The 471,517-nt window shown below is 42.8% G+C and overlaps 4 protein-coding genes and 1 long non-coding RNA gene across 10 annotated transcripts; 3 read left to right on the forward strand and 2 right to left on the reverse strand.

The window, feature by feature from the left end:
* Positions 1-13,503: 13,503 nt before the first annotated feature.
* On the forward strand, positions 13,504-60,790 carry VWDE (von Willebrand factor D and EGF domains). The gene is made up of 31 exons (XM_088653996.1): positions 13,504-13,712; positions 16,001-16,185; positions 17,291-17,522; positions 20,936-20,995; positions 23,962-24,221; positions 25,943-26,032; positions 27,273-27,417; positions 29,253-29,467; positions 30,215-30,288; positions 31,260-31,533; positions 33,231-33,439; positions 34,308-35,302; positions 37,108-37,244; positions 39,639-39,794; positions 40,149-40,253; positions 42,565-42,679; positions 44,580-44,830; positions 44,961-45,180; positions 46,031-46,168; positions 46,868-47,014; positions 47,734-48,414; positions 49,252-49,347; positions 49,431-49,526; positions 52,087-52,182; positions 52,965-53,060; positions 54,075-54,170; positions 55,646-55,741; positions 55,854-55,949; positions 56,572-56,667; positions 59,131-59,234; positions 59,344-60,790. Exons 1-31 carry the CDS (start codon positions 13,628-13,630, stop codon positions 59,362-59,364), a joined length of 5,667 nt encoding a protein of 1,888 aa, XP_088510122.1. The 5' UTR covers positions 13,504-13,627; the 3' UTR covers positions 59,365-60,790.
* LOC118092123 (uncharacterized) lies at positions 60,577-83,325 on the reverse strand. 2 transcript variants are annotated; one of them, XM_088653995.1, is made up of 6 exons: positions 82,900-83,260; positions 76,516-76,611; positions 75,289-75,393; positions 74,250-74,345; positions 63,715-63,835; positions 60,577-60,643 (listed from the first exon to the last, which is right to left on the reverse strand). In XM_088653995.1, the coding sequence occupies exons 1-6, from the start codon at positions 83,159-83,161 to the stop codon at positions 60,577-60,579; spliced, it is 747 nt and encodes a 248-aa protein (XP_088510121.1). In that variant the 5' UTR covers positions 83,162-83,260. The 2 variants fall into 2 exon arrangements, with proteins under 2 accessions (XP_088510121.1, XP_034985780.2); XM_035129889.3 differs by lacking the exons at positions 60,577-60,643; positions 63,715-63,835 and adding an exon at positions 70,739-71,145 and having other exon boundaries at positions 82,900-83,325.
* A 20,824-nt stretch (positions 83,326-104,149) lies between these two features.
* Positions 104,150-125,794, reverse strand: TMEM106B (transmembrane protein 106B). Of its 2 annotated transcripts, XM_035129480.3 has the most exons (9): positions 125,648-125,794; positions 121,480-121,550; positions 117,631-117,843; positions 114,362-114,425; positions 112,319-112,478; positions 112,056-112,196; positions 111,907-111,956; positions 110,254-110,307; positions 104,150-108,127 (listed from the first exon to the last, which is right to left on the reverse strand). In XM_035129480.3, exons 3-9 carry the CDS (start codon positions 117,836-117,838, stop codon positions 107,989-107,991), a joined length of 816 nt encoding a protein of 271 aa, XP_034985371.1. In that variant the 5' UTR covers positions 117,839-117,843; positions 121,480-121,550; positions 125,648-125,794; the 3' UTR covers positions 104,150-107,988. The 2 variants fall into 2 exon arrangements, with proteins under 2 accessions (XP_034985371.1, XP_034985372.1); XM_035129481.3 differs by lacking the exon at positions 121,480-121,550.
* A 33-nt stretch (positions 125,795-125,827) lies between these two features.
* Positions 125,828-133,100, forward strand: LOC148684241 (uncharacterized). The gene is made up of 3 exons (XR_015946370.1): positions 125,828-125,994; positions 127,251-127,420; positions 132,749-133,100. It is a non-coding gene; the product is annotated as an uncharacterized LOC148684241 (long non-coding RNA).
* A 21,708-nt stretch (positions 133,101-154,808) lies between these two features.
* Positions 154,809-436,869, forward strand: THSD7A (thrombospondin type 1 domain containing 7A). Of its 4 annotated transcripts, XM_035129456.3 has the most exons (29): positions 154,809-155,634; positions 210,124-210,696; positions 297,210-298,041; positions 310,476-310,724; positions 314,306-314,487; positions 317,553-317,621; positions 319,425-319,580; positions 324,011-324,214; positions 342,182-342,373; positions 349,761-349,995; positions 351,752-351,867; positions 357,197-357,329; positions 363,527-363,630; positions 370,163-370,357; positions 373,130-373,393; positions 399,983-400,161; positions 407,282-407,415; positions 411,151-411,304; positions 412,232-412,373; positions 413,172-413,287; positions 419,019-419,136; positions 423,003-423,148; positions 424,371-424,545; positions 426,666-426,839; positions 427,564-427,659; positions 431,017-431,099; positions 431,546-431,756; positions 432,487-432,574; positions 433,457-436,869. In XM_035129456.3, the coding sequence occupies exons 2-29, from the start codon at positions 210,480-210,482 to the stop codon at positions 433,539-433,541; spliced, it is 5,049 nt and encodes a 1,682-aa protein (XP_034985347.3). In that variant the 5' UTR covers positions 154,809-155,634; positions 210,124-210,479; the 3' UTR covers positions 433,542-436,869. The 4 variants fall into 4 exon arrangements, with proteins under 4 accessions (XP_034985347.3, XP_060136732.2, XP_088510124.1 ...); XM_060280749.2 differs by lacking the exon at positions 317,553-317,621; XM_088653998.1 differs by lacking the exons at positions 431,017-431,099; positions 431,546-431,756; positions 432,487-432,574.
* The last annotated feature ends 34,648 nt before the right edge of the window (positions 436,870-471,517 follow it).

Below are 471,517 nucleotides of genomic sequence, written 5' to 3' on the forward strand. Positions count from 1 at the left end.
GTTGGTAGGACAAGTGTTTCCCTAACTTGCACTTCGCTAAACCTATGGGTGAACCTATGGGTGAGGAACCTCAGGCCATGCAGCCAAATAAGGTTCTCCATGCCTTTCCTCTGACCATTCTCCTCCTTGTCCAGGAGGCAAGACTGTGGCCGCACTACAACTACCTGTGTTGGTGCACTAAGACCCCAAAACAGCCACTGTCTGAAAGTGCGTTGGTGTTTCTTCCTGTTTTTTTCTTTCTGTCCTGCCATGGGTCCTCTTCCTAGTTTTGTGGTCATTTAGCTAAAAGTAAATATATAACACAAAACAAGCAAACATACAAGATATAATTGAAAGTGATTTAAATCCCACTCTTGTTCACAAGGAGCTTCTAGCTCTGCTGCTGGCTGCAGCCAGACTAGAAATTGCCAGAAGTCGGAAGTCTACATTGGGGTCTCTCTAGGGATGGATGGTTTGAGAGGGTGTGGGACGTTGCTTTGTCTGAGCATTTAACCCATCACAGGAGGGTGATAAGAGGGGTTAGGAAATGAGACCATTTTGATGTTGCATGGTCTCTGTTTATATGCCTCACAAATAAAAACAATGTGCTGCATAGGCCTCCCAACAACACATGCCTAAAATAGATTCCCTTTGCAGAATCTATTTTATTATGATGTCTGCAAAACTGTACTGAACCTTCTGTTTATTTCATTCTAACTGCAACAATGTGCTCCACACATTTGTCGTTCTTTATTCATTGTTCGTCTTGTTTGCATGTTGTTTTTGAAAACTCAATAAACACATTTTTAGACTTCCGGTTCGTCGCGGCGGTGAGAAGGACGCAGGGACTTCGCGTGCCGAGGTCCCTGGCTTCTCGGAGGGGGGGGAAGTCCGCAGAGCGAGCGGACTCCCCGTAAAAGCACCGGATAGAGAGTTCCGGTGACTCAGGCGTCCAGCGGCTGCTCCGTGTGGCGGATCCCCCGCCGCCCAAGAGCTCAATAGAGCGATCGTGAGCCGGCGGGGTTGAACCGCGGGAGCCATTTTGGGCCACATCTTACCTCCGGGAAGCGAAGCGCCGAGTCCTGACCCGGCAAGCGGCAGATTCTTCCGATTTAAATCAAAGATTTCCAAAGAAGTAAGTGGAATTTTGATCTGGACTCTAAATTTGCCGATTGGAAAAATAGGAGAGACTTTAAAGAAACGGAAGTCGGTCTCTTCCTAATGGGAAACTGGGAGGCGTTTTTTTTTTTTAAAAAACCTAAGCCGAACAACGAAAGAATTTGGAGTTGTGGACCCGAAAGGGAAAAAAAAGACTTTTTTGGAACCATCTCAGCCCCCGAGTCCGGCACCCCTTGAGGTACAGCGGCATTAAGGGGAAGAGCGCTTTGACAGCTGTCAAAAGCTGTCAAACTGTTAAAAGACCGGGTGGATTGATTGCATTGCTGTGAACAGTAAAAAATTGTTTGAAAATGTGATAGAACTATTTAAATTGGAAGTAAGAACGGATTTGGGATTGAGTCAAGAATTAAGGAAAAGAACAGCCAAAATGGAGTCGATCGTCTGAGAAAGGAATTTTCCAGTACCCATTGTTCCCCACCCCCTGTTTATCTGCGGTTACGAGAAGTATGAAAACAAAGCTTTCTCGAGCCTTCCAGGAGACTGTGCTGAACTATTTGCTGTCATGGGAAGACTTTTACAAGGAACGGCAACATCCCAACTTATCACCAGTCGAGACTGAAGTCCAAGTCCAGGACTTAGAGGATAATTTAGATTTGGAGACTGCTGAGTCGGAGACTGTGTGTGAGGAGAAACAACTGGATAAAAGTACTGAAGAGGACTTGGACTATGACAAATTTGTTTGGGATGAAGCAAAATATGGTTTTCAAAAGGGAGAAAAACAAGCAGAACAAGAAGATGAGAGGCAAAGGAACTTAAAGACTAATGGAATTGAAAATCCTGGAGGGGTTAAAACGTGGAGTGGTGTTTTTGAGGGATGGGAAGGACAGGGGCAGGGGGGGGGGCAAAGGTCTGGAGATGGATTTGGGAAAGAATGGGTGTGGGGTAAAAATTTTAGTTAAAAGGTATTGTTTCGGTTTTTGAAAGACGGTTTTCGAAATCTTGGCTTGATAATGGAATTGCTGAACCAATTGGGGGAAAAAGACTTAGGGAGAGGAGATGGAAGGTAAAAAAGAAAGGGGGGAAAAAAGTTATGTTTTCTTAAGGGAGCATAAGAATGGTTTGGGAAAGATTTTTTAAGTTATTGTAAATTTTTGTAAGTTAAGTGAGGTGTTTAGGCAGAAAGCTGCCTACCCCCCTCTCCTTATTCTGAGACACTCAGTGGCAGGGGGTGCCCAGATGGGTGAGGAGGAAATGGAACCTTGGAAGTGCTGTGCCCTGCGGGTTCCTCTTGTGGCAGGAGGGGACCTGTGGGAGGGCAGCATGGAAAAGGAGGAGGACTGAGTTAATATTATAAGATTAAGATTTGAAACTGAGTTGGAAAATTCGCCACAAGTAATCAGAATTTGTTAGGAAAACCATGAGGAAGACTATCGAGGGAGTCGCAATTAAAATGTTAAAATAATAAGAACTGGGAAGTTCTAACTTTTCCCAATTTTCTTTTTCTCTTTTTCTTTTTTTCCCCTGTGTTGTATGTTTGTAAATATGATTATGAAAGAGTTGGGGGATGCAAATCCCCATAACTCCTTCCTCCCTGTTCTCTCAGTGGCAGGGGGGGATATGGGGGGAGGAGGGAGGGGGGAAGCTGAACTCAATTCACAATTGGACCCCTTTGATTCTTAAAGCAAACGGGTTCCACTGGTGGCAGAAGTGGACCGGTGGGTGGAGGGAAAACGAAGGGACAGTGTTATATTGTATGTTTTGTTTGTGTCTGTCTTGTTTGAAAATCAATAAAAATCTTTTTTTTAAAAAAAACCACATTTTTAATAATAATAATAATGAGATATATAGAGCTGATGGTCAGATTACCCACTGAATTACGGGGGGGGGGGTGTCAAATGATCCATTTGTAATTACAACTCTGAATGAAAACCATTTTAACTCTCTGCAGATCATCCATCCATCAACTATCTATATGATGATACATTTTCTTCTCTATCACAGCTGTCCAGCCCAGATCCTAAGCAATTAATGAATCACTCAAGCTCATATTTGTGGCTTTGAACAGTAAAGCCTCCCCTTATTAAGTGTTTATTATCATTCTAAATACTTAACCTGTCCTCAAGACATTTTACTTTCTTAACCAAATGGCATTAAAAAGTGCTTTGTCCGGCCTTCTGTGAATCAGAGATCTTATCTCAGTAAGGATATTTCGAAAAGCTCCTAGTTATGAACAAAGACAGTGTTGTGCTCACATAGTGTTAAAAGAATCCTGCAAATTATGATTGAAAAGTGAAGCCTCTGAAATCCCATCACTATAGGAGGCAGAGTGGAAGGAAGTGTAATTTTACCAAAATGTAAATGGGGAAGGGGAAGCCATGCAAAAAGAGAGAGAGAGGTATTGTATCTCGGAAACCCATTTAGGACTGGAAAATATGTCAAACTCTGCTTCAACACCGCAATGCTAAAGATTCAGATTTGCATAGAAATTTCCATCCGCGGTATTTTGATTATAGTCAGCTGGTCTTCCTTGCAAGTTTCAATCAAGTCACATCCCCTAGCCTAATGCATGGCAAACCTGTTTTGCCTGTGGATATCAAGTCTTATGGTCCTGGTAGAGAAATTTGACACCTCCATCAATAAACGTACGTAGATCTAACAGTACAATCCTATAAGTGTTTAGTAAGCCCTGCTGAGTTCAATGGGATTTTAGCAGCACTTAAGAAAACAGGACACAGGTGGTGCTGTGGTCTAAACCACAGAACCTAGGACTTGCCGATCGGAAGGTCAGCAGTTTGAATCCCTGCGACGGCGTGAGCTCCCGTTGTTCGGTCCCAGTTCCTGCCCACCTAGCAGTCTGAAAGCACGTCAAAGTGCAAGTAGATAAATAGGTACCGCTCCGGTGGGAAGGTAAACGGCGTTTCTGTGCACTGCTCTGGTTCGCCAGAAGTGGCTTAGTCATGCTGGCCACATGACCTGGAAGCTGTCTGCATACAAACACTGGCTCCCTTGGCCTATAGAGCGAGACGAGCTCCGCAACCACAGAGTCGGCCGTGATTGGACCTAACGGTCAGGGGTCCCTTTACCTTTAAGAACATAACAAGAACCGGCTGAATCAGACCAGTGTCCCATTCAGCCCTGCATCCTGTCCCCACTGTGGCCAACTAAGTGCCGCAGTGGAAAATCTGCAAGCAGGACATGAGCACAAGAGCCCTCTCCCCTCCTGTGGTTTCCAGCAACTGGTATTCAGAAAAATTACTGTCTCCAACCATGGAGGCAGAGCATAGCGATTGTGTCTAGTGGCCATTGATAGTCTACCCAGATGTCAGCTTGACAATCCAATTTATAATAGAATCGTGGAAGGGGCAAGCAGAATATCAAATGGAAGAATGGTATAAAGAGGCGTGGGATATATTTATTACTGATAAATTAACATGTGCCACCAAGGTAAGACGAGGACTGCGCAGGAGAAATGATTCTGAGGAGCTAAGGAAGGTGTTTGTAGAATTTGTACTGCTAAAACGGAAAGGGGGTCAAACCATCGCAAGAGGTGTTGAAATTTTGCAAGGTTGGATAGTTACAATGGAATGGTCTCAGTGGTGGGGTGCACATTTTTATTCTTATTTATTTATGGTTATTACTTTGTCAAAAGAAGAAGGAGGAGGAGGAGGAGAGGGGGGTAATAGAATTGCCCACAGCCATCCCTGGGTGTGCACAAACCACCAAATGTCCAGTCAACAGCCAGCCAAACTGACCCACTGCACTTATGGCCTTTTTCACCCATCCGTTGTATTTACAGAGGGTGTTTGAACATCTAAAATAGTTTGCCATTGCAAGAGCTCCTAAACTTTTGGTCTCTGTATTGTTTCATTTTTAAAAGGTCATTTTTATAGGTAAGCCTGGGTTTCAAACATGTCAAAATCAACTGTAGAGTTGTTTTGATGGCAAAAAGCTTATATATATATATATATATATATATATATATATATATATATATATATATATATATATATATATAAACTAGGCTCCATATGTGTGTGTGGGTGTGTGCGCTTGTGTGGGTGTGGAGCCTAATTTGCATTCTATGTAGAAGCTTTTAATGAAGTTTTACAAAGAGACGGTAGCAATGACTGGAACCGAGACTGCCCTGCTGAACATGTAGTTTGTGGGACTTTCAGGATCTGCATGGGAGCGACCTTCATGCCAAAACAGCAATCATAGCTGTACCCTGCCCACAGTTTAGTTTCATGCCATGCCAACTTCTGTTGCTCACTATACACGACTTGATTTGTGCCAAGGCTCAGTCATGGCATCCGTTTTCAGTGCCAAGTTTCCAACTCCGGAACACAAGCAGTAAGAACTGAATTTTAAAGGGCCTCTGAGCAAGTCCAGAGTGCATTTCTGTCTCCACCCAATTAAGGGTCTCGATTCTGGAAGATGACCTTTCCAGACTGATTTATTGAGCCCCAACATCCTTTCCCCACTCTAAATTAAGTACTGTCAACACTACTGCGCATGGAAACTTCCCATTTTGCAGTTCTATTTGTTGTCACAAAAATGTGGGGAACTGTTCCAATATTCCATGCATGATATATCAATTTGAATTACAGACTGAATAACCTCCAGGGTGAGCCACTTGGGCTGCGTACACATTAATATTTACTCTGGCTCCAGGGTGCTCTCACGCCTGGCGTTTGAAGCTGCGTCCCCACGACATGAGTCACAATCCATATCTAACCTGGAGCTTCTTTATGCCCTTCCCCTCAAACCAGCTCCCATCCTATTTAGCGCATGCGCATTCACTTTGCAGTTAAGCTGTGGTATGTGCATTTGAGATAGCCGTTGTGCATGTGCAGATGAGTTTCACTGAATATGAGTTTGGGGTGTTGCAGGTGTGTGAGAGGACACCAGGTAATGCACACCAGGAGAAGACACCCCTACCCCTTCTTTTGTGTGTATAGAACAGGCATAGGCAAACTCAGCCCTCCAGATGTTTTGGGGCTACAACTTCCATGATCCCTAGCTAACAGGGCCAGTGGTCAGGGATGATGGGAATTGTAGTCCCAAAACATCAGGAGGGCCAAGTTTGCCTATGCCTGGTATAGGTAAAGGTAAAGGGACCCCTGACCATTAGGTCCAGGCGTGACCGACTCTGGGGTTGCAGCGCTCATCTCGTGTTATTGGCCGAGGGAGCTGGCATACAACTTCCAGGTCATGTGGCCAGCATGACTAAGCCGCTTCTGGCGAACTAGAGCAGCACACGGAAACACCATTTACCTTCCCGCTGTAGTGGTACCTATTTATCTACTTGCACTTTGACGTGCTTTCGAACTGCTAGGTTGGCAGGAGCTGGGACCGAGCAACAGGAGCTCACCCTGTCACAAGGATTCGAACCGCCAAACTTCTGATCGGCAAGCTCGAGCCTAGGCTCTGTGGTTTAACCCACAGTGCCACCTGCGTCCCTTATGCCTGGTATAGAAACATGCAGATGCAACTTGGAACCCTGCAGGAGAAGGGGGGGGGCACTGTTTTAAACTGCTAATGGGCATATAACCTTAGATAAGCTGGCTGTGGTGCAAATAAGGAGGCATTAAAATATCCAGGCTTGGAATCTATATATTTGCATAAGCTATTTTACTACAGAACCCCTCTGGTACAAGTAAAAACAAAATGCAGGATTCAACTTTTTAAACTTTTTTTTTTTAACCATGCACTTATAAAAATGCTTTTAGAAGCTGCTTCATGGAGGTTTCAGGTTTTCCAAGATGCTGCCTGCTGTTCCCATCCTTAAACACGAAGGTTTTTAAAGACATGATTTGTTTTCAAGCTGCTAAGAATTAGACATGCATGACATAAATTTAGCTGTGTCAAGTTTGCTCAGGCACTGCCAGAGTGACTTGCTATGATGACTGGGAGAGGCATTAAGCAAGGCTACAGTTAAAAACAGGGTGTTTTTTTAAATATATAGCAGAGAGAGATGACAAGCTCCACTATGCCTATGGTTAACTTTCATTGACTTGTCCTATGGACAGTAGCAAATAGCTGGGGGGAAAACTGTGCCTTTAACTGCATCTGTTAGAAGTTGCCACTATACGGGTTCTGAGACTCTGAGTCATAGAGTCAACGTTGGGGTGCTTGTGGAAGAACCACAATGGATTGGTGGGAAATCTGATAAAGCTTTTTGTTAAAAATGGGTGCGTCATTTTTAAATAGCTAGCTCTGTTATGGCTGTTTCTTAAGACAAAATGCATGGAGCTTTTACGTTTCAAAAAAACCCACACCTTTCTTAGGATTCCGAGTAACACTTTTATTAATGGATGCCTTGGATACAAAACAGAGGGTTATAGCTTTGCTAATGTTTCCTTTTAAAAAAGAAAAGAAAAACAAGTAAATTAAAAGATTTGAGGCTTATTGTTCAAAGTTATGGCTGCGCATGAAATAGAGCTGGGAAAAGAATGCTTCGGAATACCAGGTAATGGGCATCGCTAGTGGGGGAGAGCGATGGCGCTTCGGTCTGGCTGGGGGGTTCGCATTGGGGCATTTGGTTAGACACTGTGAGAACAGGATGTTGGCCCAGGTGGGCCTTTGACCTGATCCAGCTCTTCTTATGTTCTTTTGTGACTTTACTGGAGTAGTGTCACATCTGGGGGGGGTTGTTTGTTTGTTTGTTTTTAGTTAGAATCAGAATCAGAAGAATCTTTATTTGCATCAGCCACTAAACATAGCAATACAGTACAATACAATAAAAAGTACTGAAGATAGAGGTAAAAGCTTAACTGTAGAAAATACAATTTGGGGGTTTACGTCAATAATCATAGATCTTATTCTATTTTCCCCCACTAAAAACCTTGCAGTTTTTTTGCTGTCACCTGATCATCTTGGTGTGCTGAAACAAAGGACACAGTAGCAATGGTTGAGTGACCTGGTATGGACAATAAGAGAGGGGTAATAACTTCACTCCTCAAATCTTTATCAAGAATGCAAGCCAGAAGCACATGAGCCACTGACTCAATACTGCCACCTCCACAGGGACATATCGTATTTCCCCATGTATTGGATGAGGTTTTTTTGACTCAAAAATCACATCAAAAAACTGGGGTTGTCCAATACACGGAGAGTGGCATGGGGGGGGGAGAAGCGGGGTGACGCCAGCCACCCCGTTGGCAGGAGCGTGGCATCCTTGGCTCTGGAGCTCTGGCAGTGCCCACATATAACACTTCCATACCCTTCAACATTTTTCTGATGAAAATAGGGATGTCCTATTCCATCATCATCATCATCATCATCATTTTACTATTTATACTCCACCCATCTTGACTGGGTTGCCACAGCCACTGCGGGAGGCTTCAAACATGGTGTTATGTATTGGTTTAAATTGTGTACATGAATCTCACTGTTACCATAAGTTCTGTAACTACCTTTCCTGCTCCAGGAGGATTCAAACGGGTGTGGTGACTGTTGCTATTGGTTAACTTGTTAGTACAATTTGGATCCTTACTATGATTGGGTCCTGCCAAAATCTAAATGCATCCTTTCCCCAGCTCCTGTTCCTGAGAGTATGAAAGAAGCTCGTCCTTTCCCTCCACCCCAGTTAAATTTCTACTGCAATAAAGAAGATTGTACTTGTTAGACTTGACTCCTAGCATATCCTTGCTAGCATGCTGAATCACTACACAGAGCTGATCACACAAGAGCTGATACCTGCACCCACAACTTAACACACATATAAAAACATAATAATAATAATAATAATAATAATAATACACTAAACATTTAAAAATCTTCCCTATATAGGGGTGCCTTCAGATGTCTTCTAAAGATTGCATCCAATGAAAATAGGAACCTCCTAAGGAAAAGTGGGACATTCTGGGATCAAATCAGAAACCAGAGCAGCTTCTGTAAATCTGTTCCTGGAAAATAGGTACACTTGGAGGGTCTGTAGCAATTGCCCTGGGCCCTCCTTAAGTTTGCATGCAGCCTCTGAGAATGATGGGCGGCAGATGTAATTTGGGAAAGGTTTAAGGAAGGTAAAGATGGGAGGAAGGGTGACCCACAGGGCAGGGACCGACTTGCACATGAGAAGTTCCTTTGAGTAGGTGAGAGCTGCATTTAATTAAGATTCAATTTATTTAAAAATTGTGATAATTATAGAGAGGTGGGATGAACTGGATGAATCTTCTCTTGCCAAGGCCAAACTGAATCATAATGGCAAAGCAGGATGAACACTATTCATTCAGTACAGGAAAGATTTCACTGATGCAATTAGATTCTCCTTAGCTTATTATTGTTGACTTCATATCACCAGATCACCACCTGCAAAGCCCTTTACTTGTTTTTCATTACCTCTGGGATCAGAAGCTGCCACTCAGCGAACCTCTCTCTGTGGCAGAACAAGATGGCCAAAGAAAGAAAAGCCCTCAAGCAAAATTCTGCCTTTGTCTTGGTCTGAAGAACACAGTAGTTTCATTATACTCTGAAGGCCATCATTATCGTTGTTCTAAATAGCATCCTCTACAAGAAGCCACATGCTCTAAAAAAAAAATGCTGCACACTTTACACCTTCTGCATAACTCCTGCATAACACTCTTCAAGGGTAGTGAAAAAGCTGCCACACCACAGAAGTAAATTGTGTGTTCTGATGTAAAGTGAGGTTACAAAAGGTACAATAATGATTAAAACTAACCATAAAAATCAGAAAACCATCGATGAATCCATATTTTCTTTAACAGGAAAAGGGAACAGCGATGGCAAAATTCAGTTTCAAGGAATTAGTGGCTGAAAGGTCCCTTCTCAGAGAGGATGCCTACTCAGAAGTAAGCCCTATTGAATTTCAGTGGGGCCTATTCCACTTATAAAGTCTTTTTTAAAAAAGATCCTAAAACACATCCACCTTCTTCTAACATTTACTAACTGGCTTCAACTCCTTTCGGCCATCTCAGAAATGGCAAGATTATGGTGGATTGCAGTAAAACAAACTTGCATTAGATTTTCACCACTTGGAAGCGTTTCTTAAGGGACTGATGCACAGCAGGAATTGTTCCTATTCTACAAAACAGCGCATCTCACCATTTTGGTCTTCGTCTTTTGTGAGTTGTCAGGCACTAAAAGTATACTGCTGTCTTTGCTCTGTAAGAAGTTTACATTTTGTAGCCTAACCATTTGTTGCTATGATCACCCTGAAGGATTTCCCTGCTGTTAATCTAACTCTGCAAGGCCACCATTGGTGTACGGTAAATTTGAGCCAAGGTTTATCTCAATGGTAGTTCTGAGAGAACTTCCATAAATGTCTCACTATAAACTACAAAGCCCATTAAAAAACAACTTTCTCACAACATCTTTCCCCCTTAATAAGCTCTCCTGTCCACTAATTAAGTATGTCCACAGATGTCAACATGCAGAGAATTATAAATTTTGTTGTTACTAAAAAGTTGGCTCCCTTGCCTGAAAGTGAGATGAGCGCTGCACCCCAAAGTTGCCTTGACTGGACTTAACCACCCAGGGGTCCTTTACCTTTTAACATTAGTGGAGATTATACACTGCTGCAACCTGAAAGGATCACAATTGATGACCGTAACACAGCACTGATTTACCAGTTCGCTATTTCTTTTATCAATGTGAGCGTTAAGTGGCGTTTGGATTTTTTCAAAATCATTAAGAAAGAAAAGAAAAGAAAACAGGAATATGTTTAAATGTTAAGATGACGATCACCAAGTATCTACAAAATGGCCAAGAAACTGGACAGCTTATTGCCTGTCGCTTGCACAGCTCCTTACTTAGACAAAGTGTGAGGGACAGTTGACTGTGAAGGGAAAATTACCCTGGCCGACAAAAGGTAACAAGGACAGGATTGACAGAATAATTACCGTAAATTGTCCAGGAGACTAATATGCATGAATCAGCTCCCCTGGAGCCTGCTGTTCAGATTATACCTTTGGAAGTTGGCCCGATGTTGTTTTCTAGTGATTAATGTTGCACACTAATGCCTGGTCCTGTAATCAACAGGTCAGATTTCTTAGAAAGAGTGGTTCCAAGTTTTAAACAAAGTCTCTGGCCCTCTGTTTTAAAGGAGTACCTTTTGCTAACTTTGATTTAAAATAAAAATACACACCTACTATTCAGCAAAGTGGGATTCAGAACAGTTTTGTTGAGCACCTAATGCCAAGGATCAAAGTGATCAAGAAAGGCACACATATAACAATGTGTGATCTTAAGCAATCTCTTGCAAAACCAGCATACATCTGTAGAGTTCAATATCAAAGCAATGTGTAAACCAAGGAGATTTTCAGAAGAACCCTGTGTGTTTAAGAATTAAGTCCCTCTGAGTTCAGTAAGACTTACTCCCTGTTAAGGGTGTTTAGGATTTCAAGCTTAGAAGGATAAACAAAAGGATACACAAGAACCCTCAAAATGTGTTCTGGCTACTGTGTAAACTAACACATAAGCAGGAGGATACAGAGACAAGTGCATTAACTCTGCCCCCTCCATTCATCTCCCACAAGCTCGTAGATTACATAGCTGCCAAGTTATCCCTTTTTAAAAGGGATTTTCCCTTATGCTGAATAGGCTTCCTCGTGAGAAAAGGGAAAACTTGGCAGCTATGTCGTAGAATTGTAAAGCTGGAGGAGTCCACGAGGGTCATCTACTCCACCCCCTGCAATGCAGGAATCTTTTGCCCAACATGGGGCTCAAACCCATGACCCTGAGATTACGAGTCTCGTACTCTACCATGCTCTACCAAGTGAGTTATCCTAGGGAGGGCAACAATTCCTTGCTTAAGGCAATGAGCCTCCTTTTATTATTGTGGGCTCTCTGATTTCCAGGATTTTACATCACATGGGGAACCTACATCAGAACATAAGAAGAGCTGTGCTGTTAGCCCAACAGCCAACTGACTCCAGCATCCCATTCTCACAGTGGCCAAGCAGATGCCTATGAGAAGCCCGCTAGCAGGACTTGAGTGCAACAGACTCTACCCCATTTGTGATTCCCAGGTTATTTGAAGGTAGTCTTTCAAATAACCTGGTCCATCCGGAACCATTTAGGGCTTTCCATATCAATACCAGCATTTGATTTTGCCCCCCCCCCCAAAAAAACAAGCAGGCAATGCAACTGGTGCAGTTATAGGTGTATCATGTTCCAAACATCTGGCTCAAACAAGGGTGTAACCAGGGCGTGAGAAGTTGAGGCAAGGTCCATATTCTAAACAGGGTTGCAGCTGGTGTGTTACCTGCACATCCAGAAATTGCACTGAGATCAAGGTACAAGCTTGGGAGAACGACACCATCTAGAACCATTTGGAAATGGCCATTGATTTCCCAACCCACACCCAAGGACCTTCATCTTATCTGGATTAAGTTTAGCTCATTCGCCTGTATCCATCCAAAAGCCACGTCTGGACACCTGGTTAAGATTTCCGGAAACTCCCTGGGATGAGTTAACAGAAACAAGAAGCAAAACTGAGTATCATCCAAATAGAATCTGGCTAATTACCTGCTGCTTATATTTTCCTACAAAACAAACCATGGCACAGCTGTGGAGCATTTTATGACCCTTGGGGACCCTTCCAGCTCTTTGATACTATGATTCTATGAAAGACTCAATGTGCTAAAATATGTATGCATAATTAGTCTAACATTCTGTTACTACCGCCAGCAGTGATTTCTGTACAATGGGCATAATCCTGAAAATTTTGTTTGTATGTCTGCCCCAAAGTGTTTGGAATCAAGGCTAACCCCTAAGCCAAATCCTAAAAGCTGGACTCTTCTGATTTGTTGGGTTTCTCATAATTCTGCCTGTGTGGCTGACGTTGTCCACGTCCCCTATTTCTGCTGGAAAGGTTGGTAAATTATTTCCTACCCTGGGATTATTTTATTTTGCCGCCTTCTCTTCATCTCTTTGTAGAAGCCTCTATCACCCAACGGCTACCTTGAATAACGAGGGCCCTGCCGGTGGAGAGGCCTGTGAAAGAACAAGTGCCGGGCCTCCGCTTCTTATGCTTCACTGCCGCACACTGATAGCATTCCGTGCATTCCAAACGTGAGAATGCCGGAGGAATGGCCAATCCCGTGTACGCCGGAGAGACCCACAACGTACGGTCGACGGGGTTTACAGGCTGCGATCCCAACCTCACTTACCTAGCAGTAAGCGGCAGGGCTAGGACTGCGCTGCTACTCTGGCAGTCAAAACTGAAAGCCCCGCCGACCTGAGTGGGGTCAGCGACCAGGCTCGGTTGCAGCTACTCGGGTTGCTGCTCCCCTCCCAGCTTTGGTGCTCCAGCTGTTGCATTTGTTTGTCTCCTTCTTCTTCCAGGCGGAGCGGCCTGCAGGGAGAGGGCGCGCGAGACTGTCCCGGGACCTGGAAAATTGCAGCAGCAGCAGCGAGAAGATTGCAGCAGAGCCAGAGCGCGCAAACTTCGCTCCCAACGCGCTCGGCGGAGGGTGCCCAGCGGATCGGGGCCAAGCTCGCTCTCCAAGCTGGCTTGCTGAAGGGAGAAAGCGCCTTGTCCAGAGTGGGGGAAAGAAAGGAGAGAGCTATGCGCTCTCCAAGCCTGCCAGGGAACGTCCTCTCCCTGTACGCGGCGCTGGTGGTGTGCTTCAAGGTAGCGCGCGGCCAGCAAGGTAAGGAGAAGGGAGAGCAAGGGCGCGCGGTGGCTCTGGGCACGAAGAAAGAAAGAAAATGGGAGCCTCTAGAGCATCTTTAGGCTCACGGAAAGAAGCGCGTTCACGGGTGTAATGCTGGCAAATGGAATGCCCTCTTCTGAATTGGATCGTTCGTTTTTTTTAAAAAAGAAACTCAGCAAAAGTTGTTCTGTGGTTTTGTTTTCCTTCTGTGCCTGCCCTGTTGAGCATCTCTTTGCGCGCTCTGGTCCTGTAAGTACATTCAGAGCACGCTTTTTAACTCCCAAAGAAGCATGTGAATTGTAGTTTACCCCTCACGGAGCTACAGTTCCCTACAGGGTTAACAGGCTACAGTTCCCAAGATTCTTTAGGAGTTAAAAATGTGGTTTGAATGTGCTTTAAAGATATGGTGTGAGCGCAGCCTCAGGAATTTCCATACTGTAACAGAATAGTGCTGTCCTTATTACTGCTACCGATAATTGCTAATAATTGATGCTATTTTTCAAGACGTGGAGGGAAAGCCCTTTGCATTATGATGCATTATGAAATTCTTTGCATTTTGATGCCTCTTTAACTCATCATTGCATTCAAGAGAGATCAAACATTATTATTATTATTATTATTATTATTATTATTATTATTGTGTATGAATGTAGGAAGTCGAGGTACTGATTCTAGATGCATTAACAGAATATATACAGGAATGGGCTCCTTTGGGAGGAGGAGAGGGCTATAAATCAATTGAATAATGATGGTAATCAGAAGTTAAGAGACAGGACTATAATACTTCTGCTGTGGTTCTTATGGGGAACCCTTTGTGGTCAGGATAGCCCATGAAATGTGAGGATCCAAGTGAGAAAGGCTTTACTGTTATATTACTGTATTTTTAATCGATTGTCTTGGCACTGATTATACACTGATTTTAAGGCTGATAATGATTTTTTACACAAAGTGACAATCGAGTTGTTTTTTTATGATGTTATGGGCTTTAGTAGAAAACATTTATATAAATGTTGTTTGACAACTTGGCAGAAGTTAGTCATATTATACAAACCGAAGACGGATTGCATTGCTGATATGTTTTGACCTAAGCTTATCATGGTAACCGAGACTGTCTTATTACGTTATCTTGTGCTTCCTTGTCTATTGATTACTTAAAGCAGTTGTCTTCTTGTTTAATACTGCATGTCAAGTTCTTCAATTCAGGATGGTTGTTTTTTGTCTCTGTGGTGAAATGAGCTGTGATATACCAGGCGCTTGCTCCAAAGAAAAAAACCAAAACAGAACAAAACAATGCTATATATGTGATTCCTGTCTTGATTAGAGTCTCTGGCAAATATCACACAATATTATCAGAATTCAACTGATTCACGAGCTTTGCATTTTTAAAAGGAGATTCAAACTCCTTTAGTTGCAAACATACCGGTAGCTTCTGTATGATAGACAGATGGGACAGATTTGCTAAATGATTTATGTTCCAGAACTTCTTAGCTCCCTGCTAAATAGAGCCCAATAGACCTTTATTTAATATAAATATTAGTAGCAAAAGCAAGGCATTGTTTTGTTCCGGCAAATAGTGGCCTGGTTTGCATAACACAGTTTGCCTTACCGTAGTTTGTATTCCAGACTGAGGCTCATGGTTAAGCCTTCTCCTCACCATAGCTGCCAAGTTATCCCTTTTTTAAAGGGATTTTCCCTTATGCTGAATAGGCTTCCTCGCGAGAAAAGGGAAAACTTGGCAGCTATGCTCCTCACTAACCACAAGCTGTGCCCAAGAGTTGTCCTGGTAAGCCATAGTTTGGGTTGCCATATTTTGCAAACCAGACCAAGATTAGATATAATGCTTTAGATCAGAGGTCACCAACCTGGTGCCCATGGCACCCCAGAAGGTTTCCAATGGTGCTTCTGGAAGGTACCCTAGACTTTCAACTTTTGTTTTAGAAAAAAAGTAAGTCTCTAACCCTCCAAGAAAGGAAGTTATGAGGCAAAATGTGCAGGTACTTTCTAAGCGATTTCTGTGAAATTACAGTGGTGTGGCAACCTTGGCCAGGAATGCTCCCTGTTGTTATTGGGCAACATCAGTGTGTGTAACCTCCATAATCAGAACATAGCTAACTTTCTGGGGAGAATAAGAGGAGTTGTCCCTCTAATTTAGTGTTATGCCATGCTCCACGGCAGCCATTTTGTGTTAAACCACTCACACACCCTCCAGGGCAGCCATTTTATGACTGGTGACACCCGCTGAAGATGAATGCATAAGAATGCTAATGTCTCTAATTTTTCTACAGCTCTGGAATGTCATCCAGGCGGTCACCAGATCCTTCAGAGTCCATACAGAAGTGTTGATTTTGATTCATCACGGCTTCAGCAATCAGCCATCCAGGACTTAATATGTGATCATTCACTGCCATCAGGGTGGTACCGCTTCCTGATTTTCGATAAGCAGGCTGAAATGCCAACCAAGTGTGTGGAGGTATGGATGCTCTCCTTTTAACCTATAATTGTATAATATGGCAGACTCCTTTTTAAAAAATAAAATATATTGCTCATCTTCCATACATGCAAATCTGAGCTGTTATGCTTGGCTTTATAATGCAGGTGTCTTTCTGGTCTACCACAAGGCTGCAAAGTCCACTGCTGCATCCTAAAACCTCCTTGAATATTCTTCGTCTAGAGTAGTGATAGAAAATTCTGTTTGGTCTGAGGTGGGCAGCATCAAAAAGTATCTGTTCTTGTTCTAAAACAAGTTTACTTTCCCCACATTATTGACACTGAGTGAATGCAGATGATTAGCTTACGAAAGACATCCTCTAGCTCTCTATCATCTGTGCCAAAATCAACTTGTATTGCGCAAGGTGGAGGCACAATAATCTGACCAGGATGGTAAAAGGGAGCTCCCTGTGTTCCTTTATCACTAAAGTAAGGCTGAAATATTTGTGGCTCTCTAGATACAGTAGTGTTGGGCTCCCACCAGCCCCAACCAGTTTGGCCAACAGTCAGGCATGAGGAAGTTGTGGTTCAGCAGCCTCTGCAGTACCACAGGTTCTTCTATAGACCTACTCAGTTCGTATAGTCCACCAGCATGTATTTGTTGCCTGCCAAGTGCTTGTCAACCTCATTATTTTTATGGCGCTCAACAGGTTGGGAATGGGTTGCCCATGGTGTCCCTTATTTCTCAAAAGGCTGTTTTGCATGCTATGCTAACCATGATTTTGCACCAGCTTCAAACTCCAAGAGAGGAGAGTGCAACCCCTTTGCTCTTTGGTTTTGCTTCTGTTCTGAGCTAAACCATGGTTTGACTTAGTTCTTCATCTGAATCTGCTCCTTGGTCTCCCTGATGAACCATGAGCTGTAACCCATAGAGCAAATCTTGGTTACAGCTCATGGTTACTCTGGAGAGAGCCCAACCATGAGCCCAGGATCAGACAGTCTGCTAAGCCCAACAAAACAACCAAGGAAGGGTGAAGTGGCCATAACCTCCTCTTTGGCTTGGCTTATTTATTTGTGTGTGTGTGTGTTCTGGTGGAAACATTCTGCTGATCAACTGTTTTCTTCTGTTTTGGTTTTGATGCTAAAAGATGAATCACTGTGGGACACAGGCCCCTGTTTGGTTGTCTCTGAGAGAGTCCGAGTCCTTGCCTCAGCCTGGTGAGATCAAACACTTAACAGCCTGTGCAACCTGGCAGTTTTTCTTCAGCACCACAGAGGACTGCTGCCTTTTCCGAATTCCTGTGAGTGTGAGGAACTGTGGAGATTTCTTTGTATACTTACTCCAGCCCACCCAGGGGTGCATGGGATATTGTGCAGAAGGTGAGGAAGCACATGCTGCCTGCTACAACCCAAAACATGTACTGTATATGTTTTCTTTTCCCAAATGTGCCTCAAACCATTTGGTCTCTTGTTACGTTTTTATAAGCCCTTCTACATCTATAGAGATTATTAGGCCATGAAAGAATTCTGAGGTGTTATAGAGCGGACTGCATCACCTCATACTGCAGCTGGGGAATATTGTTTTCAAATGTTTCCTTTCTAGAAAGCTGCTCTCAATGTGTCCTCTCTCAAAAGTGATCCAAACAATCAGCAATCACCTACCACGAGCCAAACTCGTGACAGCTGTTGTGCTTTATTCTTATGAGTTATTACATAAAATGCCTCTAATAATAAATCATATGTACCTCATAAGCTCAGACAAGGCTGCAGCCCCATCTACAAGAATTAGTTGAGTTAGATTGCAAGCCCTAAATGGCCTCGTCCCAGTATACCTGAAGGAGCGTCTCCACCCCCATTGTTCAGCCCGGACACTGAGGTCCAGCTCTGAGGGCCTTCTGGCAGTTCCCTCCCTGCGAGAAGTGAAGCCACAGGGAACCAGGCAGAGGGCCTTCTCAGTAGTGGCGCCCACCCTGTGGAATGCCCTCCCATCAGATGTCAAGGACATAAACAACTATCTGACTTTTAGAAGACATCTGAAGGCAGCCCTGTTAAGGGAAGTTTTTAATGTTTGATGTTTTATCGCAATAATAATAATAATAATAATAATAATAATAATAATAATAATATCCTGTGGGGAGACGCCCAGAGTGGCTGGGGAAACCCAGCCAGATGGGTGGGGTATAAATATTAAATTATGGTGATAATGATGATGATGATATAATAATAATAATAATTTATTATTTATACCCCTCCCATCTGGCTGGGTTTTCCCAGCCACTCTGGGTGGCTTCCAACAGAATATTAAAATAATCTATTAAGTATTAAAAGCTTCCCTAAACAGGGCTGCCTTCAGATGTCTTCTAAAAGTCTGGTAGTTGTTTTTCTCTTTGACATCTGATGGGAGGGCATTCTACAGGGCGGGTGCCACTACCGAGAAGGCCCTCTGCCTGGTTCCCTGAACTTGGCTTCTCGCAACGAGGGAACCGCCAGAAGGCCCTCGGCGCTGGACCTCAGTGATGATCCTAAAAGCTGCGGGAAAGGGAGAATCAAAGGCAGATAGATATACTGCTGTTTCCAAAACCTACCAACCTCTCACCAGCAGGACAGAAGTACCGGCAAAGCAAGGCACGAGCACCCCTGTCTCCATTTCCAGGCGTTATTCTTATTGTTGTTATTTTGTAGTTAATGATTTCCCTCCCATTTGAAACTGTGAAAGGGAGCTTCCCTATGGCAGCTCCAGATCTCACGTAATTTCTTCTATGGTTTGGAGTTGTGTAGAGGGACTGGGTAGTCTATAGATCCTTTGGATCCAAAGTTCCACTAAACCACCTCCAATCCACTAATCTGCACACCCTTCCGGTAGGGCAAGGGCTATGGAGGTTTTCACAGTGGCAGGAAGGAGGCATCTCATGTTGAATCTTCTGCCCGTGATTCTCCCTTTCTCTTCTTAATAGAAGGAGATTTGATGCTTCTCCTGGCCCCTGGAACACCCTCCCATTAATGAATAAATGAGCAATTGACATGCTAAGTTGCGTTATTTTTTAAAAAACGCGATGAGTAGTTGAAGCAAAATTCCATTTGCATCTGAAAATTGGCCTTAGAACAAAAAAGATCTCTTAGTAAAAATCACTTTACTTGCAGTTAAAGAAGGTTTTAAATTTGTACTGCCTAGTGTTTTAATTAAAAGACATGAAATAAACTTTTTATTATCAGGAAGAGGAACTGTTACTTACCCTGGGTAGGCCAGCATAATAATGTTTTCTTTATTACTTTTACGTGCCAAAAGAAATTATCATAATTTAATGCATTTCTTTATTACGCCAGCGAAAAGTTGATACAGAAAGGCATAAACACTCTTCATCATCCTATGCAACTTATTTACTGAAAATGTGAAATGTGTATAGTATAATATACCATTTGTTTTTATGGCGGAGAACAATTTAAATATTGAAAACATTTTCATTGCTACATTAAACTAAAAGCCAACTTGTTTTCTTAAGCTGAAAGTAATGAGCTGTCTTAAAAAGAGCGAAATACATTTGTTTTTTAAAAAGCTTAGTGCTGTTTAGTGAAATTGCAGCGTGCTGAAAAGTTTTTAAACAGTTCACTCAGCTTGAATAGTTTATAATAAAAACTGAACTTTTAATTATAGGCATTCTCAGGGTGAATTTAGATGTCAACATTTAACTATACCAGGGACTTACTAACTGCGGGTGAACAATCTTCCCACTCTATAACTGAGTCCTGAACGGTGTTTAATATTTGAAGAAGAAATAAACCAGGCCAGAGCTTCCCAGAGGTGTAACTTTCAAACAGGAGTAGGTTGGTAAAGGGTTTGCCACACTTCTGGGGCCTATGGGCACATTTGAAAACCAGAGGAACTGTTGTTCGACACACAGCAAGACTCCCCACACCCCAGTTTCAGCCTCCCCTGCAATGACCCCACACTGCAAAAATAGAAAAAGGAAATATTTTCCATTGGCTAAAGAGGGCTTCTTTCAGCTGAGGGAGGGTCAGAGGGGACAGAATCCTGTGGGCACAAAGGAAGGCCTCTGATGCCACATGTACACCCTCCGGGTCCCATTACTCACAGCTAGCATGTCAAACCGCAAGGGGTGATAGGAATTGTAGTGCAACAAACAACTGGAGGGCCACAGTCCCCCAATCCCTTATCCAAATGCTTATTTGCTGGAGCAAAAGCCAAAAAAGTATTGTGGCACCTGAAGGAGAGCTTTTGCTACAATGTGCTAGCTTTCATCACCTGCTTTGAAAGGATGTCACAGGACTCTTATTTTTGCTGTGAGAAACTGGCATGGCCACCGCTCTGGAATTTGCCACAGCTGTCAATCCATATCCTCCAACATTTCTCCTATGAAAATTGGGAGGTCCCATTTCCTAATGATAATTTTACTGTTTATACCCCACACATCTTATTGGGTATATATATATAACATAATAAAACATTAAACATTAAAAAGACTTACCTATACAGGATTGCCTTCAGACGGCTCGGGGGTTGGATAACTCCATACCCTCCAACATTTCTCCAATGAAAATAGGGGCATCCTAAGGAAAAGCGGGACATTCCAGGATCAAATCAGAAACCAGGACGGCTTCTCTCAATCAGGCACGTCCCTGAAAAATAGGGACACTTGGAGAGTCTGTTAATCTAGGCCCAAAAATCTAGGCCATTAATTTTCTAATTTATCTTTAATAAAATACAAGGCAAAAATGCTCAGAGTTCCTGTTGAACAGTCACCTGATGCAATTATATGTAAGGAATATATCTCTAGTTACTTCAGGTGCTGAACTGCAGGGCCACCAGACTGGGGAAAGAGAAAACACAAGTAGTGGTAAGTTGTTTTGTACAGATTTTGTCAATTTATTATTTTGACCCAGGGATTCTGTGTATTTTCTGTCTTAACTCTGATTTTATTTAACATTTATTTGTTTTGTGTATACATACCACCCTTTGTCAGAAGAAAGACCACAGGACGGTTTACAACACAAATATCATAACAGGATATCTGTGAAACATTAAAATCATGACAATTATACAAATGTAATTACATTAAGGAATACAGAATGCAATACAAATTCTCACAACTGCATAAAAAGAGGAGAAAATCAGCAACGTGGTATCTAAAATAAAAATACAGCACACAAGTTGAGACTCTTCTCTCAAAGGTAGCTCTCAGTCCTGGCCACCCACACAAAATGACAGACCTGCTAAGCAGTCACCTGGGAGCTTTCACTTTGGGTCCTTCCACCAACTATCTGCCGCTTCCTTGTGGGTGCAGCCATTAGCTCCCAATGGTGGCCCACTGGCCCAGAGTGGAAGACACCAGAAGGGTAGTTGCCTGTGATGTCTCTCACATGAGGTGACTCCCATTGGCATACTTGCCTTTTCTTTCCCTGTCCTGTAACCACCCTCGAGTTTGGGCAATGATAAAGTCTTTCTGTCTTAAAGACACTGGAAAATTGCAGTTGTTGACCAGTTTGGGGTGGTGGTGGTGGAAGGAAATACAACAGCTAAAAAGTAACGAGGAATCTATGGAGTGTTCTCTGTCGATTTCTTCCTTTCCCCGTGTTTGAAGTCATTTGTGCCCATTGTGTAGAAATCGCCCTACGGCGGCCATTTTGTGGCTTCACACCAGCCTTAATTTCTAACTCTTTATAGCTCAAAGTAATAAACATAATCAAACAGTTTAGTTTTCATTATGTTGTATGTGTCATGATGATCTGCTCATAGGTTCAATGGATATTGTGTGTTAATTGTGTGTTGATTTTTCTGTTCCCAACAGCCACCCTTTCCCCACACACTCTCATATCACATGCTATGCTACACCACCATACCTGTTTGACTCTGATTACACCAAGACTCTAAATTTAAATGTTGGCCATTGTGAGAAGAGGATGCTGGACTAGATAGGCCTTTGGTTGGATCCAGGAGGGCTCCTGTTATCTTCTTGTTTAAAATACCGTGTTTCTCATATTTTAAGACATGTCTTAAATTAATTTTAACTCAAGAAAATAAGCCTATGGCTTATTTTCGGGGATGTCTTATTTTTTGCAGAGCCCCGACTGAGCGGGAACCAGCAAAGGCAGCAGCCCGCTGGGCTGGGGTTTGCCTTCCTTGTGAGTCTGTTCTTTCACCTCTTGGCGTCGCTATCACTCACTCACGTCAGTCTCTCTTTCTCCTCCTCTCTCTCCTCCCGCTTTGCAATACTATGCACTCTGTCGTCTTCCTTCCTGGTTGTTAATCAGCCCAGCCCAGCTCAGAAGCATGCTACTCCATTTTTCTGTTCTTACTCATTAATTGCACATAAAGGTATTGTCCATTTTATTCAAGATTTGGAGGTTGGAGTTTAAAATTCAATGTCTCTCCGACGTTATCCTCTTTTGTATAACTAGAAGGGCTTCCTTTGTTTTCTCCCTTCTGGTCCCCGATATAAACTCCACCGGCGCCTCTTCCTTGAAGTGGGGTGGGTGGGCTTATTATGCTGAGCTGAATTCAGCGTCTGTATTTTCCCCCCGCTCCCCCTCTCCTTTTTTTTTCTTTCTATTGGCTTGTCTTTGTCCTTTGGGGTTATTGTATTGGATATCTCCCCGCTTTGCTCCCTCGGACTTTGAGGCTTGCTTGCCTTGGGTCGCTCTTAGCCTAGCGCCACGAGTCCCGCCCCCCCGTCATCTCACCTCGTCGGAGATGTAGGCTTCAGGGGCTTCTCCTCCAGCCGCGCTGCAGGCTATTGTTTCGCCCTGGTTCACCCCAGGGCTTTTAGGGGGTCGCTTACGGTAGCCTCGCGTTGCCCCTAGACCCCTTAGGCAGCGGCTTTGTGCACGGAGCTTTTCTCGGAGCTCCCGCAGAGCGCGTCCGATGCGAGCGCGAGGAAACTGGAAGTCGGCTCCCGCGCGCTTTGCCGAGCCCCAACGGAGCGGGAACCAGCAAAAGCAGCAGCCCGCCGCCGGCTTGGAGCTTGGCAAAGCGCGCGCTGCTGCCTTTGCCGGCTTCTGCTCCGTTGGAGCTCGGCAAAGCGCGCGCTGCTGCCTTTGCCGGCTCCCGCTGGGTCGGTACTTGGCGCGGCGTGCCCTGCCATACCGTACCAGCATGTCTTATTTTCGGGGTATGCCTTATATTTCGCCAGGTCTTCAAAATCCTGCCATGCCTTATTTTTTAGGGATGCCTTAAAATATGAGAAACACGGTAGTTAGCAGGAAATCACATTTTTTTGCTTGTTGCTTGTTTCAGGAAAGTCTGCTCTCCTCCCCCACCCCCACCCCGTATGTAGATATACTTTGTTTTGCTTTACATTTCTTAAATGGCATTAATAATAATATAATAATGAATTTTTATTTATACCCCGCCCTCCCCAGTCGAAACCGGGCTCAGAGCTGCTGACACCAGTAAAATTACAATAAGACATAAAGAAAGAAAACCAATGAGTTAAAATACAGGTTAAAATACAATTTACATTTAAAATTTTAAATGCAGCCTCATTTTTTAAAAAGGCCCAAGTCAAAAACCACGAGGGAGGAAAAACATAGGGGTCAGACTGAGTCCAGGCCAAAGGCCAGGTGGAAGAAGCTCCGTCTTGCAGGCCCTGCGGAAAGATGTCAAATCCCGCAGGGCCTGGTCTCCTGTGAGAGAGCGTTCCACCAAGTTGGGGCCAATACTGAAAAGGCCCTGCCCCTAGTTGAGGCCAATCTAGCCACCTTAAGGCTTGGGATCTCCAAAATGTTGTTATTTGTGGGCCTTAAGGTCCTCCGCGGGGCATACCAGGAGAAATTAACCCACCTCTCCACTTGTTTTTGTTGTTAGAGAAATTGCCTACTTCACAGTTGCCACTTCCTTCACCACCCCCTCCAAGCACACCTGAAATAGTGGCGGTCTTACTTGAAGGAAGCATTTTCTTAAGGTGCTCCTTTGATGTTCCTACCACAAACACCTCTGTGGGCTTTCTTGTGGCTTGGTCCAGACTGTCTCCTGAAAGCATCAAAGAAGAACTGAAGCAAGAGACAACAGTCCAGGCATTCTCACTCTTAGAACTGGATGGGGTAAACCTCAGACTAGGAGACAGGGTATGTTTAAGTTCTGTATTATTGTTTTATGTTTCTGCAAAGAGGTAAAGCTACCCAGTCCTCTTCTAATTACAAGTCCAAAAAGTTAATCCATGTTAAGCAAGGAGTGGCACCAAATGATAAATGCTGGGTTCCAAAACTCCTTATTTGTAATTCCCTTAGAAGCAGCATCCTTAACTCCCAGGTTGTGGTTTGTGTATCTGTTATTCTAAGAATCCAGCAAGCTCACCGGTTGAGATTTTAGGGTTGGGATGGAGACGGTTATATCTGCATCTGTCTAAACACTTGGTTTTGTTAAAGTTACCCCCTCATAATTGGGACAAGCAAGCAAAATTTTACCAGGCATGAAGCAAACAAATAACGTGTATCTAAGTGCCATAAAAACTGTATAGTAAGATGGAAAGGCAGTATACAAATTTTAAAAAGTGAACTGAAAACTGACCTAGAGCATCTTGCTGTTCCCTCTGTTAGGGGACACTGGGAGTGCCTACAACCTAAGAGACAGTGTTGCATAGTGGCTAGACTTTGACCGGGGGAGACCCAGGTTTAAATCTCCATTCAGCCACAAAGCTTACAGCTGGGGTGGTAAAGACTTCAGTCTGAGGGCCATGTTCCCTTTTGGCCAGGCTCCTGGGGGCCGCATGCCAGTGGTGAGTGTGGCTAGAGGTAAAATAGGCAGTGCCAGAATCAAACTTGGCAAAGGAACAGATCGTAAATAAATAAATAAAGTAGTTATATCCCATTTTTAAGGACCTAACACTCTCAAGGTGGCTCATTCCATATCAAGTGATCCAACTTTTTTTACCTCACATCATCCAGTTTTCTTAATATTTCATACACTTGTTGAATGATCAAAGTTCCGATGAGATTGGTGTTTTTAGTTTTGATGTACAGTGGTACCTCGGTTTATGGACGCAATTCGTTCTGGGGAGCCGGTCGCTCCCCGAGCAGTCTGTAAACAGAGCGCCACTTCTGTGCATGCGCGAAGTGCTGATAGAGTGCTTCTGCGCGCGTGCACGCACACCGTGCAGATCACTTCTGCGCATCCGTGTGCCGCGGAACCAGGATATAAGCACTTCCGGGTCCGCGGCATTTGCAAACTGACCGATCGCAAACCGAAGCGATCGTAAACCGAGGTACCACTGTTTCTCAATCCTGGGCTGAGCTTTAAAGGTTTTTGTGTAGTCTGGCAAGGCCGAAATTGTCATCTTTTAAAAAAAATTTCAAACCCTCATAACTCAAAAACAGGATGAGATTAAAAATTAAAATTGTAGATTTAAACTTAGTTTTGATCATTCAATGAGTGTACAAAATATTAAGATAATTGGATGACATGAGGTAAAAAAGTTGGATCACTTGATATATGGAATGACCCCAGGGGCATGCAACTGAAGGAGATCCAATTGAGATACATAAGAGTGTTAAAAGCAACAACACAGAAATAGCGAAGCACCAAGTCTCAGGAATTGCTTTTTAACCCTTCTGTGATCTTCTGCATTGCCTGTACCCCTTGCATTTCATTGCCTTCTGATCTCACTGCTTCTGCCTCTCCTACCCCTCTTGATTTTGTATATATTTCTGCAACAGAGGACGACACATCATGCCTCTGACGCAGTGGACTGTAACTCTTGAAAGCTAAGTTAGTTTGTCTTTAAGGTGCCACAAGGCTCTTTGCCTTTCTTGCTTTAATAGTGTTGTCCCTTCTCTTGTCCTTTACATAGATTTACTGCAGCAGTTCCACCTTTTTCTTAGAGAAACCAGAAATGCAGAGTTCACTCATCGAGAGCATGGAATTTTTTGCAGGAATTAAGGTACGTTGAAAAGAGAACAGTGCGCTGTGTAGTTACTACCCTGTACCCCAGGGGTCGAGAAGCCATACACCCAGATGAAGTTGGACTACAAATCCCATCATCCATGTTGACTGGGAGTTGGAATCCTGCAACATCTGGAGGGCCACAGGACCCACACTTGCACATTGTACTTGGTTGTAAGCCCCATTGAACTCAGTAGGGTTTACTTCTGAGTAGATATATGTGTAGATGGGCCTCCACAAGTTACTTGACTACTACTCCCATTATTCCTGGCATTGGCCATACTGGCTTGGGTTGACGGGAGAATCCAGCAACATCTGGAAGGCCACAGGCTCCTCACCCCTAATGTATAGGACTGTGCTGTAAGTAATATTTGTCTTCACTGCAGTGGTGCAAATATTCAAAAGAACAATATTGTAATATTTGCTAGTGCAAGAATTCTTCTCTGTTGGCAATAAAATTAGTGGTGTGATAGCATGTAAAGGTAATAAATGGCACTGCAAATGCATGCAATTCCCCCCCCCCCCGAGTTGTACCCAGGCATGCTGTGCAAGCTTATCCTGTGAAGAACTAAACCCCATTGTGTATAGGATTCCAGCCTGAGTTAATTGCACTTAGGTCCCATTTAAATCACTGTGAAAAAAGTACACTGAGGCTGCGTACACACCATACATTTAAAGTACATGATGTCCCTCAAAGAGTCATGGGAACTGTAGCTTGCCATGGTTGCTGGGATTTGTAGTTGTGCAAGGAATAAACTACAGACCTCTGGGGGAAGTCATGTGCTTTAAATATGCAGTGCGTAAGCATTCTGAGACTTGACATAATGGGAACTAAGTGCAAGCTAAATTGGTCTTTGTCAAAGCATTTAAATTATTTCTTCTAACGAGTTGGCATGCAATCATTTTGTTTGTTTGTTTAAATCAGCCTGTGTTTAGGCACACTCTGTGGAGTTTCCTTATAAAAGCAAAATGCTTTTGTTTTCCTTTTGCATGGGGGGGGGGGAATCTATTTTGCAAGATTACTGAAATTAAGTCCAAGGGACTTTTTTTTAAATTGTCATCATCACAGCAAGGTTTACAGTTGGATGTTATCTTATTGATTGCCTTCTGTTGTTTTCTATAGCTGTAAAAACTGGTTTTCGCTTTAATTTCTTTTCAGCATTGTTCTGAACATTTACTGTGAGATAATTCCACACAGATACCTTGTGTTCATAGCATGTTCCTTTTCTTATATTCAGCTACATCCTGAGGCATTTATAATATCAGAAGATGGAAAGGAATACAGACTGACGATAGAAAGCAAAATTCCCATTCCTTGTCCTCAAGCTAGTCAGCTGGAAAATGACTGCAAAATCTCATTAAAATTAAGAACAATAGAGGAAGGTAATTTCTTCTTCAATTTTTTAAATTGGCTTGTGCCTTGAATATATACTTTTTATCCTCATTTTGACATGTTCATGCATTGCTCTGCTCAGTGATGCATGCTGGTTGCATGGCAGCATTTGTGTGAGCAGCCAGCACTGTGTTGGAGTTCAGACCTCTAGCCTAGCTTGCTGCCCTTAGGCACAGTGGAAAACACCATGTTGATGCCTGCGTTGAACTAAGATTAAACCAGTGTGGTTGCAGGAGGGTTCGTCATGTTCTTTTTCTTAGTCACAGGTATGGAAACTGGGCTACGTAGAATACAGAAAGCTGCCTTATACTGAGTCAGCCATTGGTCTATCTAGCTTATAATTGTCTACACTGACAATAACAATGGCCGTCCAGGGTTCTAGACAGGAGATGTTCCATGCCCTACCAGGAGATGCTGCAGTTTGAACCTGGAACCAGCTTCATGCAAGGCAAATGCTCTCACTGAGCTATGGCCTGTCTTTGTTAGTAATTCCTTTTTGTCTGTTCTGAATCTTTGATTCCTACCTTTTCTCACTGTTGACCCATAGTGACTGGGACTGATGGGAAGGCCAATGGCATCTTGAGAACCAAAGGTTCTCCATTCTTGGCCTAAGGCAATAAGATGTATTGGTTTCTGGTGCTGGCTGTGATGTGATAATGTTGTGCCCCACCCCAATCTCCAAGGAGTGTGAGATTCAGGGCTTCCAGATGCTTACCGGGGATTGATGTCTCCTTTGGGAATGAGGCCCAGTGGAGACTGTGGTGTCTTTATGATATATGGTTTGTTCACATATATGTACAACCTGATGGAGAGGCTCACAGTATTAACACCCCAAGAGAGCCTTGCTTCCCCATAACTGCAGCTTTGGATTCAAACAGAGTTGAAGGAGGGGACCCTGCCCATTTGTTGTCTCACACAGAGCCCCTTTCCTTTGTCCCCCTTAATGGCCCATTACCAAGGTGATCACCGCATCAGGAAGCTAGCCTGGCTTATATTTTAATACTCGCTTGCTTGTCAGGCAGGAAGAGTCCTCTGCTTCCCCGGTAACTTCATAGGCAAGAATCACAAGCAGTTTGTATTTTATAGTCCTTTTTATTCAGTCATCTGGTTGCAAAGCAATAATCCACATCTCTCCACAAAGAGAGGTGTTGGCTAGTCTGAGCCCTTCCCTTCCATCTCCAGCAACATCCTGGGCACCAACAGGAAGTTTCACCCCTCTGTATCCTTTGTTCTCTAATATGGCAAGACCTACGAGCCCGAGGAGAGAGGGGGTCGCCCAGGCTCTCTAGGGAGGTCTCTGCTGGCTGTTCCCTCCCTTCCCCCTCTTCTTCCACAATCTCATAGCTAGGTAACTCCTGTGGAGGCTGTGCAGCATTCTCCTCTCTCTCTCTCTCTCACCGAAACTGCAAGGTATAAGGGGGGTGAATCGTTCCCCTCCCCGTCTTCAGAGAGAAGCTGATCTGGCTGAGGACACACTTCCCAATCCTGTTCGGACCATTCCCTGACATCCCTGTATCCAGGGGGTAAGAAGGGTCTCGGCATACAGCCTAACACCCCAATAACACATTTTTTCCACTCCTGCTTCATGATAACTTAAGTAAATTTTGGAGCTAAGAGAGAGCAATGAGATATAAGTGAGTAATGTGTACAAGATCCTGCAAGAGAGGTTAAACTAGTTGCCTCTCTGGTTATTTGCAACTTGACAGTTATATCCTGCCGCTTCCCCAAAAAACTGCTTTGATTTTAACCAATCACTAATACTAAAAACGGAACTCTGTTGCATCTTAAAGAGAAATCTTACTAATGGCTGTCTGCTTTGGAACAGGTAAAGCTCCACAGAGCTCAAACATGGCTCTTTCTTCTTGCTCTGTGGCGCTTCTTCAGCATCCCTGCCACAATGGGACCTGTGGCCATGCTAGCATCCATTACACTGCAGTGACGGATTTCACCCGAAATGGAGACAGAGTAACCAGGATTGCAGCAGAACCTATTGTTAGTGACAATTTCCTGTGGAACGGCTACATGGTGGAAAGTATTAAGGTGGAAACCCATCCCATTCAATCTTGATAAAAGAAAAAGAAATCACTCAGAAATTGGCTGATGTAAACTGGCTAGGTTTTTTTATTGGGGGGGGGTTGGCATGTTTTTAACAATGACTTACGAGCATCATTTATAACGTTTCTAATTTGCACAGCATGTCTTTTTTGTTTTGTGAAATTCTTTCAGGGCAGGGCCCTCCCAAGGTGGCTTACATGTATATATAAAACATGAAATAAAAACAGCACTTGGACATCTTAATTAATTAAAAAGCTATTTTAAAACCATTTTGCCACCTAATCAGAAGCCTCTAACTGATGGATAAATTTAGTCAAAAACAGTATTGATGGCTAAAACGTATTGAAAAGCAAATGATGACTAGTGTATTCCTTTGTATGTGTGAGGCAGACCCCCTTAAGCGGCTGCTCTATACATCATGTATGGGAACCAGTGGCCAAATGTTGCTGGCCTACAACTCTCAACATCCCAGGCCTTTGGCCAGTCAGGGTGGGGCTGATTGAAGTTGTAGTCCAACAACATCTGGGGCGGCCACAGATTCCCCATCCCTTGCTCTGCACACTTACCTGATACAATTACCGTAAGTCTCATTGAAGTTAGTGAGGCTTAGAATGTGTAGCATTGCTGTGTTATTTACTTGTACAGTAAGTCAAGCTCCGTAATCAGCATGTCACTATATCTGAAGGATTCCTGATCAGCTGATTTACCTTAATGTCTTCACTTCTTTTAAAGGTTACTGTGAAAGATCTGCCCTCTGCCTATTGCTACTCTTTTACTGACCCACATATCATTACATTTGACGGCAGGTAATTTACAGACTTCCTCTTTCCCCTTTTTCTTTTCAATAGAGGGTTTTTTTAAAAACCATGGGCACTATGATGACTACATTAATATTTTTTATCTGTCGCTTGTTAATCGAAACCTTCCCCCACTCCACAAAAAAGCAGGGGGAGAAAGAACCTATGGCTTTAGTGACTTGCTTCAACTCAGTGATGCCGGTTGCTATATTCATGAAGGAAATCTGTTCTGTCACAATGAAACACAGCCAGGGATGATCATATCTTCTGAGCAGTTCTACAAAATGTGTCCCTAGAGATGAGTAATGGTGGTTACACCGAATGCTCTGCACCGACAATGCGTAGCCAGGGACGAGCATGTGCTTATAAAAACCCATATTATGTGAGCGTTGACTAGGCAAAGAGGCAGTGAGATTTTTTTTATTCAGCCCAGTCTCCTAGCAACTACCTGAAATTCACACAGGTAAGTGTGGCCTTCCTGAATGGTATTGGAGAAAACTGTCCATCATGCCATTCTCACGTCATCACAAAACCTTCCCCTTAAAAACAAAAAGGTATTATTTAGGGAATCAGGGGAACATCAACACACCAAGGAATGTTACAGGTAGGTAGCCATGTTGGTCTGACGTAGTCGAAACAAAATAAAAAATTCCTTCCAGCTATATTTTGTAAATAAAAAGAAATCTGGGATAAACTACACGCAACAGAATGCTAGGTATAATTTGACTTTAGTATTTCAGTGAGGAATTGTCAATCCTGTTCATGGAGCAAGGCCCTTTCAAACTAGGCGGAACAGACCTGTGAGTAAACATGCATAGGGTTGAGTGATAAAAACTGTTAGAACAGCCAAGCAAAAAGAAAAGACGTTAAATAAAAAAATGACAACACTGGATGAATTGGCACTGCATTAAAATAGCAATTCATAAAAGTGATGATAATTTTGAAACACAAATAATTTCGCGTGCTCTTCTTTTTTCTAGGATGTACGACAACTTTAAAACGGGAACGTTTGTGCTATACAGAAGTACTTCCCGTGATTTTGAAGTCCACGTGCGGCAGTGGGACTGTGGAAGCCTCTATTACCCAGCATCATGTAACTGTGGTTTTGTTGCCCAAGAAGGGGCTGATATAATAGCATTTGACATGTGCAGTGGTCAGCTACGTGATTCTCAGCCGCACTTATCTGTGAAGAGCAGAGCTTCAGCAGACAGCGGCGTCAGGATCACTGAATCATATTCAGGAAGAAAAGTCACGGTGTGTTGATCCATTTTATATCTGTTGTAAAGCAACTTGATTCAGGAGGAGTTTCCTGTTTCCTTTTTAATCAATGCACATATATAAGCTACTTTCAGACATTAATGATAAACCATGGTTTATCATTGCATAAAGAAGCTTGGCTGAGCCTTGGGCTTCTGCATTGCCCAGCCCTTCTCCTCCAACTTAGCCATGAGGAAATTAGGAGCTTTTGTTACCCACTCTTAACTAACCACAGTTTAGCATTAGGGATTTTTAAATTTAAATATCCAATAAACATACATGGGCTGTTTTCGGACATTAATGATAAGCCATGACTTATGATTATCTAAACAAACATGGCTTAGTCTTGGACTTGTGCATTCCTTCTTTCTGCTACTCCAGTGTGGCCACAAGGAAATTAGAAGCCTTAGCTACAACTGTTATGTCTGAACCTTGATGAACTGCAATTAGTCTTAACTATGATTACTGAAAGGGATGCAGGTGGCGCTGTGGTGTAAACCACTGAGCCCAGGGCTTGCTGATTGGAAGGTTGGCAGTTCGAATCCCTGTGATGGGGTGAGCTCCTGTTGCTCGTTCCCTGCTCCTGCCAACCTAGCAGTTCAAAAGCACACCAAAAAGTGCAAGTAGATAAATAGGTACCGCTTCGGCAGGAAGGTAAACGGTGTTTCCGTGTGCTGCTCTCATTTCGCCAGAAGCGGCTTAGTCATGCTGGCCACATGATCTGGAAAAACTGTCTGTGGACAAACATTGGCTCCCTCGGCCAGTAAAGTGAGATGAGCGCCGCAACCCCAGAGGTGTTTGCAACTGGACTTAACTGTCAGGGGTCCTTTTCTTTTACCTTTTATGATTACTGAAAGAAGCCAACTTCAAACTGTGATTGATAAAATAGGTTTGTTTCAATAAGCCATAGTTAAGATTAATCATATGTCCACATCCTAAACTATTGTAAATTGAAAGCAGGAGCAAAAGATTCTTATCTCCTTGTGACCATGCCAGAGGAGGAGAGCGGTACAAGCTCCTGACCCCATTGTCCTGTTGGTCATATTATCTGTAGAATCTGGGTCACAGTCCTCTGCCTCTCTCACATGATCTGGTAACCTGAGGTTGACATGGATTTGGGAGTGGTCTGGGGATGAAAGAGAACCATCACAGAGGCTTTTGTGTTGATAAGCCAACCTTTTCTACGTATCCATGTCAAAGTGACAATTCTCCCTACCATTTACAGATTTGTGATTGGTTGTCCTGAGGGCCTCTGTCCCTTGAATATAGCAGTCAGTTGCAAGTGGAGTTGTTGCAGAGGGTTCGTTTCCTTTGAAAATGCATCTTTTAAACGCAGTGCTGTGCAGTAAGCCTCTAACTTACGGGCATTTAACTTGTGTGCAATCAGCTTTACACACTTGGCAAAATAGGAAAATAGAAAATTTAGAACGGGGGCAATGAAAAAAGACATTGGCAATTCCACCCACTGTTGAGCCCAATGTGTTTGACTATACACAATTTTGGCTTTAGGCGTCATCCCTGGAATGTATTCCTTGTGTAAGTTGTGGGCTTACTGTACTCAAAAGACAGAAAAAAGGAGTCAGATGAGATAGGGCGAAGCAGTAATTTGTTTCATCTCCAAAATGGTCAATAAATGGAAACCACAGTCTGAAAAGATCTTCCTGTTCTCTCGGTGTGATGGAATTTGTTTTTAGATCTCGTTTTCTTCCGGAGCTTTTATTCGAGCCGACGTGAGTGAATGGGGAATGAGTCTAACTCTCAGGGCCCCCAGTTTGGATTATAAACACACGCTGGGCCTCTGTGGAACATTTGATGGCATTGTGGAGAACGATTACCATGATGTGGACGGAACTGAAATCACTGGAGGAGCTGATACTTACATGTCTTTTATTAATGAATGGAGGTAATGACGAAAAGTCTTATCAGTATCTTTTATATTATTGCAAAGGGGAAGATCTATTTGTTCAATTATTTGTTTACATTCCACCTCTCCTCCAAGGATCTCAAGGTGCCATACATGTGTGGGGTTGTGTGGGGTTTTTTGCTTTCCCCATTTTATCTTCACAACAAACCCTCTGAGATAGGTTAGGCTAAGAGACAGTGACTGGGCCAGGGTCACCCAGTGAACTTCATGGCTGAGTGGGGATTTGAACCCTGGTCTCCCAGGTCCTAGTCCAACATTTTAACCCAGGCATAGGCAAACTCAGCTCTCCAGATGTTTTGGGACTACAACTCCCATCATCCCTGACTACTGGTCCTGTTAGCTAGGGATGGTGGGAGTTGTAGTCCCAAAACATCTGGAGGGCCGAGTTTGTCTATGCAACAGAGATGCTCAACAGCATGGAAAACAAGTCCTAGACCTAGGGGGTTTGAAGGAACTGCTTAGCCTGCTTAGCCTGAGTGGGGAACATTCTTCAATGACCTGAAGGGCTGTCACATAGAAGAGAGCAAGTTCTTATTCTCTGCTGCCCCAAAGGACACGACTATATCTAATGGACATTAAGTTATTGGAGGATACTTTTTGGCTGGGTGGCAGGAGAAATTTATTGATGGTTAAACTGGTTCAACATTTAAATGAATTGTCTAGTAGGATTTCCTTTGCTGGAACAGAGGCTGGACAGCCAAATGTCTAAACGGAAAATTGCTATAGTAACAAGTATCACAAAGCTCCAGTGGCATGAAGAGTTCTCCCCTTCTCCCCCTCCATCCATCCATGCATGTTGCTTGTTTGGATAGCAGCCATGTTGAGATTTTCCAGTTGTTTTTGACAGGATTTCGCCAGGAGAAAGTCTGTTTGACCAAATACCGGATCTTTCAACTCCAGCCGAGGAAATTGTTTTCTGTAATTGCAATGCTGGTGACGTGGGAGAAGACCAACCAGCCAATAAACTGAATTCTGTTTTTGAGGCGGAATTGTCTTTGCCCTGCAGAAGAAACAAACAAAACGCTTGGCTCCCTTCCTTGATCCCGGGGCTGGATGTAACCGCTGAGTACATCAGCTCGCTTGATCCTATCAGGGGCTTGAGGAAACGCGCTTCCGTGCTGGAGGAGGTTTCGTCTGCTGTTCCCTCCAGAGAGGGATGCTCTCTGAATCAAAGAGCTCTTCAGACAGCAACCCCAGAACGCACGGCTCTCTTTCTGAACTCAAATACAGGATTTACAACACACAAACAGGCTGTTTGGGGCCGGGGGGCTGACAGCTACACAGACAAGTTTGGCAGCCAGCGGCATCTCAAAAGACATTCACGCCCAAAGCGCCAACATGACTACGAGTACCTTTCTGTGTTTCCATCCCAGAGCCTAAGCCAAACAGATCTGGATGGATTTAGCTATTTCTTCCCAGAAGATCACACGGCTGACCCATACCAAGAGCCCATGTCTTCATGGCCTATGCCTTCCGGCCTTACTGAGTCGGATGCGTCCGACCTTTGCCAGGAGACAGTTGCCAATTCCAGCATAGTGAGGGCTTGCAAGGCTCTCCTCGGCCAGCGGGTCAATGATGTGGTAAACTTGTGCATCAAGGATCTGCAACTGAAAGACGACCTCAGCTGGGCAAAGGCAGGCTTGGCCCTCCTAGAAAACGAATGTGAAAAGAGAGCTTTGGAAGAAGTTAATTACCGCACTGGAGAAGAAGACAATAGATTAGCTGAGGACTTGCTCTTAGCGCTGAAGTGCCCCAACCTCTGCAGCGGGAGAGGTCACTGCGTTGAATGGGGCTGTGCTTGTTTTCAAGGCTTCAGCTCATATGACTGCAGCACCTCATCCGGTGAGTCGAGCTACAGTTACTAGCATTCTTTCTCTGCCCCTTCCTTTTCCAACATCTATATTCTAATCTGTAAAACAGTCGGCTTTGCAGTCTGTTCTGCATCTGTCCTGTTTCCTAGAGGTAAGACATATAATATTTGGCTCCTGTCATGCCAGATTTAACCACTGCTCACTGGAACGCTAGTCTCAGTTACTAGCTCAGGAAAATAATACAATTTCACATGCCAGCCTCCTTATGAAATGCAACCGGATGCCTCTATTTCAGGCATCCCCAAACTTCGGCCCTCCAGATGTTTTGGACTACAATTCCCATCATCCCTGACCACTGATCCTCTTAGCTAGGGATAATGGGAGTTGTAGGCCAAAACATCTGGAGGGCTGCAGTTTGGAGATGCCTGCTCTATTTCATATTTCTGGTATTTGGGCTCTTTTATATAATATGACACAGCCCTTGGTGAGTGGAGAGGAGCACCAGGCGGGGGGGGGGCATCTACATGGGAGTGCCTGGTTCACAGCCCTTCATAAATTGTGTGCCCGGGGCCATGGCCACCCCCCACACTATACCTCTGCCAGGGGACTGTGTGGCCTCCTAATAAGAATAATAATATAATATTATTTATAACCCGCCCATCTGGCTAGGTTTCCCCAGCCACTCTGGGCAGCTTCCAACAGAAATATTAAAATACAATAATTTATTAAACATTAAAAGCTTCCCTAAACAGGGCTGCCTTCAGATGTCCTCTAAAAGTCTGGTAGTTGTTTTTCTCTTTGACATCTGGTGGGAGGGTGTTCCACAGGGCGGGTGCCACTACCGAGAAGGCCCTCTGCCTGGTTCCCTGTAATTTGGCTTCTCGCAGCGAGGGAACCGCCAGAAGGCCCTTGGCACTGGACCTCAGTGTCCGGGCAGAACGATGGAGGTGGAGACGCTCCTTCAGGTATATTCAGATGTTATGGAGAAATAGAGCTGAGTGTCATCAGCATACTGATGACAACTCACCCTGAAACTCCTAATGACTGCTCCCAACAGCTTCATGAAGATATGAAATAGCACTGAAGATAAGACAGTCCCCTGTGACACCCCACAGCGTAGCTGTCAGGGTGCCGAAAGACATTCTCCGAATACTATTCTCTGGACTGAAGTGAGGATTGAAACCACTGTAATAAAGTGAGCTCCCAATCCCCATTTCCCAGAGCTGGTCCAGGAGGATGCCATGGTTGGTGGTATCAAATGCCAATGAGAGATCAAGATGCAGGAACAAGGTCACAAGGTCACACTCGCTGTGTCCTGCTCTCTATAAAGGTCATTCATCAGGGCAACCCAGACTGATTCCATTCTGTGGCCAGGTCTGAACCCAGTATGGAATGGATCTAAATATGATCCCTGTATTCTTTGCACAAATGAAACAATTAGCATATCTAAGTAAGAACACTTCTCTCTGACATTCAGTTTTCTGAGCGCAGGGGATATTTTTGGATGGAACAATATTCAATCATATGAGCGCTCCCCGCCCTAGCTGCAGAATGAAAATTTGAGGTTCAGAGACAAGTGTGCCCCCATGCTCACTGTTTGTGAAACCTATGCCTTCCTTTAACAGAACTCGGTATGTCAAATTCTCTTGAAGAAATTCAACGTGAAATACATTGAAATTAGTTAGTTTCTTTGCCCAGATTTTGTGTCTGTAGTGCCCTATTTCCTTCATATTTGTTTCATAGGTATTTGTTGGCACAAAAGCTTTGTCATACTGTTTACACAAAGGGCCCGTTGATTGACTCGGTGTGTTTCACTTTCTGATTTTCGTTTTCAAGATCAGGTTCCGGAAATTACAGAGCTGAACAATGGAGGGTTGTGTGATGTCCGGCAGTATGACTGCACAACTGTAAGAGTTTTTGGCCGTGGATTCATGGAGTCACCAGGCCCCAGATGTGAAATTAATAAGTTGCAGGTGGATTGTTTTATGCAGTATTGATAAAAGTTCAGCGTTCAGGTTTTTAGAACCTGAAGATCCTGTAAGCCATTCTGCATCCGTATTCTCCATATTCAAGCAGTTGTTGACTGAGGAAATCATAGAAATCATACAAGTGGTAGAGCCTGCAAATGGAAGGCTATGAGAAACCGAGTTCAACATGGTTTTCTTTTCTTTTCTTTCCTCAACTTTGACCCTGTGCAAAGGTGACAAACTGGAAAATCCCATGCAGACTTGTGGGTGCAGCTACTTGGTTCTGCATTACTACTGGTTAGGTATGAAGACTGCATTCTGCAAGCAAAATTTACAGGACGATTTTTGTAGGGGAGAAAGCAATTACTCAAACTGGAGTTATCCAAGACCCTTGATCAATTGGCCAGTATCAGAAGCCTGAGCTAAAGGAGCTGAAACTAGCGCCTGGCCTCTGAGATATAATACAATTTTTTTAAAAAAATAACAATCCCTTATGTATAAGAAATTCCATTTTCACATCAACTCAGTAGAAAACATTTTCTTTTTCCAGTGCACCTTTATACTTGGCTCCGTCCAGCTGATGCTGAGGTTATTTTGGCAGGTTATATTACAATGCAGGCTGTGGATTTCCCTTTGTACACGACATGGATCCTATCATCAGCAAGTCAGTTTGAAACGAGAAAGCCAACAGCACATTTACATTCCATTAAGTTAAGAGCTGCTCTCCTAACTCCTAGTGAGACAATTATTGGGAGTTCACTTATCACAGCTTGAACTGTCTCACTCCTCACTCATTGCAAGCTGGAGGGTTTTAATAACACTTTCAGCAGCGACACTCTTGGTCTTATGGCCCCCCCCCCTCCCCGGCCTATCCTTTTATCAAGCAGATAAAGTTTTGGGTTGTTATGCGAGTCCATTAGATCTGAATAATGTCTGATTTTTATGTTTTGCAAAGGGAGAAGAACAGCCATTGCTATAACTTCTGGCACAACCTGAGATCTTTTTGCTCACTTACAACACAGCCTGACTGAATTAGGCCCGCAGTCCTATGCTCATTTTTCTGGGAGTAAGCTCCGTTGGACACAGTGGGGCGTGTTTCAGCACATGTATGCATGGAATTGTGTTGCACAGCTCCTGCAATCCACCTTATAGACGGCATACTTCTTTCACTATGCCTACCCACTGTCATCTTTATTTCTCTCTCCCCCTGACTCCCCTTTTTGTTTTTGTGTTTTTGCTTAACATTCAACTTGAATATTCTGAGGGAACGTGAAAGCTTGTGCAGTACTTTGCATTTCTGTTGTTTCTCAGAAAGGTATTATGTTTGAGTTGCTCCATATGAGGGACACTGGTGGCGCTGTGGTCTAAAACCCCTGAGCCTCTTGGGCTTGTCGATCGGAAGGTCGGCGGTTCGAATCCCCGCAACAGAGTGAGCTCTCGTTGCTCTGTCTCAGCTTCTGCCAAGCTAGCAGTTCAAAAGCACGCCAGTGCAAGTAGATAAATAGGTACTGCTGTGGTGGGAAGGTAAACGGCATTTCCGTGCACTCTGGTTTCCGTCACAGTGCCCCGGTGCGCCAGAAGCGGTTTAGTCATGCTGGCCACATGACCCAGAAAGCTGTCTGTGGACAAACACCGGCTCCCTTGGCCTGAAAGCGAGATGAGTGCAGCACCCCATAGTTGCCTTTGACTGGACTTTAAGTGTCCGGTGGTCCTTTACCTTTTTTTTTTTTTTACCTTATATGTGGGATCAGTTGAAACCGTCCTGAAGAAGCAAGCAGAAGGGTTTCTACTCTTTAAGTGGCCCATAGACATTCCACCCACAATGTTGTAATTAAAAGTTCACTGACAGAATATAAAAGTGACCCATTGTCAGTGGATGAATCTAGGTGCTTGCACAGGGTGAATGAGAATCATTTCAGGGTATGCCACAAAAAAGTCCCTCCTCTAGAAGTAGATGTGAGATGGCGTAGTTCAATGGTTTAAGCTATTTTCTTCCTTGCACTGGTTTTTGCAAATGATACACACATACACACAAAAGCTGGGACCTACTTGTATTCTTCAGTTGGGGGGGGGGGATTGGTTCTTGCCAAGTCTCATAGCCTAGATCTAAATTAGGGCCTCCATTGCTTAAAATAAAATAGAAAAGCTCTGAGGAGATCCAATAACGGATATTTTGCCATTTCGCTATATGGCTCTAATTTGATGATGCATTAGTGCTGCAGAATACTTGCCCATTTTGTACCCCCAGAACTGCCAAATCGGGTCAAAAGAGGTGGCAAATTGAGGTACTCTGTAGAGCTTTGCTTCATATAGCAGTTGAGATTACTTGTATATCTATTTGTATATCACTGTCTTGTTTATAGGGTCACTAAATCAGGAATTTTTGGTCCTTTAATTCAGTACAGTGATAACAAGTGGGTGCTTGGGGAATCTTTATTCATCCACGCCACTTTCCACAACACCAGGACCGTGGATTGCCAACTTCCCTCTGAAGGACACCAGACTGAAGGTCTGGATCTTGTGGATGGCCAACCCGTTGCAAGGTGGCAAATTAAGGTAATCTCTAGAGATTTACTTCATATAGCGACTGAGATAATTTTTTAAAAAAACAAATCCCGATTTGCCCTATGCAGAAGTAAGCCGAGGAGGTGCACGAGCATAGCTTGTAAAACCATTTTTAAAAAATCATCAAAAGGCACACAAGTTTTGCTCTCTGTTTATAATAGGTCACCCAGAGAAATACCATTACTTCCCGTTCTATCTTCTGCTTACCCCTGCAGTATGTAGGAATCAAGCTTAAAATATGTAGGGGTCTAGGTAGGATGTGCATGTTGTCAATTGTGAAATGCGCCATAATCCCCTTTCGGATGCTTATATAACTCATAGAACTGTTGCTCTATGTCTAAACAGATTTCTAATGACGGGTTCACTTATAGCAACCCTAAAACAGTGACATTATTTGATGGAGCTTGTCAGATATGCGACCCACAATCAAATGGATTTTGCACGTTAAAGGCAAGTGTCTTCTTCTTCTTTTTGTTTTGTTTTGTTTTGAATATTTACAACCTCATTAGTGCTAGGAGATAAATCTAGCAGAGATGTCATCTCATTAAATGAAACGGAATAGATTAATCATGTACAATTTTAGTGGAGTGATCAATTAATTAGTCAGTTAAATATGCAATACACAATTTCTGGAGGGGCAACAGTGTTAATCCGTTACAGCTGTGAGTCTTGTGGCACCTTAATGAGTTGTTGTTGGCATCTGTCTGTCTTGAGAGGCGATAGGGTCCTCCTCCGGGGGTGAAGCCAAACCGCTGGAGAATCATAGTGGCTGCAGAGATCGGTAACTCATCAGTGCTGCCTCCTGCGTTGTTTTTGCTGCTTTAGCAGTGCCAAAGTGACCTCTCTGGAGTGTAAGCCCTGGCAGTGTGCATGGAGGTTCTGAGCTGCCTAGATGACAAGCCCCCTACTCTTAGCCTTGCTGATGCGATGCAAAGGAAAGCAGAGCAATATGTTTGGCAGGAGCTTGGCTGCAAGAGTTGCTGGAAGGAGGCGTACAAGATGCAATCCAACCATCTTGGGGACTCCAGATTTGTGTAGGGTTTGCTCCTTAGCAAGAGAGCGAGTACAGATTTTTCCTTGGGGTTTACTCCCTTAAAGAGCAACAGGTTTATTTATGGCACATGTATTCATGATTAGAGTCCACACCATCAGATGCACAGGATCAACAATACTGTCCTAGACATGTCTACTCAGAAGCAAGCCTGATTGAGTTAAGTGAGACTCCTAGCTAAATGTGTAGGGATAGGAGCATCTAGGGGGGTTCCCATTGGCTAACAGCTCCAACCAGGATGGCCAATAGTCCGTGATGATGGGAACATGAAACTTTTAAGGCTCACAGGTCGGAAGTAGGCAGTCTGTTACTCTTAATGCCTTATCTCTATTTTTGCTGCTTCCCAACTTCCAACTGGGTTGACTGGATTCATTCCAGAAATAACTTCTGATGTGTTTGTTGGTTGTTTCCAGAAGGGAAAGTGCTCTCTTTCAGCCCGTCCTCCTCCTCCTGTCCTCCAGGTGTCTCATACATCTCTCAGTCTACGAGGTTATCACAGCCGTGACAATATCACTTCCTTGTGTGTACTACTGAGTCTCACATCTCCTAAATTAGGGATGGGGAAACTATGGCCCTACAGATGTTCTTGAACTCCAACTTATGGGAGTTGTAGTCCAGCAACATCTGGAGGACTGCTGTTGCTCCAACTCTGGCCTAGACCAATAGCAGAGCTGCTTCAGAGCAGCACTTGAATCAGCATAACACAGATTTTGTGGAAGCTTCACACTGCACAGCATTGATGGATTGTCTCAGGCACAGAATGGTTTGTTTAAAAGATACTTTCTAAGTAAAAATAAGCAGCTTCTACTGTACATGGATGCAAAATGGTATTGTATTACCAGGTATCCACTACAAAAAAAAGAGATATGAATAAATGTAATCATGCCTGCCCTGGTTCCCCCAGACATTGCTAGACTACAAGTCTCACCATCCTTGACCATTGGCCATGCTGACTGGGTTTGATGGGAGTTGGAGTCCAACAACATATGGATGGCACCAGTTCAGGGAAGGATGTGGTCATTCTGTGCAAGTTTACTCAGAAGTAAGTCGCACTATGTTCAGCAAGAATTCTTCCTAGGCAAATCTCTACGGCAGGCAGGCATCCCCAAACTTTGCCCCTCCAGATGTTTTGGACTACAGTTCCCATCTTCCCCAACCACTGGTCCTGTTAGCTAGGGATCATGGGAGTTCTGGGCCAAAACATCTGGGGGCAGCAGTTTGGGGATGCCTGCTCTACGGTATTTGCAACCCAAATTCACAATCTGCTATAGAACAAAACAATACAGCATTGAATTTAGTGATCCCTCCTAATAATTCAGATTCCCATAGTGGACCTTTTGCGTGATCAAGAATTGAAACACCAAACTCAGTAGTTTCAACAAGGCACCTTGAAATCCTATCAGGTGTGGACCACAAAGGATTTCCTGAATGCCCCACTGGAAGGCATGTCGTTTGTGGAAGAGCTTGGCCATAATTGGTCCAGCCCAAGTTCTGCTCATTTTAGTGACAGTGGTATAGAATACATTTCTGAACACCTGGCTTGTTACAAGTTGCGAACTCTCTGAAGCACCAGCATGCAAAAATTAGATTGAGGCTGGGGGCACATGAGAGTAACTAGCCGGCCACTGCTTTGGCAGTTTGTGGCACATGAATAAATATGCAGGAAAAATATTCCAAATTCTTAATGAATGATGTTTTATTTCTGCAAAGGAGAAAACATGCAACATAGATGGACTTTGTTATAGCGAAGGTGACACAAATCCTACAAGCCCTTGCTTACTCTGCAGACCGGAAATATCAAAGTTAACTTGGTCAGTTGCTGAAAGTAAGTTCTAATTGGTTATGAAGCTCACTGGTTCAGATGCCTAAACCTAACAAATGGTTTGTATTCTCAGATTCATGCACATTTTCCATGTGCATACCAATGTTTACAGTAAACTGTGAAGGGGAGACACATCTCCAGAAAGTTGAGGAGGAGATACATATGACATGGAGCTGGCAGTGAGTCAAGTGTTACTCCTACAAGAATGGGAAAGCTTTGGCCCTCCAGATGTTCTTGGACTACAACCTGCGTCATTCTTTACCCTTGGCCATGCTGGGTAGAGCTGATTGAAGTTGAGAGTCCACCATCTTGGAGGGTCACAGGCTGTCTATTCTTGCCTGAAAGTTTGGAGCAGCACATCACCTCTCTAGACTTTATGACTTGTGAACCTTCTCATGAGAAACAGAAACTTCAGACGAAATTTGCTATCTAGCAATTGCTTGCTTTGAGCCAGCTCATTTTGTTCCTAGCTGCCTGCGTCTCCAACCCCATCGTTCTGCCCGGACACTGAGGTCCAGTACCGAGGGACTTCTGGCGGTTCCCTCATTGCGAGAAGCCAAGTTGCAGGGAACCAGGCAGAGGGCCTTCTCGGTGGTGGTGCCTGCCCTGTGGAACGTCTTCCCATCAGATGTCAAAGAAAAAAACAGCTACCAGATTTTTAGCAGACATCTGAAGGCAGCCCTGTTTAGGGAGGCTTTTAATGTTTAATATTATTTTATTTCATTTTTCTGTTGTAAGCCGCCCAGAGTGGCTGGGGAAACCCAGCCAGATGGGCGGGGTATAAATAATAAATTATTATTATTATTATTATTATTATTATTATTATTATTATTATTATTATTATTATTATGGCTAAAGTTCATCATGGCTTCATTTCCCTGATGAATTTGTGCCATTTTGTTCTGTGGTGTAATGCTCTTGTGGGGAGAGGGTGATGTTTATTGCATGTCAGTGAATCATGAAATGTGTTTCTTCAAGACCTGTTTGTATCCATTGGCACCTCAAACAGGTCTTGAAGAACCACATTTCATGACCCACTGAATGTTAAAGAGCCTTGAGTTGTATCCTGATCAGGCTTCCTCAACCTCAGCCCTCCAGATGTTTTTGGCCTACAATTCCCATGATCCCTAGCTAGCAGGACCAGTGGTCAGGGGTGATGGGAATTGTAGTCTCAAAACATCTGGAGGGCCGAGGTTGAGGAAGCCTGATCCAGACTAATTTAACTGAAGTCCCATTGGTTTCAGTGCGACCTGTGATTAACTCCCTCCCATTGAAAATCCAGGAAATGGAATTGTAGTTGCATCTGATTCCTTGTATAGAGCAGTCCCTGCCATCATGATGGGCACAGGCAAGTGCGAAGCAGGAAACCACTTTGTGCAGGAACTCACACACCCCAGTGAAAATCCCTTTCAGCAGATGCTTAGAGCCGGTGTCACGGACTGGTTGCACAACTTTCCTCAACCTGGCAACCCCCAGGTGCAGTTGGACCCCCAAATCCCATCAGGCCCAGTCAGCATGGCCAATGGTCAGGGGTGATGGGAGTTGGTATCTGACAATATCTATAAGGCACAAGGTTGGGGAACGCTGACTTACTGCAATGCTTAATGGAAAAGCACAAGAGGATATCTCTGTCGGTAGAGAATGAGGCTCTTAATCTCAGGGTTGTGGGTTTGAGCCCCACATTGGGTAAAAGATTCCTGCATTGTAGAGGGTTGCACTAAATGATCCTCATGCTCTCTTCCAACAACAGCTCTATGATAGGGGATCAAGTAAAGCACTGCAGTCAGGTGCACATTTGGTATAGTGGCTATATAAGTAGGTGGGGAACAGATCAAAAAAATTCCTGATGTCATCCGTTTTTCATATTTCTCACTTTGTGGCTGTTCCATTGATTTCCTTTCAGACAACCAGCCTCCTGTACTTCAAAATTTGCAAGAAAGCCTGCAGACCTTTTATGGGGAGGATTTTGTGTATCAATTCTCAGCGACGGACGCAGAAGGCTCTGCCGTCGCTTTCTTATTGAATTCCGGCCCGCCAGGTGCCAGTCTTTCTCCCGCTGGACTCCTGATCTGGAAGGCGCTGTCGAAGAAGCCTGAGCTGTTTACCTTTTTTGTAACGGACGACTGCAATGCGGAAACCAAAGTTGCAATAGAGGTAATAACTATTGTGGTCAAACAGCCAACGCTAATTGCTATCATGTAGCCATGACAAGAGCTCCATTGCAAATGGATTTATCCCATTCAAGAGTAATTATAGCCTGCTGTTTATTGGGCATGTTTTGTAGGTCAGCGTGAAACCATGTGACTGCTTAAATGGAGGGTCCTGTGTGACCGATACCAATTTCCCTCCTGGAATGGGGAAATATCTGTGCGTCTGCATGCCTGGATTTGAAGGTGACCTTTGTCAAGTGAATACCAATGACTGCGCATCCAACCCCTGTGGCCTTGGCAGATGTTTTGATGGAATAAATAGCTTCCGCTGTGAATGTACACCTGGTCTGCAGGGTGAATTGTCACTTATTCTGCATTTGCATAACAATAATTCAATTACATGCATGATTTCAGGCTCCGGTTTACTGTGAGGTTTATTTAAGCAGAACAAATATTGTTCAAGCATCACTGAGTTAGATCTTTGCGTACGCCTCCTCAAGCCAGTTAAAGCCAATGAGGAAGAGGGGCAAACCTTTTCTTTTGAAAAGCTTGTGTGATTTGCGGATTACAGTGGAAGCCAGAATAAGAAGTTAAAAAGCCCAGTGCAACCCTATACATCCCTACTTAGAAGTCAGTGCAATTGAGTTTAATGAGGCTTGGATGTAGGGTTGTATAGGAATAGGATAGGGTATTATTGAATTAGTCTGCACAGTGCATAGAAGGAGAACAAAATAAAATAAAAAAACACTACATAAAATTCATTTTTTAAATTCCGCATAAATATATACATGAAATCATTTTGTCTTAGATCTTATCTGAAACAACCAAACATTAAGAATAAATAGGGGAGATATGTGTCCAGATGAATCTATACGATCAAAACTCAGAATCTCCATCACAGCTGTTTGAAATCAATCCCAAATAACGTTTCCTGAGGCTGGAGGGTTTTTTGCTGCAAAAGTGGCCACGTTCCCTTAAATGTATGGTATATAGAACAAATACATCATAAAAATCCCAGATTTTTTTTTGTTTCTGGAAAATCACGGTTTGGTATCTCCCAAGAGTTAGGCAATGAACCAACATTTGTTTTCTGTGTTGAAAATATTTGTGGCATTTTCTTTTCGTGAGCTCCTAGTTCCTGAGAAGGAACAGACACTTGAAAAGGCCCTTTGATGTGTGCCTGAATGTCTTTCTTTCTGTTTAGGTAGACATTGCCAAAAAGACCCTGACGAATGCAAATCCAGACCATGCTTCCCTGGAGTAGCTTGCTTCAATACCATGGATTCCTATTATTGTGGTCCATGCCCCAGTGGCCTGTACGGAGATGGGAAAAGATGTTATGGTAAAAAGCTATCCTTTTTTGGTCACCAAAAAAAATCATATTTCGTTTTATTTATGAGTGTTTTGTTTGTTGCACTAAACAATGCTTAAAACATCGGATGTGCGTAAGGCAGAAACCTAATAATATTGTCCATATAATAGAAATTCATAGGACTTCCATGCTTGATAGCTGATTCTGTCTATACGGGATGGGAAACATGGTTTTGAATGAGAAAAGTTTTGGTAGACAGGTTGAACAGATTGATTTAAGTCAGCCTTCCCAAACCAGTTTCCTTCCAGATTTTTTGGGCAATAACTTCCATCATCCCAGACAATTGTCTGAGCTAACTGGGGCTGATGGGAGTTGGAATCAAACAACGAAAACAATAGCAGTGTTTTACTGGGTAAGAAACTAAGACTTTCCAAGAGAGATCAGCACAGCGCTGTAAAATAATTGTCTGTATGTGTTTTCCCATATAAGCAACTTCCAATTAAATGTTTGTTTGTACAGTCTGTTCCTCTGTGTGCTTGCAGAAGATGTACGTAGAATCTTTCTGGCCGCAGTTGGAATCGTGAGGCTGGCAGTGGCTGTAACCTGGAACGCTGAACATTTTCCAATAAGCCTTAACAACTTTTTATGTAACCCTTTGGCTGTCCTTTAAATAAGCTACCTTTGGTTCGCTATCCCTTTGATTTGGACATTCTTTTGTTTATGTCGCAGCTGGAATAAAACCAACAAACAAGGCTCCCTCTGGTCGTTTGACTCCAGAAGATGGATATAACAAAATAGACCCCAGTGAAAGAATCGGTGCGGGCAAAAATCACGGATACAGAATTGCTGGTGCCCATACTGATAAAAATGTCTCTGGCAAGTAAAGAGCTCAGGTTTATGTTATTCTTTTTTTTTAGATAAAAGAATGGGGTGGGAGGCAAACCTTATTATTAGAATTCTTTCTGATTTCTGAACATCAGAATGAACAGCAGTGTATTCCTGGGGATATACCATTTCTGAAAACAGAATGGCATTTGCTTTAAATAGGCATGGCTGGCTGTAATCCTGAACAGGTGCATTCCTCGCTGAAACACTTCGTTGCAGGCCCTGGTCTTCCTTTATGCCTCATTCTCATTACTCTTACTTTGCATAAGCTCTTGGCCTCACTCTTTTCTGTTTTTCTATCTATCTTGCTTAGGCTGTAGGTTCTGGAGAATGTCTTATCAAAAGAAAGATGGACAGACAAACAGGAAAGGATAGGGAAAGGGTTTGTGCTGCGGCTCACTTTTTGCACAGGCTACTGATAGGTAGATGCTAAGGAGTATTTATTTCAGGTTTATGTTTTACACTCCCAGCCAACTCTCCATTATGTCTTATGCTCCCCGTCCACAACTCTGGGAGCTCTTGTTTGGGTTTAACCGTCTGTGTGTTTTTCTAGTAGACTTCTAATGCTAAATACACCACAGCAAGTACGACTGGAAAAATCCAGATAAATGTAGAAGTCTACTTTCTTTTTTTTCTGATTTAAAACTATTCTCTTTGAAATGTAAATCTTGTAATAATGCTCTTGTGTCTGTCTCCTGTTCGTTTGGCAGGTTTCCTGCAACTGTCAACTGCTGAGGTTCCAAATACCACAGACTTCCCTCTTAATCCCACAGATGTTCCCAGAAGTTTCATTCCCACAGAAGTAGCCAACAGCAGTCCATGGGTTTCTGCAGCCAAAACAACTGTGTCTTCACATGTATTCATTTCCCAGAGCCCAGCTTTGAGAAAGCCTGTTAGTAGCGCATCCCCTGATTATGCATTAGGTGCCAGCACTGTAAACATCCATTCTGGCACCGCAAAGGAAGAGTCGGCAGCAGTAGACTCTGCATCCGACACGCCACTTAGGAATAAGAGAGTATTTCCTGAGAAGACAACGGTGGTACGAGAGCAGATCTATTCCCCCCTAGAAGCCAGCATAACATTGAGCAGCAAAGCTAACGTGACACGAATAACCAGCAAAGAATCGGGAGGAGGAAGTGGCCACAAATCCCAAAGGCCATTCGGCAAACCTAAAGACAGCACTTTGCAACCCACCTTTGAAAGGTTTGCTGTGCCACTCCAAAGGCCTGGCACGGATCGAAAATCAGGCTCTGCGTCAACTGTTTCCCTGTTCCTCACTTGTGCAGAGTCACCCTGTTTCCCCGGGGTTCCTTGTGAGCCAAGTGAAAATGGAAGCTTCAGATGCGGTCGTTGTCCTTTTGGTTATTACGGAGATGGTGTCATTTGTAGAGGTACTGCGGCAACATATGTTTTGCTATTTTGTTGGAACATAATCCTGTTTCCAGCAGACGTTCATGCCGAACTTTTACAATGGCAGTATAGGCCTGATTTGCACAAAACACTAAACTGTGGTTTATTAAAGTATGGTTTAGTATGGTTTATTAACCATTGCTTAGGTTTGTGTGTAAACCCAGCCCAGCATTGGTTTACTGTAAAGCCATGTTTATGTTGTTGGCTTAGGAACCTTTGATTATATGTGAACTCAGCACCCTTTACCATGGCTTGAGCACTCCACTCCAGAGATTCACCAAACTACAAACACATGAGGCATGAGCAGCTGGAAACAAACTTTGGAGGAACAAACCGTGTTTTGTTTGATCATCTGTGGAACAAAGTATGGTTACCTCATGATTTTGCTTAAACAAGCTATGGCTCAGTGTTATTTGTGAACCAGGCCATAGAGCTGAACAGCTTGCCATTTCCAAGCCGCATGGGGTATACAAAAATTTTGGGTAGTTGCTGTTCTATGTGAAATGTTGCATGCTAAGTTGTGTCATGGTGGGGAAGGAGAGGGGAGCAGGAACACTATCAACAAGGTCACAGAAATTGTACAAATGGCTCCCCAAATGTGCATTCTGTTCACTGATCATTGCATTTCGCCATATCTGGTGGTGCCCACATGTGATGGGGTTGCAGAACTTGAACTTCATAATTGCACAAACTGATGGAAAGTATAGAGTTCTCAAGGTCAATGCTGTTAGCTAATTTTGCATGCTAGATATTGAAAGTGAATACCACAAACCAGATGAGTTACTGATCTTATTTTCCCTGTTTTTTCTCTCTCATAGCAATATGCAGGCATAACTGTGGTGAAAACATGGAATGTGTGGCACCCAATACTTGCAGGTGTAAGCCTGGTTATTCCGGCCGCAGCTGTCAGGCTGGTGAGTGATGCCTGTTTTATGCACCCTCTGCATTTAATAATATTAAATGGTACATCTAAAAATTTAATGTTGGTTTTATACAGCTCTGTGTCGACCAGAGTGCAAAAACAATGGGAAATGCACCAAGCCTAATGTATGTGAATGCCCCCCAGGATTCAGTGGCCCCATCTGTGATGAAGGTAACACTGGGCTGTCCTTTTTAATATTAAAGGATGACCCAAAATGCATGCTGAATGTCGGTGTCAAAATTGATTCTCAGAAGTTGCAGTGTCAGCTATTTCACACCTTCCAGAAAACACCTGAAACAAACGAAAAAGTTGCATTTCGTGTTTATCACATTCCCACAACAGCAGAAGCTCTAGTGCGCCACTCTTGGTCCTAAAGGTATTCCAAAGAACTGCAACTGTACTGAGAATAGCAATAATGGCACCCTGCATGAGGCAGGAAACTCTTGTTCTGTTCTAACAGTTGGCCACCATGTATCTGGTGCAAAGATTTGCTCCAATGTAACTGGCCTCAGAGTGGGTGAAATGCATGCATGAGTCTCCCCCTCAGGTCTGTTTGCATCCTATTCCATCTTCCTTAGTTCCACCCTGCATCACAGCTTTGTGTTATATTTTTGATAAATGTCTAGGGAAGGTATAGTAGGGATATCGATGAATCTCTCAATTTTTGTTTCTCTCAGTTTCTCATTTTTTCCAATTTTAAATGCAATTCACTTTTCTGCAGCAATCTGCATTTTAAAAAGAATCCTCATGAAAGTTCATCAGCATTTTAGGGGAAATTTCACCTAATACATAATTTCCCCCCTTATGCAGTTTTTAATGTATGCATTTCGGAAGAAAATTTCCTAAACATAATTGTCAGGGTGGTTGCTGGCTACCCTCGAGCAACCACACTCCAAGCAATCTTGTCTTTAATACTTTTATTTTGAAAGTTATTTACAGTGCAAGAGCTTCATGGAAACATGTCTACTCAGTACTATCAGATTCTCCCAATGGCGCTTTTCAGCTCCTCCCCCAGCAGAGTAGTTTGGGGACCCCAAATCTCCGCCCCCTGTGTTTGCAAGCCACTGATCGCCTTAGTTCCTTGTTTCTGCACCCTAATACACTTGTTTCTACACATTGTTTGACTGGCGAGCTGCATCACAAAATTTGGAGACATGCAAATTGTGGTTCACGCATTGAATTGAAAAATGCAAATTAGGAAGTTTCTCATTAAAAAGCAAACAAAATCAAATTTCTCCCCACGCTACTCAAAATATACCTCCCAACTCTCCACCTTAACAATATCCATACACACAGTTTTGTACATATACCTGTCCTTAAAGGTAAAGGGACCTCTGACCATTAAGTCCAGTCGTGACCGACTCTGGGGTTGCGGTGCTCATCTCGCGTTATTGGCTGAGGGAGCCGGCATACAGCTTCCAGGTCATGACAAAGCCGCTTCTGGCAAACCAGAGCAGCATAAGGAAACTGTGTTTACCTTCCCGCTGTAGCGGTATCTATTTATCTACTTGCACTTTGACGTGCTTCCGAACTGCTAGGTTGGCAGGAGCTGGGACCGAGCAACGGAAGCTCACCCTGTCGCAGGGATTCGAACCGCCAACCTTCTGATCGGCAAGCCCTAGGCTCTGTGGTTTAACCTACAGCACCACCTGCATCCCTGTCCTTAGAGACCCTATATTTTTCTCAGTTTTAGAATCATAGTTTCCATGCCTGTTCATATGTATAAAGATGGATGTCAGTGGTGGTCATTTTATTGATGGCCGACATTTCGACATATTGTCTAAATGCACAGTATTCAGTGAAGCATATCCCTTACGGCCAAATTAATGTTTCCTTTAGAATAGATAATCTAAAAGCCAGTGCTGTTTTACTAGAAAAAGAGGTGTCGGAACTCACCATGAACGCTTCTCTTGTTCTCTTACAATGGCAATGGCGCCCACCTGAGAGGGGCCGGAACCGAGTTCAGGTGTGTTCCGGCTGAAAAAAGCCCTGCTAAAGGCCCAGCTCTACCTCCAGGTTCTTGGTGAGGGGGAGGATTAATATAGCAAGCCAGTTGTTTTAATGGTGAGAAGGAGGAGATGGAGTAAGTTATAGAAGATTGTAAAAACACATTTAAATATTGTGTTGCTTTACTGTATAAAGTCTGCTTGGATTATATAACTCACCCTGGGATTGCTTGCCTGTGAAGCGCAGGATGATAATGAAATAAATGAAATAGCCCTTGGGGTCTTAAATCTGCCATGGAACACATTTCCTGTCATTAAGCTACTTAGACCACTGTCAAAAACAAACATAGATTGAGTTCAGCACTGACATTTACCAGTGTTGCCTCTGTTGATATCATCAGAGTGATGCCTATTTATACGCATACTTACGATCGATCCCTGCTAAAACCAGGAGATTCTCGATATTCCAAGAAGCAGCTTCAGTTGTTTCTTTAACAAGATGATGGCAATTTCAAATTGTTCGCAAGCGAAACTGAACTGGTTTTGTTCAAAGGCAGGATGAACTGAGGTGCATTCTGGGAGTCTCCTACTTCACAAGTTGTTGTCCTGCCTTTTGACCACTAGGTGGGGACATAGACCCAACCTGATAGTTTTGCCAGTAACCAATGCAAAAATAGCATTGTAGAAATCTTTTCTTTCTATTTTTACACCTTTTGTTTAAAAGTTTCAAATGTTAGTTGATTTCTGGAACTGATATCTTGACCAGCCTCCCTTTCCACCTCCAGCACATTGTGAGCCACCTTGCCAACATGGAGGGACTTGCCTGACCAGAAACCTTTGCACTTGCCCATATGGGTTTGTGGGCCCACATTGTGAAACAAGTAAGTAATGCAAAATGTGACAAACATATAAACAAAGCATCCTGGTGTAGCAAGATGCACATAGATAAGAGTGCTATACCTTTCTGATGTTCTGTGCCCCAAAAGAACCTCTTGGTGAATTTGTCAGAAGTAAATAATTAGTTTGCTTTTTTAAAATCGACCCTCCTGATTTTTTCCAAAGAAACTCAAGGCAACTAATCAATAATATAATACAAACAACCCCCCAAATTAAACCAAATCACACAAAATACAGCATAGAAAAAAATGAAAACAATGCCAAAATCACCACCCAAAACCCTCAAAACTAATCCAGTGAATAAATTAATTGGAGGTCATTTGTTTATTTGATTCCATAACCACTCTTCACTATTTAGTCCCAGAGTATGTTACAACAATATACTTTGCAATGATAAAAAAAACCAGGAAAATGCACCTAAGACTCCCATTTAGCTGTTTGGATGGAATAATACATACTAGCAGCAACCTCTTTGATGTCAACCGGCCTATTCTAAGCATGGTTAAGCCCTGATTCAGCTAAATATCTTGAGGTGCAGTTCTCGTTATTTTCTCTTTGTAAACCACTTTGAGGTTGGTTTGTCTTTACAATCAATTGGTGTGTAAAATTTTATTAAATAAATATCATAGAAGAAAGACGATTACAAACAAAACCTGGGAAATTATTTGGGTATATATAGACATGCAATAAAGATATGACAGCAACCCCTTTTCTCTCTACTAACTTCTGTTTATCTTGTTTCTTAAACATTGGTTGCTTCATTTAGTGGTTTGCAACAGGCACTGTGAAAATGGCGGTGAATGTCTCGCCCCAGATGTCTGCCAGTGCAGGGTTGGCTGGAATGGACCCACATGCAGCACAGGTAAAAAAAGTATAGCCCCAAAGGCCATTTATTTGCAGTAAAACCATACACACACGTTGCCACCAAGAGAGACAAGATCAGCTCAAAAATGCTGAAATCACGATTGGTGATGAGAAAAGTGCCAGGCTTTGAAGGACCAGCGTTGCGCTGGTTACGGTAAGAGATTTATTCGCACCAGGGTTAAGGTAGGGATGGAGAGGGAACGGCTCACACAAGAACTTCTGTCTGGAAAGCTTCTGTAGGAACCACATGGTGGAGCTCTGCTCAGCATTCCTCTGCAGAATAACAGTCAAGGCTTCAATCCTAGTTAAGGAAGTTACGGAAGGAGAATTTGCTGCTCAGATCTCTCCACTGAAGCCACATGAGCTCTTGCCTGCTCCTCCCCTCAGCAGCCCCATGGCTTCCTATTCTAAACTGGGTTTTTTTTTGGGGGGGGGGTCCCAACCTTCTAGAGAGGCTTTGTGGGGGAAGTCAGGGGTTGCTATAGCTTTGAAAATCACATACCATCTTATGTGTGCAAGATCAGCTTTATAATCTTTCATGCAGTTTCTTGTAGTTCTCACTGGTTTTTTAAACACTGGGTAGGACTGTCACCTGGCCTCTTTTAAGCCACCCAACCAGGGTTTTTCTTGATTGATTGATTGATTGATTGATTGTTCTCCCCCCCCTTTTGTTTTGTTCTCCCAGAAAAGGAGGGTGCTTTGTTGTTAATTACAGTTTCCGTGCTAGTTGTGAAAAGGCATTTCTAACTGAGCATATATTCATATAAGCCACCTATGCAAATAAGCATAGGCTATTCTTTTTTCTTTTGGCCTGGTAGAAATAGTAGCCCTACTTCCAAAGAACAGTTCAAAGCAAATTACACTTCAGTTATTTCTCCCATTACAACTTAGTTAAGTGACTTAACGAAGTATTTGCGTGCAGTGTAATGAAATCGCTACATGGCACACATGCTTAAATGTGTTTCCACTTAACCTTTAAAATGAAATACCCTTCTCTCCTTGTCTTCTCTAGCTGTGTGTGACCCAGTGTGTCTCAACGGTGGATCCTGTATTAAACCAAACATTTGCCTTTGCCCCTATGGATTCTTCGGTGCCTATTGCCAGAATGGTAATTTTGTTGTGCTATTTTTAAAGAAATGTGTGATAATTAATGGTTCCCCCCCCCCACACACACACACTTCTACCTTTCAAGGAAGAAACATTGATAGAATGGCTCCAAATGGATCATATAGCAGACACAAAGGGCATTGTGATGGGATGGTGACCCCTTTGTCTTTGCAGTAGACCCCACAACTTCTGTGCCTCTACCCATTTCGGTTATGGGCACTCTGCACAATCCAGTGCTGGCGAAACATATAATTAGCACATGCAAATTTGTGTCATGAACCAGTGCTCTAAAAACACTCCTGGTGGGGATAATGTAGATTATCGTGGTCCGAGCATTGGGCAAACCCAAGCACTTGGTCAGAATTTGTAGGAGCTGAAGGAGAGCGATTTGTTACAGAAGCACTGCTGGTTCCAGATGGAGGGCTTCATTGCTGTCAGGTTTCAGCCTTTCTCATTTTGACCATATTGTGGCAGGGCAGCGGGGGGCGGGTCTCAACTCCAGCACCACTCATCATTTACGGCCTGCTTTATACATGACCCACAAAGGGGACACTGTCCCACCTTTGATCTTCATCGGATTGTGCTGATGAGGAATGAATAGCCCTAGGTGTGGACAGTTGATAGTCACAGGCTCAGAGCAGCAGTAGCTGTTCTAAGTAAGAAGCTGGAGAGAACTGATCAGCTCCCATTCTCAACCCTCAATGACGTGACTTTCAGATCTAACTAGATCAGGGGGTGGGGAACCTTTAAAACATTGTGGGCGGCATTCCCTTCTGAGGGTCATACGAGTAGCTTACACTAGTGGCCAAAATTGTGGAAACCTTTTGGAAAAAGTGTATTTCTGAGGTTTGATGGCTTACAGCACCACTTTTTTTGAGTAACACCATAAAATTATATATCAATGGAAAGATAAGTTAATGAAGAATGTAATCAATGAAGTTTGTTCAGTTACCTGTATTCTATCCAAAGTTATAGCCAAATGACCAGAAAAATGGAAGCACAACTTGCTTAGGTTGATATGCAGTCGCTTTCCTTCATTTGAATGTAGCCAATGCACATGAGTGTTTAGAGAGCCAGTCAGGTGTTATGAGCCATCAAACCTCAAAAATACACTTCTCCCCCCCCCCAAAGGTTTCCACAATTTTGGCCACTAGTGTGCTTGCACTCACACACCCCTCTGTGCCCTCCATCCCGTGAAGCCAGAGGCATGATTAGAGCTCAAGGACACATTCCAGCCAGGCAAAAACAGGATGTGAAGGGGAGCCAATGAGGGGGTGTGGCCTGTGAAGAATCTGGAGGGCCAGATACAGAAGAGTTGAGGGCCGCATCCTTCCTGCACCCCTTCCTAAGGTGCCTTTTCCCTGTAGAAAAGAAAGTGGAAATAATAGGCCTCTCTGCTATGCAGCACTCGAACCACTGCCTCACTTGTCTCTCTCTCTCTCTCTCTCTCTCTCTCCCCCCCCCCCCCGTTTTTAGCCATCTGCAACCCTCCCTGTAAGAATGGCGGCCACTGCATGAGAAACAATGTTTGCACCTGTCCTGGCGGCTACGGTGGCCGACGGTGTGAAAAAAGTAAGACCGCTTCATTAAAAAAATGCTCTCGCATCTCAGCACGCCGACTCGGGGTGATGCCAGCAGCTCCGTCATGTGTGCTGAGCATTTTCTCGTTGCTCTTTGGTTTCAGGTGTCTGTGACCCGGTATGCATGAACAGAGGGAGATGCGTGGGCCCAAACGTTTGTTCCTGCCCATCGGGCTGGAGAGGCAAAAGATGTAACACTCGTAGGTATTACTCTCAGCCGCTTGGAAAAGGAGAAGCCTGTTAAATTGGGCGTATAAAAAAGAGCTCTCCGTCCAAGCTACAGCAATAAGTAGCATTTAATTTAGATTCACTTGTAACTGGAGGACATCTTTCCACTGCTGCTTAATGTGACCCTGAGGGTTTTCCTGTCTAAATGATGGAAGCAGGTCTTAGCTTCTGCTCCAGAATGGCACGCTCAGATTTCCTTGTTTATCTCCGTTCTTAAGCAAACAGGCTTTGAATGCTCAACTTAGTATCTCACTGGCACAGTCTTTTTGAGTTCCGGGAGACAAATTCCCATTTCTCCTCCAGAAGACACGAGGCTGTAGCTTGATTAAACTAATGTAAATGAGGTCAACATTAGGCTGCATTAATTTCATATATAAAAAGCCGGCGGATGCCATCGCCAAGAGTAGCAGACAGTTGTTAGAATTTGCCTAAGCTCTCAGAAAACTATCAAGGGTGGGAACACATCAACATGGCATGCAGATTAAGCAAAGGTATATCTTACAGTTCCCAGTACCATTTGTTCATTGTTTGCACAGATTTTGAGCCATTGAGGGTATTCACACTTCTCTTTCTATACATGCCTTTCTTGTACAGCTATATGCCTTCAGAAGTGCAGGAACGGGGGTGAATGTATTGGACCAAGTACTTGCCATTGCCCTCCAGGATGGGAAGGAGTTCACTGTCAAACACGTGAGTCAGATGTAATGTTTGGATTACAGTAGGGGGGGGGGAACCACAGGTGGTTTTATAGGGCTTTTAATAGCTTGTTCATCCAGAGCTGCACCATATGAACTGGTCTTTATTAAAGTAACTTGAAAGAGAGTATTCCCTGCAAGATCGGGTACTCTTGCCTCACCTTCCACTCATCCCAGGGTAATCAGTCATGTTTAAAAGCAATAGGGCTTTTATGTCTGATGGTCAGAAATGTCAGCTCCATGGAATGTAGGAAACTGCCCTATACCCAGCCAGATTTTTGCCAATCTACCTCAGTATCGTATTTTTGAATTCCAACTGTGGCTTCTTCTTTGCAGCTGAGGCATGGCTTTTCAGTCACCTGCCAATGTCGCACACAACATCAGGTGACAGACAGATGGAAAGCCCTTCCACCTGTCAAAAGTGGCTCATTGGAGGGCTAGCTACTTCTGGATCTAGCCCTCTGGTCAGATCCAGTTCCCCACCCCTGTACTAGATCGTAACATTAAAAAAATAAAAATAAATCTAAAACCTGAATCTAACCCCCCCCCCCAAAAAAAACCCTCTTTAAATCCTTGGTGAATACGTTAACATTATATTTGAAGCTCAAACTGAAACAATATAACGAAACTTCTTTTTTTTTCAGTGCAGAGGTTGGATGGCCATCTGCCATGTATGAGATTCCTGCATTGCAGGGTGTCTCTTCCAACTCCACAATTCTATGATTTAACACCTCCCTCTTAACATTTTCACAATTAGCATTTCTATTCCAGTATTGTGCAAAGAGATCTGTTGGCACAGTAGACTCTGCATCCATTGCCCTGCTGTTTCACTGCTGGAGGTGAACGAGGGGGCATTCTTTATTCCTCCTCCTCCTCCTCTTGTCATCAACTGGAGGGAATTACCGGGAACTTCTCCAGCCCAGGGCTGTTGCACGGAACCTCAGCACTTCTGCAGGTGTGTTGGGGGAAGTGAAGAGGCTTTGAGCATAGTATCTCCATGCTTTCACCCAACACACTTCATTCACCCCCCTCCAGTCCTTGTGCTTTCTGCACAAATGCCAGGGAACATCCAGTGGCATGTCGTTCCATATTTGCACAGTACCTCCATCTTCCCTAGCTGAACAGTGGTTCCTCCCCTTCCTGAGGCACCTCAGCCAGCTGGAGTTAAAATTCCACCCTTACACATTAAGTTCCTATGCCATGTATTTCTTTACTACTCTTCATTATTGGCAAAAATAAAATCCACGCTACAGTGGTACCTCGTTTTAAGTACACAATTGGTTCCAGAAGTCTGTACTTAGCCTGAAGCGTACTTAACCTGAAGCGAACTTTCCCATTGAAAGTAATGGAAAGTGGATTAATCCATTCCAGACGGGTGCGCGGAGTACTTAAACTGAAAGTACTCAAACCGAAGTGTACTTAAACCGAGGTATGACTGTACACCCTTTTGCTGTTGCTTCCACTAGCAAACAGGCTGGAATCCACATACCGTGTTTCTCATATTATAAGACATGTCTTATATTTATTTTTTCCTCAAAAAAACACACTATGGCTTATTTTCAAGGGATGTCTTATTTTTTTCCTCCTCCTCCTGCCACAGCCGGCATTGCTGCTGCGCCTATCACTATGTCTTATTTTCGGGGTATGGCTTATATTCCTTGAATGCTTAAAAATCCTGCTATGTCTTATTTTATGGGTATGTCTTAAAATATGAGAAACAGGGTATTACCTGCCATTTTACAGGATTGCACCATCAAGCTTTCCTAAAAACAACACAGTTGTATTTGTTAGCAGTCTATTTACCCCGATATCCCTTTTATATATTCATCAGCCCAGTACTTCTGTATTTCCCCACAGTCTCGTCAAATATGTCTAAAATTAGCATCTCCAACACTGTGTCATAAGAAGTCAATACATACATTTTTTTCACAGCCTTTGAGGAGTGTGATATCATTTTTAAAATCATCTTATAGGAGTGCAATATTCATCAAATGACTGGGTCGTTAGCAGAGCCACACACTCTTGAAAACGTTGCTTTGTTGCTGTATAGTTATGGGCCATTTGGAAACTGAACGAGGGGTGCCTTTCTGACCTCAAACCACCAATGCTTTTTGTTGTTGTTCTGGTTTTGGTTTTTTTTGTTTGATTTTTTGCACTACCGTATGTCTTCCCACACATCTTGCAGAGGTGTAGCATCTAAACCAGGCATAGGCAAACTTGGCCCTCCAGATGTTTTGGGACTACAACTCCCATCATCCCTAGCTAACAGGACCAGTGGTCAGGGATGGTGGGAGTTGTAGTCCCAAAACACCTGGAGGGCTAAGTTTGCCTATGCCTGATCTAAACACATGCTTGTGCACCTTAAGAGTTACTGCAGAATCACCAGGGGCTCTCTCCTCGACAGACAGATTTTGTTTTGATTGCCAGATTAAAACACATGCACACCTGTATGTTTCAGCCACGTGCAACCGGAAATGCCTATACGGAGGTACATGCATACTGCCGAACATATGTGCTTGTCGTCCTGGCTACACGGGAGTCACATGTGCAAAAAAAGTTCAGGTAATCATAGTACAAATACTCAGTGCTTTTGAAAGATGGAAGAGATTTGTTCAGGGAGACATTGAGCTGCATCCTAATTTGCCGATCTTTTTGCTGCTTATGTTTCAAGGTACAAGGACGTCACGCGTGAAGAACAAATGTCTCTGGATCACACAATGTGCTGCATGGATGCCAGCCATCTCAGGTGTGGAGAGGATCACTCAAGACAATGTTACATGAGTGGCAGAATCTGGCCCCTTCCACATGCAGAGTGCAGAGTTGTTCTTCGTACAAATGCGTTGAAGTTCTTCCCATCCCCACCAGGCTGCCTCTGTGTAGGGCACAACGCTGCTTTGCCAAGCATGCTGCAACCTTCCCAGCCAATCACATTAAGCAGAAGCCTGTTTAGGGCTCACCTCGAAGCACCCAGTGGCCTGCTTCTCCCCATGGCTGTGGTGCGCAGACTCTCTGCAGCAGAAAGATAGTGGCATCAAATGTGGGATCCAAGGGGGACTGGGCTGCTAGATACTTCCAGGTGAGGTCGGACCAGGCTTTACCTTAACCACAAATGGCTGAGTAAGTTGCAGCATGCTCAGAATAGCAGCAAATGCCCCGATTGACTGGCAATCACACTGCTACTCTGGCTGGAGTACCCCCCGAGTTTGTTACAGCAAAGAATCCGTCTCAGTATGGTTTTGAAAACCAATGAGATTAATTTTTGCAAAACAGCTAAAATATCCAAATCAGGCATAATACACCATCAATTACATGTTTGTCATGGTGCCTCAGAACTAGGTTATGGCAGGTTTAAATTTGTGTAATAAATACTTGGATAAGGCAAATAATCCATGGTAGCTGGAGGGAGCAAGTTTTAGAAAAGAAACTTGTGCCTAATATTGCTTGGGATCCTGACTTGCAATTTGTGAGGTGCCTCTGCCAGTTCAGTCGTGGAATACGACGCTACCAATATGTATGGCGTAGGTTTCAATTGTGCCACTTTAAGCCATCTGTTTACTGCAACTGACTGGAAAATGAGCATTTGGAGACAATATGAATTTGAAACTCTGGAATGGTTTATACATCCCCTCATATGTACGGTAACATGCCAGCACTATAAATTTGCTCCATACTCTGTGAGCCAGGAGAATTCCATATTTGTATGCGATGGACTTTTGCTGAGGCTGAAAATTAAAGATCAACTCGCCCACATACAAAAGGACCAGCTCGACCCAGAGATGCTCAGCATGCTGTGGACTTTTGGCTACATGTCGCATGTACACAGATCCAGTGAATAGCATGTTGTTTCTAATTATTATTAGTCCATTGCCCAAAGAGCAGCAGCTGGCATTCTTGGGAAGCTGTTTCAGGGCCCTGGCAGGACCTGCTGCTTGTTGTTGGTGTCACCAGGTTGGCAAATGCCCAAGAAGAACCTGTAGTCACAGAAATGCCAGTTTAGGAGAATTAGCACCCCTACGGAGATCCTTTCTGCAGCTGGTTGCACATCATAGCTGCTACTGCAGTAGACCCCATTATGCCACTTGCACTAGGGAGTCTTAACAATGACCCCTGAATGCCAGTGGGAGTGCTTGCTTCAGAGAATTGGAAGTAATCACACTGCTGTCATAATTAGAATACTTATACAGAAGTAATTGGCCAATTTACAAGAAATAAAAAAAGGCTTTGAGGCTTGAAGTGCTGATGTAGGAGAGTAAAATGGTTAAAAGTTGCATGTTTATCCATCCCACGTTGTGGAAATAGAAGGGGCTAGAGGTGGAGAATCGCTTTGTGGAGAAGTCCTAGAGACCCACCTTGTTTATGGAAGGACAGATAAAAAGCAGGCAAAGTTCATGTGCCACACACTACATGCTCCAACCAAAGGAGAGGAAAATGGGAGCAAGATTGGGGGAGTGTGAAAGAGAAAGACGTGAGGGAGTTGAAATAGGAGAATGATCTTCCTGTCAGACTGAACAAAGAGAAATGAACAACTGGATTTTCACTGAAGTACATTATCACGAATGGGCTAGGGTATTAATCTGTATTACTTTTAGGTTGTTGAGCGAAACCAGGGGCTAGATTCTTAAACTCAAATGGAGACTACCACCAACTGTGTCTTTCAAGTCATGGGATTCCTTCATCCACCACAGTCCTTGAGAGGAGGCGCTGGCTTCCCACCCTCTTAAAGTTTTCTCCCTTTTAAGTATTTGAGTTCCCCTATTATAGTTTAAAATGGAAATTGAGCATTTAGAAAGACACTGACTGGTTGGTGCCTTTTGGCCAAGGAAGCCCGACTATACCTGGAGAAAATATCAAACAGTGCAGAGGTTATTATGGGACAGAGAACAAGAGGCAAGGAAGAGAACTTAAATAAAGCGGGGGTAGCTGATATAGTGCCATGCAGATGTTTCAGCATCATAGCTGCCCATGAGCTAAAGCAGGCATCCCCAAACTGCAGCCCTCCAGATGTTTTGGCCTACAACTCCCATGATCCCTAGCTAACAGGACCAGTGGTTGGGGAAGATGGGAATTGTAGTCCAAAACATCTGGAGGGCCAAACTTTGGGGATGTCTGAGCTAAAGTCTTCCAGAAGAATCAGGGCTCCTGCAGCTTTATTTGTGAGGTTGAGGCATAAGAAGAAAAACAGCTTGGAGCAGCCTTCAGCTCGTGTTCCCGAAAGCTGAACACCTTGGGACTACAAAGGGCACCCAGCTGTAGCAGCAGACATAAACCTGAATTTGGAAGTGGGATTTCACTGAAATCTAGGATGGGCATGAGAGTCATTAGATAACAAACAGGGAACAACTGAGGAATTTCCATGGGTTGGCAGCATGAGTCACACCAGTTAAGTTTGCCATCAAAGAGTTTCAGACAGAAGTCCATCTCAACCTTCCCTGGAGATGCTTAGATTGAACAGGGCCTTGGTCCTCTCCAGCTTCCATGTTTGTCTCTGCTTCCGATTCCTCATTCCCAGATCTTGTTGGTGACACCAAAAGACTTGTGACAGGCCACACTCTCAGTTTGCCATCTGGGAAGGGAGTTTGAAAGCCTACACAAACACTTTGGTAAATCTTCCCCCAACATAATTATTTTCTGGAGAGATGAGTCGGCACTGCAGTCTCCCCCACTCCACTTTTCAAGTCTGTTTTGATGCTGTGGAGTCGTCTGTTCAGTCGCCACCAAAGATGTCCTCCACAAACTCCAAACAGCTATTTATTTTCCCTCATTTATCATTACAGTGGTACCTCGGCTTATGAACACAATTAGTTCCGGAAGTCTGTTCATAAACTGAAGCGTTCATAAACTGAAGCGAACTTTCCCTTTGAAAGTAATGGAAAGTGAATTAATCCGTTCCAGATGGGTCCGCGGCGTTCGTAAACCGAAAATTCGTAAACCGAGGTGTTCATAAACCAAGGTTCCACTGTACTTCGTTTCTCCCCCTCCCAACAGCTGCACTCTTACTAAAAATGCCCTCCAACTATCACTCTCCTAGCATTCTGATCTCCTTGGCAACAGTTGCCAAGCCTGCACAGAGCTCTCACCCCAACACACACACACACACACTCATTACAATTTTATGCTTACACCAGGCTTCATGAAGCATACTGTATTAAAATGGCAAGCAAGAAAAGCGAACAACACAACAAAACTGATTCCCAGTTGCTGGAAACGGCAGGAGGAAAGAGTACTTGGGTCCAGCTTGCAAGCTACCCTTAGGAGTTTGGTTGGCCACTGTGATGATGCTGAACTAGTTGGGCCATTGGCCTGATCCAGCAGGTTCTCCTTATGTCCTTAAAACCACAGACACATCACCTGCCACATATGGAGGATAAGACTATCGATGGCTACTCGTAACATTGGCTAGATATTACCTCCAATATTTATTAGCTGCTGGAAAACATGAGTGGGAAGGTAGACTACTGTATGTTCATAGAATCACAGAGTTAGAAGGAACCCTTGGGATCATCTAATCCATCTCCCTGCAATGCAGGAATATGCAGCTGTCCTTTGTGGGGATCAAACCTGCAACCTTGGCATTATCAGTACCACGCTCTAACCAATGGGGCTATCCAAATTGAGCTCATGTCCTGCTTTCCTTGTGAGCTTCTCATAGGTGTCTGGTTGGCCACACATAGGACGAGACAAAATGATAGACTATAGTTCTGATTCAGCCATCTAAGTCAAGCTCATGATGAGTCTTTGGGGGACATGTCATGCTCAGCATCTCCTTTCTGCCTTGTGGAAGATTTGTTATGCTATTGAGAGATTACGAAACTCAAACGTGGGCTCTCTGGAGTCCCATGGGCAAACAAGTGATGGAAATTGCCTTGGGTTGCATAAGAGAAGCACCTGTTGTGCTAGGGAATGTGGAAACACAGAATTCCACTTTAAAGACGGTGAGAAGGATAGATGTAATTTATTTCCAGCTCTGGTTTGTTCCATAATATTTGTGATGGCTTTAACATTCGGTGAAATGTTCCTCTCTGATGGGAGCGATGGCAGTTACCCTGAAGAATGCAGTTTGTCTGTTGATGAAATGGTGGGGAAGGACATGACTGATGATGTAAGGACTATTTGGTATCTTCTTTCTTCAAAAGGGATGCTGCTGCTGCTGCTTTCCCCTGAAGCTTTAAATCAAAGAGCATACCTTCATCATATCCAATTAGCCAGACTCTCTGTTCCCTCCCAGCAATTCCCTTAGGCCAATTCCTGGGCAGCTCCTTAACTGAAGCAGTGACTCTAGCCTTCAGGGCATTGAGACTCTCAATTAGAGACTGCAGGCTGAACCTTTCCTCCTCTTCCTGAACTTTGTGCCTGAGATGGACTTTGCCATTTCTGCAGTACTACCAGAGATTTTATTCACTTTTTTGTAGCTTTTGTGATTCCAGGCTTTGGAGATAATGCTAGTCCAACCTTGGCTTTTATCTTTTGAAAAGGCTTCTGGAGCTATTCTGGAGCCCAGGACAGAGTGGGGAGAAGGTGTGAAATTGACATTGAAGTGGTGTTGTGCTCTATATGTCTGCGCAGAAGATGGGTCACGTCAAACCTCCAGACTTGACATGATGGGATGTAGCTCAGTGGTGGAACATAAGGTTCTAATATCTCCAGGTATAAATCTGAGACTGTCCTTTCTGAAATCACAGAGAGCCACTGCCAGGCATTGTCATGACAGTACTGAGCTAGGTAGACCAATGGCAGCTTCACAAGTTTCTAATTTGCTGTCATGAGGGACGGAGGAGTAAGGGAGCTTTTTTCGTTACAGAAGCTGGAATTTAACAGAGCTACATAAAGACTCTGCATCCTGGGTTCTCCTTCCCTGGTGAAGACACCATTCAACCTTTCTTCCAACCAGGAGGAGGTACCATCCTGGAGAAAAAAGACTGACTGCTGGTCATCTTGGAGATTTATTATTATTAAAATCATCTAACTTTGTTGAAGTCTTGTGTGCATCTTGAAGGCAGCATTTAGAATGCACAATAAGACTTTGAGGCAGAAATTAGGCCTAAGCAAGGGTGGCTAGGGAAGCTGCTTTGCCCAAGCCAGAACCACCTGACCTACACCTGTCACATGGAACAGGTAAATGTGTGGCTGCAAAGGAATAATTGGGACTGCACTCCTGATTGTTCCAAGGAAAGGCTCAGTCGGTAAGGCTCAAGGATGTGGACAAGGTGCACGGATCGGTCAGGGCTTGTGCTCTAGACCCTTGCCCCTCTTGGCTGATAAAAACAGCAGGGAGGGAACAGCTGGCTGGACCAGGGAGATGGTCAATGCCTCTTTACGAGAGGAAGTGGACCCTGCCTGTTTGAAGGAGGCAGCGGTAAAGCCACTCCTTAAGAAACCTTCCCTGGATTTGGAAAATCTAACTAACTACTGGCCAGTTGCTAATCTCCCTTTCCTGAGCAAGGTTCTGGAGTGAGTGGTCGCAGACCAGATCCAGGCACTTTTGGAAGAAACTGATTTTCTGGATCCATTTCAATCGGGGTTTAGGTCCAGTTTTGGCACAGGAACTGCTTTGGATGCCCTGTATGGCGTCTTCTCAAGAGAGAGAGACAAGGGAAACACGTCCCTGTTACTTCTCCTCGACCTCTCAGAGGCTTTCAATACCATCAACCATGGTATCCTTCTGGAGCGACTGTCTGAACTACGGGTGGTGGCACCGCTTTGTGGTGGTTCCAGTCCTACTTGGATGGTCATTCCCAGAGGGTGTTGCTTGGGGAGTGCTTCAATGTGGGGTTCCGCAGGGCTCAGTCCTATCCCCACATTGTTTAATATCTACATGAAACCGCTGGGTGGGGTTATCCGGAGGTTCGGAGTACATTGTCAGCAGTATGCTGATGACACTCAGCTCTGTTTCTCCTTTACATCGGCAGGTGATGCAGTGGAAGTGCTGGACCAGTGTCTTGCCTTGGTAATAGACTGGATGAGAGCCAACAAACTGAAACTCAATCCAGATAAGACTGAGACACTGTTAGTGGGTGGTTCCCTAGACCAGATGGGTGGGAGATCGCCTGCTTGATGGGGTTACACTTCCTCTGAAGGAGGTTCGTAGCTTGGGGGTACTCCTGGATCCTTTGCTGTCGCTCGGGGCTCAGGTGGCCTCAGTGGCCCAGAGTGCCTTCAATCAGCTTTGGCTGGTGGCTCAGCTATGCCCCTATCTGGACAGGGATAGCTTAACTACTGTTGTCTATGCTCTGGTAACCTCAAGGTTAGTTTACTGCAATGTGTTCTATTCAGGGCTGCCTCTGAAGATTGTTTGGAAACTTCAGCTAGTGCAGAATTCAGCGGCCAGGTTGCTCACTGGTTTGAACATATTACACCAATCCTGGTCTGACTACACTGGCAACCAATTAGTTTCCAGGCCCAATTAAAAGTGCTGGTTTTGACCTATAAAGCCTTAAACGGCTCAGGACCGCAATCCCTCAAGGACCGCTTCTTTCCTTATGAAGTTACCAGGACCCTGAGATCATCTTCTGAGGTCCTTATTCGTGTGCTTCCTCCTCAAGAAGTCTGGAGGGTGGCATCATGAGAACAGACCTTCTCTGCAGTGGCTCCCCGTCTGTGGAATGCTCTCCCCAGAGAAGTTCACCTGGTGCCTTCATTATACATCTTTAGGCACCTTCATTATACACCTTTTAAACTGGGCCTTTGGTTGATTTGATTGACATTCTAGGCCCTTTTAAAATGTGGGGTTGTTTTGGGGGGAGGGTTATTGGGTTGTTGTTTTTATTTTGATTATGTATTTTGTGGTTTTATATTTTGATTTATTATTATTATTATTGGAAAGGAAGGCTTATATTCAGCAGCTTTTAAATTGGGTGGCAACTGCTGGTCTTGCTGGGGTTGACTACTTCTGAGTTGAGTCAGTCCGTAACACAAGTGGGATTTGCAGTTGGCACCAATTATCTGCTTCACACTGAGCACAAGATTCAGATGAAGTCAGAGCCTGACCCCATCCTCACTTAGAGGAAGCAATATGCCAGAGGTGAAGACCTCCATCTGGCCACCTGCAAGAAAAGGGATCTACAGCACATCCAAAAAACAACACCACCACCCCTTTAATCCATTTACAACATTGTAAACCATGTACATTACAATTCTAAAAGTTTAAGATCAATAGAGAGTGTTTGTTATCAGACATGTTACAATGCTGAAAACGTCCCCCTCCCCTGATAAATGGTTTAAAGCGTTACTTCATAAAAATATGCCTGATTTTCCAGACACATTTCTAGGCACAATTGGTTTGCATGACTTGCATCTGTAACTTTCTTTTATCATTTCATTGTAGTAACTTGACATAGTCTTCCTACAGAGGTGACTTTAGCCTGGAAATCTCACTAGAGCAAGTTTGACACTCTATGAGCGCCACTGCGGAAGGCTGGAGGCTATGTTGCTATCATCGGAATATAAAGACACGACAAATGTGCAAGCCTAAGGGATGTCTGAAACAAAAGACATGATCCCAGCCCCACTTCAATTCCAAGTTAAGCTACAAAAGTGTGGAGTAATTTTGAATTTCTCCTTGTCTATTAAAATTGAGTCACATGAGCCTCTGCCTTCAGATTGCAACTCAAAAGGTGTAAGGATTCAAATCATGAGTGCTAACACTTGGACCTGGCACTACATTACCTTAGCAGTATCGATCCACACCGCTGTACATACGAGCCCTGCTCAATCAGATCAAAGTTCCTAACAAAAACATTAGCATAAAAAACAAGAACATAAGGCCATATAGTCTTATCTCACAACGGCCAACCAGATAGATGCCTGCTAGTGCACTCTCCACACATGTGATTCCCAGCAACTGGTAGTTCAAGACATAGAGGCATTCCTTGTTTTGCACAAGGGTTACATTCTGGACCCTCATGTGCATCAATGGAGCACGTGTAAGCCCACACCACTCTTTTCCGTGACATCTTTATGACATTCTGGGGTTACTTCTGGGTTCGGTGCTCTGTGCACATGCGCAATAACACATCATTTGGATGTGCCAGTCGCTGCCTGTACTACCAACAGCAGAGGGAAACCATAGTCAGCGTGCCTAGTAGCTATGGATAGCTTTATTATCCACTAATTTGTCTGGTCCTCTTTTAAACCATTCAGACTGATGGCTCCCATCACCTCATGCAGGAGGAAATTCTACAATTTTAACTATGAATTGTGCAAATTCTTCAGTTTCTTTTATGCATCCTGAAATTTCCAACACTCATAGTTTCATTGGATGGACTCGCGCTCCAGAAGAAACACTTCTTTCTTTCTCTGCATCGTGCAATCGTTTCCCCCCTCTGCTGCAAAAGGGGTTGATGAGAGATTATTTGGGGGAGGTTGGGCAAGATGCCCTCAGTAGCCCCCAAGTTGGTCCTACCCTTAGGCAGAATGCTTCCGGATGCTGGAGGACAGAGCAGCAGGTATATCTACACAGCCCAGCTTGTGCATCCTAATCTAGCCAACTGCATAGCTGCCAAGTTTTCCCTTTTCTCGCGAGGAAGCCTATTCAGCATAAGGGAATTTCCCTTAAAAAAAGGGAGAACTTGGCAGCTATGGCCAACTGCCAAGAGGAGGATGCTGTCCTCTTGCCACTGCTGAAGTAAGATCCATCTGCCCAGTCTAGTTGGCTTCTGTGTGTGAAATGGGGGAGAGGACATCTTCTTGTGCTTCACCATTGCCCCTCCCCTCAAATCTGAGCAAGAATGCTGTGAGTGACCAGGAGTGATTGGTAGCACTAATATAAAACCCGTAGGCTTCATCATGCTGTTGCTTGCACATTTTGTTTCTCTGGGTGCCACTTGGCAAGAGTCTTATCTTTATATCTTTCATACCCTTTACTCTAAACCAGCTCACCAGGTTACAGTGCTCATCTGGAGCCATAATTAAAAGTTGAAAAAGTAGGGATTTCTCTCTCAAAATAAATAAACTCCTTATGTTACGCTTAAATACTGTTTCAACAGCTCAGTAGTGAGCAACGATAGAGGCCTGTTGCTTGCTAAGAAGAAGCCACTCTCCTCCTAAGATGTCAATATGAGTTTTGGCAGGTGCCCAACAATATTGACTCTTGTTGCCACAAGAGATGCTGATTTCAGGTCTTTTGGCCCAGCAGCAATAGGTGTAACCCAGTGTCATTATTATTATTTTACCAACAGCTTTGTAGCTTTTATGGCAAATGAGGCAGAAGAGGCTATCTTTTGCAGCAAGGAGCACAAACAACTATTTGCAGCTAAAGCCAATTCGTGTAATTAGGCTTTGTTCTTATCTACCACTTTAAATCAATATAATTATACCTCAATCTACAACACACACAAACACATTTAGACTGCAGCCAGCAGTTTTTGCAGTGATTCATTTACCCAGACAGAATCTTAAATGCAGCCTAATGAGAGAGAGAAAATTCCCCATACAGTGGTACCTCTACTTATGAATAACTCTACTTACGAATGTTTCTACTTACGAATGGAGCTCCGTCCGCCATCTTGGATGTGGTTTAGATAGGATTTTTTCTACTTACGATTTTTTAGATAGGGTTGCTTCGACTTACGAATTTTTTCTCCCAATGCATTCCTATGGGATTCGACTTACAATTTTTTTCGACTTACAAATGTGCGTTCGGAACGCATTAAATTCGTAAGTAGAAGTACCACTGTACTGACCATAGTAAAACCTTTATATATAAAAGGGACTACTACAGCAATTAACTGGACGCGGGTGGTGCTGTGGTCTAAACCACAGGGCTTGCTGATCAGAAGGTCGGCGGTTCGAATCCCCGTGATGGGGTGAGCTCCCGTTGCTCGGTCCCAGCTCCTGCCCACCTAGCCGTTTGAAAGCACGTCAAAGTGCAAGTAGATAAATAGGTACCACTCCGGCAGGAAGGTAAATGGCTTTTCCGTGCACTGCTCTGGTTCGCCAGAAGCGGCTTAGTCATGCTGGTCACATGACCCGGAAAAACTGTCTGCGGACAAATGCCGGCTCCCTCGACCAGTAAAGCGAGATGAGCACCGCAACCCCAGAGTCGTTCACGACTGGACTTAACTGTCAGGGGTACCTTTATCTTTACAGCAATTAACTAAATTTAGTTTTGGCACAGACTCTGTCCATTTCAAATGTAAATGCTATGACATAGGCTCTGTGTTAACACAGCCTTTGTGATTTTATCCTTTAAGACATGGATTCTATGTGCTGCTGTGTCAGACTAGACTTAAGAGAACTGATGCTGAATAGTAAAATTACATGGAAGGTTCAGAGGGGAATGGACAAAGTTGGAGGGAAGGGGGGAAAAACCCCTAACGGCCAGCAGATGGAGCTGTTTTCAAGCAATTTTTTAAAATCCAAAACTACAGAAATTCACTGACCTTGCAAGAGGCCAACATTTGCCTGCCGTTGGCAAAGCAACCATGCTTTTAATTAAAGAACCATGAAATTAATGTTTGTCTAGCACCGTGGCAACTTCAGAATAAGATTTCTGAACGCATGCACATTCCGATTACTGCCTCAACTTTACAACTAAAAGGGATTTTTTTTGGGGGGGGGGGGAGAAATGCTTTCTCTCTTGTGACTGCTAGGGTTTTTTTATATATATACAGAGGAAAGCACTAAATAGGAAATATATTTACAGCAGCTACTTTTCCTTGGAGGTCTTGTCCCCAACCCAGCAATAGTCGCATAGAAGAAAACGTGTGCGACTAGCTATGCAGAGAAATAACCGTCCAGGCGAAGGGTGCCCATGTGTTATTCCTATCTGCACCACAAGCTAATAGATCAGGTGAACTGACCACACTTTAGTGCTGGGGGCTGCATAAGTGCCAGAGTGTGTGCACAGGCTTCCTCAAGAACCACATGTGCAGCCCCAACTGCTGGCTATAGGCATCCAAGCCCTGAGTACATGCTTGCTTCTGTCCAGCAAGATCCACATTTGATTCTTTGCTTCTGCCCAGCGATTTCTCATACTAGATCAAAGAGCTTTCAAAACCAAGATTATATTCATTACATGGGAAAACAAATTCTATTTGTGGAAGTCAATGAAACAGCAAGAGGAGGAGGTTTTTTGGCAGGGGGCAATGCTTTATTCAGTAAAAAATATTCAATATTACATGTGCTAAAATGAAACATCAGGTATCCACATGCTTCCAAATTATCCCCACTCACATATATTTTGATACACATTCAACTGCTTTGATATTGTCATACATACACCCTTCAGTATAGGAGAGCTTTCATTTAATATATAATCAAGACTTTAAAATCCTATGTATGGACCGGCTAGCATAATGCAAATTTTCTCCTTTCTCCCAATGTTTATTCATTAAAATAAAAGGAGCTCGTCTTCAGAGTAGGCTGTTTCACTGCTTCATTTTCTTTGTACACTGCAAACCAGAGTATGGTGAACGACATCTGCACACATCTGGAGCGATGCATTTGCCTCCATGGTGACATGGCAACCTACACAATGCTGGGGGGGGAGGGGAGTCCAAAACTCACATCAGTTACACAGCACAGATTTCATCTCATTAGCCACATTTGATACATAGCATTTTATTGAATTATCACAATTATCCCTAAGAATAGAACAGAACAGAACAGAACAGAATAATGTATTGGCCAAGTATCAACCATACTTGGTATTTTGCTTCGACTACTTTGCAATGTAAAGAAAAAACGTACCTCATACAAACACTATTCCCCTCACAATACAACAGCACAACGAAGAAAATTTCAGTAAAATACAGCAGAACTACAGTATCCGTGCCTGCCATTCATCCTTATAGTGTTGGAATTTTGTTAAATCTTATACTTGGAGAAACGAATATCTTGATTTAAAGATAATTCAAATGGGGAAATGTCTTGTGATTTCAAAACCTACGCCTTGTTTAAATCCCACCCACCCTGCCCATGAGTTTACAAACTAGTTTGAAAGGGAAACATGGTTTGGCAGGACTATGACAATTCCATGCAAGTACAAAGTTTAGGCCTGAGCAGGACGATCTGTTGTCAGCTGTTGTTGCTACAGGGTGCCCACAGCTGCAGTTTTCATGAAGTCAAATTTAAAGAGCTTGTGCCTTTTTGTCTTTGCTAGTTTTATAGATTTTAAATTACCATAAAATAAAATAAAAGGTCCAAGAATTTTGTCCATGTTCCTTATGGTTCTACTCTGATCTTGCTTATAGGCCTCTGATGGTAATGTTGGGGACGATTGCTCAGCACCATGGCACTTGTGCTAGTGTTCCTCAGTTTTCTGTTTTGTCCCCCAAAGTATTTATCTACAAATCTACATGAATCTTCTGGGTGAGGGCATGTGCTTGTATGGTTTGTCTTTAAAGACGGTTCCGAAACGTCAACTAGTTCAGAGCACAGATAAATCGCTAACTACGAAATGCCAATTGGAACATACTTTTTGCCCTACAATGAGATCTCCTTTGGGCATCTGTTGGTCTGTTTTCAAGCACAATTCATGACCTTTAAAGCCCTCAACTGCTTTGGATCAGAATACATAAGGGACCACCTTCTCTCTATGAACCTGCCTGACCCTTGAGATCTTCTGAGACCCTTCTTCAGTTGCTCCTAATCTTTAGAGATTGGATGGCAATAAAAAAGAGGGCCTTTTCAGTGGTGACGCCTTATCTTTTGAACAAACTCCATAGACAGGTCTGTAAAGCTAAACATTATCATCATTTACACACTGTGTCGACTTTTTTCTTTTTACCAAAGCTAAATTGTTTTCTGCCTTCTATTAGATTTGCATTTTTATTGACAGTCCATTATTAATTTTCACTTCTGCGTGTTGTTTACATTACTGTTGATTATTGTTTTATCACTCATTATTGTTTCCAACTTCTTCAATAGTGCAAGATGCTTTGGAGACAACTTGTTGAGAAGTGACTCATAAAACGAATAGAAAAATAAATAACCCACATGGGTGTTCTGGAACTTTAAAGCAGTTTCCCGGTCTGCACCATTGCAGGTGAGAGAAGCAAATTACAAGTTATTTAGCCAGCGATGGTGGTTTGTGTGGGTTCCTAATAAAAGCAACCAGAATAAAATGCTCCTTTGCAGAGCCATTCTAGCAGCACCTACTGTTTTGCATGTATTTCTATGCCTGTTACTTCAACATACTGCTATTGCAATGATTATTCATTTCAAGAGGATTAACCTATAAGATTAATCCAGAGACTCAAAAGGGAAGGAGCTAATCACTACTTCACAGGGAACTCAGTTCAAGGGCCATCTCTCGAAAGCAGCCCTCCCCCATATTAGAAGCAAGAAAAGCAAGAAGTTGCCACTGGTAGTTCTGAAAGCGCGCATGGCCATGCAAGCACTAAAAGAGAATGATGCCCCAACAGAACTTGATGGTGTATTTGAGAATTAGAGGTACAGTAAACACATGAGGTTTATGGTCCTCACAGTCACTCCTATATAGTTAGTCTCAGTCATTTGTTGTAAGAGTAGCCTCAAGGAAAGACAGATGGCAGCACAATTCAATTCAGCTGACTTTCTGCCTAAAGAAAAGTCCTGCCTGGAAGCTTCTGTACCCAATCCATCCAGCATTGCCTTAATTCAGAACGCACTACTAGATTGCAGCCACTGACCTAGACAAACACAGCTCCAGGAACAGACATACTTGACAGTCACTTATATCCTTTAGCTGAAGGATCCCAGAAGCTGCTTTTAAGATACTCTCTTATCCACTTACATTGCTTCATGCTTGGCACTCGCTACTCAGTTTAGTGACCCGCCCACTTGACATCTATCACTGCCTTGACCCACCACCATTTGCAAACCATTGCATTAAGAGGATAGCATGCTTTCCACTTCGAGCCTGCAGCAGCTATGGATAGACTATTTTTGTCTGTCTTTAGGGAAGAGGAAGACTCTTCCCCTTCTTTTTAAAGCCCTGCTGAACTGAAAAAAGAAATCCTAGAGGTTGCTGTACTGTGAAACTCACTTCTGGAGCATCAGTATTGTCTATTTTATCCCAACTTTCAGCAATATCAGCATCTGAGTGGTATTTACCCAATGAAATTTGAAGTTAGATTAGATTGCAGGTTTCATATAGAACAGACCGCATTAGATGAAGCACAAAAATTATTATTATCATTACTACTAAGGTACAATGATCATCATCATTCCTACTACTATTCACTTTCCATAAATTTCAGTCGGACTTGCCTAACAATGAAAAACCAGCAATCTATCTTTACATCGCTGCTGTCTCATTCATTTCAGTCAATCTTGCATGGGGCAGCCATGAAAGAGCCAGTGACCGAAGGCAGGTACAGTTAATGAACTGCCAACTACACACCAGTAACTGCTCAGGTCAGCTATATCCCAATACAAAATTAATAACTCATGCAATATTTCCTATCTGCATTGATCTGTTCTTATTTAGATGAGGGGATAGTACACGCACGAGATAGGAAAGGAGGGTGGGAAGCTGGGTGCAGTTAGTACGCCTCCGCAAAGGCTTTGTAGCTCTTGCGGGTGTTACGATGATCATTTCAGCTTTTAGGCGTTTCATTCAAGAGGCTTGCAAGTTCCTCTAAAAGATACGTAACTCACCTAAATGACAGGCCCCGCCGACCCAGCCAGTTGCACAGCTGCAGATTCCAGGAGCGACGCAAGTTGCTCCATTCCGACATCCCTGAGGACAAACCGCTGCAAGGAAAGAACAATAAGCCTCGGCCTCTCAATATTATACTGTAGAGCTGGGGATGGCGGGAGGTGGGGTACACATATGGTCCTCCAGATGTTGCTGGAGTCCAACTTCCATCAGCCCCAGCCAACATGGCCAATGGTCAAGGATGATGGGAACTCTAGTCCATCGACATCTGAAGGGATGATGATGGGATTCCCCATCCCCACTGTAGAGGATTAGAGAATGTTTAAAGCAGGGGTCTTACAGATGTTGCCAAACCACAACTCTCATCACCTGTGCCCATTCACTATGCTGGGTGAGGCTGATGGGAGTTGTAGTTCTGCAACATCCAGAAGCCCATAGGTTAAGCATCCCTGGTTTATTGGGGGGGGGGAATATTTCCTCCCTCAAACCAGAACAAAACACTAGCATCATTAAAAGTGACCCTTGCATGAAACTGACAGATTGCGAGCAGCAGCTTTAGCTGTCATTCTCAGAAACAGTTACCTCTTGAACAAAAGGTAAACTGTTAGCTCTGACAGTGGTGTTTTTTGGGGGGAGAAAGAGTAGGAGGAACCCCTCCGTGCAGAATCATGTAAATGGAATTGCCCCTGAAACATTGGGTATATTTTAATGAACTGCATCCAAGCACCAGTTGAGATCTTCTCTCCTGTCCTCTGTCAGGCATAAGATAACTAGCGTACCGTAGTGGGAAAAGTTCAGCTTGGAACAGGAGACCTGAATTCAGATCCCCACTCAGCCATAAAAGTTACTGAGCAACCCTGAACAAATCTGGTCTCTCTCTCTCTCTCTCTCTCTCTCTCTCTCTCTCTCTCTCTCTCTCTCTCTCTCTCTCTGCCTAATCTATTTATACTGATCGTTTCAACAATAAAATGGGGAAAACTCCAAGTTGAAAGAAGAGTGGGACTGAAATGCAATAACTAAAGAAGTGGAGATTTTTACCTTCTTGGCATCTTGATCCTGTCCAGCCAGAAGCACAAAGGCACTTTACCAGCCCGTTGACCGAGATGCACTCGCCACCGTTTTGACACCCTCCCTCGCAGCTTACTGGAAGGAAACAGCAGAGAGACAAAGCAAGCCAAGAAGAGCATTATAGCAAGGGTGTTTTACTGCATAAATGTTGCCTCTTCCAAGCATCAATTCTAGAATAGAGTTGAGGCATAGGTGGAAATTTCATGCTCATTTGTTTACGGTAACATTATATATGCTTATTGTTATTTATGGAAAACGTTGCTATCCTGACTTTCTGCCTCAAAATGAAGCACTCAAAGTGACTGCAAGACAGATCCAGAACCCACCCACCCCCAAAATGCAAATAGTAACCAAATATTAATCTCAATGGGACATGGGTGGCACTGTGGTCTAAACCAATGAGCCTAGGGCTTGCCGATCAGAAGGTCGGCGGTTCGAATCCCCGTGATGGGGTGAGCTCCCGTTGCTCGGTCCCAGCTCCTGCCCACCTAGCAGTTTGAAAGCACGTCAAAGTGCAAGTAGATAAATAGGTACCACTACAGCGGGAAGGTAAATGACATTTCCGAGCGCTGCTCTGGTTCACCATAAGCCTCTTAGTGACCTGAAAGCTGTATGTTGGCTCCCTCGGCCAGTAAAGCGAGATGAGCGCCATAACCCTAGAGCATAGCTGCCAAGTTTTCCCTTTTCTCGCGAGGAAGCCTATTCAGCATAAGGGAAAATCCCTGTAAAAAAGGGATAACTTGGCAGCTATGCCCTAGAGTCCACGACTGTCAGGGATCCCTTTACCTTTATTAATCTCAATATACAGTGGTACCTCTACTTACCAATAACTCTACTTACGAATGTTTCTACTTACGAATGGAGCTCCATCCGCCATCTTGGATGCGGTTTAGATAGGATTTTTTCTACTTACGAATTTTTAGATAGGGTTGCTTCTACTTACGATTTTTTCCTTCCAATGCATTCCTATGGGATTTGACTTACAATTTTTTCTGACTTATGAATGTGCGTTCGGAACGCATTAAATTCGTAAGTAGAGGTACCACTGTATAAGAGTTCCAGACTCATTAAACCATGTCTGGATTGGAGTCCTGACCAACCTAGTACCCTCAAAAACTTTTGGACTACCTGTGCAATGGTTTTAGACTATTCCCCCATTCTTAGCCACAACTTGAAAACTGCCTAAATTCAACTTACCTTTATGACAGTATCGCCCTCCATAGCCAGGCTGACACCTGCATTTTCCAGGTCTGAGACATTTCCCACCATTTTTACATTTCGGATAACAAGTTGCTATGAACCAAAAGAAAGGGACAAAGAAAGTTAGATGAGACATTTCTGGGCTTCGGGATTGGGAACAGTCCACTCAAAAGCACCCTACTCCTTCAAGGAGCCTACCAGTTAATTCATACATTTGCCTGGGCCCAGTAGACCAGTCAGCAATTCATAGGATACATGTTTTACACTCAGTAATGGTAAATATAATCTACTAATTTGGTTTGTGAAACGGCTATAATGAAGACAAGCAAAGCTTGTCATCTGATAACAATCACCGCAACTGATTGTATTAATTAGCTCTCAAATGCTATATGAAAAGAACTGGTGACAGGACGACCCTGAACCAAATCCAATCTCCAAAGTGAAGGGTCATGCTATTCTTCAATAGCTATTCTTCAATAGCTAAACCAGAGGCAAAAGAGAAGAGCTACAGTAATGGGAAATGCTTTGCTTTTAAACTCTGATTAAAAGCTAATCCCGATGAACATTGGTGCAAATGGAACAGTACAACATGGCTACAGAAATATTGTAAATGAATCACTCCTAACTCACTGGTCAAAGGATGATGGGACAGGTTTAGCTCTTGAATTTCCTTTGAAGTTAGTGCTGGGTGTACTGGTAGATTTGACAGAAGCGAGCGCTCAGTCTGCATAAACTTAACTAACCCCCCCTTATTCTTGAACACCTGGTTGATTCTGCCTGATTCAGCGAGTTTATCATTTTGGTAACACTAATAATTTCATCATTTATTTTCTGGCATGCTTCTCTCTTAGTGCCCGTTTTGCTTAATGAATGGCTTCTTATGTAAGATGTAAAGATCTGGCCAATACACAATTAACAGGTCCATCTAAAAGGAACTACAGTCGTACTTTGGATCTCAAACAACTTGCGAGTCAAACGTTTTGGGTCCCAAATGCTGCAAACCCAGAAGTTATTGTTCCGGTTTGCAAACGTTCTTTGGAACCCGAACATCCACCAGTACTTCTGCAGCTTCCGATTGGCTGCAGGAGCTTCAACTTCCAAGGTACGATTGTAGTTGGTTCTAAAGCAGGGGTCCCCAAACTTACTGGGCTTTGGGCCAGTGCCCGCAGCGCCATTCACGCGGCGGGCTGGAGGGCGGGGGAGCACGCACCCATATGTGTGTGCACACGCTATTTCTGCCGCACTTCCGGGTCGCAGGAGCACCAGAAATAGCTTGTGCGCATCCTCCGACCCGGAAATGTGTCGGAAATGACGCTTGTGCATGCGCGCAAGCTATTTCCGGTGCTCCTCTGACCCAGAAGTGGGCAACCGCGCCGCGCCAGTAAGAGCGGGCAGCGAGGGTCGTCGCTGGCTGGATAAATGAGGCCTTCGGGCTGTATCCGGCCCACAGGCCGTAGTCTAAGGGTGTCTGTTCTAAAGCTTTATTGATGCTAATAATCCATTGGGAATATCATGGGTCCTTAGACTGCTTGGCTATTCAGGACAGTTCTGGTAGCAGCTGTGAACCCACATCTAACTTCATCTGAGCTCTTAAGTTTTTGATTTATGGTTGGAAGCCATGTGGAACTGCACAACCCAACTGCAAATCTTTCTACGGTTAAAACTGATTATGTCCTCAAACAACCATTTTTCTCATCACCTCATCCCACCCCTTTCACCAGCCTTTCTCAGTGATTAATCAGCTTCTTCATGAATAGTTTTCCTACAGCAAACAGCATTTTCTTAAGTTTTCATCCATGCTAAATATGGGCTTAAAATGAAAACCTGCTGAGAAGACAGTATTCCTTGTGGATTCTAGGGGAATTCTTTGTGGCAGCTACAAGATATGCCTGCACGACGGACAAATAAATAACTGGGAAATTGCACATTTTGGCATACGGCTGCTTCGATGATTTTGTGCAAACAAATTATCTGACAAGTTTAGCTAGTTCTTGGCTAATAAATCATTCATGAGCCGATCCCGATTTCGATGTATTTGCTATCTGCAAACAATTTTCAATAGAACATTTTCAGGTTTTCCTCTGGACTTGCATTATGGATTAAATTGGGATTCAGGTGATCACCAGGAATTTACTGGCAGCAGTCTATAATGTGTAATGACGGTTCTGGTCTCTGAACACACAAATCAAATGTAGGAAATGGCAATTTTTTAAAATAATATAAAAAGATGTGCACTTTAACAAAAAATAATGAATGGCAAATATTAACAGCTTATCGCAAGAAGAAACACTTCTCAAAAAAAGTACGTGAGCAAGAATTATTTAAATCATTGTTCATGAATGAAGAAGAGCAGAAAAAATATTTCAGCGCATTGCAATAAGAATTGCCCAGAAGTAGTCCACTGCTACCATTCTTTTTTCTCCATTTGGTAGTGTTTTCAAAATTATTATTAAATCCTTGAAATATTTTTTAAAGGTCGCAGTAAGCATTTATTAGTATTTTAAAACTTTCCCCCCAAATGTTCAACAAAATACTGCAGTCCCTCAAGGACTGCCTCTCCCCATATGAACTGACCTGGCCCCTGGGATCATCATCTGAGGCCACTCTTTGTGTACCTCCTCCATGAAGGTGACTCCAGAGGGTGGCAACACGAGAACGGGGCCTTCTCTGCAGTGGCTCCCCACTTGTGGAATGCTTTCCCCAGGGAGCCTCTCCTAGCATCTTCGTTACAAATCTTCAGGCACCAGACAAAAGCATTCCTCTTCTCGCAGGCCTTGTGCTAATTAAACAGTTTATGGCCTTTTAAATGTATTATTCTTTATTAAATGCATGTACATATTAGGCATATACATATTTATTTATTTATAAATACATATTCATTATGATTTCCCCCCCTATATTATTTATTTTCTGTTTTTCTATATTGTGATTCTACATTGTGAACCACACTGAGATCCATGGATGGTAGTAGTTCTGTAACCCGGGTTTTAAAGTAAAAGTTGGGCTTTCTTTTTTAAAAAAAGCAAGATATGATTGCATACTTGGAGGGGTTTTGTTTCTTCCCATCTTCAGGGACCCACTCATTTTTAATACCCAGTGTACCTGCATGCTAACTATTCACTTTACTAATACAGTAGAGAGTGGTATGCATTTGATTCTCCAAAGAACTTTTCCTAATTCAATTATGCAAATAAAAGATTCTTCATATTCGACCCCCTCTTGTGATAATCCTTATAAGTAGCTTTCTACCGTAGACACAACTATACCTGATTAATTGGTATGATCTCCTTTCATTATACCGTCTGCATCAATAAAGGTGTCTACTTTTATACAGCTGCCCAATACTGTATTCTGGCAGGCATATTCTAGTTAAAGCCATTGGTGTTGTTTTCTGTCAGTTGTTGATGGCTGATTTTATGCTGCCATTCTTCCTGATGTTTCATTTAAGTATTAGCATTGCTCGAACTTTGCTGTGATTTATAATTTTAAGTTGAAATTGAATTCATAATCAAATTGAATTTCAATGAGTTTGAGTTAAATCATAAAAGATGGAGTGTAAATGTCAAAACAAATTAACAAACAAGCATTGGTCTTGGGCAGGCATGTCCAACAGGTAGATCGTGATCTACCAGTAGATCACTAGATGTCTGTGGTGGATCACTGGTAGATCACTGGCTCCCCCAAAGAAGCTGAACAACTGTGGCTCCCCTAAAAAAAGCACAACATTTTACCCCATCCCTGAAAAAACTCAACAACTTTGACCCGAACCCCCCAAAAGGGGTAGATCATTGCCAGTTTTTAACTCTGTGAGTAGATCGCAGTATCTTGGGAGTTGGCCACCCCTGGTCTTGGGATACGTTTGGCAAAATATCAAAATGGCCTCCACAGATTGTTGAGTTTTGAGGGACAGACTGGGCCTATTCATAGGGTTGCCGTATATCTGGGAGTCAGCAGCAGTGTCTGGGCGGAAATTGGTAAAAATGTCAGGGAGAATCCAGACGTATGGCAGCCCATGTCGGCAGTGCTGTTTTTCATTAAAAAAACAGTATTTTTTTGCGATGTAGTGAAAAAAGCTCAACAGCTTTTCTGTCTGGATTTTCACTGTTTGAAATATGGCAACCCTACCCTTCATCTTCTTTGCAACCTTTAATCTTCTTTGCATCTAGCCTTGAGGCTTAGAGCACCATGTCCTCACTATCTTCCAGCTATTACTCAACTTACCTATATCTCAGACTGAATCCTGAGGTCTTGAAGGTTTTTGGTGAGGAAGCCTAAAGCAGGAGGGAATCACGACAGTACAGCCAGAGCATACAAATATGCCATCATAAACCACCCTGAGAACTTTTGTTACTGGGCAGCCCATAAAAGTAAATAAAATGAATTAATTAAACGTTAATTCAGTTTTTAAAAACATTTTGCAACGTTAGAAATAAGAACTTGGTGCAGGGGTGGGTCCTCTAGGTCTCTCTATTGGCCCTCAAAGCTCTCTCTGGGGCACACCGTCCTTGAGAGCTTTTGCCTGTCTGGAACATGTCCTTCCTTGAACGATGGCAATGCCTCTTGCCTGCCACAGCGAAGATGGAGAGAGATGTAGCCGGTGTCTGTAGAAACATCTGAATTTGCACAGCTAGAATGCAACCAAAGATAAGAGCAGAGCTTTCCAAACTTTTCAAGTTGGTGACACACTTTTTGGACGTGCATCATTTCGCGACACAGTAATTCAGTTTTGCATCATTTCATGGCACAGTAATTCGGTTTTACTAGCAAACCAGAGGTTAAACTAACCCTTTCCAGCCCCGGGAGGAACATGGGGATTGTTTGTGTGACACACCTACACACTGCAGCTGACACACTAACGTGTTGCGGCACACAGTTTGGAAAGCTCTGGGTAAAAATCAAGTCTACTTTTGCACCAGGCTCCACTCACCACTGATAAGTGGCTCCTGGATGTTTGTCCACAAAGTTTGTCAAAAGGTTTCTCCATTCACAATCCATGCAATATACCCTAGCTGCCCCAGCACTTGTCAACTGTCCCCATGCCTTTGCACTCATTGGTCAGAACACCAGAAGGCAGGAACAACTTTGGTGCACAGGGATCAACTGGGAGAGCATACTGTCACTGAGTTCTTCCTTGTTTCTCTACAAGTTTCTACAAGGGCTAGAGACCTATAGTACTTTTAAACAAGAAGAAAAGCTGAATATTTAGGAAAGGACTACAGAAAGTCCCTGAAGTGTGCTCCACCCCCATCTCTCTCTCTCTCCCCACCCCAATTCTTTGGGATCTGGAACTTTCAGGAGGACAAAAACATTGCACAAAGTAGGGTCAGCATTTCTTCTTCTTTTTTAGATTCCCTGCTCAAACATTTCCCCTACTGCTGGAAAATAAGTGATTTGCAAGTGGAACAGCCAAGCACATTATTCCCACCAGATGAATACTTGGGTTACATCTTCCTCCACTCCACAGTCACAAAAGGATTCCTGTAAAAGGACCTCAGTCAGTGTAAGAATTGAGGCGGGGCTTGTCAGCCAAGCAAGATCTTGCTTTCAGTAAGAAGAATCTATTGTTGAAGCCAAAATGCTCTTTGTTCTCATAACTGCAATCCCACAAACACTTTCTTGGGAGCAAGCAGCACCAATGAAATCAATGCTGACTAACTCCAGGCAGTTAACTTTCACAGCAGACACAAAACATGAGCTTTGTGGCAGGAATCTTTAGGAGATTAACAGAAGTGTAGTGCTCAATCCTACTCATGTTTACTCAAAATAAGGTCCCGTTGTGCCCAATGATGCTTTACTCCTGTGTTCAGGATTGCAGCCTTACACTAGTGTTAGCTTTCCTGGACTTGACTCGACTTCTTGTCTGTGAGAGTATGACAGTGAGAAATCGACGGGGCGTCCAAGTAAACGTTAGGATCGGGCAGCAAACCTTCGATCCTGAACGTGCACTAACCCCTTTCCCGCGTATTTATAATCTGGAATAACCAACACCCATGCACTTCTCCCAGGTAAACGTGCAGGCAGAGGACTGCAGTTTGAAGTAAAACTCCCAAAAGTTACTCCACCCTGAGGATCGCTCCTCCATCCCTTCGGAGGAGCAGCCCCCGAAGAAAGGCTGGTGCAGAGAGGCAGGAGAGTTTAGCTGCAAATCTGCGCCAGAGTGACGAGGCTTACATTTAATTACTAGCACTTTCCCAGCAAGATCCCAGGGCGGATTACAGCAATTTAAAATTTAGCACGGGTAGTCAAAGGAACGTGGTTGGGTCCTGAAAACATACATCTCAGGTCCAGCAAAGACCAGGGTAAAGAGGGGCAGCTCAACCGACACCTTGCACGGGAAGGGGGCTTCCCCCCCCCACCCGCTCTTCTACCCGTTATACCAACCATACTGGCAGCGCTCGCCCTCGTAGCCCCTGGAGCAGAAGCAGGTGCCGTTCCGGATGCACAGGCCCCCGTGCTGGCAAGGCGGGTTGGCGCACACGGCGCGCGGGTCGAAGACGAAGGGCACGGCGACGCCGCGAGACACCTTGGACGGCTGCGCCAGCGCCAACAGCGGCGCCCCCGCGCAGGTCACCAAGAGCAGCCACAGCGCCGCCGCCTGCGGGATTCCCGCCACGCGCTCAGCGCTCGCCACGCGCCACCCCATCGCTTGGCCTGGCCTGGCGCGGCGACCCAGCGGCGCTCTCTGGTCCCGGCTGCGCTCCCTTTGCGCGCGCTGCCTGCCGCTCCCTCCTCCACTCCCGCACTTTCCTCCTCTTCTGCTTCCCCCCTTTCTTTCTTTCTCTCCCTCCTTCCCCTTCCCCGCCTTCTGTTCCCGGACCCTCTCTCGTTTCACTCGCTTCTCTTTTTCACTTTTTTAAATATATATATGTTACACGACATATTTCCTCGGGTGGCTGGAGCCACTGAAAGGAAGCTCTGTCTTGTGCACGTGAGTTTATATTCTGATGCAAAATCCAAGCGTTTGTCCAATGCAAGAGTACTGTATTATTATTATTATTATTATTATTATTATTATTGATTTCTATACCTTCCTTCATCCAAGAATCACAGGGCGGTTGGAAACAAAGCATAACATCGTAACAAACAGAAACACACACACACACAAAAACACCAGTTTTAAAGGCTATAAATTGTTTAATTAATTATTAAGGGGAAAAGGCCTGGGGCAGAGGCAAATTTACAGCAGCAGGTTAACCTGGCACTGGGCGGGTGCTGGATTTCCGTAGCTAAACAAGCTATAGCTTAGGGCCCTACTCTCTTGGGGGGCCCAAAAAAATTTAAAGGAAAAAAACCTGGATGTACATTTCCAAAATATAAGATAAAAAAACAGATAAAATAAAATCCAAATAAAATGTGTTGTGTAGGCTTCTATGATGTACATATTTTGTTATGTGGTCCATAAATTACCGTATAGCATATATTCAACACAAAAACCCGACAATTTGTTGTTGGCAAAGGACAGCTGGACATATAAAGGGCCCCATTACCTTCAGTAGCTTAGGGCCTCGTCAAACCTATATCCGGCCCTGCACTGGGCACCAAGCTGACGGGGAGGTGGGGTGGGCACCACAGGGCATTGCAGTTATTATTAATTTCATTTCTATACTGCTTAATATTTTAAAAATATAAAAAAAGAAAAAAGACAACACATTGAAACATCAAGTAAAACAGTCGGGCATAAAGCAAATTCAACTATTGACGTACTGCACACACAGAAGGCAGGGGGCACCAATCTTTGGCCTCACATAGGGCACTGAGGGCACTTGAAAGTCCGCCCCCTGCCTGAGAGACGTACCTAAGCATAGAAGCCATCTCCTAGGCCTGGGGCTGCAGGGGTTTCGACCCCCACAATAAAATATTGGGCAGTAAGTTGATGGGCATTGCCATTCCAATGGTGTATGTGCACTGTGTCTTGTGATCAATTAAATGGGGCGGGGCTTATTTGGGCCCCCACAATATTTTGTTCAAGTTGGCACCCCTGTACCTAAAGATATGGAACAAGGGCGCCAGGGGAGCCACCACAGAAAAGTCCGTTCTCATGTTGCCGCCTTCCAGACTTCTCGCAGAAGGGCTGCAGGGTCCAGGGGAGAGGCTTTATAGGTCAAAACCTGCATGTTGAATTGGGCCCAGAAACTAATTGGCATTTGGGGCAGGATTGGCATTATATGCTGCTATTTATTATTATTACACAATTTTATCCTTTGGATTAGGGCCTTAGGCCGTTTTCACTTATCTGGGAAATCTTCTAAAATACGAGGGAAACACCACAGGTTTTTATTAATATAATGTTTGGTTTTATATGATTAGGCATAACTATTGAACAACTTAATATTAACACAGTCCTCTTTCTGGCAACAGAATACATTTATTTGCATACTTATTATTATTCATGCACAGAACTCAGAATTTAATAGGAGGTCAGAGTATTAGCAGGACTCTATAACACCCCAGAAAAGGTTTTCCAGAGGTCCAGGTTAATTAACAAGATCCCCCCCTCCCTGTTTTCATCTGTGCTTCCTTTGAGGGTATTAAAAGGATTAATATGAAATGGGTGGGGGGAGAATCCTTAAGACAAAATATAGTAACTGTCCCTTCAATACAGCTAATTAGATGCAAGGGTGAATTAAATAAGTTTGTCCAGGTGTCTCATTAAATTAAATACATTTGTTTAAACATTATCTCCAATATTAGGGATTAGGTCTAGTCACTATCTTTGTGCACCAAAATTCATCTAAGGGTTTATGAGTCTGGTAATCTGCATTTTTAAATTGTCTGAGTCATGCAGTTTGTACCTCATTTAAAACAGGAGTGCTTGTATCCTCAGTAGGCATGTTTTTCCTTTCTGAATAATATTACCGCTTAATACAAAAATAACAATAAAAAGGGACGCATGCTGAGTTCACAGGCATGGAACTAGACACCCCCAAAAACACATACCCATTCAAAAACTATTTATTTATAATCTTGAAATAAAATCAAAGTTGCCAGTTGTCAAATGGATCCTAAAAACACTCACTATATTACAAGTTGGGCACTAGCTAGGGGGCACCTTGTCTCCTGGCAGTGGTCTAGCAGCTTCACCTCTGGCCCAATGATGCCAATTGCCCTGCAAAGCAAAATGGTGTCACTTATTTGGGGATTATTGGGTATATGTAGGCTAACAGAGTGTTATGTTTTATATTCTAGCCCTTTTGTTGTCCCTGGAGGCAGAAAGGAACAGAATCACAACTTACTGCTCCCCTCAGGTAAGAGGGATGCACGGAAACTACACAAGTGAGTATGACATCATTTCAGTGTATACTCTCAGTTTCCTATCTGATTTTATTTATTATTTATATTTTTATTTATTAAATTTATATACCACCCTATACCCACAGGTCTCAGGGAGGTTCACAGAATAAAATCAAAATGTAACACCACAAAATACATAATCAAAATAAAAACAACAACCCAATAACCCTCCCCCCCTCAAAAAAAAAATCCCCACATTTTAAAAGTGCATAGGATGTCAATCAAATCAACCAAAGGCCTGGTTAAAATGGAATGTTTTTGCCTGGCGCCTAAAGGTGTATAATGGAGGCATCAGGCGAACTTCTCTGGGGAGAGCATTCCACAGACAGGGAGCCACTGCAGAGAAGACCCTGTGTTGTCACCCTCTGGACCTTTCAAGGAAGAAGCACATGAAGAATAACCTCAGAAGACGATCTCAGGGTCCAGGTAGGTTCATAGGAAAGAGGTGGTCCTTGAGGTATTGCCTTCCTGAGCTGTATAAGACTTTATAGGTCAAAACCAGCACTTTGAATTGGGCTCGGAAACTAATTTTATGGCATGTGCTCGATCTGCATCACAGAGATGAAGAGTGGACTGTACAGATGAAGCCACCCCGAACCGGCAAATAAAACCCTGGTTCTAGAAACATCAGGCATATGGGGCTAGCTGCATCCTTCTTGCCTCATATGAAACATTTGTAGGGAATTTGCATACACAATTGAAACACACACAAACGTGGTTCAACAATGCCCCTTCAAAGAAGAACATGGAAACACCAATAGTAATGATGACCCTATTCCTTCAAACGCCTGGAAGAAGAGGTATGTTTTAACCTGGCATTGAATGGATGTTAATGTCAGCGCCAAGCAGGCCTCACTGGAGAGATTATTCCATAAATGGGGAACTATAATGGACGGGGAACCTCTCTCTTGCCCCCCTGCCCCCCAAATGTTTCTCAGTGGGGCCACCTGGAGAAGCAACTCAGAGGAGGAATGCTGCACCTGGGTATACAGTATTCAAAGCTGTGCCAAAACCAGTGTTATATGCTAGGCTGCTTTGTTCCCATCAGTACATCAGCTCCTGGTTTCTGCACCAGCTGCAGTTTCTGAGCCATCTTTAAAGGCAGCCCCGTGTGTACAGACCAAGATAATCATTCTATCTATGATTTATCACACCAGACAATGAAAAATTACATCATAGATTAGCAGCATTGATCACGCCAGTTTCCCCAGCCAAAAAATACATCATAGCGTTCAGTTAATGGCAGCTTAGGGCAGCAATAGTTTTTAATTCAGTCAGAGCAACTGATCTTTGTTTTAATCCATCTGAACAGTTTTGTTTGGGTATGTTGGGGAAATGCGATTGTAATTCTGCCACAAAAGAAAATGAGATGATAACCCATTGTGAACACATTACATTGTTCAAGGTGTAGCTGTTTTTTTTATTTAATAAAAGTAAATATATTGGCACCTATCTGCTGCACCATGCATAGTGCCTGCATTGCAAGAGGTTGGACTAGAAGTCACTTGGGGCCTCTTCCAATCCTACAATTATTTAGCACTGGAATATGGAAATTTCTGGCAGAGTATCATGGTACTACAGCAGCATATAATGTTTTTTCTTTCTCCCAGAGAAACAGACATATCTTTTCCAGCATCTCTAGACTGGTAACTGAAATATCTACAAATTATGAATTAATTTTTTTAAAAAAACCCAGAGTTTGGTGCTTTGTCATTTTGTTTTACATTTAAAAATGTGGTTGCTGGAGGGTTTTTGCATGCTGCAGATACACAACCAAACCAAACAAAAGCACTGCAGTTGCCATCCATTAAATCCATCCATTTAATTTGCTTGTAAAAAGATTAGTGCAAATATTAACTGCAGTCAATCGAAAACAATTAGCCATTCAACCATCATGCTGTAACTTTATTAAGCTCTTATCTTTCCAAAACATTTGGTGACAACCAAACCAAAAACCTTGCAGCCAATAGCTGTTCAATTGGTTTTGTGTGTGAAGAGGAGGGACTGTCCTTCCAATTCACAAAAGAAAGGCTGAACAAAATCCTACCATTATTGAATGCACAAACAATGGTCATTGATTGATAAAAGTTTAAGGGGGGGGGCATGTGACCTTCAAATGAAGGTCATTGAAATTAACGGTACATTTATTAATATGAATAAATCTAGATTTTCAGTTTTGGGGTTACCATCCTTGGTTGGTGCTTATTATATAAATCTTTTAAATACATAAATAAATTCTGTGTCTTTACAAAGGGCAGGAATATTCCCATATTACACTGCCAACAGATGCTGTTATCTGCCCTATCTTCCAGGCCATGTCTCCAATTAACACAGGGGTTAGCAAACTTTTTCAGCAGTCCACTCCCTCAGACATTGGGGGGGGGGCAGCGGACTATATTGGGGGGTGGGGTGGGATGAACGAATTCCTATGCCCCACAAATAACCCGGAGATGCATTTTAAATAAAAGGACACATTCTACTCATGTAAAAACACTGTATGCGGGCCGGATTTAGAAGGCGTTTGAGCCGGATTCAGCCCCCGGGCCTTGGTTTGCCTACCCATGAATTAACACTTCACTTCCGGTTTTCTCCCCGACCCCACAAGGTGGCACCTCATTAAAGGAATATTTATTTCCCCACTATGTTGGAAGAGAACATTGACTAGTCTACCTTCCTTTAGGAAGTGTGTTGACACTCCTCCTTGAGACTAAATCAGCTTAAACAACAATATGAGTTAGATCCGGAATAACAGACCAAATCCTTTACAATTATACCAGTGGGAGGAGAGACTGCTTTGCCGTAGCCCGACAATGTATCTCATGCTCTTTCTTCTAGTTGGCCCTAAAGATAAACCTAGATCTGATGGAGGAGATCCAGAATTGAATTTCCCAACATCTTTCTTTGCCTAATTTCATTTGCCCAATTTTTCATTTCCCTAATTTAAATCAGAAAAACAACCCTCAAAGCTTGTCTGTATTGCTAACAACAACAACAACGACAAATTTTTAATAGCATTTTCAAATGTTCGCATGCATCATCTGGGTGTAATCTGTACAACAGCTCTGTGATCCTCCCTATTCTAGGCTGAAGACAGGAGTGCCTGGTGTGCTCTGGTCCATGGGGTCACGAAGAGTCGCACACGACTAAACAACAACATTCTAGGCTGAGAGTAAGAGAGAGTGGCTTGCTTAGGCCAACCTAGTGCATAGCTGTCAAGTTCTCCCTTTTTTTAAGGGAAATTCCCTTATGCTGAATAGGCTTCCTCGTGAGAAAAGGGAAAAGTTGACAGTTATGACCTACCGGTAGTGAGTTCATAGCAGAAACAAGATTCACACTGGGGACTTCTTGATTTACAACTCCATCTCTTAGACACCATACTACTAGGGCATTTAAATTGGGGAATAGGTGCAGATAAAAGGTTTAGCCCCTTTAGTATCATGCCTCCCCCTCCTCTCCCCAGTGCCCTGGCCCTGATGCTAATAGGGGGTGGGTCTTTACAAATGGCTTTTGTAAAGCCCCTTTGCGAGTGGATGAGCCAGTTGGTACCATCTGTGTATGTGCTGTATTATTATAGATGCTGATGCATATTATAGATGCATAGATTGATAGATACATACATTGATACATAGATTGGTCTATGTAAATGGGGACCGGAGTAAAGGGGGTATTGAAAACAGGGGAGGCAGGGATATTGAACTTTTTGTAACCATTTTCTGTATGCAAAATACAGAGCCGTCATCCCCAGCAGAAATGTTGCTGTTCTTAGAATAGAACTGCAAATAGCTGTTTAGATCAATTCAGGGGAACAATGAGGAAAAATACCGTATTCATTTATATTTAGATACTGGAGACCATCGTTAGCCCTGCTGGACTTCAAACAAAGATCAGAATGATAACAGCATTCTAAGTTGTTGTTTCATGAAACCAATCTCTTAGTGTTCTTTAGAAATTATTTTAGTTTTGTGACATTCTTTTTTAATAAATGGATTTTGTGACTTTTTTGGAACGGGGGCCAAAAGCCAAATGAATTCTTTTCACTTCTGAACTTTGCATGGGTGCTTGAATGTAAACACTGGCTGGCAGCGACTCTACAAGGATCCAGATGAGGGACATTTGTAGCTCTGCCGCCAAGCTTTGTACTAAATAAATGTCACTCCTGAAGATCACCTTGTTGTAGATAAAGGTCCCAACAACCTCTGCATAATGGATGCTAAAATATAATGCTGTGCATGATCAAAAGGAAGAAGCCAGTGCCATAGCAGCCAGAACCATTTCAAGCTGTCCTCCTATAGCAGTGCATTAAGATCAATGCTTTACAGGTTCTTGAAACTTGGTATATGTGAATCCGGTACAATCATGAGGTGATATGTAGGCACACCATTTTTTTAAAGGCCTGTGAGTCTTTGGGGTATGTGAATAACAGGTGGAAAGAAGACTGCAAGAAATAAATGGGCAAGGTGACTTTTACCAAGGGGAAAAAATACTTTTAGCCATGTCTTTGAGCCTCAGTAGTGTGCCTATTTTAAAGTTATCCATTGAATTTCACTTACAATTTAAAACTTTGGAACCTTCTTTTTAATGCCCTCTTTCACTCTTTCCAAAGTCGGCGTCTCCTTAGGTCTCTGATATCTCATTCTGCTACCCCTATTCATTCTTTCCACTCCACCCCCCCCCCCCGGTGCTTCAACTCTTCCTCCTGTTAATATGATCTCTGGCATGCTTGCTCCCTTTTTTTTTATAGGAACAATGCCAAGATCTGTTCTTCATCTTTCTACTTGTCATTAAAAAAAACCCAAAAACCTAGCTGTGTGCTCCAGTAAAGAAAAAGGGGCATCACTTTTTACTTTTTGCACCTGATTCACTCCTATGGATACTTTCTCGGGAGTAAGTGCCAATGAACTCTGTGGTACTTACATGCATGGTTGCATTTGGACTGAGCTGCGCAGCTGGCCTTGTTGCTATTTACACCTGTGCTTTACTTTAGTGTGCATTTAACAAGGCTCCCGTTTTTTGAAACCGCACAGGATCAACCTCAATTGTTGTAAGAGTTCATTAATGCTAGTAAAGCTTTGGGTAGCAAGGGTTAAATGTGCTATATTCATACAAGGTAAACTTGCAATGGAGCTGATGGCATGTATTGGAATACATACAAGCAAAGAAGCAACTTCCCTCTTTACATCTGTATACCAAATGTTGTGGGATGTGGATGGCGCTGTGGTCTAAACCACAGAACCTAGGGCTTGCCGATCAGAAGGTTAGCAGTTCGAATCCCCGCGATGGGGTGAGCTCCCGTTGTTTGGATGCACACATGGAATTAGGAGTGTGCTATTAGGTCTTGCTTGTGGGCTTCCGATAGGCAACTGGAGGGCCACTGTGAGAACAGAAAGCTGGATTTGATAGGCCTTTGTTTTGCTCCTGTTAGGACCTTCTTAATGTTCTTATGGAACTGCTCCTGACATCTCATTGAAAAAGGAAGCCTGTGAAAATCAAGCACCAATTGTGCTTTCAAAAGGGCTTAATGTGTGATAGCTTATTTATTTTCGATATTGATTTATTTTCCAATAGTGCAAGCTGTATGTACATATGCAAAATGTCCCATACTGCTAGCTTTTGTTGATTCTAACAACCAATGGATTGTGATGCTTCAATACCATTGTCCTGAGTGCTTTGTAAAAGCCTAGCTACAGCTTAAGCTTTATGAAATAGCCAAATTTTGGTTCAGCAAGCCAGTATCAATGGCAGACAGTTGGGGAGCAGAGCTGAAGTCCAAAAATGTATTCTTGGGTTTCTACAAATAAGGTCATTTATCACACCATTTTTCTTTGTCCATTAATACCCAGAAAGTTTATCATTTATTTATACTCATACATTTTCCTTTGAAACAGTTGAAGCGGGTTATATTTTCTCTTCAAAATTTTTATTTCTCAGCTTGAAGTGTTCCACTTCAATACAATACACGGGAGAACAGCTGCAATGAAGTATGTTCAAAGCACATTTTTCTTTATTACAATGACAAGTTTGAAAAGCACCTTGTGATTTGACATCATTTGGGAAGAGGAGGGAAAGTGCACTTCGCCAGCTGCAAGATCTTAGTTTTATTGTCTGAGCAATGAATCTAATAATAAAAGCCAACTCAATTGCCTAGCTGAACTATAGACACATCCTTCTTTTCAATTCCAAGCACACATGTCTGTCTGTGTATGCATGTATGCACACTCTCACACAGGGTTTCTATCATCAAATGGATGTCCTGCAGAAGACTTGCAACTGACCCCAGCAGGGCAACACCTTAATCAACTGTTTCACATTTAACTGGGGGTCAGCTATAACAGTAACAACATGCATTTTATATTTCCAATCAATGCATCATATGAAAAGAGAAAAGGCTTCTTATTACTAATAATAATAATAATATACCAATGAGTGAGACAGAAGTTTACTGAAGATAAAAAGCTTAGATGTCTAACAATGTGCATTGTTTTGTTATTGTTGCTCATTTAACCCAACTATCTTGGGTTCTAGAAGAACACATCCTATATTGCTGAACTATCTGATTATATATATTTGTAGAGTTTCCTCTCAAAGCTGCACGGCAATAACATTTCTTTCCTTTGTCCTCCATGAAGAGAGAAACGAACTAGACCAGAAGTTGCATGCAATCAAGTCTTCGTGACCCCATTCGCAAGTGTGGGGCTGGAGAAGTGGCAGCCATTAAGTGTAAGGTAAAAATAACTCTTCCTACCACAACCTCTCCCGTTAAGTGTAATGTAAAAAGGCTACTAGGCGCTGATAGCCGTGTTCTCTATGATTTTGTCCGATTTTCTTTTAAAGCCATCCAGAGTTGATGGCCATCACTGCCTTCTGCAAAAGTGAGTTCCATAGTTTTAACTACGTGCTGCATGAAGGAGTACTTTCTTTTATCTGTTCTGAATCATCTAACATCTGGCTTCATTGGGTTAGTCCATAATTTCTTCCTGGAAGCTGAACCTGGAGCTGATGCGCGTAGAGTGCATTGTACCACATTTGGCCCCTTTGTGTGTTCTGGATAAAAGATGGCGAGGACCAAAGATCAGGGTGCCTACTAAAAGCAGATGCTGGAGCATTTTACATGACACGTTACTATGTTTTGAAGGATTCACCCCGCTTCTCTCCCACACATGCATTCTTGCTGAAGCTGTTGCATTGTTCACAGGAAGACAACACAGAATGTTGAACCTCAGCCCAGCACAGAAACACATTTGCTTTGTTTGGGAGACATACCAAAATATGCAGACTTATCTGTAGCCTGCTAAAGCATTTTGCGCACTCAGTCTGGATGTAAAGCAGGGCTCCTGCCCACTAAATCTGAAGGGGAAGGAAGGCACGCAGCCATTTCTCTCTGCACGTTCTTTCAGAAGCCGATACCTGTGAATTTAAAGCTAAGATATGATGCTGTGAAAAATGTACACGTCCCATATTATTTCATAGCTTTTCCATCACTTTGTGAACACCCAGGCATCAGACTGTGTTCTCAACCCATTTACACCTTTGCGGTTTGTTAATGACAGCCTATAGGTGAGGGGTGGGTGGGTGGGAAATGGAGTAGTTAAGCCTAGAAGCCAGTCATTAGTCTTGTTGTCAGCCACAGTATATCTCTGAACTTTATAAGTAATTCATGTCATCCCTTCGCTCTTACCCCTCAGCAGACTATACATTAAAACCATGATTCTGTGTGGAGCTTCACAGAGAGCCAATGGATGGCCAATATGGGACAAAAGAGGCTTGCAAGTCTATGATAAATTGAAAAGCTGTGTGTGTGTGTGTGTGTGTATACCAATTAAACTTCAGCAGAGGGACAGTGTCATCCTGAAATAAAAGCAGACTAATAAATCATGGTTGCTGTGCTCAGGTATTATTTAAATGAACATTAACGTTCCTGAAGTAAACCTTTGCAGAAATTAGAAATATGCTCCGTGTACACAGATGCTTCCCACATTAGTCTTATTTAGGCATTATACAAATCTGGAAATGCAATGCATGAGCAAGAAAAGTGGGCAATGGGTGGCGTACAGAAGTACAGGAGGGGAGTGGCATTTTCTGTTTTGCCTCTGGCAGCAAAACATCCTGAGACACCCCTGCTAAAAGGCCAACAGAGAAAGGACAGAGCAAACACACGTAGGTGAAGATGCTACGGTATTTCTGAAAAGGTCCCTCTCTCAATTACTCCTCCAGTCACTGCCTGCCCCCAGATAATGAGGGACCCGAGAGCAAGGCCTCTGAGGAAGGCCTTCATAGTTGTATGGAAGAAAACGGTCTATAAGGCATCTTGGACCCATGCTTCCAAAAAAAACCCCACTTAAAACCAGTGCTTTTGAATAGGTCCTGGAGACTACCCGGAAGCCAGTAATACAGTTGCGGTAAATGTAAAAAATAAATTTAGGGCAACAAAGGCTCCTGTGTGTGCTTTCTAAGTTATAAAAGGCAGAGGAAGAAATAATGGAAGAAAAAGTATTTTAAGACACACAGGGGGATATAGAGAGCCAAAGCAGCTCACTGTTTCTTCCATTGAAAACCCCCATGTCCACTGTGCAATGTATCAACATGAGGCAGTAATGTCCAGCGAAGTGCATTAGCGTGGAAAGTTACCAGGCCAATCCACTCTGTCACCTGCTGAAATATCACAGTGGTGTTTCTGTCAAAGACACCAGGCAAGTATTGGTGGAGAAATGACTAAATGTGTTTATACATGGCACTCTTTCCCAGGGAAAGTTGCACAGTGGACTTTGTAGCTCTCCCAGGGAAATCCAGATAGCATCTCAGCTTGAGCCTTGTGGTGATACAGCTGGGAGGCAGATGGCAATCTCTTGGGGGTATCAAGCTGGACAGAACAGCTAATTTATGCACGGAGCAGAGAATGGTGCTGGCACAGGGATTCGACTGTGCCAGCCTGGAAGAACAAAAGCCCTCCTACTTCCTGCCCAGTTGAAGTGCTTTCCTAGTTTTCAGCTATTTAATTATAGGGTTGAAGAGATTGCCAACTATGTCCAAATTCATTAGCTCCCCCTGGAAATGCAATCTCTCTCTATGTGTCTGAAAGAGATAGCCACCAACAGAGCTTAGAGAATGGGATCCTTCCCAGGTCAGTGATTTGATGTAGTGTGTGTGTGTGTGTGTGTGTGTGTGTGTGTATAGAATCAGGAGTTCTGCAGTCTGGGGGGGGGAGAGGAAGAGATAGGAGTTGACTGAAAGCTAGAAGTGTTTTGGCGATCCATGGTCTCTCCCCTGGGAATATGATGGCCTGCTGCCTTATAGAAGAACATGTTAAATAAAACAGATATTGGAAAAACCTATCTAAAGTAAACCAACGGCCCAGGTCAGACTGTCTCTAGAACTTCTGACTGAGGCGTGTGCAGTGCAAATATTTATTAAGCAGAATCAGCCGGTTGCATAACATGTCCTGTAGAAATTACATTGCCAGGGAGGCCACCAAAGTTAGAATGGTGACTGGTGCCCATCGAGAGGGATGGAACAGAAGCCAGTGAGGCCAACAGTAGGGAGAGCTGGAGCCATTGACACACAGAATCAACTAATTCTGGTTTTGACCCCATCCTCCTCCTCCTCCTCCTCCTCCTCCTCCTCCTCCTCCTCCTCCTCCTCCTCCTCCTCGTGTTCTACAAACTGACAGTCGGAGCCACCCAAAGCTGCCCCAGGCAGCAGAAGTGCAAGAGGCGGAGCTCCCACCCTACTGCTTCCACCACTAGCAGAATGTCCCCCTCTCACCAAGTTCTGATGTTGGTAGAAGTGAGGAGCGGCAGAGGGTGGGGACAGCAGGGAGGTGGAAGACGGCACAGTCCCATTTTGCTCAGGGGATCGCTCCTGGGGCTACCTTTTTTCTCAATTAAAAAGCCCCAAAGTCCACAAAGGTATAAACTACAACCTGTGTATTACACTCTCCCATTACCATTTAAATTATAATACAGAATTACATGTTGAGGCTATGGAACATAAATGTTATTATGTTATGTTTGTTTGGCAGCAAAAGTAACAGTGAAAGAACTGGCAAACATTTCAGGTGTAACATAACCGCAGGACTGCTTTTTTTGGAGACCTATGTAGCAGTGAAATATTCCAAGAGGGAACAAGGCTTAGTATCGCTTTGCAGATTTCATTTCCTTCTTGCTGGCTCTAAATGGGTTTATCAGACAGTCTGAAAAACCTTTTAGCAGCTCAGTCCTAAGATTGGCTACCCCAGCAAACTACCAACTCCGTCAGTATGATGCCGGAAGGCACAGAGGGCAGCTGAAATAGTTTAGGATCAAAATGCTGCTAGCAAGTTGCAGTTAAAACTTTTAGGTGGTCTGTATAATGTCTAATGATATAAAGGAGAATCTATCCCTTTGCAGTCCATATCTCAGTGCCTGAAGATGGACACCCCTTGATTCCACAGTCTCCCTGTGCTGCCCAACTGGTGATGTGTGGCAGGAGACAGCTGGTTCCTTAGTGTACCTTATTTTAGTCCCTAGGTGGGAAAAGAAGCAGCATCTAATTTTCTGCTATCATTTACAGAAAAACAACTGTACTGTACATTCACGTAAGCTTTTGTATATCAAAAACCTTTATTTTTCATGAAATTTTATACTGAAGGGGTAGGGGAAACAAATGGCCTCACTCAGATGCACTTTTGAGAGCTAATTTAAAGATGTCGGCTCTCATCAGTATGAATCATCCTTTTCAGAGGCCTAAGAGTTGTTTATCTTACTGTCCAATTACTTGAAATTCTGATAAAATTATCTTAATGATATCCTATCTGTTAAATTTTAGTGATTTGCATATATTATGCAGAGCACATTGTAGATTTCATTATCCAGGTCTTCAGTTTTGCAAAATGACTTAACATTGATTTGTTTTGTGGTTTTAATTAAACGACTACACTGACAAAGAAAGGAAACATCCAAGGGTTTTTGTAAGTAAGGAGGAAATTAAACTAACACACGGCAATTTTTAGCCTGTGGTGGAGAAAACCATTTTAGAAAAGATGGAGAGATAAAGAAACAACTCATCCATGGTTGTTTTTTAAGAACATGAAGGCATTAAAATAATTTTAGAGATTTGGCACATGTGCATATATTCCAGCATATGCACTAAATAATAATAATTTATTATTTATACCCCACCCATCTGGCTGGGTTTCCCCAGCCACTCTGGGTGGCTCCCAACAGAATATTAAAAACACGTTTTATTGTCAAACATTTAAAACTTCTCTAAACAGGGGTTGTCTTCGGTTGTCTTCTAAAAGTCAGATAGTTGTTCATTTCCTTGATATCTGATAGGAAGGTTTTCCACAGGGCAGGAGCTACTACCAAGAAGGCCCTCTGCCTGATTCCCTGTAACTTTGCTTCTCGCCATGAGGGAACCGCCAGAAGGCCCTCCCTCAGCGCTGGACCTCAGTGTCCGGGCTGAACAATGGGGGTGGAGATGCTCCTTCAGGTATACTGGGCCAAGGCTGTTTAGGGCTTTCAAGGTCAGCACCAACACTTTGAATTGTGCTTCGAAACATACTGGGAGCCACTGTAGGTCTTTCAGGAGGACTAGTGTTATATGGTCTCGGCGGCCGCTCCAAGTCACCAGTCTAGCTGCCTCATTCTGGAATAATTGTAGTTTCCGGTTCACCTTCAAAATCTTCACGTATGGAGTCACTTGCATTTAGAGTGGTCATATGTCCTGCTTTATTTGCATCCTCTATTTTAAGAGCTGTCCAAGTCTTGGTGTAAAGATAAAGAACCCTCAGAAGGCAGATGGATGGAGGGCTTGAAAATACCTGTCAGCCATTAGCTCATGGAACAGCACAGGTTTCTCCTTCATCAACCTTCTTCATTATGGTGAGATGCATTTCTATTTTGTTACTATGACACCTATATCTGCATATATACATATGAATTAGCATGTGCAAACTTATTGGAAACCAGTGTCCTCTTTCATCTTCTTTTTTGGTGATGCAATTTCTCCCCTATAATGCATAATCGGCCACCCTACTTCCAGCGGTGGCTGGTGGCAAATGGGATAAAGTAGGGAGATTAACAGTAGCTGCAGCCAGAGCTAGTAAGAGTCAGGGGCAACTGATTCTATTTTTGCTCCATCCTCCTCCCTGCCAAGTTCTACAAGGGCATCACTGAGGCTAAGGAGGAGGAAGCTGACAGCCAATACCACCCCTTGGACAGGATGTTAAGTAAGGACGGCAGATGAGGGCTGATTGAAGTTGGTGGGGCACAGCCCCGTTTGCCTCCACTGTTGTCAGTGCAACAATATCATTACCAGTATCATTATCTGAAGCAAGGATGGGGGAAAATAGGCAAACAACCTGGGTGTACATTTCTAGACGGTTAACAACAATTAATTCTAGCCTCTTTTTCTAAAAGTCTGGTTAGAAATATTTAAATATTTTCTGAACACAAGCAAAAGATACAGGGTTTAGTATACAACTTCTGTCCCACTCCTGCCTCCCCACCCAAATGTCCTGTTTGGGGACCTAATGCTGGTTTTTGCTGGCAAATGAACCACCAGCAGTAAAAGCTAAAGGACCCCTGGATGGTTAAGTCCAGTCAAAGGCGACTATGGGGTTGCGGCACTCATCTCTCTTTCAGGCCAAGGGAGTCAGCATTTGTCCATAGACAGCTTTCAAGGTCATGCGGCCAGCATGACTAAACCGCTTCTGCCGCAGAACACTGTGACATAAGCCAGAGTACACAGAAATGCTGTTTACCTTCCCACCGCAGCAGTACCTCTTTATCTACTTGCACTGGCGTGCTTTCGAACTGATAGGTTGGCAGGAGCTGGGACAGAACAACGGGAGCTCACTCCGTCACAGGGATTCGAACCGCCGACCTTCCAACCAGCAAGCCCAAGAGGCTCAGTGGTTTAGACCACAGCGCCACCAGAATGAAGCCATCAGCACATGTTGTGGGGCCTCCTCAGTGGAGATGCAACTCCAGGGGTGAAGCTCTAACACTCTCCCCATATGACCTCCAGTCAGTCGAGCAGGTGGCAAGGATTGCTATGTTAACCGCAGTGTTGGATTGGTCATATTATTATCTTGGTTCGATGTATGCTCTGGCATGCTTACGGTACTCTTGTTTATTTTGTATAGTTTTTCTTGTTTTTAAATGCTGTCTGCAAGATGCTCTGGAAGTTGTCAGACTGGAAGGAAGGCTTTTTAAAAAAATGTTCTTTAATAAATAAATATCTCAGATGCAGAATGCATATAGAAATGAACCTCTGTATCTTAAAAGCTCCATATGCAGTTGGCCTTAGTTATAAGTCTTGTTATTACTTGTATACTGTGCCTTCCTCAACATTTGGATACAGATAGAAAAACATCCCTTAAGCAAAGTACAGACTTTGCAAAGTTTCAGACACTAGTGTCTTGTGGATAGCTAGTTTAGGCATAGCTGCCAAGTTTTCCCTTTTCTCACGAGGAAGCCTATTCAGCATAATGGAATTTCCCTTTAAAAAAGGGATAACTTGGCAGCTATGGTTTAGGTGAGTGGAAAGTTATTCACTCAGTTCTTGGCTTTAAGAGTTTTAATGCAGGACACACACTTACTTTTGGGAATTCTCTCCAATCCCCCCAAATTTTGGCACGTGCAACTAGAGTTGATTCATTTGACTGTGCTGTTGGCTACGTTTCTGCACATGCTGCAGTTTAAGTGCAGAGTGTTCTGGCAGCTCTAAAATACTTAGGAAGGGACAAAACTACATCTTTCTCCCATTCCTAGTTCCTCTTGCCCTTCCCCAATCTACTTCAGAAGGTTGGATGAATTACCCAAACAGACTTGGTAGAGGAATAAATTATTATTATGCCCTCAGATGTCTTTTAAAAATAGGGTAGCTGCTTATTTCCTTGACATCTGATGGGAGGGTGTTCCACAGGGCAAGCGCCACTACTGAGAAGGCCCTCTGCCTGGTTCCCTGTAACCTCACTTCTCCCAGTGAGGGAACCGCCAGAAGGCCCTCGCCGCTGGACCTCGGTGTCTGGGCTGAACGATGGGGGTGGAGACACTCCTTAAGGTATACAGGACCGAGGCTGTTTAGGGCTTTAAAGGTCAGCACCAACACTTTGAATTGTGCTCAGAAACGTACTGGGAGCCAATGCAGATCTCTCAGGACCGGTGTTATATGGTCCCGACGGGCACTCCCAGTCACTAGTCTAGCTGCCACATTCTGGATTAATTGCTGTATCTGGGTCACCTTCAAAGGTAGCCCCACGTAGAGTGCATTGCAGCAGTCCATGCGGGAGATAACTAGGGCACGGCAGGAGAGCAGCAGGAGAGGACATCCCATTGCACGGATAAAAGTCCAAGTGCTAACATGACAGCTTCATTGGATACAAGGCTAGGGCTATACTCCATAAACATGATCTCAAAGTGAATGTCCTGAGCAAAAAGGAGGAAGCTGGACTGCAGCAATGGAACAAAGGGAGTCCTGTAAGGCTGAGCCTATCCCTGAAATACATTTGCATACAATGTCAAGTTTAATATACCCACTTCTCTTACAGTTAGCAGTTTAGATAGCTAACATTAGTTTATGCAGAACACACAGTGAAGTTCACACTGAATAACTTAGATATATTAATTACAGCATATCTTTTTTGGAAGGTGAAATGCATTCTGAATACCATGATTAGGCCTCAATCCATATTTGAGGAATGAAAGCAGATTAAAATGGCAATGTAGTTACTATGCTCATAGCACTACAACAGATGATTCTAAGAGACCATTAAAGTAAACTGGGTAAGCCTCTATTTTTTTTAAAAAAAAAGCTTGCATACAAACACTTTTTGTTTGGAATAATATTATCTTTTTGTACATGTACATTCTCTCTTTTTGGGCAATGCTTAATTTTTAAGTTCCTTTTATTAGGCAAGCAAAAGTTTATGCCAGAGGCTGTACTATAAATTATTCTTATTTTTCATATTGTACCTCTTTTACTTTCCCATATTGCAGCAAAACCCAAGAACATTTAATATTTCTATAGCATTGAACAATTAATAAAAATATAACATGGGCCTTGCCTGTGCTTACATTATAAATATGTACTTCACTAATAGGAATGTAAAGTATATGGCACCATCTATTGAGAGAAATCAACAATGCATGATATTTTGAGCATCTCCTCACCGTATTATGTAAAAATTTATAGGACCAGAGTTAGAAAAGTAGCACAGAGTGAGATGAACAGTTTGGAAAAGCAGATTTTGTGAAAGTGTAGCTTTGATTACCTAAACTGAAATAAAACTGAGTTGCTACTAAAGTCTACCTTGTTAAAGAACAACTAATATTTTCACCATTATTTTCTCTGAGAAGCACAAACACTAAATGATTGGCCTCAATACACGTTAAAAGAATGCTATAAAACTACAGTGGTACCTCGACTTCCGAATGCCTCGACTTACGAGGTTTCGACTTACGAAGTCGGCAAACCCGGAAGTATTTTTGCCGTGCGCATGTTCTGCGCCTGCGCAGAAGCAGTGTGTGCGGTATGCGCAAAGTGCAAAATCGCGCTTCGCGCATGTGCAAAATAGACACTTTGACATCCGAAGGTTTCGACTTACGAAGAGTGCCGCGGAACGGATCACCTTCGTAAGTCGAGGTACCACTGTACTGTTGTGATTTGAAAACCAATTCTGCGTGGAAAGTTTGTTAATAAAGGTAAAGGTACCCCTGACTGTTAGGTCCAGTCACGGATGACTCTGGGGTTGCGGTGCTCATCTCGCTCTATAGGCCGAGGGAACCAGTGTTTGTCTGCCGACAGCTTCCGGGTCATGTGGCCAGCATGACTAAGCTGCTTCTGGCGAACCAGAGCAGCGCACAGAAATGCCATTTACCTTCCCGCTGTAGCGGTACCTATTTATCTACTTGCACTTGACGTGCTTTCAAACTGCTATGTTGGCAGGAGCTGGGACCGAGCAACGGGAGCTCACCCTATCGCAGGGATTTGAACCGCCGACCTTCTGATCGGCAAACCCTAGGCTCTGTGGTTTAGACCACAGCACCACCCGCATCCCAAAGTTTGTTAATAGTTTGCCCATAATCACTTCAAGACCAATAAAGTCTATCCCAGAAAAACAAAGCTATCTAGAAATGTGCCATAAGTGGCTTTTCTCTTCGAGAATTTCCCCATTTGCATGGTGGGACCCCAAGACTACATGGTGGAACTCAAAACAGTTGAGAAAATACAGGAATGGGTGACACGTCTATGCAGACCATGAACAATTTTGTACACTAATTTCTGTTCTATGTAACTTAACTTTCTTCCTGCTATCTGCTCTTTCTTTCACTTTTTGGCGTCACCCTGCAACTGTTCATAAAAACAGGCACTAATTAAGGAGAGAACTTTATGCACAGTGGTGGGTTCTGGTCCACAACAGCTTGCTAACTAAACCTGCTTTCATTTGCCAGCGCACAACAGGGTAGCAGACTTTTAATGCTCCCGTTTGTGCACTGGAGAAGAATCGGACAGAAAAGGGGAACCAAAATGATCAAAGGGGCGGCGAGAGGTTGTAGCGCTTGGTACTTTTTAGCTTAAAGGGTGAGAAAGAGGTGACACGACTTACAAAGTTATGCATGGCTTACAAAGTGACAGAGGAGGTGGATGGAGAAAAGTTCTTCTCTCCTAACGCTAGAACTCATGGACATCCAAGGAAGCTCAATGTTGGGACCATTCAGGACAGATATAACTACCGGTATTTCTCATGCAGCACCATAACTCCCACGGAGGTGGCAAGGATAACCACCCACTTGGATGGCCTTAAAAGAGAACTGGACAAATTCATGGAGGACACAAGGCTATCAATGGCTCCTAGAACACCAGTTGCTGTGAACTGCAGGCAGGCAGAGTGTCGTTGCGCTCAAGTTCAGCTTGCCGGCTTCCCACAGGGATCTGGTCGACCACCATGAGAACAGGATGCTGGACTACACCATTGGTCTAATTGCAACCTTTTTGAGTCCACAGCTCCCTCGACCAACCACATTTTTTCTGCGGCTCCCCTGCCACTACTTGCACTAGGATTCCATTACAGGGTGTCTGTAAGTGGGCAAGACTAGGAATCTGGGACGTGACTGGGAGGCAGTGAAAAGGAGGACTCAAAGAAGGTTGGCCATTGGTGGGTGGGGGGTGGAAAAGAGAGAGAATGCAGGAAAATATGCGCTACAAGTTAATTAAAGGACAGCCCCCTGCTTTAACATTCCTCAAGTCTCCCCAGGGTGCCACAACGCACTGGTTGACAACCAATGGCCTAATGCAGAAATGTCCAACCTGTTGACCGCGATCGACAGGTAGATCCCCAGGCGACCGCAGTTGACCATGGGATCCTTATCGATCGCTGGGTGTATTAAAATGTGGAATGTCTCCGCCCCCCCACCCCTCACTCCACTCCTCCATCGCGTCCTGTGTGCAATCGTTTGTTGTTTGCTCTTCAAGTTTGCATGTTGTTGTTAAAAGGTAAAGGGACCCCTGACCATTAGGTCCAGTCGTGACCGACTCGGGTTGCGCGCTCATCTCACATTATTGGCCGAGGGAGCCGGCGTATAGCTTCCAGGTCATGTGGCCAGCATGACAAAGCCGCTTCTGGCAAACCAGAGCAGCACATGGAAACGCCGTTTACCTTCCCGCTGTAGCGGTTCCTATTTATCTACTTGCATTTTGACGTGCTTTCGAACTGCTAGGTTGGCAGGAGCTGGGACCAAGCAACAGGAGCTCACCCCGTCACAGGGATTCAAACCGCCGACCTTCTGATCAGCAAGCCCTAGGCTCAGTGGTTTAACCACAGCGCCACCTGGGTTAGCGGCGTGTTTATTGGTTAGTCAACAACTCTTTGCAATCATTCCCTAACAACTGTGGGCAACCATCCCCCCCCCAAAAAAAGCTCTACAACTCTGGGCAATCCTCCACTTCCACCCCACCCCACCCCACCCTCCTCCTTCCTCCAATGACAATGGGTAGATCACTGCCATTTTTTAAATACTTGGGAGTATTGGAGCAGATCACAGTCTCTTGGGAGTTGGGACGTACCTGGCCTAATTCCGAAGAGCCTCTACTTGCCCCACACCTGACAACACCAATAGGACTCCTAGCTAACGTAAATCCTGTACACACATACCTGGGATGAAGTCCTAATGAATTCAATGGGACCTTCTTCTTAGTAGATATTATAGGATTACATTGTGACATTCTTCTCATAAAATTCAACAATTCCCTTGGCAAGAATGCAAATTCATGATATAATGTCATTCCCTTCCAATAAAAAATTGCAAGAAGATACGAATTATTGAAGTTACATCAGAGGATCCCCAAAGGGATGTTCAAATAAGAGAACTGCATAGGGAAGTTTTATTTATCATGCTTCAAAACACTGCATACAGGTAAGTTTGCCACGCAGAATTACAGGAACAATTACAATTCTGAAATTACAAAAATAGTTATAACCTTTTAGAATTTCTATACACAAATTATCTGCCTTTTTATATAATGAGCACTAGTAGTGGTTAATTAATGAGTAGTAAGTAGGTCCATCAGGTTACTGCTTCACGGTTTTATGTAGAAATTGTTAGGAACAGAAAAATTGTAGGGCCTGCCCTACCTTTACCAGCTAAAAACATGGCAGCACAATGACAGATGTGCCACAAGTTACCTTACATTCGGCTAAAATGACAAGCACAAATTCAAGAATATTGACATGTAGGCATTTAATCGCTAATTATAGCTGATAGTCTAAATGTGGCACTGGTGTTCTGCAAATACGACTGCACTCCATACTCAAGAAAAATAAAAAGGGATTCCCCCCCCCATTTGTAGCAGCCATTTTGTATACCTACATAGCGATCACAATTTCCAGAAACAAGGCATTCAAAGACATGTGAAAGATAGCAATGAATAATACCATTTTGAATCTGTTTGCACAATAGAATTAGTTTTAAACCTGTTTTCATAAACCCTGTTGCTGTTTTATTCTGAAAAAAAAACTGCTTCAGATACGTGTCAACTCCTCCTTCTCCCCAAAGCCCCATGGCAGAAAAGTACAATGCTAGCCCAAAGGAGAGCAAACTGCAGTTTAGCATTATAAGGGAGTGCTGTGATGAATCTATGGCTCCCTGTTCTCCAACATGCAAGGAGAGAATATTGAAAGCACCCAGTTTTGGTTTTTGAATAAACCAGAGTTTTCTGTTACATCCAAACAGAAATGTGGTTTATTCTGTGATAAGGTTATAAACAAAAAAAACCCAGGATCTCACAGCAGCCCCCTCATATACCTCTAAATCAGGCATCCCCAAACTGCGGCCCTCCAAATGTTTTGGCCTACAACTCCCATGATCCCTAGCTAACAGGACCAGTGGCCAGGGATGATGGGAATTGTAGTCCAAAACATCTGGAGAGCCGAAGTTTGGGGATGCCTGCTCTAAATCATGTTTCAACTAGATCACTGTGAGAGGCCTACGCTTTATAGACTATGCCAAAAGTTTAATTACATTGGTGACGTATGAATTTCATCAAAGCATGGGTGCCTGAATAAAGTCACAAAATAGTCCAGCAGGTGTGTAGGCCTATACTGCCTACCAAAAAACCCCCAACCAAACATTAATGCTCTCAAAATTATGTTTTGTTATATAACAAGTGAGGTGGAATGCAAGAGCAGTGCCGAAAGTTACATTTCACCAAACCGCAAGTGCCTGGTTGCTGGATGTAAAACTTTTAAGGGGTGTAAAACAATCACTGTGCTTTATTTTTACTATAGAGAGCTCAAGAGAATTTCCTCAATCCATTCGTTTGTTGCGCCTTGGCACAAAGGCAGTATATAAATGCATCAAATAAATAAATGAATTACGGAAGAGGCGTTGACCACTCCAGAGTTTATTTCTTAAATCTCTTAGACCTACAACTATTATTAACGCATTAGGAAAAGTGATTTTACAGTGTTATATTCCCTATCCTTTGCTTATATTTGTTGTATTGTTTTTTTTTGTATTTTGATCAAAAAGGTTAAGACATTTTTTATTAAGAAAAGATTAATCTTCAGAATTGTAATATACTACTGTGTTTGTATATTAAGTAAGACGTGGTTTTTAAGGCCTCACTCAGGGTGCCAAATATAGCCCAATATTTATTTATTTTCATGATTTTAATAAGGCTATTCATAGAGGCTCCACTGACAGCAGAAAGCATGTTAAAAAAAACCCTGCTATGAGACGTTTTCCCACTTATGTTAACAAAGTGATTCCAAAAATGTTAAACAGCAAAATTCTATCTATACAAAGGCAGTATGCCAATTTGTGACAATGTACTTATTCCTCTATACCAGAGAAATCCCAGGATTCATAATCCCATGTAGGTTTTCTTTCTTTCTTTCCAACATCCAAACTCATACCAGTTATTGTTCCCAAGCAAAGTGCATTATCCCCATTAACATTAAAAAGAAATATATAAGAATTTACAAGTGTGGCTGTACAAATCCTGTCATATCAAGGTCTATATATACATCTGTAAATGGAAAACATATGTAAGCAAAAAAATGGGCATATAAACCAATGGTTCTTTGCTTTACTTGGGTTAGATCAAGTCCAGTGTTTTCAAATTGTTAGTAATTAGCTCATATTTTATGAGCAGGGCCTAATTTAGCTGAGTTTTAGTATTCCTTAACCAACAAAACAGAGCTTATACAACTGAGAATACAGCAAGTTGAAAATGTATCTATCTCAACAAAGCAATGACAAAATGAAGCACCTTTCACCAGTTGTCCAAGTTGGGATGCAACAAGCCCTATCCACACATAAGCAGAATAACATGGGAGCTACTGTAAAACAGTTGCACCTCATGTTGTTATTAGAAAGGAAGTAATTCCTGAAAGGTGACCGATAACCTACCACTGTAACAATTCTGTCTCCTATAGCAATTGCTTCCATTCCGAAATTACAAGAACATGGGAGTATGTCAACAGCTGTTTGCTAGACTACAACTCCCATCATCCCTGACCACTACTAGCTAGGGATGATGGGAGCTGTAGTCCAACAACAGCTGGGGAACCAAGTTTGAGAAATGCTGTGTTAGCAAGTCAAACCATACTAGGACTACACCATTCATTCAGTGTCTGCTCTATTCAGTTCAGTAAGAAGATAGTCAAACATGAGCCCTTTAAGACAATGCAATTGCTTTGACCTATGGCAATTCTCAAATTTGATTTAAGTCAAAACATGGTTGATTTTTACAAGACATTATCAGTTTTGATTGGTATATTTTACATTCACTTCAAGCTGTCAGAGGTCTAGTTATGGTATTACTCAAATGACAATGAAGTGAACTTAAGCTTAAAATGTACAACACATTCCGAGACAAGCATGTTGACCTCTTTATATTGATTGATATGGAAAACACAAAACCCATAAAAACTCATTTCAGATTTCTATAGTGAAGCTTTGAAGCACATGTATTATTTTGGGGGTTTTAAAAACAAAACCACGTTTTAATACATTTTAGTCTTCATTTTGTACCTATTGCTCTGCAAATATGCAGCAATCTAGTGGTATTCGTATATTCAATATACCCAAACATTTCAAGCAAATTATGTTTTGTGGAAAAAACAGCAGTAATAAGCACTTCGCCTATAATAAAAATGTCTAAGATCAAAATTCCAACACAGTGAAATCTGCCATATTGTTATTAATGCAAATGTGTAACCCTCTATAATGCTGCAATATGGTCAAACTTCATATAAAAAAATCACCTTAGTCATACTATTGGTGTGTTATTAGTTTACTTTCTAATACATACTTGTTAGCAGCACAGCAAAATTTATACAATTATATGGTTTCACTCTGACTTTTATCATCATGTACCCATGTTTCCATTTAGGGAAAATACAGATTTGCTGATTTAACAGCCACCCCTCCCCGCTCCCCCATAGTAACAATTTGACAGAATACTTACACATTTAGAGTGGAAAGGGAAAAGTTATCAAACATGAATATATACAGTTTGACCTTTTGCTGCTCACGCCTCCAAAGTACAGAAGCCTTCAGGGCTGCTAAATTATATACAAGTCAAACCATCTAGTACTTTAAGCAGTACTAGATATGAAAGTTCAACTTCGATGAGTAGTAAAAGAACCAAGAATTAATCTTTTTTTTTCTCCTGCAGCCAGAAACTCTGCTTCTTCTACTGAGGCGGCTGCAGCACATTTAGATACTCTGACTGTCCCAGCTGGTAAGTTGTGTTTCCACCGCAGTCAACATACTGGTACCGCTCCTGAGATATTTGTTCAGAGTGACCAAAGTAAGAGGTTGTCACGGTCACTCTTAAAAGGAAAAAAGAAAAGGGACAGAGAAGAGAGAACGAGTAAGAGTTTATACATTATATGCTATCTCAGCTTTTGGAGGTGAGTGGAGAGAGGGGGTGATCGCAATCATGACCGTGCTGGTGGGGCACCCGTATTGAGATGAAAAATCCACTGGTGGTGGCACCAAGTTGGGTTGGGGGACTGTGGGGCCTCTGGGGAAGGCTTGTTGGGCCACATCGGGCCTGCACACCCTTGGTTTAGCAAGGGAAGAAAGATCAACATCTTTCACAGCTCCAGACTGATGTATTTGGCTAGCTCCTCCATGCCATAATAGTGTATTCAACCCATTTTTGGTACCACCTAACATATTAGAAATATCTTTCTTCCGCAGTTACAGGATTTTCTGAGCTTATGGTTGTTTGACAGGGCTTTTCCTATTAGTGCAACCAACAACACACTATGCAAACATTTACTTAATATGCAAGTCCTTTAGTTTCATCCCCCAAACTCCAGTCCTGCGCCCAGTAAATCAACATCAATAAAACATATGTAGGCAGGGCAGGGAAGGGAAGGATACGAGATTGATAAAGTGCTACACTCTGGTTTTATAAAGAAACAGTTGTCACACAGCAACTGAGTTGCAACTAACTAATTTACCAGTAGGGAACCATTTTGGCTCTGTGAGGTAGATACTTATCAGGATTGGCCTTGTGGACCAAATTTGACAGGTGGGCCCACCCTGTCAATCACCTGACGTGATATGGTGATTTAAGTGCTGTAGCTCAAGGCACCTCACACAGCAAGGTGCTGCTAAAATGGAGGAAAATTCCTTTTCTTTAGTAGCAAGGGCTTCAATGCAAACACCTTCCTGATCAGGGGTTTGGGTTAAATCCTGCTGAACGGAGCAGGATTTAAGCCCCAGGATTGCAACAGCCAAGGCTTTCTTAACAGGAATTGTGGCTCTCAGTAGGCTGACTTCAGATTTCTTTTATGTACTGACAACCTTCTCTTCCAACAAACCAAGGTGGATTTGATTTAAATCAAATTGATTTAAATCACTAGTCAGTAAGACTTGATTTAAATCTTTTTTTTTTACAGACTCATTCTTGCTGGTATCATCTTAATATTTACAACCAGAGGAAGGTTTCATTTTGGGAATAATAAATTTTCAGAGTAGTTTTTAACAGTTATATCAAAAATTACTGATTTGGTTATACTATTAGAAATACATAGACCAAAAATTATGACATTCTTGTGAGGTTTAATAAGTTAACTGCTTATATTTGGACAACTTTTCCGCTGTACTTTATTGGAAGGAGAAAAATAATCATTTCCTTAGTAACAATTTAAACAATTTATTTAACTAAAACAGAAACATTATAGCATACGTATCCATGCTTGTTAACTGATGTGGTTAAACAAGTTTTTCCTTTAAAAAAACTTAGACTGAGATTTAGCACACATGAAAAACTTAAAACAAATCCTTATTTCCTGATGAATAGCCTTTGGACTATAATGTAACTTAAATAGAAAACTATCTTTAGAAAGATTTTTCCTCCAAAAGCATTTTATTTTAAAAATCTAATTTAAATTTAAAAATCCTATTTTATTATTATTATTTTAAAAACCCTAGCTGCTGTCATTTTTTATGATATTCAATGAGAGATAAAGAAAAAAAAAATGTCCTCTTATCATACGCCTCCTCTTATCGAGGTCACTCCCATACCATTGCCCTTAATGGAACACACCATTTGCTGATAAGCAAAGGGTTAAATCCTGCTACGTTGACTGTGGGAAACCAACATGCACATCCAAACTGAGCATGATTTAACACCATCTAATGAAGTGGTGCCACCCACACATCAGAGTGACACCAGTTGATTGACAGGCAGATGTGGTTTTAGAAAAAATGGCTCACTGGCCAAACTGGAACCCCCAGAGGGTCAAAATTTGCCCACGGAGCAGAGGTTCCCCACTCCGGAACTAAAATTATAATCAGTTGACACACTGAAGTTAATGGATCTAAGTCGGCCGTGCCCCTTAATGGCAAATAGAAAATACTCTTGAGTACTACGAATGTTGGATACAACCCATAGTTTAGAAAGTTAGGGCTCTGTGTAAATGAAAATGCAAAATATACTTACTGCATCATGACTACTATGTTGTGCACTTTGATAGAGGGTAGGGTGCAAAAATCACTGTAAGAAAAAAAAAGTAATGTAAGCATAATTAAAAGCTAGCAAGCTAAAACAAACACGTTAAGTTCTTAATTCTAGCTAGTGATTCCCCTTAGCTCAATTGGGAATGGGCTTAGCTAAAACGAGGTACTTAACAAAAATTGGTTGCTGGCAGGAATGGGGCTTGAACTGAACACAAATGTATCTCCCAAACTTTTCTGCTGTTCCACAAACAAAATGAAAAAAAGTATTTTGAAGTCAGAGTGATAGAAGAAAATGGGAGAAATTCAGGTTGCTTTCCTATGAGCACTGCCACGCCAGGGGAGAAAAGAAAAATGGATGGTTCCAAAGAACCCATAGTTAAGACTAACTGTTTTGGGGCGGGATGCTATACTACAGTTCGTTAAAAATGAAAGCTTCCGATCTCCTCCTTGTGACCATTACCTGGGGTGGGGGGGCAAAGAGCATGAGCCCAAGGCTCAACCAGGTTCGTTAAATAAATTAAGTATTTTCTTGAGTTACAAAAGTACAGTGGTACCTCGGGTTAAGAACTTAATTCGATCCAGAGGTCCGTTCTTAACCTGAAACGGTTCTTAACCTGAGGCGTGCTTTCGCTAATGGGGCCTCCCGCTGCCGCTGGCGTGCAATTTCCATTCTTATCCTGGGGCAAAGTTCTTAACCTGGAGCAACCACTTCCTGGTTAGCGGAGTTTGTAACCCGAAGTGTCTGTAACCCGAGGTACCACTGTACGTGTGTTGTCTCTGTATTCAGGTCATAGTCTTTTCTATCAACCAGGTTCAATTATGTAATACAGTACTAAGCCATAGTTTAGCTCAGGCATCCCCAGACTTCGGCCCTCCAGATGTTTTGGACTACAATTCCCATCTTCCCATACCACTGATCCTGTTAGCTAGGGATCATGGGAGTTGTAGGCCAAAACATCTGGAGGGCCGCAGTTTGGGGATGCCTGGTTTAGCTTCATGTGAGAATGAGGACTACCTGAATCTAGCAATTATGCCTATACTTGAAGGAGGTTTGCCCAAGGAATGTTCAACAGTTAAAATGAAAAAAATGGAGGGTGAAGGGGGTGGAGCTGTAAGTGAGCCTAATGGTCAGATGTAGAACAGGAAGGTGCTTCTCTCTGATTTCTGCTGGGCTGTCCAGCAGTAATTTCTAGACAAATGCACACCAAGAGGTTAAGCTCTCTTTCCTATGCTCTACCCACCCTCGCCCCAGCTAAAGAGGGGTAAAGTCAGAGTGATGCCACCTGAACGCTTTATTCCTTGGACAAATTTCCTTCAAGTGTAGACATACAGTTGTACCTTGGAAGTCAAATGGAATCCGTTCCAAAAACCAAAGTGCAGCTTCAGATTGGCTGCAGGAAGCTCCTGCAGCCAATCGGAAACTCCCGTTGGACGTTCAGGTTCCAAAGAACGTCCACAAACCGAAACACTCACTTCCGGGTTTGCAGCGTTCGGGAACCAAAACGTCCGAGTACCAAGGCGTTCAACAACCAAGGTACGACTGTAATTACTAGCTAGGGGCTGAGGATACCCAGCAATATTTCACTGTGGCTCCCCTTCTTGTGTGTCAGTGTACTCTAGAGAGCCAACCACTTACAACATGTAGCTCATTTCATCTTGTATAACTGTGGGCACCATATAATCGATCTGAAAAAGAAAAAGGGAAATCAGGATAAAGAATGTGAAACAAGAGATGACTGCTGCACATTCAGCCATATTGTATGGAATTAAGTCAACTACACTTACTTGTTTCATGTCCAGCGGGCCAATGTGAGTGTTATTGCTCAGCCGTGCTTTCCCAATAACAGTCTTTGAAAACTGCACCTGCGCTGTAATGTTTTCAACTTCCACCGAATAATAATTGTTGTTTGTGATGTTCAATGTGTTCTACAGAAGAGAAAATTTTTAAAATTCTAGATTAAAGAGAAGTCACCCGCATCTCAACGATCCATATACAGTAAAACGCCAACCACAGAAGGAAGCAAAAGAGAACTTAAGAATGAACATACCGTAATGTTTAAGTATATTATGCGCCTCTGTGCTTCGTAACTGACATATACTGACTTGACTCCAATGTATTCGACATCAATTGATCGAGGAAATAAGAAAAATACTGCCAGCCCAGAAAGTAGTAAGCATACAATTACAGAAGCAGTAACATAAAGTTTTCTGCAGGAAAGAGAGAAGAGACAGGTTACCAAAGTAGATACATAGATATATACACACACTATATATATAATACCTTCTTGGAGAAGCTGCATCCAACCTGCTTTGCCCTTCACCATTCACCCATTCTAAAGCAAGTTGCCGTATTGAACAGAGCATGTAGTATACACATGCTTTTTCGCAAATGCTTGGCTCCATTCTACCTAAATCCTGCAAGTATGGGAGCAAAGAGACCCAGCATAATAACAAAGCCTTCTGAGGGCCAGATCGCCCTCCCCACAAGATCATTATGCACAGCCATTAGACATTATGTCTTATGCACAGCACATTAAAACATTATGCACAGCCACTGCAACATGGTTCTGCATTTTCCCAGTCAAGGCAGAGCTAGGTTTATCTGAGCCATCCTATGATTTCTAACAGTTGGACAAAGCATCTTAGATATAGATATAGGAAGATATTGGAAAGTTAAGGGAGCTGGACCTTTCTTCTAACATCTGCAATTGGATTAAAGACTTTCTGAGAGATCGGACACAAAGAGTGAGGATTGGACCTGTTACATCTACCTCCCTGAAGCTCAGCAGTGGCACTCCACAGGGATGCGTGCTAACTCCATACCTGTATTTGTTGTATACATATGATTGCATTTCATCTGGCCCATCTACTGCAATTATTAAGTTTGCTGATGATACCACCATACAGTAATGGGTTTAATTACAGGCAGAGACGAATCTGCGTAAAGGGGGGAGGTTAAACAGGTATCCACATGGTGCTCAGAGAACAATCTGCACCTAAACATTGGCAAGACAAAGGAGATGGTGTTGGACTTTCGGAGGAAGAGAGGGGAGCTAGTCCCGTTGTATATGGGGGGGGGGGGGCTGTGTGGAGACAGTCTCTTCCTTTAAATACCTGGGAGTCCATCTTAGTGAAGACCTAACTTGGAAGGTCAGTACACCCCAGGTGGTTAGGAAGGCCCAACAGAGACTTCATTTCCTTAGGGTCTTACGAAAGAACAAGGTTGGACAGCAACATTGATTTCCTTATATTGATCCACGATAGAAAGTGTTCTCTCATACTGCATTACGGTGTGGTATGCTGGTTTGACAGCCATGGACAGAGTCTCTACAGAGGGTGGTGAAAACAGCACACAATATCGTGGGCTGTCCCCTGAGTCCGCTAGATGTTATCGTGGGAGACCATTGATTGCCTCAGAAGAGCAAGGAACATTCTCAGGGATGACTCACACCCTGGCCAGCACCTTTTTAATCATAAAGCAGCACAATAAGCCACACCAACAGGTTAAAGAACAGTTTCTACCCATAGGCCGTAAGGCTGCTGAATGGAAGACAGCAACATTGCAGCTGACTTCCGGGGTTGCTGGTCATACGACAGCACACAGAGTGTAACAAGCACTGAGAGATTGGGGGGGGGGCTCATTTAATCTCACTGTAAACAAGTGGTACAGTGACAATAAAGTATTTCTATTATATATAATGGCAGAGAAAACCCAATAGTATGAACGAGAAAGAGTGGGGCAGATGGAGGAGCCCACCTTGGATGCCAGCGTTCTTCACTGAAGCCCTTGAGAACACTACAGTGACCTGAACCATAGTAAGCACCTCCCCTCAAAATCACTCAAAGGAACACGACAGTGCTTCAGTGTTGATAGAACTTTGTGACAATAGTACACAAGAACACTTCTAGCAAAGCAGCCACCTATCATCACACAAAAAATGGCTTATGAGGTTGGTGGAAATTATCCCCGAGTACTCAAAATCCACATAGTGAACAGCATCAGCATTACATCTTTTTATTCTAGATTTGGATAGACCAAACCCAGCTTGAATAATCCATGGACAACACATGTAAGCTTCTGTAAAACTTACGTTCTTCTTGGCCTCAGTCTCTGATCACTGTATGGAATCAGGGCGACAAGCTGATTTTCCTGACCTACAAATAAGAACATAACTTCAGTATCTTGAGTTTCCACCCATGTTCGATGCAGCTAAAAAGAATCAATAAAACGTGTAGCATCCTAGGATGATAAAAATGACTTGTCTGCAGTACTACAGCTCTGCACTGAATCCTTTCGCAGTCTACTAAATTGAAGAAAAATGTGCAATAAAACTATCAAGAGGCAATTTCTTTGAAGGAAATTTGTTTCAGAAGAAAACTGGTTTGGAGTTTTTTGACATGCCACTTCGCTCTGTGCTGCCTTTTCATCTGTGGCATCGTGCCTCTGAAGGCTTCCCCCAAGAGGAGTCCTGTTTGCACCTGCTTTCTTTTTGGTGCCAAGTGAAAACCTTTTTATTTGTCCATGGCTTTCAGAGGTTTGCAGTTTTAGATTATATGCATTTTATGCTCCCATTTTATTTAGCTCTGCCTTGCTTTTATTGTGTACTATATTGTGGTTTTAGTTTGAGAACTGCCATGAGAGTTTGGGCGGAAGGGCAGCTAATAAATATGTTAAAAGAAATAAAGATAAAATGGCAAGTAAGGCTGAAAAATGGCAGGGGCTACACTGTACCTGAAACTGCACCAGTACAAGACATGCATGGCAGATCACAGACCATAGCTCAGTCATAGGCAACCTTGGCTCTCCAGATGTTTTGGAACTACAACTCCCATGAACCCTAGCTAAAAAGGCCAGTGGTCAGGCATCATGGGAGTTGTAGTTCCAAAACATCTGGAGAGCCAAGGTTGCCAATGCCTGCCATAGCTGCTCCCATCACCTAAGCACGTGTTGTCTCAATTAGGTCAGAAAATTATTTGCTCTTGTGCTTTGAACTGCTACAATATGATGAGAAATTCAACTGGTGCCACTTTCCATGACTGTAGTTGCATGACAAATACGTGCACGGCTAGTGATGTTAAATTCTCGATAATAATCTTTTGGAGAATATTCTCAAGAATATCCTCGATTAATGAGAATATTAGAGAGTTTTCATTTAAAATAGGAGAATATTCATTTTAATTCACTGAAAATGATATAAAAACCAGTTACTGGCACTTAATAAGAATATAAAAAGGTAAAGGTAAAGGGACCCCTGACCATTAGGTCCAGTCGTGACCGACTCTGGGATTGCGCGCTCATCTCGCATTATTGGCCGAGGGAGCCAGCGTATAGCTTCCAGGTCATGTGGCCAGCATGACAAAGCCGCTTCTGGCAGACCAGAGCAGCACATGGAAACGCCGTTTACCTTCCCGCTGTAGCGGTTCCTATTTATCTACTTGCATTTTGACGTGCTTTCGAACTGCTAGGTTGGCAGGAGCTGGGACCAAGCAACGGGAGCTCACCCCGTCACAGGGATTCGAACCGCCGACCTTCTGATCAGCAAGCACTAGGCTCAGTGGTTTAACCACAGCGCCACCTGGGTCCCTTTAATAAGAATATAGAAACGTTTAAATCAAGGCCAGCTCACATGCTGTTACACATAATTGTACAGGCCTAGGTACTTTAAATGTATAAAGCATAAAAGCCACTTTCTGTAAAAAAATAAAAAATCACACTGTATGGCCAAGGGTATAGAATTGCTAAGAATAAGGTCACACCAAAATTTGTACACATAATTGTACAGGCCTAGGTACTTTAAATGTATAAAGCATAAAAGCCACTTTCTGTAAAAAAATAAAAAATCACACTGTATGGCCAAGGGTATAGAATTGCTAAGAATAAGGTCACACCAAAATTTGGGGGGGGGGGAGGCTATTACATATAGTTTTCCCCTCAAACTTCATTCAAAACATACTCTGCTGCAGGCTTTAAGTTTAGCCTTCTGTATCAATAGGATTGTTTAGAATTTACCCCTATTAACATATAAGCAATTCGAATTTACCCCTATTAACATATAATCAATTCGAAGAATTGATGCTTTTGAATTATGGTGCTGGAGGAGACTCTTGAGAGTCCCATGGACTGCTAGAAGATCAAACCTATCCATTCTTAAGGAAATCAGCCCTGAGTGCTCCCTGGAAGGACAGATCGTGAAGCTGAGGCTCCAATACTTTGGCCACCTCATGAGAAGAGAAGAATCCTTGTAAAAGACCCTGATGTTGGGAAAGATTGAGGGCACTAGGAGAAGGGGACGTCAGAGGACAAGATGGTTGGACAGTGTTCTCGAAGCTACGAACATGAGTTTGACCAAACTGCGGGAGGCAGTGCAAGACAGGAGTGCCTGGCGTGCTCTGGTCCATGGGGTCACGAAGAGTCGGACACGACTAAACGACTAAACAACAACAACAACAACATATAAGCAATTTATATTTATGTAAATGTTACTGTATACTGAGTAACATTAGCTTTAGCTACCAGTTACATTATACAATATACTAGCACCATCTTAAGGGATTCCCAGTTGCATATTAGCATAACTTTAACAAGTAAGCACAACTCTACAGAGGCCATCAGATAAAAGTTCTAACATTTCCAAATTTAAAAATGAGGAAAAAATAGCTTTAAAATGGTAAAAGGACCATGACTGGATGAAAAACTAAGCTGTAGTTTGCTTTAACAATGTTTTGTTGAGGAAACCAGAATCCTGCTCACAGATAATAAACTAAACCATGGCTTGTTTTGCCTTGTGTTGACTGATGGTTGCCTTCTTGCATTGTGGATGCCCACCTGCCATATCTGCAACTGAAAACTGGCAAGGTATCACATTAGTATTGTTTAAAAAGTTCAATGTGATTTTCTATGAATTTGGTGAATAAAGCGAGAGAGAAAATCAAAGGACCCAAATCCAAGGTTATCCCACCATAAGTCTTTCAATAATACAGTGGTACCTCGACTTACGAAGACGATCCGTTCCGTGGCGCTCTTCATAAGTCGAGGTTTTCAGGTGTCGAGGCGCCCATTCTGCGCATGCGCAAAACGCGATTTTGCGCTTCTGAGCATGCGCGGACTGCGCGCGTGGCGAAAAGACTTCCGGGGTTGTCGACTTCGTAAGTCGAAACCTTTGGAAGTCAAAGCATTCGTATGTCGAGGTACCACTGTATTCTCAGGTACAAAAAAGGCCAGCAAAACATATCAGTACTCGGTCATCATACACTTTCTACAACAGATAAGCATAAGGACTAACAGGGACTTGAAGAGGAGGAAGACAAAAACATATTTAGCACTTTATCATTTAGACTGTTTCATGCATTTTAGACATACCACGTGGAATTCTCCCTGTTCCCTGGCACGTTGGACATGTGACGCTATCTCTACCCGTGAATTCAACATATGGGAACTGTGACACATCTCCATTTCTTCCATCTTCACTGTGAGATTCTGAGTGAACTAATCCCTTCCTCATGTTGTCCGTTGATGAAACCCCATCTTCTTTAGATCCATGTAAAGGCATTGAAAGAGACTTCCCCATGCTTGCTGGTAGGAAAAGTTAAGAGGCAGACTTTAGACCCTGGAGGCATTTGTTTATATATAGGAGGCTTCATTTGGAGAGCTATGAACTCATTCGTAGTCTCTTTGTATTGGATTCCCTGTCCACCGCTTAGAGACAACTGGGACTGCTATGGTACATATTGTTGAATTGAATAAATGAAAACACTAAAACTATGGTTCAGCTTGCTGAGATAAACCACTGCCCACCAGGAAAACATTCAGGGAGACTTGCTTGTAACTTGTTAGCAGGGAGCCTAGAAAAGGAGGCAAACTGCCATAATCGTGACTGGCTCAGTTCAGATGTAATATTTAACCATGACTGATGCAAGCCATAATGTGCAAACCTCAGACACTGTGGTCTCCCATCCTGGTTTGGTTGCAAGCCAATTCTTCATCACAGTTGAAGTATTCAGTTGCAACACATAATCCCAATTAAGGAAAACAAACAGTTGTTCAGCATTATGTCTGTGAAAGACTGAGGAGGTGTTTAGTACTGTTTTGTTGTGTTATTTTATATTCTGTTGGAAGCCACTCAGAGTGGCTTGGGCAACCCAGTCAGATAAGCAGGATATAAGTGATATATCATCACCACCTGCTTTTTCTGATTGGGGGAAAAAGTTACATTGTTTCAAGAATAATCACCACCCATACATTCATTTATGGGAATTATGTCACAAGTTTCTAGTTGTGTGCAGAATCTTTAGTTATAGAGAATACATTCTTCATAATACCTACCTCTTGGTTTTATTTTAGTACTATATATGTTGCTGCAAAGCTACTCATGTGTACCACTCAATACACTAATCCTACACTTGTTCCTCACAAATCATCCTGACAGCCAGAAACCAGAACATGTAAATATTGATCTGAAATCCTGGAATCAGCTGTTCCAGTCTCCGAGAGAGTCATCTGTAAGAACACTAAACATGTAGGGTTGCCAACTTTTAAAGATAGGGCTCCTGTGCTTTTAGCAGCACGATGAATTGAAATCCACAGCAATGTTACGTGTGTTCTCAGCTGAATGGGCTATCCCTGCTTTGCCTTTACTCTGCTTCAGGGATGGGGAACCGGCAGCAGATCAAACCTGACCACTGGCCACGCTGGCTAGAGCTGATGGAAACTGCAGTCCAACAATGTCTTTTCCATTTCCCTGCTATACTTGCAGAACTTTGAATAACGGAGCCCAGAACGGGACTGGGGGCAGTTTGAAATGAGGTCCCTCTACCCAGCTCCCCTAGCTAAGCTGGCCTCCTGCTGACTGTGAGTGGGGAGTCGGCCAGGAGGCTGGGAACAGGTGGGGCTGAGCTGGCCCAGGATGCCTTGGATCCCAACCAGTTATACTACTATGTGATGGCATGAGCCAGATCCAGGATGGTGCGGCTATATGCACCCACATATCTTCTTCTGTGCATGGCAGGCCTGCAGGTACAGTGGTGGCCTTGCCGCTTCATACAGCTCTGCCAGCCAGCGGCTGGGGTACAGATTGCAGCCTAAAATTTCCTGGACTATGGGAAGGCTTGCTGGGTCAGGGTTTAAAGTCAGCTGAGTTAAAGATAAAACAGGCAGTTATCACACTGGACATTTGGACAGTGTGCTAGCTGTGATAAGACAACTACTTAAATGAAAAATAAACATCAATTCAGGTACTGCTGTGTGACTAGAGGAATTGTGAAACTATGCAGTAATGGAACTCAGAGCAAGCCAGTATCTGATAGGGTTAGCTTGGCTTGGACCACTGTATTTTAGATAGATAGATCAAACTGTATCAAAATAACTATGAATTTTATTATAAGACTGTATTCCTGTGCATGTTAACCTGGGAATAAATCCTTTAGAACATGCATATTAAGACTATGTAATACTAGGGCTGCCATACGACTGGAATTTCCCAGACATAGCCAGGATTTGTCTGTTGAAAATGGTGTCTAGTTAGATTTTTTGAAAAGTGCCTAAATTTTCCAGGAAAACGTGGGCTTATGGCAGCCCATATCTGAAATGTTGATTTTCCTAAGTGATTTTCACTTTTTTATGACAACCCTATGTAATACTGAAGAGGTGCTGCTGAATCAAATATTTAAAAAACAGTTGTAGCAGTTTGCTCTGGTCCACAAAAACAAAACAAACTGTCCCAAAATGCAAGTAGGACACACAGTTACACAGCAACCTAATGCCTAATAATTTAATGCAAACTAATTATAGTAATTAGTTTAAGCTCTGCTCATAATATATTTCTTTCAGAATCAAGTATTCAGAGTCCTAATCAGTGACAGAAAGTTTATTTTGGGGTGCCTGGGATTTTTCCTAGCTATACATATGTAAATATTTCCTTACTGGGAGGGTTCCCATCCCCTATCAAAACAAATGGAATTCACAAAAGGTCATAGTCACCAGGATTTTAACCCTTTCTGCATTTTCCCAAGAAACAAAATTATTCATTAAAACTACTTGAGAAAATGAGTATAATTTCCACAACACCCAAATTAAAACAGCAGTTCTGTTGCACCTTTTGATATTAATAACAATGAATGACTAGGGCTACAGCATCTTTCCCATTAGAAAAGAAACAAGAGATCAAGAGTTATATGTAAGCCATTTTCAGAGGAAACCCATTTAAAATGGAGGTAAGTTATTCATGACCTGCTTAAATCCATTAATTTTAATAGGTCTACTCTGAACATGACTTACATACAAACGAAGTCATAATCTCAGTGCATATGTAATACATAATGACTGCTGATGCAAACCACCACTTGCAAATTACTAATCATTATTTAGCACTCATCCTCTGAGAAGAGGGAGGAATATTTAATACTCTGTAATATAAACACAAGTAAGAAGCTCTATGATGAATCTTAGATTTCTAAACTTCCCAGATCCAAAGCATACATAAGATGACAAAGGCCTTGTAAACAGTAGACACCAAATGTCTCCAAGACCTAACTCAAGAAACAATTATGGAGTGAAGGAAGGAAATGGGATATAGCAAGGATGGACAATGTGCAACAACTTCTAGATGTGGATCCCTTTTAGGCTGCAACTAAGAGGAATAAGCCTTACTAAACTCATCCGCAGTTACTTCTGTGTAGACCTGACTAGGACTGCAATGTTAAGCCTGCTGCAGCAAAAACAAAACCGTAGCACCTTAAAGATGGAAAGAAATCTGAAAAGCAAAGGTAGCTATCACATAAGAACAATCCTTCCAAATCCACAAAAATGGGCAAACCTTTTATTGGGAGGACCAACCGGAATGTTGCAGAATAGCATGCAAGCGTTGGACTTGCACCATACTAAAAAAAAGTGGGGGGGATTGAGTCTACCAAAAAACGCATGCCATAGCATGTCTTTAAAAAGCACCCTATCTTTTAATAAAAGATGTAGCCAAGAAGGGGAAATTTCAAGCAAATTAAACCCCTCTCCTGACCCCTGCAAACGAGGACAATCTCCTCCTGCTCCTCAGTCAACCCCCACCTCCCTTCTGCTTCCCATCCCTCAGGTAACAGCAGGGTGTGTGTCTGTGGTCAGAGCCCCTTCCCTCCCTCTGTTATCACCTGCCCCTTCCCCAACAGCCTCGCTCCAGAAGGCAGCAGGTGTGCAGTTTCTTTTTGGTTCAGCCTGCCTCACCTGCGTCCCCTGGCCGCGCTCCCTCCTCTTCCACCGCCTTTCTCCTCCTCCTGCAGGTATGGGCGCTTCACCTGAAGGGGCAAAAACGACACATGGAAGACCCTCCAGAAGCAGCCGCTGTTAAGTTATTCAGTGATAACAGCGAGGGTGAAGCAATCAATTTGCAGGTCAGTCGCCGCGCGAACACACCACGCAACGCGATGCCTTGGGAGTGCTACGCGGGCGCGGGGCCCCCGGGTATTTTCTCCCTCCCTGTGACGTAGCCCGGCAGAAAGAAGCTCCAGAGGGGAGCCCCTGCTCTCCCCGTTTCTGCAAGTCACACGAACACACACACACGGCTCTGGTGCCCAGCCTAGCTGCACGGCTTGCAAGCTGCAACATCAGGGAAGGCGCACGCCATTAAAAAACTAAACATTAAAGTGGCTCCGGTAGGTTGCTTCTCCCTCCCTCTTCGGGACCCAGGAGACGAGTTTCCTAAGAGAGGCGGAGGAGGGGGTTGTTTTGCAAAAATGGCTGGCTTTATGGGAGATGTAGTAGGATGCTGAGCAGGAGAGTGAGCATCCAGGACTACAGCTCCCAGCATGCTCTCTGTTTCTCTTTCCATCCTCTCACAGCTTTTCACATACTGTACTGCCCTTTTCAGGAATTAAAGAGGGGTCCTGTTTCTTTTCTGCTCCTCACCCCCCCCCCCCCATTCCCGGGCTGCCTAAGAAAGAAAATAGTCGCTTGAGTTTGTATGGAGGAGTCTAAAAATTGTAAAATGCAGTGCTTACAGGCTGCAACATCCTGCAACTACAGGCCAGAAGGGCAGAAAAGAGCAGGGGGCTCTATGTGCATGTGTGTTGTCCCTGCCCATGTAGGGCTTTTGTCACTCAAGTTGCCCTGTGCTTAAAAATAAGTAGTGAGAAGAGAGCAATGCATATAATGAGCAATTTATTCTCAAAAATACCAACTCTGGAATTACTGCTGTTTTCATTGCAAAGCGTTTTAAAGAGGGAATTAAATTATGTAATATAGCATATAAATAATATGGAGCATAAAGCAAATATAAAAAATCCATTAAAAAACAGAGTTTGCTCAGTACACACCCGCTCACTCAATACCTAAACTAATTCCACACCCGCTAGCACACCAGGTTAAACACATAGCATTTGGCCAAAATGATACCATTTGTTTGGCAGCTGTAGTATTATGTTGATAGTATATTGTCTAATTTTCCATTAAGTTGTACTTAAATGAAGATTGTTTTGTTGCATTTTAACGTCCTTCAGTCTGGAATTATGTGAACGATTAAGAGTAGGTTATAAATAATTTTATATTGTAAACCACCCTGTTTTTCCTCAGATGAAGGGGAGTAAAGAAATTTAATAAATAAAATAATTTAAATAAATAAGTAAAACATATTATGTGGTGCTAGAGCTTAAATTTTCTTCAAAACAGCTCTTGTTCCCAAACTTTGGGAAGGACCATAGTTCAGTGGTAAAGCACGCACTTTGCATTCAAAATTTCCCAGGCTCAATTCCACATGGGGCTGAGAAAGATACCTGCCTGAAATCTTGGGACAATACTGGTTAAATGGACCAATGAATTTGGTATAAGAAGAAACTCTTGCCTGAAACTCTGAGTGCAAATCAGTGAAAACAATACTGAGCTAGGTCAATCAATGGTCTGATTCAGTATAAGGCAGCTTCCTTAGGTTTATTATTACAGGAAAAGCTCTTTCTCAAATCCAAATAAATAATATACTCACAGGAGGGCTGTTTCTGCCGTGGAAGGGGTAGATCTTTAAACAGTTTAAAGTATCTTGGAATTGAAATACAGTGGTACCTCTGGTTGCGGACAAGATCCGTTCCAGGGTGCCGTTTACACCTCGAAAATTCTGCAACCAGAGTGGCATTTCTGCGCACGCATGAAGCGTGATAAGAGCGCTTATGCACATGCGCAATAGAGCACCTCTGTGCATGCGTTAAGTGTGCAGGATGCTTCTGCGCGTGCAGCGAAACCCAGAAGTAAACACTTCCGGGTTTGCCGCGTTCGCAAGCTGAAAAGACGCAACATGAAGCGGATGCAACATGAGGTATGACTGTAGTGGTGTGAAAATAGAGAACAGGGATGCACATCATTGAGGCATGCATCCCTCAACCCCATGAGGGGAAGCAAAAATAAGCCTTCTCCCCAAACACTGTAGCATTCCAGTTCAGATCTTAGATTAGCAGAATAGTCCTGAATTTCATGGGGTAATTTAATATGCCTAGGCTGCTGAGGAACAAGATGAGGTGAGCAAGAAGCTACCGGTACTCATTTAGACCTGGAGCTCACCTGTCTCCTGTTGCCAAACTATGAGAGGAGGGTGACTTTCCAATCATTCTCCTCTCCCATATTCCTCAATGGCTACCAACTTCTCCAGGCATCCCCAAACTTCGGCCCTCCAGATGTTTTGGACTACAATTCCCATCATCCCTGACCACTGGTCCTGTTAGCTAGGGATCATGGGAGTTGTAGGCCAAAACATCTGGAGGGCCGCAGTTTGGGGATGCCTGAACTTCTCATTACTTAAAAGAAGCCTGTAACAGAGTTTGGTTTGGATCACAGAAGCAATCCAAACTGCCATACAATGAAACTGAAACTGTGCAGCAACTTAGCACTTAATCATTATTTTAACAGATTTTTTTTATTTAATTCATTCATTAAGCACACTTAACCCCTTTTATTTTTTAAAAAAACTTTCAGAGGTCACTGAAAGACAAAAGAAAGTTAAAAAGGGATTCACAACAATACAATTCAAAGCAAGAACAGTAAAAAGCAACAGTGCCTCAAAGGCACAGAGTAATTATATTATGGAGAAGAAGAGCCATTTCCAATTCTCAGGTTTCAGAACCATATCTGAATTCACGAGAAGCAACAAAATGCTGTAATCACGTGTGGGTTTTTCCGCTGTGGTGTATCCCATCACACCCAAATTACGAACACACCTGTACTGATGCACTTCTCTGCAACTCTAGTAGGGAGTGAGTAATTATTAGTTGCTTGTTCCTGATTCCAAAAAATAAAGATTTTATTTATTGTGCAATGAGAAACTGCAATGCAGACTCTTCCTCAATACTGTACAGAAGAAGTAGAGAGGAAGTAATGATTTAGCATTTCTTTATCTACTGGACCACAGGCAGGAGCCCTTAACATCTACCTACAATATAAATGCTTGTCTCAAGAAGCGCTTTAGTTGGCATTAGATTTCAGACACCCTCTATATACAAACCCTGTCTCAATATATTATTATTATTAATTGAATTTATATACAGTACTGCCATATACCGGCAGCTCTCAGGGCGATTCACAGGATAAAATCAGAATATAAAACCACAAAGTACATAATCAAAATAAAAACAACAACCCAATGACCCAAGAGAAAAGCTGGGACCCCACACTTGCTCGTCCAGGGCAAACAGACGATGGGAAGTAAACGTACGGTAATTAGGCACCGAAATGCTGAGGCTTAACTCCAGAAAGACGCAAGAAAGGCAATAAGGCAACGGAATAAATGGCACACGCACACCTCGAATCCTGGGAACTGTAGTTTACCTTCGCACAGCTACTATTACCAGCACTACACTTCCCAGGATTTCTTTAAATGTGTTTTACATGTATGTTGCAAGACGTAGCAGCAATGCCACCAGGAAAGGGCCGCCGGTTCCAAGGCCTCCCCAAACCTAACCCTCTCAGAGGCCCCGACAGAAATGACAGGGCAGCAGCACAACTCCTTCCTCTCTTTCGCCCCCCCCCCCCAAAAAAAATCTGCACTCAAAGCAGGGACCTGATACCTAGGAAAAGGCTGTACAGTATATGTATTAGGACGGCGGCCCAAATTCCCAATGGATTACCCCATCGCCCCCACTGGCGATGCATTTATTTATTCCTGCGCGCACACGCACACACAGAGAGAGAATCCCAGGATGCGTGCAGGCCTTGATCCCTCCCACCCACCACTCTGGGCCAGAGTTGCTCGTCGGAACGCGCAGCTGATGCCATAAGCAGAAAAACAAAACCACCCGTGCGCGCACGCGCGCTCACGCACCCAAAGGTGCCCCGACCTCCCCCTCCTCCGAGCACCAGGCTAGCAACACCCGCTTGCCCAGCCCTCCCTCCTCGCCCAGCTCCCCACGAAACTCACCGCACGCCCCCGAGCCTTTTCTCCAAGCGAAAGGAGCGCGGCTTGTTTTTGTGGGGCTTCTTTTTCCCTTTGGCTCAGGCGCCTCCCTCCGCTCCCGGTGTAGCAACCTAAACAGCTGCCCGTCGAGTTCTACGGCGAAAGGCGACTGAGCATGCTCCGTAGCAGACGCTGAAGCCCTCTGCCCTTCCTGTTTGCCCATCCTTTGAATCGGAGCTCCGTCTGCCGAGCTGAGAGACGTACGCCCAAATCTTCGATACGGAAAGGCCGAGTGGCTCAGGGCTGTGCAACGCCTGATCTTGGAAACAAGGGGGGGGATGCATGCGGAAGGGAAAAGCAGCGGTATTTGCGTGAGCAAAATAATAATCATAAGGGGGGGGTGAAGGCCAAGGATGCTCTACGGCAGTGTTTCCCAACCTTGAGTCTCCAGCTGTTTTTGGACTACAATTCCCATCATCCCTGACCACTGCTCTTGCTAGCTAGGGATGATGGGAGTTGTAGTCTAAAACAGCTGGAGACCCAAGGTTGGGAAACACTGCTCTACGGAGCATGCTCCCTCCCTTTGCAGTCATCGTCCTATTTGACTGTCATTAAGGAGAACTGGCTGCAAAAAATATACAGGGAGGGAGGTGCTTGGCCATCGCAGGAAGGGGGGGTGTAGGTGCTTGCAATGACATGGCAGCATAGAAGAAGGGTGAATAAACTGGATTTCAGTCATCACCTTTGAGATCACAATTGTTTTATGCATGTGTCTGCCTTGCTTTCTGAGCTGGGTGTAGCAACCTGACTGCTTGCTAACTACTGTGGCCTATAGGAGGGGAGGGGGGGGTTCCTAGGCATCCGGAATCAATTGGAATAGGGGTGGGGGAGAGAGAGAGAGAGACCCTTTGTCCAAATTTCCTTTCTTTGGCTTAGAAAAGCAGCTCTAACTACAGGTAGCTAATTTCTGAAAAGTCCTCTTTTCAGATGTACCACAACGTAGGATATTTTACCAAGAAGGATTTTTTAAAACACCCAAGGCCAAAAAAAAAAGAGTAATGAGGTTTGCTTGTGTGTTTGGGTGCGGCGGGGTTCAGCAAGAAGACCCAGCTGTTCTGGAGGAAAGAGCAGTGTCCAAATTTGGGGATCTGCCTCAGATTTGCATTGAGCAGAATTTGTATGCACAGAGAGGGAGCGTGTGTTTGGGGTATTTCTGGTGCTGGCTGGTGACCATTAGGACTGCTTGGGCAGAAGGCAGAGAGACTAACAGTAGGTGGAGGTAGGCAGACGCCAACCAATCCTAGTTTTGTCCCCATCCTCCTCCCTGCTGGGTTTCTGCAAGGGCAGCACGAAGCTAAAGAGGAAGGGCAAGCTGACAAACAGAGGCGTCTTATTGACCGGTTTTAGTAAGGAAACAAGTGAGGGCTGTCAGAGAATATACAAAGGAAGCTGGGCCAATGCCACAGTCTTCCTTGGGTATCTCCCCCAGAGGCTGAGGTGGCCACACTCTGATGCACACCAGGCTCAAGGGAAGGATGATGAGTGCTGCAGAGGGAGATGGAGAAATCCCACTTGGACTGTTTGGATGGCTTCTTTCTAATCTAAGGGTTTTCTTTGCCATTTCCAGACATCTGATCTGCCATTCTGAATGAGTCAGAAATCAGGAGCTTGGCTTACAAAATATACCTCAAGCTTGGTTCCACGCAGAATTGGGAAGTGGAGCATCTGAGCCTTTTGCTTCCTCCTAGACAAGAGAGAGCCAGCTCTTTCGCCATCACAAAAAAATGCATTACTAAGGTATTTCTGGAATACACACACATTATCACACACACACACACACACAACTCCTCAAATATATTGCAACATTTTCATGGAATGAGTTGTGACTTAGGTTTACATAGTCCCACTGTATGTAAACATCACACAAGACAAATTTAGTTCATCCACTTCTGTGGCCAGCATGGCCAATGGTCAGGATGATGGGTACTGTAATCCAAATTTGGCCAGTAGAGTTCCTGAGATACTTGGAGCCTAAACATGGTTAGGTTTCAACTGCTATGGATCAAAACTGGTTTGGAGAAAAGTGTGATATTTCATAAGCCACAACGCCATAGGTATGAATTGTGCCTAACGTTGTGTGAACATTGCTTCCCAAACCAGCAGTGGGAGCGCCCTGGATTGCAGAGTCAACACGAGTGTGCACCTTACCTCAGTTGCTAAGTGAAGCGTATATTGTCAGGTAGGGTGTATAAAGAAGTAAGAGCTTTCCTGATGGTCCCCTTAAGAATAAGTCCTTGATGAATGCACCGATCTATCATTCACAGATAGATTTCTTGGTGGATCATCTCAACCCTGTGTACACTGTGATGGTGATATCTTTGCATTACACTATTCTGTATGAATAAAGCATAAGCATATCCGGTGTATGCATTTGATATATTGTGCTGCTATCGACAACTGTCATTCTTGATGCTATCTGTGGTCTGAAATGATAGGAGCTGTGGGCTGGCTGACAAATGAGTGAGATGATTAACATGAGAAGGAAAGGAAAGGATAAAAGGTATAATTTATCCCAGTTGCTATGCACTTCTGCTAGTATTACATCTGAACTGTGGCTTTCATACAGCATTATAAATGATCACAAACAGAACATTTGATTTTTCTCCATCCTACCCTTCTTCCATTTCTCATATGCAAAGCCACTTTTTATTTCATTTTATTTATATCTTGCACCTCCAGCTCGAAAGTGTTCCCAGGGTGGCACTTACATGCATATTATAAAGCATTCAACAATAAAATAAAACAATCCAATAAAAAGGAGCTCAACAATGAAAACAGCCTGCGGGTGAAAACAATAGTATCAGAAGAGCAGTTTGAAACAACTCTGGAAACCGCTCAGTTGATGTTTTAAAAGGCCTAAGTGGAACAGAAAACAAAACTCTCTGTTACCCCAAACACAGAAGAGTAGGTGCCCAACAGTCACCCCTGGAGAGAACATTCCACAGTTGGGTTACCCCATTCGAAAAGGTCTTCTCTGAAGTTGCTCACACCAACCTAACTTTGGAACAGTGGTGGGGAACCACAGTTACCTGGTGGGTCAGATCAAAAAGTGGACACCTCTCCATAGACCACTTTCGACAGGTGGACAAGTCTATCATCTGATGTCATTATGAGCCCCAAGTGGATCCCTCCTGGAAGGCAGTGGGGCTTGCATGTGGTGTTGAATTTAAGAACCTTCCAATGCAATCCCAGTTACAAATGAGCAATTGGGAATGCACTCTTAAGCCATGTGCTCCCAGTGGTTCCTTGGCACCAGGGTTTACATTTGGTGTTGTTTAAATTCAGTGCCAAATGCAAGCCGTACTACTTTAGGAAGGGGTCACATTCATTCAGATGCTTCTGAGGAAATAGGGGCTTGCATTTGGCACCAAATTTAAGCAGCATCTAATTGCAAAAAAGGGGACCCTGGTGGTGCTGTGGGTTAAACCACAGAGCCTAGGGCTTGCTGATCAGAAGGTCAGTGGTTCGAATCTCTGCCATAGCTGCCAAGTACCCTGTTTTCCCCAAGAAACCCCCGTATTTTCTTACCGTTTCCCACAGGTGTCCCGAATGGCAAAACACCCCGTATTCCCCCGGATTATGGAGCTCCTGCCGGCGGCCATGTTCTTCTGGTGCTGCGCCGGCACCGGAAGTCGCTTCTACGCACTTCTGGACATGAATAGAAGCGACTTCCGATGCCGCTGTGCCCATTTCCAAAATGTTCGCAGCGCCAGATGTCGCTTCTATGTACAGTGGTACCTCGGTTTACAAACACAATTGGTTCTGGAAGTCTGTACAGTGGAACCTCGGTTTATGAACACCTCGGTTTACGAATTTTCAGTTTATGAACGCCGTGGACCCATCTGGAACAGATTAATTCACTTTCCATTACTTTCAATGGGAAAATTCGCTTCAGTTTATGAACGCTTCAGTTTATGAACAGACTTCCGGAACCAATTACACCCATGCTTCGGGTTAAATACGCTTCAGGTTGAGTACTCCGCGGACCCGTCTGGAATGGATTAATCCACTTTCCATTACTTTCAATGGGAAAGTTCGCTTCAGTTTATGAACGCTTCAGTTCATGAACAGACTTCCGGAACCAAATGTGTTCATAAACCGAGGTACCACTGTACTTAACCTGAAGTGAAATTTCCCATTGAAAGTAATGGAAAGTGGATTAATCCATTCCAGATGGTCCATGGAGTACTTAAACGGAAGCGTACTTAACCTGAAGCGAACTTTCCCATTGAAAGTTATGGAAAGTGGATTAATCCGTTCCAGACGGGTCCGTGGAGTACTTAAACTGAAAATACTCAAACAGAGGCGTACTTAAACCGAGGTATGACTGTACTTCCAGACATGCGTAGAAGCGACTTCTGGCGCTGCAGACATTTTGGAAATGGGCACAGCGGCGCCAGAAGTCACTTCTACGCACTTCCAGACATGCATAGAAGCAACTTCCGATGCCGCTGTGCCAGAAGTGCGTAGAAGCGACTTCTGGCGCTGCAGACATTTTGGAAATGGGCACGGCGGCATTGGAAGTCGCTTCTACGCATGTCCGGAAGTGCGTAGAAGCGACTTCCGGTGCCACGGCACTGCTGATCCCGGATTTTTCAATCCGGAACTTGGCACCCATGATCCCTGCGATGGGGTGAGCTCCCGTTGCTCGGTCCCAGCTCCTGCCAACCTAGCAGTTCGAAAGCACGTCTAAGTGCAAGTAGATAAATAGGTACCGCTCCAAGCGGGTAGGTAAACGGCGTTTCCGTGCGCTGCTCTGGTTCGCCAGAAGCAGCTTAGTCATGCTGGCCACATGACCTTGAAGCTGTATGCCTGCTCCCTCGGCCAATAACACGAGATGAGCGCCACATCCCCAGAGTTGGTCACGACTGGACTCAATGGTTAGGGGTCCCTTTACACTTCATTGCAAAAAGCCTTGCTACCAAGCGCTTTGTGGGTTCATGTCACCAGCTCACTACGTATAATGGAACTTACTGGTTGCAGCTAATGAAACTTACCATACTGGTTGCAGGTTTAAGGCAGTGTGAGATTGAGATAATAGAAAATAAACTGTTAGGAGTTTTTTGGGGGGATTAGGTGGAAGCTGGGGTCTGCTTCCAAACCTGTAATCCTGTGTGCATGTGGTACCGTAGATTCCATAAGAGGGAAACCAGCCAAACCAGCTCATTTGTTAAGATAATGACTTTGACAGGCTAGTTAAGTACAATGATTTAGAATAGAATAGAATAATAATTTATTGGCCAAGTACTAATATACAGTACTTGGAATTTTGTTTTGGCTACATTGCAATGTAGTGCAATGTGTGCACAAAGTGTGCAGAACACTATTTCAAGATCACCAGTGGAGTGATCTTGTATTTAGCAAATACAAATAAGTTACTCTGTGCCATAGAACAAAGGGTGGGCCTTCCCCACCCTCAACTAGCTGCTACATAGGAGAACAATGGGCAGAGTTGTGTGTCAGGTGAGCCAGAAGCAGGTTGGAAGCTAGAAACACAAGGAAGTGTCTTGCTCTGTGCTGGGCTTTCTGGAAACTTACCGGAGAAGCAAGATCTGTTGGGGTGTTAATGCTGTGTGCCCCTCCATCCTATGCTCAGGTTGTATGTACTGAATGTGTAATTAAAAGCATATATCCTAAAGACATTGATTTGCTGTTAATCTTCATTCTAAAGAAACTCAGCCCCGGAAAAGTGCTTATATAATAATAATAATAATTTATTATTTGTACCCCGCCCATCTGGCTGAGTCTCCCCAGCCACTCTGGGTGGCTTCCAATCGAATATTAAAACAATACAGCATTAAATATTAAAAACTTCCCTAAACAGGGCTGTCTTTTAAAAATAGGATAGCTGCTTATTTCCTTGACATCTGTTGGAAGGGCATTCCACAGGTCGGGTGCCACTACCAAGAAGGCCCTCTGTCTGGTTCCCTGTAACCTCACTTCTTGCAATGAGGGAACCGCCAGAAGGCCCTCGGCGCTGGATCTCAGGGTCCAGGCTGAATGATGGGGGTGGAGATGCTCCTTCAGGTATAGAGGACCGAGGCCGTTTAGGGCTTTAAAGGTCCACACCAACACTTTGAATTGTGCTCGGAAATGTACTGGGAGCCAATGTAGATCTCTCAGGATCGGTGTTATGTGGTCCTGGCAGCCACTCCCAGTCACCAGTCTAGCTGCCGCATTCTGGATTAATTGCAGTTTCCAGATCACCTTCAAAGGTAGCCCCACATAGAGTGCATCGCAGTAATCCAAGCGGGAGATAACCAGAGCATGCACCACTCTGGCGAGACAGTCTGCAGACAGGTAGGGTCTCAGCCTGCGTACCAGATGGAGCTGGTAGACAGCCGCCCTGGACACAGAATTAACCTGTGCCTCCATGGACAGCTGTGAGTCCAAAATGACTCCCAGGCTGCGCACCTGGTCCTTCAGGGCACAGTTACCCCATTCAGGACCAGGGAGTCCCTAACACCCACCCGCCCCATCCCCCAAAAACAGTACTTCTGTCTTGTCAGGATTCAACCTCAATCCGTTAGCCGCCATCCATCCTCCAACTGCCTCCAGGCACTCACAAAGGACATTCACCACATTCACTGGTTCTGATTTAAAAGAGAGGTAGAGCTGGGTATCATCCGCATACTGATGAACACCCAGCCCAAACCCCCTGATGATCTTTCCCAGCGGCTGCATGTAAATGTTAAAAAGCATGGGGAAGAGAACAGAACCCTGAGACACCCCACAAGTGAGTGCGCAGGGCTCTGAACACTCACCCCCCAACACCACTTTCTGGACACGGCTTGGAATGCTTGGAGTTTCTTGCTGCTCAGAGATTGGGGTGGGGTATATATAATGGAATTGGCTGCAGAATTAAGGCAGCTTGGAATAATGGAAAATATATTTTTGCTGATTCTTCCATTTATTGCTTTTGCCTTAAAACTGAATAAAAACGTGCATAAATGAAGTAGTTTTTCTTTCTAGAAGTTTTTAAAGAACACCTCCTTTCTTAGCATATAATTTATATTGACAGCCACGTTGCAACTAATGTGTAACGATTTACCTTCTCCTTTCTAGAGATCTTGGTTCCCACTCCACTCATGATGGGATGCAGCTCTTTCGTCATTAACTTGGAGCAGGCTCAAATGTTGCTGACTTCATCTTCATTTTTATTCTTGGAAGTGCATTCTGCTGGCAGTTGATTTGTGAGAACTGACACCGAACGGCTGATGGGTGGCACCATGTTGTTAAGGAACACGGGGCAGGATGGAAGGAGTTTGCTGTAAAACTCTGAAACGTTGAGGTACGGTGTTTCTGACATGAAAATATAAAAGCTATCAAGCAAAGAAAAGTGCTGACGTAAATAAAGACTGATGCCCCTTGTGCTTTGATCTAAAGCAGGGGGGGTGTTCAGGTTATGTCTACTGTACACTTGGACTCTATTTATAATATAGACAGCCTATTCAAAACATAACATTAAGGTAGATAACACGCAAGTCTGCACACACACACACACACACACGAGTGTCTTCTTGACTGTGTACAGTGACACTTTAGGGATGTCCTGTTGGCAGAATGTCAAAAGAAGCAATGTTGCCTTTGCAGATAGATGTGACTTTATTGCACTTAAAACGACCACCTGTGGCAAGGATGGGGAACTTTTATCCGTCCAAGGACTGCATTCCTTTGTGGGCAGTCTTCTATGGGCTACATAGTGGTTATGGGAGGAGGAGACATTGACTGTACCCAGGCACAGTCTCCGATTGCCTCTTTTGGTTCTGGCAGACAAGTTGGGTGGGTGAGCTTGTTGCAGCAGGAGGGGGAGACACCTGTGGCTCTTCACCAGCCTGCTTCATATCTGCCTCTTGGCTTCCCTCCTCTCCTGCTTCAGCTTCTGCCTCTGATTCTGGTTTTCTGTTTGCCACCAACTCTCCCAGCTCACTAAGCCTTGTTAAGTCTCCAGCTTCTGACACCTCCTCTTCCCAGCCTTCTCCCTCTGACCACTCATAGTTGTACCACCACCACTCCCTGGGCTCTGAGCCTTCTTCCCTTGGGGATTCCCCAGCCGGTTTCTCCCACCATTCCTCTATGTCCAGCCAGTCCACGACACAGCGGCGGATGGGGACAGAAGCAGAAAGTGGACGTGACATTTATCTTCTTGCAGAAGGCTACATTCCAGGCACACAAAATTCAGAGGTTGTACACACACCTCTAACATTTCTTCATCCAGGCTAGCAAGAGGCATCACTGCAGTTTAAGAGCATATTCCAGTCAAGCAAAAAGCACTTGAGGATGGCACAGAGCAGCGCTAGCGGAAGATGCGGCTTGAGAGGGGCGTGATCTGGGAAGCATGTTATGTCCTGGAGCAGGAGTCAGCAAGGTTTACCTTGCCTGAGCCGGTTTACTCCCACAGAGATCACTCCGTGGGCCAGATCACATCTGCACATGCGCAGACGCGATTTCCGGCAGCTGCACTTGCACAGACGTGATTTCCCACCACGGAAGCGAGTCCCCGCTCCGCACTGTGCCAAGTCCTGCTCCGCACTGTGCCAAGCGGGCGGCCCAGTTCGAGGGTGGCTCGTGGGCCGTTTAAACAACCCCCCCATGGGCTGCTTGTGGCCCATGGGCCGCAGGTTGCCAACCCCTGTCCTGGAGTCCCAAGGATGGGATTGAGAGTCTTGGAGGACCACAGACTCCCCTGGTTCCTGGTCTAAATGATACATGATCACATTCTGGGTTTCTCCACTCCTACAGCATATCATTTGCTAAACTGGCAAAGACACAAATGTCCTGGTAACATTCAGTTCCATTCTCAGCATTCAGTATTCAAGGGTGCTGCTCCTTCATGTGAAAAAATGTATAGGAATTCGTGCGCCTCTCAAGGGCAACCCATTTCTCTAATTTGCTTTGAGCCGCAAATCACAGTTGCATCATGGAAATTTTCTGGGCAATAACAGGGAATTAATGATCGCCATTAATTAAATGCATATCTGCTACATGGCGTAAGTAGTCATTAATTTTACCCAATTGCCATCCATAACAATTTGTGGAAGAAAGGGGCCAGGGAGCTTGAAAGCAATTCAAGCAAAAATGTGCTTAAAATTATCATTTTAACGATGAAGCACTAGCAACTTCAAAGCAACGATCCCAGTGTTCCTGGCTCAGTGTTTTTAAAGAGAACTCCCAACAAACTGCCATTGTCAAGTCTCTTTCATTACAGTCTGCTCTGCACAGGACTTGCACTTTCAAATATTTTGCTTTGTGGAAACATGATCACATAGCTGAGCTGGGCTGAACATACAGAGAGCCAGCAGCAGTTTCTCGTTGCTGCATGTTTTACAACAGCTGCAATCTGGCACATGGTGGACCCCTTGAAATACAGCACAGTTCTTGCTAGCCGGTGATTGCCATTCTGGCTTTATTTAGAGCAGGCATCCCCAAACTTCGGCCCTCCAGATGTTTCGGACTACAATTCCCATCATCCCTGACCACTGGTCCTGTTAGCCAGGGATCATGGGAGTTGTAGGTCAAAACATCTGGAGGGCCGCAGTTTGGGGATGCCTGATTTAGAGCCTGGGTAGACTTATATATAATGTGAGTCTGCAGCAGTGAACTGAAGTGGCTGCTCTGCTGCTGCTGCTGCTACAGCCAGCCCAAGACATTTTGCTGCCTGAGGCAGAGCAATACATGACCCTCACCACTACCACTACCACCACCACCACACACAATTTTGCATCTATTTTTGGCAACTTAACACTGGAAATCCCGCAAGCACCATTCCCTGGCTGGAAAAACACAGTAGTTATAAACTGAATAACTAAGAATTTCTTACATGTTCTTGGCTGTAGGGATGGGGGATAAATTCACTTGCACCCAAGTCACAATTCCCAAATCGGTGCACAAACTAAAATCCCAGCCAAGTTTAAGTCTTATTTATTTCCTGTGCCATTTTCCCGTAGTGAATTGCACCCAAAGCAGCTTGCGACACATTTCAACTTGCTACTAAGATAATAAAAAGAGCCTGATGGATCGGGCCAATGGCCCAACTAATCCTGCCCAGTTCTCACAGTGGCCTGTAGGAAGCCTTCTACCAGCACAAGAGCACTCTCCTTTTCTGTGGTTTCTGGCAACTGCCTCTGATTGTGGAGGCAGAGCAAAGCCATCATGCATAATAAAATAGAAAATTGGCGGGTAGGGGATTTGTTTACAAAATGTATCAATAATTGAAATGCCATCAATTGTAACTATTCGGTCTAGATCATGATTCATCAAATGTAGAATACATCCAATATTCCAAAGAAATTATCTAGACCAAATAGTTAACTTGGTGGGTGTGGGGGATTAGCTAACCCATGCAGCTGGAACAGCTGGGCTTGCTGCATTCTACAGGGGCCATAGCAGGCTGGTTTAAATCAGGGGCAGGACTTTGGTCTTTCAAATTTCAGCGGTGCCCTGTGCAAAGCCAAAATTCGGCACATCCTCCCCTCCCCTCTCAGCTTCACTATGTCTCAGTTCACTATGTCATAGTTGCAGTGCCCTACAGCGCCCAGGGTTTAAGACCTCTTTCCTAGCTTCCCAGATCTTCCAGCTGCTAGCGCTGGTCTTACTGCAGTTGTCGCCTGTAGCTTTCAATACACAAGTGTGCTAAAACATGAACTCCCAAGTAGATTCACTTGGAGACTCTCTTTAAAAAAAGTCTGTCTCTCTACATCAGTCTTAACTCTTAGAATACCCTGCATTTATGGTTGATTCATTATTTATTCCTGCAAACATTTCAGGGCTGAAATGACTGACAGCTATGATGGCCCTGGTGTGTTCTCTCTTCATAGAAACCTCGAGCCGCTGAGCTGCTTTTTTATGACAAACTTAAAGAGAGCAGTTTGTTATTGTTCGCTTACCTGCACGGCTGCGGCTCAGGATGTGATTTTGGAGGCCAGTGGCAATTGAAAATCAATATATGTCAATTATGTTTGTGGGCGACTGCCAGGTTTAAATGCATTTGGCATTTATTTATTTATTTGAGGTTAGCTGCTGCTGTTCATTTCACCTTTTATCAGCTTCTGGCAGCCTGTGGTTAACAATGAAAGGTTATGCAAATGCAACGGTCCTATTGACTGGTTGCAGCATTTTATTCTTTGAGAGGGCATGAGAGTGCCTGAGCTGAAAAAGAGAAAACAATAGCATAATTGACTAACAGTGGACTAACATGGATTGAAGCTTCAGGAGATCTCATTAGATAGGGCTCATGAGTATATAAACTCTCAGCCAAGTACTGTAGGGGGGAAAACACATGTCTGGTACTAAGCATCATCTGCATGGCATAATAAAATGTGCAAGAGTGCACTGAGTTCATTGTAAATATTAAAGACAGCTCCTAAGAATAGAAAATGCCAGGAAACCAAATGTATATTAAAAACCGCAGAGGCAAACGAACCATCGTGTTGTAGCATTTGGGGGGTTCATTTGAAGGTGAGGTGGGGAACTTGTGTCCTTCCTGATGTTACTGGTCCTACAATTACTGGGGGAAACAGTAGCTCAGTCAGCAGAGCATGAGACCCTTAACCGCAGGGTTGTTGGTTCGAGCCCCACGTTGGGCAAAAGATTCCTGCATTGCGGGGAGTTTGGAATGGATGGTCCTTGTGGTCCCTTCCAACTATGAACTCCCATCATCCCTGACCATTGGCCATGCTGGCTGGGGCTGATTAAAGTTGGACTCCAACAACATCTGGAGGGCATCAGTTCTCCATCTTTTTCCCAAGGCAAAGATGAGCCACTCCTGAGCCACATAAGTTTGTGAACTATCCTTGCCACACACAGGCCCAGATGGAACCACCAGGGTCTCTCTTGCATAATAACTGGACAGACCTCTTCATGCAGAATGGAAGCATGAAGTGGCTCTAAATTGGGTGGCTCGAAATTGGCAATCAATGGGTGGTCTGCTATTGGCAACAGAGCATTTCCCCCGGTCATTCAGAGGAGAGAAAACTATGCAGTCTGATTGCTATATGTAGGCATCACCATCACAGGAAGACAACTTATTAATGATGTGATTTATATATTCGTAATCCTAGTTTCCCCCCCTACTTTCTGCTTGCTAAATCAGATAACAACTCATGTTTATTATGAATAGTCATATATTATATGTATGGTGATGCTTATAGAACCATGCTATATGTTAAAAACAAATAAAAATGTTGGATTGGGGGGGGGGGAGGATCCACAATAGCTTCACCAAAAAAGGCAAATGGGTTTGGATCCTTTTTCTTTTTCAGCAGCTTTTTAATGAGTTCAGTGGGGCTCTCTCAATAGTACAGTAAATGTGCATTTACTCCTTAGTAACTGTGCATAGGATTGTGCCTTACTGTGTATGTGTCTTTATAACATAATATTAAGTGCTTCTTAACAACCAAGATGGAATAATAATTGCCTGAAGACAGTCGAAGGTAATGGTTTCAGCTAATAGTGGACTCAATTATTTACCAGAATTAAATGATACTGCAGGTAGGTTATGACTCCTCCTAATTAGCTAAGGCAATTTCTTCCCAGCATGCCACCTGGTGTACAAAAGTTAAATAGCTGCAGACCTTGGAAATATGGCTAGATTATTTAAGGACTTCATTACAAATAATAATAATTGTTGTGTTTTCTCTTCAATTTCAGTCAGTCCTCAGCTTTCAACAATGACTATTGTTCTATATGCATGTGTCTATTGTGCTATCTATAGACAGATAGAGATTCAGAATCCCTTTAATTTCCCAGAGACCAATCACCCAGGAACAAATGTTCATGTGTAAATTCAGTTGGTGTTTTTGTGTTTTTGTTTAACCATATGGTTGGCTAACATGTAGCGCACAACTCTCTTCCTAATTAATTGGAACACAGGAGAAAGTGACAGGGAAGAGGAGAGAATAGAAGGAAGAAGAAAGCAGTAAAGAAGAGGAGGGAATATGAAATAGGAATATATTAAACGATATTCATGATCTAGGTCAGTGCAATACTTTTTACTGTCATAGATGCTGTTTTTCACGGTTGGCTTTATAATTTTAAAGTGTTGCTGACATGTCTATTCCCTTGTCACACACACACACACACACCCCTACTATATCAAGATGTTATTGTTAAGATCTGGGAGACTTCTGGTCCTCCAAATATTGCTGGACTCCAGTTCCAATCACCCCTGACCACTGGCCATGCTGACTGGGGCTGATGAAAGTTGGAGTTCAACAGCACCTGGAGGGCCACAGATTTCCCATCCCTGGTAAATGCTGCTTTTCAGGTAGGAATTCATTGCTGCGCATGATAATAATATTTCCATGAATCCAGATGAGCGATTGAGCACTGGAGGCCCTGCATAATGGGAGGCAGAATGGAACCACAGATCTAGGGTCACAGTGAGAATAGCAGCATAGGTTTTCCCCAGATCACTCCAAGTCTCTGCATAACGGTTGTGGTTTATGGGGTAGGACTTGGCCATCCACTGCCAGGAAAGGATAACTCATAAGCCAAGGAGCCCCATTAGGCAGAGACTTTGCCAGTGGACAAGAGGCCAATCGTGGAGAGAGATGCTCTTTGTGTGGTAGTCTATTTGTGTGCTGCTCTTTCTGAACCTTGGCATCATAATTTGACGTCTCTACAGGTGATTTGTTGTAGACATGCCGAACAAATGGTTCGTTCTCAATACTTTGTTGCCGGCCACCCCCATCTCTGCTGAGCAGGTGAGATTCCGGGGGTCTTGGCACGTAGCCGGGGTTTGTGTTTTCTTGGGGGGAAATAAGTCACAGTGAAATGAACCATATTTCTTTATGAAATATGGTTTATTTACACATATTTACACCTGGGTTGGGATGGAGAGAGGGTTCCGAGCATCACACCTCGGTGGCACGAGGGGTCAGTGCCAGGGGCGAACGAAGGTGTCGTGACACCCGGGGCAGGGCGTCACTACGTAGGGCACATGTGCGGCATTGTACATGTGACGCCGTACATGCGCTGTACATAGCGGTTTGCCGCCGGCGCCGGGATCCTCTGCTCACGGCTGCAGCTGCCAATGGAGGATCCTCCACATGTGGCTGCGGCGGTGCTCGCGCCATTGTGAGCCCCCCCCAGGGTGCCTTCTTGTCATCCCCCCAGACATGGCTCCCAGGGTGAACCACCCCCTGCCGCCCCCCCCCCCCCGTTGTGATGCCACTGGTCAGTGCATCTGGCTGTTAACCAGAAGGTTGGTGGGTCAAGCCCCCCCCCCCAGTGATGGCTGTGGGCAGGATTCCTACATTGAAGGGGTTGGACTAGATGAGCCTTTGGAGCCCTTCCAACTCTACAGCTCTGTGATTCTATTATTCTGTCTCACGAGGGGCTTGTCTGTCCCTCAGCCCGCATGGCAACTGGCTCCACCCTTCTTCTTCTTCAAAACCTCTTGCTAAAAATGCAACCCAAACCTTGTGCAAAAGGGACATTTTTTCCTGTAGTGACATCACGCCCCCTGTAACCCTCCCAACACCCCCCTCCCAACTCTGCTATTGTCTGCGGGAAGGGCTCCACCTCCCTTCTTGTCTGAGACTGAATTTCCCACCATTTGTCAGATTCTGCCAACATCTGTTTTCATTCTTTGATGACACCTCTGCCAGCCAATCTCCCAAGGAAACTGACTCGACTCATTTTTTAGGGCTTGCTAAATACACCAGTGTGGTGTAGTGGTTAAGAGCGGTAGACTCATAATCTGGGGAACCAGGTTTGCATCTCCGCTCCTCCACATGCAGCTGCTGGGTGACCCTGAGCTAGTCACACTTCTCTGAAGTCTCTCAGCCCCACTCACCTCACAGAGTGTTTGTTGTGAGGGAGGAAGGGAAAGGACAATGTTAGCGGCTTTGAGACTCCTTAGGGTAGTGATAAAGCGGGATATCAAATCCAAACTCTTCTTCTTCTACATTGATTAAACCACACATTGACTAATTTCTGAAATTATAGGGAAAACTTGGCGCCCAGGAATTTTAGGGGATCCTCGCCCCCTAGAAACCCACCACTTTCAGGAGATTTGTCCAGCAGTGAATATTCCATACCGGGCATGCCAGTTATTACACCAGTCCACTCAAGGGTGGATTTACTATAAAACTAATGACTTTAGTCCATGTTGCTTAAGAAATTGGGGTCGCATGACTCAAATGTATTAATTTCCTATTGTATATATTTCAACAGTTCCAAAGTTTGAGTGTCAGTAGCACAAATGTTGTAAAGGAAGAGTACAGTAATTTTAAACATAATCTGAGATGCAGAAGTTTTATGGGGTTTTTAAAATTGTAGTGATCTGTCATGGAACAATCCCATTGAGCAATGGTTACACAGACCCCATTGCTGGTTGCAAAGGAGACCACATAGCACAGTTCAAGCTTCAAGGCCCCCAAAGTGCAGGTCCACCACTGGGTCCAGTGACTTATCACAGAGGAAAATGCCACAGTATTCCAGCCTGCAAGAGATGTCCTGTTCTCTCCAATGATGCTCACGCACAATGCAATACATTTTGATTCCACATAGAAATGAAAAGAGCAGGGGTAGGCAAACTGGTGCCCTCCAAATGTTATGAACTACAGTTTCCATCCTCCCAGACCATGCTGGCTATGGCTAATGGGCTTTGAAGCCCAAAACCTCTGGAGGGCACCAGTTTGACTACCCCTAGGCTAGAGGGGTAGGGCACAAGAAGAAGGGGATGACAGAGGACGAGATGGTTGGACAGTGTTCTCAAAGCTACCAACATGAGTCTGACCAAACTGCGGGAGGCAGTGGAAGGCAGGAGTGCTTGGCGTGCTCTGGTCCATGGGGTCACGAAGAGTCGGACACGACTAAACGACTAAACAACAAGAAGACTAGATAAGACCGTGTGTGAATCTGTTACACAGGGCTCTCCAGATTAGGGTGAAAAAGCTACTCACAACACATGTTGTGTGCCTTTGAGACGACAGTAATTGTGCTCTTGGCATGTATAGGCGTGGAAGTTAATTTCTAAAATGCAGCCAACTGAAGGACACAAATTTCCTCCAATTTCCACTGAAGCTGAACTGGCAGGTTTTCTTCCATCTCGTGCCCTGACTAATGAGTATGGAGAGTAATCATATTCTGGCTTCCTTGGACACATACCGGTAGTATTGCTTGCAAGAATAGGGCTTGGATTTCAGGTGTAGGGATATAATTAATTTCTCCAGTCACTCTTCCACTCCCAGCATGGCTGTTTAATCTCTAACTGCTGATGGATTGCCAGCACCAAAGCCCGGCCTGTGATGGATTCTGGCTGGACAGTCATATGACAGAGCAGCAGATGCATCAGGACAAAGGCAGCCTTGTCGTTATTGCCTGGTTCCTTTTTCAGCACGGACCCTTTTTTTCAACGGCAGTCGCTTTGGTATGTAGCAGTTGGCAGCCTCTTAGATAAATTTGTTTGCTCAACAAATTTGGGAAGGAGTTGCAGAAATAATGAGCGGTAAATGGTATAACAAGCAATTTACCGGAGCAAAATACCGGAGCAAATGCACTCATTCATCTGCGGCATAGTCCTCATTTCCTTGACTGTTGGGCCGGCAGACTTCATGGAACAAACGCCAAGTGTCCAAATCAGATAGGAAGAGGCCGTGATGAAGGCCAAACTGGCAATCTGGTCCTGTCTTTTGAAGGTCAAAGGATGAAGGAAATGGTCAGGAGTCTGAAATAAGGCATCGTGGAACTGGAAGGCAAGGGGATAATTTACAAGGGTGCTGTAGAAAGCTGGGCACTCCTGGGGGTACCCAAATTTTATTATTTTATTCTAGCCATCTAAAATGGGCTGTCAATCTTCAAAGTGCACCAATATAAAGAATCATGCAAAATTCAGCTGGGTGTTTTGCTTCTCTTCCTATGGCTCAAACAGCCACTAGGGGCATATGTAGGCACAGCCTGCCCCCTGGCCCATGGGCGCGGGTGGTGCTGTGGGTTAAGCCACAGAGCCTAGGGCTTGCCGATCAGAAGGTCAGAGGTTCGAATCCCTGTGACAGGTGAGCTCCTGTTGCTCGGTCCCAGCTCCTGCCAACCTAGCGGTTCGAAAGCGTGTCAAAGTGCAAGTAGATAAATAGGTACCGCTCCGGTGGGAAGGTAAACGGCATTTCTGTGCACTGCTCTGGTTCGCCAGAAGCAGCTTAGTCATGCTGGCCACATAACCCGGAAGCTGTACACTGGCTCTCTCGGCCAGTAAAGCGAAATGAGTGCCGCAACCCCAGAGTCGTCCACGACTGGACCTAATGGTCAGGGGTCCCTTTACCTTTATGCCCTTAAATGGGCCAGCTTGAAGGTGTAAATTGATGTGATGATGCCACATCCTAATCTGAATTGTGTTGCATGCATATAAATGGGGGTGAGGATAGTGTGGATTTAAAAGACGGCATGAGAGCACAGGTAACGTGCTGAAACAAACCATGAGTCCAGGTTCAGACAACACAATAAGCTAGACCAGTGTTTCCCAAACTTGGGTCTTCAGCTGTTTTTGGACAACAACTCCCATCATCCATAGCCAGCAGGACCAGTGGTCAGAGATGATGGGAATTGTAGTCCAAAACCAGCTGATGGCTAGCAACTGGTATTCAGAAGCATACAGACCTTGAACTCCAGAGAGGAAATGTAATTTATTAGAGCCTTTTCTTCTTCTCAGGAGAAAGTGGTTTCTGGGAAATCAGTTTTAGCCTTTCTTCAGGATATATATTGCTTTTTTACGTCTACATTAAAGGTGTGTGGTTTGGAAGAGATCTCACTAGTTAAAAGAATTTACCACAACAAATTATGAACTGAATTGAGCACTGCAGCGTTCAGCTGGACAGCAAAGTATAAATTTATAAATGTAAGTCAGCTCTGTTCTGCAGGCATGCTTCGTTTCTCTTTCATTTTTTTTTTTAATAGGACTTTCCTCCCTGCTTGGATTGAAAAATGGTCTCCAGTTCAATAGCTGAGAACAAAGGAGAGTATGCCTGGGATTAACAAGCCATTAAGGCTACAGTTTCTCAGAAGAAACGTTGTGTCATTCTGTTCTGCCTTATTTTTTAAGAAAAATACTGCATTTTCAAAGCTTTGGAGAATTTAGGTTGGTTTCTAACCAACTATTCAGTGCATAGCCTTCCTGAGGTAGTTGGCATTTTTATGTTATTTTTTACATAAAATCATATAAAAAATTTACTAACTATCACCCTAAATAAATAAGAAGCAGCAAGATAAACCCAGGAAACAGCACTCAACTAAAAGTGGGCTGGGGGAAAAAAAGATAATAAACCCGCAGAATCCTATTAAAAGCCCGTCAGTACCAAGCAGGTCTAAGTGGGAATTCCAAAGGTATGAGGCCTCCACTGAAAAGTCCCTAACTGTGATATCCACCAAAATTATATTGGCGGGCCACAGAACAAAGTCTCTGAAGCTGATCTTAAAACTCAGGCAGTTTTGGTCAAGCACACAGAAATATTGCACACAACTCTATTCACTTGTATAATGTGCTAAAACGGTGATGGGGAATCTTTGGTCCTCCAGTTGTTGGATTCCAGCTCCCATCAGCCACAGCCATCGTGGTCAACTGTCAGGGAAGAGGAGAGTTCTAGCCAGGGCCGACACAAAAGACTCTGCTGCCTGAGGTGGAACGAAATGTCACCCCTTTTCCTTTGAAATCAATTGGACTAGCAACTGAATATCACTTCAACCCAGGTGATGTGACAACTTTCTTCAACGCTCCAATTTTTGTGGGCCTCAATTATCCCATAAACTTCCACACAGTTTTGTAACTAATGGGTCTGATTCATCCTATCAATCATCAGTGCCGGATTTACGTATAAGCTATACAAGCTATAGCTTAGGGCCCTACTCTCTTAGGGGCCCCCCCAAAAAATTAAAGGAAAAAAACCCTGGATAATTATTAATTATTATTTCACTATTAATATACTTCTTAATTGTATTTCACTATTAATATACTTCTTAATTGTATTTCAGTTCAACAATCACTTTGATAAAATACATATTTTGTTATGTGCAAATGACTTTAGATACCTATTAGGTCCATAAATTACCATATTCAACACAAAAAACAGTGACAATTTCTTGTTGACAAAGGACAGCTGGACATATAAAGAACACCATTACCTTCAGTAGCTTAGGGCCTCATCACACCTAAATCCAGCCCTGTCAATCATGTTCAGCAAAAGCTATCCCCAAGTTATCTATTTTCCTGAATCACACCTTTCCTTCATTTTCTTTCCTCAGAAGTTGATGCTACAGATCTATGTGCTGGAATTGGGTCTGTAGTGGAGATGAGGTATTTTAAAGAGCCATAGGGCATTTAGGAGGGAGATGATGAACTCCCCCCCTCCCCCCATGCAGACTTTTAATTTTGGTTACCTACATTTTCGTACTTACCTAATGAAGTGCACCTGTCTCCAACATTATTAACTTTCAGGAGGAATTTGAAAACGTGTTTGGTGGCTGAGGAATACCATTCCTTGCAACCCTGAGATCATTGGACGGAAAGTTGTTTTTAACCGTAACTGTTTTTATATGTCTTTAACTGAAATTGTTTTTGGAATGTTTTAGCTGTTTTAAGGGACCCAGGTGGCGCTGTGGGTTAAACCACTGAGCCTAGGGCTTGCTGATCAGAAGGTCGGCGGTTCGAATCTCTGTGACGGGGTGAGCTCCCATTGCTTGGTCCCAGCTCCTGCCAACCTAGCAGTTCAAAAGCATGTCAAAATGCAAGTAGATAAATAGGAACCGCTATAGCGGGAAGGTAAACAGCGTTTCCATGTGCTGCTCTGGTTTGCCAGAAGCGGCTTTGTCATGCTGGCCACATGACCTGGAAGCTATACGCCGGCTCCCTCGGCCAATAATGTGAGATGAGCATGCAACCCCAGAGTCGGTCACGACTGGACCTAATGGTCAGGGGTCCCTTTACTGAAATGATGTTTTCGCTTTTAAATTGCGTATCTGTTGCCACGCTGGGCTCCTTGGGGAGGAGGGCAGAATATAAATTCAACACACAATAGATTAAACAAATAATAATACACTTACGGGCTATATTCCTGCCACAGCACTCAAGGCAGCTCACCATTTTAAACAATGGCTCACAACTTAAGAAGGCATGATACAAAAGGGACATGAAAGAGGAGCAAAATAAGCAAAAATACAGAGACTTGGGGACAGATTTCAGGGGCAGGAAGAGGCACTTGATCTTAACCAGGCTGATGGAACGGGTCTCCTCTCTCACCCTTTTAAGGTGTTATGTCTGCTGGCATTCAAAGAATCCATAGAGTGGATCAGGGCCGCATGAACCACCCTACCCTCAATGTCCCAAGTCCCCACCAGGTCTGCTTCCAACCTTTGTGCATTGGAAGCAAATATCTGATGGGGGATTCAAAGCACATTCAGCTGAGTGGAGGAGGGGAAATAGGAAAGCATGGGCCATCACACAAGAACACCCCCTCCAACATTTCTCTGATGAAAACAGGGATATCCTAAGGAAAAGCTGGACATTCTAAGATCAAATCAGAAACCAGGATGGCTTCTGTAAATCCAGGACTGTTCCTGGAAAATAGGGGCACGGAGGGTCTGCATTAAGTTGAGGCAAATGTGTTTCATGATGTGTGTCACTCATTAAAGGGCCTGGGCTGGCTGAAGTTTCTAGTCAGGTGCGCAGATGTTCACAAACCTAGGTCCTCACCCTCAATTTTAAAAAATGGAATGGCTCTTAGTTGTACAAGGCACCAGTGTTTCTTGGCCTTTGTGCAGGATGCTGATTAGGCAGGGAAGGGTCGTAAATGAAGTTGCTTGTCTTATTGGTAATAGTTTTATAAATAGACTGTGACACAGGACTTCCCACATATAGGCCTCAAGCCCATTGGGTCTGCTGAAAGGGAAGAATGCAGAGAAGAGCTCCGTGCTGTTTTGGGACCAGTTTCATCCACCTGGAGGTTGATGCCACTGAGAGACAGCTGAGGTGGGAAGTGGGTGGGAATGGCACTGGGGTGCACATTTAGAAGTGGGGCACATGTAGAAGAAGTTCAGTGGAGATTTAAGAGGCAGGCTGTGAACATCTAGCGAAATATCTAGGTTATAGGAGTCCATCCAGGCAGGGGCTGACTGCAGAATGTTCAAGAAAGATGCTTTAATCTTTCCAGAAGAGACGGCACGTCCTCTTCAGTTCTGCACAGCACTTTGAAGTTTGCTGCTTACCCACTGGGATGGGATGAGTAACGACACAGAACAGGAGCACACTATGATAGAAAATGTGAATTCGGAACAAAAGAATGATTTAGCAGAACAGTTTTGAGTGAACAAAAAAACCCAAATTATTTGTTTTTAAACAAAGTTATTTTGAAAGAGAAGTTTACATTCACCAAAATAAATAATCTGGAATAGTATTTGAGTCTGAGATGTGCAGTAGCATATCACATTATGAATTTATGTAATATAGCTTTTAAAACAGAAGGTGCTGCCCATTAAAACTTTAACCCATTATTTTTCTCTTGAGGAATAAGTGCAGAGTTTTGAATAGACATTTTGATAAGTTTTTTTATTATGGCAGTGAGTGATAAAATTCAAAAGAAAGTAAATTGCTTGCCAGGAGGAAAGACAAGTGTTGGGAGGGATTATTATTATTATTATTAGGGGCGGCGGGGGGGAGATGTCTAAAGGGGAAGGTCCCAGAATAATAGTTGAAGGTACATCAGACTACTATGGTACATTGCTGAGAACCACATGTGCCCTACTTGGGCTTCCAGGATGGAAGAAAAGCAGGCCATAAAAGAAAATAAATATAATAAAATATGAAGAAAGTGGGTATGGGTTTTTTTCCTTCTTGATAACATTAGAATTTAAGCTGATCCAATTAAACTGATTGGCAGGGGATTCTTCCTCACTCAGTGCAGAAATTATGAAACTGAGATGTGTCGATTGCATAACTTAGATGGCTTTGAAAGGAGATTAGACAAATTAATGGAGGATAACTTTATCAATGGCTATGAGTCACAAGGACTGCATAGGAGAACCCCCATATACAGAATATGTTTGCTTCTGGAATACGAGTTGCTGGGGAGCAACTGTGGGAGAGATCTGTTGTCTTTAAGACCAGGTTGTGGGATTCCCAGAGGTATCCGGTTGACCACTATGAAAAGGAAGGCATACTCTCCAACATTGCTCCAATGAAAATAGGGATGGCCTATTCTATAATAGTAATAGTAATGGTTTTATTATTTATACCACAGCCATTTGACTGGGTCACCACAGCCACTCTGGATGGCTTCCAACATACTGTATATAAAAACATAATAAAACATTAAACATTAGAAAAACCTTCCTTATACAGGGCTGCCTTCAGATGTCTTCTAAAGGTTGTATAGTTACTTACCTCCTTGGCTTGGAGGTTGCATAACTCCATACCCTCAGAACATTTCTCCAATGAAAATAGGGATGTCCTAAGGAAAAATGGGACATTCCAAGATCAGGTCAGAAACTGGAATGGCTTCCGTAAATCCAGGACCGTCCCTGGAAAATAGGGACACTTGGAGGGACTGGGAAGGTGCTGGACCAGATGAAGTTTTCGTCTGACCCAACTGTTCTTCTTTTGCTTGTTTTTATTGGAAGATAGATGGGTGAAATGGTTTGTGGCTTGTAAAAGCTGTGCACCTTTTAGCAAGGCTGGCCTAACTAACTGTTAGAGCCTGAAAAGTCTCTTAAGTAGAGTAATCTTAGCAGTGAAGTCTTTAGTAATAAATCACCAAAGGCCCAGCCTGTCTTTATTCATTTCCCTCTTCATTGTACATCACATTAAATGACAGGAGCTGTGGTGGGAGAGCACATAAAGTATTTCTCACTTGGAATAAATGGTGTTCGATGTAGTGAAGTGGACAGATAAGCAAGGAGTGGAGACCATCTGTTCTAATCTTTACAACTGCTGCACAGTAGTAAATCAATAGGATACGCCCATCAGTAAAAGATGCTATGCATATTGTGGCCTCGTCCAAAGGAGAAAAGAGTATGGGACAAAAGAGAATGGACTTCCCACGTGAAAAGGAAGAGAAAATAAAGCTGCTCTTAGGAGGGGTGAAATTGAGTTGACTTGCCCTGCCTTGTGCTCAAAATTGAGTGGTTTTCCAATGCAGGACAGATGCTGCACAAACTCATCCTTGCCATAAGGAAGTGGTCATGGACCACAACCTGTTCATACACAAATATAAGTTAATTTTAATTTTAAAGGCCCAAAGTACACATATAGTGCAATACTAGCAAACAACATTCATACATGCCTAAGAAACAGTAACACAACTATGCTACTTGTAATTCTAGCTCCTTGTATTAGGAATGTTACATGTGCAAAGAAATGGAGTAAAATCTGTCAAACTTCAAAGTTAAGGATAGCCTTCAAAATATTTAGACGTGGCTGGGTAGAAAGAGAATAAAGTCCTCCTAACAGTTCAAAGCAAAGTTGTAGACTTTTTGCTTTACAAAAAGTGACAAATGGTCAGGCCCAAGATGCCATTTTCAGGTGGTCCCCCAGACAGACCTTCCTCTCTGCTCAGCCTCTAATGGCACCTCATCTCTCACATAGGAGAGGTCAGCGTGCTCTGGAAACAAGAAAGAGTGCCCCTTCTTCACTGCATTGAGGAGACCTGCCCCACTCTTCTGCTGATCATTGGCATGGGTAGGCAGAAGAGGAAGTGGCCTGTATATCTTCCTGTGTGCATTCATGTGTGTGCCTGTGTGTGTGCAAAAAAGGGAGGGAGGGAGAAATTCTGTCTGGCTTGTGTGGGCTGTCTGCGTTATGTATGTCTGGTGAGCAAGTTAAATAAGTTGCCTTCTCCCCTAGCTGCTCAAACTGCAGTTTTTCATTTCTCCCTGCATGCTCTAATCTGGGTATAGAAATGGTATTTTCTATGTTTTGCTAGTATAGCACCCATTTTTGCGCCCCTCACTTCCTTATCATTTGGCGCATTGCAGCGAGAATGAGCTGACCTTCACAAGGGAACTTCAAAGGAACTCGAAGACAGTGGTAAATTAAGAATGGATGGTCACAGCTAGCCGATATGGACAGCAGGCCAAGTTAAAATTGCAACTCTTCCCCCGTTGGAATGGTGTTGTATATGCAGAGAGGAGCACACTTCTGTGACCAATGGAAATGTGCATATGTGCTGATCATGCCTCAGGTAGCTGACGCATATTGGCAACATGTAGTGTTCACATGAAACTTTGTAGATAAAAATGACCTCCATGCCTTTGCATGGTGTGCAGAATCTTGGAGTGTTAACTCTGTGCCCCTTTCTTAAGCTTGAAATAAACCTTTTTCCCCTATCTTTCCTTCCCACCGCCTTTGCCCCTCACTACATGAGCATGTGTGGTACATGTGTGGTCTGTACATGCATGCACACAAGTGAGTGCATGTTCAATTGCCATAACTACTGGCACATGGACCTTGAAGGATGAAATAATGGTTAGCCACTCCGCCCTAGAGGGAAGAGAAATTCTCTGTGCTTTCCCTTGCACGAAAGATTACAGAACGTACAATGACAATTAGTTATCTTACCAGTCTCAGTTTCAAAAAACAACATTCCCTCCTATTCCTGCAAGCAAAGCATTTCATGAGAGGAAAGTGAACAGAGGCATGCTAGCTCATATGCTAGCAAATGTGTGGATTCTTCTAGAAGATTATATGCCTCCATTCATCCTCTAAAAGGAAAGATAGGCCCTGTTTCATTGTTGGGATTGAGAACTATATTCCCCGTTGCAATGCAGATCTAGTAATATGAGAAAGGCACATTCACTAAAGCAGTCTCAGTAGTGCCATAGAAAATAGACTTATTTCGCCATCTGCTTGAGGAAAAACAAGATTAGAATCGATCTAGAATGAGAATGCATGATATTCATAAAGCAAGAAAGCCATAATTATTGCCTGAAGATGTGGGAAACAGTCTTGTCTGTCTCTTACTAATTAACAGAGCATCTGTGTTCTTACCTGTTTCAATGCAATGGTACTCCATACATTTCTGTCTGTAGGTTTGTACACACAAATACACTTACACATCGACAGAGCAGATGTTTCATGCTTATATTTTTAGGTAGAATGTAAATCCATAATAATGAGATAAGGGATCTAGTTACCAAAAAATGTTAATTCAAGTTAATTCAACAACACTGTATTTTGAGAAAGGATAACTGAACAGAGTTTTGATGTTTTGATGCTGCTTTACAGAAAGACTTCCAAGGTATTCAAGTTCTACAGTTACAAAACTGATGCGTATTTGATGAGCAAAATGTATGAAACTGTATTTCTAGTCGTTCTTTATCAGGTATAAAGAAACACTGAAACTTTTTCAAAGACACATGTCCACAATTCTTTATTGTAGGGACAGGGCCCTAATTAGGTCTGTCTCTGGTTCCTAATTTGACCCGCAAGTCCATTTCCGCCAAACTACACCCACCTACCTGCCCTATGCCTGACATTTTGTGTGACATCTGTAAATACATGGTTACAAAAGAAGAATCAGGAGCTTCCCAATTGTTTCTTTGCGAGCAGATAACCAAGTAAACTATGCCTGCAATCAATACAGTCATACCTCAGGATACGTCCGCTTCATGTTGCATCTTTTCAGGTTACGGATGCACCGAACTCGGAAGTCCTGGAATGGGTTACTTCCGGGTTCGGCGCGTCCGTGACCTGCGTGCATGCGCAGAAGTGCTAAATCGCTCTTTGCGCATGCGCAGAAGCACCACATTGCATCACGCACGTGCGCAGATGCGATGCTACATGTTGCGGCCTTTTCATGTTGCGAACAGGCCACCAGAACGGATCCCGTTCGCAACATGAGCTACCACTGTACACCGTTACTAGGAAGTGTGCCACAGCTGGAACACTGAGTAAACATGCACAAAATTGATCTGTTAGTATACCCTAATTCTACTAAACATGGCTCTTACCTCTTTATCAGGGAGGTCCAAGATCTTTAGCATTTCACCAAATTACAATTTTCAGAATTCTTTGGCAGAAACAGTGACTGTAAAAGTGATATAGCATCAACAGATGAACTCTTAGGGTGGACTAAGTTTTAGGTAGTTTTTGTTGGGGTTGTTGATGAGATTAATATTTTTGTATTTTTATTTTAGATCTTATTATGATTTCCATGGAAATTGTTTAATTTGGTTGTGTACTTTTTGACACAAGGGATGCAGGTGGCGCTGTGGTCTAAACCACTGAGCCTAGGGCTTGCCGATCAGAAGGTTGGCGGTTCAAATCCCCGCGAGGGGGTGAGCTCCTGTTGCTCGGTCCCAGCTCCTGCCCACCTAGTAGTTTGAAAGCACATCAAAGTGCAAGCAGATAAACAGGTAGATAAACAGCGGGAAGGTAAACTGTGTTTCTGTGCACTGCTCTGGCTTCACCAGAAGCGGCTTAGTCATGCTGGCCACATGACCCGGAAGCTGTCTGTGGACAAATGCCGGCTCCCTCAGCCTATAGAGCGAGATGAGCGCCACAACTCCAGAGTTGTCCATGACTGGACCTAATGGTCAGGGGGACCTTTACCTTTTACTTTTTGACAACCCATACAGTGGACTTGATAATCAACAGCATCACGGTCTTACATAGATGGACCTCCAGTTTGTGAACCTTCTTCCAATTTGTAGTGTAAACAAGGCCTCAAATGAGATTTGATCTAAAATTAAAATTCTGCCATCAGAAAATTCTAGTAAAAAAAAGGCTTTATTAAAAGACATTTGGGTGTCTTAAGCCTGCTGAATTGAAATAGGTTATGCTATCTTCTTTGAAAAGAAAATTATCGATGGAGTTATTATCTGTAATTAAGAAATGGGAGCTTATTATAAATGTATGGGAGTAAAGTATTCCATTTTACTGAGCCATGCCTGTGACAATTTCTAAGTGGTAGCTTTTTAAAGCCTACAATTGTATATCCTATGCATTGTTCTGGGAAATGGGAATTGTGATGTATTTGTGTTCTTTGTTTGATTTTAAATGAGGCAGACTCTTTATAGAGAACAAAGTTTCAAGGTGAAAAGGTTTTTAAAAACTTTTTAAGACCATGGGTGGTACTCAATGAAATCTTACTCAGAGTAGACCCATGGACAAGTTAGGTCTATTAATTTCAGCTAATCTACTCTTGAGTAAATTTAGTTGAATATCACCCGATATATTTAAGATTGTGACTAAGGACTTCCAAGTGACCTTCTTCCTCAGCCATCCTACTACTGCTGTGGTTTCTCAAGGTTTATATAACTGCAATGCCCTCTTCACCTTCAAGGATGTCAGTTACCAGAATACTGTATCTAGTTCCACTAAGCTTATTGCTCCTGTTGAAATTTGGTAAATATAATGACAGCAGGGTTCAGAAATAGTCTGCTAGAACTTCTGGTTGTATTTTTTTGTTCGTTGCTCTTCTGGTTCAAAGCAAATTAAATAAAAAGAAGCTACAAAAAGTTCCCCACTATGGATCTAGGGTCTAGAGGAAGCCCCACTAGAGTTCAATTTGTGCATAGCACAAGCATAACCATGTCTACTCAGAAGTAAGTTGCATTAAGTTCAACAGGGCCTACTCCCAGGTAACTGCAGTTAGAATCACCCAGACTTCCATTTGTACTGTGATTTGTAGGCATAGATCCAAGCAGGGATTGTTGTCTTGCCACTTTCCGTTGGAAAACCTGCTGTTTACTGCTGAACCGGGGCAAACATCAATCTGAGGAAAACTCAATTGATGTTTGTTACGAACAAAAAACAACAAAAAACCCTTGCTAATGTTGGTAGCCCTCCCAGCAACCCACTGTTGTATCTTTTCTACTTCAATAAAACAAAATGTGTGTCAATGGCATAGTCTAAATTACTCTGATACATTTAATAAAAACAAACTTCTTTACATTAACTTTGTCCTCCTATTTATAAGGCTTTTTGTAAACAACCAACCTAATTTCTTTTTTTAAGGATAATCAAACTTTCAATAAACAAACCAGCTCATACCTTGTGCTGACTTACATATAAAGAAACACGAATGTACGGTGATGATTTATTTATACTGTGTTCTTCTACCCATGGGGTACTCAGAGCAGCTTCGCAATGCAAGAAAGGTATAAACAGAAACGCACATCTAAAAATCACTACCATAAACAAATGGGAAGGAAAGCAGCAATTTGAAACATAGTGCAAAAATTGGCAGCAGTGAAACGTTAAATATTTAAAAGGCTTCTGGAAAGCCTTGGGTTACAAAACTGGTGAACAAAGCAGGATTAGGCATCAGGATGATGGCATTTACATATACAGAAATGGGAACTGGAACAAATTCTTGCAGTGTGGAGTGCCCATGCCCTATTTCAGGATACTGTTTTGTCTCCCAATAGACTTTCGGCATTCTGTGGTCATTGAGCAGGCTCAGTCCTTGTTAGGCTGTTTTGGTTGGGTTCACCCCACCATTATCCCCTATTTTTCTATAGCAAATCTTGGGCTTCCTCTGAGAATGCTCCCACTTCCCTCTTATTTCTCAGTAACCCAAGTCAACCTGTTTTCTAGGAAAGCTGAACAGTGAGATATATTACCTGTAATTCCTTACAAATGGGAGGGGGGACGACAAATGCTGAGTTTTCAGCTCTACCCAAGGAGAGAAGACTTTAGGGGCCAAAGTGTAATTTTAATAGCTTTGGCGGGGAGGGGGGGGGATTCTATCAGCAAGGGTTCCTGGGACAATATGGATGTGGGGAGGCCCAGACAATCGGCTTAGCAGGAGAGAACTTGGTACTGTATTTCATTTATTGGCATCAGTGAGGGCGAAAGAGGGCACTGTCAGTTCTCTCTGGCTTGAGAAGACTACATCGTTGGGTGGGATGGCTGAGGAAGTTTCACTGACAAAGCGTTTGAAGACAGACCTTTTGCCTGTGCTCTGAACCTGGCTTTAATGACAATGCCTTTGAGCTTCTGAAGAATCATCAAATTGGAATGGGCCATGAGGGGCATCTAGTCTGACCCCCTGCGAGGCAGAAATCTGGAGCTCAAACCAGCAACCCTGAGTTTAAGAGCCTCACACTCTCCTGACTAAGACGTCCAGAGCTCACTTAACATGTGCATAACAGTCTCATGCTTAAAAACTGCATCAAACACCCCAATGCCATCACATATAGGATTAGGGGCTGTGGGTGGTTTGTAGCACCACCAGAAAGCTTGCCTATCCCAAGGCCAAGCAACCTTTGCTGTTGCTGAGAAATTAAGCCCTGCGAAGCGACCAGATGAGTTCCTGACGGGAAGTGGAGCCTCACTTCCTGGAATTCAGGCTTGCCCTGGCGTCCCCCCAAATCCACTTCGGTTCCTAGCCTGGGGATTCCAGCCATTCCTACGCAACGCAGCGCGCTCATTCCTGGTCCTGAGGTCGTTTGCGCAGGCGCCCGGCGCCCGGGAAGCGCCCCGAGAAACTACCCCCGGAGCCGAGAATGTTCTGCCGTCAGGGGGCGCTATGCTACGCGCCCACCTGCAGCTCCTCAGAGGCATTTAAGCCCCCAGCCCCAGCCCCGCTCTCGCGAGGCGCATAAAAGGAAAGCGGTGTTTCTCCTTCTCCAGCGCCTTCAACGGCGCCCACGTCGGTCAAGGGCGCGGCTGTGCCCACCCTCGACGGTGCCCACCTGCGCTAGCTGTCGGCGGAGGCGCCGGGGAAGGCGGGCTGCCAGGCAGGCAGGCAGGCAGGCAGCGTCGCCCCGCGAGCCGCCCGGTGTCCAGGACCTGGCGGGGAATGGACGGAGGGAGCTGCTGCATTGCGGCTGCTGCGAAAGAAGGCGAGAGCAGCGCGCGGCTCCGGAGCGGAGGAAGGCGGCCGAGCGGGAGCTGCGGGCGAAGCGGAGTCAGGCTGGCGGCTGAGGGGGCCGGAGGGCGAGGGCCGAGGGAGCCACGAGCCCCCGCAGCTGAGGAGGTGGCGGCGACAGCGGCGAAGCGCCAGGCAGGCGGCAGAAAGGCGGTGAGTGGTAGCTCTGCGCGGCCGCGAGGCGACCTTGATTGCAGCTGCTCGCCAGGGCGGCACGAGAGAGGAGGGGGCGGGGCTTGCCTTGCGTCCCTGGGCCGGCCCCATATGTATATAATTCTCATTAGCTTGTCTGTTTCACAATTTAAAATACTCATTTTACAGCCTTAAGATACCAATGACTTCCCTTCTTCTCTTTCCATGGTTCATTTTACAAAATCCTGCATATTTTACAAAAACTGTACCATTCAGTACAGTATTCCATTATTGCGTCTATCAAAACTTGTTTACACTGCCAGATGCTGCCAGAGTTTTCAGCTGTGTACAATTATTTCCCATATATTCAATATTGACCATGAACCATCATGGGAGAGTAGAGTTGGCATTTTGACCAATGCAGGAATCTTCATAGTGGGGCTCGAACCCACCACCTTGAAATTTAAGGGTCTCATGCTCTACCCACCGAGCTAGAGTCCTTTTGCATGTGTGTGATTTGTCACACACACACGTGGGCACAAACATACACATGAATTTGTAGATGTGCCTCTGCATGGCTACCCACATGACCTTTTGCACACGCTTTCAAACACATTCCTTTGGAGAGGATCCATATAACCTTTGTGGACAAATAATAATACAATGCAATAATATAATAGTAATATAAACCGGTGACAGCTGTTTTGGGATTTGAATGATGTGAGCTTTTCCTTCTTAGTTATGATCCAAATGAGAGACCCAGGTAAAACCTGGGAGGAAAGGCAGCTTTTTTTGATCAAGGTGCTCTTGCTTTCTCCTCTCCTTGCAGTCCACACTATTTAGCAGCCAGTAACTCTTCCTTTCCACACCACTAATCTACACCTCTTAAGACAGTGGCTTCTGTCCCCTCCCTGCTTCATGTTCCTTCAGCAGCTCTTTCCCTCTTCTCTCTCCTACATGATGTGCCCTTGGCGTTATATAAGCTATACCTTTAAAGCACATTCCCTCAGAGAATTCTGGGCACTGTAGTTCATTAAAGGATTGCTGGGAGCTGAAGCTCTGAGGAGTAAACTACAGTACCCAGAATTCTTTGAGGGGAAAAAAATGTAATTTGAATGTGCTTTAAAGCTATAGTATGTGCACAGCCTTTGTCTCTTCAGTTACTTGTGCTTTCCTGCATACCAGATGCTTCCCTTTGCCTGAGGCAGTGCCTGCAGCTGGAGTGAACACCTTCATTGGCTCAGGAGCCAGACTTGAACACATGTGGCTCTTGAGACACAATTTGACCAATCCTGGAATAGGTCCTAAATAAATTTTAGAGGAAGGCAGATATGCTGCGGATCTTGCTTTGAGATGGGATTTCCACTACTGTTAATTCCACTTGTAAAAGTTCTTCTTTTGATATTTTTTAAAGCTTATGTCTTTGGTGTATACTTGGCGTATCCTTTTCATTCACAATTGTATTCTACTTTCTAGCCTTTTTGTTTGAAGCTTAATGATAGGTGCTAATGATAAACTGTAGCACAGAAGCTAAAATGTAGCGGTTAAGGACAAAAAAAATAGTCCCCTTTTCCTGGCAGTTGCCTCGTAACTTGGATTGTTGCTTGGCAGACAGATACATGCTAGGTGCAAACTTTTTTTCATAGATGCAGTGATGAGGAACCATTGTCTGTTGAACTTCTGCCTTCGGGATCTGTGAGGAAGAATAAATATGACAGCTCTGTTGAAGTGCTGGAATGTGCATTACCATCACCATGAATGCTTTTTAGTGTCCTCATAATTGTCAACTTAAAAATATTAGTTGACGTATGGTGGCCTTTCCAAAATATAGATGGGCAGGTTTGCATGTGTCAAAACAAAACAAAACAGAAGTATGTCATAAGAGATTCTAAACCTCATTTAAAACTTTTTCAAATGCTTCTTCTTATTCTCTCTGAGAATGTCTGTCAGCCTGAAATTAATGCTTGATTTGCTTGCATGAGTCATCTTGCAGCGAATGCTGTATGTATAAGCATCTCTTTTCAGTCCACCTGCTCTCTGCTTATGGTTCATTTGTCAGCAGAAGACAAGTAGGGTCCTGAAAATCTGTGCTTAGTCATACAAGGTGTTACATTACTTCTGCTGTCAGTAGCATTTAATGCAATTGACCATAAGCTGTTTTTTGTTTTTCTTTAATGTCGTCATGAGTTCTTACCTTACTAAGTTGCCCAGGACAAATCTTAAAGGTTAGCGATACAATGTCTTAGCAACCATGTTTAATCTTTTAGACTCACTGTCTTGAAAAGAGGTTTTGTTCCCTCCTTGGTTCCTTTATTTGCTCTATTGAATAATAGGTTTCTGAGCGTCTCCTAATCAAATGTATTCCTCCACATAACTGGAATGGTTGTGTAATGCACTTAGCTTTTGGTGGATATTGTTTGCTTATATGTTTGGATGACTGAATGAGTTTTATTGGTGTCTAATTCAGAGGAGCATAATTGCCATGAAAGAAATAATTGGTTCTTATGGATTATGCTGCAGGTGATAATTTAATAGAGGCCATAATCACATTTTTTTCCTGCCTCTCTACCGCTTCGAAATATACGGAATGAGATTTCATCACTTCAAGAAGATGTGATAGTTTCTCTTTCTTCTTTTATTCAATAAAGCATTCATCTCTTAATGATGTTCAGATTATTTTTCACAATTGGTTGTAATTGCTTTATGAAAGTAGGCATTGGTGTGATAATATTCAAGCCTGGAAACAGTAGTAAATTCGAGTCTTCTAAGAAAACAAGGGATTCTCTTGAGCTCCTGGAGGTGAAAAAAGGTCTCTGGCAACCTGATTTCTAGCATAAATCACAGGTAAAAGATAAACAGTGGAACCTCAAGTTGCAGACGTAATCCACCCTGGGGGCATGTCCGCAACTTGAAGCGTTCACATTCAGAAGACTGTGTCTGCGCATACGCGGGATGCTTCTGCGCATGCGCAAACAGCGAACCCAGAAGTAACCTGTTCCTGTACTTCCGGGTTGCCGTGGGACGCAACTTGAAAAGACGTAACCTGAAGTGGACGCAACATGAGGTATGACTGTATAGGACTCCAACTGTTTTGCCCAGTCTATGCATGCTTACTTCAAACAAAGTCCCCCACTGTGAGGGGGGGGGGAGAAGAAGGAGGTGGAGGAGGCGGTGGCTATTGACTGAAGATACAGAATCAGGTCCTTGGATGTTGGCAGGTGATTCTCCCTATATCAGGCTGGAAATGATTTGACCCTGGCTCATAATTACCCATAGTAATGCAACACTCAATAGAAAAAAATAACAAGAGAGAGTCATGGGTTCACCTTAGTCCCAGAAATGCTCCTCTCATGATCTTACTTGCAGCCTCTCTCCTGCAGCAGCTCCTTTTCATATCCCCACCCCACCCCGATGTTTGCTAGCTGAAGCAGAAATCCAAGATATTGTCTTCACTGTTTTCCCCACCTGGCTCCAGAATTTCAATGCAGCCTAGTTCCACTACGTCTGTTTATCAACTTATTCCATCAGTTTCAGTTACAATAAAAACCATAGTGCATTTCTGTCCATCGTGCAAATGCTGGGTTTGGGCACGATGGTTTCTCTGCACTTTCTGTTATCACCACCTGGTGGAGTGTATTCTTTTCTCTGCATCTTAACACCTGTGTGAGTGTACGTTAACTGGGTAAATCTGCCAAGAGCCACTGCTGCCTAAGTCTGAAGATGAAACCTCTAGAACATGTGTTGTGTAACACATTATCAACTGAGGAGGCTCGCTGATGGAATTCTGTTCAATCCGTGTGAAGATGGCAGAGAGATCAAGGGGTCATAGATGGAGAATGTTCTAGGAGCACACCTACACTGGGAAGAAAAACAGCATGGTTGGGTGTTGGATTTTTTTGATGCCTGAGTACACATGTACAGTTTGTGTAGTGGCTGAAACAGATAAACAACCCTATTCCAGTAGCCATTTTGAAAGCTGAGCACACGTTCTTGATATCTATTCTCAGGGGCCTGGGCAGGATGCAGATGGCATTTTCAGTAAAAATAGCTGATGGAAAACAGCAGAAAGCAGAGGACAATGGCACCTTCAAACATATTTTGCAATAGTTTCAAGACCTAAAGTGACTTTCAGGCTTCTGTACTTGATGTCATGTGTGCATCCTTAAAACGGATACTGTATGGCAGGCATGTCCATGAGATAGCTCCTTTAGGAAATATATTGGCATTTGCAGATTAGAATCATCCCGATTTCTAATCTTTAAATTGTTCCTCTGCTAAGAAAAATGACATTTTTTAAATAAAAAAATTACCTCAAGGGGGACAATTTTGGACCTTAATAGCGTGATAGAAATATGATGTGCTATTTCTCCAACCAACTAGATATGTGGCAGAAAACATATATTTCTTTAAAAAATAGAGATGCGGGTCATATTAATGGTTGTGTGTGTGTGTGTGTGTGTGTGTGTGTGTCATTATAGAGATTGTGCTATTATTGAGATTAGATTTACGTGTTAGCTTTAGTGATAATGAATGGCCATTTTACATGTAATTGTTGGGAGGAAAACCCCAAACATTTAGTTGACTCTAATTAAATATACTTTTGTGGTGTTTTACTCATATGTATGCAGTGACTTTTGCTGAGGTCAATGTAAAGACTAATTTATCACACAGATTAGTATTGATCAAAGTAAACCTAAGATCAATACTGGATTTTGAGGGTCAGTAAATTTGTAAATGGGATGAAATATGGAGCACAATGTATCCATCCGGTCTAGTTCTTAAAACACGGAGAGTGGGGGGGGGGGAGGTTTAAATATGTGTTAGTGATGCTATTAATTAAAGCGTAATTAAGTAAATAGCTGAACATTTAAATAGCCCAGTGAAGCTAGACACAACTGCTATACTGCTTTGTCAGAATTAATGGGTGAAAAAGTCTCCCACACATTCCCAGTTGGGCTGTGTGAGAGATTTTCTCCTGGGTGACTTCACAAACTTCTTCTTGCATCCAATTTTGCTGGTTGCTGGCAGTGAAATATTTTTCCACTAAGCCCCTGAGCTAGCTTAGCAAAGAAGATGCAATGGAAGAGAGTGGCAATGTGACCTGCAAACACTAGGCCTTCATCTTCTGCTTTACAGCCATGTGATTAAAGAGAACTTGGACCAAGCAGTGACATGAAAAGCTTATTGTATAGTTCCTTCTTGTTTGGCTTCAACTGCAAATTAGAACACTTTCCTTTTTTTTAGATAAGACCTGATTTCTTTTGAAATAGGTCAGTTTTTTCTTTGTCAGGAGCTTTTTGTGAGAACAAAGGAACCGAAATGGATCTGAGTTGGTGGTTGTCCTACAGTGACCTTCAATTGGAAATAAGAAACTAAGATTGGAATCCTGTACATGCTTACCTAAAATTAAGCCCTATTAAACTTAGTGGGACAAACCTTTGAAACTACAACAATATTATTTGGCTGCATAACTCCAGCTTGTTTGCAAAACAACGCCTGTTTTGTCAGGCTTACTGCTTAAGGCTGCCACCATTTCCTTCGGGGAGAGAAAGAGTCACATCACATTTGCATTTAAATTAAGCACATGCATACAAATGAAACTTTGCCCATGGGCCGTTGATATTGAGGGGTGCCCTAGAAAATATCCCAGCCAGACTGTAGAGCAGGGGTTCCCAACAAAATTTTCTCGAGGACCCCTCATCGAGCCGCTATTGTGACAAGGACCCCCATTAATTCCTAATCCTAAAATTAAAAAGTGAGAGCCAAATTAAGAGTCTTTTTATATTTTATATTTATACGTTTTTTACAGTTGTTTGAACATCAAATGCATTATCTTCCTCTTCATCTGTAGGCCTTTGTCGTTTTAACGAACCACTTTTTAACCAACGGTCCATTTTTAACTACGCGAACTGTAGCTTCCGCGAAAAACAACGCTTTGTTTACAAACACTACTGTTTTGCAAAGAGGCAGCGTGCGCCAGGGAGGAGGGAGGGGAATGGAGAAGATAGGGTACCTGCGCAGTAGCGCACAAATGAAGCCGACGCGCGCAAAGCATCTTGGGGAGGTGAGCATTAGTAGAAGGCGCGCACTGCCTCTTTGCAAAACAGTAGTGTTTGTAAAGCGCCACCTAACGGCATACAGCAGAACTACTGCCTCTGTCTAATTCTAGTTTTGCGCTAGACTCTGCAGCCAAAACAAAAAATCTGTTATCATACAAAATATATTTAATATATTTTTTATTCTAATAGCATCTTGCAGACCCCTCTGGCATAGCTCGCGGACCCTTGGGGGTCCCCGGACCACCTGTTGGGAACCACTGCTGTAGAGAAGCCAAATCAAGACTATTTTAAATCAGCCTTGTAGCAACCCTACTATCTGCCACCGCATAAAAGGTAAAGGTAAAGGAACCCCTGACCATTAGGTCCAGTCGTGACCGACTCTGGGGTTGCGCGCTCATCTCACATTATTGGCCGAGGGAGCCGGCGTATAGCTTCCAGGTCATGTGGCCAGCATGACAAAGCCGCTTCTGGCAAACCAGAGCAGCACATGGAAACGCCGTTTACCTTCCCGCTGTAGCGGTTCCTATTTATCTACTTGCATTTTGACGTGCTTTCGAACTGCTAGGTTGGCAGGAGCTGGGACCAAGCAACGGGAGCTCACCCCGTCACAGGGATTCGAACCGCCGACCTTCTGATCAGCAAGCCCTAGGCTCAGTGGTTTAACCACAGTGCCACCTGGGTCCCAATATACGTTGTTATTATACAACTCTTGCAGCACCTTTCTGTTCTTTAATTCATTTTATGAACAAAGCAGAAGATCACAGTCAGACTTGATAAGCCATGGGCTAAGATGAATTGAGGAGGAATCATGGAGCCTGCTGGAGTGAATGGAAAGGATTTATTAAGGGCCAAGCATCTTGTTTATTATATGAATCATTTATAGAAGGCTGGGCCATGTGCTGACCCTTTGGAATTTGTGGCTTTTCCCTTGAACAGCTCACTCAACACCATTAGCACAAAGTACTTTTGAAACTCCTCTCTGCTTTGTTTCTAAAGCAGTTTGCAATGTGGTATGCTGCTGTTTGTGGAAAAACAGAGCTTGCAGAACTAGGGTTGAATTAAGTGAATACTGTACAGTAAATGCGCTTTTTATTGTTGCTTCTGCTGGTGTATAAATGGCAGCTCCAGGGGTGCCTGTGGAGTGGTGGTGAGGGGATATGTAGCTTTTTCTCACACTGCCTTCATCTTGACAAAAACTGTGTCTTGGAAGATGCAGTTTCACTTAAGTGGGAATATTGATGGCAAGGGAGCTTCCTTTAAAATGCAAATAGCAAATTCCAAAGCCATGGCAGGAAGAGAGTTAAATTTCCACCCTCCCACCACTATCCCAAAGCTGCACATACACCCCCCCCATGGCTGCCAGTAAAAGAACAAACATATACAGATCAGTTGTATTCACATAGTTCACATTTAGTCTGTCCTCTAGTTTCACAGTCCTTTGGATCCTGGCTATGGTTTCTAAATCCACTTATTAGTATTATTTTTAAATGGTTTTCCATATATGACTTGGATAATTGCAGAATATGAAAATGACATAATATTTGTATCATAATGCACTAATTTATGGCTTTTCAATGTCCATATTCATGCAAACTTTATTCAAATTGACAATTCAACAAGCAAATCAAACTTAGTCCTCCAGCATAAGTTTCCAGGGTTGCCCTCAAAGCTGGACAATCTGCACATCTTTGGTACACCTGCATCAGCGTAATCGGATGCCTTCATTTGCCCCAGCTGCAACAAAACATGTCTCTCCCGTATCTGTCTCTACAGCCACAGCAGGGGCTGCAACACCCCAGCAGGTTTGACTTCACTCCTGAAGACACACTCTTCCATTGTCTCCCGAGACAGACAGATGCCAACTGTTATTTTGACAAATTTAACTGTTGTGATGTTAGATTGTTTCCTAATGTCTGCCATAAAAAATGCTCCTGTATTTTTGTGTTGCGAATGCTTTTGATTTTTGGAATGTTTTTTTTTAATAGAAAGCCCCACATCTTAAATAATCCTTTAAAATAACGTTAAGTGTTATATCTGACTAAGTAGGTAGCAAATTCTGTACATTTTAGCCTTGCCTCTAACAGATTTTTGTATCGTGAACAGATCTATAATTTAATTTTCATTTATACAGGAAGGCGTTCCTGCTGGTAAATTATGTTTGGAATAGAAGTGGGAGTCTGAGACATCATTGTACATTCTGAATTGATATAGAAAGAGCTCTGAGAACTCACTTTAAGTTGATGGATGAAGCAGGCATGAACATTATTCCAAGGATGCGTTGCCAAGGAACATCACTACAATGCAAATGTTCCCTTTAGGAAAGGGATTAGCACCCCTTTAAGGTTACCACTGGCAATTAGAAGAGGAGAACACAAAAACTATGAAAATTTTAAATCAGTCTTGTGTTCCTTGGTTTCAGAAGTGATACCGAAACATACTCAAATCTATTTTCATAAGAAAGGAGAGGTCTGTGGAAATTAAAATTAGAATATTGTTCTGTTTTTATGTGCACATTCAAACAGAGCATGCAAAAATACAAGAAGTACAATTTATTGGATAATTACGTTCCTTTGCTGTGCAACATGCTATCTTCAGTTCTGCTCTTTTATGGCTGTTCCCATTATCTGGACTAGTAAGTTATATATACTATAAATTATTAAAATGTGAATGTTGTTCTGCTGGAACATATTATATATGCTTCGGTACTCAATCAATTCTTGCAATAAGTCTTCCTTTTATTGCTATCTCTGTTATAAGTCTATTAGATTCTGCCCTTAGGCTTAAATCCTGCTTACTTTCCTTTCACAAATATTCCACTGAAATATTACATCATTAGTTAAGTAATTAACAAGATACCATCAGATTTTTTTATGATGGAAAGACCCATACTTGAGCTGTGATAATTCATCTTTTTAAAAACACTAACTCCTTCCTTCCCCTTCAGTAGGTGATAAATTATTCTGTTAGCTTTTTCTAAAAAAAGTTCTCTGCATGGTAATTCATCTTTTAAAATCCCCCTAGGAATTAAAGACTCTGGTCCTATGCACCCTTACAGTGTAACTGTTTTCTGTGGACCTACTTCTGAGTAGACATGTGCAGGATTCTGCTGTAATTCCTTTTGAGTTCAGTTGGAGATGCTTCTAATTAGACATGTATGAGAGTGAGATGGAAGTGGTTGAACTGTCTTTGCATTTAAATGCCAGTTTGTAAAATTTGTTGCATAAACAAATAAGTGGTTATGGTGCTGTATAAGAAAATGTGCCAGGACAGCAGCATCACAGCTGTGCAAAGCATGAATTGCAGGAATATAACACATTCTCATCATATTTAAAATGGTAAGAAAGACTCTCCTGTTCTTTTATTTAGAAACCAGATATAGATACATTTAACACCCAACTCCGACTTGATCAAGTTCTCATACTAGCCAGTCCCACTGACTGGTAAAAATATATATAAATAGTTTCTTCAGAATGGAGTTGCTTAGATTAGCAGAGCAATCCTGGGCATGTTTACTTTGAAGTAAATCCCAGTGTGTTCAGTGAGGTTTACTTGCTAGAAAGTGTGATGGGGATTACAATCTAAAACAGTTACTCTTAAAGTAGAAGTTTCATTCTGAGATCTTGGTTCTAAATATACAATAATGTTAAGCGTGAAAAGGGTATTTTGTGCATGCCCATATTTGACCTTCAAACATTTTGAATTGTTTCTTGTTTTCAACAGTGGTTTGCTGTGCAGGTTGGTTGAGCTGTTCCATATGAGACATGCAGAGTTACCAGTAGTTGTGTGAATTCAAGACATTAAAGCCAGTGGCCTGGTTCACACACAACACAAAACTAAACCAAACCATGGCTTAGTGTGAGTAAGCAAAGATGCTTCTGGAGAAGAGACTGTGGCTGCTTTGTTTCCCCTCGTATTGTTCTGCAACGACATTGAGCTAAAGCTAAGCCATGGTTTGGTTTCTTGCATAATCTGAACATAGGTTTGTAGTTTACCTCTCTCCAGACAAATTGTGAGCTGTAATCAAAAGTTGGTTACAGCTTCTTCACTTTCTGAATTGGAGTCCAAATTGGACAAGTCTTCTGTTGCCCAAGGAGTGGCAAAGGCAGGATTCCCATGGAACAAATAACTGAACAAAAATCTGCATGCAGAAAGGAACTCAAAAACCGTCAACAGTCCTTAAAATGCTGCAGAATTGAGGCTTGCCCAAGAGTGTTTCTGTTGACGTTCACTTAATTAAAGGCCAGTTTATGGCACCAACCATTGTAGAATGATTCTATATACGGAAGCTTTTAAAAGGGAAGTGTTTAGTCAGCATTGTAAGTGGAGGGGTGTGTGGCAGGGGAGGCGGAATGGATGGTCCTGAAATGTTTTGGCATAAAATAGTGTTTCCAACATGGCATCACCAGCATGGAGATTTATCAAATCTTTTCATTCCCCTCTCCAAGGAGAACTTAAACATGCCAACTTTACTTTTTTCCCATTAAGAAAATAGACCAACATAATTTATTATCATTATAGTACAGAGTAAGTATAGTTTAGAAAAGGAAGATAATGCAAATGTGTGATTCTTTTTTTTTTCTTGATTAGAAAGCTTTTGAAATATAACTAGGTCTAAAATTTACACTTGTGCTTGGCTCACTTCACTCTTGGATAAGGAAGGATTTTTGATTGGGAAGACACATAATGCACTTAAAATATGGCTGGACACCAAGAGGAAAATATTGTGTTTATTAGGGGCTGCCATCCATGGGCATAGCCAGGATTTATGTTCGCGTGTGTGTCAGGAGTCAGCTTCACCTGCTGAATAGCAGCCTGAAAGGGGAGAAGGGGGCGTGACTCAGGGGCATACCCAGGATAAAAATTAGGGGGGGGGCAAGGGGCGGGGGCAAGGGGCGGGAGGGGAGGGGGCACAGTGGGAATGTGGGAGGGGTACGTTGCCTGCGCCGCCCAGCACTTCCGAGGAGGCGGCCCCAGGCTCCCGTTCCTGGCGCGAAGCTCCAGAGGCGCGCGGGGAACGCGAGCCTTTGGCTGCCACCTCCGCTTATGCTCCCCACTCCTGCTTATGCTCCCCACTCCTGCTTAGCGCTCCTCCACTTACGCTCCCCGCGCACCTCTGGAGCTTCGCGCCGGGAACGGGAGCCTGGGGCTGCCGGGCCTGCGCCCCTCAGCCTTTTGCTTCTAGGGGGAGGGGAATTGCCCCTCCTGACCCCCCTGCCTACGCCCATGGCGTGACTCCACCTGCAGCTGATTATATGCTCATTACTCTTTGAACACATTGGTGTTTGGCACAAAACTCTTCTTTTCTGTATTTCATTTCCCCAGTGCATTGCAGATATAGCGAGAGGGATAAATGATATGAAAATGATGTGATCTTTGAGCTTTATTAGCAACCCAAAATAACCTGGTACACCTGAATAGGGAGGTATGTTTTGGTAGTTAGAAAAAGAAATGATTCATAGGAGTGGGCTGTGAATCTGTGCATGTTCATCACCATATCTCTCAAGCGTCCTGTTCTAAGCAAGACATCCTTAATCACAAAAGTCAATCCCAGCTTCCTTTTGGAGCCCAGAACGTCATGTTTTTTTTGTCCAGAGCTCGGGCACGAGTTTGGCATGAGTCAGCAGGGTCGCGCCAGCTCTGGCATAGGGATGTTTGGTAATACAGTGGTAGCTCGGTTTATGAACACAATTGGTTCCGGACGTCTGTTCATAAACTGAAGCGTTCATGAACTGAAGCGAACTTTCCCATTGAAAGTAATGGAAAGTGGATTAATCTGTTCCAGACGGTCCACGGAGTACTTAAACTGAAGCGTTCATAAACTGAAGTGAACTTTCCCATTGAAAGTAATGGAAAGTGGATTAATCCGTTCCAGACAGGTCTGCGGAGTACTCAACCTGAAGTGTACTTAACCCGAAGCATGGGTGTAATTGGTTCCAGAAGTCTGTTCATAAACTGAAGCATTCATAAACTGAAGCGAACTTTCCCATGGAAAGTAATGGAAAGTGAATTAATCCATTCCAGATGGGTCCGCGGCGTTCATAAACCGAAAGTTCATAAACCGAGGTGTTCATAAACCGAGGTTCCACTGTAACTTAATCGGAAGGTACCACAGTTTAGTGGTAAAGCACATGCTCGGCATTCAAAGGGTCCCAGGTTAAATCCCTGGTGTTTCTTTATTATTTATGTACGGTATTTCATAAGATTTATACACTGATTGTCAAAACACACACACCCTCAAAGTGGTTTACAAAAAGATAAAACAAGAAAATCAAGGTGGGGGAATCAAAACCATAGTTTAAAACATACAAAAGTTAAAATACTGATACAGATTAACATTACTTCAACTTGCTGAGTATCTGGGTTGGCTTGTCTAAATACAAATGTTTTTAGCAGGCGCCGAAAAGAGGGGCCCTGAGATCCCAAAGAGCAGCTGCTGGTCAAAATGCACAATACAAGACTAGATGGGCTTGGTGGAACAATAGTCTGACTTTATCAAAGCCAGCTTTCTATACTCTTGTGGCCCATCTGCTCTTTCTAGGAGCTGAATTGCATGAGTATATGTGGCCCTGAACCCTCATATAAACACAGCCTTGCCTATACAGCGTGAATATTGCACTATGTGTAGCCTCACCCAGATTTCAGCAAAATGCCCACCCTACAAATAGGACAGGAGAATGTCATAGCAGACAGCATTGTGTGTAGGGCTACACAAGCCTCAGCTGTGTCTTTTGCTAGGACCTTCTCCAATTTATGAGGCTCCTTCATCTCCAGATGCCCATCAATAAATAGCTGGTGCCATCTGCGGCCCTTGCAGTTGTACAGGCAGTGACCGATTTGCATAGGGGTTACATTCCAGACCCCAGTGTGTGCCGGTGGGCCCCATGTAAGGCCGCCCCTCCGTGTTCTGCCCCCTTTTCTGACATTTTTGGGTCACTTCCAGGTTTGGTGTGATGCACGTGTATGCAGTTGTGCACATATCGGATGTGCCTAAAATGGTCACTTCCTGTATTTCAGAATTTTATGAAGAAAAATAATGTTTCTTTCTTCCTTTGGATGGAAAGCTGCATAGGCTGTCTATCCATGAATAGTACAGAAACAAAGCAATTGCGCGCTCATCTTGCATTATTGGCCGAGGGAGCCGGCGTATAGCTTCCAGGTCATGTGGCCAGCATGACAAAGCCGCTTCTGGCAAACCAGAGCAGCACATGGAAACGCCGTTTACCTTCCCGCTATAGTGGTTCCTATTTATCTACTTGCATTTTGATGTGCTTTCGAACTGCTACCGTAGGTTGCCAGGAGCTGGGACCAAGCAACGGGAGCTCACCCCGTCACAGGGATTCAAACCGCCGACCTTCTGATCAGCAAGCCCTAGGCTCTGTGGTTTAACTCACAGCGCCACCTGGGTCCCTCAGCTTTGCTAGTGTATTGTAGCAAAATCTACACTCTTGTGGCATCAACTTAACTAATTCATTATGCTTCTGTGAACCACTGTGGTCCATGAAAGCTTTTGCCACAATAAACTGCTTAGCCTTTAAGGTGTTACCTGTGTCCTTGTTGGGTTTTGAAATGACTCAGAAGTGACTTACTAAGTATTGTCACTGTGACTGTGCCATACTTTGGATTTTATCACGTGGAAATTTTCGACAACAATGGTCACCTTTTTTTTCTGTTGTGCTGTGAATGCATTGTTAATCATGGCATCATACTGTGATCTTTGAAATAAATCCTGTATTTAACGGCAGTGAAGAATAAGAACAACAAAGAGATTGCAAAGCATATAGAAACAGGAAATAGGAATTCCAGGGGCCATGTAATGTAGAATCACATAAAAGTACTTTATAGCAAAAATCACATAAAAGTTCTTTATGGAATAATAGTGTGATAATCTAGTAGGATTCTGATAAACCTGTAAAAAGAAAAGGGATTAGATTAGATTAAAGTGCTTGTCGATGGTAGGATGTGTTCACCCCCACCCCCAAACTCCCAATAAAGACATGATTGATGTCATGTTTGTTTTTTCCCTTATGGATCTTAAGTCAGCAGGGGATGGGATTGGGGGTGGGGGAACAACAGTGTAAAATGTTTTCATCATAATGACCTTCACTACTGACTTTTTCCAGTTTGCTCTGCACACGATTAAGCTTTAAAGAAAAGAGGCTAACAAATGCTCAGTGCAGTAGCACATGAAAACAACATATTTAGGTATGTATTAAGTTGCTTCAGCTGCTCTTGAAAGCTAGCAGTGGTGGAAACAGTTTTCCACCCACACACCTCTTTATTTATTTTTAACTGAGTTTAAAAACAACAGACCTCCCCCCCCCCAAAAAAAACCCTGTTAGAATAATGCAAGTCTGCTCGCCCCAGAATACTTTTCCTCTTGACTGCTGCCAATTTATGGCTAAAATGGGGAACCTGGTCCCTTCCAAGTATTGCTAGATTACAGCTCCCATCATTGGTGACTATTGACCATGCTGGTTGGGCTGATGGGAGTTGATGTCCAACAACATCTGGAAGGTAGTAGGTTCCTGAAGCCTGCATTGTGGGAAGGAAGGGGTCTAATGGTATGAAAACATTGTGTCACAATGTCTGGTGAATGAGAGAGGTGATAATGAGGTTTCTAGGTTGTATTTGTTTACAGGTGAAACTCTGAAAATTAGAATATCGTTGAAAAGTGCATTTATTTCAGTAATGCAACTTAAAAGGTGAAACCAATATATGAGACAGATGCATGACATGCAAAGCAAGATATGTCAAGCCTTTATTTGTTGTAATTGTAATTATTTGCCGTTAGGCGGGTCAATTATAAATGGAATGTGATTAATGAAATGTAATAGCGATGTTTATTTTTGTAGTATTGTAACTATTTGTTTTATTACTGTGGAATTTTCCAAAAGAAAGCATTTGTAAAAAAATTTTTTTAAAAAAATTAAAAATAATAAGTTGCATTACTGAAATAAATGCACTTTTTGACGATATTCTAATTTTCCGAGTTTCACCTGTATGATCTGATGAGCTAAAATTCAAAGGTGTGGAGGCAGAAGAAGTTGAGCAAGGCTTTCTGTAGGATGGGTGGGGTGTTATAGAAGCCTGTGGGCCCATAACCTGTTAGACTTGGGCCTAGCATCTGTTGTTTATACTACACCACACTTTGACCAGTGTGATCAGCAGAGTAGGCACAGCTGCAGCAGAACACCAGAGTTTTCCTGCTTCCCAGTACTTGGTCTTTTCCAGAGTTCCTGGTTAAGAAAACTCCTTTCCCACTCAGTTCAACTCTAAGTATAAAGGGTTTATGAAGCATAAGCACACTATCTGCATTAACTTTAAGAGATGCTGGTAAAGATACAAGCATACAGAGACATCCACTAGCAGTTTACCATGCTTGCTCATGCTGCCGAACGAATCGAAGGAGGCAATGAGACACTCAGGTATAACTGGGCGACCTCCCTTCCTTCCTGTGGGGCAGACGTTCCATGGCTGGAGTTCTCCAGCCAGCGCCTGGCAATGAAACCAAAAAGCAAACCCCGAGGAGGGGCTTGTGATAACAGTAGTGAGCTAAGGGGGAAGCTTTGGGAAGTAGGCATGAGGGATCTGGTGGGGTCCTAAAGTCCACACACTTTCTTCCCAAAGCTTAGGAATCGCTAACGAGGCTTTGGGAAGGAGGAAGGTGGACTCTAGGACCCCACCGATCCCTCATGCCTCCTTCCCAATGCCACTGCCACTGCCCCAGAAACTGCCTTCTGCCCTGCCTGGGGCCACCCAAAAGGGCCTTGACGCACGTGTTAGTCCACCCTGCACTAGATGGTTTAGGACATTTGTTCAGCATCCATCTCATTTATTCCCCAATGTACATATATTAATAAATAAAGTTTAAGGGGGAGAAAAATCTGTTGTTTTCAGGGTGACTCTGAACACATTCCAGTTTTTTACCTACCCACCCTATTGGGAAAATGTGTGAAAAGATTGGAGCTCCCCAGTGTTAGTCTTTGCACTACCAATATGTTTGCTTAATAATATTGTAGGCAGCAAGTAACAGTATTCTATGACAAATGTGTTTTTTAGATTAACTTGGTTGTGAAGTATGTTACCACTGTTGTCTTTAGTGCTATTGAAAGCGCTAATCTTGACCTTTTGCTTTAGAACCTTAATAAAGAGTTATAAATCCCTCATTTTCTTTTGAAAATGTTATGAAATGAGTCGTGACATTCCTAGTGAGCTTTATTAGCTTATTTGCGCTGAATTGTGGTTCTAAAAGCAGAGGGGGGAGGGTTTTTAAATGTCATTAGAATTAATTATCATATATTTGGTAAAAAAAAAAATACACTGTAGTCAGGGTCCTCGGTGAATTTAAAATAGCAGTGTAATGACTGGCATTTTGTCAAAGACAAATCCAGGGGTATCTTTCCCCCTGATTTGTTCAGCTTCCCCCCCAGGACATGGTGGAATAGAGCTAGTAGATGAATTCCCTCTGGAGTTTTTATTGCTCTTTCCTGGAGCTATTCATTAAATGGCACCAAAATGAGACACAAAACAGTCTGGATGACAATCTGTGAGCTGCACTGGTGTGAGGAAACGAAAAGGTGTCAGAATTAAATATTTGACTTTTTGATGATAATCAAATATACCCAGAGCTAAGGAGAATAAAATATATGGTTCCATGGAGAGGTCGAGCCAATAATTGGGCTGTCTTCACCGTCTCTGATTGTAAATGTTAACACTTGCCGTAACTCATGGCACTGTTGTTTGCCTGCTGTAAACAGATCAAGCTTCAATCGAATTTATTTTGTTTTTCAAAGAAGCAGTAATTTGATTCAACAACCCAAAATATATTGCCACCCTGGCCCAGTTTGCATGTAGCCCTAAGCCAACCACGGCTATAAATGTGAAAGAGCAAGTGAGAGTACCCTCAGCAAAAATATTTGCTGATTTGCACTACCTGCTGTCCTAAGCCATGGTTTAGCTTTCTGCTAAGTGTGAACCCAGGTTCATGATTTGGCTTGCCTAAAACAAACTACAAACAGTAAGCCTGTTGGCTATAGTTCTTGGTTTGTTTGGAGTGATAACAAACCCACAAGCCCAGGTTCAGGTGTAATATTAAGCCCAACCTTGGGTAAACTGCAAGACTGGGGGAGAAGCAAAGCGGCCACATTTTGTGCTTTGAGTACGTACATGCTTGATCATGCTAAGCAATAATTTGGCTTAGTTTCATGTAAACCAGGCTGTTGTGTGTTTCCTTGTCCCTTTCCCCCATCTTCACTGGTTGATCATGTGGGTGTAAAAACGCACAATCCTGGTTTTGTTTTTTATAGCATGGGGTAAATGCTCTTACACAGTTGTGGGGCAAGGCAGAGATCCAAACAAAGGGAACACAGGATGTTTCAGATACATCCCAGAGTCTACCAAAATATGTAGTTTTACCTCTGCTGTATAATAAATACGTTATAAATGAGAAAGCCACTATACAAATGCTGTCTAGTTGTAATCCTTACAATAGTCGTGTAGGTAAGTTAGCATTCGCATCTCCCAAATTGCAGATGGAGGGGATTGAAGTGGCCTTGGTTGCCTTGTTTACACATAACACCAAGCTGTGATTTGTTTAACCCATGATTTGTTTAACACAGGCTTCCTCAACCTGGATAGTGTATGCTTACCTTCCAAGTCCCGGACTGCAGAATCCGGGACCGGCAGCCGTGTGACACCGGATGTTGCGTCGACGTAACTTCCTGTGTTGCTTTGCCCTTCTATGGGCACCAAAAATGGCCGCCGCTGGCTTAAAAAGTAGCTTCTACGCATGACCGGAAGTGCGTCAACACAACTTCTGGTGTCACCCCGCCCATCTATGGGTACCAAAAATGGCCGCCACCGACACTGGAAGTCGCGCCTACGCACTTCCGGTCATGCGTAGATACGACTTTTGAAGCCGGCGGCGGCCATTTTTTTGTGCTCATAGAAGGGCAAATAAGAAAAAAAATAACGGAGAAAAACGGGAGACAAAGTGATACGGGGGACCACCGGGAAAAGGTAAGTAAAAACGGGGGGTTTCCCGGGGAAAACGGGGTACTTGGCAGCTATGAGTGTATGTATATTACACCAAGACATGGGTTAATAAACCATAGCTTAATTAATTATGGCTTAGCAGTATGCGTGAATCAGGTCATTGTTAGTTCATGGCAGAGGCAAGTTTTAAACCACTGACTTCCTGATTTTTAGCTCAGTCCTTCAGCTATTCTGCTATGTGATACAACAACATTTAGCATAATTGGTAGTTTTTCACTAATGGTTGAAGCCATTATATAGCTTTTATAATGTAACAGTTGTGACCTGGATGCTATTGGGCTATAATATGACATAATCAGTTTGCTACATGACTATATCAACTAGGTAGGTTACCCTTCTCACACTAAATATAGCATTGGGATTAGACTGAATTCTTAAACCAGTTGTATTTTAATTAATCTGAGCATTTGGAGCTTTTCAATTCTATGGTTTTTCACATCTGAATCTTAGTAAGGTGGTGCCTTGATTAAAATGCAGACATACCATCTGGGATCATTCAAAGTGCAAAGCTACAGATACGAAGTGAGTATAAAACCAATCCATGCATATCATCAAGCAATATATTCAAGTAGGTCCAGCACAAAATAGGATTAAGTGCCAGGAATTAAGGGATGACTTCATGATTTGACTTTCTGCTCGGAATTCAGTTTAATCCCATTAAGAGTTACATTTTTGAAGCTCATTAGAAATATCTTCACATATTACGGTAAATTGTTCTTTTGTATTAGTTCAGATGGATTAAGATTGTTTTCTTACTTATCCAACACATTCTACAGATAAATTTTCCAAATTGCTGCATACTGGCCATAAAGCAGTGCCATTGACTTCAATTGACTTTCCTTTCAAATATTTTAAGAGTACAGTGTAAATTTCAGTAAATTACACAAAGGCTAAGGAAGTTCTAGTCTAGACCTTTAATGGTGTTCAAGGAATCCTGGACATGTATACCAAGGAGTAAATTCCATTGGAGTCCATGGCAATTCTAAGAAAATATGTTTGGAATCACGATTGATTCACTAGTGTTATAGACAGTAGAATATGTTTACCACATGAGTTATTAACAGTGAATGGCCTTTTAGGCTTCCTCCACTTGAATAGGAGTCCACTTTTTGAATAATAAGAATTAGATGTCATTGGGGGGGATCAGGATTTTAGAGATGGTTAGCTGGGGCATGGCCACAAAAAGGTTGGGAACCCCTGCTCTATAGCCGCCGCCAGCAAGCAGCTAGTCACCAGTGCTTGCAAAGAGTGCGGTGCACTTCATGCAGGTTTTGTAAGTGCCAGTGATCACTAGTGCCTCCAACCCCCTATTTGGCTCAGCTGGGACTTTAACTGCCCCACATCGGATGCAGCATGACATCAATTTAAGGCAGGTTTGTGTGGCTTAGCCACATAGGGAGGCTTGTGGACCTAACAAGGCGGGCTTGGAAGTTCTTCACTCTGTAGTCATATGTTTGTGAATCTGCATTGTTCATACAATGACAGACTGACTCTATGAGGAGTCTTGTTCCTAATGTTCTGAAATGACTGAATTTTGCAACAGACAAACTCTTCATGGTATACATGACGTGTGGATCAGGTCACAGTTTTACATGCAAGGTGTCTGCCATGAACAATATTTTTGTAAGCTTAAGGCAAGCAATAGGGTGTATCATTTTAGGGCCTGTCTCTCTATGCTAATGAAAATAGTATTTTTATTTTAACAGCTTTTTAATACCAATTTCACATAGTAAATGGAGCAAAGAAAACAACCTGCAATTGTAAAAAAAAGAAAATATCAACCAAGACCTAAAATAATTTAGGATTTATGGCTTATTTAAAAGCCTATAGTGTGGGAGCTGTGAGAGTCTTCTGGGAGAAGAAGAAAAAAGCATTTTAACTCATTATATATCATACATTTTCATGTGAAGCTTTTTATTCAATACACTAAAAAGTTATCTGGCATAATTTCAGGATAGCTATTGCATGCCTTCACTAAGCTCAATAATATTTAGGGATTGTTTTGACATTGTAATGTTCTATCAGCTGTCGCGAGAAAAGGAAAAGACGCTTAAAGGAGCAGGGCCCTAATGAAGAAAACTGCACTCAGAAGTGCCTTGGGGAAACAGCGAAGGAGTAGTGAAAGGAGAGGATGGACTGAACACTTTTGTTCTGAAGTGGCATCATTGCTCTCCCCCCTCTGAGTGGAAAACCTGGGCCACATTAACACCATACATTTAAAGCACTTTGATACCACTTTAAAGAGTCATGGCTTTCCCCAAAGTTTTTTAAGGGTGCTGAGAATTGTCAGGGGACCCCTATTCCTGTCAAAGATATCCAATTCCTAGAATTGATTGTTGAACCACTTGGGAGCTGGGTTGTGGGTTGGGCTACCCCTGGATTTCTCCATCTGCCTGCAGATAGGACTCATTCCTCACTTTGTACTGTATATTGAAGGAGATGCAACTTATCTTCTAAAATGGCATGGGGTAAAAGACTTAGCAGTCTTAAAGTGAGAGGTGGCCATGAGGCAGGCCTGCATTATAGTGGTAGAGGACGTACAATGCAGTGTCAGATTCCTATTCTGGAACATGTTAATACAGTAGTGGGTTATGGTAAGCCCTTTTGCACAGTCCTCTTGCATTAGATTCATATCATCACTGGCTTATGTAACTTCTGATTCACTCTTGCTAATTTAAATTTACACTGAAGTAGAAATATGCAAAGGACTCTCTTAAAACATTCATCAAAAGGCAAGCATTATCTAAAGTAAATATTCCTAATGAGCAAGTTTAAATTACAGAAAGACAGAAGGTTTTAGGGCTGGGCATAATTTAACATGAATCTTGAGCAGCTGATACAACCTAGAAAAAATATAAGCATTTATCTGAAGAAAACATGAGGGCAAGCAGGTTGGCAGACAATACACAAACACTTCATGGGAGGTCTGGTCAGAGAATAAGGTGTGACAAGCCCCTGGCTATATGTGACAGACAGAGTACACAAAGGAAATGAAATCTTTGCACGTTTGCAAACATTGCCGACTCTCCCGGAAAGGATTCTGTCATTTTTAAAATGGCAACTTGTCATGTCAAGCTTATCAATATTAGCCCACAACATGACAATAAATTCTAGTAGTTGTGAATTAGGTAGCAGCTGTGTGTATTTGCGGAAGATACTTCTTGCGCCAGTGAAGTATTATTAATTGAGGAGGTATGGTGCATGCTAATTTATGGGCCTCTCCGTTCAAGAAGTGAGAAAAATGTTAATTTCAGATGTCAGATTGGCTCCAGAAAAGTAGCAAGTGAGCTTGTCCACTTTCCCGTAGTCCATGAGTCCTTGTCACTTTTTTCTATTAACTGTCTATTTAAAATGTTTGAGAGTGTTTTATAAACCAGAATAAAACAAAACATGTTCCTCCTGCACTGTGGTAGTCTTACTTTTTGAAAAGTTAATGTTTGGAAAAAATGATAAGTTGTTCTCTGCTATCCTCCAGTACTAAGTGGCACTATTTAACATTCCTATACAGTGGTACATTGGTTGTCGAACTTAATCCATTCCGGGAGTCCGTTCGACTCCGGGAACAGTTCAAAAACCAAGGCGCGGCTTCCGATTGGCTGCAGGAGCTTCCTGCACTCACTTGGAAGCTGTGTTGGATGTTCGGCTTCCCAAAAACGTTAGCAAACCAGAACACTTACTTCCGGGTTTGTGGCTTTCAGGGGCTGATTTGTTTGGGAGCCGAGGTGTTCGAGAACCAAAATACCACTGTACTGCAGTGTACTGTACTGAAGCAATTACCATAAAGGTAAGGTTATTTCCTTGTTTTCATTCATAGAACCTGTGACCCTGCCAAGTTACGTGTAGTAATGTATGCCATTTCCCTCTACATTTCAACAAGGGGTGGTGTATCATGACATACATTTACTGTCGGATATTTGATGTCGTTGGAGGAAATTTTGCCAGCTGCACAGTGAACCCACTCACAAGGGACCACTTTTCACTCATTTTGGCTTGCATGTGGCAGCTGCAGTGTGTAGTCTGGAATTAATACAAGATGTTATGCCTTTTATTATCATTGGATGTCAAAATAATATATCTGGGTATCATTTCATTTCAAAAGGAAAAGAAGCAGGTTAAATGGACATTTTGCATTATTATTATTTTGCTCTCCCATCAACTTTCCTAAACAGTTTTGAAGCAGCTGCTTTAAGCATAAATGTAAAATCCCAACCCATTTAATAATCTCAACTCACTTAATAGGCCAATTCAAGAAAGTGGGGAACAAACTGAGAAATGTGTACTTTCTGTTTATTACCAACTGTAGTATATCTTGAGGATCTGCCAGAAAGCTTCCTTAAACTGTGGAATTATCGCCTAGAAATGGGTATTATTCTGCAGATAATCTTCTTTATTTCTGCATGTGTTTAAGGCAGTGGCTTGAAAATGGCTACAGTTGAACATCTTCGTAATGTGAGTCAAGAGGAACCTGAGATCTTGAACTGTCAGTATATTGCCAAGTTTTGGACCCACAGGCCCCCGCCCCACTAGTGCACACAATTGCTTTCCTCCATTTGCCGTTTCTTTCACCCTGGTCAGAGTCTGATTTCCAATTCCCATTTGCAATACAAGTGCAAGCGGTCTGCCAGTTCAGATGAAATGGCAAACTATGGTTTGTCTTACACCAGGGAAGGAGGAAGGGACTTGCTGTGCATGAGAATGAAGCAGAGAAGGAAGTGCATGATCCAGGCATGTTCACAAATTGTAAAACTATAACTTATCATTACAGGTGGTGACCATTTCACACGTGGTTTCTGTTGCTCGCCCCCATGCTTTAAGAGAATTGTTGTGTCAACATTTCTCAGTCCTTCCATTTGCTACATGGGGGTTAATACCATAATACAATACTGACTATCTTTACAGAGTTGTTGTAAGGATTACATATCAATAATGCATTGTGAAGCACTTTGAACATTTGAAAGCACAGATATTAAATATTATGGTTATTATACTGGCTTTCTGTGCACTCCAGAATATTGCATTACAAATAGCAACCTGAAAAGCCAAAATATTTAATGTTGATGAAAAAATGTAACACAGTGTGGATTTTATAAAAGCACAAGCACAACTCTCAAAAAAGGTTTCAGCATGCAAATTTCAGGAGGCAAAATTATAGTGCTATCTCGTACATTAATGTTCAAGGAATCTCGCTGTTGAATGCATGTGAGGAGTTTTATGTCAGATGGCCTGCTGTGTGTTTTTGTTTTAACTGCCAGTGGTATTTAAGCATTGAGGGCTGCCTAAGGACACAGGAAAATGTGAGCTATAGATAATGCTTGAATATGAGACCTGACATTACATTTGCGGAGGAGTGCCGCCAACGGGTAACTGAGGTGTAGATGGTAACTTGGAACAAGGCTTCAGAGATTTCAATGGGTCAGGTTTTCAAGCAAGTATGTGTTAGATTGCAACCTCAAGAGAAGTATTATTTTTAATACCAAGATTTATTATAGAATGAAGAAATAAAAATGGTTTTATAGTATCAATATTCTAAATGATTCTCTTTATATGTGTAACATTGTGGCTCTGATTTAAAGGCTGTAGAAGGATGCTGAATAGCAAACTTGGCACTGGCTTGAATTGGAACAATGGGTTCTTTATTTCCTTCCTCTTGGGTTCTTTCTTTTTGATAAAAATTGTTTGATCAGTATTATGAATCATCATTGCTTTATGAGCTGTCAGTCTCAAATTTCCAGCAACGTGTTTCCAACCTTAGGGAATCAATTTTTTTTTTTTGAACATACTTTTTATTAATTTTACAAAATACAAAAAAACAAAAAAAACGGTACATACTTAAACCCCTTTTCCACCTCCTTCCTACCCACCCACATGGGTCCTCCCCTGCCACAGAAGTATCCCATGTATGTGGACAGTCAGAGATGGTCCATTTTATGCTTGGATTTCTGTCCCCCTCCCCCTCCCCTGACCCCAAAGCCCCCCCCTGCCACCAGGGAGCTCCAGCAAACCAGGGCAGTACGCAGGAGGACATCCATCCAACCATCTATTGTCATACCAAAAAAAGAAAAGAAATAGAAATAGAAAAAAGGGAAAAAAGAAAGGGCAAAAAAAAGAAAAAAACAATACAAAACAGAAAATTTTTTCTTACATTCATAGTTGTAAAACCATATTTTTTAGGGAATCAGTATTGATTGATGGGGTTAGGATGGGCCGAGATGAATCTGTGAGAGAGGTAGATCTTAAAAAATAAATAATTTTTTTAAAATGAGCCAAAGTAAAGCACCTCGTTGGGTTGTATGTGACACTGAACGAGACATGGGCACATATTCCTTCCAATTCAATAAACTGACCAGTGGCTGTTGTAAAACCATTTCCTATTTTATGCAGCTTCACAGATACTGTATTGTCCGTTTTAGTAGTTAAGAACAGTACAATGGGGAGAGGTGCATTGTTCTGCAATTGTTTCTCTCTCTTACATACACACACTTCTTAGGGCCATGCCTAGAGAAGTGAGAGGCCCTGGGCGACTCATAGCATGTGCCCTCATGCCACCCTGAGAGCCTTCCTGTTGTACATCATGATGGCAGTGTGGTGATCAATCCTCACAGCAGCTTGTTTTCCTGCGTTGACTTCCCTTGCCTCCAGCTTACGGTTTTATTTTTCTGCCACTTCAAGAAGTGGCAATGTCAGCCAGGCTCTCTGCCATCTCCCCCACCACCACTGTCTTGCTCTAGGAAGGGAGGAGTTGGAGAACCACTCTGGGTGGGTGGGCAGGAGGTGGTGTTGTCAACCAGCCAGTAGAGCTGTGGAGTGTGGTCACTGGTGCCTGGGTGTGGCCCTCCCAGGTGTGGGGCGCAGCTTCTATCCATGCTTCCTGCCCTGCATGCATCTTGCTTGCATTATCCTTACCTGGACAAAGTAGGGAGAGAAAAACATACCTCTGCCAAAACACCTCCCAGAGGTGTTTCCAGCTATTGCCTAGCCTTCGGGTGGGTGGCCATTTACTGGAAATTTTCTTAACCAGTGATGTGCCTGGCAACTTGCAAGGCTGGAAACCTTAAGGAAACCTCATCGCCTCTTTAACCATCTCCTGCCCATTTCTCCTAGTTGCAACACTTGTATGCTTCACACTTCAGAGGTCTCTTTCCCCCATTTCTTTCTAAGGTAACATTAATGTCTCAACAAATGAAACTGATCTGTAGAAAACGTAACTTGAAAAAAGGGACATTGCACATACTTTTGTAAACCAAGAAATCTTTAATAAAAATGTTTTTTTAAAAAAATGGTAGAGCGATAGCAAACTGCTCAAGACCACTCTGTAAGCTACATGTCTAAGCAGGGTTTTGTTTTTTTAAAAAAATTACTGGTACAACTTACCCTTCAAATAAATTTAACCTACAGCAACTGTTCAAGCATAATCCTGGGCACAATGATGAGACGAACCTTTACTATTCACTGAGGGAGTTAGAGGGAGAAGTTTTTAGGATGTTGCCTACCCATGCGAACAATCAAGGATGGCTTTAATGAGATAGTGAGTACTTAAGGAAACACACACTTGCTTCTTGATAACAAGTTGTCCTTGCATATAGTCAATTAGGCTCAACAAATAATGGCCAGAAAATATATGTCTTGTACCTTATTGTTGTCTTTTTCTTTCTTTTTTGTTCGCTGTCAGCACTGATGTGATTTGCTCTGAGAGTTTCAAGAACCTGTCAGAGATAATCGGTTTGGCAATTTAAATTCTGAATCTTCTGAATTCTGATGATGTAAATGGCAGATCAAAGAGACAACTGACATTTATGAGCGGTGAGATTTGTAATAATTAAAGTCTCCAGGACTATTTAGGCCAGCCTGCATAATCGCCAAGAGCAGTTTCTGCAGTTCTTTGTACTGAGGCCCACATGGGTGTCTGCCTCTCTCTCTGTGTGTATGTATGTGTGTGTGTTTGTCCAGCCACACTGATGTCATGAAGCACAGAAGCTGGGAGAGAGTGTAGCAACCATTGTAGCCTGATGATATAATTTGATTATCACTGCATGGGCTGCTGTGTACTAGTTTCTTCTCCCCAGAATCACCCTACATTAGTGGTTCTCAAACTTTTTTCTCTGGCTATGCTTTCAGAATAAAGAATTTGCTTGTGCCACACCGAATTTTTTACTGATAAGAATAAGAAACTACACCCAGCCATGCTTGCTTCATAACATAGAACACAACTACTTTATAATATGATCACGGGACATCCACAATGAAGCTACATAAGAACATGAACCATTCCCAGAATATAACATTGATTGTCCTTGAATTTCCCCACCACACTTGCCATCCTCCCCTGCCACAGCAATGTGGTGCGCCACAACCTATGAGAACCACTGTCCTACATTCTCAGAAATGTGACCGTATCCTCCCTGGCACTCCTAGGCAACAAGTGAATGATGGGAGTCTGTGTGCATCTATATACACTCTAACCTTCATTAACAGTAGGATTGTGTCCCTAGTTTATTTCTTGTAATGTGGAATAACCCAGGAAGGCTTCTGCTTTGCCTTCTCTTAACGGTTAGAATTCTCTAGTTATTGTAAAGGGTAGCAGTTAATTTTTGCACAACTTCACAGTCACAATGAACTCTATCCAAAAAACATAGCTGTCAACCCTCCCTTTTTTGCGGGAAACTCCCTTATTCCAAGCCACAGCTGTCAACCTTCCCTTTTCTGCTGGAAATTCCCTTATTCCAGCGCCGTTTCCCGCTGCTATCCTGGATTGTTACCGTAGATATACCATAGACCAGGCATAGGCAACCTTGGCTCTCCAGATGCTTTGGAACTACAACTCCCATGATCCCTAGCTAACAGGGCCAGTGGTCAGGGATCATGGGAGTTACAGTTCCAAAGCATCTGGAGAGCCAAGGTTGCCTATGCCTGCCATAGACTGGCCCCGGGACAGGTGAGGCTGCTGATCCCTTATTTTCAAATCTGAAAGTTGACAGCTATGTCCGAAAAAGTGTGTTTGCCAGTAACTGGAGAAATCCCAATCTGAACAGTTATGATAGCTGGGGAAATGATCTCTGTCAAGTCACTGGAGAACAAATGAAAACGTGACTATATGCTTGTTTTTAGGAACCACTTCCCAGTACTGTGTTGTGCTGGGAACCAGCATGTTAACAATCAGCTATTGCATTGTGGCTAGTATTGTCCTCTCTCTGTCCCTCCAGATTTTCTACCAAGGGCATGTACTTTGGCACTAAGTTAAGAGAAGGAAATTCCTTTTCTTGCAGAGTCCTGCATTCCTTCTTTCCCCATGCTGTTGGGACTTTTCTGCTAATTCCAGGTTTCCTGCCACAAGACATATCTCCCAGGTGACATAATGATGCTGCAGCTCTCACTGTGGGTAGCAAAATAGCTACTGTAATTAGCCAGCAGCCTGCCTGGGGTCCACACAACGTATTTCCCAACCCTGCTCCAGCCTAGTGAAGGATTCTTTTGTTTGGAAGGGTATTTTTTTTGACATGCTATGCACTGCTGAGCAATTATGAGGAGGAAGGTTATGAATCTGCCTTCCAACATTCAAGGTTTTTGTGAAACCTGCAGAGATTTCTCTCATCCAGAGTGACAGTTTTTATCGTATCCTGTGGTCAAAAGAACTGCATTATGCATTCCTCTGTAGGCATGCCTTCCACAACCCATATATCTGTAGTTTCTCCAGACTCCAGTAATTGTTGAGTCCATTGGACTTTGCGCTTTTCAGTTTGTTGGGCTTTGGATCCCTTGGGCTTTGGATCCCTTTTACAACATAATTTCACCGGATTTCCACCATGACTCAAAAATCTTGCAGCACAATGGAGGGGGGAAACTGAGACAAATTGGGAGAAGGAAATTTTTAACTAGGCTCTCTTTGTGGGTTTGTTTTGTAGGGAGACGATAGAGTGCATAATGGTTATGATCATGTGATTGAAAGTACCTTAAGTTTTAAATAAAGTAGGAGACATTTGTGGTATTTAGGGAATGGGCAGATGAAGCAATGGTTTAGGGAGAACATAGAGCTACCTGATTTCAGGTTGTATGGCAAGCAATAGTGAAATGTAGAACTTCATATTAGAAAAATGTATATTAAATCCAATATTCTTTCATGGTGTCCTTTGTACTATCTTAGAAAATGACCCCCTAAATGGCATTACTTATGGGGGGGGACACAACACACCTCAGGTTAACTTTTATAAAATCTATTCTTTATCCCAAGCTTGTCGTGAGTTCCTAGCACATGTACGCAGAGTAATTTGCATAGGATTTTCACACATGCTCTACATATTCGTAGAGTAGTGTATTAATCCTGGTCTTTAGTAATCAGTAAAGCAACCCTGACAGTTAGATCCTTTTAGGGGAGTATAAATGCTTTTCAGCCTGTCCAATTTATGCTCACTAAAACAGGCAGTTTTTCCATCATCATTACTTTTATCATGTTGGTAATTCTGTCAGTGTTTGAGGAATGGGTAGCAAAGGTTGATGCTCAAGGCTTTTTTCCATGGTCAGCCATACCTCAGAATTGGTTTAGAAGTGTACTTAAAGTCATTACTTAAAGTTGCTGTTGTAAATTGCAGGGTGGGGAAGCTCTTCCTCCCACATCTCAGTGGGGGTGGGAAATGGGCAGAGCAACATATGTAAATTTTACTGGTCTACAGAAGGTTAGTTTCTACGGACTCCCATGTTCCTCTCTACCCTCCATTCATCCAAGCTAACACTTAAACTCCACCCCACAAAAGTTGAAAACAATAACACTGAGGTTCTTGCGAAGACATTTGCCTTACAAGGAAATAAATGTCAATACATATATACGGTATACAGTGGCCTGTATTTTGGCCTTTAATAATGCAACTAAGCAAAAATGTAATTAGAAATAGAATAAGAGACATATTGAATTGGAAGGCACTTCATGGGTCATCAAGTCCAGCTCTCCCTGCCAGAAGCAGGAGACCTGGGGTGGGGGTGGGGGTGGGGTGGGGTGCGGGGAACGGACCTGAAAGAACGTGATGGTTTATTCATGAAGTACCTTTATTCAAAGATACAGCACCGGTGCACGCTGCTCTGGAATGCTGTGTTTGCTTACGCAAACTGGGATTTCACCTACGGGAACCCTTTCTGAACTCATCCCAGGCAGGCACCAATGCTGGTGAATTTCCTTTCCATTTGTTTTCTGAAGACTCCCCCCTTTCATTCATTTATTGATGCTACTTTCTGCTGTGATATTCTCTCTCCATCCTCATCCTGGCCCACATCCTTTCTTTTTCACCCGTGTCCCATTTCTATTTCATGCTCTGCTTCCTTTATTTGGCTGCTGCTTCTTCTCTCTCTCCCCCCTCCCCCCCAGTCATGCACTTTGGTTGCAAAAAATGTGGTTCTTCACAACCTCACTGGTCTTCATTCTCTCTGTGTCTAGTTCTTACCAAAATATGGATGAATCCTCTTGATGGTGTTTCTGCTGCATCTCTCTCTCTCTCTCTCTCTCTGGATCTTTTATATAAGAAGTGTTATTGATTTTCAGTGTATAAACACAATCACAAAGAGTTCTCCCCCTCCCAACTTGCACATGGGTAGAAATTCAAGGACTAGTTTTTCTTTTAAAAAATAATAATAATAACCAGGCTTTTGTTTCTGTCACTTTTTGTAATGTGCGTTCCTTGGAGTATATCTGTCCCCATGACAATTAATATATGCCCATCTCTTTCTTCCTCGTATTTCCCTATTCATTCACTTGCCATAGTGGACCATTCTCTTTCCCCCTGACTTCTGTTTGAAAAACAAACGAACATACATACAAAGACACTGGCAACTTGTAGATATAAAACTATTTTTTATTAATCCTGCATAAAAATGAATGAATGAATAAATAAATAAATAACAAGATACTAGTCATGATGTTCTTCTCTCGTTTTCAGACCACAGTAAAACAATTTTAATCCCAAGTGATTTGGTACTAATTTAATTAGTTTACTTCTGAACTACTCTTTGAGTATAAAACAGTTTTGTTGTGTGCAAGTAATTGTAATAATTGGCTTGAGGTTGGAAATGCAGTGTTATATTGGTTGGAAGTAAGTATTTTTACAGCGCCCCGTTGTGCTATGAATTTTGCACAAGCAGTCCCTGTGGATTTCAGTGGGGGGCTTTGCTTTAAAACTCAGGGCAATCTCTCTCTGATGCTCATTAGTTTAATTTATGCTTGATACAAATTGGATTCATATTATATTTGAACACAAGAATGGTTTTTGCTTATCTCAAGGCTGTGTTTTGTTAACAAAATGTAACCCATTTATTACAACAACTGATTGAAGTGCATAGGTATAAAAAAGTGTTTCTAATTTTGAAATGCCTTATAAGGACGTTTCTTCATCGACACACATGTAAGCCCCCAAGAGAAATGAAATATTTACTTGTTTTGGACTCTTGGGCATAGCACTCTACCAAATAGGTGCTCAGTTCGGTTTGTTGTGCTCATGGTGGAGGGCAAATGCAGAGTCTTCAGACCCTCACCCAGCCAAACCAGTGATATCTGGATTATATTGCCTTGGATCCAAAGGGCTTTTTAATGTTCCCCCGAAAGGACTTGCAATGGAGCAGTGAAATGGTTTGACTCTGCACCGCCACCGTTGAACACCTAACCTCCATGCCATATTTGCAACCTACTTTTGGAACTCCTCTAAATATGCACCACGGTAGATTTATCTTTTTGACACCCCCCCCCAAAAAAAAACAAACCTTAAACCACAGAAGAAAGAGTTTCATAGTCCTTTGGATCTAGGCCACAAGCTATGCAAAATACAGAATACTACAGCGAAGGTATTTTACATGCTAAAATCCGTATGAGGGTCCACAAACACCACACTTCATATGCTGTAGCCATAGGCCATAACAAAAGGCTCAGACAAATACAAAACACCACAGGTAAAATCAAATATCATTGATCCGGTTTGTCAGTGGAGCAATCAATCACATTAGTTTTTACAAACTCTGCTTTTATTTTGGCAGCTAGAGAGGCAAAATGAGCTACTTTATATGTATCATGAGCTGCTTGCTTTCCACTAAGGGGATGTGACCGATTTTTGGTCAACTAGACATTAAGGAGCTTTAAATTGCAGAACCAGAGCATCAGGGACACAGGAGATTGTATTAAATTATGACAATTAAACGACAGTGTTATAAAGCCATTCTGAACGAATTGCTCTTTTCTAAGCTTCCAAAGGACCTTTTGTCATGCTGGTATGGTCAAGAGTAAATATAAATATACCAGAACTTTGACTTGAAAGGTGTATTACAAGGTTTACTATTGATTTTGTGAGTTCAGCTGACAGTTACTAACCATGACAGAATACTACAAATTAATTAAGAGGTCTTTTGACCGATGGATTTCAGACAGGCCCCTGCATACAAAACACAATTTTTCATGAAAAGCTATTATTTAATAAATGAAAAGCAAATAAATGGCTTCAGTGGTTCTTCGGAAGAGCAGAAGAGCTTAGTATTCTATCGCTTTGCTTTTCCTTCTCTGTATTGTTCCAATTTTAGTATATGTGCTGCCGAAGTGAGCACCTATCTCTTTGCTTTTCCACACTTTATGCAGTAAAGTAATACAACTGGGACTGGCAACAAAATGTTGCAGTTTTATCTGTTGTCCAAGATACCAGTCAAGCATTATGTCCAATCAAGGGCATTCAACTCTACCTGTCAGGTGTTCCAATTCTTTCTGCCACTACATTCCATGGCTACTGAATACACTCAGCCCTCATTGAACTCGTGTTTGGGTAGAGGTGCATGCTGCACCCTGAATCCTTTGCTGAAAATCTTCAAATCCTGCTGCCTCCTGAGCATACCAATACCTCTCTTCTTTCTCAGTAGCCCCATGGTGGCTGTAGTCCTGTTGGCACTCAGCAGTCTACATTTTCTCTGTCTTGTGAAGCCATATGGTGTTCTGTCCCAAAACTCTCCATACCATTGTTCCCCTATCATTGTAAGCTGGTCCGAATGCTCCACATGTAATCCAGCCTCTGCCTACCTTAGAAAATAACATTTCTCTATGGCTGTGGCTTCTTGTAAAGAAAGTATTAGGATTAAGACAGATGTTGGGCTCTTCACTCACAGTATGAACCCGGCTTCCTCCCAGTTTTGAAATTTGGATGAGAGACACACCAGTGAATTGAATGATGGTCTTGCTCTTCCTCCCATAAAACAGGCAATCTTCCAATCTTTTCTCTCTCTCTTTTTTTGGAAGTGATATATGTTTTCCATTTATATATTCATCTTTCACTTTATTGAAAACGAACCTTTAAAATGCTGAAAAATTGCTCTGGAGATTGAGGGGAATTAGGTTTGTAAAATCATAAGCACAAGCTAGGAAATGCTATCTATTGGGGCATCTTTCCCATTCAGGCTATCCCAGCAAACACCTGTCTTATTATACTATACTAGCTGGCCCTGTCACGCATTGCTGTGGGTTATTTGTGTGATTTCCCCTATCCTGTGCCGATCCATGACGTATCCCTGTGATTCCCCCACTCCTCCCCTCACCCCCAGCTTATCCCTATGATTCCCCCCTCATCCCCTCCCTCATCCCTGTGAATCCCTCAACTCTGTCCCGATCCATGACCTATTATGCCCCCTCTTCCCCCACCCCGGCTTATCCCTGTGATTCCCCCTCCCCCTAACCCCCCCACTTACCCCTGTGATTTCCCTCCTTTCCTCCGTCCAACCCCCCCCCCCCGGGTTATCCCTGTGACCTGTTCATTTTGCACACAATCATTCCTCCAATGTGCGTGTTCTGTAAAATTTTGCCCTGTCCCAACCTTGACTCCCCTACCCACGTGTGTTATGTGAAATAACATCTATTCTACCCAAAGGCACGGCCCTGTAAAAGGCCCATATTCAGTTGATTCCATGCTGCAGCCTATTCGGACCCCCCACCCCCACCCAGGCAGGTCCCTAAATCCACTCAGCCTAGTCTGCAAAGCCGAGGCGAGATACTGTGGAGAGGGCAGGTTTCATCCCTGTGTCTCCTCCCACCCTGTTCTGACCCATTACCTATCCCTGCCCCCTATTCGCCCCCCCCCCCAGGCAGGCCCCTACCCCCACTTGGCAATGACTCTCATAAGTGAACTGGCATCAAAATATTGATGGAGCTTTTTGCATGTAGACCCTGCAGGGTCTTCAAATTCAGTACAGATACACAAGAAAATGTATTGAAATGGATCTGACTCCACAAAATGTGGTAACTACGGTAGTACGGTATTATCTGAGTGGGTAACACAGCTGAGTACAGCAGTAAGAGGGATGCCATATAATATGAGTGCATTAGTGATATCTGGCGTCCTTTCATCCTCCATGTGAACCATGGATGTTAGATCTCCCTGAGTGCTGAAAGATGTTTTGGAGATCTTTGCTTCCTTAACTATCCTGTGGACAGCATCATGTGTGCATGCACTCAAGTCATGCTTGTACAGTCTAATGGACATTGCCATGCTTTGCATGCTGTATATATAACCATCAGTTGGAAACTTGTTAGTGTTTTATGTTACTGGTTTTTTTTGGGGGGGGGGGCGCATAGCTGTCAACCCCCGGATTTGAAGATAAGGAATCCTATGGGGCTGTCAACTCCCAGATATGAAAGTAAGGGCGCTGAATAAGGGAATTTCCCGCAAAAAAAGGGAAAGTTGACAGCACTTGGGGGGAGCAGTAATAAACATTTTTTTCTTCTAAAGAAGACATCTTTGTGAATTTGCCGTGGTGCACCTTGAATCACCCTAGTTGATTACTGTATTGGCCTGAATATAAGCCTCACTTTCCCCTCAAATTCCGACTGTGAAAAGTTAAAGTGCGGCTTAAATTCGCGACCTTACAAAAATGGGCTTTTACGATATCGCTGCTGAAACAGACATACGGTAAAATGGAATGGGTGTTAGTGCCTGTGGAATTCTAAGGGAGTGGCTTATATTCGGGTATTGTCTTTTTTATTATTATTCCTCCCCCCTTGAATTTGAAAGGTGAGGCTTATATTCGGGTGCGGCTTATATTCGGGCCAATACGGTAGGTTTTAAAAGTATACGGAGGCTTTAGACAGGAATAAAGAAAATGCACACCATAAAGAGTCTGTGAAAACAAACACACTTCACCATAAACACATGTCTTTTCAAAAAGGCAGTGGCAAATGTTGATGGCATTTGGAAACAACACATAGACATCCGTTTAAATTAACATAGCTCTTTTCTCTGTAGCTATTGAGAAACAGGTTTTCATGATGATTTATTCTGAAAGCAATGTGGATCCCCAAAATGTGTACTTGCCATTGTGCTCTGCGGGTGAATTATTGGAGCTTGGAGACAACATGCTATTCCATAGATGATTCCACACAAAACCCCAGCTTCTCTCCCCCCTCCCCCCATGATGCATCACAGATGGAGCAAATGGGGCCTTAACTCTCAGGGGTTTTAAAAATTCAATGTCTTGGTTCAGAAAATGTGGCCGCATCATTGCCTCACTACTAGAACCATCTGATTCTGTCTGACATTCTGGATGTAAAGCTTTGCTAGATTAAACTGATAGCTTTGCTTAAAATCTCTTTATGGATTGTTAATCACCAAAGCCAGAGATTATAATGTATTGCAAATATTTACTGGAGAAGAGTTTCCTTTTGTGCAGCTGTGACTGGATAATCTGATCAAGATTTGAAAGGCAATTTCTTGAGCAGAGCTTTGCTGCATCAAAATAAGATTTTTTACAAAAAATAACAGCAAGAATTTGAATAATATTTTCTTCAGCATTTATTTAATAAATCCCCTTATCTTGAATCTTGCCAGAATATGGATCTCATGTTTTTGGCAGCAGCTTCTGCATTTCAGAAACCTAAAAGCATTTATTTTGAAGGGATGAGGTACAATATTATCTGTCTCTGTATGAATGTTCATTGAGGGATTCCCATGGGGCAACATTAGTGTGACAATTTTTAAATGAAGTGAATGAAACCCTCACCTCGAGGTTTCATATTGTAGTTGACAATATTGTCTTTTATTAATGTACAGAACATGCCTTTAAAATACACATACAATTTGATTTGGGATGCATTAACATAAGTGCAGCTATTTACATATGCAGCTATTTCCACAACCCGTCTTGTTCTGCTTGTAGTCTTCTGAAAGAAAATAGATTTTATTAGTCCTTTTTTTATTAAAAAAAATTGTAATAAAAAAACTTGGTAAGTCAGTAAAATTCAAGGAATCTATAATCTGTTTTTAAATTACAGAGGGAATTTCTTTTTTGGGGGGAGGAAATTGTTATGCTTGGCAACTTGGAAATATAAGCATCTATTCTCAAGGGAAGGCTCATAAAAATGAGACGAAAGCTAGAGACTCAGCAGAAGTATTTACTGTGGCAAGGTGATAATTAAAATCTGTCTATGTAGAAAAGGAATCTTCACATAATCTCATGGGATCAGTGCATTATAAGTAAAGGAGCAGATCCAGTTGTTATAAGATGTGTACACTATGATAGGTCTTAGATTTGCGGACATGCAGATATTTAGAATGGATCACTATGGGCCATCAGCACCTTTTGTCATGCTAACAACTCTGTCCCACGTGACACACTGGCTTGGAAAGAAAGCTTAGCCTCCATTTTCCTACTGGCCTGCAATCTTCCCTTCAATACTCCAAAGAATCAAAATCCTACCATTTACTAATTTTTAGGGTTTCATTTTGGGTGTGTGTGTGTGTGTGCCCCCCCCCCGCCCCAGTATGTAAAACCAGGTATGTATGAAAGGGTTGTACTAGGGCAGGCACAGGCAAACTCGGCCCTCCAGATGTTTTGGGACTACAACTCCCATTATCTCTACCTAACAGGACCAGTGGTCAGGTATGATGGGAGTTGTAGTCCCAAAACATCTTGAGGGCTCAGTGTGCTTATGCCTGTACAAGGGAGTGTAGGGAGTGTGGCTTCAAGCACTTCTTGGTGCACCCACCAGTAGCATGTAGCTGCTATAGGGTTGGCGATGGGTTAATGTTGCCCCTGGTCCAAAAAAAGATTAGACTTCTTTGGTACTGTCTGCATTGGCTGGTCCTCCAGGATTTCAGGCTGAAGGTCTTTCCCATGCGTCTCTGGAACTGCTGGCAGTTGAACCCAGAGCCTTCTCTGTGCAACGTACATGCTTGGCCACTAAGCTATGGCCTTCCCCTCTCTGGATGAAGGGCATGCTAAATATTCAATGAATAAAAACAAAAATAAAAATATGGTGAGAAATGGTCTGATTTACAAGTCTCATGCCCTTGGCCCTGAGCCTGTAAAAGGGACCTGGGCAGTTGGCTTCCTGAACTGCAGAGTTCTTTTCAAAATGTTTTAAAATTTTCTTTTTACCATTTTAAATACATTATGGTGGGGGGGGGGGTTGGATTTTTTGGGGTTTGGGAACTTGTTTAATTTTGTTACTTTTGTAATTTTTATTTCTTGGTTAGTATTTTATTGTGGTTTATTGTGTGTTTTATATAGGTTTTAATTTGTTCTTAGGGGGAGGGGTCAGGGCTGCCTGGGAGTGGGTCCCAGGCAACAAAATGGCTGGGGCAGCTTCCACAGGGGGGGGGGTGGCACTGGGACAACCGATCTCAGTGATCACGGGTAGGAGGAGGAGTTAAGCTAAGATCAGACCATGTCATTACGGAGGAGACAGGCTTAGTCATTGTCTGAGGACTATCCCTGACTCCGGGTCTGGCCTTGACCGGATGGATACTGGAATCAGCAAGGGATACCCACACGACCTGAAGGTACTGCTATGCAATGCTGGGTCAATGATTCATAAGACCACTGCCATCCATGACTTGATCATGGATGGAGGACTTGACCTGGCATGTGTAACAGAGACTTGGTTGGATGAAGCAGATGGGCCTCTTTTAGCTGCTGTGTGTCCACCAGGTTTCTCTTACGCACAGCAACCCAGGCCTTGTGGGCGGGGAGTGGAGGTTGCAGTGATTTTTAGGAAGTCACTAATTTGCACCAGGCATTCTATTGGGAAGACCCAGTTCTCTGAGTGCATGTTCTGGAAGTTGGGCAATAGGGGCAGCACAGGATTCCTTCTGGTGTACCGACCTCCTCACTGCACCAAGGATTCCCTGCCTGAGCTGCTTCAGGTCGTGGCGGACGTTCAATGGAGACACCTAGTTTGGTTGTCCTAGGGGATTTTAATATCCATGCCGACACAACCTTACAAGGGGCTGCTCGGGACTTCGTGGAAAGCATGGCCTCCATGGGGCTGTCCCTGAATAAGTCTGGCCCAACTCATAGCCACGGACATGCCTTGGACCCGGTGTTTACCTCTATGGATGTTGGTGATCTGACACTAAGTAAAAGCAAAACTAAAAAAGTGCCATGGTCAGATCACTACTACCTGGTGCAACTGGACTTCTCCGTGACCCTTCCCCTCTGCAGGGAGGTGGGACCGATTCAGATGGTCCGTCCCCGCCACTTAATGGGTCCAAATGGTTTCCAGAGAGTGGTAGGGGATGCTTTATCCCATGTTGATGGCCTTTCAGCCGATTCCCTGGTGGCCCGCTGGAATGTGGAGTTAACCAGGGCTATTGACTGTTTGGCTCCGAAGCGCCCTCTCCGATTGCATGGAGCCCGGACAGCCCTGTGGTTTTCCACGGATCTGAGGGCAATGAAACAATCGCTGAGACGGCTAGAGCGCCGGTGGCGGATAACTCATTCTGAAGCTGACCGGACACGGGTTAGAGCTCAATGTCGAGCCTACCAAGTGGCGGTAGCAATGGCGAAGAAGACTTTCTTCACCGCCTCTATTGCATCTGCAGAAAACAGCAGCAGGAGACTTTTTCAGGTGGTTCACAGTTTAGTCGAACCACCTGCTCCATCGAGGCCCAGTATGTGCTGCATGATCTCCTGCAATGATTTTGCAAAGTTTTTTTTTGCAGATAGTCCCTCAGAATCGGGAAGAGGTAGACTCCACCATGGGAGCAGGGCTGGGGCGGGGGAGTGCTAGAGTCCTGTCTAGTCCAGTTGCGTGGGATCAATTCCAATCTGTTACCTCTGAGGATGTGGACAGGCTGCTTGGACGAGTGAAACCAACCACCTGTCTCCTTGATCCTTGCCCATCCTGGCTTATAAAAGCTAGCCGGGAATGGCTGGGCGATGGGCTTCGCGGGTTGCTGAATGCTTCTCTCTGTGAGGGAGCCTTCCCAGACCCCCTGAAAGAGGCGGTTATTAAACTGCTTCTTAAAAAACCATCTTTAGATGCAGCTAATATGGCCAACTATCACCCAGTCTCAAATCTTCCATTCTTGGGCAAGGTGATCGAGCGAGTGGTTGCTGAACAACTCCAGGTATGCTTGGAAGAAGCGGACCATTTGGATCCCTTCCAGTCGGGATTCAGGCCTCATCATGGGACTGAAACTGCCTTGGTCGCACTGGTTGATGATCTCTGGCAGGCTAGGGACAAAGGTGAGAGTTGTTTCCTAGTTCTGCTGGATCTCTCAGCGGCTTTTGACACCATCGACCATAACATCCTTCTGGACCGTCTAGAGAGGTTGGGAGCTGGGGGCACTGTCACACAGTGGTTCCGCTCCTTCCTCCTGGGCCGTGTTCAGAAAGTGGTGGTGGGGGATGAGTGTGCCTCAGGGCTCTGTCCTCTCCCCCATGCTTTTTAACATCTACATGCTGGGAGAGGTCATCAGGGGATTTGGGCTGGGTGTTCATCAGTATGTGGATGATACCCAGCTCTACCTCTCTTTCAAATCAGAACCAGTGAAGGCGGTGAAAGTCCTGTGTGAGTGCCTGGAGGTGGTTGGAGGATGGAGGGCGGCTAACAGATTGAGGTTGAATCCTGACAAGACAGAAGTACTGTTTGTGGGGGACAGGAGGCGGGCAGGTGTGGAGGACTCCCTGGTCCTGAATGGGGTAACTGTGCCCCTGAAAGACCAGGTGTGCAGCCTGGGAGTCATTCTGGACTCTCAGCTGTCCATGGAGCCGCAGGTCAATTCTGTGTCCAGGGCAGCTGTTTATCAGCTCCATCTGGTACACAGGCTGAGACCCTACCTGTCTGCAGACTGTCTCGCCAGAGTGGTGCATGCTCTAGTTATCTCCCGCTTGGACTACAGTGGAACCTCGGTTTATGAACACCTCGGTTTACGAATTTTCAGTTTACGAATGCCGCGGACCCATATGGAACGGATTAATTCACTTTCCATTACTTTCAATGGGAAAGTTCGCTTCAGTTTATGAACGCTTCAGTTTATGAACAGACTTCCGGAACCAATTGTGTTCATAAACCCGAGGTACCACTGTACTGCATTGCGCTCTACGTTGGGCTACCTTTGAAGGTGACCCGGAAACTACAACTAATCCAGAATGCGACAGCTAGACTGGTGACTGGTAGCGACTGCCGAGACATAACACCGGTCTTGAAAGATCTACATTGGCTCCCAGTACGTTTCCGAGCACAGTTCAAAGTGTTGGTGCTGACCTTTAAAGCCCTAAATGGCCTTGGTCCAGTAACCTGAAGGAGCGTCTCCACCCCCATCGTTCTGCCCGGACACTGAGGTCCAGTACCTAGGGCCTTCTGGCAGTTCCCTCATTGCGAGAAGTGAGGTTACAGGGAACCAGACAGAGGGCCTTCTCGGTAGTGGCGCCCGCCCTGTGGAATGCCCTCCCATCAGATGTCAAAGAGAAAAACAGCTACCAGATTTTTAGAATACATCTGAAGGCAGCCCTGTTTAGGGAGGCTTTTAATGTTTAATAGATTATTTTATTTCATTTTTCTGTTGGAAGCCACCCAGAGTGACTGGGGAAATCCAACCAGATGAGCGGGGTATAAATAATAAATTATTATTGTTGCTGTTGTTGTTGTTCAGGTGCAGTTGTCACTGTATTTTTCCTTTCACCATTGTTGTTATTTGCAACTGCAGAAAAGAAGAAGACAGGAGTTATATAACATGAAGTCCTTTATTAAATGTGTCTATTCGAACTCCACACTGTGTCCTTCCTGTGCTGTTTGTGGAATCACTTCCTGGTACCTGATCCCTCAGCCTGTGCTTTCCTTTTTGTCACTCTGGGGTTCTGACTCTGGGGTCTGCTGCCCTAATTCTGCTGCTTAGTTTAATATACATAGATACACTTATGACATTTCACGGGCAGTTTCTTTCAAAGAAAGCATGGATGTTTTCAATACTGATCCTCTGAAGATGGTCATGTATTAGTTTACCAGTTAAAAGTGCCATAAAGTTACAGTTTGCCTGTAGTAGTAGTAGTCAGCCACAGTTCTTTTAAAAGTTCATTTAGTTGTGTTTTTTTTTTGAAATATTCAATTAATGGTTTTACATGAAACAGAGCAAGAGAGAGGTATGAAGTTTGCAAGTGAAGAATAGTTTTGGATCAAACCCGGTGAGTGTGAAAATGAACAATGGAGGCATGTTTTCATTAGATTAGAAATATTTTTCCTTAGAACTCAAGGTGCAAATTATGCTGCGCCATAATGTTTCTTTCAAGCACACAAGATAAAATTTGCATATCTAAATTGGATCAGCCTGAATGGGTTTCCCTGCTGTCTCATCCTCTCAGCTGCAGTCAGGCTGAAAAGGCCTGCAGGTGGATCCAAATAGTGATTTCAAGTCCGTTTTCAAGAGTCTTACTCCAATAAATAATTATACTAGCTTTATATTGATTTCTTGGTGTGAACGTCAGCAAAAAAAAAAAAATTAAAAAATCCCCACATGTCACATCCAAAACTAATTTGAATGATAATTGGAAATTTAAATAGTTTTCACTGATTTTGTTCTTGGGGAAAACTATTTCAACTAATACATGCTTTGTTTTTAGTACATTTAAAAGTGTTTTGCGGTGCTTAACGTGGTTACAAAGTATTTGATCCCAAGTAAAAATGTATTTATGCATTCTCAGGCCATTCCCCTCCAGCAGTAAAATAAAAGTATGTCAAAGGTGGTTTAGTGCTTAGACTAGGATAACAGAGATCTCAGTTTAAGAATAGACCACAGGATTTTCGATGTGAACTTATCCAAAGCGTTTGGAGGTTTAAATGGTCCCCACTCTTAGCAAAGTGTTCTAGACATTATTCTGAAAGATATAAGGCTTTAAATAGTGATGGGATATCAGACCCATATTATCTTGGTTTAGCCACTTTCATTGGTGTACACTAGTGTAGCTTAACCACCTGTACTACTAAAATATTCCAAATGCACCTGCATTTGTAACTACTGTACATGTTACAAAACCCACATGGGGGAGGACAGAAAATATAACTGTCCATGGTGCTGATACTGGAATGCTGACAAATACTAGACCTTTCTATTTCTCCAGGGCAGTAATTTTCAAATATTGTCACCTACTGTATAAGACTGCCTAGCCCAAATAAAAAAGTTTGTGTTATCATAGTTCAAGCAAACTAAAGATACACAGGGCAAGGCACTGTTGAAGGGTTCTGTGAAGTGTGTGTATATGTGTGATTAAAAGCATGTGATTTTGCAGAACCACATTGTACAGAAGATACTCAGTGATAAGAATGAGACTTCCTGAATGCTTGCATTCCAGCCTGAGAAACTGTTGTCTGGGAGTAGGAACAAATCATTACAGTGATATTTTGGGAGATGATAATATTTAGGATTACCTTGAAAATCAGTTTGAGTGTACGTACTTGTACCAACAGACAATTGTTGGTTCAAAGTCTGGTTCAAAAGCTCCAGGGCATGCAGATGACTCCAGCCTTCACAGAAAGCTTCAAATAGTAGGGATTGACTGGTTGGGTCTAGGGCAGGCATCCCCGGGCTTCGGCCCTCCAGATGTTTTGGACTACAATTCCCATCATCCCTGACCACTGGTCCTGTTAGCTAGGGATCATGGGAGTTGTAGACCAAAACATCTGGAGGGCCGCAGTTTGGGGATGCCTGGTCTAGGGAGTAGTTAATGCCTTCCTACAGAAGGTGACACCCACCAACACTTAAAGAAGTGCGAGTTCTTCCAATCCTAAAAAGGGCCTTGCTGGACATTGAGGTATTAGGGAATCCAATTTAGCCCAGAAAGTCACCCCCCCAACTGCACATGCCTGCCAGTCAGCTGACATTATTCTGATGAGTGGATGACATCAGCTGATGAGCAAGGGGTGGGGTTCACTTGTGTGTTGACTGCACCCACCAGTTCCCAAAAGGGAACTTGGCACATGGAGCAAAAGGAGCAGGATTTAACTCTTTCCGATGAGTAGAGGGGTTAACCCTGTTCAGTGCTGCTTCGCTGGTTGTTTTCGCACCACCAGCACCACACGTCAACTTTTATAAGTAAACAGGATTTCCTATCTCTGTCGTCTGGTTGTGATATCAGGTGATTGACAGGCAGGTGGTCCTTCCAACCTGTAGAAATTGGGTGGGAGGCTGTGGGGGGGGGGGAGATAAACATTTGACCTGCTTGGCCAAAAAGATTCTCCACCCTTGTTATATTGTGATATAAGAGCAAAAAGATAAGAGGGCATGGCTAGGGATGAAGGAAGATTCCATTTTAAATGGATTTATATGCAGGATTTGGCAGTTTTCATCTGATTGAGCTTTGCTCACATCAGACTGACTATTGCATCGAGCACCTGCTTCTGTCTAAGCTGCTCATGCATTCTTTGTTTGTTTTTTAAAAGACCGACTTAATTATATGCAAAGTTACATGCAAAGATGCTTGTAATATATGTGTAATACATATAAAAGATTGCCGGAAGAAATATCAACAACCTCAGATATGCAGATGACACAACCTTGATGGCAGAAAGCGAGGAGGAATTAAAGAACCTTTTAATGAGGGTGAAAGAGGAGAGCGCAAAATATGGTCTGAAGCTCAACATCAAAAAAACCAAGATCATGGCCACTGGTCCCATCACCTCCTGGCAAATAGAAGGGGAAGAAATGGAGGCAGTGAGAGATTTCACCTTCTTGGGCTCCTTGATCACTGCAGATGGTGACAGCAGTCACGAAATTAAAAGACGCCTGCTTCTTGGGAGAAAAGCAATGACAAACCTAGACAGCATCTTAAAAAGCAGAGACATCACCTTGCCGACAAAGGTCCGTATAGTTAAAGCTATGGTTTTCCCAGTAGTGATGTATGGAAGTGAGAGCTGGACCATAAAGAAGGCTGATCGCCGAAGAATTGATGCTTTTGAATTATGGTGCTGGAGGAGACTCTTGAGAGTCCCATGGACTGCAAGAAGATCAAACCTATCCATTCTTAAGGAAATCAGCCCTGAGTGCTCCCTGGAAGGACAGATCGTGAAGCTGAGGCTCCAATACTTTGGCCACCTCATGAGAAGAGAAGAATCCTTGGAAAAGACCCTGATGTTGGGAAAGATTGAGGGCACTAGGAGAAGGGGACGACAGAGGACGAGATGGTTGGACAGTGTTCTCGAAGCTACGAACATGAGTTTGACCAAACTGCGGGAGGCAGTGCAAGACAGGAGTGCCTGGCGTGCTATGGTCCATGGGGTCACGAAGAGTCGGACACGACTAAACGACTAAACAACAACAACATATAAAAGAGTCAAGCCCCATGAGGTACTATATTTCTGTAGCATACTTTTGTATGAATTTAAATGCATTGTTGTATGTATCTGTTAATATGTGCTGCCTGGTTTAGGAAACCTGGAATGTGCATGGATATAATGTGCACATAATATTATATGTACAATAAGGCATGTAATATGTGAGAATTGCTCATTTTTTTGCAGAGCCATTAAAAAAAGCACTTCTCATTGAGATCAAAGTGTAGAACAGGAATGGGGGGGGGGGGAGGCGGAACCACATATGCAGAAGCTTGACATAGAAGTTCCCATATCTAGGCATGTCCATAGAAAGCCTTGGTTCTTAGATGGTTTACTGCTAATATTTCTTCAGTCAATTGTCTGGTGTCCTAATCCTAGCAACGGCCAAGTAAAAAATAATAATATCTGTAAAAATATCTGTAATATCTGTAAAAAAATAATAATATCTGTAAAAAATAATATCTATTTTTTAAAAAGCCTATCTGAATTTCTTTAATATTATAATAGGTAAGATATGCCTTTCCTGACACAAAATGTTTTCTTCTTTATCTGCCGGAGAGCATTTCACACTTAGATAGAACATTGGTCATCAGGGAAATCAGAACATAAAAACTTAATTGAAGTGAAAATGGCTGTTTTCCTGGAAATCATTGCTTATTTTCAAAAGTTGTATACTTTTATTTGTGGAAAAGCAATGTGCATAATATGTATGATTAGAGAAATCATTTGTTGCACTGTTGCAGAGGCTTGACAGCCATATGTCAAGAATGCTTTGATGGTGTTTCCTGCTTCGCAGGGGGTTGGGCTGGATGGCCCTTGTGGTCTCTTCCAACTCTATGATTCTTAGCATGCACTGGCTCTGTAAAATTGGAAAAAGCACAACATGAATAGCTGCATGTTTCAAGAATTAAAATACAATCAACTGGGGGGGGGGGAATGAACTGTGTTCGGTGACCACAGCCCTATATTTGACCATTGTAAGGCAAAACAAAAAACAAAAACCTAAAAGGAGTGTTACAAATATACTGGTTTGTGAGGCAGGAATCACGGAACCCTTTGTATTTATGTTAATTCATGAATTATACAGTTAAGATGATTAAGCATTTGCATTCAGCTTCTCTTTTTAAAAATAATAATCTAGGAATAAGTGGCTAACAATTGTTCTCAAGTAATTAATGGGGTTGTATTCAACAAAGTCGTTTTGTCAGCACAGTAACTTCTGCCTGTACAACAGGACTACCTCTCCCTCTCCTCTGCCCCCCACAACCCTCAAATCTGCTCTGGAGGGTTGGAAGAAAACCCAGAACAGATTGGGGACAAAGGTATGCAGAGAGAGAGAGGGTCAATTTCTGGAGATTTGGTCCCCATTTTTCACATAATGGTGAGAAGGGGAGGCCACCTGAATCTCAGAGGTCATTTTGAAGGGTTGTGTTGAGCTAATGAGATGGAGGGAAGCTTCATTTCTGTCTTATTATAGTTGTACTTGATGACACAAACCGTTACGAATGTTTATTGTTATACTGTTGAAAATGTACAACAAACCCAATATTACAATAAGTAAATGCATCCACATATATGTTTAGAGACATTCTCCATTTGCTTTATTAATAGGCTCTTTTGAACATGATTCTCAACCCATACTAGGACCATCTCTTAGGGAGTCCAACTGGTCTACCTGTCACTTTCTCTCACTCTAGATCAGCCCTCTCCAACCTGGTATCCCTGGGATGTTTTGGGCTACAACTGCCTCAGCCAGCTGTTTATGCTTCTCTTTAGCTAACATAAAGAGCCATTGCTGTCTAGTTTTTCCATCTAATGCCCAGGTGTAATCCATTCTCTTTAGGTGACTAACCCATTATGGGAAACTTTGAGCTTTCTAAGACGGACTCATCCCTAGTGTTCAAAATAATGGAAGTGCTTGTGTCTGAAGCAGAATATGTGGAAAGGCTGAAGAGGTGAATGTTGGGTGTAGTATAGGAAACCCGTACATTTGGATTTCCACATTATCCTTTTGCATAAACAGTGTGCAGCAGAAACACGCACATCTTATTTCTCATCCTCCCCCCCCCCCCGATATATATCAGGAAGAGTTGGATAAAGGGCAGGGGTGGTCCTTCCTATCTGAGTTCCAGAATGAAGTTAGCATTTACCTTGATTGATATGTATCCTTTGATATAAATATAAAGTTTTCTCTAGTATTTTATGCTTTACGTTCATACATCAGTGCTGATGACAAATTGTCAACTTGCCCTTTCATATTTATGTCGCTTCCCTTCGCCATTCATTTTCGCAGCTAGATAGTGATGATAGGTTTGTGACTGGCGAATTCTGTGGCTGGTGCTACTCAGCAAATTCAAGCATTACTTGAGCAGCGCAGTGAACATAATGAGCATTCATCACCCTTTTACTCGTATCATCTCTGTGTAATGGAGAAAGCTACCTTGCTTCACTGAGTGGCACCACAAAGAATAAATTTACACTCTCCAGAAAATGTTCAGAAGCAACGGTGACATGTTATGACCAAGGTTATCTTCTGTATCTCAAGGGATGAACTACCCAAATTGCCAGGGCTCCCGCTACCAATTCATTAGAAAGCTTCTCTGACTATGTGCCAGCAAGAGAAGCATAATAGTGCTATATTTAAACCAGTAATGATGTCTGCTGTCGTTACAGGGATCTGGAGTAGTGCTAATTTGCATCCCTTTTGCCTTCTTAAAGTTCATTTGATCTATCATGGGGCAGTATAATGTCTCTGGGCTCTGCTAAGGACGCAAACAGATTTCAAACGAGCATTGTTTGGTGGAAAGGCAAACTCAACAAACAAATGATCAGTATATAATAGCAGTGGTGGGTTGGATCCAGAACCAGTTGGTTCCACTTTGTTCCCATTGATTCGTTTGTCTTATTGTGTTCAATGGCATATAGGTTCAGGAAACATAGGCTGCAATTTTGCATTCACTTACCTGTGAATAAGCCATGTTGAAATCTGAGTCGACATGCATAAGATCACACTGTTAGTCTGGATACAACCCAATATAAAAGAAAAACCTATAATTAGATAATGGATTCCTATCTTCTTTTTAGCCCAAGGACTGCATCCCCTTGTGGGTAATCTTCTGCAGGGCACACACATGCCACTGGTGGGTGTGGCCAGAGGCAAAAGTGGGTGCAGAAATGAATGTAAATTTTACCTTTGTACAATAGCCTATTTTCTATATATACACACCCCTCTGTACCCTTCATCCAGGCAAGCAAGAAGACATCAGAGTTCAGGGACACGGGCTGATTCAAAATTTCTCAGTAATAAACCAGAGACTACCTGCTAGCAAGCATCAGGGAGTCCAGAACCACATTTGAACCAAAGCAAAGAGGACAACATGACCTTCTATACAGTGGTACCTCAGAAGTTGAACGGAATCCATTCTGGAAGTCGGTTCGACTTCCAAATCGTTTGGAAACCAAGGCACGGCTTCTGATTGGCTGCAGGAAGCTCCTTCAGCCATTTGGAAGCTGTGTCGGATGTTCGGGTTCCAAAGAAGGTTCGCAAACCGAAACATCACTTTTGGGTTTGTGGCATTCAAGAGCCAAAACGGTCGACTCGCAACGTGTTCAGGATCCAACGTACTACTGTATAATGTACCTGTTGGAATTTGCAGTTTTCCAGAACTGCTACCTTATGGGAGAACTCAGGTGTCCAGTTTGTGTGGACCACACATGAATAGTTGATTTTTCATATGAATACTTTATTATCTTCGACTTGGGCTGATCTCTGCTCAAGGGAATCTGAAGACTGGAAGAAGAAGAAAAATCTACCATCTACTTTTAATTTATTAATGTTGCCAGAGCTCTTGTTATGAATATTCTAACGATGCAGGGCAAATTTATCTTCTTTAGTAAACAATGGGTGGGAAATTAGAACAAACACCTCCTCAAACAATAATCTTCACTTGATACATAGAGTAATGAGGAGCCCATTGAAGGATATGGACTAAACATGGTGAAGAATGACACCTAGAGGCCACATGCACTGCACCTCTTGAAAGATTGGCTTTTGTTATTTTCAGTTTACATCTCTTAGTTTGGGAATTTACTGGAGAATTTACTACGTTTTGAAAACTCACAATAATAAAAAAGTGTTTTGAGGTTTAAAATACATTAGCAAAGTAGTAGTTTTATTTAAAAATTCACCCTCACTTTTTTCTGTATAATTTGATAACATCTATACAAACTATGTGGCATTAATAGATTAGAATTACTTGGAAATACATAATGCCTGAAATAAGAAGGGAGCCATGCTCAGTATTTTCACTGGGTGTTCAATTAAGGCTGCCATCCTGGATATACTTGGAAGTAATGGACTCAATGGAACTTACATTTGAGTAAACATGTTTAGGATAAAAATGAATAAATGTGATTCTTGTTAAGTGCATCCCAATCTGATCCTATGCCATATTCTCCTGGAACTAAGGGCTGGTCCAGAATTCCACTTGGCCCATCTCACAAAAGCATGGGTCCAAGCAGTTTTCCACTTCTACGATGCTTTTGATCCATGGGTCTGAGCGGTTTTTGCCTTTGTGCCACTGCAACCCCCCCCCCAAAAGCTGCTCTTTAGAGCTATATCAGAGCAGACATCTATCTGAATAAAAGCCAATTGGTGTTTGCTCCGATTTGGCAGTAAACAGCAAGTTTTTCTGGGGGCAAGCGGCTGGGCAAGCAGGAATGTGGATGAGCCTCTAGCCCCACTGAGTTCAATAGGACTTATTCCAAATAAACACATAGGGTGGTCACCTGAACCATTCAATGAGAGAGAAATTCCTAGAATGCCTCTGGGCACATAGGAGGAAGGCTGGTGGAAGTGAGGCGGTAGTGGAGCTCTGTTCCACTCTCTCTTAAGAAGCGCACCCCCTTTATTTCCAGCCTTCAGCAACTTGCAGTGAGAGCTCTTGCTTGCTTCATTTTGAGTTTGCCTTTTAAAATTCTGCTGGCATAACTGGAAAGGGCCACCTTGTAGTGTGTGTAGGTGCAAGCAGTCAAATTCTTTGCAACATGCTTGCAGTGGTGGTGGTGGTGTGGAGGAGAACGTGGAGAGGCCTGGGTCATATTGAGTGGGTTGAGATGGGGGAGCAGATCGCCAAGGTGGGGGGGGGCAGTTGTCACAGTGGTGTGTGTCTTCCCCCACCCTACTCCAAGGGCACATTGCCAACTGCCCACTCGGTGCTGGCAGCAGTACTTAGTTGGGATGACATATCAGCATTTGGCTACATGGTGACATCCGTAAGGGTAAGTTACACGAGTTAAGAGCAGGGTCCATGAATGACCACATAGTAGATGTGAGGACATCAGAACACGATGTAGCCAATCAGATATGGCTATGCCCTGATGTCACTGGAGCCATATGAAACAAGTTGAGTGTGTAAGAGAGGGATGGGTGGGGACAATGTGAAGGAAGAGGTGAATATTTTTTGCTGAAAAATGGTTGAAATGGTATTTGTTTAGAACAGTAAAAAATGTTACCAAAATGCATGAACCATTTAAGCTCGGTCTTAGTAGCAACCATATTTTATTTATATTATTTATTATTATGTTTCTGCCCTGCCTTTCCTCCAAGGAGCTCAGGGTGGTATATGTGGCTCTCCTCCATCCCATTTTATCTTTACAGTTACGCTGTGAGGTAGGGCAAGGAAATGGTGACTGGCCCAAGGGTCACCCAGTAACCTTCATGACTGAGTCAGGGCTTGAACCCTGATAGTAGTCTGATACTCTAGGCACTACACAACACTGTCTGCTTGTTTGTCTGTAACCAGCACTGTTGCTTTAGAGCAGGCATCCCCAAACTGCGGCCCTCCAGATGTTTTGGCCTACAACTCCCATGATCCCTAGCTAACAGGACCAGTGGTCGGGGAAGATGGGAATTGTAGTCCAAAACATCTGGAGGGCCAAAGTTTGGGGATGCCTGCTTTAGAGCTTTAAGTTCTGTGTTCCTTGGATACATCAATCTTGGATTTTTTTAAGCATAGGACATATGAGACCGAGGCGTGCAGTGCATCTTAAAACACCTGGAATGAGGATTTACAAATCGCCAGAGTTCTATAGGAGCATCCAAAATGGTGGCAGCAATCGTGGTTTCCAGCAACATGTCGAATGGGTCTAAAATATACCTTACTTCAAAGGCAGTTGGCTGTTCAACCACAAGGAGTTGTTATGAAACAAGTCTCCTCACAAAGCAAATTATGGAGATGAGCTGCGGCTCATTGGACAGCGAGGTTAAAAACACAGTATGATGTCACAATGGGATGCTGGGGCAGGCCAGCACAAGGTTGCATTCGTAGTCACTCCTAGTATGAAAGAGAACAGGTCATGATTTACTTTCAAAAATAGGAGTTGTCCTAGCCTGTAATCTTTTCATTTTGTGGATGTTTTCTAAAGAAAGAATTTGGCTCGTCAGTCAAACTGGAAGCAACAATGAGACATGGATTTGTACCTATATGACTGAAGAATGATTGTAAGCATTTTATTTTTAATGACGTAAAAACTGGACGTTCATTTTTGCAGTCCTGCATTCTGATCTTGAGCAGTGGGTTTGTGTGGCTACCAGTTTGAATGCTGCCATTTTCAAATTTCATGGCAACTCATTCAACAACACGATCAATTCCTTAAGTGAAGGAATCTAATATATATGAAAATGTTAGCTTATGCTATAGGTTTATAGGTTTATAGGTTTGGACTAGCTTCAGCTAATGTAAACTTCCATAAGGTAATGTTGTCGAAGCATGACTTGTGTGCAACTTTATTTTATTTGGGATTTTTAAAATGTAAATTTGTTGAAAACACATTAGATTCAGGAATGGTTACAATATTTTTTGTGGTTGGATTAGTCTCAGAAGACAGGCCCCCAGTAGCACTTCAGTCTCCCTGAACTTGCAAAACCCAGTGGATACATGGATCCTTTAAAAACACAGCCAGTTCCTTTAGGGAGGCAGGGCCATTTATATTAAGGTCTTATCAGCCTACATAAGACTTGAGCTGTCTGCTGAGACAACATCCCTCTATAGTTGTAACAGGAAGGAGATTTCCAGCTACTGAGAGTGAGTGGGTCATCCTTTGGGGAAGGGCCATATCTCCATGGCAGAACATTGCCTTTGCATGCATGAAGTCCAAGATTCAGTCCCTGGTATCTCTAGGTAGGAATGTGCCCAGCAATAAGATGCATTCCCTGCTCGTCTAGCCTCTGCTTCATTGGAAATAGTATTCTTCCCTTTTGCAAAGCTGTGTGAAAAATGGCTGAGAAGGGGAGGTATATTTCACAGAAACAAAACATTCATGCAATGTGCGTCTCCCATTCCAGCTCAGAACTAACGTAGACAGGTTCTGTTTTGCTATGGGCTATTATGCTGTCCCTATGGGCTACATTTCTTTATTAGGAAGGATCTTTGGGGATGCATCTTCTGTTCTAGATATGCCTTTTGACCAATAGCACCTCTGTTATTAAAACTGACTTGGTGAGAAGAATGGTTTGTGACAGTAGCAGCTACATATCCAGCGGCTGTACCGTATTTAAGTGTTGGGTGTCTACCGTAATTACTTCTGTTGTTTCAGTGACTGTCATGGGCATTGTGTGGCCTTTGTAAAGGGATGTTTTCCCCAGCCTCGCCCCCTGCATCAGATCTGTCTGGCTAGCCACGCAGCTATATTGGTGTCATCTTTCAAGTTTGGGAAGTATTATGCCATGTGTTCCATGTGCAAATCCCCATATATATATATTTTAAAAATTAATCAAAGATGAGGATGGGTAAATAAGGTGCTCTGGAAAGAACTCTTAGCTATTTTTGTTATCCATAATCCTTGTCATGGTTTTTCCTTTTCCTTATTTGAAAAATACAGAATAGCTTTCTCCAACCTGGTGCCTTCCAGATGTTTTTGGATGATAGCTCCCACCATCCCTGATCATTGACCATATTTACTGAGTTTGTCGAGAGTTGTAGTCCAAAATATCTGGAAGGCACCAGGTTGGGGGAAGTTTGAATTATAGAGCCGTGCATATGAATTCAATTTTTATAATACAGACAGATTTTCCTCCTCTGAAATGACTAAATAGGCTGTGATCTAAACAGCCAATTAGACACATTCAGGAACGTGTGGCCCTACCCAGATGTTGCTAGATTACAACTCCCACCATCTTTGACCATTGAACATCCTGTCTGGGGCTGATGGGAGTTGGAGTCCAGTAACATTTCAAAGGCCATGGATTCTCCACCCTGATATGGAAGTTTTTCTGAAGGTGACTCAGCTTTTGCGATTGGCTTTTTGTACGAAGGCCTATCTTTTGAAGTAAGAGATGCAGAACCCACTAGGAGATGCAGAGCCCATGGACTGAAAATGCTTTGGATTAATGCCATGAAAAGTATGTTACTAACAGATACTAACAGAGGTGTCAATCCGTTCGTTGCTTCAAATAACCAAATTTTGTTTTAATTCTGCCACGTCCCCCCTCATCTCATGCAAACTTGTGAACCCTAGCAACTTGTTCCTACTTCAGCGTTCCCTGCTGAGATACTTTCCCCCTCTTATATTCAAAAGCTCTGATTCAAAGTAGAGAAAGGCACAATTCATAGTTGCCACAAGCCTCAGCTTCACGTATTTGTGAGTTCAGGTATTCACGTATTTATCAAAGAAACTGGGCTGCAGCCAAATTTGATTTGTGAAGTCAAATGGCAGTTTTTACTTAAGATAAAATGCTTTCAAAGGTTTTATTAATTCAGGTACAAATGTTGACATGCGGGCACACATAAATGCACCCACACATGTTTTGCAATCAGCTAAAGGTAAAGGTACCCCTGACCATTAGGTCCAGTCGCAACTCTGGGGTTGCGGCACTCTTCTTGCTTTACTGGCTGAGGGAGCTTCCGGGTCATGTGGCCAGCATGACTAAGCCACTTCTGGCGAAGCCAGTGCACAGAAATGCTGTTTACCTTCCCACTGGAGTGGACCTATTTATCTACTTGCACTTGACGTGCTTTCGAACCGCTAGGTTGGCAGGAGCTGGGACCGAACAACGGAAGCTCACCCTGTCACGGGGATTCGAACCGCTGACCTTCTGATTGGCAAGCCCTAGGTTCTGTGCTTTGTTGAGGAGGGTGGGTGCTTAGCTTCTTGGCTGTGAAATGAACAAGAGACATATAAGTGAGACTACCAAGTGCACCCCATTTTTGACTATGTACCTTACCTGGTACTGTGAGCCCCTACCCCTCCGTCAGAAATGGATGCTATAAATTTGTTAGGCTCACAGCTTTCTATGTATCCCTTATCAACCCATAATCTCCTGATTGTTGCCGCTTTTTCAACAGCTGAGGAACAGTAATCCACACTTGCTTATCTCTCTTAATCACAGCCTCACACAGCGCCAGGGCTTCCTGAGCCTTTAATTCCCTCTTAGAGGCGAAACAGAGTGGAAAGTAAACAAAGACAAATTTGCAACCTTCAACATTGCTAATTTGCTCTGATGTCAGAATATTTAAATGGACCTGGGAATCATTTGATCAAGGCTGCTTTTCAAACCCAGTGCCTGTGGAAGAGGCTGAGCATGGGAAGGATTCTGGCAAATGACAGAGTTCCCCAGAGAGGCTTGGTTAAGGTTTGCTCTTTCAACTGCAGTAGTGTCATCATTTAAAACTCCCTGGTTGCTCTGCTGCTAGAATGCTTTTTTCTTTTTTGTCTTTACAATAGCTCTTCTCAGAACACTACTTTTAGGCCTTTGCATTTCTGGATGTATGCAGCAACATAAGCCAGCATTGTCTTTTGTTCTAGCTCATTGGGGTGAATTTAAAACAATGCTCTCTCGGTACCCGATCAAGTCAAACGCAGGAGTAGACCTACTGAAATCAATGCATTTATGTTAGTCATCATGATTCGCTTAAGTGCATAGGTTTCAGTAGGCCTACTCTGAGTATGACTTTACAGCAAGCAAAGTGTTAAGACACTTTTTGTCCTATTCCCCCACCACCACCCCCAGCATGGTACAGCCTACTAACACATTCATGCTTACAAACATACTTTGAGGTAATTGCAACTCAAAATTACTTTTCATAAAAAGAAATGACTGCCATAAAAAACATTTTGATAAATGACAATTTTAGAATGGCTGCTTTTCTTAGATGCACAGTTAAATGATTAATGAAATTCATTCTGATTTTTAATGAGATGCTTTATTCCTTTAATTCCTTCCTTGCACCCAGATATAAGTGGAACGGGTATGTAACTAGAGATAGAAAAACACCACCGGACAGTATAATATTGCAGCTGTATGACCCTTCTTACATGAATATTAAGGGACAATTTAATCAGTTGCATGTCTAAGTATCCCCACCAGTCTTTACCGTGCATTCAGTTTGTGCATCAGCATCCTGATTGTCGATAAGTATGCTTAATTCACCACATTTGCTGTTCTCAAAGTCATGATTCTCTTCAACAACATTTTGCATCATCCATCCTGTCAGCTCTTCTACTAAGTGGGAATTACATGCTGGTAACTTGGTTTAAAGGAGCAGGAAAATAATTGGTGCTGAACAGTTGCTACCTGCTTGTCTCAAACATGCTCCGGAATGGGTTGTTGTTGTTGTTGTTTTTTAAAAAAAATGATAATATTTTTATTGGCTAGTCTTGAATATAGATATTCCTCTGATAGACATGCAAAAAGAAACAACAGTATCTTGCAGTTGGTTGCATGCATGTGATTGCAGCATTCGGTTATTTGCTATTTGTGTTCCTTCCCCCTCTTGCCTTCTCCCTCCCTCCCTTGATCTTCTCTTCCCTCCCCTCCACTGTTTCACTCTCTTTCTCTCTTCCCTCTCCCTCCAGCTGGTGTAAATGACTGCTGCTGCCTCCCAGACCAAGATAACCTGCTCAGTCAGCTGGAGCCCCCTGTGGACAGCTGTCTCTCTCTCAGCTGATGGAAACTGCTACTACCCACTGAATGGGGAAGAGTGAAGTAAGATCCACAGTACCAGCAGCAGCCACCGCCACCGTAGCAGCAGCAGCCGCCGCCGCCGCCGCCGTGGAAACAGCAGCAGCAGCAGCAAGCAAGAGCTCTATTGTTCCTTGGTGTTAAACAGTCCCCCCCCCTCCTTTTCAACTGGCATGCAGAATAGCTGGAAAGCCATTTCCCTTCTGCCCTCCCTGTGAAGACATTCTGAAAGGGGGGAAAGAAATTACTCATGCAAGGGTTACCCATTGTGCGGCAGATTTTGACACTGAAGCAGGCTTCTGGAGGCATGGGGCTGAGAGAGAAGAGTGCAGCTTTAATCGATGGTCCAGGGGCTTCATCTCTTTCAAGCAAGTGCATTGGAGTTCTTGCGCTTCTCCTGTTTGGAATCTGGGGAGCTAAGGCGCAAAGTGAATTTGAAACTTCATCCGTGTATTTGTGGAAGACTGGTAAGTGGAGGAGAGGGGCATATTGCTGCATTGCCTTTGGCTGAATGTTGCACCGGTGGTTATCGATGCTCTTGTCGAATGCGTGTCTCCCCCCCCCACCCCCAATTGTTTTATTTGGAGAGTATCAGTTTGCACACATTTAATGACAGATGGCTGTCCAGGCTGTACCATGGTGATTTAACCTCACTGTTGTTTTCTAATCACTCTGTGCCCTGTGCTAACAGAGTGTACGTTAAGTAATTAGGAAGGGAGAGCAAAAAACGAAAACAGTAAAAGTAACAGCGGTTCCCTGTTTGTTTGTTTGTTTTTTAAAATGCACAATGAAAAGGTGAGAGAACCTGCATGCCTTTCTGTCTACCCTATTGTGAAATGCGTTTAGATTCATCACACGGGAGGCGCAGGATTGTTAAATCCAGGTTTGTTGTATGTCATAAAGGGCACGTGAACGCTAATGATGGATTAGGTGAAATAACCCGTGGATTGCCAGATCTCATAACCAAAGAGCCCATGTCAAATAGGCTATATAGGTTCAGCATCACCGTAGACAGATGAATTTCCTTGAGTGTGGCACTAAGGAATAATGTGTCTGATTTCAAAGACTCTGCAGTCACGACTGTGTGTCTCTTTATCAACTTTTCAACGAAAATAAATGTTTTTATAGGTGAATTTGCTGCATTGATTTCTAGCCCTTTAGTGGTAGGTTACTGGCATTGCTGTGTTTCTTAAAACAGTCCTATAACCTACTTCTTGCTTCAAAGACACTCCCAAGCTTTCTGAGAGCAGATCTTAAAATTTAAAACACCTCCCGACTTGCAGTCAGCTCTCTAGTAGTGTGAGGAACTACATCATCATATATTGTTATTTCAGAAGATTTAGCAACCCAAAAGTCTTCTTGTGGTTGGAATCCTATTCCTCCTTACCTGGGAGTAAGCTCCGTTGAACTCAATGGGACTTACTTCTGAGTAGACCATGTATTTAGGCTTATGCAGTTAGGGAGGGGGTGAGGGACAGTTTCAGGGATTGGGGTTTTTTGCTGGTTGAACACTCTTGGCTGTTTTCCAAAGAGACAGATCAATTTACAATTACACCAATATCCTGCATTTTAAAAGACTGCATCTATCCACCAGCTCAAGGAGGAGATTAAAGGGGAATTCAATTCAACTAGAAGGCAGGCTTTTCCCATAATACTAGAAGGAGACATTTGAAAGGGGAGGAATGCCCCCCACTTCTTTGCCCTGATTCTGAAAGATCAATGACAATGACAAGGGTACAAACCTAATGGTAACCCTGTGCTATTTCCTTTAATCGAACTGTTGGGAAATTTAGGAGACTGTGTGTCACCCAATTAAAGCTATGGGTCAGTGTAATATCATTATTTTTTAAGCCATAACCCTAGGCATGCAGCTCTGGGGTTACTTGCTTAATAAACTTGCGTGTTTTAACAGAGTAATGATTCTTTGCCAAAACTAATTCAGAAGCATTCTATAGAAAATGCAGCCGATAAAATGCAGCCGTCTATAGAAAATAACCGACCCACCCTACAATTTACTGAATAGCTCCTGTAATTTAATGGCTGGTACTTAATGCTAAAGATCTATGCCTATATATAGAATGAAGGCAATAATTATATTTAACATCTCAGTGCTGAGACTTTGTAGGTGCAGAGGGCAGCCCAATGAAATTTGTATTCTGTACTGTATATGTAGCAATAGTATAATGCTGCCTCATTTACACAGCAGGGAATAATTTTGGGCCAGAAAAGGGTTAGCATTCAGAACATGGCTATAAATTACATTTGTTCTGTGCCACTTTTTGATTTACCTGTTATATACGCTTGTCTCCCCACCCCCACCCCAAATAGTGGCCCTCCATATACCTTCTCTTTTACACTTCTTCTGGTTTCTAAATAACTCAGTCCATATTGTCTTCCACATCAAACTGTTGGGGCAGGTGGAAAGGAAGCTTCAAAGTTGGCATCCAGAGCTTGCTTTCTGGAGGAAAATAAATTCTGCCCTGGCTGAAACGTGCTGAACTGTGTGCTCACACTTTACTCATTTGCCCCTTTCAGCTAATTTTGTAACAAGGACAAAATTGCTTCTATGCAATTTCCAAAGGCGTTCGGTGGCTCCTCCAGTTGCACGACCTCTAGGCGATAGTCCTTGCCGAGAAACTATCCTTCATGATGCAGGTGCTTTTCAACATTTGAGAGTCACGTGTGCTTCAGAACTCAGCAACCATCCTCTATCCAGTCAGCCAAGCACACTTCAATAAAATATATCAGTGCGACCAGGCAGGGATGACCAAACTTGGTTGTGGGCCTTTGTGCAAAATATGTTGTGGACTCTTCTCCCGATTTACTTTGATCACAGATCAGCATCCAGTGGCATGCCATCTGATCAGAGATAAAGCATAATTATACAGAGAAGAAGTGTAGGGCAGCTCCTGTGGTGAAATGGGTCAGTGCGTCTGGGTGCTAACCAGAGGTTTGGTGGTTTGAGCCCATCCAGGGATGGCTGTGGTCCTGCATTGCAGGAGGTTGGGCTAGAAGACCCTTAGGGTGCCTTCCAGCTCTGTGGCTCTATGAAGCACATATCTTCACAAAAATCACAATGCATTTATAGATGATAGTTGCATCTTTATATGTAATATTAATGGACAGTTGGCACAGAGTGTTCCTGCTAGAAGCAAAAAAACAAAAACAAAACAAAAGGGAGTTATTGTAGAACTGCTGCACATGACAAAATTATCATGGATATTTCTGAGGTTGGCCGGTCCTTGTGGATCACACACCCTCCACAACCTATATGGCTGACACTGCTAGCAGACTTCCAAAAAATTGTGCAAATTTTGCCCAAAATACAATCCTCTGCAAAAAGTATCAGCGAGGGACATAGGAAATGAGTTAAAAATACTCTGTATTCTTACTAAAAGATGTTCACAATGGTGAAATTTTTATTTTATTTTTATCTTATAGAATGTTTTATTGATTGTATGTACACTTTCATTTTTGAATAAATGTAATAAAAAATAAAAAAATACTCTGTATTTTTGATAATGTTGTATATTCTAGAAGATGTAAGATGCAGGCTAATCCTGTTTCTCATTGGATGAAGGACATCTTCTGGTGTAGGGCAAAGGTCAGGTGCTCATATATTGGTCTTCTGTATTAATACCCCCATGGGATATATTGTTTCCTTCTATCCCCAAAAGTTGCTAGAGCAATAATTCATCTGCCACGAATATCTACATTAATATTTGGGTGTTTTTAAAAAGTCATTATACCAACGTGGAAAATATATAAAGTTACAGTTATGCAAGCTAGTATATAATATAGAATGTTTTGTTATAAAGAGCAGGAAAGCAACGTTAAAGACATGTGGTGTTTGTTATGCAGCCATAACAAATTTACCCATACTTTTACATGTCAAGAGTCGCTGCTCTATGTGTCTGGGCCACTTTTACTTTCTAATAAAAATGTTAATCTTTATAGTATTGAGAAGGGGTGCACTGGAGGAGGAAAAAAAATTTTGATTGCCCTAAACAAAGGCCATGACTCTGCAACTCAAAGGAATGTAGAAGAAACCTTCTACACACAGTGGGGGTTTCACTGATTTAATCTACCAACAAGGGAATAGTTTGTGTGGCCAAAAAGACAAAAAAAAACATGAAGTTGATGGATCACTAGCATCCTTTGGGGCAGACTGCTGATACAGTGGCTAGCCAGGTGGAACTAAGGTTCCTTAGTCCAGACATCCTAAGCCTGCTTTTGAGTAAACCACAAACCCATCTGAAGCTCAGGTTCCTTGTAGAGTTGGTCCAGTGCCAGCTTTCAAGATGGTTGTCACTGCCTTTCTTTTCCTCTCCAATTTTGAAGTGGGGGGCCCTGAGAGGAAACTGGGACTCTACTAGACCTTCAGTGTTGCTATACGCAGCATCCTGGGAAAAGTGAATAGCGGGGAGGCTCGAGGTGGGGAGGTCTCTATTCAGGTGGCTTTAACTCACAATGCAGCCAAACATAAAGAAGTTTAAATTTGGGCTTAAACCACACTGAGACCAAATTAAGTTACCGTATATTCCGGCGTATAAGACGATCCCCAACTTTTCCAGTTAAAATTTAGAGTTTGGGATATGTATGCTGTATAAGAAATATGACCCGGCATATTAGACGACCCCCGACTTTTGAGAAGATTTTCCTGGGTTAAAAAGTAGTCTTATACATATTTGAGGTTGAGCCCATTGAGCTTTGGGGAGTGAGGAAAGCTTGCAGTGCATACGATTTTTATAGTTTGAAGAAAATGCAAGTCAAGGAGGACATGATAGAAGTTTATAAAATTAAGCATGGCATGGAGAAAGTGGATTGATAAAAGTTCTTTTTTCTCCCTCTTTCATAGCACTAGAACTCATGGGCATTCAACAACAGTGATTATTGGAAGATTCGGGACAGAGAAGAGAAATTCAGTGTATAAACTATGGCACTCGCTCCCGCGGGAGGCAGTGATGGTCACCTACTTAAATGGCTTTAAAAGAGAACTAGACAAATTCATGGAGGATAATGCCACCATTGGCTATTAGCCATGATGGTTAGAGGCAGTGATGCTTCTGAATATCACTTGCTGGAAACTGTAGGAGGCTGAGAGTGCTCTTGTGTTTGGGCCCTGCTTGCGGGTTTCCCACACACATCTGGTTGAGCAGGATGCTGGATTAGATGGATGTTTGGCCTGATCCAGCAGGCTCTTCTTATGTTCTCATAATTTCAGAGCTTTTTATATTTTGTCCCTTCTACATGGGAGGTTGGCAGGATATGCATGTTTAGACAGATGATGCAAAGATAGAGCAAAGTTGGGTATTTCCTTCTCCACTTGTAAATGGAATCTTCAGGTCGGGTTAAATGATGTTCTGAGGTCATCCGTAATCCTAGAAGTAGGCTTTCGGCATTGATTCACCCAGTATTGGATTTACCTGAAAAAATCTGTTTGGAGCCAGTGACCGAATACAATTAGGGAGATCTTGAGAACAAACGTTAAAAGATTGCAGACATTAACTCACATAATTCATTCAAGCTCTGAGGGGTGTTCTGGACTATATGTATGATTCTGGGTGCAATAAGCAAGGAACCAGATGCCAGGAGTCTGAATTCCAAAATTGAATTGCAATAAAATTTGTAGAAACAAGTCCCTTGGGATTGTTGGTAATTACAGAACTAGCATTTGTATCAGCTGTTCCCTAAGCAACAAAGAGAGGAAGCTAGGGAGGATGTCAGGCGAGCTGGGGGCTTTGGGTGTAAATAAGTGAAGGAGAGGGTTTGGCTGCAGGAACAGAGGGCAGCCAGAACAAAGAAAACTGAATCGTGTGTGTGGCACTGGGAACATTTTTTTTTGGGGGGGGGGCAGGACCGGTTGTGAGTTTCCTGGAAGCAGATGCCATGGCTGCCTTGTGCAGACTTGGTATATGGACTCTCAGCTAGATTTTTATTAAAGGCTTTATTCCAGAATTCAGTACAGTGTCCAAGCACAAATCAGGTCACACAGTTCAGAAGTCACAACAGAGCCCTAGGATGCATGGTTAAGCATAAGCTAAGGTGTTGTCCCAGCATTTGACATGCCCCGTGATCTCTCCTTTTGAAGAGTGGGGTTGGCACAGTCATTTGCAGTTTTCTTCCTGAGCCATGGGAATGAGGAAGCAAGTGGGCATTCCTATGTGTAGGTTGTGTCTGTGTGTGCTGTCACTGCAGTCTCCTTGATGATGAAGCTGGAGTCAATGTGGCTGGCTCACTGTCCAGTCTAGTCTTGGCCGCCTCCCTTGGGAATGTGGGACTCTTCACTGATGGGGTGCCACTGCAGTCAAGTCAGGCTGCTCTACTTTGGCAGTTGGGCCATTTGCCGTCTCTCCTGACAACCCACTTGTCTTCTCCCCAGTGCCTAGGTTAGCACCTCCCAGACTGCAGGACCCCTGCCCAGGATCCAATTTTGCACCTTTGTCCCATTCCACCTCCACTTCTGACCAACCTTGCCAAGACCTATCCACAGGGCACATGACAGCAGAAGCTGTTGTGGTGATGGGCCATATTATCGTATGTTGCCCTCTGTGTTACATCTTTAGACAAATACATGACATTGCAGCTTGCTAAGGTCCTCTGCATGTGCACAGTGGTATAGGAACAACTCCGTCATGCTGTGTCACTGTGGAGTGTGCGAGAGTAACAAAACCACGTGCGTCATTCTCAGCTGGTTAGGATGCTGGCAGAAAGGAAGTTGCTGGTGGGTCGGGATGGCGGTTGCAGTGTTCACATACAAAGGTGTAGGATTGTATCCCAGGGAAGCGATAAACAAACAGCTGTACGTGCATGGACATGGGGAGAGGATGTCTGGACTCTGGATGCAAACTCTATAGGAAAGGCAGAGAAGGTCATGTCACTCAGGGGTCTAGAACATGTTGGACTATTGACTATTGTCAGAGGCTGTTGTTGCGACTACTCTAGAGTAACGACGCTCCACATTCTTGTCTTTAGACAGTTTTATTTAGTGTAGTCTATTTACAGTGGAATGGGTGTGTAGAACTTGCTTAGTCCGAGGCAGAATACGGGAATGGTGTGCCCCTCGTCTTCTTCCAGCATAAGAGTCTCGGGACGGCAAACCTTCTTCCCCGCCTTCTTCTGCGTAATTCCGGAACCGGAGGAAAAAAGGGTCTGCGCTCCATGTTTTCCTTCTCCCCCCTTTCCCCCTCTCTTTCTTCCTCCCTCATGTGTAGCAGGGGCTCTTCTGTGTTGCCGGAGCCCTGCATCCCTCTTCCTCCTTTCTCACTGGACCCCTCCCCCTCCCCGCTGGCATTGCTGCTATTGGAGGAGCTGCTCTTGATGATGGGAGGGGGATCTCTGTATTCTCTTCCCCTTACAACTATCTTTATTTGTCTATCTTTATTTGTTTATTCTTCCAGTTCCTTTTTGGAGTTCCCAGTTTGGTTGCTGTTGGTCATTTGCACTCTTGTTAGAAACGAACATCATTGGTGGTGCGTCTGGAGAGATAGATAGCCTTGGTGAACACATGATGATTCCCCCACCCCTTTTCACCAAGTGTTAAATTGGACTAAATGGCAGCTTTATTGACTATGCTGCTTGCCTTTTCTTGCACTGGGGGTATATATTATCCTTTCAGGATGCTCAAGAAATGTTTTTAATGGATGCAATTTCGTTCTTCCTCTAGGCATGTCCCTGGATGTCATTGTTACAGTGAAATGACATATCAAAATAGTTGCCCCTTCATTATCCCTCATGAATGGTATTATTGCAGCGATATTTCCATAGCACAGCAGCTAAATGGTGTTGGGCCTTAGCAGCCCATATGGGTAAATCAAGGGGGTCTGAAGAACTGGATGCCTTCATGTAAAAATAAAATAACATTGAAAACTAATGTTTCAAAATGGCTTAGCATTTTTGGAATGGAAGTTATTGTTGACGCTGGGAAACCGGCCAGTTATCTATGTGATTAGTTTACAAAATCTAAAGCTGCCATTTATAAACAGAACAAGATGCTGTATTGCAGAATAGTCCCTGTTGCCAAATAGCTACTGCCTTTTACTGCAGGGGTGACTGTAGCATTTTGTGCAGAAAACATTGTTTTTCTGTACATGGCAAATCTAACATTTTAAAAACCCAAACATCACCTTGCTGGCCACTTATTGTTGGCAGCTAGTATTAGTACAATTGCATCAAGTAGTATACTACCAATTGCATCTTACGTATATTTTACTTGTGCGATTTCAACCTTGCATGGTTGAAGGATAGCCAATTGAAATTGTGCAAATTAAATGCACCCAACACAATAAGAGCTTTTAAGCTCTCTACCTTGCTTATTGGGCAAGGCACTCTTGGCACACTGGATCTGGAAGCCTGGGGGGTGGCCCTGCAAGATTTTGCAGGAGATATTGTGCGAGCATCCCCTCTGCACTGGTGGAGGACGAGGAGTGTGGGGGGAATGCACTGCCCCTGGCAACGCGATCCCGGTGGGGGTTCCGCCGTGGCTGCCCTGCGCCCGTGCTGGGCACGCCGCCCCCGCAGGCGGCATGCCCCGCCCTGCCCCTGCCTGCTCTCCGCCACTGCCCCTGTCAAGAAAGAGACATGGAAAACATGTCTCTGTTAACTCTCCTCAACCTCTCAGAAGCTTTCAATGCCATCAGCTGTGGTATCCTGAGTTGGGGGTCCTACCTGGGTGATCATTTCCAGAGGGTGATGCTTGGGGTGTGCTACTCAGCCTTGTGAAGCCTTCAAATGTGGAATTTCTCAGGGTTTTTACCTTATCCCCCATGCTACTTAGCACAGTGTTTCTCAACCTTTTTTGGGCCAAGTCACACTTGTTCCATGAAAAAAATCACGAGGCACACCACCATTAAAAAAGTTAAAAAATTTAACTCTGTGCCGCCCTATATTGACTATATAATTATGACTGTAAGAAACACTTGCCAATTGCTGTGTTGGTTGCAATCTCCTGTAATAAGGCTTCACAAGCCGCTGATTTCTCTGCCAGCACAATCCTTTGCTCAGCAAGTTTCAGGTTGAGCTCATCCAGCCAGCTTCTTTAAGTTTGTCTAACCACCCTCCCATGGTGGTGGCTGTTGAGAGCTGCGCTCGCTCCGCGTCGTGACCCGGCCGGCTTCCTTTCCGGCAGGTCAGTGCTGCGTATTGGCGGCCGGCAGGCACGTGACAATGCAAATCGCCCTTCTCGTCGCCGCACGTCGCGGCACACTAGTGTGCCGCGGAACAGCGGTTGAGAAACGCTGACTTAGCATCTAGGAAACCACTGACTGTGATCATCTGGAATCTTGTTGTACGTTGTCAGCAATTTGCTGATGACACACAGCTCTACTTCTTCTTTACATCTGCAGGAGTGGCAGTGGATGTGCTGGTCTTTGAGGATTTGTAACATGAGGTGATGATGATGTTGTTGTTGTAGGAAACCCAAACCTAAGTCAGACGCTTCCATCTTCTTACTTTCCACAAAGAAAAACCAGTACAGTCGTCCCTTTGATCCCGAACTTGAATATTTTGTCTCCCAAACGGCACAAACCCGGAAGTGAGTGTTCCGGTTTGCAAACGTTCTTTGGAAGCCGAATGTCTGACACGGCTTCTGCAGCTTCCGATTGCATACAGGAACTTCCTTGGTTGTCAAACGTTTTATGAAGTTGAATGGACTTCTGGAATGGATTCCAATGTTCAAAAACCAAGGTACGACTGTACTGCTTTGGTTTAAGTAGCTTGTGTATTAGGTTCCAACTGATAATAGTATGGAAGTTAGATCAAAATAAAAGAATAAATTTTGAAAATTCATCTGTCAATAGATGGGGAACATGTGGCCAGATGTTGTTGGACTACAACTGTGATCACCTCGAACCATGCTGGCTGGCACTGATGGGAGTTGGAGCCAAACAATGGATGGAGAACCACAGATTCCCCACGTTTGGTTTGGTTCAGTGGTGGCCAAACTTGGCCTTCTAGCTGTTTTTGGACTACAACTCCCATCATCCCTAGCTAACAGGACCAGTGGTCAGGGATGATGGGAATTGTTGTCCCAAAACCACTGGAGGGCCAAGTTTGGCCACCACTGGTTTAGTTAGTCTGATAATCTGGAGGTGATTGTAAAGTATCCCCTCCTTGTTGCTCCTTGTATAGCTTTTGTTACATTTGTCCCCTGCGTCTGTTGGTTGAGTTGAACTTCCCTGCAGATGACCTTTCATAAAGCTTTTGCTATTTGGTGTGGAGTGGTTATGTTGCAGATGAACTCTGGCTAAACACAGTTTATTCTTAGGGAAAGTGGCAACATCTCTGTTGCCAGGTTACCATAGGCAATCAAGGAAAGTTTGGTGAGAAGGGTGTGCATGTTACTTCTGAAGCTGCAGCATCGGACTTGAGAGGTAATCAGTTGCTGAAATGGCAGCTTCTGAGGGAGTTTCTCCAACACCCGGGTAATCCCTTACTAGTGGACCTAGTAAGATGTAGGGACTGATGCTTGAGGATTGTGTAAATTGTAAGTTGTGATACATGCTAGCCTGATTCAGCTCTCCTGGATGCAGAGAACTCCCAACAAAATGCTTTTGAAAAGCATGTTTCAGTATAAAATGCATTTAGAAATGTATACGTACTTGGAGAGAAATCGCATCAAAAATACATATTCGAAGATTAATTTGCATGCATATTTGTAAAAACTGTTATTTAAAAAGTCACAGATTAATGTCAGAATTAAGAGATGCAAAAGAGATACAAACCAGAAATGTATTTATCCATTAAAGGTAAAGGTAAAGGGGCCCCTGACCATCAGGTCCAGTTGTGTCCGACTCTGGGGTGTGGCGCTCATCTTGCTCTATAGGCCGAGGGAGCTGGCGTTTGTCCGCAGACAGCTTCCGGGTCACGTGGCCAGCATGACAAAGCTGCTTCTGGTGAACCAGAGCAGCACACGGAAATGCCGTTTACCTTCCCGCCGGAGCGGTCCCTATTTATCTACTTGCACTTTGATGTGCTTTCGAACTGCTAGGTAGGCAGGAGCTGGGACTGAGCAATGGGAGCTCACCCCATTGCAGGGATTTGAACCGCCGACCTTCTGAGCAGCAAGCCCTCGACCCACAGCGCAACCTGGGTCCCCAGTTACCTAGCTGCAACCCACTACCATTATCCATTACCTAACTGAAACCCACAACAAATGCATTTCCCTGCTACAGGGGAAGTCCCATGAAGGAACATCATCATTTAAAATATTGCTTTATGAAACCTAAACCTTGCCCTTTTAATCAACTGACATTGAATTTAATTTATTACTTGGGAGCTTTTTTTTTTAATGATCATTACCAGTAAAGTGTTTAAGAAATAGATTAGATGGAAATGGATCTTCTGAACAACTTCAACCAATGTAGTGGTAGATCCTTGTATCAGTGGCTTGCCGAATATGCTCCAAACCATGTTTTGGAGAACTGGAAATGAGCTGTGCTCTCTTGAGGGACTTGGTCTTTGAAAATTCCTCAGTGAAATCATTGATTTGAACTTTTCACAGTAATGCGCAGATGGGATGTATTGTGCCATCCACCAGATTTCACACTTGTCCAAATGTTGAGATGCCTCTCCTGACAGCTGAAATGTATAAAAAAGGTGTTTAAATATGTATTTTGAGAGGATTGTGTGTGTGTGTGTTTGTGTTTAAATTGCAGCTGAATGTGGACATGGGAGAAGCATGTAAATGACACAGACTAAAATTGCATAGTCTCAGCCATCCCCAATGTTCTCTCTTGCCTACTAGTCCTCTTGTAGCTTTATTGTCAGTTTCCTGCTTATCACAGACTTCTCACAAACCGGAACTGGAAGTTAAAGTTTTGAAATGGGTTTCCAGCGCTGGTTTGGAGGGCAAAGGCAAAACATAGTTTGCCATTTTGGATAAACAGTGGTTAGCACAAAACTGAAAGTGAAGCCAGGGGGAGGAAGGGAGGAGGGAGTGTGTAAACCCAGAGCTTGTTTCTGATCATCCAGTGGTCTGTTGTCTTCATTGGCACCAGTGGTAGACATGAGCCCGTTATTTTTCTTCCATTAAAGTCAGTTATGGATTGCTCACCTGTAACTAAAGACAGATGTTGAGTCAAATACTTCCCTTAATTATTGCCTTAAATTCCTGAACTGTTTGTTGTGGCACTCTGGTCTGGCAGGAAGAGAACTCGCTAGTGTTGGGAGTAGAGAGATAATAACCTCTTCTTTTGGCTAGGCACTACAAGCTCATGGAAGACTTGCATTTTGTAGTTAATCAGTTTCTTATACTCTCAGTGCCTTTGTGATATGCCTAGCACCCTATTTAAGATTAAGTGGGATAGACAAAAACATGCACTAAGTGTGAAGTATGTAAAGATAAAGCGATTCTGTAGAGCATAAAGTCATCCATCGTAAAAACACCCCCATCTGTTTGTTTTTCTTGTACGCTGTTGAGTGCTCTAAATGTGAAAATCGTTGGCTTCCAAGGAAGGAAGAAGCACTACATAGTTATCACCAATTTCAGTGCAGAATAGAAAATTGTCTGGATGTGTCGAGGTTTTCTCTTGCTCGCAGCTGTCATTTCATAACAATGCACTCCTGCATTCATGCACAGCTGATTAAGCCAGAGGCGCTCCCTGCCAGGAGCAGAATCCTGCCTCCTCCTTCCCTTTCCCCTTTCCCCTCCTCACCTTTTGCTTCATTAGTTTTTGTTAGTCAGCTGACACTGTAGACTGGGATGAGCTGTCAGTAATGGGTCTGACGGCTGCTTGTGAGCTGCTGGTATAATTATGGAAGGAAAGCTACAAGAGCAATGACATCCAGGCATACTTTGAGAGGGCAATTGGGTACTTGGGAATGGGGGAGACAGAGAACTAGTCTTGGATGCTGGATGAAACGATTAGAAATGAATATAAATAGCTCCTTCCAGGTAATTATGTTGTGTTCACAGGTTATAAATACAGCCAATAATACAGAGTGTGAAGTCTCCTTGTCTGCTCATAGCCCCAAATACATACTGGTATATGCTACCATTCTACAGATATATCGTAGTGGAGTAATTTAGGCTGTGGGTTTAAGAACTGATGGCTACAAATTGGACACTTATAAGCTTAGCTGTGGCAGCCTTTGTCAACTTGGTGTAGTTTTGGACTACAGCTCCCATCAGTTCTAACCAGCTCTTACTGGCTGGGGCTGATGGGAGTTGTAGTTTGAAGTACCTGGAAGGCACCAGGCTGGTGAAGGCTGAACTATAGAGATGGAATAATTTGCCTTGAGCAGTTGTGAGATCATGGATCATGGGATCTCAAGGGCTCATTGACAAACCTAAATACCTTTAAAGAGATGCTGAGTAATAATTCAGATGTTATTTCCTCCCATGCTGGCTCCCACACTTCCTCCCTTTCTTCTGTTGCCTCCATAGTATTTAGTTTGAAATTCCGCGGGCAGGGACGTGTCTGCTTGATGGTGTAATGATGCTGGTAATAATAATAATAATAATAATAATAATAATATAATAGAATGGTTAAGTCTTCATTCACACTCATCTGCTCTGTAAGAAAAGGAGCCAGAACAGCTATTTCTGGAAGTGATGTTTCTCTCTGCTTCTTGCTTCATTGATTGAATCAATAATGAATTGGATTTTATCCTTTTAATTTGCTAATTCATTCCTGAAATATTACCAAGATAATGTACCTTACAAATGGAATGCACATTCCAAATGCTGTATTTTATGACAAATATGTGTTTCTGTATAACAGAGATGGTATTATTATTAGTATTATTGAACAAATGAGAAGGAACGCAGCCTCACTACCAATCTTTCCCCCTCCTTTTAAATTTGTGGAGATCGCCATAGCTAAATTATGCACCACATACCCCATTAAGCTCTGGTTCACTCGAACAGCTGAGGGAGTGCAACCCAGCAAACGATTTTTGAAAATTATGTATGGGGCTTTGCCTTCCATAGCTAAGAATCCATTTGCACATGGATTCTACCTTAGCACAACCTCAGCTGAAATGTTCAGTTTATAGCTGGGATGGCTTATGTGGACATTGCCTAACAAAACTTTTGGAGTTCTTTGAGATTGCATATAAGCATGTGGATCAGGAGGATGCAGTAGTCATTGTGTACTTGGCTTAGCAGTCCTGGGAAAAGGGGACAGGTTCTCTTATAGATCAATAAGTGGGTAGAGAAGCAGCTGCAGAGAGTAGAAATACAGTCATAACTCAGTTTAAGTACGCCTTAGTTTGAGTAGTTTCAGTTTAAGTACTCCGTGGGCCCGTCTGGAATGGATTAATCCACTTTCCATTACTTTCAATGGGAAAGTTCGCTTCAGGTTAAGTATGCTTCAGGTTAAGTACAGACTTCCGGAACCAATTGTGTTTGTAAACTGAGGTACCACTGTAGATGGACAGTCCTCACAATGGCAGGTTGTAAGATGTGGGGTCACACAAATATCTGTATTGGAACCAGTGTTTTTTTAACTTGCTCATTAACTACCTGGAAGTAGGAATGGGGAGTGAGGTGACCATGTTTGCTTATTACATCAATTTTTTCAAGGTGCATAAGACCAAAACATGATTGCAGGGAGTTCCGAAGGATCTCTTCAATCTGGGTGAATGGACAATGAAAAAGGCTAAGGCAGTTCATTGTAAGTAAATACAAAGAGATGCACCTTGGGACAAGAATCCTAAGTTCACATATGCACTAACGGGGGCTGAACTGGTGGTCAGTGACCTGGAAAGAGACACTTGGGTCATGATAGATAGCTCAGTGAAAACATTGCCCCTGTGTGTGGCAGCTGTGAAAAGGCAAATTCCGTGTTGGGTATCATTAGGGAAGGTACTGAAAATAAAATGCTAATATTGTAATGTTGTTACACATTGTGCACTTGGAATACTGTACACAGTTCTGCTATCTGCACCTTAAAAATTGATATTTTAGGGTTGGAGAAGATTCAAGAAAGGGCAGCCATAAGCAACTCCCCTATGTGTTAAGGTTACAACATTTGGGACTTTTTAGTGAGCAAGGTGAGTAAGGGCAGGCACGATCGAGATGTGTATAAAACTATACATGTTGTGAAGAAATAGGGAGAAGTTCCTCTCCCTGTGTGATATTACTAGAACTTGGGGTCCCTTAATGAAACTGAATATTGGACGAATACGGACAGATAAAATGAACAATTCTTTAGTGCATAGTTAAACTTTGGAATTCACTGTCACAATATGAAGTGATGATCAGTAACTCGGACAGCTTTAAAAGGCGTTTAGAGAGATTCGTGGAGTTTATAGCTGTGTTTAAAATGTGTTTACTGAGACAGTACTTGTTTTATGTATAATGTATAAGAGTTTCTGGTATATGCAAGGTTATTTGAAGGGTTTAGTTTGACATACTAAGTATCTTTTGGTGCCTGGCAGTTGCTTAGTTGCAGAAAACACTTAACCTGGAAGTTGGGTTCTTTTTATACTGTACTGTATTAGAGGATTGAAAATGTTCACTTCTGGTTGGCTGGCTGGGTAGAAATTCTTGGTCACTCAGTGGATGGGGAAAGTGGTCTGGTGAGGGACGAGAATTCTATGCCACTCAAATTTGTTTGATTGAAGGGTAGGCTCGCTGGAACATAAGCAGGTCAGTTCTACCACTGTTCAGTGAGAGTGACAGCAGACCTATTCAAATCAATGGACCAATGGTTAGGGGGTGATGGGAATTGCAGTCAGACACCATCTGGAAGGACCGCAGGCTTCCTCATATCTGGTCTACAGCATCTCTCAATCACAGATTTGAAGTTATTACAGGTAGGTAGCCGTGTTGGTCTGACGTAGTCGAAACAAAAAATAAAAACAATTCCTTCCAGTAGCACCTTAGAGACCAACTAAGTTTGTCATAGGTATGAGCTTTCGTGTGCATGCACACTTCTTCAGATACTTCAGTTTTGAAGTGTTAGTTTCAAGAATTAAGAAGTAAAAAAAGTGACAAAAGCTGTTCCATAACTCAACAGATTCGGAACATGGGTTAACTTTTCACCATCTGAATAAAAGCAACGCTGGCAGGAGATGAATAAGGTCAAACACGACCATATATAGACTATGAAGATATTCAGATCTGTGCATTTCTGCACCATGCAAGAATATGCCAGTTCTTGAGAGTCCTTTAGATCCTGATGAAATACAATAGGATGTAAAGTCCCTCAGGGTGCATTTTCCATTTTAAAGCTTTAAATTGTAAGGTCACAAGCTTTTTTTGGAGCATATTTGATGATGATGAGCATGGCATATGTAATGATCATCAGCATGTTCCTTTTCTACTGATGTGCTATTGTATCCATAGCATAGTGGCTTGTAGGTCATTGCTAGAGCATAAGAGGAGGAATTATTCCTGATTCCTTCTATAAGGCTACATCTGAGCTGTTCTCTGAAGGAAGAGGTTATATATATATAATAAATAAAAATAAACAAACAGATGTGCAGGCTAGTTTGCATCCCTAGTCCTATTGTTACTCTTCAACAGTTGCATTTCCATGTTAACAATGCTGGGAGGTTTCAGAGTTTTTTTTAGAGTAAGTCTGAACATTATCCTGGTTGTGTAACAAAAGACTGAATTGTATTTCCATAACATGTTAATGTGAATAAGTTTAATTTGAAATTTGTGCCTGTCAATGTGGGATGGACCTTGATTTGGTGATTTTTAGATCCTGGAAGTAAATCCTCAATTCCATATTTGGTTGTATATACCCCCCTTTTGAAGGTGCATTCATTGTGTCATGTTAGTAGCAGGAGATCTACTGTAACAGGAGGTCTGTCTTTCTCATTTGAAGGTCATTTCTGCTGAAAATCCTAGACTTTTCTCTGTGGCTTGTGTGGTGGTATGAACCCATGGAGCTGTACTCTGAACACTGCTGCACCATTAAGACTGCAATTTATACAGGGGTTACAGTCTAGGTATCACACTTAAAGCCAAAATCACATACAGCATAATCAAAACACGTTTGGTACAATGACGGGTTGGAATTGGCAAAGTCTTCTTCTTCTTTGTGTTTCTGAGTTTTATTCCGTTTTTATCCTGTAACACCACTTCAATGACTGTACTCCGAAGTGGTCTATAAATTTGTCTGTTCATATTTATTATTACATTTATTCTACACTTGTTTTTCCCAATGAGCTCAACTTAGCATACACAGTTCTCCCTCCTTCCCCATTTTATCCATACAACAATCCCGAGAGTATGTGACTGGCCGAAAGTCCACCTAGTTAGCTTGTTAGCTGAGTAGGGATTTGAACCTTTATTCTCCTGTATCCTAGAGTCCAACACTCTAACTACTGGGTGATACTGATACTGACTCTAATTTATTATTGTTAAATAGTAGTAGTAGTACCATAGTACTACTACCGGTATGTAATAGTAGTAGTAGTATTAAGTGGCTGGTTGGACTTTACCGCATTATGCTGTAAACACAGAGCCAATGAGAAGCTACAAAAAGCCACTTTACTTGGCCCCCTCTCTCACCCAGCCAGCTTTTCCTCTTCTGGCATACATTGCCACATCATAAATAAAGGAGATTTGCTTACGCACTCGGGCTATTTGGTCCAGGAACAAAGAATGCATCATTTGGTGTTCCCTGAGCTACTGTAAGAGGCGAGCCAGTGAATGCAGCCTCGCCAGCTACAATGCCAAATTGATACAGCAGTTAGCGGCTGCTGACACCATCCACTGGCCAAAAATAATAATAATTTGTTCAGTGAATGTATATAGCCTGACACCCATCAGTGCAATGACACCACAATCCAGGCTTCAAGCTAGGAAGTGCAAAGGAACAACTGAGCTGACTTTGCTGAACTGATTAAAGCAGGTGAACCGTAACCGAAATGAATGAACCTCCAACATTATGCACTTGACAAATCAACATTTGATCTTTCTCTGTACCACAGGCAATTTCTATGCTTCCCTCCCCAATGCTTGTAACAGAAATGTCAGACTTACCTGAGATCCTTTTTGCAGTACCTTTGTACTAGGATGAATGAGCACCTCTAAACTTCAATCATGAATGAGAAGCAAGAAATGGGTGTGACGCAATCCCAAACACTGTAGGACGGGCCCTGTATTAATAATAGTAGAGAAAATTTACAGTATGAGTAATTAAACATGCATTAACTGATTCACTGTCCCAGCAGGCCTATTTTTCAGTTACTGCATATGAACCTCATTAAATTATTATTTTTATTTATTACATACTGTATATACCTGTTCGCTTCAGCACTTCTGCTTGAGGACATGCATTTTGAAACTAGTGCTGTGATAATTAAATGCAAAGCTTAGAGGAAATATGATGATGGGAATTTGCATATGGTAGATAATTGGAGCAGGTAAATAATTATTAGGAGCATATGTTTGTGCCCTATATATATATGCAGCAATTTATTGTGAAGCTCTTGAAAGCTTTTTCATTTTGCAGCTCCCAAGGCTGTTAATGAAGTTCAAAAAAGCAGAGCCACAATAGCAGACCTGGAACTACATTGCCAATCATGATAGAGCAGTTAGCTGGGAATCCAAAGAGGAGCTTAGGCACCTAAGGTGTTGTTGTTTTTTGCTCTACAATGTTCATTGCTCAGGAGAATGTGTGTCCTCCCAGAGAACAGGCCATATCCCTTATTCCACAATGCATTTTTGGACTATACCTAATTAACTGGCAATCAAAGGATACAACAATGCCCTTCTCAGTGGCTGCTCCCAGACTTTGGAACTCCCTTCCCTAGAGAAGCTAGACTGGCTCCCTCCTTATTGTCCTTCCACCAGCTGGTGAAGACTTTCTTATTCCAACAGGCCTTTGGGAACTGGCTGCTTTTGAATGAAAGGGCTGGTGCCGTGCTTTTTATTGTGATAATCTCTGTATGTTTTTAATAGATATTTCATGCATCTATATAGTTTAAAGCCTATTAGTGTTTAAATGTTTTTTAAATTATTGCCCCCTCCATGTTTTTAGCTGTTCTTATTTTATCTGTAAGCTGCCTTGAGTTCTTGTTAGGGGGGAAAGGCAGAATAATAATAATAATAATAATAATAATAATAATAATACCTGGAGTCTGCACCTGACTGCTGGTATACCAGCCAAAGATTGTAACCAGTAATATAACTCCCCTCTCCATGTTATCTGATCTGATGTCCAGGTACCACTCTGATCAATTTAACAGTGCCCCCTCCCAAGTCAGATTAAGGAATTTAAAAAGCAAGACACACTATCCTCAATAGTTAAAAAAAACCCTCCTCCTCCTCCACCACCACACAGTAACCGTTTGCACCAAGGCTGGGGAATGAGTGGCGCTACAAATGTCAGATTACAGTTCCTCATCATTGGCCATGCTGGGCTGCTAGGGTTGGTGGAAGTTGGAGTCTAAAATCATTTGGAGGACACCAGATACCTATACCCAAAGTAAAGAAGGAGGCTTAGCTCTCAGGGAAAGTTTCTTCAGTGTTACTCTAGTTTAGGGATCAGATAATGCATGTCACCAAGAAGAAATGGTACATTAGGACTTCAGCTGAACCAGGGATAACCAGCACTGAGATATTATGCGTCTTTCTGCCCTTCTGTTGGTACAATTTATTCATTACATTTTCCTCCAGATGTCTCAGGGAACATTCAGTGTCTCCCCGTTTAATATTAGCAACAACCCTGTGTTGGCCCAAGTTTTTAGAAGAGTTCTTACTTTTTGGCTTTTCTCATGCCGTCGTATATTTTGTGGATTTAGCTTCTGTCTTGTTGCAATGTTTGCATTTTATTGTTCTAGTCGTTTCATTATTTTATATGATAGTTTCCTCGACCTTATTTTATAAAGATAAAGCAGGGTTTACTAAAAACAACAACCCACTTCTCAAATAATACAAGAAGTAAGCTTTGTGTCTGAGTAGGGATTTAAACATGGAACCCCTCTAACATTCTCTTCTTTCTTGGTCAAGGCTCTTACATCTATGGTTGCTCCGAGATGACCTGTTTATTGAGCATTCATCCTGATAGGCTTGCACAAACTATGCAGGAAAGTTACCGTATTTTCCCTTGTATAAGACTAGTTTCCCCCCTAAAAATAATGTCAAAAATTAGGGGGCGTCTTATACACGAAAAAAATACGGTATATGATGTCTGCTGTTTGTTGAGCATTAATTCTGTTTCATTTGGAGGCAGGGAGTGTTGCCTGGCGTTGTGTCAAGCAAACTTCGCATTTTCCTGCCATTTTCCATACTGCAAAAAAGGGCCAAGAGTGCCAAATCCATTTTAATTGCACTCCCCTAATTTGCCTGTATGCTGTTGAATCCCACCCGCAAAATGGGCTTGGAAGCAGCCCATGTCTTTGAGTTCTTTATATCCATTTCTTTAACAGACCTTTTCCTAGATTGCTCAGATCTCACTTCCCTCCTTTATTGCTGCTATATGACTCCACCCCCACCTCCAGGATATTGCTTACTTGTGTACTGTCAGAAAGTGACTCCTGTTTCTGTCTTGTCCATCTAATGCACTTTGTGAGAGAGTTGTGCATCAAAGCCTTGTTACTTCTGTTCAGCACATCACAGCTGTGGATAGCATAACAGGACCATCTCTCACTGATGTGGGATTGGGTGGAGAGGGCTGTGAAATGGGGCAAGCAGGTGTGAGTCTTGAAATGTATCATGTTAGAAATTAAGCATCAGCACAAACCTTTGTGTGTGTGAATGCATTGCAAGAAAATAATAAAAGCAAACAGATATACTTGGTTTCTTTGGGTAAGGTGGTTTGAAAGCCAGCTTTTTCTTCTTCTTTTCCTCATACCTTCTTTCTTATTCACTTTAATCTATTGTAAAATGTTCAATTAAAAAAACACTTTTTCATACATGGACTTATGTGTAACATGACTTATTGATGCATTAGAAAAGATCGGTACTCTATTAGTTCAACAATAATTTCTTTAATATTTGTTCTGTCGTGCAAAGCAAAGCTTTGTCTTTAGTCTGTGAACTTAAATAGGATTTTTTCTCCCCCCCCCCTTTTAAAAGTGTTTCAAAATTACTTGGGAACTGTTCCAGAGATTTTAAAGAAAAGAAACTGAAATGAATAGAAGCAGGTTTCAAAAATAGAATGTAATTAGATGGACCAGGTTCCATTTCTGGCACTGACCAAGCGTGGAATAGCCCACATAAGAGATGAGTACAGGTCTGGATCAGGGCAAGTTTCTACTCCACTGAAAACAACAACAACAACAACAACAACAACAACAACAACAACAACAGGGCTGTCCACAATGTTTAATTACATTAGCTTAATTTGAATTAACTATCCATATTAATTATCCATATGCATTGCATGAATGAATTTTCTTGTTTCAGTTTGAACAGCAGGAAAGAAACTCATGGATAAGACAAGGATAGCTCCAGGCATAGAGGGCTTTCTCTGCATAGTTCCCATTGGTGCCCCATAAACAATGTCACTCTGGCAATCTTACCCTGTAGCAGTGCAAATCCAATGAGCAGTAGCACTCTTTTGATTGGTGCTGGATGGACATGCATCTAACCAGCATGAGATGACTGTTGTTTGAAATGTCCTGGAGCATCCAACTTAGGTTGAATCTACACACACATTAAAAACCGCTATGAAAATGTTTGCTAAAAAAAAAAAGTTTTGAAAAATACATTGAATTTTGCATAGCTCACTTTCGCCATCTAGCGTCACGTTTGTATATTTGCACTTTAAAACACATTTAAGATGTTTTATTTACAGCTGTGTAGCTGAGTCCTCAGTGTTCTTTCAGGGAATTGTAGACAATTCATAGCCACCTGTTGCAGGAGACCTAGTACTGGTATCAGGTTGCTGAACCATGCTGTGGCACATGAGCCATGGCACTTAACCCAGCCCCCCTCAGAGAGTCCCCACAGGAAAGCCACTTGGCGTCTTGATGATTCATCATGGAGAATCAAGGGAGACGTCTGCTGGCTTCGGCTGCCCTCCCTACAACTGAGATCAGGGCCAAAACGCTTGTGCTTGGTATAGTCATGTATGGAGGAGCCAATAAGAAACAGGTTCTGAGCGAGTCAAGTTTATTATCCTGCCTCACCTGAGTGTCTATATTCAACAGAGACAAAGCTGGATATAGTCAGGGGGCTATAGAGCTATTTCCAAATTCTTTTGCAGTTGTTTCAATTTTTTGCCTTGTGTAATGTGCAAACATAGCCTCCAAACAAAAACATGAGTGGCAGGCCAGTAACAAAATGTAGTTCTTGTTCATGACTTCATTTTGAGAGAAATAAACCATGAGCGGGAACTTCCGGTCTGCCGCCATCAGCCACCGGCGGGGTCCGTTTCGGTCTCCGAGACACCTGCCGCTACCGGGGAGGGGACCTCCCGGAGAATCCCCAGATTGTGCGTTCTGGGGGCCGATACCCAGCAGCGCTCAAAAAAAAGCCATGGAAACTGCCCGGAGAGCCCCCGTTGGAGCCTCCGAGAGCAGGCTGTACATGGCGGAGCCTTGGGTCCATTGCTACCCCGGTAGCGGAAAGCTCCGAGCCGGAGACAGAGGAGCGGCAGATACCTTCAAATCAAGATTTGGACTGTGAGTAAGATAATTCAATTTGACTTTAAAAGAAGAATTTGGACCTGGGAGGGGAATAAAAAACGGAGGTCGTTCCCCCCCCCTACCCGGAAGGCTGTGCCACAACTAACTTGCCTGCAGCCGATTAAAGAGAAGGGGCGCGGATCCCCCTGAAAATTGAACTTGTATCCCCCCTTAGAAGGCAGAACTAAGGGGGGGAATATATATTTTAGACTGCGTTGGCAAATTTGTTATTGTGATAAAGAACCCACCCCCCCGGAAACCGTGGGCAGGAGCCTAAAGCCGCGACCAGCTGACAACATAAGGATTTATAAAGAGTAACTGCTGCGATTCTGTGATCTTTTTTTGGATTATACTTTGCATTATATTTAAATTGATTGACGTGACAAAGTGGAGAACTGGAAAATTTGGATTAAGAATTTGAATTATAAACGACAAATATGGTTGGAAACAAATAAAGGAACTAGTTTGGACATTACAGCACCATCTCTGGCGGATCAGGTTACAATTCCCACAGGAACATAGAAGGACAAAGAAGGCTGCCAGCCAAAACAACCCGCTTATAAATGGAGGAGGTCGAGCTGCAACATATTTTAGACTTTATTAGAGAAATGACAGAGGAAGTACGTTATGGCAAAGGAAACATTCAGACTTTAAAAGAAGACCAACAACAGATATCCCCAACGGAAACTTTAGAATTGGAAGAAGAAGAAGAAATCATTGAACAACGGACAGAAAATAAGGAGCAATGGACTGAGAAATCAATGCAACCTGTGAGAGAGGAAGCATTGACCACCTACGTGACTTTGGATGCTAAGGACCAAGATGGACTCTGGGACCTGGTCTGCCCAGTGAGAGAGGGCGACCAGATCCCAGAAAGAAACAAAGAAGCTGAGGAGGGAGGAAAGAGTCTGGCCATTGCCCCCCCCCCCAGTGAGAGTGAGGGGACGCAGACCAGACAGAAGATTGGAAACAGGGGACACTGGAAATAAAGATGAGGGTGGGAGGCTGGTGGAAGAATTAAAACAACAGAAGGGGAAGAAGGAGGAATGGGGTGGTTTAGAATGGCTAAGAGTGGGTGTGGGGTAAAGAAGGAATATCAGGTAGATGAATGGATGGATCAAAAGGCTTGAAATTGGACAGTATGAAGACGCTGGCCGGGGAAAAGGGGAAACTGCTACCTGGGGAGGGAGGGGGTGGGATTTGAGGTTTAGCTAAAAGATTGGATAGAATCTGAATTAGGAAAAGGTATATCTTTTTAGGGGGAAACTATAGGCTAAAGGAAATTATTAGAAATAGTTAAAAGCAATGTAGTTTAAAATTTAATAGAAATTGTTGTGTGGGGTAAAAAAAAAAAAAGTTGTGAAATTTGATATGGAATTGACCCGGGAGGGGAGGGACGGGGAAGTTGGGGACAAGATATTGTTAGAGATATTACTTTTCTTTTTTCTCTTTTTTCCTTTTTGTGTCTTTTCCCCCCCTTAATTTTTCTTTTCTACTTTTTAAGCTTTTGTATTTTTGTGCGGTATTTTTTTATTGTAAAAAACTTCAATAAATATAATTAAAAAAGAAGAAGAAATAAACCATGAGCCTGAGTTTGCCCTCTTGTTTTGCTTCCTCCAGTGTGTGGCACAGTGTGTGATACCGGTACAATGTGTAGAGGAAGAGCAAAGCACTAGTGTGTGTTAAATCATAGTTTATTCTAAAGTGTGGCTTAACATTGCCTGTGAACCGGGCTTAAGAATTGCATGCTCATTGTAATTCTTTCCTAGATAGTTTCAGGGGGAAAGTAAGTGCATGAGATGCCATTATTAAGCTCCTGAATTACATCTTTTAGTCACCTTGCTTAATCAACCCATGTTTTAAACATTTTAAGAACATTCATATGAGTCTGCGATATGATAAATATAATTGTGTTTTTGAAAGCAACAGCAGTTTTCAACATGCCACATTTGCTACTTTGCAAATAACCTTGTGTAGACAGACTGCCACTTATTTTCCTCCTATAGCCTTTGATAATATCCCAAAGGTTGAAGAGAGGAAATTATGGTCAGCTGGATCCTGCGTATGGTTATTCATGGAGATTCATTAGCAACCACTCCAGACAGAATAATTGATTACTAAGTCGTTTTGAGCCAGGAGGAAAGCATATGAACTTCACATTTTGATCCACTGCTCTATCCTTTTATAAATACATTTGTGTGTTTCTATTAGAAGCTTTCAAAGTATGAAGTTGAAAAGGGGGAGTTAAGCCACCTTAGGGCCAAAATATTTAAAACGAAATTCTGCACAATTAGTAAACCCTTCCTTCTCCTTACCTCTGTTGTAGTATCCATATTCATTGCTATGAGTGACAGTCTTCCCACTTATTATTCCACGGAAGAGCTGTTGACATTGTTGGTAACTAGTTGTTACAGTGCTCATTTAATAAGCTAATTAGCTGTATTAAACATATTTATTCAGATTGATAGCCTGCCCTTGCCCTCAATGGTAGTGTACAATTTCTCCATCTTCAAATGCTTCAGCATATTTTCATACTTATTAGCATCTTATACTAAGATAAAATTATTCTATAGAAACCTCTTGCTGAAAGTAACATTCACAATTTACACATACACAATGAAAAGAGAGAGAGAGAGGGTGCGTAATAATGAGCATCACTGTGAATTGTGGTGGTGGGAAATCTTTTGATTGGGATATGAGCATTTAAAAAAGGAATAAGTTACCAGCTAAGATTTTTCAAATCTCAGTAGACCTTCTGAAGTAGTTTGACCTACATAGATAAGTTTATTTATTCAAAGTACTTTGCCCAAAAAGAGTACGGCACACCATTTTACACAAGTGTGTGGAACTCAGGAAGACTCCCAGAAATTAATGAGAATTTCTCTGTTAAATGGGTCACCTTGTGTATCCGACACTACTTTAAATTATGATTCATTTTATTACACTTGCTGATGTGCTTTGAATATAGCGATTGGACAGACCTTGTACTATGAATTTTTAAGAACAAGATAGACAAGGCTGTCTGAAGATAAGAAAATGAGTTCATTAAGGAAGCTTTTTTGGAGGGTGCACTCTGTTAAGACCCTTTTTTCCCCTTTTCGTTTTGTATGCCATGAAAAGCAACTGCTGCTTTTAATGAAATAATAATGCAGTTCGTTAATCTGAAAGAACTTCTGGAAGTAGCAATGTCTCCCACAGTATTCTGGGAATTAGTTTGAACATAATTGGTTGGATGTCAGTAATAAAATGCACACTAATGAAAAAAGAAATATTCAAACCATGATACTTCCATTTTCATGATATACAGTTTAATAAAGCTGCATAATTTACTTTCTATCTTGCCTTCTGTTCTGCATACAAGCTCTGCCTATAGTCTTTAGATTCAGTATTCCAGTAGTTCCATAAAGTGGATAGCCTGCCATTTTTCTGATAAAGATTTTAGTACCATTCACAGTGCTAAGGTAAGGTTTGTGTTCATTTGAATCCCCAGGTTTCTCTCACATACATGCACACGCTTATTTTCTCCCATGATGGTCTAATACTTCTTCACAACTTTCAGCTATATTTTCCATTTGCTGATGTGCTAACGAATTCTCCACTGGCTTTGTTGGAGTCCATTAAGCACAGTGTCCAGAGTCACAGTGCCAAACATAAGAAAATACAAACAAAGCAAAATAATTCAAACAACGCAGAATAACTGTACAATGGTACCTCTACTTACGAACATGATCCGTTTTGGGATGCCGTTCGCACCCCGGAAAGTCCGTAAGTAGAGTGCCGCTACTGCGCGTGCGCAAAGCGCGAAGCAAACCTGGAAGTAAACACTTCCGGGTTTGCCGCGTTCGTAACCTGAAAAGCTGCAACGTGAAGCAAACGTAACTGTACATGATTTTAACAGTGAGGCAGCATAAAGGAACTTGGGCATTGCCTTTCTGTTCTGATGCCTGTGTGATCATTCTTGACTCACTTTTCTTTATTTTGTTTAAATTAAGTAAATTTCAGTTCCCAATTATGAAAATTTGCAGGCGAAGAAAGGTGAGGAGAATTTTCCCAATTAGGATTCTTGGATCCACATTTAAATATCTGCTTTTATGCCCCTGCCACCCAAACAGTCGCTGAATCAATAGAACCTGTTGTCGGTATTTCTAGTTTACTTTCCAGAGACTAAGCATGCTGCAGCCAGTGGGGTTTTCTGGCCCATTGCATTGGTCTCCCCCTCCTTATATGACAGCTTGCCCTTGTTCCTTGGTTCATTTGAAAACACTGCCAACACAACCCTTTCTTTCCTCTTCAGGGAGATTCTTTCTATCCATGCCTTTTTCTTCTGTTCTCTCCTGGGGCGGGAGAGCTTTGACAGTACAAAGAACCCACAAATTAGAATAGTTTGGTGGACTAGACCCTTCTGCAGTTAGGAAATTGGCTCTTTGCAGTTCTCCCTTTCCATTCTTTTTGATTACACTGACTTGTTTCTTGTGGCACGTCTTCTTCTGATGGTGTCACGGTGAATTTTTTGCCTTTAGCAGCAAAAATTAGGTTTGGAACACAGGACTCTTAAGGGAAGTGACTTGGTGTGCAGCTCATTAACAAAAAGACTTCATTATAAAGAAATCCAGCCTCCTTATCATTTTAAAGTATAATTCGAATGTTGATAGGGTGGCCACTCACTTGCAACTCATGAGATAACAATGTATGTAATTAAATTCTGGCCTGCATTGTATCACTCCAATTTCATGGGTATTATTGGTCCAAATGTGTGGGTTTTTTTAAGAAGAACTGAATTTGAGCTCATGTCTAATTTTGTAGGCTTTCCTTTTTGATGGATCCATGGAAATGGCTACTGAGGGTTCTTTGTGGAGTTCAGCCAGATTTTCTGCTTATTAACTGCATTGTGATCCAACTTCTGGCACACATGGATTTGCATTTGCAGCAATGTGTTGAGGAACAAAGCTATAAATAACTCCTTTTAAAAAAATGTAGTTGGTGATTAGTTTTTTAAAACTCGCACATCATTAGGGCTGAGATGAAGGAGAGTGTTTTGTTTGTTGAACAGCTATGCAAGTGGCACGGAAACTTGTAAGTGTTTCTCAGCTTTTTGTCACAAGTTCTAGACACTGCATGTAGCCCAGAGAAGTTCCTGAGCCTTGGACACTGTGCAGTCCCCTCAAGCTTGTCCCATCAAGTTCAAGGAAGCTCTGCAGCTTGAACATGCGAAAGCTTATACAGTCTTTCTATATTCCTTTTTCTCTAGCTGATATACTCCTGCCTATACTCATGTGGACTAGGGAAGGGCTTTTATAGTCCATACGCAAACCATCCAAGCCTGCTTACCTATTGGGGTCACCCTCAGAGGCTGTCCTGTGTCTCCCCACATCCTCTTAACACATGCTTGCTTGGGAGTAGGGAGAGGACCTTTTCCAAGGCAGTGCTCAGGCTCTGCCCCTGACATTTTTCCTCAGTTTGTCCCTTTTATGGCCTTGTGAAAGTTAGTCAAAACTTCACTTAAAAGAAAGCTTTTTGTTTGTAGGCAGTAGGGTTGCCAGACTCAATAGAGGACAGGACTTCTGTGCCTTTAATTGCCCTGCTCTCTTTTGAGTCTGGAAACCTTAAAGAGAAACCAGCAGACTCTTTGTTTAATTTCCAAGCAAAGAGTCTGCTGGTTTCTCTTTAAGGTTTCCGGACTCAAAAGAGAGCAGGGCAATTAAAGGCACAGAAGTCCTGTCCTCTATTGAGTCTGGCAACCCTAGTAGGCAGATGTTTTGTTGTACTGGTTTTCACCTGCTGCTGCTACTGCATCATTCTTTTATAGTTTTGTTTGTTCATCCTAATGATGTTGGTTAAAACTATAATATACAATCCTGCCAAATTTGCTTAAAATCCATGCAGTTTTGAAGAGTCCAGTCAACCATTTTGAATCAAGATGGCATCCAGTTGCATCCAAATACAGTGGTGCCTCGACTTACAAATTTAATCCGTTCTGAAGGCACCTTTGTAGGTCAAAAAATTCATAAGTCGAAAGCGCCATTGGAAATGCGATTTCCCATAGGAATGCATTGGAAACAGAAAAATTCGTAAGTTGAAGCAACCCCATCTAAAAATTCGTAAGTCGAAGAAACCCTATCTAAAACTACCGCGGTTTCCGTTCGGATGTTGAAAAATTCGTAAGCGTGCGGCCATTTGCCCCATTCGTAAGTTGAAAAATTCAGTTGTCGAGTCGTTTGTAAGTCGAGGTACCACTGTAGATACAATAGCCTTCTTGATATCAGGAACCATTGTACAAAATTCATTTGCTATCTTGCTTCAGATGAAACCAAATCTAGCTCTACTCACAGGGGCAGTCTAAAAAGCAAGGTTAGTCAGATTCAGAGTCAAAACACAAATACAACCAGAGAGGCAAGATCCAGTAGACACACCAGAGGGCTAGTCCAAGGCTGTTGTTTCAGCACTCTCTGCCAGGTGCTTCAACCCCTGAATGCCCTTCATTTCTAAGCAGTGTCCATTGAACCAGCCCGTTCCTTTGCAACATTTACTTTGAGGGAAACCAGGTCCTCCTCCTAAGAGGATTCCTCCAACAGAGTCGAGGCACCACTGTATTTGGATGCAACAGCATGGCAGTTGAGCACTCTCAATCCAATACTGTAGTTCAATATCTTGATTCAAAATGATATCCAATTGTAGTCAAACACAGACCAGAACCTGTTCCTCAGCCTCAGGAACCATCATGCCAAATTTGGTGATGATACCTTCAGAGGTGTCTGAATGTATAGAGAACAGGCTGACAGACAAAACACATTTCCAAAACACAGATGAAGTTTAAGGTTTTTTAAATATATAAAGTGCATATTATGTTATGGAAACAAAGTCTGTGTTCATGCTGGATTTCTGTTTTGGAAACTTAAAGACAACTTTTTAGTAACCTGCTAGGTACCAAGTAGGAATGCAGAGAACTGGAAATGCAGAAGTCTTTTGACTTAACAATGAGTTTCAGCTTAACTTTGCCTTTTCTTAGGTTCTCTAATAAGGATTACTTTGGTACCTATTGTCTTAAAAAATGCAACCTTTAATCTTGGCTTGAGCTTCTTCTGTATAATGTCATTTCATAGCTAATAGATCAGCTAAGTTGAAGAATTACTTCTAATCTCTTTAACCCACAGACACTGAGGAGAATATGATGAGGTTAATGAAATGAGGTCGTGCTGTTCTCTGTTGCCGGCCATTGATGAACACTTTAAGAGGCCTACTTGGTATCATTCTCTGGCTCTAGGGTTCAAATGAGTGCAGATACATTCTTTATCCTAATCACATCTGGGTTTCTGTGAGTGAACTGCTTGGTTATCCATTGCATCACCTGCAAAATATGCAGAATTTTTTGCGGCTGCAAGTTAACTTCGAATAGATATGATTTTCTACATTGCTTCTAGATACTGTATGTAGTAATTCTCTCTCAGTTGAATGTGGGACACATTTTACAGAAGTTTGATCTATTACTTATTCAGAACAGTATGCACTACTAAAGTTAATATGACCCAAAGGGGTAAGAATGAAATGATATTGAAGCATACAGCATATGCTTAGTTAGAGCATCTGAAACTTTGTCCAATATTTCTGTTAATAGTGTATCGAATTAGAGAGGAGTAATTTCATTCAACTCAAGAAATTAATCCTTATTTGCCTCCGGATTTTAAGAAGTAGGTTTTCTTTCTTATGAGATTCAAATAAGTATCTTTTTTCTTTCTTTCTTATGGCAATAAATACCTTTTTAAATTATTCTATAGAAGACAGAGAACTTGGCACAATGGCTGTGAAATGGGTTGGATTGCGCTATACCTTTCCCTAAAACATATTGAAATGAAGATGACATTAAGGACTGGATTCAGCTAGTGGAAGTTAGTGCAATCAGTCCAACCAATGCAACAGGGCTTTCCCTCCTTTCCTCCCCCTGCATGCCCCCCACATCAGCTCGGGGTTTGTGTGTGTCAGAAGAACAGAGCATGGGGAGAGGGCAGGAAGAGGGGAGATTGTTCTGCCTTGCAAGAATAAATATTTGCCATGACAAAACAATTGTATTAGCATGGCATTGAATTCCACCTTAAATACCTATTTCTGAAGATCAAATATTCCATGCTTGGTGACCTGTTATAAGGTAAAGGTAAAGGGACCCCTGACCATTAGGTCCAGTCGTGACCGACTCTGGGGTTGCGCGCTCATCTTGCATTATTGGCCGAGGGAGCCGGCATATAGCTTCCAGGTCATGTGGCCAGCATGACAAAAGCCGCTTCTGGCAAACCAGAGCAGCACATGGAAACGCCGTTTACCTTCCCGCTGTAGCAGTTCCTATTTATCTACTTGCATTTTGACGTGCTTTTGAACTGCTAGGTTGGCAGAAGCTGGGACCAAGCAATGGGAGCTCACCCCGTCACAGGGATACGAAACGCCGACCTTCTGATCAGAAGCCCTAGGCTCAGTGGTTTAACCACAGCGCCACCTGGGTCCCTATTTGGTGACCTGTTATAGTGGTATTTATTTATTTATTATTACATTTGTATCCCACTTTTCTTCCAAGGAGGCCAAGGTGTCATGCATGGCTGTCTCTTCTCCCTGCTAGCCTTGTATCAACCTTGTATAGTAGGTTACGTTAAGAGTTGGTGACTGGCTCAAGCTTCATGGCCGAGTAGAGATTTGTAACCTGGTCTCCGAGGTCCTAGTCCCACACACTAACCACCAAATCACACTGGATCTTAGACATTAAAATGGCAAATATGGCTGTCAGTAAGTCCTGCTGAATTCAGTGGATTCAATGCACAACTACCCAGAAGTAGGTCCTGTTGAATGCTATGCATAGGATTCTGCTGTGTGTTGAGTGCTGATATGCTATTGCTCTCAGAAGCAAAAGCACTACTCATTCTAATAAAAGACCAAGGAAATGATTCATTTCTACCCATTTTGCTTATGCTTCTTTCTTGCCAATTGTCGGCTTTTAGCTGATAATATTGGAGTATCAATTTTGTACTCTTGATTGGCATTTTGTGCATGAAAGGAACTTCACAGCTATTTTCACTGACTACGGAGATGGAGGGCCATATCAATTTATAGACAAATGCTTGACCTTTCAATATTATATATACTGCTTGCATTTTGAAACCTGGAAAGCTACACAGATAGCTAATACAACACCACTTAGCTAATTGCTTAGAAATTTCCTTCCAGACAAATGAGTCAAAGCAGAGCCAATGCATGTATAAGTCATTTATGATATAAGGACCAGTGGTTAGTTTAATGAGAACATTCTGGTTTTAAAACCTTGCAGCTGTTTCTTCATTTTCTTCCACAGTCTAAATGAAATTAGACATTTTTGCAGGCTGGAGTAGTGGTGATATGTCCCATTGTATGACAGTGACGTGATAAAGTGTGTTTTGGAACTGGTCGATTCAAGCTATAATGTCGGTAAATAATTTGTTCTGTAGAGTTTTAATAACAGAAAGATATCTGCTGACCATTTCTCTCGCAGGCACACTCATTATATGTAGCAACCTGGCAGATTATCAGTTACTTAACAGATGGACAGGCTGTCAGAAAAAGAAAAAGAAATGCTTCGGGTTTTTGTTTGGTTTTGTTTCTGGTCTCTTTTCATCTTTAGGTACCAAACTGCAGCAGAACAGATGGATCCACTCCTACTGACAAAATGGTGTTTATTGTTCCATCCTCATCCTTTGCTGCCCATCAAAGCTGCTATGCATATGGGTGCTAAGCAATATAGTGCAGAAGAACAGTCAGGGAATAAATACTAGCAGAAGGGGGGAGGCATCTTATATAACTTACTGAACCTGCTAGATCTCAGTCTATAGTCAGGCTCACCTATCTGGAAACTGAGACAATGAAACTAGAATAGCAACCACCCGCAATAGTTACACAGGGGCATGGCTAAAATAATGTAGAGTTAGGTTTATTTGAATTGGCATAGTGGAGTTGATTTAGTTAGATACATAATCCATTGTGCTATCCAAGTACCGTATATTCCGGCAGCATATAAGACAACTGGGCATATAAGACGACCCCCAACTTTTCCAGTTAAAATATAGAGTTTGGGATATACTCGCCGTATAAGAAATACGACCCGGCGTATAAGATGACCCCCGACTTTTGAGAAGATTTCCCTGGGTTAAAAAGTAGTCTTATACTCAGGAATATACACAGTAACTTTCTGTCTGTTGTAATGCTGCAGACCTGAGAAGACCTCCCGCTTTCTTTCTTTCTTTTTTTTTTAATATAATTTTTATTGATTTTACAGATTACAAAAAGAAACATATATAAAAGAAACACTTTCATAGACAAATTTTCCACCTTCTTTCCACCCCCCCCCCTCCCATGGGCCCTCCCCTGCCACAGGAGTATCCCATGCAGGCAGGCAGTTGAAGATGTTCCATTTTGTAAATGAGTTTATGTCCCCCCCTCCCCCACCCCCCCAGAGTCCCCCCCTGCCACCAGAGAGCTCCAGGAGCAGAAAGCAGAGAGACAACCACCCAGCAATCCAAAAAGAAAAAAGCTACACTAAAAGAAAAAAGAGAAAAAATTTCAAAAAAAGAATAATAAAAAAGAAAAAAGACAAAAGACAATAATAAAAACAATCTTTTTCAAATTTACATTGATAAACCATATTTTGTGGGCTTCCCCTACCTCCCCCCTTTCCCAGTTTTCATCCCTTTACTATCCTCTTTAACAGTTTCCATATCTATAAACAACTTACTTTTCCTCTTCATAAAATTTTTAAACTTAGCTAATACCATTCAATCTCTTAATCCTTATAATTCATTATCCAATTTTTCTTCCCTTGCCTAATTTTTCCCCCCTCAATAGACTTCTTAAAATTTTAAATCCCTAAACTTCTTTTATTTTAACTTTTCCCATAATTAACTCTTACACTCTAAAAAATCCCAATATAACCTTTCTTCCCCAAATTCCGACTACCTCCCTCCAATCCAGCAAGTTCCGTAATCAACAATCCTAATTTGCTCTTGATAATCCGTCCTAATAATTACACTCCCATTTTTCCTTCATCCCACCCCCTTTTTCCAATGTTTTGTCCCCCAGATATCCATGGGGCCCCCCTGCGTTTCTCCCCTTCTTAAGTTATTCATGTCCTTCTCCTTGTGGGAAATCTGTAATTCCATTGGTTCCTGTCGTTCCCTCCTCAAAGGAGGGGTACTCCGCTTCTCTTTTTGTAAAGCAATATCAACTTTTTCCTTGTGGTGTGCTTCATTTTGTGTTGTATTGTCCCAGTCATCATCGTTGTTCTCTTCATGCTCCACGTCAGAGTCCACCTCATTGACCAGATCATCCAAATTGCTATCGCTATCATTGTCGCTATCTTCCTCCTCCATTTCCATTTCAATATCCTCATCATCTGAAAAATCATATTCAGCAATCACCATCTGAAATTGCTGCTTTAGTTCTTGCTGTTGAATCTCATCTCGGCATAGTCCTATTTTTAGTTCCCACATGGCTGTCAAAACAATCCTCTGGAACTCAGGCGAGTAACTTTTTGTTGACATAGTTCCGTCTTGTCAAGGTCACTGCTTATCGTGTGGGGTGGAAAATGGTCACTGCTTATTTTCCCAGTCTCAGCAAAGTAGTTGCATTTTCCAATTCCAGATTCACAAAGGTCCAAACCAACATTTCACAATTCAAACATTTCAAAAGCATATACTCCTAGCTTCTTGAGAGTCTAAATAAAGTAAAACTCATTTATAAATCCTCGTCAGCTCGCTGGGTTGTCTGGGCTGCCGGCTCCCGGGGAAACAAAAGGTTTTCCTCTTTCTTTTTCATCATTCTGCAGAGAATCGTCCTTCTCCCCTTTTACCCTGCATCCAGGGGAGAACCTTTTATGTCTTTTGAGGATACCTTTTAAACATTCAGTTCGTGGCTTCGGGTATTTATTTTACTGTTCCTTAGCTACCGGTGGGAGGGGGTGGCTTCCGTTTTATTTCCCTCCCAAATCCAAATTAGTCCAGATTAATATTCAAAATCCAATCCAAATTTGAGAGCTTACTTACAGTCTTAATTTCTAATTCTTTCTTTTGGAAGAATCCAGCGCTCTCCGCCTCCGGCTCGGAGCTTCTCCCCGCTAGAGCGACGATGGTGCTCAAAATGGCCCCCGCGACTTCGACCCTTCTCACTCCGGCGCTCTTACTAGGGCAGCCGGACGGTTGGGGAGTCCGGTTTTGGGCTCTGCCGAGCAGTTTTGCCCCCGGGACGCCCGACCTGGGGTTCTATGGGATGCAGCGTTGCTCTCGCTGCCCTCCCTCCTCTAGCAAAGACGGGCTGTCTCGGAGCGAGACAAAGACCCCGCCGATCGGCGCTGGCGCTGGACCGGAAGCCGAGAAGACCTCCCTCTTTCCCAACCATTTGTTTCACTTTATTGGATTGGGTTTTTATTTATTTATTTAAAAGCATTCATGGACTGCTTAATGTTTCAAAAATGTCTTAAGTAGTCTAAAATGTGTGGCATGGGGAAGAACATTCTACATAACAGGGACAATCAATGGCAGAAAAGGCCCGTATTCAGGTTGCCAGCCTATGATAATTCTGTAGGATGTTGTCCCAGATGATCTAAGTGATTTGATAGGTCTGTATAGGGGCAAGGGGTATTTTAGGTGTTGATTTGAAATATTTATATCCTGTCTTCCTGCTTAACAACAAACATCCAGGGCAGCAGGCAATAAATGAAAATTAATGGTCAGGTTATTTTTAACAGCAGTGGTGACTTATGCAATCATGGGAAGATGTCTACTTCTCAGGTCTTGGAGGTTGCTGCTGTGACTGTTCCAACAGTTGCTCTTTGAAAGTTCCTTGGTGAGTATAGAGGAAAACTAGAACCATGCATTCCTTTAAGAAATTCATATACTGCCCTTCACCAAAAGTCCACAGGACAGTTTACAACCTCCTAATGTAACAAACAGGACTGCGGGTGGTGCTGTGGGTCAAACCACAGAGCCTAGGGCTTGCCGATCAGAAGGTCGGCGGTTCGAATCCCCGCGACGGGGTGAGCTTCCGTTGCTCGGTCCCAGCTCCTGCCAACCTAGTAGTTCAAAAGCACTTCAAAGTGCAAGTAGATAAATAGGTACTGCTACAACGGGAAGGTAAACAGCGTTTCCGTGTGCTGCTCTGGTTCGCCGGAAGAGGCTTTGTCATGCTGGCCACATGACCTGGAAGCTGTACGCCAGCTCCCTCGGCTAATAACACGAGATGAGCGCCGCAACCCCAGAGTCGGTCACGACTGGACCTAATGGTCAGGGGTCCCTTTACCTAACGTAACAAACAACATACATCAATATCCATAAAATAGAACAGTTTTCTAAATGCAATGAAACATACTAAACAATTCACAATAAGCAGCAATGTCATAGATTGTTTCAGTCACTGAAACCTTCAACAAAAAGCCTGGTAGAAGAGGTGTGTTTTCACAGTCAGTAGAGCACGAGTCATTTTATCTCAGGTTCATGGGCTTGAGCTCCACATTGAGCAAAAGATTTCTGCATTGCAGGAGGGTGGACTTAAAAGACCCTCATGGTCCCTTCCAACTCTACAATTCTATGTGGAAAACAGTGACACACCTCAGTAAGGAGACCAGGCATGGAGCTGTGATGCTCCAGTGTTTGTATATAATATTGCATGAGCATGCATTTAGGTAATATGGCATAAAATGAGGAGTGTAATAGAAGATTTAAGGCAATGTGGCAAAGGGAGGGTGAGAGGGCGAGTTTGGGATACTGGTGGTGCGTGATTATTGGATGAGAATTTGAGAGGCAGTTTGAATGTGAGTGAGGAGACCGTTGAGAGCCAGTTAAATGTTGGGAAATCAGAATGGATAGATGTAGTTGGTTGGTTTGTCTAGTGAGAGGGTGGATATGAAACAGGGTTGGTTGGATTGTTATAGGAACAACAGTTTTATGGCCATTGTTACAGGAACGTAGCAAGGGAGGGGCAGAGGGGGTGGGCCGCCCCTAGCTCCAGTCTGGCGGGGGCAGCGCTGCAGGACCCTGGCCCGTCCCTCGCCTCCGGCCGAGCGCGCTGCCGCCACTGCCACCCTCGCACTGCCGCGGACGGACTGCGCATGTGCATGTGCCAGGATGTCACAACGCATGCGTCAGGCCGTGTCGTGACATCACGACGGACGCGCCAGGATGGACTGCATATGTGCCGCCCCGGGCAGCTAAGTGGCACCATTTGCCACTGCGTTGTTATTGTCGAAACGAAGTAACAAATTTGACACAGGAACGTTAGAAACCATGATGCTTATGTACACAAATCAGTCTTGAAACCCTTTATTTGTAATACACAAAATGTATTACAATGCGTGTTTTACTCTTGGCTACATGAGGAGTGAAGTGTTCAGATCAAAGTGATCTGTGGTGGCAGCAGGAACAAAGGGGGTGTTGCACAGAAGTCCCAGCTCATACGGTAGCTATACATGTTTAGTAAAGTGGAAAGGGGGTACAGGGAAGTTTGGGAGTTCCAGAGCATCTCTGAGTAAAGCAGATTGTGGGGGGCAGTGGCCCAAGAAGTGGTGAGCAGTAATGGTGAGCAGTAATGGGGTACAAACAGCAGTGTGTAATACAAGACTATGTAGCATAAACAAAAGTGTTTAAAACGAAAAGGGTGTGACTAAAAAGTGTGTACTAAAAAGAGTAAGTGTGCAAAGTGAAACCAATGGCTGAAACTTTGGCTTTGAAAAAGGAGGCACTAATTGAGAGGTGCAAAATGTTACATTTAAAATATGAAGGAAAAAGTATAGAAGAGTGTTTTTTTTTTAAGAATCAAATTAAAACGGTTGCAAGTCAGTGGTTAAGGAAAAAGAAGGTGATAGCTTTCACAACACTGTCAAATCTAAAATAATCTGGTCTAACTGGAAAATCAAGCTTGATATGCTTGCCTTCATCTTTTGGCCTTCATCTTTAAGAAAGGTGGTAAAATTTATAACATTTATTTTCTCTAAAAATGGACTGCTCTTAACACACACACACACCCCAACTCTTAGATATCAGTTCTTCCCACATTCAAATGTGAAATAAAATGTTCTACTAGTAAACTGGGCAACATTCCAGCTCTGATATATTAAGAAGTGACAGATGTGTTTAGTTGCCAAAATAAGAATAGTTTCCCTCCCCACCCGTTCCAGGGCACTAAAAGAACAACCAACTTTTTTCTTTCTTTTGGCCATTTCAATCACAGAAACACAATATGTGCAATTATTGAGCGTGATTGCTCCTGCGCAGGTTCATTCCCATGGGTCACATTTCATTTGGGAGGTCTGTTTCAGTTTCTCTTAACAATATGTCAGACGGCCTGGAGGAAGAAACTGAAACTTACCCCTTGGGCTTCATCCTTCTGTTCCTTTAAAACAGCCTTTTGGAAAAGAAAGCTCCATGGAGAGCCAATTTGCTCCCCACCCCCTGCCCTGTGTGCATTCGGTCTCCCTAGTTTTTATGTAAAACCACTCTACAGTCACTGATAAATGAGAGGACAAATGTATTTTCTGGTACTAAGTACACCAAGCAGAAAGGTGAAATTAAAACACCGCATGCATATTCTCATTTCAGAATAGAGGTTCATGCACATTCACATTTGCATATGGATCTCTTCAGCTTGATTCTTTAATAAGAAAAAAGGATGCAAATATGAATTGTGTCCTTCCTATGAAATGAAGAGAGAGGCTTTTGGGTTGGAGCAGGAGCTAGAATTGAGCTTGAAATTTATTCCCCCCCCCCACCGTGGTTTTGCATCTTTCCTTCTCTAACATACTCGGCTTAATAGAACTCTTCTTGGTTTCATTAAGTTTACCATGATGTTTGTACCTACCAAACTGTTGCAGTGATCATAGTTTCTTCCTGGTTTGCAATACTAGTCTGGATTGCTTAAATCACACTTTCCTGGTTAGGGTATCAGGGAGGGTAAATGGGGGGAAATGAAGTGCACGTGAATATGGTTTATCCCTATTCCTAGAGAGTAAGCTATGCTTTAGAAGATTGGAGCACATGATGTTCGAATGCATCCTATATCTAAATGTCCATACCAACAACTGGGCTGGTTTTCTGTAACAGAAAGATGCTGTAATCCAAGGTTTGGTTTTGTTCTAACATGCATATGGAGCTCCTCCTTAAAAGCAGGTTTTCCCAGAGTCAGAGTTTTGTGCTAGGACTCGTGAGTGCAAGTGTACCTATGACATTGAAGTAGATAGGCACATCTTTGCTTGAGCAGCAATATTCTGTGAATGAAGAGCAGCACTTGGATTGGGCTAATGATATTTAAACATAAGCACCAACAAGCAAAAATGGGTATATCTAAAAGTAGCTGGGTCAGTGCTGATGTGATAAGATTCCAAGAAAAAGCAGCAGCGGACATCTGGCTGCAAAGATTATCATCTGTGGTTGTTTCAGACTTGTGGTTTGACAAAACAGTCAGTTTTTATGCTTGAAAACCAAGCCACTATGTTAAAGGAAACAAAAAATGGTTTCATGACATGGTAGCTATCTTTCCACCCAAGGTTGTGCTAACCATTCCCCTACTAAGGTTTCAATTCATTGTTTGACAGCCTCCTGCTATTTCAGATTGGCAACACTTTTCAACCTGAAATCTGTGATATTGTTGTGAAAAAAGGCCTTTGCATTCTCACTGATGTATTTACCCATTAGTTTGTCAGTTTCCAAGCAGAGATGCAATGCCGAAATGTAAAAAAAAAATGTTACTTGCCAAGGCAAATAGATTGTGATGCTGTTGCAGCAGAATATCAGTCTTGAGGAAAATGATGCCCTCCTGCCCTTTCCACATGCAGCCAACGGGGACTTGTCTGGCTTTGTAAAGTTTTGCATATGTTTCATTTAAAGCAGAAAGCTTCAGACGCAAACATAGCTCATGGTTGACATTTATGTGTATAAGACTATAAAACACTCTGGGCCATAAACCAACGAATGGACTACATAATCTCTGAATATGTTTGTTCCATCTGTAACAGGAATAATATTGACAATACTCATTTTATTTTATTGGTCGAAGGCTGCTCCAGATAGTCTAACACAGATGGAACTGAAAGGAAGGGGCTTAGGGGTTAGTATCATCTGATGCATGTGCACAGGAAGCCAAAAGCATGTCACCTGATAGTTGTTAAACCATCAAAGGACTGCCAGTGGTTCTGAAATGTATGTACAAATAAATCTAACATGGCTAATGTGCAAATGCGGACTGAAAGGCTTTGACTTTGTGACCGTATACATATTGCAGCAAGTGTTCTCAATCAATAAACCGTGCATAAACAAGAACATTTGCAGGTTCTCTTAGTCATGAAACCAGAATCCATTTCTTTTGTGTTCAGGACAGGAAGAGAACTGTCTCCAGCTCAGCCATCCTAGTAAACCTAAGAAACAATAGAGCCCCATTCTTCAGAGTTCTTTCACTATTTCTCACTGAGGTTGGCTCCCAATGAGAGGTGTAATTTACCTATTCATTTGTTTTCTAGATCTTAGCTAATACTGTGAACTCCGTTTTTCAGAAGCCAAACCATGGACCCCTTACTTTTGAAAATGTTGATCTCTCTGTGGTAGATTTTGTTATGTGAATGGTGCTGTGGACCCCCTGAATGGGTAACGCAGACCCTCTTGAGTGTCCACAGACCGCCAATTGGAAACCACTGTTCTAGATTTATTGCCCACTTTATTACCAAAGATTCTGAGTGGCTAAAAACAGTACATGTACACTCCAAAGCAAGCAACACACATCACTAAAATCAAATAGAAATAGCATTGTTATTATATAGCTGAAATCAAAAGATGCTGTTCCGCTAATGAAAATACATGATTTGCTGATGGAAGGTCGGTTTCCAACAGTGGAGGAGCATGGTGTGGGGAAAGTAATCCTAAATCTTGGAGTTTTTCTTTTTGTGCAAGCACTTGTACAAGTTACTTTCACAACCTTTTCCTCGCCCGCTGCAACTTCCTCTACTGTTAAGCCAACCCCCAGGGTATTGTAATGGTGCACCGTGAGAAGTCTTAGGCTAGCGATTGCTGTTCATAGATCAGCACTAATACACTTTCTCCTTCTGTTCAGTTGTTTGGATCCAAGCCGATACAGCTGTCAGTTTGGGAGACATTTTCTACTGAACATAAGGGTTGGGACTTGTAACCTTCTAGCCAAATAGCAAAAGGATAGTGGTATTAAATCTAAAGAAGAGATCTTAACAACTAAAAAAAATTAAAAAAATGATTAAAGGCAAAACATCTAGCTCGAACACAAGAGGTACGTAATGTTGTTGGAGTACAACTCCCAGCGTACCTGACCATAAACCATGCTGGCTGGGACTGATGGGAGTTTGGAGTCCAGTAACACCTGGAGAGCACTGTGTTGGCTGCCCCTGCCTTTGACCTTGCATAATATGCTGGTGCATATTGTATGATCACCCAATCCATAGATAGATAGATAGATAGATAGATAGATAGATAGATAGATAGATGATAGATAGATTTATGAGACACCTCATAAAATACATTGCCTAGGCATTGTAGGGAGGAGAAATAAGAATAAAAAATAACCTCAAAACTGTATTGCAATAAAAGCCACCATACGTGCAAGAGATAACCAGCATAAAAAGCAACACAGTAAAATGTGTCCAAACATTATAATACAGAATTAAAACACTAATCAAATAAGCCACCAGCTGGCTAATGGAGACTTAAAACCAGATCTTAAAAGGCTTGTGAGAACAAAACACAACAAAACAAAACAAATTCTTAACCTGGTGCCCAAAGATGGATGCCAGGTGAACTTTCCTAGAGGAAGCATTCCATAGTTTGTGGGGAGCACTGCTAAAAAGGCCAAGGGTCTCCACAGATTATCTTAAGGGTACAGGTGGCTGATCTAGGACCAGAGTAGCCAATGTGCTGCCCTCCAGTTGTTGTTGGACTCCAGCTCCCATCAGCCTCAGCCAGTACATCCAGTGGTCAGGTATGATGGGAGTTGTAGTCCAACAACATCTGGAGGGCACCACGTACGTTGCCTATCTATGATCTAGGCCAGGCATCCCCAAACTGTGGCCCTCCAGATGTTTTGGCCTACAACTCCCACGATCCCTAGCTAACAGGACCAATTGTAGTCCAAAACATCTGGAGGGCCGAAGTTTGGGGATGCCTGATCTAGGCACTGCCTTATTCTGAGACATAAGATTGGAAAATGCCAAGAACATCAGAGGTTTGTCCTCCCCCCCCCAAGAATTACAGTATCCTATGACATGCCTCAGAGTTGCATGAATCCCATTACTGCTTCTGTGCATCTGTAGTATAGTTAGTTTTTGAAATTTGCAGTCATTCTAGTTGGATGGATTATTGATGAAATTGCTGTTCAGATTTGATGACAATTTAATACAGTACATGGTAACTGGACTGGATGACCTTTGCGACAATTGATGTTGGCCTCTCTCAGTGTTAAGTGACCACTCAATTTATCTAACTTATAGGAAATATTGTGATTGCTAAATGAACTGTCCAAGGTAAAGATATCTACCATTCATCTTGAAAAGGTTCAGTGGACACCGGTAATAAAGAAAGGTCGAAGAGCATGACTTTGTGGATTTTTAAAAAAACAAACCAACCTACTGCATTTTCAAAAATAAAAGTGGGAAAATGAAGCTGCAATCGAAATGGTGTTTTATTGGCAGTTTGGTATATAAAAATGGAGAAAATATCCATAAAGTACTAAGAACTCCTAATAGAAGTTTTATTTTTCTTAAATTAATTCCCTCTGCTCATTTCTTTTTCCAGCTTTTGGATGAAATAAATATAAACATGCTGGGTTCCATGTTAAACATGGACCACAAATAAACTTAACACCACAAAATCCTACACAAACACAGTATGGTGTGCTTTACAGAAGATTTTTGCCATTCCCATGCAAAATTAAATACAGTGGTACCTCTGCTTACGAATAACTCTACTTACGAATGTTTCTACTTACGAATGGAGCTCCGTCCGCCATCATGGATGTGGTTTAGATAGGATTTTTTCTACTTACGAATTTTTAGATAGGGTTGCTTAGACTTACACATTTTTTCTCCCAATGTATTCCTATGGGATTCAAATTACAAAAAATTTTGACTTAAGAATGTGTGTTCAGAACACATTAAATTCGTAAGTAGAGACTCCAACCCCAACCAGTCCAGTCCAGCATGGGCAATGGGCAGTACCACTGTATAGCTTGCTCTAGAAAAAAAACTGTATACATTAGCTACATAAGATGTACCAGTTTCAAAATATCCTACACTGGCCTATCATCAAAGACCAAGATGTGTATCTCACAAAGAACAAATGATGAGATACACCTTACCAGAAGTTCCCCAGCAACATCTTCTGGTACCAAGCACAGGCAATATGCCTCTGAACACCAGTTTGTGGGGATCACTAGTGGGTGTCCTTTAGTGCTCATGTTATACTTGCATGCTTCCCATAGAAATCTGGCTGGCCACTATGGAAATTGAATGCTAGAGTAGATGAGGCTGTGGTCTAATTCAACAGGACTCTCTTGACCACTCTCAAGACTATAGCAAACACTCCGTACAAACAAACAAACACACCCTTTCACATGGTAAACTAGAAATTAGAACAAAAGATGCTAGATTAGAAACCTTCTTCCTAATATCTACTGTAATATTCTATGTGGAATGATTTTTAATATGAAGGAACATTCATGTGAGCCCTCAATTGTAGACTAGGAGTCTACATCAGGAGTGGCCGATTTTTGGCCCTCAGTGTTGCTGAACTGCAACTCCCATCAGCCCTAGCAAGCACAGCCAGTTGCAAGGAATGATGGATGTTGCAGTTCAGCAACATCTGGAGGCACAATGGTTTTCTACACCTGCTTTAAATCAGTGATGGCCAAACTTGGCCCTCCAGCTGTTTTGGGACTACAACTCCCATCATCCCTAGCTAACAGGACCAGTGGTCATGGGAATTGTCGTCCCAAAACAGCTGGGGGGCCAAGTTTGGCCGTCACTGCTTTAAATGGTTATATGCAGGAAGAATAGTCGTATACAGATTTTTGAGGGAGGTACTTAATTCATCTAAGTGGTTAGTGATTTATCAAGTTGGTTTTTATGTGTTTTTATCATGCATGGCTAGATAAGTGCTAGATAATAAAGTCTAAGTTTTAAAAAACTTTCATTGTGTTTTCAGTTTCATTGTAGACAAATGGGACTTTTTGGCATTCAATATGCATTAGTGATCTATAAATAATGGGCTAGGATGCTTAAAGTACAGTAGAATAATTTTCTGATTAAAAGTCCTCTGGTACAGTATTGTGGTTTTGGTAGAGAATGCACTCAGATGATCAGGAATGCTTTGATGGTGTTTCCTGCTTGGCAGGGGGTTGGACTAGAAGGCCCTTGTGGTCTCTTCTAACTCTATGATTCTATGATCATACAAAGAAACATTTTTCATCATGTATGTTTGAAAGAGAATCTTCTGTCACATCTTACTGGGCCTCAGAGATAACCTGAGCTCTCAGTGACACCTTTCTGACCATCCTACATTGAAATAAATGATTTACCTTCTCTGTTTTGTTTACTCTTGTCAAAATAAGCAAAATAAATACTCAAAACCTTACTTTAGCGATTCCAAGCATTTACATTGGCCACTGCTGTATTTGCGCACTCACTGAGAGAAGTTCTTTGTACTTCTCATTCAGAATGGAAGGGGAGATGGTCATCTAGTCTTGGAATGCAATGAGATGTGGGCATGTTAAAAGAGGGCATGTTCAGTGTAGGAGAGGGCAAGCTGGTGCAAACAGGAACTGAATAGGATGAGCAAACAGTCTCTCCTGTGTTGTGTATTTTTGAGGGGATATTGGTGGGCTCTGCAGTAGTCACTGGTGGGTACAAGGATGCTTTAACTTGGGGGCTGGCTCAATTGGGAGAGGGCTGGTGATGGGAGGGTTGGAAGCAAGAGACTTCCACTTGCAAACTAGTGTAGATGGAAGTGGAAAGGAAGCATTTAGCTGGGGACTGGATTGGCCTTAAATAATGAAGCTCTATGTATCTGTAGTAGGTTAGACCGATAATGAGCTCTAGCTGTCTTCAGGTGATGAATGCATGGGCAGTCAACATGCTGATGGTGGAAGCAGGTCCATCGCTTCCATGTTTAAAAGTGCATCTGCATCATGTGTGTCCATACATCTAACTTTAAGTGCATAAAGCAGGCATCCCCAAACTGCGGCCCTCCAGATGTTTTGGCCTACAACTCCCATGATCCCTAGCGAACAGGACCAGTGGTCAGGGATGATGGGAATTGTAGTCCAAAACATCTGGAGGGCCAAAGTTTGGGGATGCCTGGCATAAAGAGAAGGCTTCAACCTTAAACATTTTGACCTGGAAATAATTCCCAGATAATTGGCCATGCTGGCTTGGGCTGATGGGAGTTGCAGTCCAACCTCTGGAGTGCCACAGGTTCTTCACCTGTGCTCTGTGCTACCATTAACTTCAAAGCAACACTGAAATGATGTATACATGAATATATGACTATTTACTAGTACGCAGAAACATGCTTCTTTTCAGTGGTGCCCTGCCTCTCTGATTTGAACTTGATTTAATTAGCCCCATGAAAATCAGGTTAAGGCTACAATGCTATACCCTCTTACCTAACTCTTAGGTAACTTACACTGTGTTCTGTGGGACTTATTTCCGAGTTGAAATCATGGGATTAGACTAGAAGCATCAAGGTCACTTTTATTTTGTGCAGATTTTAATAGGCCTCTCTTTAACACAAATTAATTTGCATCTCATTCCAAACACCCAAAAACTTCACTGTGTTTCAGCATCAGGTTACAATTCTACATTGTGAAAGCTAAAGCAAAAAACCTGAATGATTATGTTCTGTTGCACACATTGTAGTTTGATTGAAATTTCATTACGGGTTTGTTAACACTGTCAAGTGGAAGGGGTAGGGTAGATTGTCTGGCTGTTAATTAGGTCCCATCAGCAAAATTATTAGCACAGTAGGCCAGAATTACTCCTGCAAAATGAAAGCTGTAATAATCAGTACTGTATGTAGGTCAAATAGAAGAGCTGGCAGATTATGTGAGCCTGGAGGGTGCAGGGCTCACCATGAAACGGGATTTCTAAGAGTTCCTGAATACTTGTTAAAACATTGAAACTGGAATTCTGATTTATTTATTTATTTAGCACTTCAACCAATACCCCCAAAGTGACCCAGGACAATTCAACATCTGCAGAATTCTCTTTGAATTGTAAAAAGAGAGAGAGTTGTTTTCTGTTCAGAAGATATGTCCTGTGAATCATATGTATATGCTTCAATCAGTGGAACCTCCTCCTTCAATCCTTCTTCACAGGGAACTCTTGTCAATTTTTGCCACCTCCCACCAGCTCCCAAGCATGCCTGAAAATCTGTTCCAAAGAGTTGGGAGACCCTCCAGAAAAAGGGTGGAAGGTGACATTGAGGACTGCAGAAGGAAGGGCGAATTGCCACAACCCCCTCCCCTCCTCTTCCGTTTATGGAAGTGTCTACTTTTACCAACGGTCTCTCTATTGAGTGCATCAGCTGGGTGCTACCTCTTGTCTGACCCACAAAACAGCTGTTTTAGCAATATGATTGAGCCCAAAACTAGTTATCATCCTGGGCTTACAGGCCTTCTGCTGTTCTCCTCAATAATCCTAGCCATTTTCACACGACCATGCTCCAGGCTGAGCACCTGGGAATCAGAGGAGCAGGATCACAGCAGCAGTCTTTACGCGCCTCCATGCATTCTTTGGCTCTTCTGCACAGAGTCTATGTACACTCTGGGCAAACCACCTTGCATGTATCCTATTTCTACGCACCCTAGAATTCTTGTCTCTTCTGATCCTTGAATTGCTTGCCTTGCAGACTGAAATGAATGAATGCTGAAAATGCATATTGCCTGAAACCTAATCACCCTACTCTTTTCATCATTACCACTCTCTGAGAAAACTGAATTTTCATTGAGAAAACAGGCTCTTCTTGTAGCTTACAAAGTCATAACCCTAGCAATGTGTAGTTTGCAAAGTTGGCCTCTTGCCCATCGGATTCGGATCCACCTTCGGGCTCTGAAACCCTTATCTTTGCCTCTCTCCCATGTGCACCGACATCTTCCTTCTTTAAGGATCTAATCCTGAAGTCCATGAATGAGACGATGAGCCATGTTCAGTAGTGATTGAGTTGCACAACCTTGGATAGCTTAGGTGTTTTATATATCATTTGCATTAGAAATGGAAACACCAAACCTGTTTTTGCTGCTCTGTTCTCTGAGAAAGCTTCTCTTGCTGCTACCACTTTATTAGGGCCTGCATAATATTTCTGTTTGTGGGCTACAATTATAAATGCGTATTTGTAGCAATATAACTGTGCATGGTGTAGGATCCTTGTTATATATTCTAAAACTCTGTTCCTCTGCGCAGTCTTTCCAATTAATGTGGTGTCCCAACTTTTCTCTCTCTCGCTTTCTTATGATATTTGCAACCTAAACATTTCATTAGAGCAGATTTTGAATTTAATTGCTTATTTGTGGCACTGGGTGTGTGGGTAAAGAAGGGAGCTCCTGAATTATTCATACTCCCTCTTCACGCTGTAATGATAATGCTGAACCAGAGTTAGAGGCCTGAGTGCCAAAGAGCAAAATAACATTATTTTCTTTCAATTTGGTGGCTGTATGCAAATCTAGCTCCCCCGTTTTTAAAAAAGTTTCAAGCATATTGTTGTTTTGCATAATCATGCATTATTCTAGTACATCAAAACAAAAAGTGCATGAATCCAACTAATACATAGAAATGTGGAAATAATTGAGGGGTGAGGGCCATGATCCATGCACCCAGCTACGCCTGTTTCTGTGGTAGGTAATTGGCATAGGGTTAATGAGGAAAACTGCTTTGGGTCAGTAGCTCCAATAGATGAATTATATCCATTGGGTCTAATGACTTTGAACTAATTGTTATTGTTCCATCTTCCAAAATACTCCTCCTCCCACACATATTTGAGGGTGAAATGTCGACAATTAACGCAGTGGCAGGGACAGTGGTCCAAGCTAACAGGCAACAGGCTATCATCGTTTTTTAAAAAATAAACATATGTTTGAAATATCAAAAACTGTCAGCAATTGTTATCTTACAGAAACTGATGGATAGAGACTTAATGAGGCTGATTTGTGAAATAAGGCATTGTTTCTACCATAAGCAGCAACAGAGGAAGTTTTTTCCCCCTCCTGATGCTTGATAGGAAACACTGACGTGCCCATGTTCTTTCTTATAATGGGGATAATTAGCTTTATTTTCAGCGACAGTTTTGACAGCATGATGTTTGCCTTCCGTGGTCTATGGACTATTTGATTAGTAACTCCCCAGTGCGTGCTATTTCATTCTTTATGGAAATGTTGTCAGTATAAAAAGGGAAATTCAAAAAGGGGAATAGAACAGAAAATGGGTCACATGTAAGTAATTCAGCCCCGTTATGACTTTCCAGTCTAGCTTAATAAAAAAAACTTATTTTTAAAAGTTTGGAAAAGTAGGCCCCACATTTCTAACTCTTATCCCTGCACCAATATTTCAGTACAATAAAGTGGAATATTAAACAACACAAATACAGTGAAGCCTATTCGTCAGAAGCCTCTGCAATTTCTCCACATTGCAGTGTTAATAACCCTGCAATCTTCCTTACTATGAAACATTATTTTGAAATATTCAGTCAACATTTAAATATGCCACCAGCATTTAAACATGCAACTTATCAATATATGAAACACACAATGCATATAATTCATAACTTTGAATAACTACTTTTAAATCATACCAGACGTATTTTCATGTCCTCCATCATTTCACAAACAGGTTCCTTTATGCATTGCTGAAAACTCAACTCTCTCAGCTGTACAGAGAGTTCATTTAGTTGGCAATAGACCAGCAGTTCCCTAACTTCCCCCCGATGGACAATATAAAAATTTCTGAGGGTCTTGGCAGACTGCTTAATGATTTTTCTGCCTATTTTGGTCTGGATTGTGGAGAGAGCAGGAGAAAGAGCTGAAGAGCAGGGGGAAATGGACAATTAGAGGCTTTTTAGAGGGTGTTCCCCACTTGCGTGATTTTCGCTTATGTGCACGGGGTCCCGGAACATAATTCCCACGCAAGAGGAGGGGCGCCTATACTTAAAGTTCTGCTAAGAATGTGCACTACGTAATGGCGATTGGGCAAAAGGAGCATTTGATCTCACAGCCCATTGCATCACTTTTGCCTTCTGTGCACAGGGAAGGCTAAAAAGCATTACTGTATATGGTAGAGTTCCCAGCTGAAATCCCGCCTTGGGCCTTGGGCCATTCACTGTGTCCCATTCTCACCTACCTCACAGGGTTGTTGTTGTGAACCATGTACATCGTCCTGAGCTCATTGGAAGAAAGATGAGGATTAAAAAATGTAATGTACACAAATTGAGTACAGGAATTCCATTTTATAAAATAGTCTGGCAGCCTGAGCTTTACAGCTTATCTCATTGCCTATACAGTAGAGCTAAATAATTTTCTGATAAATACAAGCTCCTATGGTTTATGCAAATGTGTGGACTAGATAAAGATTTCATTACAGACTCAAATTTGTAAAAGTTGCTGAATTAACCAAAATATTGTGCGTACCCATTTCCCCACCATATAATAGTTCTTTCCTTAGCAAAGTGAAAACCTTGCTCTCTTCCTCTCTGAGCTGCAGCCCAGAAGGCTTGCATTGTCTTCCATTGTCACATTGTCTGGTACCATCTCTTTAACCTCAGTCTTTCAATCTTCCATTTCACCTTATTCTAAAATTAAATATTTGATCCTATGTCGCTACTTGTACGCTGTTCAAGTTGAGTTACCAATACACCTGAAGACTGGTTTACAACAAAGCCTGGATTGGATGTGAGTTTTGCAGAGCAGATAGATAATACAAGCTTAAATATACAAGCCTAACTTGTTTGTGTGTATGGAGGCAAGAACAATGAAATTTCTTCCTTTTATTCCCTCAGTGTGCCTTCCTAATCTCCCTTCCGATCCTCTTCATAGCTAAAACCTGGAGCTACTTTCCTAAGCAGTATTATTTGAGCTCAAATACATGTCACACCTCAAATTAAACTCTGGACACTGGCCTCTCAGATCCCTAAGCAGTTAGTCTTCATTGATTTCTTTCCTCCCTCTATCTTTTAAAATACAGTATCACATGCTTTTGTATCAGCCAAGGCTGAAACTTTGTACATACCCAGTGGCCTGGTTTACACACCATGCTAAGCCAAGCCATGACTTATAGAACTCATGCATGAGTACGGGCTCTGGGAGGTGAGATCGTATGTGCCTCACTCCTCCCTGGTCATTTTCCTGCTGAACTGAGCTAAATAAACTATGGTTTGGCTTAATGTGTAATCCAAACCTGGCTATGTGATTTAGCTCTCCTAGACAAACAACAAACAATAAGCCACACCTTGGCTACAGCTTGTGGTTAGCCTGGGGAGAGCAAAACAATGAGCTCGGGTTCAGATAACACACTGTCAAACCATGACGTAGCCCAGTCTGATGCAGCAGCACCACATAATAATAGGTGGAATTTGTAAAAAAATATATATAGGAAGGCTTCAGATTCATTAGCTGAGCAGAAAGGGGAAAGAGATGCTGCCATAGCTCTACTTTAAATCAAGACTAAAAATATGCTTATCTCTTGTGTTTTATTTTTAAAAGTGAAACCTCACAATCGTTTATAATGGTGTAAGGCTAGGTATGAGTACTGAATGCTGCCACAGTGGGGTCAGCAATGTGAAGCAAGGAGGATCATGATTGCTAATTACCGTACACAGATACATTTTGTGCCTAATAGTCACAGCACTGTAGGCACTGTGTTTGAAAGCAGCAGTTGTATTGTGCACCTGAATGAACAGTATCATAAACACAACTATGGTCGATCACTAATTAGGTATGAATTACATCCCCCCCCCCCAAGGTGTCGGCTGTGGAAGGAGAAATGCCATCTTGAATGAATAATTTCTCCTCTCCAATCTGACCTCCTCCCATTTAGATGGGGAAGTGATAAATCATCAACTGAAGCAGCAGCAGGGATCCTTATTAATAACAACCTTCAATTCTCCCGGCAGTCACTCCAAGTGCAAATGACAATACAGACATATTTTATATCCCTCCTTCCCTCCATGGAAATGATGAGGATTTTCTGCTGGTAGTTCTTGACAATTTCAGATGTGGAATTTTATAAACCTGTGTTTGAAACCTCATTTATCTCCCACCTCAGGGATTACCCCTTGTTGTTTTGTACTAAGATGGCTAGGCTAATGTAGCTAAATTGTTATATTGGAAGCAGGAGCCAGTTGACAGCTTTGGGCTGCAATCCTGTACTCAGCCTGACGGGTAAAAACCCACACTATTTCAGTGTGCAGGATTGTAGCCTATGTGACTAGCAGGGAGAATTTATCCATGAATGTTTAGTAAACATTAGTAAGGGAAAGCTGTTCAGATGATAGTGGTACTATGTTTTGTGGTGGTACATATTTGTGTGACCTTCCCAGGCATCCCCAGACTTCGGCCCTCCAGATGTTTTGGACGACAATTCCCATCTTCCCTGACCACTGGTCCTTTTAGCTAGGGATCATGGGAGGTGTAGGCCAAAACATCTGGAGGGTCGCAGTTTGGGGATGCCTGACCTATCCTGACGTTTTGCCCATAGATATATACCAAACAGGAATGGCTGGTTATTATTATTAATATTATTATTAATAATATTATTATTATTAATATTATTATTATTAATAATAATATATTTATTAGTTGCTTTTTGCCATGGCAACATCAAGTGACTTACAATATTTTAAACAAATACATACATACATACATACATACATGCAGATATTAAAACCAGCATTAAAAAGCCAACCAAAAAGATTATAGTGGGGCTGTGCACAGAGCCATCCTCCTGACCTGCCACTTACAAAGGGGGGTGGGACAGAGTGTCAGCAAGGTCACTTGCTGTGTGAGGTCACTGGCAGGACCAGTGGATTGGCTCTTCTGGTGTGCCTGCCTCTTGTAATGAACACTGCACAACAGTGTTTCATGGAACATTTTTGTTTGGCCGAAGTTTATTGACTAGGGACCCAGGCTACTGCAGTCTTAACAAATCACCACAAACGTAGCCCACAATCAGACATGTTCATCTGACATTTCACATAAAACAAAGCCAAGAATAATAATTCAGACGAACATTTCATGTGCGCACAATCAATAAAATACTTATCTTGCATAATGTTTCTTTAGCCTTCCCGCTCATTTATGCGTTTGATTAATATATTGCAGAGATGCACCTGCGAGTCACCCTATGAAGAGATAATGTAGGAAGAGCTTGCGGAAAGGTTTATTCTGAGAAAGACCTTAAAAGTCAAATCTCAGAAGGCATTTTCGTGGCTCCCACATATTGCTTTTGTGTCTGCAGCTCTAGCAATTTTCTACATAACTTGCATACAATGGATAACCCTTTTTATATTAGTGGATAGTGATATGGATTTCCTTCTGTTCAGATTTAACCTCCTTTAGAATTTAAGTCTTGGGTCCCATCCCATGTTCTTCTTGATAGTGTTGTCAGCTCCAGAAGCAGCGCTTGGCAGATAACTGGATGCACAGTGAGCCTGGGGTGTCAGAAGCAGTAAAACATGACATTAGCACATCTTGGGATCAATTTTGCCACATCTTTATTGATTACAGAAGTCAGTAGGCTTTGGTGTAGGCATTGGCTATGTATCCTGAATCAACCAGGATTCATTACTGCTGGCTGATTACTTCATCAGGGTTGGTCCTTGGTTAAGGATTCCCCCATGAGGCATATCATATAGGGCAATCCCACCTGGATGCCATTTGGGGAGTTCTATGGTCTATTAGCCCCTGTCTGGGCATTTGGACCCCTTTACTGGGGTACCCTGATAATTTAATCATGAAGATGGTTCCTTTCCAGCACCCTTGCTTAGACTAAGGATCCAGCCCAATGCCTTCACAAGAGAAAATGAGTAATACCCTGGTCTTGCACTTTTACTGCAAGGAAATACTTATCCTGTAAGAACTTTCTTCGTGTTTTACTATTTCTGTATTAATTGGGTAGTTGTTACCATTTCTGGTGTGGCCACTGAAACCTGATTCATTGTGCAGTGCTAGTTTGTTTCATCCTCCTAACCCGCCTCATCACTTTGAGCCAGCAAGGACCCTACCGTAGGATTTAGTAAGTGACTGGGCACTAATGCTTCAAGCTTTTGAAGGAAGGTTTAGATGTCTTGGTCTTTAAATGGACAAACATGACATTTACAGCAAATGCACTAAAGAAGCTCAGCTCAAAACACCAAAGCAAGTTAGATCTCATAACTGTGATGGCCAGGAATCTTCCAATGAAGGACAAAGACCCAGGAACAGAGATGATTGTTTGAACATTTGGCTGTGGTGTCTTAAGGAAGCCAATGGGGAAAGGGACTTACTTTATGACTTGGATCAATGAGAAATGCCTGGAGGTCCAAATTTCAACAGATAGGGAACAGGCTTATGGGCCTTGTGCCTCAAGGGTCTGTCCTGTCCGGGGACATAATAATTTGCATTTTGTAAGATTCCCAACAAGAGAAGAAGTTTTCAGGGCACTGGATGGCATTAAAGATTTGGAGCATAAGGGCAAGGTGTTATATATCTTTCAAGACCTGAGCCTAGAGACAGAGGGGAAAAACTTTTAATCTGTGTCTTGGCATGCTCTGTATGCAAAAGTTGCATATTGTTTGGACTGTTTCTTGCGCTCTGACACAGAGGGCAGGTCCTGTCAGCTGCAATGAAGGGTTTAATTGATGTGCTGTTGACTGAACTTAATCTGGAGATACTGTGGGAGGGGACCTGAGGAAGGAGAAGAGGAGAATCAGCTACCCAAAGGAGTGCACAGCATAGGAGAGAAAGAATATCAATGTTGAAGCAGACTTAAACAGTGCTTGCCAGGAATTAGGTTTCTCAACAGTCAGGAGATCCAGAGATTGTAATGGATTAGAGCTGTGCAGCTGACTAGTAAGACTGCTGGTTTTATCCAACTCTATGTTAGTAAGGGACATTGCTGCAACATCTGTGAGCTGAATTAATTTCAAAGAACTTTCTTCGGTTAACTTTGCAGTTTTGTCTATAAGGTAGGGATTTGGAGATGGTCCCCTCTAGATCTGCACTCATCAATGGCTTTGCGTAATCCCTATTTTTTCAGGGTGAAGGGAGATATTAATGCCTATGGTGGAGGGATCCAAATCTGGGGTTCCTCTCCTGAAAGATGAAGTATGGGTTAATCTTCAAAGTTTTATTCTTAGATTTTCAATTTTGCAATGCTTATAAGGGAGTACAGAGTTAGCCAGGGAGCGGCATAGGAAGCTGGCAACACATTGGCAATTTGTGGAAGGTATTTGGATGATTTATTGGAACCATAGGAGAGCATTTCTGAGCTTCAAAGGTGCTGTTGAAATACAAGCAGATTTCAGCTTTGGAAATAAATTATTCCGAATCCCAGCTAGTATGCTTAAACATGTCCTGGGAGTCTCAAAAGCAATTGCAGCACATATCTAATTTGTCCCTCCAAATGGCTTACTTTAAATAGTTAGGTGTCTTGATTTCAAAGGTGCTGAGGTGCTACCTTTATTTGCGAAAAATAAAATGTTGTGCACCCTGTAGTTTGTGTTGAGGTGTAAGAGCTATATGTGTCTTTTGTTGTTGACACCTGTTAGTATTAAAAGCATAAATACATGTAATTATGCTAAACAGTCTGGCTTCAGGTTCATTGGAATGCCACTTCTAAGTATTGAATCCATAAATCAAACCTCCTTAATTTAAACAGGACTACCCCTCCCCAATAAATACTTCATAATGAAATGACTAATGCTGCCCATGGTTTGTAAATGTGAAGGTCTCTCAAGTCCTCTTCAATGTTCTGCTGTCCAGTCCCAGACCACCCAGCAGCCTTGTAATGTCAGAGCAATTAGCCAATGACAGCCAGGGAGGACGTGGCACCTCTGCCCTCCCCAGCCACTTGTGATGTTACAGCAGGTCCAGCACCTGGACAAGGATGGCAAAGGCAGACAGAGAGGTCACTTGATTGCCGAGTGTTCAGGGATGTCAGGACAAGGTGTCTCAGTAGCCTACAAGCTGTGAAAATGCTAGTTCTTTTAAGGTTCATCATTAATGGCATGCCCCAGGCATATAGAGATATTTTATATTCCACACATCCTGGTTTAATTCCATGTATATCTTCATTCTCAGTAAAAGTGGTAGTGACTTGATAGGTACAGCAGATAGTAAGGGATTACAGCTTTTAAAATGAATGGAGAACAGGGAGGTCCTTAGGTTTTTTGTGCAAGTGCTTAAGAGAGGTTATGCCTTATGTATGATGACTTCAGGGACGCGGGTGGCGCTGTGGTCTAAACCACAGAGCCTAGGGCTTGCCAATCAGAAGGTCGGCGGTTCGAATCCCCACAACGGGGTGAGTTCCTGTTGCTCGGTCCCATCTCCTGCCAACCTAGCAGTCATGTCAAAGTGCAAGCAGATAAATAGGTACCACTCTGGTGGGAAGGTAAATGGCATTTCCGTGCACTGCTCTGGTTTGCCAGAAGCAGCTTAGTCATGCTGGCCACATGACCCGGAAGCTGTACACCAGCTCCCTTGGCCAGTAAAGTGAGATGAGCGCCACAACCCCAGAGTCATCCGCGACTGGACCTAATGGTCAGGGGTCCCTTTACCTTTACCTTTATGATGACTTCAGGCAGTTCTTTCTACACTGTTTAACTTGTTTCCTTTTCCTCTGTGCCTCACGTTTCAGGCCTGTTAAAGGCTAACTGAACCCCAGAGGCGTGGGGAACTTCATACCCTCCAGCATTTCTCTGATGAAAATAGCGACGTCCTATTCTATAATGATAATTTTACTATTTATACCCCACACATCGGACTGGGTTGTCCCAGCCACTCTGGACAGCTTCCAATATATATAAAAACATTAACCTTTTTTAAAAAAAATCCCTATCCAGGTCTGCTTTCAGTTGGCTCAGGGATCAGATAACTCCATGCCCTCCAACATTTATCCAATAAAAATAGGGACATCCTAAGGAAAAGTGGGACATTCCAGGATCATATCAGAAACTGAGATGACTTCTGTAAATCTGGGACTGTCCCTGGAAAATAGAGACACTTGGAGGGGCTGGAATTTTGGATTGTACGTTAACAAGTTTGTAAACTGCCTAGAGAGGACATTGCCCTGTAAAGTGCATTACATCTGACAGTATCTCTATCCAACTGCAGCCCCCCACCCCTCCAACGCACATTATTCTGGATCACCCCTGTGGAGATGATACAATAGAAGCAACCCTTATTCTTCTTTATGTCTGATCTTAAAATATACAAGTAGCTTTAAACATTTCCCCGTGTCTGCCTTTTACTGCTCCTTTTTGAAAGGGTAACAGTTCCAGGGCTTCTCTGCACAGAGCAGAGCAGGATGAAAGCCTCTTGGCAAGCACTGTGCTGAATTCAATTTGGCATTTTGCTCTATATGCCGTTAACACTTCTGACTGGTTTAACCATTCTTCCTTAGAATAAAACCTTTAAATCGAAGAGGCCAAGTCATTTCAGAAGCGTTCGTTTTTCTTGTTAGTGTTTTTTTTCTTTTTTCTTTTTGCCGCCACACAACTTTTCCCTTCCCCACTTGTGCTGAATAATAGCTTTTGGCATCTCTGTTGTGTTCATTAGCCTGTAATACTAAACTGACAACAGTTGTCCTTGGAGAACCGTGGAGATTTTCACTTGCTTGTGATGTGGTACAATTCCCACACTCAGTATAGTAAGACAGGGTTATTTGTCCACTGGCCACAGACATTGGATGCATTACACTTCCATACATTTGCAGGGCAATCCACACATGTCACGATTCTGTAACTGGATGGCAGTAGTTTTATACCCTTAAAGGTGATAGGCTGTTCTGGTGTAGAACTGGTGTGAGATGGGTGTATGGGATGGCCCAGTTGCTGGGGGCACGAGCCCATTAATACTTCAGATATGGGGATAGTATCTTACATGTGTGTGCCTGGCAGCAATTCTTTGTATGAGGCTTGTTTGTGAATGAGTGGTTCATTGACAGAAATAATGGCTGCAAAGCAGTGGAATGATTGTAGTGGTTGGCTGGAATGGATGGCAAGAGTGAGACTTGGGGAGCCATTGGGTGAACAATGTGTTTTATGTTGGTTGGGATTTTAAATTATGCTGTCTTGTAATGGCCTTTAACTTGATATTGATATTGAGTTTATGGATATGGATACGGTTTGTTTATTGGCTTTTCTGTTTTTCAGTGCAAATCACTTGTCATCACTTTTACTGTATTTATTGTGCTTATATATATTTATATATTTATGTATCTTTATCTACCGTAAACTGCTTTGAGATCTTCAGAGAGTAAGGGCTCTATAAATATTAATAATAATTAATAATGATGGCAATAATAATAATGATATATCCTATATACGTCCACTCAGAAGTCAGCCTCAGATTCAAAGGAGCATCCTCTAAAAGGAGTATAGGATTGCTGCCTAAATAATAAACATTTATTGATGACTAACATTTTTGGCTCAGTACAAAATGAGATGTGGTGCCGCATTTGCACCATCATTTCTTTCTTTTACAGTTAAACGGGAAGGGACAAGTTGAATATTCCTTTTTTGTTAAACTCATATGTCAGTTCAACTTGTTAAATCATTCTTGATTTAATTGTAAAACTGCAATGGGAACAGTTTTCCTTACTGCTGAAGGTATAAAACCATAAATGCTCTTGTTCTGTTCCAAAACTTATATAGAAGGAAGCAGAACTGGTTCAGCGACTGCATACTGAATAAATAAAAATGTCAAAAATCCAATATGCATAGTTTGACATCCATGGCTGCTCACAGCCTTTGATGAAGACTGTTTTGAGGAATAGGCCCCCTTTCTGAAGTGACCTGCCAGCAAGCCCTGCCTGTAGCCTTATATTTGTTTGTCATTGACACAGAAGTGTATTAGAAAACTCACCTGGTTGCCATAGGGGACAATGCCATGCAGTTGAGTGAGCAGGCTGGAGGAGATGGGTGGATTGCTGTTCTCCTCTTTCGCCAGGCCACCTGGACCTTCAGGAGTTTGGGGGTGCTCTAACAGCACTTAGGATGGAGGACAAACTGCTGGTGTTTGAAGGCAATGCCTTCTTCGAGCCCAGTTTTGCCATAGGAGCTTCTCCCAGGTATGGGCAGAGATATTGATGGCTAGACCTTGATTGCCAACGATGTATGTCCTGTAGTAAGGATCTTGAGGCTTTTTTTGCTCAGTGACCTGATATTCACTACCAACCCATTTTTTTAAAAGATAATTTGGTTTCTTACTTTAGTTTCCCATGCTTTTTTAAAAACACTGCATGAATCTTGATTGAGTGATATCACTGATATACTGTTCTGCCATAACTTTCCCCCACCTGTACCCTTTTGTCTGCCTCTCTCTATTGGTTGTGAGTTTGCTTTAGAGCTCAAGCCGCGTATTCACTCCTTCCAATTGTTAGGGAATAATTTAACACTGAACTTCCCTGGAGCTGAGTGTATACATGTGCAAAGTTCTTTCAAGCAGATTCCTTGATGCAAAATGAATTATTGAATATTATATAATATATTCGAGACCTGCTGCTGCTGCTCAAGGCCTGAATAACTAGAATTTTGGGGTTTTCTGTTCGAGACTTTTGGCATGTTGAATTAATCCCACTGGCTAGAAAGGTTGACTTTGATGACACTGCTTATAATGGATCAGCTGTAAGTACTATTTTTTTGGGGGGGGGAGTCTTTGATAGGAGTTGTTTTTCCTACAATAAAAAAGGGAGCACCTCCTATTGTATCACTTTAGGAGATATATTACTTCATTGGGTGATGCGTTCCTCTGTCCATCACTTAAAACTTTTCTGATTTCTAATGTACTGTACTTTAAAGCAAGATCTGAAGCCTTCAAACGGATGGTATGACAGGAATGTTTTAAAATCTGTGAAGCTGGTGTGTGCAAGCTCTTCTGAAACAGACTTCATGATGTGCTATAAATGATACATTTCCTGCCACATTTATTCCAGATAATCTCCTGCAAGAATGAGCAAACAGCTTGGTATATGGGGGAAAGATTGGGATGATGGAAGAACAGCAGCTTTGGAAAGCCCCGAGGAGCAATATGAATAGAGTAGTCATACAGCAGTGGTTAAAGAAGAAAGGACTTCCCCTCCTGAAATTATCTAGGAGTGCTCAGGCACATTCACCGGGCAATATGAACCACCCCAGCCAGCAGGTTCCATTCTGATGGATGCTAGGGTCTAGCTCAGGGCAAAGACTGGCTTTCACCTGAACCTAGACCAGGAATAAGGAACCAGTGGCCCTCTAGAAGTTGTTGGACTCTAAGAACCATCATCCCTTCCCATTGACCATGCTGCCTGGGTTTGGCAGGAGTTGGGTCCTACAGCATTTGGAATGCTCCAGGTTCTGCACTCCTCTCCCATACCTTCCAACTCAGGGTCCTTAGGATTAATGCCTTGAGCTGGATAATTTGGAGAAGCTGTAGTCTGACGTGCAGCAAGCAGAATGTATTGACTAGGTGAAAGTAATAAGCCAAGTTCCTAATGTCTGTACCAGGCTGGGCCATTCCAAAGGCTTCATGCTACTTTTTTATTGCAAAGGGTGATGTTATAAAATGTTATTCTCTCCTGTATCTGAAGAAGGCCCTGAGGCTTTAGCACCCATCACCCCAGGTATACTCTCAACAGGATACGCTATAGCCTCAGAGCCTAAATATCCTATTTCAGGCTGTTGAGTCTGGTGCTGAAAGCCTGCAACCTTCCATTACAGTTATAAAGATGCTGCCTCCCCATGTTAAGAGAGTAGAATTTAGCCCAGTGTTTCCCAAACTTGGCTCTCCAGTTGTTTTTGGACTACAACTCCCATCATCCCTACTTCACTGGTCCTGCCAGCTAGGTATGATGGGAGTTGTAGTCCAAAAACAGCTGGAGACCCCAGTTTGGGAAACACTGGTTTAGGCAAGTGTATGACTTCACCATACAATCCTTTGTAATCTAAGGGCATTTGCTTTTGGGGCTTTGAGGAAGACAGGCCCAATGCAAGATTCAAGGGAGCTAGCCCTCAGTACATTCAGGCAGAGGGAGAAAGAAGAATATAGAAAGTTTCCTTATACATTGGTCCATCTAGCAACGTTATTTACACTGATGGGTAGCAGAACACCAGAACTTCAGTCAGGCCCTCTCTGAGGATGCTAGGGATTGAACCCTGGACTGAGCCCTTCTGAATGCAAAGCATGTGCTCTAACACTGATCTTACAGCCCTTTACTTTCACATACCATTAAAGCTTCTCCCAGATCTTCTGCTGATAGGTCATATTACATTGTGTTTTGCATGACAATAAAAAAAATCAGTCACACTATTTCATATCTTTTTATGGAAGATTTATTTCCCCTATAGCCTCTGAAGTGCAGGGAATCTGCTCTTCAGTGAAGTTTGGGTGTTACTACAAATTCCTACCCCCCAAGTAAAAAGTGTAGCTAGTGAGTAGCATATTCCAACACTGATCACACTTGGGGGAGGAAATAAATTTCTAAGACATACTAAATGGCACCCTGAACTGCACTTTAAATGAAAGAGCTGCTGTTCTGCAAGCTGCTGAATACTATAAGGCTAGAATCATAAGGCTGCAATAGCCTTCAGTATACTTAGGTTTAAATTAGTTTTTAAAATCTCATGGCTGAGGAGAGCATTTAATTCTGCATATGGTTCAGGCACTGTTAGATACGCAGTTAAAAGGAGAGAAATATTGGAGCCTGGAGTATAATACTCTCCAGAGAGTATAGAGAAAACTAATGCCAAACTCTGGAGGGGGGGGGGGGGAATCGCCACAGCAGAGGCTGGATTTGCTTGGATAGAAGCGTTTTCTGAAAGCTGATGTCTCCTTGAGAGCAAATAGGCTGATAGCCCACAGTTTCAATTCAAAGTATGTACACAAGACTAAGAATTATCTCCAGCAGAATCTGGGGGAGATGCAACACTGGAATGGTTCATTTTTTTAAAAAAAATAATTTTTTATTGTTTTTTCTGACATACACATAACCATAAATTTATAAAAATGCAAATTATGCCAAATAAAATACATAAACCATCACCAAACAAATGACTAGTTCTGCCGAACCCAGCTTCCCTTTCACTTCACGTTTAGTTTTACAGCTTAAACACTGGAATGGTTCAGGCATAATATTTTTGATCCTTGAAATCGTGTTGGCAGATCAGGAGCTAGCCCTCTGCTTGCATGCTCCCTCTTCCCCCATGTGCAGCTCACTTAACTAATAACTTCCTGCCTACCAAGCCATAGTTCGAATAATCAAGCCATCTCAAACTGTAGATTGTGCAAACCCTCCAAACCGGGAGTGAAGACCAGGATCAAACTGTCAAATTGCAGCTTTTAGGGTGCAGGCAGCTGTAGGTCTTAAGAGAACAGCAGAGCAACCACCATATCTGGATCCCTGCCATCCATTTTCGGTTTGCTCTTGGCTTACCACTTGTGGTCTGTCTGATGGGGACAAATTATGAGCCTTGGTTTGGAATGTAACACTAAGCCAAACCATAACTTAGCTCCAGCTAACACGGGAGGACCACAGCCAGAGGCAATGTGAAGCAGCCACAGTCTTTGCTGCGAGTACTCACACACTCATGCGTTCCTGCTTAGCCATGGGTTTGGCTTGGCATTGTGTGCAAACCAGGTCAAAGTGTTGTTCTGAAGCCAGTCAGAACACCAAAAGAGCCTTGTTGGATCAGGCCAAGGGACCCACCTAGTCAATCATCCTGTTATCGCAGTGGCCAACCGGAAGGCTGCAAGCAGAACCTGAACATAACAGCTCACTCTGTCACGGGGATTTGAACCACCGACCTTCCAATCGGCAAGCCCAAGAGGCTTAGTGGTTTAGACCACAGAGGTCAATATTTCGGCCTCTCATTCTAGATGAAGTAATGGGAGAAAAAACTGGTAGCCAGCAGAAGACTTGGGAATGTCACTGCAGAAACAGTGTGTTTATTGCTTGTTTCAACCCCTTTCACATCCACCAAATCCCCTAAATAGCTACAGTACTTGATACTGCAAGCTGTGTGTGAATGGGGCACATTTTCTATCTGCCCTGGGCTGAATAAATAAGCCTATGATATCACAACAGTCCACTGCAATGCCTGTCACCACACTCATTTTTCTGAAGCCACAACATACACACGCGCGTGCACACACACACACAGGTCTAAAATGTGATATGTGAAAAGACTGTTGACACTTAATTAAGAAATGAATACTGAAGGCAACTAGGAAACCATTACTCTTTGAATAAATTTGGTTCACAGTCTGAAATAAAGACCAGTTAGATGGTTAAAGAATGACAAGCCGTTTATTACCGTACCTATCCCTTACCCTTTAACAGGAGTGTTATCAAAGGCAACTTTTTATGACATTTACTTTAATGACATTTTGCCATGCGGCTGTCCTTCCAGATCAGTAGCATTTCATTTCAATTATTGCAGTAACCAGTTCGGTGCTTTTTAAATCAAGTTGCATAACTGTTGCAAACAAAACCCATGTGACAATAATACTACATTTTCTGTGTACAAATTGCATTGCTGGTTTTGTTGTTGTTGTTGTTAGTTTAATCGCCACCAATCTATTGAAAGGTTTTGTGGAGCAAAGGTCTGGATTGCTGTTGTTTTGTATAAGCGGACTTAAGGAGTTTATAGGGAAGAGGAGCTTCTGTGAAGCCTTCACATTACACAATTTCTACCCTCATATAACATTTAAAAGAGCATTTCATACTGTAGTTCAGAGCTATTTCTAATTATATGATAAGTAGCATGCTTTGTTTCTGCTTCCCCCCCCTGTGTGACTGTTGCCAATTAGCTCAGTTTTTTTGGTCAAAAGCCATTGTAGGTTCCTTCACAGTGTTTCCCCACCCCCAACCCTTTGGAAAGGCCAGAAATGACATATTCGAGGGAATTGTTTCTAACATTCCACCGACAGAAGCAATGTGTGCTTATCTCTTGCACTTCACTGAACCATTGTTGCTTGCCTTTATCTACATGGCCCCTGCAAGGCTGTTAGAACAGGCCTTAAACCTGCAGATCCAAGAGGCAAAAGCAAAGGAATGCTTATATTCCTTAATAGTGTGATGTGCACTATTAATAGACGGTTTAACAGGCAAAATGTGGTTATGGCCAGTGGCTTAGATTACTTTAAGAAGTGGATTAGATATAAGAGACCCATCTATTCCAGCATCCTGTACTCCCAGTGGCATGAATGAGAATCCTGCTGTTGTGAGTTAAGCCATGGTTTGGTTAGTGTTATGACTGAATATAGGTTTGCAGTTTATTTTGTTCCTCACAAAGCACAAGCTGTAGCCAAGGTTCTATGGCTTAGCTCATAGAGTGGGAGACCAGTTTGAGATGCAACACTAAGCCAAACTATAGCTTAGTTTACAGCAGCAGGACTGTGACAAGAGCAAAGCAGTCATGATCTCTCGCTCTCTCCCCCACCCCCACCCCCGGAACTCATATACAGTATTTGCTTGTTCACTCTAAGTCATCATTTGGCTTAGCATTACACGCAAATGGGGCCATTGTTATAAAGGAGGCAGTCTAGGTCAAAATAGTCTTCTATAGACATTAAGTTGTTAAAAGGCCCGCTTTGCCAACATTACCAGATGCATTAGACCCCCAGTTTATAAAATAGTATACCTTTCTTGTTTTTTCCTAATGGAGAACTAGTAAAAAATGTTTGTAAGCTTTGAAATGTTTCTAAATTGATCATAGGGTACTTCTTGATAGTTTTGTGTCACCAGTTATGCACTTAATGTTCAGGAAACTTCTTGAAAAATAGCAAAGCAATAATGCTTGATATTTCTCTCTCTCTCTCTATTTGATTCAATGTTTAACAACCGAGTGCCCATGCAGCAGTATAGGATCAGTTAAAATCTGTTTCATCATGCAGGTGGGAGATTAAATTTTGTACGTAATGGTGTTGGTTAAAAACCCCACATGTTCTATTCTCTTTATAATCAGCAGCAGTGTGTACATGAAACCTAAGAAACAATTTTGAGTGGGCGTCCACATTGCTGGTGATACATTTTTTAGACATGCATCATTTCATGATACAGTACAGTAATTCAGTTTTACTAGCAAACTGGAGGTTAAACTAACCCCTTTCCAGCCCTGGGAGGAGCAATTGCAAGACACACCTACACACTGCAGCTGACACACTAACGTGTCATAACACTGTTTGGAAAGCTCTGTACTAGGGAATCCCAGAGAACAACGGAAGTTCTATGCAGCTAACCAACATAGATATCAAAATGATCATCGCATATTCCTTCATAGGGAGCGCTGAGCAGAATTCCAGAGGGCTCAATAAAATAAAGCCATTTTGACAGTTGCATCTAGCATGACATTATAATCTAAGCACAGAAGCTATGCTCTAAGAGATTTCTAAAGACAGTGCTTGGCACTCTCTGACCTGAGGACACAAATATCACTTCAGCATTAAATCTGTCACTACTATTATTCCTGGCATCACCGCATATACATTGCGGTGGTCTGGAACCCAACCCGCAATATCTCCAAGGTATGCCTGTACTTGCTTTGCACAATCCAAAGATACAGTTATATTAAAAAAGAAAAAGAAAAACATTTAAAGGATTTCCTGCGGTTTTATCGTGCTTGTAAGCATAAACTAGAATCAAAGTAAACATCGTGTCAGATAGCCACCTTTCTGCATGCACAACAAGCAACATGTCAATGTGACATCGTGCAGCCCATATTTTGTCTCGTTCAATATCTGGCTTCACCATTTTAAGTGATATTAGAGCCTGGAGGACTGATGCTCTTGTTGACAAGGCTGTTGATTAGACTATATTGCAACTAGCCAATAATAATAATAATAATAATAATAATAATATAATTTATTATTTATACCCCGCCCATCTGGCTGGGTTCCCCCAGCCACTCTGGGCGGCTTCCAACAAAATATTAAAATACAGAAATCCATCAAACATTAAAAGCTTCCCTAAACAGGGCTGCCTTAAGATGCCTTCTAAAGGTCTGGTAATTGTTATTCTCTTTGACCTCTGGTGGGAGGGCATTCCACAGGGTGGGCGCCACTACCGAGAAGGCCCTCTGCCTGGTTCCCTGTAACTTGGCTTCTCGTAGCGAGGGAACCGCCAGAAGGCCCTCGGCGCTGGACCTCAGTGTCTGGGCAGAACGATGGGGGAGGAGACGCTCCTTCAGGTATACTGGACTGAGGCCGTTTAGGGCTTTAAAGGTCAACACCAACACTTTGAATTGTGCTCGGAAACGTACTGGGAACGTAATGTGGTGCTCTTCAGAGGTTTTGGACCACAACTCCCATCAGCTATTTGGAAACCAAATTTTTTGAAGAACAGTTGAAATAGTTGTGAGTATGTTTAGCCTAGAGAAGAGAAAATTAAAAGTAGACATGAGCACTACTTGGTTATTCCCCCATTCCTTGTTTCCAGCTGTGCTAAGGGGAGAGCAAGGGTGCCCTTGCTCCCCTCTGTCCTGTTCCCAGTGGCTCACCCAGTCAATTCTCTTTGTGTTCGGTATGAACTCGCCCAATGGGGAATTTATTCTTCTCGTGTTGGCTTCCTGCACAATTTAGAACCCTGATCATGCTGGATTCTAAATCCCACCAGGAGCCAGTAGAGCAGGCTCCTTCATTGTAGAAGTCCAGCTCACATGCATGGGGAGAGCTCAGAGGATTTAGGGGTCGCTCTGACTTTAGGGCTTCAGGCTTCCTGCCTCTTCTGTCTGGCCAGTCAACCATTTGCCAATATTTGGTCTCCTGTTCTCTCTTCTTAGCCTTGTTTTATTTATAAAATAAATAAATAAAAAGATACTACTATGTCATAAAAAATAACAATAACAAAGCAGATTGCAACAGTATCTGTATGTGTAATAAAATAGATAAACAATTAAAATAACTCTTACTTCCTATCCATATGCTGACTGTACTTAATGATACTCTGTGTTCATCACTGCTTCCTGGAAGCACATGCTGAAGGTTCTTCTAGAAAGATGTTCTGGGTAATCCATCTTGAAAGCAATAGTCCTCTCCTATTTTTATTTCCCAGAAACTGGTGTTTTGTGACCCACTGCCTCTGAACATGGGGGTTCTATCGGCCCATCTGTTTACAAATACTTGTTCCAAGTGCCTTTGATAATGTAGCCAAAACCACACCAACAAGAGAGAGATACCAGCAGATTCAGTGTAACTCTTTCAATGTAACACTCTTGGATTGTCACTAATCAGGGATGCTGTCGCACAGGGGTCAGCAAACTTTTTCAGTAGGGGGCCGGTCCACTGTCCCTCAGACCTTGTGGGGGGCGGACTATATTTTGAAGAAAAATATGAATGAATTCCTGTGCCCCACAAATAACCCAGAGATGCATTTTAAATAAAAAGACACATTCTACTCATGTAAAAACATGCTGATTCCCGGACCGTCTGCGGGCCAGATTTAGAAAGCGATTGGGCCGCATCCGGCCCCCGGGCCTTAGTTTGGGGTCCCCTGCTGTAGCAGCAGATTTTCTATGTTGGCAGGGGTTGGACTAGAAGACTTTATATGATTCCCAGGATGTCCATGAATTATTTGAAATCATGCCAAACCTTGACTTGATCTTTACTACAAATGAGATGGGGGAAAGTTTGGCTAGCTTTTGTTGTAGTTAGGCCGTCATTTCTTCACCTATTTTTTCTTTGTTTGTTGTATGGAGAACTTGTGGCCCTCCAGATCTTATTGGACTACACTCCCATCATCCCTGACTGTTGACTATGCTGGGTCGGATGGGAATTGGGAGTCCAAAAACATATGGCTGTGGGATCCCCAGGCCTGCTGTGCACCATGGGCAAATAGACATATTTTACACTGGGCTCTTCTGCTGGTTCCATCAAACAACATTTGGACTCTTGTTTACACACCTGGCCAAAACTGCTGAGTGCTGCTCTATCCCTTGTTGGGAAGAATGCCATTGGGAAGGATTTGCAATGGAATGGAATGATGGATGGGAAAGGATTAAGCATGCGCTCTGCCCAGTTGCTTCTCCATTCTAAATTTCCCTTTCCTGTACATGCTTTAATCCTTAAATAAGTAGGGTTAGGGTTCTTGTTACACCCATTTGTAAGTAACATGTAATTAGTCCTTACTGTGTGCTGTTTGGTTATGTGGCAACTGAATGATACAATTATTTTCACATGCCACATATTTTATTTCTCTTTGTGCTTGGAATGATAAAGATACGTTTATGAGCCATGGCACAATGTGAGGTGCCAAAGCCCTGTTGGTTCCAGTAGGACTTACTGTACTTAAATGCATGCAATTGTTGCGGTCAAGCTCTTCTTTTTGTGGAGAGAGCAGGACTCCAGCTTTAGATATTGCATTGGCTTTTTGTTGTTGTTGCTTATATCTAAATTCCCTCCATTCTACAAATCACACCAATCTCTGCCCATGCCCTGTCTGGGGGAGCATGTCTGAGGAATATGAGTCATTCAAGCTCCTTACTTGGGTCAATATCCTTCAAAAGTGCTTCACTGGAAGCATTCCTTTATTTATAAGCCATAAATAGAACTACAGTAATAAGAGGTTGCAATCAGGAAACATAATGAGAAGAGACACTTCAAAAGGAAAATGGGATAGGAAGAAAAGCAATAAAGAGGAAAAGAATGTTCATTTCCTGGCAGACACAATATATGTAAAGGCTCTTCTTTGCTTTATTTAATTCATTCCCTAATGGAGCTGCCAACTTTCTTTTCAGATCCATTTGTATTTGTATTTATTTTATTTTTTTGCATAAGCCTGAACTTTGCATGAGTTTCTATATTTGGAAGTGGCATCTAATTGTAGAGGTGTAGCTGGTCTTGGAGGGAGCCTGCAGCAAACCATTCAAAAAATATCAAATGCCTAGTGTTTTGCTTTGTTTTTTCACCAGAGAAATTATGTACATTTTCTGACATCATTCCCAATAAAAGAGTCTTTTAGTGCAGCTGGGTTGGCAACTGAAACCCAAGGTCTTAAAGGCCATCAGGGGAATAATGGAATCATTGCCCGGGCTGTCCTCCCATAAGGTCTAGTTATATTGCCCCTTTCATTACGGTGAAAATGAAAGGCAAGTAACACTCTCATCTGTTTTGAAATCGAACACTAATTTGCGTAAATGATTCTGCTTTCACTAAGGCAATCTCTTTGGTTGATGTTTTATGCTAGGAAGAATAGATGCATCCAGTGCTATCTATCATATCCAGAGACCACGTTTTTAGTTTAGTTAAAACACTCTTTATCATTGATAATGATTTATTGTGAGAGAACTTTGCTTATGAACCCAATACAGGAGAGAGAAAGCTACCATATTTTTCTGTGTATAAGACTAGGTTTTTCCCCTTAAAAAATAATGTCAACATTTTGGGGGTGTCTTATACACGGATAGTAAAATACACAATTTTTTCTTAAATTGGAGTCCCCCCAAATAGGTGGCGTCTTATACATGGGGGCATCTTATAGATGGAAAAATATGGTATTTTGAACTGTTTCTATTGCTCTCTTTTGGAGGAAGACCAGTCTGTACCACCATTCTACTTCTTGGAATCTAAGCTAAAAAATACTTAATCTTGATAGCAACATAAAGCTGCCATATCCCATGAATAAGCATGGTATATTGAAAGACAAAGAAGAAAACCTTGCAGCCCAGTGCTTGATTAGACACAGATTCAGAATGATATACTGCTCAGAAGTCTTTCTAACATGCCAAGCTGAACACATACAGGTGCATTATACTTGCTTATATACATGTGTCCTGTGACTCAGATGCCAGTCTGTTTATCCTTTGATTTGACTGTTTTTGAATCTAAGATCCAAATGCAGCTTTGATGTGACACACAATTGTTTTCTTAACAGATAACTGGTATGGAGAATTTGCTAATATTTTGAAACATTTTTTTCCGTTGCTGAGAGCAGCAGCATCTCGCAAAGCACTCGAAAAATCTGGCAGCTGGCATTAAGTCAGTTTTATTTCTGCGTTGGCACAAGCTTTTAAAAGTAGACTTGGAAGGGTGAATTCTGAGATTTATTATTTAGTCCCTGCCCTCCGAAACAACAACATCAACAAAAACAACAGCGAAACAGCGGGGGGGGGGTATAAAATGAACTTGTGGAGTATACGTTATTGATTTATTTCCTAAAATCCTCTTCTCCGGTTGTTGTTGTTGTTGTTTTAAAAAGCCGCCGCCACCACCTAGGCAGCTCACATTGAAATGCTAATTACAATTAAATGCAATAAAATACAACATATGCTAAACTGCAGGGCCCGTAAATCTGCGAAGCAGTACATTGTCAGAGCTCAGCTCTTATGGTACATATCAACTGAAAGGGGGGAAAACAACAAAAAACCTACCAGCATTTATGAGATATGGTACTTTCAGAAATGGGCTGTGGTGGGTCACATACGGAAGTAGACTCCAAAATGGAGAAGCTATTGTTTCTCTCTGTCGCTGTCATCTCACAAATCCTAATGCTCTACAGAATGGGTGGCCTTGATGGGAAGAGGAATTCCTTAAGTATGCCAGAGTCAAGCTGCTGTACTTTAATTTAGTGCAAGCTGTGTTTGTGGAATTTCACAAGTAGTGGGTGGCTCAAGAACAAGGAAAGCAGAGCCTCTTCTCCCACATTTCCCCCCCCCTTACTTTTCCTCCTCCTTCCTCCTCTCATCCATCCCTCCTCAGCAGCTTTCTCCTGCTCTTCTACCTCCCACCCATTTACCTTAGCCAGTCTCTTATTGCTCTGGTTTCTCTATCATTCACTTCCTCTTTGCTCCACCAGCCGGGAAAAAGATTCTGTGAGATTCTTAGAAGAGTTCTGGTCATTTTCTGGTCATTTTCACTAGGGCAGTTCCTTGCTTTCTGAACAATTTAGCTGCAAATCATTGTGGTCCATGGACGTGTTGTTTTATTTACCTGGATAGTGGCTAGATTTTCTAAAGAGACACGCTGAGAATTAATTGAGCAAGGAGTTGTGGAGCAGCAGCACCTCCCCTACCCCAAATGATCTGCCAAGAAGCTTTTTCTTGCCGTAAGGAGCTCCTGTGGTGAAATCTCTGAAACCACAGCAATTGTTGTCTTTTGTGTTGAACCCCAGGGCACTCAACTAAAGGGTGCATAGGTTTTGGAGTTACACTGCTCATTGGCTTCCTGCTGATTCAGAAGGACTCTGAAGGCTTCAGAATCAGGTCGGACCTTTCCTAGTCACCAGCAGTAATCACTGTGCCCAGCTCCTTAGCTCCTGACTTCTAGTTGCTGACTCTCACTATGTTTGAGCACTACCTGGTACAAATACCTTACTTCTTCAACGCCCCTTCTGCATCTGTATTGGCAGTGGCGGGGTCTATCTGCATCCCTCAGGTGCAAATTCAGCCTAGGGGCTTCTTGTTGCTGACCCGGAACTGACCCTGTCTCTCAGTCAAAAGCTGAACTCCTCTAACAGACTAGCTTCTGAGCAATATCCCTGCTGCTATGTCCCTTCTCTAAATATAAATGTCATTGCACCTATTGAGGAACAAGTGTAACCTTATTATTATTACACGTTTCCTCCTTGCTGATATCAGACTGTTCCCAGGTTTATTTTTAAATGTCTGGGAATATATCCGTGGCTTTTGCTCCTTCCTACCAAAGAACACTTCTGCAGCAAGGTGACCTTTCTTTTTCATTCTTTTTTTGTAGGTGCATTTTGTTTAGATTAAGGTTTTTCACTACTATTCAAGCTGATTGGGATCTTCAGTTCATCTCTTTGGCAAGAGGTCCTGTGTTTCTTTGTCCCAGGCTATCCTTACCTCTGAACTCATTATCCATGTTGAGGACTGTTTTAATTGAACTTGTTTCTCCTGAAACTTATCTTTAACCCAATTCATTATTGATTTTGGAGGACTTGACCTCTTGTGGTTTTTCCTGGTAATGAGTTAACCTTCTTGCCTGAAGGAGAACTGAAACGCAGAGTGACATTTCTAATACCTTGAGAAGTAGCCAAAGAAACGTCCTCTAAACGACCATCACACTAGCTTTTGCCTTCCTTTATTAAAGGAGCAGCCTTCTTGTTTTCTCTTTTGTTAGCAAAATGCTACCTTTTGCCCTGCGGTAAGAGACTGGCAAGCAAAGGGGTCTACTCTCATTTTGTAGCTGGCTGCTTGAGTTCTTCCCTCCGACGAAAGGGTACAGTTGTCAAAATGACACTGTTGGATTTGTTTTCCCTTGATTCAGTTTTTCTGTGGAGTTAAAAAAAACCCAACCATCTGTATCCCATCAAAATTGATAAATTAGTGCCCATAAAGTATCCATTGTGCTGCACTGTATGGGAAGCTGCTTTAGCAAATAAGAGCAGTTCGACTTGGTTTCACATTTGTCACATTCACCTCTTGATCCTAATTGAGTGTGGACAGGGCTTATTAATCACAGCACCATGCCGTATGCATTTTCCTGCTGTGTCAATGGCAATCAATGATTACGTTCCCTATTGAATGGCTATATATCTTCTCTAGCAGATATTTCTCACTTTGGAATTAAGAATGCATAACCGTGCTGAATGGATTTAGCAACCTCATCTGCTAAATTCAGAGCAGTATTACACCACTTTAAACAGTCCTGGGGTACATTCAGATATGGGGAATATTATGTTAGCTTTCCGGGTTATATCGCTAGTGCTTCTATCCTGTTTTCTAATGTTCCTTTCACACTACAGTCCCTGATGTCTTATGGAACAGTGGCTCTCTGATCAATATACCAGTATGTTGCACTAAATTCCATTCACACCAGTAGGCATGTTGTGACGCAACAATGAACCTGAATGGACAACATTGCTTTCTGCAAATGTGTGCTTCTGTTCCACCATAATTTGCCCATTTAAAGGAGCAGGAAATAACTGTATGCTGGCACACAGTCCCAAACTTCACACCCATGATTTCCCAGGTTTAGACAACAAGCGGTCTTCCTTGGCCACTCCTGGGTGTGATAGAATGCTGGGACAACATTTGGCAACTGGCTTTTACATTTCTCTATAAAGATACGTAGTGGATGAGGGACAGATAACTGCATTTCTGTTTTGAAGGTAGTTTGATGATGATGTTACTAGATTAGGAGATGTCAGTTTCAATTAGAGTCCACGTAAGGAAACTGAAAATAAGAAAATAATGCTTGAGATATCAAAAAATGGAACATTGCTGAAGAATCTCCTCTACAGAACCAAAAATAAAAGACCTGGCCCATCTTGTCAAGTGGAGCATGTCATTGGTTGTATCCAATCCTGCTCAGAGTAGATCCATTTAAAATAATGAATGTGGCTAATTTAGGTGCATTAATTTCACTGGGTCTACTCTGAGTATAACATACGGTAGTTGTTTACCACTCCCATGTTTCTTTGAATAGTTTCTTACAGAGAGGTGAAATCTAGACGCATATAAAAACCGCTCTGAAAGTGCTTTTTAAAAAAGCATTTTAAAAAATACATTGAATTTCCATAAGGCTCACCATCTCCATCCAGTGTCAGATTGTGTATTGCACTTAAAACACACTTACAATGTTTTGTTTGCAGTTGTATAGCTGAGTCCAGAGTCACTGAACATAATTAGCATTTTGTTAGGAAAATGTCTAGACTGCATTCTTTCTCATTGGTATCTGCTTCTCTCTGTGTAGAATTTCAGTATGGGGAGCATTCAGTCATGAGAAACTCCATCCCCATAAATTGCAGGGCCCATTTTTATGGTGTGTTTTTTCAGACTGTTTAGACCAGGCTTAAGGCTCCTTGCATTGCATAGGTTGCTGGTCTGTAACATTTCAAACTGCAAGTAGGGGAAGCAGTTTTGGGAATGCTCCAGTGCATAAAATAGTGCTAACATATACAAAACTTGTATGTCAGGGCAGAGTGCTCCTGGCTGTGTTAATATTCCTTATAGATTGTGAAGTGAACAAATTAATCTCCTATGTAATATTCTTACAATGGATTGGAAAGAATTTTCACGCTTGCTTTCAAAGGTTAGTCAAAGCGACCCTTGTTCTTGCTGAGTCTGATTATGAATATTACTATCATCTCGGCTCATCAGAAGAGAAAAGCAATGTGCTCTCAAATGCTATCGAACTAATTCCTTATCTAGTTATTTGTGGATTAGAATAAAGCCAAACTTACACAAGGCTCTTAGAATCGCTGCATTATCCCCCCCCCTCCCATGCATACAAAGTGAAATACAGTATTGCCCTCATTTTACGACCATTTAACTTGCACAATTTGTATTATACATGGGAAGGTGGGGGTACTCTTGTGAGATATCTAAGGAAGTTGGCTTGTCCTGTGAAATCTTGTGAGAGCATCCTTAACACTCCCAGAGCCTGTGGACTCACAGAAGAAGGAAAAACCTGGATTTCTAAACTGAAAATTTATTGGCTTAAATTTAGTATTTGCGTGTTGAGGTCCCCAAGCCACCCTCAAATAAAACACATTTCACACAGATTTTTTGTTTAAGGTTTTTGGCATAATTTTGGACACAACGTGATTAAATACGAAATGTGACTGGTTGCTTAGGCATTGGTTGCGACTAACTGTCCCCGCCCAGGGACAGAACTGACATTCGCAAGCCTGTGAAAGTCGGTAAGGGAAAACATTTTGGGGAGAGAATAGAGCTGTGTGCCAGGCCCTCACCTCTCCCCAAATGCTCCTAGGGGCTCTTGCACGGCCCTAGCCCCTTGACAGCGGTTTGGACAAGAGCATGACAAGTCCCTGGATTCTTTTAACGGAATACCCTTGCAGCAGCAGCATTGGAGGGGCAGGCACAGCCAATCCATACCCCTCCACCAACCAATTTTTTAACCAATGCCTAACCACAACCTTGCAAGTTGTGACGATTTGCTACACAGTAGGCAAAAACCAAATGGCACCAGCCAGTCGGCCAAATGGACAAAATTCCTACCAGGCCCCTGCCCCCAAAGCAGATGACTCTATGACAGGCATAGCAAGGTCAAATGCGAAAAGCCCTAAAATTAGGGAAGGTGGGCAGGTGATCTGATGCACGCAGCAAAAATAGGAAGCTCAATGCTGCGCGCAGGGAATGTATAGCCCCTAGGCTATCAATCAAAATTGGCATATTCTCCTTCATGGAGAGCACGTGTTGGTCCCCAACAACGAAGATGAGCCCAGTCACCTACATGGCCATCAACACGTGCTCTCCATGAAGGAGAACATGCTTTGGGACGTAGTTGGCATGTGCCATAAGAGTATATTGCGAGGTGAGATATATTCTTCTGCACTATTTATGTGCTTTGCATATTGCCCCTTGCTCTACTGATGAAGTGCTTCATGGATATTTTCAGTGCCAATGCCAGCACTTCGTTCTGTCACATGACTTGTTCAGTGACCAGAAACTGCAGTGTATTCTTTGATCTGGCTTTTTCCACACTTCAAAAAAGGAAGAAAACATGCAGAAGAAAATCCTGCAGCCCTTATGGCTTTTTCTTGTATCTCCAGAATACATTTTTGTCTGTGCACAAAAAAGCAGCGTATCTTCCAGCATATTTTTAATCCTACATGCTTTGACCTCTACAACAACCTCCGCCCCTATTCTTTTTCAATCTTAGGACACTACAGTTTCACAATCCATCTCCCAGTGAGGATACGAAATACAATTCTCTCTGAATGTTAAGATCCATGAATATCTAAACTTCTGCTGGTGTTGCTTGGTCTAACTGTGCTTCTCTCCCAATCTCTGAAATCACCATCCTTTGAGAACTCAGTCTAGGCAAAGTTGTCAGATTGTGGTGGTCTAGTGTTTTCTGTGGTGCCCTGCCATGGTCCGCCCCACACCTGATTTGTAGTGATTTTATTGCAGTAAGCCACAACTGCAGCACCAGGCTTGTTAAGCATGAGCAGGCAAAGTGCTATTGAGGCTTTTCAGGGTTCCTGTGTCTTGATTAAAAGGTTCCTGTTTCCATGTCTTCCATTCTGTTGCTTCCTTTTGTTTGTGGCTAGGGGATTAGTGCTGAATAGGCTGTTAATTGCACCCTAATTGCCCCAATATCCCTTTCTGTTTCTGCAGTGGAAGGGAAAGCCTGTACTGTATTACTGATTTCATTTCATTTCTTTTCTTTTTTTCTTATAGTGAAATAGCGCTGTTAATTTCTATAATTGGTGTAATCTCTATGGCAACCTCAACTCTCAAGAAAACACATTTCTATCACCCCTCCTGACTCACTTGGCTAGTTTTTACAGTCTAGGGTTATTGGCTGAATAAATTAGGAGGGCTTTTTAGTGCTGGAAGTTGTGTGGGTTTTTTTGTTTTGTTTTTATTTTACACCCTAGACAATATATGATTTTCTCAACAAGTGCAACTGTGTTCTGCTTGCAATGAATTGTTTTTCCACAATACAAGATCTGCATTCTTTAACATATTGTGCATGTCACATTGATCACCTCTGTTTATAAATCAGTGCTTTCACTGGGTCTGTGTAATTTCAGTGTATGACAGAAGCAGCCAGGATATATTATACGGTACCTTGAAGGGAACAACTGCTGTGACTGGGTTGGTGGCATAGCTGCCAAGTTTTCCTTTTTCTCGCGAGGAAGCCTATTCAGCATAATGGAAAATCCCTTTAAAAAAGGGATAACTTGGCAGCTATGGTTGGTGGTTGTCCAGAGCAGGTGTGCTGAAAGAATTTTCTTGGCCCAGTACACTATATGTGGATTGGACCTTCTGACTCACTTGCAAAAGAGGACACAGATTTGCATAAAGTTTGCTTTTGCTTTGTGTCATGCAAATTTGCATGTCTTCTTTTGCAGGTGGAGTGGAGTACCCGGCAGTAAATCAGTGGCCACACATGTAAATAAATGGTCTAATATACAATGTGCATTTCTGTACTAGAGCAGCCTAAACCTGTTGAATTTCTGCTTGTCAAACAGCTGTCAAAGGTATAAGAATCCTGCTTTCCTCCAATTCCAATCCTAAACCAAAGCCTAGGCTGCAATCCTGTACCCACTTAACCTGGGAGTGAGCCCCATTAAATGCAAAGAGTTACTTTTGAGTAGACACGTAAACCATTGTATTGTAAGTTAAATGAGCCATTTGAGTGCCTAGCCTTTAGCTCCAGCACTTTAGAACATACGCCTAAGCCCCTTTACAGCTTCCACATTTTGCATTTGCTAGGTGACAGGGTATGTATGTACGCTACTCTTTAATGTCCACCCACACTTATTATGCAGTAGTATTTGCAGAAGAGAACTTCTAGGAACTTCTAGGAAGTACCAGATCTCAGCCAAACCCACCACAGGAAAGATGCAACCTGATTGCTAGGGGGGAAACCAGGAAGGACAGTGTGTGACTATTCCAAGAACTAGAAAATGAGATGGAAGCAGAAAAGGTGTACTAAAAAGGAGGGGCAAACTTTAGCTCTTTAGAACCCTGGGGATTCATTTCCTCTGGTATCCAAACAACTCATTCATCACAGTTCTTGACTTCACTCATTGACCAAAAAAACAAAAACACAGGCAGGAGCAGTCAGGCCAGCTCATCTCACAGAAATTGCAAGGGTACCTGACCCGAAAGCATCTATATATGTCAGTGTGAGAGTATCACCTGACATTCTCTGGTCTATTATGGTTAGGAGCAGCCTACCACAAAAGCCAACACACCAGAGGTTAAGACAGTCTTGGCAAGTAGGAATGCAGGAATGGTCCCTTGTAGTCTGAAGGGAGCTTGAATTACAGGAACCAAAATAGACTTGTGGGCATGGGCGTACCCAGGATCAAAACTAGGGGGGGCAAGGGGAGGGGCCAAGGCATGGAAGGGGAGGGGCCACAAAGTGGGCGGGAACGGCGAACTCGCGCTCTGCCGGGCTGTGCCCCTCCCTAGAAGCAGGGCTGGTGGGTGGAGGCGGAGCCCAGCCCAGCGGAGCGCGAGTTCGGCGTTCCCGCCCACCGCGCCACGCTCCCTGGTTCCCCGCCGTGCTTGGCCTTGCCAGAGGGCGCGACGGGGAGCTGGAGGGAGGGTGCGGCGCGGCGCGGCGCGGCGGGAATGGTGAACTCGCGCTCCGCCGGGCTGTGCTCCGCCTCTGCCCACCAGCCCTGCTTCTAGAGTAGGGCAGCTGCCCTAACTTGCCCCGTGGTGGGTACGCCCTTGCTTGTGGGGAAAAACTGGAGTGGATTTTTGAGACAGTGGTTCCCCCTTATCAAATCCCTGACATGCTTCTGTAGCTGAGTCATTAATCCTACCACATATCCCAGCCCTCTGATTGCCTGGGCACAAGTCAAATGTGCTTGTTAAAGAATCCTGATACAATATTGTGCCCTTTTGTGTTTTTCTGCCCTTTCCCTGGAGAGAAGGGGTGGGCCAAACACTTACTTGTTGATTAAATCCCTAGGTAACACCAGAGTAATGAATGATATCCAAATCCCATGTATCCAGAGTAGTGTTTTAGTGACAAATTAATTGGTAAAAACAGCAGGTAGGTCATTGCTCAGCAACACACCACACTTTGTTGGTCAAATGCTAAATAGCAAGGGAATGCCATTTTTACCAAGCTAACTGTATGACGGTGCCTATATGCTGCTCTCTCTACATTAAAACATCATTACTATCAAGATGTTGAGACTGCTGTAGCTCAGCTGCTTCTCATGGCACAGAGATACTGTGAGTGTGTGAGAACTCAAGATTGGTGTGAGAAGCAGTTCCCTCACTGCAAGACAGGAGGCCACAGGGCCTTCTCAGCAGTGGCACCCTCCTTGTGGAATACCTTCCCACCAGTCGTCAAGGAGATGAAGAACTGCACAACTTTTAGAAGACATCTGAAGGCAGCCCTGTATTGGGAAGTTTTTAAAGTCTGATGTTTTGTTATGTTTTTATATTTGCTGAAAGCTGCCCAGAGTAGCTGGAGAAACCCAGCCAGATAGGGAAGGTATAAATAATAAAATTCTTCTTCTTCTTCTTCTTCTTCTTCTTCTTCTTCTTCTTCTTCTTCTTCTTCTTCTTCTTCTTCTTCTTCTTCTTCTTCTTCTTCTTCTTCTATAAATGTCAGTTATATCTACATAGCACTTGTGCCAATGTTAGTTTCCTATTTCTGATTGTGAATTGCATGCAGCCCAGTTCTATGTATGTCTGTTCAGAAGCACGGAATTCAATTACTAGGTAAGTAAGCAATGGAAGGCAGGGGTGGCTAACGTATGGTCACCTCCGGACATTGCTGGACTACAATTCCCATCATTCCTGATTACTGGCCATGCTTGGTGGGGCCAATGGGAATTGTAGCCCATCTGGTACAGGCACATCTGGAAGGACCACCCCCTGCTTTACTCCACATTAATACTTCAGGGCTTTAAGCTTTAAATCAGTTGCATACAGTATACATCAGCATTGTCTTTGCTTGTGATTAAAATAAAAAGCTTTTCATAAGTAATATTTTTGAGTTATTCTACATCTGAGGTTAATTCATAATCTGCCAAATCCTTTTTATCTCCTCCTCGCATGTAAAGAGCTTTATACATCTACCAAGCTCGCAGACCCACCGTGCAGCAAAATACTATCACTTCCACATTAGTTTGCTTATCCTCAGAATCAGGCAGGATAGTAAAATATAAAGCACAAAGATGTTTCAAAACTAACACATTTCCCTGTTACTGTTCTTTTGGAACCAATAGATCAGACTTAATAATATTTATTATGTTATGTTCTCCGTGCCCCTCAGTGCTATTTCAATGTGTACTCCTTTGGTTGTCCATGCCAACAGAAGGTTGCCTATAGAAATGATAAAATATCCAGTTTTAAGAGGCTCTTTTTAAAAATAAACCCAGCAACAACCACCCACCATCAACTCATCATATAGAAAACCTTGCATGGAATGCACCACTTAAGTAGATGGAAGTTTTCATTTTTGAATGCTTTTCTGTATTACAAGTTCCCTAGATGTATAACACTGGGTGACAGGGAGAAAGATTTTAGCCTCACTTTGTTCCTGACTTGCTAGTTTTCTCTGTGTAGAGGAATTATTTAATAGTAGCAGGAAAGCATTCTGTTATGCAGCCTTCAGCCAGCAGTCTGAAGCAGTGCTCTCCAAGGAACCGTTTATTGTGCAATAAGCTAGAGAAGGTTAGATCTCTGTTATTCCCATAAGCAGCTATAGCAGCTTCACTTCAGAAGATGATTTGCACACACATTCAAGGCAGCAGGTTCACACAGAGTGAGTTATTACAGCTCCTAACTATACACACCCCTGCTCTTTCCTCCTCTAGATCCCTGCTAGATCAGGCCAAAGTTTTATCTTTGTTTTCCAGCAGTGGCCAACCAGATGCCCAAGGGAAGCTCACAAGCGGGATGTGAGGCCAACAGGACTCTCTTGTTCTCCCAGAGGCAGGTCCCTCTCTATTACGTTGCCTTCTCTTTTACTGTGGAGGTAATACACAGCCATCGTGACTGGTAGGATCTCTCCTCTTCCGGGAGGGGAGACTTTGCGGGCGGGACCCGCTCCTTGCGGCAAGCAGGGGGGCGTGTATCGGCCCCCTGCTACAGCCTCTCCCTGCTGCCGCGCCAATCCTCTGGCTGGCCAATAGGGCCGGCCTGAGGGCGGGGTCTACATACATTTAAGGCGGCGCGGCAGCATTTGAATCCTCCTTCTTCTGCTGCATCCCAACAGCATCCCGATGTAAAGCCATCTAAGCTGATGGTCCTCACCGCTTTGCCTTTCTGATGGAACTCTGGAGGGCATGCTTGCAGGCTCATCCTGGCATTGACCAGACTCAAATCTGCTTGCCTTCAGCAAAGTTGTTGTTATCATGTACCTTCTGACTATGTCCCATTGCCACCATAGGGCCCCATGTTGTTGTTGGTTCTCTTCTTCCTTCCCTAATTTTCTTATTCAAATGTGGCAGATTGTTCATTTTCCCAGGAGGAGGAGGAAAAAAAGGAAAATGTTTGAAGTTAGCTGTGGCTGCCTCTGCAGTGTCACCATAGGGAAATAAATGCGTGTGCTTCATTTTCAAAGCTGCAGAATTCCATTCTTATACTTCTGCAACTTTCCATTGCTCTGGCCCTTCTTCCCTTGAAGTTTCCTTCTCCCCCCCCCCCCGCTGTGTTAAGAGTTTCCTCTCTCCAGCACTTAACAAGCTCCTGCCTCAGCTCAGCAACTCATCAGATTGGACAGTAAAATACTTTATAAAAACCTTCCAGGTTCTTAGGTGCTCTGTTTGTAGCATGTTTTATGGACATGTTTAAAGCCCTTGCTTAAGCCTAAAGTGCCATCAGAGCTATAAGATACGGCTAAATTTATGCTGTCATTTATCACCTTTTCCAGTTCTACACTTGAAAGCACTTTTTCTCATTTACATTGCTTCGGGTCCTGTGTCATGCCGCAATAATGTAATTCTATTTGCTTACCGTTTGCACTTGCAGGAATAGATTGGTTTGTGGGGTGGGGGAGAAGGCAGGGGCGGACATGTTTTAGGCCATCAAGAACCGTTCGATATGCTGCAGTCTCTTTTGAATGTGGGATTGCTTCAAGACTTGTCACACAAAAGCAGTAATGCTTCATCTAGAGTAGGCCCGGAGCGGCCTGGTCTGTAAAAAGGAGGTCTGCTTAATTGGACTCACACAGTATATACAAGGTGTGGTGATGTGATAAGACAGAGACTTGCAGTGTGGCAGGTAGAAGAGCTTGCTTTGCGTTTGGCTGTGATAACATTGCATTGCATGGTGATTTTATGCATTTCTGTCTCCTTCTCTCCAAATGCCGGTGGTATTCCTCGGTAAAACTCTGCCACCCTATGCTCGCCTGCGATGTAAATAAATTTGGAACAAAACACGTACAGCAACAGCCATGTCATTTGTGGGAGGTTGTTTAGAGATAAACTAGGGTAATCTTGCTGAAATGTATTTGCGCTTAAAACGTACATTTATTTTGCTGGCTATCTAGCTAAACCTTGGAAACCCTAATTCAAACTTTAATCTGCCAAAAACACACGGGGGGTTTTCATGTGCTGAATCTGTCTCTGCCAGCTGGCATTGCTATCAAGGATGTAATGCTCAAGGTTTTAAAGTCTGCGAGCACAATGTTTGACTACCCAGTGTCTTTTTCTTCTGTAGTGCATTCTGTGGGGTTGAAGTGTTGTTGTTTTGCTTCAAATTCTCTGCAGCACAGAGACTAAAAGTGCCATATTCTATTAATAATCTGCACTCGGAGATTGTGTTATAAAATCTGTGTCAGTCCACATCCCACACAGCTATTGAAGACCAGTGAATGCTTTTTATATATATAATGCAAGAGCTGGTGGCAGAATAAAGGCTGCCTGTATCACAACGTGCAATGCATGTGGTGTGTAGGCTTGGCTGGGAAAATGGCACATCTGTTCTCCGGCAATATGAAAGTAGCTGCGGTTGGTTTTTTTAAATCAGTTTGGGGACATGTCCTTCAGTGCGCATCTCACTAAAGAAGCTCGTGATTGTAATTTGCGTCCTTCTATAGCCCCAATTGAGTGACAATAATGGGTAGAATGACTGGAAGGAGTGGGCAGTAGGATTACAGTCTCTTTTCTCTTTCCCCCATCCCCTCCTCCGTGTGTTTAGCCTAAGTTCTGAAAAAGATCCTTTGCATGAGGAGGAACTTTGCCAGTTTCAGGATTCTCAGCTGTACATCAATAATCTGTACACATGCAATTCATCTGCTCAAAACTACCAAATTTGCACTCCCCAAACCAATATACAAGCCGGAACACAGCTTTCCTTTGAAATCTGTACTTTCCCACATTTTGTGATGCAGTTCTCCCTCCAAATAATGTGTGCAAAATGCTTTTGTTAGTGAAAAGTGCACACACAGATACACACACTAAAATAATGTGCAAGAATGCACCATAGTAAGTGAATGCAGAAATGCATATATGCTAGGCAAGATTACATGCAAATGTGTATATTAGGAAAAATATTAAATGAAAATGCATGTATATTTCCATGTAAACTTTGTTTCTCAGAAACGGACATGTATATGGTAATTGGGCAAATTGAATTTAAGATTGGGAAAATTAGAAGCTAAGAGACAATGAAATTGACAGATTTGTCCATCTCTGCAACTTTGTGCATATTTTGTTCACAGTTTCAGGAACAGTCGCCATGGTGCGGCCTTCCTACCCCCAGCCCACACATTCTGCGAATGAGTTAAAAGTCCTTGCAATTATTGTTCAAGCTTTGAAAGATTGTTGCAATAGTATTTCAGATATGCTGGCTTGAGAACAGATGGTTAAACTAGAGTTTTTCAAGGTAGGCTGGCACCCTAGAGACAGCAGAACATTTGTGTGCATCTTGGAAAAAATGGGTCCATTCACAGCTGCTATAGCTTTGGAACCTTATCACAAACTGCAGACCTATCTGAAGCACAGTGAAGTATGGCAAGGGTCAAAGAGAAGGAGGGGATAAGAATACAGTCTGACTGGGTAAGTGGAGTTCATTGTAGGCTATCATGGGTTTCCTTCTAGTCCGAAATACCAAACCTAGCTTTGAACAAAGGGGTGGGAAAGGGAACTGTAACTTTATGGATGGTAGAACATCTGCGTTACATGCAGAAGATCCTAGGTTTAATCCCTGACAAATCTAGGTAGGCTTGAGAAAGACTGCTATCTGAAACATTGGAAAGCTCTATCTGGTAGTTTTAGGAGCGTGTTGACGGTGTAGATAGAAATCCATGCAAACCTGAGAACGTACTTCAAGCACAAGCAATGAAGTCTTTGGGTGGTGAAAATTATTTCTGCCAATGAATACTGCCATTTTCATCTAAAACAATTCTACTAGAAACTTCCCAACTAGGCTTAATGTTATGAATATGTAACAGTAATACTGTCTCCTTTACACGTAGCCAGAAGCAGGATCTGAGATGGCATTGCTTCAATGACTAACAGTCAGTCGAAATGTTATTTGGAAACACTTCAAGGCCCTTGCAAATCCTGCTTCGTTATTCATTCAAGTAGTCCCATTTAAAATCTGTGTGATGATTGTTTTTTACGAATTCAGGATCCACAGCAAATTCTAGCATTTTTACAACGAGAACATGTGCCCGGCACATTCTGCAGGTCATTTTCTTCCCCTCACTGCCTAGTTTTGTTGTTGTTGCAAACTTAATTGTTGCCTGAATGCTTCGTTGAACTGATAGCAGTAAACTCAAAGTCATGCCCTTACCCTTGAGCGCCAGAGCAAAAACAAAACAAAACTTCCTACCATTCTCTTTGATTTAATTAATTAGAGATCCATGGATTAATTTGGTTTAATTAATCGTTGCCCCAAGTTTCACTAGGCCATCAGACTGCAGAGTCTGAGAATTGTTGCTGGTACTTACAAATACACAAACTTGGGGGTAAAGAGGGACGCGTCTATGCTTCTGTAAGCCCCCCTGAAGTGATGGACAGCCAGTTCAAGGCATGGCAATGGAGTAGCTTACATTGCTAATATAAACTCTTCAGGACAATGGACCACTTGTAACACAGAACAGTGGGTTGCATGTACTTTTCACTCCCCTCCTGCTGACCCGCATCCTCTGTCCTGCTACCTCTTTCTTTATTGCTGTCCAGCTCCCATTTCCCCACTGTGACCATACATTCATATCCAGTCATTCATTCCCCTCCAGCCCATTCCACTACAGCATAGTTGGGAAACCTCAGTGCCAGTGGCCAAATGTGCTCGTCCAGGGGTTATTTTCCAGGAGCCATGCTGTCTCCCAGTCCTTCTTTGCACTCTCCTTGAGTGCTTTTTTCCTGCTGGAATGTGTGCTTGGTAATGCCTCTTGCTCACGTGTGTAGAAAATAGGATACAGCCTACTGTGGAAGTGTGAGAGTGACATCCATTGTTCTGACCACTTTTGTCTTTGACCCCACTTACTACCACTGATAAGTAGCCGCTGGAAGGTAACCCACAATGGGGCTCACAGACTGAAAAAGCTTCCATTCCTCTGCACTACATGCTAACACTCCCTTGCCCACCTTGAGACCTTCTCTTTTCCCATCTCTCCCTTTTCAGTGTATCCCCACCTCCATTCTCAGCCAAATTCTCAACCACAAATTCTCCTTTTCCCTTCATGAGGTTTAGTGAAGCACAGCTTTGTCCTTTTACACTTAAGCATGTGCAATCACACCTCTTCCATATCTTCAGTACACCACCTTAAAAGCTAGGCAAATTAAGAATGATCATCTTGTAGAAGTGTCCAGAGCCAGCCGTTTTAAGTCACTTGCAGCAAAACCAATGGAAACGTCTTGTGTCGCCTTAAAGACTCAGCACATTCTGTACGGCATAAGTTTTCTGGACTCAAGTTAACTTTATTTGATGTGCAAAGAGAAATCTTTCGACCAAAGCTGTCAAGTTTTCCCTTTTCTCGCGAGGAAGCCTATTCAGCATAAGGGAATTTCCCTTTAAAAAGGGGAGAACTTGACAGCTATGCTTTCGACTGGCAGGCATATAAGGAGGAAATTGTAGCAATAATGACGTTTTTGACTCTGCTTAATACCGACCCTCCCCTTTAAAAACAGAATAAATTAAAGCAGTCAACTACAGCCATGGGTTTACATCTCACTGCCCCTCCTGCCCCCTCGCATCTAATTAAGGCTATGTTGGCAGGAGCTGGGACCGAACAACGGGAGCTCATCCTGTCGAATCCCCGTGACGGGATGAGCTCCCATTGTTTGGTCCCAGCTCCTGCCAACCTAGCAGTTCGAAAACACGTCAAAGTGCAAGTAGATAAATAGGTACTGCTCCGATGGGAAGGTAAACGGCACTTCCATGCACTGCTTTGGTTTCGCCAGAAGCAGCTTAGTCATGCTGGCCACATTACCCGGAAAAACTGTCTGTGGACAAACATCGGCTCCCTCGGCCTGTGAAGCGAGATTAGCGCCGCAACCCCAGAGTTGTCTGCAACTGGACTTAATGGTCGGGGTACCTTTATGCAATATTTTAGACTCCATATTACTGACTCTGCCCATTTTAAGGCTTTGGGGAACCAATGGGCTGAAATCTTGCTTGAGATTAAACTTCCTTTTTAATTTTACCATGCATCAATGTCACCCCCCCAGGTGTTAAAAACAAAACTTACCCCCAAACCATATGCACATAATCCTTTAAAGGCCTATCTATATTTGGCATCAGAAGCAGTATGTGAAGAATTTATGTTTGTAAAATTGAAAGACCAATTTTTTAAAAAAATATTATATAGGCTTCACTTGTGTTGTATAGCTTTCCTTCAGTCCTTCTGGCTTCTGCATATGGGAATCTTTTTTTAATGTCAATTAATGTAAACACCAAATAACAAGTTTAAAGAAAACATTTACACACAATTGAAAAACTGTATCAGGATTGTTGTAAATGCTATCTCATCTTTATGCTCCCCAACTTTTATTGGCAGCTAATTCAGATGTGAGATTATGAATAGGAAGAATTTCTCATGTGCTATTTCTCTGTAGGATTGTTGATGGTAATTTATTTTTTTGACTAAATAATTTGGAGGTTGCTCTTTTGCCTTCACAAGTTGAAAAGGCCAGATTGAGATAAAAAGAAAACTATGACAACATTTGGAAAAGCTCCAACCATCTCCCTGCTGCAAACTGTCTCTAAAGCTTCAGACGTTAATGAAATGCTTAAGTTCACAGGGGACAGAAAAACTGGAAGAAACACTAAAGCTTCTGCATCCTTTCTGGATGCTATGAAACTAAATTCATTTTCTTTTGACAGTATCTTAAAGACTCCATGGAGATGTAATGTAGTATCTACAAAGTGGGGCAAAACTAATACAAAAAGAGCAACTCAAGCTCCCATTTCTGCTGTGCCCAAGTCCTAAGTGGTTGCAGACTGATGAGCAAGCCTACTCAGTTACCTGTCTTCAGCGACCCTGAAGCTAAACACATAGGCAGGGGCAGCAGCCGCTTGCTGCTGGCTATGAGGTACCTAGGGAGGATATGAACCAGGGGTCAGCAACCTTTTTCAGCCATGGGCCGTCCACTGTCCCTCAGACCATGTGGTGGGCCGGACTATATTTTGGAGGAAAAAATGAATGAATTCCTATGCCCCAGAAATAAACCAGAGATGCATTTTAAATAAAAGCACACATTCTACTCATGTAAAAACACAGATTCCCAGACCGTCTGTGGGCCGGATTGAGAAGGCGATTGGGCCGCATCCAGCCCACGGGCCTTAGGTTGCCTACCCCTGATCTGAACCATGTCAGAAGCAACTGATGCTGTTATTTATACTCTGAGCATGCACATGATATTTGGCACAAGTAGAGAAGGCTTATTCTCACTTCACCGTATTGACTCTGTCTGACAGAAACAATAAAATTGTTCTTAGAACTTTGAAACTGCTGCCTGAACTTTTGTTCATCTGGTCTATGTCGGGAGTCCTAAAACACAGTATAACAATGCTAGAGTTGATTTGGAATTAACCTCTCTCAAGCAAGCTTGCTGGCCCACCATTTGATTCTTCCCCAGCAAAGGCAGAAAGGAGGAAGAAAGGGGCCAGTGACTGTTTTTGTTGAGGTGCGAAAGTATCCTACTTAAAAAAACAATAAGTCTAATTGTTGATGCATTATCCAACAATGGCATTTTGCATTTCTGCAGTGTGTTTAATTTAGGCAATTTGCGGCAAAGTTACATAGCCCCTCTCCCCCGCATTATGTTTGTTTTGTGATTTTCCACATTAGGTTTGTTTATGCAACTCCTGTTAGTGGGGTTCTGGGATGGGGAGTTATCAGCAATGGGGCATTGCCTTATGGTCATCGTTGATGACAAGTTGCCTCCTATCCCAACCAAAATATGTGTATCACATGGTTCACTTCTCAGATCATGCTTTATACCATTTTCTAGCCCTGGGTAGATCTCAAAAGGAGGGAGAACTTAATAGGAAATGTATGAAAAATTCCACATGTAACATGAGAGCAGAAATCACTAAGGCCATGTTAATCCTTTAAATTTTGATAACATGACCTTTCTCAGAGGAATGACAGGAGTTCAGATATTTACACTGCATGAAACAAAATCCAAATGTATTCCCAATCTGTGGAAAGATGAGAAAAAAGTGGCGCAGGACTACTATTGTTGTGTGCTTTTCCATAGTCTGCATGGTGTGCGAAGTGATGCCAACAGCTATCCCTCATTAATTTTAATGATGTCGAGAGTCTGGCATATATTGAACCTTAACTTGGTCATCTTCCTGCTTGCGTCTTAATGAGGAAACAGCAATTGAGATGCCAGATATTTCAATCTCCATTCCTCTCTTTGTTTCCCCAGGTCCATGGGGCAGGTGCATGGGAGATGAATGTGGCCCAGGAGGCATCCAAACTCGAGCGGTCTGGTGCGCCCACGTGGAAGGATGGACCACACTGGTCACGAACTGCAGGCAGGCAGAGAGGCCAGACAACCAGCAGAACTGCTTCCGGGTTTGTGACAGGCACAAGGAGCTATACGACTGGCAGCTGGGCGACTGGAATCCATGCCAGCCAGTTCTTTCAAGGAGCATTGAAAAACCCGCAGAGTGCGTCCGAGGGGAAGAAGGGATTCAGAGGAGACACATCACCTGTGTCCAGAAATCGAATGGTGTTGTTGCTGAGGACACTATATGCGAGTACTTTGAGCCGAAGCCTCAGCTAGAACAGGGATGCCTCATCCCTTGCCGGCAGGACTGCATCGTGTCCGAATTCTCGGCTTGGTCAGAGTGCTCTAAGACATGTGGCAAAGGGCTGACGCATCGCCTCCGCCACATTGTTGCCCCGCCCCAATACGGAGGCTCTGCCTGTGCTAACCTGACTGAGTTCCAGGTTTGCAACTCGTCTCCATGCAGCGCTGAGGAAAGCATGTACAGCCTGAATGTGGGGCCCTGGAGTTCCTGTTCGGTGCCCCACACACGTCACGTAAGGCAAGCGAGGAAACGAGGGAAGAACAAAGAAAAGGAAAAGGACAAGGAAAAAGCGATAAGGGACCCGGAAGCCCGTGAGCTTCTGAAGAAGAAAAGGAACCGTAACAGACAGAACAGACAGGAGAACAAATATTGGGACATACAGATTGGATACCAGACGAGGCTGGTGATGTGCACTCACAGGAATGGGAAGACTGTTGCCTTGAGGTAACCCTGTTTTTCCTCAACTTAATCCTCTACAGGCAGCGAGCATTTTGAGTGTGTTCCATCGACATACGGGTCATTTTGGACCTGGGAGAGGGCAGGATGGGGGCAGGGCGGGGCATAACAGGGTGAGCGCAGGCTTATGTGGGCTCCGCTGGTGCACACAGGGGCCACAGACGCAACTCCTGTGCAAATTGGGGGGTTGCGTGTATCTCTCTTTAAAGTTCTCCCCTTTTAAAGCTTGGTGGCAACCTCCCATGCATGCATCACAGCCAATGGGAGTGGATAAAGTGGAAATTGGGGGTGGGGGTGAGTACCTGTGGGAGAACGCTAGTGGGTAAACCAGCGTTGCTGTCCCTTCAACCTGTACTCGATTTAAAGTATGGCTCTTGTTGCACATTTTATTTGGTGTTCGGGGTTTAGATTAGAATGATAGTGACCAGGATGCACAATGCCAGTGAAATGCTGTTTAAACTGCACAGAGTTGAAACCCATAAACCATTGTAGCATATACAAAAACGGATATACAAATTACAGATCTTAAAGAGGAAATTGTTTTGGAAGGCCATCATCCAAACTCAACATGACCTAGACAAATCTGCACAGCAAGGTAGAGAGATGGTGAACTACGTAAATCAAAGTGTCCTTCATGCCTTTATCGCAGAATGAATAGAGGCCCCTGCGAGAGTTGAAATGTTGGACCCAGCAATCATGTCCACTGTGCAATAAAGCATACAAGTTGCACTTTGATATATACATATCACGCCCCTCCCCCGCTGCCTTTGTTTTGCACCTATGATTGGAAATGGAAAAATAAGCTGCACTTAGAATTCTTGAAAGTGCAGGTGCAAAACCTGGGCAGAAAATTCTCAGTATTGTCTATTCCAATTTTGCACTCCCTTTTCCTTATAGCGTGTTTGCGTATACATTCAGTTAACTTTTGTGAATGAGGTAGAGTTTTGTTTTTCATTACTAATTTGAGCAAGGAAATTGTTGTTGTTGGTGGCATTCATCTGTCTTGAGAGATAATGGGGTGTGCCTCTGGGGGTGAAGTCAAACCGCTGGAGAATCACAGCGCCTGCTGTGGCTGCAGAGACCGATAACTCATAAATTCTGTTGCCTGTGTTGCTTTTGGTGTGTTTGCAGCACCGAAATGACCTCTCCAGGGTGCAAACCTGGGCAGACAGTATGGAGGCCCTGGGCTGCCCAGATGGGAAGACCCTCCTCTTGGCCTCGCTGATGTGGTCCAAAGGAAAGCAGAGCAATACATTTGGCACCAGCTTGGCTTCAGGAGTTGCCAAAAGGAGGCATACAATTCACCATCCAACAGTCTTAGTGACTCCCCTCTGGATTTGTGTAGGGTTTACTCCTTAGCTATTTCTTCTCCAGAAGATATATTTTCAAATGGGGATATGCGAAACCCTCAATTATAAATGGGAAAAAAGCCCAGAGTTCCTGTGAGATCAGAATTTCAGTTATCTGGATAAGATTTTACATGCTCAGTTTGAATAGGCATTCATGTTCAAATGAATGCCCCATGAACTTGATGTGGAGATTTATATATTTACATGCCCCATTTTCCTCTTTACTGTAATGCTTACCCATCAATCTTACCCACAGTTGATTGGAGATACAGTAACACAATGTTCAATTGAACATCTGATTAGTAGGGTTTAAAACCACAGCCTTAAATTTTAGCCTGCACCCTTGTGCTCAGCCTGTTGAAAGATTGCATCCTTGCCCTTTTTAAATTTTGCTCTACTTGCTATTCTTTTGTACTGATTTAACTTGCATCGAGCGCCACTGAAAAACATTTTTAAAGTGGCCATTCAGTCAGTTTTCGAACTGGAAATACGTAACAGAGGTTTTGCTGTTTGCTTACAACAATCCACTATGCTCTAATGTTCCAAGAGAGGCCTGGCAACAATATACATTATGAAACGGTCAAAATAAATTACTCATGCTCATCTCCTTGTGAATGTTGTGACACTTGTCACGGAGGAAGTACAAATGGGCTTTCTTTCACAAACCTCCCTTGATACAAGGTTCTCAGGGCTCAAGGAACATCCATGCCTTTATGCTGTCACGGCTCTGAACCAGAATCACCCAGCCACAGAGGACTCAACCAGATGTTTTGAGAGACACGGGGTTTCTTTTGCTCTTTGTTTCCTTCCCTCCTCTTTAGATAAACACTATGTGTGACGTGGCACAATTGTTCTGTGCAGTGCCTCCCCCCAGCCTCATATCACTGGCTGTCTGCAGTGGACATAGGGCATGGCACAGCAGGAATGAAGTTGCATTGTGAGTTATGTTTGCCTAGATTATGTGTGAGAGTGTGGCCAGAGAACATAGGAAGCTGCCTTATGCTTCTAAGTCACACCATTGGTCCATCGAGCTCCGTACTGTTGACGTTGACTGGCAACAGCTCTCTCAAACGGGGCATTCCTAATCCTACCTGGAGATGGTAGGCAATTGAACCCTGGTGGCAATTGAACCAGGGACCTTCTGTGTGCAAAGCAGATGTTCTACCACTGAGACCGTTTCTTAAAATCTAGTGAAGCTGTAGCTTTCAGGGCATACCAACCCACATAACCTGAAATATAACAGGTTACAAGAAGACTCTGCAAACTAATGCATAGGAACGAAGCATTAGTTTGTTCATAGAAGAATCTGGCAAATTTTTCTTTTGAAGCAGCATTCATATGGTTCTATGAACGCCAATGCAAATCCAGCAGATTTAAAAGGGCCAGCATTTTCCCAGAATTGTTCTTGTTTCAGCCTTATATGCCAGATACTGAGATTCCAGCATTTCACAGGGTTGGGCTAGATTGCCCTTGGGGTCCCATCCAACTCTACAATTCTATCATTCTACACCCACTGAATGACTGATGGCAATAATGTGCTTGTGTCTCAAACATAGTTCTCTTAAGGGTATTTTTAAATAGTAAATAAGTAGATGTGCCAGTTTTCTCATTGGTTACGGGAAAGTTTATAGTTCATTGGTAAATCAAATACTTTGCATCAATGGTTGTTCCCTGCTTCCCTTAGCATCCCTAAGAATGTGACTTAGGCCACACTCGCACCATACATTTAAAGTACTATGAAACCACTTTAAACAGTCATGGCTTCCCCCAGAGAGTTCTGGGAGCTGTAGTTTCTTAAGGGTGCTCAGAGTTGTTAGGAGACTCCTATTCCCCTCCCAGAGCTACAATTTTCAGAGTAGTTTAACAACCAATCCCTTGTTTCAGGGAAATCTGGGTATTGTAGCTCTGGGCTGGGGATATTTTATTTATTACTTCATAAAATTTATATACTGCTTGATTGCAAAACAAACAAACAAACAAGCCTCAAAATGGTCTCATCTATCAGCTCTCAGCTCCCTGAGAATAGGAGTCTCATAACGACTTACAGCACCCTTGACAAACTGCAGCTCCCAGGAGTTCTTTGGTGGAAGCTATGGCTGTTTAAAATGGTATCATAGTGTTTTAAATATATGGTGTGGATCAGGCATCCCCAAACTTTGGCCCTCCAGATGTTTTGGACTACAATTCCCATCTTCCCCGACCACTGGCCCTGTTAGCTAGGGATCATGGGAGTTGTAGGCCAAAACATCTGGAGGGGTGCAGTTTGGGGGTGCCTGGTGTGGATGTTGCAGCCTAAGTCACACTCTGGAGCAGTGCAGAGGGAGGCAGAGCCAGTCCCAGGTATTAGCTGGAGCCGCAAAGGGACATCCTGTAGCATAGATAGCTGCAGGTAACAAAGCCCCCTCTCTCCAGGGATGGTGGTGAACTGGGAAAGAGAAGTTGGAGAGTTGTTGCCAATATTCAGCTAGGTGGACCAGAGATAGGGGCTCAGTGTAAAGCAGCTTCCATATACAAATGTCGGAATGCAAAACAAAGAATTGCAATGCCCAGTCTTGGAAGCAGTTATGTCCGCATTTGTATAACCATTCCCTTTGACTTGCTGTGATATATCCATTTGCTGATACCCGGAAAGTGGCACTGGAACGTATTTCATCCCTTGCCTGTGGTAATTAAGGTGCCCAGTCTTTTTCCAGATTGGTTTGAGGGATATTTCAGCCTGATCAATAGCTGTGACAAGGTGAGTATCTGAAGGCACAGTCTGTTCTCATTACAGACCTCACAGCGATCCATTTAAGCAGAGAGTGAAGGCAAAAATTGGCCACTGGTGTGGATTTTCTTATCCCGTTTTTGAGAAACAGATTGAGAGAGAATGAAGTCTCCTGAATCTGGCAGTTGTAACACATGATGATAATAATAATAATAATATAGTTTTATTATTTATACCCCGCCCATCTGGCCCAACAGAACACTAAAATCAGAATAAAACTGCAAACATTAAAAACTTCCTTAAACAAGGCTGCCTTCAGCTGTCTTCTAAAAGTCAGATAGTTGTTTGTTTCCTTGACATCTGAAGGGAGGGCGTTCCACAGGGCGGGCACCACTACCGAGAAGGCCCTCTGCCTGGTTCCCTGTAACCTCACCTCGCAGGGAGGAAACTGCCAGAAGGCCCTCGGTGCTGGACCTCAGTGTCCAGGCCGAACGATGGGGGTGGAGACGCTCCTTCAGGCATACTGGGTCAAGGCAGTATGGGTATGTTTAGCCTGGAGAAGAGAAGGTTAAGGAGTGATATGATAGCCATGTTCAAATATATGAAAGGATGTCATATGGAGGAGGGAGAAAGATTGTTTTCTGCTGCTCCAGAGAAGCGGACACGGAGCAATGGATTCAAACTTCAAGAAAGAAGATTCCACCTAAACATTAGGAAGAACTTCCTGACAGTAAGAGCTGTTCGGCAGTGGAATTTGCTACCAAGAAGTGTGGTGGAGTCTCCTTCTTTGGAGGTCTTTAAGCAGAGGCTTGACAGGCATATGTCAAGAATGCTTTGATGGTGTTTCCTGCTTGGCAGGGGGTTGGACTGGATGTCCCTTGTGGTCTCTTCCAACCCTATGATTCTATGATTCTAAGGCCATTTAGGGCTTTTAAAGGTCAGCACCAACACTTTGAATTGTGCTCGGAATCATACTGGAAGCCAATGTAGGTATTTCAGAACCGGTGTTATATGGTCTTGATAGCCACTCCCAGTCACCAGTCTGGCTGCCACATTCTGGATTTGTTGTAGTTTCTGGGTCACCTTCAAAGGTAGCCCTACGTAGAGCGTATGGCAGTAATCCAAGTGGGAGATAACTAGAGCATGCACCACTCTGGTGAGACAGTTTGCAGGCAGGTAGGGTCTCAGCCTGCGTACCAGATGTGTTTAGAGACATCCTGGAGGCCTACATGGGGGCAGAACTCCTAACCACCCTCTCCACAATTTCCCACAATTTTTTGTGAGACTTCCTTGTATTTCTTAATACGTAGCATTTATATAATGCCTTAAAAGGTTCATAGCATTTTATGGAGTTTTTTATCTGTGTAAATCTTACAACCACCCCATAAGGTGGCCAATATTATCTCCATATTTCATATTTGCATCAAGAGTCTGGGCCACTTGCCTAATAGGTTTATGACAGAGAGATGAGCTGAAATTTGGAATTTGTGGGCTTCCACTCATGGTTTTTGGCACTACGCCACAACTTGCCATGTTGTCCGGCCCCATCTTGCTTCTTCTAAGATGGGACACCTTTCAGTACAGGATTCCAGTTATGAGCTGTGAAAGGAGCACAGGTTGGGGAATACAGCTGTGCTTCATGACCCCTGCTTGGTAGTGCTGGACCCTGTACTAAAATTACCAGGTTACTGCCAAAGGAGATGGAACTTTGTGTTATTTTTTCTTTTTCTTTTTCTTTAAAGCATACACTCTTGAATGACCAAACGTATGCTGTGTCGACTGCACTCAGTGAAAAAAAGTAATTTGTTTTATTTCCTTTTTCTTTTGAAACAAAATAATCTCCAATGGAAAATGGAAATCATGTTTATGAATGCTCAGGTTATATAGGACACTAAAAGGAGGAGAATTAAAGCAGAGAAATGCTGCCCACATTAAAGGAATAAACAGGGTAGAGTAGTTCCCTAGACATCTGCAGAATATGAAACCCCCAAGGCCTCAGGAATGTGGAACCCCCTCATCATGTAGAGTTAATGGTCTATAGCCGATCAGTCTTGCATTATTAGTGTGTAAGCTGCTGTTACTTATTTAACCTGGAATTATTGTGCTCTTTGTATGTAGGAGGTGGGTTCCCCCCCTTTCATTTTAAAGCTGGAAATAACAACTCAGCATTCAATTGTTTCATTTCTGACATGTACCCAGAGATTATGTTGGCAGCATTCTCCCAGCTGAATTTAGTTACGTTATTCATTCCAAAACAATGGAGGAGTCAGTATGTAATCAAAAGGGAAATCAAGTAGGGGAAAATAAATGTTAACAGTTCTAGTGTGCTGGGAATAAAAAGTAATGGGGGGAAATGCAAAAAAAGGGGTAAAATGAAGCTCCAGCATAAAAAGGCAATACAGTTGAGAGCGAAGGGAAAGTTAAGTCAGGGGAGTACTCTACAGAGTGAAGGGTTTTTTTTAAAGCCTGGGCCTTTTTTTACCACTTTTGTGGCAGCAGCTTAGAGCACCATTCCACCCAGAAAGAGCTCCATACAGCTGTAACAGCCCCCAGGAAACTGGATAGACACTGACTTAGGAAAGTCCATAGTATATACTATATACAACTGTACAAACTCATACACAACTACAATCAATTTCAATCTTCAGATCTAAGGTAATAGTAATCCACAGATGCAAAATTTCTTTCTTAAAGTGACCCATATGGCCCACAGAAGTGAAACAAACTTGGCCCATGCTCAGGTATTGCGCATATAAACATTAGTACAAACTCATAAAAAGCAACTATAATCAATTTCAGTATTTTGCAGTATTATAGTTGTGTATGAGTTTGTATAAATGTTCACATGTATAACACCTGAGCATGGATTAAGTTTGTTTTACTTTTGCTGTGCCATATGGGTCACTTTAAGAAAGAAATTCTGTATCTGTGGATTGCCAACACCTGTAACTGAAATCAGTACTGTGCCTGTCCATATAACCCCACATTGCAACAGTTGCTGTTTATTGCAGCTACAACTATGCCATAAGATCCACAGTCTTGTTACATCACATATGGTATGTACAGTTGTATATATGATTTATATTATTCTTCCTGTTAAAATGTGTGAAACTATGATATGGTATTTATTTGCATTACTTAGAACTTGTACAACTGATGAAGCCCAGGATGGCGAAACAAGGCCAATATTCCAGAAATCCTTGTCTAGACTCTGTGAGCGAAAGGATTCCGTGGAGCTGTAGCAAGCTCCCATGTGGATTGTTTGGTCTTTATGAACATATAAAGACACAGGTGGAATAGACACTAGTACATGGATGGACCTCGTGAATGAACTGATCTGTGAATGAACTGATCTACGGGGTCTTCTGCTTACTCCGTTGAACTTTATGAGTTATTTCCATTGAATTCTATAAGTTATTTGATACGATATAGCAAGAGTACAGCCGGTTACCTCTTGTGTGTTTGTTCTCTTGGTGCTCAGCAGAAGGGGGAACGAGAGGCATTGCATGTGGATGTGGCAAATGATATTTTCCTACCAAATATCAGCCCTGACACATGAGCACTGGTATTTGCTGTAGAGAGCAGTCTGACCATGGCTAAAAACCAGTATTTTGAAACAAGCAGCTGAAGCCTAATAGGTTTCAGGAGAGCACAAAACAGAAGAGACCACGATTCAATGACAGTTGCCATGAAGACATATTTTGATAATTTTTTTCTTAGTCCTGTATGTTTTTTAGGTCATCCTCTATCTGGTTTCTTCTACTTGTTGATGCAGACCCCTTACCCTTGCTTTGACCTTATGTGGGATTTCCAGAACAACACATAAGGTTTCTAATACTATTTAGCCATCCAAAAGCAGACCGAGTAATGGAAAATTCTATTAGGACAGACATTTCTTTTCAAATTAGCATTTTAACCCCTTTGCATATGTATCTGTGTTCACCACCATGCAGACACTTTTGCACGTGGTAATCCATCATAACTCAGGATGAAATTGTTTGGACTTGCCGTACAAGTTTCCCCATTATATATGTTAGTCTCTTTATTGGTTTGAAGCACATAGTTTGGTTAATGGGAATAATGTATTATTCATACATTATTTCCATTAATATATTATTGAAGCACACGGTTTGGTTAATGGGAACCTTTTGAGCTAACTCAGCACTGTAAGTTTCATTTTGGTTTTTGAGAGTCAGACCTGGGTTTTCTGTCTACAACATGCTATAACTTTTGCAGCCTTTTACCTGATAGTGATATTTGACACTTGGTATCAGCTCCAATTTCTCCGTAGGCAATTATCGTTGTCTCAATTCACCCCATGGTATTCACGTTAAGTGAAAAGCTGCATCCACCACTAAAAGCAGGCTGGAAGTTAATGTTTCCATTTTACTTCTTGGTAGGGAATCTAGAGCCAATTTAGGAAGCTTACACTTTATAAAGTGAGCACCACATGAAGTTCAGCTATGCCTTGTGCTATGCATTCCTGTGCATAATGTCTCCCTTCACCCAGCAAGCGTTGATCTATAGGTAATTCTGGTTCTTCATTTCATTGCTAGAATAGTGCAGTATCTGGATTTTAAAAAAGGAGACAAGATATTTACCATACCCAAACTTTGAGAATTAGGGTTGCCAGACTCAATAGAGGACAGGACTTCTGTGCCTTTAATTGCCCTGCTCTCTTTTGAGTCTGGAAACCTTAAAGAGAAACCAGCAGACCCTTTGTTTAATTTCCAAGCAAAGCGTCTGCTGGTTTCTCTTTAAGGTTTCCAGACTCAAAAGAGAGCAGGGCAATTAAAGGCACAGAAGTCATGTCCTCTATTGAGTCTCTGGCAACCCTATTGAGGATAGCATGGCAAAAGTTTCCATGAAACTACATCCTCTGCCTTTTTCACAGTGGCCGCCCTCGTTCTTGAATTTTTCAGACAGGAAATACTGAGGAAATGGTGCTGGGCAGCAGTGGAGATTGTAAAAATTGACGGTGATATGTAGGGCAAACAGTTTGCACCTGTTCATTTTCCCTCCCTACCACCGAGATGCTCCACAGTTTTGCAGCTAGTCAAAATGACAATACATATAAAGCATTTTTCACCTCCTTACTCTAACTGCTACATGTCTGAGTACCTTCAAAAGCAAAAGGGTAAAATGTAGCCCTGTGAATGTTTACGCAGGATAAGTCACATTCTGTTCCATTGGGCTTACTCCCTAGTCAAGGACTGCAGCTCTAAGAAAAGTTTTTGAGTGTCAGTTTGTGATTCTTACACATATTTATCAACATATAAGCAGTGTGAAATGCTGTTGTGGAAATAAATAGTAATAAATAAGTTTGGGCTTCCCCCCCCTCCTTTATTAAATAACAGCAGTTTTGACAATATGTGTTCTTCATCAGTACATATTATTGCTTGTAATCAGTGCTTTTTTCTTTAAAAAAAATGTTTAGGGGTACTCTTATTTTCCTACTCATATTGAAATACTGCCCATCAATGAGACCAAACTTAGATTCACAAAATGTTTAGGTGTATGCATACCCCTGCGTCCCCCCCAGAAAAAAGCACTGCTTGTAATAAAATAGGAATGGGGTCCTTAGTAATTGAAATGCATTCTTCCTGGATCCCCCTTAACTATTCTCTAGGAAATCAATCCCAGGAACTCTGCAGTTTCTTTCATCTCTTTCTTCCTTCAAAATCAACAGCATGTCAGCTTCATCTGTGCTTGGATTCAGGTGTCATGTTATTTTCCATTTTCACTTTGTTAACCCATTGTTCATCAGTTCATCTCTCTCTCTCTATGTATGTGTGTGTGTGTGTGTATATATATATATATACACACCCACACCCACACACTCACACTTGTCCCAGGCTGGCTGATGCATCTGCTGGCAATGAAAGCTGTCGAATGACCCATAATCCAGATCAGTGTCCCTCAATTTATTGCCCTCCAGATGTTATTGGACTACATTTCCCATCAGCCCCCATCAAGCATGGTCAGCATTGATGAAAATTGTACCCTAAAAAATCTGGAGGTCACCAGGTTGTGGTGGTACCTCAGTTTACAAACTTAATCTATTCCGGAAGTCCGTTCTTAAACCGAAGCCGTTCTTAAACTGAGGCACGCTTTCCCTAATGAGGCCTCCTGCCACCGGTGCCCTTCTACTGTTCGGCTTCCATTCTTAGACCGAGGTAAAGTTCGCAAACCGGGACACTACTTTCGGTTTTGCGGAGTTTGTAAACCAAATAGTTTGTAAACAGAGCTGTTCTTAAACCGAGGTACCACTGTGCTATGATATCCAAAGGAATTCTGGTTATGATACTTTGTTAATCGTGTTGAGAGTTGTTGGGAGACCCCTATTCCTTTTCCAGGGCTACAATTCCCAGAGTGGTTCAGTCAATCCTCCTTCCCAGGGAGCTCTGGGAATTGTAATTCTTGGAGGTGAATAGGGGTCTCCTAACAACTCTCAGTACCCTTAACAAAAACTACTGCTCACAGAATTCTTTTGAGGGAACCCACGACCATTTAAAGTGGAATTGTCGTGCTTTAAATGTATGGGGTAAATGTGCTCTAAGACACCGCAATAATTTTTCATTTGCCTCTGAATTATCGATTGACTTCACATACAGGGTGAGGCTGTGTGTGTATTCACAGTGATTTCTGCAGTCCTTGCTGCATGAGGAAGCTGTCATTGCAGCTGTTGGTTATCTGAACTGTGGAATATATTTGTCTGATGAACGCAGGCCCCTTTGGCACTGTTCCTATGTCAGAAATCGTTTCCTCTATTTGTGTGTATCTATTACCACCAGTTTTTTTTTCAGGGAACAATAGTGGGTATGTTTTTGTTTTTTAAAAATTAATCTCATTTGACTAGTGATTGACAGTTGACATTTTGTGCAGTTCTAGTGATAGGCCTTAATGCCAGTTAAGCATATCACACTGAAGTGTAATACCATCCACAATGGAAAGCCAATAAGAAAGAGAGATGACACAGGAGACCCAGCCCGTATGTTGCACAATAGTGAGAGGAAAAGCAATTGAAGGGCAAAGGACAGCATGAACTGTTTGCACTACCTAATAACTAGCAACCCGGGGTGGGGCTAGAAGCAATCGCCATTGGTTATTGGCCTCTGTGCCCTATCACAATACCCTTTATCTGTGTTGTCAAAGGGAGGCCTTTCCAGGTCTTGCATTTGGTGGCACTTCTATCCCCCGACCCACAAGCCCTCTAATTTGAGAAGCAGTATTAGAGGCCTGTTCTCTGCTTAGCTTCCGCCTCTGCACTGTCATTTCTACCAAGTGCCCAGGAGTCAATAATTGGGTTAAGAAAAGGACAACAGCCATCATCTAATCAGCTGGTCCATGTGCAGATAAAGAAAGAACAGTTTTGCTAAGAGGAAAGCAAAAAGAAAAAGGACTTACCGTAGGCTGCTGCATTTGGCAGCCAAGAGATTTAGTACAATTCCTTTCCAACAACTGGCAGCTACCCAGTTTCCTGAAGAAAGGAAAGTAGAAATGTCCTCCATGGTGGCTGGTGGATAAGCAAAAAAATAATTAATGAATTAATGAATGAATTAAATGTTGGCACTTTCCCGAATTCGGCTTCCTTTCAGACTGCATACAGGAAGTGACATGGCCTCCGATCTGATCTGCCCTTGTGATTCCACCCAGCTGTTGACCAGGGGCCTCCTTCCTCCCATGCTGAACATGAAATGTGCCTCTTCTAGAAGGTGGAGAAGTTTTGCCTAGCCATCCACTTCTAGAAGGGATGGGAACTAATGTCTCTGAATATTGGCAGTAGGTCAACTATGAGGGATGAAACTGCTTACAAGTATTTTATGCCATGGATGTAAAAATTAACTGGATTTCAGATGAGAATATTAATCAGCTCTGGCCCATATAAAAGGCTAATAGAATTGTAAACCATTTGTTGACATCAATTAGGCAGTGTACTAAGATGACTTTTCTTAATTGGAAATGAATCGCCGCAGATATATAGTTAAAGGCACGTCACTATACATACACACACTTTTAATTATCAGCTTGGCAATTTAAATTTTTGAAATAACTACATTCTGACTTGCTCACTACTGTCATTTAATATGGCTCTTAATGCAATCTTTCCTATTGGATCCAGCATAAATAATCTAAAGTATTAACAAGTTTTTCTTATTACAAACAGATTAAAGAAGCCTCTCCTCTAATTCTTGGCCATCTAAATATCTAGAACAAGGTGCAGAAATGTCTGTTTCATGAAGTAGAAATCACTTCCCAGAAGATATAGGTATAAGAAGGCACATTTTATTGTGCAGTGTGTATAATGCAGTCATAAAAATGAATAAATGCATACATTTTCTGAGTACCTTAATGCTCTTTTACAGCTTTTGCCAACAAGAGACACTACCAATTACCTTCCAGTCCTGTGTGATCACTAAGGAATGCCAGGTGTCAGAATGGTCTGAATGGAGTCCATGTTCCAAAACATGCTTTGATTTGACATCCCCTAAAGGTAATCGTACAAGAACACGGACCATTAAGCAGTTTCCTATTGGCAGTGAAAACGAGTGTCCAGAGCTAGAAGAAACGGAACAGTGCACATCTCAAGGAGATGGGGTGGCTCCTTGTATCACGTAAGTATTGACATGTCCCTAGACCTTCAGCAATGGGTATGCCTGGGACTCATGTTATTCTTGCAGCCTGGGAGCTGCTGCAGGGGCCCTCTATTTTGTGTTAGTGGGGTGATGTGTGAAGCCCAGGGTTACATTTCAGATAAATAAATAATAATGGAAGGAGCCCATTCTTTCTGTAGGGTTACCATGGCATGGGTCAGAGCTCCAGCATGAGCTCCAGTCACATAGCCCTTGCCTTCTCCCATTACCTATTGGTGCGGGAAGGAACAATACTACTGAAGCTTCTATGCCACCAGATTAGCATTTATCAGACTTGCTTCAACTAATATGGAAATATTTTCTGGTTTTCTACTGGCGTGTGCTTAAGTGTTCAACACAGATTAGAAGGCCCCATTTCTTAGTTAGTCAGGCAAGCTCATTCTTTTAGGGTGAAAGGAAGCAAATTTTCACAGTTATCCAAAATAGGGCTACCACATTCACATGTGGGGTATTTATAAGGATTCCAACATTTTATAAGGAATGGGTAAAATGACTTCAGCTTCTCCTTTTTTTAACCCTGGGAAGGAGATCCTGGTTTTTCAAAGAATTGCTGTTGCCAGCAGTTGTGGTGATAGCAGCACCTGAAGAGCTTTTTTTGGCCACCTCCAAATGCATCTTGAATTATGTACAATAAAACCATTTTGGGTCCTGGTAAATAGACAAAAAAGAGGTTCCTTTGGGCCTGCCACCTTAAAAGCGTTCTTTGTCATTCTTGGAAATCAATAGTTTTGCAATATTGTGATCACCCTTCTTGTGGGCTCTAGTTCTTTTTTCAGTATTTTTGAATAGTCCTTGCAAGAGTTCGCTTTCAAAGAGTTTTGAAAGCTGCAGTTAAATTAGAACTTAAGCGCAAACACCATGAGGTTATTGTTATGGAGGTTTGTGTGGCGATGCCCTGAGCCCCACCCCGGAATAAATAAAGACACAGGACACATTGCATAAGGTTAATGGGCGCAGAAGGCCACAACTTTATTGATTATGGATGTAGAGAGGTATTGGCTTAGGCATTGGATCTAACCGTCTATATCCGACTCCAGCCCGCTCTGCTGGCAGTCTGTGAAGGGTTAACCACCATTGGGTGAGTCCTGCGATGCAGATTAACTAGGAACTCACCCTGGGGCCACTGCTAGGGGTCGTGCCTTAGGCCCTCACCTACCACGGCTTTGGACATGGCCACGCCCTGGACTCCTTAAGGGAGTACCCTTCAGCAATTTGGGGGGAGGTGATGGCAGCAACCTCCCCCCCTCCCCCGGTAACCTTTCAGAGATAATCCAATGCCTACCGCCAAAACCAAAGTTGTGACGAGTTGCTACGAGGTAGGTGAAAACCACCAGGCCAGAGCCAATTTGCCAAGTGGTAAAATTCCTACCAGGCCCCTCAACGGCGACCAACCGATGTCCATAACAATGTCAAGAGAGCCTTGCCTAAAGGGAGGGAGGGCGGCAGCTGGTGGTGAAGATAAAAGAGACTATTTCCTGGCTGCGGGCTTGCTTAAATCAGCAAGCCGCGCCCCCTTGGAACGTCCTGATTGGACGCGCCAAGGGAGCGTCGCGTCCGGGAGCCGGCCAGTGGGCTGGGGGGAATGGCATCCATTCTCCCATCTCGTGGAGTGCTTGTGGCGCCCACAGTCTCCCCTCCTCCTACGGCGGAAGGGACTATCTAAAATTATACTACCCTGTGTAATGGATGAAGCCAGTGAACCAAAAGTACTCATCATCATGTTCCCAATGGTGTGTAACACAGAGGTTCACAAGTGGAACATCACTGCAGTTCAGCCAATGGCAAGAGAGGGCTCACAAGTGATAAGCAACAGTCATATGTTTATACACACACACACACACACACACACACACACACACACACTTTATTGTGTATATAGATAGGGATATCCACTGGCTCTAGGAAATGTGTATGCCCATAATTTAGAAAGAAATTCCAGTTATTATATGGGAGAGGAGCATTAGTTGCCTTATCTTCAATGTATTGCCAACTGGTATCCGTCTCAGCAAGCTGGCACCAGAGTTTCATTTTGGGAGTAAATCAATGTAATTGCTGGACAAGAGCAGTATTTTCCTCATAATATTTTTTGCAGCAAATTCTCAGTCTCTGAAGTATTCTACACACAGAGGGATAAAAGACCCGATCTGTGTGCAAGGCTGATAAATATTCCTTGAGCATCCTGATGTCTTCAGCAACTGGTCAGTAGGGGAAAGATCTAAAAGTAGCAGTAAATAAATTAGTCCTGCTTAGAGCCCAGAAGACATGGCAGTAAGCAGTTTAGATTCAAACGATTTCTTTAATGTGCAGCTTCTAATTGAGATTAATATTAGCACATGAATATAGGGAACTGTCTGGGTTCCTTCCCCTCCTCCCATGTTTAATCTTCTCCTTCATTTTCTGGGAAGGAGTCATGGAGTGCAATAGTATGTATGCCTACTCAGAAGTAAGCCCCTTTAAACTCCCTGGTTAGTGTGTATGGTACAGGATTGCAGCCTTAGCAAAGCTATTTTTGATGTTGTGTTATTTTGCTTTCCTGTCTTTGATTGTGGGGCATTGTCATTCTTCTCGGAAGAAAAGGAATATCATTCTCCATCTCCCGTGGCCTGTAGAAATGGTTCCCTTGATATCTGCTTAAAGCACTCATTGAGTGGAGCGTCTTGTGACATTTCTTTCGCTTCATAAGGCTGATTGAGATTTTTAACTCTGTATCAGATCTTTTTTCCTCTGTGCACTGGGCTGATTGGAAAGCTCACAGCTTCTGATCATTCATCATTGCTCAGCAGGGAGGCCTGAGCATTCCAGAGAAACTGCCATCATTTTGACAATGAAGGAATGAATATATATATATATATATATATATATATATATATATATATGAGAAGCAGAAGTGCATAGGGAGCAAAAGCTATAGTTGTGCACGATAAACTTTTCTGTTTCTTATCAAAGGGAAACTGTAAGTTTCTAATTCCCTTCCCTGCATGCAACATTTTCAATGTATACGTGTTTATCTTGGATTTCCTTGTGTTTTCATTGCATTCTTTTAGCTTCAGTTTGTTTCGGCAGCTTACCCAGGCAATCCGTTCTGCCTCCATTCAGGCAGCAATATGCCTGTCGGTTGCAATACATAAATAAATCTATTCATTATTTTAATAATTATCTGTCATTTAGTGTAAATGAAGCTCCTCTCTAACCTGGAAGGAACTGCTGGGTTGCATCCAGGCTAATAGTGCTATAGCCTTAATGCCCCTTGATCTCTAGGTAAGCAGTGTAGGATTGTAGCCTTACTTAGTTGCACATCATTCCCATTGGAACCAGTGGGACCTAAGCCATGACTAGCTTATATTGCTGATTTTAAAGGGACCTAAGTTCAACTAATGTACTGTAGTCTGTATCCGAACCATTTTAGCTAATTAAAAAACAAACCTTTGGATTGCTTCCCTGCTGATAACAAAAGCTTCCCTTTGCTTATGATGTTAACTCCTGATTGCTTTATTGTGTGTTTCTATTGCTAGTTTTATTAATTGGCAATTTGTTTGATTCAGGTATGGATGGAGAACCACAGAATGGACAGAATGTCGCATTGACCCTTTACTAAGCCAACAGGATAAACGTCGAGGAAATCAAACAGCTCTGTGTGGAGGTGGGATTCAGGTTCGGGAGGTATATTGTGTGCAAGCTAATGAAAATCTCCTCTCCTATTTAAATACCCTTAAGGAAAAAGAAGGTATGTTTGAAACCATTACGAATGAATTACCATAAATGTTAAACCCTCCAACTTTACCATTTTCAGTTCTCTTAAAATCACATTTCAGTTATAAAGTATAAATGTTTTCTGAGTTATGGCATTTGTGGAAATGTGGAACATAATGACTACAATACCGGGCCACAAATCAGGGAGTCTCTCTGGTTTGATTCTCATTGTTGCTGTTAATGCACTAGGTTGGCTTAGGCCACCCATTCTCAGCCTTATGTCCCTTCACCTGCAACACAGGTGATAGTAACTTTACTGGGTTATTGTCAGGATGAAAATCACATAATGTGCATGAATCAATTGGAAGTGTATACAAATGTGAAGTCTTATTATTATTATTTTTAATTGGCCATTGTTTCTCAACTGAATGTTAGGAATTGCTAGTTCAGCACCAAATACCCACCTGCTTCAGGTATCCAATGAGCAAAGATGCATATCTTGTAACTCAGTCCTTCATACACCTGTTACCTGAGACCCTTTAACCAGAGAACTGGGGCTGGCATAGGACACATACAACGTATGTGCTCTATCACTGAATTCTACCCTCTCTACTTATTTGATTGCCTTCAAGTTCCTTCACCATGCATAAAGGATCTTGCCAGCAAAAACAGTTGATTCTGTCATGCAATGCAGCTCCAGGTTGGTGACCCAGACACTGTTTGGGGTCAGTGGTATCTGTTGTTTACTGCAGCCATATGCATTGGGGGACCAGGACAATGCTAGCTTTGTGAAATATATGAGAGCAGCCAAGTGATAATTGTCATCAGAAAGAAAACTATTTCTATTTTAAAATCCATTTGTAGTTCTTCAGTAGCTCAATTTCTCATTTAAATGAAAAGTTTATCTTTACATTCCCTTCTTATATTACCTGAAAAATCCCTTGAGTGTCACATCCCCTCTTCTCATTTATAGTGGGCAATGTTCCATTTAACAGTGCGTTGGTATGATCTTCCTCTTTTTTGCATGCCTCCCACAACTTAAAGCTGCCCGTGCCAATCTTGTCCTCTCCAGATGTTTTATTTATTGAATGAATGAATATATATGCCGTCCCTTCATCAGAAACAAAGCAGAAACTTTCTAAAACAGTTAAAACATTCCAAAAGCAATTACAATTAAAAGTATCCAAAAGCAGTTACGGGTCAGGACTTTCTAAAAGCAGTTAAAAACATTGTCCCGTGCAATGATCTTAAGGTTGCCAGGAACAGTGTTCTTGAGCCAAATGCTTGGTGAATAGGAATGTTTTCATATTCCTCCTGAAAATTAATCATGTTAGAGACAGGCACACCACACTAGGGGAGGGCATTCTACAACTGGGGAACCACCACTGAAAAGGCCCTGCCACAGGTCAGCACTAACTGGGTGGCCCCCAGTGGCAGTGCCACCACAGCATCACCTCCAAGATTTCATGTGGTAATACTAACACCTTGAATTGGGCCTAGTAGCTCACTGGCAGCCAGTGCAGAGCTTTCTGGACTGGTGTCACATGTTCCCATCGGGGCTGCCCACTTACCAACCTAGCAGCTGCATTCTGCAGTGGCTGTAGCCTCTGGACCATCTTCAAGGTAGCTCCACATAGAGTTTTGGACTAGAGCCCCAGGCCACATTGATGTGCTGGTTGGGAGTGATGAAAGCCCTTGTCCAAAACATCTGGAGTACATCACATTGATAAAGGCAGCCTTAAAGTTACAGTATATTTATGAAATCTAAGAAATGTTCCATGGGCATGGAGATTGCAAAAGAAAAAGGCTCTGTGGACCACCCTGTCATGGAATCAGCATTCTATCAGGTTAATCTCTCTCTAACAACTTGTAAAAACGAAGAGACTTTCCCTTCTCTGTATGTACCAGCATTGAAATGGGAATTTTACAAGTTCACAAAACTCTTGATAACTTGCACTTGCGGAATTGCACGGGAGAACTTACCGGTGGATTGTATCTTTAAGTAAGTGACATGGTCTAAATAAGTGAAGCAATTGTATGGTAGAATAAAACAATATAGTTCCCACCCCTTCTTTAATGGTATAAAACAATTCATAAAACCCAAATAAACTTAAGTAAAATGCATCCTAGCCCACAGTTTCGAACGACCTGAAACACCCACAATGTATTCTGGCATTAGGCTGTACACATTGACTTTTAAGGAAATACAGCCACAGAGGTGTCCTTAGCTTGTTTCAAATAAGAATGATGTTTTAGAGACCCAGAGCACACGGAGGTGTTACTTGAGAAGGCTAGATAGCCAAGAGCCGATTTTGATCTAGATACTTGGATCAAACCATTCTTGCTCTGCATGTGGCACATATTTCGACCCAATAATAATGATGGAAGTGCATAATTTTCATAATGCAGACCATCTGAGAGGACAGGGAAATCGACCAGTCAATGAGGAAGAATCAAAATCTTTGTACCATTTAGATGGTGACAGTAAGTCTTGCATAAAGAAATACATTAATAAAGCCAACAGCAAATTTCCAAAGGGGATCAGGATTTCAATAGTCCATAACATCTTTCCTTAGTATAGGCTGACATCAAAGCTATTCTTGTTAGAATATGTTAGGAGAACTGGAAAGTATTGAACTGCTCTGTCTCAGTAACCTTCCCATGAGGTTCAGCTAGTAAAGAGAGAAAGTTGAGCTTATGTTTATAAAGCTGTAGGAGGCAGGAGGACATCACGGGTAAACTGTATTGAGATTCCTATGTATTATTTAAAGGTGATGTGACCATCCCACACCTGCTCTCTCTCACACACACACAGGAAGATAGGCCTGCATATACACGTAGGGACGGACACACACACACACACACACACACACACACACACACACACCTACCTCCCACTTCTCTGCCAGTCTGTGCCGATCAGCACAGGTTGAACTAGGGAATGGCAGACAAACAAAGGAAACTCAACCACTATAGCTGTTAGATGCTCCATACTTGCAGTGTAAGCTGTGTATTCTAAGCAGCTTGTTCTGTCTTAGGCTGTATTAAAAACCCTCCGTTCTCTTGTATTCATGGCAGTCTTTGTCCCTGCTATTTCAGAAAGTCAGTCACAGAGCACATCGAGGGCTAGTGCTGCACCACTTCTATCAATCACTTTTGAAATAACAGGTATGTAATTGAGGCCTTCAGTCTGACGTTTCAATGAAACATGTCTAAGGACTCGCTCTCCAGTTTGAGAAAAGTATGATGGCTGTATAGAGAACACGCAGCTCTATATAAAAAAACAGTTTCTCTGTTTCTGAAGCTGTGGGCTTTCACATTAAAACGTTGAAGATATTAAAAAGAATGATAAAAGAGCATAACTGACTACACTTCCACATGCATGGAACAATACGGATAAACTAGACATTTATTTCTCATATTCCTTTTAATGCATTTAGAGGCTCCTGGTGAACTTTACTTCTTGTGCTGTACAAAACATTGTGACTTACACTTTCTATTGCTTATAAACCTTAATTCAGAAAGTAAGGGGTTCCTTTCACTTGCATGTGCAAAGCTGGGATGCCTTCCAGATGTTATTGGGCTTTAGTTCCCATCAACCCCAGCCAGCATGGCCAATATAGTCAATAATAGTGGGATTTGTAACCCAACCACCTCTGTAGGCACTACACTGACTACTCTTGGTTTGGAGAGCCTTTGGTTGTTATCACGAAAACTTTCTTGGCAGTGGCCACACAGTGAAATTTGATCCCTTTGGATGCTAGGCAGGCCTCTTCTAAGTTGACCACAAAGACCATCTTTTTTTCCTAAAGGCCATTGGTGTTTTCTATGCCAGGAGTATAAAATGCAGGTGATGTTGAAGTCTGCTGCAATTCCTTTTTCATGGCTGTGTTGTTAATTTCTGTGCTGGGATTAGGTTTTAGTGTTCTAAATGAATACTGTATTTTAAATGGTTTTTTTTTGGCTGTGTATTTATGTTGTGAGCCACTTTGTGGAGCAATAAATTATGCAATTTCATTGCAGCCTCAGTTACTAGAGTAAAGGATTTCCTAGAGTGAAGTAGCTTTGTTGGTAGATTAAAAAGAAACCTTCCTCCATATATGTGATCCTCTTCTGTAAATCTGATACAGTGAAATTGTGTAAGATGTTCCTCTATGGTTTGGGTTGGAGATAAAACTATAGCACCATTCAGAAGACTGGGCTGGAAACAGCATGGACCAGCTTGTCTTCTCTTTTTTTTTAAAAGCTAAAAATGGAGCCTTGGTGTTCAGAGGCAGTATACTTGTAATTGAGTTATCTCACAGCTTATGTGCTGTTTATGAGCCCCCAGAGGTTATGGCTGGCTATTATTGGAGAATCCAGCTAGTGAATTCTTACTTCATAAGTGTCTCTAACTAGTTTGTGTGATGTGCTCCCTGCTATCTCAAGAGTCATAGAAAGTTCCCTAAGGAGATACACTTTGCCTCTATTTCCTGTGCCACTGCATGCATGTACCCAGGGAAGGGATCCTCACAGGCCAGACAGATTTTGTCTGGCTGTAGCATACAGAAAGCACACTGCTGTCATTTCCCCCTCTTGCAGGAAATAGGAGTTTGAGAAACTACACAGCATATGTATTCAAGCTTCTTTTTCTTTAACAGTGTGGACTTCACACATGCATCCCTTAAGTGGTCTGAAATAGCCTTTTGAAAGTGGCATCATTGCTTATGGGGTGCAGCTGTGTTTTCGTTGCATGGAATGGAAGAACAGAATGCTTGGGAATTATGCAATATTTTCAGAGATTTCCAAACGTCATGTCTTGGATATGAACTAGCTCTAGTATAGCTTCTAGTACAGCTTCCTGGGCTCTAAGAGGGCACCAGCTTGAAGAAGAGCGAATTATAAAGAGATGAGAAAGCACTCTCTGATGGGTAGCAGTGTTGACTTGCAGCAAAGCTTCATTCATGTGTGTTGTCTTTTTCTTCCCTATAGCATCTAAGCCAGTGGACTACAAACTGTGCACAGGGCCGACACCTAGCACAACGCAATTGTGCCATATTCCGTGCCCCATAGAGTGTGAGGTATCAGCCTGGTCGGCTTGGGGGCCGTGTACCTTTGAAAGCTGTGATGACCAACAAGCCAAAAAGGGTATGTGCATTTTAAACGCATATTACGGTAGTTGCTTTTATTGCATACTGAGCTAAGTTAGAATAATGTTTGAGCTCTAGGTTGATTTTGACATAAGTCTTGTATACAGATAGAAGTAAGGCCAGTGTCACCAAAATTTGATCTGAAAGAGGCTGCCATGTTTGCTGCCAGTATTAAATAGGAATTCAAACAGGCATTACTGTCTTAGTTTCAGAACCATAAGGCAGTACTGTCTATCTGAATTCTTCTTTTATTGTAGCCATTGTTGATAATAAGGACTTCACTGAAGAAAGGGGTATGTGTTGAGATGTCTCCCAACCAAAGGAATGTATATGTCAGAGATTTAACTCTTTATTGTCACAGGTAACACAGTTGCTTCTACAGCTCTGGACACTGACGCACACCAATCTAGCGTTTAGGCAGCAATTCCCAGGTCTGCTCCATAAGGAGAAATTTCAGCAACTGGGGACTACTCTCCCTCCAGCAGTTTATGTACATTCCCCCCTGGGCTGCATGCACATAGCTAGAGACCACGCCTGCGTGGAAGCTGCTCCTGCTCTTCCCACTTCAGTTCTCTCCTGGTCCTGGTTAGGAGACAGTGGTGCCAGGGATAGTGGGGAAGCACCCGGCCCTTAACTGCACTGACCTGCCTCTTACTCCAGCTCTGAAGCTTCTCATGCCTCTGAAGCTTCCCCTTCCTCCTGGCTGGTACAGGTCCCCACAGACCACTGCCCCACTCCACCCCCATAAACGGCTCAGGACTGCAGTACCTCAAGGACCACCTCTCCCCATATGACTGTGATCATCATCTGAGGCCCTTCTTCATGTGCTTCCTCCACGAGAGGTCCAGAGGGTGATAACATGATGATAGGCCTTTTTGTGGTGGCTCCCTGTTTGTGGAATGCTCTCCCCAGGGGTCTCGCCTGGTGCCTTCATTATATATACGAAAACATTTCTCTGTATCCAGGCCTTTGGCTGATTAAACAATTTATGGATTTTTAAATGTGTTTGTGGGAGCAGGGCAGGGTGTTATTGGTTTGGGTTTTTTATGTACTTTGTGTTTTTATTTTGTATTTTTATGTGATAAACTGCCCTGTGAACTTCGGTGAGATGGTTGTATACAATTAATGTTAAGAAGCAGCTGCAGTGCTTTGGAGATCAGTAGAGGAAAGTCAGAAAACAGGGTGGACTTGCCAATATTTCAGAGAAGGAAATATTTCTGCAGAGAAAGTCACCTTCACTCACAAACAGAAATCCCCATGGACTTAGTTATGGCATTCTTGACACCATCCATCTGGAATGATTTGTGCTCACAAAATAGCCAAACATTCAGCTTCCAAAGAAATATTTTGCTCTTCAAAACGTTTATTTGTACATAATAAAACCATTCCTCTCAGCGAATTGCAAGCACATAGCGAAACTAGCCTTGAAGAACAGTCACACACATCTTAAACACCTTAGTCAAGTTCACCTACAAAGCACAGGTGGGAAACTCTACTCCTTACACCAGAGGCAAGTAATCTGCCACCCTCAAGATGTTGCCAGACCACAACTCCCACCATCCCTGACCATTGGGCCATTCTGCTTGGGGCTGATGGGAGTTGGAGCCCAACAACATCCAAAGGGCTACAGGTTCTGCACTCCTCCTTTCTACCAAAAAGGTTCAGGGAGAGTGGAACAAAATCAACCTTTCTCCTGTCTTACCTCCCCATCCCATCTAGCTTTTAAGTGTCCCGCAGCCCCAAGATACAGGAAGCGAACTGTGATGGGGATTGCTGAAAACCATAGAGAGGTGAGGGAAGCAGCCTTCCTTCTTCCCTGTGCTCTCCTTCTTCTCTAAATAGTAAAAAGGTAAAGGTACCCCTGACCATTAGGACCAGTCGCGGACGACGCTGGGGTTGCAGCGCTCATCTCACTTTACTGGCTGAGGGAGCCGGCGTACAGCTTCCGGGTCATGTGGCCAGCATGACAAAGCCGCTTCTGGCGAACTAGAGCAGCACACGGAAACGCCGTTTACCTTCCCGCTGTAGCGGTACCTATTTCTCTACTTGCACTTTGATGTGCTTTCGAACTGCTAGGTTGGCAGGAGCAGGGACCAAGCAACAGGAGCTCACCCTGTCGTGGGGATTTGAACCGCTGACCTTCTGATCAGCAAGCCCTAGGCTCAGTGGTTTAACCCACAGCGCCACCCGCATCCACATCTCTAAAGAGTAGACCCTACCTATTTTATATGTGAATGGGGCAAGTATCTGTTTAACACGCTGGCCCCAATGGTACCACCTTCATGCTGTTACCCTTTCTTCTGACCTACCATTTTTGCAATTTCTGCTACTTAGTCTGCACCTGCACCCACATTATTGTTGCATCCTTTCCTTTCTTTCCTTTCCTGTTGTTGTTTCCAGGGAGATTTACCCCCACCAACCTGTCTGTTGAAATCAGATTTGCACAGGTTGCAGGGGCTGGAGTATGCAAGAAAGAAGCTCTAGCTAGTCACCTCTGTTAGGGATGGGGAAGATGCAGGACCACACTGAGGACCCCTGAAAACCTGACATAGATCTTATTAGCATGGCCCAGTGCATAGTAGGCCTATTCCAAGATTTATCACAGTAATGGAGGCCTGATCCAGAAATATTTTAATCTCCTGACTAGTCGACTCGAAAAGTCCCTTTCCAGGCATAACTGCTCACATACCCCCATACAAGCTTACCCTTCCCCGCCTTCACATTTCAGCTTCATTTTGAACACAGCCATTGTACTGTAACTTTAAAATCTATTTTTTCTGCAACCTTGAGGCAAGTACAAGTTGAAGAGAAACATAATTCATTTTATTTTACTTATTCTCTTTCTGTCTTTGCCTTCCTCTGTTGGGCTCCTCTTGCCTTTGGATTTGGAAGCAAACTGACCTCTGCAGCTTACTTAAACCTTTTTCAGAAACGTTCTGCAGGAATTACAAACTTCCCTCTTTTTTGGTTGCTTGTTCCCATTTGCTGCTTTATCAGTACAAACTCTCCCCTTCCCTCTTTCTCATCTTTTATTTTTTAGGCTGCAGTCCTTTATCACCTACCCGGGAGTAAGCTCTATTGAACTCAGTAGGGCTTACTTTTGAGTAGATTGCAATGTACGCCAATTTCTTTTCATTCTCTTTTATTGATAAATATGTGTATTTGTCAGCTTTTTAAAAACCCCTCATACACTTATAATTGTGATCCTTCTCTTTCTCTTACCTATATTACCTGTTTCTGTTTCTCCTACACTTTTGTTCCATTCTGTTTGTTTTCCTTCAGATTCAGTTACTCTTTTTTTAATGGCCCACATTTGCCTCAGAGCTGCCTCACAAAAAGCTAAATATATTCCAAGAACTAAGAGCTGAAGCCTGGCTACACCTTGAACTGAGCGCTGAAGATCAAGGTTTTATGCCATGCCTGCTCTTCAGTCAGAATTGCACTTTTCTGGATTTTTGGGTGATCAGAGACTTACTTGAGCAGACTTTCTCCTCAGAGGTGGAAGATTAAAGTTTAGAAAACAAAGGAGACCTGAATATATTTGTTTTATGGTTGATGCTGTCAAATACTAAATCACATTTCCGATGCTGGTATGTAAAAAGATGGCAAAAAAGCCTTTCCCCCGCCCATACATTTAAAAAAATCAAACCTCCTATGACTGCTTTCATGAGACAGGAAGGGTCAAGCACACAAGTGAACAGCCTCACACATGGATTCTGTTCACATCCTCAAGTATATGAAAAGTATCTATATAAACAGAACAGGCAAATATCAAAGGGTATCTCCAACATTATGCAACATACACAGCGGCTGCACTTGAAATGTGTTTTTCAGATTTATCTAATACACACACACACACACACACACACACACACACACACACACACACCACATTTTTCCGTGTATAAGACGCCCCCATGTATAACACACTCCCTATTTTTTGGGACTTGAAATTAAGAAAATGCATTATGCACTATCCATGTACTGTATAAGACTAGGGTTGCCAGACTCACTACAGGACAGGACTCCTGTGCCTTTAATTGCCCTGCTCTCTTTTGAGTCTGGAAACCTTAAAGAAAAACCAGCAGACACTTTGTTTAATTTCCAAGCAAGACGACCCCTTATTTTAAACTTCAAAAATTTAGGAAAAATATAAACGGGAAAATATGGTATACATATTAACACTTGAACACGCAATGCAAAAGTCAGCAGTTCATTGGTAAGAGTTCCAATACTTTCAAAGTTTGGATATTTTGTTATTTCAGAGATGTCAATTACATAAAGTCTTGTACTGAACGAACATGTCACAGCTGTCTTTAGGAAGCACTTGGCAAAAACCATACAGTTTAAAACGTGAATGGGAAATGATGGTTATACCTCATGCATTGAAATCACCGTGATAATTGCTCCTTATTTCTCATACTCAAGGTTTTAAACTAAGGAAACGTCGCATTACAAACGAACCAACAGGGGGTACTGGCAACTGTCCTCATCTGCTTGAAGCCATCCCATGTGAAGAACTTTCTTGCTTTGATTGGAGGATAGTACGGCTGGAAGACTGCGTTCCAGACAATGAGAAGGAGTGTGGGCCTGGTACTCAGGTGCCACAGTTTGTCTGCATCAACAGTGATGGTAGGCTGATCTGCCCCTTTTCTGGGGTTTCTCGTTCATTTATTGTGGGGAGTTGGTGTTTCACAGGGGGGGGAAGGAGGGGGGGAGAAAAACCCCAGTCCTCTTGAGTTCCTATGATATGCACTAGGGTCCTGTGTGTACAGCAATGGAAAGTTTATTTTTATTTTGGCTTTAGCAGCCAACTGTTCTCCCTCGAAATTGCAAGCGTTGGCCCATCATTGTGGCACCGCCAAGAAGCTGTTCGACAACAAAATCTAGAGGTCACCATGTCAGCTATCCCTGGGATAGACAAATGCTGTGTTTTGAACTGTCTGCTGTTTTTTTAAAAAACAAACAAACACACAGATAGTGTTGAATGGAAGAAGAGGAAATTGTCTGAAGAAAATGGGAGATAAAAACAACCAGCTGCACTCGTGGGATTCTGCATTGTGGTTGTAGAGTTCTGATTAAACAGTGGCTATAGATTCAAAGCAAAATTTACTATACATGTTCCAGCAATGGATGTAGATCTTGTACTATCAGAAAGTAAAGACTGGGCTCGGATTAGTTCAAATCACAAACAGCTGGTGGGTTGCCAACATTCCTTTACATGTGCCAAATTTATGCGGATGGAACGGCAGTGTGAATGAGGGGTATGTGTGTGTGTAATTGTTGACAGGATGGTGGGGAGTTATCAGAAATGTGATGTGAACTCCCATGCTCATTCACTATCTGAGTTGCCATTTTTATCATGCATTTTGACAGGATAATTTTCACTAGTGTGAAGTGTCAATGTATTCAGTATTTCTTTAGAAGGTGGAGGTGGAAATAGAATCGGCAAAAAAGGAAAGGATAAGAATTTGCTTGGTAGATTGACTCACAAATTTCAATTTCATTTTTTTTAGTTGAATAGAATTCAGCTGGAAATTAATGTTTCCCTCTCTGTCCAAATGCAGATTAATACTAATCTGTGAGCTATTGTTCCTTTGGCACGTTAATAATATCTTAAGAAGCAAAGTGTGAGGGCACGAGTACATATTTTTTTTTAAAAAAAAAAACTACATGGGGCTGCCATTGAAATTGCACTACCCTTCATCCTTTCATCATAGGAATAGGCTTGGTTTGGCTGTAACATGTGGTTCAGCCCTTTGAAGTTGGTTTGACGGGTCATGTTGCGGAAGAATTCCATGGGCAAAGGAAACGCTATTGTATCGTGGTTTGAAAGGGAAACAATTACATCATATTGATTTTTCACAATAATTGCTATCTATGGCAACATGCATGTATAACATAATAATTGCTATATGGCAATATGCATGAATGTATTCTATTAAAAAAGGGACCCGGGTGGCGCTGTGGTTAAACCACTGAGCCTAGGGCTTGCTGATCAGAAGGTCGGCGGTTCGAATCCCTGTGACTGGGTGAGCTCCCATTGCTTGGTCCCAGCTCCTGCCAACCTAGCAGTTCGAAAGCACGTCAAAATGCAAGTAGATAAATAGGAACCGCTACAGTGGGAAGGTAAACGGCGTTTCCATGTGCTGCTCTGGTTTGCCAGAAGCGGCTTTGTCATGCTGGCCACATGACCTGGAAGCTATACGCCGGCTCCCTCGGCCAATAATGCGAGATGAGCGCGCAACCCCAGAGTCGGTCACGACTGGACCTAATGGTCAGGGGTCCCTTTACCTTTACCTTTCAACAACTTAGGGTTGTCTGTCAAAAAAAGGTGGGAGTTCCTGCACCTCTTCTTCTAGAAAAAATTTAATCACTGTATATACTTTGGTTTGCACAGCTGTTTTTGCATATGCATCAACCAGGTGTAAAGGCAAGGAGTAGTTTTGTTAGTAATTCTATAGTGTGCTCCAAACTGTCAATAAAATGCTTTTTTAAAAAAATGACAGTGCAAGTTGTGTGGCAGAGCCAGAGTCTTGTAAATGCTTCAGACAGATTGAAGCGAGAGGTCACCTGGTATGCGTTTAGCCGTTACACCAAATGTTATTTTGTAATTAAATTGGGCAGGGGGAATTGGAGTTGATTACTTGTGCACACAGAGCTGTATCTAGTCTTGCACTGTGACTCCAGATTTTGCTTTGTAATTGAGTTGGGGCTCAACTGGGAAAACTAAGAATTAGAGTGTAAGCTTTATTTTCATGTAGCTAGCTAAGCGCATCATATGTCCTTTGCCTAACAACCCTTATTCTCCAAGGTGAGTTTTATTTGTATGCTGCTGCATTTCCACAGTTCAAACCATGCTAATGGCAGCTTGCAAAATGAAAAAAACCCACAGAACTACAACATAATGAAAGTAGTCATATAAACAATAAATAGCATATTTAAAAATACAAAAACAAACCGAAATATTTTCACACAAATCACAAGATCTAAAATAAAGACCCCACTCCCACCAACAGTAACCACCCACTCCAACAACAGCCCCTAAACATCCCAGCCCAAGAGTCTGTTCAGCAGCCTCAGCTGTTGTATTTTGTCAGGTATGTATTACTGACTAGTTTGGGCTCTCCAGGGTCTCTGGCAGAGGCTTTCCCATGCCTTTCTACCTAATCCTTTTAACTTTTGGATATTTAACTTTTGCCCCTTCCCCATATGGCCATGCACATCAGAGTGTGGCATACCTTTGCACATGCAATAACATCAAATACGGCGAGAAAACACTTCCACAGTGTGGGACATATATAGAATAAACATGCAGTTTGCTATACAACAGCATATACTCTTTGGGCGGTGTTCAACAATGTTGAAGCGCAAGGACTTAGCGCTGTGCAATGGAAGTCACCATCTTCTCTCCCCTACACACACACCCTAGATCTTTTCTGGGGTCTCCCCCAACTCTCTGGAGCAGATAGGGCAGGGGGATAAGGGAGGCAAGCAGGGAGAGGAGAAGGAGGGGAAGTTTTGTTGCGCAAAGTGAAAGCCTTGCACTAGTCATGCAGTGGTGTCCAAACTATTTTCAAAGAGGGCCAGATTTGATGAAATGAAGGGCCGTGGGGGCCGACCAAAGTTGTTGACTTTTTTAGGATTGAAGTTGTTGAACTTTTTTATTATTTTACCCCAAAGTTGTTGAGCTTTTTAAAGGATTGAACTGCCACAAGGGCTGGATTAAACCAACTAGTGGGTGGGATTAGGCCGCTGAAATGGACTTTGGACATGCCTGGGGAAGTACTTTTGTTAGACACCATTTGGTTTTCTGGCACCCCCAGGCTTGTTGTAGTACATTATTTATAGGAAAATGTCTACACAAATACTAGTGAAGAGTAGGCGATAAGTTTGCACTCTGATGAACATCCACATTGGGCAGGAATGGAGGTATCTTCCTAATTGTACAGCCACATTACTGCTCAATGAGGTGATGGCTATAGCTGTCAAATGCTGTGTGTCTCAAGCAACACTCACAGGCATGCCAACCCTTTAAGTCATAGCTTGTCTTGAGATTTCTCGGGGTTGCTTAATGGCAAAGCTCAAATCAAATTACACAGTCCCGAGCTTTCATTATAAAAGAGGACATTGTTAGCCCTTGAGATTTCCAAGGGAAGGATGATGCAGCTGATGAGGAGGCTATTAGGGCATTGTCTTTCCGCATGAAAGTGAGTTAACTGCCTTTCTCCTTCTCAACCTGCTGCATACAATGTCTTCTGTATCATCTAAAACCTTTAGGAAATCCTGCATTTCTGTGCATGGTTCAATGTAAAAAAAAACTGTAACAAACTGTAAAAAGGGGGGGGGTAAAGGACCCCTGACCGTTAAGTCCAGTCACGAACGACTCTGGGGTTGCGGCACTCATCTCACTTTACTGGCTGAGGGAGCCGACGTTTATCCGCAGACAGATTTTCCGGGTCATGTGGCCAGCATGTCTAAGCCACTTCTGGTGAAGCCAGAGCAGCGCATGGAAACGCTGTTTACCTTCCCGCCGAGCAGTACCTATTTATCTACTTGCACTTTGACATGCTTTCGAACTGCTAGGTTGGCAGGAGCTGGGACCGAGCCTTGGGAGCTCACCCCACCGTGTGGATTCGAACCGCCGACCTGATCAGCAAGCCCTAGGCTCAGTGGTTTGGACCACAGTGCCACCCGCGTCTCATAGGATGACCAAAAGAAGGAGTTCAGCATTAGGGTCCTCCCATAGTTCTGATACCTCAGGGCAACAGCACTCAAGACTGTAAGGCTCCTAGTTCTCTCCCAGCCAGCTTCTGACATGAGGCTTTTTTAGGAAAAGTTTGAGGCAGGGCAGTAGCCAAGTGTTAGAGCACATGCTCTGTATGCAGAAGGTCCCAGGTTCAATCCCTGGTGCCTCCAGGTCGGATGGGGAATGTCTGCCCTCTGAACACTAGAGAGTGACTGCTAGTCCGTGTGCACAGGTCTGAGCTAGAAGACCAAGGGTCTGACATGGCATAAGAGACAGCTTCCTGCTTTCCTAAGTTTTGCTTGCTTTATCTGGTAATTTTAGGAGTGCCTTGACTGCATAGATGGAAATCCTTGCATACCTGAGAACGTGCTTCCTGCAGGGTGCAGTGCCTCGCAAGTGAAGCAGTCTTTAGTTAAAGGGAATGTTCTTAGTGAAAATGGCACTACTCATTGACAAAGTACAGCTAGGAAGTCTCCTCTTTGAAACCCTGGAGAGCCACAGTCTGTGCTGCTTTGAGCAATGGCCTCTGTATAAGTCATGCTCCTGTATAGCAGTGGCGGAGGTTAGGGAGTTGTGCCTACAAGCCCTTGCACAGTTTATAACTTCCCTTCTCTAACAACCATCTCTAGTGGTTTCAGATGACAGCCAGTGTGAAGGTTAGGGCTATGTGCAAACTGTCTGTTTGGATGTTCATTAAATACTTCACATAATTGTCCTCCTGTGCGGTGTTGCACAGCACCTAGCAGCTGTGAAAGAGTAAAGGGAGACAGGTACAACAAGATGCATGTTTTAAGTTCTCAGTTTGTGTGAAGGAAAGGATCTTGGCTTAAGATTCCTTCTTCTCAGGTGATTCCTCTTTAGCTCTCCCTTCCCACATACAACTTAACTCCGATTTAAACAGCCAGAGTTTAAAACCTAAACCTGAAATAAGACATGATCAAAGACGCATAAGTACTTGAAGTGTCTGTGCATTTATTAACCTCCTTTCCCTTCCCAGGGTTCTTTACTCCACACTGTAAGAAGCCAGTGTGTTTTACATCTCTGGGGAATGGGGTACTGCTGTACGGTAACTTCATTGCTTTACTATCAACTAAGCCCATAAAGCAGATCAGCATCTCCTTTTTCCTGCTCTCTGCATCATTTAATGTGTTTGAAATATAATTAGCTGGGATATTATGTTTAAACCTGAGGTCTCTTATTTTACAATTAGGCTCAAATAGCAGTGTCTGTGGGGGTGTGGTGTATAATTAGGGATGAGCATGTCTATTCAATTTGTTGTAAAGAGAGGAGCCATTACAGCCATTCAGACAATACCGGGATAATAGATTTATCCTCCAGCGTTTCTGCCGGAGGCTTGTGATTGTCATTGCCTTTCCACAGTGCATGGCAGTAATCAGAATTTTAATTCAAGCTGGAGGGGGAGACCTGACAGTTAGTTCCCTAAGTTGTCATTGTCTAGAATATAATATACTCCTGTGCATTTTATTATTGTTGCTATTATATATATATATAAAAAGCAGAACTTCTCTTCTCTTTGCTGACAAGGAAGTGCTGGGGATTTCTTTTTTTAACTTGACTGCTCAGCCTTTAAATTAAAAAGAAGAAGAAAAAAGCAATCCCCCCCCTGCAAAATTAGATCAACGCCGATCATAATTCCTATCACATGGATTAGTTGGCTAAAGGTCTCAGGTGATGGGTAAAGACTTTTCCATGCTGCAGATTAACCTTTGTGAACAGCAAAGGTACAACAAATGTAAAATGTGCATACAGAGATTAAGCAGCATTATTGTAGGGGTTCCTTTTTGCCCTGAAATGTTTTAGGTATTTCATTTTGAGTAGAAGGGACCATCTTGACTGCTGTGAGCAGTGTAGTGCCTCTGTATCTACTCTGTTCGGAAACAGTATAGAAACTGCAACCTTTCCCCACCTGCCATACGCATTTCTCTGACTGGAATAATGCAGTGAAAGATTCTGTACAACCATTGCTGAGGAAGAAGACATAAATGTAGTAATCTAGGAAAAGAATAGTTACTTATCCTAATTCCCCACCTCACAAGATGGGGATACCAGGACCATCATATAGTATAGTACAACAACAGCAGTCGTTTATATTGCTGCAGGGTTCATAGCGCAACTTCTCCCACCATATTATTATTATTTATTATTGATATGGCACCAAACTCCATAAGGACCTGGTTCAGTATGCAATTTTTTCCAGCTGGCAATGTTTGGCAGTATTCTAAATCGAGCTCCATTCTCCCTAGAAGTTATTCTCTGAGTCAGACTAGCTTTATGCAAATGTTGAACTATGTGAAATCAGTGTCTATAGGTGAGAGACAGAAATTCTCTCCCTCAGCCTTTGCACATTCCATGAACATCCTTCACAGATCCCCTAAACACACAAACTGTAGGCATATATGCTGAGCTGCCTGCTCAAGAAGACTTGCTTTTATCCATTCATGTGTACTGGTTGTATCATTCTCAGCAGGGACGGCCAACTTGTCCTCGTCCCCAGATGTTGTTGGATTCCAACTCATATCATCCCCAGCCATCATGGCCAAGGATGACTGGGACTCCAGTATCTGGGGGGCCACAGGTTCCCCACCCTTTATGTGGCGCCTTTGCAGACATTACAGTGAATGAGGACCTTCTTATCCATCTCCTGTCCCTTCAACCTCCACTTCATGCAGCCAGCTAGGGGAATAGGGGAAAGGACAGTAGCTCAGTGGTAGAAACACATGACTTTATATGTAGAAGGGCCACAGGTTCAATCCCTGCAATCTCTAGGTAGGATGTGTAGACAATATTGCTCTACAGATGGACTTCATATCCCTTGCTGCTGAGATCTCGCTCCCCTTCCCCCATTTGTGTTCTCTATATGGCTTTTAAACCTCTACTTAGGGTTTCATGTTAAATGAGATTTTGCACATGCGTAGTCAGTGTTCAGCAGACCAGGTGTCCAAAGCTAATTGCATTAGAGGCAAGTACACATAAAGTTTCTCTGTGGAACTCTCACTGATTGCTCCACATTGAATGACCAAGCAGCCATCCATTTGGCTATTAATCACCTCTACTGGGATCAATTCTCTTACTTAATATATTTTTATAAGCATAGAAAATAATACAAAATACTTAAATTACATATCTGTTTAAGTATGTGGAGAGGTATGCATACATTTCCCTAACTGTGATTGTTGTCCGCTCTCCAGATCCAAATCCCCTTCCCTTGTTCCTCTGTATGGTTTGCTTGTTTCTCCATGGGGCAGTTAGTTTTCCAAGTGACTGCTATAGCTGCAGATGAAACAGATTCCTGTGGCCTATATTATAAGGTGCACATGCATCAAGTGTGCATCATTACAACATTACAAGCTGGGACAGAACTACTGTACAACAGATGACCTGTTTCTGAATGTTGACTGAGAAAGCTTGTGAATATCAAACTGGTTTCTAATCAACCCTGTGGGAGTTTGCCCACCACTATTTTAAACAGGACAGACAGAAACCAAGGATGGGAAAGCAGCGATGTGGGAGGAAGGCAGTGCAAGACTGTCAAAAGCGATTTGACTATACCCATGACCTGTCTTCTTTGATGGCCCTTTTGCCTAACGTAGATGATTTTCTTAAATGGTATTAAGCCTTGGAAATACTGTGCTGATGGATGAATGATATTTTTAAAATCCATCTTATTAGCCTATTATTTTCTTCGTAGCCTGTCATGTTCATTTCCTTCACTCAGCTCTGACTCACTTATTGACCTTTCTTTAATCTAGACCACAATTTTTGTTGAGTTCTTATTAGTGTGAAATCATTCTTTACCTGCTATGAAACATCTAAATCCTCAAGAGAACATCAGCTTCCTCAGCAGCAAGTTTAAAGACCTGATATATGTGATTTCAGTATAATGAACTTCCAACGGTTGGGCAGCTCAAGATCCGAGGACTGCAGAATCTAAGACAGGCATCCCCAAACTTTGGCCCTCCAGATGTTTCGGACTACAATTCCCATCTTCCCCGACCACTGGTCCTGTTAGCTAGGGATCATGGGAGTTGTAGGCCAAAACATCTGGAGGGCCGCAGTTTGGGGATGTCTGATCTAAGACATTGTTCAACATCTTAACTGTAGAAACAATCAAAGCACCAGGAAGAGATTATCTATTTAATAAAATTAATGCAAACAAGACAGGAGTTATAGGAAAGCTGTTCAATAATGCGTACAAACTGTTTTCAGCTGAGCTGTTCATGAAACATAGCCCCCCTAACCATTTTGTTTCATTACAATGACTAACTTTGTTGAAACTCCTAGAATTCCCCCCCCTTTATTTAACATTAATAAGTAGGTTGTTTCATGGTAAAACAGAGATTAGGTCCCCAAACCTAAAAGTTGATGCAATTAAAGAAGGCAGCATAGAGACAGGACATGATGGAATTATTTTGATCTATTATTCATGCTCATGGCTTGCTGGATAGTTTTCTTGCCCGAGCTGGATTGCATCCACATCGTATTTATTGGTAGAAATGAGCCAATGTAGCAGAGATAGGGAACCAGCTGTTGTTGAACAGACCCCCAACTCCCATTAGCCCCAGCCAGCATGGTCAGTGGGCAGAGATGGTGGCAGTTGTAGCCCAACAACACCTGGAGGGCCCTGGGTTCTTTATCCCTGCAATATAGTATCACACACAGTTGTTAGAAAAACACTAGAAATCTACAGTTAATAAAATATTCTAGATTTGCACCTTCAGCATTTTATATTCCCCTTGCTCTGCTTTATTTAAATTTGGCCTATGGGTCGGATAGATTGATCTGTTTTGGTCCCACGACTCAGATTGATTTTACTCCCCTGCCTGTCTTCAAACTTAGTTCCCCCCCTCCCACTTTTCATTTTTACCAAAATGACACTTGATTGACTCAAGCAATGGGAGCAGCTTGCTATGCTTGACTATGATCAATACGCTGGTGTTCACTGGTCCTTATCATTCCCAGTATGACTGAATTAACAAATGAACCCTGAAAATGTTTCAAGTAGCTGTCAAATTGCACAGGAGAAGCCCACTGATATTGGACGCAAAGTGCTGTGCTGTTTCAGTGCACACCACCTGTGCCAGAAAACATTGACCATGGCACCATGCTATTTGTGTGAATTAAGAACTTAAACAATGCCAATAACAGCCAAATCAGCAGTTTCTTTCTCTCCAACAGTTTCTGCTTCTTACAATGCTAGATCTGGGCTGCTGAAAAGATGTTATTAAATAACATATGGTGATTTTAGGATGCTAATTTTTTTTTAAAAAATGAATAAAATAAATCTAATAACCAAGTCAATGACATTGGGCTTAATGGCCAATTGGTTTGGCATGGCATTAAGCACTGTTTAGTCCTCATTTTATTTTTTATTTTAAATCTATCTTTGATCAGGTAGTGGACCCAGGTGGTGCTGTGGGTTAAACCACAGAGTCTAGGGCTTGCTGATCAGAAGGTCGGTGGTTCGAATCCCTGCAATGGGGTGAGCTCCCGTTGCTCGGTCCCAGCTCCTGCCCACCTAGCAGTTCGAAAGCACATCAAAGTGCAAGTAGACAAATAGGGACCGCTCCGGCGGGAAGGTAAACGGCGTTTCCGTGCGCTGCTCTGGTTCGCCAGAAGCAGCTTTGTCATGCTGGCCACATGACCCGGAAGCTGTCTGCGGACAAACGCCGGCTCCCTCGGCTTATAGAGCGAGATGAGCGGCACAACCCCAGAGTCGGACACGACTGGACCGGATGGTCAGGGGCCCCTTTACCTTTACCTTTGATAAGGTAGGGAAATGAACTCTGTTCACCCTGTTGCAAAGACCAGTTGTACAAGCTTGCCTTCCTCTTGCGCAGGCATCTCCAAACTTCAGCCCTCCAGATGTTCTGGACTACAATTCCCATCATCCCTGACCACTGGTCCTGTTAGCTAGGGATCATGGGAGTTGTAGGCCAAAACATCTGGAGGGCCGCAGTTTGGGGATGCCTGCTCTTGCGCAAGGCTGCTTACAACCCTTCCTGTTAACTGATGTTGCTTTCTAATCATGGAAGTGCAGGCCTGCATTATCCTCTTCCAGAGGCTTTGAGACCTAATGGGGGGAGGCTGAGCTACTTACAAAGAAAATGTCCTGGCCATGTTATATACAGTAGTGCTCTAGGCCATTTAGATTCCGATTGCAGCATTTCACAAAGAAGAAGTTAGTAGTTCTACTCCATTGTTTCCTTTCCTCGAACTTCTCCAGCAGAAAATTCAAAGTTGAAAGAGATCATATTATCAGAGGAGGAAAAAACAAGTTATCACAGCTTGAATGCCTGAGGATATTAGATTTTAAAATATATTTTCTGGGGTAACACGGTTATGGAAAGTGTTTGTTTCACACACTTGCTTAATATATCTTCTGTATATAGCTGGCAGATGGTGCAGTATTTTACAACTAAAAATACTTATTTTTTTAGATTGGGAAATACTATTCCATTGCCTCTTTATTTTTTATCCCTGTTTCTTAAATTTAGACAGTGTCTACATGAGCATAAGCCTGATTGATGGTTGTAATATAAATGGAGATACATAGGATTTCCCATTAAGATACCTGAGAGTGGATTTGAGAAGATATTAATATTACATCCCAAATGCATACCCATTATCTTAGAATGATACTGTGTCACAGCATAACGACATGGATCTGGGGTGTGTGTGTGTGTGTGTGTGTGTGTGTAATTTTGCTCGTTTTAAAAAGTAAATGAAAACCAAAGCTATTTCAAATTCACAAAAACAATGCATAATATATACAGTATTATTAATATTTCTGGAATCAGTACACCATATAGAATGAAAAGGTGCATTTAACAACACTAAAATCTGCTTAACAAAACAACAAACAAGACCTGCTGGACAATGAATGAGCAGGTTTATTTAGCTCTCCTGGATACCAGCCATGTACCCAAGTACCCAAGTAGAAACAGAACTCAAACCCTTATAACTATATGAATTGAATTGAAAATGAATGGGGAGGGGGCATGGCTTTTGTTGCAGTCTAGGTAAAGGAAAAAAGGCCTGGCATTGCTGAAGGGGATCATTGGCAGCAAAGGGTCTGAGGCCAGTTAAGAATGGACCAGTCTGCATAGTGAAGGCACCAGTGACTAATAATAGCTAATAATGCCATTGAGCCACTTTGGATATTGTTCACCACCATTCAAGTGCAGTCGCCCTTCAGTAAGAACAGAGCTTCCTCCCTATCACCTGTCCTTAGTGTTAATGGACAATTTAATCCCCTCTCGCCAGCACTCTGTGGACAGACTTGTACATGGATTTCCCACCTTTCCTTTCGTTCACGAAGTACAGGAAGCAGTACACAAAAGAATCACTTACAGTAAAGGGAATATGCCATTCCTGAACAGCCTTTAAGTCCCCACCTATGTTGGTGGGAGGAACTGTGTGGAATTTCAACAAGCCCTTATTAAGCACTTGTTGTGGAGGGGGGATACTTTTCCTTCCGATTTTTTCTTCCTGGCCATGATTCATGTGTATGGCAGTGAGACATAGGAGTAGAAAGCAATTATTCCGCTTGCTTGTGAACAGTGCTTCTTCAAGCTTATAGATCTCTTAGGGATGGAATATATTACGGCTTATAATTATCTTTCCCTCCTTATAGTCTATTATCCTGGGAACAATATTTCAAGCAGCAGGGGATATTTCCTCATATCATCACAGTCGTGCTTGATTCTGTATACAGAATTATCCCGATTCTGCAAATATATTTTGAGCCTATAATTGTCTGATTTGCTATGTTGGTTAAGTCTGTCAACATGTGGCAGACATGCGCCAGAAATCCTTAGCTAATTTTAGCTTTCTGGCCTTTAGGGACACTCACAGCCCCTTCATACTTCATGGTGCGCATTGCGAGGTACCATTATATGTGCAGCAATCACATGATGTTTGCTCTCTTCCTCAGGTAGGATGTCCTGAAGTCTGCAGTTCTGTAATTGTGACAAGAAGTGAAGTTTAAACAAAACCTGGTTACACTGTTTAGTTTGTTTTCTTGTGGCATGCAAACAATTTGTCATTCAAAGACAAGCACAATCCCTGTTAAATATTCAAAAGTAATGCTTCGCAGTGAACATAAATACAACCATTGTTTTTAATTAATGTTATTGAAAACAGCAGTGTTTGTGGAAAATTAATGCATCAGTGTCCTGAAAATGTTTTCTTTTCTGAAATCAGTCAGTGTGAGGAGGTCCAAACAAAATGTCACATGTGACTGATTTTAGCATAGAGACATTTATTATATTTAAACAACTAGGAGGGGGAGGAAATATCCCAACCCCACCACCAGATGTAAGAAGAAGCCCTTGAATATTTGCCTTAATTGAAATCAGAGCTATTTTTACTTAGGCTTCTCAAAAGGAAATGACTTAAGAATATTAAGTATCAACTAATTAAGACTCTTAATTAAATGCAGATGCTGCTTAACAAGTAATTGACTTAGAGAACATGAATAGGAAATCAGTAACTCATTAAGTGCATACAAGTACAACTAACAGAGCCATGCAAGCTTGTCATGGTTTGATTGCAAAAAGTACCACCATTAAGTTACAATTCCATGTATCTGTTAAAAACATATAATGGTTGCTTCCTTTTTACATTTTTAGGTAACTATTTCAAGTATCGTACGTGCAAACATGTTCAAATGTGACAACCCCACTTATAGTCAAGGAAACGTGGCAGTATGAAGAGGTTTTGTAAAGCATACTGTGTCCAGAACTTTGAAATATTCAACGACAGAATGGTTATGCTATTATAACTCAATTTCCAAAATGCTTCTGTAGTTGAGATACTTATTATCCCAATGAAAAAGTATCATTTATGCCTATAGTTGCAACAAAACATTTCCATGCGTTTTATAAAATTTATAAAGTTCTTGGTATTCCCACCAAAGTTCAGCCTTTCTAGAAATCATTCATTGGCCTTGATGGTACAGCTAAGCACTTTGCTATTGACCCATAAGAAGAGTTACCAATATCATGGGCTATCAGCTTTCAACAGCAGTAAATTGGTCTGCTTTGTATTAAAAAGATGGTCATTACTGCTTCACACAAATGAGATGTAAATATTTCAGTAATTTCATATAAATTGACATTATGTTTTACATGAAGCTGTGTAAACCTTGGCAGCTACAACCCTCAACTCAAGGGCCTTCTGGGAGTCAGTGTATTCAGAGTTTGCTACACTCCATCAATCACTTATAGGCCCTAGAGCATGGCTTGAAGGCATCTGTAAACAGAAGTAGCATTGCGGTTTTCTTGGAAAGCAAAGGACAGTGATAAACTAGTTTAGTTTTCCCACCTGAGCTTTTTTTACCCTGCAAAATGCATATGTCAGCCATATCCACAGTTCGGAGATTTTATGTTGTAGCTCAGTTCCTTAACATAAGTAGAAAACATAATGGGTTTTTTCAGAGAGTGGGCTGGTTCCAGACTATGTATTCGGTAGTCCCACTGAAGTCTATGAGACAAGCTAGTCATGACTATCTCAAGTCCCATTGTTTCTATGAGACTACAGCATGTCTAACTGAGGCTGCAGTCCTCAGTGAATAAGCCCCACTAAGTAGCATTATAACACTTTCTTTCTTTCTTTCTTTCTTTCTTTCTTTCTTTCTTTCTTTCGTTTATTTAACAGCAAAAATGATGTATGCCAGAGGGAAAGTACCCATTGAATATTAATGTAGAATGGTGTTATTCTACAAAAACTAATTCTAAGCTATGTCAGAATGTTGATAAAACAGCAGGGCTTTGGTATACAGGTAGCTGCTAACCTACCACCAAATGTTGAGCTCGAGACTTAACAGCTTATGCCCCTTCACCCATTTCTACTTTTACAATTTCAAAGGACAGTTGTATTAAATGCAGCTGTACTGTGATATATATATTCTCACATGTGATTGATTTTCCACTCTTCACTATTGCCTCGATTAAATGGATTTCTATTTATTTTGTGTTACATGAAAATGATATATTGATGTTATAGGCTCTATAGTAATTTGTTTCTGTATGTTACAGTGAAGTCTGTCAGTTATTTTCTTCTGCAAACTAAATATTATTGTCAGTTCTTTGACCAGCAACCCAAACTTTGTTAGGGGTTGGGCTGCTGTCCTTCATATATTTTTAAGGAGAATGTTTTCTTGATTGGCTTTTATCCAGTGGAACTGATGATCTTCAAATGGGTAGTGCATTTACCAGTACCTCTTTTAGAAGGACAGAGGTATTTCCTAGTGACCTAGTCAGTTGCCTTTTTTCTTTTTCTTTTGCCTTGTCGTGATTATATGGTTCTGTGATGATTTCAGCTGCAACACTAAACACGCTTATTAGGGAGTAAGCCCTTTTCAACACAGTGAAACTTACTGCACAATCCTAATCAATTCTGCTCAGAAGTAAATTTGGTTGAATACAGTGAGGCTTACTCCCAGAAAAGTGGGGCTAGGATTACATTGACCTGGAAATGCACTCGCTCCAGTCAGGTCTACTGCCAATCCATTTAAGCCAGTTGTGCTCAGAGGCAGCAACGCAGTCAACACGATATACCATTAGCAGCTGTTCATTTATAATTTTTGAAGCTTCCTTCCACTGGTCTGATCCCTGGGCAGTGAATTTCTTCCCATCACTTTCAAGGTTATCCTGTGCCACCTGATGCCCAAGTTAAGGATAAATGGCAAATCCCTTGCTTGGGGAGCACATAGCAGGGCTTGTTAGAGACAAGAGACGGAAGAAGATAAGGTTTCACTTCAGTGTTATGGCTGAAAAACAAGGATCCAAAGGAAGCACAGAAACGTAAACACTCTCTCTCTCTCTCTCTCTCTCTCTCTCACACACACACACACACACACACAGAGAGAGAGAGAGAGAGAGAGAGAGAGAGTCATTGCATCCAATTATGTGTTACCATATTATGATAAAAATAAAAATATGATTCTATCGACAGTAGCTAGTTTCTGTTGGGATTTCTGCCAGTTGATGTGATTGGAATTACTTTCCCAGCAAAAGGCTGATTGGTTCCTGGTAGCATGCTACGCTGTGAGATAAATTGTGGGGCCCACAAAGGTTAAGCTGTTCATAAAACCATTAGTGAAATCTTAGAAACAATTTGATCTAAACAGCATAAACCCCCAAAGAGATGAAGTAACTGTTATAAAGCATTGCCTCATTCCATATTATTGCCTCTAGTCAAATAAGATGTGCCTATGAGTACTCTGGGTTTTAATACATCACTCCAATATGCATTTAGTGACTATATATTTTTTGCCTTTAGGCAATTTTGATTTATTTCTATTTTTTTGAAAAAAGAGACTTCGATTATGTGCCATCATATTTTTAGTACACCAATCAAACTATTGCCCTTTGAGGAAATATATGGGGGAATTTGCAAGCATAGGCATGAATTCCCTGTGCCTAAAACATCTCTCACTTTTTCTTTATCTCTATGCCAGCTACTAATATTCCTCACATCCAAAGCAAAATACCTGCCATCTTCCAACTTGTCTGTTCAGAAGCTTTTTGTTTTTTACATTTTTTGATGTAATAAAAGTAAGGCCAGAGGTTTGGAAGAAAGTAAATATGACAGTTAACATGATTTGTTCATCAGCTTCCATGGGCCCCAGAACATTCCTCTGACAAATAAATAAGCAATAAGTTATCAATATTGACAGCTGTCCTGAATGTGATACCTGGATATTGTATTTTTTAAAAAAAAATCAAATTTTTGTTGTACCATGGCCTTATATTTTATTGAACATCATTATGTTCAATTATATCACTGAGACTAGCTGTTATGGTGGAATGATTGACCTGTTGAACTGATCACAACATAATGAACTCCCTCTTTCAGTTTTTGTTGACCACTACATGTATTCCAGAGAAGTCTCAAAGGATAAGCCATACGTAATGCCATTGAATTTTTTCACCTATATAACCTGATATTCTGCTACTCACAAAATAAGGACAGTTTGTGCAGAGATTCTAGGTCTTCATGATGAAGTGGGACCAAATATTTTAACTTTTTTTGATGTAAGAGTTTCAAAATGTTCTCCCCAAAAGCCTTTTGCTGTCCTAGCCAAAGGTCGACTCGTAAAAGACTTGTGGGAATAGCACTTTGCCAGTGATTCCCCTGGGATCCCATGCTTCTCTTAAGAGGTTTTTGCCAGTATCTTCCATCAGACGCATTTAGAAACCTCTTCTGGCTCCTACTAAAACTAGTTCTTTGTCTTCAAGTTTTTCTTAACAGACCCCTGAATAGCTCCTTGATCTCAAATATTTCCAGTGCTCTTTGACAGGCTTTTCAGATATTTGAGAGAAGAACTGAAAGAACGCTGTGCCTAACCCCATCTTGTAAGATGTGCTTATTTTGGGCATTGTACACAGAAAATTGTCCTGCTAATCCCTGAATATTTATATCCCACACCTAGACAAATTGCCTTAAAGCATGGTCGATTGATTTCAGCAGAACTTTGGCCAAACCTACAGTTTATAAAAGCCACCGGGTCACAGCCAAAGTGTTAAGAGCTTCCCCATACCTGCTTTGTAGGACTAGGGAAATTTATAACCAGATTTGCCAGATTAGCTAATTGGTCCATAGTTTGCTTAATTTGTAGTTTTAGCCTTCTGCACACTCTAATGTAAGGCTGCCAGTAAAATAAAAGAAAGTCTAAGTTACTTAAAGCAAAGGAAAAGGATGCTTTATGTTGCCAACTGTAAAGTTTGCGATGCTAGAGGCAGATGTGGAGTTGTCAAATTAAGTACCTTATGAATCGCCCCAGTGACTTTCGTGTAATTTATCATAATTTATATTGCAATGCTATGCATACACACTCAGAAATAAGCACCGGGCATAGGATTGCACTGTAAGGAGCTGCTGTTGCTGCTGTCTCAATTGTATAGATACTAAGGATGAGGAAGAAATTGGATTCATTTCCAGTGGCGGCTTGTATCTATTGGGACTGGTGGGGCAGAAGGCAGGAGGACAAACAGTAGGTGGAGCCTGAGTCAATGAGAGGCAGAGCAAACTAATTTTAGTCATCCCCCCCCCCCGGTATTTCATACTTTCTGAAACAAGATGTGAAACAAATACATCCTTTGAAATTCATGATTTTCTGAATTTTGCAAAGCAGATCTGTGGCCAAGTAAGGTGTACAAAAATGCAGATACTAAGGTACAATATGCCTAAAATGCATATATTATTTTAAAAAGCATACAAAAATGTATTATATTAAGGAATATTGCCTTAGAAACGTGTATTTTGGGCAAAATTGAATATAATACGTGTGTTAGGAGAAATTTGCAACAAAATGCTGGTGAATTTTCATGAGGACTATAAGAAAAAAATCACAACCCTGACCTAGAAATGTGGAGAACTGGATTTAAGTTTGGAAAAATGAGAAATTGAGAGAAACTGAAATCAACAGAGTTGCCCACCCCTAATAGTTACTATTCACATTAAAATAATTCCTATCCTGAAATGTGGTACTCTTTTTTAAAGAAGAGTGTATTTTTCTTCTGTTCTTCTTGTTTTAATTCAGTTTCTTTTGCTAACACTGAGTCTCATCCTTTCACAGTGCAAATATGGACCTTTCTCTCATCACCACTTCAGCTCAACCTTAAATTAATGAGGGCATTTAAAGATTTTAGCATATTCTTAATAGCATCAAGCCACGGAGACACAATCACTTTGATAACTAATCAGATTACTTTGTTTTTACAAAACAACGAAATCTAATTTATTTGTAGGCCCATCTGGACTAAGACTGCTCAATTTAAGTTAAATTAGCAATGATAGACTGCTACTGGCCTTTTCTTTCCCAGGAGAAGAGGTTGATAGACAGCTGTGCAGAGATGCTATCTACCCAGTCCCCATCGTCTGTGAAGTTCCATGCCCAAAGGATTGTGTACTCAGCACGTGGTCTGGTTGGTCCTCCTGCTCACACACCTGCTCTGGCAAAACCACAGAAGGAAAACAGATGCGTGCTCGCTCCATTTTGGCATATGCAGGTGAAGGTAAGGTCACATCTTTCAGCAGTCTTGGCATATTATTATGAATTCTTAATGTTACCTTTTAAACATTTGCAGAAATAACAGGACAATTAGAAGGAAAGTGCAGCTTTAACACATTGTATTTAATATGATTCTGCACTACTGCTGGTATTTTTAAAATACTGATCTGCGTTTTCTAACTATGTCTTGCATTGTTAGTGTTTGTTTTACTGCATTTTGAGATAAGGTGGGTTTTTGTTTTGTTTTTTATAGATTTCCTTTAGAATTTCCTTTAAGCTCCCATTTTCAAATTAAATCAGAATATGGACTCTGATGCTATGTATGCACATGTGCGAGGTCCCATTTTCAAATTAAATCAGAATATGGACTCTGATGCTACGTATGCACATGTGCAAGGTCTCAGAGTACTGTTAACAAATAAGATTAGCGTCTTTTATGTTGTTTGGGTGGTTGGCATGCAAATGACACCCATGAATTAAGGTGTTCTGCACAGAGCTAAACGACATGCATAAGCAGTTTGCGGGTTCTGCTTGTAATTGATATAACAGATACGCAAACAGCTACTCTATTGCTGAGTTAACTGTAAGAAAGCAAATTCTAGGTCTAATATAAATCAGAACAATACATCCAAGCCATTCAACATCAATCCCTGGCCATGAAAGGCCTGCTTCTAAATGGACTTTGCAGACACCACAACCTTGAAAATGGCTTCTAGACATTGCCCATACATAGCCATGTGAAGGCTTGCGCAGTTCCCTTTCTTTCCCCCCTAGTTAATTGCATCCTGATTTTGTGGAGTGTGCCTTGGAAAACAGAAGTTCTGTTGTATATACTTAACTTTTCATGGGCCACATACACCAAAAAAAAAACACGGTTTGATTAGAGCCATCCAGGTCCAAAGGAGTGGTAAAGCCGAAATGAACGACAGGATAGGTTCATAATATTAGTATAGCTATAGTATATTCATATTGGCGAAATAACATCCCTGTCAAGGGCATGGTGATTAACAGCTATAATTTCTCAGCATTTTGGAGCACACGGGAATCGAAGGGCCTTAATACGATATGTTAAGCTAAAGGTTTTTTTGTTAGAGTGTAGTCTCAGTGTCTGGAAGTGAACACAAAGCCTGGTCCCAAGTAAAGAGAAGTTAAGCAAAAAGAAAACAAAGCCAAAAAAATAAGCTTTGACGGAGAAAGGTAGAAAGGAATTTGAAAGCATGCTGAAAGTGAGGCTTTTGAGTTTGCTTAGTTCTTGCATCCTTTGTGGTGGCTGCATTTATACTATTCTGCTTTATATTGTGATGATCGTTGAAAGGTGTGCTACTTCTGGCATCCAGGCACCTTTTAGAGGTGTAAGAGTGGAAAAGGCTTCAAAAGACTATTGAGCACATATGGGAGATGCTTGAGTTCTTGGCTGTGAGAGGTGCATGTGTGATTTGTCCCAATGAATGATCTGGGGGCGCTTGAAGCTAAGCAGTCTTTTATATGATTCGTGTCTTTATGTAAACTATGCAATGCATAAATAATGAACAAATTCTGCATGGGAACCTGCTGGGAGCAACATGTAAAAAGCATGACACACGTACGAGAAGTAAGTTTTATCCAAAAAATAAAATACAAATAGTTGCATGTGTGATTAAACGGATTTACTTGGACTGTTGGGACTGCATAGCATTTATGAATAAAAGATCCTCTGGAACTGTAATATCATTTCCAAAGTAGCTGACATGTCACTTTCACTTCTCAGATTAAATTCCGAACTGAAACTGTATCAGTTTAGATTATAATATTTAGGCTTCACTTCAATCAAATCTCTTGTCACCACCATGCCAGTAAATTTATTATGCAATTTTGCCATGTGCTGCCTGACAGAGAATGGCTGTGTCCTCACCTTCAGCAATGCACAGCTTTGTTTAAGCAATTCCAGCAGGACATACAATGTTTCAGTGGGAAGCAACCTACTGGAGAACATTACCAGATTTGGATTCCCATAACAGGTTTTTTTCTCTCTATGTCCACAACTCAGTTAGCAAAGAAGAAGAAGATGAGAGGTCAACATGAATCCTTTGGTGGAGAGCAACTTTGAAAGAAGCTCAAAAGTTGTAAACGTTAGGGATGCCAGATAATGTCGATTCAGTCTAGGATATGTTGTGAGCCCCACCTCATTGATCCAGTCAAAACAAAACCTAGATCTGTGCTTTAGTTCACAGCTCTACAAACCTTTCTGAGGGCTGGTTTGACCATCCAGGGCTTGCTCTACCCCCCCCCCCTTTTGGGGGGCTTTAAATACTTATGCTGCTTGGAGAAGCTTCAAAGTGCAGCATCTCTGCATTGTCAGGTAAAAACACAGCACATCATGGGGGCAGCCATTTTGTTGTTCATACAATCACAATCACTTGGTATTTTATGGGATAGTGGCAAGCCAAGGGCAAACCTTGACTACCATTCCTGGTTTATTTGGAGAAAAGAAAGCCTGGGTCCATACATTATGGAAAGGCGGACCATGGCTTAGCTCCTGGCAGCATGGCAGGAGCAGGAGCACAGGAGGAACAAAGTACCTACAGTTTTAGCCATGTGTAGCAGGATACTACTGCATGTTCACATTTAAACCATAGTTTAGTTTAACTATGGATTGACGTAACATGCATACTAGTCCTATATATGTACTTTAAAGTATATCTCACTATATTAAATTCCACTTTTCCTTCTTCTGCTATGCTTGGGCCACTTCTCTGACCTGTTCTACTAGGGGGCCATTGAAGGGCATGAACCCACCTCTATAATTCAACACTTCAGTTACCTTCTCCACCTACCAAGTCCTTGGCATATGGCGAGCTATAAATCAATTTTTCAAAAGCTTGTTGAACAGACTTTGACTTTTCCAGGCATGGGTTCTTTGGCTCCATGATTTATGAGACACAAATCAGTTCCTGAAATGTTCCATGCTTGGTGCTTAAATTTTCATGAAGTTAAGGGCTTGAGGGACATGCAGAGGCTATTTAAAAGTGGAAACGTAGGCCTTAAAATGCCTTTATGTTAAAGCACTGGGCATGAAATACATCCTTTTGGTACCCCAGTTTGGAACCCTTTGTGTATCCAAATATACTGCTGAATTTCAGCAGTGATTCTCTGGGAGATGGTGGAAGCCAAATTTAAATGAGTGCAGCTCTTGGAAGGTAGAATGGGGAATACATTTTTGGATTTGGGAGAACTATGCCAGGATGCAGAAGCTGCTTTGTGCACTGCCAACACCTGCCTAATCTCGATTGTCAGTAGAAAAGCCCTTTGGGCTGGAAGCATTTCAGTTGTAGATGCTTAATGGCTATGTAAAATAGTAGTGGGGATATGCTTATGTAAATCCAATAACTGAGGAGGGAAATTGTCATCCTTCCCGAAGCAAAGACTTATCTGTAACTTGGAAGGAATTCTCAATTTGGAAACTTTTCCTGATACAGTCAAGTACTTGCACCTCATTCTCTGCTTGTTTCGAAAAACAACAACTCAATAATTGATTAAAAAAAATGCTGATCTGCTCTCAGACGTCAAGCTAATTTCTTCCAGAGATCATGAAAAACATGGCCTGAATATCTAGAAAGACAATGAGCAGCATAATGCTACAAATGCTGAACTGAACCAATTTCAAATTTATACATGGCTGTATCTACTTGCAGATATCCTGGCATGTGGTCATTCATTACAAATGCTCAGCCTGGGCTTGATGAGTCAGGTGACCCTCACCTGTTCCAAGCCTCCTGCAGTGGAGGAATCACACACCTCCTCCCAGAGCTAGTGAGCCCCACCTGGCCATCTAGGGAGCTGAGCTGTGGGCCCTTGCCTGACTCAGCCTCCTAGAGTTCCCTTCCTGCTGCTTCCTACACCTCAGAACCTGCCATGTTAATGAAGACAGGGGGCCTTCTGGTGATGGGTCCTGCTGCTCTGGTTCCTGTGCACTGAACCCCCATCCTCTCGCCATCCTCTGTTGCCCCGTGAGTACTTCCTTCCCCACCCCCTGCTTGCCCTGGTGTGTCCCAGACCCAGCTGTGCCCCTCACCAGGATCCTCCTCTTCCTTGCCCGTCGTCCTGCCAGTTCATGACAATTTAACCCTCCCCTCCACCTTTCCACATTCTGCTTTTCCAGTCTAAAGCAAGTTCCTATATATCCCACTGTAGGTTTGGTTCTTAGTTCCTGACACTGCTTAGGTTTATTATTGGGAATGAGCTGTATTTCAGACCAGAAATCAAAGAGGCATTGAGTTGTTCAGCACTCTCTATAGTGTGTATGCATTTGATTCAAAGCTCCCATTTTAGTCTTGAAATCTAAATGGCTGGTTCATGAACCTTCTTACAGTCTTGTATATGCCTGCCTGGAATATATATATATATATATATATATATATATATATATATATATATATATATATATATATTTGAAGGAAGCTTTTTCTGAAGTCTTATCACCAAAGTAATTTTAGGCCTGAAAGCATTTTGCCGATTAACTACTCTAATGAATCAATTAATGCTTTGATAGCAGATTAGCAACATAGTTCCAATTAACATTCAGTGTGGTTGTATGGGTGTTCTCCTTCAGCTGCTAATGGGTGTTAAGACCGATTAATTTTAGTTAATTGAATACAAAAGTCACTGGTTAGCATCCCATATATGTAAGAGAAAGATTGTGCTACCCTCTAAGACTGTTGAATGTAAGTTCTCCTGGTTATATCTCTAGTCCTTTTTACTTGCTTGTAATAGTCACATGTGACATAGAATGCTGTTCTAAACACATTTCCTTGTAACCATGTCCTGTTTAGATCAATGACATGCTGTGTTTTTACAACTTCATTGCTGTATAAAGGAGCAGCAGTTCTGAGATTTATAACAGTGCTCCTGGGTAAGGGACTGCATTGATGACTTCCACATCCATTAGGGTTGCCATATTTCAAAAAGTGAAAATCCAGAGCTTTTGGTTTTGCCCAAAGTTGTTGAGGTATTTGTTTGTTTTTTGCAAAATCTCAACAAGAAAATTGAGGTTTTATGCTATTTTTAAATGAAAATTGCCAAAACATGGGCTGTCATATGTCTGAATTTTCCCAGACATTTCAGTGATTTCAGCCCAGAAGCTGCTTAAGGTGGCTGAACGCTGGCTATGTCCGGAAAATTCTGGATGTATGGCAACTCTAACAGCCATGGACTCAGAAAGTGTAAGCAGACCTCAGAACAAAGCAAAAATATCTATTGCCTTGAAGAATTGCGTCCCGGAAGCCTTCTGACAGATACCTGTTCTCATGTGTGGCTGAACCATGACTGTTCGCCAATAAACATTGAGCTGAATGTAGCACTTGGAAAGGGGAGCAGTAATGGACATAGACACAGAGATCCACATCTGGGGAGAAAAGCAATTGTTCAGTTAATAACAACACCCAGTGAGTTTTGTGGCACCTTAGAAACAAACATATTTTTATTTTATTCTTTGACAGGTTTTTGTGGCCCAGCAACTTCTTTGCCAGATGCATGGAATGTATCAGTGTTCAGATATATACAGTATCTGTATTTATATACACATAGAGAAAGATACATACAGAGGCGGGAAAGTAAAGCAATTCGGCCAAAAGGCTATAAACTGCAAGAAGCCTGTGATGTTTCTGTATCAAATGTATACAACATAAGCCCAGTGACCACTCGTGGCAGTAGAGATTGGAGATAACACAGCCTTCTAACTTTGTTGTGCTAACTGAAGGCAAAGCCTCGTTCTTTGTTTCTATTTGTTTAGTACTAAACTAACTTACTGATCAATTCTAGTTTGGCAATGGCATGGTAGGGCCTCCTTTGAAGTAGTCGGTTGAATAATGTTGGCCTTCTCACTGGTTCCTTCTTTTTTAGAAGGCTGGCGCTATAATACATACACACACAGTGTAAGTTTTAATACCAATACCCTCTACAGCCACTATGTCTAGCCGAAGTAGACAATCCTATGTCTACTTGGTTTGTTGTACTCTTTCATAATAAGTCCCCACAGTTCTACTCGTTCTACTCATTTGCCTCCAGGGCAATTAGGGCTAGATTCAGGGGCAGACATGCACAGCCCCCAGTGGCAAGAAGCCTCCCCAACCCCTTCTCAAAGACTCTGCCAACTAGTTTCTCTCTGGGTTCTTAATTTTTAATGTGCACACTGAGTGTGTGTTTGTGTGTTGGAACCGCTGGTCTCTCTAATGTGCATTGGATTTTTGTTTTATTTCATTTGACATTGCATACTAGATATAATAACAGTTACTATTAAGCAGCTTTTGGATAAGAACCCAGCATGCCCTCTGGCCAGCTGGTGTAAAATTCTTTAAAGGGGGGAGGATTCAGTGATGAATAATAAATATATTCTCATCTTCCCAACTTGCTGAGTTGCAGCATATACTTGCTGTTTGTAAATAGCCAAAGTTCATCCTAATAGATCCCCAATAGATGGCCACTCAGTCTTTGCAAAGAATGACCTACCACCTGCCAAGGTAGTCCGTTCCACGGTTGAACAGCTCTTGCCATTAGAAAGCTAAGGTCAACCTGAAATAGCCTCCCCTGCAATTTCAATAGGCTAGTTTTGGTCCTGCCATCTTCTCCGTCTTCTTTATGACAGCCTTTCAGATGTCTGAAGACCATCCTGCCGATGCCTTCTGTTCTCCATACTAAACATACTAACCTTCTGTTCTCCATACCAAACATGTCCAGCTCTTTTAATCATTCCCTGTTGCTCTTGGCATTTTCAATTGTGCACTGAGTGAGAAGGGCAGTAGAGAACGAGTGGAATATGAGAGCAGAATGATGCATATTTCCTATTAATAAGCCAAGATATGTTACATCCAAACCTGTGTCTTAGGCCTAGACTAGTTTTGAAGGGGTAAACCTTTATTTGGGCTGTGTTCAGACTGTAGGTGAGGGCCCACGTGATTGAATGTTCTCTATTAAAAACAAACTCCTGCCCACAGAAAACTAGATTTCAGGGAGAAGGCTAGGCTGGAAGCTTTCTTCCCTAGTTTTCTTTGTGTGCAAGGGCTGATTTATTTTCTATATAGAGGAGCATTTGGACATGTGAGAGCCCCTAACCTGCAATCTGAAGTATCACAGTCCAAACAATTGTAGGCTTAATACAGTGAGAACTATGACATAGTACAGGGAAAGGAACCTGTTGCCCTCCAGATACGTCCACCAGCCTCAGCCAGCATAGACAGTGGCCTGAGATGATGGGAGTTTGTGGTCCTCTTCCCTGTACATCAACACATTGCCTTCATTAAAATTTCATACTCTGAGAACAAAGAAGTGAAAACCAAGTTTGTTTATTGAGCTTGTTTTTCCTAATTTGTCGTTGCAATGATTTTCCTCCCCTGCCACTGCGCGCTTGCCTTTTCCAGGAGGACTTCAGTGCCCAAACAGCAGTTTGCTGCAGGAAACACGCAGCTGCAATGAACATCCATGCACAGTGTATCACTGGCAAACAGGACCTTGGGGCCAGTGTGTAGAGGATGTCTCCGTGTCGGCATTCAATTCTTCTGCAGGCTGGAATGGAGAGGCCACCTGTGCTGTTGGGATGCAAACAAGGAAAGTCATCTGTTTGAGGGTCAACGTGGGACAAGTTGGACCCAAAAAGTAAATATTGAAATTGAAATTCTGGTACTGAAAACCTTGATTGGCCGAACCTCCTAATTATTTGCCCTGTTTACTTTTTTTCTGTGTAGCTCCATTATAACATAGTCTACTAAAATGTGTTTTGTCTGAATTTATAATAAAAATGAATGTAAGAATCGAGTTCCAGCTCATGCAATCGCAGCGTCTCTCAGAATTGTCCATGGTTTCCAGATTTGCATAACAGATCATACTGTTTACATTTTGCTGTTTGAATAATACAAATAATAAGTTAATGGTGGTATATAAGGAGTGCAATCTTGCGAAGCAAAAAGAAATATGTTGCTTGATCCCTTGAACCACCGTGCTAATCTTACTTAAAAGTTTTTAAATAGGAGGAGATGTATGTGAAAGTGTAAATGAGAACCATGTTTTAAACTCTCCTTAATAGAAATGATTATTGTGATATGATAAGATCAATATTATTGGCATAACTTTCAAAGTAACAGACCAGCTTATATTACTTCAGTTCAAATTGACCTTGAATAAGGTGGAAAGCCATAAATAGAGGAGAGAATGGACGGATATAGTTATATAGAGCTATAATCTCAGTAGCTTGCTTTAAAGGCAAGATAGCAACTAAATGCAAATGTATAAACTAGGTGAAATCGGGCATGGACATTGAATGACCAAGCCTTTTTATTTATACGTTATTGGTGAGCATTTTAGGGTGTTTTTACACTTGCTTTTAATGTTTTTGCTTTTGCTTTGAGTTCACCTTTCTGAAAAAGTGGCCAATAAATATATTAAATAAATAATATGGATCATTAAAGCATGGTCAGATGACCAGCTGTGGTAGGAATAAGACAATAGATCCACTATATGATGTCAATTTTGTTCAAAGTTTCTGATAATCAGTGACACATGGTGAAATTGCAGCTCACCTCCTGGATGGTGAGCGTTTCATGTGTTTCCCAGGAGCTGATTAGATGTGGATTCCTCTTCCTATTCATGCACAAAAAAAGAAGAAAAGTTCTGATTTCAGATAAAAAATTTCTACCATGGCACAGCTAGTTCGTGTGTGTGTGTGTGTGTGTGTGTGTGTGTGTACATGTGTACACATGCACACATATAAAGGAATCATCCCCACTCAGTTATGTGATAGGTTTGGTGAAATGACAAATTATACAACTTTAGTATTGCTAAAAAATACATAGGAAGCAGAATTCCTTTGGTACCTCACTGGGATAACTGAAAATCAGGTGGAATAGCTCTCTTGTCATCATTCAGCCCTTCCTGTGGCTTTCAATGGAGAGACACTCTGTACTGTTAGGATGCAAAGAAAGTCATCTGCAAGGGAAGGTCAAAGTGGGGAAAATGAACAGTGTATATGGGCCATTCCCCCAATACTGGTTCTCCTGAACTCCTTCTTGATTGGGTTCCCCCCCCCTAAGTTCACATACATCTCCCTGACAATGTTCATGCCAGTACAGTGGTATCTCGGGTTGAGTACACAATCCATTCGGCACCCCAAAAAGTACTCAACCTGAGCGGTGCTTTAGCACATGCACGAAGCCCCGATAGAGCGCTTCTGTGCACGCATGCAGCGTGCAGAACGCTTCTGCACATACATGCATGCTGAGTACTTAACTCGAAAATACGCAACCCGCAGCGAATGCAACCCAAGGTATGACTGTATAATAGTTTTTAGTGCCTGCATTTAATGTGGCCTCCCACTTACTTTTCATTCTACAGTATCTTTTGTCACTGCCCATTTTAGGTGTCCTGAAAGCCTTCGCCCTGAGACCGTTAGACCTTGCTTGCTACCCTGTAGGAAAGACTGCATTGTGACACCTTACAGCGATTGGACACCATGCCCTTCATCATGTCAAGAAGGTAATTGTAAAAACCAAAAAGAGAGTGGGAAGGGGGCGGGCTTTGGCAAACCTAATCGCCCTTGAATTCAATGTGTTTTCAGTGAGACACAAAACAATTTCAATCCCCTCTGGATTGTGTTCACTCAGTCATCAATGTTTATTTTAAAGAAGCTTGATTCACCATGGTTACTGTGTGGTGCTCATCAAATTTGGATAAAAAATATTTAAATACAGATTTGGATTTGCGACGAATGTCCCTCTCTCTATTACTAAAATGTGACACCGGAATCCAGAGGTGAAGCCACACACACTCTTCTCCCGCCTCCTCCGAATAAACCCCTTTATTTTTGTGGGTTTATAAGTAAAGAGACTCTCCTTCCAGCTCACGTGGCCTGGTATCAAAGAAAAACTCTAGGCTGTTTAATAGAATAACCTCCTGCCACCAGTAAAGGGTCTCTCTCTCGGCTTGATTCCCCCTACTGTAAAAGTTTGCCCTTTCCACGCTGGCAACTTGTTGACACCCCAGGTTATCTTTCTAAGCCTCCTCAGTGTTACTCTAAGACACAAACTTTCGCCTCTTTTCCTGAGGTTTGTCCTCTAATGAGTTACCACTTCTGTGAGTCCCGATACCTTGCTGGAAAAATAATGACGATACTTCTTGGCACAAAAGAGAAGAATTTTATCAACCTTAGACCATAGTTGTTTCTTTAACTTTTCATGTGTTTATAGATTATCGGTTGTAGATAATCTCTGTCAAACATTTAACATTGAGCCTTCCTGAACCTCATCTAGATCCCCACTATCCTGGCCTCTCAACTTTCTTCTTCACACCTACCCACTCCCTCTCCCTCTCCTCAACTGACAAAATAGCTGCTCCCTCCTTTTAAACTCTGAACAGTCCCGCCCCCACCAGAATGTTATGTCAGTCAGGCTGGAGGTGGATTAACTCTTTTGCAGCCAGGTAGGAATAAATATTTCAAAACCGTGTCAATCCGTTACAGGGCCCAAAGCAAATGGAGGCCTCCGTCTTGTGGTGGGGCCTCTACCAAGACTACCTTTCTCCTATTTGCTGTGTTGGACTCTTTACAGTAGTTCCTTTATCACATGATATGGGAGGAATAGCCCTCTTGCCCAGTGCTATTTTTCTAGGAAAAGAGGTGCCAAAACTCACCATGAACCTTGTTCTCTCATAATGGCAATGGCGCCCACCTGATAGGTGCCAGAACTGAGTTCCAGCAAGTTCCAGTTGAGAAAAAAGCCCCTGCTCTTGCTTACTGTGAGGAAAGAAATAGTGCTGATAGCATACATAGCTGGAGAAGCATAATGACTTCTGTATAACTGTGGGCAGAAGGACAGAGAGCAGCTTATAGAGCAATACTGTGCCCCAAAACATCATTTGCAGGCGTGGGACACCTCTGTGCCTTAATTCAACATCAATGCCTTCAAAACTTCCCAGACAATGAAGCCTTCAGAGAACTCTCTGCATAGATGGAGTCCATAAATGAGCAGATCACATGTATTTAATGATCGCCTGGCTCAAGCTGTTGTATGCTATGTGCAACGGTTACTATGCTTAGGTTTCTTTTTTTATTCAATAATATCTTATTCATTCAATTGCTTTCTTGCCCTTTATCTTATATCAGGCATCCCCAAACTGTGGCCCTCCAGATGTTTTGGTCTACAACTCCCATGATCCCTAGCTAACAGGACCAGTGGTCAGGGATGATGGGAATTGTAGTCCAAAACATCTGGAGGGCCGAAGTTTGGGGATGCCTGCCTTATATGATCTCCGAGTGGGTTGTTGTTGTTGTTTAGTCATTTAGTCGTGTCCGACTCTTCGTGACCCCATGGACCAGAGCACGCCAGGCACTCCTGTCTTGTACTGCCTCCCGCAGTTTGGTCAAACTCATGTTGGTAGCTTTGAGAACACTGTCCAACCATCTCGTCCTCTGTCGTCCCCTTCTCCTAGTGCCCTCAATCTTTCCCAACATCAGGGTCTTTTCCAGGGAGTCTTCTCTTCTCATGAGGTGGCCAAAGTATCGGAGCCTCAGCTTCACGACCTGTCCTTCCAGTGAGCACTCGGGGCTGATTTCCTTCAGAATGGATAGGTTTGATCTTCTTGCAGTCCATGGGGCTCTCAAGAGTCTCCTCCAGCACCAAAATTCAAAAACATCAATTCTTCGGCGATCAGCCTTCTTTATGGTCCAGCTCTCACTTCCATACATCACTACTGACAAAACCATAGTTTTAACTATAAAGACCTTTGTTGGCAAGGTGATGTCTCTGCTTTTTAAGATGTTGTCTAGGTTTGTCATTGCTTTTCTCCCAAGAAGCAGGCGTCTTGGGTTACTTTGTACAATCACATCTGAGCAATACAGCAAGTGCACGCTTTGCCCAATTCCTGGATCCACAGCCAATTCCTAGATTCCTGGATTTTGCTGGGATTCAGCCTGAGTTTAATGGTCCACATCACAGTAGTCCAGCACTTGCACAGCCTGTTTTGATGACACAGAAATAGAATTGAATGTCATCTGCATATTGATAATATTGCACCCCAAATCCTCCAACGACCTCTCCCAGCAGCTCAATATAAACGTTGAAGAGCATCTTTGTTTATAGTGTGCCCCGCCTGAGGGCTTGAAGTACAAAACTGCACTTAGTAATAACATGGAAAAATTAATGTAAAACATACAAATCGCTCACCTTCTGGCATAAGCCTGGCCATCGAAACCATCCTGTTTTGATGTGCATAGGTGTGGGTGCGAAGCCATCACTGCAACAATGTTTTCACAATTTGTTTTCTTACTGCTCTTCTCTGTTTTTCTTTAATTCTCTGTGTTCTGGGTAATATCTTTGTTGGTCCCTTTTGACTTCTTTGATCTTTTGATTAGAAATCCAACAGACAGGGGCCTCCTACATTAGTAGGTCCAAAATTTTAAAACAATGGGTCTATATATTTTTCCTATGAACTCACCATGCATTTGTGACTAGTCTTGGTATTAGTTGAGCTTCTAGGAGGGCCACATTTAAATGAATGGAGAGTTTGTAATACAGCAGTATTTGATGAATTGCACTTTAGGGACATGCAGGGCCGGCACGTCCATTTAGGCGAACTAGGCAGCCAAAATGGAGGGGGCGCTGGCCAGCCCACCACCGGCCGCCTCCACTGCACCTGTCACCTGTTGAGCGGCTTCAGGCTTGCCTCCGGAGAGCCTGAAGCTTGCCTCCGGAGAGCCTGAAGCCGCTCAACAGGCACAGCTGACAGGCGCAGTGGAGGCGGCCCCAGGCTTGCGCTCCCCATGCAAAGCTCCGGAGGCGCATGGGGAGCATGAGCCTGGGGCCACCTCGCCGCGCCTCTCAGCTGTTTTTTTAATTATTTTATTTCTAATTTTTATTTCTATTTTTTCTAATTTTTATTTCTATTTTTTCTACTTTTTTCTATTTTCTATTTTTAATTTTTTCTATTTTTATTTTTTCTATTTTCTTTTTTTATTTATATGGGGACATGGTCCAGAGGTACGGGTGGCTTCTGCCCTCCTTATAAGCCATTAAAAATGCCTGAGCAAAGCTTTCCTTACTTTTATGAATTCCTTTTGCCTATTTCCTTGGAAGATGGGAATAAGAAAAGAGATTGGTGCTAGTGGTTTCTTTTAAGGTTTTGGTTTGAACCAACAACTACACGCAAATTATAAGTATCTTATTTTAGCACATACTGCCAGATGTTTAATGCTTACTGCATTCTGTAGCAATTCCACATTCTGCATTGTAATTATAGTTACAGAGCATTTTTTTTCCTACTGACTTAACGTTGCCCGGATATTTCTGCCTTATCCCTTTTTCTCTTTTTGAGTTTAGCGGGAAGCATTCATCTTAATATGCACGATCCTAGCTGCAGTCAATAATTTAATACCTCGTTCATGCGTGTTAATCCACAGGTTCACTCATTGCCACCTACATTCAAAAGGCATGGGACTGTTGCCCTGAAAAGATACTCTTTATAGTTCACAGTTAATGCTCTGTGTTGGGGTTGAGGGGACGGAGACAAATACAAAGTCACTTTTACTGTTGTTCTAGTTGCTGGCTAGAGTATTCCCCAACTAATAAAGGATTAGACAGATTAAACTTGTAACCTTTTGAGGCAATAAAGAGCATGTGGAGCCTGGGAGGTTTAATATGATGGGAGGGAGAGAAACTGAGCACACTCCTTTCAATAGGACAAATACAGTATAATATACAGTGGGGCACATCTGTTGTTCTCTAGTAGCATTGTGGCTCTTTCTTTTTTAAAAAAATAACAACCCTACATACTAAGATGTGTAAACTGGAGGGGGAAATAGCATGCCAGTACTGTAAACATAATGAATCAGTCCAATTTGTTCAAGATTGCAATTCCATAGCAGTGGAGAGGAAAAATAAATCCACCTAACATGCGACAATTGCAGCCTTAATTTGAATCAGTAAGTTTTCAATGCTTTTCTAACGCTGCTGCAATGAATTTTGCTGTTCTAAATGCAACGTATTTATTTATTTAAGAGTTTTCTTACCTGCCCTTCATTGCAAGGTCCCAGGGTCGTTTACAACCATATAATCATACAATATTAAAATCCAATAAACCAATTCCTACTCTACTCTGAGCAGATAATAGATACGGTAATTGTACCTAATTCATATGCCAGTTCCGAATTTGGGTTTTTCAATTCCTTCCTTATATGGTTTGTCAAGGCCAGAATTGTATTGATTCAGTAATTAGTTATTTTTAAATTAGATTTTCAGTTATGTAATAAAGAGAATATATATACACAACAGACAAATGAAATAATACAACTATAACACACACACCAAATGAACTGGGTGTGAGATCAAGAGCTTACTGAAATACAATCAAGTTGTAGAAAAGGGGAAGTCCATCTGCATAGAGATGAAGAAGAAAAGTCTTACGGCATCTATATATTTTTGGCTGTTATATAGGACTGTACTATCGATTCAGTAGTTGGCTGATACTTTAGTTTTTGTTGCTGTTATATTACATACCCTTAGAAAAAGCTTGCATATCTGAATTTTTTGAAAGATGCATATAGTATTTTTGAGCTCTGAGGAAAATACATTGATGCCACCACTATATTGGGATTGCCAGAATTGGCCAAAACTTTCATGTATGTACAAATACGTTTCAAGATGCTATATTCCTCTTCACGTACACAGCAGAAAGCTTGAAGGTTTCAACTTCCTAGGTGCTAATCTGTTCTATACTGTGTATTTATGCAGCTATTTGCTGTGATCTCAACATGATTGTTCAACTTTTGTGTGTGGTCTGAGGAGAGTAAAGTGCACTGTATGTTCATTTGCAGGGGATATGAAAGTGACGAAACAATCTCGGCATCGAGTGATCTTGCAACTCCCTGCGAATGGTGGCCGAGACTGCCCAGATACTTTGTATGAAGAAAAAGATTGTGAAGCTCCTCCCGTCTGCTTGTTTTTCAGGTGATGCTCTTAACAGAAGAGTCCATTAACTTTTATCAGTGTAGAGTTTCTGTCAAAAAATAACTTGTTTTTGTGAGATTTGTATGTATTCAGGAAGTGAGGGAATTACCGTAGTCTTCTATGAGGAATCTACCTCAGATGTTTTGTACTCCAGAGCTTCCTACTTCTAGCTTTTGTATATTACGTTTCAACAAGTGGTATTTGCAACAACAACAAAAGCAGCATTCCATTCTGTTTCATCTGCCACCATATTTTCTATTTCCCCCAAATTGTCAGTCAGCATTCCATGGTCATTGAGCACTCTCAATCTTTCTTAAGCTGTTGTTGGAGTTTCCCACTTTCACAGTGAATTTTCTAAAGGTATTTTTGTATTTCTGCAAACCTGTTGATAGCTCCCTCAGGTGTGCAGATCATGTTGCTAATGGCCACATAAGTCCTGGCACTTGGAGAATGGAAATTGAATTGGCATATTTGGTGATGACTGTTCACAGCCTCATAATTTTGGGGGCTGTGAGGGGAGATGAAAAATTGTGTTAACTTTGGAAAACAAAGCAACTTACTTTAGTTAGTCATTGTGGAGAATATGCATCAAGATTCTGTCTGTGTGGCAGGCCTGCTCATATATGATTGAAAACCAAGAAAACCAAAACCAATCATATATGCACTAAATATTTCACATTTTAATGTAACTGCACAACTGTCCATCTTTACATATGAATTTCAATTCCAGAAACTGTCAGATCATGGGGTTCCTTTAGCAGGTGTTAGGGTCATTGTGAGCTGAAATCGAGAAATCCTGGATTAAAATCTAAACTCAGCCTTGATCTTCAGTACGTGACTTTGTGGTTGATTATTATTTTTTTACCAGTCATTTTCTCTGCCTTTAATAGCAGTATGATTGCAAATATCAGGAAATGACGTTTTCTGCTTGAGGATTTCGTTTGGTCTGCATTTTTAAGCTAACCATTCTGATTTGCTTGCCAGACTAATGCGCAGATCAAAACGCGCAAACAGCAAAGGTAGTCATGTCAGCTCATAAGAAAACCAAAACCAAAAGCCATGTTAGGGTAATACTTCTAGTAGGCCCACCGGAATTAAGCTGATCTGTCCATCCCTAAAGCCATGCTTTTTTCTGGGGGTACGCAGAATATTTCCTAAAATTTTCCTTAAAAAAAAAAAATTCCCGAATCTTTGTACTTTTGTCCATTTACTTTATTTTTCCCAATTTGAACTATTAAATGGTGATTTTCTTGAGTCAAAATGAGAGTACCCCTAGACAAATAAAGGACAAATAAAGGGTTTTTTTGGGGGGGCTAAGTCAGGTGCCCCCTCCCCTAGTCTAATGCCCAGTGGGCATGGAATGCTGACTGCGTGCTGGGTCGATAGAATGGAGTACTGGAAGAGGGCGTGGCTGACTGACTGGAACCCTTGTCAAGAACACTAAACACTGCAATGTTTCGTTACACATCCCTGTTTGTCACTTGTTAATGTCTTCCAATCACGATGTTACTAAAGGCTCTTGGTTGGCAATATTCAGTGGGGCAATCATAGTTCGCCATTCTCAGACTCACCTCCCCATTTATAATACAGGTAGAACAAAATTGGCCTATTTTTACAGAGGCATTGTAAAGCTTACTATGTGTGTTGCGTAAGTAATATTTAGCAAGCATTATTAGCATTATCAATGCTATTTGGGTTCTTTGGGAGAATGTGTGGAACCATAACAACCCTACGCCATCTAGGTCTCTTGTGGGCAGAGTCTCTGACAGGTGGAGGTGGCTGTTGCTATCTTTGTAGCAAAACATTAGCAGAAAGCTGCCAAGCCACAAAGGAGCTTTCTGAGCTCTGGCATTAATTCCTTCTCCCCATAATGGGATATTGCCTGGGTTTCACAGGCAATTTGTCATCTTAATTTAGCAATACAAAAATGGCTTGTTCAGACAGTAACATGCTCCGACTGCTTTCAAATGCCACGATTACCTCATTTGCAAAGCGTTGGTGAATTCATCCCATTGTGTCTGATAACATCACTCATAGAATAAGGATGATAGGTCAGACATCTTTTTAATGTTCTGTAAATATCATGATGGCCAATCTTGGAGCCAGAGAAATGTTTTCACTTTGGGGCCTGGAAATAAAATCCATGGCCAAATCATGTGATTGTATTATTAGTGATTCCCACTGTAATTGAAATAGTAGTGGCTATTTTCTGTGGCTTTCCCACAGAAAGAAGGTTAAGAGAATACAGTGCTACCTCGCAAGACGAATTTAATTCATTCCACGAGTCAATTCGTTTTGCGAAAAATTCGTCTTGCGAATCGTGGTTTCCCATAGGAATGCATTGAAATTTCTTTTTTTGCCCATAGGAACGCATCAATTAAATTTCAGTGCATTCCTATGGGAAACCGTGATTTGCAAGATGATTTTTTTGCAAAACGAATTTGTCTTGCGAGTCACCATCAGATTGCAAGATGCATTAGTCTTGTGAAAAATTCATATTGCAGGGCATTCGTCTTGTGAGGTACCACTGTAATGGTAGCGATACCCAGATAGAATATAAGGAGAATTTGTTTATGAAGAATGGTTCATCTAATTCTGGTCTTTCTGTTGTGCTGGGCATGTGCACACAATCCATCCATCTTCATGACATATATAGGCGATGCAGGTGCAGTACACAGCTGAAGGCAAATACGTTACCTCACACCACATTTTCTTTTATGAGGGAGTTCCATACTGTAAGTGGAAGCATGTCCCATTCAGATATACTGCACAAGTGCCCATTTCCTTGGCAGCTTTGAGCTCCAAATAGGATTTGCCATCATCATTGCATGGTGTGTTTTTTGTTACGAGTTTCTTGTGTAAATGTGTTTATATTGTGATGTAAATGTCATAGGCCACTTGGAGGCAGTTAACAATAAGTTATCGCCATCAGTTTATTTGTATGCTACTTTCTTACAACATTGTGTCTGAAGCAGGTCACAACAAATCAAATGGACAGCAATAGCCATTCAGAAAATTTGGGGTTGTGTGCAGCTAAGTACCATACTCCTCAAAGCAGACCCACTGAAATTAATGGAGCCACGTTCATGATGTCCATTTATTTCAGTCAGTCTGCTATGAGTAGGACTAGCATTGGGTGCAAGCCATAATACGAACAAGTGCAAATAATCATAATGGGTTGTAGCCAACGTCTTAGAGTGGACCCATTGAAAATAGTGGATATGACAAATTTTGATACATTAATTTCAGTGGGTGTGCTTTTAATATGACTTAGTTGGACATTAGCCAAAGTAAATATGTCAATCAATACACCATTTTAAAAAATCAGTCCATATAACACTATATAAAACAGTGCAAATGCGCTAACCCAGTCTTAAAGCTGAACAGGAGAGAGAATAGAAATGAATACAGAAATAAAAATAGTAGGGCAAACCAGAATCATCTCCATTTCACAAGGCATTCCACAAAGGTTCAATACAGTTAACTTACACTCATTAGATGGCAGGCTCTTGTGGCAGCCCTCCTCCCTGCAGCTCTTCTCTCAATTCATTCCCCATCTCTCACAGCACATGGAAGCTCCTGTTCAGAAAGTGGCCACTTATCTGGTCTGGAGGTAGGTGGCAGTTGTGGCCCAGCGTGGCAGCCCCTTAAACACCTAGGGGGCGAAATGACTTTGCCATGGTGGCTGGCCTTTGGAATGCCTCCCCAGCCGGCCACCATCTTGAAATTTGAAATTAGCCTATCAGGGGCAAGCTGAGGGGTGGAGCCTGGGTGGCAGACCAGGGTGGAGAAGTCTTCACTCTGATCCAATTCCTCTATCCACCTGTCCCTGTTGAAATGTCCTTCCTGTGATTTTACTTGACAGTGCAATATAAATAAAGGTTATTAAAGCAAGGGGTTACCTTGATCCTCTATCAGAGACATACACTTAAAATCCATTAGGAGATTGTAGAATATCTATTTGATGGCTTTCTGAGAATGTAATTGCAAGACTTGAGGCAGCCAAAAATACACTCCAAATGTTGGGGATAATTTATTTTCTCTCGCCGTTATTGTTTCCTAGGTTTATTCTAAGTTTATGGCAGTTTACTCTAGCAGTAACTTCAGCAGTTAAGTTCTTCATTTTGTTTTGTGCAGATACACCAAACATGGACAGTAGTTTATTTCCATTCGGTTAGCAGCACAAACTATAAGAAAGAGAATTACTTGACTCTTGTTTCGGTTCAAGAACAAGTATATGAAAAGCAAGTCACGTTTATTTTTTGCAGAGCAGGATGAGCTACTTTTAGCTAGACCATCAGTGCTTGTTACTGAAGCAACCAAATTATAGCAGCCATTCCCATAAGCATTTCACTCCAAACAATTCAATTCTATTGGAATGACTGATGGAACAAGACGGCAAGTATCCAGTATGGAAAATAATACAAAGGGCGTTTCACGGTGCAATATCTATATACAGTGGTTTTCTCTGTATAGATACTGCAGTGTGAAAAGCCCCATGTATTCTTTCGTAAATTTGATGTGAAAATATGTTGGAAATGGTGGACACTCTGCATAATTTCAGACATGTTTTAAATATAGGAACTTGGAATGATGACCTGTCTTTTTTTTGTTTTTTGTTAAAGCTGTTGAGCAGCACCAAGCATATAGTTATGAGTAGCCCTTTCGTGTGAAATGTATATTTATGAGTCAGGTACCCATAGGTATTTGAATAAATATAGAGAAGGAAATAAATTATTGAGTAGAACAGGTGCCTAAATAATTCTGTAAGGCTTCATTTTGGTTATTTAACTCTGGCTTCCCTTCCATTTTGTTATTCAGATTGACATTGAATTCATATGGTACAGGACCTGCATTTTCCAAGTCCATATGTGGAAGAACTTTTAGAAAAGCAAAACCCTATAATTAAAATGACCTCCATAGAGAAGCACAGTAGAAAGGCTTTTCACTAAAGCAAATTTAGAGCGTCAAAAATAGCCTAGATGCACATATTTTATCTGATGCAGTTCTGCATAACTCAATTGCAAAGAGAAGTTCCAAAGTGGGTTATGCGGCACTCGTCCTGCCAACAGAATTACTAAAGGTTTCCCTGAATTTGTGGCTTAAATAGCACTGATAATGCGTGATCAGTGATGAAAATGTTGCTCATTTCTTCCAAAATCTAAGGGAGGTGATAAACCCAGGCTTAACATTTCAGACTGCAAGTGGGAAAGTCATATTCCTACTTCCTTATAAAAAGTAATCTTTCGGATTAAAAAAGGTCCCTGAACAAAGCGATATGTCACATAGAAGGCTGCGATTGTCTCCAACCACAGTCTGAAGAGGCACAACCCAGATGTAAGTTTGCTTTGTAAACTTTAGTACCTCACTGAGAACTAGGGTCCCAGACTTGATTTTCTTGTTGTATTTCTACATGCATCCATGATATGGGAACATAGAAAGTTGTCTTATACTGATTCAGGTAGGACTGGCTCCCAGCTTTAACTGGAGATGCCAAGGATTGAACCTAGCACCTTCTGTATGAAAGACAAATGCTCTGCTACTGAGCTATGCCCCTTTCCTAAACATAGCATATGACCACAGGTAGATGCAGCTGGGAGCCAAAATTGATCAGTATATGCTTTGCTAAGCATGTACGAGAGAGGAGAAAATTTGGTCTACAACCAAGCAGTTTATATGGTAGGCTGAACTACAAATCCCGTAGTCCCTAGCCATTGGCCACGCTTGCTGGGGTTGATGGGTGTTGTGACTCAGTGACATCGGGGGGGGGCATGGAAGGTTGCCCACATCGTTTTGTACAAGGATTTTTTAAAAAAATACATGGAAGATTATTTAGCTACATGTGAGGCTAGGAATGCTTTTTAACCTTGTTTCCCATCACTTTAATACTTGTCTAGCCTAGGACATAAAGCATAATTATAATCATTGGTAATGCAAATATTGTTGTAGGTGTCACCTGTAAGAAAATGGTCTTTGAAGTATATTTCTTCACATATGAGGACAAGCGGCAGCTAAAATATGTAGAATTACCCTCAACTTTTAGTTAAGGGAACAGCAATTTCAGAGCGAAGAAAATTGATGGGACAGAAGGTGGCAAGGAGGAGAACAGATTGGTCTTAATATTGTGCTATTTGCACATTTGCTCATGTAAAGCTCTGGCAAATGGCTTGCATTCACACGGTATTTTTCTGCTATAGATGGAAGACTCATAAATGGCGCAGGTGTCAGCTCGCACCATGGAATGTTCGTCAAGCCAGCCCCGGTGCCCAGGAAACATGTGGGCCTGGTCTACAAGCAAGAGGTTAGAAAATTCACTGTAATTTATGCTGTCAATCATTAACACAGTTATTATCACAATAGATTATCATTGTGCTCTATCACAACCTCATGTAGATTCCTGACATCCTTGTCCACTGCAAGTGCTAAGAGTTTTAGACTTTGTAAAATCAACAGCAGTAACAAATCAGGCATTAGCATGAAGTTGTTGAAAACCAGGGAGGTACCCCAGGGTGTCTTGTCTTCAAAGAACTGTTGAACTGGAGTTATTAACATGATATTGTGTGAAAGTTATTGAAGTTACTCAAATAATTAACACCTGAAATCATTGACCTGAGATAAAGTTTTTAGAACATTTGATATTGTTGTGTCCTCTGCCTGAGCTCCTTTAGGAGGAAGAGCAGGATGTAAATTGAAATAAAATTAATCATCTTCATAATTTCATTGCAAGTTAAGTATTGTCTATTGTGTAAATGTGACATGCACAGATTCTTACCCTGCAGTTCTTTTCATCCTTGCTCTTCTAAGAAGCTGGGATTCATCCATATTATTTGGGAGATAATAATCGTGGTTATGTGTACACACCTTTTTTTTTAAAAAAAAGTGGACATTCTGAATACTGTGCCCTGTCCAATATATGTTGGTTTTACAAATGTGTATATATTTTGACCAGTTTGCTCTGGGTTTTGCAAAGAAAGCAAAGTAAACAATGCAATGTTGTGAATTGTATGAATGCAGATGTGTGCTGCTGCCACTGGCAAGCGGTCAACCTTGACATCGGCCCCACTTTGCTGGGTTAGCACCATAGCTGCAATAGTGCTGATGGTGACATGGGATGAGCATACCTCAGCCGTGCATATTTGGCTATGGCGCTGTTTATCATGGACAAACTGGAAATGAAATAAAGATGCACAAGAGCAGCAATGGGTAAAGCACAAATGGAAGAGGCTGCACTTGTCAGCTCACAGGCATTATTAGAACAAACCCATGCCTTGCTTTTATAATTAAAGCCTAATATATTAGCATTTTTTTCAGCTTTTTAAACACACACTGAGCTTGTGTGGCTGCAAAAGTGCCAACATGAATCAGAAATTTAGCAGAAGGAGTCCTCCTCCAAGACAGCTTTGATTCTAGCTGTCCTGTGTAATTGAGCTTTTATTGCAAATCATGTCTGTGTAAAGTGAACATGTCACAACTTTAGACTGGGGCCAATTTTCTTTGGGTCTTTGTCAGCAAGAGCATGTCTTTATTTTATTTTTTTAATCAACTGTTTCCTTCCCCCCTTCTCCTATTTATATAGCTGAACATAGAAACAGCAAAATAAAACAAATTTTACCCCATGCTAAAGATTGTTATTTAAAGACAATCACCATATTGTGGGACAGCACTGTGCATCTGCTATCAGGCGAGGGAAATTGCTAAAAAAGAAAAAGAAAAAAAGCCTTGATAATGGAGGCCAAGAGCACTGTTAAGAAACGCAGCATGAAAATTTGGACTAAAAATGAAATTGCGTGAGTGAGAGCTCTTACCCAGCTTCTGACCTTTTTCAAAAGGCTTAGCTTACTTTTAAATCTTATGTCTCTAAAGCCACACATGTTCTCAAGAAGAAGAAATAAATAGACTGATGTCTGGTTTTCTTGTAAGAGACGGTCGGAAAAATCACAGTGGAAACAAAATACAATGCTGTGTAGAGCATGCTTAGTTCTCCCTTGACACAGCGACTCTACAACATTTCATGCCTGACCTACAAAAGCCTTGCTATTTTGGTCAAGAACCTCTCTAGGGTGGAGGAATGACAATTGTGCCAGAGCCTCTCCTCTGTTTCATTTCTTACGTAATGACCCAGCGCAGAGACTTGAGCGCAAAAGGTCATTTCACTTGAATTAAAATATTTTTACTCTCTTGGAGCAGTGAAAAGCTAGTGCATATCTGCCTCACTCTTGTCCTGAACATTTAGAATTTCAACATATATTTCTAAAAAACCTGTGCAGCTGTCTCTGCGCCGTATTTCCTGTTTGCTCTTGGGAGTGTATTACATATGGAGACAAGAAGCTATTATTTGGTTGGGAAAACTGTCAGCTCAAAGGAAGTGTGAAGTCTGAGGGGCAACGCTAAATGTTCTGTCTCAGCCCTGTGTTTTTTGAGCCAGGCCCCTGCTTTTGCAATGAAAATTGAGCCCAGGGGACCATGATTTGCAATGACAACTTTTGGGGAAGAATATAGTTTGTGTGATGGCTTTCCTTCACAACTCCACCATACCAGCTTCCTCTCCTTGCAGCCCAATCCAGGCGAGATCTGTGTTTGCAACAGAAACATGGGTCCGGAATAAAGCTTGGAGCAGGCATAGGCAAACTCAGCCCTCCTGATGTTTTGGGACTACAACTCCCATCATCCCTAGCTAACAAGACCAGTGGTCAGGGATGATGGGAGTTGTAGTCCTAATCATCTGGAGGGCCGAGTTTGCCTATGCCTGCTTTGGAGAGAATGCAGTTGGTGGAGTAATGTTGGGGAATGGTTGGTGAGGAAAGGGTGAAGTCCCCATCTCTCTCTTGTACCCAGAGTTGAAAGTTTGGGAGTGCATGAGTTGTGAAGGCCCAATCTTGATTTCTCCCCTGCGGCATTTCTAGTTTGCTGGTGATAAAGATGAACAAATTGTATTGGTACAGTTATGATAATGTCTCTTGGCTGCTTGGAAGGAGGATAGAGAAGGATGTGTCAGCATTTTTAGAACCTACTTATTGTACAAAGGTAAACTTTGCATAGAACTTTGTCTATATTTGCCTCTGACTCCTCCCATCACTGGCATGTTTTTGCAAGAGCAGATGTGTGCAGTGAAAGGAACAATGGACTTATAAAGTATTGCCTTTGAACATAAGAGAGATTGATAGAGGTAATGAATGAAATTATTTATATATGGCTAAAATCAGACAGCATGGCCCATCACAAAGAGTTAAAGCCATAGAATAACCTGATTTCATGGTAAACTAGAAATATCCTTATTTGAGACACAGTGTGATTTGGTAGTGTTTGACCTGGGCACTTAAAGTATCTAATTTTTTTAGTACCAAAATGGCACTCATTTGCATACACAAAGCAGACTTTGAATTTAATTATCCCCACAATAATAATTTATCAGCTTATGGCCCCTTGTGGTGTAGTTCAAGCTATGCTATCAGCCCTAATTATATCAAGGTCTTTTGTCTACAAAATTTGAAGCGCAGTTTATTTCATACCACTCTTCTGGGAGACCCTAAATGTTCAATAGGGAAACGTATGTTAAGAGAACCCATGTTAAATTAAAATTTGCTGGCAACCGCATCCTTGTACTTTATGGAAACATTTTACAATTATTTGTATTTAATTCAGAATAATCACATTTGGTGTTCTCTCCACTAATGTCTGTAATCAATTTGATGGGAGTGGGTGTGATTAATTATTAGTCTGCCACAGCATGATAAGAGACTGATTTCTGGTCCCAGGTGCCATTTTCACCATGTAAATAAAGCATGTGGACTTGGCTGAAGGAGCATGCAACTTAAATTGTATTAGGATGTGCAGTGAATATAGAATTTCAGGGGAGAATGTGGTCTGCTGCGTAACCAGACCACGTTTTCTCTTCTAATAATTTGTGCTCTGTAGCCCATTAAAATGTATCTACCTTATGCAAACCCTTTTCTTTTCACTAAGGTGATATCTTAAGGGAGGGGGCAGACATGTTTCTGTGATCGTTTTATGCCAGATTCCCACGGGACGATATGCTTGGCACATTTTCTTACTCATGGGTACTTGTCTCATACCTGCAAGTTTTAGACAAATTACCCACAGACCGCTAAGGGAAATAAAGTGGTTCTTTTTTTGTTTGTTTTTTACACAACTCAAAACAGTAACAGCTGAGTTTGCAGGGGAAGAGTACTACAGCTGCCTTATGATATTTGGGTGAACTCATGTCCTCAGAAGGGATGACCTTGCCTGTAAAGTTCATCCAGTTATGCAATAAATATATAAGAAATACATGTTTCCTTAAAAACAAATAAACTAGTAAATCAAATTATAAAGGTGCCCACATAAATGAATAAAAAAACAACCTTCCTGGACCAAGAGCTTTTTTTCAGCCAGAACTTGCTGGAACTCAGTTCTGGTACCTCTCAGGTGGACACCATTGCAATTCTAAGAGAACAAGGTTGATCTTGTGCACATCTTTTTCTATAAAAATAGCACTCCCAGGACCTATTGGTCAATAAGTTGGCTGGCTTTATCCATCCTGGAGAAGCTACCATGTTTGTAGATCTGATCCACTTTTGTCAAAAGGAGAAAAATCATGGTCATTTCTGGATTAGTGCATGCGGTGAGGAGAGACGAAGTTGATTTGAGCTGGACCTGAATTGAATTGGGCAGACCACAAAGTGTTTTACAATGAGGCAAGTGGTTTTATGAGTCACTGAATCTTACGGTTGATGCAGACCCGTAATAGAAATCCTAAATAAATGAATTTAACCATACTGCTTATTTTATCTCTACAATTGTTTCAAGACTTTCTTGACTAGTAGTGGTAGCTGCTTTTTGGATGGCTGAACCTATTTGTAACTTAGGATCATATGGTGGTTGCAACACAGATTTTGTTGTCGCCCTTCAAATTCCTCATGGTCCCTTTCCATACTATGCCGTTATAGATTGTGCCTTGGAGGCAAAACTGTATATTTCAGTTATAAATGTAGAAAGAGCAAAGACTATACATGACCCTCCATTTATATTTGTTCATAAAGAGTCCTCTGTGCGCCACTAAAAAGCCTTGCACATTTGTGAGTTCACATTTATCATAGTGTTTCCTTGGTTATGCTAGTATGTCAGAAAGTTTATAGCTGCCATTTTACCACTTAGAATTCACATTTCATCTCTTCAGATATGGGGAGTCTATTAAACCACACAGGAAAAATTAATCTCAGGCCAATTAACTGAGTTTGGAGACAGTGAAATAGTATTTACAGTTCTGGGAACTATGAGGGTCATGGATAGGTCCTGCCTTCGGAATCCTGGGCTACAAATAAAGGATAGATTTTCAAGGAGCTGGAATCGTAATATTTCTAGGGAGGCAGCAGTTGTCTGATAGTGGAGCATTTCATCATGCAACTTGCAGTTGAGAACTCAGGAACATACAGCTTGTAAAAAGTTAATTTTTTTCTTTTTCCTTTGATTGAATCCTATGCATACTTGGGATTAAATCCTATTCAATTTTGTGTGGCATACTTCTGAATAAATATACATAACACCAGGCTGCATAGCTGTTGAGCAAAGTCAAGATGTAGAAGTTCACTGTGTAGTTTAGGGCTGCGTTCAAGTATTCTTTTTGAGGTATTCCATTATGACTGCATAGCAGTTAACTGGGAATAAGTCGCATTAGAAGTCAGTAGGTACATCGCTATAGTATTACACACACACACACACACACACACACACACACACACACACACACATGCCTTATAAGCAAATAGAACTTGCTGGTCAGAAACAGTTATGCAGCGTAATCTGCATAAATGGTACAGCCTATGCTTCTTTACTCAGAAGTAAGTCTCAGTTAGTTCAATGGGACTTCCAGGTAAGTGTGTATAGGACTGCAAATGTCAGAGAAAATGGAGCCTAATTTGCAGCACCGTGGCAGGGGTGGTGAAGCCATGGTTCTCCAGACATTGCTGGACTTCAACTCCCATCCTACCCAACTGTTGCCCATGTTAGGTGGGGCTGATGGGAGTTGTGGTACAGCAACATCTGGAGGGTCACGTGTTACCCCTCCCTAATCTACTGGTATGCTTATTGTTGTTGTCAATATTATTATTATTATTATTATTATTATTATTATTATTATTTCAAGTTGCTTGTTACTCAAATATCCCCAGCAACTTACACCGTGTTTAAAAACCTAAACCTAGATACATTATACTGTTAAATTGTGTTTAAAATATATTCATTGGTTTTCTCCATTACAAGCTCCTTATGCCATTATTGCTAGAGAGAAGATCTTTTGTGTTTTTATATGGAGGTTTAATATAATGCTCAAGCTACAAAGCATTTTCAGGTAGACATACCTTCCTGCTTTCCTATGGAGCAAATACATTTCTCTTCAAAGTGTGTATCAACTGTGAATATAATTATAGTATATTTAAAATTATAAAAAGCTCAATTTGTATCTCAGTATACCCATTATTTGGGAAAGTTAGTAATATAGGGCAGTTAAATTATACAGCGAAATGGGGCAGAATAATAGATGGCATTTATTCCTTCCTTCATAGAATGGCTTGTATTGTATTTCTGTGCTGCATTTTTAATGTCACTTGCTGATCTGAATTATATGAGAAATGTGCAGCATTTTGCATTTTCTGAAATTTGAAAAAAGTCCCATGGTACCAGAGATCCCAAGCGGAATGTTACTGTTCTTGAACATATTGCTACCGGTAGTTGAGCTAAGTCAAATGTGGGTGACTCTGGTGATTAGGTGCTCCCATTGTCTTACTTACAAAAGGCCTAGCAACTCATTATAATTCTTTCTGCTTCTCTCCTTCCAGCTATTACTTGTCGCAAGCAAGATGGCGGTCAGGCTGACATCAGTGAATGCCTTAAGCATGCGGGCTCTTTGCCACCTTTAACACAACCCTGCCAAATCCCTTGCCAAGATGACTGTCAGTTCACAAGCTGGTCAAAGTTCTCTTCTTGCAATGGGGATTGCGGAGCATTTAGGACAAGAAAGCGCTCTCTTATTGGTAAGAGTTGGAAAATGCCAAGAGAAAACATAGTTGGTAGTAGTAGGACTAGTGCTGCAATGAGAAATTTACTTAGGGAGCAGGTAGAATCACTAAAATGACTGAAATGCAGAAACTGTTGATACTAGTTGAGTAAGGTGTCACTGATTGAATTGACTTTTATGGCCCAAGATAGTGTACAGTATTTTATTAACTGATCCATATGGAATCATACGTATATATTCCAAATCTATACTGTGATTTCGGATAATCAAGGGGGAAAACACACACACACACACACACACACACGTACACATACACATACACATACACATACACATATATATGTGCATACCCCTCCCAAAAGAATATGTACATTTGACAATATACACCCATGGACTTCTGCTTCTTTTTGTACATAACATCATTATGTACAGTAATCAATCATGGATGCTTTAGTTGATATTTCTGGATTGCAGGAGCTTGTACTAGATGACCTTTGGAGCCCCTTCCAAGTCTATTATCCCTGGGAGGAAAAAAAATCCAACAATTTCTAGGAGAAATTGAGGTCTTCCAGTATCATTTATTATCAATAATGCTTTATTTCCCACCTACCCCAAAAAGAATTTATGTTCCATCTGCCATGAACTTGTAGAATACAGTTTGAAATAATGTTTGCAGTCTTCCGAGCACTAGTGACAGGAGATTAGAGATGTGTGTCAGTGGATTGCAGGCTATTTTTCATAACATTGGTTTCGGTTCAACTTCAGAATGCTGCAACTACTCCACATTTATTAGGTAAGAAATTGTATATACTCCTGACAGGGGAAGAAATTCAGAAATAAGGTTAAATAGCTGGGCTGCAGTCCTGTAGACACTTTTACTGTTTCAGTTCAATTGAAGTCAGTGAGATTTTAGCATCCTGGGTGAATTGCTGAATAAATAAAAAACTGAAAGACTCGGCTTTGAGTCAGTAAGTAGACCCTCTCTTTTGCTAGACAGACACTCCCAAGTGAGTGTCATGAAGATGGTGACAACATCATTAGACAGGATTGATATGCATGATCTAGAATCTAGATCGTATAATCCAATTTGCAGGGCTAAAGAAATGTAGGAAATGAAAGATGTCTGCCTGACAAGGATTTTTTTGTGTGTAACTCAAAAACTTGCTTGTTTCCACCCAAATTAACGTTGGTCCAATGAGAGCCGCACATTATCTGATTTGGATCTCTTCCACTTTAGGGCCTGGTTATTATTTAATGAGCAACAGGAAGAGCTCCTAGTTTAATCAGAACAGAGAATTACTGGTGCTATGTCGACTGTCTCTGTTCTGTCTATGCTGGTAAACATTTTAATGACCCCACTGTCTTTCCAAGATGCATCTTATAACACCTCATAAAAATTGTATTATTTCTGAGCAAAGGAAAACAGGGCAGCACTCACTGATGCCCACTGAAATGGCAAGAAGGTAGATACTGATTTCAGATTTGAATTTAAGTAATAAAGCTTTCACATAGTGTTGTATTTTAAATAGAGTTTCCACTAAGGACTCATCCCCACTTCTGCCTGTCCCATGCCTGGAATGCACGGGTCTGAGTGGTTTTCCTCTTGTCTCGGACTTTCTAGGCAGGGGTCTGAGAGGCTTTGCCTTTGCTCCGCGCTTTAGCACTAAATCGGAGCAACCAGCAATCTGGAGAAAACTCAGTTGACATTTGCTTTGATTCAGTGGTAAACAGAGGGTTTTCCCAGGGGGAGGTGGTGGGTCAAGCGCTAAGATTATTCTCAGTGGAGGAAATCAGTACTAACAAAACAGGGAACACAAATTGCAAAGACAATTCGCAGTTACTAGTATGGGAGCCCTGTTGACTTATAAGAGAATTCACATTGTTGTAGATAAAGCGTGTTCTCCTTCATGGAGAGCACGTGTTGCGGTGGGAGCAAACAATACATCCCTCTGTTGCTGGGCGGGTCAGTTTGGATGGCCACGAATCTTATTGGGCACCTCTTGGTCGTTGGGGAGAATTTGATGTTGCAATTTATAATTGACGGCCAAGGGGTTATTTATTCCCTGCGCGCAGCATTGAGCTGCCTCTTTTCGCTGAACGCATCAGATCACCCGCCCACCCTCCCTATATTTAGGGCTGTTCGCATTGACCTTGCTATGCCTGTCATGGGGTTGTCTGCTTTGGGGCAGGGGCCTGGTGGGAATTTTTCCATTTGGCTGATTGGCCGGTGCCATTTGGTTTTTTGCCTACTGCGTATCAAAATCGTCACAACTTGTAAGGTTGCAGTTAGGCATTGGTTAAATTTGGTTGGAGGGGGTATGGTTGGCTGTGCCGGCCCCTCTAATGCTGCTGCTGCAAGGGTATTCCGTTAAAGGAATCCAGGGGCTCACCATGCTCTTGTCCGAACCCCTGTCCAAGGGGCTAGGGCCACGCAAGAGCCCCTGGGAGCATTTGGGGGAGAGGTGAGGGCCTGGCACCCAGCTCTATTCTCTCCCCAAAATGTTTTCCCTTATTGACTTTTGCAGGCTTGTGGATGACAGTTCTGTTCCTACCTCTAGGTGGGAACAGATAGCCGCGAACCAATGCCTAAGCAGCCACTCACATTCTGTAATCAATAAAGTTGTGGCCAAAAAATTATGCCAAAAACCTTAAACAAAAATTCTGTGTGAATTGTGTTTTATTTGAGGGTGGCTTGGGGACCTCGACACGCAACAAGCACTATAATAAACATTCAGATAAAGGATATCCCAAGAAAGCACTTTCTGAAGTTCTTTCTACTGCCTTCCAGGGAAAAGCAAGAAGAAGGAGAAATGCAAAAATCCCCAGCTGCATCCACTGATTGAGACCCAGATCTGTCCATGTGACAAGTATAATGCCCAGCCTGTGGGGAACTGGTCAGACTGCATCTTACCCGAGGGCAAAGTAGAAGTACTGCTGGGAATGAAAGTACAAGGAGACATCAAAGAGTGTGGGCAAGGCTACCGTTACCAAGCCATGGCTTGCTATGATCAAAACAGCAGACTGGTCGAAACATCACGATGCAACAGTCACGGTATTTAAAACAGTCAACGGTATTTTTCTGGTTGGTTAAAGGTGCTGGTTAGTCTTTGAATATCACAGAGATACAGCATATAGGCAGAATTTGGAGGGGGGGGGTAATGTGTTGTTGCCTTAGAAAGGTATTCAAAGCCGATGTAAGTTAAGGAACCTTTCTCTGCAAGCCAGGAAAATTCCTTACCTTTCTATGTTATTTTTCCAGGTTTGTGTGTGTGTGTGTGTGTTCCCTTCTGTAAAAAAAAAAAAAAAGATCCAAAGAATACATGAAAAAAAACCTCCAGCTTTTGTTCATCCCTTGTGGCAAAAACAGTTGCTAGAGCATGCAACACCATGGGTTTCTTTCAAATTCACTGTATTTTCAATTTACATTATGTTTCATTGTTTTTGCTGCAAAAGACTAACAGGGCCGCCCCTCTGGAAATGCATTCCTGTTGCATTTGTATATTGGTCTGGTTCACGAATCGGGTGTGAATCATAGAAAACTTGGCATTCACATTCTGACAAAGAGCTACCGGTAGAAGTTTTATTGTCATTATTATTTATGTCTGTCAAATTTACCAGGTAGCAGCAGGTGTCTTTTTTTAGATGTTGAGGCCTGGCTTTATCTTGCCTTTAGGGAAAAAAAGATAGTGCATTTATCTTACTATTTTAAACTTCTTTTAATTGACCAATAAATGCAATGTTGGAAAAATAAGCAGTGGTTTAATGAAAAGGGAAATCTTTCCTTTTATATATATATTTACACTTACTTAGTCATGTTATAGATCCACTGCAATCTATGGGGATTAAGATAGGAAGTTGAACTGCAGTGGTTCTCTAAGCATGACTAACAGAGCAATCCAACCCCCCTTCGTGCTGGTCAGGGGGAGGTGGGTTGAATTGCATGGAGGTGTCCCTCAACCCAGTTCTGCTGGCCTCTGTTGGCCTTCTCCCAGCATCCATCTGACACCAGCACCACCCCTCCAGCTTCCCCTTTCTGATGCTGAGAGATAGCTCAGTTGCTACATCAAAGGTGTGGGCAGGCTTTATGGGGATGGAGTGGGGATGAGCCAACCCGAGGTCCATTGGCTCCTGAGCTGGCCCATCTGTGGTTGCATGCTGTCCCCACCTTCACCCCAGCTGCTGCAGATGTGGCAGCGTCCCCACAACTCTGTTAAAGCCCTGGGACCACCTTCCGTTTTCTAGAGTCCCAGATCATGGCTACACAAGTTTTGCATAGCAGGTGCATTTTCATAGTCTCCACAGAAGTGATATATTTAAGCACAAGCAGATTGTGGGGCAGAGTCAAGGCGCATTACCTCAATCAACCCCTCTTCATGTTAATTTGTACCCAAACGAAGAAGCTTGCATTTAGCTCTTCTACACTGCTGAGGTGTGTCGAGTCACATTTTAAAAGAGTTGTGGCTTCTATGCATAACAAATCAACTGTGCTTGCTATTCTTTGCTGTTATACATAACAAGTCATTGTCTGTGAGCCTCCAAACAATTTTCACATATTGGTGTGAGGTGTTTTGTTTAAATACCAATCTGCTTATGAGAGCTATAAGACCTTGGGAAATTGGGAGCTGGATATAAAGGCTTCCAATTGCACACAAAAAAAGCTGTGAGTCTAGAAACGTTAGACTATAGGTAATGCAAAATAATGAAAGACCTTCAGTCCGACAGAAGCAAGAGGGGCCTAGTGCCAACCACTGTAGCTCTGAAAGATTATTATTTGTAAGAGCAACATTAAAAACACTGGGAAATTAGGAACCATCTATTCAAAAGCACAGAGTAGCTGGAGCAATGGAGCTGATGAAGTTGCTATCTTGCAGTGTCAGAAGGGAAATCTCATTATGTTGGCTGGAATCCAAACTGTTTGCCACAAGAACACAACACTATCCAGTAAAGAAATTAATCTCTTTTCTTTTGGTGCCACCTCTGAAGTTTAGAAACTCCTGAGACTCAGGTGACTGGGTGAGACATGGTCTTTGTTGTTGTTGTTTTTTTTAAAAATAATTTTTATTGATTTTTTCTTTATAAAGACAAAACATACACAACATATACAATAAACTCTGTCCCTTCATTTTCCCTCCACCCACAAGACCACTTCTGCCACCAGTGATACCCATGGGCATTGAGAAACAAAGGGGTCCATTTTTAAGCTGGGTTTGACCTCCCCCCTCCCTCCCCCCCTCCTCCCCCCCTGCCACTGAGAGGACAGAGGCGGAGGAGCTCTGAGGTTTGGCTTATACCCCAGCTAATTCTTCATTATAATTCAACAACAAAACCACAAATAGGGAAAAAAAGAAGAAAAAACATAAAAAAGGGAAAAGGGAAAAAAGAAGAAAAAGAAAAAACAAGAACATCTAAATTCCAAATCTTATTTTCTTAACAGTTTGTTTGCGGCTTCCACGATTCTCTTCCTCCTGGATTTCCTAACTTCTTTAATTAGTTTTGGCGGGTTTTCTAATCTAATTCAAAATCTTATTCTTATTATATTAATTTAATCCTCCTCCTTCTTCATGCTGCCCCCCTCCGAGTCCCCTCCTGCCACTAGAGGTTCAGCAGTCAAAAGGTTCCATTTTTGTGTCTGGGTTTCCTTCCACCCCTCCCTCTCCCCTCCAGACACCCCCTGCCACTGGATGCCAAGAGTAAAGAGAGGGAGACAGGCAGTTCTCTACCCAAACACCTCTCTGATCACCAAAAACATTAAAAACAAACTTTAACATGTTTCCCCAGCCATTCTTCTACCCCTCCAGAAAACTCTTAACCCTAAACTTTTAAAAATCTCTCCCTCCCCCCTCCCAATGTCCCTTCCCCCCATTGGATCAGCATATCCTTTAGCAGGCCAAGATTCAGACACCGTTATTCATCAAGCAACAAAAAAACCCTTAAACTAAAATTTTCACCCCACACCAATCCTTTCCCACATCCACTTCCAGACCTTTGCACCCCTCTCTTCCTGCCTATCCCTCCCTTCACTAACACCACTCCACATTTCAGTCTTTTTTTTTTCTTCAAAATATTTTTTATTAAGCATTTTATAACATAAAAAACACCAAATGTCAAAAAATACAAAAATACATCAATACAAACAAAACAAAACGAAAACATATCATCTTCAATCAATTTTTTTAAAATCATTGTCTTTTTGGCTTCCCCAATTCTCCACTATCTGATTTCCTTTTTAGATACATCTGTAGCAGTTTCTATTTCATCTTTTTTACTTTCATCATATAATCCCTTAAATTCTTCTTGTACTCATCTTTCTACTATATACCAATTTTTCTACGTTTTAAACTCCTCTTTTCTCCCTATTGCCTTAACTTCTGTATTTCCCTAGAAATTCAAACTTTCTACTTTCAAAAATAATTCCCTACATATATTTTAAATTTCCTCCAATCCTTTTCAACTCTATCACTTGTTTGATCTCGGAGTCTTCCTGTCAGTTCTGCCAATTCCATAAAGTCCAGCATCACATTCCAGTCTTTCCAGGATTTCCATTTCCACCAATCTTCTCTTCACTTTGCTTCTCCTTGTCGGCCTCATCTCCTTGTTCAGATTTTTGTTTTTCATCATCCAACACATATTTTTTTTGGTCCAAATCAGTCTCCAAGTTATTCTCAAATTGTTGCTCCTCACACACAGTCTCAGCATCAAAATTGTCCTCTAAATCTTGATCTTGCACCTCATTCTCCATTTCTGTTGGATTCAAACATTGCCGTTCCTTGTAAATATCTTCCCATGTTTGTAGATAGTTCAACACAGCCTCCTGGAAGGCTTGAGAAAACTTTGTTTTCATAGTTCACTTAACCGCAGGCAGACCAGAGATAAGGGCCAAAGAGTGCTGGAAAATTCCTCTCTACCACATTGTCGGCTCCATCTTGGCTGATCTTATCCTTTGTCTTTAACTTCATTACATTTCAAATTTAAATTCTGCTTAAATTACTTCTGAATCCTCTTCAATCAATTTTTACAGTCCACAACAGTAAAATCAATTTTCTTAATCCTGTAGCAATTTGACAGCTTTTGACAGCTGTCAAAACGTCCTCCCCCTTGTTGCTGCTGTACCTCAAGGGGTATCGACACCGGGGGCTGGGAAGGTTTGGAAAAGTCTTTCTTTCTCTCGGGTCCACAATCTGGAAAAGAACTTTTCCCCTTTCGGCTTAGGAATATTTAATACGCCCCCCGATTAACCATTTGGAAGAGATCGGCTTCCGTTGCTTTAGAATCTCTTCCTATCTTCAAATTTTAAAATTTTAAAGTCCGAATAGAGATTTGACTTACTTTGTACAAGTCTTTTATTTTCTTGGAAGAATCCGCCGCTTGCAGGCCGAGGACTCGGAGCTTCACTTCAAGGAGGTAAGATGAAACCCAAAAATGGCTCCCGCGACTCCACTCCGCTGGCTCTCGATCGCTCTACGGAGCTCTCGGGCAGCGGAGGAATCGCGTCTGGAGCAGGCAGCTGGGTGCTATGTCACCGGGACTCTCTACCCGGTGTTTTTTCAGGGAGTCCGCTCGCTCTGCGGACTTTCCCCCCCCCCACGAAGCCAGGGACTTCAGAGCGTGAAGTCCCTGCATCCTACTCCACCAGCGCGATGGACCGGAAGCCGGTCTTTGTTGTTGTTTAGTCGTTTAGTCATGTCCGACTCTTCATGACCTCATGGACCAGATCACGCCAGGTCTTACGTAGACACAACTGACCTTGGGTCTGATGTGACCTATAATGATAATAAATATAAATCAAGAGTACAGCAGAGTTAATCCTGTATATCGTCAGGATACGTAGTTCCTTTGACAGCAGCAGGATTAGGGATAGCAGCATTAATGGACAAAGATGGTTGTATTTCCATTGATTTTCCATTGGGTTGACATTTGTTCCAACATCACTTTTCCAGTAAGATTTATCGAGCTGCTTCATGTGTTAAGTTTTTAGTGTATGCCTGTATTGAACACATACATAGTACTTCTGTGTTTCAAAGCACATGCTGGATGTGGGTATTTCCTGAAGCAGGAGTGGGGAACCTAAGGCCCAGGGGACTCTCCCAAGGCCACACCCCTCACTAGTTTTGCTTTGTAACCCAAGTGTGCTTCTGCCTGACTAGAATGTGTCCTTGGAACTCTGATAGTGCCTCTTCTTTCGATGAAGGATAGAGAGAGGGTGTGTGTGTGTTCCCCACCCTTGCCCTAGAGGGAGCTCCTGGTTGACCAGGGCTCTTTATTACATCTCTTTGGGCTGAGCCATACAAAACAGCCTCAACAGCACTGAAGATGTTTCCATTCTTGCAACTGAAAGGAGTCAATAACTTGTCTGTGTATTTTCGGTTGCATATCTATGCTGGATCGGTAGTTTACGTGGCAATATTTTGGCCTGTTATTCCCTGGACAAATTAGACAGCGTCCTTTTTATGGCTAATTATCTTGTTAGGTCATGCACAGCTTTCCATCACTTACTTGCATAACAGCATTTCTAAGCCACCCTGTAACAAAATTCTAAGGGCAGCTTTAATCAAGAAACAGAACAATTTAAAATCCAGCATCAATGACAAACAATAGTAAAATTAGTAAAATTAGAGAGCAAAAACGGTTTAGAAAGACTGGAATGATAAAATATTTTCTGCTGGTGTCAAAATGACGCCAAGATGGTTATCAGACAGGCTTCTCTGGGGAGGACATTCCACAACAATGGCCCCACCACTGAAAAAGCCCTGTGTTCTGTACCTAGTCACCCTACCACCACACTTGGTGGGAGCACTTTAAGAAGGGCTTCCAGATAAGACCTCAAGATCCAGGTATAGGTACACGTGGAGGGAGGTGATTCTTCACGTACCTTGGTCCCAAGCTGTGAAGGGGAAAGTAAAGGAAAGCAGTACCTTGAATTGGACTGGAAGCCAGTGGAGATTGTAAAGTACTGGCATGGTGTATATAACCTTAGAGCTTTATTCTTAACTTATTTAAGTTTCCAGTTCATTTTCAAAAGCAGCTTCCCAGCTTCCCACACAATGAGCTGCAGTAGTCTAAGCAGGAGGTAAATAGGGCATGGATTACTGAAGCAAGGCTGTCTCGTTCCAGGTAGGCAAGTAGGTACCGTAGTGTACTATTCTTAGCTGGTGAAAAGCTGTCGGGCTACAGAGGCTACTTGTGCCTTAGTAACACAAATGAATCAATGAACAGCGCCAGAGCCCAGACTACAAACCTGAACCTTTGGGGGAATACAACCTGTTTAGAACAGATTGAACCCCACTTGCCCCATTGAGTAAATAGTCTCCAATATGCTTCAAAAATGTTACTTTTTTAAAATAGCTCTCTTTTTCAATGCACAAAGAAAGAGATCAAATAAAAGAAATATTTCAATCATCTTGGGCATCTCAAAAGAGACAACACATAAACTTCTCACGAATCCCTGTTTATATGTCTTCAGCAAAAATTATATACCATATTTGTCCATCTGTGACTGCTTATCAAAGCCTGGTGTGTTGGGGTTTTTTATGGTGGTGGTTAGATTTCTTTAAAAAAGGTGAGATCTGGAGACAATGTGTCTCCTATATATCATCATTCTCTTAATCCATTTCTTTTGTAGCAATGTCAAAACTAAGTCATTTCATTGCCCAATTTGGCATTTCAGTTTTAATCTAAATCAAGTGTGAGCACGGATTTTGAAAAGAACATTAATAATTTGACTTTTTTTGGAGGCATTGTTGGAATCCAGAAAATATTTTAATTGTGTTGAACTGATGTTTTCCCCAGTTGATAGTGTGTAACTCACTTCTCCTCCATTTCTTAAAGGTATCCAACCAGTATAATCAACACAATGCCATTCCATCTCAATAAAAGCTTAGAAATTTGTGATTGGGAAACATCCCAGCAAATGTTAAATGTCTTCAATATACCGGTAGTACATGGTAATTAGGATATCCTAGTGTGTTCGTAATTTGTTTAATTGTTATTTACAAGAATTTCTTTTCTTTATTGATTTTACCTTTAAAAACACAACTTAAAACATAACTAAGCTTCAGTTTCAGAGAATAATACCCACAGCAAAAATCACACACAAATTACAGTATAAAGCATCATGATTATTCTTATGGTTCCTTCAGCATAAACAACTATGAGTTCCACAAAGTAGCTTATGAGTTGGCGGCATTACATCATTAGTTTTCTTATTCCCATGCGCTACAAAATCAAACCACTCTGATCCAAAACTATCCCTCTTTTTAGTCCCTCCAGCCAATTTTAAAAGCCATTTATAATACAAATAATATATAATACACATTTTGACCATCCCAACCATATTTTTTAAAAACCTTATAAAATGTGGGGACATGCATGCCTTAATAGATTTAGTCCTTCCTTAAGCTTTGCTTGATCATAAAACAAACCAACATCAACGTAGTGCCCATATTTAGTCCTATAAGGCTAGGATTGTAATGCTAAACACATACACCACATGTCAGTGGCAGCTGCAGGAGTTTGAATGGAGCATAGACTCACCTCTGTTGGCAGAGTCTAGTGGAGAGGAACCACCACTGATGAGGACTCCTTGGTGTGATTCCTGCATTGCAGGGGGCTGGACTAGATGAACCTTGGGGTCCCTTTCATCTCTACAGTTCTATGGTTCTGTGAAATGTTTGGGCAACACTGATGTATGGATAATCGACAATCAGGTCATCAGTGTTGGCTGTAGCACTTTTGACAGCATAATCTCTGTTCTCGCCGTATTCCCAGTACCAGTGCTACTCAAATAAATCTGAGTGTGTATTTCTAACTTCTGCAGCCCATTGCACCGGCATGGCATGTGAACCCTGTTCAGAGGAAATTACCACAGCCATTGCTGTTTACTGGATGACGGCAGGCAACTTTTCCCATTGTAATTCCAGGATGCTACTCTATAATCGGACCATTGAGGATTATGACCATCTTCTCTTGTAACTCTTCTCTTGGTCAGCACTCTGATGCAGCAGAGAGATTTAACGTTTTTATATAGGTCATAATGCACTTCTTAATTCATGTCGGTTTATTTTTTAAGACCTCAGGCACAGTCAACCAGTCCAGGATGGCTTGTCTGCTGCCTTATTAGTGGGAGATTATTTCCCCCTTTAGCATTAATTAAATGAGATACATTGATTTGTGCTGACTCTACAAAGCTCTGTGTGGTTGCAAGGCTTAGGCAGGGGATTAGAGGGGAATATCTGTGCATCGGTGAATGTTTCTAGAACAGCTGTTGGGAGTATCCATGTGAAGTGCTGAATTTCTTATTTAATTGCTTATGCGTCTGATAGTAAACTCTCAGATGCTATAAAAGAATCCATGTGGTTGCAAACATTGCTTTATTGTTTATGTGTACTCTTTCATCATTTTAAAAAGTCTCTTTTTTACAAACTCTACCCTGCAGCTATGTGAAGGGAAAGTAAAATGAAATAGAAATGCAGAAGAAAGACTTTTAAAGTTCCACTTTGTCTTGCAATGTACCTTATGAAATACGATATTATTTCCACTGACGTGTCAAAAGTGATAAATTGATTTTAGCCATTTCGTGTATTCAGAAAAGTGGGCTATGAACAAGCAAGTCAAGGTCGGAGTGAACAAAACGAGAATATATTCTGATTCGCTCCAGTACTATTGAATTCCACATCTCCATGTTGTACAGTGTTGTCGAGAAATTGCCTCTAATGAACTTGATGGAACAATCTCTCTAATATATCATTGTCTGTGATTGTTGTCGGTCATGCAAACGGCAGCATAACCGCAGAACTGCAGGAGGGTGAGGAGGTGAGCGAGGAAGCAGTGTGAGTGGTGGTGGGTGGCAGGCTGTGGCCCAGGCAAGCCAGAGAGGAACAGCCAGGGCAGGGCTTCTCCTCCTCCTCCTCTTCCTCCTCCTCCTGCGATTACTCATAGCCGAGTAATATTGTCTTCCATAAACACAGTTTTAAAAGTGAGTCTTTGACTGTGTGGAGGCCATTTTTGAATCCACACATCCTTCCACAGTGGGAAAATTGGTTTCTGGGTGGGAGTTGATAACTGTGTGGATTTGCCAAGTGTGTCTTCCTCTTAGCACGTTTCTCCCTTTTGTCCTGAGTTTGAGCGTCTTCAAAGCCCATTGCAGCTTTGGTAAAGGCTGTTCTCCAATTGGAGCACTCACAGTCCAGTGTTTCTCAGTTGTCAGTGTTTATACTACATTTTTTAAGATTTGCCTTGAGAGAGTCTTTGAACCTCTTTTGATGACCACCAGCATCAACTCCCCATCAGCTATCCTACTTGGCTGCTGCTGTGCACCTGACACGCTGCCATTTCGGCCTCGGCAATGTTGGAGACCAAGGAGGAAGAAAGCAGCAACAAAGCAGAATGGTTGCTGGGGAGCTGCCCCAGCAGGCGAGTGTCCTTGGGGGTGATCAAGAAATAACTGGAGGCAAGTGGGTGGATTGGTGCAGGATACGCTTTCTAAGCCTTCCCACTCTCCCGCCGGTCACTGCCGATGGTTACTGTGGGAGAAGGGAGAATAAAACGCCCAGGGCCGGCTCTAGGTAGACTCCCGGTGGCGCAGGGCGCCAGGGCGCTGGGCCGGTAGGTGGGGCGCTGCGCAGCAAAGCCACGTGGAAGCCATGCTGCGCCCTGTGAGGGTGGGGGTGCCGGAGCGATCTCTGCCCCTCAGCGCCAGGGCGCCCGACCTGCTTGAGACTGCCCTGAAAACGCCTTTCTTCTCTTGCTCTCTGCAGCAGCGGTGACAGGGGGAGAGCAAGGTGTTTTGGAAAGCCCACCCTGTGCCGATCTGACCTCCTTTCCAGCCTGCCTGCCAGGGAAAAGGAAAAGATGATTTGGGGCAAGCTGTGAGGGGAGGGGGCTTGGTGAATGTTGTTGTGATGGTGGGGATGATGATGAACAAAATCAATCCTCCTGGCAAACTAGGAATATCCCTTCCCTCACCCAAGTTTAGGATATTCCACCATTCTTCAGCAGAATTCCTTGTTCTTTGAGAAAAAGTAAGTGGCTCGTGTAAATGTAAACAAGGTTTAATAATAAAACTGTAGCAAAATAACATAATGTCTGAGAGAGACTAAAACAACATCATGAGAGGCTAGTGTGAGGCAAGAAAACGAGAAGAGGCAGTTGGCCCCTCTTAACTGACAGGACACACACAAGTCCCGCCCACCAGATAGATACCCAATATTCCACTGATCAAATTAGGCCCTATCGTTTTTCTTACAGTGAAGGGGTGGGTGGATGGGATTGGCAAGCAGAGCTAGCAGGATTGGCAGCCCGTAGTATTTCTAAAAGAAATGTGTGATGTGCATGAGATGCTTCAAATAGCACCCAAGATTATACTACATTCAGATATGCATAGATTATTGCTTTTTTACTTTCTTGATGTGATTTTTATAATACAATGAAATCCAGTGAGATTCAGGTAGAAATTGAGTCTTTCAAAGGCTGTGGCACACCTTCCCTTCCCTGACCTCCATGCACCTGGCAGACGTTGGGTGTCAAGTTTGCCAAGAATGTATTGGCAGGGGAACCCAATCCATAAGACTCAGAAATATGAAATGATAAGAGCATGAGTTGAACGGGAAATCAACAACAACATAATAATATTGTGGCATGAGTAGAGGGCGGCTACGGCAAGCTTTAGTAATGGCCACCAACTTAGGTAGCTTCAAAAGATTAGACATAGGAGATATCAATGGTTACTAGCCAATAACTTCCAGTATTCATTCCAGAATATGATGAATAGCAGTTCCTGAGGAACCAAAATAGGGAGAGCGCTATTGCGCTCGTGTTCTGTTTGTGGGCTTCTCAAAGGACACCGAGAGCAGGATGCTGACTAGATGGGCCTTTGATCTGATCCTGCAGAGCTCTCCTTATACTCTTAAGAGCTGGTCCCAGAATTCACTTTTAATCATACCTGCTATGAGTGTGCCTATGTTCGTGTATGGAAAACCAGTGTAGGGAAAACCAGATGTTTCCTAATGGCAAATTGGAAGATGAGGGCAAATAGTTCTGTCACTAACCTGAAATCATTTGCTTTGGTGTACTTTCCACTTAAACGGTGAGACTTGCATCCCAATAAACATGCTTAGGATCAAGATATTAGAATAAAAGATATAGTGCCTTCTTGCAAAGGCTTGAATGTGTCATGATGGCATGATAATCATAAATGTTGATGAGAGAATTCAATAACAGTTGAGTCAAAAGGTGCTGTATTTTTCCGTCTGTGTCTGGTTGCTGCATCATAGCACGTTGATGTGCAAGGAAGACTCTCTTGCCATTTTAACTAGTGTCATCGTTTCTAATCTCACAGTGAGTCATGACCTGTGAGGTGTCCATTAGCATGAAAAACTAGGGAAGCCTCTCTTCAGTAAAGAAGAGACCAAACTGCTGATGCAGAAGATCAATTACTGTGTGGCACTGAAGCCTTGGAGGCTAATCCTGAAAACAAGATAAAAGACATGCCGTTGTTCAATTCATCACTCCATGGGCTCTTGTGACATAGCCATGAATACAAATACTGTCAGGTAGACTGTAAATACCTTTGAAAGTCAAGGGAAATTCAAGAAGTGGTGTCCTTCACTAAACCTAGAAGATCAGTTCTGTGCTTGCACAAAGCAAAAATATATTGGAATATCAGTATCTATATCATACATGGGTGCATAATTCCAAGTTTATATTTCTACAAATGTGTAGCTGCAAATGTTGATTTCACCCACTTTTTGTATCTTTTGAAAATGTGTCCAACATGATAAACGTTTGGGTCATTTATGAATTACAACGAGGGTTTTTATTTTACTGGAGAAAAGCTCATGTCTGCTCTCCCTCCATTTCCTACTTTTACTATTTGGAGGTTTTCCCATTTTTACTGCTTGGATCATTATTATCCATCTTTGTAACTAATTTGTATAGAAGACTGCCCAAGAAACTGGGGATAGTGAGATAGTCAACCCATATTTTTTGGCTTTTAATCCAACCCATGGAAGAGAATAAAAATATATATTAAAAAACCTTTATGATCGCAGACTAAGTTGTGTGGCAGATTCATTTGGGGTGCTATGTTTGCTGGACTTTCACGTATAATTCTTAAACTGTTGATCCGGTGTGATGCTTTCAGGGCCACATTGAGACTTGATAGGCAAGCAATATATTTCATCCCTATCCTCTTTTCACATATAAAGCAGATGCACATTAATTTATCATTTGCATCAGGGGAGACTTACCTGTGACCCTGTAAATGTTGCTGGGCTACAATTAATTCCCACCAGCCTCAGCCAGCATAGCCAGTGTTCAGGAACAATGGGAGTTGTAGTCCAATTTCTTCAAGGCAGCCGTGCTTTACATGAAAAAACCCATAGGTCAAAGAATCAAAACAACTTGGCCTCCTCCCCTGCATTAGCTCATTACATTACATTTCTTTTTAAGTACTTATTTTCTCAGCTTGGCTCACTTCCAGCATGCCCCCCTTTCTTCTTTTCATGTCAAAAGATCACACACACCCCACTTTATCTTTACTAGGGCTGCCATCTGAACAGCTGTCCCTCCACATCTATTCTGTGGCTTCCCTGACTCACTTATCCTTTAATAGTGCTAACTAGCATGGTGCCGTTTTCAAGGATAAGTTGTTGAAGTTAGGTACCCCATATAAACTGGGTGATTCATGAGTAGGGATGAGGGAGGAATTTGGTTCAGTTCATATTATAGATGAATATATCAAATCCATACTTTCCAGAACAAGAAACAGCCATCTTTTGAAATTTGCACTTATCCAAAGTTTGTGATGCAGTTATCCAACCAAGCCATGCATAATAATAATAATAATAAATAAATAAATAAATAAATAAATAAAAAATAAAAAATATATTTGGGGACATTGTGCATAAAAAATATGTTAGTAAAAATAACATACAAAAATGCACTATATTGGAGAAAATTGCTTCCAGAAACATATGCATTATTCGGAACTGTACCAAAATGTGTTTATTAGGCAAAATCCACATTAAAATGCTAATAAATTTACATGAGGATTGTAAAAAAATAAAAATAAAAAATAAATTTGCAAATTGCTGCAGAAATGTGAAGAACTGAAGACTGGAAAAATGAGAAACTGAAGTGTGCAGGCACACGAAAGCTCACACCTATGACAAACTTAGCTGGTCTCTAAGGTGCTACTGGAAGGAATATATTTTTAATTTTTTGAAAGATCCTTCCAACTCTGCTCAAGAAGATCTCATGAATCAACTTCCAGTACCTGAACAAGGTGTTCATAGTCAGTCCTTTTCCCATAACGTCTCATCCATACCTCATTTAATAACCACTTTTTTATGATAGGGTCACTCTGTGGGCTGGTTCAGATGTAGCACCAAACTATGGTTTAGAGTTTACCAACCCAAATAGGTGGGGTAATCATCATCATCATCATCATCCTCCAGTCCCACTCCCCTGTCCTTTCTTCCAGGAAAAGGTTTTTGCTTCTATTATTATTATTATTATTATTATTATTAGCCACAGGCCTGGTATTTCATCCACACCTGAACAAACAGCAATTAAGCTTAACTACTGGTAATAGAAACAAGCTGACTTCACACCTTGGTTTTTGTACTTGGTTTGTTTAAATTAACCGTGGTTAGTTTTAACCACAAGGCTTGGATGACATGCTGAACTGAGGCTAATATAAAATTGAAGCTGAAGCTTGTGATCACTTCCTTACAACTGTACCAGTCAGAGGAAGAAAGAGGAGATGGAGCCCATGAAAACTCAGAGAAGTTAAGCTCAATCAATAATGGTTTAGTCTTACATGCAGACACAGGCCACATGTTTATCTCTTCTCATATCATTCTGCGTCTGTTCCTCCCATACACCTCCCATCCTTGCCATTCCTCTGATTTCTCCTTGCAATGTGCTCTTCTGTGTCCCTCTTGTTTTCCTCTGTATGAGTGGTTACATCCATTTTTCTTTGTCTGTGTTACTAAACAGAAATATGGAAGAACATTTGGCCTACACATGTGAAAGATGATAAATGCCTTGTACAACTGTTGGGAACATCAGGTCAAGAGGCTGGCATTAAGTATTTTTCCATTACAATTGAGACTTAACCAATTTTGCAGATGTCCAGTTTCATCATGAGTCACATCGCATGACATTGTAAATACATTTAACAAAGCATAGTTTATGATTTTCTCAGCTTTGGGATGGGCATAGTAGTCTTTCTGAGCATTTGCTATTGTCTAGAATTATAAGAGAGGACTTTGTATCTAAAAATCCATGTAGGTGTAACAGGAAGTGTTACATTGGTAGGGGATAGTCTGGTATTTCTGTTAGGAAGGCAAGGAGGAGTACTTAGGAGCTATCCCGTTGCTTCCTAATAGTATAGGAAAAAGTACCTCCTGTATAGGGAGAAAGTACAAAGCTATAGGTATATCCAAAGGACTGCAAAGAACATATGTTTGCTATCAGTATCAGGTTTTTTATTCATTTAGTTTAAATTATGAATCTGCTTGGTGCAATATTTAATGCGCTATAAAAAGCTAATGTTTAATGCAAATTATATAGCTCCCTGAAATTTGTATATTTAATTGCCCAAAGCCATGTTGGTCCATTAGAACTGTGAAATAACCATAAATACCTTTCCTAGATTAACTAACAATCACAAAACAGTTACTTTAATTATTTTGATGGGTGCATGTTTTCCTCTTTTGAACATTTGTAGTCAGAGGCGTTCTTCCTATAGGGGCTAGTGGCTCGTTGCACCAGGGCGCCGCCCTCTCAGGGGCGCCCCAGCATTGGCGGGGCACAACGAGCCACTAAGCCCTATGGCGGCGCCGCCTCCTGTCCCTCAGCCGTGGTGCTGCTGGGGCAAGGCGGGCATTTCTTTTCGGCTCTGTGTACAAATGCACGGGCTGAACCTGATTGGCTGAAGAAAGGAAACAACAGCTGGGAAGCGGGCTCGGGGGTCGCCAAAGTCGCCGCCACGGCTTCTTCTGCTCCTCCTCGCCTCCCTCTCGGCGGCGTCTGTGTCGTGTGTCTCCCGTGAACGACTCGCTGGCCATCCCAGCTGCTCACGGCCGCTGGGCAGCAGCGAGAGCGCCGGCAGCGGGCTGTAGTCAGGCAGTCCCAATGGCGCCCTCCACCCCAGGCTAAATTTTGGGAAAGGGAGGGGGCGCTGGAGGGACCTTTGTGCCACGGCGCTGGATCTGCTTAAGAAGGCCCTGTTTGCAGTCTAACATAGTCCTGTGCATGTTTACTTAGAAGTTGGTTCGGTAGTACTTACTCATGGGTAGGTGTGTTTAGGATTCCAGTCCTAATTTTGAAAGAGATACATGACTGACATCTGTATTGTTCATAGGGAAACACAGCCTCCAACCTCTCTTGTGAGTTTGCTCACAATGGGAAGGGTGGTGTTTCTGCTGGTGTGGAAAAATACTGGGTTGCCTGGACTATCTTGTAGTAATGTGTAGACAATATTTACTTTTCTCATGTCTACCAATATAGACAACTTTGTGCACTAACCTGATAACAGAATAGTAATTTAGTATGACTAAAGCAGCAAATATGTAGATTTAGCAATAAACAAGCTGTGAGGGACAGGGGATATCGCGAAGTCCCTCCCCTCCTGAGTTCAAGCCCATCCCCGAGCACAGGGGAAAGCAGAGAGAGTTCCGATTCCAATGGGGAAGCAGGAAGTCGTGTCCGAGGCTCAGGCAAGGTAGAGGAGCCAGGGTCCCAGGTGGGACAGGAAGGGGCGAATAAGGGGGGGAGACCCATCCCCCCAACTCCGGAATTACGCAGAAAGAGGAGGGGAAAGAGGATGGGTCTGCCAAAGCTTTTGTGTTAGAGAAAGACGCGCCAAAAGCCATTCGGAGGTTCTGGAACCGACTGACCACATCACTCCGTGTAAATAGCAATGACTTCAGCACTGTAAATACGCAGCACCAATAAAAGAATAAAATGCAGAGCTGCGTAGCGTCGTTACTCTGAAGTAGCCCACTACGGCCACTGTGACAGCAACCTCCGAATCCTTTTTTGGGCTACTTTGGAGTTGCCGGGATAAGCGTGTCAGAGGCGGAGAGATGGCGGCAGATCGCGGAGCAAGCCCAGCAAGAACTGCAGCAGCTGTCGCTGCAGGCGCAGGGGGAATTGAAGGCAGCTAAAGAAGAGACTAAGAAGGTCCAGGACGACCGGCTACAACTTGCGGAACAGGTGAGAGCGCTACAGGAAAGAGAGCAGGAATTAAGGGCGGTGGCGGTAGACCTCCAAAACAAGCTGGATGCAGAGAAAAACAAGGCGGGAGGGGCACCCCAAGTCCAAGTGCTGCCAGGAAGGAGAGCCGGGACCCTAGTAAGCAAGTTCAATGGAGACCCGAGGGAATATCAGGGCTTTGAGACTGAGATTGTGTATGCTCTTGAGCTGCACCACGCTGAGTTCCCTGATGATGAGCACAGGGTAGCGTTTATTGTGGAGCACCTTACCGGGGCAGCCAGGGAGTGGCTAAGACCGTTAATCGCAACAAAGAATCCTTGCATGAAGAATGTCAAACTATTTCTAGAAGGTTTGAAAACGATGTATTCGTCCGATAGTCATATGGACCAGACTAAGGAGGAACTTCATAATTTACGCCAAGGAAATATGACAGTTCGCGCGTATTGGGCGAAATTCACCATGCTGGTGCACAGATTGGGGTGGGAACTGGAGTCACCCCCAATGCAAGCGGCGTTCTACTTGGGGTTGCATGAGGAGGTGAAGGATGAGCTCTCGAGAGGTCCAAAGCCCAGTAATATGGATCAGCTGAGCAAAGCGGCTCTGGCGGTGGGGGTGAGACAGGAATCCCGGTGGAGCGACAAGCAAGCAACGCGCGCAAAGCGGGCTTGGTTCCCACGGTCGCAGGAGAAGCCACTCCCCCAACAACCCTTTCAAGCCACGCCTGGGGCCAGCCAGGACCAGGAACCCATGCAGATTGATAGCGCGCGCGCGGGCTTTTCAAACCCCAGCGGCGCCAAGACGCAAGGAGGGAAGGGGTGGGAATTGCTTTCTCTGCAACTCCCCCCAGCATCTCGTCAGAGACTGCCCACATCGCAGGGAGTGGCAAGGAAAGGCGGGAACGGTTGTGCCCTCCCCCACTGACGCAGCACCACAGCAGGGAAACGGGAAAGCCTGGCTGCAGGAGACAAGGGGCAGCAGCCAGGCACAGTCAGCAGACAACAGCCCCAGCCCACCCACCCGCACAGAGAGGAGCAGAGCCAGCCCACCCCTCCCAGAGCAGGAGTGGTTCTAGAAGTGACGCTCACGCTCCCAAATGGCTATCCCCTGACGGTCCTCGCCCTAATTGACAGTGGGGCGTCAGCGAACTTCTTCTCGAGAAACTTTGCAGAAGAGCACCAGATCCAGCTTCTGCAGCTGGATTTTCCTCTGCACGTGGCGACCATTGACGGCAGAGAGCTGCTGGGAGGGGCCATCACTCATCAAACCCCCCCCCCATGAAAATGACGGTGGGAAGGCACTCAGAGACACTGGCATTCAACGTCACCACCATCTCAGACCCCCCCATCGTCTTGGGCATGAGCTGGCTGGCGCGCCACGACCCCTCCATCAGTTGGCACCAGAGATGCATCACTTTTGGATCGGACTTTTGCCTGGAACATTGCATGCAGCACCAACCAGGGGAGGGGCCTCCGATAGCCACGGTGGCCACCATGCACGTCAAAGGGGGTGAGGCGATACCCAAGCCGTACTGGGACCTGCAGGAGGTCTTCAGCGAAGCGGAGTCCGACCACCTACCCCCACACAGGCCTTTTGACTGCCAGATCAACCTGGTGCCAGGGGCAACTATACCCCCAGCCAAGCTGTACGCCATGTCAGACCAGGAACTGGAGGATCTACGCGCTTTCATCGACAAGAACCTCAAGCGGGGGTTCATCAGAGAAAGCAAGGCAGCAGGGGGCAGCCCAGTCTTCTGGGTGGACAAGAAAGACACGCAACAGCGCCGTCTTGTGGTGGATTTTAGACGGCTGAATTCAGTGACGGAGCCAGTGGCTTTCCCCATGCCCAGAGTGGACGATCTGTTGACAGCAGCGCGCAGGGGCAAGATCTTCACCAAGCTAGACCTGAGGGGGGCGTACAACTTAATCAGGATCCGGGAAGGCGATGAATGGAAAACCACGATGTTCACGCCTCTGGGCTCTTTTGAATATCTGGTGATGCCCTTCGGGTTGCAAGGGGGCTCAGCATGCTTCCAGGCCTTCATGCACCACGTCCTGGGGTCCCTCCTCTTCAGGAAATGCTTGGTCTTCCTGGATGACATCCTTATCTATTCCGATGACCCAGTGCAGCATGTGAAAGATGTCAGGGAGGTGTTGCAGCGCCTGAAGGAGAACCACCTGTATGTGAAGCTGGAGAAGTGCAAGTTTCACACCAAGGAGGTGGACTTCCTGGGCTACAAGCTGTCAGACAAGGGGCTGGCGATGGACAAGGACAAGGTGCAGGCCATCCTGGACTGGCACAGCCCCAGGACGCGCAAAGATGCCCAACGCCTACTAGGCTTCGCCAACTTCTACAGGAAGTTCATCAAGAACTTCTCTCGCGTTACGGCTCCCATCACTGACTGCCTGAGAGGCAAGCAGAAGTTCAGGTGGACACCAGAGGCGCAAGCAGCGTTCGAAAGCCTCAAGAGGGTGTTCGCCTCAGACCAGAACCTGTTCCACGTGGTTCAGGACGCGCCCTACGCGTGGAGACAGATGCTTCTGATAAAGCTGTGGGCGCCATTTTGTTGCAACTGGACGCCAACAGAGAGTGGAGACCCTGTGCCTTCTTCTCCAGGAAGTTGACCCAGCCAGAGCGAAACTACACGGTGTTTGATCGGGAACTTCTTGCGATCCACGCTGCGTTCCAGCACTGGAGACACTTCCTGGTGGGCGCCAAGCACCCCATCCAGGTGTGCACAGACCACAAGAACCTGGAGTTCTGGAGAACTGCCAGGGTGCTCAACCAGCGGCAGATACGGTGGGCAGAGTTCTTCTCGAACTTCAACTTCTCCATACACTACATCCCGGGAGAGCAGAATGTCAGGGCGGATGCCCTCTCCCGCAAGCCAGAGTACATGGAGGAGGAGGCGCCACCGGCACCCAGACACATTTCCCCCCCGTCAGCATGGTCCTGCGGAGCAGCAGTGGTGAGCGAGGCGGAACTCACAGCATTGACGGCAGCGGATGAATTTGCCAACCGCATCTTCAGAGAACTGAGGGGGGGGGAGCAGGCAAAAGACTTTGCAGAACGCAGGGGGCTGCTTTTCTACAAGGGTGCACTGTACCTGCCCACCACCCAGCTTAGACGTACGGTCCTCAAGCAGATGCACGACAACCCAACGGCGGGTCATTTTGGGAGGGACAAAACCGCTCACCTAGTCATGAGACACTTCTGGTGGCCAGGGGTGCGGGAAGATGTTAGAGACTATGTACGGGGCTGTGACACCTGCCAGCGGGCAAAGGTGGTCAGAGCAGCGCCACCGGGATTGCTGGAGCCCTTAGCCACGCCACACAGGCCGTGGGAAGTGGTGTCCATGGACTTCATCACAGATCTGCCTTCTTCCAGGGGCAAGACCGCAGTGTTGGTGGTGGTGGACCTCATGTCCAAAATGTGCCACTTTATACCGTGTGCCAGGGCGGTCTCTGCAGAGGAGACAGCCAAACTGTTTGTGGATCACGTATTCAGACTGCATGGATTACCTTTAAGGGTTATTTCGGATCGTGGCCGCCAATTTGTTTCCAGGTTCTGGCGGCGGCTCATGAACCTCCTGCAGGTGGAGGTCAGCTTGTCGACGGCTAGACACCCGCAGACCAATGGACAGGCGGAGAGGGTCAACGCCATTCTGCAGCAGTACCTGAGATGCTACGTCAGCCAGCGGCAAACGGACTGGGTGGATCGCCTGCCACTGGCAGAATTTGCCTACAACAATGCGGTGCACGTCTCCACAGGGGTGTCGCCCTTTAAGGCCAATTACGGGCGCGACCTCAGATCTTTCCCAGAGAGGGAGGGGGAGGAGGAGGAGGAGGGCCCACAGGCTGAGGATTGGGCAGAGGAACTGGAGACGGTGCACCAGCAGCTTAGAGAACACTTGGAGAGAGCCAAGGAAGCGTACAAGAAGGGGGCAGATCGCCACAGGCGACCGGGGGAGGTCATTAGGGTGGGGGACAAAGTTTGGTTGTCCTCGGAGGGCCTTCCCATCAGAGGGAGGTGCAAAAAGCTGGCGCCCAGAAGGTTGGGCCCCTTCACGGTCACGCAACAGGTCAACCCGGTGGCATACAGGCTGGCACTGCCACAGGACATGAGGGTGCACCCAGTGTTTCATAGATCGCTGCTGTCGCCGTACAGGGAAAGCAGCAGGCTCCGAGGCAGCGAACAAACCCCTGAGGGAGGGGGGGAGAGAGAAGGCAGGGAGCAACTCAATGAGGCCACGGCCATCCTGGACTCAAGGAGGGGGGTGGGGGGCCTGGAGTACCTCATGGCATGGGAGGATGCTCCACCGTCCCAGAATGAATGGGTCCCAGCCACTCAGATACAGGAGGAATTCCTGGTAGAAGAATTTCACGCCCTCTTTCCCCATAGACCCAAGCCCTGGCACATGGAAAGGGAGGGGGAGGGGGAGGAAGCACGGGAGAGCAGTTCACCATGGCGCTGGGAAGCGGAGTTTGAGGAACCAGAGGATGAGGTATGGGTGTCACCGAGATCCACCCAGTCAGAGGAAGGAGCAGATTGGCAGAACATTTTTACCCCTACCAGCTCTGACGCCACGGACTTTTTGGGATTCCCGTCCTCCCAGGCGGAAGGGGGGGGCTCGCAGGACTGGGGGGAGGTGTTCACACCAACGGGCTCGGAAAGCACTGAGTTCTTAGGCTTCCAGTTGTCACCGACACCTGGGGGGGACCTGGGGAGGGGTGAAGGAGAGCTTGGGGGGGTGGATGTGAGGGACAGGGGATATCGCGAAGTCCCTCCCCTCCTGAGTTCAAGCCCATCCCCGAGCACAGGGGAAAGCAGAGAGAGTTCCGATTCCAATGGGGAAGCAGGAAGTCGTGTCCGAGGCTCAGGCAAGGTAGAGGAGCCAGGGTCCCAGGTGGGACAGGAAGGGGCGAATAAGGGGGGGAGACCCATCCCCCCAACTCCGGAATTACGCAGAAAGAGGAGGGGAAAGAGGATGGGTCTGCCAAAGCTTTTGTGTTGGAGAAAGACGCGCCAAAAGCCATTCGGAGGTTCTGGAACCGACTGACCACATCACTCCGTGTAAATAGCAATGACTTCAGCACTGTAAATACGCAGCACCAATAAAAGAATAAAATGCAGAGCTGCGTAGCGTCGTTACTCTGAAGTAGCCCACTACGGCCACTGTGACACAAGCTAAACAGAAGCTATGGAAATGAGACACCCAATGACAGGCATTACCTAACCAGAGAAGTGAAAATGAAGCAGTCCAGGCAGTGGGCAAAGGAGATAGCTGGACATGGAAACAGCTGGATCTTTCCATTCCTAACCAAAGTGGGATATAAGAACCTGTTAGTCTTTGCAAATATACACACCAGCAAACTGAAGTAATCCAGCATCTCTAGCAGACTCTAGTCCACAAAAGCTTATGGCTCAATGGGTCTTTAAGAGGTTTTTAAGCAGAGATTGGATAGTCATCTGTTATGGATGCTTTAGTTGAGATTCCTGAATTGGACTGAATTGGGGGTTGGACTAGATGACCCTTGGTCTATAATTCTATGTTTCTATTACTCTTACCTATCTTTGTTATGTTTGCAGCTCTTCTATATGAGGCCATTTTGTGGCGAGATGGAGTGGAGAAACTGCAGCCTTCCAGATGGTGTTGTATTCCAGCTCTCATAACCTTGACCACTGACCATGTTGATGGGATGGGAGTTAAGGTTTTACAGCATCTGGTGGACTGCAGCTTCCCCACTCTTGGCTGTGTATTGTGTGTACCGATGCCTCGTGCATCAAAGTAGTTTTGAATGGTGCCGTAATCAGCCAACACAGATCAGTCCCAGGAAGCCCCTGGCATATGCCAAAAAAACCAGCTTCCAGAGAGTGTGTGGCTTTTGTCTTCAGTCCCGTCTAACCTTTCCATGGGCAGGATGCACATAGACTTGTTGCAATGCACCCCTGAAGCTTGTTCAGTTGAGCTTACATAAGCAATCTGTTAATATAGTAATGGGCATACTGCAGTTAGATAGTTTGGAATAAAAGACCACAAGTACTAAATATTGGCTGCATTAGACTGCGATTTTAAATCATTTAAATTACAAATGTAATAGCATGTGTTTCTTTTTTTAAAAAAATAATCTTTAAAATACAGCTCATATGATACCAACTTGCTGTAGTCCTTGCTTACTTACTCCCTTGCATTGGGAATTTGCCTGTTCTAAATGCTTCTGAAAGCACTGGCTAAGTATGTATCTTGTTTTTCTATACTGCCTCCCTAACTGCTTCTCAGATTTCATTTTGCATTAGGAGATTCGTTTATTACCATTACAGCATGTCTGCTGCTGCAGTCTCTGTCTCCCATACTGCACTAGAGATACAGAGATGTTTGTGTTGTTGCGGGTTTGGGGGATTCCATTGTTGAAGGAGCCAGGCAAGTTTCTTGGCGAGTTAACGGCCCCTAAGTGTGGGTCCTTAGTATAAGAAATGAAGCTGCTCTGTGCCAGAGGGCAAATTGGGTGGTAGTGAGAAGACTGGGCTGTGAGAACTGGGCTGGAATCAGGCTGCTTGTAGCAGCCAGAGAATGAGAGCCATGCTTGAATCCAAGGAAGTACGGCTATGGGAAAAGGAAGACCTTTTGGGCTGTTAATGCTGTGAGCCCCTCCATCATAGGCTCAGGTTGTACATATGTGTAAATAAGCCATATCTCATAAAGACAGTCTCTGCTGTCCCTCATTCTGAGGAAACTGAACGCTGGTGAGCTCCTGCAACCCCTGGAATCTTGCCTCGCTTAGAGATTGGGGTGGTGTGCCACCGTATTATAGGTAGGCATTCCTATGACCTGTCCACCTTGGGTGGCCCTGCACGGCATAGCTCATAGCTTCTTGGAGTTATTCAAGCCCCTTTGCCATGACAAGGCAGTGATCCATGCAGGGCATAGGCATTAGCAATCAGATTTAAGACATGTGGGGGGTGTCTGGTTAACTCAGGCCTGTTCAAACATTATCACATTGGCATGTATCATATAGCCACATATTCTTTCCTATGGTGATATTCAAGTGGTAGTCTTAAGAAGCTTGGTACCAAATGTGACACACCCACACCCTCTTCCATGCATTTAATAAATGACTAAGTGAAGTGGCTCATCTTACAAGGATGTTGTACGGATCACAGAATGCACTGAACCCTTGAAATATATACCAGCCTCCCCCAAGCTAGTGGCCTCCAGATGTTTGGGGCTGCAACTTGGAAGGTTTCCGTATGAGGCAGATGAGCAGTTACCTGTCAGAAATTCGGAAGAGGAGAGAGAGAGGAATCATGCCCCTCTTGTTGCTGAAATAATCCCCGGGTGAGGTGGATGAATCCCTGAGTGAGGTGCACCAACTGTGAAAGCATTTCCTCTGAGGCCAGTTTCCTCAGCACGCAATATTTTCAGCGGTGAAGGAGCAGCTCTGCTTGCTGCCAAAAAATATCCTTGGAGAATTGGCTAGAGGTAGCCAGGGGAGGAGGAGAACTGGACTCAGAGGACCATTTCCCCATCTTAAGGTCCCAGGATGAGAAGATGCTGCAACAAGTCTCTCAAACTCCCAGTCCTACTTTGAGAGCACCAATTCTTTACTGCCAAGGACATTCCAGATTTGGGGGGTGGGGGTGGTGCAAGGGGAGGGGGATTGATGCAAGGGATCGTTTCGATCCCTCCCCATTATTTTTCTGCAAGGGCCATGGGCCTGCTCTGCTCTTCAGTTTAACACAACGGATGGCTGCATGTTGCCATACCTCTACAATAATACAAGAAACAAAAGGGGTCTGCTATAAAATACTGCAGTGTGGAGTGCTCTTATATTAGTGTTCCAGTCAACTAGCCATGCCCTCTCCCAGGATACTCCATTCCATTCCATTCTCCAATAGTAAGTCAGCATTCTGTAGCCCCTGAGCTTAGTTCTAATTTGGCCTTTTTTGCAGTATGTTTCCCCCTTAGGGGTTTGTTGCATTCCTTTGTGGTTTTCATTTCATAAGCATCAGCCCTCATACCCAAACCTCAGAAACAGAAGGTGGGGGAAATGATAATGGGATTTTGCTGTACTGGTGGCCAGCTAACAGCAGTGTAGTTTGTTCAGGATCCTGCAGCTCTCCAGCGCCGCCAATATTAACAGAGCATAGGATTGTATTGCTATAGAAGCAAGCGGATAGAACAGTACAAAAATAACTGAATGGTAAAAAAAAAGAGTAACCAGACATGATTGCATGTGTGTTATAGCCACCTTGAGTGCTTTGTTTTCAAGGTCAATGGTTTACGTGTAACGTCTGCTTCCAGAGCAGGTAGAAATCCCTAAATAAATGAATATTTTGTCTCTTAAAAACAGTGGAATTCAGTTCTGTAGCCAGATGCTAACATATGAAAGTTTTGAAACCCTTTCCTTGTGTTTAAGAATAGATGTGTGGTTTTTTTAACCAGTCGCATTCCTTTTTATTGCAGTCCCGTTGTTTTATACTCTAGAACTATAATGGGTGACCTGCCAAGCTGTTTCCTAATGAGCTGTCTTGCTTTGAGGAGGGGTGGGGAGCCTGTTGCAGACTGGGAGCTTAAATGGATTCTTACGTCACATTAGTTTGTGATGCCTGGAGGGGGGGAGGCGCCGCCAAAGAAAGTCTTAGCATATTGACAGGCTGAGGTTGTACAGGCCTTTGACCATAAGCCCCAGTACTTTAAAGTACAAGTTGCACCTGTAAAATATTGCAGCCTATCCTCTCTCATTGAAAGGAATGTTCCTGTTTGTTTGGTTGCCAGCCAGCCAGCCTTTCTAAGACAGTACAAGATGTTCAAGATCAGGGGTCAACAAACCTTTTCAGCAGGGGGCCAGTCCACTGTCCCTCAGTCCTTGTCGGGGGGCTGAACTATATTTTGAGGAAAAAATATATGAATGAATTCCTATGCCCCACAAATAACCCAGAAATGCATATTAAATAACACATTCTACTCATGTAAAAACACGCTGATTCCCAGACCGTCTGCGGGCCAGATTTAGAAGGTGATTGGGTCGGATCCAGCCCCCGGGCCTTAGTTTGCCTGCCTATGTTCAAGATGCTCTATCTTTCTTACCCTATGGCCAATTTCCTTCTTTTTATTTTCAAGCTGATACTTAGCATTCCCTGATTGCTGAGCACTCTCAGTCCTCATAGGGCTGTTGTAGAGAGGGGTATGTGTACCCCCCTTTTCTACTTTTCAAACCTCAGGCTTCCCATTTGCATGCTGATCACTCCCTCTGGTTCCCCAGTAGCACCATTTCGCCTCCATTTCTGTCGGCCACCACCACCTGTGTCCGCAATTAGCGGGAGTGACATCGCATATTTTATACACTGCACATAATGCAAAGTGTACTTTTGCATCAAAGTCTTCTGGCGGCGGGGGTGGGGTGGGGGTGAGGAGAGAGTTCTAAGGCTTGTGGCAATAGACCCTTGTTTAGCCTAATCGAACTACTATCACCTTTAAACCCATCAACACTTGGAGAAAGCACTTACAATTACAAGCGAGGGCAGATGGCTGTTAATCTGCAGATCATTGATGTGGCAGATCACACTCTCTCCTCCGCTGTTAGACCCGATAGATAAGTTCACTGTTTTCAAGAGGATCAGGCGCCTTTGGTCTGGCTGGTATGCGGACATATGTTGCAACCACCACGAGATATTCCTTGCTTCAGCTGTGGGAGGGGTGCGCTGGCAGACTGTCTCACGAGACACCTTTCATTCAATATACCTCTGTGGAGTGTGACAGTGATGTAATGAGAGACAGGGCAGCGTCAGTTACATTCCAGCTGTCAAAAAGTCAGAGAACGGCAGATACCAGATGAGCATGAATCCTAATAAGACACCGCAGCAGGCGCTCAGATATTACCCCAGCGCTGTCTCTGGGTGCGCATATCTGCTTCTTAGTTGCATTTCAATATTGTCCTAATGACAAAGAAATTTCTGCGCTCGCAAGACTCCTGCCAAGCCAGAGTTTTAATTCCGAAAGCACACACTGTAGATTGATGGGAGGGAGGGCTTCATTATACTTGCCTTGTCTCTCTGAGCGCTAAAATGTGTGTGTGGGGGGGGTGTCACCCAATGAAATTATGGGCAGTCGATTCAGGGAGGACAAAACATGGTACCTCTTTTCATTTATGTAGTGATGGCCACTAGTTTAGAGGGCTTTAATGGGGATTAGCCAAATCTGTGGAAGAGATAGGGTATCAGTGTCTATTAGCCAGTGAAACTGAACCTCTGTGTGTTTGTCTCTGCCCCCAAATACCAGCTGCTGGGAGGCAGCTGCAAGAGAAGCTAATTGCCTCTATCTGGCTAGCTACTGCGGGGGGCAGGATGCTGGCCTCATTTGGCTTTTGGTCTGCTCTAGCAAAGCTCTTACGTCCTGGCATTGTGCTGTTGCTTTTTCTCCACTCAGGGTACATCGAGGAAGCTTGCATCATCCCATGCCCCTCGGACTGCAAGCTCAGCGAATGGTCCAACTGGTCTCGCTGCAGTAAATCCTGTGGCAGTGGGGTGAAAGTCAGGTCCAAATGGCTCCGGGAGAAGCCCTACAATGGCGGAAGGCCTTGCCCCAAGTTGGATCATGTCAATCAGGTAATTCTCAGCACATTGCCACCCGTAATTCTTTTACATTTCAAAACTGAGTTGTTCTCCCTCCTGAATGCATCATTGAAGAGAAGGCTATCAAAATACATAGAGCATCCTCCAATGGATTTTTTATTCATTAGTCTTAAGTTGTCTTCCCTCACTTGGATGCTTTTTACGTATTTATGTATCAGTTTCAATGCCTGCTCACTCTTTTCTTTCCTTCTTAGCATGTGGGATCCTTGTTGGTTAATACTAGGACAGCAGCCTTTAATCCTTCAGTTTTAGATTGATTAACAGTGTTTTTAATGGACTAAAAAGAGACCCTAAACAATAAAAAACGCTCAAATTAATATTGTTACACGCAACCTCCATCTCCACTGAGCGATGCGAGAGATTTCAGGGATCCCCGGCACTCAACAAGGGCTTGCGTTTCCTTCTGGGAATAAGGCACAGCAGTGACTGTGGTGTCTTTATTATATATGGTTTATTTACACAAATATACAACCAGGCCTTTTTTCAGCCAGAACTCCATTCCAGCAACTTTCAGGTGGTGCCATTGCCATTATAAGAATAAGAGAGGTGTTCATGGTGAGTTGTGGCACCTCTTTTTCTAGAACGATAGCACTGTATATAACACCTGGACCTAGATGAAGAGATTGCAGAGCATCCACATCCAAAGAGGGCCTGGCTTCCTTCATAAGAAAAGCAAAAAGCCATGCTCTGTGTCTCTTACGTTCTAGCCACATCATGTTCTGCCCCTGCTTCTCTGCTTCCCAAACCACTTGCAGAACTGACACTTTCCCACTGTTGGCTTACGTCCTCCACTTTGAAATCCTAACCCTTTTGGTCTCTGCCCATCAACACACAGCTGGAGGAGGGTCTCCCCTCTTTGTCTGGCAGTCTTTTCTCTCTCTCTCTCTCTTGATAGGTTCCCTGATGGGCCTCACCCATCTTTGTCTCCTCTGTGCCTTATACTCAGCTAGTCCTGTCAGGCTGGCCTGACTCATTAGCATAAGTTGCATCTAGCAGCCTTTGGCACAGTTTAATCAAACTGTGAGAAGGGGACGACAGAGGACAAGATGGTTGGACAGTGTTCTCGAAGCTACGAACATGAGTTTGACCAAACTGTGGGAGGCAATGCAAGACAGGAGTGCCTGGTGTGCTCTGGTCCATGGGGTCACGAAGAGTTGGACACAACTAAACGACTAAACAACAACAACAATCAAACTTTGATTAATTCTAATTTTTACTAAATCCAATAATTATGGGTGCCTTGCACCCACAAAACTAGCACCCCGACATATAATTATATTTAAAATACAATAAATCAGTATGTACAGGCTAAAAGCTTCCCTGTTGGATAGCAAGGCCGAACTTACACCCTAATAACTGTTAATATTTTCTATTGTTGTACTGTGTTTGGGTCTATGGCCCACAATAAAGTTCTCTCTCTGTGTGTGTAAATAGTTATAAAAGCTGAAGATAGCAGGCACCGTCTTAAAAGAGGCTTTGCTTTTTCACTCTCACAATAAAGGAAGATGGGTTTTTGTCCTGTGACATATGGGCCATGTAAAAAACAAAGCACTCCTTTCCCAGTCCCAGCAACATTATTGTTTTAATAATATGCAGATTTAATTATTTAATGGATTAAAACTCAACTACCAACTCAGGTTTCTTTAATTGGCGACAGCCCTAATTCATAATGGTTCATTGGTATTCTAAGGGAATGTGCTTTTATATGTTTGACCAGACCAAGAGGGGAGCGGTGGGGAGGGCTTTGTGTGTAAGCGTGAAGGAGATCATAGTCATATGCAGGAGAATCTTAATGTTGATGCTGAACCATCGATGGATGTTTAATAAGCTCTAGATGTGCATGGCCTCTGCTCTTGGTTTCACGACAAACTGAACAGAAGGGAAAAAAGAAAAAGGGTTTTGTGCATCTTCTCAGATTTGATTAATGTCCACCTTGAGTTTTTATTTAATCTGCATTTCCCCCCAACAAAGGAAACAGCCCAAGTTTCCATTTCCATAAATTCCCCTGTAGTGGGGAGCTGGGAAGAAGATGAAAAAGTGGGGGTTGGGGGTGGGGATGTTGGCGGTTCTCATCTAAATAAGATGCCATTGTGTTGACATTTTGCAGGCACAGAAGGAAATGGCCTGCTGATTTGATTTTCCACTTAAGAGGATGTAATTAGTTCTAGTTTAGAACATAATAAGTGTTAAACTAAAGCTAATAAACCAAGTTTGTAATCCAATTTAACACCAAACAAAAGTAGGCATGGAGGCTAGGTTGTGCGGGTGAGGTATTCATAGCGGGGTAAAAACATTTTAATAGGAGGGGCTGATACCAAATCTTCTGCATTCAGCCTAATTCACCGTACTTAGAAACATGCTTTCTTTTTCTACATAACAAAAATAATAAATGGTTAGATATCTGTGATCTAAAGATGAGAGGTTTATTTCTACAACGATGCTGCCCTCTAATGGTGGCTAGTGTCATAATGTCCTTAGCTTTTTGTTAGAAGGCTTCACCCAGATCTGCCCAAGTCTTATGTTAATCTTCAAGTGTTTCTCATCTTTATGTGCTTCCTCCTTCTAAAATTGAAGTCTTGCCCTTTTTAATTTTTGAACTTAATTCACACTGTTGCACACACAAAGCCATCTATTGGTACCATTTACTGACACTTGATAGGCTTTTCCCGCGATGGTGTCCATGGATTGTGAAACAGTTATGGGTTGCTTCCCCCCGTCCCCTTCAACCTAAAGAAAGTGCCAGATAAAATTAACAAAGTTTCTAGATGAGCAGCTGTGATCATAGCTACAAATCCACCAGTAATAATAAAGAAAATGGCAGGGCAGGGCAGAAAGAAGAACAGCGTAAAGCAGCTTTGTAAATTAACCCATAAAAATTACTAGCTTATTTGGGGTTTGGCAGAGGAGAGACAGCAGCTCACTGCATTTCTGTACAGCAGAGGAAACTTCTCTAATCTGGTAGCCAACTTAGTTTCCATGCTAGGTAAAGAAGAAGGCGCTCCTCTGCCAGCCTGCTCATTGCTCATTCAGCTGCATACATTTTTATATTCTTGCTTACTTGGGACGCGGGTGGCGTCTTGGTCTAAACCACTGAAACACTTGAGCTTGCTGATCGTAAGGTCAGCCATTCAAATCTGCACCACAGGGTGAGCTCCTGTCGCTTTGCCCCAGCTCCTGCCAACCTAGTAGTTCAAAAGCATAACATACCAGTGCAGGTAGATAAATAGGTACCGCTGTGGCGGGAAGGTAAACGGCATTTCCATGCGCTCTGGCTTCTGTCACCGTGTTCCATTGTGCCAGAAGCGGTTTAGTCATGCTGGCCACATGGACACAGAAAGCTGTCTGCAGACAAATGCTGGTTCCCTTGGCCTGAAAGCGGAGATGAGCGCCACACCCCATAGTCGCCTTTGACTGGACTTAATGGTCTGGGGTTATTTACCTTTTACCTTTACCTATACTTGCCTACATGCAAATGCCTGTGATAGCTTGTGGCTATCAGGCAAATGCTAAAATACAAAGTGGCTCTAGACCAATGACACAAATGTTGGTGCTTCTAATGAGGCAGGAGGTTTTGCATGAAGAAGAAAAAATGTGTATGCAGGAAGGGGTGCTTGCAACAGATCACAAACTGCAGTGTTCCAAATGTATCATGCAGTTTTCTGCAGTCGATCCCTGGCAGGGGATGAAGAACTGCTGGTCTGGATGCAATAGATGCCACCGCAGTAATGAAAAGCAATGCAATTGTAAACAGTCTGGAGCACGATTCCAAACGGGATGTTCTAAAGAGCCGAAAGCTTAGCCTTAGAGGATACATCTTTTAATATTAAATACACTTCGCTCTAAATCTGTAAGTGTGGAAATCCCACACATGCATCCTGTGGCAGTGGCCAGACAGCTGCTTGAGGCTGTGTAATTAATCTGCACCTTATCTCCAGCTTAAAGGAAATCAAGAAGCTAAATACAAGTCTGTGTTTGCAATGAAAGCAGCACATGGAAAGCATTATAACACAAAATACTGAAACATAAAGGTAACTCCCTCTCCCCAGTAAGAAGCACATAAAATAAACAAATTCCATAGACTATAAGGTGTTAAAGAGGCACCAAGAATGTTTCAAAGAAGCATTGCTTATTCATCACAGATAACATACAGTGGATGAATAGTACACCAACTAAAGGTGGAGTCCTATCGTTCCCGGGGAGGGAAGAAGCCTTCGGATGTGGCGAAAGGGTTGGACTGCTAGCAGAGAGGGAAGCCTGTCATCAGGGGCTCCCTGGCAGGCTGGTGGAAAGAAAGCTCTACTGCCAGTGGTATTCTCCAGGTTAGGACCAAAAGAAGGCTTTTCAGGGATGTGCCTAGATTACCAGATTGTAAATGATCAGTGCCATCAATGGACAGAGAATAATAATTTAATAATGTGCTACAAACAGGGTGGATTTAGGGGGGGCACAACCAGTTTGGCCACACTAGGTGTGGAGCTGCAGGGGGTGTTGAAACTAGGAAGTAGACTGGAAGGCAAAAGGTGGGGGTGCCAAATTTGGGTGTTGCACAGGACGCCACATTGAAACTTAAGGTCCCAAGGTCCGCCACTGCAGTCAGAGCCCAGCCATTCTGCAGAAGCTCGTCTCTAGGCAGCATCATCAAAGAAGTGCTTTCCAGCAATGTGAGAGACTAGAGGCAGAAACCTGCTTAGAGTAGACCTGTTGAAAACAGAGGGGTTAACTTGTCTCATTGATTTCCATGGATCTGCTCTAAGTATGGACTCACCATTGCATTTTGCAAGGGTTGCCGCTTTTTAGGTTGAAGCAGCATTACTATTTCTGATTATCCATTTTGTTTCCTAACTATTGCTTTTATTTACTTTTGCTTGTTCCCTTGCGTTCATGGCCAACACCTGCCCCAGGCTCAGGTAAGAGTCTGTGAAACAGATGCACTGCCTTCAAGCATGCTTCCAGATAAAATCCCCTAATATGTGCCTTGTTTGCCTCCTCTGGGTATAACTTTTTCTTAAGACTGTACATATGCTACCTGTCGTGTTTATGTATACAACTGCAACTGGCTTCATCAACAGTGGAAGAGGGGAGAAAATGGTGACGGACACAGAAAGCTGAATGAAAAACAGGTTATAGCTGTATTACAAACAGCCATTCCAAGGGCTGATACATAGGCAGAAATGACTGATAAGGAACCCAGGGAACAGTGTGAGAGAAGAGGAAGCAGGGACAAGCATGCTCAACCCTCTGTAGCCAACCAAGAGTTGAAAGTGACTCTGTCTGTAGTAGGAAACTTGTTCTGCCTACGTAGGCTTCGATGTGTGTTCTGGAATCCTGGAAAACTAGGGTTTTAAAACATGCAAGGAGCCTACAGAAGTTGGCTGCGCTGGCATGGCATAAGGCCAACCAAGTGGTGGGCGATGATGGTGAGGAATCCTATGAAGAAGTCCAGTGGAGGTGGAAGTCTTGTCTTGGTAGACCTTTTCAGTCCCAGCACACTGCTTCCATTTCATTCTCTCCCCTTCTTTCCTGCCACGCCAAGCACAGGCACTTTAGGTCAGGAGTGTGTTTTCCAACATGATCAAGCACAGAGAAGCATATGCTAATGGAATACGCCAGTGTGGTGTAGTGGTTAAGAGCGGTAGACTCGTAATCTGGGGAACCGGGTTCGCGTCTCCGCTCCTCCACATGCAGCTGCTGGGTGACCTTGGGCTAGTCACACTTCTTTGAAGTCTCTCAGCCCCACCCACCTCACAGGGTGTCTGTTGTGGGGGAGGAGGGGAAAGGAGATTGTTAGCCGCTTTGATAAAGCAGGATATCAAATCCAAACTCTTCTTCTTCTCTTCTTCTCATATTTCACACATATTCAGATAAGGGGCCAAAATGTTACGCAAGCTTAAAAGGAACTGAGTTATCACTCCTATGGCATATTAGGTTCTTCAGACACCCACAGCTACATTTGGCAATGGGGTGGGCCAGAGTCTCTGGAGTCTGGAAACAGCGTCAACAGCTGCCAGGCTCAGTCAGGAACTAAGATCTCATATAAGAACGATTGACCCAAGGAAAGTCCATGGGATGTCAGACTCTGAGCCCAGCACAAATGCTGCTGGGAGGCAAAATGCAGGGCAAAGGAACAACAAGTAAACATCTACAGGTGGGACTGTGAGCTGTTAACAACCAAGAGGAAGAACAGGAGGTAGAAGCATAGCAAGGCCTTGCCAAAATCTTTTGATTTTTGTCCTGTAGAAGCACCTGGGAGCAAGGCCCATTTTACTCAAAGGGGCTCCTGAGTAAATTGCATGGGCTGCCTGGCAAGATAAGCTCCTATAGATGTTTGGTAAATAGGGACGTGGGTGGTGCTGTGGTCTAAACCACTCAGACTCTTGGGCTTGCCAATGAGAAGGTCGGTGGTTCTAATCCCCGCGATGGGGTGAGCTCCCGCGGCTTGGTCCCTGCTCCTGCCAACCTAGCAGTTCGAAAGCACGTCAGAGTGCAATTAGATAAATAGGTACCGATCTGGTGGGGAGTTAAACGGCGTTTCCGTGCGCTGCTCTGGTTTGGCCAGAAACAGCTTAGTCATGCTGGCCACATGACCCGGAAGCTGTACGCCGGCTCCCTCGGCCAATAAAGCTAGATGGGGCCGCAACCCCAGAGTCGTCCGTGACTGGACCTAACGGTCAGGGGTCCCTTTACCTTTACCTTTAAATAGGGTGCACAAAAAGTGAGACAGGTGCTGCTGAGGATCAAAGACTGATGTGATAATAGGGTAGGAAGGCAATTTCAGGAAGAGGAGTTGAAGAGTGATTGCCCTGAAATTCCTCCCACCTGACCTTGTGCAGCAGCTGCTCAAAAAGAGAGACTAAGGCCTCACAATTGTGTGTCTCAAGGGGGAGAGTGAACTGAAAGGCTAATTTTATATACTCTTGCTTGTCAGCACTGATTGCGAATGCATGCCTGCTAACTTTCACAGCAAATGACCCCACCCCACCCCACTTTAATTGAAAGTACTGTTTTCCAATAAAGCTTAAGATATTTCTGATTCCAGTTGTTAGGCTGCACACTTGCACATAAAGCAAGTTCATGTTTTGTGTGTGCATTCCAGGTATATGAGGTAGTCCCGTGCCACAGCGACTGCAGCCAGTACATCGGGGTCACTGAACCCTGGAGCGTGTGCAAAGTGACAAACGTGGACTTAAAGGAGAATTGTGGAGAAGGTGTGCAAACGAGGAAAGTAAGGTGAGCAAAACATTGGCACTTTCACTTCCAAGTGAGGAGCCAGGGGAGCTTTCATCCTTAAACACAAATTTTATTTGGAATAGTAGTTTCTAGCAGAAAAAGTCTCTATTGTAGTTGTTGTTTAGTCGTGTCCGACTCTTCGTGACCCCATGGACCAGAGCACGTCAGGTCTTCCACTGCCTCCCGCAGTTTGGTCAGACTCATGTTGGTGGCTTCGAGAACACTGTCCAACCATCTTGTCCTCTGTCATCCCCTTCTCTTCATACTACTAAATCTTGGAATAGTCCATCCATCCCAGGAATGATTTTGAAAGCATGGTTCCTAATTTAATTTCCAGCACATGTGGCTTTAGTGTGCTGAAAGTCATAAAAGGATTTTGAATGTACAAGTCAGAACTCCCTAGATGGGCATGGACTGTTGCTTGCTGACAGCTTGAAGCTCTTTTGTTCCACCCAATTTTTGTGTATGTGTCACATAGTTCATGTTGATGTTCACCCCTGCACCACACACCCTTTCTGATATGTGCCATACTAATAACTGTTTCCCCTTCCCTATTCTATGCCCATCTCTCTGTAGATTGACATTGTAGATGCCACTGACGCAACCCCTTTGTTCTCCGGGGTTCCAGCCTCAGGCACTTCCTAATATTTAATTGTACTGTACAGTATAGCAAAAGTCATAACAATGTTAGGTCTCACTTTTTTCTTTATTCAAAACAAAAATATATATTTTAGATTTTCAGACGTCATTGTATGATCATGAAAGGGGTGGGAAAGTTTCATTTCTTTGGAAACTTGGCAAGCCAACGTACAACTCAAGTGAATGACACTAGGGATGTTGCTGACAAACTGAAACCCATTTTATACAAATTTAATTTAATTAGTCCTAATTTTTAAACCTGAGTTTTTTTTTAAAAAATGTTGCTGCTCTTTAATTCTCATATTTTTATGATTGTTTGAATCATTGTTTTTCTTTTTATGTACTACGGTACAGTGGTACCTTGGTTTATGAACTTAATCCATTCTGCAAGTCCGTTCTTAAACCAAAGCGTTCTTAAACCAAGACATGCTTTCCCACAGAAGCGGGGGACTCAATTTACAAATGGAACACACTCAACATGTTCTGCTTCCAAGGCAAAGTTCACAAACCAAAACACTGGGTTTGCAGCGTTCTTAATTCAAGTTGTTCTTAAACTAAGCTGTTCTTAAACCAAGGTACCACTGTATATCAAAAAGTAAGCTTTTGATCTATTTTTAATGATCAAAATGCCCAAAACTACACTACCAACATGGGTTGCCATATGTCCGGATTGTTCCAGACATTTCAGCGATTTTAACCTGGAAGCTGCTTAAGGGGAATGAATACTGGCTATGTCCGGGAAATTTCAGACGTATGGCAACCCTAACGTAAACTGCCCTGGGAATTTATTTATTGAAAGACAGTATAAAAACTAGTGTGCAGAAGGAAACCATACCTCTTACTTGGCTTTCCTTCTGCCTTTACCCATTCTTTCTTGGCACAAAAAGTTACCATTGTTTCCAGTGGAGTCTACTTCCACTTGGCTTAGCGTGGGTGGTTTGGGGAGGGGGGGGCATTGCTGTGTTTTTGTTCCTGTTTCATGCACAATTTCAGGGCTTTGCAGCGTGCCTTTGGAATCCTGGTGGTTCAGTATGATAGGTGTCCAATTACGATCTGGTATGACAAGAGACTCAATGACAAGCGCCCTAATGAGCGCTTTATTGTTGGGAACATTTGCTGTGAAGTGCCAAATGTTCATTTTCATCTGCCACAGGTATATTATTCTGCTGTCAAGTTTCACAAGGTTATGTTCAAAACAGAGGCTCACTTTGAAGCAGCGAAAGATTTATTTGGGGAATGCCATCTTTCTAGCTTTCAAATTTCCGCTAGAAGAAATTGGCAGTAGTAACTATGATAGATATTCCTTTTCCTACTGATAATTTCTTCTCCCTATAGCCCTGCTCTACCCCATGTTAAAGGAGGGAGTATAGTAACCTAGAAAGATAATAGGTCTTGTCTGTACCATTAAAGCCAAATGTGGGGCGGGGAAAAGTCTATTATTCATTCCAAATATTGAAATCTCAGCCCATTAGAATTAAAATCCAGAAACACATTCGCTTCCTGAATGTTAAATGCTAAATTTCATGGTCATTTTGTGCAGGCAGAGGGCCTCCAAGCCCTGTGTTCACAGTATGACCACCTCATTGTAAAGATGCTCTGATTTGAATCATGACATCTTGAAATGATGGGATAAACAGCACTTGAAAGAGTTGACAATATTGGCATGTGAGTACAGCCAGGATTTGAAGGCAGTTCAATATACTGCCCCTTCTGGTGTGAGACTCAAACTTAGTCATATTTCAGGTGTGTATTTGCACATTGCTTTACTATTACTTCTCCTTCCCCACCCCAGAAATTTTGGTTTATTTTACCAAGCTGAATTTAAGAAAACTGGATGATGATCCTACATATAATTAATATAATTACTACTGGTTAGTGCTTCCCCCCCCCTGAAAAATAGGTGCTGGTACGCACCATTAAGTTGTTACAGTAAGTAACAAAACAAAACAAAAAAAAAAGGTGCTGGTATTGCGTACCCTTGAGTACACTGCAACTAGTATTCACAATGGCAGGAAAACATAAGTAACAGGCTATGCAGGATGAAATCTGAAACAGGGCCTTAACCACCTAATCTGGTGCTGGTCTCAGGATTTATTTAGCCATAGGCTATATAAAATATTAAGAACTGGTGAGCAAATAAAGGAACTAGTGAAGTATAGTAATTACTGTAGCAAAGCAATCTTAACCCTCAGATAAGCTGGCTGTAGGGGTCAGGATGCAGTGGAGGTTCCCTTCTGCCAAAGTGTAGATTAGTAAACCGACTAGGGATGTGCAGAGTAAGGTTCAAATTGCTTTAAAGAAGGAAGACCTGTGGATGAAGAGATCCAAGGCTACCTTTGCATCGATGCTGCAGGATCCAGGGTCACTCCATAGCTAATCCCTGCCAGCAAGTAACCTAAATATGGGCAGCTGCATTTGTGCACATTTGGCGCTGTGGGTTAAACCACAGAGCCTAGGGCTTGCTGATCAGAAGGTTGGCAGTTTGAATCCCTGCGACGGGGTGAGCTCCCGTTGCTCGGTCCCAGCTCCTGCCAACCTAGCAGTTCGAAAGCACGTCAAAGTGCAAGTAGATAAATAGGTACCACACTGGCGGGAAGGTAAACGGCATTTCCGTGCGCTGCTCTGGTTCACCAGAAGCGGCTTAGTCATGCTGGCCACATGACCTGGAAGCTGTACACCGGCTCCCTCGGCCAATAACGCAAGATGAGCGCCGCAACCCCAGAGTCAGTCACGACTGGACCTAATGGTCAGGGGTCCCTTTACCTTTACCTTTACCCTTAGCCAATGTGATGTCCTCCAGAGGTTCCTGGACGACATTTCCCATCAACTCCAGCCAGCAAGGCCTGAGGCCAGGGATTATTAGAGCTGTAGTCCCAAACCATCTGGAGGGTACTATGTTGGCTACCAGTGCTCTAGATTGTGTGTTCCTTGGAGGAGGACCCCTGCATGTTTCCCTTAATCTGCAAAGTCCTGTGTCTATTGGCTTTGCTCTATAACGTATATATAAAAAGCAATGCTACTGTACTTAACATTGGCAGCCTAATAATAATAATAATAATATACATGTATATTTAGGCATGGGCTTTGTTTTTCCAGATGCATGCAGAACACCATGGATGGTCCTTCGGACACTGTTGAAGACTACCTATGTGACCAAGAAGAGATGCCCATTGGTGCTAGAAAGTGCACATTGCCATGCCCGGAGGATTGTGTCATGTCTGAGTGGGGCCAATGGTCTCGGTGTTCCTTGGTAAGGCATATACTACTGGAGAGAGAGGGAGGGAGGGAGGGAGGGAGGGAGGGAGGGAGAGAGAGAGAGAGAGAGAGAGAGAGAGAGAGAGAGAGAGAGAGAGAGAGAGAAGAAGAAGAAGAAGAAGAAGAAGAAGAAGAAGAAGAAGAAGAAGAAGAAGAAGAAAGCTAGCATTTAAGCATTTCAGAATTTTCTTGCTCAGCCTGACTCTCTAGCTGTCTTTTGTCAGCTGGTAAGTATGTTTTTAGAAGGGACACGGGTGGCGCTGTGGGTTAAACCACAGAGCCTAGGGCTTGCCGATCAGAAGGTCGGCAGTTTGAATCCCCGCGACGGGTTGAGCTCCCGTTGCTCGGTCCCAGCTCCTGCCAACCTAGCAGTTCGAAAGTACATCAAAGTGCAAGTAGATAAATAGGTACCACTACAGGGGGAAGGTAAACGGCATTTCCGTGTGTTGCTCTGGTTCGCCAGAAGCGGCTTTGTCATGCTGGCCACATGACCTGGAAGCTGTATGCCGGGCTCCCTTGGCCAGTAAAGCGAGATGAGCACCGCAACCCCAGAGTCGTCCGCGAATTGACCTAATGGTCAGGGGTCCCTTTACCTTTTTAAATACGTTTTTATCCCATAAGTTTCCCCCTGCAAAGCTTGGGGTCTGGAGGTTACTTCTTTTTATACCTGTGGTTGCTTTTGAATGGATTTTTAATGTTGCATGTTTTCCATGTTGTTCATTTTAGGTATTGTTAATTGTTTCACCCTGACTTTATGTTTTTTATTTGTATTGTGATTCGAAACTGTCGTAAGCCACCTGGAGTGGTGCTTGGGAAATAGAAGGATACCCCATTTTTAAAAACCAAACATAGAAAATAAAACAAAGTTCCGCCAGCATATTACGTGTATCAAAGTAAAAGGATGTGTCGTCTCCTTTCTCAGCCGTGTAATGGAAGCAGTGTGAGGGAACGAACAGCGGAAGTCGTGAGGCAACCTCAAGGAGGAAAGCCCTGCCCTGCTGCCGTGGAGACAGAACCCTGCAGCCTGAACAAAAACTGCTACCATTATGATTATAATGTGACAGGTACTGGTCTTAGTGGCTAAGATGACAAGTAGGAACTGCAACAAGATGTTGCAGTGTGTAGTTCAGGGTTCCAGCCAGCCAGCAGCTACATTCCATTCCATTGTCTCCCCCACCCGCTCCAATACTCAGCTAGCATTTTGTGGCTACTGAGCATGCTCAGTCCTCATTAGGCCATGTGGTTCTGCCAAGCCCTTCCCGTTGTGCATGGATGGTGCCATTTTGTTGGCGCAAGTTCCAATTTTCAGGCACTAACTGTGTTTGCTATTAGTATACGATGCAAGCTTTTTTTGTTTTCTTTGAATTGCTGATCTTTTCGATCCAGAAACACCATTTGCACTGAAATCCTATACACGCTCACAAGACCAGTAAACGCCACAGGGAGAAACATCTATAGGATTGCAATTTTCCTCGGCGATCTTTTGCACACCTACTTGGGAATAAGCCTCATTGAACTCAATAGGAGATCTGTCAAGTCAGCATGCACTGGATTCCACTGGGCTGTTGTTGTTGGCTGCAGTTTCCTAGTAGGCTGTACAAGAGGCCTGCTGTTGGTTATTGGAATTTGGAAAATGGAATTGAATGAAACATTAGTGGGAGGTGACATTTTAGCAGTAACAGGCTGTGTAGCGATGCCAGTGTTGCGAGGCTGGTTCTGTATCTTTGCCCTGCTGCACAAGCCACTACTGCATTTTACTGTATCCTAGTTCGCTCTGGTGCTATAGTGAGAAAGAGAAGCCATTCTCTTTCTCAATGGCTTCCTCCTCTATTCAACCCACCCCACCCCCTTGTTACCTCTAGACTGGAGCACCTGCCAGCTAAGTGAGAAAGCCGTCTGTGGTAACGGGATCAAAACAAGGATGCTTGATTGTGTTCGCAGCGATGGCAAGTCGGTGGACCTGAAGTACTGTGAAAAGGTGGGTGGGCGTTTCTTTTCCTCTTCCTTTTTTTGGTCCTGTAAATAATCCCCATCATCTCTAAATGCTTTCATTCAGACATGGAGTCAACTGGCACAGAACTGTATGGAGCTACACTCTAGGCAGATGCTTCTCAGTGTTATTCGAGGACTGTTAAGTACCCATGAAATGAGCCTGTGCCATAATCAGTGGTTTTGTCATTTAATTTCCTGTTTGCATGAGTATGTGACCACAAAGGTATGCTATTTTTCTTAGCTCCTGAAAGTAATGGTTTGGGAACAATAAGCAATCAAGGTGAATAAGTATCATAAATCTTAATCAGAATGGTAATCACCATTTTAATTTGAAGTGGTTCCTTTGTAGCGCTTTGGACATCTGCCAATATCATTATCGTTCAGGGCAGGCACCCCCAAACTGCGACCCTCCAGATGTTTTGGCCTACAACTCCCATGATGCCTAGCTAACGGGACCAGTGGTCAGGGATGATGGGAATTGTAGTCCAAAACATCTGGAGGGCCGAAGTTTGGGGATGCCTGGTTCAGGGTGTCCTTTCTTTTTCTTCTTGTATCTAGGGTTAGTGCCAGCTTTTCAGAGCCAGCTTTGTAAGTCAAGGAACCTCTTCAATAATACTGAAACAAGCATGGCTCATACATAAGGCTGCTTGAAAAATTAACCCTCACCTACAGTTCCTACAGTTCACAGCTAAACAGCCATAGGTGGGTGAACAACAAATCAGAAGGGATGCACTTTTTAATCACCAAGAGGCAGGAATAAGTAAAGACAGGCCCAGAAAGGAAATAATGTGCTTACTCACAAGCAAAGAATGTGAACTATGTATTGGGGTCCATTTAGGTCCTGTGTGAAGCAGACTTTAGCATGATGATGTCTTTTTTCCTTAAGACTCAACAATCTATATAATTTTATCAACAGACGGTGGTGACACAGCAGCAACATTTTAATACATCTCCAAGTATATCAAAATAGCACTAGGTCGACTTTCTGTCACTATAAATAGCAGGACAGCAAAAGTTCTAAAGTTTGTTATGGACAAAGTGGGATTTGCACTCACTGTCTCCACTCATTCAGTGCTGATATATTGTCAATCTACTGAATCTACTACCGTAGTTTGGGGAAAGTAAATGCTTCCTTCTTTATGGAAGATATACTTGCACATAAACCACTTTACTCTTACACACATTGTTAACGTGGTTGGGTCTATTTGCATTTTAAAGTACAGTATTAGGTGCAACGGGGGAAGTTCCTCTGGATGTTTGCCAGTAATTCCTATTGAAGTTAATGAGAGCTGTGTGTTTGTGTGTGCCCATACATATGTCTCACGACAAAACCTGTCTCTCTTGTATTATTTTATATTGCTTACTTAATGAGACATGATATGAAGTGTGTCTCTTGACATGGACATTAGAGAAGCATGAATACCTTTCCTGAAACAATAAGCAATGGTGGATTTAATTCAGCAGGAAGTCAGAAGAGTCTTTACACCTGTTCACGTGGGGCTGAATCTCCCCTTCTAAACCGCCTCCCCCTACAAACTGTCATATATGATCAATATTTTAATGTCCTGCTTTCTCTGCTTCCACATTCATTCTTTGCTGGATCCATTTTGCTGGATTCATTTATATCTGGTGTTGGTTGCCTGCAGGATATAAGGATATACAGGGTGAGTCCTTTAAAAGAGGCCCCTTGGATACAGAGTACACATGTTCCATGGGGCCTCTTTTAAAATACTCACCCTGTATTATGAATGAATAAGTTACAGGTGGTGGTTGTGCAGAGTGTGACTTTCTGCAACATCCATCTTACCACTGGCAGTAGGCCTGAGAGCCCCACCATCTCCACCATGGCCCGCTACTCGAGCACCCCAGCCAGCACAGCAATGCCTAGCACAGGCATCCCCAAACTCAGCCCTCCAGAAGTTTTGGTCCTGTTAGCTAGTGATGGTGGGAGCTGTAGTCCCAAAACATCTGGAGGGCCGAGTTTGGGAATGCCTGGCCTAGCAGAACTGAACCCCGCCTCCTGACCCATCAGCTGACATCACCCAGTGGCACCAGCTGATTGACAGGAGGAGGTGGCCTCACAGACAAAATGGAGCCCCCTTGTGGACTAAGATTGGACTGTGCGCCAGAGGTGCCCTATCCCTGTAGCAGAACAAACGTCAAGTGAAATGTAGTTCAAGTTCAATTTTTATTACAGCAAAAGCCAGCAATACAGAATATCATAATCCCAAACAAAAGAAAATCAGCAATAACATCACCAGAAATAGAACAATTACACAAAAGGAATTTGCAATGTGTCATTCAATAGAAGGGATTTACGTTTCTTAATAGCTAAAGTGCAGAATTTGGCCACGTCATATGATACTGGGCTTGAGGAATCTTCCAGAAGGAATTTTCGTAAGATTTTGGGGGGAAATTCCAAATAATACTGTAAGGGTGTAAATTTTGATAAAAGGGGTAAAATAAGTCGAGCTCATTCTTCACTATAAAATTCACAAAATAAAAGAATACGCTCATGAATTGGTACCCACATAAATTTGCCGCACAGCACCGCTGAGGGCATTGCCTCAAAGCGGGCTCTAGAGAAGGCCCATCCATAAGCTTTGTTAGTGATATTAGATAAGTAAGGGGCAGCTGTAAAATTAGGGTAAAATGTAGTTGATATATCAGCTTGATAAAATCTCAAGAGGTATTAATCTCAATGGGTCTACTCTGAGTAAAACCTGACTACTACCCTCTGCAGATTTTTTAGAATAAGCAAACCCTAGATCCTGCCTAGGTACCCATGTTCACTACAGTATATACTCTTGAGTATAAACTGTCATTGTCTTAATGCAGGGGTCAACAACCTTTTTCATCCGTGGGCTGGTCCACTGTCCCTCAGACCATGTGGTGGGCTGGACTATATATATTTTTCAGGGTGTGTGTGTGAAAGAATTCCTATGCCCCACAAATAACCCAGAGATTCATTTTAAATAAAAGCACACATTCTACTCATATAAAAACACGCTGATTCCTGGACCATCCGCGGGCCGGATTGAGAAGGCGATTGGGTCGCATCCAGCCCACAGGCCTTAGGTTGCCTAACCCTGTCTTAATGCATCCTTAATTATCTCAGAAAGTCTCCACCAATCTGCTAAGTAAGCTACTCCAACATCCTTATTGCTGCCAGGCTTAATTAACCCCCCCCCCCCAAGCATATTTTCAGTGTGTATTGTTGCTTATCACAAAATCTCAAAGAACAGCCGGAACACTAGTAGATCTCTGCTGGGTTCCAAAATTAACACATCACAAAACTTTCCTTGCATTTCCTTGAGGTTTTTGAAATTCAAATTATTTAAATTCAGGACAGACTCCATGCTGTTCAAATACCCAGAAGCTTATTGTTGCTCATTTGCCTACATTAACAAATCAGAAGAGTTTAAACTAAGCTTCCTCTCTGCCATTCTGTGCCTGCCTTACAAACAGGCTATCAGCAGGTAAGCTTCGCTTTTTAAAAAAGTAACCTAGCCTGAGATGCAATTCCTGCTGAGCTTAGGCAGAGATACCTTGTTAAATCCCAGACATTTACACAGATCTTAGGGTAGACTATCATATTGCACACTATGAAGTGACTTTTTTGGCAACCTCCCTTAGGTAGAGAACTTTGCGTCCTGTGAATGATTGCACTAACACTGAAAACATTCAGAAATCATTGAGAGAACATTTCGGTCTACCAGGGCATTCTTCAGTTGACTTGGAGATTGCCATGCTGGAGACTAGCATGAACCTGCTGCATAGGAGCTTAACAAGAAGTTCGCTTCTATACATTTGGGCTTAAATGGAAACAATAGTTTGCCCCACTACAGGTGTTAATTAGTATACCAAAATACCTAATACTCACATTATTATTATGTATTATCACTTAATACTCACACATTATTGTCCTCCATACAAACAAACAAATCTGTGTACATAAAAATGAGGATTTCAGGCATCTGTGTCTAGTGTTAAAGGGTGAGGTTGTGTGAGAGTTGAACTTATGTGCTTTGCCCTCCTCCTCTAGTTCACCCTAGGAATTCAGAAATCTTTGCTTCTGTTTTGGGTTTTTTGGGTTGTGTTTTTTTTTTACTAACCACAGCATATTGTTGCATCCAAACCTACTATGGTTAGTTAGTTAGCTAGTAAACTATGGTTTACTAAAGTGTTTGCATTAAACCATGGTTTATGAAGATGACTTTCTTTAGTAAATCAGTTAAGATTAGGGTTTGAAAGTAACACTAAACCGAAGCCGATCAGAAACAGAAGTGGGAACTTCTCATCCCCTCATGGCCACTCTGGAAGAGAGAGGAGGAGGGGAGTGTGCAGCCCTGAATCTCTCACAAAGCTCATAGCACTAACCCATATTTTAGCATTGCATGTGAAGACAGCCTGCAGGTAACCTGGCATCTGGTTTTCAACATGCGGGCTTTGGGAGGAAGGAGAAACATTCAGTCATGTGAGCTCTCGCCCACAGTCTGAAGCGCTACAATTGAGAAAAAACAACTGCTGGCTATAAGAACTGGGCCTTGATTTTAGTCTTGGGAATGCACATCAGTTTATTCTCTGTCTCCCTTATACTTTGTTCTATTGCTGTTTAGTGGGCTATGTCTACAGCCGCCTCAGACCTTCTGCTTAATAGCCAAGTGCTAGGAATGAATGCTGGCTTTCTGCAGGTTCAGGGTTTAAGCTGAGCAATAAATTTGGGGATTTGTTTAGCATTAGCACATGCGTCTGAAATCTGGCTCAGATTTCCCAGAATCATATATGTTGGTGATGTAAAAGCATTTCTGTACATTTACGCATGATGTCCACACAATGCAGGTTGGCTGCATGATGTCCACACAATGCAGGTTGGCTGTGGAAACACTAGCAGAGCACAAATATTTCTTAGGACAATTGCAGTGTGTAGAGCTGAGTATAGAGTTAGAAGCTACTGTTGTAGCTTTCCTATTTAGAGATTTCAGAAGCAAAATAACAAGTGATGCCATTTGCAGAACAGAAGAGAGGTCTCCAGCCTCATTTGTTAATGATGCTGCAACTGTTCAGCTCAGAATGTGCAGGCGCACGTCTTCTACTGGTGGGTAGATAGGTGCTAAGTACCTATATTATAGCTGCACAATGTAGCTGATAGCTTCTAACAGCTGTGCTAAATTTCAGACAATATACCACTTGTTCCTTCACTGATCATCAATTCTGGAAATTGAGACAGTACCAAAATTATGTTTAAGGAGTTGTTTGCAGGGACGTTTCTAGGTCCTTAAGAGACTTTTGGACGCAGCTCAGTGACACAAATTTGCATAAAAGCTGTGTGTACTAGTTTCTTCTATATATAGTTGAAAATGTAGGCCCAGGAGAAGGGAAGCCATCATGTACTATTCAAAAAAAAGGAGGGAAAGGGCAGGAGATCAGGGGCCCAGTGGAAAAGACCCCCTGACAACCCACCTGTCTGTCTATATCTTATTCAATGATTTGGAACATGTTTAGGTTCTTATATGAATTGCTGCAATTCTGAACAAGCATTTAATGACTAATACATTATTTATGCAGTTGATTTCTCTCTCTTTTGTCTTCATAATTATTAAGTTGTATTCAAAAGGAGTGGTCACCTTTAATTCAGCTGTTATCCAGTGGCATAAACATCTTGCACATTGACCAATTGATAGTAGAATCATTCTTTTTATTTTTATTATTATTAGCTTGGCTTGGAAAAGACCTGGCACATGAATACATCTTGTGTGGTAGAATGCCCTGTGAACTGCCAGCTGTCGGACTGGTCTCCGTGGTCTGAGTGCTCTCAGGCTTGTGGCCTAGCCGGTAAGTTTGGGAGATTCTCTTTGATGCCTAAACGTCTTAAAACATGAGCCTCCAGCTCATACCAGCCACTGAGAAACAGAAGGGGAAATTGCTTGGATAAAGAGATTTGTAGGGTTAGGGAGGTTTGCTTTGCCTGCCTGCAAGCTTCCCTTATGCCACGCTTGTGCTAAGAGGATCAGGATTGTCAAAATCCATTTCTGACTTAGATAATGGAAATGAGAGATGGCAAAACACTGCATGGAACTATTGCAGGGGACTATATTTGTGGCTGGCAGATCAGAGTAAACATAAAACAATTTTAGGCCCTGAGAAGCACCCAAAGGTGTTGGGCTGCTTTCCTACAAATTCAGTTAGCATCAATATATGGTTATAAATGCATCTCTTTTCAGGTTGTAGATTCCAGAAAATCACAAAGTTCTGTTTGCACTTAGAATTAAATTGTGATGAACAATTTTACAAATATGTGTAAGGCGAGAAACCTTAGTAGGTGATTCAAATGTTACAGAGCATCCTCTAGAACCTGGTTTAACAAACCAAGAGCCTGCCATGACTCTTTCCGTGTAGGTATTTTCCTCCCTGGAGCAAATTCCTCCTCCCCACTTAACCAGGGTTACATTTAACCCGGATCTGAAACTGGTTCAAAGTGGTTGAAACTCTGCTACGATGAAAGCATACAGCCAGTGGCAACCACTATGTGGTAGACATTGGCCACATGTGGACAATCATATCTTGTCCATCCTAATTTGAACAAGCGTCTTGTGTGGCATACTTTTGTTCTGTTTCTCGCTTCATGAAAGCAGGGGAAACAAGCAGGAATCTGCAGTAAATTACAGTGGTACCTTGGTTTGCAACCACTTTCAATTACAACCGTTTTGGATTACAACCACATCAAACCTGGAAGTGTGTGTTCCTTTTTTTTTTGATCACAACCCATTTTGGCGAAAGCGCACCTTGGGTTACAACCTGTTTTGGTTTACAACCGGACCTCCAGAAGGGCTTATGGTTGTAAACCAAGATACCACTGTATTATCTCCAAACTGGGAAATGATGGTTAATGGCTTCCATGCAAGCCAGGATGTTAAGCCATGGTTTAAATTTGGCTTAATGTTCTGGCTTGCCTGGAAGCCATTAGCCATAGTCTCCAAATCTAGGCACACCATGAAACTATAGTTGACTGCATTTTCCTGGCTTGTGGCTCAACTTGTGTGAAGTCACTCTATGTAGGGGAATGAGGCTTGTTCATATCTTTGCTTTCTAAGTCAAAGTATGATAGTCTAAATCATAGAATCATAGCATTGTAGAGTTGGGACCATGAGGGTCATCCAGTCCAACCCCCCTTGTAATGCAGGAATCTTTTGCTCAACATGGGGCTCGACCTATGGCTGAGATTAAGTGTCTCGTGCTTTACCGACTAAGCTATCCATTGTTCATCAAGTATATATTTGGGGCCAGTTATATGACATTTTCACCCCTCAGCACATGCACAAGATAGTTGTTCCTTTTGTGCTACTGTGTTGGGAAGGGCATCACACCACAACACTGCATGCACTGACTGCATTCATGGCTAGAGGCATTTGACTTATTCAGCATCTCAGCAGGAGAGAGGGGATTTTAGCTAGCTTCTAATATAGCTCTGCTGCCACCCAGTGGACTCTCAAGGGAAGCTTGTATAAAATTCCATTCCTCTGGGGACAGAATGTAACTCAAGTAGTCTTACAGCTGCACAAGAGGCAACAGGTATTATATTTTAAAATAATGATTCTAATCATTCTCTTTTTATAACACCATTATGCCTTTTAATTTAACTAAGGGCTCATCCAGGCTTCCTTTTGTGTTGCCTTTCTAGGCACTGGGCTTTGTGCTGAATTGGAGCAAATGGCAATTGGGTTTTCCACGGACTTCGTTTTGCTCCATTTCAGAGGTAAAATGCAGGTTTCCCCGGGGACAGCACCACGACATGGAGCTTTAAAGTGCAGGCCTGTACCTAGAAAGTACGGCGTGAAAGGAAGTCCTAGTATGGTGTCTACTTGTAGTGACAAATACCACAGTGCATTTGGGTTCAGGTGAAACAAGACGCTGAAATAAGGCTTTATTGCCATCACTGGTCAATGAACCTTTTAGTGCTACTACAAGTCACACCCACACACTCTCGCACACTCGTCCTTGTGCTAGTGCTGTAGTGACATCTGTCTCTGTAATGAAATGTAATACCTTAGGAAGAAAGGAACACAATCAACCCAGAGGATCACAAAAGGGATGGAGGAATGCAAGTCCTTGTAAATAGAGCCTGGGTCCTCCAGCACGCCTGGGTAGCGTGTCTGCCTTAGCTGGCCTGAAGATTAATGGCTGCTAAATCCATACTGCTTTAATTTTCTTTCGAGTCTAAGTATTTTTCTCTTGTGAGACTAGTAGACGTCTATGTTAATGGGGGGAGTATTCAAGAATTTATAAACTAAACAACTATTTAAACCAAAGCAAGATAATGTGAATCACCTTTATTAAATGCTTCTAGGTTTGGAACTTTTGACTTTGGAAGGAAGATGCTACTGCATCCAAACACCAATATTTTGATTCCCCCTTAAAACATTCTATGTGTCTGTGGTTGTAAACAAAGTTTGTCATCCTCAGGCACAGGTTGCAAACTCTTTAAGCCCTTAATACTTGCCCCAAATTCATTTACTTTATTTATTAGAGTAAGAGCTACAAACAACAAAAGAGTTGTTTATAATAAAATCCCTAGAGGGATCAGATCCAGTCATGAAATGGGACTTGATTTAACTCATAGCAAGTGGACTTACCAATATTTGCTGTTTTCTTAGGACCTGGCACCACTTCCTCAAAACCAGTTCTGAGAGAACTGGTACGAGGTGCAATTCCTATAATTATAATAGTACCAGAACAAGTTTTTCTGCTAAACAATTCAATGCATGCAATTCACAACCCAATGCCAAATACGATTTTACAATTCTTCTGAGGTCAATGACATTTAATTCCTATTTAATATGCATATTAATTATCATCATGAGATCCACCCTCATGCATCAGCTGATTTTCTATCCCATCTTCTCCCTGGCAGTCCTGCAAGCTCTTAGAAAAGGCACCTCCAAGGGTTGGAAGACCCTGCTGAATGAAGTGGCCCATGACAACCCCATACATAGAAAATGATTCCATGCATTTTTCTGTGCCTTCCTCCTTTCTGCTTAGCCCCTCATGTCACAGACTACCCCAACTTACAAGGAGCATTTTATGGGTGGCTTCTAGGGCTGTTGGGGTGACGATAGGAAGGCAAAGCCAACTTTGGCCTACACTGTGGACAGATCTCTGGTCCCAACTTCTTCATCATTTTCTTCTGATTATTATTATTATTCATGACCATCACTATACATAGTGTAGCACAGATTTGCATAGTAAGCAAAATACTGACAGGCCCCTCCCCACCCCTCAAAATCTTAGACCACGGCTCAAATTGTCCCTTTGGATGGCCCAGTATGGCCTAACAACTTGAAGAACCTATATTGACCTCCAGCTAAGAATTGGCATTTCTCTCATTCACCCAGGAGACTGATTTGACACAAGATCTCCTTTCGCTCGTTCCTTAGTCTCTGTTGATGTCAAGGGGTCTTCCACGTGTCATTGAGCTCCATTTCCCATCAGCCCCAGCCAGCAAGGCCAATGGTCAGTCATAGTGGGAGCTGAAACTCTACACACATTCACAACCGGTTCCTTATTGCTTTCAGACCCAGGTCTGGATTAAGTAAATCAATCCTGATCCTGAATAATGGAAGCCAGAGGCTGAGACTCCTTGATGCATGAGACTAATGTCATTGTTACATTCTCGCTTCTCTTCCTCTCTCTGTGTTTTGAAGGAAGGATGCTACGCAGGAGAACTATTATTCAACCATTCCAAGGTGACGGGAGACCTTGTCCTTCGCTAATGGAGCAGTTCAAACCATGTCCAGTAAAGCCCTGTTATCGGTGGCAGTATAGTCAGTGGGATGAATGCAAAGTTGAGGTAAAACAAAAGTTTGAAGCCTTTCCCTCCATCTCATCCTCAGATACACACACACACACACACACACACACACACACACACACACAGCTTATTATATTGTTTATTAAGTACCTCTAAACTTCATTCTAATGAGGTATCAGAAGGTGAGCTGAGCACTACCTCAGACTTCTTAAGTGAAATGGAAACCAGCCATACTGCTTCACATGTCTCACTCTTGTGACTCAATTTCCAGTGTTTAGCGAGGAACATCTCATGAGGACTATAACACTTTAGAATCCATGTTTGAATAAACAAAGTTACTATCTGCCCATCATTACACAGCTGTTGTGTCAGGAGGAAAGATTCTACCTGAGTCTTGCCTCTGACATGCTGGTTTTCGTTGTGTAAGGAAAGTTTAATGCAGGAGCACAAACTAATTTTTATTCTATTTATTTCTTCAAATGTATATACTACTAGAGCAGGCATCCCCAAACTTCGGCCCTCCAGATGTTTTGGACTACAATTCCCATCATCCCTCACCACTGGTCCTCTTAGCTAGGGATCATGGGAGCTGTAGGCCAAAATATCCGGAGGGCCGCAGTTTGGGGGTGCCTGTACTAGAGTGTAAGAAAAACACACAAAGCAGTTTACAAAAAGCTACAGTCGCAAGCACATTCTGGCATGGTGCAACCTCTTTCTGAATATTTGTGGTAGCATGTTTCAAGGCAACAGATCTAAAAGATCTAGAGGGTTTTGCTTAATCAGAAAGCCTGCATGAGTCCAGAGGGAAGTTCCACACTCAAAAGTAAACTTAACAAACCCACTAAATGGTGATTGCATACATAAAACGACTCTCTGTTATTTTACATTCAGTAATTACATTATGATAGTAAGCCTTCCTTCCCAAGACTTTTGTTCACTAAGAAATTATGCCTGCCGTCATGCATAAAATTAGAAAATACGCACAGCTTGATTTCTCTCATATATCTTTTGTGCTAAGCTTAAGGAGATGCTAGAATGCTAAGAGATCAGAAACTGAACAAGATAGGGCAGAAGCACTAGCCTTGGCTACCACAAATCATATGAACTTTGGCAAGCTAAATGGGATTGATACACTTGGGCTGCCTGCCAGTTGATAAGTCCCATTGAATGTTTGTGGAATTCTCTTCACCCTTGTGAGGAAGTAGGAGCAATGGCTTTTTCCACCTGCAACCTAATCCTTTTTATGGTTCTCTTCTTCCAGAATGCTCAGTGTGGAGAAGGGACAAGAGTCAGAAACATTTCCTGTGTGGTCTATGATGGATCCAGCGATGATGCTGGGAAAATAGTGGATGAAGAATTTTGTGGGGAAATTGAACCGGTTGTTGATGGCAATAAGAAAATGGTGCTTGAGGAAACATGTACCCTACCTTGCCCAGGTGACCAGCTGTGTTTGCATGAATGATGAACCTCTGTTGAACCCTAGAAAGTTATGTTCTTTCCCACATTTCATTGCTGTATGCTACAGTCAGTGGAGTTATCTGCTCACTCAAAGTTTCATGAGAATGTGATCTACCGGTAAATTATGTAGCCCCTTGTGTGGTTGCACTGGAAACCCAGACAAGAAGGAGTAGGCAGGATTAGATCCTTATAAGAGAGGGAACCCAAAGGTGTGCAGGAAAAAACCTGCATTTAAGAAGAACCTTTGGTTTACCCCAGGGCCCAAAGGCTGCACATGGATGCAGTACTCATGCTTCAAGTGTTAGCAAACATTAGAGCAGCAGGCTGATGTGAGCTCTCAGCCACCTGGTGCTGTGAATTAGGCTCAAGGGTGAACTCCCTTCATGTAGTTCCTCCTACTTTCAACTTGGCAAAAGACTCTTTGAAGCCAAAGGAGAGAAGGAGCAAACTTTGCTCTTGGTCCTGGTGCCAGCACTGGGCCTTGAACACCTTCTGAGATGGATTTATTCCAATTTAATGTGATTTCCCACCCACCTTTTGAAAGTAAATGTTCAGAAGTAATTGCAGCCTGTACTAATAGCTCTGAGCCAATTGTTCTCTAGTTGTCCTTCAGCTTCCACCAGGTGCTGATTTGGGTGAAGGTAATTCCCCCATCCAAAAGCTGGCCATCCAAAAGCATTGATGGCTGTTCATTACTGTTCACAACTGCTGTTTCACCCTTTGGCTGCTGCTATTTACCCCACTGTTTCATTCCTCCCCAAGCGATTTAGGCCAATCTGGGGTCACACATGACACCACAATGTTTAAACTGGTTTTGTGTTCATTATTGTCCTTAATAATGACAAAAAAAAATGATGATGTAAACTGCCTTTGGCACTCTTTTTAGGGCTGAAAAGAGGCATACAATGTTTGTATACATGTTTGTATAAACTAAGATTTTGCTACGTGCTGACATCACTAAGGGCAAATGAATCCCATGAGAATGGGGTTGATGCTTCCTGCATTGGTCAGATGGGCATTATTAGCCAATCTAAGATCACTCTTGTGAATCAAATGCTTTCTTGGGGCTTTTGTAACAATATTTGAAAGAGTGATTATGGGCAGGGCTGTAGGTTCAGATAAAGTTTTTAACAAAACTTGCTCTCTAATGTCAACTCAGTACTGGATCCTAACAGCACATCAGAACAAGTGCTACAATGCTTCAAGCTCAAATTTATTGCTCTTTAACAGATACCTGTAATCTTTAAAAATAACGAGGGCAGGGTGGGGGACATTGTTGCTGTTCACTCATAATTTTGTAGAGGAAGTGACCTTTGCTTGAATGGCTCCACAATTCACCCAAGAAAAGATTAACTGCCCTCTGGGGATGGGTTAATGAGGCACTCTAGTTAATGTTTCCAAAGAACACTACATGCCCTCCTATTATACATACATCGTTTATTCAATAATTCATTTCTTTACGCGAGTCCTTAATGTTAGCAAATAAAATCCCCTTCATTAAGGCATCCTGTTAAACATGAAGTTGATTTTATTTGTTGTCAACGTAATGTAAGGCAACATGAATTTTTAATAGTCCTTTTGCTAAAATAATTAAAGCTCCAAACTCATTTGCAAGCCTAGATGCCTTTTTCACTTTATGGCCCCCATACACAGGGCACGATTGGTAAAGCTGACTTTCCAGGAAACCCACATTCACTTAACATGCTGTGTTTCGTGTGGCTCTGAAGCCATAAGAAAGCTTTGGGTGTGGTAGTATATTCCGGCGTATAAGACAACCCCTGACTTTTGAGAAGATTTTCCTTGGTTAAAAAGTAGTCTTATACTCAGGAATGTACAGTATATAGTCTTTGCTGCTTTCAGATCATGAATACCGAAATACCAGATACACCAATGAGCAGATTATCAGTTCAAACAACCAAGTCTATTTGTGCCATCACTTTGGGGTTTGGGTGAGGTTTATTAAAACAACTATGCTGGGGCAGGAGATCCATGATTTGCAACCAAATAATCCTATACAAATCTTTTAACACTAAGGTTGTGGCATAATGTTGCAAATCCCTCATGTTAATTAACTTCTTCATTAATACCTTTTGGGCAGGTGACTGTTACTTAAAGGAGTGGGCAGAATGGAGCCTCTGTCAGTTGACCTGTGTAAATGGCGAAGATCTTGGCTTTGGGGGAATACAAGTTCGATCTCGAGCGGTGATCATTCAGGACCTAGATAATCAACACCTTTGCCCAGAGCAAGTATTGGAAACAAGGCAGTGTAATGGTGAGTGTTAAAATCTATAGGCAAGTGAGTCTTAAAGTATATGTGCTCTGTTAACTCACCATTGATCAGGGGGGGAAAATAGAACAGGGAACCAATGTGCTTCTACAGAAACAAGAACACAGGATAGAGATTTTGACTCTGCTGCCCTGAGAGGGAGAAGTAGGGAGCAATGTTCAGCTGTAGAACATGCATTGCATGCAGAAGATCTCCAGCTCAGGCAGAGTTGGGAGATTCCTTAGGTTTAGAGCAGGGGTGGGGAACCTTTTCATCAGGATCAGCCTCACCAGTCAAATTTGACAGGCTGTCCACCAGTCAAAGCACTCTTTGAAGCGGCCTCCACTCCCTCCTCCTGCCAAGTGCCGTGAGATGCCTTTGCTTGCAAAATATGCCTGTTTTTCTCCTTTCCCCTTCACTTGACCAAGAAGGGAGAAAAAGGTGGGTGAGGGGACGAGGGGCACACAGACTTCTCCAGTGTTCTAGCTAAGCTTGCCTGACAGGTTATGTCAAATCATGCCACATGATTCGAGCTTGGTGGAATTCTCTAGAAATGGCCTCCTGGGCCAACTGTAGGTGCTGGCAGTGAACTAGGCCAAGGATTCCTCACTGCTGGTGCAGATAATGCTGAGCTAGATGGACCAATGGTTCAACTCTGTAAAAGGCAGTTCCCTATGTTTTTCTCAAGCCAAATGGAGGATTTCTGACAGTGCTACTGTTTCCAATTCAGATGGCCAGTGTTATGAATACAAATGGATGGCCAGCCCATGGAAGGGATCTTCTCGAACAGTATGGTGCCAAAGGTCAGATGGATTAAATGTTACAGGTAAGTGTTCTTCCCCTTTCACAATCTCGAACACTCTTGAGCCTTATTCAGAAAAAGTAGAAATATCTCTTTGCTATGATCTAGATGGGGGTGCTGTGTTGGGACCCCCCAGCAGGGCTTGCTTGACGTAGGCAAAACCTTCCTTTTAACCTTGAATTTTGGCCCTTAATTTGAAGGGTCTAAAGTACTTGAGGCCACTTTTAATGGAGCGGGTTCTGTAACACCTGACATTTATTTGTATTTATGTGAGGGCTTTTTTTGGGGGGGGGGTTGATTTGTTGTAATTGGTTTTTAGTGTTTATATTGTGTTGTAAGTTGCTTCTGTGGGTAATAATGTCAGTGGTAGACACCATGTGATTAGTGTTTGTGATTGCTTATGAAATTAGCAAATTCTTACACAACATTAATCCAGGGATTATTGACATGATAGGCTGCAAGAGGTTACTTAAGAGTTATTAAAGGGTTGTTAGGATCAGACTACAGGTATTAAAGTTCTACTCATATACGTGTTTCAGAGCTCATTGAAGTTTCCTACGAAATGTTAATGAGCACTCATGAAAGCCTGTGATTATTAGCTTTGCATTGGGTTCCTGAGAATTGCTAGTTACTGTGTAAGCCAAACCATAGCTAACTAGCTCCTTTAGCTTTGGGTGTAATATGGATTGGGAGCGGTAGAGCACACCCACGGAACAGATTTCTGCCACTTCAACATATTTGTTAAAATTCAGCCAAGCCTAAAGCACTTCTATGTCTTGTTGATTTTGAAGAGATTAGCACATCTAAAACTGCTTCCCATCCAAGTCGGCGGAATTACATTTTGGCTGGGTTGTGTGTCTTCAAAGGTTTTAGAACCTGCTTCTCAGATGCTATCCTCAAAGCAGTTTCCAGCAATAAAAATGATGGATTGTACCCACTGTCAAGTTTGCCTTGGAGAAAAACACTTCTACTCACACAACATGAGTTTTGCTCGTTCCCCACCACCACACACACCTACGGCAGCTCTCCATGTAACATAGCAACTCTTAGGAGCAACTTTTCAAGGAAGTAAGTGAGCAGTGGAAACCGGCAAAAATCAGGTATCCCACCTTGTGAGAGTGGAAGTGCTTTCTGCTAAGAGAAAGTTGCCATTGGATATAACCCTATAATTACTATGTAAAACATTTTTTTAATAAAAGCATATAATCATAACAATCGACACAAACTAAGAAATAGCATTTGAAATAGCAACTCACCAGCTGCATCTCAGAGGTCTACCTGAACATAAAACATTTTTGCAGCTCCCACCCCATCCAATAAAAGAGCATGCCAAAAGAGCACACTTGTTGTGACAGGAGGAGTCTCATTTTTCAAGGGGCCACCACTAGAAAGACTACTTGCCTCCAGTGGCGGAGCTTCATGCTCCAGCACCGGGGGGTGGAGAGCAGGTGGGGGTGGGGCTGGCACGCGTCCTGAGGGTGTGGTGCAGTGTCTGCAGGGGCGTGGTGCACATCCTGGGGGCGCATGTCCTGGGGGCTGGGCGCCCAGTGCGGGCAGGGAGGCAGCTGCGATGGCACCCTGCTGGGATTGCGCTGCCGGGGGCGGGGCACTCCCCCCGCACTCCTCTTCCTTCCCCAGTGCTCGCCTCAACACCAATGATTCTAACATCTGCATAAGGCTCTGGTTTTTAGAAAATGAGGAGAAATATATCTAGGATAAGGGGTGTGCCTATATATATATCCAGACTCAGGGCCCATCCACACTTTTGTTTATCCTGTGATTTCTAGTCACGGGTTCAAGAGGTTTCTTTTTTGTCCCCTGGAAAACCTGCTGATCACTGCTGATTTGGAACAATCTGCAGAAAACCCAAGTGATGTTTTCCCCGATTCAGCAGTAAACAGTGGGATTTCCAATTGAAAGCAGTTGGGGGGGGGGGGATTACAGCACTATTCACATAAGATCATTCCAAGGCTAGTATTACTTTATTGATAGCCATTCTACACTGTGTGTGTTTTTTTAACAGACAGTATGTGCAGTCTTCTGGAAGTAAGAGGGCTGGGCCTAAAAACATTGCATTGATGCTGTAATGCTTCTCTGTAGCAGTGTCAGAATGTATATGTGCTATCTTGAAGCTCACTCGGTTCAACTGCATTGACATTTGTATTTGCTTATAGAGCACTGTTTCTCACATGTTCTACTTCTATCACAGCCTAATGGTTCCGAGTGGCCTTCTTATATCCAAGTATTATTTTTACAGATACGTTAATTCAAAATGAAACGGGTGATGAAGCTGCTCTTTCCTCCTGTAGCCCCCCAGATGGCTGACATTTTGCAATAAGGGCATTTACAGGCATGTGCATCTTATTGCCAGGACATTCAGACTTTATTCCATTTCACTTGCCAGCTAGCAAGACTGATTTGGTTCTCTGTTAATCCCTTGGTTAACGTACAGCTACCTAACTGCATCTAATTGCATCTGCTATTGTCAGGACTTCATCATTGTTTCTCACCAGTACATGGGCATAGTTGTTTCAGGATGCAACAGCAAACTTATATTGAGTGGGCAGCTACATTTTACTGCTGAAGTTGTTTGAGGAAGAAACAGGCAAACTGGGTACTACTGAACGATGGCAACAAGAATCCTGGCTCAAAACAATGATGAAAGCCTGTGTGTGCTTCTTTGGTTTAAAACAATAACTGTGCCACATTCATAACCTTCTAGCTACCGAGAATTAAGAGCAGAGCACCAAGAAAGATCACCTCTTGAGAACCAAAATATTTTTTCAGTTACTTGTTTTACTCTAGTCTTGAGCATGTTGTCTTGCCATGCATGCAACAGCCTTCAAGGAAGGGGATGGGGAACATGTGAGCCCCCCAATGGTGTTGGACTACAACTCCAGCCATCTCAACATTCTCCAAAATGTTGCATGGTAACCTAACCCCTTCTTGTGGGGGGCCCCTGCAAATTTGCTCGGTGTTCGGAGGATGAAGACAAAGGACGTTCATCTTGTAGTGAATATGTTTTCTCCCATGTATCATGCTTGTCAATAGTACTGTTAGTGGCATTAAAGCCATCCTGCCAAGAACACAATTACCTCTCAAAGTTCAACATCCGTTATCCCCTGCACATTTTCACATACACAACCAATTACCTGTGTGAGCCGTAAAGAGGAAAATAGCATCTGGCACACCGACATATTAATGAGACATAGAGCGATGCCAGTAAATCCATCCGTTGCTGTGTCCTTCCTCGGAGAAACTGCAAAGGAGTGGGAGAGCATCCTCTTCCATTATGGGATGTCACTTTTCCTAGCTGCAGCAATTAGCTTCCTCGCTTCAGAGGCACATTTGTGTCAAAATGTGATTTGTTTTGTTCTGCAGGAGGCTGCTTAGTGATGCGCCAGCCAGATGTTGACAGGTCATGTAAGCCACCGTGCAGCCAGCCCTATTCTTACTGTAGTGAGGTATGTGCTACTGTGTCATAACAAGCCACCCATCCAGCATGTGGCTCCAGTCACATGTTGGTGCATGATATTGAACTGTGGGGACTGCAGCGTTCTTAAGACACTTAGCTGCAATTAAAATCTCAAAAAGGAACCCCAATACTTCTTGGAGAAAAATAATAATGTTTGAGCTAAGTGTTCTTAAGAAACTTAGCTGCAATTAAAATCTCAAAAAGGAACCCCAATACTTCTTGGAGAAAAATAATAATGTTTGAGCTAGTTGGTCAATATTTGGAAGCTGGGTGGACATAGCTAAATCTCTCCCCACTGCATCTGGCAAATCTTCCCCCCACTACAGCTTTTCCGTGGTGGGGTGTGGCCCTTTTAAAATTGCTCCATGACACATTGTGTAGCGCTCAGCGATGCGTGGATTTGCAACTGTGTGTAAAACGCTTGTTCCTCTGCAGACCAGAACGTGTGCCTGTGAAGAAGGGTACACAGAAGTAATGTCTTCTGACGGCACACTTGAGCAGTGCACTCTCATCCCGGTGGTCGTCATCCCCACAGTGGACGACAGAAAGGGAGATGTAAAAACCAGTCGAGCTGTAAACCCCACGCAGCCATCTAATCCCCAATCAGGACGAGGAAGGACTTGGTTCCTGCAGCCTTTTGGACCAGGTGAAGTCTCGCATGCATAGTTAGTGCTGCTAAGTGCTATCGTAGAACGCAGTGGGTTTTCCTGGCCTCTGCACAATTTTCATAGGAGGCAAACATGCAAAGTAATGCAGGAAGAGCCAACACCTTATCCCCTCTGTTAACAGCATGGATAAGAAGTGGCATACATTTGGTTATTATTTTTTAGTTCTTTGTGTACTCATACACTTGTACAGTACTGATAGTTCTTTAACTAAAAGCGTTAGATTTCAGAATGAAACTTAAATTGAATAAGCAGGCACAGGGTTGAAGTAGAAGTTGCCCCTCTGACTGTCAGCCCCTAAACACATTCACTGACCGAGAAGATGTTGGGTAGCTTGATCAATACAATAGTGTTAATGGGAATCTGGGGTGAGGGGGGAAAGTTCTATAATATCACCTCTCTGGGCTCTGGGCACATACTGTATTTGCTCTGAATCTTATCAGTCCTTGATTACCACTTGAGTTCACAGAATCATCGTGGCAGGTTTTGCTCTTCACTCTCTGGCCCTTTTTGTATTGACACATTGCACACTGATGTTGCAAGGAAAGGTGCTATGTCAGATAAGCAATTTCATGCAGCATCCAAGATGCAATATGGAACAATATCACTAACCGTACCTGTGTGAAAGCCTTTTTATTAAAACAAGCTTTAAAACTTTTTTTTTGTTGAGTACTAACTTGCAGACTGATGACTAACATTCATTCTTTTTAGATGGGAAGCTGAAGACCTGGGTTTATGGTGTAGCTGCTGGTGCATTGGTTTTGCTCATCTTTATTATTTCTATGGTATATCTAGCCTGGTGAGTTCTTCAGTCATTTATTACTTTTGGGACTAGCGTTCCCCAAGCTGATAACCTTCCAACATTGTGGACTGCAACCCCATTCATGCCTAACCTTTGACCAGGGTGACTGGAGCTCATGGGAACTGGAGCCTTAACAACATTTGGAAGGCATCAGGTTGAGGAAGGCTATTTTAGACTATAAAAGTAGTGAGCATGTGATCTATCCATGTATATTCCTACAGTTTTGCCCCAAATCAGTTTGTTGCATCCGCCTTAGTAATGTCTATTAAGTGATCATTGCAAAACTAGCTTTTATTGCTGTATTATTCCATTTGGCACAATGTCAACCAGCTTTTTTTCTTTTTTTATCTGTTCTACATTTCATTGTTGTTGCTGGATTTTTTTTCAGCAAAAAGAAAAGGGGGAAAGGTTGATTTTAATAACAATGCCTATGGTTTTTGATTTTAATAGTAATGCCTATGGTTTTTGTTTTAAAACTCAAGAAGATACGACAACACCATTTGTATTTGTACTGAACCCGATGTATTAATGGAGGTGGGTTATAAAGCTATTTAAGTTTATGTTGGGCCCAACATTACAGTGAAGCTACAATCTACAACTTTTTGTTGCTGGGTTTTCCTATCAAATCTTTGCTCAAATCCAGAAAAGACCATTCAAAATTACTGGATACAAATATGAGTTGGATGTTAGCTTTCATCAGAAGTTTGTCTTGAATCAGACAATTAGTAAATGCAACAGTCAAGTAATCTATTTTCACTGTTAACAGTTAAATTAACTCACATGGGAATTACTTTTAACTTTGGCCCAGATAAGTAATGTTATTTTGACCACTTTGTTATCTGAATTTCTAAAGTTGGTTCCCCCCCTCCCATGTTGCAGCAAAAAGCCAAAGAAGCCTCAAAGAAGACAGAACAACCGTCTCAAACCTTTAACGCTGGCTTACGATGGAGATGCAGATATGTAAAATAATGACTTCCCATTGACTCTAGTCTCTTGAAACTGTAGTGTTCAAAAACAACACACATGTGTGTACGTTACTGAGCAGATGTTACACCACAAGACAAAAAAAAAAGACTTCACAATGGCCATGGATATTCCAAGAAACATGCTTTGTTCTAGACCATCAGTCAGTACAGCAAATTATGGTGGCAAATTTATCTTGTTAGCACAGCACCTGGGAATCTTAATGTGGCCTTCTTTGAAACTTATGAACTGCAAAACCGCTTGTGTCTCCAGCCCATTGTATATGATCTAATATTGACATCTGAGTGTCTTGATGCCAGAACTATCCACTGCATTAAGCTAATATAGTCAGTAAGCATGAGGAGATCATACCAAGATGTCTATAATGATTGATATACAATTTATATACTCCGTTGCACCATATGTATTAACTTGTCAAATGATATACTGGCTAAAGGGGCATTTTAGGGCTTAGCAACATGTTAACTTTAACTGAGAATAACAACCCAATGAGCAAGTTCTGGCATTTTGGCAGGGGAGGGTAGGTTTTTCTTAACCTCTCTTTCCCAGGTTGCAGGCTTGCAAAAGACTCTGTCCTATATTACCAGTTCCAGGTACTAAAAGCGCCATATAGACACACTTATCAAGGAGAGAAGCATTTTCAGGTTCAATGTTTTATAGAGGTTGTCTGGAAATTAATATCCGTGTGTAATAAGTTTTTACTTTCTCTTACTTTCAAACTGTTGCCTGCAACTTTTTTGCTACATGGAAGGCAATTTTTTGCACTATATTAGTGCAGCATGATATGCACTTATTACCTAGTATTGCCATAGAAACTGCCTCTTTTCAGAAAAGGATGAAGGAAAGGATGCGGCATCTTTGCAAATCGCATCGTACAGATGTTTATCAGTAAGTTCTTCAGTCCCGCTGAGAGTAGAGATCAGTTTCTGGACTGTGACTGGATCAAGCCAGCTAATGCAAGTACTGTTTATACCATTTCTTGTAACAGCAGCTGTTTTGTAGTCGATACCATGGCAGTAACATTAAGTGTCTACTTTCTGGTTCTGTCAACTTCTACAGATAATAGATTTTCAAGTTGATTTCTAATTACTTTGAAGGTTGTTTACAACTAGATTTTTATATTGCTAACTTTGTAAAAAAAAAGAAAAAAGTGGTTGCCCCTCTAATCTTGGGGGAATACTTTAACAATAATCCAATATTTTCAAGCTGAAAGATGCAAAATACCTGTTTATTTTTCTCCTGCTAATGGTTTGACTGCTGAAGAATCAATAAGCACTCTTTCCATTTGAAATAACCTGGTTTAGTCTTGACTGAATCCACCCCACCCCATCCTGACTCAAGAAATATTTTTTAAATTCTTAAACATTATTGTCCAACTTCCTAGTTGAAGTGTGGGGGCTCTATTTCACTCTCGGAGCTTCCTTGCCTATTGATTTCCATGGATAGAACTGTTCCTTTGAATGAGACACAGCCAACCTACACCACTCTGTGAATATTCAAAACTGTACAACTCCTCTATCATATTTCTGGCAATTACAGCTGCTTAATCGCTAGTAACCTTTTCCCTTCCAATGGGTTTTTTGGTGTATTAACTTACAATATGAAGCCCCTTTAGCCGCTAGAAATCCTCAACCTTTGCAAAATGTAAGATCAATATTTAAAGACATCATCTATGTCTGTCTAGTTCAAGTTATGAGCAGATTAATGAGCAATACAATTAATCAACTTTATCAGGCATCCATTACATGTTAATGATTTTAGTTCTAATTTCTCAGGTTTGTATCAATAAGCTAAACCATTCATAATGCACCCCGCTATATTGCCTGTTGATAAAAGTCAATACTCTCAGCTGTTTCATGCCAAAATGGCTACCTAGACAGGAAAGATATGCATTTATTTTTAGCATTGGTTCACAATTAGATTTATGAACTTGATGGGAGTAAGCTTCCACTATGAATTCTCTGGTGTTGACACACACAACGTCAAAGTGTCTGATCTCATGCTGCTTTTCGTTTGTTTGTTTTTCAAAATGAGGATTTATCATAACTTGTGAATCTGTTATTAGCAGTAAAGTAATGGGAACACAAGGGTTATTCTAAGCAGCCCTGAGAAAGGTTATTTGGAAAGATGATTAATAAGGTTCAAAATAAGTGGATATAAAACACAGCTAATTTACTGATATTAAACGCTGGGAAACTGAGTAGCAAATTTAATGAATGGTTAGCTGAACTTCTACTACATTATCCGTGCAACCCTATGCATGCTTACTTGGAAGTAAGTCCCATGGTGTTTGGTGGGACATGTTCCCAGGTAGAGATTGCTCCACAAGACATGTGCATCTTCAATTTACATTACAGGGTGTAAAAAGGGGGGGGGGAGATGCACAAAGGATGTTCTTTAATTGTAAAGAGAAAGAATTATTTTAAAAGATTATTGAGAGGAAGGCTGTAGGAAGGCTACAATTGCAGTCTGGATTGTGTTAAATCTAGAGATCAGAAAGGTAGCACTGAAACAGGAATACAAGAAGTATCTGTATAAAAATAAGTTGCTTTTAAGATGTGTTTCTACAAATCCAGTGCCTAAAGCAGCCACATCGGTAAATTGTGAGTTTGTGAAAATAATGTTTTCAGTGACCAATTCTCTTTAATCCATTCCAAAAAATAGCTGACTAGACATTTTCTTTTTATTGTGGAGGTTTGTAATTTCCGTTTTAAAATGGTGGGTTTTAAAAGATTGTTACGTCTGCTTTGAGAACTAGAACAATAATTCTTCAATGTTTGCTGGTTCTGAACAAGCCTGATTATATTTGTTACGGTCTCTGGATCTTAAAATCCTCATCCTATCACAGAAATTTTAAGCATCTCCCTGCCCCCAAATTCAGCACTACATACACAAAACTATTTCAGCAATTCTGTAATTATCACTGTAAAAAAAATCACTGGAAGGAAACAGATCTGTCTTTTTACCTTTTGTAAATTGTGCTCACCCAAAGTTTAAAAAAATTATTTTGCCTAACTTAATTTACTTGAAAAGATTTTTTTTTTGTAGAGTATGGAGGCGACTGTCTGGGGAAAATTAGCTTTTTGTTAATTTGTAAATGGTGTAATGCATTCTTATTTTTTAAATTATGTATATTTCTTTTTTTTAATGCACAAAATGTTTATGTACTACTGCAAATTTGTGTATATTGTCACCAAACATTATTCAGTTAATGCAGATCACATGTGAAAATGTAAAAGTCCTTACATTTTCATATGGGAGATTTGTACATAACTGCGGTAATGCAGACAATAAATATTAACATAAAACTGGTGTGTCTTCGTCATAACTGAAGTGTTATCTGGTCACAGAGTAACAACAATGACTGCTCCACACATCAATGTGGGGGCAACTTTTGCGTGGACGCGCACAGCCCCCTGGTCCCAGAGGTGACTCGCTGGTAGTTCGGGGCTGGCATCGCCTTCCCAGGTAGGATGCCAGGGGTCTCTGCCTACCCAAGCCCAGTGTCGAATATTGCCTGGGGAGGTGTTGCCAGGGGAGGGACTGTCCGGCTCACACAAGAGAATTTGAATCTTACCTCCAAGCACCAGTCAGTTCCAGAGCTTCTCCCACCCTCACTCATGTTCTTTTGCAGGTTAACCTTTTCTCTACAGGTTCACAGGCGCTGCTACGTCAAGGCCGCTGTTGAAGGGCCGGAAAGGAATTTTCCTGCATTGGCAGGTTTTGCCTTTCCGGTAGGAATACGTCAGAACTTTGGCGGTGTCAGGCCTTGGGCGGAATTCTCTGGAGATTTTCCTAGAGGGAGGGGCGTGAGGCGGAGACCTCACCCCCTTTGCGGCAACAAGAGTGGGGTATTGGGGGGAGCATTGACCATACCATATAGGTGTCATCGCTTCCCCCTTCCAGCGGCGGTGAACAGGGGGCGGGCTCTCTCTGCTTGAACATATGTTCTCCAGAGCCAGCCCCAACCCCCATACATGTGGATAACCCCGAAGCCTCCCAGAACCCCGGCTGGGGACTGGGAAGGATAACACCCAATGCCTGAGCCAAGGTCTCCCTACATCTGAATCTTAATAAAGTTGTGGCCAATTTGAATCCCGTAGCACGTTGTTATGTGTCTTTATTCCGCTTAGGGGGCCGCCGGGGGGTTTGGGGGACTCCGCCTGTCCATGCAAACATCACCTTTTCAGTACTGAAACGTGTGCTGCACACCATTGTGCCTGTTAAGACCAAGAAAATAAATCCAGTAAGACCTTTTGGATCATGGAAGCTGGAATAAGGATGCTCAGCTGAACGGGGCCCAGATGAGAATTTCAATGCAATATAGAGATGTCTGCTATATGCATGGAAGCTTACTTCTGTGGTGACCTCACCTTTGTGGGATCAGTGTGAATATGTGGCATAGAAGCAGGAGGGAAGGATATCACAAGCTTGTCATTAGCAGAAAACCTTTTTAAAAGAAGAAGAAAAGTCCTTTTCCTTCGCCTCCCAGAGAAAAGATGGTGATAGAATATGGAATCACTTTTATCATACCTTTTTTTCCTTGTTCTGGGCAAAAGGCTTCAAGTTCACCAACCTCTTGCTCCAAACTGCCTCCACAAATTTCTGCATGCTCTGGAATAACAAAATTCACAAATGATTGGCATAGGTTAGCATGTATGGAGAGAATGTTAATACTCTTGACAGGAAGACACATGGCATATTGTGTGCTCCCCTCCCTTCTTTGGTATCCCTCCCTGCTGGACCACTTTTCTTCCATTCCTAAAGTGATAAGAACAGATGGCCCTTTCCCCCCTCAGCTGGATATTTGCTTCGCTTTTATTGATTGCTCTGACAGTTTAATCCACTTCGGAGGGGGCAGCCTCGGCTTTAATTGGCTTTAATGTTCTTAGAATGGTGTTCATATGACAGCTTTTAAAAAGCATCAAGCCCAAAAGGTCGTCAAGTGCAAATAATGCACTTGAAATACATTCTTAGGGTGACTTCAGGTAACCAAGGTCCCTCCCCATGCAAGCTATATTCTGCTATTTCTTGTGAATGCAAATATGTGGTGGGGTTTCCACACACCAAAAAGGGCACTGTGTGTAGTTGACACTGGCACCGCAACGCAACGATGAAGCCACACAGTCTAGCTTTCCAGAGGCAAACCCACATTATGTGCCAGACAATGGTTACAGTACAGCTCAAAAATAAGATGCAGAGAGGCAAAGTCATATGGAAATATCCTTTGACTTCAGTCAGGAGGTCACTTAGCTTGGCAAAAACAGTCCCAAATTAAGCAGACCTGTGGGATTGCAGGGAGCACAAACATTTTGGACATTATGCCTGCTGAATACAAATGTTTGTTCCATCTACCAGAACGAACCTTTGACCACCGTTTAAAGCAGTGTGGATCAGATTATTATGCTGAGATATGATCCGAACCTGTGGTTCCGGTAAGGGTAGCATATTCTGTAATGCAATCCGATACCCAATTAATAAGATCTTTCTCTTCCCCCAGAGTTGACTTTTAAACACTTCTCCCAAAGTGGTTTCCTAGTGTCTCTGGAGGAATATTTCCGTTCCCATTCTGTCTCTCAAATATCCCTTAACATGCTGACATCAAAGGCATTTTTAAAAGTCACTAATGATTGTGTATTTCAAGGACAATTTCCTTTCATTTCTTTCTTGTGTCTTCTAAAAGAAGGCAGAAGCGGAAGATGACATGATAAAGAACACCGTGTGAGCTTCAACTTAACACCACTCTAAGAGGGAGTTCTGAAAGTAAAGAACCAAACTTCTCCCAATCATAAAGGGGGGGGGGCAAGAGGGTCCATCAGCTTTTGTTGCTTTTGATGCAATCCAATTAGTCAAACAGAGACCTACTGCTGAACAAAGTGAATCACAAGTCACTCCTAAACTTTGACTAGGAAAACCCTAAAGCAGGTATTTATAGCTAGGTTCAATGTGAATCAAAGCAGGGCTTAGATTCAAAAGTGTCCCATTAGGAAGAAAGGGCCTCAACTGTGATGGGGGGGGGGGAGGTGAGAGACGTGGACCGATAAAACAACCTAGAAGCCATCAAAGCAAACTAAATGAAAAGATTAATGAAGTCCAGGTGTAAATGAAAGCACGTATCCAGCAGGTTTTAATGAAGCTCGTGTAGTACAGAGGATGGGTGGAGTGTTACTGTGAAAATTGTACTGAAAACAACTATTAAACAAAAACAACAACAAAAAACCTAGGATTGTTTCAAAGGTGCCAAGGAAAGGATTTGGAATAATTTTCAAATATACACAGAATATAATGATGCTGCGAACCGAATTCCCAAGCCCAGGTCACCCTTGGCACAGCTCCCAAATTTATTGGAGAAAAGTTGTCCGAAGACACTTCTTTGTATTTACGTTCTGGGGTTGGAGAGATACAGGTAACTGGAATAAGACCTAAAGCATACCAGCTTTCTCATACCGTGAAGTCAAAGATAGGAACTGATCCCCAAGCTGAATGATATGACAGGGTGTTTGTACTTTTCAATTTTCAGCTATTAACACACCTTATTTTCACCTCCCCAATTTACAAAGGGGCATATACATTCCTCCTTTTGCTGCAAGGCCATGCATGCAGTGCAACCTTCACACCTCTTACTGGCTGCTCTTACTGGCAAACATAGTGTCAGACTTCAGGGACTCTGCTTCCTCTCCCCCCCACCCCACCCCTTGGGCATAGATAAGCAGAAGACAGCGAAAGGAGTCTCTTACCAGTTTGAAATTTTAATGATCACAGCGAGAACAAAGAAACCATTCCTTGGAATGAAGGTGCTCCCAATTAAGGTTTCCACCCACTTCCCCCCTAGTCTCCCCAGTCACTTCCGCATCTTGCAACCTGATCTCGCAACCACTGTGCTTTCTGTGCTGCCACCTTACATGCTCTCCTTGACCTTGGGCTGAGCAGAGGGACACTTTCCAGCGAAAGGGAGTCTATTAACTCTCTTTCTCCCAGTTCTCCTCCTCCTAGCTATTCCCCACCCAGTACTTCCCAGCTTCTGCCTTCTGAACTATGCCCCTCTGCAAATCACTGTTCCAAATCAATACTACTTCCCTGCTCCAGGGAAGGTTCAGGATCCTGATCAGAGGGAGGGGGAGGCTCCCACCATTCCTCCTCAGTGCAGCCCTACTCAGCACGGTCCCTGGCACACAGATACTTTCTGATCCGAAACACTACTTTCTCTACAACCAATCACTCTGCTTGCTATACTGCTTTCGTTGAATTTATTTATTTATAAAGCAGTGTGGTAGGTACACAAGCTGCTACGAACATCCATTAGTGCACCAGAGTCACAAGTGCCACTGGCTTGTTCTTCCTATGAGCATGCACTCAAATCCCAAACACAAAGCAATATTGTTCCTAGTACTATTGTTTCTCAATTGTGGTTTTGCGGGGGCAGGGGAGAGAGAGAGAGAGAGAGAGAATAGTTTGCAGATGAGAAGCTGGAGCCTATTAAGTATTGCCATAGGCTCTAATCCAATCCTCCTAGCAGGTAACCCATTAGATATTTGGGACAGTGCTGGTTAGAGGCTTGGTGGTTAAGAAAGAGGAAAGGTGAATTATATCCAGCTCTTTCCCTTCCTAAGCAGCTAATTGCATAGCTAACACAACTCATACCTTCTGATGTTTTACAGGTACAAATAAATGTGGTGTGTGTGTGTGAATGGATAGATAAACAGATACCCTATTCCAGGGGTGGGCAACCTAAGGCCCGGGGGCCGGGTGCGGCCCAATCGTCTTCTCAATCCGGCCTGCAGACGGTCCGGGAATCAGCGTGTTTTTACATGAGCAGAATGTGTGCTTTTATTTAAAATGCATCTCTGGGTTATTTGTGGGGCATAGGAATTTGTTCATTCTCCCCCCCCCCAAAAAAAAATAGTCCGGCCCACCACATAGTCTGAGGGACGGTGGACCGCCCATGGCTAAAAAAGGTTGCTGACAAGGGACGCTATCTGAGACTTTCCTCAATTCTATATTCTGTCAGCTGTCCACTACTTTAATTTACTCTCCCCACCAGTTGTCCTGCAAAAATTTCTGAAGCATGAAGTATGGATTTAGTAATGTTTCATACAATGGCTAATCTCACAACAAATAATCTGCACTTCCTACAAAATAGCTGCAAGCTGAAGCACACACTGCAGTCTTAATGAAGGGTTGACTTTAGATTATGGACGGTCCTTGTGACCTGCATAGGGCCACCTCAGGGCCACTGTCTCCACTGCTCACTTCTTCCCGCCCTCTGCTTTAGGCTGGTGTTGCAGAGATAAGACAAGTGAAGGCCTTGGAAGGTGCCTGATACCATCTTTGGCCCCTGCCCTTGCATTTATTATCAGAATAAATAATAGAGGCTGAAAGAAAAACAAGTGTGCGAGGAATCCAAAAAGGGCACCTACAAAATCTTCCCAAGAGGCAAAACTAGTGATTTATCAGTTACACGTGCCAAACACACAGAGGTATCTCTTAAAATACGAGTTAGAACTGCTCGCCTTTGTATTGGATCCTGTGGATATAGGGCATATCTTGACTGTCACTATTTTGTGAAAGGGATTCAAGTGCATACCTGAACTTAAGGTTTGCGCATGTAAAGTGGATTAAGGTAACTCAATCACCCTAGCAGAACAAAACCAATTGGGGGGGGGGACCACATCACAGGCTTCTTCCAGGTTGGAAAGTGTCTAGGTAATTCACTAAAAAGTGTGGGATACACTGGGTTAAAGCTGACCAAAAGTCCAGAGGTAGCATTATTATCAATTTATGATGAGTCCGCAGGCTATGAAGGACTTGCTCACAAATTTATTGATAGCTGTACACATTATTATAGCTAGGAAGTGGAAGGGGCAAGCAGAATATAAAATGGAAGAATGGTATAGAGAGGTGTGGAATATAGCTATTAATGACAAATTAACATGTGCCATTAAGGTAAGACGAGGAATATGCTGGAGAAATTTTGAGGAGATATGGAGGGTGTTTGTAGAATGTGTACTGTTAAAACAGAAAGGGGTCAAACCATCGCAAGAGGTGTTGAAATTTTGGGAGGTTGGATAGTTATAATGGAATGGTCTCAGTGGTGGGTGCACATTTTTATTCTTATTTATTTATTATTACTTTGTCAAAATAATTTTTCAAAAGAAAAGTGGGATAAACTAATGGCTAATGGGAAGACATGTGAAACACCTCACAAACAAATCAGGATGAACGCAGGATGGTTTCTCATTGTCCTATAACTGCCCTGTAAACAAATCAGTACAAATGCCGAGTAAAGACCCAATGCGATCTAATCTCCCTGTAGCTTTGTGCAAGCAAATCAGACGAATGCTCAACAAACAGGTTGTCTGGAGGTGTCCACAGTGTGCAATGCATTAGGTGGACTGAGCTAGAAAACTCTATGTGTAGCTAAGGAACAGAGAGTTCAGAGTGAGTGGGGCTGGCCCCGATTCTGTTCTCTTAGAATTGTAGGTATTAGCATTTCACTATTAAGGGTCAAGAATGGCTGCTTTCAAACTATGAGCTAAAAACTAGAAGGAGAAAGTACATACCTGTGGGAGCATCCTCGAAAACCACAGGCCCCTTTCTTTGCAAAAGGACAAATTGTCAATTATCCTGCAAAGAACGAGAAACAAGCAGCATTTGACTATAAGATCAAGAACGAGTCATGGGAATTCTCTTCCAATTGTCTGCTACAGACCCTATTTGGTCTCTATAGGACTATTACAGGGAAGCAACTCTGATGGGAACAGCACAAGTAAATTACCGACTGATTGAAGAAGAAGTGGCAGATAACTGAAGTGTCTCCTGCCTCCACTGAAAGTATAGAAGATGTGCTCAGAATGCACTTTAGAAAGCAATTCACAATGTCTATCAGCCTTTCCCAACCTGGTGCCCTCCAGATGTTTTGAACTGCAACTCACATCAGACTCAACCTGCATAGTCAGGCTGGCTGCGGCTAGTGGGAGTTGTGGTCTAAAATGTCTAGAGGACATGAGGAAGGCTGGTGTATATGCAACTGGGAACAGAGCATATTTGGGGTAACAGCTGGCTCACTCACTTCCAACAGAATTCCATGGGTCTTTGGCATTAATTAAGTTCTGGGTTAGAATCACATTAGTGTGATTTTCCTCTTCTACTAACCACTTTAACTGAATACACGGTAACTACAGCCGGCGGTAGATATGACTTCCTAGCACCAAGCACATACCTAGTACCAAACAAACGGGTGGGGAATCTTCCCCTTCCCCAACGTTGTTGTTGGGATGTTAGGGGAGGGGTAGTACCTCTGGTGGGGGACACATTGTGCTCCTTCTGGGGTAGTCTTTCCATCTTTGGTCCCCACGCTGCACTCAGTGCTCACCTGTGGCTCCATGAAGCTGTCGGCATGTGACAACAGCCACATCCCAAGAACCAGGTGAGGGTAGCCAATGGGTCTCAAACCTTCAGTGAGGTAGGGGACTCACCCTGCATGTGAAGACAGGCTCTAGTGGATTGAGCAGACAAGATCAAAAGCAGGTGTCTCTTGAGACAGACGGATGCCAGCAACAGCATCCCTGACTATTGGTTTATGCTGTCTGGAGACCAACAACATTGTGTGTGTGTGTGTGAGAGAGAGAGAGAGAGAGGTGTTCCACATTCCTGGTGTAAATCATCTAATTCTTGTCTGAAGAACTCGATCCAGCTTCTTACAGCATTTTGTAGGGAGCAGGCCAGCACAACCCCCCACACCCACATTTATTCCACTTTGAGGACACGGTGAAAATTCTAAGACTTATTCCTGTGGAGGGTGGTGTTACCTTTTAACTATGAAGTGGATTTTTCTTTAACTGGGGCAGGGAAGTCTTGGTGTTGCTTCAAGTTTTAACTCAGCTGTGCAGAACAGTCAGGCAGCATTCCAGCTTCCTAAGTAAAATGGGGATGAAATAAGAGATGGAGGGGGGAGGGGCGGACTTTCAGCACTTCATATTTAAAAGGCCATTTTTTAAAATGTTTGACTTCCTATATTTTAATGTTTGATGTTTTATTGTGTTTTTATATGTGCTGGAAGCCGTGCAGAATGGATGGGGAAACCCAGCCAGAAGGGTGGGGTATAAACAAAAGAGTAACAGTAATGTCAGAAGCCCCACACCCCTGAAAGCTGCTCAACATTTCCCTCTTCCCACACTTCTCCAGGGAGACTAATGGTCCAATAAAAAGGAGGTATTCAGCCTAGTCCTCAAATGATCATAATTATGACTATCCTGTGTTGCAATCCCAATATTCTGTTTTTAAAGACCTTACAGGACTTTAGTTTGCAGGAAGCAAGAAACCACCAGCAACTGGAATTAGGGAATGGGAAGCTGTGTTACACCAGGTTAAACTTATTTAGCCCAGATTTGCCTATGCTAGCTGCCAATATGCAGGTAGGAGTCTTTCCACTCTGCTTCTGAAGCTAGTGCCCCAACACTGAGCTCTTATCCTTTCCCATAGTGGTAGCAATCAGGTAGCACCGAAAAGTATGACAAAGGTGGAAAATGCAGAAGAGAGCAAGATTTTAAAACAACCTGATGATCAATTCTGCCAAGTATGGCTTGTGTCTTGCAGTGAGGAAAACAATTATGGCTACAATCCACAAGATGGCAGACTTGTCAAACTTCCTTGGGATATTTGAGCCGTCCTTTTGAACATAAGCAAAGCTTCAAGTTCACAAAAGAAAAAATTCTGACTAGGTAGCCCGAATATGTCAACTTTTGCATTTTGCACAAACATTGCACAAACATTCCACAATCTTTTAGGAACAGTCTTTGCTATGCTCTAAGAATGTAAAGTCGTCTATAAGGAGCAGCTCTGGCTAAAATAATAATTTTAATATACTCCCTTATTTTAGGGAGCACCAGGGTGGCCTTGGTGGTTCTCCCCCTCCCAACTTTATCTTCACAACAACCCTATGAGGCAGGCTGGACCTAAGGGACTTCATTGCCAGTAGAGGACTTGAGCCCATTTTGCCCTAGCCCATGTCTGAGCTCTAACCACTACACCGCATCGACCTCCTGCACGGCATGGCACACCTGACTCCCAAAATCAAATATATATTTATTCAAAATTCAGCACAGGCTAGCAAGCTGTTAGAAACAGTGGCTAAAGTTATCAGTGTTTCAAAATGGCATGCTATCTTTGCTCTTCAAGTGCTGCTGACTTAAGCCAGAAAAGGTAAGAGAAGCCGGCTCCTTCTGTAAGAAGGGGAGGAAAGTATTTTTGGGGTAAATTAAAAGGGAGACCACTGGGGAGACCACCACTTCCAGTCTCATGGGTGGGACGGCACTGGCCAGGGATGGTGGGACTTAATACTCTAAAACATCTGCAGGGCACTGTGTTGACTAAGGCTGGGCTTAAACATCAGGCTAAGGCCACAGAGATGCAAGTTAAAGTCTCCACTAAAGCTCAATGAGTGACTATAGGCCAGTTACTTTCTCTCCCAGCCTAAACCACACAAGGTTGATGTGAGGACAAAACAGAAGGTACATGTTGCTCTGAGCTCCCTGGGGGAAATGGCAGAGATGCATAAAGACATGAGCGCATATATTCTGGAGATGTACCAGCTCCCTCTCTCTGTACAAATTCAGCACCTAGGTGATCAGCATGTTGTAGACAAAATGAAAAACAAAAACAACAGTTTTATTAGTGAACTGGCACAGTTGAGGGGACACAGTACTTACAATGCTCAAGCCCACCCAGAGGTCAGATGGATGCAAACAGCAGGGCACTCCAAATGGAAGAGTCGTCTTTGGGAAGCAGCTGTAACTCTCGGTGAGGGTTCACCTCCAGAGAAGGTTGAGGACAGAAGTGAAGTTCACACATAAGATTCCTGGATCTGAAACAGAACATGACATACAGAGAAACCTGATGAAAACCAATGCATGTTTTCTGATGAGATATCACTTTGTTGGTGAACTATTTCTGTACATTAATGCTTGTGCTTGCTTGATTTTGTTTGTTTGTTTGTGTTGCAAATTGCAGATGGAAATGAAGTATCAGGAGGACCCCTTGTGCCAGGCAGAGTTCTCGAGATACACATATATTCTCTCTCCCTTTCCCTAAGCATTTCCTGCAGTGTGATAAGACAAGGAATGGGGCCTGTTTCAGAATTTAAAGGCACTATGATTAGTTTGAAGAAAACTTTCAATGGCGCCTTAAAGAAAAATGAAAATATTAATTCCTGAACCAGTAAAAATAAAGATCTAGAGGAAATGCCAGCTGAATTCCACAGGAGGGCAGCAAAGTCCTGCATTTGGAAGAATGTGAAATAAGGCCATTCATTCTCCTTGTGTTTTGTTTTACTCTCCCTTCTCCCACTTCATTATAATTTCGCTGAAAACAATAAATGCAAACACTGTCAAGTGAGCAAACAGCAATATATAAACTGTATTTTGGAAGCACAGAACAGCACCAAGTACCAGACAAGTTAAATGAAATGAGTACATGGTGTAAAGGGGGATAAATGCTAATCCTGGCTGGTGTCTATTAAAGCAATTTTGAATCTTGGATTGTTTGAATGGACATGAGAAGGTGCTTCATCTTCTGGCTGCCAATGCAGTATTTAAACAGATTTTTTAAAAAGAAAAAAGTGCAAATAACACAAATTGTCTATAAACAAAATTATTTTTATCGAAAGCTGGGAAGGGCTGTAGCTCAGCAACAGAGAACCTGCCAAGTATGTAGAAGTTCCCACCCTGAAACACTGATATCTCCACATAGGCCTGGAAGAGACCTCTGTCTGGAACCTTTGGTGAGCTGCTTTAAGTCAGTGTAAACCAGGGATCAGCAAACTTTTTCAGCAGGGGGCCAGTCCACTGTCCCTCAGACCTTGTGGGGAGCCGGACTATATTTTGGAAAAAAATATATGAATGAATTCCTTTGCCCCACAAATAACCCAGAGATGCATTATACTGGTAAATAAAAGGACACATTCTACTCATGTAAAAACACCAGGCAGGCCCCACAAATAACCCAGAGATGCATTTTAAATAAAAGAACACATTCTACTCATGTAAAAACATGCTGATTCCCGGACTGTCCGCGGGCCGGATTGAGAAGGCAATTGGGCCGCATCTGGCTCCTGGGCCTTTGTTTGGGGACCCCTGGTGTAAACAGTATGGAGCTAATGGCCCAATGATCTGACTCAGTGGCGTAACGTGGGTTGCCAGCACTTGGGGCCGCAGGGAGGAAGGGTGGGAGGGAGGGAAACATATGGAGCATGCATGCACCCGCGTCACCCAGAGGTGTGCCGCCACAGAAATAAGAGTTATGTTGTCTGGAGAAGTCACTTCCTTGTTCGCATGCAGAAGCCGTTTTCAACGGAGACCAGCGACGGAAGCTGTATTAAACAGAACCTGGTGCTGAGATTTCATTCCCCTAACCATTTTGCACTCAGGGGAACTTACCGTGTGTGCACGCACACACACAGACACACACACACAACTCTATGCTACTGGTCTGACTTTGCATAAGGCATGCCCCTCAACTGTCCCATTTTAAGCAGGACACCCTGGAAATTACAGAAGCCATCTGTGACGATGGGTCCCACTCTCCGTTACTATCAATGTGACACAGGAATTCAGAGGGGAAAACACCCACCCTCTTCTCCTGCTGCCTCAAAAAATAAACCCCTTTTACTTATGGGTTTCTCAGTAAGGAGAGCCTTCCAGCTTACGTGGCCTGGTACCTTAAGAAACTCTAGGCTGTCCGATGGAATAACCTCTTGCCTACAGTAAAGGGTCTCCCTCAGTTTGATTCCCCACTGTAAAAGTTTGCCCTTTTCACTCTGGCAACTTCTTGGCGCCTCAGGTTACCCTACTAAGCCTCCTCCGTGTAACTCCAGGACACAAACTGCCACCTCTCAGCCTGAGGTGAGTTTTGCCCTCTCTTGAGCCACCACGGCTGTGAGTCCTGGTACCTCGCTGGAAAAATAAAGACGAACCTTTTTGGCAAAACAGAGATGAAGTTTTATTGTCTTAAAAGCATAAGTGTTTCTTTAACGTGTCATGTATTTATCTGCCTTGTTCCAGTTGTACAAAAAAAAACTCAGTCAAACATTTAACTTCAAGTTTTCCTAAATCTTATCTAAATTCCCAGTCTCCTGACCTCTCCAATTTCTTCATATAACCTCACCACACCACATCACACCACACCCTCCTCCCTCTCCCTAACTGACCAAACCGACACTCCCTCCTTTTTGAACCGGGCACAGTCCCGCCCCCATCAGAATTCTATGTCAGTCAGGCTGGAGGTGGCTTAACTCTTTGCCAGCCAGGTAGGAATAAACATTTCGAAACTGCGTCAATTTGCCACACCATCCCAGCAGGATTTCCCATTTTGGCTCCTGCAAGATCATGGCCCTGAGAGATGTGCGTCTTGGTTTTCCTCCCAGGCATGTTTGAGGGTATGCATAAGACAGCTTCCTGTGTTCCTGGCAATGTGTGGGCTAGCCCATGCTCTTGTTAGGTGGACTTGTAGCTGGTTTTACTGGCAGAAGGGAATACAAGGGTGCCTAAGGAGTGTGACTATAGCCACTGAGCTTTTGTCACTTCAGGCACAACCCACCATTAGTTGGGAAGGACAAGCCCACGCTGACTCCAAGCAACATTCAAACAATCTGCCGCAAATTGACTCTTAAAAACGTTGGATCAAACCATGGCACTGTGCCACTATAAATGATGTGCGGAAAGGTCCTAAGAGGCGAAAGGATAGCCATCTTCAAATGTCTGAAGGGATGAAGGTTCACAGAGATGATGGATCAACCCTGCTTTCACTTGCTCCAAAGAGGTAGGACCAAAACCAAAGGGTCAAATCACAAGGGAAAGGATTTCAATTAAACATTTAGAAGAACAGTACACGCTGTTCAGCAGTGCTACAGACTAGCCTCAGAAGATGTTGGGCTCTCCTTTGTTGGATGATTTGAAACAGAAGCTGGATGACCAACTTACCAGGGATGCTGTAGGAGGGGAATTCTTATATCAATTGGGAGTTGGGGCAGGAAGGCTTTTGAGATCCTTTCCAAACCTATTATTATATGGGGAGTGGAGAGATGCTTCCTAAACATGCACTTTTAATTTGAACCATGAGAATAAAAGGACACTATAATCTGGTTCCTATGGTCACTTCTATTGGGCTAAACACCATCACAACAGCCAGTTTCACCAAAATGGATATTCTGAATGCACCCAACAAGAGCTGGTCAGCAGTGCCACCTCAGTTTCCAGGTTGTAGAGGGATGGATGCCTGAGTCTCACTAACAATACAAGGCAAATAAAAATAGAAAAAGCAGTGCTTCTGGGAGAAAGGGCTGAACTTGGCCTCTCTACCTTCCCATGTGCTAGAAGATTCACCACCCTCCTTATGGAAGGGCATTTGCATATCTGATCTTCTATCCACCCTTGGGGGTGGGAGACTATCTTGGTAGAGCTTTATGACTTCAATCTGCTACATGCCTAAACCAGTCCCTTTTGATGCTGCTGAGATAACAATTATGATACACAGGCACAAGCAAATCTGGCCCACACATAGCTTGTATGAAGGGGCATCCATGTGGAAAGGGGGGAGCGTGGCTGTGCTACTAGCCTGGCCCACCTCCATTGTGACAAGCATCACCAGCCCTGCCGACATCTCCACATGGTGCTTTCTCTCTTTAGACCTTTTTGAATGTTGCTGGCACCTGTCTGTCTCAAGAGATGACGCAGTGTGTGCTTCCGGGGGTGAAGTCAAACCCTCTGTGTTAGCAGCACCAAAATGACCTCCCTGAGATGCAAGCCTGGGCAGTGTGTATGGACAACAGGACCCAGCCCCTCTTGGCTTCGTGGTGCAAAGGAAAGCAGAGCAGCAGAGGGTTAGGATCAGAGTTTTCCTTCTCCCAGATGGGTTACCTTCCCAGGATGATGAGCCCTGGCTGCCCCTCACTTCCCCAATAGCACATGCAGAAACTGCCTTCTTGGCTGTTGGACCTACTACTGGTCTCGTCCACTCAATCTGCCAGAGTCTGTCTTAACATGCAGGGGAAGCCACTAACTCACCGAGGGTTTGAGGCCTTGTTATTCCTACATTTTCTGAGGTATAGAAGGAACCACACCAAGAGAGGGGAAGGGGAGTTTCTATTACAGGCCAGCCATGCCTCCTAAAGAGACAGGCCACACGTGTTGCCGGCTATGGCAGGGCGGGCAGGGGGAGAGAGTACTGCTCCCCTGTAGCAAACAGGAGAATCTATCCACCGCAGACTTCAAGGGCTCTGAATCAGAGTACCCATCTGGACCTCAGTGCTATTTTTCTATAAAAAGAAATGCCAGAACTCACCAGGTTCTCTTAGAATGGCAATGGGGCCCACCTGAGAGGTGGTGAGTTCTGGTTTTTGTTTTTGTTTTTTTAAAGCCCTGCATCTACTATTTGCCTCATGGAAAATCATGAACACTTTATGGCAATTAATTCCCGCTGCTAAATGAAGATCACACACAAATATGCACCTGTGTCACGAGAACATGAGCCACTCAAGAGCCACAGCCATTTTCTACCTATTATGGCAGGAGTGATATACAAATTGCCTGTCCTAAAACACTAGCAGGGATTTGCTCTGGGCTTGTTTGAAAACAAACCTAGATTGGCACCTGAGCAGGTAGCATAAATTTAGTTCCTAAAACCATCAAGGAACGTCAAGTATAAAAATGTAGCTGGCCGGACATGGAAATGTATTGATGTTGTATGGCATGGGGCCAAGTCTTTTGTACCTTTTCCTTGTCAGCAAGTGCCTTCGTTTCATTATAGGAAATGTGCTTTTGGAGCACCTTCCTTTATCAGATTTCACTTATAAAGACACGAAGGTTTAAATTCTCTCCATGGTTCCATGCTGAATTTTACAGAGCAGGGAGAATTATGGCCCAGGCATTGCTTTAAAGTCAGTAGGTTGGCTTTCATACTGGGCAGGTTCTGCTCAAAAGCTTCTTTGTGAATCGTAAATCAAATGAAGAGCATAATAAAATCACACTTTCTGTAAAAGTAGCTGTACAATGCATTTGGCTTTAGGAAGAGGAGGAAAAATCCCCCTCTCCCTCTGCGAAAATGGCTGAAATAAAATACAAATGGTTGATATTTATCCTAAAGTGCCCAGCGCCCGTTTTATATGCTGTTATTTCTCTCTTTTACAAATGTATTCACTGTAATGCCCACATGAGACTGGCATCCTGTTTTTACAGTAGCTCTTGGTGCTGAAGGAATGCAAAACAGAAGCCCCTGGTTTTAAAATAGGGACACAAATTAAGGCTTGCTAAAGAATGGGGACGTTGAATGACAGCAGTTGCTCAGCTGTGGTGTTTGGGAAAGTGCTAGAAGAGGAAGGTCAAAGATACAATAAAGAGAGAGTGTGTGCGTGCTTCCAAACAGGCACTATTTGGGGTGGAATTTAGTCACGTACCAGCAAATTCAGGTTGTACTCAATTAAAGTCGATTTGGACTTCTTGTGCAACATGCCAGATTCCCCCAAAATCAGACTTCTTGCAATAAAGAATGGGGGAAATGCACTGGAAAGTGTGCAATAGCACTTGGTTGAATGCCGTGCAACCTCCCCACACACAGATCAGAATGAATTCTTAATAAATAGCTGACTTCATCTAACTTCCACACAAACTTTGTGCAAAGCAAATCAGGATCCATGGTCAGTGAAGAAGCCGACTTGAAGCAAGCAGATTCTGTGCATCTGTGAACATTTACACTCATTGTGTTCATCGCAGATTACACACACAGCAGATAGCCTTGAGCTAACTAACATGTCAGGATAGAATGCCCTAAAATAAAAATAAATCTACATGTCCGGTGGGTGGGGGAAGTGTGCAATAGAATCTGTTTAGCACTACAGAATGAGAAGTGTAGGACTGAATTCTTCCCCACCACCACCACCAAATGTACCTCTGTGGGGTGGGAATTTCACAATTTAAGGATTGCCACAGAGAATGCCCTCTCCCAGGTGACCACCACCCAAACTTCTGAGGGCAGTCGAACTACCAAGAAGGTCTACCGGGAAGGAAGTGATCCTTCAGGTATCTGGGGCCTAAGGTGTCTAGTGTGAACACCTTTAATAAAGTCTGAAAGCGAACCAGTGGCCAATGAAGCTGTTTTAGAACAGGGGTTGTGCAAGTTCTGAAGGCAATCCTAGCTACGGTATTAATTTTGGACGTTTTGAGGTTTCTGTGTCGTCTTCAAGGGCAGGTGATAGGCACAATGAAGTGGCTTCACCCATATTTGCTAGGGTTCAGACCAATATTTACACCACCTGTACCCTAGCCACCTATGCTCCTGTTTCATCGCACACAGGTCATTAGAGTACCAAGGCGAACTTTGTGCGCCACAGCAATGGAGAAGGGGGCACTCAGGAGCGATTGCATCGCCGGCCCTATGCATCTCGCCATTTCATAAGGCGAAGGCAGCCTCAACAGGAGCCCCCAGCCATGTCTGCCAGCTATGAGCACCTAAGTATGGAGGGGTCATGAAAGGTGTTTAAAGTGACTGTAAGTATTGGTCTTCCCTCATGCGTACAAATTGCCCCTGAGACTCTTCTTGGTGAAGTTGGAAATGCTATTATTAGAGAACTGGAGCGCTCGAAGTGCAATGCGAAGTGCCAGATGGCACCGCGAAGTGAGCGGTGTGCGATTTACAGTAAACAAATTAGTTATCTTTGATGGGTCATGGGGAGAACAGAAATGGGCTCCGGCTCAGTCAGGGAGTACTCTGGTAAATGTCAAAGAAAGCAAAATAAATAAATAAATGAAAAAAACGGTAGAATCTCTCCCCATTTAAAAGATGTTGAAAAATGCAGCTTGAGCAACTTAAGTGAAAGCTGTGTGACTTGTAGAGTTTTGCAGCTGGTTGTTCAAGAGCTGTTTGCTGGAAATTCTTCCCAGATGTGGGAAGTTTCTACCAAAACGGAGAGACTGCCAGTGCTGGTGGACCTCTTGCAAGCGAAGACCACAATGAAGCAGGGTGAAACTACATAAACTTACACTATAAACAATCTATGCATGCTCCTATACAAAATTACAGGGAAGGAAGCCCACCTAATTTAATTGAGGCTAAGAGATTTATTCCTGGATAATTATCCATAGAACCTTGAAAGTGTCAACACACATAAACAGAGGTCCATTATTGCATGGGTGGAAATGTATAGCCCTTTCCACCCAAGCTGTAACATGAACCAGCTGATATTGCTGCATGCCACACAGGTAGCATCACTTATGGTAGGGATGAGCGATGTGGATACTTCTGATTTCAGCAATGACACACTCCCAGGGAGAAGCTACCTACGTTGTCCCTGCTCATAGAAGTTACACCTCACATCTGGGATACACGGGGGTCTGGCTCCATGCTATAACCACAATGTCTAACATACCAATCAGGTTTGAATCATGTCTGGAAAAGTAGTGATCACCTGTGATTCCCCTACCTGGAGATGCCAGGGCTTGAACCTGGGTCCTCCTACGTGCAGAGCAAATGCTGTACCACTGAGCTAAAGCCTTTTCAGGTCATAGCTGCCCCCATCTCCAATCTCAGATGGGTTAAGCGCTGAGGATGCCCTTGTGGGTTCAGCAGCACCACACACGCATGCTCACCCCCAAAGCTGGAGGTGGGTTGTCGACAAAATTGTTCTTTTCTTGCATGAGACCCAATTCAGTGGGGTTCAATTTTTGCACCCCTTTTTCTACTGCTAAATCCAGGTGAATGCATTTAATCGAAGTTCAAGAGTGTAGCTTATAAAACAGATTCTGTGAGTTCCGTTCCCTTTACAACCACTGCTTCTAAAAGAAAAGTACATTTCTGAATAGACTGTTATCTGAAGTTATCAGACTAATGTATTAGCTTTATTTATAATTGCTGTTCTGTTCCCCAAGGTGCAAGCTACCAAGAGAACCATTAGAGTCACTGATTTATTTATTTTTTTACTTTTGTAGTAGGAACAGCTTTGTAAAAATTACTTTTTAAAAAGAGCAAGCTTAAAGTCTTTTCATTTAATCCACCTAAGTAAAAGAAAAGAAAAGCTGAACTAGGCAGAATAAACATGATTTCTCTGATGTGTCTGGTAAAAGGATTCTCCCGGGTAGAAGCTCCAACTTCTATTTATTTCACTTTATCAGCTCTCCATGCTGCAGAGACCTTGAAGAAATGTTGGGTCCCAGGGAGTTGTCACTCACTGCCTCCTATAATCAGCTTCTAACCCATTCTCAGGATCTTGCTTGCTCAGATAAAGAGTGATAAGTCTACAGAAACCTGTCTGATAGAAAGTTCACTTCCTGAAGTTAGACCACAAACAACTGCCCTATATAACACCCTAACAGATAAATCTTACAGATGGGTCACAGAGGGAACTGAAGGCAAAGGAGCCAAAATATCCACAACCCTACAAGGTATAGGGCAGGGCAGAAGGGAGGGTTTGCTTGCTTGCTTGCTTATTGTTTCCAAGGCTGGCTGCACTGCTGGGGAATGGCAAGGCTTTGGAACCAAGCTTTTCCTGGATCTGTCCCCTTTCTGCCATTACTAGTGTCAAAGCGCTGCCATTTGCCCTTCTTCATGTGCCTCCTCTTCAAGAGGTCCAGAGGGTGGCAACACAGGGCCCTCTCTGCAGTGGCTCCCCGTCTGTGGAATGCTCTCCCCAGGGAAGTTTGCCTGGTGCCTTCATTATACAAATTTACTGTAGGTGCCAGACAAAAACGTTGCTTTTTAACCAGCCCTTTGGTTGAATTGATTGACATCCTGTGCCCCAGGGGCGTAGGAAGATAGGGGTGGTCGGGGCAGTGCACCCCGAGCGACACAATCCCAGGGGCGCCATCGCCGCTGCCTGCCCCGCCCCAAAACACGCGCCACATCACTGCGCACAGCAGGCCCTGCCCAAAACGCATGCCACGTCACTGGGGGCAGCGTGCCTGCTCTCCGCCCCCAATGACAGAGCATGAAGCTCCACCGCTGCTGTGCCCTTTTAAAATGTGGGGGGTTTTTCGGGTGGGGGTATTGGGTGGTTGTTGGTTATTATTATTATTATATTATGCGTTTTGTGGTTTTATATTTTGATTTTATTCTGTGAACCGCCCTTAGACCTGTGGGTATAGGGCAGTATATTAATTAATAATAATAATAATAATAATAATAATAATAATAATAATAATATGCAAGGTTTTTACTGCAGCTGGGAGAGACCATGTGAAGTTACATTTCTTTTCTGTTTCTCTGCCCTTGGAGAAGGAGAACCAAAGTACCTTGTGGTCTCTGGGACCCACTTCCACAGACGATAGGACTGCAGCTTATAAAGGCATTTTAACCAACAATGGGCCAACTACTTTGGTTCAGCTTTAAGAACATAAGAAGAGCTTGCTGGATCAGACCATTGGCCCATTTAGTCCAGCATCTTGTTCTCAAAGTGGCTAAGCAGATGCTTGTGGGAACACAAGAGCACTCTCCTTTCCTGTGGCTTCCAACAACTGGTATTCAGAAACCTTACTGCCCTGACCATGGCGGCAGAGCATAGCAATCGGGGGCCAGTAAATGTTGATAAATTTTACACTTCTGCTCTTGGAGAGTAACCGTGCAAAATGGAGTAACAGCTAACAAACAATGTGGCTGGCTGGAATTGCCTTCCTTGCTAAGCATGAAGAACACTATGAGGAAAAAAACTCATTCAGACACTTGTTGCAGTCCAAGTGAAAAGAAGAAGATATCAGAATTGCTGAACAGTGCTTCTTAGCTGGAGTGCACAGTGGATTTGGATGCAACCTGAATTCAGGTGCGGTCCCTCAAAGGGATTTGGGATTTGTCCAAGACAAAGTGGGACCTGTACAAAGGCTTTAATGTCTCAAAGCTGGGTTGTCACCAACCTTTTTTGGGCCAGTGGGCACACTTAGAATTTTGAGAAAGTGCCCTGGGCACAGAACAAATCACAAAATGCCTCCCACGGGCATGAGGCATGACACAAAATGGTTGCCATCGGGTGTAGCATAAAACAATATAGCTGCCATGGAGGTATAAGCATAATACAAAATGATAGCATATATAAAAGGGCAGAAAAAGTGAAGTATGCGCCTCCCACATCAGCCACAGAAGAAGTACCCACATCAGCCATGAAGGGAGGGGGATTCTCAGCTCAATCAAATGTGAAATATTAGCATCACATCCAAAGGATTTTGAATCAAGCCAGGACAAATAGGAACTGATCAGCCACAGCAAACAATCATCTTTTTGATAGGATGTTACTGTGACCTTTTCATGGGTGTCATATGAGGCTCTGGCAAGTCCATTCTACTTGTAACCAGAGGGAAATACTTCTACCTGGAAAGTAAATTCTTTTTAGTGCTTCCCACTTCAAAATCAACTTTAAAGTTGCCTGACACAGAGGGCCCTGTGGACCCACTTGTTTACAGCTTGGATTATTTCTTACCTCTTTCGCACCTGCAATTCTCAGATCAATTGCACACAAGTGGCATGAGGATGTTAAGTGATTCCTATTACACCCACCCTAAAATGCTAAAATCTGACCCTGTGGGGAAACCACTGAAACCATCCTTCTGACATTTGGCAGGATTCATGCCCTCAGAAAGACTGACCTTGGCTGAAAATGTTGCCCAATTCTGCCCAATTTTTTTTTAAAGTTAAATGAATGAATTGGCACAGAAGACCCCTGGACCTATTTGCCTGTAATTTGGCAAGCTTTAACTACCAGGGTGGTGAGGCTGGGGTGGGGGGTGGGATGCTGGTACACCTGCAGATGTCAACCACTTCTGAGTATGGCTGTTCTTTGATTTTCCAGTAGTGAATAGGAGAGGAATGAAGAGGACTCACATGGACTCTGAGACAAATCAGATACCTGGCAAAGGAACCTTGGGGTTGATGCACACCACTCATTCTTAGCATTGAATAATGTACACTGAAGAAGGAGGCATGAACTAACATTTTATCTTATTCTAAATTCTGGTCACATCCCAAATACCGTTGAATTCTCGCTACTGAAGTATGGCGGTATCTGAGTTGCCGAATTGCTTCAGCGTGCAATACCAAGTTGCTGTCTGAGCTTCCCGAAATCAATATTTAGATGTAAAGGAGTTTCTTAGCCTTCTTCAAATGATTTGATAACATAAATGTGTTCCTTGTGACTGCAGAACTTTTTTTTAAAAAAAGAAATCCCTCTTTGCACTTCAAACCTCTGTGCCTCTAGTATCTGTTTAAACTCTTTCCCCTTCTTTATTAACTCATCAAAGCTAAAATGCCATTAAAGAAAGACATCGTCTGTCCTTCATAAGACAAATGTTAAATACTCTTAGCTCTTCTCAGAATCATCCCTTTAAACAGCATAACTATGATCTCTAATATCTCTCAGCCAGATGTTTCCCAGTTGGAGAGTGAGGTTTTGATGCAGAGTTTCATGCTCTTAATCAATCTTTAAAGAAGCTTCTGGAGCTTCCAGGATGCTGTGAATTATATTTCTACTAATTCCGAGACTGCATTCTTCCCCTGACTTCATTATCTGCACACAAAGAGCATCATTTTCTAAATGCTCTGAATTCATTAGGCTTGCTTGTGTTTTGAGGAAGACTGCGATCATGGCTCTCAAAGCAGGCAACTGGTTTTGTTTTGTTTTTGTCTGCGGTTGGCATGTATAATTCAAATCAATGTTTTCCTTTTGCAAGACCAGAATTGCTCTCATGCTACATTTTCAAAGTTCATGACTAGATTCCTGCAAATAAAATTTATTTCTGAACAGGTAAAAAGCAAAGAAAATGAAGAACATAGGATAATTCCAGATGTGATTTCCTAGACCTAGATCTAAGGCTTCAAAATGAAACCTTTGCACTCAGTGAAATGACTTCCCCATTCACTTGCATGAATGGGGAGATGGTTTGACATGGCCAAAGAAATTCAGACAGGGATCATCCTCCTCTTTTGAAGTGAATAGGGTGCCCTGAATGCAGAGGAGTTCTCTGCTCACATGGGACTCTGGATTGCAGCAACTAAAGGCTAACTCACTTCTAGAATCTTGTCCTAGAAAGCTCTTGACCTTGACACAAGCATTGTTGCTCTCACCTTTTAAAGGCCAATGTCTTTGCAATAGAAAAGTAATAAATCAGCCTTTAGAATTTGTTTTAGAAGCAAAGAAAAAATAATCTACTTTTGTGAGCTAGGAATACAGAACTGAACTGTCTTGCCAAGATTACTTGAAAGCTAGACAAGCAGGAAATGCAGCAGAGCAGGTGATCACACCAATTCATCTCTTCTACCTTCCCTGGGTCACAATCACTATTTCCGCTAATGACTCTGAATACAAAAGTATCAGTAATCTACAATCTCCACCTCATTTTTTTTATTAGATACTTCTCAACCCTATATTATACCTTATTTTTTGTAAAGTCAAAAATATAATCAATAAGTACAGAAACATCAGTTTTGTCTTTCCACTATTCAATAAAACACTATTAGTTTTCTATAACTAGTTGTTCAGCTCATACATAACTAATCCATTGAGCAGATACTGCCATGAACAGCTGCTTTGTGCTGCAGCCAGACAATAAGGCAAATCAGGGTGATGTCAAGAACACATCCCGAGTTGGATCAGGGCCTCCTCAAAGCCTCATGCTGTTTTATCTTTTTGAAAGCTACTTTTATGTATCACAATGCTTTTTTCTGTGCACTATGCTTTTCTCAGTCTATGGGCTTTGCAAGAACTGAGATTGTCCCAAATGCTGCCTGCAAAGCATTGAAGAGCTTTAGGTGGCTTTTTAAAATTTATTAAAGAACAACAGCAAAGGATTTCTTTTAGCGTGCATGCACACTTCTTCAGATACAGCCATATGATTATGACTGTAAATTCCCTATACGGAAGTTCCTTTTTTCTTCCAAATTATTGAACCCAGTATGATTATATATATAACAGATGAACTTTTCTGTGGATTACCTTGATGCATGTTTTCAATTTGAAAAATGCCCAGGTTGCCCGACAATGGATTGGTTGCTCTCTACTTCCTCATAGCTCTTGCAATATAGTCATACCTCGGTTTAAGTATGCTTCGGTTTGAGAACTTTCAGTTTAAGGACTCCGCGGACCCGTCTGGAACGGATTAATCCACTTTCCATTACTTTCAGTGGGAAAGTTCACTTCAGGTTAAGTATGCTTCAGGTTGAGTACGGACTTCCAGAGCCAATTACACTCATACTTCGGGTTAAGTGCGCTTAAAGTTGAGTACTCTGCGGACCCGTCTGGAACGGATTAATCCACTTTCCATTACTTTCAATGGGAAAGTTCACTTCAGGTTAAGTACGCTTCAGGTTAAGTACAGACTTCCGGAACCAATTGTGTACTTAAACAGAGGTACCACTGTACTGTATATCAAGTGTTCAGCCAGGATTAAAAAGTCAGTTGCATAGAAAGACTGAACACTGGGGGTGCCTTAAGTATTCTGCAGGGTTCTTTACTGAAACCATCTGAAAGGGGATATATTTCTTATTTAATTGCATGCGTCTCATCCAGCACCTCAAACAGCAAGGGCAGGATATATTTACATGGCACAAGTGTCCTTGTAATTTTTGAGAAGTGACTCAATGTGTCATCTGCTGTGACCTGCTTAATTCACCTCCCTCTGCTCTTCTCCATTTCACCCTTCCTTCCTTCTATTCAGCCTTTTTCTTTGTATCATTCCTTACAGTTATTTTCCCCCCCCCTCCACTATTTAGTGCCTCCTTTCTCCTCCATTTCCAGTTTGGCGCTGCTGGAAGTACTATGTTAAAGTGCTCTCAATTCTCCAACTGTGAAATGAGCATCTTGGCAACCTTCCTTACATGGTCAACCCAAGAATTAAAAGAGGCATTTCCCAAACAGTTCATTTTTGCTATGGTATTGCACTGCAGTTCTCATATGCAGGTGATCTCCTGGCTATTCAGATCTCCCCAGTTAGGAAACTGCAGCTTCATATCCATTGTTGTGTTAAATGATTGAGGAAAGTGCTATTTGCCTACCACATGCATGCAATGTATTCATGACTGCAAGTGGATGGCGACTTAAGTGTCACCAGCGACCATTAATTGGTGTCTGTGACTATCATGAGTGACCAATGACACAACTCTCCACCCCAAATTATTCAATCCATGGCATTTATGGATAAGGAGCCCTGGGGAGGAAAACAGGTGCACAATTTAAAAACAAAAACAAATTAAAAAAAAAACCTTCTGAAACAGTGAAAACATTCTAAAAACAATTGCAATTAAAACCATTCTCCTATCCAATGATCTCGAAGTTGCCAGAGAAGAGAGAAATGAAGAGTGGGAGAAGTGAAAGGGAAAATGTGCATATATTTGTTTATTTTTAACAGCGTCTTATTTTTACTGCTGTAAAAGAAATTGCAAAAGGCTGATCTCTCACCCGCCATTCCACAGTAGGCAACAAGCACACATTTAGTGCTTTAAATGCCGCCCCAAAGGAGGACCAACACCAACAAGACCCAATACATTTTGCTTCTGATGAAGGAGAAGCAAATACCCCCCCCCCCCCGGAAAAGGTCAAGGTGCAGAGTATCCAAAGCTGTCTTATTTAGGCATCTAGGACAGAAGATCCTACAAATACCCCACTCCTTCTTTGCATGAAATGTACAATAATAATAATAATAAATCAGCAATTTGCTACCTTTTCTCAACACCCAAACCAGAGGAAGCTGCCTCATTCTGCCTAATATTAGGGCCAGTGACAATCCCATCTCTCCCTTTCAAGCCATCATGACCCATGGTTTTCATTGACTGTGTGCACTTAAGCCAGCCAAAGCCGCAACACACATATCTTTGCCTGGAGGCATATCTCTGAGCCTTCAAGTACTGCACTATCAACTGTAGTGCATGCATGGACTGGGCTCAAGCTTTGATAAGCAGAGATGGGGGAGAAATTCAGTTCAATTCACATTTTGCAAATTTGCACTTCCTGAAAGAAAATGCAACTATCCTTTCAATGTCACACTTCTGTTAATTTTGTGGTGTAGTCCTTCTACAAAAAATGTGTACAAAAATGCATACATTAGAGCAAGTTGTGTTCAAAATGCAAGTGCTTCTGAAAATATATTTTAAATATGCATTAGTAAAGGTAAAGGGACCCCTGACCGTTTGGTTGGAGGTTGGAGGATGGATGGCGGCTAACAGATTGAGGTTGAATCCTGACAAGACAGTAGTACTGTTCGTGGGGGACAGGAGGCGGGCAGGTGTGGAGGACTCCCTGGTCCTGAATGGGGTAACTGTGCCCCTGAAGGACCAGGTGCGCAGCCTGGGAGTCATTTTGAACTCACAGCTGTCCATGGAGGCACAGGTCAATTCTGTGTCCAGGGCAGCTGTCTATCAGCTCCATCTGGTACGCAGGCTGAGACCCTACCTGCCTGCAGACTGTCTCACCAGAGTGATGCATGCTCTAGTTATCTCTCACTTGGACTACTGCAATGCGCTCTACGTGGGGCTACCTTTGAAGGTGACTCGGAAACTACAACTAATCCAGAATGTGGCAGTTAGACTGGTGACTGGGAGCGGCCGCCGAGACCACATAACACTGGTCTTGAAAGATCTACATTGGCTCCCAGTACGTTTCCAAGCACAGTTCAATGTATTGGTGCTGACCTTTAAAGCCCTAAATGGCCTCGGTCCAGTATACCTGAAGGAGTGTCTCCACCTCCATCATTCTGCCCGGACACTGAGGTCCAGCACCGAGGGCCTTCTGGCGGTTCCCTCGTTGCGAGAAGCCAAGTTGCAGGGAACTAGACAGAGGGCCTTCTCGGTAGTGGCGCCCGCCCTGTGGAACGCCCTCCCATCAGATGTCAAAGAGAAAAACAACTACCAGACTTTTAGAAGACATCTGAAGGCAGCCCTGTTTAGGGAGGCTTTTAATGTTTAATAGATCATTGTGTTTTATTTTTCTGTTGGAAGCCGCCCAGGGTGGCTGGGGAGACTCAGTCAGATGGGCGGGGTATAAATAATAAATTATTATTATTATTATTATTGTTATTATTGTTATTATTATTATTATTGGTCCAGTCGTGGACAACTCTGGGGTTGCACGCTCATCTCACTCTATAGGCAGAGGGAGCCAGCATTTGTCCGCAGACAGCTTCCGGGTCATGTGGCCAGTATGACAAAGCTGCTTCTGGTGAACCAGAGCAGCGCATGGAAACGTCATTTACCTTCCCGTCGGAGCGGTACCTATTTATCTACTTGCACTTTGACATGCTTTCGAACTGTTATGTTAGTTAGGCGATTTTTGGCAACTCTGCATAGGAAAACATATATTAAAGCAGACAGGCACACTAAAAGCCTGACCAATTATTCTGAGAACTTTAAAAAAACCCTCACAGACTGAGGGAGAAATGTGCTGAACTAAATTTAAGATTGGTAAATTGAGAAATGGAAACTGACAGGTTCATCTGTTCCAGTCTGAAAGGAGAAAGTTTCCAACCTGCAGTGTGATTCTCTTGCTGTAGGAATTAGAAGCGACCCTCTCCATCTCCTCCATTTCCTGCTGCTGTGCAATTTTTTTTAGAGGAATCCTATTTCCTGTGGTTTACCAACTTGGCCCATTTGTGTACATGCTAGCATATTACAATCCCTGAGAAATAGCATACTTTGAATACCTTATCAACAGATGATAGATCTTCCATGAAAAAGTAAATCTTGTAGGTTGATTACACTGACCTAACAGTTCCCCTAATCTTAATTCTTGCATAAAAACGTAATTTTGCAAGATAGATCCTGCTGGGCCTTAATGAAGGCACATAATTTATTTCAGCCTTTTTTTAAAAAAAATCCTCAGTTGTGCATAAAGGCATGAAGTGGAAATCTGAGCATTATGAAAATGATTCCATAAGCTAAGACTGCCTACCGCAGAGTTTGAGCTAAACACAGCAATGGGTGATGAGATTCAGTGGGTGGGCAACCACAATTGTCTTTTGAATTAAGTGGGGGGTGGGATCAAGGAGGAAGAAGAGATAAAAAGATGTCAGGTTAACAATCATGCAATTATGTGTGTGTTGAAGAAATCAGAAGTGGAATTACATCAATGTGCAATTTACTAAGAGGTTTATTTCTTTTTTCAAAAGAGAATTTAGCAAATGTTTGATTTGTGTACTTGTGAAAAACTCTAGTATTCCACTTTATACACAACAGTGTACACAGACCACCTTGACCAAAGGACACTCAGCAGTTTTAACCTGATTGTTACACTAGCACACACCCACTGTGCTTCAGATAAAAGCACCCAGAACTTCACTGCCAAGCTTAACCCATAAATCTTTGCTGGACTATTGTGGCTCAGCAAGGAAGGCAGAGGTAACAGCTAGAAATTGCAGCAAGATGCAAATGAATACATCTTACATGGACAGCCCTGGTTCTCTACATGGCGAGTGTGCAAGTTATAGGGCTGGAAATGCCTTATCCCAAGTAAGAGGTTTTGCTTAGCTAACTGATTAATGCATATAAAAATACATAAACTGTTTCCTAGATGTGATCCTCCATCATCTGTATTCTGACCTTTCCCTTCACAATCTTCTGAATTACTTTACAGCACAGGTAGGTAGCCGTGTTGGTCTGAGTCGAAGCAAAATAAAAAAATTCCTTCAGTAGCACCTTAAAGACCAACTAAGTTTATATTTTGGTATGAGCTTTCGTGTGCATGCACACTTCTTCAGATACCCTTCAGAGCTTTCGTGATACCCTTCAGATACCCTTCAGATTCTTCAGAGCTTTCGTGCGCATGCACACTTCTTCAGATTCAGGTATCTGAAGAAGTGTGCATGCACACGAAAGCTCATACCAAAATATAAACTTAGTTGGTCTTTAAGGTGCTACTGAAGGAATTTTTTTATTTTACTTTACAGCAGTTATTGAAATCAGCTCAGTAAGGAATTGTGTTCAAATTTTCCAAAACAGCTAGACAATTCCTCCCCCCCCCTCCACAAACCCAATTCCAAACTGGAAAATGCCTTCACTCTCCCAGCGAGGTCGTCAGGACTGCAAAGGGGTCCAAAATCAATCACTTCTCCCAATCCCAAGCCCAGATTCCCCAGTTCCTCAGTAATTGCTCCCCACCAGTGCCGCATCAGTGCCACCCCTACACCAGCCACTGCCATGCTCACTCACAGACAATCTTTGCACCTTTTCCAGACGAGAGAGAGAACATGTGTCTAGTCCTGGCATCCAGTGAAGTATGGGAGTATTTTAGGGGCCACAATCCATATAGGAGAGGCTGGACCAGTGAAACAGAAACTGACCAGGATAAGCAAAGTTTCCTGCGCATTGTGGATTTTTGAGGGGCTATTCATTGAGACCTTTTGTGAGCACCATAAGAGGTACTGCAGACACACTGTTGCCCACAGGTGTCATGTTGGAAAGCCTTGTATAACAGTTCAACCAACAGAGTGAGTGAGTGTTTTCGTGGTGGTGGGGGGGGGGGTTCAGGGAGATTTGCAGACCATGATCAGTTTCTAGTCTACTTTAAGGTTTCATAAACTTTCAAAGTTAAGGTTATTATATAATGTTTTTTAGCCAAACTGAGATCCTTGCATCCTCATAAAGTTACCCATTCCCAAGTTTTAAAAAGTCATGATAATTATGATTCACTTGGTAGAGAGATCAAATATTTTAATTTCTTCTGCAGAGGCTATCCTTAGCAAAAGGTCCTGGCAGACCAATTTAGTTTAAAAGCCTTGTATGGAGGGCAAGGAAGAGGTTATTAAAAGATGCATAGACTAATACAGAACTCATAAGTCTCGCCTTTCCCCCGAAAAACAAAGGAAGCCCATTACATTTGACCTTTCATCTTTTGAAATGATTAATCTTTACAGCAAATTTTTTTCCTTAATCAGCTCTTTAATGCTAATCACAGAAAATGACTCCCCAACTTTTAGAAGCTTAATTTGGAACAATTCCTGCTTCCAATACCTCTTTGAAACACAGTCTTAAAAAGTGCAGTTCATTTCTGCTGGGGACATACTTCTAGAAGGTCAAAAAATAAAACTTGTGCTATTTCTACTCACCTTATATTAGAAGATGTATCAAACTACCCATGAACACTCATACGATATATCATTGAACATGAATGGATCCAGTGACCTGTAGAGGACAAGGTTATTGAGCAACCTATTAGACATGCTGACAAAAATACAATATTTGGGTCATATTATACAACATAAAAACAATTACTTTAAAATGTTTCACTGGGATAGTTTAAAGATACAGCTCACAAAAACAAATTAACTTAGAAGAGAAGACCTCTTTATGCATTACATTTGGAGGTGACACAATTGGAATATAGGCACCAAATAATTAGAATTATAATAATTAGAATTAGAATTGTGCACTCCTTTATGTCTTAAAATATTACTTTTAAGTGTTTTAGTTCAAAAGTATGCCAAGCCAACAACAACTGTTTTAGGCATGCTTCGGGGCCTGGGCATGCCCAGTTTTGATTTTTTTAAAAAATATAATAATAATAATAATATAAATATAAATATCACAGACATTCCTATAAACAACCAACCGTCTTGTCTCCATTCCCCATACACTTTATACAAGCAGGTATCATAAAGTCAATTGTTTCATCGATATTATGTTCTGTCTACCTGAACAAATACACTATTCTTACCATTTTTAGCTCTTACTATTTTTAGCTCTTATTTTTCTGATAATAGAATATTCATTTTTAAACCTTGTGGCAGTGGATAAATTTCTTCCAATGTTCCATAGCAAATTGTTTTATTTTCATGCCCCTCCTAAATAATCTTGGGTGTATGCCACACCCTGTTTCTCCATTTTCTCTATGTCAGCAGTTCTCTCCCCACCCTCACACCAGTTTTTGGCCATTGAAACATTGGCTCAGGCAGGAATCAAGAGGCGAAGGGAGATAGCTTCATCATGCAAGCACTGCGTTCAATTATTCCCCATATATTTGCTTGGGCCACTACACAGTATATAAGCAGGCATTCCTAAAAAGAAAAACCAAAAGTAGCAAAAAAAAGTTTTGCTACTTTTGCACATATAAACCTCATATAACAGATTTTATTACAATCCAGTATGTTGTATACTGCCTTGATATCCTTTTATGAAATTGAGAATTATAAATGCAACACACTCATTGCAGGGCCAGCCCTACCATTTGGCACAGTCAGCTTCCATAGGCAGCTCATTTGGGATGTAATGAAAGGGCAGCAAATGGCTAGACATTTATCATTGCATGTTTACAGCCAGGGAAAGGTACCGTACCTGTGAGATTTTCTGCCTAAAGTGGCAAAATAACTTGACCAACCAGGAGTGCTTTGTAGCTTGACATGGAGGGGTGAGGGTGGTGTTATCTACTGCTCTGCCTCAGGTAGTGTTGTAGCCTTCAGTTGTAAGAGTGCAAGAGTGGTGGGGTGCTCTCCGCAATAAATGGTTCTGATTACTCAAAGCTGTATTTGCATATGTACAAGCAGTAGACATCATTCAGCCATCTGTACTGTCGGACTCAGATCCAGGAAGTAACTTTTGGCGGCTTTTCCTCCAACATAAAAGCTTAGGGAGCCCTAATCTCTGCCTCTGCGTTCTACGTTTCAACTCCCGCCTCTCTCTTGCTGACGGGACTTGCGTAGCCTCCCCCTCTGTCCCTGAGCTGGTGGAGGTTCCGGCTCAGCATCAGCGAGCCCCTTTACTCTGTGGCTACTTCCTGCCACCCCTTCCCCTTCTCCTCCTGCTATTTCCTGTCCTTCTCCTCCTAGCTGTTCCTGCCTAGCCTCCTCCTCCCTCTCTCTCCCCTCAAGGTCAGGCTGGGTAGTGCCATGACAGGTAGGAACATGTTTTGTGGTGCCTGTATGCATGCTCCATCATCCCTGACCACTGGTCCTGCTAGCTAGGGATGATGGGAGTTGTAGTCCAAAAACAACTGGAGACCCATGTTTGGGAAACTCAGTGCTAAGGAATCCAGTCAATGTTTTATGTGCTCCAGTTCACCGCAGTCTTCAATAGTTTGAGCCCAGGATCTACACAAAGCTCCGGAGCTCCGGAAGCTCTGGGACAGAGGTGTACCTATGGGTTGGAGAAATGAGAGCATACAAAAACCACCTGTGGGGCGTTGGAAGTCCTCCTGTGACACCTGGATACAGGGCCAGCTCTAGGTAGAGTCCTGGTGGTGCGGGGTGCCCAGGCGCCGGGCTGGTAGGTGGGGCGCTGCGCGGCAAAGCTGCGCGGAAGCCATGCTGCGCCCTGCGAGGGCGGGGGCGCCGGAGGGATCTCAGCCCCTTAGTACCAGGGCGCGCTACCTGCTCGAGACTGCCCTGCCTGGATATCACACACACACACACACACCCCTCGGCTCAGCACAGCAGTACCTGCTTTGCCAGAAGAAATCCACCAGGATCTCTACCAATAAAAGCTGCTGCTTCTGCAGGAAGGAACAGAAGGGGGTCTTCAGAATGGCTTGCAGGCAGAGAGCAGCCACAAAGAGGGGCATTTCTCCTGTCCAGGAGGGGGCACTGATACAACTCGTTGCCAAAGGCGCAAGGGACGTTAGATATGCCTCATGCTCAGGAGACTGTGCACTGAGGGAGGCGATGAGATCTATTTCTGATGAACTTTTCTTATGCCTAACACGTGTTCAGGTTTGTCCTATGAAAGATGGGTTGGTTACCCACCTTTGTGTAATTAGTACACATAGGGGCCAACTCTCCCCTCCACCCCAATAAATTATTTGAGGGTGCCTGCCCTGCCCAAAGTTGATGTACATTGCCATTCAAGTGGTGTGTGTGTGTTGATGTATCTTGTGGTTGATTATGCAGGGTGGGGCTTACCTGCCCCCTCTCCCAATATTTTATTCAAGTTGGCACCCCTGATAGTACAGAAAAATAACCTACAGAAATTAACTATGGCCTGTTTTATATGCCTTTAGGGAGGAAATTGTTTCTGTGTGGTAGATCCTGCTTCAGCATTCTGTGCTTTTCTTAACCCATCTCAGCAGCTCCTCCTTTCCCCACTGCATACCATTCTGCAAATGTGCACAGAATGGCAGCCTAATAAAAGTGCGCTGTGCAATTTTCAAATTCTCTCTCCATATGTGTCTCCCCCCACTCGTCTCCCTCCCATTTATTTCCCTTTTGTGCGTTCCTTTATAGTCTCATTTTTTGTTCCAGAAAACTTTAGACTTCAGTTAAGATAAGCTTCACGGAAATGGTAACAGTAATTAGCACATACAAGGGCAAGTTCCTTGGGGGATTTCGAAATAAGAACTTTCCCTACCGAGATAAATAGTGGCAACGTGGAAATCAAAATGTTTTGGTAGCACTTGATAGAACCACAAAGACTCTCCAGTGAATTTTATCACATGGCTACGGACGCTTGTTCAGTGCTCCGCATAATAAAGAAATGTCTAATGTCAAAACAATTGCCTCAGAAACCTAAGATAAGTCTTTATGAAAAGTGCGAAATCTTAACACAAAAGAAAGGCCTGCTGTTTCTCCAACTGCCTAAACAAATTGAAATCGGTTTTTAAAAATATAATCTCTCTCTCTGATAACTTAATTTCTTAAATGGGGCCCTATATGAGTGCTCTTGAGCAACAGTGGGGGGAAAACAAGGAGTGTCGGATAACACTCTGTGTATTTATTGTTTCAGTTCTTTGCCTTTTAACTATTACAGTGTTCCATTTCTCTTTCAATCATTTTGGGAACAGTTTAAGTACTGCTTGCCCTCCTCTATCATGGCAGTGACCCTATTATTCTATTATATAATGCAGCGCAGGGTAATAAAAGAGACACCCACAATCATTAATGCATGCCAATACGTTCTCCCTTTAATCTTCCAGCATCTCTTTGCCTCTGTATGCGTAATTAGTACACGGAGATAAACTGCTTTTCAGCTATGTTTGATTTATTCAGTGTGGTGTAATTATAAATAAATTGAATCAACGAATACTGAATAAATCAGTTTCTGCCGAGAGAAAATTGAAACCGGTGGCCTTTCGCACGACGGAATCACTCTCTTGTTTGTCCTTTGATAGCTGTTAAAATTCCACTCTGTAAATATTTCTTTGTAAATTAGCTGACAATATGGAAATGCTTTTTATTCTCTGCAAAGTATACACAAATTGTTGTGCCTCCCCCCCCCCACTCCCCGATATGCACATAGTTAGCAAACATAAATAACTGCAAAATAAGCCGTTTTGGGGGGTTGTTGCTTCTGTGCCAAATAGAATTAATTGTGATATTCTTTAGAATTGTATCTGCGGAAGGGCCCGATATAATTTGCTGATAGTACAGGAACTACAAGGAGAGGGCATTGCAAAGTATGTTATCTTCCTTAAATACCGCCCTATTAAAAAGCGCGGTCAGATATGATTTATAAGTACAAGCTGCAACCATGACCCAATATGGGCAGTGTGTGGTTTCTAGAAAAAGACATGCAGAGGGTTAAATCTGTTGGGAGGTCACAGCACCTCCCAGTATGTAAAACCTTTTCTCCCAACCCCTACCACCGTATCAGAGGGATGGGGAATGTGTGGTCCTCTAGGGCTTGTTGCTCTACAACAGGCACCCCCAACTGGTGGCCCTCCAGATGTTTTGGCCTACAACTCCCATGATCCCTAGCTAACAGGACCAGTGGTCAGGGATGATGGGAATTGTAGTCCCAAACATCTGGAAGGCTGAAGGTTGGAGGTGCCTGCTCTACAACCACCCCAACATTCGTTGTTGACTGTGGCTGATGGATGCTGGAGTCCTACAACATCTTGGAGGGTCACAGACCCACTCATCACACCGTAAACAGCTACTCTGTATTTAAGGGGAGAAATGTACCTGCTCAAGGGCACTTTCATCGGTCCCCACTTTGCGTTATGACCCAGTGTTAAGCCCTGGAACTGAAAACAGTAGCTGGAGCAAGCCTTGCCACAAAATTAAATGCTGAGCACATAGGACGTTGGACTTAGACCTGGACAATATGCATTTAAATCACAACTGAGAACATAAGAAGAATCATAGAATCATAGAGTTGGAAGAGACCACAAGGGCCATCCAGTCCAACCCCCTGCCAAGCAGGAAACACCATCAAAGCATTCTTCACATATGCCTGTCAAGCCTCTGCTTAAAGACCTCCAAAGGAGACTCCACCACACTCCTTGGTAGCAAATTCCACTGCCGAACAGCTCTTACTGTCAGGAAGTTCTTCCTAATGTTTAGGTGGAGAAGCTGTTGGCTCAGGCCAAGGACCCCCTCCAGTAGAGTATCCTGTCCCAAACTATATGAACATGGGAAGCCGACAAGCAGAAACAGCCCTCTTCGCACTTGTGATTCCCAGCAACTGGTATAGTAGTAGTAGTTGTTGTTATATTATTTATACCCTGCCCACTCTGGGTAATTCAGAGACATACTGCCTCTACCAGTGGAGGTAGAATGAGAGTGGTGATGTGTTGTTCTTGTTTACAGAGGACAGCCATCTATTTGAAGGTGATGACGAAGGGCAGTAGTTCAGTAGTAGAGCATCTACTTTTTGCATGCAAAAAGTCCCAGATTCAATCCTTGGCATCTCCAAGTAGGGATGGCAAACAGTCCTGCCTGAAATCCTGGCAAACCACCGCCAGTCAGTGTAGACAAAACTGACTTTGATGGACCAACTGCCTGACTCACAGAAAGGCAGCTTTCTATGCTCCTCTATTTAAAAGGGTTGTTTTGTTCAAGTCTGGTTTTAAAGATATTTAGCAAGATCATTAGTAGAGCAGATGTTAGTACCTGGACAGTAATCTGAGCAGGCAGTGTTAGTGGGTGGTTCCCTAGACTAGATGGGTGGGAGATTGCCTGCTGTTGATGGGGTTACACTTCCTCTGAAGGAGAAGGTTCATAGCTTGGGGGGTACTCCTGGATCCTTTGCTGCCACTCGAGGCTCAGGTGGCCTCAGTGGCCCAGAGTGACTTCCATCAGCTAC

The sequence above is a fragment of the Zootoca vivipara genome, chromosome 11 (genome assembly GCF_965207765.1).
Source record: "Zootoca vivipara chromosome 11, rZooViv2.hap1.1, whole genome shotgun sequence".
NCBI classification, from domain to species: Eukaryota; Metazoa; Chordata; class Lepidosauria; order Squamata; family Lacertidae; genus Zootoca; species Zootoca vivipara.

Excerpts from the sequence above, each read along its gene's own strand:
- TMEM106B (XM_035129481.3), bottom strand. The coding sequence starts at position 117,838 with ATGGGGAAGTCTCTTTCAATGCCTTTACATGGATCTAAAGAAGATGGG. Across the intron at positions 112,479-114,361 it reads AGACTGAGGCCAAGAAGAAC|AAAACTTTATGTTACTGCTT; the intron begins GTAAGTTTTACA and ends TCTTTCCTGCAG. Across the intron at positions 110,308-111,906 it reads GATGAAATGAGCTACATGTT|TGATTTTTGCACCCTACCCT; the intron begins GTAAGTGGTTGG and ends TTTTTCTTACAG.
- THSD7A (XM_035129456.3), top strand. The coding sequence starts at position 210,480 with ATGCAAGGGTTACCCATTGTGCGGCAGATTTTGACACTGAAGCAGGCT. Across the intron at positions 351,868-357,196 it reads CCCTTCATCATGTCAAGAAG|GGGATATGAAAGTGACGAAA; the intron begins GTAATTGTAAAA and ends GTTCATTTGCAG. Across the intron at positions 357,330-363,526 it reads CCCGTCTGCTTGTTTTTCAG|ATGGAAGACTCATAAATGGC; the intron begins GTGATGCTCTTA and ends TTTCTGCTATAG.
- LOC118092123 (XM_088653995.1), bottom strand. The coding sequence starts at position 83,161 with ATGGGGTGGCGCGTGGCGAGCGCTGAGCGCGTGGCGGGAATCCCGCAG. Across the intron at positions 76,612-82,899 it reads GGGCGAGCGCTGCCAGTATG|CAACTTGTTATCCGAAATGT; the intron begins GTTGGTATAACG and ends TTTGGTTCATAG. Across the intron at positions 75,394-76,515 it reads AGGGCGATACTGTCATAAAG|TAAGCTGCGAGGGAGGGTGT; the intron begins GTAAGTTGAATT and ends GTTTCCTTCCAG.
- VWDE (XM_088653996.1), top strand. The coding sequence starts at position 13,628 with ATGCGCTCTCCAAGCCTGCCAGGGAACGTCCTCTCCCTGTACGCGGCG. Across the intron at positions 29,468-30,214 it reads ACATGGTGGAAAGTATTAAG|GTTACTGTGAAAGATCTGCC; the intron begins GTGGAAACCCAT and ends CTTCTTTTAAAG. Across the intron at positions 46,169-46,867 it reads AGATGGGAAAAGATGTTATG|CTGGAATAAAACCAACAAAC; the intron begins GTAAAAAGCTAT and ends TTTATGTCGCAG.